We start from the raw sequence: 428,973 nt of genomic DNA on the forward strand, positions 1-428,973 counted from the left end.
TTTCCAAGAAATTATTTTACATGATCAACTTCGAACACCTGCAAAGTCCCCCCACCCACTCACTCTTATTTAAAAAAAAAAAAAAATCTGCTTCAACTCATCAAGTAAGGAGCAACCTTGACTGAAGTGAAAAAGGTTTAACTTGAGCGACAGTGAAAAGCAAACGGAAGATGGGTTGCTAGTCTGAAAGGCATGGGTGGGTGAGAGCAGACCGGATGAAAGAAAAAGCCGGCAGCTGAGGGGACAACAAGTGCAGCAGGGTGGCGGTTAATGCCCCTCCCTCTCCTTTCCTCCTGCCCCTTCACTTGCAAACACACCACGCTCACCCACCACCAACTTCATCCATTCAAAACAGCACGAGCAAAAGAAGGCCAGAGAAAGAGAGAGAGAGGAAAAGAGAGCAAAGCTGTGGAGAATAAGGAGTGGGAGAGAGAGACGGAATAAGGGAGTCAATGGATTCTTTGTCATCAAAGAACTTGTTTATTTTCGAGCTTACCAGTCCAACAGTCAGGGAGAGACGGCCAGATATCACTCCCTCTGTCCCTGTTTTTCACCGTCTTTACCCGCGATAGGATCATTGTTTAAAAAAACACATACGAAACAACAATTTGATACCCCTGGAAGTGCTTTGGATCACTAATGTCTTCATTTGAATAAGCGGCAACATTACAGATACTTTTGCATGCCCCCCAGGCTTTGTCATTGATACTCTTAACCACCAAGTCAAATTAGTCCTGTGACGCTCCCTTTTAATCTTTGTATCTGTTTCACCTATTCTATGCCCTATAAAAGGAGGCATTTGATCTTCGTTTGATAAGTAAATAGAGATGTAGAGAGAAAATATAAAACAAACAGAAAAACCTAATGAGCTGGGAGTCATATCACAGATGCTGAGGTTAGGCTACCTATAAGCCAAACCTAGTTCTTTTTTTTCTTTTTTCTTTTTTAAAAAGTCTAAGTTAAAAGGTTTAATTTCAACTGAAACAATCTACAGTGTCACTCGATGTTTCCTTCTCCTCTCTAAACAAGTGTTTCAAAGAACGCCCAGTGTCCAACCGTCTCGCTGGGATGTGAGGCCCCTACACAGTTATCCTCTGTGCACATTCTCCCTCCCTCTCTCCCCCAGCTGGTATTCGCACATGAGTAATGGGATTACCACAGCGAGTGGTGAGGCAGTGGAGGACGAGAAGGGAGGGAAGGAAGGAAGGGGGAGGATGATAGTGGAGGACAAGTGAAATAGAGGAAGAAGGAGATCAAAAGGAGGGTTAACCCAGCAGCAAGAGGTCCACCTGGAAGAAGAAGATGATGAAAAAGAAGGACACTTGTGTGGGAAACCGCTTCAGTTAAAATATGACATTTATATAAACACACTGCAAACTCATTTCTAAACTTCAGACTCAGATTTGCACTGACTGAGTTTTGAGATTCAGGGCCACTGAAAGAAACCCATCGTGACTTACTATTTTCATCCATGAGGCCCGAGACAGAAAAACCACACTCTCTTTCTGTTGGATTACCATGGCAATGAGGGAGCTATTCAAGAACAAAAAGCTCCTTTTGCGGTGGGTAAAGTATGGAAAAAGCAAGCGGCCAGTGCCCATATGAAAGCGGGGCGGTGGGAGTTGGAAAGAGAGGGTAATGTGAGAGCGGGTGGAAGGCACAGAGAATGCGTGTTATATTAAACCAATGTCTGGCAAGGTGTCAAGCCTGTAATATATACAGAGAGGGAGAGGAGAGGGAAGCAAAGGAAGAGGGATCAGTTAATTTAGTGCTGGGGAAGTGACATTGATGGACAGGGAGGCGGAGGGAGGACTGAGGAAAAGTGAGGAGGGGGGGAAAAGAATGCAACCTGTTTGTGTGAGGAAGAGATAGAAGAATGTGAGCGAGGCAGGAAAGGTGCAAGTGTCAGGCTGGGAAGGAGAGAGAGGTACGCCTGGCCGTGTGACAGTAGCTATATTGAGCACAGCGTGTGTGTTGACACTGTCTCCTGTATCTCACTGAGGAACAAACTCTTCCTATTGGCATAGCACAGAGCTTCCTCTTCCCCCCTTTAACTCCTCTCCACCTCTCAGCAACCAAAGTGCAAGCTCACTCCACACATCCCCTTACTTTGATTTTCATATAGCCACAATGTCACCGCTACATCCGTCTTATTACCTGTTTCCACTCAGCGCGATTGCCTAAAACACTTCAGCTCAGTGTGCTTTTCTATCTTGTTCCTCTTTCTGCGTCGGTTGAATTCAGTTATGCTTTATTTGCATGAATGAGAGGCAATCATTATTGTAAGAGCAGCAATTAAACACTCAGTGGAGGACAGACCTTTGCCAAGGCTTGGTCCTAGTTAGCTGTCACTTTTACAGCTAACTAGGGCTGGAGAAGGGAAAATAATGTTAAGTAATGACTTAATAACTTTACGCTGATTTTCATCTCACTGTTTTGTTTTGTTTTTTCCTCTGCGGGCAACATGACTGTTGTGGTTCTTCCTCTGTTCTTTGTTCAGCTGTGTTTTAAGCAAAAACACTCAGAACGGGCTCAGCACTAAAAAGCAGACTGAGAGCAACCACTTTCCAGGATCAGCAATAATAAGACAGTGAATATTAAACATGCAACCATAGAAAGGAAAGAAACACCTCTCCAAATAGTTGGCATTATTGCTTCGTATTAGCTCTCAGGTGGGAAATGCAGCTCCTCGGCTACCTAAGGCTGGCAAAATAAAGCAAGTCAACCCAGTAATGAGTATGAGGGATTATAACTCACCTGTTTAAACTGTATCAAGGCTTAAAGTTATTAATTATTAGGGTGTGGTTGTTTTAGCTGAGAGGTGTGGCGACAGAGGTGGCTGTCTGTTAGAGGCTCAGAGTGGCTCAACATGACGTCTCACCAACTTTGTGGAGCTGATCCCTTTTGGAGCACTTTAATGCGACTGTCTTACGAGTAACAAGTTATGCTGTGTGGTTAATTTCACTTCCAGCTCAAGCTCAGTTTTGTTGAGATAATCTGGTATTATGAATCTGTTTTTCTGTGCACCTCACCCATACAGTCTAAAGATGCACTGTAACGACTAAGCTCGTTAGTATTAGATCATCTCTCCAAATATGGTAATATAATCGAAACAAGGACAAAATGATGACATCTTGGCTTTAAAACAGGATTTCACAAACCAATCTGCTTGTTATGATGTATGTGATGAGGTATCAGACCATTTAAAAGTCTACTATGTGCACCAACACATCAGTCCTAAAAACATTTCACTTGTCATTTTGGCTCTGTGCAGCTTCTTTATGTGTTCATGTGTAGAACACCTTTAGGTTTTGCTCTTGGGACATCTAAGATTTCACTGAGGAGATTATAGCTGATGGATTCTGACTGACCAAATCAGATGGCAGAAACGCATCAATCACTAACCTTGTTGTGAATGGGTTCATCCCTGGCAGTTCGCAGTCTTAGCTGTTTTAGTTTTGCTTATGCAAGCATTTATCTTTTCTAACTGATCACTTGCAGGTGGTTTACCTCACAGACTAACCCTCAATAATAATACCTTCACCCCAAAGCTACTACTGCAACTTTCCCAACTACAAGACCTGTGCCTGTTTAAATTAGCCTAATGTCGCTAGCCATGGAGTAGCGCATCAATTTATGTCCACTAGCTTAACTTCACTAACCCTTCAAATCCTCTTTCATCTTTTTGTGCAAATATCCATTTTAAAACACCCCTCAGCCAGAACATGGTATGTGTCAACACGTTAGCAAGGTTGTTACTAGTTTGAACTCTGATAAGGCTTGTAAACTCTGTTTTTCATGGATGCTACCTTGGAAAAGAGGCACAGAAATAACTTGAAATGAAAGAATCTGGGCTGCATTTAAATTTCTCGGTGCCCAATGCTGCAGTCACACTGGGGAAAGCAGTAGCTAGAGACCACATGACACATAACACAAGTTTTGCAACCACGTGCAATGACTTTGCTGGATTGTTGCCTTTATAATTGTTGCTTTCTAGGAAAGGACCTGATCTGTGACCACTTGCAGTCAGTAGCTGTCTTTAAAATGAGTTTGGTGCTTTGCACCAAAATGGAAAAAATATGGACTCAGTCCGCCATCAGTTTATGATCAAATAGGTCAAGTTGGTAATGACTTTCAATCTGTCTGTGATAATATGGAGAAAATCACAAATATGTTGCCATCTTCATATACAGAAACTCACCATAACTTCTTACATTCAGAGTGCAGTCAGAACCTCGTGAATTTGCAATAGAAGTCAGACTTTCCTCCACAGATAGTGACGTAGTTGCTGCAAGACAGCAATTTAGTTGCAAAGTGAAATAGGTGCTCAGGAATTAAACCAGAATACAAACGACTGGAAACCATCTCAGTCGGGTCCCCTGTTACAAAGAGATGTGTCACCCAGATGAGTTGCGCTTGTCAACCCAAACAGATCAGTTGGTGGCTACAGCTACTTGCCCAGAGGTCGTGGTTGCCACAGACTTTTCCTAATTGCAAGGAGACTGTCATCATATTTTTACTCTAGCATGATGGATTAGTGCTTTTTGGTTTCTGTAACAAAAGAAGCAATTAGATATCAAATTACAAAAGGAGTTGATGTAGCTCTCAAAACGTGTGTGTTCCCTCTTTTTCTCTTCTGGCTTAGAACATTTTCTGCCCGGTGTTGTAGGGTCCTGATTAAGTTTGTGTTCCAGAGGACGGTGGGAGTCGGAGAGTACGTACTGGTCCGTGTGGGCTTCCGGTAAACTTCAATGTTGAGGTTTCCATTCTCCTCAATGCATACAACACAGTCCAGGAATGGCAAACTGCTATTCTTTATGTCTTCCCTGGTGAACTTATCCACTGAGTTGATGTGAGCAGTGAGGGATTCTCCTTCTTTGGTTTTGATTTTGACCCAGGTGTCATCAACATATCTGTACCAGTGGGTAGGTATCCTTTAAAAGAGCCAAGAGCCTTTCTTTCCACTTCCTCCATGTAAAGGTTGGCTACAGTAGGTGACACAGGGAAGCCCATGGCACATCCATGTTTTTGTCTGTAAAAATTCAGGGACTCTCCACCAATTGCTCTTAGAACTGAAGAAGGTGAAACATCTTCAAGAAACCTAAAGAAATCCAGGCACTTTTCTTTCCAAGCTCATTAGACTATGATGACCTGGATGACTGAGAACCTTCACAGACATATTGGCTATATAAAGCACTTTGAGTGCTTTCAAGTAGAGCATAAAAGTGCAATATAAGAAGCATTTATATGATAAATGGTGAGGAGGTTACCTTTTTTAAAATGGAAAGCTTGCTGGTGGTTTCAAGACAAAAGAAGATAGCAACAAAAACTCAGAAATTCCTTAAAATAGCCACGTTTCTGTCTTAAATCTGCTTACAAGATTTCATGCCAGTTTCTCCACAGGTCTCAAGGTATGTTTGTCACAAACAGATGGAGTGGTAATCACAGTGACCTTTTTTAAAAGTAGAGCTATAAATGACAGATTGCAATAATAACAACATCATAACGTGAATAAAAATATGCGCAATGAATGAATGAACAAGGCAGTTTATTTTACATTCTGCATCATCTCCCCCCACACACTACAAATGACTTGCCTGCTCCCTCTCATCCATCCATGTGTGTCACAGCAAGACCAGAATTAGATTAGGTTTCTGGATCACGCCCTGTTTTGTGTGCTTGTGTGTGTGTTGGGCTTGTACTGTATTTGTAGAAGACGTCTGGGTCAGATCCAGTAACACCCTCTGCTTCCCCCCCCCATCTCACATCCTCAATTAGACATCCTCGCACTGGGCTAAGCCGGGGTCAATCACATTGGATCTCCTAGAAGTACTTGGCCACCAGCCACTGAAATGCCCCCTCTCGCCCACCCAATACCGCACGTTCCTCGCATACAGAGAATAACCCTCAGCCCAGGACAGATGCCCCTGCTGCCACATAACACCCAGAGGTCTGATTCCAACATGGATTCACATGTTTAACCAGGGTGGGAATAGCAAATGACGTTCCACGCTACAATGACATTTGGAGATATTTTTAAAATAAAAAAAAGCAACCCCAAAACAAAAACATTTTGACCAAATCGAAAACGTGTCTTCTCTCTGACACATTCAAGCATCAGCTAGTAAACACTCACACATGCACACTATCTCCTCTTTCACTCAATCAGGCAGAATCTGTCCCCTTGGCTGGTACCCCTCCCATCATCACCATCATCATCAGCTGGGCATGGAGACAGCAGGCCTGTAGGTGGTTCAGCTATGTGTCATACATTACATGCCAGTGCAGGGGAGGAGGACTGACACAGAGCATGTGTTACACTTGCTCAGTTTGATGTGCTCTGCCCTCGCACAGGCACCACTGTGGGTGGCATAGCTATGTGTCATAATCACCATCATCCTTTGCTTTGTCGGATTTCTCCACATACGTGCGGGCCTTTGTGTGTGTGTGTGATTGTTTTTGCGTCGCTGTACTGTAGGTCCTTTTGTGGAGGTGCCGCGCTGTGGGCTCATTCACAGTGTGGGAGCTGCTGTTATACAGTGGCGCTGATTCATTTTTTCTGACCCGTGCGTGCTATTGACGGTTCATGTTTTTACATCATGTAAGCCCTCAGCTAATTATCTTTGCCCTGCCTGCTGCTGAGGTCTGTGTGCGGTGTCTTTTTTTTCCCCTCCTTTTTCCCCCAGTACAGCTCATTCAAGAATAGAGACAACAGAACATGACATATTTTGTTAGATGTTTAATAAAAAGTCTGAACTCAGGGTCATCTCACTAGCTTTGTCCAAGGTTTCCACCAGCTGGTTCACGTGGCCTTCTTTAGTGGATAGAAAAGACCTTAGATAACTCCATTTGCTTAGAAAGATGACAATAAATGTAAACTTTTATAAGCAGTCTTTGAAGTTGTTGTACCCGTCTTTCACATTGCCTACCTTGTTATATTAGCTTCATGCAATTAACCTTTTTTGGCTGGCTGGTTACGCTAGGTCATATCAAGTAACCCAGGTGTATCGAGTGCTGATGTGAAGCATTATTCATTGTCATAGCTGCCTCGTTTGTCATTTGCTCAACGTCAGTTTTGCTGTACTGTTTTTTAAAGTCGTGCTTTGTTAAAAAAACACAAACACTACATGGTTTGCCATCAGAGTTTAACAAATATCCCAGAGGATGAACTGTAAATTGTCAAGCCCACACATATATTTTGTGCCCTTTTACATTTTTTAAAATTATTATTGTGAATTTTCGATTATTGTTGTGATTTTATTATAACTCTAGTTTTCCTGAGCTTCAGTTCTTCTTGTGTTTTTTTTTTAATTTTCGTTCCTTTATTTCTGTTCTAGTTTTTTTCTCATCCTTCTGTGTCTTGTGACTTTACAGTTATTATATTGTTAGTCCTTCTTCTTGACTCCTACTCCTTAATGTGTCATCCGCGTATCCTTGTCACTGACTACTCGTTTATGGCTACCCTTTACATGTTAGTGTTTTTTCTTTGAGTTACTTCCTGTTTTACTTTGTAGGCTAGTTTCCTGTTGTGTCTAGTTCTAGTTTTACTTCCTAACTTTTCCCTCCTATATGACTGCTCCATATAGAAGCTTGTTGAATTCTTGACTGAAAATGTAATGTTTTTGCCATACGTAAATGAAAATAATCTCACAATTTTGAATTGTGTCAGTAAGGCCTGATTTAGACTCTCTGAAGGGAAACTTTGTACAGTTGAAAACTATGTAAGTAGTTGACCTTTTGGTCATGAACCAATGTTTTGCATGCATACATGATCATTTAAAAAAAAGATTTTTTTACTTGACGACAGCAAAAATAAATGAATAAAAATATATAAATTCGGTGTGAGAAACAAGCGACCACACCTCCCTGCGTGTTTTCACCTGCCGTTAATTGCCTGTCTTCTGTCCTGTGTCCTGTTGTGTGTGTATAAGGCTTTGTCTTTCCTTTTGTCCAGATCTTACTGTACCTTTACTTGCTTCGACTCCTGGTTTGTGTATTATTGTAAACTCTGGACTTTGTGAGCTGAATAAAGGCTCATTATTCACTTATTTAAATCGGCCTCTGTGTCCTGTACGTGGGTGCTTTTCACACGATAACATAAAAACCTGCTGGTTGCTGATTTTTCCAGATTTGTCTATTTGTACATGACCTTTGTTTCTGGAGTAACAAACTGCAATGCTGTTCCTATTTGCTTCAGCTGTACATTGTGTTTAAACCTTGAGTAATTAACAAATGTTAGCACTGTGACATGTTGATACTACAGGTCTGTTAAATATCAGCATGTTGTTCGCATTTAGCTCAAAGGGTGCTTACATGTTAAGCATGATTGATTGGTACTGTGGCAGAGACACCTGTAAACAGTAACAATATGTGAAAAGTCTGATAAAGTTCATACATATAACTTTATTAAAATGTACTATTTGACATTTACAGACAATAAGGACTTCTTACACAATTTCTTGCAATTTCTAAGTAGATCTATCTGTGGATGCACAGAACATGACACATCCACGATAGGTTAGGGATAGGTTCCATATGAGGACATAAGAGCTAAGTAGAAAAGTATTCGAGCCAGTATGATGATTTGGGCCTAACTGGAGATTTAGGCTTAGGTTGGTCTTGTTTTTATTGTTTCACTGATCTTGAATTTATTTTTATTAATGTACCTTTAACTTGTATCTAAAAGCTCTGCAGGCTGTAATCATCCATCCATCCGTCTGTTTTCTTATCTGGGTACAAGTAGCAGGGTTAGCAGTGTAATCAAAAGCAGTGTAATCAAAAGCAGTGTATCAAAGCGTTCCCAAGCCAGCTGAGAGATATATAGAGATATAATCTCTTCAGCATGTCCTGGATCTACCTTGTGGACTTCTCCTGGTTGAAAATACCCAAAGCTCATTCAATGCCTCCTTTTGAGAATGAGTGAACTCCTCAGCCTATCTCTAAAGGAGAGCTCTTTAGAGTCACTATCCAGAGCTCATGAATGTAGCTGAGGGTGGAAGCATAGATCGACCTGTAAATGACAGCTTAGCTTTCAGATTCAGCTCTGTTAATCACAACATGCCAGTAAAGCATTCATACAACCAATCTGTCTGCCATTCTCCTGCTCTGACCCTAAGATACTTAAACTCCTCCACTTCAACTGAGCCATAGCCGTGGAGTTTAAGGTGCTTATTCTTGGAGGTTAAGTTCCATGCCAGTTGTGGATCGAGTGGTGGCCAGAGGGTGGGGATCCTGGTGCTCTGACCCCTGGTTGCAAAGACTGGTTTTAGGATTGTAGCTGTAATCCTCTAGTATATGATGAATACATATAACAGATCAAAACTGGTATGCTATGGTACCCCTGAACCTTTTCACCAACATTGTCACAGGAATATTCAGAACAGCCACAAATGAGTCAGTATTTCCTGTCTGGCTGTGAAGGTTCGCTTCACCTTTGAGCAAATAATCAAAAAAGAAAGAAAAAAATTGAAACACAAGGCCCACTGGCAGGCTTCTTTTTCGTGTTTTTTTTTTTTTTTCTTATCGTCTTTCTAAGCAGATGGGGCTGTCAGAACAGCTTATTGATTTCGTTTGAACAGACCGGTATGAATATTGTGGAGTGAAGCGAGTGAACAAAATAAAAGCCATCATCTGTAAGGCTGTGAGGAGGTGAGAGGGATTCTCAGGGCACCGGGAGCCCTGGGTGACATGTCAATCAGGGGGCGTTTGGCCCTCATGTTGTTCCCACTATTAGCTTATAGGGAGTTTATGTGTTTGTTTGTTCAAATGCTCATAAAAGTGCAATGATGAAGGAATGAAGAAGGCACTAAATGGCTGTCACGTCCTTATCTCTCCCAGAGCACTCTGATGTTAATTTCCATGGAGTGCCGGCATCCTGCTTTCATTCAGGCTTTCAGTATTTTATTGACAAGGTGAAAGCAGAGGGAATGACAGGAGAGATAAGAGGAGGAGGATTAGAGAGCAGAGTCATACAACATATCCACTGCTAACTGTGGCATATTTATATAATCCTGATTATATCTTGGTTGCAGATTTACCATGAAGAAATACATTATAAACACTTCAGTGAACTGAAAAGACGACAGGAAGAAAGCAAAGAAGCAAGATGTTTTGAGTTCATCCACCATGAAGCTTTGGGAAGTAACGCCTGTCTTAAACACTTTCTACATGTACACCTTTGAGTGATTGAATAACAATGGTGCTGACAAGACAAGGCCAAGTAAACTGTTCAAATAAGTCTGTTAGATGAATGGAAGAAAATTGACTCATTTTATGCTTTTAAAGAGATTTCTGTGGAAGAATTAAGAGCTGAAATATTTCTTTGGTTAAGGTGAAGCAGCCCGTGGTTCTCGCAGAAGTAAGCAACACAAAGTAAAAACTTTGTCAAAGAACTAAAAACAGTGACACTGTCCTTGTCTTTCCCACTCGAAGCAGACAGACACATATTTATTAGAGCTATGGTTTAGAGAAACGCTGCAGCAGCACCAGAGAATGGGAAAAAGCTCCACGACTGTCCTCGAGTGCATTTTTCTTTGCTTTAAAACAACAATATGTTAAGAAAAATGACAACAAAAGGGGAAAAATGTCTGGTCCAGACACAGTTCTTGCAGCACTGGGATCCTCACTGGGAACTTTCCCTTTCCACAAATGTGAGAATGAACTGAAGTATTGCTGCTACCTTTAACAATTTCTAGAGGATAAGTTTAGCACACGAGCCACAGTTTGGGTTAAATAAACCAATATTTTTTCTCTGTGGGGCTTTAGTAGAGAGCAGGAGGTCAACCTGAGAGTAGCTGTGGCTGCCACACAAAACACTGTAACTTATACACACACACGCAACACACACGTACGCACTGCTCCTCAGGGAGGGAAACCAGATCTGTTTAGTGGCACTTCATCGCTGGCACTGCCTCTCACTGGCACCCACCGACACACACACACACACACACACACACACACACACACACACACACACACACACACACACACACACACTCTCTGGCAGCGTTCCTGGTTAAACTGACAGCTGGCATTCTGTCTTCGCGTACCACTGAGGCCTTATTTGTAGCCAGTTTCACCTTTACTGGGATTCTTCCAAACCCAGTGGAATTACAACTGTGTTAACCGACTCCTCACCTAACCAGATATGTGGCTCTCCGGTTACATGCCACCGTGCGGTTTTACAGTCATGAAGAGCGACTTTTACGGGCGTCGTTTTGCAGATGATGTCAAACATTTAGTGTGGCACGAGGAAAGTTATGATCCCTATCAGTGCCACAGCGATATAATTTGCTCCCTGATATGATAACTATCAAGAGATGTCGTGACATTTTGATTCTGAGCTGTTACATAGCAACAATATTTGATCTGAGAAAAGCAGTGATCTTATTTTGCATTAGAAGCTAACACACAAGCAGAGTTTACCTAAAAGAAGTAAACGTGTGGTTTAAGCTCGGCAGTAAATCCAGTACTATTTCCAGACTGAGCTGTGGTTATTCATATTATAACAAAATAAGCAATGTGTCTTTTTTTTGGCTGCTTCCTTTAAAGATCACGACAGAAAGATTATCTGCCTCCATCTCTCACCATCTCTAACATCCTCCTCTGTCACACCACCCTTCTGCATGTCCTCCTTCACCACATCCATGAATCTTCTCTGTGGTCTTCCTCTTTTCCTCCTGCCTGGCAGCTTCATGTTCAGCATCCCTTTTTCCAGTGAATCCACTATCCCTCCTCTGCACATGTCCAAACCATCTCAGCCTTGCCTTTCTGACTTTATCTCCAAACCGCTCTTCTCCCGTCTGCAGCGCATACCTCCACCTCTCCAGGATCTCTTCCACCTGCTCCTTACTCTTACTACAGATCACAATATCATTTGCAGACGTCATAGTTCACAGAAACTCCTGTTTGACCTCGTCTGTCAGCCTCTCCATTATCCACTGCTATAAAGAAGAGAATCAGAGGCAACCCCTCATGTAATCCCACCCCCACCTTGAATACATCTGCCACTCCTACTGCACTGTCTCGCTGTCCTCGTGCATGTCCTGCAACACCCTCACATGCTCCTGACTTCCTCATGCCGTACCACAGTTTCTCTCGCAGCATCCTATCATGTGCTTTCTCTAGATCCACAAAGACAAAGTGAAACTCCTTCTGACCTTCTCTTAACTTCTCCATTAACACTCTCAAAGCAAACACTACATTTGTAGCGCTCTTTCTGGACATGAAATCAGTGCTGCTCACTGATCGTCAACTTTCTTCTCAACCCATCTTGAACAATTTTTCCCATAGCTTCATGGTATTTGAATTTGATCTTCTTGTAGTTGCTACAGTTTTGCACATCACCCTTGTTCTTGAAAATCAGTACCAGTACACTTCCTCTCCAGTCCTCGGGCATCCTCTTACTCTCCAGGACTGTGTTAAACAATCTTTTTAAAAAGTCCACTGCCCTGCCATACCTGCACATGTATGTCATGTGGACTTCCTCACTTCTGCTTTGCTAATCCACTGCATTTCCCGATTAACTAACTTTCTTCATCTATCCTCTTCCCGCTCTCTCTCTTTTTCTACATTTTCCCCATCATGCAAGTGGGTTTCCTCCACTTTGCAAGCGACTTCCAGCCCAGCGCTTCCATTCATGCTGTTTTGTTCCAACATATCTGTTGATGTTGATGCTTGCTCTGTTCTTTCTTGGTGGACGTGCTTGCGCCCTCCCCACCTCTGAATTTCCACGTGTGCTCAGGGAAGTGGAAATGTTCCAGAGGAGCAAATCCATCAGTTTCCTTAACCACTTATCCCGCCGCAGAGGGCTGGGAGCCTGCCTCGTATGAGAGACTAACACAGAGAGATGGACAACAGATCATGCTCAAATTCACATCTACAGCTAGTTAACCTACCACACATGTTGATGGCTAACCAACTGGACATAGTCGTGGTGGACAAGCAGAGGAAGACAGCCATAGTGACAGCTGTAGCGATACCGAGTGTTAGCAGCATGAGGAAGAAGGAACACAAGAGGCTGGACAAGTATCAAGGGCTGAGAGAAGAGCTCAAGATGTGGAGGTTGAAGGTAACACTGGTCTCAGTGGTGATCGGAGCACTCAGTGTAGTGACCCCCAAGCTATTCGAGTGGCTCCAGCAGATTCCAGGAACAACACCTGAGATCTCTGTCCAGAAGAGCGCAGTCCTAGGAAGAGCAAAGATACTGTGCAGAACCCTCAAGCTCCCAGGCCTCCCAGGGAATTTTTTTTAAATATTACTGTTATACTGTTAATGTAAGACATTTGGGGCTTTTACCTGACTCTGTATGCAGCTCTGTGTGTTATATGAGTGTAGGTTTGAACAGGGTCACAAGTGTCTGAGCTGGCTGGAGCATTGATTTGACCATTTTTAAAGATTTTTCTATTTCTCTGGGAGGTTTATTTGGCTTTTTCAGCTTAATGATGGCCTCCTTCACTTGCATCCACATCTTTGGACATATATTGAGAGTTTTAGTGCAAACATCCTTCAACTTGAACACTTGGAATCAACTCCAGATCGTTTGTCTGCTTAATTTATCACGAAATAACAAACTAGCCTGACCTGAAACTCCCAGTCAGCTGTACAGTTAACTTTTGAGTCTCTAAAAGTGGAGACACTAAGTATAAAAATTGTTGAACCCCTTGAATTAAAGCTGAATGTCTGCACTACAATAACATCTTTATTGTTTGATTTAAAATCCCCTCTGATGACATACAGTGACAAAAACTGTAAACATTGTGTCATCATCCAAAGACTAATGGATCTAAGTCTATATAAATGGGTTCTTAATGCTTATAGGCATATTGTGATTGGGTTAGAAACAGCTTTTAAATGAAACAACCTCAAATACACAGTGGAACAGAAAACTCAGCCTTTGAAAACTGCATTTGCAATGAACGATCAGAAACAAAGTTCATGTTCTTTAGATGTATAAATACAATTTCTCAGCTACCTCTAAGAAGTCGACATTTTGGAGCAGAACAAACATTACATATCGAAGCGACAACACAGCAACACAGATCTACCCGAGTCACCCTGGTGATAGGATCACATGCTCACCACCGCCGTCCGTGACTCAACTCGGAGGTGGGTGTCTGAAAGCTGTCACACTTACACACTCCAGCATCCTACCTAATCATCCACCTACTGTGCCACACAGCAGGGGAGAGCAGGAGAGAGGAAGAGGGAGACAGACTCAAGGAGAGGAGTTAACAAGAGAGGGAGAGGAATGAGGAGGAGGAGGAAGAGCTGAACGAGGAAAGAAACACCAAAAGAGTCAGACGAGGAGACAAACACATGCACTTCTGGATGAGGAAACAAGATCGGGGAAGGCCAAATGTATGCAGTGCTGTTTGTCATTTAGCAGCTGCCCCCTGACGCAGCTGAGAGAAAATAAATGGAGGGAGAGATGAGGATGACGTGACTTCTTGTCTCCTCCCCACCTCCCAGTGTGCTGGGTGAGAACTTATCTTCAGGGTGTGGGGACACATGATGAGAGTCTGCAGCCCTCGCCTACATGAGCTCGTCTCACATTAAATAGATCCAGTTTGAGCCGGTGTGCCGAGGATGTTTTTTATTTTTATCGGTTTTACTCAAGGCGGTGGGTTGTTTTGACCCACTTTTTTCATGTGTAACTAATATGGTTTAGATCTGCTACAATTAATCAATTTATTCATCAGCTGATTGATAGCATGCTGGTTCAAGCTGGAAAAAGGAATCACCTGTGGTAAATTGTGATGGCTCTTCCCCCCCAAGCATGTGATGGATGTTAAAATAATCAGCATATGGCTCAGTACTGAAAATACTAATTATCTACAGCATGAAAAATATGGATAATAGAACAATGTGTCCAATGTAAATTGAAGCTTTAACTTGCAACTTTGATAGATTTATTCTCTCTAACTTGTAGCATGTACTCCTGACATCCACAACACAGTAGGTAGTAGAGCCTGAACGATGTATCGTGGGTGCTGAGATATCACTGATATTAGCGATTTGCCAATATCGGTGTTTGTATTTATAACGGCTGATAGTTGAAAACTCACAAAAATAAACTATGTTGTAGAGGTTGATGGTGCATAGCTTGCCCACCAAATGAACATCTACAACTTCCCACTTATGACACATTCCAGATACCTCGGAAATCGGATGCCGTCACTCCCGAGTTAACGCATTCCAGGAAAAGTGAGGAAAACTGGATTTTGTTTTAGTTCTTAGCAAGGTAGAGCCTATCACTAGCAATACAGCATTATACTTCTTTTCTTGCACTTTAATAACACATTCACAGATAGAGCCTGCTCTATATGCAAATGGATTAGTTAGTCACAAATACACAATAGTGGCAGTACAGATTAAAATCTTTACTGCTATTTACACACAGTGGCTAACTCTGGGTACGTTTGTCTGTTTCCACTTCCCTAGCAGTAAATCCAAGTTGAGGGGATGCGCCACAAAAAATTTCTGACTGGGAACTCGGAATTTCTGACTTCCGATTTATCCAGGAGCGCGACTTAATGCAGTAACAGCAGATCTGAGCACAGTGTAAATGAGTAATCCATGACTTGCGCCAGTAAAGCAAGATTGCTTTTAAACTGAATTGTTATATATTCTTATATTATTAAAGGGGAATCATAAATAAATACACAGAACAAATCTGAGTGAAATCTGTTTATGGTATCGGTCTTAAAAATCCTATATCGGTCGCTCGTGATACAACTATTCCAAAAGTACAGAACAACAGAATACCTCTTTTTCAAATCTCATGAACCCATATTTCATCCATTCATCCATTCTCTACTGCTTATATTTTTTTAGGGTCCCAGCTGTCTTAGGGGGCGAGAGGCAGGGTACACCCTGGACAGGTTACCAGTCTGTCGCAGGGCTAACACATAGGGACAGAGACCACTATTTGCACCCACATTCACACCTGTAGGCAATTTAGAGTTTCCAGTTAACTTATCCCCACTAACTGCATGTCTCTGAACTGTTGGAGAGCGCGGAGTACCCGGAATGAACCCATGCAAACACAGGGAGAACATGCAAACTCTACACAGAAAGACCCCAGCCTGATGGTGGAAATGAACTCAGGACCTTCTTGCTGTGATGCAACACTGCTAACCACCACTTTGCTGCCTCGTATTTCATGTATTAATTTAGTCACAATAAAATGCAGAAAAACATAACAATAAATCAAATGTTTAAAATGTTATTTTTAAAAAAGATTATTTTGAACTTGATGGCAGCAACATGTCTCAAAAAAATCTGTGATGGGGTAAAAAAAAAAGTTGAAAATGTCATCACCCTTGTTCACCCTTTTGGAACATTTTGCATCTTTTTCTTCTTCTTCCTCTTACTTTGGCTGCTCCCTTTAGAGGTCGTCACAGTGGACACTCTGCTCCATCTCACCTCATCTCTACATCCACCTCTGTCACAGCAACCCTCTGCATGTCCTCCATCAGCACATCCACTAGGAAAAGAGCAGTATCGTGGGCATCGTAGAGAGTTTTTCAGAAGTTCACTAATCTGTAGAAACTTCTACAAATTATGGAACAAGTTCAGAATAATGTTAGTCAGTGTAAAATCGTAAAGACATCTAATATCTCATCTAGAGTATATATCATCAAGAGATTCTGAGAATCTGGAAAAATCTCTGTGTGATAGGGACAAGGCTGCATCCAATCAATACTGGATGCCCGCAGTCTTTGGACCCACTGCATTTAAACCCGGCAAACTTTTATGCAGTTATAACAATGGAAATCTGGAATTCTTTTTGGAAAACATGGATGTTGACTCCTCTGGACCGTGGCGTGTAATACACCACCACCACCAGCCTTCAGCGTTGATATAAGACAGGATGGAGCCTGGATTCTCTGTTGCACTAGTTTCTACAGCCATCAAATGTGTTATTTATCAACATAAAAATATTCATCCGTGTATAATGCAAGATAAGGAAAAGTGATGGATTCACTAAGTGAGAAGCACTAACCATCCAGTGTGTTGCATTTGTTATTGCAGCAATGACCTAAAAGTGAAAAAAGTTACAGATAGCGCCTCAAGTGTTTTGAGGCAACTGTTGTTGTGATTTGTTGCCATATAATTTTTTAGTAAATGCGATGGTAAAACACGCTATAGTTTAGCTTTGGTTAATAACTCAAAGGATAAATGAAAATTAACATAAAGCTTTGTAAAAAATTAAACTGCGGTCCTGATGTTTATTTCTAACCTGATGACTTTATAGCCACGAATAATGAGTAAAACTGTCAGGTGAAGCTGGCTCTCTACACTCTCTGGTCCATGCTCCAACCCAAAATATACTTTATAAAGGAATAAAAGAACAATAAAACAAAATAAAATTTCAGCCCAAATCAATAAACAGCTCTGTGTGTGTGTTTATGATGTATAGCTGTTTACAGAGCTGTTTATTGAGTGGTTTGACTTGAAATATAACTTAATTGTATTGTGGAAGTAGGAAGAGAAAGGACGTGTGTGACTTTTTAATGATCAAATGTTGTTTAGCTCGTTGAAATATGGAAATACAGTGCGTGATTGGTTAAAGTAAGCATTACTTAGTTCACTGAATGGTTTACAGTTTAGGAGGAAATGACTCTCTGTTTGAACCCCTGCTGTCAATCTTTGTTTAAGATCGGATAACATTCTAGTCCATGCCATATGAGTGAGCCAATTCCTGCAATAAGAATAGCGGTGGCATTCAAAGTGCTGCCCCTCAGCACTCCTAGTAGATAAACGTTTGGTATCAAGTTCAAAATCCTACGTTACCTCATTCTTGAGCTTTTGCATTCACAAGGTTTTCAGAAAACTTGACCTCTGACCTTGAGGTCAAGGTCACTGCGATTTGAACTTGTCCAAGACTTTTAGCAGATGCACCAAATTCTTACGTGTTATCACATTCACAAATTTGCGTGTTTGCGCTGCCATGGTGACGACAATACCCCAGAGCCTTTTATAGCTAAAAACATGAAAAGCTGTAGAAACAGCAGAAAAACACATGGCAAGAAACATTTTTCAGTTTCAAAATCTGGAACTGTCACATAAGTGACTTAACATGGTCACTTTATGGTTAGGAAAACTGATTAATTCATGCAGCTATTTAAAGTATTCACTGATTTTATGTTTGGCACATGTTGTCCTCCATACTGGAGGAGGTCAGCTCATCAGCTGAGGATGGTAAACGGGCCCCTGTTAGGAGAGATATCAAATCTAACAGTGCCCTCCTCTGGATAAATCCCAGCATGACAAGCTGAGGTACAGTTCCTGTTTCGGTGATGAGGTTTCACCAAACCAAGTGAAACCTGTGGTTCAACACAGAAAGAAGAACAGACGAGAGGCAGCCGGGGATCGTCTGTACAGTTTTTGTCTCCTGTTTTATTTGGATAAATGAAACACTTTCAGTTACAAAAATGACTTAAAATGAACAACACTGTACAATGAACAAGCAGTTATTTTTCTTCCTTTTTTTTTGGTTTTCAAGATAAATACAGTAAAAGGCTAACTTGCTACCACAAGGGAGAATAAAGGGGGGCAGACAGAAGGGGAGGGGGGCTGCTCACAGGATGGAAGACACAAAAGGGGGAGGAGTGACAGTCACGCAGCCCTACCCGCAGTAACACACACACACTCAGACACACACACGGACTATTGTGGCAGGGGGAATTAAAGCTACATGTACTGGGAAGTTGGCAAACAGCACGTTACAGTTGACATAACAGGTCATGTGTTGGAGTTCGTTATTCTCCAAAGAACAATCTTTTTGTCTGCCACACCCATCCCACTTTCCAACGACCCAAATCCCACCCAGTCACACACATACACACACAGACAAACACACAGACACACCCACAGGTAGATTCAACAGACTAGGTCGGAACCACCGACCGCTTCCAGCAAAAAAAATCTCAAACTTCCCCTCGTCAGAGTTTTACAGCTCGCTCTTTCTCCCGCTCTCTCTTTTGCACACACACACGCACACACAGGTGTAGACAAACATCCAGGGGTAAAGGTCATACAGGTAGATGTTAGGACCAAACATCGGGGTGAAGCAAATGAAAAGCAGGGGTAGGTGGGTGCAGAGGGAGGGAGGGAGGTGATGGTAGTTAAAGCAGTACTCTGGCAGCACAAGCAGAAAGGACACAAACTTAAGAAGGATCAGAACAGCTACAAAGATACCAAGAGAAACTTCATTATCATCGTCATCATCGTCGTCATCACCGTGATCATCATAATTATGAGAAGCTTAAGATTATTTTTCCAATGACAAATACTTAAAAATATACATTTCATCATCATCATCATCATCTTAATTATTATCATTATTATTATATCCCTTTGGATAGCTGAGGTTAATGCTTCAGACCGGCTCGCTAGGTGACATAAGGATTCAGAGGGGAGACGACAGAAAGGGTGGGATGGAGATCGAGGGAGAGAGAGGTGAAGGATGGAGCGGAGAAGCTTTGTGTAGAAGAGAAGGTCAAGTTAGAGCTCTTTGGTTTTATTCTTTAACATCTGACTTGCTTTGCTGTGTTGCAGGAGAACCTTTGGATTAAAGCTGCATTGTGGAAGAGGGAGAGAGAGAAGGGATGGATGAAGGAGCGGAAGAGCGTGTCTGTGTGGATGAGAGTGGGCAGAGGAAGACGAGCTTTCTTTTGCTCAGCTTGCTGTGTCTCTCACTCTTCAGCAGTTACATCTCTCATGGCTTCGTGCGCAGCGACAAAATTTGACTACTTTCTCACATTTTGAAAGAATAGTCAGACGTTTTAGATGGGAAATGGGCTCATTCGCTTTCTTGCTGATTGTTAGATAAGATGATCGTGACTGTAGGGTAGATCTGAAGCTACAGTCCAGGGTTGTCGGTAGACTGGTGTAGCATAAAGAAAGGAAGCAGCATTCACTTTCTTCTAAGTTCCAGGATGTAATAACTCATGGTGCTATAGGGAGCCTTAGTAATACTTTACGGGTGCGTGCAACAAGGTTCCTTCCTAACATCCACAAGGAGAGCTGGTGTTGAGAAACATGAACAGAAAAGTCACACCGACATAAACCACCATCCTCTCAACTTTACCCTCAGTCACATGCTGGCTCACTGCATTGGCAGTCAGTCATCAAAGCTTCACTCTAAGTGAAGCACTACAGTTTAAATGCACTTTGGTACATCCAGCAGAGAGCAGAAGCGTTAACATTTGCATTAAATTCAAGCAGCTATTTTCAGGTTGGTGCAAAATCTAAACCTGTTCATGTGTGGCTTTTTTTTAGCCAGTTTGATCTACCGTGTACAAAGGCTGATCTGACAACAGCACTTCTAGTCTCCACTGTGGGATGCGTGACTGAGAAAAGATTCAGTTCAACACCTCTACAATCCACAGGTTAAAAAAAACAAAACACCAACCCACACCTCTTAAGCTCAGTGGTTAAAATGTTAAAGACTGTATATAAAGATGGGTCTGAAAAGTCAAGCCAGAAGGGAGGGGGAGGGGGGGGAGTGCCTTAGACCTGCATTCTTTCTAATGGCCAGCAGGAGGAGACTCTTCCATTTGCAAGAAATAAGTCAAGAGGATTTAGTGCGACTGACAGTTGCTACTATCCGAGGATGCAGCCACCCTCAGTTTCCATTTCTGCCAATGTGACGGTTTGTTTTTGATTAAAAGAAGGCGACAACCAAAATATGAAACTTGAGGCTTCACAGCTGAACTTTACAAGACAATCTTTGGCATCACCATGGCCGCATTGGCTTTATATGCTACTGTAACCTTATCTAACATTCTGCAAGAAAGCGAACATTTCATCCCTCCAGTGTGCAACTGTGTTTAAAAACAAAGAACAACTTCTGTAAAGATTTTATGGAGGAGAATGCCTGACAGTTATTGCAACGTCAGGATTTTTGGGAGCGTGAACATCGCGCTGGGTCACATGGCAGGGCATTGACTTTGGTATCATTCGCTAAGGGGGTATCCCTGCAACAGAGACCTGCACTTTGCACCCGGTCCCTCAAACCCCGAGGTTCGAGAGAGACAGAGAGTAGGGAAAAAAAGATGAAACATCTGAACTCTCAGGAAGAATCCAGATGTTTTGATCATGTGTACATCTCTCCCTCCAACTTCCACTTTCTCAACACACATACACATAAACACACATGTACACACACAGAGTTGTGAAACGTGTTTGGATGCGTCACCTAGCAAGCTCGGGTTCAGCCGTCCCCGTGGCTACCTGCCCTACGGCGCCTCCTGATGCACGTGGACTGATCAGATTGGGCAATAAAGACCCAAAGGCGAAAGAGGGCTAAAGTTGCTCCGAGGCACAAACCTGGAAGCTTTATAAAGTCTATAACAGATCCAGATTTGATGTCAGAAGAGCAGCTTTAAGCCCATAGTGCATGTTTGACAGGGAGGCAGCAGTGAGGGTAGAATGTGAGGAGAGGGCTGTGTTCAAAGCTCAACACAGACAGCGGGGGTGGTTTTCAGGGGGACAAGGCATGTGTGTGTGTGTGTGTGTGTGTGTGTGTGTGTGTGTGTGTGTGTGTGTGTGTGTGTGTGTGTGTGTGTGAGTGTAGACTGGAGCGTAAACCAGTGGGGCCTTTTAACCCTAAACTGCACCAAAACTACAATCCATCCAAGGATTTGGTCCCCTCCCAAATTGTTCCCAAACCTTTTGTCCATAAAGAATAATGACCTTTGACCTCACCGTGCCGCTTCCAGTCAGTACAAGCACACAGTCCACACGTCCCCATACCCCAATACCCACTGGAGCCCCGCGATTTAAAGCATTCATCTATTTGGTTTATCATCAAAGAATATGAGGTATATGATGAACTATCTCTCTTTTACATCCTACAGTGGATGGAGGAAATTTAAAAAGAAGGCAAAAGCACCTTACACAAAAAGTGGAAACGGAAAGAAAAAACAGAAACGGAGACAAAGTGAGACGTTAGAAGACAATTTACAGCTGGGAATTCAAAATCACCCTCTTTCTCCTTTGCCTCCTTCTTTCCTCTCTATCATGTAAAAAACAGCGAAGCCTTGGCCCTAGTTGATCTTCTTCTTTTGTGTTTTTGGTTGTGTAGCTGTAAAGCTTTGTGTGTTCTCCCTGTGGAGAAAAGATAGAGAACAGAGGCAGCATTGTGCCTCAAAGAACACTTCATGCTACAAATCATATTTATCCTTTCCCTGCACCGACGCTGGATTTTAGACCGACTTTTTCTTTTAATTACACCCAGACACAAAGTACGTCCACAAAACCTGCGCCCCTGCAAATCATGAAGCGTCGGTCCGCACAGTGCTACCTCTCACCGCTGCGTGCTTCCCTTCCCCTTTAAGAGGAAAGTCGTCTCGATGAGGAAAGGAAGGGAATATCTTCATATAACCCCCCCTAACAGAACCTGCGTTTGCATTTCTGGTATTATTTGGTTTGAAGACAGAAGAAAGAACCTCAGAAGGGTGTTGAAAAGAAAAACATGACAAATACATCCCCAAAATAGGAAAATGAAAAAACAACTATAGGAATAAATTACCAAATAAATAGCAAAGATAAAGACAAGCAAACAAACCAACTCTACCCTGAATAAATAGTACAATCAAAAGTCTAAATCATGATTAACAAGGAGAAAGAAAAATCCAAAGAGAGATAGTTTAAATTTTTGGTCTAAAATCAAGTTATTATCATCAATGTTTTTTAAGGATCTTTTTTTTCTCAAAGTCTTTTTTGTAAGCATTTTTTCTTTTTAATACATTAGCGATAAGTAAGCAGTAGAACATAGATCTTTTTTTTCTACAAAATCTATAGAAGCACTAACAGGTACATTCCGTCTAAGAGTCAACGTGGAGGAAAGGATTCACCTTTAAGGTGCGACCACGCCCCTTCTCCCCACATCTAAAGCTTGGTTTGTGAAACGATTCTCGTGTGTCGACTGTCTTTTTCCGGTGCGCATCAAACCAAATATTCTTTGGATACGTTTGCGTCCAACTTGCAACACATCACTTTAACCGAGGCCTTCGCTGTGTGTGTTGTTCTGTATCTGTGAGCGCGTTTCACGCTGCTGTCTTTGGGTTTCGGGATTAGTGACAAGAGATCACTGCTAACCTTTTATTTTTCTCACCGCTTAAATACAGAAAAACACACTCAGACTAACTGAGACCAACACATTTCTCCACCCTTGTGCAGAAAAGGCGGTATCTGTCCCTGCCCACTTTGTGTTTTTGGTTTGGTTCATTTGGTTTGGCATTTTTAAATTTTTTTTAAGGTTTGCTATTCAACTCTTTTCGTTTTTGGCTTATTGTGTTCGTCTTCAGTTTTTTTTTCTGCCGAGACAGTCCGTTTCTTTATCTAATAAAAATCTGGAAGCTAAATTTTCACAGTATTTTTTTCCAACCACCTGATAAAAATCTCTAGCACGACTACAAAAAAAATAGCTCTTGTAGTAAGTAAGCGAGTACGTTATCCCAAATAAGTAATAATAAGCACTAAAGTACAGTACATAAAACGGCATCAAGAGACACAGCAAAGATAAAACAATCGGAACCAACCAACAGAAAAATAAAAACAGATTTTTTTTTTCCTTTTAAATAAGATTTCAGTTCAGTGAGGTCATTTGCGTTTAGCTCCATCCAGGACCAGAGAGCTGAGCTGGAGAGGGGGGGGCAGAGGAGGGGAGGAGCCGTCTGTTGCTCCTCTAAGTCGCCTCCATCCATGCTACACAGTTTCAGACAGGCTGGCACTGCAGCCCTGACGCTTACAGACAGACACACAGCGATGCTTCGTTTGTTTCATCTCCTGCACCGTGTCCTCCTCCCGTCCTCCTCCCTCCAGCCACATTTGGTTTGGGTTCTTTTTGGTTTGCTTCTGTCGCTCCTTGGGTTTTGGGTTTGTTTGGTTTTTATTTGGTTTGGGTTTATTTTTGGTATCCTCTTTAAAAAAAAAAAAAAGCAAAAACAACAAAAAACATGTGACACCTGCTCCCTGCTCACTACAGCGTGTCCCAGCATACCCTTCTTTGTTGTAGTAAAGGATCAGTCCCGTATAAATAAAGAAACCCCCCCTTCCCGAGTTGGGTTTCTTGGACGGGCCGGGTGGAGGGGATTACAGCAGAGGGGAGTGGGGGCTTCTTCCAGTGTTACCCTCCTGTTCTCAGCTCCCCCCGCCCCCCTCATCTCCACCTCTGTCTCTGTATTGTGTTCATGTGTCTTGGCTGCGGCTCTTATAGAAAAGCCCAGCCTTGAAAAAATGCTTTGGTTTCCATTTGAGAATTAATGGCAGTCTGAGGTGGAAAATGAAATGATTGATGGGGTGATGATGGAAACAGACAAATATCAGTAAACATGTCTAGACATACAGGTGTCAGGACGTCTACGCTGATTGACGAGGCAGGAACGAGAGCCAGCTGTGACTAAACTTGGCTTTATTGACTTGTTTAGCCTTCAATCTCAAACGGTGATTCCTGCAAATCTCCAATCACAGCCCCATTTCATACTTTCCAAACGGTCACCACTCTTTACAAACATCATTTTCAGAGTGTGAAGTTTAGCAGGGCGTGTTCATTTAAGCCGTGGAGTCACCGATAATGGGTTATCTTTAAGACCGAGCAAAGAACGGGTCTGATTAAGCACAACAGAAAATGTTTAGGTCTTGATAAGAAAAAATAAAATAAAAAAATTCATTCACTCCTTGAAATGTGCCAACTCTTTATCTTTGAACTATTGGCACTTGGTGAGGGCTGAGATGAGCGTTTTATTATCACTGTAATGTATGTTCCTGCAGAGAAGGTTCACATTAAAAACAAGATGCCATGAAGACAGACACGTCCACGATGAAGATCAAGATCAGGGTTTCCGTCAGCGTATTGCAAGCCCCTCACGGGATCTCTGGGTCCAAACTGAGGGGCAAGTTTTTACTTTACTTATTTAAAGACTAAAGCTGTTGGCTGGGATCTTTTTTTTGGGGGTTATGTAAACAAGGTTAACCGCGCTCTCCTGCTGGTATAGCCTACATTATTTTATCTTCATGTTAAGAGGAGAGAGAAACGCACTGTGCCTCCCTTTCTCCCGTTTTCTCACCATCGGCACAGAAATAGCAAAAGCCGCACCTACACAGTCCTGCTGTCCTGCCAGTAGGCCGTGCATGACGGCGGGCGAGGAGCCATTGAGCGCCACCTTTAACCGAGTGCCACCTTAAATCCCCAGCTGGACCCGACAGCTTTTTGTTCTCTGTTCTGGCGGAAACCCTGAAGATGACGATGACAATGACTCACACTCCAAAGCTAACACTACAACAGCATACAAAATAAATACCAGCTAAACCGTTCATAATGGCACTAATAAATAGTTAACAAAAAAAAAAAGAAAAGAAAAAAATCTTCTCAAAGTGTAAAACATGTCAGGCCTGCTATGAAGTTAAAGTCAAACTATCCTATGCTCTTGCGACCAGAGGTAGGTAAAGAGACTTAAACACACATGAAGATAGAGCAGGGCTGAGAAACATATCATACAATCGTATATGAGCTTTTACACAGCAGATGTTAGAAAATCATTCAAAGTAATCCAACATGCAAACCTATAGGAAACACATGAGCAGACGCAGACATGATGAGTCGATGCAGAATGGATGGGCGTGTGTGTGCATGTGTGCGTGTGTATGTATGTTGTGTGAAAGTAGCAGTAGAGTCCTGGTCCTGGATAGCTTCAGTATTTACACGTCCTTTGAATAAAGCTTTTCTCTCCGTATTTTTGGTTTTTGGTATTTGTGATTTTGGTATGGTTGTCGATTTTTTGGGATTTTTTTTGTTTTTTGTCATTGTGTATTCCTCCTCCGCCTCCTCCTCAGGTAAATTTTTGGTTTAAACGTATCCACCCCACTCCTCTTCCTTCAGACCCGCAGCTTTTCTTATTAATAATAACAACAATAAAAAAAAGAAAGCAAAGTCCTCCTCTTCTTCATTTTTTTTGTCCTTGCGCCATTCCTTTGTCATATAGTAAAGTTTTTCTTTTGTCATTTTTGGTTTATGCACTTCGACGAGCACCTCTACCATCTCTTTGTTAAAGAGTCATCGGTTTGCTTTCCTTCAAAGAGAAAGAGTGGAGAGGTGCCGTGTCGACATCACGTGTTCTTGACAAAAAGGTCCCACGTTGCCTCCTTTCCATCTTTGTTTGTTTTTTTTTGGATAGATAAAGATTTTTGGTTTCAATCTTCTCCTTTCTCTCCCTTCTCCCCTCTTTCACCTCTTTCCCTCCATCTCTCCTCTTTCATTCTGTGTATTTTTGGCATCGAAAGACTGGGAGAGAAGGAGAGAGAGAGCCATTGAGGAAAAGAAAAATAACGAAAGAAGAGCACAAGAGAGAGAAAGAGATAGCTTTGGTGTGAAAGGCGAGGTTATAGTATTCTCCTTCCTCCTCCTCTCTGATTGGCCCTTGGAGGGGGTCACTCGATCTTGGCCCCGCCCAGAGAGGGCGGGCTGTGTGCCATTTCGCTGGAGGAGCAGGAAGAGGCGGGGCTGGAGCAGGGAGAGGGGGAGCAGGGTGTGGGGCTGATGCTGCTGGCCGAGGGGAAGGGCGAGGACTGGGAGACTTTGGCTACGGTGGTGCTGACCAGTCCGGCGTTGGGATTCTGGCCAATGTGGAGGAGGGCGGGGTGGTTGAGGAAGAGGGAGGAGGGGATGCCCCCACCTTGACCCCCGGATGCCCCCAGCATCACCTTGCTCCCACCCTCAAGAGTGGAAAGAGGTAGGTGGCCACCACTGGCTGCTAGGGCTGAGGCAGAGAGAGAAAAAAGGTTAATAAAATTGCCCACCGTGGCCAGAGGACACTTTCACAGTATATCAGAATATAAAATCAATACTATATTAAGTTTTGGCTTTTAGTATTTGTCTTTTTTTCTTATTTCTTTTGGGGATTCATCATCTTTAGTTTAGTAACAGTGGTCCTTCTCTCAGGCTTCTTCACCTTCCACTGCTGAACTAAATGACTTCCTGCAGCACAGATCCCACCCTGTATTAGAAAAAAGTGGGAAATTGTTCTTTTCAAAAAAACCTAATGTCAGTCCCCATTTCAACACACTGGCGCGAGATGTAACAGCTTGTTAAAAATAATCGAACATTGTGAAATATCTTCAGCGAGCTAATCTTAGGGGATCAGGTTTGCATCAGTTTAGCTGATCGGAGATCTGTGATTGGCTGTTTCATGCACAGACTGTGCCAAAGATAGAGAGCTGAATTTTAATTACACTCATGTTTATGACTGTTTAGCATAAGGAACACTTTTTTTTTAAAGTGCTCATTTTACGCACATCTGCAGGCTTATTTTATTTTGCGGATTTACTGAAATAGGTTTGCATGCTTTTATAATTTCATGCTGCCTATTTTCACCCTACTCTGTCGACAGTGAAGCAGCGTTGGTTACGTACATAAATAGCATAGCTGTCTAATAGACCTCACACAAAAACAAAACCAAAGATCTGCGGTCGATTGTGTACTATACAGCAAAACCAAGGATGCTTTTTTGATTGCTCCTTTATTCCCAGTGGGTCACCACAGCAGAGGGACCCACTTAGTTGATCGGGCACAGATCCGAAGCCCTTCCTGACTCAACTCTCCCATTTATCTGTGCTTGGGATTGTAGGAGTAGGACAAGGAGAAGTGAACTAGCAGGTGACCCCCTGAGGCTGGGCTTGGATGCCAAACAAATGTATTAATTTCACGACACTGTGGCAAAACCTGCAGCTTCGATGGAAGCATTAACTGCCTGTACAACTTCTAATGTTTGTTCTTTGGGAAAAGAAACATTTGTAAATACGGCCTTCTCCTAGAGTTATGCAGTAAAGAGTAAAAGAGAAGCAGAAAGACTGTAGCATTAGCCCTGTTAGTAATTATATTGTGATTTGTCTATTGCTGTAGCATCATCTTCTTCTTTCCATTAGGGGTCGCCACAGTGGATCATCTGCCCCAACCTCATCCTGTCATTAGCATCCTCCTCTGTCACACCAGCCCTCTGCATCTCCGCCTTCATTACATTCATACTTCTCTGTGGTCTTCCCTTTTTTCTCCTACCTGGCAGCTCCATCTCCAACATCCCTTTTCAAATATATTCACTATCCCTCCTCTGCAAACCATCTCAGCCTTGCCTCTCGGACTACATCTCCATCACTCCCAATAAATATCTGAGTATCTTCAGCTCTGCCTCCTGTTTTTTTTGTGTCACCGTCTCTGTACATCATAGCAGGTCTCACTGCCATCTTCTTCTATTGTGGTTTCAAAAAAGGTAATGGAGTAAGTAATAAAAGTTCAGTTCTTCGCCCCTGCATATGAAACATTTTAGAGTTGCAGAAGCAGCTGAGCGAGAAAGTAAAATCAAGTCACCGTGTCTCATATGCTAGATCTATCTATCTATTCTACATTCTGTCAATGTTCTATGTAAATACATTTCTAAAGGTGCTGCTGACATGAAATTATCACCAGATGTCACTAACAACCCATCTAACCAACTAAAATCCATCTGTAATTAGAAAGTAATCTAGTTTAGTCCCAGCTGGTGGCCTATAAAAAGATCTCGTACAATAAACATCTCATGATGGGTAAAACTAATGAGCGCCTTCAAGCCCTTCGCAACTTTATTGTTGCAGACATAGTGATGGCATTACAGAAGAAATTCTAATCTACTCAAGCTACCTGCGAGCATCTTTTGGAGTGAAAAGAATTATCAGAAGAGTTATCCAAGAGCCAAGGACCTTGAATCAGCAGGTGCCACACAGGACTTCATTGCTGAAGAAAAAGCATGCTGAAGATCATTTAGGGTTTGCTGAATAACATGGAGACCAATCATCTGAAAGCCACTGAAAATCTATGAAATGACTAAAGCTCAGAGACTGTTTGTGTGGAAGAACGGGCCAAAATCACACCTGAGCAACGCACGCAGCTAGTTTCTCCATACATGAGGCGTTTTTAGGCTGTCATTGCCAATAAAGCCTTTTGTACAAAGTATTAAATACATTTCAGTAATACTGTTACCCTGTGTCATTTACCATCACTACACATAACTTATGGACATCTGTGTTTTTTGTTTTGCATGTGTGGACTGGATGGGTTGTTACTGACATCTGGTGAGAATTTCATGCCAATAGCACCTTTAGAAATATATTTATTTGGAACATTGATAAGAAGGTTTATTCCTACCGTTGGCTCTGTATGATCATCGAAAGCAGTTATATTTAATATTATCTTGGCTCTGTGTTGTTTACCGCAAACGCTCCAAGAGAAATGTGTGGCCTTAAAGGGAGAGGTAATAAAACCGCTTTTTCCAAGACGGTGGGTGAACAGTAGGGCTGCACTGAGGCCCAAAATAAGGTACATTTATGCTGATTATTTTAAACTGTAAATTATGCAAAGCTACTCAAGTGGAGTCCGAGAATAAAAGCAAGGGGAAATAAACATAATAGGCCCCCTTTAAAGGAAAGAGGAAGACTAAAAGTATAATATGGGCACTTTAACAGAAGTATTTGGCTACCAGACAGCTCTAAAGTGGAGAATGTCTTATGTGTTGACTGATTTACAGCCTGTTAAGAACAATTATGGTGGTTTTTTTGCTTTTCGGTGATAACGTTTGGTTTTCAGTGATGTTTTAAGATTAAAATCCCCTGTTGACTTTAGATACTCTGACAACAATCCATAAGTCCTCTGCCTGCTATTTGAATTACCGATATAAAAAGAACTTCACCTAAACTGAAAGATGACTTATGACGAACTTCCCAAACAGACTGCCTCGAAAAGATTTCTTCTGAGGTTTTCCCTCAAACTCTCAACATATTTTTGATGATTAGATAAAAAGATGAAAAGGATGCGTGAGACAGCACGAAGACAGAAACAAGCCCACACATTAACGTAAACCACCACTTACACACAGACACTTGATGGGATGGGTTCATGCATGTAGATGATAATGTATGACAAATAAGTTTATTCCTCTTCTCTGCAGCTCTCTCAACTGTGGATGAACACACTTGTTTGCCCATTCATCCGTGTCTCCAGTCGGTAATCAGCGTGTGCGACCTGATTCACCCACCATGTATTAACTGTATTACTCATCCTCACACTTCTCTTTTTACTGCAGCTCCCTCCCCCTTCACGCTGTCACCCCACAAAGCGAGGTTAAAAACTAGCTCTGCTAAACTGACGTTAGCTGGGACTCTTCCCTGGTCACTCTTGTGGGACACAAAAGTTTTTTTGTGGCTATTTTTGTCTTGTTCTTGAGTGTAGGAAGGTTTATGTAGGGGTCCTGAAGAGTGTGCATTTGAGTTTTAACATTTATGTGTGTAGGTGTGTTTGAGAGGACGACTTCTCTAACAGTTTTAGAGGAGGAAGATGCACCGCCTTTCTGCTGAAGATGGGTTTTTTTTATGTATTCTCTGACCCTGAGACTGCTCAAGAAATGAAATAATACTGCACACCACCTCACCTCCACCTCAGCTTTGACCTTTTAATTATATTCTGTTTATGAGAGGGGCTGAAGGCAGGCTTTGTACCTCTTTTTTGTTATTCTCTCTCCTATTTTCCTTTCAATGTCTCTCTCTGTCTCTCTCTCTCTCTCTCTCTCTCTCTCACACACACACACACACACACACACACACACACACACCTTGGATAGTGGCCAGGGGATTGTTACCGAGGAGGGCTTGATTCATCCCTGTGTTAACTCCCATCACAGTGTTCCTGTTGTGACACGCGCGCGCACACGCACCAAGCACGACACATGTGCAAGCAGACACACAAACAGAGACAGGCAGAGGAGAAAAGGTGAGGGAGGGGAGGAAAAAGCAGGTTTAGTGGCAAGGACAGGCAGAAGGCAAATTCATCTCAGCACGTATAAAGAGCAGAAGTTTGCTGACTGTTGGCTGCACAAATGCAAACGAGGTTCGAAATGCAGAAAGAAACAGAGCAACCTAATGAAGTATTATTCATCTTAACACAGAATTCACATGAAATAATGAAGAAACACATCTGAACTGTCTAAAGTGTGTAATATGTGTGTGTGTGTGCTTCAGTCGTATTCACCTCAGGTTTGCAGCAAAATCGGTGATGTAGTTAGACACGTCACCATTCTTTTTACCCATTCGCCATAAGCTGTGAACACAAAAATCACACACACACACACACACACACACACACACACACACACACACACACACACACACACACACACACACACACACACACACACACACACACACACACACAGAGTTAGCATGCACTGCTGCACAGGGGAAGCAGTGGCATCCAGCGGCATGCTGGGATATCAGTTAATGCTTATGTGCTCAGTCACTGTTTGTGTGTTTGTGTGTACAGTAAAAAGCATTTAACTACAAATTGCAGCTGAACCGAGCGTGGAGCAGTGCAGTATTGATTGTGAGCAGTGTTTGTGGAAATGTGTGGCCGTATGCAGTTGCGTTTTCAGACTGCAGATCAAGATAAATGATTAAAACCGATGATTCACCTCTGACTTCATGTTGCTGGTGGGTAAGGTTAATGTTCAACCACGCACATAGATTGGTTTTAAATATTAATCCTTTGCATTTTATAATATTACTCATATTAAATGACTAATTAGTATTCGGGTTAATGATACAAGTATATGTAAACGTAATCCGTGTGAGATAAATATTTAGGCTTCAGGTGGCTCTAAATTTTCAGTCTAAGACCTTCTTTTTTGTCTACTTATGACTCAACATAGCGTCAGTGAGCACAATACACTTAACCTGATCATCTCAGGCTCATCAGCCCTATTCACTTTCTGTTTAACTATTTTGTTTATGAGAGGCAATCAGAAGAAAACTGGCCTAAAGGGAGATAAACTGAGGAGCTGCACAGGGAGCTGGTATAAGATAATTCAGGCTTATTATGAATTATTATGCAGAGCTAGTCTAGAGGGATATGGAGCTAAAAAGGAGCACAGCAGTTCCCCTTTTTTTCCTACACATATTTTTTGATGTATATTTTCTGATACTTCTGCTGACAGTGGAGGCGAATTAATCTTTTTTAAATGTGCTTGTCACAGCTTTGAATTGAGTTATGTCCAAAATATTATATTTCCTGTTTGCAAAGTTTATTTTCTTCACAAGCACAAAACGGGTGTTGCCAATAAAAACTGGAACGTTTCTTTTTCTGCACTGAATTGCTGCTTTTAATTTTCCAACACTGCTAGCACCAGAGATGACGCTCCACGTTCAGGATCCACAGCAGTCAGTCGTCAAACTCAGAGAGGTATCAAATCTGTCAAAGACAGAACAACAGCTACGCCACATATGTCTCTCTGTCACTATCGTCAAACCTGCATTTATTTGGGTGAAAGCTGCGGTGGTAAGAGGTGCTCTGAGGTGCTTTGCTGTGAAGGCCTCGTGGCCTCTTACCCTGTGTTAAGGTTGAGTGTGCTGTGGCTGGGGGTGGCCGGGCTGGCTGTGCTGCGGGGAGGAATAGGTGGAGGAGGTGGAGTTGCCGGGGAGGGAGTGGAGCTGAGTGGGGTGTGGGTTAAGCTGAGAGAGGGGTGGGTGGAGGTGAGGCTGGAAGTCAGAGGGCAGACGGAGGACATGGTGGTCACCGATGTGCTGCTGAGACTCGTCACGGCCTGTGACATCTGGCTGGACATCTGTCAGAGAGGAAAAAGAGGATAGCGGCGTGTTTATTACCGACGACTTCGATAAAAATACTTTTGGGAAAGTTGCTGCAATGCGTTCGACTAGGCGTACCATGTGAGGGCTGTAGCAGGGTGGCTTGTGCGCTGGTGGGGCTGTGGGGGGCTGGTTGGGCAGAGGAGGAGTGGCACTGCTCGGGTTGATGCGCTTCTCTTTTTGCCTGCGGTTGCAGAACCAGACCCGGATCACCTCCTTCTCCATGTTGAGTTGCTCGGCGATCAGCAGGATCTCCTCTGAGGTAGGCTTCTGGTTCTGCAGAAGGCGGCATGATGGAAAGTATTAACAACGGCAAGACGTGAAGAATTTTCACAACCACAAAGAATGAAAATCTGAAAATTACAGAAAATAAAAGGCTGTGTACACAAATTACTTTACTGTCAGGTGTCTAATGAAGCTGAAGGCTTCATTTGTCAATGTGTTTGTTACAAGTGCTGTGAGGCTGACAACAAAACCATACACAGTGGTGACAGGAAACCACAAACATCTTTATTTGTACTTAAAAACACTTTAAGAGGGGCGAAGCCAGCTACTGTCAGATCAGTCTGCCTCGGTGGATCTTGCATTTGGGGCAAGATTAAGTATTATTAAGTAAGTATTTCGGTGACTTTTTTAATATTTTAAAATCCACATTTAGTTGTTTTGTTTTTTTTGGTGTATAACCTATGAGCAACACCAACATAAAAGGGATAAAGATAAAAGAATCCTGTGTAATACAGAAAAAAAGACAGTCACTGTAATAATAAGTTGACTCATCTTACCGTCATGAAAGAGCGCTCCAGGGCCACACGTACATTCGTCTCGATGCTGGTTCTCTTCTTTCTGCGGCGCGAGGGAACGCCGTCGAAGCCCAGAGAGGGTGAGGACAGGGAGCTGGGGCTGGGCAGGGTGCTGTCTATGGACATGGTCTCTGAAGGGCAAATTCACCAGCACGTTCACACAAGCTTAACGTTCAACTGACAACAGTCATAACACCTACTCTGTGCATCTGCAGTTCTTGGAAAATACTGTGAATCATCTCTATCTCAATCTGATATTCCAGTTTGTGTGACTGCAGTGATCTCACCTGCATCATTCAGCCACTTCTCCAGCAGTGGCTTCAGCTTGCACATGTTCTTAAAGCTCAGGTTGAGGGCTTCGAAGCGGGAGATGGTGGTCTGGCTGAAGTCATTGCCGTACAGCTTCCCCATGGCCAAGCCTACATCTCCCTGATGGACAGATTAAAAGCAAAAGAAATTAAAATGTATTCACCAAAAAAACCCAAAGCATGTAGTGTTGGTGTAGAGGGGTGTCTCACTTACCTGTGTGAAGCCTAGTTTGATGCGTCTTTGTTTGAAAGTGCGGGCAAACTGTTCCAGCTCTTCGAGGTCACTGGGGTCCTCGGGGTGAGAGGTCACGGAAGGCACCGTGGTCACACCTCCACCACTCACCTCCACACCCTTATCTCGCTGCAGCGGGAGGAGTGAAAGTGAGAGTGAGACAGAAACAGAGGTGTTTGTTAATGACTCGTGCTGCTGAGGCTGGGTTTTTCTTTTCCACTGACTAAAGCTTCAAAGTTTCCTTGTACCTGTGCCTGAAGCCCCATTCTAGTCGGAGCAGAGAGCAGGCTCCCTTGGTTTTGCTGAGGTAGCGGAATAAGATTTGGTGTCGATAGGAGTCCTAAAGAAGAAAAGCAAAATATGAGTTCTGTGTATAATTTGTGTCTAAATGACTGTATCTATAAGTTATTCTGCCATAAAGGGCCTCCCCACCTTGCTGGCTCTGCTGTGCCTGTGGAAGGAGGAACTGGGCAGGAGACGGGAGCGGGTGGCCGGGGACCAACACCAGCTGCTGTAGCTGCAGCAGCTGCTGAATGTCCTTTCCAGTAGAGAGAGAGAGAACGGATACATCAGACAGACAATAAGATTTTGCAATTCTACAAGCAGAAGGACGGCTTAGTCACATCAAAATGTGCTAGTATGTTATATACGGTTCCTCCAGCTCAGGAAAGGAGGTATATGAAATGTATACCAACAGAACGCGTAGAAGCGAAAGGAAAAACTTTTTCTGTCACGTCAGAGTTAAGAAAAGGAAAATGTGTGCGTTCATGCAAGGTGGAAACTGTGAATCACGAAATCTACAGTAGACATGCATTATGAGCTGCTCCATGGATTGATAGCGGCTCCTCAATCACGCCGCTCATCAGGAAGTGGCTTTAACGGCAGCCAGTACCTGGGCAGTGAGCTGGATTGGCTGGGAGAGGGTGAGCTGGGATGGAGGAGGTGGGACAGGGACGCTTTGGGCGCTCTGCTCCTGTGTATTCTGTCCCTGGGACTGCGACTGAGTCTGCTGCCCCACTTGCTGCTGTTGTTGTTGTTGCTGCTGCTGCTGCTGCTGGGCTTGCTGATTGGCTGCTGCAGCTGCCTGAGCTTGCTGATTGGCTTGGGCGGCTGCGTGGGCAGCGTGAGCTGCATGGGCTGCATTGGACTGCTGCACAGCTGCAGCCAGGAGCTGCGCTTGAGCCTGCTGCAGCAACAGCTGCTGCTGCGCCGGCAACAGAGCTGTCAACTGGTGGAAAGGACGAGAGAAGAGAGGAGAAGCAAGGAGAGGAGAGGATTAAGAAATCAAGAGTGGGAAATGCACAAAGGTGACAAAAGAGGGAAACAAAGTGTTCAAAAAGCACCACCAGAGGAGCGAGCGAGGCAAAAGCAAAAGCCAAGTGCGTGTCTGTGTGAGCATACTACAAGTCAGTCTTACCCCTGCTAACTGGGAGCCGGTCAGCATGAGCTGTGTGTGTTGCAGAGCAGTCTGTGAGGGGGTCGGGCCGTGAGAGGAAGGGAGGGCTGGGGACATGTCAGCACACTCCTCCATCTTATTCTAAGATGAAGACATAACAGCAAAGCATATACAGAAATGGAAACACGGTTAGAGGGCCAGCGCTAGAATTAAAGCTCGATTTGATATAAACGTGTTTGTAATTATCCAATCGAGACTATGCAAGCAAATGCCATCCTGTCACAGATATCCATAAGTTAGGAAAATATTAAATATCTTTGGATAATATTGGACTAATTAAGTGCTACTTTAACTCAATTCTAGAGCATGAGACTATAAGAATTTATCCCACATAGCTCACTAGGATAAATCATTTGAATGTCTTAAAGCGTGCAATTTCCTCGAATGCTTCAAATGTGTCCCCAGTCTGTGTGATAAAATACAACTCCACTAGACTTTTTTCCCCTGTCCCATCCTTCTCAAAGAGTTGATCTTTCCTCCCAGACCCAGCCATGTTCAGACAGACAGAGGGGATCTTTTCCAGCGTACCTATTTGAATATCTCTTGTGGTATGCAAATAGGGAAGATTTTACCTTTTGGTGAGAAGTAATATTTCAGATTTACTTCAGTACTGAAAAGGCTTTGTGAAAAACACGAGTGCCATCATACTCTCTGCTCTTTGCAAACGTGTTTACATTGGGGACTGGGTGGAGAGTCGACACATTATCAACCTCAACGTCGAGCGTGACAAAAGAGTAATTCAGTGCATAGAAATGAACACAAAGCTGAAGCAGCCGTACTGTCAATAAAACCCAGCGTGTGACGTTGAGACACAAAAGATGTACAAACGCAAACACAGGCTCAGACACACACACACACACACAGTTCAGTAATGTGGACACACACGCAAAAGCACACACTCACCTTGGTGCTGCTCAGGTTTGGTGACAGAGGAAAAGGACAGGCTTTCATTGACTGAGTCTAGAAGAGAAGAATTAGACACAGTCTTAGAAATTACTTCAAAATGCATCATATTCCATCTCTGCTAAAAGAAAAATGGATATCTGGATTCCTGACTGTGTGAAAAGTTAGCTTGCGATGTTACTTGCAAATAACTGAGGGACTAATCGATGGGGGAAGTGATGGTTAGTTTGTCTGGAAGTACCGACTTTTGGTGAAAACAGATAAAAAAAAAGAAAGGAAAGGCAGGTTTGATGGAGCTCTTTTATCAAAATGTTGCAAGTAAATATTTTTTTTTATGTCAGACTCTGTGCTGGAGTGTGTGTGCAACACTGAATCTTCTTCTTAGGTGGATCAATCAGAAAAAAGATGAAGGGGGGGGGGGAGATGAAGGTAAATACACAGGAGTAACATGTACCTGATGATTTGATTCTGGTCCATTCCGCTCTGAATCTGCGTGGGTGGCAAAGGAAAAAGTGATAAATGACATCTTCATCACTGCATCAACTTACAGCTGCAATTTCCGAAGTCATGCATGTGTCGCTCTTTTTGTTTTTTTTTAACATATATATTCCGCATTAAATCACGTGTACGTGTGGGTGTGTGTTTGCCGTCTGCCTCTCAGACCCTCGCCGCTTACCTGTGCCCTCCAATGGTGAGTCAGCCCCGACTTTTTCAGCCTCTCCTGGCTTTGACATCCTGATATCTGTAACAGGAAAGCACGCAGATAAACAAGTCAGACAGGCTGACTCCTAAATATGTGTCAGATAAAAAGTGCAGAGAGCGACAGAATAACAGAAGAAGCAAGCGGAGACAATCTAGATGACAGAAGGGAAAAGAGTACGGCCAGGGCGCTCATCTCAGATAGGTTAGGGTTAAATGTTTTCAGGTCACAGCCTGAGCCTACACACTGTACACCACACAATGTAGCTGAATCATTCACTGAGCCCACATTCATTCATTCTTTCTTTCCAATTAGTGGTTTAACATAAGAGTAGGTTGACCCAAGGTGTCTGCTGGTTCTAAATTTAACTCAAGGTGTTTACGTGGGAGACTTGGTGTACTAAAAATGTCTCACACTGTGTGTCACTCATTACAAGACCACATCACTTCCTGGTTGAATTGGGACAGTCCCTATAGCAACAGCAATGAATGGAGGGAGACAATAAGCTAAAGTCTTTAATTACTTTATTAGCACAAAAACACGGGAGCATTTTGGTAGCAGGGTGTACAGGAAAGATGGGACTGAAGATAATTAGTGTGGGTGAGCGGGTGTTTATATATAACTACACACACGTGTGTGTGTGTGTGGGTGTTTCTCTAGCAGTTTTCTTTCTATGTTACAGTACAACAGTACCATTTCATTATAAAAGCCTTTTTATTTGTCTGAAACCACAAACTGTTGTGTCCATTTGAAACCCTTTTTTCCCCTCCTGCTCTGACTCCTTAACATGCGCACACACAAACACACACAGATACACAGCGCTACTTCCCTTTTGTGAAAACATGCAAATCTGCCCAACGACCAACTAATTATATCTGCCACCTGCATAATAAACTCTCAGTCTCCCTCCTCCTTTTTCTCTCTACTCTTTCCCCCCCTTCCTCTCCTCTTTATGTCTCCTCTCTTCATCCTGTAGTCTCACGGGCTGCACATGACATAAACTGTACATCTTCCCTCTGCCTTTTATCAGCATGACACCTTAAATATAGAAAATGTCCAACAAGCAAGTGGTCAAGCATTGTTTTCGCCATCAGGGGGCAGTAATCACACACGAAGAAGATGCTCTGCTGACCAACACTGACCCCAGGCCAGTTTTAAATTAGCAAAGCATCAGTAAAGTGCAGTCACTAATCGTAAAAAGTGATACCGATCAAGAGTCACTCCCTTATCAGATGTTCATTCAGCTGCAGAAACACATTCGTCTCAGTGAAACAGATGTGAGAACAGTGGACTTTGGTACACATAGTGTCTTTAGGGAAAGGGGGAAGTGATGATCAGCTTGAAAAGCGCCATTCTGCCGCCAGTGGCTATAACCCTGTGTAAATACACACACACACACACGCATGTGCATACACACACACACACTGACTGCAGGATTTCCCTTAAATAGCTGAAGATAAATCGGTCACCCAACGATGCGGATGCAAACATCTGGTTAATATATTATTCTGGTCAGTTTGCGGTTATTCCAGCATTTCATTTGGCACCTGCTTTCAGTGTTACGTGATGTGGCTATTAGTGAAACCAAAAAAAAAAAAAAAACTGCCCAGTGTTGCTCAACTTCTGACAAAAACCCACCGAATATGCACAGAAATAACATCTTCCTCTAAATAATCACAAATTTTTGCCACGCGTAACAAACTGTACCCCACAGCAAAAATCTATAACACACTGTAAAATTTCCACTTCTTCCACATTGGGCCCTGTTACACTGCGATCTTCAGCGCGTGGAGTGTACAATACTAAAGCCAAATCCCCCTCCTCATATAAAATGATTGCCCAGCTCATAAAACCGAAGTAATGCAGAGCTCCCAAAGTGCTGCCTATCGCACTGCGCTGCCCCGTCGCAGGACACGGGGAGAAGGTGCGCGTTGATTCATGGTTAAAAATGGTCTACAGACAGTAGCATGGTGGATAATGTGGTCAGTAATACAGTGGTGGGACAGTATATCAAGATGTAGTGTCTTTTTCTCACTTCCCCTCCCGACTTCCCCTTGTACCGGGTTGAGCGCAGAGTGCTAAACCCAACACTTACTGTCAGCGAGGCTATTAATATTAGCCTGCTCTCTCTCTCTCACTCTCTCTTTCACTCTTTTAAAACCTCCCTCTCTTTTACAACACACTGCTGCACACACAAACACAAATAATTTCGTGTTGGGGTGACTTACACGCTTTGAACATGTTTACAGTGTAAGCGGAGGACGCATCTCTTGACTGGTTTTTTTTGCACATGTGGTGCAAACTGCATTTACTGCAGGGATAAGACAGCGCTTCTAACAGGTTTAATTGCTCAGCCCTGTCATTGTTGCTCCGCTACAGCATATGCAGCCCTTGGAGTTAAACAGTAGAGTTCAGAGTTGCTTCACCATACTGAGTGAATCCACAGCAGAGCAAATTTAATGCTGTATAATCCTGTGTCATGAATAAATGATGCAATAGAAAGGAACAAGGAACAACAGTGCCTGTGCTCAGTCTGGACTGTTTCTGTTATTCTCCTCTGGGTATTTTGGCCGAGATGAAACTCCACTGCAACCACCCTGCAAACCCCCCCCCCCCCTTCCCCCCCTCCCCACCAACTCTTCACCCAACTTCCTGATTCAGGACATAACCCCAGCGCCAAGGGGGGTGTCTGGGAACTGGAGTCATAAAACTTACTAACTACAGATTTGAGAAGCCAAGCGGTGCTGAGGGTTGCCGAATTTGATTGCAAAGAAACATTTTCCATTTAAAAGTGAATGTCAAAGAGTCATGTCAACACCAATCGCATATCTGTGCCAGGATGAGACAAGCAGGAAGAACATGTTAGTGTCTAAATTGTTAATATAGTAATGATAAAATATGGGGCTGGACAGATATTAATAATATTAGAAATAATAATAATAATAAAACGATGATTTAGGAATCAAGAGAAGAACTCAAGCTGAAAAAACAAATACAGTGAGAACCTGAAGGAACAAATTTGGGATGCCACAACAAGGCCATAACATGTCATGAGGGTCTCTGCTCTTGTCAGTTTGGGTCGTTTGTTTAATCTAAGTTACTATTGTTGTGTTTTTTTGTTTGTAACACATAAAAATGCCTCATACAAGTGAATAAAACACATGAATGTAACCAAATGCTGCTGGAACTGAGAGACAAAGGTCACCACCACATAATGCCCATAAAATCATTTTTTCCCACTTCTACACAGTGTAAATAATTTTTTTTTACGGATGGCAATGATGTACTTTGACCAGATTAATAAGACTGAGTGCTTTCAAATTTCCACACTTAATTTCCCTCATTCATTTACTTTCAATGTTTAAAATGAGCAAAAATGATTAACTTTACAGAAAACCTAAACACGGCTCACGAGGTGACACATCAAAAATAATTGTACAAGATTATTCCCGATATACACGAATGTTTACCGCACTGGCTTTCCACACCGGTGCACCTTTGTGAAGCTGTGCGTTACATAATCTGGCGTGATGTGCCATTTGTTGAAGTTTGCGAGAAGGACATGTCACTTTGGTCAGAGTAACTTCCCAGAGGTCACAGCAGTGACCACATGAGGTTAAGGAGTGACTCTGTGAATGTTGTGCCGTGAATCACTCACTGATAAACCGTGAACATCACAGATCTTATATATATATATTTTTAGAAATTCTATCTCGACGACAAAGACTGAGTAATGTGAGCTAATTGACATTTAGAAATTGTATTTCGGGTAACGGGTGAGTCAGCTAACTGCTTGCTGATCTCTCGTAGGTCGTCGGTCAACCGAGACTTTGTCTGCCTGTTCTCATAGGCTGTGCTGAGCGGACCACCCAGACGCAGAGTAGGAAGAGTTACACTATTCCTACTCCGCATTATTTGTAAATGCTGAGGCTAAAAAAAAGGTTTTTTTTACATAACTGTCCTTAAATCAGAGAGTTTGGAATTCATTGACAGACTTGAAAATGAGCAATAATCAATGCAATGCTCCATCGCACACACACAAACACAAAGTATCCTCCAGCTTTAAAGATGCACTTTATCAGAAAAAACATCTGTAAAGTGAACACACAAGTAACGGCGCTCATCACTGGAGAGAAAGCGTTTTGATGATGGACAATGAAAAGTAATCTCAGTACAGAAACACAGTCGAGCTGCAGAAGTCGCCTTTCATTAGCTGAATGTTAGAAAAGACTCTTCAAATAAACTTTTCATTACATTTTCCTCAAGGTTATTTAGCATTCAATATTCAGTTTAAACACGCACACACACACACACACACACACACAAACAGAGGCATGCTACGGGCTGGTGAAGTGTCTGACCTTTCCCTATGCAAGAGACAGGCGTCCACTCATCCATCCATCCATCCACCCCCCCTCCATCCCTCGTACCACCTCTCACCCTTTGATGTTCCCCAATTAGCTGAGCTTGTTAGACCCACTGGCATTAATCAACAGCATATCACAATCTCTCTCTCACACACACACACACACACACACACACACACACACACACACACACACACACACACACACACACACACACACACGTCCCTCTAACTCACGCAAAGCTTAATTGGTCTTGGTAAATGAAGGCCAGCAACGATAGAGAGCTGCACAGACAGTCACTCACCTGGCAACCACATACTGGAGAAGTCCTTTGCTGCTATTGCCGCTGTCTTGGTCATATCTGCGAGAGAGCGTATACGCGACCTAAAGAATAACTCTCACTCTCCCTCTCTCTGTCGCTCTCTAACCAAAAGGAGGAGTGTATTAAATCATATGGTTGAATTACTCTTCCCCTCTCTTCTCTCTCTCTCTCTCTCTGTTTCTCTCTCGCTCACACATGCACATGACAGTAGTCCACACCCCCCAAGCCCCACCTCCTCCCCACATCCTGCAACACACAGGAAGTAAGCCTCAAAAGAGTAGGAACTGTTCTCAAAGAGGAGAGAAAAATACAAAAAAGATAAAAAAGAAATTGGAGACACGCAAGAGGTTAAAGAGTGGGAGAGAGTGAGTGAGTGAGCGAGGAGATCGAATAGATAGAGGAGTTGAAAAGGAGGGGGATGATTGGTGCCGTCGGAAAGTGATGGCGCGGCTGGAAACAGCCACTCACACACACACTCACGCTCACTCACTCACACACACACACACACAAAGGAGAAAAACAGCGGGTTTGACATCACAGACGACTCTATGATAGATTTATATACTATAAAACCCAGCGGAGGATCAAAACTTCTCCAAAACTCAGCTGATCACGTTCCCCCCCCTAAATTCTACGCCAGATCTTGCAGTTTTATCAGTTTACCATGAGTCACGGCTCCCGCGCCCCGGTCATATCTATGTTTATGTCTGACGCTGGGACTGCCATTAGAGAGTACACCAGTGGGCGTAAGGTGGTCTGTCGAGGGAGGTCGACACCAACAAGAGAAGATGTGAGACATCCTCAGCTAAGTATAACAACCACAGCTCCACTCTAAGCCGAGAGGAAGGAAAAACTCAGTCACAACACTCACTGTACCACTGACCACGCCACAGTGAGTGCTACACCACAGAAACCCACAACGTGAATCTCTACACGTGATGGGTAGATGTGGCACGAATGTGGAACATGGAAGATAAACTATATACGCGTTGTTATCAGTGTCGCCCACAAGGATTAAAAGGCTAAGAGGTAAATAAGTGAAAATCTGAGTCCAATGAATGATCATATGGAAGCAGATCAGCGTGTTTCAGCATTAATACTGCCTACGGTTTCACATCTGTGTCAACGTGCTGCCCTGGCAGCAGGATGAAGCGACCACAAGGTGGCACTCTTGATTCTCTAAAGCTGATGAACGAACCATCCACAGACGAGAAGTCAGAGCACCGCTCCCCTCCCCGTCCTTCTCCCTTGGTCCGAGTTCACTAATTCAAAAGCTAACGGCAGCAGAGTTCCCAAGTTTAACCTTATAAATACTTTATGTGGTGATTTACAACAGCCCAATGTACTCCTGGATAGATGCACAGTAAGAAGTGCATACAGCACTCCACTGGAGGTGCTCAGTTATACAGAGACACAGTTTTGAATTTGTCCTGAATCACAAAAAAAAAGAGACTGAGGCTACAGCTGTCCATATATGTTGTTACAATAAAGATCACATCAGGATCAAGACTGTGGTGTGATGGGTAAAGAACTTCCCAAATATACAAGATCATTTAATAAATGATTATTTATCTAAATTAGATATTCAACAGAAAATAAACTGTATAACATGAAAAATCAATCCCTCTGCTACATATTAAGGATACTTTATCATTTTCTTAACCACCCGAGATGATCAAATAAAACTAAGAATGCGAGGATGTGTATAAATTAGTTTTTTGCTGGCTCTTTCTGAGACCGGACACCAAACCGACACTCAGGCCTGAAACACACCTTCAGTTTTATCTGAAGCACACAGCTCTGCCTTCATTAGGAGAGCAGATCTGCGTGTCTGTTAGTAATCAGCGGTGAGAGAAGGAGGGTTTGTTTGTGAGGGAACCGACCCAACAGGCCCGTCCAAGGACAGTGACAGACTGCGCGTCGCGGAGGAGGCGGTCCACTGGGTCAGAGGTCATGTGGGCACCCTGGCTTTGGCCGTGACCTTTGTTCAAACCCCAATCTACGCACATAACTACCAGTGTATGTGTCTTTGTGTGTTTTTATGTGTATCTGTGTGTGACAGGAGTGCTGTTGGAGTAGCCCTAATAAGCGGATGGTGAATCATGTGCTCTGTGTGTGTGTGTTATACAGTTAATGGCCAAGAAAGCCCAATCTTAGCCATAATGGGGACAACACATAGCATTAATGGACCAGCAGCAATTACATATTCATCTTATTGCTAACAGCGAAAACTGAATAAATAATAATAAACAACCAAATGTGCAATATTTTGGTCCGTGTTTTTGTCGACCACTAGAAGTTAAGTTTATAAGACAATAAACAAACACGCAGTTACATGCACACACACGATCTGATAGCGGGACCCCAGAGAGGAGGATAAGGGGAGGCTGAGTTCTCTGGAGCACCATCAATCACTTCAGACAGTTAGGGAGAAGTAGCGAGGGAGGATTGGAGGTTACTAAGATTGGGGGTGGGGGGTGGGGGGGGGTAAATGAGGAATAGTAAAGGAAAAAGGAAGGAGCTGTGAAACAGTGACAGGAATAAAGGTGAGCAATAGAGAGGAGGCAAAGTGGGATAAAAAGATTGAAGAAAGCATGTTAACTTGCTTGGGGTAAGCAGGATGGGAGGAGACGGCGTATAATGGGTCATTGCAGGGACGATTCTGAGGACGCCAAACCAGTTCAGCATCCCTCCATGGCTCAGCCCTCCTATATCTAGTGCAGCCTCGGGCTTGGAGCACACACACTGGCTCTAATTCATATAATCCATCATATTCCTCTTCGTATAGACGGGGACAGAGCACGGCTCAGTGATGGACCCACCAAGCCAACACACAGTCAAACAGCAACACTCTTATTATACAAGGTGAGAGATTTAGAATCCAGTCTTGTGTATTGTGTGTGTGTGTGTGTGTGGTGTGCAGTTTCATGAGGAGTAGCAGGATTATAAACAGTAGGTCGAGCAGTGTGGAGACTACAGAGGTTGAGGTTTTGTACGAGAAGCGGCAGGGGCTAAAACACACTCACACTGTTGGCTACCTTGGGACCGGCACCATCTCAGCCGCCTACACCTTTGCAACACCTATTCCTTTCCTGTTTCTGATACCTCTCAATTGCTCCTTTTCCTCTAGCCCCCCTCTGCCCCTCCATCCTGCTTTCACACTGTTCCCCCTCCTCTCTCTGTATCATCTCGGCAGCCCATAGGGAGCCGGGTTTGTCTAGACAGACACCGCTCTCTCCCACGGCGCTACCAAGGTTGAAGCTCAAATCTTTATCTTTCCGCCTCTCACCCACTCTTCTTCTTGTTCTTCTGCTTCTTTCGGTGCAGGAGTGAAGGGTCTGCAGGGGAGGGACTGGGTTCCCTTGGCCCGGCTTCATGACCAGATCAAGGAGCACTGAGGCCACTTTACAAAAAAAATGCTCACTTACATGGACAACACAGACCGTTGTGCAGAAGCGCAACATACAGACAGAATTACTTTATGGCAACCACTACCTCTAGGGGCAATTTCTTTTGTCCACCTGTCCCCCTGTCACCCTGCCCTCTTCTTCATATGTCCCTCCTCTTTTCCTTCAAACCCTGTCATCATCACCCATCTCTCTTTTTTTGTGACACCCCCCCCCCAATCTTTTTTTTCCTTTCACCAATTCAAACTTTCTCTTCTCCTCCTGCCTCTTTCTCCCTCAGACCTGCTGGTCAGCAGCAGCTGTGACATCACTGGCCACTGTTCTCTGCTCGGATTGGACATTCGGCCACGTTGCCAGGCAACAGCAGTGAAAGGTCTCAGTGTGATCGTGTGTGTGGCGTGCGCACGTATGTGTGTGTTTATGTCTGTTTATAGCTACGTGAGTGAAAGGTGTGTGAGCGATTTTCCTCGCCTTGCCCTTTATCTGTGCATGAAGAATGATCAGAACAGATCTACTTCTATGCTTTATCTCAGATCAAAGCATGTAGATGATTGGGCTGCCTCGCTGCTCTCCTCCACCACAGAAGAAGAGGGATGTGTGCGCGTTGCGTTAATGAAAAAGAAAGATGGTACGAACGAGTGTGCGTGTCAGTGTCTGCACTTGCGTCGAACCAAATAAATGTGTATGTTCATGTCGAATGCGGGCCTGTATGTTGTGTGTGTGTGTGCGCGTGTGTATGTGTGTAAGCCCCCGGGAGCGGGTGGTTATTGTATCTGACACAGCGGCTCTTTCTCGCGCCTCATATTTCTGGGCCGATCGATTCCTCTGACTCCCGACAAGACAATAATCGCACCTCCCTCTCTCACTCCATCACTACCATTATTACTGACCTCCCCAGGGAACGAACAGGGTGGAGGGAGGGAGAGAGGGATGAGGAAGGAAGGAAGGATGGAGTGAGTGAGGGAGGGTGAGGAAAGATAAGGGGGGGACACAGAGTTGCCTAAATATGGCCTATGATGATGAAAAAGCAAAAAGGGGGGAGGGAAATGATGAAAATGAGACAGGAAGAGTTGGCTGGGAGAAAGTGAAAAGAGACTGAGAGGGAGAGAGGACCAGGAAGTTGAGATAAGATGATGGAGGGAAGAGATCCGGGGAGGAAACAGTAGCAAAGATATGGATGTGAGGTGATACAAGCCAAAAGGAAGAATGAGAGAAAGCAAAAGCATGAGGGTAAACGACAGGAAGGAGGCCGGTGCGCGATTTAAAAAGGAGGCGAGCGATATAGATCATGGTGAGAAAAGAAAGGAGGACACGAGTGAAGGAGTGCGGAGAGACAGAGGGCTGAACGGAGGGACAATAACAGAGAGAATTAGTGAAGGAGAGATGAAGGATTCGCACTATCTTCTTCTAATAAAGGAGAAAATAAGAGACAGAGACCGGGGGAGGGAGTCGGAGAGGGGAGGGAGGGGTGGGGGTTAGACTGAGGTGAAAGAGGGAGAGACAGAAATATATAGGAACACACACACACACAAACACAGAAATACACAAGCACATAGAGCGATGGCTGCAGCGCGGTGGAGGTCAGCACTCAGAAATATTATTAAATTGACAAGAGTACAATAGTTGATTGGCAGGCTGACTCCTGCACTGCCATTCAGTGGAGAAGAATGGAGATGGGACACACACACACACACAAAATGCACTCACAACTGCAGTTTCACAGAACAATCAACACAGCATGCAGAGATGTGGACACACACACACTTTGTCCGTTGTGTGCATGTATGTGCTCACGGCTGCCTCCGTTGTGCCTGTCACTGCTGCGTCTCTATGCTTTGAATCCAGATTACAATTACAGTAATTGGCTCTCAATTCAAGGGATTGCTGTTTGACCCCCTTCACCTCTCCGTCTCCTCTCCATGGCTGCCTCAGACATCCCCACACATTTTTGCTCCTTCCTCCACCTCATCAATATTCCTCCACCTTCCTTTCTACCTGTATTGTTACATCCATCTTTCTCTGTTTGTAACCCCCCCCCCAGCTTTTCCCTACCTTGTCCCTATCCCCCCTTAAACACACACTTCATCCTCTGCTATAACTATCTTCCCTCTCAGTTCTTCATCCACCCCACTCCTTAGCAACTTCTTTCCACTTCACACCACCATTTTTGCCACTTTTCCTCCCCCTTCTCTCTTCCTCCACCTTCACCTGTCTTTCTCTGATAGTTGGGCAAACAGGGAATCTATTGTATACTTAATTTATGCTGTATTTATTATGGATAGCTGTTCAGCGATACAGTCAGGGGGATATATTGTGCAAAAAGAAGGGGGGGGGGGGGTGAAAGACTGATGATAAGAAGAAGGAGGTAAGGAAAGGGGGTGATAGAGGTGGTGGTGATGGTGTGTTAGGGAGGTGGTGGTGAAGCGAACGAGGGGAGGGGGGCTAGGAAATTGGTCTGGCTAGCGGAACAGCTTTTCACCTCTCTCTCTCCCCCTTTTTCTCTCTCTCCCTCTCGTTCTCTCTCCCTCTCTCTATTCTGCTTTGTATTCTGCAGAGATGACAGGGGGAAAGCTTTATTGCTCCGAGTTTGTATCGATCGGGGCCACTCTGAGGGGGTAGGCCGGGGGACGCGCTGAACAGGCCCTTTTTCAACGACCGCAGCTCCAACATCCCCCCCTCCACCGGCTACCCCTACCCTCTTACTCCTCACCCTCCTCCTCCTTCGAAACCTCCTCTCGCTCGCTAGGTCGCTCTGAAATTCAAATTCAAGGCTCTTATTCTCAAAGGTTAGGAGAGGGAGAGCACAGGAAAGCAAGAGGGAAAGAGAGACAGAGATTGAATGAAAGAGAAATGGAGGCGTCTGGCTTCTTCCCCTGACTGAGGCCCTGAATGGAGCTGGGATCTGATAAGCAAAGCCCACAAACACAAACAAGGGAAGAAATGGAGAAATAAAAGGAGGAAAAAAAGGCTGAGAGGAATATATCAGCCTCTGTGCTCTTTCTTCCTCATCTTTCCTGTCTCACTAACTGCCACCTCCCCCTCCTGTCCTCTTCACTACTGTATCCCCATTTTGTATTTTTTTTTTTTTGTTAGGATGATTTTGTTGACAGGTGAAGAATGAGCTGGGTCCGAGCATACATAAACCTCTCTGCTTCTGTCCTGGTTAGAGGGACGCTGGGGGAGCTAGGGTCCGCTGAGAGACAGAAAAGGCCTCCACAGACCAAGTTTTTTAAATTCAATTAAAAAAATAAAATAAAATATAATTTTACAGAAGCTTTCAAAACTAGAAACTCAAAAATCAAACAAACAAAAAAACCCCGTCTCACTCCCTGCCTCTATTTCCACCGCTTCTTCTTCTTGACAAGCAGTGGATGAACAGGGAGCAAGACCCAATATCAAAGTCAAAGCCAAGGGACCAAACACTTGACTCTTGCATGTGAGCACACACACAGATGCATGCACACACACACACACACACACAACACGCACCCTTTTTATCCGTTAATGGCATGCAGAGTGCTGCAGTGAGGCTGGGGAGAGGAGGAACAGATTGTCCATCAGGGGGTTACAGGGTTCAAGTCCATGACCAGAGGGCTAGAAAAAGGTTAGGGGTTGTAGGTTCAACTCCCTGGGGGTGAGGAAGATCCCTGCTGTCTGCTGTCCAACCCCAGCTCTAACACCCCCCCCACCCCCACCAACACCACCTCACAAACCTCCTCCAGGACAATATCCCTCCCCTCCCACCCACCTCCGTCTCCACTGCACTGCTGGCCTTTAAAGCCCTGCTTATTCTGATCACACACGTGTAAACCTGAGCCTAGCCTCAAGACATACTGTATTTGTCTCAGATGTACGCACGCACCTGCACGCTCTAGCCTGCTCCCAAACAAACACACACGCACGCTCGCACAGGCAACTCGCCAATGCGCAAACATATTCATAAAGCTCCGGAAACACTCTCACATTTCAAACAGAAATGATTTGTTCTGTGTTCCCATCATCTTATTTTTAACCTGAAACTGTTTCTATCTGTTCCAGCTCCATCTCACTTACCCCTCTCGTGGAAAAAGACCAAAAAGAAATACAGCACAGCCTCAGCTATCAGTTTCAGCAGATCTAAGTGGATATGACATGTTTATGTAAACATTGGTTATGTATACTGTGTATATATGTATGTATTGTCACTGATATTGCTTTTGTGTGTTTATGTGCCGCTCCAGATTGACTTCAGAGATAGAGGAGACATCAGAGACTTGTGATGGATACTCCACACTGGATGCATGGAAAGGTAGATACACACATATGCGCACACACAGAGTACACTAACCTGCAGGCCTGTAACTTGCCTGGTTGGCCGGATGGGTGGATGCATTATTAAACACACAGGACTTCATATGTAGAGACAGAATATGAATGCTGCACTGGGTCCTACTGTGGCTGTTCGCTCCACTTGTCACTGTTTCAAATTTTGTCAAAACCTATTTTAGTTAATATTATTATTTAATATTTATATAATGAATGTTAAATATTAAGTTAATAAGTATGTGTTTATTTACTTACATTTGTAAATGTTCTTATTTCAGTTCTTAGGCTGATTATTAATACAGTGTGCACCATTTCCATCCACTGCTGGCTCTTCCTCATACTGAAAGTTTCCATATTTGAAAAGTTTGGTGATTCTGCACAGATCGGAAATTTCTCCAAGACAAATTCCTCTACAAACCCTAAAGCAAGTCACAATGGAAGAAACGAGACAACGGCAGCCTTCTACATGGTCAAAGCCTGGCTTGATGGCACGAATCAGAGGTCAGGTTTCACCACGGGGCAAGATGGTGAATCCATTTAGCATTATCCTGGGCACAGAAAGGTGCTGTAACCTACCAAAAACGGTTGAATCCCACCAATTAACCAAAAGGCCCGAGCACCAGGAGAGGCTGAACAGCAACTAAACCACAACACGAGCTCTGTGTGTGTTTACATCTGTAGGGCGGGCAGGCCGGGCCCCGACTCTCACGGTAATCGATGAACGAGGGAGGAAAGGGAGGCAGCGGGCGAGGCAGGGATATGTGTATGTGTGTGTACGGGGGAGGGCGGGTGGGAGAAAAATCGGTAAAGAAAGCAGGTTATCTCCCGTCATTAGGGGAGGGGGAATCCCCGTCTGGAGGGAGAGAAGGCTGGGTGGGTGAGGAGGAGTGAGGGAAGACCGGGGTTCATTGATAAAAAGGGAGAGAGGGGAGAAGGGGAGACTATGTTTGGCATCGAGAGAGAGCAGACAATTATCTGTATTGATTAGAGCGGCCCAGTACTGTGAAGACTGAGAAAACTATGACTGGATCAATAGAGAGAGAGAGAGAGGGAGAAAGGGAGGGAGGAAGGAGGGAGAGAGGATAGACCAACAGAGAGAAACAAACGACACAGATAAAAGATACATATAATGACAAAACATAAAGAGGCAGAAACATCGTTTATGGTGCAAAGCGAAGTCACAGAGCCAAGGTGGCATAAACGTTAAGAGGTGAGTTTGGGGGGGTTTGGGTAGCGAGGGCGAGTCAATGAAAGCACAAGGAGATGCATTACATTGTTGATGTCATTACTCTTTATCATTGATTTGTCAGCACAACCACAGAGTTCATTCAACGAGCCATCCAGTGCCCTCCCGTCACCACAGCACACACAGCTGAACAGAGAGCGATGGCGAGAGACTGAAAAAGACATTAACTAAGTACACACCGAGCGACCACAAACTGGAGACTCCAGGGCACGGACAAAAACTTGGCCAGAGAAAACTGTCATTTCTGCCAGCTGCAAGAGCCACAGATACACAGATCTATTAAAATAACATGATTCTCTGTTTTTTTAATTCTCACACCCCTTTGACTCTCATATTAATTACTAGAGGTGGTACTCGTCAGAGACATATTCCTATTGCGGTAACATACACTGCGATTAATCGCCTTTTTTCCTCAAAGTCAAACTTTGTCAAACTTTGTCTGTTTTAACCAACAACAATACAATGAGACTGTCAAGCGTGCTGACACCGTCACTGAAACCTGCCATAAATGTTGCCATAAAATGGAGTCAGTCTGATTGGCAATTACATCTTACAGAAATTCACATTTAAATATTACATTTGTGCACAGCAACCTTCCTGTTTTATAGGAATATAACCAGCTGGCAGCCAGTTGAGTTGAGTCCCCTCGAGTTGTGCTCACTGACAAAGACTCATTCAGACTGATGGCACCATGCTGGCAATCTGTCTGTGTTTATGAATTAGACTGCAGTTACTTGCAGACCTGCAGCAATCTCTCTGAGAATAACGGCATTCAGTCAGTTTGCAGAAAAGTTGCTGCCTATCAGGCGAGATGATCCATCTTATTCGTAGTATTCCCAAAGTATTTTATTTATTTTATTTCATGAAATATTGATACAGGGGCCACAGTGGCGCATTGGTTAGCACTCTTGCCTTGACAGCAAGAACAGAACTGCGAAGGACTGGTGAGCGGTCCATGGCATGCCCCGCCTCTCTTCCTATGACAGCAGGGTTAGGCTCCAGCCCCTGGAGACACCCTCATTGAATAAGCAGCAGAGAATGGACGCATGGAAATATCGATGCAATATTGCAAAAATATTGTAATACTTTACCGTATCGATTCCCCCCACACACACACATCCAAACAGATACTCACAGAAAGTTATGCATGCATGTATGCATAGCTTGGCTGACTTCCTGCTGTGCTCTTCTACAACTACACTAAAGCAGACATAGACTGTGGTATACACAGTGTATATAATATGGAAACTTGCATATCATTTGATAAATTGCTACAAAAACCCTTCATTGTGGAATTTTAACTTGAAAGAAGAGAAGGATTTGTAATAGCGAGTGTGTGTGTGTGTATGTGTGTGTCTGCGCACGCGCCAAAGAGAGGGGGCTTTGAAAAATGTCAGGAGGGAGGTGGTGTTCAGGTAGGGGGCCTTGCTGTGGGGCCCCTTTTTGTCCTAGACAAAAACCAAAATGGTGGAGTAGGGGAGGAACAAAAGGCACACAGGGGGAAACAGGATAGTGACAACCTGTGCTGAGTAAAAACATCCTGCTGGCACGCACGCACGCACGCACGCACGCACACACACACACACACACACACACACATTAATCCCTAATCAGACCCCGAGTGTGTGCCTACCCACTCACTACACTTCCCGTTGAAACTTGCATTTCTTGCAGTCCTTGGCCCCATTACCCAGGCAACCCACACACACACACACACACTGAACCACATCTGTCATTTCTTAGTTTATTGAACATTACAAGATGATAGAATTCAGCCTCCTACTCTCTTGATATTTTTTGACACAGAAGAGGAACGTATTGTCAGAAAAGGTTTATACAAAAGAAAACAAATAGATGGAAAAAAACCCAGAACGTAAACTCTGAATGGGAAAGCCGGGCTGTATATTGAGGAAACCTTTGGTAAGGGCAGAAAATGTCAGGTTTGACAAATGACCTTTTAAACATGGAGCAGATGTAGAGAGTCATGTACACTGTAGACAGAGGGCAGCTCAACTGTCTGTCTCTTAACAGCTAGCGAAAAGATAAGTGTGACCGTTTCATAGTGTTAAAATATAACACTCGTGACTCTAAATCAAAATGTGGAACAAACCAGAGTGATTTCTCAATCAGAAGTGAATTTTATTCTAGAGAGGAGATGGTGGAAGCGTGGTTTGGGATGCAGGGAGAGGATCAAAAAGAGAAAGAGGGGAGGAGGGGGGAAGCGCACAAATGTAGCGGGAGTGAAATATACTGTAGCAAATCACGAAACTGCAGGAAAATGTATCACGAATACAGCTGAATAGCATTAATACAAATCCATTTTGTATTAATGAAAAAAATTTATTTTATAAAGCATACCATAAATGTGGTTTGATCTCAAATCATTAACTTGGAAGTCTTTTAAATTTTTATTTCTATAATTTCACGTTAGTCTACTGTAGTCCAACCAAGGTCCATCTTTATTAAGGTGAGTGTTAAAAAATATTAAAATATGGATGTTTACACAGAAAGTTGTGGTGCAAAGTTAAAAAACTAAAAAAAACAGCTGAATTCAGCGTACCCGGGGTTAAACTGTACAGTTTCATTTTAATTTACAGATTACAGTAGGAACTAGAGCAGGGCGATATGACCAAAAATATTTATCATGATATACATTTGAAAATTTGCGAAAACGATATAACTGACGATATAACTGACACTAGACAAAATACTTTACAACTCCACAACTTTATTAGTGCAAAAAAACAAAACATCAATGTATTTTCACTTAAACAAGCAGCTTTTTTAAGTGCATTAAAGTTATCTAAAACTTTAACAGTGCAAATGCAAATTCCTTGCTGACAGTTTAACCAAAAGGCATTTCCAGTGAAAATTGGCCAACATATCCTCAACATAACCATGTAGAATATCCACAAAATTTAAAAAGAGGTTATACACACACAGTACGGTAATATTATGTTGAAGCACAGTACATATCACTCCGCGAGGCGCCTGCCTAATATAGCCGTAATGTTTTACCCATATTCTATCGCGATATTTCATTTTCTTATTGTTGCCCAACATTATACCGGTATTACCGTGAACGGTATGATATGGCCCAGCCCTAGTAGGAACACTAAAATTTGAGCATAATTCCACAGTGGTTCACAGTATCAGGTAGCAAATATCCTTTAAATAGAAAACAGTAAGAGGTTTTTAATTATTCGGGCTTTAAAACCTTTAAGAGTAGTGTGTACCAAAGTCCAAATCTCACTTGTCTGGTCTTGAAATGCATGCAAGCGATCAGAAAACCTGCACAAACCAATAACTAGACTTCCTAAAATCATTTTTGAGGATGACAAGTGGCTTTTGAGAATAAGCCGTCATCAGGGCAATCTGGAAAAAAAAAAAGAGTAACAATTGTTAAAGTGAGAGAGCAAACCCCGACACAAACATCTGCGATATTTTATTGGAATTCCACCCTTCTGTTAAATCCCAGTGAAAACTGCAATTATTTACAGGTCGCTCGGGTTATGAGTGAACATCGAGCTCAATTTTTGTTCATGACCAAGTGATCAGGCCGGTCCTACAAAGGTTTTTTTGTCCTGTTTTTTTAAATTATTCATGGCATCTGAAGAAAAGCACAGGTGTGAATCGAGCTGTGATTTTAACTGTAACACGTGTCAAACGGCAGTTCAGTGCTGGTAAAAATATGCGGTCCATACTTTACTGTTTAACATAGAAATGTCCTAAAGTGTATATGAAAGTACACTTGTGTAGGGACAAAGAGCAGCTGAGGAGATGTAGAAAGGAAAGAAATAAGTGACAATGACAGAGAGGAAGGGAGAGCTGGACATCAATTACAGGTATACAGTTATGCATGGATGACATCACTGGACCCCTCCTCCAGCCCTTGGGAATGGGCGCCTTGGAAACAGTCGCTAAGGGAACAGAGTACTGAGAGGGCTGGGGGGACCAGGGAGAGAATGGGGGGTGGACAAGATAGTTGGGGGAAAAAAGAAATTCAAGGAGGTAGAAGACAGCCAAAATAACACTGAATCAAACCTCGGTCTACTGGAAAGCGAGGAGTTTGAGGACAAAGTCATGTGATCTGGAAAAAAGAAAAAAAAAAGAAAGAGAAGGGGGGAAAAAAGCATTTCCAAAACAAATCAGCTGTTACCTTCTTCACGTCCCATTCAGCAAATGGGCCACCTCATCTCATAAAGGGTGAAAAAGGAAGCTCTAGCACAGCTAAAGCCCGCATTGTCCTCTTCCCCCGTATACCGAGACCAACCTCTCATTCACTCCAGTCATTTAGAGAGGAGAGATTTAGTGCGGCACTGATGCAGTGTGATGGTAAAAAAAAAAAACGACATGTGATAGAAAAGCAGAGATGGCCTCGGGCCAGTTTAATGCATACAGATATAATATTAATGGGGAAAAAAGGCATGTTGATAGACAAAGAGCAGCTGCTGTAGTGAAATGCTGTCTGTTAATGTATAAGGGTGACTCGAAGTAATTTTTAACCACAAAGCTGGAGGCTCTGTAAGTGGATGGAGGAATTGAAGTTTGTGGCGTTGCATTAAAACACGCCCACTGGAAATCACCACCGTGCCACTCTGACCTCGGTAAACTCCTCTCATCCCTGCAGACAGTGCAGTGTCCACACACACGGGTATGCACTCTGACTGCTACGTAAACACCTCGATCAGGGCCTCATCTACATTACTGCATCCAATTATCACATCAAAAACAACAAACATACAGTTTGCATCACTGAGGTGTCCCCAAGTTTATGTGCATAACAAACATCTACATTTTTATGCAGCATATTTGCAAAGCAGCATCATAAACAAACCAAAGGTGCAGGTTTAGTATGCAATATACATTTGGCATGTATGCATAAAATGTGATCAATATCTGTTGCTGAATAAAACATGCTGCTGGTTTTTGACAGGCCGATTTGAAATGGAGATGCTATGCTAATACAAAAGGCCTCGGTAAGACTGGCCCTGAACCCTCCACATACCAGCAGTTCACATTTAGACGCTCTCACCTTCACTCTCCATAATGCATGAGCTGCCTGAATATATATCACCCCCTGCACAGCTCACTCTCTCACACTCACAGTTCCATATGCACAGGACCACTACTGTGTGCAGAATGACAGGGAGGCAGATACGCATAAGATAGCTGCGCCAGCACATAAGCGCACACTCACAAATCAAGCGATCCAGCACGGAAAACAACACAAAACAGCCTAAAGACCCAAGACTCCGTGGTGAGAGTTTGATATACCATGCATGTAAAACAGAAAAAAAAACCCATAAAGAAACAAAAAACAAAAAAATGCCTTTTTGTGTGCGAGGGAAAAAAAACTTTGCAGTAATTTGGAAGTAAAACTTGACAATCCTAAATGATCCGTTTTCTTTCGCGACTGAATTTTGCCAGCAGAACTTTTTTTTTTTTAAAGCTTTGATTGCCATGAAAAATGTGGAGGATACAAGCAGTTATAACAGCTAAAAAACACACAGTTGTTCTTCTTTGATCAAGTGGTGTGAGACACACTGGCAGTGCTTAATCAAAACACTGGTAAGCCATCCTGAACTTCTAGGCTTTCAACAGCAGGAAACAGGGTCAGGGCTGCTGAACAACTCAGTGTGAACTGCTTTGCAGCTCGTATGTGTGTTGATGTGTAAGTTGGGGGGGGGGAGAGACCATGTCAGTGGTGTTTGTGGGCTGCCAATTAACACACACACAGTTCTTTGAAAGGTAGAGTGAGCTGAAGCGAGGAATGAGGAATGGAAAGGTGGACAAGTAAAGCCAGCCAAACATCTAATGTTGGTGCGGGGACTGTAAGGGTTTGCATTACATTACATTATTATGAAGGAGAACAATAAATATGCATTTTACAAGGCAGTATGTCTGTTTTAGAAGACAACTGAATTTACTTTGTGCTTCTCTCTTTTTCTGTCTCGCTGCCCCTGCTGGTCTTTAACCTTGGCCTCCGGTGCTTCTGCCTATCGCAATAAAGTCTCCCCTTCCACGTCTTTACCTCTCCCACCCTTACTCTTTTCTTCCTCCTCCTCCTCCTCCTCTCTGTCTCTCTGTCCCCCCGGCACCACTGTTGTCCACTGTTCCACTCATTCATAGTAAACACTATTGATTTTCAGCAGGGAAAATAAAAAAAAAGGGACCATGAATTTTAATGCCCCTATCTGTCCCCTTCTCCATCTCTTCCTATTTCCCCTGCCTCTCCCTTTCCTTCACTCCCCCCCCTCCTTCCTCCAACACCACCACTACCTCCACCCCATCTTTCCTGAGGGGAGGATAAAGAGATGGGGATCGTGTGTGTCTGTATGTGTGTGCCATATGTGTGAGTGTAAGGTGGTGGTACGGAGAGGGAGAAGGAGGGTGGGAGGAGGAGGGGGGGGGGGGGGGTTTGCATTTCTCATTTCCCAGCTGTGCCTCTCTCACACAACTGCCCCTCCACCCAAACCCCCACCCTCTACACTCCCTATACCTCTCCTTCTCCCCATCCATCCTTCTCTCCTCCTCAGTCCTCTGTTGTTCCCCTCTTCTCTTGACATCGGCTTTGACTCTGGGGAGTGGAAGCAAATGAAGCTCTCTCTGTCCAACACACACACACAGAGCTAGTCGCACACAGATAGGGGTTGCCCCATTCGGCAAGCGTACTCACACACACACTTAAAACACTTGCACACACACACCACAAGTGATATAATCAGGCGCTTGGTCAAGGCCTTGCACAGGCAAGACAAACATAAATACAAATGCCGTGTTTAAAACTCGGACAGTGAGCAATGGAAGAGTCGAGCATTTAATTTTTCTTCCATGTTTCTCTTCCTTTTTTCTTTCCACTGACTTCCTGCTTCATCCTGAGTCTCACTCTCGGTGCATTTATCTACCTTCAACCCCGCCACCTCGCAATCCCTCTCCTCTTTCCCCCATCATCTCTACCTCCCTCGCCCAGCCTCTCTCTTCTACTCTGTGTATTGATTTTGCTATAAGCAGTGTCCCGGTTGCGACAGGTTAGAGCAGACAGACAAAGGCAGACTTCATCAACCAGTGTTAAACACAGGAGCCACGTCCTCAATAATCACTCCATCACACAAAAGACGACGAGAGACAGAGAGAGAGGAGAAGAGGAGAGGAGAGGAGCGAGTATTGATGAATGGCGAGGAGTCGAAGAGAAAGGGGGAAAAACTGTGTTGGAGTATTTTCAAGGAAGCATTTTGTCCTTTCATTTGTAAGAAACACGGGGGAAATAGTTCACTGCCTGGATGCAATCGCACACACACACACACACACACACACACACACACACACACACACACACACACACACACACACTCCTGTGTCTTAAAATCTGTGATACCTTTTATCTCTTCTCTGTGGCATGTGTCCTTTCATCTGAAAAAGCAGTCACACACAAGGTTATTTTGTTAAAACCAAATTTCTCTCACTAAAATATCGGCACAAGCATTAGCAGATTTTGAAAAATTTGGGGTCTTTTTAAGAGGGGGGAGGGTTAGTGCCTGAGTAGGAATCTCCTATAACAAGCTCATTATTATAGCAGTGAGTACATATATATATATATATATATATATATATATATATATATATATATATATATATATACATATATATATATATATATATATACATATATATATATATATATATATACATATATATATATATATATATATATATATATATATATATATATATATATATATATATATTTATATATATATATATTTATATATATATATATATATATATATATATATATATATGGGCTTTTCTGGTCTTTAAAAAAACAGTCTGAATAGTGTGTGTCTGTATACGCCAACAGTTTTCATCTCCACTTAATCTCCTGGTCTTAATTCAGAGTGTACATTGAGCCGCCTAATAGGATGTGACTGGAGCGCCTGCTGCAGCACTAGCTAGCTAGCCGCTAATGAGATGGCCGCCACAGCCAGGGAATCAAAGCGCTTCATCAGCACTCCTAATTACTGTAAACCTTGTTAGCTGGCTGGAAAGCTAACATCTGCTCTCAGTAACAAATTATGTCCAAATATAACACGGACCTGGCCTGACGTGTCCAAGCGAAAATCAAAGAGCGTGCCGTTACCACACCCGGTGATTTTATTGCCCTATTCTGTATTGCGACTGTAATTAAAGCAATGGAGATACAAGAAAGATTCAAGTTCAAGCTCAACAGCATTTTCGTTGTTTGGTTAAGGAACTGCTTGTCTTGTGATTTTTTTCCCCTTTTTTAATAATCCATCGAGGTCTGAGGCTGCTAATGTTGCCCATCTATGAAGCAGCAGGTGTGTGGACAGCAGGTTTCCATGTAGCTCTGTCTGTTTGCCCACTCACCCCCTCTCTATCTCTGATCAAAGCGCGCCCTTTCAATCCCCTCCACCGCCACCTTCTGCTGTTCCTGTCTTCCTCCTACACCCCCCCATCATAATTTGACTGATGATTACACTTGTCACTCATGGCAGCATGTGGCCAATTAGGAAGTGGGGTGTTGAGGAGGGGAGGGACGTGCAGTTTGTGGTAAAAGGTGTGGGAAGGAGGGGGGCCAGTAAATTTGGGTTACCACTACAACTTGTCATCGCTTGTTCCACTCAGGTAGTCTTTTTGGTTCTTAGCTAAGAGAGAAACAAATATTCATTTCTGTTCAATTCTCTTTAAGAGAGTCAAGAAACACCCTCAAGCTGTGCTTTCTCTACCCCTTTCAGACGCTCCGTCCTTGTCTCGCACTCTCTTGGCCACTTCAGTATCTCTCCATGTTCCAGGGTAATCACAGACTCATTTAAAGTCACTTTTGTACACTACCTCTGACTGGTGGTTAAGAGTGTGACCGCAGACTAGGCTTTTATGGGCCTTAATGTGTCCTACAGACACTTTGGCAACCAGGCTGCTGTTGCCGAAGATGTGAGAACAGAGAGGGAGAGAGACAGAGAGGAGGGGAAGGGAGACAGACAGAGGGGGGTATAAAAAAGGAGAGAATAGGACATATGAAGCCAACAGCCATGGCGACTTAACCAGGCTGAAAAAAGGGGGAACGAAAGAGGATGAAAGAGGAGGGAGGGAGAGGGACGTGCACGACAAAATGGACAGAACATGGAAGCGTCAAAAGAAAGGGGAGCGAGAGGTCACTTAGTCACTCCTGCGCCCCCTGCTCTGCACCTCCTCCCTTGTCCCCTTTACAAGCAGACAAAGGGACAGAGGGGTGCAGCCCTTGTACAGATGAGGGAGGGGTTGCGCCCTCCCTCTGTCACTCCTACCTTCCTTTTTGCTTTCTAACATTTAACGACAGCCAGTTGATATTGTCGGTGGATGCAGGTAGAAATTAGTGACACACACTGGAGGTCGTTCAAAATGAAATTTCCTCATTTAGACAGGAAAATAATTCTCTTAAAGAACCTAAATCACAGAAATATTATTCATAAAGCGAGTTAAACTAGGGCTTCAAGGTGTGATTATTTTTTTAAATACACCTGTCCCTCCATTTGAATCAAAAACAGTTTGTAGATGTTAAAAGGTAGGTTTTTGATCAATTTTAATAGGCAGGCAGATAATAAATAATGTGCTAAATGTGTTAATTGAATGGAGAATATTAATGTGTAGCGCAGTGCTATAAGTTATTAGCAAACATTTAAAGCATATTAATATAAATTCAACAGTTTTAAATATTCTCAGATCGAATTATATCAAATAAACTAGCTTAAACTAGCCTAATATTAAACTCAAACCACACTAGTTAGCGCAACCTAAACTCCACCTGATCTTAACTTTAACTGTTTGAAAATAAATACAACCAGAATTTACATGCTAAAGAATTAATACACACATTTTTTAATGATGATATTAGTTTGCAGTAACTATGGTCTTATTTACATCGCTCTAGTAATATAACCCAAACCATGCTAGCGTTCATGCTAGTTAGCTTTACTAAAATTTGAATTAGTTAACACTACAGTTGGCTAGCTTAACTAAAGTGTGCCTTTCCTTTTGATAAATAGCAATTAGTTGTTGGTCAAGCCCAATATTAATCAAAATTAGGTCTCTGTGTGGGTTTACGGCACATTTTTCTCCATACCTGTTGATTTCCCCTCCAAGCCTGCTAAAGCTCACAGAGAGAACAGGATGATGTGCAAGTAGGGTTGCCAACCGTCCCTTAAAAAACGGAATCGTCCGGTATTTAGAAACAAAAGTACACGTCCCGTATTGAGCTAATAAGGGACGCACTTTGTCCCGTAATCCAGTGAGAATCAAAAGTAGTCTATAACTTTTAATGGAATTAACGCTTTGTTTGAAAACACAATTCCCAGCCCCTCTCCTGCTTTGTGACCAATGAGCTGACAGCACACTTATGACAATTCAAGTATGACAATCCGGTTGTTCAGTGATGACGCGACGAATCCTACTTCCGGGTCTAAAGTAGTCTGCGTTTAATATGGCTTTTGTGTTGTTAACATGTTTAATGTTATGTATTTTCTTCTATTTGATCTCAAAAAGCTCCTAAAACAGTCAGCGACCACTGTTGACCTCCCTCGGCTTTTATTACCGCTAATCATTTATTTAAGCTCAGTTTTTAAAACCTTACGATGTAACTACAGCCCAGCCCATGCAGCAGTATATGAATGACTAACCTCGTATTGTGGATGGATTATCTCAGTTGTTCTCCTGGCTGAAGTTTGGTCCTTTTACAGCATCCTGCCATGCGATTACATTTGTTCCTGACCACCGAGAAAACTCACATTAACTTTTATCGAGTGGAAAAAAAGTTAGCTTGTTTATATTATGCTAACATAGCTGTGTCGCTAGCGGTCACGTAGCACATCATTATATACCAGCTATCCCAACTTCAGTAACCCTACAAACGTCACTGCTGTTTAGTTTTCTGTCTTCATTTATGCTGGAAGTGATAGCAGAGCTGTACGTTTTAATTTGTTTCCAAAACCCCGCAGTCAGGACATGCTATATTGTATTTAGATAGAAGCTAGCGAGCTAACTCCCTGCTAACTTCTAACTCCGTTAAATGTCATAAATTCCGTTTTCATGGATGCCTGGATGTTAAACTCAATTGTTACACCTGGTAGAGGAGAAGGCTGATCATTTTATTAAAGATGAAATACTTTAGACAGTTTTTCAACTCTCAGTAATGCCATAGTGATCCTTTGATATATGGACCTGCAGCGGAGTTTAGACCCAGACACGGCTAGTGACGTCAGACTGAACAACCGGATTCAGATTACCGCTCATCTCATTGGTCGAGGAAAGGTCGCTTACGGAGAAAATACCGGAAGACAACAGATGACCACAACAAGAAGCATGGCCAACAGGGAAACAAACGCCGACACTGCGGTGCAAGTCTCGGACGACAGTACACCTAAAGCTGGGCAGACACTGTGCGATTTTTTCAGTCACGTTATTCAGCTCCTGCTCAAACTGCACGATTGACTCGCAGGGGTTAGAAGTTGGTAGGTCACGATGCAGGGTCTCACACTATACCACCCGATGCTCTGATGCGACCTGAGTGCTCACACTGTGCCTCCATAACATGAAGGTTATAACAGAAAATCTGTCGCTCGCTCTCCCTCTGTCTTTCACTCACACAGACACGCACACCACCATCAACTTTGCTAAATTGCTAATGAAAAACATTGATCAGGCAGCTGTGAATGAGCAGCAGTGTAGATCCAACTATTTTCACGGTTGTTGTGGTCGTGATCATTTTGTGAGGCCACATCGAAAAGGCTCGGATGAGCTTTCCAAAGTTCTACAAGTTGTGCCTCCATCGCTTGTGTCCAGATCACACGCCGCACAGCCGAGCTGCACCGTCTTTTTCACCGACGTTTACCTGTTTGCGCGTGAGCAGTGTGAGCGGCTCACGAGCGATTGATGATCGGGAGCTGCTCGAGGTGTTAATCGCTTCTCGTTACCCCACGTATACTACACGATGCACGATGAAGGCCAAAATCGGGCCGATCACCAAATCGGTCGCACGACTCATAAATCGTCTCAAAATGGGCCAAAAATCGCACAGTGTAAGCCCAGCATTAGAGCAGCAATGTTTGTTCGCCCAGAGAAAGAAAAAAAGGCTGCGAAAGATAAGATAAGATAAGATAAGATAACCTTTATTAGTCCCACACGTGGGAAATTTGTTTTGTCACAGCAGGAAGTGGACAGTGCAAAAGTTATGACGCAAAAATTAGAATACAATAAGAATAAATACAGGGAGGAATGGGAAAAGGAAACCACTGGGCTGGGAACATGCACGATAACACCTATAAAGCGCACTGCACTGTGTGCCGGCGCACTTTTTCCATAGGCATGCTTCTAGTGGTGGGCACATGAAGAACATGAGGGGCGTGAAAGCTCGGGGAACCCTTAACCATTTTTTTGTCCACCAGGCCACGGCAGAAGCAGATATGGTATGTAAACACTGGTTTATTTTTTAAACCCTCTGGTTAAGGTTAATATGGGCATGTGCAGTGAATATCAGCGCTATGTGGCCAGAAGTGTGATAATATAATTTATTTTGTGTAATAAACAACTGCAAGGATAGATGATTACAACAAATAGATCACTAATACATAAAAGTAATACATAGATTAATAATGATGATGAGTTATGATGCGTAATCATGGGAACAAGCGGGTTTACAAACAGGAGCAGCTGATTAGCTTTAGAAAAGCTGAAATAATACCTCAACTGAAGCCAATTGTACTAAATGCACTATATGTGCACTGTTACAAGAATATTTTTGTTGTATTGCTTTCTATTAATTTATATAATTTTAAGTTAAGCAGGGCAGAGTTCTTTTAAAGAAAGATTTACTTATATTCTCAAAAGTTAAGCATGACAGGCTTCTGTTTAAGAAAGAGACCTGTTTTACTGTGTTAATGTTGTCAGTTTGAGCTAAAAATAAATGGCTAAATGATCATTTGTTTCCCATATGGTCATATCACAAAGAATATGCATCTGCTTAAATCAAATTCAAGTCAAATGGTTAAAAAAATAATTTCACACACAAAAAAAAGAGCTACCACACTGGGAAGGGTGAAGACAACTGGGTTGCCCGGCCCTGGCCACGAGGTGTCCCTTATTTATTTTTCAGGGAGTTGGCAACCCTATGTGCAAGGTAGGTTATACCTTTGGTGTTTGACAGCCAATCACATGCTGAAGTATTTATTTTTGGTATAAGCTGGTCTATCAATCAGAGTGCGGTTGGTGTTTTGATGACGTTTTCTTCTGTGGTTCAGAATCACCTGCTAACCGGTTGTAGCGAAGATAGGTTTACATGATAAGGTCCTGACTGGAGAGCAGGAGAGATAGGGGAGAACGATATACTGTTTTTTTCTTTTCTCTTTGGCATATTTTAAATATATATATGTGCAGTGTATACATGTATTATAGGTAGCCATATTAATGGTGCATGTCAACAGGATACAAATTCATCTTTAAGCTTATATTTACTCATATTTTAGTTACCTACTTGTGTTTAGATGACCCCTTCCCTAACTGTGCAAGTGGTAGGTTCTCTGCAGGTTGAAACTGGCAATGGAGAAAAAAGAGAATGAGTAGTAGAAGAGAGAAGCAACCACTTCCTGTGAGGGTGCATTTAATGTGGTTTTATTTTATTTTACTTTCGTTCAGTTGGGTGTTCCAGAGAAACATCCCCCTTAAAACTTGTGTAGGGTTTCACCCTGACGAACTGCTATCAGTATGTGTAAGAAAGTATTTTCGTTTGTTGCTTTCCACAGAAAATAAAGTAACTGTCACAGATGACCAACACCCAGACGATGTTTAAGATCCCCCCCCCCCCCCGTATATCTAATGTAAAATTTAAAATCATTAGTTACAATTGTTTGTAATTCTGGAGTATTTTCAGCAAACAATAAAAAAACATGACTGTGCAGTTCTAAAAGAGAGATGTTGCACAGGGGGCTAAAAGGGACAAGAGGTGTTGGGAGTACAACAGATTAATTTCAGAACAGAATCTCCTGCAGGGAAAAGGATGGAGAACAGAATGGTGGGGAGGATAAAGAAAAGCAAAAATGCTCAGAAGTAATAAAGACAGAAAAGAGATTAAACATGCATTCAGCTCTCTTAAAGGGCTGAGGTGCTCTTGAAGAGTATGTGTATGCATGAGTGTGCGTGTGTGTGTGTGTGTGTGCATGCACACTCCAGAGGATGCTTTTGCAATGATGTGACATTGCTTATAGCAGATATGTTTGCAGCCTTATCCTGATCGGTAAGCACTCTCCATCCACCCTCAGTCTGAAGGACAGCAGTGGAACCCCAGAGGTTAATAGGAACCCTTCATTACCATAAATCTTATCAGCTAAATGAAATGGAGAGAAGGACCCCTGATTTAGTCGTCAGCTCTGCTGGGCTAAGGGGAGACACCCAATCAAACCTCTGGGTTTTATTGGTCTTTTTATTATCTAAATGTACTGGCACATGAGCAGGGTGGCAGAGGTGACAGCCGGCGGCAATGAACAACAAAAAAGACAGCGGCCAGTAAAAAACGCATTGTTGGTTTAGAAATGAGACCGATGTCATCTCAGCAAATAAAGTATCCAGACGGAACCCGCGCATCGCCACAAAGAAACAGCATACTCGTGTCCCAGCAAGCAGGGGAATGTAGAGAGATTTTACTCTGATGTCTGAATAAATCACTTTGAAAAATCTTGCCAGATCAGGTAATCAAGTGTATAGACAGCAGACGTTCAGAGGCGCGTTTTGACTGCCTAGTTTGATTGGCGGCTTGTGGCGATGACCACTCCGACGCTGATCACAGCCAGGCCACCACTGACTGAGCATCCACACATACTCAGAGGAGGATGTCCCCCATGTAGAGGTCAAGTATGGCTGAGTCCTCAGTATGTACATTGCCTGTGTGCTATTGGAGGAGTGATAAGGAGAGGCAACTAGAAAACACAGAAGGAAGTGTAAATCAATATCTAGGATGGAATCAGCTGGTTTGTATTTATTCCCGCTGATGTGTTGATTAGCTGCTTTCTCTCTCACGCGCACACACACACACACACACACACACACACACACACACACACACACACACACACACACACACACACACACACACACACACCATCTATCCTTCTCTGTGTGTGTTCTCTCTGTTATTAAGGCCTCCAGGTCTGATTAAGTGGCGTGCTCACCCAGCCCCTGGTTAGGACTAATGCTAGGCTGTATTTCAGCGGACACGGTGACTAATTGCACAAAATCATTTGACTGAGTGTGAGTCCGTGTCTCTGTGAACACATTGGAGAATAATGGATGGCCTCTAAGTGCTGTTCAGATGAATATGTTTGCATGATTTTTGTGGTGTGTCCTCCTGTGTGCTGGAGTATGCATATTTAAAAGCAATGTCTTTAAAGGTCATTGTTTGGTGAATGTGGGTGTGTGTGTATATATATGTGTGCATGATAATGGTTATCAATACACTAATGGTTGTTAAGAATTTACAGCGGATGTGTGTATGTCCCGGTCGCTCCTGTTCCCTGGGAGAAACTCAATACCACTCCCTGCTGCTAATGAGCTGAGGGACCTCATCAGCATTAATACTACATTAGTCTCAAGTAATATAAACACATCAGTGCGCGCGCACACACACACACACACACACACACACACACACACACACACACACACACACGCTTTGTATAAATACAACCTACTGGCGCATATGCACACCTGAGCAAATCCAATAAAAAGGTAAACAGTTAATAGGATTAAAAGGAATTATTAAACCCCACTGTAACATGAATAACACAGCAGCACCCTGCTAATAATCTTTATAGACTGGATTTGCTTGGATTAATCCAAAACCATGAAAAAGCCTTAATTCCCAGTGCTATATATTTTAAAGGTCACCCATAGCACACAGTTACAGAGTGTATGATTTTAAAAGTGTCCTACAATAACTCGTATGTTTGTCTCGTTACGTAAATGCATCAGTTAAACAGAAGACGTCACTGCTGCTCCTCCTTTGGGCCTCGTCACATTGTCAGATTTTGTTGTGGTCGTCTATGTGAGCTTAATATACGTAAATAGATGAGCCCAACAGCCCATTAGCTCCTGGAGCATTTTGCCATCAGCCTGCAGCATTCAGAACCCTGTGGCTGGCTCATATACTGCAATCTAATTCTACTACCAGGGGGAGAGGAGAGCAGAGGAGAGAGAATTGTATTGTGACAGAGAGCAGAGAGTGGGAGGTAAAGGGAAAAGAAGAGGAGAGAGAGGGCTACAGAGAAGGAGAGAGGTAGCTTAATGCAATAAAGCATGTAGTATTGACATCTTTCTCGTGTCTATTGATTCCCCATTATGTTGCTAACAAACCCAGGTTGACATTTTGTCATTTGCAATCATGTTAACACTGCGACTTGCACGCTCCCCTCCACAAACCGATCTATATCTACACACACTAGTTTGCACGTGTGCTCATGCTCTTGCACACACACACTCGCTCTGTCACACACAGAGCAAATGGGTAAGCACATGCACGGTCTTACATCATGCAGTCGAGGACGTGCCAGCGCGACGTTGTACACATGTAGAAATGTCTTAAAAGTTGGCAGCGAGCGCAGACACAGAGCTGTGGACATGTTGATTAATGGATTAAGACTGAACATTTTATTGGAATACACTGAAGGAAATAATAACATCAGACCGGCCCTACAGTACACGGGCAGGAAATGTTATGAGGAAAACAAATATCAATAAGTGTATAGTTAAATGTTACTCAGTCTGAAATGCAGAGGCAGAACTAAAACAGCTCACGAGCTGCTAAAACCGGAGGAGCGTGTGTGATCGTACTGTAAGTGCACATGTGTGTGTTTGTGTGTGTGTGAAAGAGAGAGTTAGAGAGTATATGGTAGAAGATGGTGGCTAATGGTGTGTGACAGAAGGTGCATAGCTGAGATGAACTGAATCCAGGTGTGTGTGTGTGTGTGTGAGAGAGAGAGAAAGGCAGTCTCCAGTCTTCTTGATGTCCCATCATATCATATTATATCATATCATACCAAGCCCTGCACTGTGTGGGAAACCTGCGGTTTCTCCTCTATGTCCCATTAAACTTTCATATACCAGTTAATGCTGATGGCTTCACAAACCACTTTACTACACATACACACGTATACACACAAAGAGTTCACACAGCAGTGGCCATGACCTGTACCTCGACAGACACAATGCCATTAAAAATAGAACAAAACCTGGATCAGTTACAGCAGCTTGCTGTCCAGGTGCAAACAGCCTAACGTGCTTGTTTTATGGTAGTGTATATGATGGTCTGTCTGTTTCATGACAGTGAGTGTGTGTCTCTGTGTGTGCGTGTGTGAGCCCCCACAGGGGTTGTGCATGAGTGCTCGAGGCCTGTTGTAACATGAAAGAGAATCAAAACACAGGGGGCTAAAAAGGGTCAGGTGGGGCTGAGTCAAACACTCCCGCCGTGACCTTTGACCCCACAAAAGGCTCTAACGCAAAGGAGTCAAGGAGCTGCCACCAGTCAAAGAGACAAGTTAACTGAGAGCTTGAGTCAAGAGCCCTACAACTACCCAGAAAGCATTGTGTGCGTCTGTGTGTGTGTGTGTGTGTAACAGTATTAAAGGCTCTTTGTTGGCTAAGTGAAAGCACACTTCTGTGGGCGTGTCCACTCAATCCTAGCATCTTTAATATCCCAAAAAGTTGATTCTGTACATGTGGATGTGGCGTTTTCAGTGTGAGAGGCATTTCGTCACGCTCATCACTTGGATGAGTAAACAGAATCAACTTTTTGGGATTTCCTTACCTGGATGATTGAGCATGCATCAAGACATCTTTAATACTTTCAGATTAAATCATTCCTGTTGTTTGCTGATATACGGTGAAGAAGCAACTCCTGCTTTAGACCTCAGATGCTGAAGTGACCCAGCGCTCCCCTGGCAACAAACCCTCTGAGTTCAGAAAGGACAGCACCTCGCGCTATGTTATCAACCTGGAATAAAATCAGCAGAGGACTGTGAATCACGTTATCCTGCCATCTAAGGAATTCAGCAGCCTGTGTACACATCCCATCAGATTGCCTGCTTATTCAGATGCCGGCCCTGGCCTGGGACACTGCAACATAATGGCTCATCCTCGGTTTACTCTCACCTCTCGAGCTCAAACTGGGTTTTCCTCTCCCTCCTCGTTTTTCACTTTGTCATCTGTTCGTACTTTCACCCACTTCTCTCTCGCTCTCTTTCCACATTTTTTTTTTATCTCGTTGTGACATTCGCCATTTTTCAACGTGCGGAGACCGAAAAAACTCCTCCTCCCCAGTCCCTCTCTCCTTTGCCACTTCCACCATCCAACCGCTCTCCCCTCTCTTCTCTATGTATCTCTCTAGAGATATGGCAGGTAACAGGTCCCTTTCATCCCTCTACGCTCTTTTTCTCTCCCCCTCTATCACCTATCCCTTCACTGTCACACACTGTGCACCGTTGACTGAGTATGTGGAGTAAAGGGTGAAGCCTGGCAAATCAAATGGGCTTGAACTGATCTGGAAATGAGGGGAGCGCAGGGGACTGGGCCTGTAAGAGCTCACCCACTGGCCAAGGTGCACATGAGACACATTTAACCCAGCTTTTCACACAAGTTTGTCTATGTGTATGCAATAGTTAATGACTAATGTTTCACCTAATTTTCCTCCTTTTGCATCACTTCCCAAAACAATACAATCCTCGCAGGACTGCAGGGCAAGCAAAGATGTTAAGCCAGTAAAGAGCTAAGTAGCTGTTGCATGTCTTAGAAACAGTGGATGCTAGACTGAGCAAGAGGTTTCTCACAGCAACACACTGAAGCCGGACTGGCTGCTCCCACCATGCATCCTTTTCTTCCACTTCAGCGCAGATGAAAGCAGACGGCGTCCCCCCCACCCCCACCCCCTTTCCCTGACTCCACACTCCCTCTGCTAGTCTGCTCTCAACCGTGGAGCAGCCCAAGCAATGGGACAGAGAGATGCAATCACTCCAAGTCCATTTCTAGTGGTGTTTACAAAGATGCGATCATTGCCAGCTAAGCTGGATGGAAGTCTGAGCAAAATCTGAGTCAGGAGAATCAGTAAGGTTCTTCGAGCTCAAAGTCGACCCACTAACAAGTTATTTAGTCTATATGAATAAACCACAAACACTAAACAGTTGGCTTTGGAATAAAAACGAGTGGAAAACAGCGTTTCCATTGCCTCCTCTCGTATGTTGTTACTCCTCCGTGCACCTACTCTCTCCTTCTATCTCCCCCTCTCTCTGCTTCCACCGGCCCAGGAATCGATCTCCGCAGGATCGATAAGTTGGCATGAATATTCCCTGCCTGCCGAGAGTCTAGTTGGGGAGAGTCGGAGGCTGAGGCTCAGGCGCAGGCAGTGGAGAAGAGGGGAAGGACGGTGACGGAGACGGGGAGAGAAAAAATAGCCTACTCGGAAATAGGAACACACGGGCGTCGTGGAAATTAAGCAACACACGGGTGGAGCAGTGGCGCATCGTTTCACAGAACGGAAAGCGAAAAGAAACTGGACATTTTACGCAATTCATTTTCAATCAGTCTGGACAAAGCAAAGCGCCCGGGACAGCTTCTCTGATTTTTAACAGCCGCCCCGCAAGTGCGGAGGACTGTGTTCAAGCCCTCAGAAGGAGCTCGAGGTGTGTGTGTGTGTGTGTGCGTGTGCAAGTGGGTGTGTGCGCCGCCAGCTCTGCCCGCTGCAAGTGCATCGGCACCGAGCGAGGCAGGCGGGGCGGGTCTCCGCGGCTTGGCCGACATGGAGGAGGTGTAGCAGGGAGAAGAGAAAAAATGTCTTACCGGAGTTGGAGCGGAGAGCCAGAGGGGATTTGAGACGCCAGGCGTTGAGGTCAGGGGTAGCTCTCTGAAACACGAACGGCACCGGCAAAGGAACAAACATGATCTTCCTCCGGCTTCTTGTTTTGATGCAAATAATCTGTCAGATGTACTGTAACAAGCTCTGTCGTCCTCTGAAGCTCCTGCACTTTCGTCCGTTTCTCTGGCAGACAGCTTTTGGACAATATTTGGTATGGAGAGCTCAGAACATTCGCCGTTAGGTGTGTACACATGTAGCCCCAGCTGCGCACTTTATTTACATCTGTAGACTGGTGCTCGGCTTTTGTTTTGGTGTAAATGTGCATAGAACATAGTATTTATATTTAGATATTTATATATATTTATGTAGGATGGTCCCTTGAGTGAAGCAGTTATCTTACAGTCCAGACCAACACACAGACGGACAGAACGGAGATCAGAGCTCACTTCTACAGGCTACAGGAAAAGTTGTGTTACAATTGCAGGCCTATTGTAAGTAAGCTTTGATAATAATAATAAAAACACACAAGTCTGCGTGTCACCTGTCTGTCGTCGATGCACCTGCGTCTCTCTGTTACCTTTGCTCCGCTATATCGTTTTCCTTGAGTAAACATAGAGGCCCGGGAGCTTATTTTATCCCCTCACACTCCTCTCTCGCTCCTCACCAGTTAACGTTTCCTGTAGGTGTGAGGAGGCATGAGAACAGTCGCTAGCCTATTCCTGTAGCATCACCGGCCGGGCTTGGCTTTGGTATTCGCTTTGCAGTTTAAAACAGCACAACAAGGACGCATAACAACGCGCTCGACAGTGAAAAAACAAGGCCAGCAGAGTTAGAAAGTCTTATTTGGATTTCTGCACTATTTGGTTTGGTCTATACTGTATTTGGTCTCTAGCTGCACGCGCTCCTTCTCTTCTTCCCTTTGCATGAAGGCTACATGTAAGACATTCATCCGCGTGGGCAAAAAGCGGCGGCTCGCGCGTTTTTTTCTTCTTCTTTAAATTAAAACAGCTTCATTAAAGGCTTCCAAATAAACAAGTGGGACAAAAAAAGGCTGAACGGACACAAACACACACGCGCACACACACGTATACACACAAACACAACGCGCGCGCGCGCTTGGCCCTGACGCTCCTCCTCCCTCGCTCTCTGTCACAAGGCAGTAATTAAAACGCAATCAATCGATAGATAAACAAATAAATAAATACAGCGGGTAAATAAATAACAAAAAAAATCAGACTAAAAACCGAAAAAAAACCCAAACGGAAATAAGAAAGCGTATCTACTGAAATCCGAATTATGGTGTCGCGTTTTATCGGAACACTTGCCTATCTCCGTCCATCCGTCTGTGTGTCTGTTTTTGTCTGTCTGTTTGTCCCCGATATTATTTGGGAACCCCAACAGCTCATTCGACCCGGCTCCCTCCAGGATTGTAGCGATCTGCCACTAGGCTGGCCGCAACATTGAGGCGAGAGAGGACCCGCTACTACTCACACATCACCACCACCCCACCCCCGCACCTCCCTCCATCCCTCAATCCCTCCCTCCTGCCTCCCACCCACCACCGCCACCCCCACCAACCACCCCATCTCCCTCGTTTTCACTACCGCTGCAAAAGGTATCCTGTATTGATTTCTGGATTTTTTCCCCCCTCTTAATAATACCGGCTATAATGATGCCAATGGTGATCAGTGCATTACTGCTGGCCTCCTTGGGTAGGGATGAAGAGAATCCATGGATGCCTATAGGTGCTTAGTGCTAATACCTGCCAGGATACCCAGCATGCACGCAATTAAGTCATCTCATCACTGCTGCGTTTAATAAGCCCTCCCGAGCGGAGTAGGGTCTATCATTATTCAGATAGACAGAAAGACAAGAGCGACCACTGCTGTTCCAGGCATGAGAAAATATCAAGCAGACTGAAAACACAGTGCAGGCTATAAACTCAGTGAGATAGGAGCAGCATGTGCATGCATAAGTGCTTGCATTTGAGTTTGCAGGCAGGATACAAATGACAACAACAAGAGCAACAATAAAAATAAAGAACAAGAGAGCCCAGGTGTCAGGGGACGAGCTCCTCCATTACAAAGGTGATCACCAGAAGCCCTTCTTCCACGCATGCCGGCCTCCCTTCTGCCCTCTCCCACTCCCGGGCTCCCGACATGTTACATGCTGTCAATTACAGGCCAACATCAGTCAATGCTGCACGCTTACACGCCAGATTATTGTCGATATGGATTTTTAAATAGAAAAATCTATACGTTAAACATTGCAGTCAATACGGGCAAATCGATAGGAATGAGCGAGCTCTTGCTCCTGTTGGGCCTGAGAGCCTCATCCCGCAGGACTGTTTATGCCTGCTCACTTAATGCTGTGGGCGATTAGGCCCGTTTTAATGGAAACTGCACGTGCAATAAATTACTTTCCCATCATCACCAGACTTGTCATTTACTCAGTCATCAGCAGACAGCCATATTGCCAAGAAATGTGAGCCGCACACTAAAACTGGCATATTCCTAATTATGAAAAATGTGTCATCCTCTGTAGTAGACAACCTGGTTTTATTGTCCTTCTCCCTCTGCTTCACATATGACAGATGACATCCGCAGATCCACTGAGGGAGAGGAGGAGAGGGAAGAGAGAGAAGAACGGGAGACACGGGGAGTAAGGAAAGGAGGAAGGGGAGAAGTAGAAAAGTGGAAAACTGAGAAAGAGGAGTAAGGTGGCAGGGTAATAAGAGGGAAGGAGGAGATGGGAGGTGAGGCAGCAAGAAGAGAGAGGAGGAAAGAAGGAGGGAAGGGCGAAGTGACTAGTTGTCCTTCAAAGACCCCCTTCTCTCCACAAAGGGAGCCATGCGCGCCCCCTTTCCCTCCTCCCCGCACTCCTTCCAGACAAAAGCAATTATTTCTTGTAGAATGTAGTGTGGTTGTGCGCGTCTGTGGAAGAGAGGGATGGAGGGAGGGTGTGTGAGATTGAAGGAGGGGAAAATAAGATGGTGTTGGAGGGGTGAGGTGGATGAGGGGGTGAGGAGGGAGGAGGAGGGGTGCTAACACATACAGCATCCATCCATTTGTCCTCCATGCGCTCTTCTTACCAAACTCTTCTTTTTCTTCCTCCTGACGCGGCCACAAAGACACAGAAAACTATCAATGAGGCAGTCACACATAAAAACACACCACCGTCAAAACACCTGCGTGGATTTCAGGTATTCAGATGAGCCGATCTCCTTATTCTGCAGCAGACGCTGAAACTTTAAAGGAAAGAAACAAACTCTCATGTCCTCTCACTGACCGTCTTTCACACAAATTCAGGCATGTGCAGAATTTCGATTTTTCCCTCTATTAAAGTTATTTTCCCTCATCATGTCTGCACAGGTGCAAACTGTTTGACAGGTAAAATAAGCACAGAATACAGAGGCTTCGCTACCTGGCCATGTGTCTGGGACTGACCACCTGAATTCTGCAAACCGCCCCCTCCGTGTGTTTCTTGCTTGGTGCCTATAGGGCCCCCGCAGCGAGGTGGGCTCTACAGTTTCAGTCCCCAAGGGATGTGGTGAGACCCACAACCCCAAAGAGAGAGAAACAGATAGGGAGAGCGAGCTCCCCTGAGGGGCTGCTCCAGCCAATAACCCCTGCTGGACCGCTTTCATTGAAGGCCCATGGTCCTGATTGTCCACCTCCCTCCCTATCAAGCCTCCCAATCCATACAGAGATATATAGCTGGTTCCATTGTTTTCTGGGCTGTATCTTTGCCCTGCTGTATTGAAAAATGCTCTTCCAAAATTGTCTCTCTCGCTCTCTCTTGCTTTGCTTCTATTTTTTTCAGGGACAAATAACAAATACTGTAATGGATGTAATACTGGAAAGCAGGAACTAAAAATAAAGTTTAGAGATTGAGATTTAACTGCCGAATGATTCTTTTTAATAACCAAAAAAAGTATAAATGTGTATCTTTTGTAATTTGTGTGCTTCACATCTTCCAGAAAGTTTTTCTTCCCTTTAAATTACAAAATAAATGAGACTTCTGCTTGCAGTGTCCTGCACTGGATTTGCAGGTTTTTCTGCATTACATAATGTCTGCGCTGTACTTTTAGAATTTATTACATTTGCTAAAAATCATATACATATATGAACTCGTTATGATGCCACAATATTGATATATGTCGTCAAATAAATTTATAAGCTACTGCTAATGGAGAAAACACACTGTTAATAGGTAAACACACTTCTCCGTTCATCACAGCTACTCCCCACAATTATTTAATGAGTGAAATATTTAAAAACAACTCCTGAATCACTCTTTTCAAAACTTATTACATATTATTGGATTCAGTTAGACAACATCTCCAATAAAAAGACAAAATATCAAACTAAGAGATCAAATGAAGAAAATAAAAAATATACTATTTGAAGTTCTTTTTGCTTTCAGCGTTTTTTCTTTAACACAAATCAGTTTGTTTGCAGCTGATACTCTGGCTTATGTAGTTTTCCCCACCTACAGTAGTCACAAGCAGATTTATTCATAGAAAGCAATTTGTTCAATTTCTCTCCACAAAATGTTTTCTGTGTCATGTGCTGTAGGTCAGGATGTGGCATGAAAAATGTGTCCAATCAGAAAAAGCCAAAGTATCCTTAGGCTACACATTAGTCACAACACGGACCATTCATTAGTCATATTGTTTATTGCACTCTTGGTAATTGCCTGTTCTTCATTTTGAATGATTGATTTGACTGGCTAGAAACAGAGTTTGAATATTGAACATGATTTTTTTTTGTTTTTATTATAAATGATGAAGCAGAAGAAAAGTTCTAACCACAAAAAAAACTCCAAACCCTTTTCCTCGGTGAAACGGTTCGTACTGATCAGGCGGGATGTGTGTGTGTTTGTCCTCACGTGCCGCTCCGCGTGTGTGACCCCGGCTCATCTGAGGGTGTTTGCGGCCATGTCACGGTCGTAGTTAAATGGTGATGTCATGTTGACAAACGAGCTGGTCGAATTAAATTCTCACTCATCAATAACTGCGTCGGTTGGGAATCAATAGGAGGCCAACGGTGGCGTTACTGGCTCTGTCAGCGGCCTAACAAGGCCCTATTAGAATGGACAACGCTCTCTCTCTCTCTCACTGTCGCCTTGTCCCGGCTCATCCGGGCAGCGCGAGGCGTCAACACACTCCTCTCATATCCTCTCCGTGCACACACACATCAATAACAGATGGCAAAATGTAATATTCACATAATGCCATGCTCTGACATGATGTATAGATTTGTCAAGATAATATGGATATGATGCATGGGCTTTTATGAGGTTTGTTTTCTTGGTGTCTTTGTCAGTGCGTGTGTTGGCGAGTGGGTGGGCAGGTACTGTTTGTGGATCTTGGTAAGTGCCAGTGTGTGGGAAGGCAAGATGTGGTGCAGGCTTTGGATCCTAACTGTAGAGTTCACATCCAACCAAGATTCAATCAATCCAAGAAGATACACACATACAGGTGTGGAAGAAGAAGAAGTAGTGAGCTGTGTGTGTGCACAAGTCAAAGTCACACACGCGAAAAAAATTCCCAAATGAGAATGGTAAAACTTCACACGCACGCTCACGTACACAGATACACGTATGTTGAAGCAGAAAATACACACAGCCTCACACAAACGATGACTGTACACCACAATCTCCAGCCCTCCGCCTTCCGTTCTCGCTTTCCTCGAGCGAACAAGCAGCTGATCCAGCTAAAGCCCGTGTTCTTTCTGTATTCCTTGTCTTTTTTATTAGTTTTTATTAACTTTGCCTCCCTCTCTCTGTCAGCACTCTCAATAATCAATGCTGATATATTGCCAATATCCAGCTCGGTCCCTCATGCCATCTTTCACAGAGGCTCAGTTATTGGTGGAGATTGGCCCAATAATAATGATATTTATAATAGATATTTATTATCTGGGTTTGTGGCAGGGCTGTGGAAGCCCCCTGCTGAAAACTTACATGCACACAGGCACATAAATGTATACACACACACACACGCGTGCGCGCACACACACACACAGCCTCGCTGGGGCTCTTTAATTTACACTGGTAATATCAGCCGATTATGCCCCACACAGATAGTGTAGGGTTATCGGCAGAGTTAACACACAGTGGCTGCAATGTATTCACTCCACATTATAGAGTCCACTGCACCTGCATGTGTGTATGAGCGTGTGTGGAGAGCTGAAGGTCCATCTTTGGCAGCCTACCGGCACTGAGCGGTGTTTAGAAGCCAAGGGAGGGTTGATGGGATGGGTCAAGATTCAAGCAGTGCTTGGTCAGGGGAGGGGATACAGGAGAGAGGGGACTGGACAATCTGGCCTCTCGCCCTCTCCACCCCTCCTTCTTCTCCACACACAGACACACACACACACAATCCAACCCCCCAGGCCTCATCTACACCCCCTCCATCTCCCTGCATCCCTCCAGTAGCCAGGGCCCCAGACGGTAATCCACCCCAGTGCTCCTCATCCTTTCATGTATTGATTTCCTCTCCTGCGCCACGGTTACATGTCGCACCCACGTCATTGGGTCTCGGCTGCTTCTGCTCCCACCCCCTCCCCTATCTGCCTCACCCATTACCCCACCCTTACACTTACCCTCTCCACCCCCCACCATCTTCAACAACAACTAAAGGGCTGGGTTGCGGGATGGGGAGGTTAGAGAAGGGAGGAAAAAAGAAAAAAAAAAAGGAGGGAGAGTGGACTAAAGGGAGGAAAAAGAGGGCAGATAAAGCACTGCAGTATTTCAGTAAAGCAACCAGCATTTTACAGGGATAGAAACAAACAGGAGAGGATGGAGAGAGAAATAACAGGAAAAAAAATCTGCCCCTGGGGCTGCAGAGGATATTGTGGAAATTATCAGAGTGCGACACACGCTCGAAGTCCACAGTGAGAGATTTATTTCGAATTTGTCTTTGACAGTGAAATTCATCACTGAGTAGGCCTGTATCTGCTCTAATTTTATAGACGCATTTGGATGAACACGAGGAGCCAGAGTCCCAATTTGTGAGAGATAAATCTGAAATTCATTAGCGGAGCTGCGACGACCACTTGATCAATCAGTTAGTCAGTGGGCAGAAAATTAATTGGCACCAATTTAGATAATCGATTAATAATTTTATCAGTCTCCGAGAAAAAAAATGAAACAATCCCATCCTCAGTTTTATTTCCTTATGAGCTGAGTAGCTTTGAGTTTGAGACTTTCTGCCACGTTTCACTGTTTACCAAGAAGAAATATTTAAAGTCCTATCAATTCAAAAACTCCATCAGGTATAAAGTTGGAGCTGTTGTCTTTTTCCACAAACCTCTGGTATGAGTTTGCATTTTTCAGGCCCCGTGTGATTAGTGTGTGCAGAAAAGTCGTGTGTGTATGTGCGTGTGTGTCATCCCCCAGTGAACGGATGAAGTATGTATGAGACTGCAGGCTGGGAGTACGACGGGTCAAGGTTATGTTTTGAGTGTGTGTTGGACGAAGTGGTGTCGGTCCGTCTGGCTGATTGTGTGAGAGGTGTGTGTGCAAGGACAGCGTCAGCGCTTGTGTGTGCGTGTGTGAGTGCAACACCTTATGCGAGAATCTGCCCTGATCATATATGTGTATGTGTGCTGAGAGGGACACATTGTGTGTGTTTGATGTGGTTTTGTGTGCTGAGTCTGCAGGTTCCTACTTCTCATCTAAAAGAGAAGTCAGTAGCGGTGACCATCAGGCGCTTTGAGTCTTATTGTCCACGGGCGCCTCCGCGTGTGTTTATACATGCGTAATCTAAAACAAGGAAAGCCACATATTAATGTATCCGAATATTTTTAAAATAGCCTCTGTGTGTGTGTGTGTGTGTGTGTGTGTGTGTGTGTGTGTGAGAGAGAGAGAGAGAGAGAGAGAGAGAGAGAGAGAGAGAGAGAGAGAGAGAGAGAGAGAGAGAGAGAGAGACCATGTGTGCTGTCAGGCCATCCCTATCCCTATCATCAGGGCAAACATAGGCCCCATAACTACAAAGCAAACAGTGGTTCAGCCCAGGGTATGCATTTTAAACACTTTATCTCCCATTGTTTAGCCAGCACTCACTCCTCTCAACCCTGAAATCTGTTATTTTACATTTTCTGCAGATGCAAACTGCAGACAGAAAATGTAAACACAGAATGGTTAATCAAAACTGTCACTGCCGCCTTTACCATCATAACAACGCAGCTATTAAAGCGCACTCTTTAAAACATCCTGCATTTAATGCCACTGCGGAGCGGCATTACATCATCTTGACAACAGTCGTGATATTGAAGTTTTTCTCCCACTGTTGCTGACAATAGTTTGCTTGCCTTTTGAAAGCACTTATCTTAAGTGGATCAACGCAGAGTAAATTGTAATTGCAACGCAGTAATGCTACATATGGTCCATATATTGTGTGCTGTGCAAGGCACTCAACTGCACGCTGAGACAGAAAAGCAGCAAATGACTTTAGAAAAGGTTAGCACAATTTGGTCAAGTACAGAGGCTATAAAAAGAAAATGCTATCAACTGAATGTCTGAATTTGAGCTTCAACACTTAAGCCAAGAAAAGGTCAAACACACACACGCGCGCGCAGACACACACAAATATACAAACACATACATGTTATCGAGCATGCGCCGGAAGAATTCATCGTTTACTTCACATCGAGCCCTCGCACACGCACACACATTCAAGCGTGCGTGTGAGCGCAGACACACGCACGCACACAGAGACTCGGATACAGCCAATTAGGTCCACCACCTTCAGAGAAACACCAGTGGGCATGTAAGATTCGGAGTCCAGCGGGCCTCTAAAACCTAACACAGTCATAAGCCAGAAATAACACACACACGTCTCCAGTAGGCTCTGCAGACCGTGTGAAATAGCAAGGCAAAGACAAAACACTCCATTCCATCTCTGACATTTCCAATATCTGTCTATCCCTCATAAACCTTTGTTCACCCATAAAGTGACTCATTCTTCACAGATGAACATGTTCCATCCAGGCGGCTACCAGGCTGGCAGTCGTTACTGCCAGTCGTTCCTGACGCTTGTTATAATTACAGAATTATTGATTCCCTTTACATTTCATAGATTTTTGGCAGGAGGTGCTAAAGATAAATTGATTTAAAATCCCCATTACGCTGTGTAGAAATGCTTTAATGCTTTAAAAATAGTTTGATTGCAGAGCTATCCGTGTTTTCTTGCGCCTTTTGTTTCTACACTGCATGTATACACCCGTATTGTGTGTGTACGTGTGTGTTTTATTTAACTCGACTTCCCCTTAAAGCTCATAACTCTGGTTTCGCCTCCTCACCTCCTGCTCTTTGTCTCTCACTCTGTTAATTCACTACGCTGTCACCGGTCAGTGTATTTACCTAACACCAGTCTCTCCCCCTTTCCCTCTTCCCTCTCTCCTCTACCTTCCTTCTTGTCTCAATCCTTTCCTCCATCTCTGCCCCTGCGAACGGTGAGACTGTGTGAGTAAGCGTGCAGGAGATTTAGAGCGGGGATCAATAAGAAATTTAAAAATCAATGCACTTAGCGCCAGGAAATCAATGGGCCTAATCGGGATGCCAATCGGCCCAGTCAAAACAATTAAGAGGGAAGAAAAATGTTTAACAACCTCCTCTTGCTTACATAGACACAGGGGGGAGCAAGGGAGAGAGTGACAGAGGCCTAAAGAGGAATATCAGGGAGACACAGAGGGATGAGATGAAGTGATATATGGGAAGGAAAGGCTCAGGAGAGAGCGCTCAAAGCTTAGACTCAAGGAAAGAGGGATTGGAGGGAGAGGCGGAGAAAGACGGGGAGTGAGCGACACAAATGGTGATAAAGAACCAGTTGGGAGTCATGAAGGACAACAGAGGAGAAAAGGGAAAGTTGACGGATGTGGATGGCGGGGCAGAATTGGATTTTTTTTCTTTTAATCCACTCTTTTTTTGTTTAAATATTCCATAGAAAAGAGAGCTGAGGTTTACAAATAAGGTCACAGTTTGTGATCAGAAACACAAAAAGTAATACCCTCCCTCTGGAAGTGGTACTATTTGCTTCATCAAAGGCTCCAAAACCGAGCCGCTCCCTGTGATCAGACACAGAACAGCGCAGCACTCATCCTCACCAAGACAGCCAATCAAGCAACAGCTGGAGTCACGAACAGCCAACACTTCCAAATCAAGTGACATCAAAAGAGAGGACATTGCGCTCCCGGTCGAAGCGTCCAATCGCACTGAATGTTTGTCAGCGCGGGCGCCCAATGAGGGAGCTGCTGCTGAGTGCGGGAAACAGCAGAACAGCTTGGCGGTTTGTGGTAGGGGGGCTAATTTGGGGTCAATCAATAGATCTCCCCTCTCTCTATCTTCTGCCTACTCACCACGCTAAAATCAATGGGAAAGCCAACAGTTCCCCGCCCCAGTGTGGATTAGTGAACACACACAACTAATCAGCGAGTCACTGAAACTGACATCTCAGCTATTAACCTATTGATACAGGAGACACATGTTGAACGCGTACACACACACATACCACCACATATTCCAGCAGAAACATCTGTGCTGCTGTAATGATGAAGGATATGCCTCATGATGCTCACACCCAAAGAGCTTTTGAAAGTTTCTACAGAGGCGAAAATGTTTTATATGATATAAAACACAAATTAAAACATCAATATTCATAAAACTTCATGGCTTTTCTTTGCGTTTTTCAACATACGCCTGCCCCAGAGGCTCAGCAGCAGCAGCAGCAAGCAGAGGCGCTAACTATCGCTGAGCACCAACATCCTCAGATCCAGCCGCAACCAAGAGACATTTAAATGTTTTCAGGGCTCTCAGTCCACTAGTCCAACATCCCCTCGCATCAAATCACGCGCCTCTGTGGGATCCCTGGCTTTGAGGGTCAAAGTGGGAGCTCGAGAAGACTCTGTGCGGATGCCAGCTTCACTCTAATTCAGGTGTCAGCCAGCACCGGCCTCTATTAAGGACAGAGGAGCAGTGCGTGTTAGCGAGGGGAAGTGTGCATTTTTTGCCTGTAATGTGGGGGCACTCTGCCAGTTTGGACTGGTGCATACATTTGACGTATAAAAAAACTTTTTTTTAAATAATTGGTTGTCAAAATGCAAGCGCATCTGAAAATTGAGAATTTGATAGGTGATTAGAGAAACATTTCACGCCAAAGCCGATAAGCAATTTAAAACACACCTGTCGGGCATCCCATTAAAGACAATAAATTGTGCAACTTTAAAGAAAGCATCACTGAGGTTTTTTTTTTATTTGTGTGTGTGTGCGTGTGTGTTGAAACACCTCGCTGAGTCTCCTCAGGAAGATAAAATAATATGTACCTGGCTCTTAAGAGGAGCACTACACAAGGATCATTTTTCAAAAATAACAGCCTGACTAGCTTTCATCCCTTACTTTTGAAAGCCCTCTTGTTTTCTGAGATTGCCTCTCCTTCCTCTGTTACTCCTCCCCTCCCTCACCATCCCCTCCCCTCTCTGTCATGTTTTAGTTTTCATATGTTGGTTTTGTTCTTCCTCATTTTCCCCTTGTGTAAAAAATGAAAGGCTGAAAATAGGATGAGCGAGGACTGGGAAAGCGGGAGGGGGGGGGGCAAGAGAGAATGAAAGGCAGGAGGCAAAAGCAACGACTGCACATCGGTGAAATCGCTGTCTGCAGTGCCGAGGCTGTTCTCTTCTCTGCACTGACAGTTACAATACAGTCCCAAGCCCCATCCATATACATCATACTCTGAAAACCAAATGTTCTCCATAGACAATGCAAAATGGTCCCTTCGCCCAGTGTTGAAAGGCTGTATACCAATGTGATGGACCCACAGCATGACAAGAGGAACAGCATTGATCAGCCACAGGCAGCTGCATAAAAACAGCCTTTAAATCGCATTCAGACGTACCAGTGATTTGAAAAGATAAATCCAGCTCATGCATGTTTTTTTGAATTAGTTATCAACCATGCACATTGTAGTGTGACCGGCGCGGGGAAAGCAAGGATAACTGTCTTTCTCCTCCTATCTATTTCTTCTTGCTTCTTGACATCCTTTCAGCAATCCGTTTTCACACGTTAAACGCACAAAGAGAATGGAAGTGAGAGGCGTATGAAGTGGACTGGATTTCCTTCTTGTTGTTGTTGTTTTTTTTTCTCTCTTTCCCTCTTTCTTCTCTTCACAGACTTTATTTCCATGGTGGACCCATAGTGATCAGCAGGCAGTCATGGCTTAGCCGACATGATTGTGTGTTTAGGCCTAATCCAAACCTCTTCCTCCACGCCGGGGTGGTTGTGATGGAGATGGAGGGCGAGTAACTTATTGAGAGAGAGAGAGAGAGAGAGAGAGACATAGAGAGACGGAGAGGGAGAGAAGAAAAAAAGTGTGAAGTTGTATTGTCAAGATGTCCAGGCCAGTCCGGATGCATTGGTTCCGTATAACATTCCTATTCCAGCTCAACAGACGGATGCTGCCATTCTGCGAGAACGCAATCCTGATTTCTCGCTTGAGACCCAATATCTGCACCATACAAATAGGGTGAGGATATTGGGGGGGGGGGGGGGGGGGGGGGGGAGTGATACACACCAGGAATATGGCTCTTTCTTCTTATCCTGCTCAGCCATATTGATGTTTGTGAGCCTTTCATTGCTCAGCCAAAATGAAGTCTTTCAGGGGCCGGAGCCATTGACAGATTAAGAAAACACATCCTGTTTTGTAGAACATGACAGAAGCTTTCTTGTTATCTGAATATTATGAGCAGTGCTGAGGTGGCACGGAAAGACTGTTTGTGAAACATTGTGTGGTTAAACCCGGGTTTGAAATTACAGCCCGCTCTCACTACAAGAAAAAAAAGACTTTAACTGTGAAACTGAAAGTAGCTTCTCAGCTGAAGAAAGAAACACTCATTATGTTGTCATTTCATTATGTAATTGTTAATGGAAACATCTGTCCATGATAATTCTCCAACATGCACAAGTGAAAACTTCATATTCGTCATTTGGCCCTGAGAGAAAGGCTGGAAATGTCGAGCTATACATGGCAACACAGCCGAACCCTCACACAACAGAGATGAGCTGAAAATGACCAAATCACAGAAAATTGATCACATCCAACAAAATGACAGGGTGACTAAAATTGGTGTGAGCTTTCTTGGGGTTGAAAAAAAAAATTTGGCAAATGCTTTCTGACAACCACATTGTAGTTCTCCCAACAAAGAAAAAACAGTTTAGAAATGAGCCCTAATTAATTTATTCTGACATTAACTGTGATGGAAACATCTGAGTCAGGCAGACCAGTGGATGGAGCAGCAACTCATTCAAAGACGAGGCCAGGAACGACGAAGAGGTGGTGATGTGGCGCAAAAGAGGATGCGTAGATGATGGCAAAGACAACAAACGGAGCAACAAAAACAAAGCAAAAAAATGCTGGAAAAAAGATGGAGAAAAAAAATAAGGTGTGCTGCAGTCATCTGGAGTGTGTAAAAGGGTTATGCTGAGAGGTGGCATGTTCAGATGTGATAGACAGAAAGAAGAGGGAGGAGGTGAGTAACAGAGAGGTACAGGGAGAACAATTGATAAAGGGCTGGTAGAGAAGAAGAGCTTTAAGATTAAGGAATGAGTGTGGGGTAAAAGGAGGGGGATTAGGGGTTTGGGTGAGAGCAGGACAAAGTGAGAAAGGCAGGGAAGGAGGGAGGAGCTGAAACCAGGAGAATGAGAGGCGCGCAGAAAGAGGAAACTGTACAGGGCTTTTGACGGAGAGAGCAGGGATAAAAAGATGTATTTTTCCTGCTTCCTCTGTTGTCCTGCCTTTCCTCTGGGCAACTTCACGCTGCTCTCCCCCTCTCTGCTGCCTTCCTCCTCTGTCTGACACAGTGGGAAGATAGGTAGGAAACCTAATCGAGCCAGACACGCCGCCTGCTCTCTGCTGACACTCACAGGCGGAGGGGGGGCACTACAAATCCTGCTGACCAGCCGAGCCGAGACCCCCACTCCCAACCTCCTCTCTCACCTACCGGCCAGAGCGGCCATCATCATTCAGCACAATAGGGTGGAGGAGATGGGGGTGAGAGGGGAAAGAGATGCCCAATGGGTAACATGACCCAGTAACACTGCCAAGAATTAGAAGTTTGATTCTTGCTGAGAGAAGAGAGTCTGAATGAAACTATCAAGGCACAGAAGCCACAGAAATCTTTTAATATTGGTAAAAAAAAAAAAAAAAAGAAAAGAAAGAAAGAAAGAAAGAAAAAAGCATAAACTAATTTACAGTGTTAGGTCTCTCCTAAATTATGCCAATACTTTAATGCTGAAACACTCTGGATTTATTGATTAGGTGATTTAAAAAAAACAGTTCTGGTAATGACAATATCTCTAATTAGGGAGGCAAGAGGACACGAGGTGCTGACTAATAACTGCAGCACACCAAGTTCAATTTATTTTCCTTCTCTTTCTCCTCATTTCTCTCCTGTCAGATCCCCCAAATTATAAAATTATACATTTAAATATTTTCAGTAATCTATCAAGAAAAACTATGAAATGTGTGCTGCTTTGAAAAAAAAAAGGATTTTAGTATCGCTTCATTTCAGTTCCCCTCTCTTTTAAAAACAAACAACAAACAACAAATAACAAACCGAACCAAAGCATCATATTAGAGCCTCATCATTTTTTTAATCATATCTATAAGATTTTAGACTGGATTAGATTATTTTAATTTTTAAAAAAAATCTGAATTTAACCCTGAAATAAGCAAAATACAGAAAAAAAGCTCTACATTAAAATAGAGAAATATATGCCAGGGGCTGATGCAACAGAGCAGATTCTAAGATAAAACGATTGCGCTGTGGTAATGACTTTGCTGTTTAATTTAAAGTGAAGTGACTTTGCACACCCGTGTTGCTCTCTTGCTTTTCCTTTTGTCCTGTCACAGACCTCTTTAGAAGGTTTCATACAAAAAAACACATTCAGCACAGGCTGCTTACACTATACATGAATGTGTGGATCCACTGAAAATCACAAAGATTCGGTTTTTGTTTTGTCAGTGAATATTTTTCAGATTAAACTCGAAAGATATTTTTTTTTCTGATAGACGAACTCAAATCCTTTGTCAAACTGTATGAACAAAAGCCGCTGATCATTGACGGGTGTGGTAGGATGCCAGGGTGGGAGCACGTCCTGTAGTGTGTGTGTGTGTGTGGGGAGGCTCTGCTGTGCAGGTAAAAATGAATGAGGGTCAGTGTGTGTGTGTGTCTCAGTGGGGGAGTCTGCCTCCCTGGTCATTGTGTGGGGAGAGACAGCCATTACGGACTGACCGTTATGGTGACAAGCAGTGACACACTGAGGCTCCTCTCGGGGGAATTAGCTGTGGACAGACGATGGGATGTGCAAAGGTTGTGTGACATTGTACACTTGCTGCATTGTCCTTTTTTTAAAACTCTCTATACATTAAGTACGTACGTGTGTACATGTGTGATTGTGTTTTTGTGTTGCTGTATAAATACGTGCGTGTGAGTGTGTGTGTCCAAACCAGATAGCACATATTTGCTAATCTGGAGGGGGTAGCTGGAGGAAGGGGGTAGGGTCAGAAGCCGGGGTCAGGTGTTAATTCACTGCTTCAAAAGCAGAGCCAAACACAAAAACCAGGGGAGACCGCAACTGAACAGATCGACCAAAACCACAAGGATATATTCATGGTCCACTGCGGTAACCATGCACCTCTGCTTCTCCCTCCCGCCGACATCCTCTTTAGATTCACCTTCGCTCTCGCTTTTCCTCCCTTCTGTCCTAAATTTCACCTCATTTTTTCCCCATCTCTACCCCTTTCCCCCCCATCCCCTCTCTCTCTAGCTGGTCCAGTATGTGCAGCCTCCTCCCCCAAAAAAGGTCAGTCAGTCTGCAGGGTCATCAGTCTGGGATGAAGCTGAACTTTAACCCTGAGCCCTTGATGTATTCCAACCACAAACCCCGCAGACACACTCATGTAATGGACATGTGCGGCCTCACAAGAGGCTTGTTTCATTGCGGCCATTTTTGATCAATTTATCACTTTTCTGTTGTCACTTATTGAAGTCCTGTCTGTGCTGGCGAAGCCTAGGTCTGCGTGGCACGGCAGGGTAAGAAAGACAATGACATCGACAAAGTGATCTATCTCGGATGATTAATCCCACCAACATTTATCAGCTAATCGATGCAGCGATGATCGGGAAGTGCCCACTGATTACATTCAACAACCACAACTGATACATGACTATGTTGAGGAGGGAGTGGGAGTAAACACTCTCAATCCCCCCCCCCCCCCCCCCCCCCCCCCCCCACACACACACACACACATAGAGCAAAAATCAGCCGTACAGTTTTTGATTTTCCTCTATAGGAACTATAATGCACCACAGTGACAATGTGTTCTATAGCTTCTCACAGGTCTTCATGTTTTCTGTACCAAAGTGTAAAAGTATCCATTCAATTACATTCAAGTAAAACTAAGCTGTGCTGTAGGCACACCAAGTATCAACCACATCCTAAAAACAAAGAAATATTAAATATTTAAAATGCAGTTTTGTTCCCAAAACGATGTGAGGAAAAAACAAACTGAATTCTAACAGAAACTATTAAAACACGTGTTTTGCACTTTGGTGAACATTCAGAGGTGCGAAATTTACCTACTAGAAATCCTAATATTCTGTATACCGGCCTCTGGTCCCTTCGCTTCACAACAGCGATGCATCGTGCAACTGCAATCTTAACGCCTTAATTGAGGAACTGGCCAAACGACCTTTGACCCAGAGGTCATTAGCGCATTGTGAGCAGGGCCACGGAGAGCCGCCGCACCATTTGGGAGGAGAGTCGTGCGCAGAAAACGGATTATTTTGTATCGCCTCTGGTGCCTGATAGCGACTGAAGTGGCCCAGTGACCAAAAAAAAAAAAAAAAAAACGTACAGAAAAATGTACATCAAAGCCCACCGGCACGATCGCGCTGTTTACCATCAAACCTGAGCCAATAAACCGTTTATGAAATGAGCTTTGAAGCAGGCTGCATGCACGTTAACATAAACCATAAAATTGAACGTATCGGTTTTGTGGTCTGTTTGAAGTTGATAAGGTGCAGGACAGGGTGTCAGGGTGCCAGCTCAGTCCCATTAAATAATATATAAAGTATAAATAAAATCTCCCAGGAACACGCTCCTTTACAAATGCTAAATGAACAAAAATCTATATATTTAAAAGAGAGCGCAGGTTTTATTTTTAAATTTCCATGTGTGTGTAAGATTCCTTATATGTGATTCCTGGTTTTTATAAAAACTTCAGAAAAATGCTAAAACAAAAGCGTTTCCTTTTTTTTTTAAAGAAGCACCTACATTTAAACATTTCTTTTTTGCCTCTTACCTATGTAATAAAAAAGAAATAAAACCATTTGGCTGCTCAGGTCTCATCCTAAATTACAAATCTCGTCAGAACTATATTCCCATAATTCGAGTGTCGACTGTGTGCCCTGCGCTGGGCTGATCTTACTGATTACACTTCCGTAATTAACAGTTTTTGAAGTGCGACACATCGAAATCAGCACATGAATTGATAACACATTCAAATGTATATTAAATACGAGGCCTCGTGTTTGAATAAGACAGCTACGGTTTCTAAATTTTACTGAACTTTGCAGCAATTTTTTTTAAAGTTAACTTTGAAATTTAAGTCGAAATAAATAAATGGCTGCCTCTAAACTGCAGGCGTCACATCAGCCTCTCAGTGACTCCCTCTCTACTGGTTTAAAATCAGCTGTGGATTCTAATTTGAATATCGTGCATACGACTTTAACAAGCTGAAGCAACAACTGTGAAAATGACGGTGAAATAAACTCGAATATTTAAATATTCACAGTTTATGCAAAAAAGCACAATAATATCTAAATATTCCCAGAAAGAAATATCAAAATAAAATGTGAAAATTAACTCATCCAGGAGGAAAAAGCGAGATGAAATCTGAAATATTCAACTGAACAAATATTGTCAGTGCTGCTGAAACGGTTCGGAGGCAGTTTATCTATTTAGCCTAAAACTTTATGCAAAGTTTTCATCAAATTAAAATTGATACTTTTTAAAAGTTTGGGTTTTTAATTCAACCATAGCTTCCCCAAATAATAAATTTAAGATATTCACTTTGAATGAAAAATGCAGATAATTGTAATAAGGAAAATCACACATTCTGATAGATGAACACTACGTGTTTGATTTTTAAGGGCTATTCTATTCTATTCTATTCTATTCTATTATGAGAAACGATAATGAGGAGGCTCCAATTCAAAGTATAATTCACTGAATATTAAATAATTTATTATTATGAGGCGCATAAGAGAATATCAAATAAAATATTTAAATAAATCTGGACGAATAATTATGAAAATAAGGCGTCTGCATAAATTTTATATGATAACCAAAAAACAGAGAAGGCAATGCAAATAAATAATAACAATAATAATAATAAACCTATATTAAGTTCAGGTGTGAATTAAGTTCTCTTGTCTTGAAAAAAAAAAACAGCCCAACTTGTTCCTCGATGCCACGGCTGTGAATATGCAATAAGTCGGAGAGTTTTAATGAGACACAAGTTTCTAAATATGAGAATCAGAAAATGCAAACTGGGTGAAATAATAGAGTGAAACACGTGATTGGTAAATACGAAAAGAAAGTCGCCCCGTTTCTTTGTTTTCTCTTTCAGTGCAGCGGTCTGTGAGGAGAACTGTCGGTTGACCATAACGTGTGTCTTAGTCTCATGGGGTTTAAAGTCATCTGTGCGCTGTGGTTAACACTTCTTCATACATGCTGGGCCTTTTTTAATATTACGACTTCAGACACAAACACTTCAAACACTTCAAACACTACACACACACACACACACACACACACACACACACACACACACACACACACACACACACACACCGAGTGTCACAAGTTGCAAATGACTCAAAAGAACTTGAACTCGGCCCTGTCCTAAAGCGCTGGTGCTGAGTCTGCAGCAGTAATTACGCAGCTCATTTCTATCCCCTAAAATAAATAAAGAGGCATCAATGGAATTGATCGAGGCTTGGGACAAAGTTTTCAGAAGAAACCTTTAGTCAAGATGCGACATGCAGGCCCTAAACAGGATCTGATCACGTTCATATTTTAAGAAGAGCAAAGGTCAAAAAGGAAAGAGGTGTGTGTGTGGAAAACACAGCTGAACGAACCCGCAGCAGACGCTGGGGTGTGGATCAGAGCAGGACTGTGCGTAAACAAAATCAACAGCTGGCCAAAGAATCGGGGGTATCTGATGATTTTGGGGGGATCGCCAAGAGTCATGCCGGTGGTGTGCTCTATGTGATACCACGCAGAGGCGTTTCCACACGGTGTAAGTCAAGGCTGCAGCACAGCGGTTTGCCAAATGATCGGCGGGGGCATCGCGCAGCGACCATGCACAGAGGTAAGCACCGGCTGCTCCCCTCCTCTCCTCTGCCGACTCGAGCCTCCTGCTCGGCCTTATAAAGCCCACAGATCCCCTCCTTTTAATTGATTTTCTCATAATTAACTCAGTCTGTCCATCGATTTCCCTTCGGCGGCGAATCAGACCCTCGCCACCCAGAGGTGTTTCTTTGCTATGTGCGGACATTGGGATACCGACGAGCAAATATCGACCACACTGATTAAAAAACCCACAGCGGGAGAGAATCTGCCTGTAAACTGCTGCCTTACATTATGCACGAATTAAGACACAGGTTGCCCATTAACCGCAGCTGGCCTGCAGTCGCGCTCACACCCGCGTGTGCGGAAAGAGCGCACAAACGAGCCGTGGCCTTTCTTTTTTTGTCACAATTATGAGCCAAACAACAAAGAGAATACACAGCGAAGACGAATCAGCGGAACAATGGAGACTGAGTAGAGAAAATTACTGGAGATGTCTCGATTTCAGCACTAATTCTCCTTCAAGCCCAGACCCAGACGGCGGCGTGACGTGCATGAATTCAAATGTGAGGGCTACATGTAAAAAAATAAAAAAAAATAAAAATGCGATCAGCAACAATGGAAACAAACCACACACACCCCCATCTTTCTGTGTTTATGAGATTAACAACGTGCGTAATATTCGCACACCGTGAAAGCACTGCAGGTATGCAGCTGCAGCGTGGTTTCCGTATGGGCTATGCATAACACCGAGCACATTCTGAATCAAATATTCCCGCGATCATACAACATGCAGAGCAGGCAAGAAGACACAACGCTATTCGTCCACGGAGCAAAGGAGCAAGGGAGGGAGAGAGAGAGGGAGCGAGGGAGAGAGAGAGAGTCGGAACACGAGGGCTGCTCCTGTGAATTAATTTCGTTCTAATCAATAAAAAAAAGAAAGAAAAAGCCCAGCCCCGCACAAAAAATCATTAGGACCGATATTTCTCTACCCCTCTCTCTTCCCTGCACTGCCTTTCCCCAGGACCCTGCCATGAGGAAAAGTCGGGCTCCCCCGCAAGTGGACAGAAAAAACCCTCTTGAATTCACACAGAAAAGAAAGATTGTGATGTGAGAAGGTGAGAAGGAGGAAGTGTACAGCACAGCTGAAGACAGTAAAGGGTGAAAAGACACATGGAGGAAAATAGTTAAGTCCCTGCACTTCCGCCCCTTAGAATAATTTTCTTTTTTCTTTTTGTTTTTGTGGGTGTGAAAATTTACCAGTGCTTCCATCGGTGAACGTCTCCATCCCCGCCATGCGAGCAGCCTGTCTGGACAAGAGAGGGATGGAGAGCAAAATGATGGGGGAGAGGAGGATACGGGGGAGGCAGAGGTACGTGTAAGGGGGGCCACTGTGTGTTTGTGTGGAGGGGCAGTTGTTCTGGGTTAGGGGCTCAGCATTAAAGTGAGGGGCTGTGGGTGTGGGTTTGGGGGGGTTAGAGGTGAGGAGAGGGTGGGGTGTTGTCATATGGTAACACACTAACCTTTTCATGTCTCCCCCCTCTCTCTCTCTTTCTCTCTGTCCCTCGTTGTCCCTTTTTCTCTCTCCATCCCTCACCCTCGACGTATGTCTCTCAGCGGTTTCCATGGCGACCCGGTGGCTGTGGTGCTGCTGAGGAGAAAGAAGCGCGTGCGTGAGAGAGGGCGAGGAAGCGGTGAGCGAGGCGAGGCGAGACGGTCGTCTAATAGTGCAGGCAGGGGGGTCACGCCCCCCATCAGAGGTAAATGAGCAATCAGCAGCATTTCGGAGGCGTAATTACAAACAAACAAACGTCACGCTGTGACTGCTGTTTTGCCACTTTAATTTTACGGCAGCAGGTTTGTTTTGCGGCTGAGAGACGTTTAAAAGGCCCGGCGTGACCCTAGATCTGAGACGCCCTGCATAATAATCCGGTTAAAACGCGCATAAAAGAAGCAGCAAAGTTCCCGCAGTTAAACATCAGATTGAATCAACGCTGAAGGAGATTCCACTCCAACTTCTGTAACTTCTTGACGCGTGCGGTTCTGACATGATGCCGCTGAGCTGATTTTCACCAGCTCTGCTGTTTTGAATATGAGGCCTTCGCAAATTGGTCATGCATCTTTATGCTGCCACCTGCAGGTAGCAGAAGAAAGCGACACACACAGACAGACGGAGATCACTGCCTTCTGCTCAGCATGAGGTCTCAAACAGGGTGACTGAAATGAGGTTTTATGTCGTATTTCATTTACCAATTCAGTGTTGTGGCAAAAAATATTTCCGGTGTTTTTTTGTGTTTTTTTTAATGTGCAATCTCTTTGCTTATATTGGTAAAAGACTGCAGTTAACGTGATGTATTGAGGGATTATATATAAAATAATCCCTCAATACAAGAAATGACCTATTTTGCAAGTACCTATAGGGTTTCGTGTTACTGTATACACACTGTAACCAATCCAGTCTTTTTTGCCCACCTAAAACATCTCTGTAGAGTTGTTAAGTTATTTTTATTGCAATTTTTGCTGCTGTCTTGACCAGATCCCTCTTTTTAAAAGACATTTTTAATGCCAATGAGGCTTTTTAGCAGGGTAAATAAAGGGAATATAAAAGTCACTTTTCCAATAACTGATTGCAGCTTCTACCCTGTCACATGAATGTTGTCTATGGCTCAAAATAACTTAATATCTTTCATGAGAGAGATGTTTGATATATGTTTTGCAGATTACAGGCCAACAATTCATTTGCAGCAATTTAAATACAAAACATTTTTTTTGAAAGTACGGGAAATCACTTTTTGTAACAACACTTCCAACCTCAACCTCACATCCAGGCATCTTAAAAAAGAAAAAAAAAAGTGCTCATATGTTGTATTTTAAAAGGCTTGCGTGGACTCTGCTGCGACTGACTACCAACCACGGAGAGGTAAACCAAGGAAGATGGCTTCGGAGAAGAATCACCTAATCTAATTTTTTCCCCCTCAATAAAAGCCACAGCATTTCCCCCATCAGAGGAATGTACGATGTGCTGCAGGGTATACGTACAATAACAGCATCCCCAGCGGGCCGACTGAAGGCTATAGTGTCTATCAGCTTTAGATGACACGTTTCGATAGGAGACTGATTTAGGCCTGAGCTACCATGAGATGACTTGAGTCTCCATCCAATCAAGGAGGTGAGAAGAACACCTGCGGACAGTGGAATTAAGTCTTCAGCGGGATGATGACCAGTCCCCTGCCACACAACCCAGTATTACATTAGCTTTTGCACCCCAATACAATTTGCACCATCGAACACAAAATCACCTCTGATGTCTCGATGAAGTGGTTTAGGCAATCAGCTGAACATTCACTTCACCAAATGTGCACGGAGCTGTGGTGTACAAAAAATGCCAGATTTATTTAGTTTTCTCCAAGTTATGTTGTAGGTAACAGAAAATGAAAACAGATGTTGAAAGTGGTCGATTGATAAAATAAAAAATTGACTCCATCACTGGTTCCCTTCTGCCTCAGCTTCTACTGGTCGGATAGTTTCCCTACCCTACCACGTGCTTTAAAATATCTACAAAAGCTTCTCTTGGATGTAGATTTGAGAGACATGAAGGGAGTTTTTTTGACCGAAAGCTCTGCTGAAGCCGCAAAGGAGGGGTGATTGTGGCGGCGGTGATGGGGCGTGGGCTCTCTGGGTCAGCAGTAGCCTAGGCTGGGAACATGGCAGACTTTGGGAGTTTGGTATGGCTGGCAATCAGATTCAAAGAGACCCTTTACCTGTAGTGCTACCTCGATCACCAGAAGGTGAAAGTGTTCTTCAAAGAAATAGTTTGACTTTTGAGTGATGCACTTATTCACTTTCCTGCAGAGTTTGATGAATAATGTTCGCGCCTGTGTGTAAGATTAAAAAGCTGGAACCAGCAGCCAGTTAGCTGCTGATAGCCTGCCATAAAGACACTAGAAGGACACTGCGAGATCACAACCTCACACACACACCAGATTCACATCATTTAAAGAGTTCTTCCACTGTTTGTGCACCACCACCATCATGACCTCTACCTTCCAATCCTGCAAAATGTTTTTAGCTGTGTGAATTTGCACACAAACATACAAGTGACACAAATGATCTCTTGGCAAGAGATCATGAAGCTGGGAGTAGATAGTTACCCCAAAGCCTCTCTGAAGCATGTCCTGTAAAAAGAGGCGCTTGTAAAACAAAATGCATTGTGTTAATAATTAGTGTGCATTAGAAGGAGCAGTAGGCAAAGCTAGCTGCTTGTTTTTCTTGATTCTTAACCACCAGACAATTAAGCACCATTTTAATCCTGACTGATCAGAAGACTTTCCAAGAAGATTTGATGGTTTCTTGGAAAGTTGGGAGAGATTTATCAGTGCTCGTACCAACTTCAACCTAATTCTCTTGCTCTTCACAGAAAAAACTATCAGAAGGTGATGGAGGAGCCTCATGAAGAGTTTTGCAGCAGATAGCTGCTGGACAGAAATAACGGCGGGACGTGTTGTCTCGTCCTTGGATATTTGTGAGCATTATGTTCCTGAGCGTTCCAGATATGCGTCCCAATTTCTCTGACAAACAAATCTCTCATAGTGGCAGGGGCCATCCAAGAGGGAGTCATTGTTCAGAGGAGGAACATGGCAGCATCCTTTGAGTTAGACCTCAGTAGTTTTGCAGACTTCTTAAGCAGAGTGTCTGGGGATCCCTGTGGGCATCACGTCGCTGGTTTTGCTTTGAGGCTGGGCGTGGTGAGAACCGGGCTTTCAAAAATCTCAGTTTTCCCCAAGGCAAGCCTGGGGCAGTTTAGCTGGCCATCAAACAAGGCACACTCTGAACAGAGTAGAAATGGCCCTATCAGGTTTTTCCCAGAGGGCTGGTGCCGCTTACTGTTCTCCATGATGGCAACTCAATAATAAAACTTCATTTGTACACTCAGCAGCTTTTTAGACGTGGGGTGTTGCCAGAGTGCTCTTAACCGATCCAGTAATGGTGGCGTCTTTAAAGACAGCGTTAAGCGTTGTGACATGGATGCAACAGTGTATTAAATATTTAAGAGTCTTATAGGTTTTATAGCTTTCTTATATAGCACTATTAGAGCAACCTAAATAAACATAACTGCTAAGATACAACATTTTATAAATTAATTATAAGAGTTGTTTGGGTGTTGTCTAACCTTCAGGATAATTAACTGGCTGAAAATGACATGCACTAATTAGAAAAAGTCAAAGCCTGTGAAGGGTCACTAAGTGAAATGAGGTGGCTCTTCAAAAAGTGCCCTTTTGCCGACATTTACATCATTTATTCATGTGACCAAGGAGCGTGTTGGGCTACATCAGAGGACTTCATTACCTCGAAGTAGGCCCAGGGAAAACTCAAAGACCTCACCGACCATCAGGAAATAACTCGCATCTATTCACCACAAATCAACATCTGTTATGTTACAAGAAAATCAGCTTTCTGGTTGTAATGCCCCTTATTTTCTTTTTTTCCCCCTCATCGAACGATTCTGTAGATTCTTTATAAAGTTAAAGATTTTATAAATCAAATTGTTCCCTCATACTTCCTTACATGATATACTGTCTAAAAGTGTGGAAAATATCTGTAAAAAAACACTGAGTTTGGTTTCTTTTGTTTTTTGTTTTACAGATGTTTCAGTGTGTTTCTTCAGGATCATAAATAAAAACACAGATCTGTCCAAAAACAAACAGTTATATTTGTAACTTCTGTTCCCCGAAGGAGAATGAGGTACAACACATAAGTATGGGATATCACGCCCAGTGTGTCCTGGCTGAAGTGATGACATGCGCATGGCCACGCCTGCACATGTACCCCCGTCATCACAGTCATCCCTCAGTTTGCTAGCTGTTCCCTTACCGAACCAAGCTGTGCAGCAGGTGGAACCTTGTGTTGTACCTCGTTCCTCTTCTTCAGGGAACAGAAGTTATAGATATAACTGTTCGTTCCCTTTCAGTCGATTCACTCTGTACAACACCTAAGTATGCGACAAATTTACACGCCTCGCTCTGCACGGTGTACTACCAGCACATTAGTGTGTTTGTGTGTGACCCAGCAGAAAGGATAGTATGAGCTACCGAAGGGGCTGTAATGTCCAAACGATAGCACCTGACAAAAGTGTGCAGTGATGGCCAACTAGGTGCAGCTACAGGTACCCGGAATGAGCTCTCACACCTGGGGCTCACCGTTAGTGCTGTACGTCAGTGAGATAGCTTCTATAATCCAGTGGGACAGCCTCTGTTTAGACAAAGCTCTACCTCTGGCTGGATTAACAAAGCAGACAAACAACTCGTCACAAAAAAGAACATTCTCAATGTAGGTACGTAGCACACACACCGGACACAGAGAATGGATCCTCCTCTGCTTCTCAGATCCAAAAGGAGGGGACCAAAAGCTCAGAAGCTCAAATTCAATTGAGCTATAAACTGCAGGAATGAACTTGGGTAAATATGTGGCATTTGGGCGCGATACATCCCCGAGGCCATCAAGAGAGAACTGACCCTTAACTATCAAATTTGACCTTTCAGCAGGTAAGCATGAAGGTGCCAGAGATCCGGGTGTGGATGAATCACTTCCATCACCCTGCAGAGAGGAAGCTTGCCAAGGCCTTGCTGCTAATAGGGTGATTATCTCCACATACCACGACTTTGTTGGCCACCAACAGGCTCCTAGAATCAGAGTGAGGTGTACTCTCTCTAGAACTGGAGATATCGTTTCCACTGGGGGAAATGCATACAGAAGCACATTTGGCCATTGGTGGGCTAGTGCATTAAGTGTCCTGGGGTGCATCTTGTTCGCCTATGAAGAAGAACAAGGGGCAGTGTGTTCACCCTGGAGGCAAAAAGATCTACTTGCATGTCACCGAATAGATTCCATGTCTCTAGTTAGGCTGTAAGGACGGCATCAGATATTTATTACAAACACGTTAACCCTTACATACATATGGTCAAATTTGATCTGTTTTGACATTTGACAGCAGCAACAAAACCTAATTCACATTCTTTTAGTCTGAAATTTGATGACTTGTTCTAAATTGTAAAATATACACTTAAATGAAAATATTTTAAATTGCACAAAGATCTTGACTTGTATCTATAGTGATTGAATTTAGATCCACCAGTGTGAGTGAAATAAAATAAAATGGTGGTTAAACACAAGTTTGAAACTGAAAACTCTACATGGCTTGTCTCTGTGGATTTCTTTATGGGATTGTGGTGACAGAGTTCAAGGAGGACCTTGACACCATCATGAGAAGTCTGTTCCCACAGAGACAGGCACCTGCAGGTCTTTGAAAGATCATGTGGACAGTGTAATAGCAAAACACTGTAGAATCAATCATATAGGGTTCACATAAGGAACAGAAGTCATACAGAGCTCAGCCAATGTCTTGACATGGACACAAGCTCCAAAATAGGGCGGGTCAGCGCTGCAGTGGTTAACAACATCACCTCATAGTCAGGTCTGTTCATCTGAATCCTGGTTGTGGCCTTTCTGTGTGGAGTGCACATTTGTCCTACTTTGACTTCCTCACACAGTCCACAGATGCTTCTCAGGTAGATGGTGCCTGAAGTGTATAGAATGAAGTGCTGTGTTAATATAAGGTTAAAGTGTGGCTTGTAGTCAAAAGCACTTTGTGGCGACTGGTCACTAAGACTAGAATAGCACCGTATGAATGCAAGAATGCTGTGTGCCTGCTAGTGCCTTACAATGTAAAAATAACCAAACATTAATCAAATAAAGGTGGGGCGATTGTGGCTCAAAAGTTGGGCGGTCGCCTTGTAATCGGAAGGTTGCCGGTTCGAGCCCCGGCTTGGACAGTCTCGGTCGTTGTGTCGGTGGGCAAGACACTTCACCCGTTGCCTACTGGTGGTGGTCAGAGGGCCCGGTGGCGCCAGTGTCCAGCAGCCTCGCCTCTGTCAGTGCGCCCCAGGGTGGCTTGCCATCACCAGTGTGTGAACGAGTGGGTGACTGGATATGTAAAGCGCTTTGGGGTCCTTAGGGACTAGTAAAGCGCTATACAATACAGGCCATTTATCAAATAATAATCTATTTATTCTGAGCCGATATTAAAACAGACATAAAAAGAAAGACTGTGAGGGGCATAAGACTATGGAGGGACCTGAGCTGCCATTTCAGCAAGTGTATGTGTGTTCAAAACACACACACAAGGTTTCTTACCACTGCTTTGAATCCACAGACTAGTTGGGTCAAGTTTTGTATTTATAAATTGTACTTATGACATTTTTATGACATAGAAGTGAGACCAGTGTTTAACTCTTCTGATGTTATTGTACAACCATGTAATGGTTATACGAGGTTATATAATAGATCCTAACAGTTCTACACACCATTTTCACTTTGAATATAATAATATTAAAATATAGACATGACATGAATTATCGCTGTTAGGCTTTCATGTCTTAGTAAAGTGTGAAGCAATAGCTTGTGATAACAAATGTTTGTTTTTTTGTGGAGGGACAGAACATGATCAATATGTGAGGGTTAAATGTTAAAGCTTTAAATAACCTTAAATAAACATGATACCGTTATTATTTACAGTTACACTTTAGGTGCCATCAATAGGAAATTATGTTAGAGATGGGAAAAAAATGGTTTCATGTCCAATTAATTTAGCACATAAATGGAAGAAGAAATTAAAGTGGCCAAACCAGAAACAGCAGTTGAATTACTAACATGTTAGAGGTACACACTATTCTTGGGTTTCATCATGCCGATATCTTAAAGCAAGAACTAATTAAGGACATGATCCACGATGACCTGCATTCAATGGAGCACTTCAGACCATTTCAGGGCAGGGGGAGGGCACGTAATTTTCAAACAACTGCTCAAAATAACCTCAGAGTTGGGAGACAATTTCAGATTACAAGTGGTGATAGTTTCAGAGACGCAAACAGGTAATAAATGTAAACAGCTTTAGGCCATCAAAACTCTTTATTATTCACAGGAAATTATTTCTTATTTATAAAGATTTCCACAAAAAGAATTGACCTTCATAAAGTAAATTTCTTTAACAAAAATGTTCCCCTGATTGAATTAACCTTTCTTCTCATGAAAGAATACAAACACACATTAATTAATTCCTTTAACAAATACACACAAAAGTAAACATGGAAATCTGTCCATTGTCCTTTTCTGTGCCCGGTCCTGCAGAGACCTGCACTTCAGACAGTGTCTGCCTGCTTAAGTCGTGCCTGTATGAAGGGACTTAGAGTGAAGGGGCTTATTGATCGTCTTCTATGAGTGAAGTCCAGGCATTAGTTCCAGCAGGGTGAGTCGACAGCTGTCCATGAGCCACTCTACTGGGCCTACATAGCAGGGCTGAGTGGAGCTGGGATGTGCACTTTTGATTTTGATCTCCCCAACATCACTTCTATTGACCGATGCACTGTCCTGTGCCTTACTTGCTGAGAGAAGCACTTGCTGAGGCCTTGCTGGAAACCCGGACACAAGCCACTGTTGCATTATCCGGGCTGCCGTTGACAAGCTTGTGATGATGAATCTTCCATGGTCTGTTGAGACCCAGCCCTAATCACTGCTGTCATCTACTGGCAACTGCTGTATCCACTGACCACAGCAATCACAAGTTGGGTTATCATGGTACACAGGGCTGGAAATTCCAGTGTTTGTTATCTAGATATAGATGTGGACTCTATCCAAAGTTGGGTCAATCTGTTGTGAGAGCAGCCCACTTTTCCACATCTAATTTTTTCTTTGAAGACCAGAAACTTTTATTGGCAGGTTACTTTATACTTTTAACAGAATCCAATAAAAATAATTGTCAGTTAAAGCTATTATTATTTTCCAAACCCCCAAAGAAGTATCCAACAGTCAATCTTGACGTTCTGGTTAAATTGATCTTTTTGGATTTGGGAATTTTAAACTCATGCTGGAATCTGAAATGTCCATGGTTACACATTAAAAAAAAAAAAAAGTTAGTTAAATAAGGAGGTAGGGACACCCATGTGCTTTATGTGTTTGCGTCAACCAAAACTTAGTATTTTACATCATTTGTGGTAGCCCAGTTGCCTTAACCCTATTTTGTAAGACAGATAAAGCTGTGAGGGGCTTACCACTTGATCTGGTGACACAGGCTTGCTTGTTCCAGTTCTCAGAGACTAAGAAAAAAATCTCGATATATCCTGTGTCATCCTGATGTAGCACCTGTGCATGAATCCAAAGAAAAAAAAAATACAGTGATACATTATTATTTATATTTCATTTACAAATAATACACTTCCAACTAAAATTTGACAGTTCTTAAAAAAAAAAGAAAAGGCAAAAAGAAAGGCTCCTTATGAACACAAAAGAACCAATGGTGAGTTCTGCCATCTAGTGGTCATTAAATGGAATGCAACAAATGGAGGCCTCAAATGCTTCCAAGCTTGCCTGTACCCATTATTAATTACATTCCTCCCTTTTCTCTTCTTTAAGTTTAATATAATACACCCCAGAGAGTCTGATCAGTTTATGAATCCCAGTGAGTCTCTGGGTGCCCATCATTACTGGATGACATCATTTTCTTAGCTCTCAGCAGCCTTCGGCCCTCCTCGTAGTCGTCTTGGTCCACACTGATCAGCAGGCGCACGCCTTCGGAGCCCGCTGCGTTCCTCAGAGAGTCCGTGATGAATACTCCCTTCAGGGCCTCCAGCAGAGCTCCGCTCAGGTAGTCACTCCAGAAAGCCTCGAGGTTGGCCAGCTCCGTGAACTTGATGTCGCAGACGATGGATCCCAGGTCTCTGGCACGCAGCAGCGAACTCGCTTGACTGAACAACTCAAACTGCCGCTCCAGTGGCTGCCGCTTGTCCGAGGCGACGCCGTTGCGTAATGCCGATTCGTGCTCCAGGTATTCCGCCCGGACACGCAGGCGGATATCTGATAATGGCAGAGGGAGGAGGAAGTAATGATGGACAAAAGGGTGAGTGGCAGTGAGGAGAGAGAGTAATGGTAGGAAGAGCAGAGGGGAAGTGAAAAAGGAAGGAGGAAAGTGAAGGTTACCCAGAAAAGAAAAAAAAAAAAAAAAGAGAGAAAAGAATGGATAGGCCCATGACAGAAAAGGAGGGGTGATGAAGTTGAAACAAAGACGGGGGAGAGAAAGAAACAAACATGAAAACAATGTTAAAAGATGGCTCATTCAACTTTGTGCAAGACATCAAGCAAAAAGAGATTGTAGGAGTACTAACTGGACTTAAATATTTGATTTTACCAAATCATGACAAAGTAAGTGAATACGGTGGTGGAACAGGGCAAATTATTTACGAAGGGCAATGGACTTAGACCAACCCATGTGAACTTTTGTGCTCAATACAGCTACAAGCCCCTCTCGTCTGTTTCAGTGAAAGATATTCAGAGCACTGAGAGAAATCGTCTTTAGCTCATCCGGCTGTGTAGATCCCTTTTCTTTTTTTGGATGGACAATTCCTTTTTAGGTACTTATGGTTTTTAGCAACATGACTGAATCAGAAGACGCTGGTGCATGAGAATTTTCTGTACGACAGCCAGCATGGTCCTCATAAATCACGGCTGTAGCGTTTGTATACTGAATATGATTAAATGAACTTGGCACCCTGAGCAAATATCGCAGCGGGGGTAACAAAAACAACTCAGCAGTGACAAGCCCGGGAGTGGCTTTTGTTCCTGACAGGTGTTTATAAAGGGCAGATTCATTCAGATCAAAATGGGTAAGGCTGAGAATAGATAGCGTCTGGAGTTCCGTAGTAACAGGATTGGTGGTCATGCAACAGCACAGCGAGAAAGATTAGAGGATACATACTGTACTGAGCAAGAGCAACGCTGAGATCATCTCCCATGTCATTAATCCAGAGCTCCAAGTGGGAAATCAGCTTCTGACGACTTTTGCTGCAACAAAAATCCATTTCTCCCATTCAAACCCCTTTAGCAGATGTAAACAGTATTTACCAGCAACATTTCTTCCAGAAACATTCGCATTAAGAGTCTCACTGAATTCATGTGCAGAAGCTGCTTTTTCATATTTGCATCTGAATGCATGATGACATTTTATGAAGCAAATAAGGAAGAAAAAAAAAAAAAAAACTTACAAAGGAGCACTGTGACTAAAAATAAACAAAATGGCTCAAAGGAAAAAAAAAATCAAATCAGCTTTAAATGCTACAACATGAAATACTTAATTTTGAAGGAATAAGCAGCACATGGTCACATCACAAATGTTTGAATGAAATGGACCCAGAGGTACTTCTAATAAACTCACGCTTGCCTCTGACAAAAACCCAGAGTATAAGGTAAGCATGATTACGAGACTGTCTTGAACTCTTCTTCATGTATGTACCAGAGGATTAGTGTACACTTTAACACACGCTTTGACTTGAGAGTCACATCCACCCCTCTTGCAGCCATGTTTTGTTTGGGGCTATAGGGAATGGCGCGAGACTCAAGAGGGATAAAGTTTGGAAAATGCCAACATTAGAAATGCAAATGTTGAATTAAACCATTGATTTTGCATCTCTTAACATTTGTAGAAGAGCAATAAGCAAACAGTGGCTTTGCATTCATGCCCCACAAGTCTGTAATTAGATTACTATAAAAACAGACGACTTGTTAGAAGGGGACACTAAATCAACACATTTTAAGCCATGTTTAAAATGTGTAGTTTTTACATGAAAATCATTTGAATGAAGGAAGAATGTTTTCTTCAAAAGGGATTTATGGTACAAAAATATAAAATGTCAAGATTTTTTTTAAAGAAACCTTCGATTATAGTTCAAGTTTTGTTTATTAAATCATGTCTGTGTTACAATGTTTCAATAAATTGTGTTAGACTAAAATAACTTTTGTGGTAAATTCATTGGCAATACAGAAGCCAGACACATAGAAAAACTGTTGCACCAAAGATCATCATCACAGAATGTAAAACATCTGTAAAAACTATTCATTCCCTTTATATGTTCATTTAATATTTAAAAAAAAAAAAAAGTTGGGCTAGTACTATAAATGCATTACAAACACTTGAGTGATTTGTCACTCTAAAGTATTACTTAGAGAAAAGCTAAGTCACATGACTCATCAGTTTAATATCATGAAAAAATTTGCTCATCTCTATAGAGCACACTGTACTTGTGCAACATTTAGTGAAGAAGAGCACCAAGATGTCTACAGGAGGTCTACACAATCCTAAAGCTGACATGGAAACACTACCTATAAAACCAGCGGGCTACTATAGAGGAAGCTGGCATTACAAAAGTGGAGGATCCACGTGGAATTAGGCTTATTTTATGAATTCTGCCCACTGCTTTCACAAGTCAGTAACTCCTCACCACTACAAACACATTATCCCCACAAGTGTGATGGTGGCTGCGTCATGCTGTGTGGAGGCTTCGCTGCAGCAGCTTCTGAAGGTAGAGGGTAAATTGAATGCAGCAAAACTCCTGAGAAATCCTGAAGGAAACCCGCTGCAGTCCGAGTCACATACGTTTTCAACACAATAAGCTACAGTTTTTCACCCCAACAGATTTGTGTTGACTTCGAAACTCACACTTGTTGATCACTAGCAGGAGTCCATTGTGATTTAATGAAGTTATATAAAAAAAGATTACGTATCCATCGTTGTGGCAAGCACATGGATAAATTTGCAGTTTGAGCATTTTTGTGTTTTGAGGTGTGAACTATCATAGAAGATTAAACAGACTACACATAATCTAACTTTATACAATATTCAGTATGGACAGAGGAAAATATGAAGTTCGAGCACCATTAACAATTTGACCTTTTTGGATCATTATAGAGTGTGTGAGGGCTGAGGGTACAATAAACACCTGCCTTTCATGCAATTACTCTATTTATGGATGTCCTCCATTTTGCCTTCCCATTTCATACTGAGGAGGATGGAGGCAGAGATAGTGACAGTGAGGAGGCCATTTAAAAGCACAGGAACACAGTGATAGTCATTTTGTTAGGGTTACAGAGCACTTCACGCTTCATCACACATAGAGACATCCACTTAGACAGGACATTAGGAACCACAGCTTTCATTTTCTCACTTTAAACACCAAGTCCGTTTGGCTCCTCATCTCACCCCACCAAAAGGAGGGAGGGGGGAAAAGAGAAAAAGTTTAAGTACCCATTTACGAGGAGTCACTTGGCACGGAGAGCTTCAACTCTTTATCGATCCGTTTTTCTGTTGAACAACTGACCAAGAGAGTGGAGAGTTAGGGGGGTATTGAGAGACAGGCAAAATATCTGTGTCTGCCTGAAGAACTTTTTCCCTATAGTTTAAAAAAAAAAAAAAAAAAAAACATAAATCCTCTGTACCGTTTTGTGTAGTTTGAATATTTACTGTTCATTCTCTCCTTCTCTTTGTGTGTGAGGATATAGTTTTCCTGACACACAGGGTGCTCTGTTTAGAACTGCGAACACAGACAAAGGAGAGAAACAGACAAGCACAAGTGGGTTGCATAGTGGTTAAATGGACTGTTCCTCCCCCAACATCAAGCAGGCATGGCACAGCAGTCACTTCTTAGTTTTAATGAGGCTTCAGTAAGGCCAATAGTTTGCATTGGCAAATTAATCAGCTCAGAAATGCATTTACTGCTCTGAACTATAACAAGGTAAAATCTAAATGGGATACTTGGATTACCCTTACCTTGACCAAATCTCTTAACCTTATCTTCCGGCCCTTTATTTGTGCCGCACCGTTAATCAACAGTGCTCATTAAACCAAGGAAGGGCCTTCACAAGCACCCCATTTAGACACAAAAACACTACTGAGCTGAATGTGCAAACACCTTTAAGACATTTGTAACAGCAGTTGTCATTGTCAGAATGTAATTGAGATACTTCACTGAAAATGACCTAAGAGATGATGAATGGTGACAAGAAAGAGTATTTGAGGTCTGTTCAAATGCTATGGGCCAGCATTGGACTGAACTGCCCTATCTATCTCTGCTCCATCTTGACAAACGCACACCAGGGCTCTCACAGGGCACAGAGATAAGATACAGCATGAGCTTCCTTCAGCAGAGCACTGTTCGGTGATTTTCCCCAGAACGGCTTGAGTAAAGGTTACATGGACATTTTTTTCTTTTTTTTAAAGAGCTGTCTGTTGGCAGCCATTTTAGATTTGGTGCAATTGAATACATGGCCTTACAGAACAGGACTCTATGCCCAATTAGGATTTTTTTTTTGTCTCTTGAGCATCCAGAACTGGCATCGTGATGTTTCAGTTTGCCAAAATAATATGAGTCAGTTCAATTCACAGGGCAGCCATTTATAAGCCTTGCACGTCTCCAATGGGTTCATATGCAGTGCTGACTCGCATTTTCACAAACATGTCCAACACATTTCTGTTTCCACTTTGAGTTAAACTCTTCAGTGTACTTGTTCTAATTTTATTTTGTAAATCCTAATTTATCTCACCATGACCTCAGTCAAATATAACCTAAATCTCTGTTTGGGTTAGGCATCAGACATTACGTTTTTTTAATAAATGACCAGAACAGCTTTCACTTCTGCATTACTACTGAAACTTTCACCACAGCTAAAAACCTCCATGATTTCATCTGGTGTCATCCTCTTTAATAACATTTAGAAACTGTACTGTGTAACATGAGCAAAGGTCAGGGCTGGTGCACAGTGGCCATTTCAGAATATGAATCATTCAGACTGAACAATAGTAGGCTGGAGCAATTTGCTTTAAGTCTGGTGGCTTCCTTGACAGGCTACTGAATTTTATTAAAGTAGCAAAGTTAAGCAGACATTTTTCTGTAAGCTTCCACAATAATCTTTCTGCATGTTGTCCAAGACAAAACTAGACTTGTGCAACTTCTCTCAGCTCTCTTTTTAGGCTTTAGCCCATGACTAGAGACTGACCAATTAGGTCTTTCCAGAGAGAGAACTGGCTGTTGTACAACGAAGGCATTCACCACCCTTCATACGATGAAAAGTTTAATTAACTGTGAAAAGTTCTGCAGGAAAATCTGAAATGGCAGCTCTAAAATGGAGGACAGACTGACTCTGACAGTACACATACTTGCTGTATTTTTCCTCGGTTACTACGCTGCCAACTTAATTTTCCTGTAAGATTGAACTGTGCTGCATTGGTTTCCCAGGTTGTGTACGTAAATTAAGGTTAGACAATGTGATGAGTGGCTATGTTGTCAGTGTGGCTAACAGTTTAGTTTTCTTTACAGCTAAAGGTTTTCAGCTATGCCTAATTCAATGTCCTATTCTTGCCCATATAAAGCATCTGGTCATCTGGTTGGAAGAAGTTAGTTTCATTCTTTTCCCAAGCCTTACTCACATTTACTGGAATTTCTGCTGGACATATTTGTGAAAATATGTTAAGTTCCCGTGATTTCAAATATTGGGGAATTTAAAATACTTTCGTTACACGCTTCCCCTTTCGGTATGCTTTGAGTAAAATCAAACTGACTCAAGGTTTTCCCAAGATCACTGTACAGTCTTTGGGTTTGAGACTTACTGCTGAGGACTCTGGTAGTTCTGTGAAACACTGACACCAATAACTCTTGTCATTAATAGGCAGGAAGCTAAAAATCTCAAATAGAAGCTTTTTTTCTTCCACAGTGCACAAGACTAGAGAACATTACAGGATGATTTTTTCTGTTAAAGCAGATTATGTTTTCTGAAGGAGACAGGGTAAGGAGCAGCTACATTATGATACACAAGCATCGTATACAGAGCAAAGTGGCAGCACCAACCCCTGCTGTAACAAGGGGGAGAGCCTCTTTTACCTTAGGCATCGGCCCAGACTTGTGAGAGAGCGCATGACTGAGTTGATCGCGCACACTGCAGTATGTGCAGACAGAGTGGAGTGACAGACTTTTTTGTTTTGTTCCTCAGTCTCCATGATCCATTGTGTCTTAGGTTACTCGATCTGAGTCACATTCTTGAGTCAACCTGGTGGAATCAAATGTGGAGTCAAGACAGCAACAGTTCATAGTCACAGGCACATCACTCATCCTGAGTAGCTAAGAAAGGCTGTCCTTAATGATTTCTTCTTCTTTTATTTTTTGAATGAAGTGAGAATCATCGGGCTTTTGTTGTAATGAATATTTCTGACCAACAGGCAAAGATGGACATTCAAAAGAAGTTTGGGAAGGTCTACATGAATGACTAAGCAAACTTCACACAAAGGGAAACTGATGTTAGTGTTATCTGTCTTTTTGTACCAAGACAAACTACCATTGATTTCTTAAAGGCAGGTAGTAGTGGAAATATGGGCAAGGACGTTGACAATGGATTACATAGTGCAGCTTTTCAGTGGCGTTAAGACAGTTTCAAACAACTGCTAAAAAGTGATTTTTGGGGGATATGTAAGGTTTGACAGTTGTCAGAACCACTCTGGTTCAAGCTTAGCAATAAAGCAGAACAATGGCTCTATCTGGTAGTGATTGGACTGGACACTTATATTGAAAGAAAAGGGAATAAAACAAAAAACAAAAAAGGACAAGACACAGCCTACCAGTGAGCATTCTTATCAACAGCAGCAGCTGAACATAGTCCAAAAGGTTAGAGAAAAGAGAGGTGGAATGAAGGGAAAAGAATATAAAGGACTCCCACAGGGAGAAACTGATAAGGCAACAAAACTCTGATGTTGTATGTTTAAAAACGACAGTTAAAGGGTTATCATTAAGTCTCAACAAGATCATAGTGTACCAACAAAAACATAATGTGGAAATGCTTTAAAAAAAAAAAAAAATCAAAGGGAAGCGCATCACATTGAGTTCTCAGACTTAAAAGTAGCTCTAGGATTTTTAAGCACATTTGGTACTAACATAAAAAGTATGAGCGCTGTGGTCTGTACAGCACAGAGAGCTTTAGGCAATATTGCAGTCCGGATTTTTCACCAAATGTGACACTGGGTTGAAAAACAAAACAGAAGGAAAATAAAAGTTTCCTCAACCCTGGAACATGTTTGGACTCTGTGCAGCTCCAGGAAGAGGTAAAGTACAGTGGCCTTTGCAAGCACACCATCTTCCACATTTTTATAAGTAGGTGTGAATCTAGTGTACCGCTCTGTGCTATTTAGGGATGGGAATCGAGAACTGGTTCTTGTCAAGAACTGGTTCCCAGTAGTCTACTTCCTTCAAATCGTTAGTCTGCCTGCCTATCGACCCTGCTTATCCGTTCTTGCACTCTTGCTACATTCAGCTGATTTAGTTTATGTGTAATAGGAGGAAAACAGTAGTGCAGTTTATGACGTGAATATGGACATTTCTTTTATTTTTTATTGTATAAAAGGATGAGAGCGCAATGGTAAAGTGGAGACTGGGACAGAAACAACTGCCTTATACTGTTAACGCAACTTCAACATTCCGCAAGCACAGCATGCTAACGCTAAGCTAAGCGGTAGGGCTGCACGATTAATCGTTAGAAAATCGCGATCTCGATTCATACTTATGTGCGATCTCATTTCCCATTTCCAAATGACAACGATTTAAAAAAAAAAAAAAAAGAAAAAAAAGACGACGACGACGACTGTACCGCATTTTGATCCGGGACGTACTCTGCATGAAAACAAGCGCTCACTCTTCCTGCTCAACAAATGACAAGGGCGGAGCCTTATACCACGTGATACAGAAGCTGTGCCGTGTGATGCTAAAATTAGCAGGGAAAAAAACAACAGAGAGCACGTCAGGGATGACGAGAAAGTGACAGGAGAAAATCCGTCCCGGTCAACCACCCAAACATCAATAACGGGAACCTTATACAGCGCTTCCCTATACCCGTCGAACTCCCGCAGGCACAAAGAAATTACGGAGGCTATTACTTATCACCTGACCAAAGATATGGCTCCCATCAACACTGTGCAAAACGAGGGATTTAGGAAAATGATCAACACCCTAGACAAACGCTACACAGTGCCGTCCCGCAACTATTTTTCTATTGTTGCACTACCTATACACGCAGTGTCGAGCAACGGTGGAGACGGAATTTCAAGCAGTACGACATTTTGCGGCAACAACAAAACGTGAGACATTTGTTGTTTTTATGTTTACTTATTGTTTTTATGTTCAGTCTCAACTGTTACGAAGTTGATGTGCAGTTAATAAGTGCAATAAATATTTATACTGGAAAAGAGAATCGTGAGAGAATCGTGATCTCAATTCTAAGCCAAAAAATCGTGATTCTCATTTTATGCAAAATCATGCAGCCCTACTAAGAGGAACTCAGAGTGATGCTAAAGCTGAGTGAATGCTGACTTAAGCCCAGCACCATGATAAAGTGAGCCATTAGTTATAGTGAAGCAGCCACTGCTGAACTTCAACAGGTAACAAACTGATGAGCAGTCATACTGCAGTCTCCGTTTCTACAGTGGAATCACCAAGACGATTGCTTTAAAGTCTCTTGGTGATGGTTTTTTATCTTCGACTTGCATTGTCGGCTTTGTGTTCATACCTAAATACTAAGAGAAAGATCACGTTTGTCCTTATTAGGATTTGTGATTATGAGACGGTCAGTTTCAGATCATTTTACAGAGTAACACTAAAGTAATGTAACAAGTAGTATAACAAATGTCTTTCTCCTGGAAGTAATTAAATAACGTACTGCATTACTTTTAAGAAAAGTGTTCTGTGAAATATGTGCAACAACTTTTTAAATTTATTTTTTTGAGTAGTGACCCCAACACTGATCACAACAAAGAGGGGAAATGCCTCCAACATGCACAAACATTTCACCACCTAGTTAATTACGTACGCAATTAATTTGCATGAATTTGATATGCTGCTTAGAAGTGCTGGCGACTCTCAAAGTGGAGGCAATGAGAAATCGATAAGGAACCGAATCAATAAGCAAAATCGATAAAGAAATCGGAATTACTAAATTCTTATCAATTACCATCCCTACTGCTATTTAATTTGTCCATTTCTCCCAAGTCTACAAATAACATGTTAAATTGTATGCTAACTTTTAAACACGAATCTTCTTAAGCATGAACTTGGCGCTTTTATGCATTTTTAAACATTTTGGCATTCAAGATTTAGCATAGATAAACAACATCAGAATTGAAGAAACTAAACAGGAAATATGATGATGCCAGGGAGGTGTTAATAGGCTGAAAATTATATTCTCGTCTGTTTAAAGAAGGAAAAATGAGCAGCAGGGGTAAATAGCAGGATGAAGGTACCACAGAAGACAAGAGAAAAAACAAAAAAATAAATAAAAAGAAAGACACTTTGAAAATGCATGAGTTGCACTTACCACAGGACACTTTTTGTGGCGCTGGTGGTGGAGGCAGAGGATGACTTTGCCTGCTTGTTTTCTTGGACTTACGGCTCCAGCCATTTCCCCTCTTCTTCCTCCGCCTACTTGCACATGGCCCAGCCACAGGAGTGTAAATACCTGACAGAAAACATATTGACTGAGTTCAGGGATGCAAGACAAAAATAACAGCAAAGGACTATTTTTAGCTTTTCATCGAAATTTTACTGCTGATATTTGATCACAACTTTCAACAAGAAAAATGCCTGTTAAGATCATGGTGCGTACACAGCGTTCTTCCCCACACAAGACACAGATCAAAAAAAAAGAAAAAAAAAAAGGTTTTAACCACCAAAAATTATTTTTTAAATATTATTATTTTAATTAGGATAATAATCACTGACATATATAATAGTCAGAAATACACAAAAGGCACCGATTTATGTGGGAAAAAAAGTAGCAGCTTCCATGCCTTAATTTATATTTTGCATATAAGCAGAGTCAATCAGGCTAAAGAAGGCCAATTCTGAACCACAAAAGAATCTGGTACACACACACACGTTTTCAAATCATCATTAATCAGCTTGAAGACACTTAAGAACGTACTTCAGTTTGGCCAAATACTAAAGAGCAGTAAACTTACCAGTTTCTAATTGATGTGCGAAAGATGTAAGAGGAGTTTCGGTCTCCCTGCAGCTGCTACTTATTCCAGAAGTACACACCGACTCTGTGCTTTCTATCTCATACCTCTGTCCAATTCTCTCTGGAGAAACTGAAAAGCATAAAAAACACATAATGGCAAACTATTTGAGATCAACTACAGCAGGACATAATCTCAAGATCCTCACCTGTCCTCCTTTTCTTGTGGGACACTGAGGGTAGCAGGTCATGACGGGTAAGGACTCTTAGAAGTTGCAGTAGTGGTGCCAGGTTTCCATCACTAAAGTATCCTCTCCTCTCGAGCTGTAGCAACAGCTCAAGGCCACTCTTGGGTTTTGGGTCCAAAAAGGGCTGCTGTGACCCCGTAGGCTTTAATTGCTGCCATGCTTTTAGTAGCTGTGGACTTGGGGCCACACCTGGATCATCTGGATTGTCCTCATGGGGTTCAACTGTCCAGCCTGCGGGATCGAGAGGATGTGTCGCGGAGCAAGTTTCATTCAGAAGGAATGACAGGACTTCAATGTCAGTCTCGGTCAGCTGAGAACCAACTACTTCAAAGACTTCATGGAGAGACAACATCCCATAGTAGTTGAGGCACTCTGTTTCATCCCAGTACAGTGAATCCCTGAGTGGGTACCCTTGATGATGCACTGCAGCCATGGTCAGGATTTGGCTATGGACCTTTCCCACGTTTCAGCCAGTGATAAGACTACAAAAACAAATAGAAGAACAATTACTATTAAAGTTTTTTGATGTCTAACAAGATACATCTGCGTAACCATATAAACCAGATAAGTAGGGTTGGGTACTGAGCTGGTGCTGTTGAGGGAACCAACCAAAATATGTCAGTGCTACTGTTAATCAGCACCAAATTCTGGTGCCAGAAAAAAAAAAAATCTGGGTTAGAGAAAGAAAGAAAACAAGATGTCAATAATGCTACATACTGAAGAGGAAAAAATGACAGGGCAAAGGTAGCGGTAGAATGCTGAAAGCATTTTCAGGTGTGGTTACATGTTTTTTTAAAAACTCTCTCTAACACTTGTAGTGCAAAGTCCAAAGCAACACATCTAATCTGCATTTACACCTGGTCAAACAAAAATAGAGCTAAAGCTGAAGAGTGTGCCATATTTTCTAGCCTGAAAGCCAAATTCACTAGAGGACCTGCAGCTTTAACTCTAGCGTAACTGTAGCCAAAGTACAACTAATCGAACCAATGGATGATGAAGCTTTTAGTGAGACATTGACATCTTCTTCAGGTAAAAACTAGGTAGCTGGACAATATGTCAGAGAAACGGGGCTGTTTTCACTGCATTTGTTGACATTTTTACTTTTCAGTACACATAATGCATTGTACTCAGCGTTCCTGTAAAGGCTGCAATTCTCATTTAACAGGCTTGACCTCGAGTTCCTTCCATGTTCTATACTCCTACTTTTAATTGCATTACATACACTAAACAATGTCATCTGTGTCGCTGTTTAAGCTATAAAACGCCGCTCCAACAAATCCCGTGTAGCTACATATAAACTGCATTAACCACTAAACTGTATTCATCTATAAAACATAGCAAGCCGTTTGTGCCATGTAACACAGTCAATGATCATGTTGGCGTAATACTGCAGCGTTACGCCCGTTCTCTAGTCTCTACCATTATATGGCTGCATCAGCTAGCTCAGCAGTCCTTGCCATTTTCACCATTTTCACCCTCAGCTCGAAACAGTTTTTAAACGCGTAACGGAGAACCCCCTTATAACCACTTTATTTCCATTTACGCTCAGAAACGTACACTAACCAGTTGGAAGCCAAAGATATTAGCCGTTCTTCAGACGCCCAGTAACAACCGGTGGAGCAAAATTTTCCCCTTTGACAAGTTATGTAACCAGTCACGTTTATCTGTGGAAAAAAGCATAACAAACATCAAGAACTGCAATGCAAACAGCGGTTTAGCCAAATAACAAACCTGAAATTAACAGGTGTGCTACATTTCTATATACGCACTGAAACATATAACAGTAACTATAGGGTTAAAATATATGTATATATTTTTCCTCTATATGCATTACCGATAAATACAAAGAACAGAAATGGATATCGCTTGCTAGCTACTAACGTTAGCTTACTTCAGCTTTAAATTGGCTGTAGTATCGACAAGCATTGGGTCACATACATGAAAGCGTGAAAAAAGCACCAGTAGATTAATATTCAAAGCATTTTAACGGGATATTAATCAAGAAACCCAAAGTAACTGGGGGCGACTCACCTCCGGGTGGGTTGAATGATCTAGTAACTTCCACAGCAACGTGCAGTTCTGCACTACGTCAACGCTGAGGAATTGACCAATCACAGCCCCCTGACTTCCACGGCGACACCCAGTCACGTTTTTGCTCTCGCTGATCTTTTGAACTGATCTGAAGACAGTTTTTCATAAACAGTCACTTTATCGTATTGATCAAGTCAGTAAAGACAGCTGATTCCCCCCCCCCCCCCCCCCTGTTTTTTTTTTTCGTTTTACTTTTTTTGTCTTAGCTTCCACATGAAAAAAAAAACAAACCAAAACAAAAACAAATCAGTACTTTAAGCGAGCTTTGCAGCGTAGTGTCCATAAGCATATAAGCACAAGAATATGTACTGCAGCAGGCTACACCCAAACGTAGCAGAGGGAAAACTGCTGGATGCTGTCAGTAGGTGGCGGTGTTTGGAACCAAGGCAGCTAGGAACAACAACAAGGAAGGCAAATAAGAGCCACATCATATCCGTAAACTAAAACAGCAACAAAAGGTCTGAGGCAGTCCCATTAAACTCATCTCCTGCTGTGAGTATATGTAATTAAACCATTGTAAATTTGGCAGTTGATATTGTTCATTTTTATTTCGGTTCATTTTATTTAGGTGTGTAAAGTTGGGCTACGATAAAATCATAAATCCGCTTCGACTGGAGTGGTTATTAGCAGAGAAGCTAGCTGCGACAGAATTTGAACAACAAGAGTTATTAAGAACAACTAGGAGTTATGATGGACTACATACCGGGGTTTAAAAATGTCATTCAGTTAGGATTCTTGACAAATTAAAAATAAAATAAGTGAGTATTCCTTGGAAATGTTGTCGAATATCCGGGCGTATGTTTAATGATGTGGCATTGACCAAGCCCTTTTGCTGACGAACATTTTCCTCTGCCTACTGTTGCTAAGCTCGGTCTTTTGTGTTGAGTGTTGTTTCTTCAACCTCTGGGAACGACAGGACTGAGAAATGCAGGAATATAAAAACTGGTGTTGGTCACGAACTTCATTCTACACTGGCTGACCTGTTTATAAATACTTTAGTTAACCATTTATATGGATATAAACAAAGAGAGGGAATCAATTAAGTGGTGCCAGAATGGTGCCCTTCTTCTCCTTTTGACTGTTCTCTTTAGGGGTAACCACAGCAGATCAGATTTCCTCTATCTCGCTGATTATATCCTCCACATCCATGACCCTGAGCCTCCACTCCTTCCAGCTTCACTGTTACGTCTGCCTCACTTTCAGTCACATGTATTCTATCTTACTTCTACTGAGTTTCATGCCCAGATTTTGGTGTTATAATATGATGGTTTAAAACAACTTATGTTGCTAAATATAAACGTCTATTGGGAGTCAACATCATAAGTATGTGCAAAATTGCATAGCAGGATTTTTGTGTGTGTGTGTATATAAAAACAAATTGGCACCCCTGAAATAAATTTAATCTGGTTTGCTAATTGAGGTTTATTATAGTCAAGCTTAAAATACTTTTTTTTAATGAGCTGCTCAGGAATAACAAAAAATAAAAGGCATTGGCAGCAAAAATATGAGTCAGAGAATCATAACTTTAAACCTATATGAGTCTTACTTCATCCACCAGTGTTGTTGTGTAGGGGAAGAAAGCTTCTTTTTTTTTTTCTTTCAACCTTATCTTGAGACCAAGTCAGTTTGATTGTAGTGTTTGTTTGTTTTTTATCTTTTGTCTTTTTGAATCTTGGAAGTTTTTACATTTTGATGAAAATTAAAATTTGATAATGAATCAAAATAACTGCCTAACTTCCTAGAATCAAAATAACTGTGGCATTTCAACATTTCTATCCATTGGTGAGATTTGCTTCTAGAGGGACTTGAGAATTAGTGATGGAAATGTTTTACAACTGGTATTTACATTCTGTGTTTTCTTCCTTGCAGTTGTCTGACAGCAGACTGTGTACATGCCATCTGGAGTGCCAAAGGGGGAGAACTGTCAAGTGGACATGGACAGCAAGGCAGGAGATCTGTTCACAGCTGAGGATGCTCATCCTACAGGCACAGGAGGCACAGGAATCCTGGCAAAGTATGAGTTTAAATGTGTTTGTCTATCTCAGATTTATCACACAATAGAGCTGACATGTGCTTCTGCATCTGTTATACCTGCTACTAATGTTTGTAAGCTTAATGAGCCACCAAGTGATAATATAAATTTTGCACATGTCATAACTCCTCTTAATGTTTCTGGTTCTTAATGTCTTCATCTTATTTCATAGGCTCTGGCTTCCCAAAGGCATCTCAGCTAGCATGGCTAAAGAGTGGTTCGACAAGCGCCGATTATCCATTCGACCTTGGGCCAGTTTTGTAGACCAGCGCAAGTTTTCAAAACCCCGCAACTTTGGAGACTTGTGCAAGAGGGTGGTGAAAAATGTGGAAATTTACAACAGCAACTACACCTTCATCTTCTTGGGGCTTATCCTCTACTGCATGTAAGCCCAAAACACGACTTTGTTCGGAGCTCATAAATCTGGTTAGGCCAATGAGAAACGGGGAAAAAGGGAAGCGGTAGTAAAAAAAGAAAGAAAGGAATGAAATTTTCAGCTGATACACTGTAATAAACGATTGGACTGTTGATGTTTCCTCTCTTCAGCATCAGCTCGCCCATGCTACTGATCGCCTTGGCTGTGTTTGCCGGTGCCTTTTACATCATTCACATCAAATCTTTGGAGTCTAAACTGGTTGTGCTCGGTGAGTAAAAGTGTCTCAAATAACTCGGACAATCACATAAATACCTGCTTGTTGAATCACCGGCAAGTAATATAAATGTTTTTTTGAGCAGCTACTTTAAGATAAAGCTAGCTCGAATAATTAAACATCAAACTTTAAGTTGTATATCTTTATTCATCTATTTATTTATTTATTTATTTATTTATTTATTTATTTATTACCTCTAAATTGTTGTGTATAGAAATTAAATCAATGGGTTAATGAAGCAACCTGTTTCTGCCCGCAAATTATTGTTCTCTACTATTACAGTTCTCAGTAAACCACAAAAGATGTCAGTTTAGTGAAGAATAAGCTAAATTTATGTAAGATTTTAGTTTGAGAAAATAAAACATCTTCATTTTTATGGAATCTTTAATTGCTGTCATAATTTGTGTTCTCAAACCAGGCAAAGAGTTGACTACGCCTCACCAGATGAGCCTGGCTGGAGCCATTTCTCTGCCTGCGTTCTGGTTAGCCGGAGCTGGCGCTGCCGTGTTTTGGGTTCTTGGTAAACCAAACCACATTATACTTGTTCTGTGTTACTCTTTTGAATCTTTGTTTTAAAAAAATGTTATTGTGTTTTTCTGATTTTGGAAATATAATTGAACATATTCCACTGCTGTCTGCAATGCTAACATTTCTCTAATAGTGGAACCTAAATCTTGTTCACGCATTTGTAAGAAAAACCTTCTTCTTTGTTACTTTCTCTTCACATCCATTTTATACTGCTATAATTCATCTTCCCAGGAGCAACGCTGTTTGTGATTGGCTCTCATGCTGCGTTTCGTGAGCTGGAGGGATCGGACATGGAAGAGCTCCTCATGGAGCCCGTATAAAGACCAGGCTAAACTATCAGCAGGCGCCGGTTGGCTATCAGTCATCATGTTGACCCTGCAAATATGTTTGCACACAGGAAGAGCTGTTCATATATATGTTTCTTAGCTTGTTAAATTCCCTGTGTTTTAACCCCTTACCATGGTATCAAGAATGTACCTTGTCATGTTACTGACAGCTTTTTGAAGCTCATTTAAGCACATAAATTGCCATAGAACACAAAAATGGATTTCTGAACGCAAGTCTAACCACACATTAATGCAGATTATATGCCTTCTATGTTCATTTTAAACCTCGGATGCCTCTGATTTGTGTAAAATAGTCTTTCATTCCTTGCAATATTTCTCAGCTTATATCTTAATGGGCTATCTGTGCTGTGCTCTCTGCTGTAGATATTTGGGCTAATACATTCTCTCTGATTTGAATAATATGTATCAATGTAATCTTTACACTTCTAAAGAGAATTTGTGATTGTTTCCAAAGGAAAGTGCAATTTAAAGCTTTAAAACTGTATCTAATGCTAATGCACAAACACACATTATCATTATTGTTATTATTATTATTATTATTATTATTAGACAAATGCAGGTTTGGTCATTCAGATAGGCTTCTTATATAGATGGCTTGATGATGACACATCTTTAAAGGTCAGTACTTAATCATGGTATTTTACATCGGGTTTATAATTTCCTTGTTAGCATGTATACATGTTTAGCTTGGAACTTGGAGGTGTAACGTCACATAAATGTAAAATACTTTATTGAAATTCATCGTTCGTTTACATTCTGATAAAAGTTGGGTGTTTTGTATCTATATTTTCTCAGTGCAATAAACTCTTAAGGCCAGCTTATCCAATTCTCGCTTTCTTTCTTTTTTATTCAGTATCAAATTAAGTCATATTTATTTCCTCTAAAGTTGCTATTACAGTTGACTTTTGTTTGTGCATGCATAGCAGGAGTTGTAGTGAACTCGGTGTCCCTCGGCAACACTTAGGTCTGTACATGTTCTCATTATTCTGCTCCAGTCTGAATACACAGTGGAATAGGGCACTTCCAGCCCTTGTGGCTCCTCTCCTCTGCCTCCAGTATACCAAGCACCGCAGCGCTCACCAACCCCCTCTTGTCCCCCTTTTCACGTGACCCCTGTGACCCTGTGCTCTGTGACAGCACAGCGAAAGGACCCCATGCTCAGGTTGCCATAGCGATGACCTTGGAGGGCCCCAGTCAGACACACACTCGTCCACAGGAGCACTCGCTTACACACTGCGGCAAAGGCAAGCGATCGATATTCTATTATACGTAGGGTGGCGAGGAGCGGGTTGGGGGGGGGGGAGTCGCACTGCAGTGAGCTCACTGCAGAGACACGGGGGAAATTAGAACGAGGGTGAGAGCGTGAGCGTGTTTGTCAGGGAGAGTGACAGAAAGTGGGTGCGCGTGTGTGTTTGTGTGCGTATGCATGCGTGCATTTGTCATTGGGTAGTGAAACGATTCCACAAAGTTTTTGTCTTTCTCCCTCAAAGGGACGTGTCCTAATTTTTTTCTTTTTTTTTTTAGTTTTTTGTGGCAAAGTGACCTCACACAAAACCTAATTCTCACATTATAGAGCATTACATTATGTATAATTTATTTGATTTGTGTACTTGGTAGGCAATAAGCAGTTCATTTAAAATATATGACCCCTGTGGCTCAGCGAGGCAGCACATTTGCAGCCCATTCCCTGAAGGTGACCTGCTTTATTTGCAGAAATGTAGCATATTAATCAAAAAAGTAGCTGTTCCTTCATATAAACACACTGCCTGCACTATTATTTTTCTATCAACTTAAAAGAGATGGCTTTTGGGAAATGGAGCAATAATCCTTTTGTATGTTGGTCCTGCTGAGAGCGAGCCTCATCTCTGAACTCATTTATGTTGGAGTCAGACAATGCTGACACGTATAGAGTGGTTTTGGTGCATTACCTTGGGCTGCCGCCAACTCGTCCCCCTATGGCACTTGAACATTATGCAGTCTTGTAGGTTGAAGTGCATATATTTGCAACACTAGATGGCATCTCATCCTAAAATTCTTATTCTGTCATATTCTGCTGAGCTATACTCTCATATGCATAAAGCTGTACTGCATGGGCAAGGGTTATGGTGTTTTGCATATATTTCATCATGAGGAAATTGCTTTATTACAAATTTGAATATATATTTGCTGAAATCAAATATAGGTGCAATATTCAGGGGTTGTAGTCTACTAAAATTGTTAATGAATTCCAAATATAGACAGGAGGTAGAAGTAATATGATGTCAACTGGTCAGTATTCATGAATGCAGGCGACAAACTGCCAGTTCAAAGATGCAGTTCGGTGCTTCCGGTGGAATCTATTGAACACAAAGTAATTTTTCTTGCAGGATTTGTTATTGTGTGTGCACCCAACGCTGATGAGCAGCACTCATTTGAGCCAAAAATATAAAATAAGAGAAAATATGAGCAACTAAACAAAAGTAAAGTTTTCTGTGGTACAAAAAGTAAATCAGACAAAGACACGCAGACAGATCTAGGTTGTATTAAATGTCTAGATGTTTTATTGGTGTTGGTTTCATTTATTTGACACACATGTTCTACTAGTTGTGTATTTTTTTTTTTTAATTCTCAACTTTCAACCCATTCAGCCACCTAAGACGGACCCAGCCCGAAGCCGCTGGCCCTTCACTGGTCTCCAACACATACATGCACACAGACCCGGGCACATGGGCTTATCACCTCCACTCACCACTCCACAGCACACTTCACCACATCATACCGGCACGCCTGCAGTGACAGGAACCACAAAGTCTTGGTTGGCGACTTCTATCTTTTGGTAAAAACACAACTTAATTACCATAAAGCCCTGCTTTGCTGTTACATGTTCGAATAGCCTCCTGAGAAACCAGCAAAAGTAACTGAAACCAAATCAAATACAAAAAGAGAGACAGATACAGTGTCTCTCACTTTTTTTTCCCTACCTCACCAATTTTGTTGATCGTCCTCATGAATGTCTTTCTGGAGCTGATGTTCAACATTTTTTTTCCTTTATTGTTTCATTTAAATTCAGTATAGAATTATATAGATTTCCTAGAACACACAGAAAGATTGAGTTGTATTTACCAACTTGGGGGGGAGGGAGGTGTACTGTAATAGCTATTAACGAGGACAATGGTTCACACAGTGCACACGAACGGAGACAAACGGGGCAGGAGGGAAGGGAGGGGAGGGGTGTGAGATACAGAGAGGGAGGGGCGGTGGACGGGACGCCGTGCGGTGTGCTTCAGTGCGCCTAAATGAGGATAAGTCGTTTTCACACACCTCCCCTCCCAACTTTGAAATAAAAAAAACAAAACAACTAAAATCATCAAAATTGCCCCCCTACCCCACATATTAAAAAACAAACAAACAACATTGGACATTAAGGAACAGAAGAGGAGGAAAATGGACGCGGTGAGAATGCCAGGAAAATGACCACTCCAATGGTCCTCCACAGACAGGAGGCGAAAGGTGGCAGTCGAAGTAGTGCCGGTGATGGGATCTCACTGTGTGCCGTGTATATCTGTGTGTGATTGGAGGACAAGCAAAGGGTTGGCGAGGAGGTGAAAGAGGGGACAAAGGTGTACAGAAAGACGATGTTGGTGAAGAGGAGAAGAACAGGGAGGAGAAGGAGCTGGATGGCCCTTTTTTTTGCAGAGCATAGACACTCCCTTTGTATCATTAGCTCATTCAGATCTACATACACAATATGCAGCTGCCGTTTGGTAGATATATTGGTTTATGTACACAGCTGTGAGAGAACACATGCAAAGAGTATCATAGGAGGTGGGGAGAAAGAGGGCAGGTCGATGTAGAAAGTTGTAAAGGTGCTTTTGCTGTTTTTAATCTTTGGGGCAGTTGTGATGAAAATTGCTTCAAAGCGCTTTTTGTCTTTAAGGGGGCGGGACATCTGGAGATGTGTTTTGCCGAGGATGGAATGACCGGGGGAAGAAACAAGTGGAAGATGTGAGGGGCTTGAGCGAAAGTGCTCCAACGATCAATAGTACGTCTCCTTTTCCACCCAACCTGAAGCACAAATAGTAGAGAAAAAACACAGTAAATAAACAGTGCTTTTAGTAACTTGGGAAATTATTTTGATATTTAGACCCTACTGTCACCAGTTAGCTTAGCGTTACTTAACTGCTGCTCAATAATTAATAAATTTCTGTTTTTGTTTATAATCTACAGAAAAAGTTAAACTACTCTCATCTTAGGCCTGATGAACCAAAGACCTTTAAAGAAACGCCCACTTAAATGAAAAAAAAAACAAAAACTTCGCTCACCTCCAGGGTTCCGGCGAAGGATGAGTTTTCGAGCTTCATCGTAAACAAAGATGAGAAAACTATAAGGAAATGCACAAAACCACCAGGTAGGCCTGTGGAGAGAACGAGAGAACTGCAATCAAGTAACCAGACAACTTGATCTTTCAATGTATTTATCTGTGTGTTGCTGAAACTCACTTTAGAGGATACATCCTGAGTGCCACATCCATGCCTGGGCAGTAGGACAGGAAGGCAGCCAGGGCTGTTTCTTCAAACAGGCCAAAGATCAAGATCTTGTTCCTGCGTTTAGAAAAGCCACATATTAAAGCCAAAAACATATCTACATAGATACATACATACATCTCGATTAGTATAATCTAGATTTTTTTTCTATGCTGATAAGATTGGCAGAAAAGACAACTATAATGCAGTGAATAGCTCTTTGACTTACTTCATGCCTTGCTGGAAGACAGAGTTGCGCCTGGTCTTGCAGATGATGAGATCAGCCCACTGCACTACCACAATACTGACAAAGAAGGCTGTGTGACATGTAAACTCCACGATCTTCCTCTGTTCATATGTCTGTGAAGGCAGGAAAGAACCATAATAGTAAGATGTAGTAGCAAAATGTGAAAACACAAAATTTGCACCTACTACACACTTACCCATTGCTGGCCATAGCTGTCTTCCAGGTCATTTAAACTGCGGTCGTCCCAGTTGAGTCGGATGCCTACTAGCTGAGAGGGCAGGAAACCATTTTCAGCCAAGATGACAAAGTAGGCGAAGAATCCTCCCAGAGCCTGGATCATACCTTAAGAAACATGTACACACATCGAGATTGAGTTACCAATTTTTAAGTTTTCTGATTTCCAAAATCGAGTTTCCCCCCTAAACACCGAGGACAGCTCCAAAGATAATCCAACTATTGTTTTTTGTGAACAAAAAAAAAAAAAAAAAAGAGGGGGATAAAGTGATTTTTACAACAAAATGACTTCTAGGCAACTCAGATCTAACTTCAATCCACATCAAAGACAAATCACAGCCTGGATCAACAGTCACAATCTTCAGTTCACCCACCAATTTGTCCATAGGCAATGCTGATAAGCCTCTCATTCACCAGCTTGTCCCTGGCTGGGTTCCTAGGCTGGCGCTTCATGATGTCGCTCTCAGCTGCTTCATAAGCCAGAGAGATGGCTGGAACCTGAGAGTAGAAGAAGAAGACAGTATGAGCTGTATGTGAGCATAATGCTGCATTCATCATACTAAACAAAGAGTCTTTTTAAGCTCTTTACCATGTCAGTTCCCAGGTCAATACACAGGATTGTGATGGTTCCCAGTGGCAATGGGATGTTGACTATGATAAAAAATAGGAAGGGGGTGATCTCTGGGATGTTGCTGGTCAAGGTGTAGGCAATGGACTTCTTAAGATTATCAAAGATCAAACGACCTAGAGGGTAAAGAAAAGAAAAAAAAAGAAACAGTAGACAGTTCACGTCACATTCTGTCCAACTCTGACATCTCAAATGCAAGTGGATGATCGGGAACTCTGCTTTCATGCAAGACATTTTTTATTGGAAAAAAACAACAACCATTAGCATCTCTTTTCTTTCTAAAGCGTCATTTCTATCTTCCTCCTACGTCCTTTCTCAGATTCTCATTACAAAACTTTTTATTGATTTAAGCGTTCTTAGTCTTTCAGTGCTCTCCTTTGGGTCGTCTCACCTTCTTCCACGCCAGTGACAATAGAAGCAAAGTTGTCATCCAACAAGATCATGTCTGCAGCCTGCTTGGACACATCGGAGCCTGAGATTCCCATGGCAACACCAATGTCAGCCTTTTTCAGTGCAGGTGAGTCATTCACACCATCACCTGTCACAGCTACAATAGCACCCTAGGACAAATGAAAGAGAACGACATTAATTAAAGCGAATAAAAAAGCTGTTTTTGTTACATGTTTTCATTATTATTTAGCAAGGTTTTATTGAATTTAAGATAGTTTATTGAAATTATTAATTTCCAAGATTATTAAATAAATGTAATAAATTAAATATACATTAATACATAAAAATATAATATTGTATGTGCTTATATTTCGATTGTTACCACTTTATTTTACATTTCATTTTAAAGCTTCTTTTTAACATTATTTTTCTAGCTTTTGTACAGAAAAATGTTAAGTTTGGGAACTGTAAAAAAAAACAATTAACAGGCTGGTGCATTTTTTGCATTAAAAATGAAAAAACATGGCCATTTTTAATACAATCTATCTCCCTGTGTAAAAGCAAGCTCTTCATCCAGTGGTCAAATAGTGCCATCTGCTGTTCCAAAAGTATATTGACACCTCAAAGTGCAGTCCCTGGAATTAAGCCAGTACATTTCCAAAAAGAAAACCTGTAGCTTCTTTTCAAGCTAGTATATTAAAAATGTTCCAACCAGTCGCTGGCATCCTTCTACAATGATCAGCTTCTGCTGTGGTGAGGTCCTGGCAAACACAATCTCCGTGTGATTCCTCAGGATGTCATCCATTTGATCCTGAGACAGATCCTTGAGGTCTGAGCCATGAATCACACAGGCCTTGGCGTCTCTAAACACAGACATTAAAATGTTAGAACAAATTTGCTTTCACTTTGTGAGACTTGCTGCTTGTTTGGTGTGTGTTTTTCTGAAAACGTTCCTTACCTGGGATTGACCTGGCTGACAGGTATGTTGAGACGAGCTGCGATGTCCTCCACTGTCTCGTTGCCCTCTGAGATGATGCCCACTCCCTTGGCAATGGCCTTGGCTGTGATCGGGTGATCACCAGTAACCATAATGACCTACGAGAACAACAAAAATGACTTCTTATTGGCAACAATAGACTAAACTTAAAGATCAAAGAAGTTTGTGTCGAATCTAAACAGCTTACCTTGATACCAGCGGATCGACATTTGCCAACAGCATCAGGCACGGCGGCACGGGGAGGGTCGATCATGGATATGAGGCCGACGAAGCAGAGATTATCTGTCTGGAAGTTAACATCATCTGTGTCAAAGGCAAAGCCCTTGGGATACTGATCCTCTGGCAGCAGCACGTGGCAGAAACCTGGAGCGAGGGGAAATGTGTGATTTAATGCTGTTTATTTAAGCATATTTTTTGTGGCTTTCTCTACTTTTTAAATAAATTCCACTACACTCCTTCCTACAGTTATAACCTTAAAGTGTTTTTTTTCAACAATTCAACAGATCATAATTTTAAAAAATTATGTTAAAGTCTTATAAATTAGTGAAAACCAAGAGAGCGGTATTATAATTCTAAAAAACAATTCTTGTATGCGATGCTGAATTAGCTATTTCAAGGTTTGTCACAGTTAATTTCCTTATTTCAAATAGGGCTTTTTGAGCTTCTAAAAGTATAAAACCTTCATTACATCACGCGTGATTTACATTTTCCTATTGAAAATGTGTAAGAGACAAAACTATTAGGTTTAACAGTATGTTAGAAATTAACTTACAACATTAATAACATTGTAAGTAGAATGGGTGGGGGTGGTTAGAAGAGGTTTAAAATGAATAAAACCAGAGGTTCTAAATGCAGTGGTTCTATCACAGCTGGATTATTGCAATTATTGTAAAAGAAATAAAAAAAACATTTCAACAAATTAAAAATAAATCTTCACGACGTGCATCATAATGCTCTTACAGAAATCATGTCAGTGATATGAATAGTAATCTAGGATGGGTAATTGCTAATTATATTGAAGACTGTTTTTACATTTAATGAACATACTTGTGAAAAATGATTTGCAACAGAAAATAACTTTACAATGCCAAAAGCTAAAACAAGTAATATACAGAAAACAGTAATTCACAGGCAAAGATTGGGTGGAAGTTCCTACCAGTTTATGTTAAATTAAGCTCCTAAAGAACGAGTCAAATATAAAACTGTGTGTATCAAAATTAGTAAGAATTGTAATTAAAATAGTTTGGATAATGAATACAGCGGATGTGTGCTGTTTAGTTCTAAAGTGTCGTTTCTTATAACCCTATTCTTGGAACTAAAGTAAAAGTATCTTGTAAGGAAGTGTCTACATGAAACTCAATGCTGTCTGCAAGAGGAGAGCCTTGTTTTGTGTTTACGTGTTGGATTGAGTGTGTTAAGGACCCTCAGGAAGAAACTCTCTGCGGCTGATGCTGATTAAACAAATAAACACAGTACAGATGTGTAGTAAAAATATATTAATGTCCAATTTGGATTTGATCAGTCTTTTAAAAACCAGTTTGACAATGAATTCAAAACCTGGAAAGTGGACGTTAACATGACCTTCAGAAGACAGCACAGGATGGATGCGTCCACAGATACAGGACTTGCTCGATTATAGTGAAAACCATAATCACAATTAAGCTGACTACTAACATTAACATTTTCTTCTTTGAAACCAGTTAAATGGATGTAAAAAATAAATGAATAACAGTGGATGGATGGAACATCTGCAGCCTGGCATGAAGAAAGTTCGGACTTATCGTTTTATCTATGATCATGAATGGAAACCACATTTATAATAAAGTAAACACTCAATCCTTTGCCCAGAAGAACATACACTGCATCCGATAGGCTATTAAGCGATGACTAAAATAATACTTTTAGCTGAGCTACATTTTCAAATAAATTGTTATTAAATAAAATGTGTATTTTGGGATTTTGAACCTGATGGCCACACTGTCAAATCTTTCCCTCAGTATCCACCTTCACCTCTTTCGACCTTACCCAGTACTCTCTCTCCCAGTCCTCCCAGCTCCATGTAAGCATTCTGGAAAGCTTCCTTCATCTCCTCATCCATAGGCTGCTCCTTGCCCTGCAGCATGATGGTGGAACAACGATCCAGGATCCTCTCAGGGGCTCCCTTCATCACCAGCAAGTAGCGGTTGTCATTTGGATCTTCTGTTTCATGAACAGAAAGCTAGGGGAGGAGAACAGAGATAAGCATTAAAATGAGACCATCTGATGCATTACTCAGTGTATAACATATGTGTTCACCCATATTGACCCTTTACTCACTTGGTATTTGTTGGTGGAGTTAAAGGGAATCTCAGCCACCTTCTTGTTCTTATCCCTCATCATCCTGACTGAGCCGCATGACAGCTCGATACACTTCAGCAGAGCTGACTCTGAGGCATCACCAGCCACGTCACGCTTCAGGATGGACACTGAGTCTTGTCCAGCTTTGAACTGTGCGCGGTTACACAGAGCAGCAACACGAGAAAGAGACAGCCATGTCACAGAGCTCTTGTCAAATGCAGCACCTGCAGAAGGAATGTAAGAGTGAGAATTAATAAATGTTGTACTTTTTTAGTAATCATTTTTAATTCTTTTACACTATAAAAATATTTGAGCCATCAGTGTTGCCCGTATGCCGTCCCTTCACTTACCCGACTGGTCCTCTGTGGTGTCAGCCTCATGGATCTGGTTGTCAAACCACATGTGGGCCACAGTCATCCTGTTCTGGGTCAGGGTGCCGGTCTTGTCAGAGCAGATGGTGGAGGTGGAGCCCAGAGTTTCAACAGCTTCCAAGTTTTTCACCAGGCAGTTCTTCTTAGCCATACGCTTGGCAGTCAGAGTCAGACATACCTGCACAGAGTTCAAATTGTCAACTGATCCGTTTCCTCGATTCTAAAAGAAGTAATCTAATTATACACTAGCACAATATTAAACACACTAAATGAGAAGGTTTGTGTTTATTTCTATAGAATCTCCAAAAAGACCAGTGAAAAGGCATGAAAAAGAATCAGGCAAAGGAAAGCACTGAAATATGTAACCAAAAAAAATACAAAAATAAAGCAAATGTTTGCCTGCTTACAGTTACAGTAGCCAGCAGCCCTTCAGGCACGTTAGCCACAATGATGCCAATGAGGAAGATGACGGCCTCCAGCCAGGTGTAACCCAAAATGATGGCCAAGATGAAAAAGGTGACGCCCAAGAAGACAGCCACTCCTGTGATAATGTGGATAAAGTGCTCGATCTCGCGGGCAATGGGTGTTTTGCCGGTTTCCAGGCCGGACGTCAGAGTAGCAATGCGGCCCATGACTGTGCGGTCTCCAGTGCAAATAACAATGCCACGCGCTGTGCCTGGTGTGGATCAAAAAACAAAATCAGAAATACAATCTTACAGGTGCAACAACTTTGTTGCATTAGAAGGTGATTTTTTTAAATTTTATTTAAAAACACATTTCTAAAATCACGACCTGACAACTGGGTTTAGAGATAAAAAACAACAACAAAAAGAGCGCAGTGACAATATTGTGTGTAAGGGGGCGCCAGTTTAGCTCAGTAGTTAAGCAGGCAACCATACAGGCATGCCACATGGACAGAGCGCTGGGTTGGAGTCAGACCCGTGGCCCTTTGCTGCATGTCGGATATTTCAAGCAGAAGAAAATTGTTCACAATGTTTATGGGTTTCTGGAGAGGTTTTTTTTAGTTAGTGTGTCATGATTTCTAGAAAAAAATCACTATGGCTGTGTTCTATTTGTTTGTTGCTTCATCTAGTTCTAGTACATTAGTATGTTCTAGTTTATACAGACTTAGTCTCCAAAGTTGATCAACTTGCCAAACGGCCTCAAAGCCCATAAAGTTTCTGGGGTGAACTGTCCCTTTAACTGTGAACTTTATCGCTTTGTTCAAACTGAGGGCTTTAAATTCAACCACAGTCCTGCAAGGTAACAATAGCATGCAGTGTTATTGCCATGGTGACAATACCTTCAACACAGTTTGTGGAGAAGAAAGCAACGTTTCGGGTCTCCAGGGGGTTGTCATGGGTACAGTCAGGTGACCTGCTCTGAGGCTCTGATTCTCCTGTAAGGGAAGAGTTATCTACCTGTTGGGCAAAAGAAAATGTTAAAGTTTTTTTTTTTATTACATATAAAAAGAAACAAAAATATAAATCTATGCATGTGACTGTGTGTGTGTGTGTGTGTGTGTGTGTGTGTGTGTGTGTGTGTGTGTGTGTGTGTGTGTGTCTCTTTACCTTGCAGCCGTGAGCTGAAGTCACCCTGATGTCAGCAGGGATCCTGTCTCCACCCTTCACTTCAATCAGATCTCCGGCCACCACTTCCTCAGCATTGATCTGCACCTTCTCACCCTCACGGATCACCAGTGCTTGCTGCAGGAGAGGAAATAATGTCATTCATGATGCCAGAATTACATTTAGAGAGCTCCATGTAGATATGTTTGACTTACATACTGTAAGTAACTAATTTATAATCAAAACACTGGCAAGCACCAGCTGTGAAACTTCTTTTTGTGTATACAGCTTTTATTCTAAATCAGAGTGGCAAGTAGAGAGGTACGGGAGAAGCAGTGGGGGGATAATTTCACACAGGCCTTGACTGACATGTTAAATGTTACTGTAGAATGGAGGCAGGAGGTTTCTTCAAGTAAAAGCTATATGAGTAGTGGCGACAAGGATGTCTTGTACGCCTTCTGCTGTCCTTACAGCATAGATTACTTCATACTGTGTGTACGGGATCAAGCACCTATTTACCTGCGGTACCATGTTTTTGAAAGACTCCATGATTTTAGAGCTCTTAGCCTCTTGAAAGTATGAGAAGCAACCGGTGATGACTACGACAGCTGTGAGCACAATACCAAGGTACAACTGAAAGGAGAGAAAATTAGAAATATGTTAGTGGGGGTGGTTTGAAGCCACCGAGTGCAGTATGTGTAAAATATTTACTGAGGTGTTATTTATGTTAATACCCAAGAGTCTTAGGTGTGACGGGTATGTTAATGAGGTGCAAATAGGCCACAGATGAATATGTTTGGGCTAAACCTGTGTGACTAATTGTGAATGTGTGTGTGGGTTGCTCACGTTGTCCCCTGCAGGCTCGTCCTCGGTAGCTGCCTGGATAGCGTAGGCCAGAAAGCAGAGGATGGCGCCGGTCCACAGCAGGATGGAGAATCCACCGAACAGCTGGCGACAGAACTTGACCCATTCTGGGGTGGTGGGAGGAGGGGTGAGAGCATTGGGACCATCCCTGAGCAGAAACTCTGCGGCCTTGGCATTGGTCAGTCCCTGCAGTGAACCGAGAGGAAGCGGAATGTGAAGTTCAAAAGCATTTCTTTGTCACAAACTCTAACCATGAAAAGTACATCACTGCCACCTGGTGGCAAACTGGGAAAATGCGTTGTCAGCTTACCTGGACAACGTCAGTCTGGAATTTCCTGCATACTTCCTCTACAGACATTTTGTGTTCCGTCTGTTATTAAACCCCCCCCCCAACAAACAGAAAAATAAAAACAATGTAGATTAGAATTTCTTGTAGTTCACAATTTTATTTGTATTTTTAGTTGCATGCAGAGATATTTTGTGGGGAAAACTCTCCAGCTTAAATTTATTCATGGAGGAAATTTTGATTAAAAAAAAAAAATCTATCGTTTTATTTTACAGAAGGAAATTCAGAAATCAACGCCATGCATGCAGTTCACCTGAGGGGTAAGAGTATGTGGTAACGGCAGCCAGGTATGGCGACCATGGTGTCTGTTTCTTGGGCTGAAAAGTGGGACGAAAATGCCGACTTCCTCATAATAAGTCCCCCCATCTTACCAGCAAAAAATACAAAAACGTTTGCGTGTATGGGAAAATAATTTCTTCTCTGTCCGAAAAAATGCTGCCAGTTTCCTTCCATTAATTCCATTCTGAAAGAAGATTTTCTTCAAAAATACATCCTTGCATCATTTCAAGGATGTTAAAAATTTTTTTTCACAATATCATTTAAAAAAAATATTGAAATACTAAGAAAACTGCACACGAGCGATCAATCATCCTTTGACTGACAGGAACAAAAATGAACTGACCCAAAACTTTGCCCATGACCAGACCTTTGTATGGATCCACTCAACAGTGACAATTAAATCCAGCAAGATGGAAACAGAGTGCAGTAAAACTTTGTAACCTCTAACACACATCATAGCAAAACTCAGTTACTACTACACAACTATTCTTAGAAAAAAAAGGAAGCGTTTACTTACAATGGGTACTTCCTTCTTCAGGTCATCCATGTCCTTGGTTCCCCCCTTCTTCTTCTTGGGGGATCGGTCATCTTTGTCCTGTGTGGTGGCAACGCGGTAACTGTCTGACTTCCCATACTACAGACATACACACATGTTTTATACATGCCTGTGGACTAGATAATGGAGAGAGCAGCCCTTGTCCTCTTGGTTTGTTATGTTCATTGCAGCCATTAAAAACTACACTGCTCTGTAAAATATTAAAACATTTGTAAACTGATGCGAGAGCAGCCTTCTTAAGAGTATTAATCAGCCACTGACTGCAGCTGAATTAAAGGCAGTGGGCACTGCTGAACTGGCCTTGATGAGATTTGTTTCATTACACAGCTAATAACGTTGTATCCTTGTGAAGTGGCCTTGAGAGGTAGTAGTAGTATAATAATGGAATGTATTTTTAGTTTCTGAGGATGATGTTAGCTAAAAAAAAAACCATGACTATAAAAACCTATTATTATAAGCATTGTTAAAGAATTGAAAACATATTACCCGGGTGGCTCGGTTTTGCTCAACCAAATATAAAACTGGGTTAGGAGTGAATTATCAACACATCAAAGCAAGTGCCTGCAGCCCGATCTACCCATTTGATCTCCATTGATCAAATAATGCTCCCTTCAATGACCACAAGATCCTGATGGACACATCAAAACGTATAGTGCAAATGGTTTAACCTTGAGGTCTTAACAAATCACTTTTGCTCCTTTTCATTTACTTCTCCAGCAGTGAGCATTAACGACATAAGAAAGAGACAGCGAACAGGAAAATTGAGTTTGCAGACTCATCAAAGCGTTTCTTACCAGACTCTTGCATGCACTACAATACAAAACCATCAGAGCCACTTTGATGTCAAGAAAAATTAAACTGCGTGTATACGCAAACATGCAGACACAGACACATCAGCTGTCTTTACTCTCCTCTGCCTGCTTTACATCAAATCTATTATTCCAGTTACTGTAAATCTCCCCTTAGAAGATGGCTCACTTTGTTTAACTACACATAAGTGAGCTATTTATAACCTCATTTCCTCCATCATTGCATTTTCTGATCCTTAGTCTATAGCTGTAATTCTAGCCTGTTGTCTGGAAGGAGAGTAGTCTGACCTTTGATGAGCCTCATCCATACAAATCTGCTTCATCAAAGGTCAGAGGTGACATGGAGTGACAAGAACTCCTCCCAGGAGATGCAAGTGGGTTCGCTCACTGATCCAACCTGGTCATCGGGGGAGTTGAGCTTGGTGAAACATCATTTTAGTGAAATATACAGTATTGATTCCACGCAGGGGATTGCAAAATTAAATCCCCACAAGTCAAACAGAAAAGTCAATACCTATCGACTAATAAATCAATAACAGCAGTCATTTTGTGTCAAACGATAAAAAAAAACGAGGTTAAAGGTTAACCTGTAACTTAAATATGATGAAGTGCTGAATGTGTGCTGTTGTTCACAGGGAAAAATACACCCTCTAGTGGTATAGCCGGGTTGATCACTCCTGCTTGGTCACTTTATTTAAATCTGATATTGTAAATTAGATATGAACTGCTTATCTGACCTCGAACATAATTAGTCTAAAACAAGTTGGCCCTTTATCCAAATCAAACGGACACATTTACAAAAGCACCTGGGAGGGGGTATGAAACGAGATCCCGAGTCCTCCGCACATGTTGACATGGAAACTCCCACACCCAGACCGCACCAAAACATACACCCCTGCAGTTACACCAGTGTGCGTAATAAAGATCAGCCTGCCAGTGAATTTTCCACTTGAGCTGTAATTGTACTGCTCTTGTGCAAAAGTCTTGTGAAATCATGTCTCTGCGTATTTAGTCTGTATGCAATTGTTACTTAAGACCTGCCTTTCTGGTTGTGCTCATAACTGAAAAAAAAAAGTATTCATGAAGCAACACATGCAAGACATCTTGGGAAAATTGCCGACCAATTGAGGGAGTGCTGCTCTCAACGACCACTGCTGAATTCAAAGCAAACAATAAAACCACTCGTTCAAGCATGTCAAGCAGAGAGTAGGCTGTCAGAGCGAGGTAGCTGTTTGACTGGACTACAAGCACACACACACACACACACACACACACACACACACACACACACACACACACACACACACACACACACACACACACACACACACTTCTGCAACAAAAGAACAGGTGAGCAAATCTCTTGTTGCAGCAAGACTGGGCAGGCCTGGTGAGACAGAGGGTAAGGGAGCAGAGACTGATGCAGTGGAAAAGTACTGCTGCTCATCCCCTCTGAGACAGACCCTGGGCATGTGTGTGCTCGTGTGTCACGTCTCTGAAAATGACAAAGAGGAAGTGCTTGCTCATACATGTGTACACACACATGTGAACGTGCCTGTTCAGACTGAATAACAGTTAAATATCTCTGATCAGAGATCAGAGGTGTTGAATAACATGGAAAGTTACAGATTTGCCTTCTATTCAAGTGTAATTTAGCACCATTGTTCCAAAGACAACAGACTGATGGGTGCTTGTGAATCATCTGTCAGACTTTTTATTGCTGTTGTAGATAATTTTTTCCACAGAGAGTGACTGAACACAGCAAATACACATTTAGGGAGCATTGTTAGCTCAGCAGTGCACCTGCTCCCCTGTGAATTTGCATGATTAAACTGATGATATAAATATGGAGACAAAGTTCTTTCTCTTTATGTCGCACACACAGCAGACAGACAATAACAGTGGCTGGCAGGGGAGGGAGAGACGAGCCTCAAACAAAGAGAGAAATGTGGTGAAAAGTAAAGACAGAGACATGGATGACAGACAGGATTGGGCACACGGAAAAGGAGACAGCAGTGGGAGGTGATACAGCGAGGTGGAGAAAGGATCAGCGAGTGAGTGAAAGCACGAGAGGAGCTGCTGTCACCCTTCTCTCATGCTTCTAATTAGATATTGACCAGCAGTCTGTCTGCTGGCTCCATATCAGTGTTTGACCCTCAGTGACCCCACTCTAATAGATTGCGCAACTGCACTTATGCTATGCGTATCTTTTTGAATGTGTCCTCAAATGCTAATAGATTATATTCTCACTTTGGGTGTCTGAGTGTGCCCTTATGTGAACGTTCATTTGCAGGATATGAATGAGTTGTTAGCAGCATGAGTCACATAGGAAGTGATATCTTGGAAGCTTATCCTTTGTTTCGCCTTATTTACAGAATGTTAAGTGTTTTAGCTTTGTGTGCGCTTGGCACTCAATTATGACAAAGGGTTCAGCCTTTAAACACGTTGCAAGATGGCTTCACTGCACCTGATTTGCAATAGTTCTTCTTGAGTTATTTTGCAAAAACAAAACAAAAATTGATTTAAAAGGGACATCACTGTCAGCTGATATATATTTTTAGATCTTTATATCTCTCTTGACATTAGCTGTTAAATCAGGTGCTCGAAGAAGAAGAAAATATGCCATGCAGGAAGAACACGTGCTGCCTGTGTTTTTCTGTCCAGCTGTATTGCACAGCTCTGGGTAATTCAATGAGCCTCCACTGTCCTGAGGAAGGAAACGGAGACCCGTGGCTGGAATTACAGACACTCGCTCTTTCACAATATCACAAGCAAACAGAGTGATGGACAGACATATCTTTGGCATCATCAGGAAATGGAGAAATTCCATGCTCCTCTGTGGATAACGGAATGCAATCACTCAGATCTGGTGATATCCTGATTGATCAAAGTGTGTTTCAAATATCAGTAACTATCTTTTCCCCCTGCATCTGCATGCGCGTTTGAGTCTTGCACCGGCTGACCAAACTACACGATTTGCCCTCATGTGGACAACACTGATGAGCAAGCGTGTTTGGAGGGCAAGTAACCATGGAGACCGGCATGGCCATTGACATGGTGAATCTCAGCGGTGGCCTGGTACTCCTCGGATCCCCCGATGTAATCCAGGATGAGCAATAATTGATGCACCTGTAACTGGACACTGTAGTCACTGCTGTATAACGCTCACAGGCGATCGATTTAAGGAATAAGTATGTGTCTGTGTCTGTGTGAGCAGAGGTGAGTCATTGTATTGGCTACACTCCGTATGTGCAGCATCTACACGCATTGCGGCAGAGAGAGTGAGGGAGATGTAGAGTGAATAAAAGAGAGACCCAGTCACTGTACGGTAATGTGATAATACACAAAAGATAAGAAACTAAAAGTCAGCGAGGCCTGAGAATGAAAGAGAGTGTTGTGTCAGATAACGGCACACTTTCTACCTCGAATGACAGAAATGCAGGGAGTGTCATGTTGTGTTTAGGAGTGGCACCTGAGAGACGATTTATTATTATGCAAAGTCTGTTTAGCACGACAAGTTGAGGCATGAGAACTGATAGCGGGTTTCACTGGAGCTGGGAAGTAATTTTCCTTCCTCTTTCCCTGCCATAAGGCAGAACAGAAACCGTTGCTTATGAATGCACAAACACAAGAGTGTTGTTTCTTTTCACATGAGGAAGTGGTTTGTAGATGGAAGAAATACATCTACGCCCAACATTTTCTTCTTAAAGTTTTCTTTTTTTCCAATGACCACAAAATCTGTCATACATGTCATATGAGGCTAGCCTTCTTCTTTTTCCGCAGACCTGACTCATTCAGTGATAACGTCATGTCCTCTGCACCACATGATGGTGTTACTGAGTGCTTCTAACATGACTACTGAGTGGTAAACAGAAGAAAAGTTTAAAGTAAAGTCACTCGTGTATGACTGGATGCATACGTTTTGTTTAAAGGTTGCATTGAGTGGAGTCAGCAAAGCCTCTCAGCCGACTGTTTCACACACATAGACCAACGAGTAGAATTAAAAGTTGTGAGAGCTTAAAATTTGTCATGCTTACATTTTTAAAGCATGTATTTACTGTGAATGTCCATAAGCTGCTCTTCTAACCTAAAATGATCCAATGAAAGCATTTTAAAGTTAAAAACATTGAATTTTACTAGATAAAATGTAAAAACTAATAAAAGTGTTCACCACATAAAATCTTAACACTGTTTCAGTAAGTGTGTGTGTGTGTGTGTCCCTGTGACTCGTGTATACACCCTATGGTACTGAATGCATACGTGTGTGCTCGTGTGTGACACCTTGCAAGGTCATTGGGCCATCTGCTGTTTCTTGCAGTAGGATGGAAGGGCTCGGGCCCACAGTAGGGGGCTCAGGGTAGCGACCCATGGCTGTTGGGATTATTTAGTCTGATTACTACACTGGATTAACCCACCGTGTTTCTCCTTCTCTTTGTCTCTCTCACTCTCCTTTCTACACCATTCTCGGGCATAAATGAATTTTTGTCATTGTATCGCTGTAGCAATCGTTTGGTGAACGTCTTTATAACAGCACTGGGTAAGGAAATAATTAAATTGTCACTGTTAACTGACGATTAGTATTTGAAAAGGAGACCACCAAAGAGCTCTTGCCTCTCTGTATCAGCCCTGAGAGTGATATGGAGTTTTCTTATCTTTCTGTTTAACAAAGTGAAGAGACATCAATAGGGAGAGACTGCAGATACCAGACTTGAAAAAGAAGAAAGGGAAAACCCTTCTGAAGGAAACAGACAGAGGCGGACCGGTCCCTACTGACATTCCTTTAATACTGGAGGAAATGAAATGTATGTATGATAATAATAATAATAATAATAATAATAATAATAATAATAATAAAAAGACTGTGGCTGAGTACTGAAACAAAATCTTAATCTCAGGAAACACAAACACACAAAGAGAGATTAACTCTGTACAGCTCTTAAATCATCCACTTTGGGGTGGCTCCGAAAACTAAAAATAAACAAAAGCAAGAAACATAATCACTGATAAGTCGAACTGACAATCTCAGCTTTATCTCAGCGTTATAACCCCCCCCCCCCCCCCTCCCCTCCACTCTGCTGCCTTGTGTCCATCTGCCTGTCCCTCATTATCTGCATCCGTTCAACCCATAGAGACCGTTTGTGTGTAACTGTGTAACTATAGTTCTGTACGATGGACTGCATAATGCTGGGCACTGTTAAGGACTTTAATACTACTGTCTGTGTGTCTTGGTCTGAGAGTGAATGTTGCCTGATTTAGACTAGTATTAAAAGCAGATTCTTTGATCCCCATAACAGAACAGAGAACACCCGACTCAGAGCGGTCAAAACATTTTATATTTAATTCTTTATTCAATCATCTTCCGGAAGAGAGAGAGAGCCCTGCACAGCCCAATGCCAGTTGCAGGATCTCTAACATTAGAATGACATAAGAATGTCTCACATATAGGTGTTATTTTGGTACTTTACACGTCACACATAGTTTCAACAACTCCTTATATGTTACAAGTTCCTCCTTTCTGGCTTCCTGTATTTATTAATATGCTTGTATAGCTCTACACTAACTTCCTGTTTTTCAGTCTGGCTGAGCACTTAGCTGAGCACCTTCATTACTAAAGTACATCAAACAATATAATCAGAAAATAAGCACTAAGAATACATTAATTACATGACACTAGTATTGTAAATCTTAATTTCTTGGCGCTGGTAGAAAACATGGCATCGTGCCACAGTGTGAGAGAGGGCACCTCAACTATCAGGCAAGAGGTCACACTGAGATATGCAGATGTTAATGATCTCACATCTACACGCACCAGCTGCTGACTGCAAAACTACCAAATACCTATTAACATATCCCATTAAAACATGCAGGGTCCCTCATGTAAAGTCTATCAGATGCAGGAACGAATGGAAAATGCACAATTTAACAGTCAAGATAAATTTACAGAAAAGAAAAAAATAAATTTCCTTGCAGAGTGCTGCAGCTTAAATCGTAACAAACAGAGAGCTAATGACCTCTTTTGGGTCTGTGATAAGCCTTTGTCCACTGTGGCTGCCCAGTGTTACATGTTCTCCTTTAGTGTATTCACAAAGGGACACACACATCTCCACGACAACACCCTGAATTAGTCATGTTGCCGTAGTCAGGCAACCTAACCCTCCTGACTCGGTCTCTTTATGGGAGACCATCAGCACGTTAATGTTGCAGAACTGTTGGCCACATCAATCACTCTGTCCGTCTACTGTAATTTTGTTCTACAAGTAATGTAGAAAGGAGACAGCACTGACCTTTACATTTTATTAGAATTACACGAGCTCGCAGCTCAAGTCTAGTCTTATTAGTTTTAAGCTAGCAGGGAGGCTAACTCTAGGGGTGTTGCTGAGGCACTACAGAAATCTATCCTCAAGCAGCACTCTCACTAAAAAAATTGCTTTGATTACAAAGGACGTCTATTGATCCAAGTGGCTTGACGCGAGCAGTGGAGGTCCATTTCAAAGAATCACCATACTGACCTTAACTGACCTCTGGGCCACAGGTCTATGATAAACTTGTGTTTCATTAGATCTTTTATGCTTTTTTATTGGCTCTTGCAACGTGCAGGACACATCAGCTGTGGTTCAGTGCAGCCTATCTGCATCAGGCAGCAGGTGCAATGGGGAGGGATGTGCAGCACTCTGCACCAAACTGAGGGCTGGGCTTCTGCAGCGGACACACATATCCAACTCCTGAATTACTTTCTGTTACACCTTCCAACTTCTTTTCTATAGCAGCGCACACTTCTCTGGTACCAGTTTGAAAGCCTTTATATCATAAGGTAATGAATGAATCCAGTCTTTGAGGGGACTTATCTTTATCAGGAGCTTCTCCTCAGCCACACTGCACTAACAGCAGCACAGACACACCCATCACCATCAGCCATTATGGCCTTTCTTAAAAATCCTTTCTGCTGCTAAATCACCTTAATTTCTTTTTTCCTTACTGGGGTTTAAAGACAATCCCTACATCCCTACCTCGTCACCTCAACACTAACTGTTCAATCATGAAAACAAAAATTATTAAGACCTATTATGCTTCGACCCAAGTACATCCTTCCTCTCCTCATCCCATTTCTCTCTGCTCTCCCGGTTAACCAATATGACCAGGCACAGAAAGAGGAAACATGAGCTGCGGTATTGTGAGCCTCAGGTGATTATCCTGTAACAGGATATACATCCAACCACCCCTCCCCTCAACATATGCCACCTCCTTCGTTCTAAATCCCTCTCTCTTTCTCTCACTACTCCTGCAAACCAACCACCACTAATCTGTCTTTCCTTTCTCTCTGTACCCGTTGTTCTCTCAGCAGTGGCACATTCCCTTCCTTTGTGTCATGAGTTTGAAGATAAACAGCTGCAGATGTTGCATGTGTGCAGCCCTTCCTCGACATCTCACTTTACATTCCTCCCATGGACTCATCCTCAGTAACTGCATCAATGCAGAAAGGACAGTGAGAAAGATGAGAAGGTTTCCTCTTTCCTTAGAGATTGTCCTCCAAATTTAGAACGTATATCTCTGTGTCTGACAAAACGTGCCGGTTGGTTGCTCTATTCTCTCTTGTTAACCGGGTCCTTTCTGCGTGGCTGCTCGTGCCAGCCTATCACAGCCTTTTACAGGGAATTTCCACACCAGAGGCCCCGCCCCCGGTTTGAAGCAGAAGGAACGTCGCAAGCGGTGCCCCCTGCGGCCTTGGGAAAGGACAGCTGGCAATGCTATAGGACAGTGCGCTAGTGCGAAATCCTCAGACGGAAAGAGGGACAAGTCAGTGCTGTACATCAGCACAAGTGATGACACTTTTCCATACACAGCTCTATTCCATTATCCATCCATCTTTTCCATTTAGGGTAACCTCAGCGCCTTAAGCGCAAACACATTCGGCAGGCTTGCATATACTTTCTTTATGATTTAAGACATCAGAAGGGAAGCTCATATTCCTTATTGATCTGTTCTATAACAGCAGTCTCCGAGGAGACAGGACATCCTCTGAAATGACAGTCCATTTCCACTCAACGTCCCTCTCTCACTGCTTCAGTGAACTTCCACACAGCAGCAGCAGCAGCAGCAGCATCAGCAGCACATGCGTAAGCACTTTTTTTTTTTTGCACTCCCATCCCTTTTGACGCAGTGCCCACTATAGCTTCCACATCTATAAGAAGACACTGACATGGACCGGAGGCTCTCTTCTACCTCCCCGGAATCCAACACACTGAACCTCTCTGTTGGCGCAGAAATGTCAGGCTTTGCAGGGCAACATTAGCTGGTCTCACTGTAATGAAACCGGCTTGCACTGCCTCCGCAGAGCTGGAAATGTCTCAGCTCCGCATGGTCTTCCTACTGCAGCGTCATGCCACCGCATCGCTCAGTCGGTGCACAGGGGTTAAATATTACTACTCTTTCATGGCGAGGCGATGGAGCCGAATTGCGCAATAACTCACACCACCAGCCGCATCTTGACTTTACCTTGTATTTTTCCACCAGACTCCATACTGGTCAATTTACACGAGTGATAGGTTTATCCATATACCCGGAAACAGCTCAAATGCGTTTAATAGCTTAATGGATGCGCGCAGTAGAAGAGAGCCCTCTAAAGTCACACTGACGAACCTTATTGTCATTATTGTCATTCTCCTCGTGTAGCCGGCTGGAGTCGTCGTTTCTTTAATCTGTGATGTGTGTAAATGTAGTCACTGCTGGCGATTATCGAGTCCCTGTTATGTCACAAATTAAAGGGGAAATAGCCTAAGCTGGTGAAGCGCTTATTCGTGGTAACCGCATTATGACGCACGGGTCAGCGAGGGTGCAGAGGATGGACTCCTCAGCTGATAGCGTCCAGTGTAAGTACGCGGCGTGCTCATCATCCTCACCGGACAGTTGCTTCGCTTGCGCGCAAACAGATGACCGCAGAAGGGGGGGGATGCCAGCGGGGTTTAACGCAGCAGAGGGCAGGAGGAAGGTGGAGGTGGGTGGGGGTGGGCAGCGAGGGCATGAAGGAGGTCATAATGCACTGCGGTCTTTAATCATAAAGAAAGTGCATGCAAGTCTGCCGAAAATGTGGCAAAACTCAGTATTATTTTTAAACTGCAGCTTAATGATGGGGAGGGGAATAACCTTAACACGTGCTCCTCCTCTAACACACAGGAGCATACAGGAAGAATAAACCGATTAGGCCTATCATGGCTGGCAAGGTTATGGTCAAAGTAAGGCCTATACGACTTAAAAGAGCCTACACATCTGACACACCGACAAGCTGGAAACATCACAGACCTACAGTACTTAGATATAAGACTTTGGCATTCGTTTCTAAACATTTCATCACGGGGGCAGCAATTAATGAGAATCCCAGTACAAATTAGCCCACACGAGCCAGAAATAATAACTGATCCAAGTCGAATGAAAGTGAACAGTCCAAAAGAAGCTCGTTTCCACTACTGCACTAGATAAGAGCTCGTGGCTACATCAATTTGTCGCAGTCTAGACCGGCGTAAAACACAGTTCCGCATTAGAGTCAATGTCACTCAGACAAACGGGATTTCCATTAAGAACAAAAATGACATCACGCCTCAGTTTGACAGCTTTTCTTTAGGCTTTAGGCTACCTCTCACTTTTCAGGCCACTTCAGGTGGGCTACAACGCAGTAAAAAAGTTGGAATCGCCGGTTCTTACCCCCATGTTGACGCAGTCACTCTTTTCCTCTCAGGTGATGCACGGCTTGAGAGGTGTCAGCCCCTCACGTTGAACTATATCAAAATGCCTTGCCTTGAAAAGCAAAAGAAGATATGCTCAGTTGTTTTGTGTTGCATAGTGGAAAAAAACACAGGTAAACGACGTCAGACAAGTTATCTATAGCCTAAGTCTGACAGAAGAATTGTCTTTGGTTTAAATACCTTCGGCGAGGTTAGGCTGCAGTTTCCCCTTGTGGGACGTCTTTCAAATGAAATTCTGCAGTCTCAAGCGGAGCATCACGCGGGGAACCGCTTCCTCCCTTTGCTCTCTGATACTTGTGGCGAAAGACCGGCTAAACTAACCAGTCACCTCCCTCCCCATTTCTGCCGACATCACTCCGCCGGTGAAAGAAGCGAATCGGTGAATCGAGAACTGACAGAGCTGGCCAATGATAATTCTGAGCGCCTCCGACCAGTGGTATTTATCCTACTCCACAAGCCAGCCAATAGAACTATATAATTCTGCCCCTCCTACTTTAATGCAGAATTCCGAGGCTTGCAGCCAGCAGCATCGCGAGTCTCTATCCTGAAATTTTGTATAAATGGACGCACAAGGTTAGATTCTAGTTGTCGTGATTGTGTTTGTTCATCGTGTAATGTATTGCTGTCCCATAAAATAGTGGGTTTTTTTGTGCAGTAGGTTATTGCATGTATAAAGCAAGCACCTGGATGTTGTGTTGGTCCTATCATGAGCATGTTGTGCACATCCATTCCTCAGTAGTGGGCCCGGGCACAGCAGCCAGAGAAAAGAGAGCAGGACATCCAAAGTGTGTGAAATTCAGATAGAAAGAATGAGGGTGAAGTCACGAGCCACAGTTCAGTCATTAGTCTGTCACTGCATATCGGGATGCATGGTCGGCTGCAGAAAGCAGCCTGCAACCTGACTGGCTCCATCAGCAGGTGTACAGTTCTGACAATGCAGAGTCAGCATCTCACCCAACGGGGAGACTTATTCCAAGCAAAAAACAAAACAAAATTTAAAAAAAGGAAAGTAAAAAAGGATGAAACTAGATGAATCTTAATGGAAGTAAAAAAGAAATACAACTTGGATTGTTTAAGCACTACAATAATTTTCGGAAGGCTCACTTTACTTGACATTTATGAGATTAGCTGTCAATCCCACACACAGGATTGACCGGTTCTGCAAGGATACACACTCAGATTAATGAGATAGTCTAACAAATTAGACTGCATTCATTAAACACTGGTCAGGCAGAAAGATGGACAGGCTGGGATGAGTTTTGCTTTCTGTAACGGTGCCAGAGAGTTCAAAGACAGAGAGCATGAAAGAGAGACAAACAGAGGACATGCAAAAATGACAGGCAGCTGGCACGTGTGTAGCAGTGAGTTATCATTGATGGTTTTGGTCGTACATTTTTCTTTTCCTCTTCGTGCTTTGGAATGAAGGCGTGATGCTGCAGTGGAAGCACACATGCAGAGTTGCTAAGTTACACACACACATATATACTATGCATGCATGCACAGCGATGCCTGATTTGCAAGGGAAAGCTGGGAGTCACGCGTGCTGTCCCTGCAGCAGATTGCTGTCATGCCTCACTGGGTTTCTTGCTGTGGGTCCAGACGATGACCACTCAGCCCCGTGAAGCCCCAGAGCATCAGAATGAGGTTAGCTCAGAGTTGGAGGTCAGTCAGCCGTGATGCTTTATTAAAACAAGATGTTATGGTGCACATTGCATTTTTATTTTTTATTATTTAATCTGATATGGGAAGTATGAATCAGTAAAGACGCAATGAGATGCAATTAGCAGTGAGTAATCATTTTGTTTGTGGATGCTTGGTGTTTTGATAACCTTCCCGAACAACCAGATGGACGGGGTAAAGCTTCAAATGCACATTCTGGTAAATCCCACTCATACAACACTAACAAGATGTTAAACGTTGACACTTTGTTTTTCCATCACTGCTTGTCTAAGATCTGATTTCAAAGAACATTTTGCCCCGTCTGTATTAATAACAGGCTTCTGTGTAAATCCAGATAAATGTTGGCTGTTGACCTTTTACCACCCACTCTTCTGCCTGTGGGATGCTCACCCTAAAGTCAGTGCCGGCACTATGAAAAGTAACATGAATATGCACACCTAACCTAACCTGCTTTTTCTGTCACTGTGGTGGAAAATTCTAAGATTTTGACCTTCTCTGTGTTCAGCTGGTTTGGTGGAAGAGAAGGCTCCAGAGCATCATGTTTTCTCTTTATCTAATCCTTTATTACAAGATATACTCAACTGTACAAGCTGTCTTTTGTTAGGAATGTTCTGTTTGTATTTTTCCCCCAAAACATTTCTATTGTGGTTTCATGAAGAATCGGGTTTTAATAGTATCCATCTAAAGATATGTCCGTAAAGCTTGAGCAGTTTAGCAATGTGATTTGATAATCTATACGAGATATATAAGAAATGCACAACACTAATGCAGTTTAGTATCCAGCCAGTAATAACATATGCTTATAAACCTCAGGGGTTTCATGGATGGGGAGCAGTCTTGATTAAATCTGACTGTCAGTTTTCACTCTGCAACCACATTGTACATGTAGATATTTTATGCAGAACATCTTTATTATTTTTACCCTTATCTCAACAGCTTCTGTTGCTTTCAGCTTTACAAAATCCTTGCATCAAATAAATAGATATGTAGCCCATATATGCAATGCACAGCTAGGCTTAATAATTTGATCCTGAAGCACTCAGTGCTGCCAGTGAGGGTGACATTGTCAGTGTGGTTGCTGCTAATAAAGTTCTTTTCATTTGAATTAAAATGGCTGCCAGCTGTACCCTTCCATAACCTCTGTCATGCCTTGATGTTTCTCCCTCCTTTCAGCCTCTCTACCTCCCAACGTTTACCCGCCTTGCAGTACAAGAAAGAGGGGGGAGGGAAGAATCCCCCCAAATCGAGTGCTCCACAGCAACAGCAGTCAGATGACCTTGTATCTGTCTTGTTCTGCTGAGTCAGAAATTGAGGGTTGAGTGAGGGAGGGTGGGGGATGCAGGGAGAAAAGAATAAGAGAGAGAAGGAAAGCGAGAGATGGCACAGAGAGAAAGCTGGCTCATATTTTTATTCTTACCGATTCTGTGGATTCTGCTCGCGTTGCTGCGTCTGACTTATTCACATGAAGTAATGACGTAGAGTTGCATGGCTTCAAGTGCCATGTGCTTGTGTCACGAGTGCATAGTCAGTTATTTTGGACAATATGACGTCAGAGGCTTTGTAGGTGAATGGTGTATATCATGGGGTTTTGCAGTCATAGGTCGTGCGTGTGGAGGCCATGTGGGGAAAAACTGCATGGATCAGACGGAAATAGCATATGTATGTATGGATGCAGTATTTGTTAGTTTCAACATACCTAATGGCAAAATGCTTGCATTAAAACACTATGTCCACACAGAATAGAAAATAATTAAAAGGCATTATTGCTTCTACTGCATTTTTTACTCATCTTTTTCACAAGATTTTGAAACGTGGCTGCAGGAATTTGCTCCTGTTCAGCAACAGAGGGGCTTGTGAGGACAAGTAGTGTATCTGGGCAATAAGACTTGGCTAGCTGTCAGTATTCCAGGTCATCCCAGAGGTGTCGGACAGGGTTAGTGTCATTGCTCTGTGCAAGCACGTTATTGACCCTTCCTTTGTATTGGTAGGCATCCTCATTGGACCTGGAGGGAGATTTAGTTCAGATAACTGCAGAAAAGGACCAGAAGTGCAGCATACGTTGCTAGTAATTATGTAAACAGCTGTGTCATACTTTTGGCATTGCAGTGTATCTACGGATAGCTAAAATTAGGGTTTGAGTGGGGGTGTACGAAGTCATCTGTTTTTGCGTGCGTGTGTGCATGTGTGAAGGTGATCCTAGCTAATCCGGTTTTATAAATGTCTGACATAATCTGTGTTCCACTCACAGTGTCCAGAACAGGGAGAAGGGAGGAAAAGAGGAGACGCAGAGAGAAGTGAGAGGGGGGAGAGAGAGAAAGACGGAGAGGAGCAGGAAGGAGATGGCAGGAGGATAAATGATAGAAAGGCTGATGGGCTTAAGGAGTATGACAGAAAGAAAGCGTGAGAAAGAATGCAGGGAAATAAGACATGGATGAAGGAGAACAGAGCCAGGTGGGTGGTGGAAAATTCCTCTGGGATTTAGCGTGGATGGATTGATACAGGACTGGCAGTGAAGCTGTGGTTATCATACAGCTGCACTGAGGGGAAGGACAGAAGACGTATCATAAATTGGATACAGAACACAAGAAAAGCAGATTAGAAAACAGAAATCTGTGAAAATGATGGAGAGTAGTTTTGTTTGACAGACAATAAACAGAAAGAGAGTGATTTATCTTTATTCACCCTCTCAATCTATGTACGACTGCTGCCTTTACATAAAAGCATTTATTTCAGAGTATAAATCTAACAACTTGCTTTGGCAAGCACAAAGGTTTTCAGGGTTTTATAAACCTAAGAGAATAAACATTTTACAATGATAAGGAAACCCCTGGTGATTATTGGTGGGGTTGTTGCAAAGCAAGCAATCCTACTATATGTTTTTCTCTATTGAAATAAAACCAAAGAAAAGAAACCTTTGCACCTAACTAGTCCTGCACTGCTCAAAAACCAAAATGATCGGCTCGGTGGTGTTCTGTAGTGTTTTGACATATGTTGTACCATTTTTAATTATTTTATGAATGGTTTACAAAAAAACATCCATTAAGGGTCCAGGGGAGGTCGTCAGATGTCGTCTTTCATGTAAACACGAATTACGGTTTGACCTTTAAAAGCCATTTTGCGAGAGGAGTGCTGAGCCCATTTCAGAGAAATTTTGACAGGTTTTATTACCATGAAAACTTTAACTGCTTCTTAACTGACTTTTTAGCAGCATGCCACAGACCAGGTTTCGCAATCACAGCAGTCCAAAGTGGTTTTTCCTGAAACTGAATGGTCTAGTTTTACATGTCACCCTCACTCATGTTAAAGGCCCTCTACCTGCTCACAGCTGTATTATATTTATCAGGGGCAGATCTCGAAACTTTAGAGTCCTGAATCAGTCTGTGTTAGGAATAATTAATACTTATGAATAAGTTTTCACTTTTGTGGTAGTGGGAGCTCAGCCCACTTGTTTTGGGGATGTTCAAAAGTAAGACTCCCACAAAAAGCTGAAAGGAACAAATACAAGCATTTTGTAAAACTTGGATTCCATTATTGTGAACATCATAACCTCTTACAGACACATCTGTTTGTGCAACTCGAGGAAACCCAAGCACCTTAACTCTGCCATTGTTTAGCAAACACTGGGATTTAAAACTGGCAGGCCAGTAATATCAAAATGTCTTGTTTGTTAGATTGCCACGTCAGTGACATCACAGGGTGTAGGTCATTGTTCCTTATTAGAGGCTTTCTTTTGTTAAACCTTCTGGCTCAATGACACCCAGATGACCCAAGCAGAGGACACAACTGCACACATACAACTAGATTTTAAGTTATGTGGATCATATCATAATGTTTGCAGGGAACGTCAGTAACCTGGTTACTCATACGTGATTCCTACTCAGCAGCATGAGCAAATGAATCACGGGGTTGGAAAAAGCTTAAAAAAGTCAGGTTATGTGAGAGTCAGCCCCCTGCAGTGTGTCCTCCTACAGTCCTCTCAGTCTGCATGTTCTCCTGTCCTCTCAGTATCAGCGGTTTAGTACAGTGTAAGCAGTTTTTGTAACAATGCAGAAGGCACACTGGATATCAGCAGCAGACATATATTATCTATAATGCTTTTACTTAGATTCTGTCATATATATTGTTAGAAAGGTGGATGTTCATATTAAACAAGGTCAAAGTTTGAAATTATGAGCTCAGCATATATACAGGTAATAACTATCAGAGAAAAGCTCAAGCTTCAGACTGTTTAAATGCTCAGTTTTTTCTACAATTACATTTGTATGATGTCAGCGAGCAGGTTATATGCCTAATCTTAGGTAAAGAGCTCTGGCTGTGAGCACAGAGGCCCCTCCTAGCTGCAAATCTTCCAGAAGCAGCCAATCAGAAGACATTTTACTTGAATGGGGAGAAGGGGGGTATTAAAGGAAAAGGAACTTGGTGGAGGGTCTGTGTCAAAGCCCTGTATAAAAGAAATAACAAATATTTTGAACTGTGAACTATATGATAGTCCAATAGTTGTAGAGTTGGAAATTAGAAATATTGGGAACTCGTTAAGAGTCAGTGAGGAGGATCATGTCTTACCTCTTTCTGCAGCTGGTGGTGCCTCAGGGAGCTATTTAATTGAGCTATGCTAACTGTCCCTGTTATTTACTATAAGTGATTTTACATATTTCACTGAATGATAAAAGACAGAGTCATAATTAAGCACAGTCTGTGTGTAGCAGATGTGAAATGGTCGACTGCGTTGTGACAACAGACACGGACTGGCTGGAAACAGGGTTTATTCCTATAAAACAGAGTGCAGCAGCAAAATCAGTGTCACACAGCGGCAGCAGGCTTCTCCTCACCCAGTGTGGAGTCCGTACAGCTCTGGCTAGGAAACCCCACACCCGCAATGTGGCCGCAGGTGGCGTTACACTGATTAATGTCCCACTTCAACAATAACACACGGAACCTTAGTTCCACAAAAATAAAGTTCACACAATAAAAAAGTATAACCTATGTACAATACAGTTTTGAGAATGTTCACAATTCGTACATTATATCTCAGCTACATGTGCATGTCCACAAAGTGCTACAGGACGTCTAATTAAGGGAAGTAATAAACGCCCTGTTTGGAAGCCAGCCTTTTCTTTCGATACCTATCTCCATCACTATGCAATGCACCACCATAATGCCCTCTTATACCATTTATGGTAGTGTGTTAAATAGTAAAGTTTGATTCAACTAAATCCACATACAGCTAGCTGGCTCAAACTCTGTCATTATTTCCCGACTGCTTACTCCGTACTCTGAATCTGTTTCAGCTTCGAACATTACACGTCAATTGTCCTGTTATGCTACAACTCACCTGGCTGAGCAGGTGACCCATATGCCAAGAAGTTACTACAGGGGCAGGATCCAGTCGCCCTCAGGGTGTTTCTTGTGTGCCAATCCAGCCCACTATCCTATTTACTCGCTATATTATTCTTTATACAATAAAGGCTAAAATGCCAAAATCCGATCCTGCTATTGGCTGCACAACTGAGCACAAATGCGTAGGAGGAACTTAAAGAGACAGAAGCTAAAAATGGCGTTGCATCAAAGCACAGTGTCCAATATTAAAAGATGCAAACCTTTTGTAATAGACTGAACCTGCAAACCTGCGACTTTGAATAGCAGGAAAAGCAAAGGTGTCAGTGATGACAGTAACTGCTCCAGGCATCTATGCCAGCAAAGCAGCATGTTCAGTGGCCAGACCTCAGACGCCCAGCTATTTATCAGGTTTTTAATTATGTCTGTGCCTATCCTGCTATGTGCTATTAGACTGTCTGCCAGTATCAGAATACAATTTAGAAAACAAAGACAGAGGAAGGATTTTTCAAGAAAGGAAAAAAACTGGTGCTTTCAGTAGACCCATATACTTTTACAGTATATTGAAGTTATTCACCAATTTATTTGATAATCAGCCAAATTTAAACACGACTTCATCTTCCTACTGTTCAAATTATATCAAGTAAATCTTTTTCAGTCACCTCCTCTCTCCTTCTGTCTGTACATCTGGTTCTAAAGCATTTCCTCTCCTCCTCTCCTCCCTCCTTCCTGACTCCTCCGCCTCGTCCGGTAGCTGTCCTTTCAGCACCACAGCCACTACATCAAAGCCTTTCTGCATCCTATTCACCACCATTTTTTTTGCTACTTTTGCCATAACTTAAAATACCTCTCACAAACCAGTCACAGTAATATCTGCAAAAAAGCCATTAATAATGTCATGCTCTTAGTGGTTTCAGTTCATCTGCAACTTAAATTCATTTTTATTAAATTGAACAGATTGTTGAAATCCATTTTTGTGGTTTTGGTTAATGCATTTTCGCACAAAGTTTATCAGCTGCTCATTTCTTTGTACTCAGCTCAGGGGTTTCTCTGTTATATTTTTTTTACAAACACAAATGAGTAAAAGAACTGTGAATGAAAGTAAAATGCACTTAATGTGCTTTCAAAGTCTCAGTGTGCAAGGCCATTAGACATTAAACATCCATCCACTTGTTTTCCGTTTTATGTAACGGCCTACTATTAGGTATTTATTCTCAGTGTGCACTTAAAGCACACTTAAAGTTCCATTAAGACCATAAATGCCCATTACCTCATTTCCCACTGTTAAAGCATTGCAGCAACGCTGCTCTTTCTCACTCAAAAAAGACGTCAAAATAGGCTTTTCACATCAATTAAAGTTGTATTTTCTTAAGCAACGCCTACAATGCACTTGATTACAGAGGTTCTCCCCCATCATTACTTCCAATGGTATATTATTAGGCATTGCACATATTGCATATAGACACTGATCTGGGCAGAGCTAGTCTGAGGTACAACGCGCTTTAAAATTGACTGCAAAACTATATGTGATTGTTTTGCAATGGTGTCTCAATATAGTTCTTTGTTTGGTCCTATTCTGACATGATGGTTGTGCAGTTGGTAGATTATGAATGTCTTGTTTTTAGTTCTGTCAATAGCAGTTTTTACAGTCTTCTGTTATCCAATTTTCATGAACTTGTGTGAATTGTAGCTTCTGTTTCCTGTTCTTAGCTGAGAGGAGCAGCACCCAGTGTAGTCTTCTGCTGCTGCAGGCCATCTGCTATAAGGATCGATACATGTTGTGCATTCAGAAATATCTTCTGCATACTTCGGTTGTACAGAGTGGTTATTTGAGTTACTGGTGCCTCCCTTTTAGCTCCTCCTGCAGCTAGCCATCAACAAGTCATCTTCACTCACTCACTCACTCACTCACTCACTCACTCACATATTTTCTCTTTTTCAGGCCTTTCTCTGTAAACTGCAGAGATGGTTGTATTGAAATATCTCAATAGATCAGCGGTTTCTAAAATACTCAGGCCAGCCTGTCTGGCACTAACCACCATTCCCCATTCAAAGTCATTTAAATCACCCTTCTTCCACATTCAACAGCACATAGATGCTAAGTTTGAACTTCTGCACATCATCTTGATCATGTATATGTGGCTTATTGTACTGAGTTACTGCCATGCGATTGGCTACTTAGATATCTGCATCAACAAGCAGTTGAAAAAGTGCACCTAATAAACAGGCAGTGATTGTATAGTTGCTGTAATTTAACATGTTATGCCACATTTTCTGCCTTTGGGCCTGTACAGTCTCAAAGAGAGGTGATAGTGTCTTTATGTGTCAGGCAGACAACTCAAGGGTCGAGAAATCAGAAGAAAGTTGGCTTGAAGCCTGGGCTGCCTTGTGTTTTTTCTTTTCTTTATTTTGGCTCAAGTTAAAAAAGCTTGTTTCGGACTTTGATGAACTGAGGGAACACACTAAAGCAATGTATTGGAAAAACAAGGATTATTTTGAAGTGTGGGTTAAGCTCCTGCAATACAGACAAAAGAAAAAATATGCGGCTGGAAGTGAGTGCAAGGTTTCTTTAAATGACCTGCCTGGTTAAACAAAGGTTAAATACCAAAGGGAAGCTTTTTGGATTTATAATGACAGGCCACTAAACACTCCAGCTTAACTGAGGACTTAGATTTTTACTCCTTTTCTATAAACCTTATTTGACTTAAAAGACGCATTCATGTGTATGACTGATGGTTCTTTGTGTTATCTTGTTTGATTTCGATTGAATGTGGCGACTGTTTCTGACTTGGTGTCGATCTCCCGCGTCTGTCCAGGTTTAAGACTCCTCCTATTGGTGGAGCTTCACTGGTGGAATATTCCACTCTCGTCATAGAAGGGAAGCTAACAATTTATGGCAGATAACTAGAAAATATCCAGTGTTTTCAGGGATAGGCCTTTCAGTTTTATCTGAAGAGAGAGTGCCTTGGAGTTCTTTCATGTTTTAGCCAAAAGTTAAATAGACGTTACTGGCATTTTGGAAGATAATTTTAGAAATAAATAAAGTCCATGGTGTTTGTTTTCACTGGATATCCTCAACCAAAGAATACACATTCAAAAAATTCTCAAGGTTAGTCAGTAAAGTTTTTTTTTTTTTAATGAATTGTTACTTTGTTTCCTTTTAAAACTCATGTCTCACAGTAAAATCCTGATTTTATTTTTTAAAAGCAAGTGATTTTACTATGATTGCCATGATTTTACTAAACTCTTCTGCATACCATAATGAAACTTAAGAATGTGATAAAGCGATCAACAAAATTAATAGCAGACTGAGTAATATGTTGACAGTGTGCAGCCTGCGCACATTCCTAATTAATTCAATCCCAAGCAGCAGTAGTTAAGAAACATAATGTGAAACTTGTGCTGATGATGGTATCAATTATGTGACAGCCACCATGCTGGTGCAGTGGTTATCACTGTTGTCTGTTGTCTGTCTCCGGCTGGCAACCTTCACAGGGTTTACCAATGTACATCTCAGCCTGGATAAGATCCAGACGCCCTAAACTGTATGAGTGGTAAAGAGAAAGGCCTGATGGAGTTAAAACATCCTCATAGATGTGTAAAACACATTTGTGGATTTGCAGTTTTGAGAAAAACTATTTACTGTTGAGTTGATTGAAAAGGCTGATACAACGCTGGCTTTCTAAGGTAAATATTAAGTTACAAAAGGGAGCCCCTCACCTTATCTTAATCAGAATTAACTTAAAACATGAAACCTCGAAAGAGGAAACTGGTCCAAAGTAATTGTCCCTCCTGTTAAATCATGGATTAATTGTTATTAACCACATTTTTTTGAAAAGCTGAGTTCATATCAAGCCTGGGTTTGGCTAATGAAACTAAACTCACTAGCCACACCCAGGCATGTTTACTCCCAGACATGTTGAATCAAGAAATCCCTTAGATAGAAGCTGTCTGACAAAATGAAGTAAGCTAACAGATCTCAAAAAGCAATACATACTGCTTTGATGTAGTGTCACTGATATCTATCTGTCTTGAGAAGGTTACAAAGTCATTTCTAAAGGGAATCTCGTGAACTATAATCCACAAATGGAGAAAACTTGGGACAGTAGTGAACCTTCCCAGGAGTCACTCCAAGAGCGCACTGATGACTCACCCAGGAAGTCACAAAGAACCCAGAACAACATCTAAAGACCTCCAGGCCTCACTTGCCTTAGTTAAGGTGAGAGTTCATGTTTCAACAACAAGAAAGAAACTAGACAAAAACTGTTTGACATTTGCCAGAAAACTTCTCAATAATCTCCAAGACTTTTGGGAAAATATTCTCTTGACTGATGAGACAAAACGCGCACACTGTGAAGTGTTTTCATTGACTATGTGACACAATAGAATGAAATAAAAAACTGGTGTAATTTCAAAGAAGAAGTCCAAACAGGCTAAAAATCTAAATTGGATTTATGGAGTCATTCCCTATATTCCCAGCATCTGTCACACATAATAATGATCCTGCCTCAAACAAATGTGGGAACTCTGGAGACTGCCAATAGTTTGGCATTGAAATTTACCATCAGTGCTGTTTATCCTCTACTCTCCAGGAGACTGCTTTGACTTGCCAAGCTTTCTATGGTCGGCCAGGTTCTGATATCAATTTTTGTTTTTTGAATGAGATATAACAAAGCACAGGACTTCTGTATTTAATGCCACAAAGTGTCAATTTGGCTCATAAATGAGGTCACCGCTTTTAAAAATGGCTTTTAAAAACTATGATTATTCAGCAGATTAGCAGATGAGTGGTGCAGTCATTTTTTAGGAATCCTTCACAGCTCAACTGTAATAATTTAGATTTTTTATCCTCTTTCTATTCCAGACAGCACATTAGACCGAATTTGTCGTCCATGGAGGCCAAATTGCTGACTGTCTCACCGCTCAAGCTGCTTTAAAGCTGTTCGCTTTGTATTTTTCAGGTCTGCTGAGCTTGTATTGTGTCACACTAGGTTATAGTAAAGGAAAAGGTTTGCTTAGTTCAGACAGTGCTGGCTATCTGTCAGCATGGGTCAAGTACTTTTCTTTCATTGCCTGTGTGCATCGGTGTATTTGCAGGCATGCATCCTTTGTCACTCTGATAAGTGGCCTGTCGTGTGGAGTAGCAAGCAGCCCCCACCTGATTTAAGAATCCGGCTAGCGTATGAATGCGAGCATAATATACTGTCAGCATCTTGTGTTAGCTGTGCCTTTGGATTCACTGATGCGTGTGAGCTGGCACGTGTGTGTATGTGCAAGAAGGAAGTACAGTAAACAGCCTCGGGAGTGATGGGAATGATGACAGCGTTATAGCAGAGCTGTAGTTGAGCCATGTGCTCCACCAGGGGAAGCGGTCCTTTAATACCTATCGGCCTATCAGGCAGGGGATGCTGGGAGCAGGCCGTCCTTGGGAACGACCTTGCAGGGGGCCCAAGAGATGGAGAGGGTAAAGAGGGAAGAGCACATAGAGGAGCCGGATAAAGGAGGGAGGAAAGAGGGGCTGAGTCACGGATGAGGCAGGAAGCGAGCAAAAGAGAGCAAGAAAGAAAATGAAATGTATTCATCTCAACCTCAGAGGTAATTTAGCGCTACATGAAATAGGCAGATGGATACAATAAGTAGAAGAGTGGTTAGTTGCAGACAGACAGAAGACAGATGAATGAGAGATAGATAGTTGAGGACACTAAGAGGATTAAAAGTTCAGCTGCGTAGTTCTGCCTAACTCCACCTCTCTGTCTTTCTCTCCCTCTGAGGCAGACATGCAGACGTCACCCCATCCAGATTAAATTGACAGCACGCCACACTCTTATTGCACAAGAGTTTCTCTGAAAGGGATGAAAGAGGAAAATAAGAATAAGGCTCACATTTAGAGGTAGTAATAATACGGGCACAAAAATGTGATTAAGGTTGAATAAACGGTCTCCCAGAACTGTTTGCCAAGAAAATGGAAATCTGTGCTGTATGCTTACTGACAGTATGAGAACAATAGATGATGAGATCGATACCACTCAGTCTTATAGTAATTATGATGACGAAGCCAGGAGAGTACTGGCTTGGCTAAAGATGAAGACTGGAAACAGAGCAGCTGACACTGACATGTTAAAAAACAAAACAAATAAGTTTAATGCATAAAAAATATAACTATAAGGAGGGCCAGATGGGATATTTTGCACCGTACTTTTTCTTGGCCAGGTGCAGTTCCTATAAGTAGTTCAGAATATAATCCCGATCTGTAGGCGGGCAGATTTTGTTAACTAGGTATAAAGCTGAGTGAGATGTTCCCACCTGCCTACAGTGTACACTAAGCTGACTTCTCATTGGTTTAACTTCATATTTACCATACAAACAAGGAGCGCTTTTAATGGTGTCGTGTAACTTTTGGCATGAAAGCCGATAAGTGTTTTTTGAAACATTCGAGTGTTCCTTAAAAATACAGTTTATGGAAACAAAAATAGCCTGAAGCTGGATAAAGAGGTGAATATGGTTTTAACAACAGTTGACGGAGATCTAACGGCTGTTTGCTTGCAGAGCGCTCAGCAAGGCATCCAGACCTTGTGTGTGTGGTACGTCAGCAGCAGGAACTGCAGTGCTGTGGTCTAACCAGATGTGTTGCTTTGTGTGGCTGTGTGTGTCCTCATTCTGTTCCGGGTGAGAAAAGGAGTGTTTGCACGTGTGCATGTGTGTCTCCGTGCGTGCATGTAGAAGACAGATGGCATAAAAGGCACCAAGAGCAGAGAGTATGAAGTGACGTGTGGGACTGTATATGTCAGCATATTTCTGCATGGATCATGAGCATGTGTGTGTGTGCTGCTGTTCCCAATGAGTCAGTGTGATGGAGTGCTATGCCAGTTAGGCAACCTCAGCAGTGTTTTCATTATTGCTGCTCCCGGTCGCGTCAGACAGTGGCCTACCGGACCAATCGAGTGATGAACACACTCGTACGCACATACACATGTACACACGAATATAATAAAAAGGTAAAGATACTGTAGAAAAAGAAACACATCTCCACTCTGCTTGCTAATTTTGGAAGTTCATTTGTCTTGTGAGTGTGTGTCAGATGTGTGCATATCTATGTGTGTGCTCTTCTGTGTCTTCTGTCCCTTAGGCTTGTCCACTGGATGTGTATCTGTGCCCTTATCCCGAGCATGGTTTTGACAGAAAGAGGCTGCCGTGTACTCATTATGGACTCTCTCAGATATTGTTCTCTCAGTAGGGTTGTGTGTTTGTGTCTGCATCCACACAAGATGTGTAGGCTAAATGGGCATTCATAATATATACAAGAAAGAGCTTGTGTGATATAGAAATGTAACAGGCATGCCAGACCTTAAATTAGACTAACCATGATGTCACCAACTGGAAAAGAGGGAATACAAGAGCAACAATATGTTCAAACCTTCTCCTCAAGAACGTTGCCTTTGAGCAAAGCTCTTAACCCTAAATGGTCCAGGAGTGCAGTGTTGTGGCTGACTGTGTGCTCTGACCCCGGCTTCCTGATGTTTTATTTATGGTACTGCGGTTTTGTCTGTTTGTGCATGCATTTGCCCACAGAGAGAGGCTTTTAAGCAGCACAAACATGCTCCCATGTAGTCCTCAAAATCTCAATATGGATGACACCGTGTACCGGGTGAATGCCGATTTGTTGACTGTGGCTGGAACGGGGAAGGGAGTGACAGCGGCGGAGTTCATCGGCAATGGGAGACGCGTGAAAAACATGTCAAAGATAAAAAAATACAGCATGAATCCCCCCACCACCACACACACACCTCCACCCACAAAAACAGACATGACGTGTGCAGTTCCATGAAGGAACTATTGCCTCCTGCGAAACTACACGGCTCACAGAGGTCACCCTCATGACAGGAAAATAGGATGTAAACTTTAATGACATCCCCCTGAGCTGAACAGTAACGTTTCTTTTGTGATTGTGGTTCGATTGTTAAAAAAAATTGTTCTAACTTCACAGTATTTTTGAATTTATTTGATAAGGTTATGATCTCTGAATAGGGATGCTGCTGCTGGGTCTTTTGGCCCTTTTGGCGCTACAAGACAACTTTAATTCCATTATATTCACGACACACCAAAACGATCAGGACAGATAAAGAGCACTACAGCCCAGAAGAAAAACGTCTATATTTAACTTTGGGGTGAGCTGTGCCTTTAAGCTTAGCTGTCTTCCAACCACTGAGACTTTTCGATGCCTATAAATAGCACTCGTTTTGAAACAGGTTTTGGGACAATTTGTTTAGGTTATGTTAATTTACCCTGAATTATTAAATCACACACTTACAGGCAGGAGGAGTGTTCAGTTGGGCAGAAACACAGATGCTAATGCTGCAAAAGAGCTTAAGTTAGCACTTTTCCCCTTAAATGTCACCTGTCTTGTCCTCCACAGACTCCTTCTTTTTTCTTTATCCTCAACTCTGTTTCACGTTGCTCTTTCTTTCTTCCTCCCTTGCTGCTGTGCTCTTGGTGAGTCTAATTTAAGCTGTAACACGTCAGTTACACTCGACTTTAATTGCCCTAGTTATACTGTATGTGTCTTCGGCACGCATTTACACATCAAACACTCTGCGTGGATGTGCGTATGAACCGATGACTAATGTGATGGGGAGAGAGGAGATGAAAAGGGTGGTGTAGGGGGTGGGAGGCAGCGAGTCTCTAGAGTCATTTGACTGGGGTGACCCTAACGGCTGATTGGATAATTCCCCGTCCTCTGAGCCATCCCATGATGCTTAGAGGAAGGATAGTTCCCAAGGTTATGCATGACAGTGTGCAGGAGAACATGCAGTTGGCAACTTAACTGCACACATGCGCACAAACACACACAAGCATAAACAAGTTAAGCGGAACGTTATCCCGCAGGCAAAGCTGAAGGGATTGTCAGATTTCCATTTAAACTTCCACAGATATTTTACAGTGGCAAATCTGAGGTCATCATCATCCACTGACGACCAAGGTGAGACACAGAGGGCAGTGTGGCCCTTGGAGGCAAACTTGTGGAAGAAAGTATTTTTTGGTTTTATACAGTACTGTGCAAAAGTTCAGACTTTCTTGAAATTTTGTAAAATTTATATTGAGTAATAGATCTCCAGGCTTTTTTGAATCATAAACATAACTCAGCCTGATAGAAATAAAATAATATTTTCACTAAACAGCTCCCAATGTCATGGTACTGGGTCTGCGACCCAGTGTTGTGTGTCGCAGACCCAGTACCTAAAAAATATCTACAGTAGATGAACAGTAAGGAAAATAAAATTAAAAAACACTGCAAAGATGTGACACAGGACTTGAGAAGTGCAGTTTACTGAAGCCTCATCAGAAATGGTCTCAATGGAAAGGTGACCAAATTACAACATACAATACTATCTGGAAATTATCTGATTGGGAACAGCTACATTTTTCAACATAAAAACAACAACATAATGATCCCAAACACACTGCCAATGCACTAAAAGCATAACTGGATAGGAAAACAATTAGTCATAAATTGGCTTCTGCAGAGCCAGGACGCCAACATTATGGAAGCAGTGTGGGATCATCTTGAAAAAGAATGGAACAAAAGGCAGCTGAGATCCAAAGAACAGCTTTGAATGTCCTTCAAGAAGGCTTGAGAGCTATTCCTGAAGATAATAAGAAACCCAAATGTTTAAACAAAACACTTATTTTCTATTTTCTTAGCAAGATACAGAGAAATGACGGGGGCAAGGCTCAAGACTTTTTCACAATACTGTCCAAGGAACCATCGATTTTAAAATTCTAGTACTTTTGTACTTTTGTTTGTGTGGATCTATTAATCTCAATCTCATCTTCTTAATATTATGTGTTAAAGGGGAAAAATGCATCATAAAGTTGGATTTTCATTGTGTCAAACATGCTTTCAGCAGCAGATAATGGCATACAGCCCACATTGAAATTCCAGTAACAATCTCTGCAGCAAGATAAGATCGAGATCAATATATGAATATAATGGGATAGATGTCTTTGTGTTCTTTGGAGCTAACTGTGCTTGAGGATTATATTGATAAATTCAAGCCCTGGTAATCTGTTTCCATGAGGATTATGGAGTACTTCGGGCATGGCTGCGGGCTTGATCAAATTGACACGAACATCTGGACACACCCTGGCAGGCTAATAGGGACACACACATACACACACAAACGCACACCTCATCAACGTAAGTAGCTCTAACCCTCAAATAAATCATTCATTAGATTATGTCATGTCAGCTCGCACATGCTAACATGTTGTGCTGCTAAATCAAGGCTTGTTTCCTCTGACTGAATGAGCGGTTTAGCCATTCATGTGTCATTATTCAAGTATTTCCCTGGCAGCCATTTGAATGTATTAGTGTGTCTGTGTGTATGTGTATGGGAAGACAAGGTTGCGCGACTGCCCAGAAATGTGATTTTGGATTGAATGAAATTAGGGATGATAAAGGGGAGGGAGTCTGGATGAGAACCCAAGAGGCACTCAGTTGTTCAAATGTTGTGCCATCACGGGGGAATAAAACATCTGGCACTGCGCTGTGTTGACTTCACTGGCTGGTTTTACTCGTTCACTCTGTCAAACATAGAGTGAAGCAAAGTGTAACCCAGGCTGATTAGGGAGCCAGTGTGTCTCAGTGCAGGAGTAGCTCTATTGTAAATAATACTCATAACTGAAAGGCCAAACTATTGTGGGTTCATTTTATTTAAACAGCCAACTCTTATTTATGTCTAAGTACAAGCTTTGTTTTTGTGTGCTTCAAGGAGCTTTTGTCTTGATGATTTAAAAAGATAATAAATTGAAAGATGTCTTAATAAACTACAGACACATTAAAAATTTAGATGGAGACAATGAGAGCTCATGAATGGTTTAATGAGTATGTTTAATCAAGCCTCAGATAATCTAGACTATGCAAAGAATCACTCAAGTGCTGTGATAGCCCAATTCACTGCAACTTACCATAATGACAAGCTGTTGTTTGTATCCAAGAAGCACAAGGACCTTAAGCTCTGAACATCTGCCAATCATCTGCCCATCATTGCTTACCTGTCTGAGCTATGGGCAGATTCTTGGTTAGTTTAGTGGAGTTTATTAACTCAGCTGAACATGAACAGATCGAGAGGGATATTTTGGCATGCAGACTAAAACACCCAGGGATCGTCCAACCAGCCGCTGAATTGGTAGATGGCATCCTGCTCCTGCGCTAAAGCACTCCACTGGGCAGTTTTGTTAAACCTCATGCTAAATCGAAACATTTTCAGAAACTTTATAAAGCCACCTCTAAAACAAATTCAGCAAACAGAGTTAACCAAAACCTAACCGTACCTTTAAGCCAAGTTGAGGTTACCAGTGACCTGGCGGGTGTCAAGCAGGTGGCTTGAAAGTAAAAAATTGGGGGCTAAAGATGTCAGTAAAAAACTACAATACCATTATGAAGGTTAGGTAGAGCACAGAAAAGGATCAAATTCAACTTTACACTTAAAGTTGTCACTGCAAACAATTTACAAGTGTCATTTTTCTGATAAGAACCCTCCATAAAGTATTTCATGACAGTATATTCATGTATACTGATGATTCACATTTTCTCTGATAACAACAACATTTGAGTCGCGCACTTCAAAACCTTTAATTGCTTTATGACACAAGCGCTAGTTTTTCAAATAAGCTTGAGCTTTGCTGCAGAGCCTTTTTTAGAATTTCTTACTGGAGATTTATTTCTAGCATTTGTTACTGAAGACTTGATGACATTTTAGAAAAATATTACACAGCAGAGGGAGTTATATAACACAGAATAAAGGGCACTTCCCAGAGTCTGCATACATTTATGTGGTAAATGGAAACCCCATAATTAATGTCATTAATAAACATTGTATTAGCAAATAAAACTTTGGAAAATCTAAAGACTGACAAACCTCAACACGTCAGTTACACAAAGGCTGTGACAAACACTGTTCCTGTAGAAGATGCTTTGTTGTAGATATTAATTCTTGATGTAAGGAAAGAACCTCAATCCTTAAAGAGGAGCGCATTATCTAGTAAGCATTATTAAAGCTATTAGTTACTACTTACGAAGCCTTTACAGAGAGCATCTGGATACAAGTGATCCATTGTTTAATTTATGCAGCAACTTATAAAATTTTTTCCACATCTAACTTGTCATTCATGGAGAATCATCTGATTAACCATAAATCATTAAATGTCAGCAGTGTTCGTGGCATCATCACTTGTGATTGACACTTTTAGTTGTAGTTTTAACCTAAAGGCTGAAGGCCTTTCTCATCTCATCCTGCTGAGTGAAGCTTATCGTAACATATTCAGATATGCCAAAGGACTTCCTTCTATATCGAATAAAGCCAATAAAACGTGACTTTTCTCTCTCTCTGCTCTGTCTCTCGCCCTCATCTTATCCAGGTGGAGCACCTGCTTTAGATAAAGAGAACATGCACGTCCGTGCACACCCACCGTCCCGCCTGCAGCTGCAGTGCAGGCCGAACGGCTGCGATTGGAGAGAGGAAACCCGCCCCTGTTTGATTGGACCAGAGCTGGGACTCAACATAATATCACCTGCATAAGAGGAGGACTCTTGTGTTGCTAGGCTTGTTGAAAATGAATATTTCTTCAGTTTACACAAGGAAAAAATAAATAGATACATAGATAAAGGATCAATAAAAAGACAAAATATGAAAGGAGGGGAAAGACGTGTCATGAGGACAGAGCTACAGATCAGCAGTGAGGCTCAGATGAATGTGTAGTGTAACAGCCACTTCTCAATGCATCACTCTCACATACTAAATATTTTAGCAGAGGCTGGATAACATCCTGTCAACAGCTCATTGCTGATAATAACTGAGTAAGTACTTATGACATGATAACATCATTCATGGAAAAGCATAAGAGAAGCAGGGAGACTTGAGCTCACTCGGGGAGATATTTAAAGGGCATGTTGGACATCCCACCTATTTAAATGAAAAAATGTGGTGACAGTTAAAGGGAGACATTCAGTAAGTACAGAGTGAAGGGAACCACTGTTTAACCGTTAGAGATCAGGACTTCCCCAGGAAACACAGTTGCACATATCGCACACAGAGAGGCTATTCACCCAATGTACAATGGGCAATATTGAGGTTACTGCTACTATTTTTCTCTGTACGAGATACACCCCTCCACTCACACATATTCATACAGTGTTTTATTGTTTCTTTCAAGTGTTGCTGACATGTTACTGCCTCGGTGAGCACAGTAAGCTTTTCTAAATACAGATACTTTCATTTGGAAGAACATTGTTTGGTTTTTCTAGGTCTCTAAGCCCGAAGCATGAAATAATTTCCATAATTTTCTATTTTTTTTATTTGTTTTGAAAAATGAAGTGTTTATTGAACCTCCTGGCAGATAAAATAAATAAAAAAGATTAAATATGAATTTGCATATATGGGTTTTAATTTGTATCATATTTACTACATCCAGCATTATTTTTATTATATTATTATACATCCAGCTTTCCTGTTTTCTCCTATCACAATAAAAGCTGAACAGTCCACAAATGAGTTGTGATTCATGTCACTATGTAGACTGGTCCAGGACCAGTGTTACTATATGATATTTATAAATGATGGTAATACACACGTGCATATTGTCTTAATGCACATATCATATATTATTGTAAATATCTGACTAGTTGTTCTTTTTCATGCTTTTTGGACAGCCATGCATGCAGACAGCTCATTTGCCTGTAAAGACAATACAGATGTTGTGATAACATTGTTGCCATTAATTAATTTGTCCACAATAATTGGTTCAAATCTGTGACAATCTTTTGTAGCCTTACAGGAAGATTAAAGCAAAAATAACAGCCTCCAGTTGTTACAATCAGAAGGCTTTTGTTTTTCCTGATACAAAGCATGTGTGGAACAGCAACAACCAGCCAATCAGATAATCTGGTCACTCGACACTGCAGCACCTACAATCTTTGGGGAATTATTTATAGTCTCACTTGACCCTGCATTAAATGTCTTTTAAGGTTAATACATTTTCTTCAAGAACAATCTGTCACTGGTCATTTTTTTTCTTGAACGTTCACAGATTCACATACGTTTTTTTAATAGTAAAGCATGTAACTAAACCATTTCAATAACCCTGTCTGTGGGTTCAAAGGAAGCCCATCTGCGAAACAAAGTTAAAATTTGAACCAATCTGATGTGATCCAGGCCTGCCCCAGCTGCTGTCTGCTGGCCTCGTCTGCCCTCCAAATTCAGCTCCCCCGTTAATCCTCCAAAGCTCCTCTTTCTCTTTCACGGCCTGTGCCCCTTATCTACATCACCCTCTCTATCAGTTTCTCCCTCTTTCCACTCCCCTCTTGACTCACATGCCTTCCCTTTTGCGCAGGCGTCTCGACAGTGTCACTGACCACGGGGCCGGTGTTGAATCCTCCCTCGCCCTCTTGCTCTCTCCTCAGACATCGTGTTCTTCTGGCCTGGTGTTTACAGAATTGAGAAGTGAAGGCGTTTAGAATGGGGAAAAATATAAGAGTGAAAGCTGGAGAGAGAAATGGGAACAGATGAGGAATTTTTTTTTTTTTGGGGGGGGGGGGGGGGGGGGGGGGGGTTGTAGGCTTCTCAAGATAATTCCTGGAAGTTTTCTTTTGAAAAGACAGGACTTTTCAGGTATAATGTACTTGAAAAACTTGCTCACATGGCCTTTAGTTTTTACTGTTGATAACATATGAGCACAGATCCTGTGCACATGGAGATGGGGAGCTCGTTTCATTTCATTCTCCTGTAGCTGCTTTAAGGTTCAGTTCTAAGTAGCAGGACTAAATCAAATCTCTTTCCTCTTTTATGATCTTTTCCTTTCAGTCTGCTGCTTAAATGCTACTGCTAGCTTTAATCTGCACTCCTAAAATAGATACTCAAGATCCTTCAAGATGTTCTGTGAGTAATCCCTGTCAGGCCTGTACTTATAAATGTGTCTTTACTCACCAACCAAGCTATCAGCATGCAACCAAACATGCTCATCATTGTCATGCACATGATGAGCCCAGGCAGTGTTTGTCCATCGGATGAGGCAGCTGGTGGCTTGCAAAGAGCACTCAGGATCACTGTAGCTGCATGAAGTGAGTTTCTTTCTGAGCCTTTAACATCTTGCCACACATTTGCTTTACTTCACAGCCAAGGTCACCCGGTAATTCCCTGCTTACCTACTTTACTGGGAGTCAAATTAGTAGTCTCCTCCCCCCCCATCTTCTCTGTCCACCCCGATTCTTTCAATCCCTCTCTTCTGCCTCTATTTTTAACCAGCTTAGCAGCACTGAAGGCATGGAAGGTTTATTCTCTGCCTTCTTCACTCATTACCTAAATGCCAGTTCACGAAGTCTAGTTATGAGAACCCTGCTAGCACACAATAAAATCCCAGGTACCACTTGAGCTTTCACTGCTTCTGCAGAGTGAGCTGACCTTGACGTTAAGTTTTGAATGGCCCTCCGAAAAAGAATATATTATGTCGGGAGTAATCCCATTACACACCGAGTACTTCCTAGAATCACCATGTACCTGTGTGATCAGAATTTCAGGCAGGGAACAGATTGCAGAGTCATGGTGAGTGCTAGTCAGGCCTCACCTTCATCTGCAGCACCTCAGGCTAATCTGCAGCAGACACGCTCAGTCAGGACACTGCTGCACACCGTGCCAATTAATACAGATAAGCTGCAAGACACAAGTAGTTTATACATATGAGTCAGTGGTGCACGAAAGTGATGCATGTAATCCTTATAGTCAGTTGGAACACATATTTGGCCCCTTTTGGTGTAGTCACAGTGCTGCAAGTGAACCATGCGGATCCAAAAACGATGCTCTTAGGTAACAGTGCACGTAGAGTTTAAATACAGGATTGGAGGGAATACAGCTGGAGATAGAAAGAGATGAGTCAGACAAGAGGGGGGGGGAAGCACAGAGTGTGCCTACCACCGTATCAGGTGAGCTAGAGCTTGCTGCAGTCCTTAAATGGAAATCTGCTGGTATTGCAGCTTCAGTTTGCCCCACACTCCACCCATAATTCACTCGTAAATGCTACAAAGTGACAGTATTCAATCAAAGCTGAAGCACTCCCCAGTACAATATCTGTATTATTTGGATTACACATTAGCAGGTGGGAATCAAGACTCCCTCTGCTGTGCTAAACACTAGTGATGGGTCGTTCGCGAACGAAATGGCTCTTAGAGCCGGCTCTTTGACGTGAACGACGCGAGCCGGCTCCTTATCGCGAGCCGTCACGTGGGTTTTTTTTTTTTTTTTTTTCTCTTTCTCTCAGCCTCTCTCTCGCACTTTTTTTCCGCTTCACTCTGCACGCGAGCCTTGTGCTTTACGCTGGGCAGAGGGGGGAGGGGCGGTAGTTACACTCAGTAGCACAGGAACAGAGCCAGAGAGAGAGAAAGAGAGGCAGGGACAACAACATTAGAAAGGTATAGTAATCATCCACAACTATTTTCGGTTGCAGATGATAAAGGATTGAGAAAGTTTATTCATGCAGGTCCATATGACAGAGAATATGCATGTTCTTTTAGTTTTCATATTATAATTTATATTTAATTGTGTTGTGGTTTGCAGTGTTTTGTGTTCTTTTCACTTTAAATTTGTGAAAGGAAAAAGCTGAAAATTTAAATAGTTAAAACTTGAAATGTGAATAGTTGATTTTTGTATTATATGATTTATTTATTACATTTTATGTGGAGTGAATAAATAAAAGTATATTTACGGTGGCCCCTAGAGACAAAGCACATACAAACTTCAAATCACGTACGAACTCTGAAGCATGTACAAACTCCAAAACACGTAAAAACACGTACAAACTCCAAAACACGTAAAAACACGTACAAACTCCGAAGCACGTAAAAACTCAGAAGCATATAAAAACTCAGAAGCACATAAAAACTCAGAAGCACATAAAAACTCAGAAGCATATAAAAACTCAAAACACGTACAAAAGACAACAGAAGTGCTCCAGGATGCTGGGCGCAGTGTTGAGCCTTTGTTATCTTGTGGCTACACAAGCCAGCAAGTACCAACGACCGGATTTGGTGTGTGGTAATAACAGGTAAATGAACTTTTTTTTAAATTATTTGAATATATATATATGAGTGCCTGTGTATAAATACACAAACAATACACACATGCTTTCAATTGTGTAATTTAAGTGATCTAGTAGCTCTGCTTTGGAAGTTCAGTTCATGCTAGAAATGTGTTTTGGAGTTTGTACGTGTTTTGTCTCTAGGGGCCACCGCATATATTTATATATAAACATATATAAATAAAACCACTTGTTTTTACGTTAGTAATTCCTTTTGTGCATAATTTTATATTATTGTTAATAATAAATTAATTAAAGCAACAAAACAACCTGAAGATCCGGTTCGGAGCCGAAAGAGCCGGCTCTTTTTAGTGAGCCGAACCTAAAGAGCCGGATCTCTAAAAAGAGCCGGAAATCCCATCACTACTAAACACTCAGGGATTTTCAGTCCACACTGCTCCCATCTGGTGAAATGGAGGGATAACAACTGAGGGCAATAGAATGAATTGTTTGCAATGAAGACCAACACCACAAAGTCAAATTTATGTTTTTTAATAAGATCAGAGTTTACCGTTTACTTTATTAAATGGAAAAACAGTCAGAATGACTGAGATAATACAATGCAAAAAGGAGTAAAACAGATTTAAGCCAACTTTATTTCAGAAAGTACTTCAATTTTAACAAAAGTCGGTTAAATAAAATAAACCCCTGGTTGGCACCAATACAAAGAGACATATTCTGACTAAGCACAATTGACCTTTTTAACCCTTGAGCCTGATAATGGACGGCGATATGAGAATACAAACAGGCTCTTTGCAAACCTCTGTTTAAACTTCATAATTTAATCCTCCACTAGAGAGATAAACAATGTAGACTTCATAGACATAATCCAGATTTGCCCTCAACCAAATTCAGCATGCTAGTTTATATTATGATGCTACGACTAATAAAAATAGGTACAAAATGCATTTTTGGTTCTTCATTTTTTAGTAAGAAATATCCCTCATATTGCACTGCCAGTGCTGAGAAAAGCTATGGTTTAAATATTGAGGGATGGATCCACTTTAAAAAAAAAAAGAAAGAAAAGAAAGGATCACTCTCAGTTTGATTCCAAAGGAGATGAATGACATTACATTTGCAAAAGAAAGGCAAAATCCAGATGCACAAAAAATAAGAAAGAAAAAAGTCGGTAAAAAGAAAATATTTAAATCAAAACAAAGTGCTGCAGCAGCAGTAAACCCCCACTGACTGCAGTTTTAAAACCTAATGTCGTCACGGTCTGCTGGTGTCTTCTAAGCACCACCTGATTAACTGCTGCTAATTGCTTCTCCGCGGGGCGCCTGTTTTATTGAGACTGAAACCAACAACGTGAGACATAAGACTAAACAGAGGTATCGCGTAAAAACCCACATACTGTGCTTCTTTTAACCATGCCGCCTCAGTAAAATATGTATGACAGCAATGCAAACAGATTCAGTATCAACATCTGCTCCTTTCAACAGTGTTCATGAGCTGAATATGAAAAAACAACAACAGCGTTTGCTTTATGTACAGTTTAAGAATAAAAATCTCATTACATTCCTGCAGCTGTGCTCTACAGCTGTGTGCACTGGCGACAGTTTGTGTCTTGCTGGCTCAAGTTGATGGACGTTTGCAACCAGCAACACAAGGCTGGACGTGATTGCGTCACAATAAAGACTACCTGTAACCTGAAAATTCACAATTAAAGCATCAAATGTTCACATTCCCACGTACCTACAGAAATATGAATTCATTCATTCAATCATTCGCATACGCTCATATTTACACACATTAGCAACTTTCTGTGGCTTTTGACAGCCCTCACACAAACATGGCAGACGACACGAAGCTTTCACCACGGCTGATGTTGGGGACGGGGTGGTAGTCCTGGCGGTCAACGTCTACGTGCAGATAAGGAGGAAGGACCTCATTATTCCCTGGATCATCCCAGCCAGAGGGGGCACCAGACACGTAATGCATTCTGTTGTTTAAACCACCGTTGTCATAATCGTCATCCTCATCTTGATAGGCATCCAGGTCCTGCCAACAATAAGGAAAGATAAGCATATCATACAACTACGAATTACGAGAGTTTACCGAGTATGTATTTGTATTAGTGAAATAGGAGGTGGTTTCTATCATCACCTTCTAAAAAAGATGAAACATTAAGTTAGACTCAGATAGCATCATCAATGAGATTTCTTTCAGTTCTTTCAGATAATAAATACTTTCCAGAAAACCAGACTATCACCAGCAACGATAAAAATAACAGGTTTTTATGGCATTGATCAAAACCAGCATAGCAAGTGTTTCACCTCTAGTCTTCTAGTTAATAATAACTGGGGACCAAAAGCTTATCACAAGTATCAGAGGCATATACAGGATTTTAGGGTGGCACAGGAGGAAGCAAAAACAAAGCAGGGGTAGGAAGGGTGGGGTGGGGAGCCCAGGAAGTCAGAATATTTAAACAGAAATAAAATCAGTGAATTAAACAGGCTGCTCATGTGCAGCCCTGTGAACTATTACAGATTAATTATCGGAGCTGCACAACAATCTAAATCTAATCTTGTGCCAGATAACTGTTTTACAAAGGGGAAAATAACCAAAATATATTGGAAATATTGAAAATAAACATACTAATTTTGTGAAAAAACATTTTTCAGAATCATAAAAATGATCATTTTAAAATATCATTATTGATTTATTAATATTTATATCATTTTTGTTATCTGTTGATGATTTTAACCACTTAGCTATAATAATGCAGTTAATCTGCACAATAACATCACTAAGGGGTTTGTACCTTACACTATTTATTTGAAAGTGCAATAATTGCAATAAGTTTTACAAAGAAAAAATACAATTGCTGTTTGATTGTTGTAAAGTACAATGTGCATGCAATGACTGAGTACACTAAATACATTGAACATATTTTTCTTGGGACATCTCAGGCTGTTTATCATCTGCTTTTCAAATGCAGTGGTTTTACTGCAACCGTGTTAAAAAATGTATGCATTCGTTTTACTGCTCCTGAGATCAAACTGGGATTTATGTAGCCAATTATCTAAAATGGTCCTGAACATTTGTTTTGGTTTGTTTTTTTTACCAAACCAAAAACAGATGCTGAAAAAAGAGAGTACTCTGAGGAGATTCTGTTTTGATAGGATCTCGAAAAATATGCATTTAAGTGTCATTTTCACATATGTACTCAGCATGCATCCTTACCGTGACTGGCTCTTGACTCTGGGTGGAGTGGAAGTCGTTTTGGACCACTGGGGCATTGCTTGAGTTCAGCAGCTGTCGACACACAATTAAACAATCATTATACAGCACGAGAACAAAACTGTTAGTTGTGATATGTGCCGAGTGACCTGACAGATGTCAGGATAGTGATACTTTTGTCCTTCCAAGGACTTTTCAATTAGCGACTCACCATGTTAGCAGAGTTGGTGGAATTAAATGTCTTATTTGGGGGAGGGGGCTTGTACTTTGGTGGACGACTGCACAAAAACACACAATTCACACATTTAATGACTCACAAAAGCATGAGACACGCTGCATGGCATTTCATCTAATGGAATCATTTGCAAATAACAAAAAAAAAAAAAAAAAAAAAAGAGCAAACACTCATTGAAATCAGCAACAGTGAACTGAAGTGAAACTCAGTCACTCACAGAGATACTTACTCTCCAAGTACTTTGGCTTTGCGTTTGCGGTACAGGGCAATGACAGTTCCAATGATGGCTATGAGTATAATGACCCCTATGATGGCTCCAATGATGATCCCTGTAGTAGGCCCCCTCTCTGGAAGACGGGTCTCTGGAAAAATATTATTAATATGTCAAATACGATTAGACCAGACTACAGATGGCATGAACGCCCTCTTTCTCTCAATAATGCCGCCTTCTAACAGTTGCACCAGAGATTGAGATTGTTCACCCCCAAATCAAATTTGCACATTTTCCCAGTAGACTATATTCCTATTTATCCATCTAGCATCTTTTTGTTTTTGCTAATTGCCCACTTGTGTGTGCAAAAAAAACCCCAAAAACATTTCTATTCTTAAAGAAATAAAATAAAATAAAACCACTTTGTTATGGGGTCCACAAATTGCTCCTAGTGAAATTCAGCAGCAGTGTCTCTTTCCAGAAATCAGCAGCATTTACTTAAAGAATCTTTTTGTGGTCTTTTTTATGCACAAACTATTTTCTACCTCTAGTCTACATCCAGTAATCAAAAGAAGTGTGCAGCTAACTAGCATTACAGCCCAGTTGAAGGGGGGCAGACAGCATCAGTGTTTACATCTTGTCACGGTGTGTTGAACACGAACCTCTCCTAATGACTAGATGAGTGCTTTATTCTGCACAGTGATGAGGTTAAGGGGGTTTGATACAATAAAAATAGTTCCTGCGTGAAACTGCAGGTCATGAGTTGTATAGAGAGACACGGCAGCTGAGTTTTTCCAAATTTGAGTACTGCAAGGTGAGTGCTATTTATTTCCATTATATTTAAGAGAAGGCAGACATTTTTATCGCTGATATTTTCCAGACTGTCCAAAATTATATAGATGGGTTTGATATTTGGGCTCACTGCCCCTTTAAATAGCTTGTAAAGAGAACAAAACAGGTAAAGAATTTTACAAGAGAAAAACGAGGAGTAAATCTCTGGCTTTGTGTTAGATTAGCACTCCATGATTTTTGAATGACTATTAAGTCAATGAAAGCAACTTGATAGCTTAACATAGCACAAACACACACACACAAATACACCCCACCACCGCACAAAAAAGTATTGGAATAGTAAAGCCAGTCAAGTTGATCATTCTGGAGCTGAGAAAACCAGTAATTCAAGGAAAAACCACAAGTAATGGCAGAAAAACACTCCACTCAGTCCATAACATTGTTAACGACCTGCAGCGAGCAGGGATGGAAATATCACAATCTGCTGTGTGAAGGAGACTCTGAGAACAGCAGTGCAAAACACTCATCAAGATTAAAGAAAGTGGAAACTGGAATTTGTAAAGAAGGTACAGAGATGAGTTACAATAATTCTGCAACAAAGCTTCTATGGACCGATGAGACGGAGATTAACCTCTACCAAAGCGATGGAAAGGTCAAAGGGATCTGCTCATACATACAAGCTCATCTGAGAAGCATGGTGGAAGTTGAACCATGGCTTGGGCTCGCTTCGATTATGGCCGTTCACCCACCATGTTGAGCTTTACCATTTCTTTATTTGTTTTCCGTTTAGAAGTGGTTAATGTTCCTAGATTATTTTAATCGTACTTTGTGCTGTTCTTACAGTTAATACCGAGTTTATGTTCCTCTATGCTTCCTCACTGCGACCCGTATATTTATATATAGTCCCTATTTACTTATTTCCCCATTTTATTTTGGTAGCCTTGTAGTTGTATTTTCCCCAGTAAATTTCCGCTGTATGTGATGTGATGGTTACTTTACCTCGTGTGTGTTTATAACCTATTCCTCTCTGTAGCCTTTTGTCTCGTCACCTGTTTCTTTTGCCTTTTTTTCTGTGGTCCTTGGTTTCCAATAGTTCCCTGTAGCCTAGCATTATGATTTCTGTAGTTTCCTTAGTTTCCAGTGTTTCCTGTTGATTCAGATTGCCTTCAATAAAGAGTTGGTTTCATAAAATCCCTGCATACCCACGAGTCTCCATCTGGGATATTTTTCCACCACCATTAAATGCAACAGCCTCCGGAAGAGGCTCAATCATTTGTATTGATGATGGTAGCAGCAGAATAAATGTAAAAGTTTACATTTGTCATTTTGTCTGTCAGTTTACAGAGAAATGCATCCAAATGAATCAGGAGAAACTTTATTTTGCAGCAAGACAGTGATCCAAAACATGCTGCCGCCTCAACTCAAAACTTCATTAGGGTTAACAAATTAAAGGTTTAAGACAAGACCAGTCAATCACCAGATCTTAAAACCAACCGAATACATATTTCACCCCCTGAAGGGAACTACTGCACTACTGAAAGATCCCCTTGAAAGGCATAATCAGTGTCTGTGGGTCGTAGGCTTGATGGACAGATTAATTTGGTCTTGCTCTTGTCATACTTTTGGAGGGTGCTATGGCTACACTCTCATAGAAAACAAACAAACAAACAAATCAACCAACCAATCAGCACCTGTGGCTCTCATATTTTATTTTGAGATTGATATTACTACAACTACAACAACAACAACAACAACAACAAAAATTATGACCCACAGTTAATTTTCAATTTTCAAAATGTTGTGAAATATCAAAACAATTGTCTCAGCACAACATGCGTTTATGCTAAAGTAACAAAGCACATGAGCAGCCATAGAAATCATGATAGGAGAAAGATCTAAACCTACCCAAACCTCAGCCACCATAAAACTATTATTTAAGCTTCTAGACTAGAAGCTGCCTACTGCAGGAGCATGCATACAAATATGGAAAAATGGAGGTTAAGGGGTGTTTTAGATTAAAATGAAAGAGAACAAGTTGTTCAAACTGAAAAAAGAAAAAACAACAATTGTCATTATACTTGTGTTGTTCTGTTTCTGGGGTGGTAACCTCCTGGTGTTCTCACTTGCTGTCTGGCAGCTGCTCAGAGCCAATAAATAGATGTGAGAAGAAGGCATTGGCTACGAAGCAGCTAAGAGCGGCGGGAATAGTAAAGTCAGTGACCCTGTAATTTATTCAAGGCTGAAAACAAGCGTCAAAGACTCAACATTGATTAGATGAAGCGTTTTTAAAACCTCTATAGCAGCTTGATTGTTATAATATGCATGTACACTGATGGGTTAGTCTGGGTGTTGGATATATGTGTGAGTGTTGTATGATGTGTGTTTGTGGGATGGGAGTAGGGCCAGGGGGTTGTTGAGCTGCGTGCGGATGCATCATCATATCACGCTAATTTGTATCTAGTACCTTGGACATGATTTGTATTTCAGATTTAGCATCGTGTCTACCTGCCTGGAGACTTGGAGACTTGCAGATGGAAATTAGCTGGTAGCTAAATCCGGCACAATGTATCCCTTCTCCTCTGAGATTAATGTTTTTGTTCATGGTCCCTGACAAATAAATAAACTTTTTTTTAAAAAGGCCAGAAATATTTTTGTGCAACGATCTGTGCGCTCCCCCCACTCTAATATTTCTCCTCCTATTTGTTTTCAACGAGTCCCACCTCTCAGTTTGGGAACAACTGACTTAACAACATTACCATTAATTAGAACTCGTGTACTACAAGGCTGTAAGTAAGATAAATGAAGTTGTTTCACATTGTCAACCCGATCACTAAGAGTGGCTTTATAATTAAAAAAAAAAAAAAAAAAAAAAGAGACGGAGAGACTAATCAGTGAAGAAGAGTTTAGAGATGCGTGTGTGTCTGTGTCTAGATGTAACACTGTAAAGTACAGACGGGGTCTTGATTAGAGTGTCGAGTCACATGGCTGATTAAGTCGAACCAGCGGAGTCGTGCAGAGGTTCCTCTAATGAACCATGACCACGCTGAGCATGAACCACGAAGTGCGCACACGCAGCGCGTGTTTACTGAAGGTGCAGCCCAGCTCATTATCCCTCGCATTCCCAGGGGATTATGCTAATGAGGAGGTGGTAAAGGGCAAAGAGGATCTGAAGCTCATTTGATGAGAACAAACTCTAGTCTTAATAATTGGAAGGGTCATGATTGAACGTTGTTAGCCCTCTAATTACGATTCACTTCTAACAATAGTCTACTTTGAATACCTCGTCAAATAATTCCTCATTCTTTCACGCGTACAAATGTGACCTGATAATCATGTCTCGTCCTGTTATTCATTACACAGCTGAGCTTATCATCTGAAAAATCACTGACCCCACACGTTCTTTGGGTTTCCTCCCTCTTAATACTCTTTAATTGTGGTGAACATTTAATAGGCTGTCATTTATTAAAAGAAATAAATCAGCGCGCCATCGACACAGTTTGCAGTCCTGCTTTTGGCGAGTCTTTCTCTTTTAAACGGATAGCATAGTTTACAGTGTCAAATTAAATATGAGCGCTGGACCTGCAGTATCCAAAGCACAGCAATCAGTAAGTGCAGCAAGCACTTTAAAGATGAAACAAACGGGTTCTAACGAAATAATAAATACAATCAGTTAATTATGTTGTTTGGATTTATTCTGCTGGGTACAAAGTTTTCTATTGTTTGTAATTACTTCTGGAGCAAAGACTCCTACTCCTCACATCTTGGGAGCAAAACGAACATGTGGTGGCCTCAATGCATCTAAAGTAGTTGTTCTCCTTCTGGAGGGGACAAAATTCCACGGTGCTCACACATGAAGAGGGAAACGTGTTTCATTCCCTACAAGCATTAAGAAGTCTATTCATCCCTGTACCTTAAAATGCACTGAAAAGAAATATTTCAATTTTTGTATTTATTACTCAAATTCACACACACAAAAAAAGGGTTCTTCTGTAATACAGAGAAAAGAACAATGAGCTACTATGCTGGAGAGACAATTTAGGACAGGCTGCGGGAAATTAAACCTAATTATTCATGCAATACCCGGAATCTTAAAAGTGTCCCAAGCTTGTAAAACATACTTTTGCTTTAGCTCAGCCATATAACAGATTTTATACCAGTAAAATTAACAATGCTAAATAATTACTTCAATTTTTTTTTTCATTTTATGAGGGCTGAACAAAGGAGAAAGGGAACATTGTACTGTGACACTTTCAAAGTCAGTGGGAATATTTCTCATTTAATGGGAAAGGAGAAATGATTTGCGCAGAACAATAAAAAGACGAGGGAGCCTTGATGAAATCTCAGACAACACAGATGGGGACTGGATGTGGCATACTGGCAGGCATTCAGGTCTTACCGGGGTTCAGCTGCTGCAGCTGACATCTTTGCAGGAAACATCTCAGCTAATTGCATAAAAATCACCTCGACGCAGTGCATTCAGACTGCCACATGGTGGTGCTGTGTCTCTGTAACACCAAAGCACAGACTCTCATCTAATCATTTAAAACCTGAAACCTGCCTCGTCTTCCCAGTATTTTGTGTTAGTCCTTCCTCATTCCACTGCCGTATCTGGTTTTCTTTGTCACACCTCCCTCCACATTTTTGGTTGCTGGGATATTTTTTTCCTCCGCTCCTTCAAACCTCTATAGAACCGCCTCTTTCTGCTTTGCCTTGCATTATCTCACAGGCGTCATTATCCCACCAATGCCATTTTTACTCAGCAGGTTTCAGGTAGGAGCCTGTTCCTTCCTTTCAGATAACCTTAGATGGAGGCGAAAAAGCTGCAGGAAAAGGCCAATTGTAAGGATTGAGGTGCAGTGTTTGTGTGTGAATGAGTTGACTTGAGAGCGTGCCCTCTGTGTTGGCCCTGGACACCATCCATGTCTTGCGCTAATGAAATATTGCAGACAGAGACAGCGAGAACGCCAGAGAGAGTGTGTGTGTGCACATATACACCGTACTTCTGCTGGCCCTGTTTAAATCTGTGCAGTTCTTCGCCAAGGACATCCAACCAGACAAGCTATTACCCACACAAATAGGGCGCACGCCCATGCACACAAAACTGTACCGACACAAGGCATTGTTTTAAGAAACAGTTGACATCCTGTGTTGCATTCTTGTCACTCAGGATGATGTATTTACACTGAGACGCTGGTCTGCCATTTGCCCTTTGGCCCCCCTCGCTTTTCTTTCCAAACAAACATCACACACGTACACAGAAACACATCAACATACATATTTTAAAATAAAATTAGACACAAAAACCCAGCGCGCACAAAATATGATCAAATTAATTTGAGTGGAGAGGAGCCCCGAGGTAGAGAAGAGCTCATCCAACAAACCATGTGGTGTTTTTTTGTTGTTTGTTTTGTTGAGCGAGATGCAAACTCAGTTAAAGGTCAACTCCATTCCTGTGAGCGGATCAATTCAGGGACCATCCAGTCGTATAGACATCTATCCCTTTCCTATATGTGAGCCCTCCATTGCTCACAGATGCCTGCCTGGCCAGCCACTCAACCATAGACCACCACTCTCCCACTGGGCACACGGGAGGAGGGGGAGGAGTAGGAGTGACGGAAGAGGAGATGTGGCTGGATGGTTCGCTGGAGCTGCCTGAAATTACTGCAGACCTACTTCAGCAAGTTGAAAATACCACCAGAATCTCTTGAGCTTTAGGATGCATGGATGAGTCCCAGCTGCAGCTCTGCAGCTAGTGGCTAGATTTGATTTTTTTTTCCAGCTCCACCTTTGTTCTTTTCTCATTTCCATTTTAAAATGCTTTGGAGTGTGTGCGACAAAAAATTCGGGAGGCAGATGAGCTCTCCTTAAAAACTTAGTCCAAGTGAGTCACTGTCTGGAAAGCTGAAATGTGGAGCGAGTCGTCAGCAAAAGAGGATTCAGTGAGAGATGAGTCAAGGAGAGATGGCGGAGTCCAAAAAGTGGAGTATGGGAGAATGACAGTGAGAAGGTGAGGAGAGGGGAATAAAAAGGAAAAGAGAAAGAGGGAGCAGGAAGAGCCAAGTGAGATGAGGGCTGTGATTAAGAGGCTGGCTTCAGATAAGTACAGAGGGATTTCCCGACTGCTGCCTGCAACTGGCTGATCACACACAGAGGGGATAAAGGGGAGAGCAGGAAGACAAAGATCTCACATCCCTCTCTTTTCCACTCAATCCCTTGTTCTCTTCCTGTGTGTTTACGCCTCTCCCTGAAGGGATTAAGGTTAACATGCTGGCCTATCCTCCACTTCCCCACACAGGCTGGGCTTTTGTTGCATTTATCTGTGCCTCCTCTCCTTCCATCCATCCTTCACTCCCATCATCCCCCCTTTCCTGTCATCCTGCTCCATTGGCGGCGCAATTTGGGATTCGCTCGTCTGGCCCTGTATTACGACAGCACAAATCTGCAGCGTCTCCCTCTGCATCTCTTATCTCCTGTGCCTAACGAGTAGAGATAAGCCTGTTTTTATTACCCTCCCTGACCTGTTCAGAGAATCGGTGCAACACAGGCACACCAAACACACACCTACACAAGTTTTACTTCACTGAGTGCCTGCTAACCAACCTTGAAATCCTTCATATCCACTGAAGAAAAGATTTAGATAAAAATACAGTTGGTTTTGGCTTAACAGATGTGTCACTAGAAAAACAATCCTAGTGTAGCTAATGATCAGATTCATTCCTAATGGGTTGGCTTGCCTTTAAAAAGAAAACAAGAAACAAAAAAGAGACAGTTGACCAAAATATCCAAAGCCCGAGGCTGCTTGTTGGCTCAGCTTGACGTAGCCTTGGCCATGTGGCAGTAATGCTGCGGGATTGTCCCGCTTGTGAATTTTCACTGTGCATCATCTTCCCCCCGCTTTTACCCTCTCCAATATTTCAAGTCAAACAGCAGCATGCTTTTTTAGCAAAGTGAAAAATGTCTATTTAATTATATAAATTCTCAGCGTTTGATCACCGCGCCACCATTAATGCCTTTGAAGGAGAAAACATTTGATTTAGAATTCTCTTTTCTGCAAGTTCGCCTTTGTTGTTTTTAAGATGTCAGTGGAAACTTACGTTTCAGGAAAAAGCTTGCCCTTAATGCAAAGTTTCAGCGTAATGAGACAAACGGGTATCGACTGAAATTCGACCCTTTTGAACTCAGATGAGACACAGGGCTATAGTCCCAGCAGGCACAGAAAAATACAAGGCTACCACGGTCAGAGCAGAGAGCCTGGAGATGAGATTAGGATGGAATGAATGGATGGCCTCTGAAAGAGATTAAGATAAATAACAGTGCATGTAATCTCATTGCTCACTAAGAGAAAAGTGAAATCCTACCCTTTAGATTCTGGGGCAGGGGTGCCCAATCCCGGTCCTCGAGAGCTACTATCCTGCAGCTTTTAGATGCATCCCTACTCCAACACAGCTGAATCAAATGGTTTGATCTCTTCAGCATGCCATCATGTTTGGCAAATGCCTGATAACAAGCCATTCATTTGATTCAGGTGTGTGGGAACAAGGATGCATCTAAAAGCTGCAGGACGGTAGCTCTCGAGGACCGGGATTGGGCACCCCTGTTCTGGGGTAACTTGGTAAAACACACGCCCTATCCATCTATCGGGCGTTCATTCAGCCTGATCTGTGTATACACTTGGTAATACAGTAACCTAACGATCAGGTGCACAGATAACTGCAGAATTGAGGGAGATGAAGACAAGAAGAGGAGGAGGAGGGGCAGGAGCAGAATGAGGCAAAGAGGTGAAACAACAAAGGTGGAGAATAAAGTACAGCTAGTGGCTATGCTAAAAGGGCACATGCATGAGCTGCAGGCCTGAACACACACACACAAACGCGCACACCCACTTAGACCTGCACACACGCACTTAAATTATTCACAATCAATGCAAGTGCTACAGTGTTGAGTGTTGCAGCTACCTCTGACATGAATTTTCCAGCAGTTGAAGACCTACTACACCCACCACCACAATCACCATCACTGTCATTTGCTATTCACTGCACTCATGATGCCATTACAACTCATTGTAACACAAAAGAAATCACATCAAATTGATTGTGCTTGTTCGGACAACACAACAGCCGAATGGCTCAGGGAGGACAGACCTTACTGATTTGACTGAAGGAAACGCTGACTGAATTTTATGTGTGTGTGTGTGTGTGTGTGTGTGTGTGTGTGTGTGTGCGTGCACGTCTGCAATGCTGTTGCCAGGGGTTTTTGGATTGGGCAAATCAGTAATGCTGGTCATTTCTAATCTCCCGTGATTCCCAGAGCTCAACCTTGCGCATTTAGACTGTCTGAGGATTAAATTCACGTCACTGACGTACATTAAGTGTACACATTGTGTTTGTGTGTATGTGTAAGCGTCTTCTAAGTGTGCCTGTGCATTTTGACATTTTAAAAAGCTGTGTCGTGGTTAATGTGATAACTCTGCATGGTGTGTGTGTTTTGTGTGTGTGTGAGAGAGATGCTCTCCCTCTCTGGGGACACAGTGTGTTCCCTGCCACAGTGCATCAAAGCACACTCGGTTGCCTTGGGAGAAGGCATCTCCATCTCTTCTTTCTGTCGCTCCCTCTCTCTCCACCCCGCTCGCTTTCTTCCCGCGCCTCAATCATTCCCTCTGCCTCTCCTTCCTTGCTTCTCTTCCTGACAAGGTCGCCGCTCTACTCTTGCCATCTCCCCGTTAATATTTACAGTCCACTTTGCGCTGGCACCGAGGTGGTCGACTCCAGCCAGCAGAGAAAGCAGGGCTGCATTAGCCAAATGTTGCTGTCCACTCAGAACATGAATGATATGTTGTACTACAAACACACCGTTTCTCCCGCACACACACACGCGCTCTCTCTCTCTCGCTCATACACATATACACACAGAAAAGGTGGGAGGTAAAAGGTAGAGCTGGAAACAGCAAGCAGATACTTAACAGAAGAGTAACAAGTGCTCTAAAAGCACAGGTCAGTTTGCCATTACGTCGATTGGAGCACATAATTTTGTAGATTTTAGCACTCTCAAAAATCCAACACATTAAAGCAATTATGATACATTACACTGCTGTCTCAAAAACAAAGTGGCCCTATTAAAATTCTACATGTTGGATATTTAACATACCATTAGTTTTAGCGCTTGCACTTTCATTAGAAGTTTTGCAGCGCAATTATAATGATATCTGCTGTAACTCAGATTACATCTCAGCATTTACATTCTGCATCACTTCAGAAGAGGAAAAAAAAGATACATTTATACAACAAAAAGGAACACAAGTGACCACAATCACTAAACTGGCCTTCTGATATTCACTTTAAAGGAATGGTTTAATCAGTTTTTGCTTTCTGGCTGATGTTAAGATGAGTAGATCAATACCACTGTCATGTCTGCGTGTTACTTGTAGAGCTGGGTAGCGATTAGCATAAAGACCGGAGGAAGCATGAAATCATCTCCGTCTGAAGGTTATAAAAAGAATCTGATTACACCTCTGAAGACTTACTAATTACTATGAACAGCGCTAGGTGACACAAAAGAAAAATGGTACAAAAGTACTTTTAGAAACAGTCAGGGGCTTTTCTTTTTTTTTGATAGTAAACCATAGTGATACCTGACACTTTAATGAGCGATCAGGAGCATCAGATGCAGAGGGGAAAGCAGCTACTCATATACATCCACATACATATCTGCCTATGAGACCACAACAATGGTGAGTTTATGTGAACTGAGGCCAATCTTTATCCTTGTCCAGTGGCAACACTGTGACAACACTTTTGAGCAATAAAGGGGTGGTGTACACACACCTGTATGCCCACTTTAAAAAGATAACTAAGAAAACAAATACCATTAAAACAAGACATCCAATTTTAATTTAAAAACCGGGGACAACAGATGCAAATTAGTCTGGAAGGCTGTGCCTAATTTATATTTATTCTTCGTTAACAAATAAACACAGTCGCCTACACATACTGACCGACACTTCTGTTCAATACCCGATGATGAGACTTCGAGAAATGCTTCAGCGTTGCATGAAAAATCAAAACAAACTAACATTTGTAGCGACTGGCACAGCTTGAGCATGTTATATGTCCTACCGGTTTTGCTAGTAGGAGGACTGTTCAGGTTATTTCTCCCCTTTCTACGCTAAGCACATCACATCCTGTCCCTGCAGCTCCAGGCTTGGCACAGATTCTTGAAATCTGTTTGATCCTGATGTTTAATTTGCAGCAAGGAAGCAAATAAACATATTTGACCAAAAAAAAAAATATATTCCTGAAAGTGAGACAATCTAAATAAACAGCTGCAGGTTTCCTGCATTTTTATTAAATGTGACACACAAAAATGTGCGTTTCCTGAATGTGAACGCAACCAGGATATTAACTACCTCTTACATTACATAATATTATATATTACAAAGAGAAGGGGACATAAGCATCAGCTGTGATAGAAACAGACGCCTGGAAGGGAACCATCAAGCCTGAGAATATACTGTAACTTACAGTAAATGTTGCAATCTGAGAATATCCAGCCACCTAGTTTGCCTCACGATGCCTTTAGGCTTCCCATCCATCTTCCTGGCCTGCTTTTTCTGCTCTCCACCCTCCAAACCCCACTCTCACTTCCTCCGCCAGTGTCACCGTGGCCTTGAGGCCAGGCAGTCAGAAGCAGCTGGTATGTTTACCTGCCCTCGTAACCACTGCTAACCTCTGGCTAGAAGGGACTCTCACCTCATTACCCACCCCACTCAGCCACACATAAAACCTCAAACTATCCTCTTAGATTTCTCCCCTGCAGCCAGGATGCTTCACTGTAATAGCCTCTGTGTACTGCAATCCATTCAGCAGCCCGCTGTGCAAAAGTGGAACATATAACAAGGGGGAATGTAACGTCGAGGACTTGGCTACTGCTCCTTTCCCTCCATCTCTCTCTAAAGTATTGGGAGAGTCAGTTCGTTCAATTCTCTCAACTCTCGCTGACTCACAAGCGAGTGCGCTTCATGTCGCCCTCCTACCAAGTTCCTCACACAGACTCCCAGAAAGGAAACAATGCTCAGAGAAGAAGAGACAGAGATGGAGAAGGAGGGAGGAGAGTGTAGAACATATAGGAAAAAACACAGAGCTCTGAGAGAATAGAAGATTCAATCTGGAGGGTGGAGAAGCAGTTGCTGAGAACGTGTAGGAGGAAAAAGAAAATATGCGTGGAACAAGAAAAGTTCCAAACGTTCTCCTCTTTTCAGCTTGATAACATAGAAAAGTAATGATCCCTTTGCAGAATTTGTTGTATTTTTTTTTTTCTTTTGGGCTGGAATAATGATTTCCTTTCGAGTGTTGTTTACAGTGTTTGTACCTGGTGTATTGTTGACCGCAAAATAGGCAGGCTAAAAGAGCCTCGTGCACAGTCCTGAGAGTGCCATAGCAGTAATAGGCTCCATCTCTCCCTCAAACGGCCTCTCATCAGCTCCTGATTAATGACACACAGAGCCATAATGGTTCTGCGTGCTCTCCACATTCATTCACTTTCCTCTTCATCCAGCGCCCCTGGAGAGAAACCACAACAATGCGAGGTGTCGAGACACACAAAAACAGCGCTCTCGACGAACCCGAATTCAAATGCTCATTAAGAAAGACGTTTCCCCACTTTGCCATTCAGTTATGCATTGCCACTGGGAGCCAGTGGACACAGAAACAATAGAACACAGAAGAGATGGAAGGTGGAGAAGAAAACATTCACAGTTCAATTTGGCAATAAAGAATGGTTTCATTAGTGTTTAAATGTGGTTGATTGGCTGTTTGGCATAGAGTGCTACTGATTCATGCATGGTAAAAAGGACGCAACAAATATTCTGGCACAAAGCCTACGTGCGCACACACGCTCACTCGGTGCATCCATGCACTTCCAAGAAAGTCTAAGCTTCTGTGTAAATCTGTGAAAATAAACTGTGACTGGAAACCAGAAATGTGTACCTCCTTTGATTTCTGCCACTGCAGGGAGAATCCTCAAAGGTCATCATCGCTGTGTCTAGTGTTTAGAGCTCAGTCAATAGTAAGTTGCACAGCAGCACAGCTGTAATTCACTGTCCTGCATCTTTTAACATGCAAATACAAATAAACGTAGGCAAGCATGCTGGGAGGCACACGTGTCAAAGCTCTGTATGAGGGGGGGAAAAAAAAAGACAAACAAGTGCCAACAGCCAACATCTAAATTGATGCACTCTCTAATGCATGAGCAGAGATCAAAACATTTACATTACAGACACGCTTTAACCCTCACATGTCATGGATGAAAGATACAAACGGCTCTACATACATCAAACAACATTACACCAAGTAGCCACTATTAAAAAACATAAAAAACAAAAACAAAAAAACCCTCGCAGCATCGGTAATGAATAAATCATTCTCATCTGCCACGCACTGAACACACAGAAGACTATGATGCTGAGCTCATCGTTCCAAATCCAGAATGGTTGCAGGCACAGGTTAGTTACTGGAAATGCTGTTTTGTCTGAATATTCATGCGCGTGTAAAACTCCCCCATCGCAGAATGTCGCCTGTTAAGATGCTCCTGCTCCCCCCCCCCCCCCCTTCTCTGTGGGGGTGTCTGTTGATCCGCGTGTTTGTGTGTTTCACATCAGCAGAATTTATGTTCGCTGTTTGAGCACGCGTGGGGGTAATCAATAGTGTTTCAGTGAAGGACACTTAGGGGCAGATTGGAGCCCAAATTCAAGCTAGCATGAAAGACAACATGACAGAAACACTTGCTGCTCGACCTGAAGAGGCTCAGTGTGACATCAGCTCTGGCTGTCAAGACACACACACACAGATTTTACACACACATTTAGACATGCTTGTAAACTCTTAAGAGTGTCTTCAAATACAGTTAAAACATTTACACAGGGCCACATCAAAGAAGCCAAACTAATGAGTTATTGACCGCTGAGCCTGCGCACACACATACTACTGCATGCACTCTGCAAATGCACCTACTCCATGCAGAACAGACGTGACCAGCGTCCTTTTCAATACTAGGAAGGGTGTGCTATAATGGGAGCACGTGCGAGCCTGCCGGTGTGTGCGTGGTTGCGTATGCAGGGCTGACTGTGTGTACACAAGTCATTATTAGAGGTTTAGTGTGTGCTCACCAGTCAGTCAGGCTCCAGTCAGAGGAGTCAGCTTAAGGGCTCATAGCAGCTCCCTGAGGAGACACTAAATACCATCAGCCGTTTAAATCCATCCATGACCATTTTAAATATGCAGCACACACTCGCTCCATTTTTAATAAGGGCTCGGAGCAAGAAAGGAGGAGGAAAAAAAGAAAGAAAGGCGAGAGCAAAGACAGAGACGGACAGAGACGGAGAGAAAGAGGGGGGCAGACTCGGGGAGCAGCAAGAGGGAGGAAGATGAGGGAAGAGGAGGAGAGTGGAGTCTGTTGCATTGATTTCTTGGCAGTTTGGCACCGGCCCTTATTCGCCTGGAAAAGCCACAGATGTGTCAGAGCCAGTTAGGCACGCAACAAGAGAGGGGGGACGCGTACACACCCAACACAGTCACATGCGTGTACGCACACAGCACATGTGCAAACGACGAACACACAAACACTCACAAATGAAATGCTCGTAAATAGAGAGAAGAGACAGTGTGTTCTCCGAGTGTCTGTGAGTGTGCGTGGATTACAAAAGCACCTGTGTGAAATGAGGGAGTGAGAGCCAGGGATGATGCAAGGGGTTTTGATGCTTTTCTGAGGAAAACCAGGCATTTCTCTCTGAAGGCAGAGTCAAAAATAGATATCTTTACACACACCTAGATGGGCAGTAAATTTCTCCTTAATCCCTGGCTTAACTTAGCTCAAAAATGTGTCTGCCCTGCTTAGCTTTCAAAGCACACCTGACTGTGTGCGGGTGTATGCACAGCGCAGCGGAAGAGCAGGGGAAAGTCTGATGTACATTTTGATCTGAAGGCGGATGAGACATTAGGATCAAAGTCTGGGACTGGGGAGAATCAACTGATCTTAGCTGTGAATCCACGAGCAATCTCCAGACAGACTACCTGATTAGCTAGGCATTTGAGGCCCATATCTAGCAAGAAAAGTGGAGGGAATACCAATAACAAACTCCAAGTCTGGTCTGTGTGTACAGTCGCAAGGAAAAGTTTGGGAGCTTTTCGAATTACCAGAGTTTCTGTATTCACTAGTGGGAAAATGTGGTCATCTATATAACTATTTTAGACAAACACAGCTTGACTAAACCATGAGATGTACTTTTCATGACTATATATATATAACACAGTGAGAAATGATTTACTGTGCAAGCTGAAAAACTGAGCCTCTTTTGCAGAACGTCTGCAAAAAGCGACTTTGAGTTAGGAATTATAATTAAGGAGATTGAAAGTGTGGGTTACAGAGGTGCTATAAATAATGGCACACAAAGACAAAGTCTGCCCTTCTGAACAAAGATTCGTTGTTTGTTACCTTTGTTCCACTCATACCTTTTAGAGGGCCTCAGAAAAACAGCCTATATAGATGTTTGTCCTTTTGTAGATTAAGGACTGTTGCTATTGAACAAGAAAGGTAAGAAGAAGCCACCACTTACAGCAGAATCTACAGAAATCCTTACATTTTCCTCAAATCTGTGTTCATGTTTCCTTTATGAAACTTCCGTGTGGTCCTCAACATTTCAGGAAAGATGTACTGTCGACAAAACTTCAGCTTTTTTGGGGAAAAAAAATGCCCCCTGTGCCATGTGTGAAGCAGAAAAGGCACTACAGACTTGAATCTTAGTGATGCATGGTGGAGGGAGCATTGTGGTTCAGTGCTGCCTCAGGGCAGCCCTGAAACTGCAGAAAGTGACCCAAAGCACACAAGTAAATCCACAAACAATAGCAAAAAAAGTTTGGGATGCTCAAGTCAACAAAACTGCCCTTAACACATCTGTGAAGCGGTGCATGACCTGCAGAGGGCAGGTCACTCAAGACAGCCTATAATATTGATGTACATTTCTTGTAGCTGCTTACAAGATGGAGGCTGTTGCCATTTAAAAAAAGAAGAAGAAAAAAGGTCTGCAAAAGATGAGTCTCCAAGTTACAAAATTATTCAAGGGATTGTTGCTTTTTCCAGCAAGTTCTGTTCTTTAAGTGTGACTTGGCTCTGATTCAGACTGAATTTCATCGCTAACGAGTGCAAAAATCCAGATTATTTCAAAAGGCTCAAAGATTTCTTCTGGCAACTTTAAAATCACATTAATCAATGTCAAGTTTAGAGAATTGATTATTATTGCAATCATCTTTTACAACTGAACTCAGAAGACACTGAAACACAGACGTTAGCTCTATTAACCCTTTCTAGCCCAAAGCCTTTTAATTTTTCTCATCTCCATTTTCGTTGTACTAGAGTAATTAAAGAGGGATAAAACAATGCGTCCACTGCCCTGATATTACTAAAGCTGTTATTCCTGAACATTATACCTAAATGGCCAGTGTGGTTATCTAAGGTATATACTCTCCCTGGTCACTTCACAAGTAGACCTTGTGAGTATTAAGGTTTCATCAACCTTCGTCTTCAGAGCTGTTTTAATTCTTCGTGGCACAGATTCAACAAAGTGTTGCAAACATTCCTCAGGGATTTTGATCCAAACTGACATGGCAGCATCATACGGTTGCTGCGGATTTCTCAGCGGCGCATCCATGATCAGATCATTCCACCACATTTCAGACGTGCTCTACTGGACTGAGATCTAGAAACTGTGGAGGTCATTTGAGTACTTGATACAACTTCACCGATATGCTTAAGAAACCAATTAAGATGATTTGAATTTTGTGATATAGTGAGTTTTCCTGCTGGAGGCAGCCATTAGAAGATGAGTACACTGGTCATATACAGGGATGGACATAATCAGAGACAATACTCAGGTAAGCTGTGGTCTTTAAATGATGCTCAGTTGGTGCATCGGGGCCCAGAGAGTGCCAAGAAAATATGCTCTGCACCATTACACCGCCAGCAGCAGCCTGAACTGCTGATACAAGTTAGACTGAATCTATGCTTTCATGTTTACGATCCTGGAAGTCCAGTTCTGATGAATCTATGCGAGCTGTAGCCACAGTTTCCTCTTCTTAGCCGACACTGTAGGCCGGGGTAGTCTTCCACTGCAGTAGCCCATCTGCTTCAAGCTTCAGCATGTTGAGAGACTTGCAACAAGTGGTTATTTGAGCTACTGTTTTTCTTCGCATCAGCTTGAAGCAGTCTGGCTGTTCTCCTCTGACCTTTGGCATCAATAAGGCGTTTTTGCCGAGAGAACGGCTACACACAGAATATTTTCTATTTTTTGGACTACTCCCTGTAAAGTCAAGAGATGGTTGTGTGGGAAAAGTTTCAAAAATGCTCAGACCCGGTCGTTTGGCACCAGCCATGCTAAATTCAGAATCGCCTTTGTTCCCCATTCTGACGCTCAATTTGAAGTTCAGCAGGTTGACTTGAATGCATCTTCATGCCTGAATGCTTTGAGTTGTTGACGTGTGATTGGCTGTAATGAACAATAGTTGAGTGTACCAGTGAAAAACAGGTATGTCATCGATGAACACAGGAAGTGTTCATCAGTGAATCCTAACTATGAACAGGTAACTAGTTTGTTAAAGTTTAAAATAGTAATTTGAATATTTGGTCCTAATGGACTAATAAGGAACCCTCTGAGCTTAGACTAAACTTTAATGTTTTTAACCCTTAAACACCTACTATGTCATATTTGATACAAGTTTTTGAGACCTCTACATAATCAGTGTTTTTCTTTCCGACAAATCAAAAAAAAAAATTTGTTAAATACATTTTTAAGCAATAAACAAAAAATAACATTAAAAACTCAGATGTGCCAAATATGATGCATATATGCAAATTCAGAATGCAAATTAATATTCAATGAATTTAAAAAAAAACTGTCAGAAGGCTCAATAACCACTCCATTTTCAAAAAAAAAAAATCTAAATTTTCTGGCAATTATGTCACGTTTCAGGCTTTAAAGGGTCAGCCAGTTTCAAAACCAAACCAAACAAAAACTATTAATTCACTCTATTTTGTTAGTTTATGTGAGATAATATATATATATATTTTTTATGTATTTCTGCTATTAGAACCACTATTGTCCTGATTAATGCCTGGCACCGTAAAATGTAATTAAATACTGATGATGCAAATTAAGTTGACCAAACATCTATAGTTTCTGATGATAAATATATGACTTGACTGAGTAATCGCTGTTGTGTCATTTTAAAGCGATATCACGGATAACAGCGCAAGCGAAGCAGGGGTCACGGATATATTTTGACTGAGTGTTTAAGAGGTTGATGGAGTCACTTATGAACGCTGCTGTAGGTTTTTCTCTGCCTCCCGAACCAATAATGAAAAACAACACTTGCAAGCCGAACCTTTCTGCAAGGCACTTCACAACACTTCAGTGATGCCTACATGTCAACAGCTTTCACTCAGCGGGATTAATGTCAGTTCTAATGGAACAGTGGCTTGCCGAACCCCGTTTCCTGTTTTGGTTAAACGCACCTATAGGTCGGGCTCCTCTCGCTCCGGGTGACAGGTGTGTCACAGCGGCGTGGCGGGAACCCGGTGATCCCAAATGACAGAATGAATGACCGGTTAGTCAGCTCGCCGTCTGACTCACCGGGCGAGAGAATGAGAGCTCACTCACCGTCACGCTGACTGCATCTTATAAATGTGGCTCTGTTCTCAAAAGATGAAAAGGGTGGATGTGTCACTCTCAGTTTACACAGAGATACACACGGAGATGCTCAGACTTACAGAGACACCCCGGCACCCGAGATGTAGATTAGACATGGTATGTTTATTACCCTGTGAGCCACAGAAGAAACCAGCGCCGAGACCTCCCTTCATTCGTCTGTCAGTAAAGGCACAATAGGACAGTCACACTTTCTTTGATGCAGCACTCTGGAATGTTAATCACCACAGAAACCCATTATCTTCACATCCTCTCGGTCCCTCCCTCCATTTGTCTTCTTCTTCTTTTTAAAACCTGACAAACTCCATGCTCGTTACTAGAAAGTACCATTGTTTCATTGAGCGCACATGTAGAGGGAGACAGAGACATGAGGCAGAGGAGATAAGAGGAGAGGCAGCAGAGAGGGAAGGCCTGCCTGCCTGACTGCTGACATAAATTGGGGATCGTAAAAAGTGTCGTCCCGGAATTAATCTGCGAAGAATGAATAAAGTGAAGTACCTCAGGGAGAGGTGTGCGTGTACGTGTGTATGTGCATAGGAGCAGGGAGTTATTCTTGAATCCATAATGGAGACAACAATGGAGAGAAGGAAACACGAAAAACACGACTCCTAAAATCATTCATAAAGCTTGATGATCTAGATTCACGAGGATGTTATTCGTCCATTCGCACATATGCAAACGCACAACAGAGATCTATTCTCAACACGTGGGATTGTTGTGCCTCAGCTGTGACATACTCCTCGCCCGTCTTTCTGCTGCAATGCCTACAGGAAGTGCCACATACATCATGAATTTTATGCATAAGGCTGAATGTCAACACTGATGCATAATTTTTGCAGTAAAATGCTAAATGTCACCAAACACCAGGCTCTGTTTCGACTGATGGCGGGGCTCGTTTTACCAGAGGACGTGCTCGCAGCCACCAGTCGCCACGCCAGCCGTCACACCAGGACTGAAAGGCTACAACTGTACTTTGCGCAGTTGTGGCAGCAGCGGAAGAGCAGGCGACAAGGGAGATTGGGGGACAAGGAGGGTAATGAAAGCAGATTCGAAGGAAAAGGAAGATAGACAAGAGGATTTTTTTTTCCCTCCACATTTTTACTACTTCTTTTTTTTAAACAAGCAAATGAAGTGGAAAATGAGGAACAATATCAAACTCTTACACATGATTAAATTTCTTAAAGCATAATTTTACCCTTAAGCAACTTGAAGGCTTTAAAACTTCCTGCCTGACATTTCGTTTATCTTTTCCCTCCTCTGAATTCCAGGCACGTGAGGAATATCGAACTTGGCATGTCTGGAGACTTCTGAATCTCCACTCACATTTGAAATAAACTTCGAAGAGTCAGAACAATGTTTGGCTGCACAACATGAGTTTCGAATGACTGACCCACTGGTGGGCAACAAAGTTCAGCGCATTAAGTATTAAAGGCTCCAGGAGTTGCAGTGCTTTCTAACCAGCGAGATAGTTTTGGGTTTATCTGGCCACATTCTGCAATAACCCTCTTGGGTTTCTTTGGCCATCAACATCTACACCAGATATTAACATTAGAGTTTCTATATAATTACATGCAGTTCATTACATTTGTTTTAATGCTTTGTATTTATAAGCAGTTTCGCTTTGCCCATGCAGCCCACATGCACACCATCAATCTCAGTATGCAAATTATGAAACTGTTTGGTGTACTTGCTGACAAACTTGGCAAGTCCCAGGTCGAGGGAAGCATAATTATTTCCTCAATAAACTCTTGTCAGGAAAGATGTTATAGCTAGAGCTGAAATGTGTTTAAAGCAGGGCTAGACGACATGAGTTTGGCATCACTGGACAAAAAACGGAAAAGAAAAAAAAAAAATCCATAATAGCATTTGAGTATATTGTAATTAGTCTGAGAGATAACTTTACTCCTACATGTCTAAAAATCTAGGGCTTGATTGGAGACTTTGGCCAGTTAGTTCTTTTGAGATCTAAACAGGTGGATCTTGTTATGAAAAGGGGAGGGAAGGAAAAAATTTTGTCATACGCACCAAAGTGGGTTCCTTTGATAGGACAAAACAGAGAGGAGAGAGCTGAACGAGGTGTCTGTACAATTCAAATGAAATCTGTAAACTCTTTGCCTGCAGGACTAAATTACTGGGAGGAGGTGGACTTTGGACACAGCTTGCCTTTCACACCCAGCTGATTCTGATCATCATCTCCAGATGGGGTCTGATATTTTTTCTTCTTTTTTTGGAAAATAAATAAATAAATAAAATAAAAAAAAAAAATAAAAAAATCACATGGCGGTCTCCATGCATTTCCTTCTTGCGCTGACAGATGCTGAGATATCCAGTTTGTTCATTTTAGGTGTGAATTGTACATGAAAATTGCATTCAGATACTCAGCTATCTTTGAAGATTCATCGCCCTGGTGCTCTGGGAAATACACAGCTATAAACAGTTTTTATAGGTACTGCATATTTAACAGGTTACACTTAAAAACATGCTCGAATAAAAAGCTATCTGCATGGCTGGATATCAGAAAGGGTAAGCAAAAAATGAAAAGACACTTGAAAATGATCAGTTGACCCCTCAACAATTTCTAATACATCATTCATCATTCTTACCTACTTTATACTCATTACAGCCAAAGGCAAAGGAAAATAAACACACACAGAGAGAATTTGAGGACAGAAGGAAGGAGAGGACACTGTGAGAATAAGTAGCCAGTGAAGCAGTTATACAGATTAAAGTCTTCCTTCAAGGCAGGAGACCACCAGCTGAGCTCCTCAAATGAAAAACTAGACTATTAATATGTATGCAGTGAGCTGGCATTGAGTATTTAAAAAACAAAACAAAAAACAACCACATTCACCGGGACAGACGGGAAAAAGGAGGAATGTCACATATATTAAATAATTTCCCCCAGGGATCAATAAAGTATTCTGATTCTGATTCTGATTCTGATATGCATAGTCACGTGCACAGCACCAGGTAGTTACAGAGAAATGTGATATTCTTTACTTTTAAAGCGCAAAGTCTTTGCTTTTGACCTTTAAGGTTGAAGGGCTGAGTAATAAGAAGAGGGGCAACTCGGCCGGGCCTGCCAGAGAGGCTGCTGAATGAAAGATGGGTGAGAGCCGCAGAGACGGGGAAAGTAAGAAAGCAGGAATGTGAAGGCACCGTCATCTCATGTCACTCTCCCCGCTCAGCTAGCCCCAGCTGCTGTTCCCCCTCCTTTTCTTGACCATTGTCACTCATGCTTCCAATCACCCCGAACCACTTGTGCTGCCATCCAATCCCTTCGCTTGCTCTCTCCTTCCTTTTCTTTCCCTCCTTTTCTTCATCCACACAAATGAGTCAGTGAAACAGGTCAAGTGTTACAAAATTTCCCCTGCAGCTCAACCTGCCTAATACAAGGCCTGGCTCATTGCACCAAAACAAGTAATACGCTGCCTACTCACTGAGAGGGGGGGCTCACACATACACAGAGGGATACCACCAACACACAGCGAATATAGGCTCATGCATATGCAACTATTATCCACATGTACGCCAACTCGCACCACTAAACATCAAATTCATCTTCTATAGCAATATTTACCATTTTCACACTACTGTTTGAGTCAAATTTCCGCTGCTTATGATCAACAAAGACTTTCGGAGTCTGCACGGAAAGGAAAGCAACACATGAGACACCAAAAGATGTTTCTTCGAAATAAGAAATCATTACGTATCATACGGAGCGCTCAGATGACTGCATTTGCAAAAGTATTTTCTTGGCCCAGCTTCGAAGTTTAGTTTTTGTTTTATTTTAAGTTCTTTCTGCTTGCACTGCTTGTTGCTAAACGAAGCAAAATGACAATAATGTCTTGGTGTTTTGCAAAACGCAAATTTCTTACACCTCACAGACCAGCAAGAAACAATCTACAGATAAAACAGAAAAGATTAAAAAAAAAAAAAAAAAGTGGTTGTGGTTATATGAATAAGACCGCAAATACTGCAGTAAATATGCCACAGAAAACCTTCTAGAAGCCATATTTGTGCTGCTGCAGCCTTACTACCTTTGCCACCCATCAACCCTAATGAATAGCAATTGGGAGAAGAAAACCCTGAAGCACTTGAGTAAAAGTAGTATTAACAGAGAGACAGCAAAGTAAGGGGCCTTAAAATAGGACAAATCACTAGAAGAAGAAAAAAACTTACGTTAACACACAGACACACACCTACACTTACCCTTTAACTGTGCCAGACACACACCATGACAAACCAGGTGCTTGACAGCGTACGCAACTGTGTTTGCTCTGCAGGCAGGAGTGTGTCATGATACTATAATGCAACAGCTCCATATATCAGGGGACCTATGGAGGATAAACGACCTGCGAGCAGTACCTGGAGAGTGTGTGTGTAATATACAGATAAATAACTGGGAAATGGAAACTATAGGATGATACACAGTCTCCAGAAAAGAGTGTAAACCCAAGTGCTAACACAAGACGATAAGCAGACCAGAAGCACGGAGATTGGACCACAGCAAGCACTTGTTTATAAGAGTTTGCCTGAATCCACTGGGAATGGTTGTCATTTGGGAGGGTAATGACTTAGGAAAACTGAAATGTACTGGAACATAAATTAATCAAAAATGTGAGCCTTGCATTCTTGCACCCTCTGAGTGCTCTGTGCCGTCTTTTTTTTGCCATTTATACCCTGTTGTTACCTCACAACAAAAGGAGTTCCAGCTCTTAGACACAGTGAACAGACCATAATTCTCAGCGGTTGTTTCCATTTGCCGCTTGGGTTAAATCAGAGGTGTGAGGCTGCGATGAACCTGTTATTACTGTCAAGGTGGCAAAGATCATATCCATGTTTATGTGAGCGATAATCGACTTGTGTTTATAAACATTTCACGTACAGCCCCCGAGATGCCAAACGCCAAATTTGAATAACATTTAATTTCCTTCGGAGATAAGACCCTTTGTCCATTCAGGACCATTTTATTCCATCACTGCCCTAAGCTGACAGTTAAACGGACAACGGAGGGCGCAGCGGCGCTGTGCTTCGCATGGCAATGCTGAGCTATTTTCCAAACTCCGATGCTTTCTCCCTCTCGCTTGCTCGCATTAGACATTAAAGTGTACTTTAGCAGTGAGTCAGAGCTGTTACCCATGATGCCTTGGCTGTGGGGTTGAGTGACAAGCCATGTAGTTGAAATCACTGAGGACTCTAGAGTAGAGGACAAGTTAACAAGGGGCCAAAGATATACAGGAGAGCCCCTAGCAGGTGCTGTAGTGTGGTCAGAGATCGTCATACTGGCTCACACACACACCCACATCCCCACACTCACAAGTGAAAAGGCCTTTTCTTTTTATAATGCCAACTCTCAGCTCAACCGCAAGTGATGGGAGATGTGTTGGAAATGAGAAAAGGGGAAGTGGAGTTTTACACCCCAGTACGAGTTGGACGGCGTTGTGAGAGAGCTCGAGAGCGCGTACACACCCCCCCCCCCGTCTGGTGTGGACTAAAAGCGAGGTACGTTTAGTCCCCAGCAGACGATGAGGAGATAGGAGTGCAGGAGAAGAGGATGAGGCAGAAGAAGTGATTACAGGAAAAGGAGATGTCTCGATAAGATGACAGACACATGAATGAGGTGTCAATCTGTAGTTATAAAAGAGGAGCCGACACATGCACATGAGCACACACGAGCACACGCTTAGTTTTGTTAAGGTCTGACAGCGCTGTCTTTGGTATGTATTTCACAAAGAAAGCAGAAAAGACTTGAACCCTACAGGGGAACTAGCCAGCGCAGATAACATCACTCTGGACTGCTGATGAAGGCTCACAGTCTAGTCCACTCTATCACTTCACAATACTGTATGTATGAACAGACCTGTATATACACAGCATACAACCCACAAAGCCAACGGAAAAAAAAAAGCATAGTAGGGATTTTCACAACAACCATTTCTCCCAAAAAACACTCAATGGCGATTATTCTGACTATGAAACACTTCAAGGGGACACAGCATGAACATTCATCGCCTGTCAGCCCTGAAAAAACATTTACAGTACACACCCACGCTGAAAAAAAACCCTACATATATTTGCATGCATGTTCTTCACCACCAGGCAGACCCACATCTGCACAGCAGTTACACATATAAGTGAACAAGAAAGCAAACACACGGCATTTACTGTGGACTTGGTTGTCCCAGAAGAATATCTCATGTCCCCAAGACCAAATATTTACAGACTTACTTCATTTTTTATCTCCATTCTCATCTTGCATTCTGTATGTTTGTATTAGAGTGTGCAAAGACGTGCATGTGCCAGTGCGTGCATGTACTTTGTAGGAGCTGCCTGTTGAGACGGTGAATTAAACAGAAAGTGCATTTGATCTGCAAAACACTCCAGGGCAAGCAAACACACACACACACACACACACACACGCACACGCACACGCACACGCACACACACACACACACACACACTTGCATACAGCATCAAAATCATTTCCGTCACAGAATCTATTCTTAGGAGCAGCAACAAACCATTCTTTCCCTGATATAAATCGCTCTTATTCATCCCCGCATAGTCATGCACACACACACCGACACGTGCACACTCACTTCGCTCAAAGCTACGCTCCCTGGTGGTCATACCGCATTCACATAATGTTCTTTGTTTTTATTTTCTAGAACAGGATTTGTTCCAGGTAAGTCACAGCATGAAGACCTTTTGGGGCTTATTTAACTCGTGAACATGCATGCACAACACACGCCGGAGCTTTTGTCTGTGGTGGTGGCTGTTTGTGCAGGTGTTTTGAGGTCAGCGGCGCTCTCTGAACGTCTAAGCTTCGTATTCCATGTCTCTCTCCCTCTCTTCATTGCGTCCTCAGATAGATGCATCCACACCCCAGCACACACAATCTGAACAGTGAGAAGTTAAATCAACACAGCTGCAACAACTTAGCCCTGATCAGCCTCCACCCTTCACTTGGCCATCTCCACTACATCTTTAATCAAGCTACTCCTCCCTCTCTGTTCTGCCTTTTGCCCTCTTGCTCTCTCGATCCTCTGACTCCATCCTCCTTTCTTCTCTTCTCCCGCTTTACTCAATCTTGCATTAGTCACTGTTAAATTTATATACCTGCTAGCTCTTTGGAGCTTCTGGCAGTGCACAGGGCTTCAGATCTCACTCCTCCACCTCCTATTTGCTCTCCTCACAACATCATGCTCGTTTTGCTCTCTAGCCATACTGCCACATCTCACTCCCCCTCTCCTTGCCCTTCTCTGCCCTCCCAGCGTTTGCGCGTGCATGCTCCACCCTTAGGGAGAATCGTGTGCCCAGCAATGCAGCGCAACTGCCCAGTTACCTCCAGCTGCGTCAGCACGGGACAGAAAGCGTAAACGCCAGGGGCCTACGAGGGAAACAGGAGCATTCATCTCCCCCCGTCTGTCTGCCTGGATTTTTATAAGTGTGTGTCTGTACGTATGCATACAGTAGACACACATGTGAACACAACTGCATGACCAGGAGCCAGAAGATCGGATGTTATCATTTACCGCTTGTGGAAGAGGAACGATATGATTTCCAATTTCCTGTTATTTACAAACGTGGCTCCCTGTGTGCTCTGCTTTCACCTTGCGTGACATGATAATATTCTTTTAGAGGAAATACTACATTTGCCATTCAGGTGCTTTTAAAGCACCCCTTCTGGCTTGAAACATTCATTACTACAGCAATGAAGGTTATACCTTGAGACATTTTTATTTAAGTTGATGGAAAACGCATTTTTACTTCAAACTGCAATTTTCTTGACTTTTTAAGTATCAAATAAACAGCTGTTTCTGGTGTGAATAGTGAATAAGTGCTCGCTGCCTGATCCAAAACAAACTCAACTAAAGTAAGATGCCAACGAGATTAGATTCCAATCCTTCCCACATAGCAAACATTGCTACCAAAGACACCAGAACCTGTACCACTGAAAAGTACCTAAAGCCAGTTTAGCGTTCACAAACTACAGGTCGGGCAAACAAATTAGTCTCTCCACATAGCGACTCCTAAATTATGAACAAGCCCCGAATTTGTCACAAATGGACTCACACAGTGTGAAATTAAGAACTCCACTTGAGAGATTGTTTTAAAAAATATTGATTCAAATTTCATTGTGATAAAACAAGGGAGCGTGAGAGCAGCCAGTATCAGTAATCTGTGGGTGTGTGTGAAATACTGGAATTCAACAAGTATTACCACGATAGACTGTATATGACTCAGACTTTGTACACTCACTCTAAGAGTTTAAGCACTGAATCAATAATTTCACATCGTATCTGGAGATTGTGATTTCAGGACTGAAATATCTCAAAGATTAGTTTGACTGCCTTGACATTTTGCAGATATTCATGGTCCCCAAAGGAGAAAAAAGAAGATCCCGCTGACTTTGGTGAACCTTCTGACTTTTCTGTGCCAGCATGAGGTTCACATTTGGTTTTGAATTACATGTCCTACCAGCGACTGAAAAGGTTCTCATTAAATTTGGAAATAGAAATGGACTGGCATTTGAGACTACAAGCCACATTTGACCACACTTTATTCTCATGCTGTAAGCACTTTATCTACCTCACGTCCAGGGATGATTTAGACTCACCAGTTAACCTAATGTGCATGTTTTTGTTCTGTGGGAGGAAGCCAGATCAGCCACATGAAAGGCAGAGGAAAAACATGCAAACTCAACACAGAACGGCCTGAGCCAGGGGCTCGAACCAGGACCCTTCTTTCTGTGAGGTAACAGTCGTAACCACTATGGTGGCTGTTGGGTGATAGACAGGAAATGCAAATTTCCAATCAAACTTGACTGCACTTTGCACTAATTAAAAAGAATTATATTATTCTATAGTCACTAGCTAAACCAATCTAGTGCAAATGATTAAATAAATACTAAAGAATGCTAAATAATGGTAATATCATCATCATCATCAGCAGCAGCAGCTTCTTATCAAGGCTCCTGCCAGTGATTATTTCCATCCATCTTCTTAACCGCTTCTCCCGTTCAGGGTTGTGGGCTTAGCTGGAATCGATCCCAGATGTTATGGAGGAGATAGAGTGAAACTTGGACAATTTGCCAGGTTATCACAGAGCTAAAACCTACTGATTTTACCATTTTCAATCACTACTTGTAGTATGCAGGACTGTAGGAGGAAGCTGGAGTACCTGGAGAAGGCCCCTGCCAGCTGGAGGGATTCGAACCTAGAACCTTCTTGCTATGAGGCGACAGTGCTAACCACTGTGTTGGCTGTTAGAAGATATAATGGATGAATGACTTGTACCAAATCTATAAAATAGTGGGAACTGAGAAGCAGAGAATCAGCCACCATTGGTTTCCACATCTCCAGTGAAGCTGGATTTAACACGCATGTTGGTCTTGACTTGCTTTTCTCACATCTATTAAAGATTTTATTCAGCAGGTGGGCACTGAAGATTAGCATTATGAATTCAGTACCTGGTCAAATGAGACCACAGCCTCTGCTTCTCTTCCTCAGTTATGCCGCTGAATAATGGCGAGAAAAACATGGAAGCTGACCTTTGGAGACAAAATATCATCACTTCATCCTATTAAATTCTTTGAAAACTTGTCACAATTAGCAATTTGTTTTGTAAGGCCATGCTGACCTTTGACCACTAAACTTTCATCAGTTCATTTTTGCATCCGAGTAAATGTTTGTGGCAAATTTGTAAAAGAACAAAATTCCCCTGAGCTGTTTGAGAGATATCATGTTTACAACAATAGATGGATGTACAGACAGAGAGACGACCTGAAAGCATAATCCATCCTGTCACAGCTATTACTGGTGTGGAAGCATAAGAAGCCAATCACAATATAGCCTGAGGTGAAGTCTTTGACTTTCGCGTTTTGTCAGAAACCCAAAACATATTAAACGTGCTTTTACATCAGACAAAGATAAGCAGCAAATCCCCACAAAGCTGCAGTGTTTGCTTGATAAATAATTGATAATTCTCTGTCAATCAAAAAATCATTAGAGCTCTACTGTACTCATTAACTTTAAGCTCAAAGCGCTGCTTTGCAGAGAACACATAACTGTAGACTCTGTGCTCTTATTGTTCAGTAGGAACACACAGGGAAAGAAAGCATGTGGACAAATTAACAAACTTCAGAAAAAGTAATCCAAACCCAGAGACATTATCGCACTTGGCAGCAGTACAACTCTGGCAGAGATGACATCTTTATGACTTGCTTTCCTCAGGGGGTTTCCCTCCAACAATCTGGTCTTCAGCAAAGAAACGCATGCTTTGGAAATAGATGCTTTGGGTTCAGATGACTGACTTGGCCACTGAAGTACATTCCACGATTTCAACATACAAACTCATTAATTAGATTCATATTTTGGATAATTGTCCTAAAACTGGAGGGTCAGTGAGGAGTAACAGATAGGAGTCAAAACCAGAATGCAGAACCCAAATATTTAGAAAAATCACTCTCAGCTACGAAATAAGCCAGTTAAAGATCTAGTGTTTGCTAGAAACCCTCGACTAACTATAAACACACACACACACACACACACACACACACACACACACACACACACACACAGCTGGAGGTCTACTGATTCACCACAGGCAACAAAGATAAAAAACAGTCACTTTAAAGCTCATAGAAACACAGACCTACTTTCATAATTGAGGTTAGAGGCAGACTTGCTTTAATTCCTGTGAAGGCCCAGGTCACCACATCCATCACTCATACATCGATGCAGCAGGCTTGGCCATTCATCACTCACTCTGGGATTTATTAGTCAAGTCTGGAGCTTGAGGGTGAGAGGCTAAGTGATGAGCATTGTATTAGCCGTTATCAGCACAGAGAGAGAGACCAAAGTTGGTCTGTTTGCTTACACACACACACACACACACACACACACACACACACACACGATCGGAGTGTTTAATCAGAGCTGTGGCTGCCAGAGCTGGAAGTTAAATATACAGCCATGCACAAACATTCATGTGTCAAACAGTACACACCAAAAAAAGAAGAAGAAAAAAAAAATCTGATAACACTTAAACACTTTCACACACACAAACATCCTGTGGAAACCCAATCTGTCTGAAACCAGCATAGCACTCAGTGGGCGCCTAACCACCAGAACAGACTTGTTTAGCACGCTGGATGACCAAAGAACACACTTTTTAATACGCACACCCACAATCAACTTGTTGGGAACAGTGCCACTACCAGCCAGCCGAGTTGCCCGGGGGGCACCGCACCATGTCTCATCGTTGAAAGCTAAGGTTGAACGCAGTGGTAGTGCCTGGCGTAGAGCTGTCACTTTGACTCCTGATCCAGGTTATTTGCTCTGAGCGCTAATAGGCCAGGTTCTGCGTTACGGGGTCACTTCAGTCACATGATGGGCATACTTTTTTTTTTTCCTTCATGTGTAACAGCGAGACAAAAACGCATGCACCACACAGGCTTTTATTACTAGCTGTGCCTTAAAAGCCTTGCTGCTGCGTAGTGTTTTACATTCAGCTAGAAAACCAAAGGAGTCAAAGTGTGTAAGTGTGTGTAAGTGTGTATGTGTGTGTGCGTGAGAGAGATAGTGAGCGAGTCTGTCTGTGTAAGTGCTCTCTATCTTGCCAGCCTCAAATCCAAAGCAATTAGAGAGGCCAGATGGTGGGCTGGACTCACAGTAAATAGCTGTGCATTGACAGAAGAAGCCTGCAACAAAAATGAACTGTGACAAGGAGCCAGGATGACACACAGATACATGACGGCATCAAAGCACCAGGCAAACACCGAGAACTCGCTGCCATCACTGCCATATACCAACTGTCACCATCACAGGCACGTTAAAGAGCAGAATTTGCTTGTGTCAGTTTTTGTTTTGTGGGGAAACAGCAGCGCTTTTTAATGTCCAAACTAAATGAGGCAGGTGCATATGCATGCATCAACACACGCACACAGCATATTTAAGCATAAACCTACACACAGTTAAACTTCTGCATGCCCTCTTGTTGAAATTTGACCAAACCTGTTTGGTTTAGGCAGAGCTCAAACAATGCAGCCTTTGAGAGGCGCTCCATTCACCCAGTTTCAGCTTGGCCTGCACATTCCCCAACTGAAAACACAAGCTGCCTCCCTCCAGGAAAACCACTGAAGCTACATGCCCACATTCCTGCTCTCTACCCTTTTCTCTACGCTTGTACAGCTTTTACATGAGAACTGTTGAAACTCTGCTGAATATAATAGTATTCCTGCACTCTGAAATAGGAATGCATCAGTGCTTTCATTATCTCCAGGCACCGGTGAAACACCTAATAGAAAAATGTGCCCTTTAAACAACTACAGCATCTGCTACCTAGCCATTACTAAGGCAGCAAGTTTACTTCTGCCAGCCAAGTCACATATACAAAACAGAACGGGAGGAGGTGGAGCTCAGGACAATTATAAACCACGAAATGGCATCTCCTGTTCCTGCGCTCATTTTCCCATAAGCCTGTTATCACACTTCTGTTGACACACACTCACAGATTTATCAAAAGTGAAATGAGACAAGCAGCCAGACCAGGAAATGAGAGTGTGGGGAAGGGGAGAAAAAGCAGGGGTGTGTCTGAGATCTGAAGGATGGGTGACAAGAGACCGAGAAGCTACTTCATATCCTGATCAATTAATCTATAAATTTAATCAGTGTGAATCAATGACTGGCGTTTCTATTCAATCTGGGTGCTCAGTCATCCAGCTAACCTCAAGTGTCAAAGAGACATGAAGGTAAGAAAGAGGAGACACATACCACACACAGCAACACCGGAACATTTCAAAAATCAAGACATCTTTAATAGTAACTGAATACGGAAAAATAATCTAGAAAGACATGACAAAAATGGCAATACCAACTCTAATCTGTATTTTTACTTCTTTTTAAGACCAAAATAAAACTCAAATAAAAAAAAAAAATACAAAAAAGAAAAGAAAAAAGAACAACTTTACACAAAGCAGTCAATAATAAAAAGCACATTTTGGGTAAGACTGTTTTGTTGTGTGTTTGTATACAGTTTCACTTGTATAGAAGAAGCACATTTGCCAGTTTTGGCAGCAATCACAGCGCAGCAGTCAAGAATAAAGCACTCATAAAACATAAATTATAAAGCACTGCAAAAATAACAGAAGAGAGGAGAAGCGGTAAACAGGAGAAAATAAATCCTTCATGCGTGCTGTCACTGAGTAATACACAAACGTGACACCATAAATTAGTAATTCTTTTTTCTGCTAAATATTTATATATTTATACTATGTACACCGGAAGCTTCTCTTTTTTTTTTCTTTTTTTCTTCATTTTTTACTTAATGCATGTGAGATGGGAGATGTTAAGGCTTTGATTACTCATCAGATGTTTGGAGCCAAAGAAACGATAAGAGCACGTTGCTCTCAGGAAAAAGAAAAAAAAAGGAAAAAGAAAATATTGGATATTCTGACTATCTAACCTTGTGCAAGACCTGGACCAGGTTTGCAGATTTCTCTTAAAAGCATTTTGTCTGACAAGCCTTACTTGGGCACCGAGGTGGGTGGCAATGGGATGTGCTCGTGTGTGTGTCTGTGGAGGCGGTCGCAGTAGCAGAGGTGGCTGAAGTAAAAGACAACATTTTGGAGTCAAGTTAAAAAAAAAAATAAAAAAATGCGACTCTTCTAAAAGCATTCAAAGGGCTCTGGGAGGGGGAGGAGGTCAGCGCGGTGGCATTTTTATGAAAGCGATATTTCCCTCTGCAGAACAAGACCAGAACGGACAATCGCTTTCCTAAAAAGCCTGTGTCTGTGATACTGGGTGAAAGGTGTGCGTCTCCCCCGAATGTGTAGTTGTTTATGTTCTACACAGTCACTGATTCGGGAACAGGCTGGACACTTTGGGGGGCAGAAAGCACTGGAGCAGGGGGACACATCACGGTACAGCTCTTTCCACACTAACAGAACTCTGTATGTGTCCTGACAGAGCCGCTGTGGAAGAGGCAGAGTAAGACAAAGTGTGTTCGTGTGTGTGTGTGCAGCTACGCGAACACATTTGTGTGGGCTTGTGTCAGGAGATGGCAGAGTTGTCAGGTAGAAGGTGTCTTCTGCACAGTTTGGCTGTGGGAGTGAGTATAATGAGACTGACTGAGGGGTGTTTGTGTGTGGGCGAATGCATCTCAGCACTCTGCGAATGTATACGTACAGTATGTGTGTGTGCGCCGAGTGAGTGAGTCTTCTCGAAATGCACAATAATATCTTCGGTTTGCCAGTTTTCCATGGTGACAAAGGGTGGCTACTCAAGTTACAGTCCAATGGCAGCGAGAGATGTCCTAAAGCCGCCGAACACACTGGCACACAGATTTGCACGCACACACACCGAGCGCTGACTCAACAGACCGTTGCTTGCGTCGTTACGGTCTATCTGATGAATTGAGTATTGTGTGTAAGTTTTTGCATTGTGCAGAGTTTCTGTCAAGGAGAAGGTGAAGCCAATTGTCTTCCAAGAAATGTGTGCTTATAAATGCAGATAAAGTTACCTCGGATAAAAAAATAAAAAATAAAAAATAAAAATTCAAGCATATGCATCCCCCCCCCCCCCCAAATCAAATTGGCCCTTGGATAAATTAAACTCAGTCAGTTCAGTATGTTATAAACACCCAAACTACTGAGGTATGCGTTAGGTTAAAAATTACATTCTGAATGCCTTCTGAGGTTTAGCCGACCCACAAACGCTTTCCTCTTTACTTCCATAACATCGGAAACACTGGCTCCATCGATCTGATATTTACATTTTCATAAATATCCACATTTTCACAAGAAAAATAAAGATGCTTACGTATATAGTACACAGATAGCTCACACCAAAATGTACATACAACAGTTTTGTCCCTTTGTCAGTATTCTTTTTTTGACCCCCCCGCCTTCCAAAAAAAAAAAAAAAACAACTAAGTGTTGCACTCATATTTCTTTGTATTGGTGACACATACAAGTGTAAAAATAATACATTTTCATATTGAGTGTGAGAAATCAGCTGCGTTCGGCAAATTTACTGTACCCCAGGTTGGCAGGAGTTGCATTTAAGTATAAGCTAAGGCCATTAGACGATAATCCTATTGAACACACTGGCTTACAATATGCTAGACAGCGCTCAAACACGAAGCGCCGTCTCTATTTTTGTCATCTGTCTCTCTCTCTCGCCACCTCTCTGAAGGTTAACAGCCATCACAAAGGCAAACAAGGTCTGCCTCGCCCTGTGCAGATACTGGGTGAGTGTTTATCTCTCACATCTGTAGTTCAAGGTTAAAAAAAAAAAAAAAAAACAGCTACGATAAGAAACGCAAGCACAGTCATCTTTGCCCTTAGGAATGGGTCACCCTGCATTTGCCCTTATGACCTGCAGCAGAAGCCAACCCATTTCTTAGAAGGTCCTTTACAGGAGGTCAGGTACAGTCATCAAGACCCCTTTCATTGGATTCCCAGTGGGTCCAAGGACAGCTGATTAGGAAGGGCAGGGAACGCAATGATTAGAGGAGCTTCGGTTCTCTCTACGATTGTCCATCACAGTCGCCCAGTGGCTATGCAGATATGGTGACGCATGCAAATGTACACACACCGAGCCTCAAAGACAGCGGTGTACAATAGCCATGGAGTAATATTTGCCCGAGCGGGCCTCCGGTGGCTCGTTAAAAGGATAAATTAACAGTCAGGAGACAATCGGCCCTGAACCTGCATCATAAAAAGGGCCATTTCGCCACATGTTGCCTGTTAGTCAATATGACTCCCATAGCTTTGCTGCGGATGCAACCTTTTGTGTCTCCCGATCAATTCACTACATTTAACAACACTGGCTAATGGAAAGAAATATATGATCTCATTGAAAATCTGTCTAACCTAATGCCATTGCACTCTGGAGGTGGGGCTCTTGTTACATCTCACCATTTACTAAAGCGGGAGAGGCAGCTGGGGTGTCTGTGCAGTGGAGTGAACATGGCCACTCCAGGTGGATTAGTCACTCCTGGCATGTCAGGGCACACCGGGCTGGAGTAGAGTAAGTGGGGTGTCTGACACATCAGGAGCGGTAAAATACTACTTTGCTCTCGGTAGCCCTGACCTCAACACCGCCCTGGATAAATCATAAACTCCCCATAAACACTGGAGAGAAAGGGAGAGAAGGATGCGGAGAGAGAGGAGGAGAGACGGAAGCATGATGGAGAGATGGATGTGGGAGGGAGAGAGGAATCGCCACGTCATAAACGATAAGTGGTGGCAATCTGTTGGTCCCGGCTAAGCGAGCGACTTCACGGCTCATTACCAATCAAGCTCCTCCTGTCAGGAGCGCTCTGAATAGACGAGGATGAGGAGGAAGAGAAAAGAAGAGACGTGCTCCTTTCTAGTCCTCCTGCCTCCTGAATCCCTCTCCCCATCCTTTGACCCTGTCAGATCAGCTACACTTCATTCCCTCATCTCTTGTTTACCGTCTCTTACCTCCAGGCACAGTGCAAAAGTTTGCTCGTGAACACCTTGTTAGGAACTTGGTTCAAACTCTCAGCAAACTTACTTTGTTAAAACCTAACTGCTTTTCTATTTGCTCGCCACAAAAAGACCTCATGTTCTTTAAATTTTTTGCTAAGTTCAAATTGAGAGTGTCTACTGCCTGTGATAGTTGGCAGAGTTGTTTTGAGAAGAAGGCAGAGAGAGCAGAGCGAAGTCACCAGCAGACATAAGCAAATACATTTTTACTGTCTCGAAATTACCTGATGGTTACTGTCTATACTTTCAAACTGACTCATACCGCTGTCCTCCACTTCCCACCAGGTGTCACAGCTCAACACGTTGGCAAAACAAAAAGTTTCCCACAGAAGTAAAGAGATTTGCAGGCATCAGGTAACTGCTTGACAACTTATTCCACGGCTACTGTTTTAGTGAAGATAACAGCGAGTGAGATGCCTCCTCTAAGCTTGTAATCACTTTTCCATGAACCTACTCCCACATTACATTGTTTCTCTTTAGCCTGTCTGTCAGTCAATAGGCAAGGTCCCAGTGATAGCGAGAGCACGAGCAGAAGCGGTGGGAGGCATGTTGTTCTTTTCTCCGTTTGATTTTTAGTTCTTAGGGACCACATAACAACAACAACAATCCTTTTACAACATCCCACCACACCCTCTTTTTCATTCTGTCCACTGTGATTAATGATAGACTATAGTTAAAATTTATTTTTTTTGTTTTTCAAAAATAAAAGTGGTATGATTTTCTTTTCACCATCAAACAGGGACAAGACCCCACCGCCACAAAATCCTCAGGAGGAATTCTCCAGCTCGCCTTTTTGCCTCCTCCTCCTCCCCTTCCTCCAATTCCTCCTCCTCTATACGTAAACTGCAGTCCGTGAGATGACCGAGCCATCACGCTGGGACTCCATGTCATCATCGTATTCTCCAATCATCTCCTGATCGCGAATTGAGCGAGGCAAATGGATGGGGCCACCAGGATTGTAGTGATCATAGTTCTCTGCTTCGTCAAGCTCGTCAAACTTCCTCTTCTCCGCGTCGTCCAACTCGTTGCTTAGCAGGATGTCTTGGGCAGTGGGTGTGGTGCTAACCACTTCAGGGTGGCCTCCCATGGTAATCAGCTGGTGGTTGTTTTTCTCTCCAAGGGCCTGAATGGGGGAGCTCTCGCTGTAAACGTAGATGGGGCCGTTGTTGTTGCCGCCGCCGTTTCCCGCACCTCCATTTGTGCCGTTCTTGCTCGCTTTCTTGCCGCCCCCGAATATGCGCGTCTTCATGTCACTGCCGCCATTGGCGCGGTAACCCTGCTGCTGCCTGCGCCTACGGGTGACGAGCACGGCGATGAGAGCGGCAACCAAAAGGAGGGCCAGCAGGGAGCCAATCACAGCTCCCGCCACCACGCCAGCATTGGATGGGTTCTTTGGGGGCTCTGTAGGAGGGAGGCAGGGAGGGAGAAAAACAGGGAAGAAAAAGGATATGGTTGAGAAAGGGTAGAAAGAAAAAAAAAGAAAAAAAAGAAAAAGGTTCGACCAGTGGAGAGGAAGACAAAAAAATTAAGACAGCCAAAAAAAAGTTTTGGTTTTTTTTGTTTGGTTTTTTTTAAAAAAAGCGCAAGATGGCAAGAAAAAGGTTGGATGATGTCAGTGGTGCTGGTCTGAAATGTATGCAGTCAAGTGTGTAAGAGTGCTGAGGTGTCAGTACAGTCAAGTGTGTGTGTGCGCGCGTGTGTGCACGACGAGCATCCTTCTACTTTGACATTTCCTCCTCTCCCTCAAAGCTGCTGCTGTCCCCATTCCCACAGCTACGTCACAACAACGTCTCAACCACCCTCCCCCCTGTGTTGCCCTTCGATAGCCAGGGTCTGTCCACAGACCACCATCAAAAGGCAAGGCAGGGGGTTAAAAAAAAATGTGCAACACACACACGCACACACACTTTTATTAAAGAGCATGGATCAGTGTGTGCAGAGCAGAACAGGTGGAGGCCGTGCAGAGGAGGATAATGATGAATGAGGAGGAAGGAAGGGTGGAAATTAGATGAGGAGGAGGAGAAGGTGGTGGTGGTGGAGGAGGAGAAGGTGGTGCTGGAGGAGGAGGCGGCGGATTGAGTGAGTGACAAAGCGACACAGCGGAATGACAAGTCTTCCTGGAAGCAGTGTATGAGCGCGGGCACAGACTGCTGCCCCTCTCCACTTCTGTACGCCACAGGCACTGGTTGAGTGCGCATCAGTCTTATATGTGGGTCCATTTTTCCTCTGGCATTACACATACACAAGAAAAATAAGTCACTTTAGTTCATTTTAATATTGACAAAGGCTTTGTTAGAGTGCAAACTAGCTCAGGAGGCTATGACTGAAACTAGGGCTCTGCAATCAAACACACAGCATCCCTGTTTGTGCGTCTTTGTACAAAAAACTCCAGGGATAAGCAGTGCTGTCTAAATCAGGGTTGTAAAGAGGTCCCATGTGACTTGTCAGTACTCTTTTTCTGAACTTGTACTTTCTCCTCCCCTGATATTCCCCTTCAGTAATACTAGTGCTGTATTTTAAAGCAGGTATTTCAACGGCAACAAATTCAATTGCTTCTGCATGAAAGTCAGCTAACAGTTCAGACTGGGGCTGTGTATTAAATGAAATGCTTCCATTTGTCGTGTCAATAAAAATGCACGAGTCAGTGCCGATATCAAAGCTATTCTAATGTTCCAGTTCAGACAGTTATAAAGGAACGTGACTAAATGAAAACATTAAATTCAGGAAGTTCTAAAATCTTTTAGCTGATTGTGTCACGGGCACAGACTAGCCTAGACTAGTAACACTATTAACACAAGCAGGATGTTGCTGCTTTGTACGGGCTTCGGGGGTCATGAGTTCAGGGCTCTAAGTGCTTTCAGGGACTCTGACAACTCCCCACAAACACAACCTGTGACCGTTTTCCCATGTGCTGCAGTGTCATCTCTGACTCAGTGGGCAGCGAGAATAAAACCAGAATAATGTTTGCATTCGCTGTACGCCAAAGCTTTGGATAGAAGTGTTCTACAAACGTTAAAGGGAATATGCCGACGACATAACGAGTGGTATAACTCAGACAGGAATAACAAATTAGAAAGACAGCTTAGACTTTATTCCGTAAGCTGTTCCTGCAGCATGCCTTCTTGGAAGATATAAAAGTAAGCCTGCTTGAAGTAGGAACGGAAAATGATGTCTCAATATACATTATCCCTACTTTTACAGGGTTCAAAGCATTCACGTTCATGTCTCCGATTTCTTATTTATTGTACTCATTACTTCGTGATGCCTCAGAATGAAATTAAAGGCTTTCATGTTGCTCTTTCTGCAACAATGCGCTTTGTTGAAACATGATGTAATGGAATATAGGCTGTTTGTTATCTGTCACTCCAAAGTGCTACCGCTCCACTCAGGTTTGAGCGCATTAACTACAGAATAAAACCAAATAAATTGTGGTGAGAAAATGTATTTTTTTAATTTCAGACTCTGGCAGAAAGTGATCAAGAGCCCTCGGTTAAGCCGAACATCCTCTCTTACCGCTCTTGCTTTCCTTTCCACACTCTGCACTTTCACCAGCCGCGGCAGAGGATTAACCGGTAGACGCTGCCGTTGAAATCCCTGCCTAAATTCGAAAGTAGCAAATCAGCTCGATTCTTATTGTCGGTTCCATTTGAAATCCAACAGAAGCCGGCCTCTCTTGTTAACTGTACAGAGAGCTGACAGTATTACTCGTGTAACACTGATTCGTGTCAAAAGAGAGAATGGTAGTCTACTGCTGTCTACACCTGTGCTTCACTCTTTTCTTCCTCTCCTCAGTTCTGCTACCATTTTCTCCATCTCTGCCTCCACTTCACTAGCTGTCTCCTGCACACGCTCCTTCAGCCCTCCAAATCCATTTTCCCTGTCCAATTTGCGTTTGTATTTCTGTCATGTGTTACTTCTCTGTGCTCTCCTCCTCTGTGCTTCACTTTCAACACATGCCTAGGGAAAGAATTAATAATGCGGGTACATTTTTCTTTCCTTTCGTACATCTTCTCACACTACTTTCCCCTTGCACACAGATCCCCCCCCCAAGCTGTGCTAAACATTCCCCTTCACACACACATGAGAGTGAGAGCTAGCCCTCGGTGTCCACTTGTAACAGGAACACAAGAAATGCATTATCACCTCCGACTCTGTGGAGCTCCACCACATGCTACGTGGTGAAAATCTCAGTGCCAAGTTTGGGCCCGATGCTGCCACACACTGCTGTCACATCAAAGGGAATTACGCTGAAAATCAAATGCAAATTCTCTCTGAATTCTACTCATCTAATTATATTTAATGCGTAACTCAAGTCAGTTCTTAAGAGTATTTTTTTTTCAAAGTCTGCGCTGGTAAATCCTTTTGTGGATAATACATCATGTTTTATTCTACCCTTCTGGAGACAACATTTAAAAGATTCACAAAAAGAGATGTAAAGGAGCCATCACAGACTCCAAGTGCAGACTCAGTCACAACCTAACAAAGCACCAGTGGAATTTGAGTGAGTGACGAGAGGACACCTCAAAGACATGCTGACGAATGAACCAGATGAAAAACTGCAATATGCATGCTGTGTAGATAATGTGGGGAGAAAACCAAACATGCAGTATGACCCCCCCCCCCCCAAAAAAAACAAAAAAACAAAAAAACAAACAAAAAAAACAACAACATAAAACTCACACACACAGAGACACACAACATACTGTGGAAGCCAAAAAAACAGCATGGTCCTTATGAAGTCATGTCCAACACAACTGTACGCTCCAAGTGACCGCGAGTAATGAGAGAGATGGAGCAGAAGTAACGTTTGCTGCAGCCGTCCAAAAAACATGCATGGTCTCATTCACATACATACACACGTGCTCCATGGTCATCACTGCTCGGATGTTGTGCTGGGCTGCACCTAGAGCATCCCTTAGTAGTATTCTCTGTCAGTATGTTAAGTTATTGAACACAGCTGAGTGTGTCTGTGCGAGTGTGTGTCTCCAGAAATGTGTGTTTGTGTGTGCTAATTAGGGGTGGGAAGGGGGCCAGTTGCAGGCTGGAGGGAGACTTGGCTCCATCAGACCTGTTCTCTGGCTGTTTTCGCATGGCCGGAGACACACAACGACAGACGCAGACAGATACAGGCGTACACACACAGACACACTCACACACTCTACCCCACGGAGGAAAATAGCCAAGCCCCTTGCCCTTGAACTGTCTCCTTGGATGAGTCTGAAAATGGGAAAAATGCACCGAATTGGGAGGAAATCTCTTTTCCGTTTAACTGAAGAGCCCTTCAGACCATGTGGGGGATTCAATCTAGAGCATTTAACTTTTTTGAGGTTCAGCTGAGCCACCCCTTTAAGGAATGATGAGGGAAAAAACCAAGAAAAAAAATGGATGGAATCTGGGTTAGCCACACAAGAACCCCCCCTGAGAGGAGCCCAGAACGGAGGGATGGAGGGAGGGATGGAGACTACTAAGCTGTGATTAAGGAAGAGCTACTGGTATTTAAGAGTTAAGCTTAGAGAGAGAAAGATAGCACAAGCATGAGATGGAGAGAAGGAAAATGCTGGGGGCAGGAGTCTCTTTTCTGAGCAAGAAGATCAGCGGCAGACTTGCGGAGGCTGAAAGACAACCTGAGAGAGATAAGGAGGATGAGGAGAGAGCATATGCTAACTGAGTGGATGAGAGATGCAATGAAAGAGCAAACTGCAGTGAAATAGATGGCATCGGAGAGATAAATCGAAAGAAATGCAAGAAGAGAGAAGGCTAGGATGTGTTTGCGTGCCTGTGTGACTAAGCAGCAGGATCGAAGATGAGAGGAGGAGAGGCAAGGAGAAGAGAGGACATCCATCCCTCTTGCTGCCTCCATGTGCACAGGACAAGACCGAGGGCAGAAGGCGCGAGTAAGCACACAGACACTAGTGTGTAAATTTGTGTGTGTCATGCAGCTGTGGGGTAAAGGGGAGTGGGGGGACCTGCTATGTAGCAGGTGCTGGCCATTTCACGCCTGTCGGCCCCTCTTAGCCCCGTTTGTCTACACACGTTCACATTAGCATCCACAGGTCTGAACTGCAATCCCATCTGAAGGCATTACACATCTTTCTTAGACTCCTTAATTTCTCTTTAATAGTACCGACCGTCTTTCTTTATGTGCACTTCTCTCCCTTTTTGCTATCTAGAAACTTCTTTTCCTTTGACACTCGCTTGTTGGTTTAGTCACCTATTAAGTGTTGGCAATTTTAGCTCGCATCTTATCCTCCTTCTGTGCCAATGAGTAAGAGAAGAGTAGGATGGAAGGAGGAGGTGGTCGGTAGCAAGAGAATAAGACCAACTGTGGGAAGTTCAACGCGGGTAAGGAACAAGCAGACCTGAAAGAAAATGAAAGAAGAGAAAGAGGGAAGTGGGATGAAGAATGGGGGAGGAGTGAAAATGTAGGATAAAAGACAGAGCAGGAGAGGAACGGATGGTGGAATTGAGAAGAGAAGCAGCCAGGAGCTGAAGCAGCAAAGGGTGACTGATCCGCTCTGAGAGGCTTGGAGACGGACAGAAACACACGCTACGCTGAGAGATAGCGGAGGCCAATAGTGGTGGAGATAGGATGCAGCAGCACATGATTCCCATGAGTTTTAAATGCTGTCAGCATCGCTTTCTCTCTCTCCATTCCTCGTGCCCTTACTCTCTGCTTCTTTGACTGAGGATTGCATGCTGGCACTGATTTATCTTGGTGTGGCATGTTCCCCATCTTTGTAGTCTAAAAGAAGCAGCCTCTTTCTCCCTCTGCTCGCTGGATCTTTGTATCTCACTTGCTTGTGTCTTGTAATACACAGCAGGAGTTGGTGACATCCTTTTGTGCTACAGAAGCCATTTACACTACCTACTGTATGCAGCAGTACAGAATGGCCCCAGAGGAGTGGTGGTGACGCATGCTGTGGCACCATAAGGAGCCAAGGGACTTGACGAAAGATGTAGGGGGGAGTGAGAGAGAAACAAAAATGAAATCGGGAGAGACGGAGCAAGAGGACTAGAAGAAGCAAAAAAAAAAAATAAAAATGTTGAAATGAGGCCATGGAGGAGCTGGGTGGCTCTTAAGATGTAGTCACTCTCTGCCCATCATGGAAAAGGTTTACCCCGATGTCAGCAGAAAATCACTTCCGGCTAAGTGCAGGCTGAAGAGTGAAGGAGGATGTATTTTGTATGAGGTGAAATACAGAAGTGAACACTGTTGAAAGGGGTGGCTAAAACTCTCAAACAGCAGCAATTGGACTGTATGACCTGCTCTGGAAGGTTCTCTCCAAGTGCTTACACCTGAATACATGCATGCATTTCACAACCTGCAAACATGTACCCACACACACCCAAAGTATTTTAGTTCATGCATCACTGCAGCCATACTGCAGACTATTCTAAAATCCACTATATTACAAAGTGAACCGTATCATTTTGAGCCAAATGTGTCACTTTATGTGTTGCTTGCTTTGCGTTAGTGTTTCCTGTTGTTACTGATGGCACAGAGTATGGCTGAGAAGCAAAATAGAAAAGAATAAGAAAAAGCAGAAGTGAAAATATCTATGGGAACCGTCTAGTTCGTGTGCAGCTCTCACAATATTGAACTACCATGAAAAACCTTCAGGGGAAAAAAAAATAAAATAAAAAAATGCAAATGCCAAAAGATGTACTAAGCAGCTGACAGACCTTGGGTATTGATAAAGCATGGAAACTTTGATAATAGAGTTTATTAAGCGCATGCAAAGATACACAAAAAACTAACACGCACTCTTAAAAGCAGAGAGGGGAAGGGTTTTATGACGTTGAAGAACAACAACAAGAAAGAAAAAAGAAAAAAAAAAACACATAAAAGGAATGCACATGCAAGCTCTGATCGCTCAGATTCCCTCCCACACACACACGCGCACTCACTCACACAGACACACACCATGGACTGAGCAGCTGGATCCCTTAGCCCTACACTAAACACCCAAGTTAGCCCTCAGCACAGAAAATGTGTCCGTTTGTGTGTGTGAATATGTGACATGTGAGGTGCATGTAAGGTGCATCCAAGGTGCATCCCTAGGGAAGACATGAGAGCAGAGGACACCAGGAAATGTGTAGCCTGTGTGATAAAAGTGCACTTTGTTCCAGTTCGCGGTTCAGATATAAATGTTTTTATGTACAAGCTAAGGGAAACGTTTACATGATGAATGAGACCCAAGTGAGTCCCAAGAGTGGGCTTTCTCACTTTACTTATGAAATGTTCACTGCTTTATTGATGCCTTTACTGTGTACAATTTATCAGCGTGCTGGGGCATTTGCAAGTTGCGCAAATTACCCTTCGTATTGGTTTTAATCCATTTAGAGCCACAGACGGGTTGACTTGCAGTGACAGGAACAATCATAATGTTAATTCATTATGTCACAGGGAAGTGCACAAATGAGATTGTTTCCACTGAGAAACATCACACGATGCTGAAATATGATATTTAAAATGTTATCTAACTGAAATTGTAAAGGCCACTTAAGCAGGTGCCTAATTTTAGCATGCTGCGCTGATCTGTGACACTTAAACTCACCTCTGACCAGGATCCCAAACTGTTCTTTGGTCGTCCCGATTTGGTTGTTGACCTCACAGAAAAAAGTGGTGTTGACAGACTCGTCCACATTCTGTACCTTGAGCACATTTTCACTGACCTGCACTGCAGGTGGAAACTCTCCTGTCGTCCTAGAGGGACAAAAGTGCATATCGGTATGAGAAAGAAGAGAACAGGAAAAGAAAAATAGGACATTTGACACTGGGGACAGAGAGTCGGACATTTACAGAAACGTGCTGCGTTGTACTGTTTCGTCATATTAAGCTAATCTTGATCAGCAGCACAAAACCAATCAGTTTGCCACCCTTCCCTAAAAGGCAATCCATTATAACACACTGCTGGAGATACAATGGGGACAGCAGGAAAATCAGTGTTGCTGGATCCAATCCCAAAATCTCATTTCTTCTATTTTAAACTTCCAGACTTTTTTTTTTCCCCAGATTTTGTCACAGTTATGTTAATAGCTGATAATACAGAAAATGGAGACAGACGCACACTGTGTTTCTCATTATGCAAGGGTTAAATCTCAAGTCACAGAGTCCATTATGACAAATTATTTAACTATCTCCATAATCAGAGCACAGTTCTGTAGTTGCAATAATAAAAGCGCTAATTATAGGTCTGTGAGGACTGTGAAGCTGGTGATGAAGGGTAAGAAAGGGAAAATGTGACTAAAGAAAAATGGGAGAGACGGACAAAGAGATAAGACAATATAGATTTAAGGATGTGCCAATACTCACGACTTCCACTGGATAGTGGTTGGAGGGGGGTTTGCATTAGCCTTGCAGGTGAGCGCCACATTTGTGCGGCCGATGTACCAGTTGTTGTCATAACCTTCTATGGTTACCTGGGGAGCAACTGGGGGAAGAAAGAATGAATGGGAGGAGGAAATTTAATTTATTAATTTAAAAATAAAGAAAAACCCAATACAATGAGCTCAATTAATCGGGTTAGAATAATTGCTGATGGATGTATGTGCACTTGTGAGAGGTCTTACACTGAACTGCTAAATTCATCTTGAAGCTCTCTGGTTTGACCAGGGTCCTGTGTGATACGACACAGGTAATTTCTTTCCCGTTGTCGTTTGGCGTTGGGACCATGATGTACTCGCTGATCACCGTCAACGTGTTGTCAGTCCCCGGCTGCTGCTTCGTTGTGTAATTGCCATTGGCTGTAGTCACCCAGGAGATCTCGGCAGCGGGTTGGCCATTTGCTGACTTACAGCTTGCCACAGTGATTGGCTTAGTGCCAGCAACCACTGTTACAGGGGAGGCCGAGTTCTCGGGTTTAGCTGATGGATGGATGAACGACATGACGCAAGGGTGGAGAGTGGAGACAGGGGGAGACACAGAGTGGCAGAGAGAAGATTAAAGGATGTAGAGATAGATAAAATGGAAATAACACAGCTGAGGGAAAAGATATTGTGCACATTTATAAACAATCTGAGACACCAGCCGGGCAAAAGCAAATCTAAAACCCGATCTGAATGCGTCCTCTGTTGCGCTGCTCAGCCTCTCTCAGCACAGTAAACATTGAAGTAGGATCAAATATCTATTATGTTTATTTTATGACAGGATATATATTCTTACCACGGAGGAGTTGTCAGTGCACTTTGCTTTTTTCAAGCTTTTTGGAAATTAGTTTCTAAATGTATAACTTGTTTGAGAAATTTTACCAGCTCTGAGTAACTCAATACATGAAATTAGAGCTACGAGAATGTCATTTTCAACTCTTCACACATTTAAAATCAACGTGACCACATGGAATTGCCTGTTGTTGCCAATTCTCTACCACAGAATCATGTATACCTGCAGACAAACACAATAAATAACTATGTTGCTTATTTATCATTTGTTTTGTCCATAATACAGGTATGGGCAGAACTCCTTTGTTTTGTGAACATGTGTAAAGTGGCACTAAGGGGTCAAACGGACTGCAGCTTAAGAAAACACCAGAAATGATGCAAAAGTAAACAAAATTATAAAAAAAAAAATTTTTTTTAAAAATTTAAAAATCTCACAAAACATAAAGCAAGTGTTTCGGGGGGAGGGGGGTTCATGACGGACCAACTGCGGGAGTGACATAAATCAAAACATGCAAAGGATTTTTCTGAGACACCCTGAAAAGAAGCGAAGTATTCATCGGTGATGTGACGGACAAAAGGATGGAAGGTAACGTGTTTTAATTATACTGAGTCATTTAATACTGTACATATGTTTGCTATTAGCGGTTTACTGTTAGCATGTTACTTCTGCAGCTATTCCATCACGTTCCATGTTTTTATTCAAATTCCATTGTGTTTTGTAGCTTGTGCATGTTTCCATTTGCGTTTTTTTTAAGTTGCATGTGGCCCATCATGCATGTGGGCATATAAGGAAGTTAGATTTGTAGTAGCGCTTATGGATATTTTCTAAAATGCAAACGTTCTGGCGACCAGCCCATGCCATACCTTGCCCTACTACATCTGGAAAATGCTCCAGACCACCCCCCATTACCCTGAAGTACACTGAAAATGGATGGATGGATGTTCTATCATACTTTACTGTTTTATGGTTTTTCCATTATGCTTACAGATAAGTTTCTCCTTTGCTTTCTTAATCTCCAAGCTTTTATAACAAAGCTGTGACACCATGAGTGCAATGGGTTCCCACACTGATTACAAGTCATGTTAACATATAGCCACATTAAAAGCAATTCTCTCGTCATTGTTAAAAACAAAAGCTATCTCATGATATACATCAAGATTGATTCACTGCTCAGGACCGTACTGAGATCAATTCCTTTCATCAAGGAAGCCAATCTCATTTCTAATAGTACTACTACTACTACTACTACTACATTAATCTAAGTCAGGTTTACTTCTTTTAAACAATTTATCCCACTTTTCTGTATAAATGTCTTGCTGTATAGCCTTTTGTTAAGTCTCACAGGGGAAAAATAGAAAGCATCACCAGCACCGATCCTCCAAGCATCAGTGATAACAGTGAGGTGAGGTATCTGTGTCGAGCCCAAAGGATACTAAATGAGAACACGTACCCCAGCCACAGCCTGTTCACCCTGCTTTCCATCTGGCAAGCGATACAGACACATTTGTTTCCTGTTTCTTTCCTTAGGCTGCAAGACTAAATTCTGAATTCATCCTCTGCACTTCAAGTCAAATAATAGACTTTATTTTTATGACTTACGGTCATAAGAACATTGAATTTTGCTCTAGTAGTCGTGCAATAAGAATGAATTCTAAATTTAAGCACAAATTCCTCCCTACTGAGAAGACATTAAGATCTTTTATTTGTATTAAGATAAATGTGTTTACTTTTAGTCTGCTCACACTAGTTTTGAGAAAAGTTTTTTTTAAGACTAGAAATGTGGCTTTTCTAAAAGCTTGATTTAGAAATTGTCGAATTGAAACTCTTCTGCTGACAGATCATTTCGTTTACTTTAAGTAATCTTTTCCCCATTTTATTCCTTTTTTTGGTTATTGATAGCTTGAGTTTTTTGGAGTGTGTACACTCAATCTTTTGCTCCCAAGAGTTAACATTGATAAACAATTACCAGCACCAGTGCAAACACATCCAAACCCTAAATCTACTGTCACTCTCCCTCCAAACCTTAAATCCATCTGTCCCCTCTCTATTCCTCACACACCACTGATGCACAATTTCCCTGACTGGCCAAATGCATTTCCATATACAATTTCTACATCACTACATGATCCGAGTTATCCTCACCTCCATCTTCTCTACCCTCTTCTTAATTGCCCTCTCTGATACTAGTGTGGGATCAGAGGAAAGCAGGCAGGACAAGAGCTGACAGCAGGCATGACAAGTAGCTAGATCAATATACTGCCTAGGGGGAAGCATGGGGGCATGATGCTTTGGAGAGAGGGGAGCAGGGCAGAGGCACTGGTGCTGGGCAAAGTTAGACCAATGGTTCCATTGCATTAACAAAACACAATTGATCTGACAATACCACTTATAATAGCAATTAAGCCCAGCTGCATATGCTTTTAACCTATATACTACCTTTGGGGGAAGGTTTGAGCTGGAGGAAAGCAGACAGAGTAAGAGGGAAGATCCTTTGCATTCATACAGTTTGCAAGTTACATATGCATGTAGGGCTGTGCGATATGACCAAAATCTCATATCCCGATATAAGAATTCTATCGTCCAATAACGATATAAATCACAAAAATGTAACATTTTCTGTAAATTCTGTGAATCTCGACTTGCGGGAAGTATTTCCAGCTGTGCGTCATGTAGCTGGAGTCCAGTGTTTTAACCGATCTATGAAACGATACATTTTTAGACATAAGTTGTAAAGGCCGCCGTTTTCTTTGTGAGTATTTATTACACAGCGTGCTGCGGGGAACAGCCTACGGAGCCCCCCAGGGGACATGGGAGAAAAAAAAATTACGGAGGAAAAAAAAAAATTAGGGAGGAAAAAAAAAAATTAAGACGGACTTTTGCGAGCGCTCGCAAAAGTATTGCGAGATCTCGCAATAAGTATTGCAAGCGCTCGCAAAAGTATTGCGAGATCTCGCAAAAGTTTTAGCCGCATTCTTCGGAGGCCGCCAGCTCGAAGCCGACCGGGAGGTCGAGGCACGATGTGCCGGGAAAGCGGTGTTCCTCCCGGCTGTAGTAGGTCTCGACTTCCCGTTAGCTTCGAGCTAGTGGCCGCCAGCTCAAAGCCGACCGGGAGGTCGAGGCACGATGTGCCGGGAAAGCGGTGTTCCTCCCGGCTGTAGTAGGTCTCGACCGCCCGTTAGCTTCGAGCTAGTGGCCGCCAGCTCGAAGCCGACCGGGAGGTCGAGGCACGATGTGCCGGGAAAGCCGTGTTCCTCCCGGCTGTAGTAGGTCTCGACCTCCCGTTAGCTTCGAGCTAGTGGGTGTCAGATCTCCAAAAACGTCGGAGCTCTTTTGCAAATATGTGATTCTTGTAAACCGAGCAGGTATCTGACGTTTACACAACTACATTCACGCCTCAAAATATCTTAAAAGTGTATTTTGTGACCCAGAAAGAGTAATATTACAACTAAGTAGCTGCCGCCATTGTTGGACTTTTGCGAGATCTCGCAAAAGTCCGTCTTAATTTTTTTTTTCTCCCTAATTTTTTTTTTTCCTCCCTAATTTTTTTTTCTCCCATGTCCCCTGGGGGGCTCCGTAACAGCCTGTTCTAACGTTTGAGTCTAAGGTTTATTTTTTAGCACCTGGCGGCTCTTTTTTACTTCTCATCCGTAAATTATCTGCTCTGTCACGTGATTCAGTTTATTTTGAAAAGTCTCAACGGGATCTTGAGTTGTATTGTGAAAGGTTTATGTGGAACATAAACAAGCGGATGGTTTTACCGTCGTTGTTGCTAACCACAACGCATAAAAACAGGCGCTTGTCCGTCTGTAGTGTGGTTATATAAAATATAAGAGAAAGAGAGAACTTTAAGAAAATAATATAGCCACTACAGTGACCATCAAAACGATGAAAAAAATATTGCCGTAAAGAGTTTATTTTGCGACAGCACGAAACAAACGATAGCGTAAAATGAAACGATAGACGTTTTTATATCGTCATCTGATATATATCGTTATATCGAGCAGCCATATATACATGGGTTCCCTACAAACAGACTAGCGACAAATTTAAGGGAAAGAACAACACACTGGCTTTAATTTGCCTTGCAAAGACGCAATGAGTCTCTTGAAACTTTGGCAAAACATGAAAGTAGGTTTTTGGTTGGAAAAGCCAATTTAACTGACAGTGAAACACAGTTGGGCAATTCCACTTTTTATAAATGGCTTGACTACTCAATTAATTCATGTTGTGAAAGTCTGTGAAAAAACCTCAAGCTTCAAATCTTTCAGAGGAAATGGTGCTGGGTTCCTGTGCACCTGACTAAAAGCCGCTGGGGGAAGGTTTGAAAAATGCTTGTTGTTGAGTGGTATCCTCGTGTAATACATTTAACAGGAAACATTCAAGTCCTTGGGAGACAAAAAGCTGCAATGGCTTTGAACCCAGGAGTGCATGTTGGCAAACAGCAACGAATGCAACAAGCTGGGAAGTTACCCCTTGACAAATAGAGCTGTAAAAGCCACGACTCAGTGTGATGCACAACACACAGGGTTCAGGATCTCTTAAAAATGAGTTTGTAGGGTTTCAGGAAGTCAATCCCAGAGTAGGGTAGCGCTGGTGTTGCAGATGTTTAACACTCGTGTTCACGCTAGAAGCTTTTTAGGTTCAGTAGTGCAAGAAATGTAACTAAAGATTTAAAAAAAAAAAAAAAAAAAAAAAAATCTTGGATAAAGAAATCATTTTTGTAGTTTTGCCTCCGTGCACCACAGAGAGGTTTTAAAAATCAAACAATCAAGATGTGATTGAAGTGCAGACTTTCAGCTTTAATTCAAGGCGTTTCACAAAAGTATTGCAATAACTGTTTATGAACTAAAGACACTGTTATGCCCAGCCCCCATTTTCAGAGGATAAAAAAAATAAAATAAAATAATAGGACATTTTAAACATGGGGATTGCTTCATAATATGATGAAAATCTTTCGTAGTCAATGACTGCCCCAGGTCTAGCGCTCATTAGAGTTTTATACTTAACTAAAAAGCTGCTCTGTTGGGTGAGCTCAGGTGACTGACTTAGCTATTGAAGAAAATCCCATTTCCTTGCCTTGAGAAACTCTTAGGTTGCTTTTACAGTACGCTTTGGGGCATTATCCATTTGGATTGTGAAGCGCTGTCTGATCAGTTTTGCAGCGTTTGGATGAATATGAGCAGAGAGTATAGCCCCGTACTCTTCACAGTTTCTGCCATAATATTGTCTCCACTATGTTGAACAGATAATATGGTATCAGATCACAAGTCGTTTCTCTCCTCCTCTGCACTTTTCTCTTCCTATCATTTTAGCACAACTTCATCTTGGTTTTATTCTCACAAATAATCTTTTCAGGTCTGTGTTGGCTCTTTTTCTGACCAAGTCTAATCTGTTCTTCTTGTCTAAAGTGTAACCAGTGGTTTGCCCATTTCTGTAAACTCAGTATTTTCATTTATAAAGAGATTTTTGCGCTTCACAGCATGCACACACAAAAAGACAATGATATACCAACCTGCTTTAGAATGTTCTTGGTGAAATGTCGTGTTGTGTTTAAGGTCTTTGGGCCCTTTTCATTTTCAGAGCTGGCCAGTGAACCCATTCTTGTTAAGAATGTACCAGAGATGTGATTTGACCACTTCTAAAGTTTTAAAAATGTCTGTTACTCTTACTAGTTTTATTAGAGGTGGTTGGGGGTGAAAGTCTGCACTTTAACAACATGTTGGTTATTCGATTAAAATACTGTGGTGGTGTACACAGGCAAAACTACAGTACAAGAAAATTAGAGACCAAACTGTACCTGGACACTTGGCTAGGTAAAATTATAATTGCAATAACAATAATCATCTTCTGGCACATCAAATACCATTCTTTTTTTTTTTTTTATAATTTTAAATAAAATTGGCATTCTTCAAGAAATTACCTGAAATTCCAACTGGATGTTATTCATGAAGTCTTAAGAGTAAAGATGAAAGCATGAGATGGGAAAAATCCCTCTTTCTTATTAAATTCTAACAAATCTGTTTGCTTCACAAACCACATGTCCAATTTTTTAAGTGGTTCAGAGGTTCAGCTTCTTGGAGATAAAGCATTCATGCCTCTGTGCCATTAAGCACCGAGGCTTTTTCCTTGATTCATCACATCTTTTCTTAAGCTTAGTGCGTAGAGTACATTAGTGACCTACCTAGCATGACCAGCTGGGTGGTGCCACGGACATTTCCGCCAGGGTAGGTAGCAAATTCGCAGGCATACTTCCCCTCATCAGTCATCCTAACATCAGTAATCTGGATAGAAGGGCTGTCCACCTTTGGAGGACTGGGCACGAAGCTGACTCTGCCTTTCACAGGTGAGTTAGGATAGCTGGGCTCATTCCCGGGGAGAAACACAGCTATGTTGACTGGGTCTTGGGTTGGCTCTGGCACGTACATCCATGTGACCTATGATGGCACACACCGAGAGGGTCAGTGGACGGGAAGCATAGAGAGACAATGAAAAACAGCAGACCTCATTCATCATGGCATTGATAAGCGACACCGCGACAGCGTTTTAAGATATCCACATTTTAATGTAAACTCCACAGGGTTGCGTACACGGCATCACAATTAAGTGGGGAGCAGGTATGAATATGGATGCGAGTTTTTCAGGAGAAGTACTCTCTCGACTGTTCTTAGCAGAACCATGCAGAGCTGTGCACTTCCAGCTTCATTGAAATGCAGCTAAGAAATGCACCCATTACCATATTCAATCCCCTAAAGCAAAATGTAGCTTAGCATTGTTTGTTTGGAGTAATAAAACATTAAGCCTAAATGTGACAAAAACCTATTGCTGGCCTCTAGATTATTTCTGTGAGCCATGATTTGTTAGATTAAGGTACAATGTGGCAAATAAACAAGGCACATAGAGCAATATTCTGATTTTTCTTGGTTAATTTTATTGAAGAGAATTGCTTTTTCCACCTCAGACACAGTTTTACGGACCCGCAGAATCAAATCAGTGAGTAAATGACTACTTTATTTACAGGAAAATTGTCATATTTGAGTTAAATATCAAATCCACTTCAAGTCGGATACCTGCTGGCTTCAAGTGTAAAAGCAAATTGTAACTGCAGTCCCAATTTCACTGAATTGTATTGTGTCAAGTCAGCACAATGAGCTCCAGTTTTGGGATGACACAGACATTTTTATTTGAATTTCACACAACAAATCTAGTTTGCAGTTGAGAGAGTATAGTGGTGCAAAGAGGTAATCAAATACTAACCAAGGGGAAACACAGATGCATCATGGGATTGTATATCTTACCATTGAAAGCTGTACCCCAGTGGGATCAGCGAAGGCACAGCGCAGGTTGACTGTCTGGCCAGGATACGATGTCACCTCTTGGTCTACTTTTACACGCTGACCTGAAGCTCCTGAACAAAACAAAGACAGAGACAAAAAAAAAAAAAAAAAAAAAAAAAAAAAAAAAAAAAAAAGCGCATTACTCTCAATGTTTCCCTTTAAACACAAACTACAGGAGAAAGCAAAGAAAAGGAACAGTCTTGGTACAAAGCAAAGATAAATGAGGACACTATGGAAGTGTGTGTGATACACAGGACAGCATTACTGAACTCAGGCAAGTAGGCCAAGAGTCTGGTACCTCTCCATGATAGTGCGTGCGTGGACAGATTGGTGGTGGGGGGAAGCGAAGTTGTGTGTTGGGGGAGAGAGAAAAAAAGAAAAGGAGGAGGAGGAAAGCCAGTTCTTTTTTACCCATAGGTCATAAATCATGTGGATGGGTTATGCTTTTCTATAGCCTGCCATTTTCTGTGCCGACACATTCCTGTGTAACAGCAAAGAGTCAAAATAAATATGCTTTTCTTAGTGCGTTTTGTCAGTGGGTGTGTGAGAAACAGAACGAGCGAAGGAGCTTTAGAACGACAATCTGTGCAAGTGTGTGTGTGTCCGTCTCTGTGTGTGTAATCCAGGTTTCTGTGAAAAATGTAATTACTTGTATGAGTAAGCGCGCATTAGTGTATGTCAGCAAGATGGCACCTGTTTTAAGTAAGAGTGGATTACCGGCGGATACACAACTTCAAATGTCTGCAGCCAGGCCTACATTTCCATACGAGTGTGTGCGCTCGCAGTGTGTTTACCGGGAAGCTACAGACACAGACACACATAGAATGAGCAAAACACAATTTCCCCTAAAGACAAACAATTACTTGAAAAACTAGTTCCACTAGTTTGTGCTGAGCTCAAGCTGTTGTGTTGAAACTAATATGATCTGCTGCACTGGCAGAACACACACACACACACATATATATAAAGGCACCCACACACAAACGAAACCCGTACGCAAGAGATAAGAGGAAAGGGCAACGCTGTCTTTCTCGTTTGACGAGCAATAAACACCACACCTTCTCTTCTCAAGGGAGACCTGAGGTATCAATACAGAGAAAGAGAAGAGGCAGGAATGAGTGAAGAACCGAGTGGGAAAGTGGAAGAAAGCAAGCCTTTCCTAGAATAACACCAGCTCTCCCAGGACCAGCCCAATTTACAACCACAAAACAACCCCCTTGTAGCCACAGAGGAACCTCTGGACAACCACTAAACAGCCCGTGGGATCAGCAGCGAGCCTTATTGGGCTGAAAAGATGAACAAGTTGTTTTTTTTTTTTTTAATTTCATTTTGCTTGAAGACTCATGCACGAGCATAGCTATGCAAGTCGACACACGGCGAGCATACACACACACACACACACACACGGGGGCATCAAATTACTGCTTTATTGTCGAGCACCTGGCCTGTAATGTTTCAAATGTCTAGAGCATTATGTAAAGATCACGCTACACTCCTTTGTCAGCCTACTTAAACAAGTCAGACTAATACAGATTAGGTTTGGGAGTGGGAGCCTGACTGGTTATAAAAATAATGTAGCAGAGGAGGAGAAAAGAGGATAAAAGGTTATTGAATACCTTGATTACTAGTCTTGATTGTAGTATAAGGACCAAGCGGCATGTCATAGGTCATTACAGCGTGGGATTGACAATAACTTACTCCTCATTTCGTTTATGTGCAAATTCATACACACACATATCTATTACGTCCACACAAAAATGTGGGGGCAAACTGAGCCGGGCCTGTTGCCTGTCATTTGGAGGCAATAAGAGGAGAGCCACCACGGGTCAACTCCTGCCAGAGCTCAGATGAGAGACAGGGCCAGCCTTATGAGACTTCCTACAGCCACGGGGAAATGAATATTACACACAAGACATACAGAGACTTGCACAACCTCATTCTTAGTGAGTCCCCAAAGCCCAGCCCAAAGGCTCAGACTCCGTGTCATTAGAACAGCAGACAGGGAAGAAAGTAAAGTCAGTGTGTGCATGTTCATCTACACAAACAGACTTTTGGAAATGATGAGACAAGGCAGCATTAAAGAAAAAAAAAAGTAATCGAGACACATTTCGAGTGCATCAGTCACATTAAAACACAAGACAGAGAGATCGGAGGCGGAGGGGGACAAGAACTAAGGGAATTAGTGAATAGAAGACAGTTCAAGGGTAAGAGTGAGAAGAATAGGGGAGAGAAAGAGGGTTGGAGGGGAGGAGAGTAAGAACAGAAGCCTTATGTCACTGCTGCTCTACTTTACAGTAGCTCTGCTGCCTGCAGGTGACATACAAGCATCATCAAATGCACATGAACAAACGAAACACATGCACACACAAACTGCCCTCCTCAACATCCTTAAGTAGTCAGATGTCGGCATCCTAAGTACTGTCACCTATCATTATGTCTTTTAACACCCACATGATGTGCACGCACAGACACACACATTATTGCTGATGGCACTGTGACAGCCCTGCCATATTAACACAGTCCTCTCTGATCCTCTGCCTGGTCACGCTGACATTTCCCACCGTCCATCAGTGAAGAGGGAAATGAATCAGAGAGGAAGAAGGAGAGGAAGTATGCTGGGAGGACGGAAGGATGAAAGGAGGAGACGAGAGACAGGCTGGGAATGCCAAAGTGATGGAGGATGAGAGCGGAGGAGGGGAGGCGAAGTGCAAGAAAAGTGGGGATGAAAGGGTGTGAAGAGAATGCGATGCCAGGAATAGAGAATGAAAGAGGGAGCGAAGAGAGAGTGTGGCGAGAGAAGAGGAGAGGAGGAGGAGGAGGAGGATCTTAAAGGGGAGACAGTGTGAGCTATGAACAAGGTTAATAGGAGACAGCTGAGGGACAAAAAAAAAAAAAAAAAAGCAGACGAAATAAGAAGAGAGAGGGGGTTAGCAGAGGGAAAGAGGCCATGGGAGATGCAGTGGGACCAACTAAAAATGGAGAGGTGGGGGCGCAGGTAACGAGAAACAGAGCGAGAAGAGGCAGACGAGGGGAGAAGAACGGGAGGCGTGGACCTGTGAGATGCCAGGTACACTCCACACCTGACCTTGTGAGAAGCACTGTGGATGTGAACAGAGAGCGAAAACTACAGTGAAACAGTATGAATAAACGAGCGGAAGAGGGGGGGGGAAGAGCGAGCACGAGCGAATAAAAGCCAAATCCTAATTTTCTCTGCAGCCCATTTGAGCCAGTCGTGGCTTATAAAACGAACATACGCTTATCAGCCTGTGTCCGCCTGCCTCGCTGCCTGGCTGGCTGACGCCTAATGGCATTCATGTCCTCCATGTCTGATCCTCACTATAGTTGAGAAAAGCAGAGCGTCAGAGGGGACGGGAGTGCAGGCCATCAACTAAAATATCCAATATCCTTCAGAGCTCAGTGACGCTGTCATTTCATCAAACTAGGGGCTATGCCCTGTCAGGTGGGCTACAATGAAGCTTCCCCATTGTCCATGTTCCTGAAGATTGCTTCCCACTGGTCCACTGTGCATGTTTGTGCGTTTTTGTGGGAGACAGAGAATGTGGGTGGCTTTTCCTTTGGCCTTTCTAACACATTCCTGTCTCAGTAACCACTCTGGGATTTCATATTTCGTCAAGGCCTTTATGAATTTCTCCATTTCCATTATTCTCCCGTGGTTGTTATTGTTTTGCCCAGGCTTTCCACTCCTTCAGCATAATAGCTTTGATATGGGAAACAGGGAGCGTCATCACTTTTCTGTCCTGACAGAATCTGTCGCCGCATGCGCCTTCTCTGATTTGATTTTCCTTTTAAATACTTTCTCCCACTCCCCGTCGCAGGTAAACTGAAGATAGATCCACAGCCCTTTTCACAAATCAAGTTTGGGACATTTGCCACAGTTACCCTTTCTTACACTTCACTTCAAATATGTTTGCACCACTGAAAAGGGAGGGAGAGGTGACGGAGATGCCTGAAAAGAGTGTTTGGGAGCTAACGCACATCGCACCACATGATAAAGGTTTTATTCTAATTCTATATTAGGCAAGAACAACCAGTGTTAAAAGTCTAAAATTAACAGACTGTAATCCTCACTCTGGGGAAGAGACTGGGAATCACTTTTTTTTTATATATATAAATCTATCTTGAATGTTACTTTCCTTACTTAAAAAACAAAAAAGTATATGCTAATGTATACGATTTATTAAAAGGAGACAAATCTCTTGCAAAAATATACAAGCCGAAACTAGCTTTAGTGAAATAATAAATGTCAATGTTATTCTTTCAATGTATTTGCATTAGTGTCACTGCAGCTCAATTTGAGCCTTAAGACTACTACACACTGCTGTCCTTTTCCTTCTCTTAGTCTAAGTGCACCTCCTGAGTGCATTCAAGCAAGTGTTACACCAAACATAAGAGGGAGAAAGCAAGAGAGACGCTTTGATGAGTTCTTCTCATTGGTCATCTCAAGCGATCTGAGTTTTCAGTTGCGTCAAAGACGTGCCGAGAAAAGCTGCTGTTGTAACTGGATGAAAAGCCTCCAGACTGACCCTACAGGCCATATTTGCTCACCTGGTGGCAAATTATCACCCTATCTGATCCAGCTTCTCAAGTCAGGATCAGACCAGTATCATATCCAATAAAGCAGCGGTCCCCAACCTTTTCCGGTTTATGCCCAACAATATTTTCACGGACCGGGCTTTAAGGTGTCGCGGATAAATACAACAAAATAAAACTAGCACCGGTACCGAAAAAAAGAAGATTTATTTATAACACATGTGAAAAGACCCAGGAAAACCGAGTTAACGATAAAAACGATAACAAAATAACGCTGAAAAACGATAAAAACCATACATTTCACACCTGAGCTTCAACTCTCGCGGACCGGTACCAAACGACTCATGGACCGGTACCGGTCCGAGGCACGGGGGTTGGGGACCGCTGCAATAAAGCAACCAGTGGATCCCTACAATAGACTGGACGTGTATAAAAATGACTCACACTGCCACATTGTTTGACCACATTACTAAACAATATCCAGAAGAGGTTTGGGGCATTCAAACTTCCTGAAAAACAAGAAACTTAGCGGTTTACAAAATAGTTACGCACCATCCATCAGATCGTTTTGCCTCTTCATTGTTCAGAGATCTGGGTTATATTTCTCAATGCAACAGCGTCTTCCAGTTTTTGTGCTGGCCTTGGCTTCTGAATGGGCGCGCTGCCAAATAGCAGCTTTCTGAAGTTGCTGATGTGTAATTTTGTTTTTTGAGACACTGGCACAGAAACACAGATTCAATTCTACATTTATTACTGAGGCTGTTTTGTACAGTGAAGTTTATAACATCAGGGCAGTGAGATTTGAGAGTGAGAAACTGTTACAATTAAGCTAATGACCAGATTCAAAGTGGCTTTCATGCATTTCATGCATGTGAGGTCGTGTACTATTTACCTTTGTTTTATACAGTAACACGGTTTTGATATGGGTTGATGTACATGTGTACACTATGAGCTTGAGCCTGGGGATGCAACGTGATAACAAACCATTTCATTTCTATTCCTCACCAGGAGCTCTCTCTCTCTTGGCTAAGATTCAGCCTCACAAAATCTTCCCTTTATTGTTTGAGATGAAAGACTGTAATATTTCAGTTTTTGTCACTGGGAACCAACTGTTCATCTTCTTCAAACTCTGTTTGAGTGGCAAAAACTCATAAGCAGAGACAGTCGAACGTGTATTAAAGCGGAGAGGTGCCATCTGACGTTTTAGCTAAAATGACCTGCCAGTGTAGCTGCCCTTAAAACTGATTTCTGTGTGGTGCTCCCATTGTTGTGTCCATAACAAAATGGCAACACTGCAGTGGATGTGTGTCTTGTCCTAACTGCTTCTGGTCTGTTTTAATAGCTGTTATCAGCTGGAGCCTGGAACAGCACCAACCCAAACCTGCTGTCTGCCACTGCTGTCAGACATCACTGCCTTCTCTGCCTTATGGTCGAATAGTTAAATGAACGCGGCCACACATACAGCCACGCAAATCTACAATGAACGTCCACACGTTGCACACGCGCGCGCGCGCACACACACACACACACACACACACACACACACACACACACACACTTTGGTATGCAGGGAGCATTGTCTGGACGGCTTAGCTTTAACAGGCGAGGCAGTTTGACAAGCCAAGAATAAAACTAGGAAATGAAGACTTGAGATGTGTCTCGTCTTCTCATTGACCTTTCCACTGGGCTTACTATAAGGAGCCAATCGATAGCACATGAGAAAGCTACATTTAGAAGTAGCCACTGTGCATTATGGACATCTCCAATGACATACTAATATTCTATTCATGCTGCTTTTCCAGTGGGAAGTCCCGAGTCAAAGACGCCAGTGTTAAAAGAAAAGAAAAAGGAGGCACACTTCAAAGACTTTAAGGTTATCAGAAGAGATCGACATTTAAAAAAACTCCACTAACTTGTAAATTTAACACAGAAAAACATTTGGTGTTACAGCAAGGTTGCATGCCGGAGACAGGAGGTAAAACCAACCTCTGTGATGCAACAGGAGTAGGAAGAAGAAAAAAAAAAATAGGTGCAAGAAGAAGAGAGTACTAGATTTCACTTTGTTCACAGTGACATGATGAAATATTTGATAACTGACTCTGAACATTGACTGTGGAAAGAAAAAGGGGAATCAGACACACAGGCAGAAAGAGGAAGGAAAGCAGAAACACATGAAATGTAACAGAAGAGGAGAGAAGGAAAAAAAAAATAAAATGGGGGTTTGGAGGGAGGGACAGAGAGACACGAATAGGCTTCAAAGTGCCAAGGAGAAATGAACAGCTGGAGGAGAAATCTGCACCGGGAAGTGTGTATGTGTGTGTGTGTTTAGTAAGCGAGTGCATACACACATGCATTTGTATACTGATGCATATTCCTATTTAGTTGCCTGTTTATAACAAACATGCCCTAGGACTTGAGCGAATATCATTTGCAAAAATAAGCATTTGCCAATTCAATTAAGTGTATCGTCTTAATGAAAGAGACCCAGCAGGGAAGTATAAAAACCAAAAAATAAATATATATATTTATACAATTTATACACTTTTAAAACTGCGTGCATTTTAGTTCAGAAACCCCAAACCTCCACATACACAGCTGGACCGTGACCTTAGTCTTGCCTTGAGACTGGTTTATGCACTATGCATGAGTTCAGGAGTAAGAGGAACTAGCAGCGTAGAAGTATTCACGGTGGGATCTCCAAACCATTAAACTGCACGGGCTTTAAAATGAAATTACATACACAATAGCTCATGCATGTATGTCTCTATGGACCCTTCTCTCCCTCTTTATCTCTCCCTTTCTCACACTCCTTCATCCTCCTTTCTCAGTTATATACATAAAGAATGTTTCGGGTCAAGCGAGCTACGCCAGGAGAACCGGTTTGAAATACGAATCATGTGTGTCGGGATGAAATTGGAAAAACAGGAGTTAGTCATTAGAAATGATAGTGGAGGTATTTTTCGCTTTACTGCACCGTATCACACTTTGCAACAGGAGGATGAACCTTACACAACACATTGAAGCACTTAGCATCTGCCAAAGCGCCACATACAGGAAGCAGAAAAAAAGAAAGAGCTGTGTGGTTGTGGTGAGGAAAAGTCCCCCCCAAAAAAACATTTCCATACACACAACTACTATGTAAAGCAAAACCATATTTAGACAGGCAGAAACAAAAACGCACATGAATGTGTGTACGCATACACGCAGGGTGGACAGGCACTCTTCCACAGGGTGAATAATTCATCCACGGTTAAGAACGAAAGCAGTGTGCTCTCCTCCGCCTCTCTTCATTATTGATAAATAAGAACATCTACACTGTACCTGACGCGGAGGGGGTGGGGGGTGATCCAGAGCGAGAGAAAAAGAGAGTGAGTGAGAGAGGTGGTCAAAGAGAGAATGACTCCGGGACACAAAGAAATAAAACGGCTGTATAAAGCAGAGGTGTATAAGGCATAAAACACAAAAAGGAAAATGGCAAAAGCCATAAGGCACAAGCTCGGTTTTATGGTACCACATGTTTTCATTTGGCGCTGGGCCTGTTTAGGGTCAGTAAAGTCTGGCTTGTAACAGGCAGTTTACTGTGGACAGAAAGGACAGTCCTCCTGAGCCAAACAAGCTGCTTCTATACTCCCTTGCGAGCGCTATTGCTTCAACTGAATAAGTGACTGAATAACTTACTGGCTGGATGGCTGACAGACACCCAGCTCCCCGCGGCTCCTGGCTCGGCTTTATCTGTTCAGGCCGTGCACATCATTCTACCTCCACCACTCTTGCCTTCACTCTGCATTGCATCGCTCACTTTGTTTTTTTTCCTCCCCATCCTTTTCTCAGTGCTATAGCACTGTCCTGTCTTTTCACTTTGGAATAAATCCTTTTCATCCCTCTGGCTCATTCTGCTCTTCCTCGCCTACTTTTTTTTCCCTATTCCGCCAGTTCTTTCTCTGTCTGACTTCTTCATCCCAACCCTGTGTGCCATCACTTCTCATGGTAATTGTAGTGGGCATGTTTTTTTTTTTGTTTTGTTTTTTATCCTGGCATGCAATACTGGGTCTTTGTGCTGGGTGACCACAGTGACAGATCTGCAGTCAGAGCCTGAGCATAAAATGTAAATCAGAGGAGTTGGGGAGGGGAGAATCACTTTTCAGACAGGTCTAGTATCAGTATCTAGGAAATATCTAGATCTAATCCCCATTATGTATGTTGCCGAAAAGTGAATGACTTTGGAAGCGTAAATCCAGACAGAGTATGGCAGCATCGCTTCAGAAACAGCCTCTAATTCATGGGTAAGACAGAAGTGCACAGCTAAAACAAAGTGCTAGGTACTTCTTCAAATGTCCAAGGCAGGCTGTGCGTGTGTCACCTCATCCATCACCGTGTAGATGCCTGTATACATCGGTCCATGGGCATGTCAGCTGCAAACATAATGTGATTATGCCTCCTATTTTCACCTCCCTAACAACACTTGGAGGTGAGAGTCTTCCAAGGAGTCAGGAGAGGATATTTCAAGCTGGGTGTGATCCAGTCCCTGAATTATAAACAAAGCTACACGTTAAAGCGCGAGGAAAACCATGACAACCCCACCCACGCACCGAAACACAGCTGTGTTTCCAGGTTTTTAGTTGCCAGCGTTCACCTTTACCTCCCCTTGGGTAGGATGGGGTGGGGGGGTTCATTTCCCAGCTTCGCTTCCCACTTCCACTTAGCCTGCTACTGATGAGCCCATTGGTCAACAAAGCTGTCAGCCAACAGCTTATTCATAGTCGAGGGGGTGAGAGACCAACCTAATTTATGCCACACATTAAAGGATTAAAATGCAGTACTGTGATATGAGGGACTGCCATTAGCACAGTCAATCTGTCAGGAGGATCACTCGGCGTGTTACCAAATCAATGCCAGCCATATGGAAGATAGAAGGTCAAGCACCAGACGCAAACAAACAAGGGGGAGTGTACCAATATTATGATAATCTGATGACTGTGTCCATCATAACGCACAGCAAAAACCAGCTGGATTGAATTACTGATGGGAGTTTTGTGTAGGAGCACAGGAAAAAACAGTCTGCAGGGAAAGATTTGAGAGGACAGGCAAGTCAGGCTCCCAAATTTCTACACCCCCATATGCTTTTAAATGTGTCTCCTCTTGCAAAAGTTTTGCTAAAAATCAGAGCAAAAGTTATATTTAATAAGCTTTGGACTCGCTTTACTACAAGACTGCAATGTGCCGCTCAAAGGTATGGATAACTGATTAGACCACTAAAAGACCCATTAAAAGCAGATTTTTTTCCCCCTATAAAGATTAATCAGAGCTACAGTGTGGTGGGAACACTGCGACAATTAGTAAACATCGAGCACGAAAGATGTCGCAAAGCAGAACAAAACGATACGAGGAGAAGACAAAGATAACCAAAGCAATTAAAAGTACAACGAAGCCATTCTTTGTATGTTACTACTGCTGCATTGTATGGATCAGAGTTGCCGTCTTTCAGGGCTGTGGTGAGCCATCGGGGCAGAGGTGAACAGCCTATTGTCTTCAAGGCTCAATAGGAGGCAGGTAAGATGAAACGCTGCACACAAATACATTCCTGCTACCAGTTTTCCTGTAAACGAGGGTGAGGGAGGTGTTACTGATGAGGAAAGGAATGAGACTGTAGCAGAAAGGAAAAGAGAAAGAAGTTTTGCTCTGTAAGATCTATAAAAAGGCACTCTGGAGCAAGAGAGTGATAAACAGGTGGGGATTTTTGATGAGGTTATATTCAGGGTTGTTTTCTGGCACTCCCTCCATCTCTTTCCTTTGTACTGAACGTTGAGATCAACTTTGCTTATTCTCCAGTCACTATGACAACTTGCCTTGGGTACACGGTGTATTGTTTTGACGCTGATAGATGAATGAATGAAGAGCTAATAGACAGAAAGACATAGAGCTCAAGGAGACGGATCAAACGGGAGGGAGGGGAGACATAACCTGATATTTCTCCTCGAGTCAGTCTGTTAAATAAAATTAAACAAAATCCACTGAGAAGCTGTGGCTGGCTGGAAGCGAGCAAACACACGAGGTTAAAAATATATATATATAAAAAGTGGGTACTTTGAGTAAAGTCGGGAACTATAAAATTCAGCAAAAATAAATGAATAAAACTAGGACCTTCCACTAAAAAGACAAAACATGCATGCGATTCAAATAGCACACACATGACGCAGTTAAAGCTTTGAAATAAATAAAGTAGCAACATCCTGATTCCTCTTGACCCTTTTTTGTCACAAAGTAATCTAATAAAGCAATAAACAAATAAAAAAGGTCCAAAGGTTACATGAAAAGTAGCTTAAAGTGACCAACTACCAGCACTTAGTAACAAGTGTGTTATAACACCCATCCTTAATTGCTTTTTCAGCAATTACTTGACTAATGAATTTAACGGGTCTTAACCTATTACATTTATTCCATGTAAAATTATTTGCTTTGGAAAACTTAGTTTCATTCTTACTAGGCCCCAACAATGAACCAATACCTTTAAAATGGGAGTATTTGCTGCATGTCCCAGTTTTATGAGAACATCACTTGGGTATTTTGGTATTTTAGACTCACCAAAAATACATTGCCCTTAGGAAATTTTGCTGAGTTTTTCCCCCGAAATGCAAATATACATTCTAAAAAAAGATCAGATTGTTACCAATAACAAAAATAGCCATCGTTTCCACCCTTAAAACACATTATTACCATTACGACATAATTCTTCAATGAACCGTGAACAAGTTCATATCTATTCCCCAGTGTAAGCTAAGGCAACAGCACAGTAACTCAGAAACTCACAAGATTACAGCTCCAGCACCTGTGAGGTCACTGCCACTCAAAACAAAACCTCCGCTGCCTGTCAGTCAAACAATTTCAAAGAACGCAACGAGGAAGCGATGAGTTAATTAATTACCATCTATTTTAAAAAAATAAATAAATACAGCTCTATATTGAGAGCAGAACTCAGCAGCCGAGCTAGATTTTAGTAGTGAGGATAAACACCTTTTACCCGTCTGAGAGGTGAACACCAGAGGATCAAGTTTCCTCTCAATAACAGTGTGAACCCTGGTTTTAGCCTGTAATGGCTCAGCAGTCACAATGATGCTAAAATTGATCTGACTCTCAGAAGATTGAAGCCACTTCTCAGAGACTGTAAAGAGGAGCACAATAACAAACACACACACAGACACACTGGTGCAGGCACAGCAGCCAACACACGAGCTGCCGGAGCAGTCTCCTGTCAGGTCGTCATTACATTGGATGTGAGCTGCCTTTGTTTACCATCTACCCCCTTAAGGCAGAGTGACAGATAGAGGATTGGGATGTGAGGAGTAGATAGATGGGGGTATGAACAGTCAGAGATGTCCCTGCCATGCTTCAAGGACAAGACGGGCCCTTCAATATCACAGCCACTGTGTAATTAGACAGTGCTCTGTCATGCACCGAAGAGTTTCTTTTATTTGTGTCATATTAAGCGCAGCATGGGTATCCCTTACTGTGCTTTGCCATTGAGACCTAACGTAAAAAAGGGCAGCAAAGGGGGATTTGTACAAATTTAATTACATTCATAATTCGCCCATCTTTAGCTGTAATCACTCGGGGTTAAGTTAAGTAAATCCCCTTCTCAGCTAGCCACCCACACCCTCTGTTGCCTTAATAAGCGGCGTACTGCCTGGCTTTTCAGGGGAATTTTACTGGCAGCCTGAAACTCGCTAAGAGAAAGTAAACAAAGTTCTTGGTATGCAGTAGTGAAATATTAACAGATATACTCTTTCGACTGAAGTGTTGTGAGCTTTGGTTTGGAGTACTGCGGCTCACATGTTTGTGCGTATGTGGCTGTCTGCCAGTGTATGATACTGTGTCTCAGAGGCCACCTGCAGTGTCTCCGAAAGGCAGGGAAAGGAGAGGGGGGGGGGGGGGAAAGCGGCGCTGTGTACATCTTTGTGTGTCTGTTTTTGAGTGTTTGTTTGGCGCACCTCGCAGCCAAATCGCGGCGCAGGCAGGCAGGCAGCCCTTCGACAGGGAGGGAGAGGAGTGAAGCAGATCAAACACAAGCCAACTAATCACAGACGCTGGCTAATTAGCGCAGTCCTCAAAGGGGAACCAGGAATGAGTGATGATTCCCCCTTATGAATTTCCCAATGACGCTGTGCCGTATGCCACCATGAATACTCACGGTCACAGAGAAGGCAGAGCAGAGAGGCTAAAGTGCAAACAGAAACACCTCTGGCCTTGTTGTAATCTTATCATCTGAGAGCGAAAAGTGGCGCTCAATATCTTTTATCAGAGTTTCAGTCGAGCACACAACACACACACATACCTCCTTACTGTCACAAGCTTTCTCTCTCTCACTCACACACACACACACACACACACACACAGAGCAACATTTTATCTCAACATCCTCAAATTAGGCTTCATGTAACGTTTCCCATTAAGGGATTTCTGGAGCGATTAAATCCCAAGCGTGGTGACATTCCAGTCTCTGGAGTAAAGCACAGGTTGACGTTCCTGTGCGCAAGCTCTGAGCGTTGATTAGCTGGTGGATCTGCCACACTGAGCCCAGATTTCCACAAGATCAGAGGCAGCCAATTACAGATGTGACACGCACGTATTTGCACACACTCCCGAACGCGCCCTGCCACACCGATGCAACCACACGCCCATCCAGAAACAGATTTCTCCAGGCTTAAGTCATCACAGTGGCAAGAACTCCCCTCTTGCTTCTTCTCTAATATTGGATGAGAGGGTCCCTGTCAGAGGATGCTCAGTTCACCAGCCAACCCCTTACTGAGGCAGAGGCAAAGAGACAGAGATAACAGATGAACACAGAGAGAGCTAATAAAGATTCTAATAAGTCTATCCAAAGAAGCACAGGCCACTGAGGGGACTCAGCCTAAATAAAACCCACTCCATCACTCTTCAAGTGTCCAAGTCCCATTTTTATCTCTATACATCTTAAGCTAAACATAGAATTCTAATTCCAGCGCTGAGCCTGACTTTGAACAGCACAATGTCGCTGGCGAAATGAAAAACAGAAACAAACCTTCGCCATTCACATTTCTCTCGTTTCCACAGATTTATAGAGGAAACAATACTCTCCCCTCTACCCTCTGCAGAGCTGCCATCAATGGCCAACATTTGTTTCACATGATTACAGTGCAACAGTTGGCATTCATGTGGCAGACAAATACGCAGATTCCAGACTTATTGTTATGACATTAAATCCTTACGTGCTTTGAACATTAACAGCCGCATCAAGGAAGGCTGGAAAGTGAAGCAAATTGGAAAGGCTGGTCAGAGAAGACGAGGGGAGGAAAAAACAAAAAAAGACATCTGAAAGCAAAATTAAACTCGCCAATTTACGCTTGAGCAACGTCGGAACAAAAAGACACGTAGATAAATAGGAACATAAGAGACACTGGAGGGGGAGACAGAGAGATGTGAGTGTGGGGAGATAAGAGGGAGGAGCGGAGGTGTGTGGGGTAGGGAGGGTACTGCAGAGCAAAGAAACAGCTGCTGAGCATCACATCTGCTCCAAGTGGAGTCATCAGCAAACAGACAGACTGGAACCAACCCACTGAGGTAAGCCCCAGGGGGGAGGCGAGGGATGGACACAGGAAGAGTGCGGGGGGAGCGGGTGGGTGTTGATATGGCCAAGCAACAAGAGGATGAGAAGGATGCGAAGGATACAATTAAAGAGAGGGAGGGTGGAAGAAGATGAAACTAGGATGACTGTGCACAGAAGCTGAGCACGCTTTACTCTTTTCCCCAGACAGAAGAAGGTGGGGCAGGTCGGTAGATGGCTTTGCATGGAACAGGAAACTCAAATCACTTGCTGTCTTTTTCCTTCTCCTTCTTCACCCACCCTTCTCACTCCTTCCCTGACATCCTTCCTCCGTCTCCCTCCCTCTCTCCCCCTCGCCTTCTTTCTCTTCAGTAAGACTGACAGAACAAGCGATGCCTGTGAGAGTAAAGATGAAAGGCCTGTGAGGGAGGTGTATGTGTGTGCGTGTGCACGAGGTGAATGAATGACCCCTCTATCCCTCATCCCCACTTTAGAGCCATCCTGCCCTTACACTAAAGGAAAAAAAAAAGAAAAGAAATGCATATAACGCCACAGGGGCCATGTGGAGGTCACACCACACCGTGTTTGCAGTGTGTGTGTTTGCGTGCGCTTCACTTCTCTATTTGTACTCACACCATGTTCCAACGTTAGAAAATGAGACACATCAAACATCGCTCTAACAAGGCTGCCACAGCAGGAATACCATCTTATGCCTAGCTTCGTGTCCTGTAGTGTACACCTACGGCCTGTGGAGAAGCACCCTGAGGAGAGGTAGGGACCCTGAGAAGTGCACATTGTTCATTCATGATAGCAGCCACTGGCAGCGAGGGCAACCCCGTAGCAGAGTAAGCGATGTCATTTGGCAGCAAATGAAGGGGAAAGAGCAAAGCCGTTTCTGCATCTCTCTGAGGTCTCACAGCTAGCTCTAACATTAAGTTAGCCTGGGCGCGGGACAAAGCCCAGTTTGTGTTCACGTCTCCGCATGGCGAAATAAACATAGCTGCTGCTTCACAGTTTCCTTTAGCTCGCCTTCTCCTTTCCTCTTATCTTGCCCTGTTTTGTTGTCACCCCCGCTGCCTAAAAGAACAATCTACCCACACAGCATGCCCTTCCAAAATATTTACTCACTCAGTACTGGCTGAATACAAAGGCCATTCTCTTACCCCCTCTTAGGTCTACCATTCAAACAAACTATGCATCCACATGAAATTGCAGACTGCACCTGCTCTTATTCTCACTTCCCCTCTCTCTAGATCGTGCACGCCCGCACACATTTGTTTACTGCAGAACATCCTCCTTTGCTTTCCTTTCCATGTCTAACTGGTTTGTGCCTTAGACTGATCTTTAAGTTGCAAAAGAAAACCAAGCACAGAAGCAACAGTAGCCATCCCACCTTGCCTGGAGCAGGGAGTGCGTTTCTGCCGCTCGCATCCTCACAAGCACCCCTCTGATTCAATACCCCTGACACTTTCTTAACACCTTTTCCTTTGCAGCTTGTGCCCTTCTTTCCCCTTCCACCACTCCTCTCTTATCTCAATCTGTCACCTTACATTCTCCCCGCAGCCCCCATTTCTCATTGCATCCTCTCTGCAAACCAATTTTCAAAGCAGCTTTTCCAGCTAATCCAACGTTTTCTGTTTTTAGCATGCAAACCCAAATATAAGTTCATTAACAATCAAGTGCTGAAATCAGTTGCAGTGTTGCAAAGCTCTGGCTTTTCCTGGCTTCCCATTCATTAGCATATGTTTGAAAACCCAAGTCTAAATGAAATGATCAGATTCGATGAACTACAAACAAAGACCCAGAATTAATTCTATGTGGCGGCTGCATGTCATGCTTGTTTTTAATTTCTTGCACTTATAATTTTTTAACTAGGCGCTTAAAAATAGATGCAAATGAACGGAGAGTCAGAAGAAGCCTGGGCGCCCTGAGTAACGACACGTCCCCGGGGTGTCTACTGTTTTCGGGCGATTGTTCGCATACTCCTGTGGGGGATGCGCATGCTAATAAGTAATAATGTTCCATCAAAGTGAAATGCTGCATTGAGTCTTCCGTCTTGCAGCTCTACAGTATCCTTGACTTACACGCAGCCTTCCCATCCTCCTCGCTGTTAAGGGATATGGTTCCATGCGCTGCACCTGTGTCTCATTACCGCCACTGATGGTTCAGTAACAGGCTCCTCTCTTTCGCTCACCATTGTGCTCTCACTCTTTCCCTCCCTTTAGCTACTGCCAACATACATTTACCTCCAACAGCATGGCCTGCACTCATCTCTTCCCCTTGCTCATCCGCTTTCGCATGATCTCTGCAGCCCCATTTGTCCTGTCGCTTCTACCATTACAGTCTTGGCACGGATGGGTTTTTTTGCCAACTGTTAAGCAATCTACTGATTTTTTTTTTTTTTTGCTACACTGATCAATTCCTTCAATTTTTCCTCTAAGCACCCTTTTACTCGAAGAGGACATTTACAGTTTTCAGCATGCAAGCTCCTGTCAGCATTATTGTGATTTAACTTTGCAGTGCTCATATTTTCACTGTAAGAACAATTCCAATGCTGCAACTAATAATTACCATTTCATCTACAGATTAAGCTCCGTTAACAATCAGGACACACTAATCAAAGAATGAAATATCAGCAAATCTCCACCATTCTTATGTTGAAAATAGAAAATGTTTTGCATTTGTCCTCCAAATCATTTTATCAGGACATTCCAGATAAACACGTACTCTGTCTTTATTTGTTGAAAATAAACAGAAAAATCTAAACACTAATCCTGCTGTATGAAAAGGTTTTGTGATTGTGCCCCTAAGGCTTAGTTTTAACTTTACCTGTCAACAGCAATTGTTCCCAAACTGAATCTGGCTTTTCCAGATGTTGCTTTGCAAAGTTTGGATGGTGACTTTTGGGATGAGGTTGCAGGTAAGGTTTCCTTATAATGACTCTTCACGTAGAACCTGTTTGTGCTGCTCAGTGTAACTGTGCACCCGCCACTGCTGCGTCAGCCAAGTCGTCCTACAGCTCCTTTGAAGTCATTCGGAGGATTTTCCTCTGCCTTTTAGCCCAGCCGGAGCGCAATTTTATCTGAAATTGTTCTTAGCCATTCACCATTCCCTTTTACTGCCATTTAATAATGACATTTCAGAAGGTGGAAAGCTAGAAGTGTTTTGATATCTTTTTATAGCCTTCCCCTGCTTTGAAAGCATCAACCAGCTTCATTTTCAGATCAGTCAGCTCAGAGGAGGCCATGGTCGTTGAGTGTTAACAAACGGTTTGAAGAGTCAAGAAAATTTATCATGCTCTGGAATTATCATTAGCTCCTCCCTAATGAGTCACTTAAAGGCTAATGCTTTGGCTACATGAACCCACAGGATGTGTGGACTGTTTGTGTCAGGGTGTGCCACAGTAGGTTTTGTTTTATTCTTATTTTTTGTACTCGCTACACCTGCAGTGCTTGTTCAGCGTAAGGCTGTGTGACTCATAGGTTAAAAATTTTTTTTAAAAATTAAAAAACTTTCAGATCGTGTTGCATTTTCAGGATTTTGGATCCAAAATCTTTGCAGAAAATCTTTTTAACAGACTACAGGAGATGATATAGGGGATAACAAACGCAGACGCTAAAGTCGCTTAATGTATAGCGACAATTTCATTTAGCAAAGAAATAAAGAAATCAGTGCTTTATGACCCATTTCTGTGTAAAAGGACTGGACACACACACACACACACACACACACAGGAAGATTGGGTGCTCTGAGAACATAAAAGTAGACCAGAGTAGCCCGTTTTATTGATTATAGCGGGAGCATAGTGTTGCAGCATCTGCTCTGCAAACGATCCGCATATGTTACGTGTTGTGTAGCCACAGGCTAATGAGCTAATTAAGTTCACAGACTTTAAGTAGAACTTTAAGTAGAACGGTGCCTGAAGTTGTGCACTTGCACTCATACAGTTCAAAAAAAAAAAAAATGTTTTTAAGCTCATCAAATTAGAAGAAAGAAAAATTTTACAGCCTGCCATCTGTTCATGGTGTGTCTTTTTACTAGAAATAGAAAAAAAGAAAGAAAAAAAAACAATACCTTAAGTTAAAGTTCACTTTGACTGTTTATCACCTTTATATCACGGATGTAATATTTCAGGCTACAAGTCTTACTGTGCTAACCTGTTATAAACTGTGAAACAACAGGCAGCCACACAGCTGGATTTCAACTCCAGTCTCTCCATTGTAACTGCAACCTCATGTACAGTAACGGTGCAGAAAACAATGAAATAAAAGCTTTGTGTTCATAGCGGTTTATGAAGAGCGTCTTCATTTTTCCCCCAATAAAAATCCTCAGAAATGATGAAAAATTAAAGAGATAATATCATAATTAAAGAGATAATATATAACATAGTGAGCAATACTAACAAAAAAAACAAAAAAAACAAACACTTGTATGTAATCCAACCATTATATGACATTAAAATCAATCCCTGTCCCACAGAAATCAAGTCTAACATTCAATACAATCAGTCTGGCACGACTATCATATCACAGTCAATAAGGTATTATTTTAAGACCAATTAACCCCAGAGTCAGAATTTAAAACTACAGTGCATTTATTATTCGTGACATATTAATGTAATACTGTGTTATGAGTCCACTATGAGTCTTAAAACCAGATACTGGGCCAAAAAGATGGCTCCTGAGATAACTGCCTCTACACTGATGGTTTCAAGATGAGTAGAGGGGACTGAGTGGCTGTGAGCATTAGAAGACCGTGGACAGACTCCCTCCTACGCTGCACATATTAATTCTTCTAATGGCTCAGCTTGTCACAAGTTGACACTGCATAATTATGTCATCTACAAGGGATGAGCTTTTTAAAAGGGCAGACGCACAGTGCAGCTGAGAGCCTTTGTCAGTGGAGATGTTCAAAACTGCTAATATGAGTCTTAAAAAATGGTTTACTTTTAGCTGGTGAGGCCCTTAAGTCCACAATATTGTAATCATGTTAGATCTACTGATACTGAACGGATACCAGGATGAGCAGCCCAGGTTGTCTTAATATAGATGCCAAGTCTTCCATGGAAGGACTTTTACAATAACGAACCAGCCAATTCTGTAAGTATTATCCTGAGTGACAAGAGCGTCCATCAAACCCAGAGGATCCTCTCACCCATGGCCTCTCGTCATCCATCAATCCATCCTGCCAGCCCTACCTCCATCTATGTAAATAAACAACAGAGAGGGAGGAGGAGCTGGGGGAAGAGCTGAGGAAATCAAAGTAGGACAGTCAAAGTAGAGGCAAGCAGGCCAAGTTAGGTTTAGAGAATGTAAAGGAAAGGAGACATGCGGGAGGGGGGGTTAGATAGCGAACAGCTGTAAAATGAAGAGGAGTGAGGAAACTGTAAGGAGGCAGGAAGCAAACACAATTGACTGAGGTGATGAGGAAGGGAGAGAGGACAAAGTCATCAGGAAGGAATGAGGAGGAGAGATAAACTGGAAGGAGGAGGGGGGGGGACTGACTGACACAGGGACGACAGCCAAATCAGCGGACACACAAGATGGAGTCACGGAAAAGAATGCGAAGACGGGCGAGAGCGGAGGGAGGCACAGAGGAAAAACATCAATGGAGGACATTAATAATCCATCCCAGATAAAGCAATTCTGTGTAAAAAGAAAGGAATTCACTGGAGAAGGAGACTGTGGAGGAAAAGGAGACAAACAAAAGAACAAGAGAAAGTTAGTAGGAGGAGCCTGAGGGTCTCCTATTAAAAAACAAGAACAATTGCGAACACTTGTGTTAGTTTACACAAGCAGAGGAACCTTTCCTCACCTCGCCCCCCCATCTTCCCGAGGCTGTGTCTATTTAAATGTGTGCTTAAATGGCGAGTGCTACTGCTCTAATCGCGGCTGGCATCACAGCACAATCCTTCTCTACCTTTCCCCCCCAGCATTCAGTCTTCTTCTGTTGCTCAGACCCAGCACACCCTCCTCACACGCACACACGCACACACACGTACACCGCATGACTCTGCTGTGCCAGAGGAAAAAAAAAAAAAAAAAATTCATGAATCACTGGTGCACAAATCAGCCGCAAGCTTGTTGCAAGAAGAGCAAACTGGGAAGAAGCGAGAAGGGGAAAAAAAGGACAGAAATAAACGGAGAAAGTGTTTCCTTTAAAAGCTTCTAAAAAGGAAGACGATTCAGGAGATGGCTTCCAGCATCCTGAGGGAGCAAGCACACACCCAGAGGACCACGGTGACAAGAAGAGAAGATACCGCCTCCCCACCCCTATCCAGCTCTTCCTAAAGAGGCCAAGACAGAAAGCCAAAGCAGCAAGTGGCCAAGTAACAAGCAAGTGCATGATACATGGATGGCACAAACATGTGTTTGCACATAGCAAACATCCGACTTTCTGTATGAAAAGCGCACCAACACCTTACGTACAAAGAAAACTTGTTAAAAGGCACCACAGTGCTCCATCCACACAACAAAAAAGCCCCGCCGTCAGCTTCCATTTCAAGAGAAACTATGCAATCATCTCTTGTTACAGAGCCACTTTCCCTCTAGGGCCACTACTGAAAAGCAGCTCTGTCCATTGATACAGGTGTGGTGTGGAGGGAGAAAGCGAAGAGAAGGGGAAGGGGGACAATGGATGGCCTTTTCAATGATCTCCCTCAGTTCACCTGGATTAGAAGGAATGGAGGCTGAAAGGAAGGAGGAGGAGGGTCTCTAAGCTTGGCTAAGAACAATGCTGTCTCTGTTTGCAGTAACACCGAGTGCATCACTTTGTCTAGCATCAGCCAGCCGACTGCCTGGACTAAAAACCATCATCCCGGGGTTCAATGTTGAACTGTTTTTGTGCAAACGCACGCTTAAGAAGCACTTAAAATGTTGTCAAACAAGACTCCTGACCCAAGATGTTTCCATTATTTGAAAGCAGGAAACACGCATGTGAATATACTGCTCCGACAACACTGAGTTCTTCACTATATTTATCTATTGTTAATTACAGACACAGATTTTTGTCCAGTGATCATTTTCCTAGATTTTTTAAAATGTCCAAACATAATGGGAAAAATAATATGGTGACATCTTCATAACCTGTTTTGCCTCATCAACAGTCCAAACCCAACAATATTTCGTTTAGGAAAATGACAACAAAATTACTAACGAGAGACCAATAAAACATCGGTCTTGAAAAGCACCTCATTCACAATTTAAAGTAGCTGCGTGAAAAGTGTGTGAAAAAAATCAAACGTATTTTTATCACAGGCATGAAACTGACGAGATCCTATGAAATAAACTGTGGTGCATTTTCACTTTACCTGAAAAATCTTTAAACATTACAACTTTCACCACACCAGCATTAACCCCCACAGCTGCACACAGTATCGTGTCATTACTTGCACACATTATGAAGCCCTTTCTTTCTATATTTGCACAAATGCGTCACGTAGCAACACCAAAAGCTTTTTTAAAATAGATAAACAGGTATCCAAAATTGTGTTTTGCCACAATCTTGACTTGCATATCTAGTAGGTAGTAGCTTAGCTAAAGTGGTGAAGAAATCCCATTGCTCTGCCATTGCTGGCAGTTAATCCTCCTACTATGTCTGTGTTTACATTTATGCAGAGATCTGCTGCTCTTTTATGGCATCTTCTCTCTTTAACGCCCTATCACGCATCTAGAAGTAATTAATAAGAGCTTAACAGCGGTAATGGTAGCAGGAGTGGCAACAGTGGAAGCGGGGGTAGGGGGGTGCTGTCATGACAAAGAAAAGTTCAAGACCAACGACGTCACACGCCACGGTCACTGTGTGGATCCTTTTATGCTACATTTCCATTTCAATGCCGCGAAGGTTCAGCACATCTTAGTCCTTTTTAGTAAAAAGTTTTAAATGTGTGAATAAAATGAAAGCGTTCACGGTAAATAAGCAGCAAGATGTACTGGGGAAAACAAATGAACCGGATTGTTTTTTATTTTAAAATATTCAGAGTGTTTCGCTTCTCCCACACACACAAAAATAAAAAATAAAAAAATAAAAAAAATCGCACAAAGTTTCAGAAGAAGAAAAAAAAAAGCAAATTTTCTGCTGAAGTTTCGGACAGTATTACTTTTTTTTTTCCCTCTGGGAATTAACTCTTGAGACGTAATCCCATTTCAGCCTCAGTGTGAGATTCTTGTTAGATGAGTCAAGCTATATTACCAGCCTAGTCACCGCCTGTGGGGGAGACGAGTGTGTGACAGCATCTAGCAGCAGGGGAGTGGACACCGTCATCCTGATCCTAGCATTGCACGACAGGTTAGTTCTGCTGAAATGAAATAAAATCCTGCATCTGTTTCCATTTCGCCGTCTCACCAACTCGCTTCATTCTCAGCTCTCGCTCCGTTGACTTTGTTGTGTCAGTTCTCCTTTTCTGTCCTCTGTACAGTAATCAAGTGATTCAACCATCAAATCAGCCCAACATCCCTCAGCACTCGTGTGTGTACGAAGCACGCACTGTTTTCGTGCTCTGCGTGTGTGTTTGTGGTCGCGCGAGGACGTGGTGCTGATTGTTGTTCTGCAGGCTGGGCAAGGGAAAGGAGGGTGAGATAATAAGAGGATGGGTGAGATGAGGTGGGGCAGCGCACTGTAAAAAGTGTCACAGCAACTTAACCTTCAAAAACAATGCCCACTAGGGTTGAGGAGGTGGTGTTGTCGCCATTAGAGGAGAAAGGAGGAGAGGAGTGCATGAGAGAGAACGGATGATTGATGTGTGCAAGAAGGAAAAAAGAAAGAACGAGAGAGAGAGGAGAAGCACTCGTTAGGAGGGGAAGGAAGGTACAGATGCCTGCAATACAAATGTCTGTAGGGAGGGTTGGGGTTGTTAAGGAAGTATGAGAAGAAAGTAGAGCGAGAGACACGAGGAGCAAATGAGAGTAAGAAGGAGGAAAGTAGCAAAGGCAGTTTGGATAGGCTTAAGCAGAAACTCCAGGCCTGACATAGGTGGAAGAGACAACTGGGGAATTGGACGGTGGGACAGAGACGGCATGAGAGCTACAGAAGAGAAAGAGAAAGATAGAAAGCCTAAGAGGATAGAGGAAAGTAACAGACATTCCAATTACAGAAGGAAAAGGGGGGATTAATGACTAAGAAACAAAGTGGAGGAGAACAAAAAACAGGATGAGAGAAGAGGAAAAAAAAGAGATACAGTAAGGCACAGCAGTTTGCTGAGCAGATGGATCAATTATGCGGGCCAAATTACAGAAAGGAGGAAGTTGGTGCATTAGGAGAGGACGTGAACAAAGAAGGCAGAAAGAGCAGGGGAAGAATGAGTCAAGATGGAGGAGTGGAAGTAAAGGCACAAATGTGACAGGAGGGGGGGCAAGTGGCCGATTAGAGAGCAGGCAATCAGTTTAGCAGATGAATGAGACAAATCACTTCAATGAAGGAAGACCTGCTCTCCCTAAGGAGCGACAAACAAGCAAACCCTGGCACACCCTGTTGACAAAACACTGGGTTGATAACTGAATAAACCTGCTGCCTCCATTTGACCTTAATGTGATGTTTGCTTCAGGGGAGGATTTAAAAGCTGCCGTTTCAAGGCTCTGGGGACTAATGACGAGACTGCTGCTCGTTTATCAGCGTAGCGTGGCTGTAGATTTTTAAACCAATAAGTGAAACAGTAGATATCAGCGACGAGATCGAACCGCAGGACTGTGGAAACGACCGCTCGCCTTGCGAAACACAAGAGCACGCTTTCAGTGAAATAAGTAAAATAAAACCTGTTTGTGCATCGTCTCTGCAATAGCGAAATCAGTTTTCTTATCTCATACTTCCGAGATCCAATCTGTGCGAGAATACTACATTTTCACATTATGCCGTGTAATTTTTACTGTGTTGCTCTGATAAGACTAGCAGGATCACGAGGGAAAGCTGACTGAATTGAAAGCAGTCGGTGTGCACACACGGTTTTTGAGGAGCACGACTCTGTGCCCGGCTACCAGAGCCTTGACAAGACCCTGTCGCAACAAATTCTATTTCCTTCTGTGAATTGGACATGACCTTGTCAAAGTCAGATGTGATGAGGACGCAACACGTCTGCGTTTGTGTGTATTAAAAGCGGTGTGCAGACAGGTAACAAAAGGAACTAAATGCAGCACGCTTGTAACGCGTGCTGCTGGAGCTGGGGAAATCTGTGAAGGGGGACACGCGGGCAGTACTGCCAACAAAACCGGCTCGACATTTCGCAAACTGGGGGCAGAGAGGACACGCGGAGGGATTAGCTGAGGAACAAAGGGAGAGATGTTTCAAGGTACGGCCGTGTCGACAGTGCAAGCCCTAAATGTTTTCAATATCACATAAGGGCACTGCACCATCAACCATTCAATACCAGATCGATAACGCAAACCACCTTCCACCTCACAAACTCCATTTAGACACATTAAGGTGACTGCTAATGAGCAGGAGAGTGTGTGTGCGTGCGCACAAGTATATAGGGACACTGTGAGGAGGACGCAGTCAAGGGCCTCGGTGCTTAGCTGCACAGAGATCTGCTGAGTGCACTATGGGGATGGTTTCAGAAATAAAAAGGATGTGACAAAGACAGAAGAAAGAGGAGAAGGATGACAGAGGGAGGTTACAGGCCAGGAAACAATAATAAAAAGAGAAAGGTTAGTGGAGGTAGTCCTTTACTGTCTGCAATGAAGACTCTTTAGTTATTAAATACGTGCCTAATGCTTTGAGAGCGTGAGAGAGAAGAAGAGGGGAGGGAGGTGCGACTAAATTACAAATGAGCTGATAATTCCTGGCCTCCCTGGTTCACTCCCTCACACAGTTTTCTGCAATCCTCCTCCAGCACCTCTGCCAAGACGCTGCGGTGTGGAATTTGAAAATGTTGACAACCTCAACCCCCCCACTCACCGCTCTGCCTCCGCTGCTCATCCTCTGTGATTTTTTCTACAGCAGGGTCACAGAGACACCCATCTCCCAAGCCTAGTTAATTAAGAGGATTTCATTTTAAAGAGTTTGGCTGCCTTTCAATGGATCTTCAATTGGAATTACCGCTCATTCTCTACGTCGGCTGAGCTGGAATGGGTTTGACCTGCATCTCCCTAAATTCCATCTGGGGTTTGTCAGGAAAACGCAGATAGGAAAATGCAGATTTGGCAGAAGGTATCTTGACTAATGGTGTGGAAATCTGTGTGTGACTGGAAAAAAAAACAAAAAAAAAAAAAAATCCCACTGTATACAAGATAAGCTCCTGGCATGCAACTTCAGCAAATGCTACAGTCTTAAAAGTCTCCATTATGTAGAAGCATGTGGGTGGGTAGGGTACATTATGGAACGGTATCTTGCGTCGAACCTTAATCGGTGCGTGTGCACATGCACGCAGATTTGATGTAGATAGGAGTTAAACCCAACACCTGCGCCAAGAATATCATCGACCCCAGCACAGTTGTGTTTTTAGAAACCCCTTAGCTGCACCATGCATATTAATAATGTTTGGCATTCCTTCCAAAAGAAGGATTTCTGCTCATTTTCCTTTGGATCAGATGGGACTGACTTCAGCCGTCTGGCAACTCTCAGAGCCAAACACAAACATGCTGGCTGGGGACTCCCAGTGTGACCTCCATCCACCCAGCATGTACAAGTCAACGGAAGAGAGCAGGGAGGGACTTCAGACGCAGAGCTGCTGGCTTTGGCTCTCTTGTCACAGGAAACCCACTATCATTATTACAAGTTGCAGGATAAGCCTCGTTTAAGGCAGTCAATTAAATGAGCATGGAGTTGGGGAAAAAAAGGAACTCCTCACATCTGATGTCTGTAGAAGATAACAGGGTTGCTGATGAGGATAACACTTGCCTTCCTGAAACAAACAGTAATACACACATGCAGTGTCATTCTGTGATGTGTTGCCTCCGCCCTATTATTGGAATGTCATCTGACTTACAGTGCAGCCTCAGGTTACATCGCCCATGCATCACCAGCTAAATGTGCACACGTATCTGTGCCTGCCTCTGTGGTATACTATGTGGCCTAAAACGCAACAAGATGCAGCGGCTGGCGCGCATCGACCCCCTCTGCTCCGCTCCATCCATCCAGTCTAATAATATTTGCCAAGTCAACAATAAACTTGATGGATCTTTTGTGTCTGTGGTCACTGGTAATGAAAACTCTATGGAGCAAAGTAATCTCACTAAAACCTGATTTATCAAAATAGCTGTATACCTAAAATCCGGTAAAATGTCAAGGAGCAACAATTTAATCAATTTAGCTACCATATTGGTTTTAAAATGAAAAGTGCCTTGTGCTAAAATGTTTTCAATACGTCAGTTAAAAAGCTTCACATTTGTCACAATTTTATAGTGGGATAAGTGGTGCTTCATTTCTGAGCGACCATTAAATATTACCAAGTCCTGCACCTGGAAAAAATAAATAAATAAATAAATAACAAGTAGTATTAAAAAGCTGTCTAAATCATTAGGCTCATCTGGTGAAATGCCAAAGCTTCAATCATTTCACAATTTTGTTATTCGAAATTAATTGGGACACATTTGCCAAACACTGCCCACGTATAAAGGGAAATACAATGAATTGGCATCACTCTCATGTCTCCATTAAGCCATAAATTCAAGAACACTTTTATGTCTGAATCAACAAACCTTTAATGGCGACCATAAGCGAGAGGAAGACGTTATTGATGTGTCATTTAAACAGGAACCCTCAGCGAGTATGTGTGTGCATGCAAGTGTGTGTGTTTTTACCAGCACATATCACAGTCGGGACGAGATTTTCTTTCACACGTACAGAAGCACACACCTGACCTTTTCAAAATCCTTCTGACATTTACGGTGCTGGTGCAAAAGGGTGAGGACAGCTCATTTACATAATGATAGGACCAAACCTCAACAGCCATTAACACAAAAAACTAAAGCCAGACTGAAAACTCCTCGCTCCACTGAGACTAATGAGATACTAAGGACTTACTTTTTTCTTCCCCTTTATTAGCATAGAAAAGAAAAGAAAAAAAACCTCCTCTCATGATCCATCAATTACATTCCTCTTAATAGACAGAGTCTAGTGCTCTTCCTCTGTTGTGATGATGAATTGTACCAGACTTGGCAGGAATACACTGTTTCACACCATGTGGAGGGGAACTGTTAGACCTAATAGTCTGAACTATTGCACACCGAGGACTGCCAAAAGAAAGATCAGTACATTCGAGTCAATCAGTATCCACGCTAAGTACATCTGTGTGTGTGTGTCTGTGTGTGACTGAACAGGGTGGGCAGTTAATGATTGTGAAAATGCTGTGGTTTTTTCAGTACTTTGATATTCTACAGCATAATCATATTAGCTGGTGTGATTGTAGCTGTAAAAAGAATACAGCTCTGAAATCCTACAGTCATGACAGGCTATGGTAAGGTCATGTGGTTTATTGTCCTGTCTGGCTGCATGTTGTTCCTGTCATAAACAGCACGGCCTTGAGTTCGAAGAGAGGTGGGGGGAGCGAGGGAGGCCATCTGAATAACCCAATCACTACCATCACCCACACAAAAGCTCTGGACAGGAAAGAATAAAAGACAGCAGAAAAAAAACAGACGGAGACAAGAACAAGGCCTCTGTATGTAGTGGACAGCAGCGGTGGGGGAGGGAGCGCATGCTTGGTGGGAGGGAGGGAGGGGGAGAGATTTCAAATGACGGTGGGAAAGAGGGTAGCCAGGGCGTCGCCTGTCTTAATCAGTTGCTGCCTGTTGCGTTTTCCAGCCAATCCAGAAACTCAGCCACATCAATCCAACGCACAAAAGCAGCGGGCCGCTGAAAAGCCACCTGTTTTTGCTTGAATCTGAGGAGAGTCGTCAAGAATGGCTTTGCATACTTTTCTGAATGCTTTCAGGTATACAAAAGATTAAAAACACAACAACAATGGCTTATTTGTGAGCGGAGAAGGACAGAGTCTCTTCCCCCAGCCCTGACCCTGCATGCCCACCGGGTTCTCGGGCGCCCAGCCAGCCGCCCCCTGCAAACACGCAGCTTACTCAGCCATAAAGACAATACTCCCACAGCCTCATACTCCCCCACTTAAAAAAAAAACAACAAAAAAAACACTCCCCCTCACGTAAGCCCACCGTTCTTCCAATAAAAACATCTCCTTGGTAATGGGCCAAAGCCTTTCTGACCCACATCCATGGTTCGTGGTGATCTTGGGGGTCGGGGTTGGTATTATAGTTCAATTTCAGAGCTTAAACTGGCAGGCCACTTGTCTGCTGAACTCAGAAACATTACAGAAGCCAACATAATTAAAAACCTATCCAATTCAATATTGAATTGGATAGGTTTTTACATTAAAGCTGGGCCATGTTAAATTGAAAACTTTGCAGAAAACTAATGAACTTCTTTCGCTCCCAGATTGAAGCTGGAGAAGTGGAGGTAAGTGGTTGCTGTCAAACCTCTAGAGGGAAAAGTGAAGGTAAAAAAATGCAAAAGGAGACCAGTAAAAAGTTTCAGTTCCCCATAGCATATTAACCAAAAGGAAATCAGACAGAAGTCCCTTTTGAAAAAAAAAAAGCGAAAAAAAAATACTAAAAATGAAAAGAAAAAGCCACGTTGGTGCCTGCACAGGGAATGCCTTGCTTTTGTCCTCACTCATAAATATGTAAAGCCTTTTGTTTTGTTTTCTCCACTTTTCTCCCTCCACTAAGAGCACTTCATGTTCTGTAAAATGAAATCGGACAAAAAAGGTCCACTGCATGAATAACTCAAATACTGCAATTAAAAAACACCACAACCCGCTCACTATTGAAAATGTATACTGTAGCTGTGCCAGGACTTTAGATCTAGTCCTACATTCCTGCCCCAATTACAGGAAAAAAGAACAACAAAATACCCGGTCTAGTGAGGAAAGGCAGCGAGAATGTTGAACTGGTTTCCTGCAACATATTCATATGCTAATAGGTTAAGTGCATACCAGGAATATTTTTGGGGAGCCCTACGGTCGCGGTACCTGTACGCTACCTGAGCTCAAGCAGACTGGAAAACAGCTGAATTATTAACGCGAGCAGGCGTGGCCAGTCACTTTGCTTAAAGTAATAGACGCCAGATTACATTTTTAAAAAATCCAAGCGGTACACTGAAAGAAAATCATGCGCAAGTTCCATCTAGATATTAGCCAGAGCGGGCCATCCAGTTCTTGCCCCCTCTGTCAGTTTCAGTGTACATTAAGAGCTGTTACCAGACCAGTTTTCGTCAATGCGTGGATACAGGAATGAAAAGGAGCAGGGAGGGGGCTGTGGGGATGAAATGGGCTTTAAGGTGGGAAAAGGAGTACGAAGGATAGACTGAAACAGCGCCTAGGTTTAAAGAGGGGAAGTCACCAATGAAGCGCAGAAGGCACCTCGCCTCAACACCTTGCTCCACAGAGCCACACCTTAGGGAAACTAAACATGGCGTTGAGTCACCGACCGAAACTCGGGTCAAAGACCGATGGGCCTGGTTTACGATCAAAACCTCTGAGAGAAATAATTAAAATAAAGAGTTATCTCTCTGACCACCGCACTGGGCGTTAGTATAGTCAAAACTCAGAGAAAATCCGACGAGTTAAAGCGAAGAGTTAAAGCGTCGCCTGTACAGAAAGCAAGGAAATCACCTGCTGGATTTTCTTCGCCCGTCACCGCCCTGACAGGTGGTAGTCAGGTTTAAATTGGTCTTCTCCTAAATTATTCAAGCTCGGAGAAGAAGAAGACGGAAAACAAGCCGGTGTCGGCAATGAGCTGGACACCACTGACTTGTTATAAGTGATCTTTTCTTACCGTGCTGTAGAAGTATCGACGAAACCAAGCAGAGCAGTCCTATCATTTTTGTGCATTCAGGCCAGATTCGGGAGTCATGTCTCGCCATGGTTGATTACGGTCCGCTAAAACCCCAGGAACGAAGGATCGCCGAAATAAATAGGGCTTTGAGAAGAAAAAAAAACTTCAAATAAAGGTCAATTTCGGAGTAAAATCTCACTCAAAGAATCAGAACTTGTTTGGTTACAGGACAGGTCAAGAGTCCGACAGAGATTCTTGTTTGAAGTGTCCCTCGTTCGTCTTTAAAGCAAAATGGGCTAAAAATGAATGGAAATCCTTGTGAATTCGTCCTGGCAGCGCACAGGTGAATAGTTCCTCTCCGCCGGTGTTCAGGATGTGAAGAACTGCTGCTTTCTTTCTCTTTCTCTCTCTCTCTCTCTCTCTCTGCTCCAACAACTATTTCCTGCGTGTGAGCGCGCGGCTCTCGAACTGCGTGTGTGACTGAGGTGATGTCATCAGGCGTCACAGTCCTTATCCTTTCCACCCCCCTCCGAAAAAAACAATTAAGATTAGCAATGGCAGGCGGGGGGGCTCAGAGAACAACTTGTTGAAATTGCTGAAAGAATTTTTCCCTGGAATACAACCTGCACCTAGATACCATCCAAACTACGCAGCAGGTTTTAAGTCAAGGCGAATTTATTTGTACAGCCCAATATCACAGATTTGCCTCATGGAGCTTTCCAATCTGTTCACCACACAGCACCCGCTGTTCACAGACCCCCGATGATGAACTGTACCAAAGAAGAAAATGGGAGGAAAGACACCAGAGGAGTGATCTCTCTTCTTTGACGGGCAGATGCGCAGTGGAGCTGGTGCGTAAAGAACAGAGTCACAAAATTTATGTGCTTCACTTTGAGGGGGAGATTTATTCCTTCAAAAGCATCAGGATGATACGGTTTTCACGACCCACTTCCAATTTTAGGGCGCTGCCAAGTAAAATAATCTCACCAGCAATTTGTGTAGACTACTAATTGTTGCAACAGAAAAGTGACTTACAACCTAAAACTATATTTTAAAAAAACACGCCAGAAAACAAAACAACAACAACAACATAAAGTTAGCTTACACAATTCCTCCGAGTCATGATGAAATAAAGCAGATGATGCTTACGCCCTCTGCTGTCTGCTTCCGCGCACAGACGTGACATTAGCTCATATAAACCCCAGAACAGCAGATGCCAAAATCAATAAGCATTCATTAATGAACGACAAAATACGAAACCAGTGGCAGCCACAAAAATCAAATCACAAGGAAACAGCTTCTCATGTATCTATTTGCAGACTCCAGCACACTCATTGTTGATGAGATTTTTTTCTTCTACGGAATAACTTCCAATTCATTTTGCCCTATTTTCCTCTGAAGCAGGGTGCACACTAGCATAGCAATGGCATTATCTGGTTTAGGTCTAATCCCTATACCCAAGTGTTTTACAGCCAATGTAATTACATCTCCGTAAGTCCCACAGTTTAAACCATGTTGCCTTCTTCCTGCCGTTCTCTTCCTTTTCTCAGTTCCCCTCAAGCTTCTTATTTCCAGACTATTACTGAGATGCAAATTCTGAAGACGCTGATAGTGATCAGAGGTCAAGCAATGGTGTGCACACCTGAAAAAACAGCTGTAAAGTATATCTTTCTTTTAGACTTCTTTTCCTAAAAAGGAATTAATTCTGCCTCCTGGCTCTGTAGCACAGTGTTAGAAGACCAGCACAGTCATGGGAAGTGAGCGAAGACCACCCATACCTGCACTGCTGCTGCTAAATCTTATGCATTCATGGGAGAATAGGAGCTTTAAAGAAAGTCGCCACCAAATGGAGGGTTTCATTCCTTTTCCTTCCCACACTCATCCATTTTTCATACCCGTACCAAATCGACCTTCACACCTTCCACTTAACAGCCACTACCCACTTTCTTTACACAGTACCTCAACTCCTTTTTTCTCACCATCTCATACCCTTACACCTTCCCTTCATTTAAACTTCACTTTCCTCCCCTTCCTAATTTCTCCTTCCTTCCTTCCTTCCTTCCTTCCTTCCTTCCTTCCTTCCTTCCTTCCTTCCTTCCTTCCTTCCCTTCCTCTCTCCCTCTTCCCATGTCATTCAGTTTTCTTTGTCCACTCGTCCTTCACTCCTCTCTGCTATTCATCCCGTCCTCCATCCTCATGCTCTCCAGGGGTCTGTGGCAGTGATAATGAAGCCCATAGTTAACAGATATTAGCTCATTGGCAGTGGCTTCATTAGACAGAGCCAAGGCTTATGGTGATTATTTACCCATAGAGGAGGGGCCACAGGATCAGCACCACGTTCTTTGTCAGCAGCCACAGGCTTCTTTGAAGTCACACTGTCTCTGTTCCCTTGCAACACTCTCTCACACTTCTTCTCTTCCCGGGTTTTTTTATTCTGTCTGAGCACCTCTCCTTCCACATTTCTCCCCCTCGTGCTGCTCTTAATTTTTTTTCTCTCTTTCCCCGTCATTAGACACCCACAATACATATCTACTTTCTCTCCCTCTCTCTCTCTCTTTCACTATCTCTCTTCACCGCCCCCATTCACCCAATGGTAATTATGGAAAAATCTGTAATAGTGCTCAGAGGAGCTGATAATACCTTTAGCTTAATTAAAGACATTTATGGGATGTAAAGACATGTAGCCTAGGGGTTGCAGTGCACCCACACCAACCCAAGCTCTTTATTTCTCGCTTTTTCATCTCCCTCAATCCCTCACTTTCTGTTATTCTTATCGTTTTCTCAGTTTCACACACACATTGTGATACGCACATGAGTACATGCTCGTTCCTTTTGTCAAACTCGGCGTTGGGGTCAGAAGTTCTGTTACTAATTGCCCTGAAGTTCAGCTCGGAAGTGTTGTAAAACATCATACACCAACATTATGGTAATGCCCGTGTATGTATTTTATCAGCTCCATGCACACATACATGACTGGAATAATAACAGTCTTTTCCTGCTGATTATGTCCATTCTGGTTGCTCCATATCCTGTTCGGCTCAAAGATGTGCAGCAAAGTTGTTAAGATGCCACTCAGGCAAACCAATAATATTGGAGGATGCAGAAAAATACTTCTTGCTGTTCCGAAGAAGAGTAAGAAAGGTCACAGTGTCAAAGACAGAGACAACTGGTGCAGTGAGAGTGGTTTTTCTTTTCTTTAAATCTGTGATGGAGGCTGGTTTTCTCACCTTTATTCTTGCTTCCTTCTCTGTGGTATATTCTTGTCGCATCGGCATCACAGGTACGAACCGATTTCTGTGATTTTTGGAAGCGATTTTTTAACTGTACTTGAAACTATTCATGCTGAAAACACTGCCTTCATTTCCCAGCAATTACAGCTTTTGTAGTGCAAACTTTAATGAATTCACAGCTCTGAATGTAAATTACGATGATGAGTCACACCTAGCGAGGCTTGTTTTGTTGTCCCAGAGGGTCAATTTAAAAAAAAAAAAAACTATACCTACTGTATCTTTTACCAAGTTAAGAAGAAGGAAAAAAGCTTTCTTCTCTCCTTTTGCTGTTTGCCGTTTTTGCCACCTGGTCCAGTTTACCTTGCTATTTAATCCTATGCAGCACCGATATGCCCACAGTTATCATAAGATGGAAAAATCCACAGTATTTGTTTTTCTGAAATGCATTTTAAATTCATTTGAAGCAAATGTGAAGCTTTAGTTGTCTGTTTTACATAAATCGAGTTGTTATCTCCCGTAGTCTTTTTAGTGCAAAGTTCTTTTTGTTACTATCCATCCACAGCAGCACTACAAGGAAATACTGTACCGTCTGGGGAAACAAAGAGAGGAATTCTGTGCTAAAAAGACTTTGAAAGATAACCATTATGTATGACTGACTCTAACAACAGAAGCCTCATAATAGCCTCAGCTAAACTCATCTAAATCATTTTTACTCATAAATAGGGATGAGGATTAACTGTAATAGTTGCTTTTACTCTACATATGGCCATGTGTAGAGTCATTTCTTGAGTTGAAAAACATAATCCTGTCCTTTGCGCACAAGATTAAAAAAACTCGAGCAGTAAAGCAAGACTATATTTTCAATGCATTTCAGCTTCAGGAATTAATCTTTTATAATGGCAAACGTGTCTATTCTCCTTCAGATTGGAACGATGTTGTGGTGGTCAGAGAAGGAATGCTTACCACTTTGATCTGCAATGACACAAGTGTGAGAGGGCCTGTGACCATTAACTGGAAGGTGAAGCTATTTTGTACAAATGAGTGGAAATTGATCATGTTAGCCAGTACAAATGAAAGGATCTCTGGAAGTGCCTTGAAGCCATCCATGCAACTGACTGACTCTAACTTTAAAGACAGTGGGGTTTTCTCACTGTCTTTAAAGCCTGAAGCAGCAGACATTGGTTTCTACTCATGCTTGATACGACAACAAGAGAAGATACTTAAGGAGGAGATTATCCTTTTAGTCATCCTTACAGGTAGGAATAACAAGACGTTATTGTGCATTTGAAAGATACTCCTACTAACATGTCATCAAAGATTTTCAGATATATAAAGTATGCATATGTGTTTATACAGATCTATAAATGATTAAAGTTCCCCACCAGGTAATTTGTGAGATCTAAACACACTCGTCATTAAATAATAATTTTTGTAATGCGGTTTTCAAGAATTCTCAGCATGGCTGCATGGCAGTGCAATGGTTAGCACAGCAAGAAAGCTGTAGGTTGAAACCTCCTGCTTGATTACATGAAGTTTGGATGGGGTTTTCTCAGGTACTCCATCTTCGTGGTGCTTCTAAATCAACTGTAGGTGTGGATGTGAGGGTTCTCCTTGTGTTTACCTTCCCCCCCTCCAAATTCAGTTCAGTTCTGTTTATATAGCACCATTTCTCCAAGTCACCACAAGGAAATTTACATTGTAGGTAAAGACCCTACAATAACACAATCAGATGACCCTCATGAGCAAACAGTTAGTGAGTGACAGTGGGAAGGAAAAATGTGGTCTGTCAGACCATGACGAGGGCTCGAGCCCACCACACCTAGCAGATAAGCAGTTAAGAAAACAGATAGATGAATTTCCAAATGTTACTACAGGACACAAGCTGCCACTGAAAAAGTCTGTTCTCAGTGTTTGTGAGTCCGGGCTTCAACAGTGTATTTTACCTATTGGACCACTGACTTTCAAAGTAGTTGTGATGTCTGTCCCAGATCAGTCTTCTGGGTACTCATCTTTAAGAATACATTTTAGGTACACTCAGAGAAACTTTCCACTTGAAGAGCTTTCATGTGTCTCTGAACATCCATCATTCTGTAGAGTCCCACAACCAGGAGAAGAAATACCAACTAAATCTTTTAGTGTAGGGAGACTTTAACTTAGTTGTTTTTGATTTTTCTGCGTTTCGGCTCCTCCATGCTGTCCTTTCCTTTTCTTTTAAATCTCTCTATGTCTTTTTTATACACAGTTCTTCTTCACAATGCTGCATAACTAAAAGAATATTATTTGCTTGATTTATAAATGACAGCAAACAGTATATGTAGGAAATGATCTTTTCTGCAACCACACTTTTATTTCGTAACATCTGGCACATCTTCTTAAGTCAAGTAGTGCACCTATATATGCAGCTCGCTTTACACTGTTTTATTTGAACCTTTAATCCACTGCATTCCAGAGGGAAACACTGGACTTTAAAACCCACTAGATTTATGTTGATAGTTACACAGCAGATAAATAATTTACTTGCAATCGAAATGAGCCTCACATCATCCAGATACAGCAATAAAAGGCTGTTTTTGCCTGCCACAATGAATGTTTGTTTAAATGGCTGGAGAATTAAGTGCATTTGCACAAATTAACTCTTTCCTGTCTCATCTCCAGTCAGCGTCGTCCCCGATGTACCCATTCCTCAGTACAGCACCCTGCGGCTGATTGCCAGCGTCACTCCTGACTTTGCCTTCACAAAGGTCACCTGGGCAGGACCTGGTGATATTACACTGAAGAGCGAAAAAAAGTCAAAGACCAACACTGTGGCCAAACTACCACAAGTTCTGAACAACGATGATGGTGCTTATGTCTGTATGGTTTACCCCCGGGGTAACAGCAGCAGCCGTCTCTTTGCTTTCAATGTGGATGTAACAGTTTCTGGTAAGGCTGACTGGAAGAAGAGAAGCCGTGCAGAAGCATTACGAGCTAGAATGCATTTGTTGTTGCTTTTATTGATGGTGCAAGTGGGCATCAATGCCAGAAACTCCAGCAACAGCATTATTTATTTAGAAGTCTTGTAGCTACAGTTCTTCAAAGTATTTACTTTTATAGACCAGTTTCAAGACTCAAAAGCAGAGTGTAGATCTGCACTAAAATCCAGCTAGTCCTCCTGTGAATATTATAGTTGCTACATTTATGTATTATTCATTATTTGCTTTTTGCCCCCCACCCAACCCCATCCCCACAGCTGACAAAGTGTCCTCATTCACCAGTATAACACATGGTAAGTAACTCTGTAACACAAGCAGTCTGAAAGTCCTGTGTCAGCAGCTTGGTAATCAGGCAGAGCAGAATGCAAGAGCAGAGCTGAAGAAGTGACTCTCAGCATATAAGAATGTAATCCCTATTGTTGAAGGAATTTTTTCCCCTACTGTATCTCCATTTTCCCACTTTCTTGCTATTCTGTTTATAGTTTCTCTACCCCACTCTTCATGCATCCACTTTTTAAGTCTGAATTCCCCATCCACGTGTCTTCTTGGACAGTAATGTCTCCATATCTGTCCTCCTCCACCCTTTCCTGCAGGTCCTCTGATCTCCACTGCCATTCAGGCTCACACATCCTTCCTCTTAACCTGTCCTGGTGTTGTGGGGGACTATGTGCGGGTGAACTGGGTTCCTCCAGACACCAGAAATCAAAATAATACGAAGAAGGTGTTCAATTACGACCGTTGGAGGGGTACTCTAATGACTAATCAAAACGAGAAACTACAGATGGCTGGTCTACCCTACAACCCAGAGGCTGGGAGCTTTTCCTTTCTGCTTACTCCTGACTTGAAAGATGGTGGCCTCTACGTCTGTGAAGTCTTGCTCAATGACAACGTTTTCAGCCAGAGGACGTCGCTCAGCGTGCTGAAAGGTACAGATCGGGGTCAGAGGGAGGAGGCAGTAGAAAGAGGTGGACTGGAAGGAATAAAACAATAGGAGCAGCTCCAGTGGGTCACTGGAGATTAGGACTGTTGGTTTTAGTGTAACATGTGTTAGAATGACATAAAGGATGCTGTTATGCAAGCATCTGTGATAAAAGAGATACATGGAAAGACAAATTGTCTTTATTCTCCTTGACACAGATTCTAGAGAGATTTTAGACTTTTAAATTTGCTGGACGAATTTAAGCGCTGCCTTCAAAATATATTACTACAAGCTTTGTAAACAGTTGATGTATGTATGTGTGTGTATATATATGTAGGTATGCATGGGTGGATGGATGGGTTTTATTTGGTCTTTTCATCATAAAGTATGCCATATGTTTTTGTGTTGAGCTGAAATCCTGCAAAGGCCATAACATATGACTCACTCATCATTTTCATACTCATCAATTCATTCAGTGACCTTCCATGTAATCGCTGGTGGCATCTCCATTTGTTATATTTCTCCACCTACTTATTCTGTTTTTATTATTATGTTTTTTCATTTTCTGTACACTTTTAAAGCAGTACTTTGACATTAAATGAAACATGCTTATTCACTTTTGTGCTCGGGGTGACGTCATAGATCAAAATAACTTGCTTTGTTTGGCTTAGTATCTAACTGATGATTAACACAAATCTTTTTTCGGCTTGAAAATTTCACATTTACCAGGATATTGTTACAGAAAAATTCAAAATATAGCAATACACAAAAAGTAGCTACAGTTTTTCCAGACAATCAACCTCCTTCTTTTTTACGCCACAATTTTAGCTGCCATTTTTTTTAGTTAATGTCATTGTTTTTTATCTTTGTCGTAGTTCTAAGTTACCCTGGATGTGGGAGGAAAACTTTTTAGGGTCAAAATAAGTTGGTCCTCTTTTTTTGAGAACTGTCTAGTTTGCATTAGACTGTGAGGTTAAGCCCATTCTAACAACGTAGATCAGTCTAAAATATGTTAATAAAATCAGCCTCATTGCAGCGTCTTTGCTTGCTGCACAATAAGTCCGAGTATGTTTAAGGCTGTTTGGCAAACCTTAGATATTTTTTCACTGGAAAAAACAAACAAACTTTGCTTAAAGTCTTTATACTAAACTAATATAAATGCCTCTTTTGTTCCTCTGCTAATACATTTCACAATGACACTGGACAATGGTGTTGAACTTACCATAGAATAAAAACCATATAAATTGTGAAACTAAACTATGTGCAGCTTAGTTGCAAAGTCAGTGCAGGCTCAAAGAGTGCTGTAGTGAAAAGAGACTTCCTTCCAGGAGGCCCGTGTCAAGGTGTCATTTCTCCTGCTGAATTGTCCTTGAGCAAGACACCGACTTTTTCTCTAACCCAGTTCAGTGTTCCTACAGACGATGCACTCTGACTGCAGAATAAAGGAAGAGAAAATTTCCTGCAGCCACTGATAAATTACATTATTAAAGGAATACACTGACTTTACACACATGAAAAAGAACATTTGCTCAATTCATAAATTTAAAGGAGGAAAAAAAATCAAGCAGAGTGCTTGTTGATTTTTATGAGTGTGCCTTGAGGAGTTTTCACACTTTGCAGAAGCACACATTATCACCCACATTCACCAAAGCTAATATGCACGCATACACCATGCCCTGTCATGGTGGCCTTGGAGGGTTTTACTAATCACAGTCCCCTTGGCATCCATCACAGTTGTCCAGACATGACCGGCCGATCAGTCACTGTCGCTGTCACCCTGCTTTACACATCTGCATCCCATACACACACACATCCAACCATGCACCACCAATGCACTAATCATGTGATGCACATATTTTTACCCCACCTCATTATAAGTATCATTATGCATGATTATACCTGCTGCCCTCCCACCAAGGCTGTAGGTTGCCCACACTGATCACGCTAATCAAGAGTGAAATGTGTGTGTTTTTTATGTGTGTGTGGATGGGGTCTGTGGAGCTTGATTACACCCAGATGGATTCTCATTCCACTTTGATGAGACACTAAACATCAGTCACAGTCAAGCGATGCATTAGCAGCAAATCAAGTTAATGAATATATATTATTTTGACCCTTCTCTGAATTGTTCTTTGTTTTTCATATCCCTTTACCTCATTACTCTCTATCTGTCCTTGCCCTTTTCTATATTCACACACTACCCTTTAACACACCTTGTTCCCCCCCGCAACTGCCTTTTCTGTAACTCATCATTCCTACTGGCTTCCCTTTATTTCTTTGGTCTCGTTCTCTTCCCGTGCTGCCCTCCACTCATCCGCTTATCACTCTGCATCACCTCCACAGTTAAAATCAAGAAATATTCCTCAAAGATGGAGTTGATCTGCCTCTACTCGGAGCGGTCCGAGGTCCGAAAAGTCGAGTGGAAGCATCACAACGCGAGTCGAAAGCTAAAGATGTCAAGCAGCAGCCTTGGCAGCATCACCACCAGTCTGCCCTTGCCCATCACCTCTGACATAGCAGGAAACTACACCTGCGTTCTCCACCTGAAAAATGGGCAGGCCATTCAGGCAACACAAGCTATCACAGTGTCTCCAAAGGTTGTGCAGAATTTGTCCAAAGGTTGGTGTGTTTTCTGATTTTCTTTAGGATCACTATTATATAACACACAACAGTCCTGGCAGACTTCCTGTCTGCTTGGGAATAATTAACCATGAATGTGGATGCTTCCCGGATATCTGCTGCACGAAGCGTTCTATGGCGTATTCAAGCCAACCCCAGGTCAGCTCGTCTGCCAGAGAGCCTTGGGTTTACAGAGACGAAAGCTCATGACAGATACCATATGTTATGCTTTCTTAATGTAGCTAAAGAGGTCACAGGTCAAAGCTTCCGTACAAAAAGTCTTTGTGATAATATCCAGCTGAATAACTTAATGCATTGGATAATATTCTACTCTGCATTTTATTCTAGAAAATATAAAGCCATATAGGCTATTTTTTTTTTCTCATCAAACTCACCCAGCTATCTGAGTATAAGAAGACAAGACCTTAGGACATCTCTTCCCACAAAAACTAAATAATTCAAGCTTATTGTATTGGTGGCTGTGGAGGAACACAGGAGGATGTGACAGTTGAATGAATCCCTTAGCAGAGATGAGTTCACTCCCCATAACCCAATACATCACTTGGGTTGAAGGCCCCCAGAGCTCATCGTGATGCATGGTGATGGTAAAGCTATAAGAATAATGCACAGGAAAGAACGAGCGTTGGAGGGTGAATGGCGAGTAGGAGAAGAGATGAGGCAGCAAGATTTTGTCTGATTGGAGTGGTCAGGTTGAGATACATATACAGTTGTAAGAGAAAGTTTTTGGACTTTTTGGATATTCTGATGATAAGCTAAGTCATGCTTATAGTCAAACACAATCTGACTCAATATGTAGCTAGAAGTTGCACTTTTTATGCACAGATTGAGCACACGGAGTAAATATTTAAAGTCTAGGCTGAGAGAAGTTAGGGTGCTTCTGTGCTCAGGTTAGACTGGAAGTGTGGGCTGGAGATGTGCCTCTTCTTACTAAATACATGCACACAAAGTCAGGTTACTGGCAAAGTCTGCTCTTCTCAAGAGAGACTGGCTTGAAGCAACTCTCACATGATGATGGCATCATAGAAGTGCATATTGCTAGAAAGGGCTCCAAAAGCATTTCTCTCAAGACATGGGTGTTCATGAGTTTACAAGAAAAACTGTCTGCAAGTGGAGGAAAATCAGGACTGTAGCTGCTCTCCCTCGGAGTGGGCGTCCTGCAAACATCACACCAATTCTGAGTTCTGACCTCGACCCAACTGAGATGTTGTGGTTTGACCCGAAGGGGGCTGTTCAATCAAGATGTCCCTGAAATACTGATGAACTGAAACAAGAGCGTCTCAAAGATGCGCAAGTCTCAGAAGCAGCCACAGGAAAAAAATCCACTGGAGATTGTTGTTGTTAAAGGGGGTTCAGCAAGTTAATAAATTCAAGAGTGTAACAACTTTCAGCCTGCACTCTAGCTGGTAGCTCTGTGTTTGTTATTATTTTTAATCAGATTTGTCTATAATTGTGACTTAGATAAAGATAAGACCACATTTTATGAGTAATCGCCTCATAAATTCTGGGAATTCAAACTATTTCTTGCAACTGTGTGTAGAATAAATATGACAAGCGTTGCATTTTTCCAGCATGTCACAGGGAATTTAGACTGAACAGAGTGAAAATTCAAATAATGTGAGTGTTGGATGACCTACATTTTTTTTCTGTTGAAAAGTGGCAGACTGCACAAACACAGCAATAGTGCAAGATAGCACAAAAAATCAAATCATGGTTAATAATGGATAATGTGACAATAAGTAGTGACAGTTCAAGGTTTCTGAACTGTTTTTTTTTTCTCTGGAAGACATCTCGGGTAGCATCATTTTTGTGCTTTGAGCAGGAAGTAAGTGAAGCAAGTTTTTAGTGCACCAAACAACCCATATTTATATTTATAATTTTAGGATATTAACTGAAATGTAAGCCAAGCAGAGTGCATGGTGTAGGAGGTAAAATAACAATGCACTGTCAAAATTCTTTCACCGGTGGCAGAGTTCAAAGAATGCAGAATTGAACCAATTATTGTGCTGAGGAGCACACAACATACTTCAAATGTCAGGGATTTTCTGCAGTCATTTTCTATCTTCAGTTTGTCCATCGTTTGCAAAGCATTCAAGCAGTTCTTCAGGCACTCCTCCCTACAATTGCAATAATATAAATCACTCCCTACCTCATTTGAGATTAAATAGATGAGGTAAAGAAGTGGCAATGGGGGAAAGAAATAGTAAAGATATAGAGGAAGGTGAAAGAAAGAAAGAAAGAAAGAAAGAAAGAAAGAAAGAAAGAAAGAAAGAAAGAAAGAAAGAAAGAAAGAAAGAAAGAAAGAAGAGGACAAGTGGTCACGAGAATCTAGGGGCAGTTACGCCTCACTTCACTGTGCTCAATTACCATAATTCATGCGTTAAAGCTGGCATGGAGAACAGAGCAGGTCAGTCTTGGGGTCAGCTCTCACTACAATATTCCATTAGCAACCTCTACACTCACTCACCAATCAATTACACCTCACACAGCACATAATGATTGATTATTTTGAAGCTGGCTAAAAGCTGAGACACCGGGGCTAAGGTGAAGCCCAAGGGCCAATCCCCTTTCAAACAAAATTTGTGAAAAGTTGGTGAAAGTGAACTTTACTTTTCACCTTTTTTCTGTCCTTTGGAGAATCTTAAATGAAGGAGTTAATCATAAATTCTGCTAATTATGTAATTACATAATCAGTCTTTGCAGTGATTGAGAGTGAATGAGGCTTCTCTTGTGTAACCCAAAGACGTTTGTTAGATCTTACCGTTTTGTGCTCTGTCTACAGTTGAGCAGACAGACAACGGTGCGCTTGTTCAGGTGCACTAATTTACACAATCTCTGTGGAAACAGGCGCCACCCTGCTGCTTCCCATGTTGCCCGGTGGCTGTGTTTTGCAAGACTGATGTCACCGTCATTATGCAAACAATCCTTACAAGTTTGATCGCACGCATGTGCTCTTCCCACAAAATTTGACTTGTACAACAGTGAGCTAATGTTGTGCTTATGTAATGTTTGTGATAATCATGCCTACGCTTTTAAACCACCTGTTTTTAAATACTGCATCGGCCAGGATTGGCTGAAGGACTGCAATCCCCCATTGTTTGTCAGTTTGCCTAGAAGCTTTTTGTCGCTGGGATCAGATGTCAACGGAGTGCAAAGAAAAGCATCTCCAGACTTTACCTACATCATATTTAGAAAATGAGAAATGGAATAATTAGGGTTTTGTTTTTGCATAAACAGCTTTGTGTGGAAGTGGCATTTTGCTGAGTTTTTGTTGTTTGTTGTAATGATCAGAGAGTATCTGGTCTCCTTGATACTGCTGCTTTCCGTCTTCTCATCCACGCTTCAAATTGACAGCCTTTACTGTCCAGACGGAGGGTCTGTCAGATCGATGTCTTCGAAGCTGCTCTACAGACTATTCATTCTGTCTGTTAGAGTCTCGATTTCCTCGCCTTATTTCACTGCACCCTTTGTCCTTGACTGACAGCAGTATGATGCAAATCCATGTAACATGTTCAGGAAATTGGAAGTGCAAAATGTCCTAAAATATAGCTCCAAGTGTTAAGAAAAAAAGGTTCCCCCCCCCCCCCCCCCCCCCCCCTGCTCGACTAGAACAAACTGGAGAGCAAACAGCAATAAGTTCCTGGACAGCCTTAATGTCATTCAACCGCACACCATCACCGCTCTCTGAGTTTTATATTAGCACCGTTCTTGGAAAAAATCATGCTTCTCTCTCTCTTTTCTCTTTCTCTCACTTTTTCCTTTTGTAGAGAGTGTCGATGACACCACCTCCTCCCCGCGCCCTTCTCTCACTGCTTTATTACTCCTGGTGCCCCTGGTTGCCGCAGCTGTCGGTGTGTTGCTATGGAGACAGAGACACATTTCTGATCGCGGTGAGTCTTCTGGCGTTTTCTTTTTTGACAGCTTTCCGTGTTCCGTCCATCTTTGGCCCCTGTTGGCTTCCACTGAGTGATCTGGGCCGTGACATCCTCTGGGGTTGTTGTAATGAATCTGCCCCCCACCCCACTCCCAGCTCCTCCATCCCTGTGCAGCCGAGTGTGTTTGCGTGTGTGTACACTAGTAACTGTCTTTTTGTACTCAGGTATCGAGCAGTCTCTGTCTGTCCACTCGGGTGAAGCAGAGAACATCTATGAGAATCCTGAAGATATTAGACAGGTGATGAATTCAACTAAATACCTCCTGATGATTTTTGCCCTCATCTTCCCCGCTTCTCCATCGCCCCTCTGGTATTTGCTTCCCTCCCCCTCCCCTCCCCTCCCCCCCTTTACCGTCTTCTTTCTATAGTGCACTTTTTCTTCCCTCGTCTGCTTCTGTTTTCCTCCGACTTCAAGTGTCCCTCCCTCTCTGTCACTTGATGTTCATTAAACCAGTTTTTTCCCCTCCCAACAGGCCCCTCCCCAGGGTCCAGTCTACATGGTGAGTTATTATGCACTCACACACATGCAGGCACTGTGCATGCATGTCTCTGTGCAAGTAACTGTGACACACATCTTCACTAGTGCATACAAAGTCTCATTCTCTCTATTGCACCCTCCCTAAGCTGTCAGCAGATACGTCTTCCTTCTCACTTCCAGTCTTCTCCTCTAATCTATCAGCCTTCACTCAGATAAAAACATTGCCTATCAACTGTCACCCTTACATTAGTGGTATTAACAAATCAATCTCATTACACACCAGAGGGACATAAATCTGGCCTGAGTACATCTCTTTATCCTTCTCCTCTCTGTCCCACTCCTTCTCACTCTCACTCACTCTCTCTCTCTCTCTTTCCCGTTTCCCCTTTCTTCTTTATGTCAGGATTTGAAGCCAAGAGGAGAGGATGATGTCTATAAAGAACTGGAGCGGTAAGCAAACACAGTTGCATCACCTGTGTGTGCTTTTGTATGTTGTGTGTTTGCACTGCCACTCATGTGCCCTTCACATTCTTCTCACACTCACCAATCACCCCAGCCTGAAAATCACTCTGACACTGTGGCATAATATCACGCCACGCGCTGACAGGCAGCACTCCTTCACCCGTGTGCTGTTGTTGCGTGGGCTGTCTGTGTTTGTGTTTAAGGAAGAATAAAAGAGACTGGGGCACTGGAGATTTGTGTGTGTGTGTTTGTGAGTGTGTCTTTGCATTCTGTTTTCAGATACGAGCAGTGTCAAAGCTGATCACCTACCCACATCTCCCCCGTATCCAGCTGTCACATCCGCTCAGCTCCCAGCTGCTGCAGAAGGCCTTTTTAAACACAAGTAACAGCCAAATGTCACAGTTTGGATTTAAAGAAAAACTTCAGTGCTTTAGGGACATGCCACACAATTGTTTAAATGTTTTTACTCTATTCTAAGCTATTGTCAAGTAGTAAAGTTAAAGCATTCTTTACTTAAAATGCTTCAAAACCTGTCACCCATGTATAGCAGTTGATACAGTACCCTACTTCTGTATGTCAAATGATCTTTTCATGAGTTTCCTTGCTGTCAGTCATATTTGCTGTTTTCCAATTTTATAATCTTCTGCAAATAATATATGTACCAATAATTTTATTCTAATTTATATGTATACTAAACTTTTAAATAAAGACTTTGGGTGTAATTCTTGCTTTAATTTCTAAACAAGATATTCTTAAGAGCGTTTCGCGTTTGAGGTTTTGGTGGGTACGGGCTTCCGTAGTTCTCGTAGTGGAAGAATGGCCGTCTGGATGTGGCTTCGCTGTGTTTTAGGGCCTCATCTTCAACGAATTCATCGTTCCCCGGACCAGTCTCGACCTGACGGGAGATCGGGAAGGAGGGTACGGATGTGTACAGTATTTTGCATGATTTTTAAAGCAGCTGAGTGCGAAAGATTGAGCAATAATTAATCCTTTCGCTTCCATTTAGCTGCAGCTGCGGCCCGGAAGTGTCAGGTGTTTGTTATTGAAACCCTGCATTGCAATGACATTTTAGAAATGAATGAAAAGACAAGAACGCAACGACACGCTTTCCTTGGTCTCGTTGTGTTTTGTTTCGTCTCGTCGTCTAAGGAGCGGTCATTTAAATTCAATCTATCTTCGATGATGTCAAACCGCTTCTGCTAACGCTAGCCAGGAGCCGAGGAGAACCCAGGAGGAACGAAACAGAAACAAATAAATTGAATAAATATATTAAACTCAAACAGGGACAATTTAAAGGCATAAAAACTGTAAAAAGCATTTGGGAAGACAGAATTGTAGAATACATTCTGTCTTCAAATTATAATGCTAACAGCTAAGCTAACGTTTGCTAACTTGCATGAAATTAACGATAGATCGAATAAGTGATGCGAAGGAAATGACACCGCAACCACAAAAGAATTAATTAAAAGTATCCCTAGAAATTAAATGAGAGCTGGAGATCTAAAGAATTCGACGCTCAGCATCGAATACATACACTTCTACATAGACTTACACACTTTATTAGGTACACCTTGCTAGTATCGGGTTGGGCCCTGTTTCGCTTTAGTTCTTCGTGGTACAGATTCCACAAGGTGCTGGAAACATTCCTCAAGGATTTTGGTTCGTACTGTTATGACAGCTTCACGCAGTTGCTGCAAGTTTGTCAGCCTTACATGCATTATGTGAATCCCATTTCACCACATCTCAAAGGTTTTGGTTGAGCGGGTAGGTAGGTCGTTTGAGTGCAGTGAGCTCATTGCCATATTTAAGAAACCAAACTGATAAGGTCTGAGTTCTGTGATATGGTGACTGCTGGAAGCAGCTATCGGAAGAAGGGTACACAGTGGCCATAAAGGGATTGACATGGTCAGCATCAATATTGGGGTAGGCTGTGGTTTTTAAATAAAGCTTAGTTAGTCGCCCAAAGTATACCAAGAAAATATCCCGCACACTCGAGCCGGTGCAATTTCTAGCCTCCTTTTCTATTCTTAGCTGATAAGAGTGGCACGTGGTGTGGTCTAAAGCAGCTGTAGGCCATGTGTGTCAAGATTCAAGATGTGAACAAGATTCAAATTCAGCAGATGGTCTTCACTTTGTTTACATGCCTAAATAGTTCTACCTGCAGTTGCACCTAATAAAGTGGCCATGTTACTATATGTGGTGATGATTGAAAGGGAGAGGGAAAAGATCAATAGGAACAGATGTGCAAAAACAAAGCAGTGAATAATATATCCAGTATGAATATGTACAGATGTTTACGTTCATGAGTACAACTTTGTGTTCACCTGTCACACAAGTGTGCAGTTCTATAGAGCTAATGCTTCCTGTCAGCAGAGGCGAATGAGTGTGTTGGAAATGTGAATGCAGATTGATACTAATGCTATTATCAATTTTGCCTTTAAGTCAGACTAAAGCAGTTGATTAGCTTTTTGATTCCAGATCAATTTTATCTTTGAGTCTATGATCTGTAAATTGAGTAAAATGAGAGATGTGCAGATTAAGATGTGCAGAAGGTCCACAGTGACATAAATGTGATGTCACTGTTTTCCAACTGTCAGAAAAACATGTTGTTATTGATACGATTCCTGAGGGCTGGACAATTTGGAACCAGCACTCGGTTTCCATACTCTGTGTGTAATGAATAATAGACAGAATAGGATGTTTTGTCTTTTATGGGGAGAAATCTGTTCATTGACCACCTTCATCTCACTGTCTGAAATGTGTTCAGCTTTTTCCTAATGATTGTTGCAGCCTTGTGAATGACTTTATTGATCCTGTTGGCATCTCTTCACCAGTAGACCACAGACTGCTTGAAGATCTCTAGTTGCATACATTGACTGAGCTGAGCTTCCACAGATGATCCTGGTTCCATATATTTCTGCCTACATTTAGCCTTTGCATTCAAACTTTAAAAAGCAATCAGCAGCTTTGCAAACAGCTATAATAAGAAAGGTAGATGAATAACAAAGATGCTGCCTGCAGTTTCTGTGTGCTGTGAAGAAGGTCATTAAGTGCTCAGCAGGTATTTGTGCGTAATGTTAATGTTCAAATTTGACCATTACCTTCTCAGTCTTGTTTACATTTAGTAGCAGTTGATTCCTGCTACACCACTTCATAAAGTTATCCACCAGTTCCCCAACCACCACCACCAAGTCATCAGAAAGCCTCTGCAGGCAGCATGATTCAGAGCTGTAATAGAAATTTTAGGTGTACAGAGTGAACACGCATAACTCAGAACCTTTCTCTTTCTATTAATAACTTGATTTTACGTAACATCAGGGAAACTATTGATGCATGATATGATCAGTATTTCCTTCTCTTTTGCCAGGGATGGAACTACCAACCTAGGGGTCTGGAAAGACACACTGACAGCATTCTTGGCTGGGTCAGTATTATATCGTAATGAACTGTATAGAAAGAAGTAGGTGGAGTTAAACAGAAGTAGATTAAATTAATGATTAGTGATTTGTTTATGATTTCTTCCTCCAGGCTTCAGCACTATGGTCTCTGTCCTACTACAGCTCTCCTCTTCTTCTTTGCTATCTTTACAGGAAAGGTAGGCTGATTCATGAATTGTGTGACTACAGCTGAAATTATTAGAAATGTTAGTCAGTGTGTTGATTATCTGGTTAACTGGAATTTAGTCAGCAGCCATTTTTTATAAGTGATTAATGGAGGAAGTGTCCAGTGGGAAGGTTATTTTTGTAAATTTGAAATTATTTCAGGCATTTGAAGCCACTGCCTCGGGGTGTGGGAATGTTTAATAGACATTTTCACTATTGTTTGATGTTTAAAAGACCTGAGTTAATCTATAGATTGGAGTAAATAATTGCTAAATGAATTGATAATAATTGTTATTTGTGCCAGATATGTTGATGCTCCAACAAGTTGCAGTTAAAAATGAGTCAGATGATAATTTAGTGAATATATTATAATACATTGTGATGATGATGATGATGATAATAATAATAATAATAATAATAATAATAATAATAATAATAATAATAATGATGTTATTTTGCTGGCTCTGAAAAAAAGTGAAGCAAGTAGTTTTTGTTTGATGCACAGTAAAAATAGCTTTGAGCATCACTTTGATTATTTAATGTGGGAATTTTTCATTGTTCTGGTTTTTTCTACATTACGTGTTTGTTTTTTTTAAATAGATTCATATAATTATACCAGTCTCTTTGTCCAGTTCTGTTCCTTTGTACTCTCAGTGAAAAATGGCAAATTAAAAAAGAAGCACTGAAGCCATTTTCTCATTCTTTGTACTTCTAAAATGTGAGCTTCATGGGTTTAGTGAATGTCGTTTTCAAAAGCTTTAGGACCATTTTGGGGTTATTTATAATTTGAAACTGTGACTGAAGGTAGAATACATGGTAATTAATCTAGTGTAAAGACATTATAGATATTATGAGAAGTGGTTATGAGTACAAAATGTGAACATTCTAATTATTCTCTTAAAGAAATGCGAGGCTTCAAAACAGGTGCATAACCTGAGAGAGTCATATTAAAAAAATAAACTGGAGCACTGAGAGTGCACGGAGAAATAAAATAAATATTAACTAAAGTTAATATATTGATTTTACCCTTCTGTCCTCAAATCATAAGATTAATGATTTTTCTAAAGCTTTCCCTGATTAGATGCAATAACAGTGTTTACCATCTATGATATCCGACCCTGCAAAATGAAGAAATGTGGTCACAAAAAATTAACAAAAAGGCGTTAATTTCAGATTTTTAGGGTTTTTTCAGATGCATTTATGGGTTCATGTGTATCTCAAAGAATATTCAAGTTTTTACTTGTAATTTAAGATTTGTTTTTTTTATTCACTTGATATTTTCTTTTAGGTTTTACTACAGAATATTACCTCCTTCTCACTGCTATTTTTTCATTAATTTGCTTAGAATGGTTTCAAATAATCATCATCATAATTTCCACTTAGACACATGTGGCCATATTTCTCTTTCTGCTGAGAAAGGGGGGAAAACTACCATTAGGAGATGTACTTAGGAACTGCTGTTCACATGCATGTGGGAATAATATAAAGCTAATCAACTGAAACACCCAGTAAGACTGCATCAAGAAAGTAATTGCTTGAGGTTGTGTGTTACTCCTTAGTGTAAAGTGCTTATGGTATTGATTTATGCACATGGTTGTAGGGTAGCTGTCAGCTTGTGAATCTTTTTATCAGTGCTTGTTAATGAGCCTCGAGTCTGGCAGACAGATGAAGGGGTACACTATGATGGTGTTTGCATCACTGTTACTTTGTCTGTCTTTAGGCTTCATCTGTAGCAGTAAACTGGTTCCTGTGAGTCAGTATGTGGGAACTGTTCTTGTGTGTCTTCTTGGAGTGGCCTGTCTTAGAGGTGAGGCTGCTGATTTGAACTCTCTGGGAGACGATGAGTAATTCAGTTCATTCATCTTTCGAGATCAAAACCAATGCTGTGTATGCTGCATGCCAATAAGATTTTATTACCATTGAGACAGTTGAACAAGGTCTACACCCACGAGGCATACTAAACGTACCCTTGAGGATTTGCAGTGAAATGTGTTTTGTGTCTCACATGGACTTTGCTATAACTCCATCTGTCTTTGCTTTCCCCCTGCCTCCCTTTGCTCTTTTCATTTATCGCCAAAGGGTGGGGGAGATTTAGGAACACTGATTATGTTCAGTTTATCACAATTCTTGAGGAAACCAAGAAGAATCACACCCCAGCAAGCAAGGTGAGATCATAGCAGCTGAACTCAGAAGCTCAACATTAATACTGTTTTGAGAATTAAGAGAGATAAATGACTAAGACATATTTTCTGCTTTCCTTCCAGAAAAAACTGAGATGCTATGACTTTGACTTCTCACATTGGCCTTTGGATTTCAGCTGGACTGAAGTCAGCAGTCCGTAAGTTTGTTTAATCTGTAGTGAACCTGAGGTCGCTGCTTTTCTCTTCTCTGCTTATTTTAAATATATGAATTCAAAGCACTGGGTAGTACACTGGATGAATACAGCCACTGAATGTCAAGTGCTTTGTGGCTCACTTGATTCATTGTAAGCCTTTGACTACCTGTCTGACAGAAAGCTGTCCAAGGCTGGCGTTTCTCTGCTGAGGCCAGAGCCCAGATTAAGAGGAGCAGCAGACAGTGTCCTCCACTCTGTCCGTACTTTACCATGCCACATCATCAGGTAAATGCAGAGTTTGTGTTACATCTCTTTTCCACCTACATGGTGTCTGTGCTGGTACTGATGCAGGCTTGCCTGTTGAGATCCATTTCTGCATGTTTAAGAATGGATTGTTAATATCACAGCAAGTGGAAATTTGGGTAATTTCCATGGGCACATCGGGTGCAGCCTCTGGCAGTAATTGATGAATTTTGTGTGGAAGACTCTTCCATAAAAAATAATATCTTTTGTGGTGAAAATGCCTGGACCCAACACCACATCTGTGGAAAAGGGGTAACACTGATCAATGATTTGTTAATTGCAACGCACCAATGGAGCACCAATGGAGCACAAACTCTTAACCTTAGGCATCCTATTCCATCCCCTTCAACCCTTTTTTTTTTTTTTTTTTCTTTCTGAAAATATTTTTTAGCCTGTTAGCAGTTATGCCACAGTGTCATTATCTGTCTTTGTCTGCAGTTTTGTCATTGCCCACACGTTTGGGAGGAGGATGCTGTACCCCGGTTCTGTGGGTTTACTGCAGAAAGCCATGAGACCAATGCTGCAGCAGGGTCAGGCTAAATTAATAGAAGAGGTGGGAAAGAAGCATATTTGGTTTCTCATATAGAGTATAATAAATGCGCACACTCAATCATTTTTGTCCCACTTTGTCACAGTTTGACGGCCAAAGAAACAAGCTGGTGGCCTGTGACGGTAATGAGATTGACACAATGTTTGTGGATCGAAGGAGAGATGGGGGACAGAATGGCCAGACTCTGGTAAATGTCTGCAGTGATTTGTTATTTTATGCCTTGGGCTTGTTCCAGGGTCCGACATCATTTCTGTCGCGTTGGTCACGTTACAGCTGGTTCTCTAATTCTGCCACAGGTCATCTGCTGTGAGGGGAACGCAGGCTTTTATGAGGTGGGCTGCATGAATACGCCGCTGGAGGGTAAGGAATGCTTTACTTTCCAAGAGCTGAAATATTTTGTAGTGACATTTAAATTTCGTGCAGTGGGAAATTGTCGCAGTTATAGTTCAGTATTGTGCTGATGTACACTGTAGGTGGCTACTCTGTACTGGGCTGGAATCACCCTGGCTTTGGAGGCAGCACGGTAAGCAGTGTTGGTAGATTTTTTTGTTTTTTTTTTTGTTTTTTTTTATCATAAAATAGGTCTACAATGTATGTGCTGCATACTGAACTGCTGTGTGCTTGAGTTAGAACAAATAAACAGCTCAGTGGAAAATACCAGTATGTGGAAATTCTAGTTGTAGCCAGGGAGTATTGTTCAAGAGGAACGTGTACACTCCCATTAAAGATAAAATCATTTGGGAGGTTACTTAAAGTGTCATTGTTTATGTGTAGGTTGAGCCTGTTAATTTAGTCATGCATGATGGGCGGGTTTTTTTTTTTTTTTAAACCTGTATTTTCCTTTCAGGGAGTGCCGTTTCCCCAGAATGAGGCCAACGCCATGGATGTGGTGATCCAGTTTGCAGTACACAAACTGGGATTCAGCCTCAGCGACATTGTTATATATGCCTGGTCTATTGGAGGATTCACAGGTTCTCAAAGACAAGAACAACACATGCTAATTTTTTTATTTTTTTTCCAGTTTTTTGTGCTAAAAATTTTTTTTAATTCTAACCTTGAATACCCAGAGGTAAAAATGTAGCACCCACACAGAGCTTCAGGATACTGTAGAGTAATCTTAATTTCACCTGTTTATTCTGACCATGTCAACAAACATGCTAATGTTTCAGCCTCATGGCCCTCGTCAGAGCATGGCTGGAATAAATCGCTAAAATTAAGATTAGTCAACCTTATCCTGAGGCTTTGTGTGTGCGCGGCACTCTCTTTAGCTTTTGGGTATTCAGCTGAAGTACAGTACATGATCAGCACTTTAATGTTAAGTGTGAATTATGGTATGTAGTCCCTCCTCGGGCTTATGTTTATCCCTTATCTGTGTTTTCTTCTTTTTTTTTTTTTTTTTTTTTTTTTTTTTTTTTTTGTTCCTCTGTCTCTTTATTTCTCTTTTTAGCCAGCTGGGCAGTGATGTCATATCCAGAGATCCAATCATTAGTGTTGGATGCCTCCTTTGATGACCTCCTGCCTCTGGCCCTCAAGGTCATGCCTGACAGCTGGAGTGAGTCCTAGATGTTAAAGATCTCAAACTCTATGTAGCAACTTTTTGTAGAAGTCAGTAACTTGAGTGTATTTGGTCTCTTTCAGGGCCGTTAGTACAACACACAGTTAGGCAATACATGAACCTCAACAACGCTGCGCAGGTTCTTAAGTGAGTGGGACAGTCTGATTGCAGTGACACTAATCATGAAAAGTCAAACTCTGAATCACTGAATGTTATGTAATACAGCCGCTAACAATAGCAAAACTACATTTTTTTTAGTGGATTGCTCACAGTTGTGTGGTTGATGATTAACACAAGCGCATGCAACTCTTTGTGCAGATACCAGGGACCAGTCCTGCTGATCAGGAGAACCAGAGATGAGATCATCACCACAACGTAAGTCCACACATGTCATGGAACTTATAAAGTCCTTCAAATGGCTCAGCATGGCAGGTTTGCTTTTTACTGCCCAGCCCACTGCAGAAATGTCCACACATGATGCAGTCAGACCACAGAAAGTTCAGTGATTGCTGGTGACATGAAGTGGGCAGGTTTTCTCACCACTGGGGTGAGCAATTAAAGCAACTATCAATGAGAATGAAGGGTATTGTTGGTTGACATGAGATACGGTTACCTAGGTAACCAGAGCTTGGAATATCTGGTAATTGCATCAACCACCAATGCGTGACAAATAAAACATTTCCGGTGTGGACTTTCCTAAGCGGGGACTTTTTTAGGGGAAGCTGGATTTAGAGAAGGAGAAAGAAAGCGCTAAATGACATCTCAAATTAAAAATGCTCAAAGATGAAGGAGATGGGGCATGTCTAGTTACCCCATATCAGTTTCCCAAAACCTGGGAAGATAAGATAAGATAAGATAAGATAGAACTTTATTAATCCCTCGGGTGGGTTCCTCTGGGAAATTCGACTTCCAAAAAAAGCACAGCAACGACCGAAGTTACAGTTACAGAACTGTTATATATATATACACACACACACACACACACACACACACATATATATATAAATACAGAGACAAATATAAATAAAATATACAAAGGGGATAAATAGAATAAATAGGAATAAAAAATAAAAATACAAGTGAATTGCACATTTCAAGTACTGAGTCTATTGCACTGTTGACTATTTACAAAAAGTATTGCACAAGGTATTGTACAGTGAGGTGCAGAGGCACTACAGCTTAGTTGTTCCCCCCTCCTTTGTCCTCCTGTTTCCCCTCCCTCTCCCCTCCAGAGAGGAGTTAAACAGTCTGATGGCGTGTGGGACAAAGGAGTTTTTAAGTCTGTTAGTTCTTGTCTTGGGGAGAAGCAACCTGTCACTGAACAGACTCTTCTGGTTGTTAATGGCCGTGTGCAGAGGATGCCCAGCATTGTCCATAATGTCCATCAGTTTCTTTAGTGTCCTTTTCTCTGCCACTGTCACCAGAGTGTCCAGCTTCATGCCGACCACAGAGCTAGCCCTCCTAATCAGTTTCTCCAGCCTGGATGAGTCCCTCTTTGCTGTGCTGCTCCCCCAGCACACCACAGCATAGAAAAGTACTCCAGCAACCACTGACTGGTAAAACATCCTCAGGAGCTTCCTGCAGATGTTAAAAGACCTCAGCCTCCTGAGGAAGTACAGTCGGCTTTGGGCTTTTTTATACAGGTGCTCTGTGTTGCATGACCAGTCCAGTTTATTGTCCACCCACAGCCCGAGGTACTTGTACTTGTTGACCACCTCCACCTCCTCCCCCTCTATCTGAACTGGCAGTGGACCTTCTCTGGACCTCCCGAAGTCCACAACCAGTTCCTTAGTCTTTGAGGTGTTGAGTTGCAGGTGGTTTGTGTGACTCCATGCGACAAAGTTCCTCACCAGACTTCTGTACTCCTCTTCCTGATCATCCCAGATACACCCCATGATGGCTGTGTCGTCTGCAAACTTCTGAATATGGCATAATTCAGAGTTGTAGCAGAAGTCAGAGGTCTACAGGGTGAAGAGAAGAGGGGACAGCACAGTTCCCTGTGGTGCTCCTGTGCTGCTGACCACTGTGTCAGACGTGTCAGATAGTTGGTGACCTGGACACACTGACACACACAAGTATCTATAATATATAATTATTAAGTACACTGAATTATCACCCATAGTATACCCTTACTTCATCCATAGAATTTGCTACAGAGGTGGGCATTAACATAGTGAACATAAATATTCATCCCAGAGTCATCCTGGGCATGCTCTATGCTCAGGGACACTACAAGAAACCTACAGAGATACTACAGCTCGGACTTGTAACATTTAACTTGCTGAAGCCTGCAAAGTTGAGTACAATTAGAAGAAGATTGAACAAGTGTGGCTTGTTTGGAAAGGTTTGCCGGGAGAAAACCTCCCAGATACCTGCAAAGTTGCATCTGAACAAACAACAAGACTTCTGGAACAATGTCCTTTAGACAGATGAGACCAAAGTGGAGATTGGTGTAAACCAAACACGGCATATTAGCACAAACACCTCATACTAACTGCCAAGCACAGGGGTGAAGGGGCTGCTTTGGTCTTGTTTTGCAGACACAGAACCATTTTGCCTTGCAGTCATTGAGTTGTAACTCCTCTGTTTTCCAAAGTATTCAAGAGTCAAATGTGAGGCCATCTGTTCTTCAGCTAAACATGGCTGAAATTGGGTTTGATCTAAAGCACAGCAGCAAATCTACAGAAGGATGGTTGAAAAAGAAAATAATCAAGGTGCTGCAATTGTCCAAAGTCCAGATCTCAATCTGATTGAAACGCTGTGGCAAAAACGTTAAAAGAGCTGTGGACAAACAAACACCCACAAACTTCAATGAACTGAAGCAAAGCTGTAAAGAAGAGTGGGCCAAAATTCCTCCTCAACGATTTGAGAGGTTGATAAAGTCATGCAGAAAATAATTAAAAGAAACAAATAAAAAGCTCAGGCTCCAGACTGCTTTAAATACAGCTTCAGGGTTTTTTTCTACTCTTAGGTCTGTATAATAGCAGTGACAGTGGATTCTGGTAACGTGGCTGACTCTCAGGCACACAGCTCTGGCTGTGAGTACAAGATCCCACATTAAACCCTCCTATTTAAGCTTCACGGTTGTGAGGGACAGTCATTCAGAAGAAAGTTGATTAATATGGATTAGATTGTAAGTAATATAAAAAAAGATTTTAACAATTGTGTACCAAGCAAACAGTTGTTTATTTCCACAGCACTTCCATAATGTAGTTGACGAAAGCAAACTCTCACAATACAGAGAGAAGTAGAAAGTTCACCCTCAGTCACAAATTGACATATTTCTTGGATAAGCAGTAACCGGAACTTCTTACTTCCTTTGGTTCGGTTCATTACAGTTATGAGATAGCTGTATTGTAGATTTCTCCAGGGAACATGAATGCCAAGGTGAGCTTTTGACTCAAACTGCAGAAAATCAGAGGTGTGGACTCGAGTCACATGACTTGGACTCGAGTCATTAATTTTATGACTTTAGACTTGACTTGAAAAAATGTTCTCAGACTTGTGACTTGACTTGGACTTTTACACCAATGACTTGCGACTTGAATTGGACTTGAACCAGTTTACTTGAAAAGACTTGATATTTTACCCCAAATATAAAATTTAACATGCATATTATATGGAGATTGAAAATGTGACGTCATTCACGGGTAGAACCGCAAAGGATTCTGGGAACTCGTGGCAAGCGGTACTAGCGCACGCAGGCTTTCAATTAAAATCAGTCACACAGCGATAAAAAGAAACACAAAAATGTCAAGAAGCTGTTGTATTATTAACTGCAATAGCCGGTCGCATGACAGCCACGGGAAGCCGACGGGTAAAGAGATCGATTGTTATCGGATTACGTCGTTGAAGAGAAATTGTTCGAGCCATGTTTCCAAAGTAACAAAGAGGCGACTGGATTGCAGCCATTCAAAGATCAAATATAACGTCCCAGAACACTCCAGCTCACAGGTTAGTCTGCTCCAAGCATTTACACAAAGGTCAGTCTGCTGTTGTAGTTAATGCGTCATTTTTCTTAACATAATTGGTGATATAGGTTACAAGCAAGTCTGGCGCTGAACAGAAATTGTCGCGCTATGCTCCTTTATTTATTGTGCATAAATAGTGAATTGTCCTGACACAATATTGCATTTCGCCTCTGTTATTATGGTACATTGACAAAAACACATACTTTTATTCACAGGATAAAACAGGTTTTTTGTATCACTAATTGTCCAGTGCGATTACAGCATACAATATTATTGTCACTGCTACATTTCTGTGATGGGTACCAGAAATTATTTCCACTACTAATTAATTACCGTTGAGCTCAAAGGTCCTATTAATAAACGGTTAACGAATGTGTATTTATGAAGACGATTTGTGAGACTGGTAAACTTATGATACGTACGATGGTCTTTCGTTCTACACGGTGCATTTCAAGGTCCTGCACCCATCCGTCGGTAAACTGTACCTGGGCTTGTTGCAGTGACCGGAAGTTACTAAACTTCATGAGTGTATGCACTCACTCCAAGAACAGTATAATTATAAATATGCATATAAATATGCTAAGATGAGATAGCTGACTTCATCTAACTAGCAAATGTTTTCCAGGCTACGTTGGTGATGCAGTTTTTTTTAATGTGTATGATATTTTTGTCATGCGATTTTAAAGCTGGTCCTACAACCGCATCCAAGAATAACATGCAGCGTATCTCAGAACTGTCGGTGAAAATTATTCTTGGAGCTAGGTTTAATTGAGCTGCATTTTAAAGAGGTGCAATTTCACAATTTGTGTATATTTTCTAAGTTCACTATTTTGTATGTGTTGAGAAAAACACAGATTTTAAAATTACATGGTCTAATATTTACATTTAGCATAACTGCAACATTATTTTTTCGTTTGTTTTTTTTAAAGACTCGAAAGGACTTGAAATTCAAAGTTTCAGACTTGTGACTTGACTCGGACTTTTACACCAGTGACTTGAGACTCGACTCTGACTTGCCTGACATTACTTGAGACTTGACTTGAGACTTGAGGATAAAGACTTGAGACTTACTTGAGACTTGCAAAACAATGACTTGGTCCCACCTCTGCAGAAAATATTCAGTGCAGCGATATTTGATTTGAAGCCCTTGCACCGGGTGTTTCAGTTCAGTTTGCCTTGTAACCACTACAGGGAACGTGAAAGGAAAGTCAGTGTTTGTTACTTACAGCATTAAAAATCAGATTAAAAATCAGTATTTATCTGATGATGATAACTGTCTGGATTTTTCACAAGTTCCTGTGCTTTTAGTCCAAACTATTTCCAGTAATAACATCCTGTAGTCATGATTTCAGTGAAGGTTATGAAAGTTTTGTGTCTGTGAATGGATTTGCTTGCTTCTATTTATTTTATTGTGAAGAAATATTATTTAAATGTGAAAATTTGTAATGTGATGAAATGTGTTTGATTAAATATATGAATAATACAGCAGTCTGAGTGAAGACAGATTCAGATGGATTTAAAACACAAATTCTTACAAAGTTGCTACAGGATGTGAGTTTAACTACAAAATCTTAAAGGCACTTGGCAGTCTTACTTTATATAGGAGTACAAGCAGAACACCACCAGTTGGCAACTAGTTGAGTGGAGTCTCCTGTTGCAAAGAGACCCATCGAAGGGTTGCGTTTAACAGCGCAACCCTTTCCATATTGATTGCAATCTGTTGGCGCTCTGTCTGCAGGCAGATAAATTAGACAGCAGTTATTTGCAAACCTTTAGAATCTGAGTGTGATTGCAGTCAGTCTGAGTTGGATCATCGTTGTTTGGAGATAGGTTGCCTCCTGCAGGGTGACCTGTGCAGTTTCCTTGTGATTGTCCTGCAGTCAGTAGCACCAGCCACGCCTATGTTTCCTCGCTGTGAGGAGAGGCTGTCGTCACATTTTTACTCTATTCATATTTTGTACTCTATTCATATTTTGTTGTTTCACATGTAGTTTTAAAATAACCTTTTTATTGTTGGATTTATTTTTTTTTAAGTAATTAACCTTTGAGTTTTATTTTGCATTTCAGGGGTCCTGAGGACATCATGTCTAACAGAGGCAATGACCTCCTGCTCAAGCTGCTACAGTTCAGGTTGGTCTCTTAGTCTTCAATGTTCTCGCTGTTCAGTCAATTTGCACTTGAGTAATACACTTTTTAACTGGCGATATCATTTTTCTGGACAGGTATCCCAAAATAATGACAGATGAAGGGATCAGAGTAGTCAGACAATGGCTCGGAGCCTCCAGTCCATTAGAAGAAGGTATGTGGCACAGTAAAAGGTGTTATTGTAAAAGTCTGACTCCTCCTTTTAAACATCTAAAAACTATAATTCACATTTCCTCTTCGTGATGGTTTCCTTGGACAGATCTTGTGTTCTGATTACTCAACAAATGATTCAGATTGTGTTGCTCCGGCTGAAAATCTTCACAGCAGATCGTTTGCCTCAGGATATTACAGTAGACCTTGTTGAAAATTTTACCCCGAGGTACAGAGTTACAGCGCACAACCTCGTGTTTGTAAAAACGATGATCATGCACCTGTTTACACCTTCAGAATTTGTACAATGCAGAAAACCTTTGTTTTGACTCGGAGGTCATTTAAATTAAATAGGTTTTTATTGTTTTATTCATTTTTATGGGTAAAACTTTTGATAACTTTATGGATTTGTCACATTATGGCCAACCCTGCATGAAATTTTTACTGGAGGTGCGATCCGCCCAAAAACTAAAGTGATTAAGTTTTGAAAATTGATAACCTGATCTGGGTCCAGGAGAGATGCATTAATGTTGTGAAATGGGAGAAAATTGGGCAGATTCTGCAATATAATCATAAATACGTTAAGAACGAGTGAATTTATTGTAGAGGGAATTTCCAGCCTTGTGGTGGTTGGACTCGGACATTTACAGTTATGCCCTTAGGTATTTAAACAGTTTGCACACTTGACAGGAGATTTTGAATCAAACAATCAAAAAAGCACGCTTACCAAAAGTACTGTATCACCTGTTTTCAGATGCTTAGAAGTAATTGGACCAGTGGTTTACAGTTTCATGGCCTGGTGAGGCCTGTGCCCTTCTTATTAAGTGACCATTAAACCAATAGGAGCTGAAGTTATATTTGGTAGCGTTTTACTCTCAATGAGAAGACCAGAGAGATGTTTATAGACCATCATTAGACAAAAACACAGACTCATCAGAGGGAATGTAAACTCTAGAAGTGGTCAAATAAACAATCTGATTCTTTCTTAAAAAGAAGGAATGCACTCACCAGAGGTAGGCAGATCATTGTGAAGATCTATAACCAAGAGGGGCCTTTGTGAATGTAAATACAGAGGGTTTACAATAAGGTGCAAACCACTGGTTACACACAAGAACTAGTAAGGACATGTGCACAGTCCTGAAATAAAAAGTCTGAATGATGGGAGGAAGAGTAAACCTATGGAGAAACAGAAACTGCTCGTGATTTGAAGCATACCATGTTTTCTATAAAACATGGTGGAGGGAATGTTATGACAGTGTAACTAGGTCACTGATGTTTGATGTTTTTGTGACTGCTGACTGCTAGAAATGGCAACATGAACTGGGACGTATACAGAGCTGCAGATTCAGCCAGATGCTGTTAAACCGATCAGGTAGCACTTCGCAGTGCAAAGGGATAATGACCAGAGTGGTTAAATCTAAAGAAATTGGATGGCAGTCATTTGATCTCAACACAAATAGAGCATCATTTTCAATTTTTACATGCAACTCACTGCAGCAAAGAGCCATAAATAAGCAGTAACTAAAGGTGGCTGCAATTATAGGCTTGGCAGAGCAAGGTAGGAAATACGGCATTTAGTGATGCCTATGGTATCTGGACGGGTACTAACTGAATGTAAAGGATTTCATTAAAGTATTATACTTTGTCATTTTACTTTTGAGCGTTGGGAAATGAGGACAGCGTTTTAAAGTGGCTGTTATTCCTTAGCAGTAAATGCAATGTATTTTAAAAACAGCTTGAATTCAAGCTAAGTCTGCCCTTCACTCCCAATCCAAGCTACAAAATTGGTGTAATTGTCCAAAAACATGTGGTCCTAAATGTATTCAAAGTGTAAATTTTGGCTATATTTAGGACACCAACTTGCTCGTAAATTTGTATTATTAACTGTATAATAACACCAGCTCTTTGTCTGCAGCGTCTGTGTACAGTGGCTATGAAGTGGACGACGACTGGTGCGTGTCTGTGCTGCAGTCCTATCAGGCAGACAGAGATGTTTCGTTTCCATGGAGTGTTGGTAAGCCCTGGGCTGCTTTCACATTTAAAAGGCAAATAAACTCCCCACAAACAAAGTGTTTTTAATACGGTCTGATGCACTGTTAATGTTACCAGGTGAAGATATGACTCTAGAGGGAAGGCGGCAGCTGGCTCTATTCTTGGTAAGGAAGTCATCCGCTGTTATCAGTGTGCTACATCTCCGTGAGAACAGTTATTCCCCTGTGTGGCTTAAAGGGCAGCCACTTGTTGTCTTTATCTGATCTGTCCAAGTTTGATTTTAATACATTCAAGTTCCTCCTTTTACGCTCAGCGTCTCATTTCCTTTTCTCGGTAAGCCCCATCTTCTCGTTTTAGGTCGGTTTACCTTCCCCCCCCTTCTATTGCATCCCCATTTTAAAAAAAAAAAAAAAAAAAAAAGAAAAGAAAAAAAAGATCACAGCTATTCAGACAGCATTACCACTAAGGAACACTTTCCTGGTCGCCATAGTAACCAGCTCACCTGTGCTCTCAGGTTGACTGGTGTAATATATTTCACTGCGCTCAGCTTATTGAAGTCATTTAACATCAAACAAGAGGAGTGCCATCAATTACAGCTAATGCTATGCTTTTCCTCCCCTGGTAATGCCTTCTAAATTAGGCTTTATTCACCTCCTGTGTAAACCCTTAAGAGATGGGAGAGATTTGTAAGGCACTGAGCCAGATAGACCAAACCTAATATAATCAAGTTCTGCACTTTTTGTTCATTGCCCTCCCACACCTCTCATTCCACATTCCTCCTCCATCCCTGCTGTCTTTTTCTTTCTCTCAAGGCACGAAAGTACATGCGAAACTTCGAAGCAACACACTGCACTCCTCTCCCCGCCATCGAGTTCCACCCGCCTTGGAGACTGTAAAAAAAGGGGGGGGAAAGCCCACTGATGGATGGACGAGGGCAAAGACAGAGGACTTGTATGGCCGGTGGTCAGAGTTTGTTCCTGGCACAGCGTGAATGTACTGCTGTGATTTTGTTCTAGGATTTTTCTAAGACGAGTTGTCGCGTATAGTTTTGCCGTGATGGCATCTAGAAGTATCTGGTCTACTATTTATGCCCCCTCAGACAAATCCCTGTAAATTATAACATGTTTTATTTTAGTTTTTGTAATGAATTCTACTTTTCAGTGTTTCTCCTTTTAAAAAGAAAAGAAAGATGCATTTTAAATAAATGCACAAGCCATTACTCACTCCTTCCAGTCTCCCCCTCTTTGGCTGTATTTCTAAAGCAGCTGTAAGTAGAAATATGTTGTAAGTGGATTTAAAAAATTCCTAATATTGTCAGGCCAGAAGAACTTAAGTCTTTAAAAATGCAGCCGAAGCCATTCAGGTTCATTTCCTTTCTGTGGGCACCGTCTTTCTGAACAAAGCTGTATCCTAAAATGATGCTCTTAAATGTTCTATTAAATATGCCGAATGAAAATTTGACAAGGGATTTGATTCTTTTGTTCATTATTTGATACGACTGCTCAACACTTTACAGATTTACAAGCGAGTTAGATTAATAGATTGCTTCACATCCCTGAAGACCGCTGTCTGGTACAAGAGTTTTATTGAGTATTGTCCATTATTCACTTGGGGGAAAAAAAAAAGGAAATTAACATGACATGAAAAAAAGCAGATTTTACATAAAGCTAAATAGGAATTAAATCATTTTCCTGAAGTTGTCCATGGCTTCTTTCACCTTCTCAAGCTCAATCTGGCTCTGTCGTAGCTGTGGAGAGAAAGAGGAAGTTTCTTATTTACAAGGAATTCTTACAACCTGAGAATCCTGTCGAGTCAATTTCCTTTTCCCACCTTCTCAGCATCCTGCTCCTGCACCTTCACCGGCACCTTCTCCTTGTAGTCATTCTTCCCCATCTTCTCTCTCAGTTTCTCCATCTGTTTCTCCAAATCCCCTTTCTTCGTCATCAGCTTAGCCACTTCCTTCTCCACATCAATGAGACCCTGTGGGGGGGGAAAAGAAGTGAAAATGGGAATCGCAGCTAAAACTTGATCCTGTTATTTTTGCTCTGCAATGGAGAAACTTTAAAAAAAAAAAAAAAAACTGAACTGCCATTCAGGTGGAGCAAATTTAAAAATGGCATCCCTGATAGTATAAATGCATATCTACTCATATCTATCAGGCTATTCACAGGGGAATTCACCTAATTCAAAACTTGAAAAAAAGAAAACCTACATGTAAAACACTAGTGCATTCATAGTACAGGGGGTCTAAGATACACACACCTGATATAACAGACAGATGGAAGGATACAAACAGAACAGGGCAGATTATACTGGCCCTCACCTTGAGCATAAGGTTGACAGTACATCTGTCAGAAGCGATAGCCACAGCACAGCCTTCTGGGACAGGCTGGTTGGCTGTCAGAGAGATGACGGCCTGAGAATAAGACAAGGTCTGGATCTGCAGACTGTATTTCTGCACCAGGGACACAGTTGCAGAGTCTATGCACTGGAGGTAGCCTAAGAGAGGAAAATACAGATGGTAAAGGTTTCGAGCATCAGAACAGTGCATTCTTGATGAGCTATAACTCTGATTCAGTGCATACACATCCTCTACATACTGGTGTGCAGTTTAATTCATTTTAATGAAGCATATTTTATAATAACAACATATGGTATGTAAATGCTTTAACATATTTTTCAATATCTGTATGCCGAAGTTGAACTATAAAGTAGGAGAGGTTGGAAAATATTATGTAAAGTAGCTGAAAACTGCTTGTTAGACTCTAATCCTTTCTTTTAATAGCAAGTTTACTTCTTTAGAGAATCAGAAACTTTTCTTGGAGACTTCTAAAGTCTTCGTGTGTTTCAGGCCAAACTCTTGTTGCTATAGTCCACTCGATCTGTCACTACAGTTGCTCCCCTCTTTAGATCTTTAAATCATTGCTTGTCATAAAATGCAGCATTACTGCCATCAAATTCAAAACTATAGTGGAATAAAAATAGACTGCTCAAAAAAATAAAATAAGGGAACACTCGATCATCCCAGTATAACATAATATCCCTAAAATTTAAGTGGTATCAATCTGTCCAGTCAGAAATTACAAACCATACAGAATCATGTTCACCTGCTTTGGTGCAAATGAAAGTTGCTGAAGAAGCAACAACAAGACAACCTCTGGAAAGGAAATGGTTCTCACAGGTGACGGCCACAGACCATTGCTCTCGCTCTATCCCTCCTGATTTTACTTGCTGCTGGTTGCATGAGTCACTGTCTACATCCCACTCAGGTTACTCAGTGAGTCCAGCTCCAGGATGGCCACATCCATACAAGAAGATTTACAGTGTCTCTCAGACAGACACCAGGGGACACGAGGAGAGCTGGGCAACTTGGCAGCAGGACCGGTATCTGGTCCATTGTGCAGCGGAGACAGAATGACCTCCAGCAGGTTATTCAAGCGCATGTTTCTAACCAAACAGTCAGAATCAGACTCTATGAGGGTGACAAGTGGGATCTGTGCTCACAGCCAAGCACCATGCAGCTCAACTGGCATCCTCCTAGGAAAACCAGAACTGGCAGGCTCGCCACTGGCATCCCGTTCTCTTCACAGATGATGTTGCAGGCAGAATAACATTTGCCACAGCATCTCCAGACTATTTCATGCTTGTCACGTGCTTAGTATGAACCTGCTTTCATCTGTGAAGAGAGCAGGGCGCCAGTAGTGGACCTGCCAGTTCTGGTGCTCTCTGGCAAACTCCAATCAAGCTGCACGGAGCTGATTCGTGAGCACAAATCAGATCGCCAGATCAGGTGAATGTCGCCAGGTCCTCACATATTTTGTTTCTAACAGTTTGATCTGAAACGAGGATGTAAGTAGCCTGCTGGAGGTCATTCTGTAAGGGCTCTGGCAGTGCTCCTTGTCCCACAGAGAAGAACAGATAGCATAAGAGCCAGCTCTGCTAGTATCCCCAGGTATCACCTCCACACTGTTGAGACTGTGGTGGGGAAAGACAGCAAATCTTGTGATAACACGTATGAATGTACCGACCCGGATGAACAGGACTCAACGGGCTTCAGATACCGACTCGAGCTACCAGCAGTGACAAGGATACTAACAAAAAGCCGAACTACAGGAAACTCAACCAGGAGGGCAAAATTTTCTGTGGTCACCACCCCTCCTCCCAACTTTCTCTGTCTTTGTTGCCTCTCCAGTCCACCTGTTGTCACTTTCATCTGCACCAAACCATTGTGAAGTGAATTCTAAATGGTTTGTGCTTCCTAACTGGACAGATTAATATCCCAGAAGCTTAACTGGGACTGTAAGGTCAAGTGTTCCCTTAATTTTTCTGAGCAGTGTGCAAAAAGATTTCCATGTGAAGCTGGCAGGCTTGTGTGAACATGCTGAATTGAGCTAATTTCCAACTGTAAGTACAGCATTGAACAGACATGCTGGTTAATTTCCACATGAAAATAGATGAAATATGAACTAAAAATTATTTTTAGCATCACTTTTAAAATTTATTTTGTGTGTCTTACAGTCAGCTCTGGTCTTGGTTAGATTGTAGTCAGCCCTAAGCGATCGGATCGTCTTGACAATGGTCATTATGAACTCCATGTCGCGGTCCACCTCCTCACTGTTCCAGCAGAACTACAACAAATCACAGGGAAAAAATGTAATTGCAAAAAACACAAAACAGCACTCTCCACAAAAAAACTTTTTAAGGCTATTTGAGCATCAGTAAGATTCAGCACAAGCTGCCCCCCCCTTCTTTTTCTCACCTCTTCGGTGGTGGGATATGATGTGACGCAGATGCTGGGAGGATCGCTCTGAGGTTTTCTTCGTGGTAACCTCTGATAGAGCTCCTCAGTGACGAAGGGCATCAAGGGAGACAGCAGGCGTAGACCAACCTCTAGACAGGTGTAAAGGGTCTGTCTGCACACCAGGGCTTGTCTCTGGCTCGTGCTGTCTTCCTCTGCTTTACTGAATACTGGTTTCACACTTTCCTGGAAAACAAGAAGAGAAAAAGGAAAAGATAAGGAGGAAGTGGAACTTTCATGAGACTCTGGGCTGCTCAGTCGCCTACAAGATCCTTACCAGGTAGATGTCACAGAGCTCGTACAGCCAGAAGTTGTAGATGGCGGTGGTGATGGTTGGGAAGTCGTAGGCCTTGAAGCCGGCGTCACAGAGTGTAACAGCGGCGCTCAGCCTGGACAGAATCCACCTGTCAGATACGCTCTCCTCTCCAGATAACTGAGAGGATCGACAGAAGTGTAAAAAAGAAAAAAAAAAGAGAGATCTTTAGATTCAGGCAACACAACCCCGCACCAGGTATGTCCCAAATGTCAATGTGTGCAAATCTACGAATACAAATCATGGCAAACTAAGCCTCCAAACAAACACTGTTTTGTTTTGAAACAGAGATTTGGTCAAAATGTGTTACGCATCTAACTCGAGGAATATCAATAAGCATGGAACAGACTTTGTTTATGTTCTGTATCCTTCATCTGTTCCCTTGGTCTCACCTGGACTTTCTCTGATGGTACAAAGTTGTCTCCTAGAGTCTTCATGGCAAACTTCACAGCATTCCACAGTTTGTTGCAGAAGTGACGGTAGCCCAGGATGCGGTTGACATCCAGGTTGATATCCCTACCTGCGAGATTCAGAAATGAAGATTTCAGTAAATACCAAAGAACGACTCCAGTGGAAATCAAGCTGTATACTTGTTATACTTGTTAAAATGTGGTTTTCTATCTGCTAGAAGAATTATCATGAGTGAAAATGGCATTAGTGGCCATAGCTGTGGGTACTATAGCATTGGTCTGATGAAAGAAAAGGTGCAGATCTACACCAAAGTCATTTTCAGGCATAAAGGGATTCATTTACCTGAAACACTCATGAATGTCTACTTCTGATTGACAGAGATAAGCTTTATGGTTTGTAATTAATGTATATTAGTGAATTTCAAACACTGGTCATTAAAAGGAATCTAAGAAGGAAAACAGGACAAACAAGGAAGACGTAAAAAGTTCACCTTGGCTGGTGTAAGCACACAGAGCAAACCGGAGAGCATCTGTGCCACACTCTGGGATGCCATTTGGGTAGTCTGACTTCTGGCCCTGCTGCGCTCTCTCCACCTCCACAGGATCCAAGTTGCTGTCCATCAGCTGGGCATGAAGACCCTAGAGGATGGAGAGTAAGAGGACGAGGGAGGTTTTCAACAATTTTCTCTTTTCATCTTCAGAATACGAGACCTCCTTCGACTGCCTGATGTTTAAACTGGCCAGGGAGGAAAGGACCTTCAGAGGGAAAACATTCAGGGTTAAGCTTAGTTTACAAGTCCTTCAGTGCCCTCTAGAGGACAGGTCCGTTTCATCTGACTGAACAATTTCCCCGCAGCTGGTGAAGAGATTGATGGACTCAATAAAAGCTTGTTGGAAGCAGAAAGAGGTGCTTAATAAAGTTTATATAAGAGTAAGGGCCTCAAGGGACCCATAAGAGCATGGTGACTATGTAAAAGACAACCCAAACAGATGGGAGAAAAGAGTATGTATATTTATGTTTGCCTAAGTGTTTGTGTGTATCTGAGCGTGGATTAAAGGCTGATTAGGCTTTACCTCCAGGGAGATCCCTGTAATGACGTCTAGAGGGTCGATAACGTTGCCCAGAGACTTGCTCATCTTCCTTCCGTGAGCATCACGTACCACTGCATGCAGATAAACCTGAAAAATGAAACGAAAACATCAGTGAGTCATGTACTACAAATATCACATCCTGCTGTGTCAGTGTCGTGGGTGATTGGTCTCACCTCTTTGAAGGGCAGCTTGCCTGTCAGTTTGAGACCCATCATCACCATGCGGGCAACCCAGAAGAACAGGATGTCATGGCCCGTCTCCAACAAGGTGCCGGGGTAAAACACCTGCAGGTCCTCATTCTAGAACCAACGACAACAAACACATTGGGAAAAACACAGAATGATTAATATTTTAGGAGGGTTTTTTCTTTTATACTATGAAACCAGAAATCAGGTATTAAACATTTCCATGTTTCTCTTTTCTATTCTGCTTAAGGTATTCTTTCAGTCAACTGAAACAATGTGCCGTCTGTGTCAGCAGAAAGAAAGTCATTTAACCTCAGTGTTTTACCTCATTAGGCCAGCCGAAGATAGAAAAGGGGAAAATGCCAGACGAGAACCAAGTGTCCAGAACGTCCTCGTCTGAAACGCAGGAGCAAAAGTTATCTAATCTGCATGAATATGGAGTAGAATTAATTAAATTAGGCAAATGTGTGTGTTGGCGCATTATGAAGTTATTAGATAACTTTACAATAATTGTGCTACGGAAAAGTGCCAAATTAAAAACAGCTAAATCTCACCCTGTCTGAGGGTAATTTTGTCTGCAGACACATTAAAGCGTTTCGCCGCCTTCTCCCTGGCCTCTTCCTCTGATCTCCCACTCACCCAGTAATGACCGTCCATGTCCTGCAGGCAAAAGAACAGAAGAAGAAATAAATCAGAGAAACAGACAATGACATGCACGATACGGATGCAGCTTTTATCTGTCATCTGAAGTCCTCCAGACCTTGACAACAAAAAGAGAAGTCATCTTACCTCTCCTGGTTTCACAGACGGATCGTTGACAGTGATGAAGTAAGCAGGAATACGGTGACCCCACCACAGCTGCCGAGAGATACACCAATCCCTGAAAAAGAAGACAGAGAGACGGATGTGAAAATGAACTCTGTGCACACTTTCTGATAATCATCTCCTTTCTAGACCTGAACCAATTTGTTCACTAATAGGTGAGGCGATGGCAGAAAATTAACTGGCATCAATTTTAATAATTGATAATGTAATATATTCTTTTTTTAATTAAACTTTCTCCGGTTCTGGCTCATCACTTTCTATTAACTGATTTCCTTTTTTCCTGTGTGATGAGAAATCAAATATCTTTGAGCTTAAACAAGCTTGTTTCTGAGAAAATTTCATCTGTTTTAAATAATATATTAATCAAATAGCCAAGGAAATATTCTGCCAATTAACTGATAACAAAAAGGTGTCAATTTCCTACACTAAAATTGACACCTTTTCTCAAGATTTCTGTTTAAATGCCTAAAACTGCAGAAAGCAAAAGTGTCAAAATGCTTAAACTAAAAGCTTAAAACTAAAAAATAAACAATCAGGAAGCAGTATTTACTTAATGTTGTCCAGCCAGTTGAACCATGTTTTGAGATGGTGGTCAGGGATGATTTTGAGCCTGCCTTCTCTGACAGCATCAGCAGCCTCCTTGCCCATATCTCTGCAGTCCACATACCACTGGGGTTTCAGCAGCGGCTCCACAATGTCCTTGGAACGGCTGATAGGGAACACGCACAATGGGGCTTAAAGGAATACAGATAAAGGAAGCTCAAACAAAAACAACCCATGTCCAGCTTGTGCACAAATTTTACCTGCAAACTGGGACAACCATAGGGTTGTCTTTGATCTCTTTAAACTGGCCTCTGTCTTTGAGAGCCTGAAGCACTGCTTTCCTGGCCTCAAAACGCTTCATGCCCTGGGGAGGGAAGGACGAATTAAAAATAAAAAATTCTGAAAAATAAGATAGCCTCATGAAGCAAACTATGAGAAAGCGTGACTTTAGTGTCACACACTGCAGGGGGGAAGGACGATAATGAGACACTATACCAAGAAGGGAGGAGGCACGTTAATGAGCAGGCCATTTTCATCCAAGATGTTGATGAAGGCCAGATTGTGTCTCTCTCCAACCTCGTAGTCATTATGGTCATGAGCCGGGGTGATTTTGACAGCGCCTGAACAGAAAATGGTGCAGAGAGACAGGCCAAGCAGAGAACAAGGGAAAAAAGAAAAAAAAGAACAATTGTAATGAGGCAAATGGCTGGGCTTAACGACTTGTTATGATTACTTATTCTCGGCACACTGTAGACCTGCAGCTATGACATCTTTTTTCTGTACCCCAGGCCTACCTGTTCCAAAGCTCATGTCCACAAAGTCATCAAAGACTATGGGCATCTTGCGGTCACAGAAAGGATGAAGAACCATTTTTCCTTTCAGATGCTGATATCTGGCGTCGGCAGGGTGAACGGCTACTGCGGTGTCTCCAAGCATAGTCTCAATACGAGTCGTGGCCACGATCACCTCCTCATCTGAAGGACAAAGAAAGAACAAGGAGACCTGTATCGTAACAGCAGCACAAAGTGTCTTTGTTAACATTTTTTGCTTTCCATAAATTTACATACCTGATCCATCCACCTTGTAGGCAAAAGACACCAAGACCCCAAACTCGATTTTCTCCTTGTAACCAGGCACAGGCAAAAGAGTCCTGCCAGCGAGCTCCTTTTTATCCACCTGAAAGCCGAAAAATACATTTAATCAAGAGGGCACACAATGCCTGGCACTGCCAAAATGGCTCTGTTACCATTACAGCCTAATAACAGGGTTATCAGTGGAGCCTTTTTCAGGGTATTTATTCTGTTCATGCAGTCACACATTTATACAAAAAAGCCTAACAAAATAAGCAAGAGCCCTTAAATGCAAAAGTGTTTAATTTTGTATTCACACGAGCAGGAACTTGCATGAATTACCACATTACACAAAGTAAAGATACAATATCTCATCACAGTAAGTAGTACAAAGAATCGAAGAGTCTTTTTTCAATACTTCATATTTCAGACATAATTCTGTAGGTAATCTAAAGGTTTGTGCTGATATCCAGTCCTAGTAATCAGTGGGTGATATTACCTAATGTAACATTGCTTCATCAGTCTGTTAAAAGAATGCAACTCTATCATCGAGATGTGATTCGGTTTTATGCTAATGTTCCTCACGGCTTCATTAAGACATTCTCACATCATTATGAGAGCGAGCTGCAGTGCTCACGCCACATTTACCATATTTGGAAAGCACATCTAATGCCATGAAATGCACGAGCTCAGGGATATCATACCATAACACTTGTACTGTATTATGATGGTTAATTTGATCATTAAGAGACGCCACATCCAATATCTGGCTATGGAATAAACATCCATACACTCAAACTAATATTAAACTGTAGCTTAGAAATGGAGCAACAGTAACAAACTTCATCTCCTGTTAATACTGTTCATTGACTTTACTAATCAGGACTTCAGATGGGTGAACTTTTATCTCTTTCCCCCATGACGACAACATTTGACAACCTTCCTAGTACCCTTAACAATTAGTCTGACACCTCATATATCAATAAAGATGTAGTTTGGCAACCGAGTAGCTGCATAGGTGGAGACCATCCTCACTATCTTCTGATGCAGAGCCAGTCATTTTGTTCTATAAGCAGGCGTGAAATATCACAGAACCTGCTCAGCTCAGGAAAGAGCTTCAAAGGTTACAAGGTAGTAGTAGCAGCCAATAAATGTGAAATGAGTGAGGGCGGGTCTGTGTACACCTGCATGTAAAGGCATGCTGATGGTGTCTTTGGGCTCTGTGTGATGTATCTGGACCTTGACATATATCATATAGTTTCATAAAGGAGCAGCTTTGAAGTTTCCTCTTTGTCACAGCCACAGATCGCCGGACTCACTCTTATGTGCGGTTACTAATTTGTTCTGACAAGTCAGTGCAGACCCCTGTTACTGTTCACCAGCCTGTTTTCTTCTGCTTCATCCACAACAGAGTAATTCACGACAGCCATTTCAAAAACTGGGCAGTCTGCTTTGTGCCTCCTCCTTGTTTGTTAGGGTTGCGTGTTGCCTGGTGTGAAAGATTAACTGCACCTAGAAGGGCTTTCATGTTCCTGACTGTTATTTTTTTGTTCTGTAACCTTTTTTTGTCTGAGTCCAAGTTGAAAAACGTCCAGGAGAGCATCTTGCTTGCAGGCCTATTTTATTTTTTTGCAAAACAGTAAAACCTTTAACCCATACTCGATAACTTTGTTAACTCTCACTAAACCTCTTTCCGCCTGGTTAGTTATTATTGATCACCCTATTAAGTTGGGGTGGTATCATTTGTTTGGCATAAGTTTGATTTGAGCAGAGTGCACTAGACTTGGTACATTTTTTTCCTCAGGGTAACTGTTCATGGGGGAGTTCACAATATAATCATGTTTCAATGAGCTTAGCAAATCCACAAGATGCATGTGAGACAGCTCCATTTATATTCTTTATATACTTGTCTGTGAATGTCCATCCTAGTATGAGTACCACTGCAGATAGAGGTGGGACACGCCAGACACCCCCCAATGCAACATCACAATACTTAACTCACAATAGGATATTAGTGTGACTTCCAACATTTATCGATATGTTGAAGGTTAAAGTAATATATATTGCAATTTATGACCCTTTTTTCAACTGTAAATTGCAGTCAGTCCAAGTCAGACTGCAACTGTTTACACAAAGCTCGCCTCCTATCAGACACCTGTGCAATTAGCTTGCGATCAAATATGGTTGTGCAACACCCTCAACCTCTTGGCAACCATTTAGTCATCACAAGTTGAAATCTGCCAGAATGTGAAATAATTCAATTTAACCTCCAGGTAGCCACCAATTTATTTGTAGATGTTTCACGTTTTTATTTGTGTGACTGAGCTTTTAGCTTGTCTTGAATTAGGAGGTAGTTTTGTCAGTTTACGGATGGTTTTTTTTTTTTGGTTCAGCCGATTTAATCTAAGTTTTCTCGGCTAACATTACCTCAGGGTGTGGTGCACCCTGAGCACTGCTGTTCTTATCATTCCAAAAGTATTTTAAATATTTCATTAAACATCAATATTTGTTGTCCCTGTATTGATCCAATGTTGCCATGGAAAATATCTCAGTGTATCAATATCCCCCCACTTGCAGTTGTCTTGTGGTGAAAAAAGGTCCCGAAAATGAGACATACTGCTTAACGCAGAGTGACTTGCCTCTATGTCAGAGATGGCAGAGTTCAGTGTACAGGACCAGTTGACCAGCCTCTTGCTCCTGTAGATCACTCCCTCATCGTGCATGCGGATAAAGGCCTCTTGGACTGCATAGGAAAGTTTCTAGAGGAGCCCAGGTAAACAGAAAATTTTTATTTTTAACTATTATTGAACACAAAATTTCCCACACATCAAAGATTTTAGAAACCTTACAGGATCCATAGTGAAGCAAGCTCTGTCCCAGTCCAGGGAAGAGCCCAGTTTCTTCAGCTGATGGTAGATCCGGTCTCCCTTCCTACAAGGGATAAAAAGAAATTTTGTGGTGTTTTTCCAATTTAAGATTGTTTAAATCTTCGCTTTTCCTGCTACTTCTTTTACTTACTCATTCTTCCATTTCCAGACTTCCCGGATAAAGTTTTCCCTGCCCAAGTCATGACGGCTCATGCCCTTCTCTCTCATCAGCTTTTTCTCCACCACCACCTGGGTCGCAATGCCAGCGTGGTCACAGCCCGGGTTCCACAGGGTGGTCTCACCTCGCATCCTGTGCCTGCACAGACCGGATGGGAGATTAGCTCAAACATATTAGCAGAGAGAAATTTCATCAGTTAACAAAAGAATTATAGTTTATTAAATTACCATCTGGTTAGACAGTCTTGGATGGCGTTGGTGAGGGCGTGACCCAGGTGAAGTGATCCTGTCACATTAGGTGGAGGGATGCACATCATGAAGATGCCCTTAGCATTTTCCTCACTAATACTCTTCCTCTACAGAATATAGTGACAGACAGGTTATTTGAAGCTAAAATTATCAATTAAAAATCTAATTCAGGACCATTTTTATAATATCTGAGGACTTACCCCATACTCGGGCTTGAAGAAGCCCTGCTTCTCCCACCACGGATACCAGGCAGCCTCCACATACTGAGGACTGTAGGAGTCAGGAAGTGGACTAACAACATCTGGCAGCAAAGGTGAGGAAAAAGTTCAGTAAAGCATCTAAAGCTCACTCAAGTGAAATGCTGAAAAAACTACTAATATCACAGCCTGAAAAGAAGGTGCACTTTTTTAAAACACGTCATCACTCAGTGAAATAATAAACCTCTAATGAATAAAAAAACCCTGCAAAACCCAGAAGGACTAAACGTAAAGGTCAACAAAGCACAATAATACACACATAATATACGATGAGAAGTATGAAGACACTTGGATGTTAAGCTTTCTAGCATACATACGAATATCAAATCCTGAAGCCTAGAATCTGTTCCCCTAAATCTAAAGAATACTGTGGTTGTCTAACCTATGTGTCTTTTATTTTACACAGCACCTAGTTGGTGAAATGTCCACATTTATCTAAAAACTAAAAACTGTGGCGTGACCACAGGCCTGAGCTACAAAGCAGGATTTGGTGCTTACTGAGGCAACTTTATTGTTAAACCTGGATTTTCTGGGTAATGGCAGTGGTTAACTTGTGATGGGATGGCGCATCACCATGGTAACTTCTGCTGCAGATCCATCTTGTTATAAAGGAAGTTAAGTTCAATAGAGGGGGTCAATTGGTACAAAACTACCACCCACTGATCAATCAATTCTCCGGAATATAGTGGTACCATTAACGTGGACCTCGTGCCCAGACAGCAGGAGGGTCTATTTTATCCAGCTTTACTTCCTGCCTTTAAAAAGCCTTTACTGACATAGTGCAGACACACACACACACACACCTCTATAAACTAACTTGATTGACAGTGGGGAGTTTTAAATACTAGGCCACAGCTTAAATCATTTAATGTGCTTTTGGTATCAGACACGTCACACTTGTAATGCTTTTAGCCCACACTGTTTGAACTTTGCATATTTTTCAGATATTACAGTCTTTGTTGTTTTGCTGCCAACAGACCTGTCAGTGTTGTTTCCCCTTTCCTGCCCTACTCTCCTACTTTGCTCATCAATTCCCTCTTTATCAGGTCCAGTCATTAATGACTGTTCTGCCTCTAACTAAAGGGCCTTGTTCTACCAGACCAAGCAGCTCTCCAGCATCTTCAGATCTCCACTTCCTTCTTTCTTTTTCTTTTAAGATGGAAGTACTGGTAGACTGTCTTTTGCAGTTTTATTTGTTGGTTTACTTTTTTACCTCATTAGTTTAGGGAGAGAAGCTCTTGGTCCTACAGCCCACTGACCCTAATTTGTTCCACTTTTTTTTGCCCGGCCATTTCCTCTGTTTTATTTTCTGTTTAAATTAAACAGCTTGAAACTTAGGTGTGGCATCCGCTTTACAGGTTGTGGTCACTAAGATAAGGTAACTTTAAAGTGCAAGCTTCAGGGAAGCTTGCCTGGAACACTAAGTTACGTGGAATGTGCTTACAGTACACAAATCAACTCAAGCATAGTGAACACTCACCTTTTTTTTCTCCAGCAGGGGTGGTGATGTTATATGTAATCACTCCCAATTCCTTCTTCTCAGGTTTGGCCTTTTTCTGAGAAAAAAAAAGCAGAAGAAAAAAAAACCATGAGAGACTTTGAAATAGTAATGTCTTCAGTGACTGAGTTACTATCAACTACAAATCAGACGGCTAGCTCAGAGTCACCCTTTCGAATTTTCATTTTCAAATTTTTGTGTTCTGTACATTCTGTTTTTCTTACAGGTGAGGCAGTTAGCGATAAATTGTACTTTGTCCTTTTATGACGTCTTCCCCTATCACCCTCCTCCCCCTTTTCCCCCATATCCTGCCTTAGACATTGTCATACTGTACACCACATACAATGTAATAACTGAAATGGCATGAACAGAAATGAAGAAATAAACAGATAAGCTCTGAACAAGAGCAGTCTATGGAGAATTTATACAGCTGATCACAGTGCATTGAGATCATAATTTTGACAGAACACAGCAGGACTAAAAATAGAAAAACAAGAAAGTGCTTGTATGAATTTAATATGTTATATAAATCACTTTCACTTTCAAGTAGAGTAGAAAAGCACTACATAAGAACAGATGATTTACCATGGATATTTGCGATTTTCAAAACTTCACAAATGAATTTCTCTTTGTACATGTTGCGTATTTATACCTCAGATGGCGGCTGTGTCTTTTTCTTTGCTTCCATTTCTTTCTTCTGTTGGAATTTTTCAAGCTTTTCTCTCTTCTTTGCTTCTTTCTTCAGCTGGGCCTCCGTCTTCGGTGGGCCTGAGAGAGGAAACATCACAATGGCATGAGATACTGTACATTACATTCTGCTAATACTTATCAAGTGATTCGTTGAAGTTCCTAACCGTTTGCTGGAGCGCCGGGAGAGTCAGCAGCAGGACTGCCATTAACAGCATTTGTAGCAGCATTTGTTTTTGGTGTGACTGGGACCATCTTTTCACAAAGAACGATCTCCCCCAGTACCTTCAGGAACTGTGGCTGATTAATGCAGGTCGTGAACCATCTGGTAACATTCGTTACAGCCTTCCTGTCTGATGGCTCCAATGCCTGAGTATTCATAAAAGCATAATAAAGCTCGTCTGTTCAGAAGCTATGCAGAAAAACCTGTTAGATAGAAAGTGTAGCGCAGGACACATACATATTTGAAGGGGAGTAAAACCGCTGTAGCTACAGCCATATCAGCCAGGGTAATGCTCTCTCCCACCAGGTAGGTTCTTGGTGCCAAAGCCTGATCGAGAACCTTAAGAACACGCATCAGCTCTGCACGGGAAGTCTGCTGGAGCTGAGAATGCACAAAGAGTAGGAGAATACATTTTTACATGAACAAATCAGACACACGTTCAGGTCCAAGAAAGCTTTAAATACCTTCTTATCCACTCCTGTCACCCCCATCAGAGGGAAGACCACAGCACACGACACTGGGGTGAGCTCATTGTCTGCAAAGCTGAGCCACTGCCACACCTGGCTCTGCTGCTTAGCATCCAGACCAGCCCTCTTTCCCTGAAAGGCTAAGTACCATGACACAGCAGTGGCCCCGCTCACTAGAGAGTCACCATCCCCAGCGGCGGCCAGCACCAGGGCTGGTCTGGAGCGGGCGTTCAGAGATGCAGGAGGGTCCTCTGTGATGATCTGCGGCCGGGAGGACGGTCCATATTCTGCAGCTAAGAGAGCCAGAAGGCTCCTGAAGTCATCAGGGTGAGGAGACACGTAGAGAGTGGTCATCTCTGGTGAAGACACATTCAGGTTGCATGAAGTAAGAGAGAAACATTCATTTTGTTGCTGTAATTGAGCATTTCCTTATCAGACTGGATGGGTGTGTTTGCTGGCAGAAACACTGTTATGCCAAACTTTATGCCACTCAAGGGGCATGTCCAGAAGGTGGGTTAAGTTTTTTTTTTTTTTTTTTAAAGCAAACTGTTTTAAACATATTTAATAAAATCAGCTTTAAGCATGTCACAGTGGGTATCAGATTAGCTTTAAAAAGGATAGGTATGCTAGCCCGTTAGCTCTTTGTTTCACTTTCTGCAGCTCTGAGCCGTGGCACCTGTCAGACTGATGAAAACTCATGCAAGCAGGCTAGTTAGCTTAAGCCAACGAGTCAAACTGAAAGAAGTTTTTCTTCAGCAGCTCCAGCGTGAACTTTAATAAACCTTTATTCAAGCTGCCACAACTTTAAATTCACCAGAAAGTAAGCGTCTAAGAAACCTGAGGCTTGCTATTAAAATGTTTTAAAGCGAGTCCTGCGTACCTTTGAATGAAACAGACAGAGACGTCAGCTCAGTTAGCACACACACACAGCCACATGAATGCCCGTCTGATGCAATGAAACTGCAACGAGTTCCGGGTTTCAGCCGTCGCTTCCGGCACAAAACGGAAGCCATGTTATCTACAACCCATTGACGAGAACAGATCAGCAACAACTACCACTGAAGGTATTTTAATCAGCGATCGGTGATTAGATTAGATTGCATTAGATTAGCAACGCCACTGTGTAAAGCTATTAAATTAAAAATTATAGAACCTGCATTTAAAAAGTCTTGTTAAAGCTGTTAAAACTGCTAATAAAAGCAATTTAAAAGCAGTTTAATAAAAAGTTAAAGTATGATGACGATGATAGTGATTATTATTATTATTAGTAGTTGTAGTACATAACTATTACATCAAATCAGCTAATAGTAAGAAAATGATAATTAGCAAGTATTTATTTAAAAAAAAAAAGAAATTACAATCAGTTGACTGAATTTAATTACACACACACATATATTCAAATTTAAATACAATGACACACATAATGACTCTTACACTTTACCTTCCACCTTTAGCCCCTGGTACTCTATTGTTTCGCGCTCCTTCCTCCAGATGTTGCTATTTGGACTGTTATACTCAATCACTACAATGTCTGTTGATATATATATTACACCAAAACAATATATTTGCATTCAAATAGGCATAACAAATGTTTTATATCTCATGTGCCCTCGATAATAAAAATTTGTCTGTGGTAGAGAGTCATCTTGCAGGTTAGGTTATATATTAGCTTTGCTTTCATCGTCATTTAGTATAAATAACGCAGTATAATAAATATAGTATAATAGTATAATAAAGCAGCAGTTTACTGAACTGGTAAAAACGTATTACCAACATCATCATGGTTTAATCTGTAAAATTCTGTTATTTTTTACTGTCTAAAAATACAGTTTGCAGTAGAAGTATAATATGACTGGGTAACTGGGTAAATATACATATATGTGTCAAACTGTACTACTGGAAGAAGGAAACAAGAATATTCAATTAAGGGAATTCAAGGAAATGGTGCATGTCATGTTGGTAACCCAGCATACTCTTTTATTCAGATTTACAGATGTGACAGTTATCACACAAGTTGTCTTGAGTAATTACATCCAAAAGCAGAGTGTGCACAGTGTTATTCAAATCACAGTTGGTTAAGCTCTCAAGTACAGCAGACTATTTGGGCAGCTAGTTTTCCACAGTGAATTGTAAGATCTACAGTGTAAGAAATGCAGTGAAATTTACTCCACCACTATGTTATTTCAAAAATAAATCCAGCAAACCATCTGTAACAACTAAGTCATATCAAATTACATCATCTTTAATTAGTTTTTCACACATTCATATCTGGAAGAAATTTACAAACCAAAACTGAAACTTTATTAAAGTTTATTAAAGGTGTCATCTTGAGTTTTATTTTTTTCTTTCATTCTTCATTCGACTCCTGCCCAAAGGCCTCTCTTACACCCCCAAAGACTACATCAACCATTCCAAATATAACCCCTCCACCCAGCCTGCACACATTGATCACTCCCTTCCCACTTCTCCATACCAGTCTCCCAAAACCTCCTCCTACAGCTTGTGCTTGACCTCCCATCTCTGACATCACTGTTCCCACATAACCCTCACTGTGCTCCCACAGCCGCCCTCCAAAGAACTTGGTCACCGACCAAGCATTATCCAAAGCTTCACCAAATACCCCCACCGTGTCTCCAGCTAGGGTGCCCAGACCAGTGACCCCAGTGTGGCAGCTGCTCAGCAGTTCCCCCATCATAGAGGAGGTGCAGTAATAAACACTACAGAAGCAGGTCTCCCCAATACCTAGCAGCATTTCTCCTGCTGTGCCCATCCAGGAGAGGAGGTCAGAGGTCAGTAGATGGAACAGGGTGAAGGTCTCTCCAGGCAGGGTAGAGAGAACTCCGAGGTCTTCCTGGAGAACATAGGTGACCTGAACGCAGATAAGAATAGTGAGTCGATTTCACAGTGTGACTGCAGGAAGTATAAACAACAAAAAGACAGAAAGCCTTGAGGCAATGTACTACACCTAGAATTAACTCCACCTGTACACCACACCTCATTCCAGTCTACGGGCGGAGCAGACTGGAATGAGATGATTTATTATTTAACTCTGAACCTGAATATGTTAATACATAACAGGTTAATACATAACACAAACTCTTGAGACAGTTTTATTAACCCGAGGCTCAAATGTAGAAAGAAAAATTGTCTATTTCTAATGATTTGTAATGGTTTTATTTTCCTATTGAAAACATTAATCAGAACCACAGGTCATTATACTGTTTAATGAATATAAAGTCATAATATCTTTTAATTCTCAAGGATTGCTTGTAACTAGTGAAATTAGAGAGTCTCAGGGAGCATTAGCCAGTCTGTGAAAACAATTGTCACACATGTGTTACACACGTGTCTGGAATGTGGATCTGAGAGGTCTGACAAAATCATGATGTTAACAATGATGTTTTTACAAACTAGGGTGTGGCGAGGTAATCCATGAAGTCTCAGTAATGCTTTATGGGAAAGTGGACCCAGTATTGCACCTTTCCCTTAATATAGACTCGACTCTATGGAAGTGTATGATATACTCCCAGAAAACATCTTTGAGTCTGAACCTCTTAATATCTGCACATCCTTTACAGAGAAAATAACTGTTAGTATGGTGAGAGGGGCAATTCAGTTTAAATTATGTTTATATTTATATTTTGTGTAGTATATTTTTGGATGTTTACACATTAGAGCTATTAGAGAGCTATTAGAGCTACCTGTCCAGGTAGTTGTGTGATTGTAGAAAATACAGGACGCAGAGGAAATTTGAAGATGGAGAAGGTGGTGGAGAGGATGGAGACCAGAGTGCTGGTGGAGTTTGTGTCCGTCTCTTCAGCAGTTTCATGTTCAGCTGAGGAGTCGGAGTCTGACCTGACAGCTCCTGAACGTGTCACATCACCCTGTTCATTACTGCTGCTCTCAGAAGTTGCTGCATCTGCTGAAGTCTCCTGCATGGCGTCAGCACCATCAGCTTTCCCTGACTGAGAATTAGCTGCCTGTTCTTTAGTTATCGACTTCTCTCGGCTTTCCAGAATGTCTGTCTGCACATCTGTATTTCCAGGAAGTCCCTCACTGTGGAGACCAACTCCGACTTCAACACTTTTCCCATCTCCTCCTCTGCAGCCTTCAGAGAACATTTCTGCCAATCCAAGCATGTCTTCCAGCTCCTTCACGCTCACTTGCCTCACCCCTTCCTGCGTCTCTCTGATTAACCCAACGCTGAAGCCACCCTTCCCCTGCGGGACAGCACAGCACGCCGCAGACCACAGCGGCTTCGTCTGACACTCCTCGTCTCCATCCTCAGCAGCCCCGAGTCCTCCCGCTCCAGTAAGAATGTAGAGCTCACCCCCTACAGTGCTGCACTGGGGAGACACGCTTGACTGGACCAGTGTTGTGACTGTTGAATCCCAGTGGTGAAAAGGGGAGTCTGTGGGCGAGAAAGAATGAGATGGATCCACACCTCCTCTGAGAAGAGCTGGTGCTGCCACTTTAATGTCTTCTTCCTGCTCTGTCTGGCAGAAAAAGAACCAAAACCAGCAGTTTAAGAAAGAGTCCATCAAACTCTTCAATCTATGCACTCTGATTTTTAAATGTTCCCATATAAGGACACAACAATAACAGAAACATCTCTAATTCCTGTTTCTCTGTGCTCAGCTGTTCAGTGTTGATAATTATGAGTGTGATAAAGATCCAATCCATCTTTTAAATTTATATTGTTTGCATTTTCTTTAAGCTCCATTTTCAAATGATTTTTAATGTGGAAAAAATAATCAGACTCCTTTCCTAATTTAAAAAAAACTTTTTGTTTGGCCTGAGAGCTGAATGTTTGAAAAATAAAAGTTTCAAAGGTGTTTTATTTTATATTGAATACACTTGTATTATTTAAAGGCTCTGCATTAAAAATCTTTAGTTATCCCCAGACTTATTCTTATACTACTACTTCTTATTTATTATTATCCCAGATTATTTCTGTTGTCTGGGATAAAGTATTCCAAGTAGAGTGCTTAACAAAGTTATTAGATCACCAACCAATATAAGGTTTATGCCACAGATGCCCTAAATTAACAGCATTGTAATTACGAAAATAATTTCTTATGTTTCCTAATGGTCAATCCAATGTTAAAATATCATTATTGTTGTCATTCATAAATTCTCTAATTTACTATTTTGCAAAAAAGCAGAAAAAAGATAGAAACATGTTATTATTTTTGATGCCAAATTGCAGTTATTTACTTGCCTTCCTGAAATGAAAAATGTATTTTAGTGGTTGAATGTTATGTTTGATTAATTCCAGTGTGTCAGCTCAAATTTAGATATAAAAACTAACATTTAGTTTGACTATTAAATAACAATATGTAAGACATATGTAATATGTAAGAATGCATTCTGTACATAAATGTTCCTATGAATCATGTTTTCTATACCAATGATGATTTTTTGTGTGAAATATTAATTAATTAATTAATTCAGCACTGAGCTGGTGTTCAGATGTAAACACCTGAAAGTTTTTTAGAGATGAAATTTGTCTAAACTTCAACTGCAAAGAGTTAATAGTCATTACAGGCCCCTCTTAAGGGGTGGCCATCAAATCCAGCCTTGCGTTTTCTTCTGCTTATCCAATTCAGGGTCACGGTTGGGCTAGAGCGTATCCCAGCTGTCACAGGGCAGGTGGCTGGGCACACCTTGGACACGCCACCAATCTTTTGCAGGGCTCAATTTTCTGCGTTTTTTACTTAATTTTCTTTATTAGAAAATTGAGTGGTTACCACTCACAATGTACTTAGTTACTCTCCACCACATTTCTTTACTTATAACTTAATCTTTTAAAACTAAGCACTTCTACTTTAAGAAATGTGATAGATGAACTCTTACCACAGGTTCTCTCCCCTCCTCTCCCTCCCTCTCAGTCCATCCCTGGCGGAGATGGAAGGCAGAGTAGACAGCTGTGTCACAGGTCGGTCTGGAGAGAGTGGCAAACGCCTGCCCTCCCGGCAGCCTGTGGCAGCGTGGGCGCAGCAGCGGCCCTGCAGAGGATCCCCGAGGAGGCGTCTGTCTGTAGAAGCAGTTGCTGCAGAGGGTGAAGTCTGCCTCCGAGTTGTCCTCAGCTGGGAGAGACAGACCTAGGCCCAGCACTGCCAGCAGGCAGACAGCCGCAGCAGCTGCACTGACAGCAGCAGGACACAGCATGATGGTGGTGAGCTTAGCAGATCCCCCCCCCTCCTCTCACTCACACACACACACACAGAGTGAAAGGCTTATAAATTACCCAGTGATTTCCGTATATAGATGAGAAAGATAATGTGGCCAAGGTTGGCTGCTGATGGCTTGTTGTTTTCCTCACTCGCTCCTTGTTTCCTCCTCCAGTTTCTCTGCAACCATGTCTGTCCGCTGGTAATGTTAGCTGCACTCTGTGAGAGTGAGTCTGTGTTTGCAGGCACAATCTTGCTTACTCCTTCATTTCCCTTTTCCTGACAGCCTCGCCCCCCTCTGTCAGTTCCACCCTCTGTGACTCTCCCTCTGCCTGTACCTCCACTTCACCCCTCCCTCTCATACTCTCTATGGTTACACCTTTAACTCCCATTTCTGTTAAGTACACAAGGAAAGCCCACACCTATTCAGGACTGTCAATTACCTGTATGTCTGCATGCCTAAACAATGGTCTCTGTGCAAGGTTATTTGATTGACAAACTCTTGTTGTTAGGTAAAGCGCTTACCTTAAAGTGCTGACTCTCTATCAGATCAAATATTTGCTTTGAACTGCTTCCAAATCAAGAAGAATTTCACACCTAAAAGTCCAGATAAATGAGAGAAAGTGAACTCTAAATATAGCAGGGTCTGTTCATGAACTCCTTATTAGAGCTAAATCTGGATAGCGACAGTTTCACGGGTCATTGTCTCTCCCAGAGTGCAGCGATTCTTGAAATCTGAACACACTCCCTTTCATGGCTTGCACATTTGCCCTCCTAAATATCAGAACCGTGCCTGTTGAGGCATGACGCTGGCACTGAGTGCTTTTTGCAAAATCATTATGTCGCAAAAACAGAAATCTGCATGCAATACCACAGCTCTAGAGTCAAAGGAAAAAAATATCTTGCACTCCCTTTTAGTCATGAAGAGCTGGAGTCGCGCCACGCTCCCTTCACATTGCTTAAAAGTTATGGCCAACATGAGCCAAATGTACCCTTGGGCTTCAGTCAACAACGGTATCAGGATTCCTTTGCAAAGAGGTCAAGCAAGCAAAGACAGTCATACACAGTAAGTGACATGGACATGAAGTTTACGCAGTATTTTAGTGTTGTAAATATTTAAAAAAGCTAAATGCAACACAGTACAAAGAGGACTGCCTACTTCAGTGTCTGTGTGGAGCTGTGGAATGGGAGTTTCAGGGTGTGAGTTCAGGGTGGGGTAATAAACCACAACATAAGAGCAATTTAACACTTTCACTTTACAAAATATGTTACAAATGCATTTTGGTAAACACATAAACACTTTCTGTTTAAGTAAAGCTGCATCGGTGGAATCTGTGAATAACACACACACACACACACACACACACACACACACACACACACACACACACACACACACACACACACACACACACACACACACACAAGTGAAGTGAAGTTTAAATAAAAACTTTTAGTCTGCTGAAATTATTTTAATCTGACACACAGTTGGATGGGTACAAAAACTATACACACCCATTCATGAGAAACACTTTAATTTTTGACCGATTTGATGAAATAAACTGTGAGTACAAATGAGAAATGTCAAAACTGTAACAAGTAAACAAAACTTAAAGCTGCACACACATTTATGTCACAGTTGAACAGTTTTAAAAGGACTGCAGCACTTCTACAATACAAAGTCAGAGACAGCTGTTAAGCAATAAAAAAAACAAAGGACACACCTAGTATTCAGTTTGTGTGGATGTTTTGACAAAAATAATCAGCAGGTAGTTTGAAACCGCTGTACAAAGTAAAGTATCCATCCAGCTCAGTGATTCCAGACCTTTCTTAATCCTTTGCAGACTGCACTTTTGTCACAGACCAATAACCCGACATAATTTTACACAAACGCACTACTGATGATATTGTTTGGACAGCGCTGCTGCAGTTAAGCTTAAGTCCACAAGGGGGAGCTTGACCCTCCTTTCAAAAGTGTGGACTTGTTTGTTCAATGCAGAAATACATTGAACCCTGTTCTATTTTTCAACCTTACATCCACATACATTTCCCTCACTTATAAATAAATCTAATCGCACACTCAGGCTCACTCATTAGGGATGTCAATGACGAGTTCAGCCTCGTCTCCCTCTCCTCTGTCTTCGTCTCCTCTGTCACTGTCTCCGTCGCTCTCGCCCTCCTCCTCAGCTGCATCTCCGCTAAACATCTGTCTAGGAACCCAGCTGAAGTGGCCACTGGCTGTTGGAGGAGCTGCAGGGCCTGATGGGTAATTAGCTGCCATTGAAGTAACGACCTAAGAAGATCAGAAAGAAGAAGTTGTTGTTTGGAACGACAAAGCGAGGGATGGACGGAGTGTAAAAGAATGATGAGTGGGGATTGATGGTAATGTCACAGATGACCGGAGTAAATCAGGACAAAGCATGAACAGTCATGGTAAAAAGACAGTACACTCTACTTAAAATCTAAGCTTTTATGTATCCGGATAGAATAAAAAATAAATTCACCTGGTTCTTAGTGGGTCTTAAAATTAGGTAAATACAACCGTAACAATTGCATATTACAGTGTGTCATTAGGAGTGTAGGTAGCAGCCAGATGCTGCTAATCAAATGAACTTGGTTAATTGATAATCAGCAAATGTGAGCACCTTTATGAAAGCAGACGATTTGGCAGTTTTCTGGTCTGGAGCATTCAGATGTGTGTTAACACAAGCCATCAGCAACTGTTGCTGCCCAAGGGCATTTCCAAACAATCTGCCCCATCATTCTCCAGTGAGAAGGATTATTCGCAAGGGGCAAACATTCAAGACAGCTGCCAATCCTCACAGGAGTGGGTCTTAACACACAATGCTCAGAGAAATGGCAAAAAATACAAAACAACCAAACACAGCCTGTCAGCACAAACACCTTATATCAAGTGTCAGGTGCAGTGGTGCAGGGACGATGACTTGGCTTGCTTTGCAGCCGCTGGATTCAGGCACCTTGCAGTCATAGAGTGGAGCATAAGCTCCTGTGTACACCAAAGCATTCTACAGTCAAATGTGACATCATCTGTTGGCTAACTCTGCAACAGGACAAAGATCCCACGCACAGCAGCAACTCTAAAACAGAATTACTGAAAAAGCAAAGAATCAAGGTGTGATGGCTCAAAGTCCAGACCTCAACCTGACTGGAATGCTTAAGAGAGCTGTGCATAAATGAATGCCAACAAACGTCAATGAACTGAAGAAGACTGATAAAGTCACACAGAAAAAAATTACTTCCAATTATTGGTGCTAAAGGTGGGTCTACAAGCTACTGAGTCACTGGGCGCACTTTGTTTTTCCACAAACTGCTTCTGCAGTTTATGTTTTTGGTAAAGACCATGTGTTGTTTATCTCAGGTTGTATTTAGCTCAATTTAAAACCTCCTAACACCAGATCATTTTTTAAATATTATATCCTGATATGTAAAACCTTACAATTGACAGAGGGTGCACTTTCTTTTTTATCACAACTGTATATGCACTCATATATTTTTTCATTTTGGGGCTCAACAAAAGGGTCTTGAAATGCCATTGTTAGAGCAATAAAAATGAAAAACTGTACTATGAAATATACATATTTTAGATGCTTTTTACTTTGTTATAAATATGCATCTAAACTGAAAATACTGGAAACAGCCTGCCGGGCCATCAAATATAAATAGCTGGTTTGTGTACAGTTTGTGAGAATAAAGCGTGAAGTGTTTGATCATAATTATTTTTATCTCTGAACATCTTGTTTCCCCTCTTCCTCTCTCACCTTCCCCGTAGTCTCTTTCTTGTTTTTTGCCGTCTTTGTTTTTCTCTCTTTCTTCATTCGTTCAGCTGGGGGAGCCAAATACTCTGGTGGGAAGGGCATCTGCCCAACACACACGCAGGCCCCAAATCATTGTCAAATGACCACACAAACATGCATGCACACAGTCAAAGGGCAGTTTATAAGACAGACACACAGAAAAACAAACAAAACAGACACAGAAGAATGAACAATAAAAAGACAGTGGAGCAATTATAAATCTAAAAACAAAAAGCAAGGAACAGACTTGTGAATAAAATAATGCAAAATTAAAAAAACAGATTATGCTCTTTGATGAGAAGATGAATATGACGGCAATGTTATTGTTGTTGGTTGCAATAAGATAAGAGGGGAAAGAAACTCACAGCGTTGAGGTAGGCCCCAGAGCCGGATGACTGCAGGGAGTTCACACCAGGACGGGAAAGCAGGGAGAGATGAGGAGATGATGATGAAGGGAGGCACGCACCGGGACTACTTTTTCGCCTGAAAAGAAGGTCATGGATTAAATAAAAAGAAATATGAATGTGTTTTGTTTAACAATTAGAAAGCACAAATGTTTCACTCAACTGTTCTAACAGGCTTACTTGGCTTGGACATGTAAAGTAAGCCCAAATAAACCTAGCTTTAAAATGCCCCCTACTGCCTTCATTGCATATCCATCCATCCATTTTCTGCTGATTATTCGGGGCCGGAACGTTGGGGCAGCAGAGAAGCCAAACCTCCTTCTCCCCAGCCACCTCCTCCAGCTCACTCGGTGGAACAGGGTGTCCTGGGATTACCCCGGGGCCTACTCCCAGTAGAACATGCATGGAACATTTCACTACTACTACTCCTAGTACGTCCCAAATGACTGAACTTCTCACCCTGTCACTAAGTGGGAGGGCAAGCCACCTTCTCCCTCAGAGACAGGGTGACAGAAAGATTATGCTGAATTTTTTTTTTCTCATACAGAATTGTGAAAACACCGTTCTTGTGCTAGCTAGTCACAGTTAAGAAAACAGAGAAAAACAACATTCAGCCACTGTAAAACAGTAAAAATACTCACTTTATGATTTATTAGTGTTGGCTAGAGACTCACACTAAACAAAGGGAAATCACTACTCTAACCTGTACCTTAATATCATTTAATGCTTGAATATAAACTGACTGGCCAAATCCAGTCACCACCTGGATTTAACACCTCAAATAGGAAAGAGCCTTCCACCAACAATTACTGTGGTAATTCACACGCTTCATTTATGGAGCTACATTTCAAAAGGGACAAATTAATGGCCTGCATGCATTCCGGATGATCTCTGAAACTACAAAAATTGGGCTAACTGTTCAATACATCATTAAACCTGGAAGTGGTGATGATTGAATGACTGTAGATCAAATCATACAATATGGCTGTGTTTAATACTGAAAGACAGGGTATTTCCACACATAGCCTTAAGAAAACTACTTGGTGTTTAATTGGGGGGAAAGGCTTCAGTTTAGGGAGCATAAAGATTAGAATCTTGGACAGTGGAAAAAGATCATGTGGTCATATAATCCCAGATTTATCCGATTTCAGATGGGAACCTGTTGGTCAGTGTTATGATCTGTAGTTGCTTCAGATTGTCTAGGGTTGGTTTGGTAGTGTTATTTGTCCGAAAATGAGATCAGCTAACTACCGGAATATACTGAATGCCCAGGATTTTTCCATCACTGAATTTTTTCTTCCCTGAATACACTGGCTTATTCCAAGATGACAACACCAGAATTCATTGGGCTCAAACTATAAAATGAGTGATTCATGGAGCATGCAACTACTATGAATACTTATAACACACAGTGTTGTGCAATGCAAAGTAAACAGGTAACTTCGCATTGCACAAGACGTCTGTGGAGGGTGGAAATAAAAGGTTAAATATGAACCTACTCAAAAGTGAATGATTCTGGTTGATCTACCTGGTAATTTATTTACTTAAATAGCCGACTTACTTCTTTGCTCCCTCTCGTTCCCTTTCCCTCTCTCTGGGTCCTTCCCCTTCACTGTTTTCCGAGGAAACAGTTGCTTCTGAATCTGATGATGAAAACAAAGACAAAATTGATCCACAGGACTTCAGAAGCAACAGCTTTTGTTTTTACTCATAAAGGTTTTATGTTCCTAGTCTACCTGATGAGTCTTCATCTACTCGCTCATACTGCAGCAATCTGTCCAGAAGAAAGCTGGAAAACATGTATAGAAAATTATTTTTTGCATTTCCATTAGGATGCACAAATCATACCTATATGAAGACACAATCCTCACAAACCTCTTGTCCCTGGAAACTTTCAGAAGTTTCCTCTGTGCTCTCCTCAGCTCCTCCTGAAAACACTCCTGCTCCTGGAAAAGGAAACCAGCGAAACGAAATCAGCGCAAAGACAGACACGCAACTATAGCACGGCGGAGGAAACGGGACGGTTTAAAATGAAAACACTCACATAAACAAGAAACTTTAATTTCCGTTTGAGATTTTTGTATTTCCGCTTGTAGTCGACTTCGACGTCCGCTTGGCCGTTCATGTCTAAAATGCAAATAATTAAACCATGAAATCTGCAGTTTGTTAGCAGCAGTGGATACTAACTGTAATTGTTTTATAGCAGGTAGTGTCTGTAAAAGCACATTCTTCGTTTCCAGCGGAACCAGCCTCCGTACCTTCAGCTAGCTCCGATATCTAGCCTGCTACCTATAGCTAGAGCGCCACGAACAGTTCAAATGTTTATGAAGGCTTATTACAAAATATGCTAGCACGACTCAGGTGAATTTAAAGCTAATTTATCTCATGACACCTCTCTCTTGAGTCTGCCGTGGGACGTGCTATTGTTTACCTATCTGACGTCGTATTCGTGCGTCTTTCTTCTTCTGCTGTTACAGTTGTTTGACATTCACAATTTCGGTGCTTTCCCGCCACCTCCTGGGCAGGAGTGGAAGTACCAACTTTAAAAATCCCAACAATATTTTATATTTAAATCCCCTTCTTCTTTTTCATCGTCATCCAGCTGTTCTCTTTATGGGTCACTACTTCGGATCACTTGTCTCCATCTGACCCTGTTCCCTGCGTCCTCTGTCACACCAGCCCTCTGCATGTCCTCCTTTACTACACACATGCATCTTCTCTAAAGTCTTCCTTTTACCTTGTTTTAGCTCATTTTCAGTCCAGTCCTTGTAGCTGACTATTCTCAAAGGAATGTGTTTTTGTTTGTTAAAATGGACTGGTACATAAATGGTGCTTCTCTATGAATTTGAGCACTCAAAGCACTTTTTTTTTTTTAGCACAATCCTCATCTGGACCTTCAGCTGATCCATTCACTATTCATTGAAGCCTTATCAGTGGAAGGGCAGCTGTCAAGAAGACATTTTAATGAAGGTAAACAGGGCAACAGGTCTTATAGAGTGATGAATCCAAACTGAAACTTTTGGTTCTAATTGAGAGAGGTATGACTGTAGACACTCTAAACAGTATCTACAGCCATCTGTAAAACACAGTGGAGGCTGTGTCATGTTTCAGGACTGCATTTCAACTACTGGTGTTTGGGATCTGGGAAATTACGAATCCAGAAAAGTATAGCCATTCAATATCATCTAGAAAACATCTCAATTGACACTACTTTAATTTTTAGTATGACAGTGATTTCAAACATACTGCCAGCGCATTGAAAGCATAAGCAAAAAAACAAACAAACAAAAAAACGCACACAATGGAACACTATCAGTCAGAGATTGGCCTCCCCAGAGACCAGGCCTCAACATTATTGAAACAGTGTGGGATCATCTTGACAAAGAGTAGAATAAAAGGCAGGCAACATCCAAAGAAGAGATCTGAATGAACTTAAAGAAGAGGGAAACTAATCCAAAAAGGCTTCTCAATTACAGGGAGTTCTGGCTGTGCTGAAGAATAAAGGTGGTCATACCTTTTTACATGCATATTAATTATCAAGCTTATTAGAATTCTTGTTTCCAAATTTTCATTTATGTCTGCATGTTTTTACACAAAACATAGAGAAGTTAGGGATGGCTCACAACGTTTGCACAGTGCTCTAAAACTATTCTCTCCCTGACCATTAAAATCAAGTTGCATAGGTCCTTCAAACATTTGTGCCCATGACAAAATATTTTCCATCTGCAGGAGTGGAAACTTCAGCCCCATTGGGGAACTAAGTTGAGCCTCTTAAGTGCATATTTTTAAAGACCTGTTATGCAGACTTGGATCAACTTTCTGGTTGCAACTTATAAAAGCAGGAGTAGTCACTGAAAGGAACAGTGTAGGGCAGAAAACCAAAATATGGGCTTACCTTGGCCCAGTCTTCCGTAGCCTGAACCTTTCTCTCTGGCCTACGAGGAGTAATCCAAATGTGAATTCTTGCAAATCAAATTTCCTCATATTGTTCCTCCTCATCTCTCTCTCTTTTTGCACTGGGGTTCTGCTGAACTCCCTTAGATATGTCTCCCTGCAATTTTCTGTGCCCGATGTCCCAAACTTGGGTTTGACATAGTATGCTCTCTTGTGTGTTTATTCCCTTGTTTTCTGCATGGTGGGAACTTCTCAAATTTTTCTAAATGTATAAATAAACACGAAGAGGAGACGCAAATCCCTGGGAGGATTGTGTTAGGGAGGTCATCCAGAGTAAAACCCATACCAAATCAAATATGTGCAGATTTCAAGCTTTTATAAATACACATTTAGAGAAAGAAAAGTTCCACATGAACAAATGCAAGCATCAGATGTCTTTTATTTCTTTTAGTATAAAGTATTAGACATATATTACTAGTAGTAGTTTTTTTCTATGTATTAAGCATTATCTGTATTAGTATTGTAACACAATAGTTTGTGAAACTAGACCTGATTTATTAGGAATCGATCACAAAGCTCATGAAACATCCTTTTATATTCTAAATATCTAAATTTGCTAGCCAGCAATGCTTTACAGCTACTTTTATCCTCAGTCAAGAGTTACGTAGCATGCATGCGCGTCAAGACTCTGCATTTTATTAAATCTCCCTGTCCCCTCCACCTGCGGTGCACTGAATTTTCTGCTCAACCTTAGTTCAGCACAGTCACTGGCCAGCACCCAGCACCATGAATTATAGATGAAGAACATTTTGCAGAGATGCTGCTTCAGTGCACGTAGCCCACAGCCAGACCCTTGAGTGTGTGTGGGGGAGTTGATGGGGTGTGGGTGAGACAGAGATATATATATATAAAAAAAAGTTTGGATAAGTGGACAGGCTGGAGGGAGGTTTATTTATTTATTTATTTTTTTAAGACAGAAAGTGAGAAGAAGCAGTGGGCGCAGATAGTGTTTCTCCAAGGGCAGGGAAACGCTGACTGCACATTTCAAGATGCCACCCCTTGCAGTCGATATAGAACCCGGCAGGGCACCGATAGCGAAACAGCATCTTTTAATGCACCTTCCAGATCAGGCAGATATCAGAGAGCCACCTTGCAAAAATAAACACACACTGTCTCCCTTCCAGGCAAAACAACTGCCAATATGAAACTCAATATCTCACTGACTTGCCGCCCCTCTCGTTGTTTCCAAAGACACTGGCAGACAGAAATAGACTCCTCTGTGTCTGCTGCCATAAATCGCTGCTGCCAACCACCCAGCCAGCCAGCCAGCAAGCCCTCCTGGCAGCTCCAGTCATCTGCCTCTCTCCCACCCCTCCATTTCTTCCCTTACTTTTAATGGAGCCATATTTTCTCGAGTCAGGCTGTGGCTGCTGATCTGTGCTTGTCAATACGTTTCCTCTTGTTAATTTTCTGCTTGGATGTACGTCCTCGTTGCTCTAATAGTCTGACTGTATCTCACTGTTGTTCTCGTTGTACTGGCATGTGTGTTTTCCCTCTCTCGCTCCTTTGCTCTCCCTCCCCATATTGATGTGTTTGTGCTGTATGTCATTAATTTTGTTTCTCTCCTTCTAACGCCGTCTTTCGCTCTTATTTCAATTTCACAGAGGTCTTTTTGTTCCTGCTCTGTCCTATACACAGAAAACTGGAATGTACCAAAACCACGCTAAAGACACCAACAACAACTGCCAAAAAAGCCTTCTCTGTGGTCAAAAGGTAAGCTTCGAGTTCTATGGTTTCCACCTGCTGCTGTGTTTGGAACAGTTGAGAGCAGATACATTACCTCTTGAACGTTCTTTATTTTTAGCTTCCTGTTTTTTTAAACTGTTTGCAGTAGGATTCCTGTTCTCTTTGTATTTTATCTGCAAGGTTATGTCTCCTTTGTGTGTGTGTGTGTGTGTGTGTGTGTGTGTGTGTGTGTGTGTGTGTGTGTGTGTGTGTGTGTGTGTGTGTGTGTGTGTTACAGGAAAAGCTCATCCAGGCTATTAAAAGAATCAAGCATGAGGTAGATGAGTGCAGAGAAGCAGAAAGAGAGACATACATAGAATCAGTGGAAGTAGAGGTACCATCCCCGCCTTATTCATTATCTTTTATCTCTTTTTACACACAATTATTTCAGTTTATTGCAGACTAATTGAGTGTGCTGAAGCCAGCATTGGTTAAACACAGAAACCCTTCAGTTTGACCTACATACTAAATTTCTTTCTTTCCATTTTCCCTGATTTATCTTTCAGAACAGGTTTGATGACCTAGAAAGGGAAATCAGAGCAGAGTTTCAGAACCTCCACCGCTTCCTGGATGAGGAGGAGTGGAGGGACCTGGAGCGACTGAGGAGGGAGAGACAGAAGCAACTGAAACAGCTGAAGGAGAGAGAGAAGAAGATAGCGGGGCAAGGGCGAGACCTGGAAAAAGCCATCGCAGTGCTCAACAACAAGCTGACTGAGGAGGACAGTCCTAAGCTGATCAAAGTGAGGAAGAGTGTCACTGAATAAGAAGACACGACATGTGATTGTTAATTAAACTTGGGCTTTTATGAACTTGACTCTAATTATACTCTGCAAAGCTGTGGTGTGTTGATAGGCAGGGTTTATGTGTGTGGTGAGGAGCAGCAGCAATACAGTGCTTTATCTAGAGCCACTGTTTTCCACCCTGCTCCTTTGACACACTCGCCTTAGAGTAAAAATAACTTTCTATAATTGTTCATCCTCTTTAAACACTTTCACAGTTAGAGCATGCATGTTTACAAAGGGCCACCCTTACACAACACCACTTTACTGGCACTTATTTGATCAATAAGTATTACATTAGATTCGATTGATTTGATTAAAAAGCAGTTTCTCATTTAGAAAACAAAAGCCCAAACAGCAGACCCGTGTCCAAATACAAAGCTTTCTATGAGAAAAGTGCTCTGTTATGTTGTTTTAACTAATCAAGGCTGAATTCTTTTCTTGTAGGAAATTCAAGATCTCATTAAAAGGTACGTTTTCTCAGTAGCGTGACTTTAGTAAATAATCTGAATCTTGACATTGCCTCTTAACTCATTTATCCTGTGTGTATGGACGTTTAGCATCTGTGAGACTGTCTTACAGATGGACCTCCTACCATTTAGTCCTTCCCTCTGTGTCCTAACAGATCTCAGGTCAGCTTTGTTCTCCCAGCGGAGGTGGACACAGAGGTTCGCTCTGGCCAGTTTGTCGGTCCCATCCAGTACAGAATATGGAAACACATGAAAAGCTGCCTCTACCCAAGTATTTCCATACAGCATCATTCATTCGATGCAATACACATGTGAATAAGCAGCATCAGTCACTGTCCTCAATCTGTTTCTGTTTCTAGATATTACATCAGTGACCTTTGACCCTGAAACAGCACACCCGAATCTGACTCTCTCCCAGTCCTGCACTTCAGTTTGGTTCGATGAGGATAAAGACACAAAAGACTTCCAGGCCAACCCGCGGCAGTTTCACTATTACTACTGCTTGCTGGGCCGTGAGGGCTTCACCACAGGGCGACACTACTGGGAGGTCGAGGTTGGGAGCAAGACGGCGTGGAGGCTGGGTGTGGCAAGAGAAGACGTTCCAAGAGGGGAGATGTCTGCCACAGGCACCTCCAACGGCCTGTGGACCTTGGCACTGAAGAGCGGCTCTATCCTAGCCTGCACTGACCCAGACCCGATAAAGATCAAGGTGTCGCTCTGCCTCGTCCGCATTGGCGTGTTCTTGGACTGTGAAAAGGAGGAGGTGACTTTTTATAATGCCCTTACCATGGCACCAATCTACACCTTCTCCATGGGCACTGTGGAGGTTCCTCTGTTTCCCTTCTACAACCCATGTGACACAGATTATGGAAAGAATATGGCACCACTGAACATCTTTATCCCTTCCCTATAAGAAGCTGTTCAGCTGGAACCGAACATTAAGACATTTGCAGAATTAATTGCCAATGATTTCATCATGATTTTTCATTTTTGAAGCACCTCTCCAACTGGATTACTTAACATCTTACTCAAAAGTATAATAGCTAGATGAGTCAAAAATAAAATTAATAGTTGCTACAGTGATTCTATTGTGTCTCTCATTTTAAGAAGAAGAGAGTCCCTCTCATTGATTATGCACTTATTTCCTGGTAAAAGAGGGTATAAATGGAAAAACTCAGTTTATGAAATAAACACAGGTCACTGCTTCTGTAACTTTCCTTCACTCTTTAAGGTTGTCATTTGCAGCCAATCTGGAGCTTCAGGATCCACAGCAGGTGTAAACAGAGCTGTGATGTTCTTACCTTTGGCCTACATATAAATAGCTCTGTGTCCTGTGTCCTGGGGCAGCTATGGAAGCTCAAAACGCACCAGAGGGGATTAATGTGGTCAGAAAGTGACATGTGTTCCCCACAACAAATCACGGCTGGCATTGTGTGAGATCTCCGCTTGGTGGGATAGCCCTGAGACGGCACTGTCCTTCTGAAAGGTTGTTAATTGCAGAGAAAGAAAAACTAAGACAGCAAGGCAGCAGATGTCATAATCTTTTGTTTATTCTTAGTATTCCTTTAGACATGAAATAAAGATATTGTCTTTACAAAACATCTGTGTGAAGTGTTGTGCAAAAAGGGAGTACAGAGAGAGAGAGAGAGACCATGTGAGACATCACACCACAACCAGGCCAGGAGCAGGAATTAGAGAGGATCAGAGCAGAGACAACTCACATAGTGCAAGGAGTACCAGTGGTCTTAAAAGTGGTGGGGGTTTTCTCTAATCAGAGGTGGGTATGAAACCACAATCCCTCTGGCACCAATTAGCTGTAATAACTCTTCCTTCCACTCACCGTCTGCCTCTCTCACACTCATACTCACTCTAAGTGGCTTTCTATTGCAATCACTGACAGCACACAGTAGTGGCGTTGTGTGGAAATGTAGTTCTAGCCACCTCTCATTAACCACTCACAACAACATAACCCAAACCCACACAAAGCTTTGTCATTCATCTGCTGCTATCATGAACTCACTCACAAACTCCAAACTAACCCATAGACACTGTTAATGGAAACATGCTTTGCTTGTATGCTGCCTACAATTAAATCAGACTCTTTTCATCTCTTTTAGAGCCCAACCAACAAAAGAGTTTAAAGACCGGAAGCAATACTTGGTAATTTAAAAATGCTTTTTTCTTTCAGACACATCAATCATAAAGCAGGAACTTCAGTAACACTTGAGGGAAGATGAACAACTTTAATAATTGACCAACGCGTTTCGGCTTGTGGCCTTCATCAGGGTCATAGTAAATCATTGTAAAAAATTGCTTAAATACAAGACAGGAAACAGGAAAAAAAAATCAAATTAACCAGTCAAAACTTCATAGATAGGTCAGCTGACATATAATAGGTATTGGTTAATTGGCTAAGTTACGCCCAAGTAAATACCAGACTAGATCATTTACTTGGGCGTAACTTAGCCAATTAACCAATACCTATTATATGTCAGCTGACCTATCTATGAAGTTTTGACTGGTTAATTTGATTTTTTTTTTCTGTTTCCTGTCTTGTATTTAAGCAACAGCTTTCTGGGTTGACCTCTGTAAACACTTTCCTGCTGATTTTATGACTCAGTCACAGATTTTGAGTAATACTGAAGAAAAATCTTTCTGGTGATATGTCGGTCAGGCTCTAATCACTTTGATCACACACATTTCTTTCACATTAACACATCGTAGGTTAGCCGGCAATTTTTGCTTTGTTCATTCAGGTGTGCAAACTGCATATTCTGGATCAGTGAACATCCTCCTCACTAAAAAGGTGCCATTAGAATGCGGCTAACGACAGAGCACAGGCCAACTATCCAATATACATTTTAGGCACTAAAACAAAGACAAAGAGTCACTTGAATATCTCAGAGTTACAATACGTTTTTACAATATTCTTGTGGCTTCCATCACATTCACACTCATGATTTAAAACACTGCACTTTTTGTTTTTTTCTCTTCACACTGCAAGACGACTGAAGCAGGCACATGGATACTTTGCTCACAACAAATGGAGAAGCACACATAAGAGTTTCATTTCTGTACAAACTCCCTGTGCATAGATTCAGCACACACTCGCTCATATATCACACGCACACTTATAGATACGTGCATCATAGGCATACGGACTTTAAAACGCACACAACGATGGCGACATTAAAAACACCACTCCTGTATTCGCGCACACTGACACAACGTCTGGACGATAGAAGCGGAACGTGCCGTGGGCATGCTGCAGTCAATGCTGTAAATGACACTGGTTAAACATTATTAATATGTAAATAGTGTGAGAGATACGGTGTGCTGACAGCAGCGGATAATAACTGGTCTAAAATAGGCTAATACAGTCTCGATGGGAATTTACAATATTTGGAAGTTGATTTAGTTCAATACATTAGTGAATATTAGTATATATAGTGTGTGTGTATATTTATATAATTATATATATATATTTATATATTAGATTGAAGTTTGTAGAGAAATTTAAATGATTTTCTTTTTTAATATTAAGTATGACACATTAAAAACATTCAGCCTCATGGTGGGGAGGGGTTACACTTGCATACACATGCAGTATTTACAAGGCTGGAGTCCATGTTTGTGTTTTACATGTGTATGTCTGTATCTGTGTGTATTTATATGAAGAGCTTTGTTAGTACTGCCAAATAGCGTTGTGGTTCCCACACAGATGCAGGCTGGAGAGCAGGCGTATACGTCTTTGTACACATATTACATTAAAAGACCTTTGTCCATGTGTAATACATCTGACTTATTGACGCTGTTAACCCATCTAATGCTGAGGCACCTTGAGTTTATTTTTGTATTTTTGTATTTTGTATTTTTTGTAATTTTAGTTTATTTATTCTGTTGCTCTTGGTATCAAATCTGACATCTAAATCGAGCTCATTTTATGGCTTTTTCAGATGCTGACAAAACACCTCTTATTCATTTACTCATAAGAAAACTCTTTTAGTAAGGAAAGCTATAAAGAAAGGCCAGCTGACTGTATACGGATCTACTTTTAGTTTCCCTACATTCCTCTGACCATTTGATCCAACATGCTTTTTTTGATGTACACACTGTCAGTGTGTACATCAAACACTGACAGTCACTGGTTTGCCACTGGTCAGTTAAAACATGAAGTAGGGACGTGCACATTAAAACGAACCTGCACACCTCCTCTTTACCATAAGTACCAAAAGAGTTTCAGCTGAAATTGCATTGACTGGACATCCTGAATACCAGGTCAGCTCAACACAGACAGTGTCATGGATTTGGTGAAGGCTCCATACTGCTGGTTTTTGAAGCCAGTGAGGCATAAATATTTAGTTTCTGCCAAGTTTTACAGCATTTATGTAAGCGAGCAAAAACGAAAGCAAGCAAATGAAAGCAGAATGAGGGAGAAGAAGAAAGGGGCGTGAGGATAAAGAAAGGAAGGAGAAGTGAAAGACCTCCACTGAGGCTAAAATCCCCTCTACATAATGCATGATTATCTCTGAATTAGTCTCGCAGTTTTCATTTGTGACGATATGGGGTGAAATACAAAAAATGCTGAGGAATTTGTTTTTTCAAAAGTCCCTGGATCCAGATTTGGATGACATTCAATAACTGATCACTTCTAAGACGGACCAAGCCCAGCTCTTTTAAAACTGTCACATGAATCCACTAATACCTTTTGTAAATTAATCAATCAACCAAATCAGTCATATAGCCTCCTTGGTGGTCGTAGTAACAAAAAAAGAAGAATGAACAGGGGCAAAGAAAAAACAAGGTGGTGATGACGGCAGAAAAAGAGCAAAAGAATCATGCTCTAACTATGTGAACTTACCACACACTTTGATTTTATATTTCATACTGCAGGCACGGGGGGGTCCCTTTAAGCTGCTGGAAGTTTTAGCTGTTGTGAGTTTCCCATTAAATTGTAAGAGTGCTGGGATTTTTATGGAGCTATGGGGAAATCCAGATCAAAGACAATAAAGTGGATGATCCAGACTTGGGGGATCAGCCCGCAAAACACAATTTAATCGTCTGAAATTTCCACTGGGAGTGTGAATCTCAATCTCAAAGACTAGAAATAATGTGGTTAGTATTTTTAGTATAAGTGTGTGTGGGTGTGTGGTTAATGTGATAATGCACTGCGGATGTTTCTAGAGGACTGGCTCAAGTGAATGAAATCCAAAATTGAGCTATGTATAAAACTTCACCAGCAGTGTGATCTGATGGGGTTTTTAGTTCATTTAGATGATATCGGTGCCATCACATATTTTAGGAGGCTTAAGATGACACCAGCTGAAAGATTTTATCGGCTTCATCCATGTGCTGTTCATGTGCTGCTAGAGGAACAAGCGTCGAAATGGGAAATGATGGTTAGTTAGGGTCAAAGAAGCTGTTGTAGTGAGCTGTTTCAATGAAATGTCGTAAACCTTTCAGGATACTTTAGAAAAAGACCTCATGTGGAGTAAACATTTTAGTTGTAAACTCTGCAAAGGATTGAACTTGCAGTTTGGCAGTTTAACTTTTAAAATGAACAGAAAAACAAGGCTGCGAGGCGTGTACAACTAAAATGTTTAACAATCAAAAGCCATGTTATGTGAAGTGTTTCTGAGCCAGAAAGTCTCAAAGGTTTAAGTGTTAGTTACAGATAAGTGAGATTATCAAGGTAATACTGTGTTCAGGCATTAGACATGTTAAATCGAGGTCCTCGCCCCAGCTGCAGTGGTTTCCTGATCATTTGGTAAGGGGTGTTCGATTGTCTACAGTAGTGGTGAGCGGTGGACAAGATCTGTGGGGCTTCCTTTGTGTTTTTGCACTTCTCAGGTGGTAGTAGTTGAATCCTCAGCTACCGTGCCATCTTTGCCCGCCTCCAATATGGCACCACTAGCTTTCAGCTCCACTTCAGGGGTTTTAGGAGCGACTGCTTTTGGAGCTGAGCCTTTGATAATATCGGCGTGATCCGGGCTCAGTTTGGAATCCGGTCCAGGTTCGGGCGTGCCGTTGGTAATTGGTTCTGGTGTGGTTGGCTTGGGGTGCTCAGGGGTGGGAGTAAGGGCACTCTTACTATCAGGTGTTGGAGTGGTGGCTTTGGGAACAGCTGGTTTAGGCTCTGGGCTTGGGCTGGGCGCAGGTTTTTTATCGGCCTTGGGTTCTGGGCTAGGGGCTGGACTAGGTTTAACAGCTGCTCCTTTGGGCACATCCAACTTTTCCTCCACAGGTTTATCAGGAGTTTTCTTGGTCTCCGGGGCTGGGGTCACTTTAGTTTCAGGTACAGGACTGGGCTTAATTTCCACAGCTGGTGGAGCACTTGGCTTGGATTCGGCAGCAGGCGGAGGACTTGGTTTGGTTTCAGGAGCAATAGAAATGCTTACAGCCTCAGAGTCAGGGATTTGATCAGGGGCCTCAGTGTCAGTGTCCAGGGGGAGAGCAGTGTTAAAGCCAACGCCGGAGTCACTGGTCTCTAGATTACCAACTCCAACTTCTTTAGAGGAAACCTCGAGACCCTGAGGGTAGGAAGACAAGGTCAAGCAAGTTTGTTTGTGTCTATTAACAACAAATTGATTCAAAGTTGCATTCGATATAAAAAGGGGACATAAAAAGGCACATATACAAAAGATTTAAAACCACAAAGTAAACTGGAAGATAATAATAAGCTAAAATCGAATAAAATAGGAGAGTACATGTCACAGCGAAGCTACAGTGCAATGCGAGGTTTTAACAAATGTAACTTAAGGTAAGGTGTAAAATGCAGTGGCAAAGAAATGTTTTCAGCCTTGATTTAAAAGAACAGAGTTTGGGCAGACCTCAGGTTTTCTGGGAGATAGTTCGAGAGATGTGGCGCATAAAAACAGCAAAGCTCAAAGATGCTTTGACATGTTTGGCTGTTTGTTTGCTTGACCTATCCCAAAAGACCTGAGGAGTCAGAACGACTCATGACACAGCAGCACATCAGAAAAGTATTTTGGCCCTGAATCATTCAAGCCTTTGAAAATCATAGTGATAGAGTAAAATCCATTCTTCGTCAGATAGGAAGCCACTGCAAAAATCGGAGACCTGGACTGACGTGATCCGCTTTCTCGATCTTAGTGGGGACTCTAGCAGTAGCGTTCTGAATAAGCTGCGACTCTCTGTAAACGCTTAGAACAGCATAAGAGTTGAGACATCATTAGAAACCTCAGTGACTCAGTTTTAAGTGGGAAATAACACATTTCCTTACTTTAATATCCACCTCAGTGCTCTGTGACTTCTCCGTGTTGTCAGCCTGGGAATGCTTGGATTCCTCGCTCATTTTGGTGATGTTCTTGACCACCTTTGAAGACGTACACAGAGCAGAACTTGTCATTATATCCGAGCACACTCTATCCTTATGCTCTTCATCACATCGTCAGTAGTGTATTTTTTTCTCCAACCTGTCTGAAGGCCTCTCCTTCCTCCTCTTTTCCAGCGTTCTGGGCAATCTTCTCCAGGGCGGCAGCCCTCTTGGCCCTTTTCTTCACTTTGATCAGACAGGACAGCAGGCAGACCAGCAGAAGGAAAGCCAGCAGGCCCAGCAGGGCTATGATGGCCACATACAGTGTCTCCAGCTTATAGGCTACAAGGACACACGGCAGAAAAGAGATATTAATATTTCAACCGACTTCTCATTGATGTGTTGAAATTCTATTGCATACAGAAAACAAATTCCAGAAGTTTTCAGCCCTCATTACTTCACAGGTACAGGAGACGGCCACATGACATTTTAAGGGCTGAATTGCACATTTAATTTTAAAAAGCTTAAATGGCTTAAATTCACAATCTAAGCAAAAATGAGCAAAAATGTATTGCCTATGGTGTAGAGTAGACTTATTGTTCTCCGATAATTCACTGGAGAAAAGTTTTAAAAGATTATATTTTGGGTAAACTTTAAAGGGTCATATCATCACGTGGAAGAGGTGGCTGGTCAAAACAGGGTAAGGCATATGAAATGTCTAATTTCTACATATTTTTAAGCATTTTTACTTTTATTAAACACTTGTAAAATTAAGATCACATCCACGGTTAACCATTTATGCTCCCTTTCACACCTATGGTCGACCTAGAATTACTAACTAACATAACAGTCATCCAAAGACAGTCTTCACAGTCTTCTAATTTAAAGTCATGTTAGAAATGTTATCATTGAGGGCTTAAAAATTCAGGAAAATAAGGCGAATCAAAAAACACCAAATTTGAATTTACACATTTTGAAATTGAATTTCAAAGCTAACATTTTGCATGACTTTAAACAAATCAGCTCCCTTTGTAGGGTTCAGCTAGGGGGATTTTTCAGATCCAGTGCATTTTAGATGGAATGACTTTTTACCAGCATAAACAGCAATACAACCCAGTCTATTAGTGTTTTCCCCACTCCTTGCTTACGTTTCATTTCCAAGAAGACAGTAGACACAGTGAAATTCTGTAGGTCCTTAATCGTGAACAGGCCTTCATCTTTATCATTGACGTCATCCAGAATGACCAGTGAGCCCTCCAGAGACAGACGGTTCTCGAAACCCAGCTCTGTTTGGGCCTACCGTGAAAAAACAAACATTTTCATACTTGGCATCAAATACAGAAATCCTGATTAGAGCAATAAACATTAAACATGAATGACTGATGAGAAATGGAATACAAACCTATTCATACTGACTGATACAAGGATTTAGCTCTTAAGTAACATAAACAGCACACACAGTCTGTTAGAAGCATTTATCAGCTATAAAACAGCCTGAACTTCAGCACAGGCACTTAGAAAAGCTGCAATTACTCAGCAGGTTGCAAATAATGAGAAGAAGAATATGGGCAAATGTCATAAACAACAAGGCACACATAATTACAATAGCAGTTATAAAATTTGCTTTTACAATATGTTTGAAAAATGAATGCTTTTTTATGCTTTTGTGCAAAATAATATGTATATATTTTTATATTATACACCACAATATAGGGTATTTGTAAATGGCAGCTAGTGTGTAGATACAATACCTGTGGATAAAAAATAATCAGCCGCAGCTTTTAATCTTTGAATTCAGGTGTATAAAATCAAGGACCGACTCGCGCAGTCTGCCTTTACATATAGAGTGAATATAAATCCCATTAATCATGTTGTATTAATACCTATGTATTAGCTCAGTTTTAATTATTAAAGTTAAAGCCAACCTGTTAACATTATTAAATTAAAGTGGATGTTTATGCTCATTTCATGCTCTGCTCCATATTTTTTGGTATGAATCTTACTTCAAAATAATCCTTATTTATCTGATACTCAAAGGGCAGCCACTTAGACTTAGACACTTAAAATCAGCATCCACATTTGTAACAGTATATGGCAGAAAACAAGGAACAGAAATGACGTACAAAAATGAAAGAGTCATAGCTGGACTATAGTGGGGGACAGGGGTGTGTACTGAGCCCTCTCCTGTACTCACTCTACACCTACGACTGCACAGCCACTAACAGCTCCAACATCATTGTGAAGTTTGCGGACGACACTACAGTGGTGGGTCTTATCACCAACGGTGATGAGACGGCTTACAGGGAGGAGGTCAGCGCCCTGACCCACTGGTGTCAAGACAACCATCTCACCCTCAACGTCGCAAAGACAAAGGAGTTGATAGTGGACTTCCGGAGGTGCAGAGAAGTACACACCCCCATCACCATCAACGGCGCTGCTGTGGAGAGAGTGAGCAGCTTCCGGTTCCTTGGAGTACATCTGGCTGAGGATCTTACGTGGTCAGTACACACAAACAAAACAGTGAAGAAGGCGCAGCAGCGCCTCTTCTTTCTCAGGAGACTGAAAAGATTCGGCATGAGCCCCCGCATCCTCAGGACCTTCTATCACTGTGCCATTGAGAGCATCCTCACTGGATGCATCACCACCTGGTATGGCAACAGCACCGCCTACAACCGCAAAGCTCTCCAGCGAGTAGTGCGGTGCTCTGAACGGATAATTGGAGGTGAGCTTCCCTCCCTCCAAGACATCTACAGGAAGCGGTGCCTGAGGAAAGCGGGGAGGATCATCAAGGACTCCAGTCACCCCAGCCATAAACTGTTCAGACTGCTTCCATCAGGAAGGAGGTTCTGCAGCATCCGGTCCCGTACCAGCAGACTGAGAGACAGCTTCTTCCATCAGGCCATCAGACTGCTGAACACGTCATAGACACCTCAGCTTCACTACTGGAACTTCAACATTATGCACTCCACACTGTATATAAATGCCACTTGTTTTGCACATATTCAACTCTGTATATTTTATATATTTTATTATTATTATTATTATTATTATTATTATTATTATTATTTATTTATTTATTTATTTTTTTAACTATTTAATTTGTAAAAATGTGCATACACACACACACCACACACACACACACACACGTAGGAAAATATTTAGTATACACATCCAGAAATGCATATACTATTATATATTGTACATATATTTATTAGTTTCAGGTTGGCCATTCTTGTATTTTGCTCGTTTGTGTTGTTGTGTTTGCACATCTCTGTTGCTTGTGGGGCTCGCACACAAGAATTTCACTCGCATGTGCTGTGCCAGTGTGCCTGCACATGTGATGTGACAATAAAAGTGATTTGATTTGATTTGATTTGAAAAAGGCTCTAATTACAGGTGTAAATTCTCCTTTGTCCAGCAGCAGGCGCAGTGTGGAGTCACTCTTGGGGCTGTAGTAGAGGTACACCAAGGAGCTGTTGAGTATCAGGTTGATCTTCAGTTTGTTACCGCGTTGCAGTTTCACAAACTCTTTGTGCTCTGAGACACAAAGAGGCAGAAAAGAAGGAGGGACATTTGATAAATAAATCACAAGTCTGTTTACAGCTCCATGGATCATCTGAAATGCATCAGCCCGCAGGAGCCCATTAATGTTTCCGTCTTTAAAAAGCCATTATGGCAGCAGGGGAAGGGGGGGTTAGAAGCTCATTTAAAGCAAGCCAAGTGTAGGAGAAGAACATAGGCATGAGGTGTCTTCATATGTGCTCTCACCTTTGACATTGAGACAGACTTTCCGTTCAATACCACCTTTGTTATCCCTGACAGTGTAGCTACCCTCATCTGCATCTGTAACACCACTGAGGGTGACATAAGGACCACCAGTGCTGACGCGACCCTGATAGCGCTCCGGTGATGTCCCTGCAGCAGTCAGCACCACCAAACCTGGTCTGCAGGAGGGAAAGTCAAAGAGGAGGAGCTTTTTCTCAACCTTTCCTGTTACCTCTGTCTCACTGAATGTACATCAATGTTGCAAAATGTCATTACATATTCTCTTGGGTTAAAATATCACCTACCTAAATGTCTCCCTGGCCTCTGTAGCTCTGGGTCTGTATTCAAGGGTGATGGGAGGATTCACCCCCGACAAATGAATACTGAATTTGTCTCCATATTTGACCATCTGCTCAACGGTGCAATCTAGAAGATAAAAGCGGAGAAAAAAACACTTGATTAAGTGGACAGAAAACTGTCTGAAATTTTCACAGAGATGAGCAGCGACAGAGTGACAGTTTATTTGAGAAGGGAGTAAAAAAGAACAGGAAGGATGATGTGACAGATGCTGCAAAAAGAGGACAAAGGATCCAAAAATATCAGAGTTACAGGAATGAAGGGGAAGTAATACAAACCAAATAAAGTGAAAGACAGTAAAGACGAGATAACGACAGGACACCAGCAGGCGGGGAAGGAGAGCGGAGTGGGTTGGTGGTAAAAGAGCTGCATAATTACTGCAGGGCAGCTTCACTCTCTACACACAAACACACACATACCTCTTCATCACTTGATTTCACATTTACTCTCAACATATGGTACACAGCGCTGCGCTACGGTCGCTTTTATCAATATTGGGTTTGAGCCCACCACTCCTGCTCCCAGCCCAAAATGCCTTCTTCACATTTGTGTGCAAGTCTAATCTCTACAGAGTCAACATTGCTGCAACTTGTAATTCTCACAGGACAAACAGGATGTGCTAACAGTAGGTTTATTAAGCTGCTGAAATTATTATTGAAAGCACAAGTAGTAGCAACAGCGAGATATACCTAGTATCAAAAATCTGTATTAAAGGTATTTAGTGGGGATAAGGAGGCGTGTCTGTCTGTGTTTTGGAAATATTAACAAATTGTATGTGACTAATCGTCTTTGACGATGTTCAGATGCTGTTTTAGAGCACTAGTAAAAACATGCAGTAATTGTTTTCTGCGTGACTTTATCGGTCTCTCACATCATCGTGGAGGAATTTGGCCCACTATTCTTTACAGTGTTGCTTCAGAGCATTGAGGTTTGTTGGCATTCATTTATGCACCGCAGTACTTTAATTACATTGAGGTCAGGACATTGACCGGGCCATTGCAACAGCTTGATTCTTTTCTTTTTCAGCCATTCTGTTGCAGATTTGCAGCTGTGCTTGGGATCGTCGACCTGTTGCTTGACCCAAGCTTCACCTAAGCTTTAGCTATCAAACAGATTGACTTTAGGGAACTTTGGTATACAGAGGAGTTCATGGTCAGCTCAATGACTGCAAGGTGCCCAGGTCCTCTACCAGCAACATAAACCCATATCATCATCCCTCCACCACCGTGCTTGAAAGTTGGCACGAGGTGTGCTTTGATTAGATGCCACTGCAAACCAAAGCCATGCTGCCGTGTTCTTTGTAGAGATAAAAGGCTTTCCCCTGGCAACCCTTCCAAACAAGCCATAATTGTTCAGTCTTTTTTAATTGTACTTCATGAAGTTTAACATTTAACATGCTAACTAACCGAGGCCTGTACAATCTGAGATGTAGCTCTTGGGTTTTTTGGAGTGTCTCCGACCTCGGAGTGAACTTGTTGAAGCTTGCTCTCTTGAGAAAATTGGCAACTGTCTTGACTTTTTTCCATTTGTGAATAATCTTTCTCACTAATAAACCTCAGAATGCTTGTCTGATGTCGTTCCTCCATGGCAGGGTGTTAATCACCTGGATGCTGCAGACCTGCAAACTTCTGCCTTCGTAGAAGCGTTCACACTTACTGATGATCAGTTAATCAAGTGCATGTGATTAGTAGCAGCTTGGTGTTACTCGCCGTCTTAATTCCTAATCAAGTATCAATTATGTTATTATATCAATTATGACAATCAATTATGTGATTATTACTGTATTTGTAAAAATACAGTAAAAACAGTATTTAATTTAGGTGTGATTTTGTGGGTTTTTAGGAATTCTGTCACCATGTTTAATGTGTGTCTTGTTACTCTGTACCTCGGACTGTAAGCGACATGCGTTTGACATCGTCTGGCTTCTCCAGATTCTTCACGGTGTACACGCCCTCATCTCCCTCACCCACAGCCTCTATAAGGAGATGGGTGTTGCTGCGGTCGAGTTTAGGCCGACTGTGTACCACTTTGCCTTCCCTCATCAGGTGCACATCCTTTGACCGAGGAGCAGACTTGTTATGAAACGTGACCTCCACATTTTGGGAGGGTAGTAGGATGTGGAAATCCTCTCCGTGGAATAACGTGTAAGATTCCTCATCAGCTGGTTTTTATGGTGGATAAAGCAAAGAAACAAACAAACATTAGAGTAAAAGCTCACAATATATATGAGACAAATCAAAAAGTATCTCTCAGACACACGTTTTACCTTTTAAGGGGGCAGAAAGAGCTGCAAACAAAGACAAAAGAGCATTAGAGTTAAACTGATATGAGTAATATTTTACAACCTTTTCATCAGTTAAACTTAAATAAAAATTTCTAATTCCTCTTATAGCATAAAATGTACTAATATAACATCTAATTGCATGTCTTGTCAAAAACAAACCATGCTGACAATGGCCTTACCCGTGGTGACCAGAAGGCTAAGCACGATCACTCTGAATGTCCCCATGATAGTCGATTCTTTAGCGTCTGGAAAGAAAAGGGAAGATTAATTATCTTCAGATTAAATCACAATAAAAGCCAAAGGTACTTATTTTCCTTCATACTTGAACATAGTTTATATTTAAGTAGGAAAATTACTTGGATATCATGAAAACCCATTAAGTTCAGTGCCTCAAACAGGAAACATCTAAAAACAGAAAATCAACAAGACAATGATGATTTTTACGAGACCCTGTGGAGGTTTACAGCACTGCTCAGTTGATATTGATGGTTTGAATGGCTGGCTTTCATGCCGACACATCAGAAGCAACGCAACAGGGGGCTGCAGCAAAAATAACCATCCTATGGTGTTTGAAAGCCCAGGAGGACCAGGAGGAAACACCTGCAGTGACCACAGCTTGACAGTGCAGCGTTTAGTAGCACACTAGTTATATACTTTAAAAAGATCATGATAAATTGAAATGTGTACATCTTTGACCTCATAATATATGTATGACCTTGTTTAATTATTTATGTAAAAGAACGTCTTTTGAACCTCTACGCAATACCTCTAAGGCTGAAAGAGCCTTTCCTCTCTTTTATCTTATTCTGTACAGGTAAAGACTTAAATTAGAAAAGATCTAACCGTCCAAAAAACTGTCTGCGAAGAAGAGACTGAATGCAGGGGCTTTTGGAGTCCCTTCATTTTCTTGGTTCTAATTACAGGTTTTACACAAAATTGGTGCTTGAAATGCAACTTTTGTTGACAAAATAGGATATAATAGCACACAGTTCTGTATAAAAAAGTCTTGAGCCACCCTTTTTTTCAGATCTCAAGTTTTTTCAATGGTTTTAGTTAGGCTACTTAACACGTATCCTATGACTCAACCCAAGGATAAAAAAGGCCTAACTCAAGGGATTAGCCAGTGTTGTGTCTCAACATTACAATGTAATAAAGATAATAATAAATGATAGCTATAATAAATAATTTGTTCCCATTTCTTTAATTTTAATCCATAAAACAGCTTATTGCAGCATGACAATGATCCCTAACTCACTGCCAATGCACTAAAAGTATACCTGGGTAGATATCAGTCATTGATTGGCCTCCCCAGAGCCTGGATCTCAATCTCACTGAAGCAATGTGAGGTCGCTGTGACAGAAAACAGCACAGAAGGCAGCCAACATCCAAAGAAAAGCTTTTAATGTCCTTCAATAATCTGGAGAACCCTTCCACAAGACTACTTAAAGAAATTATAAGAAAGCTTGTCTAAGAGAGTTCAGGCTGTATTATACACTGAATTTCACTTTCAAGCCTTTTACAATTCTACTGAAGTACTAAATTACAATTTATGTTTCAATAAATTATTGCCCTTTTTTGTATTTTTGAAGCAAACCATAGAGCACTGAGGGGTTGTTCGAGATTTCTGCTCAGTACTGTACATAAGCTTTAAATCGGGGTTTTAGGTTTATGTTTTAAAGCTTTTCTTAAAGGTCTAACCTGAAGAGAGGCTCTTTCTTGTTAGGAATATGTAAATATTTATGAGGCCCAGATGTCTTTGGGTCAGTTTCAAGAGCTGCTCATTAATAACATGCCCGAATGTCTGAATGTGACCACAGTATAAAGGTGATCTGGGTAACAGTTCGACTGGTTTTCCCATAGGAATTTTAAAAAAAAAAGGTCTCTGTTGTGGAAGAATTCAGCTGAAACACTGAAGGGATTATTGTGATGTGAAGTGCCTTCTGCTACACAGAGGCAGCACATCAAGACAGTTTGTGCAAAAGAGATTTTTGCTGCAGTTTCATTTACAAAGCCCAGGAGGGGCCTGGGAGGGAACACCTGCAGTGCTCACAGTCACACTTAGCAGCAGATAATAAACATGCAGTAAGGATTAAAGTGTCGCTTTGTAACACTGCAGACATCACAAGACATCCCGTTCCTGCTGGAAGTGATGAAGCACGCAGCCATCTTCACAGTCTATTAGGCTGATCGTGTATTTCCGGTATGCCGGCCATCTAACTGGCTTTGGAGAATATATTTCTTCAAAGCCAAATACTAAAAAGGCTCTTGTTGTTCCTTATTATTTAATTACAGTAATTAGCATTTCACAGTGTATTAATCTGACAACCAGAACTGCTGTTACCCAGAAGGCCTCATGCAACCCTCTGCAGTGTGTCTGCCACATTCTCACACAGCACTCTGGGCAGAAAGCCTAAAAGCCCACTGATTTTATTGTATCTGAAATAAAATATGGAACAGAACACTGTCTCATGGCAAATGAATAAGTGGTGTCCATTCATCACTAAAACTCAAATTACACTGTAATTGTATAACAACAGTCCCCATCTTTGTTTTTCTTCTGCTTGAACCCTTTGTTTGAAGCTGCTGCACCATGCACTGACTGTGACATCTAACTAAAAGAAACCAGACTGACCCTTGAAGAAGTCAGTATTTAATTAATCCAGCAATCCGAGACGTAGGATTGGTTGGCTGTGAAGAGAACGAAAGGGGAACCGTTTGTCCATCTGTTTGCCTCAGCAGTTAGTCTCAGGGAGTCGCAACGGACAATCAGGATATGTGAACCAAAAAAATAAAAAATCTTGTTTTTTTTAGCGTTTGATGCGAAACATGAGAAGACGAGGCCTGCTTCACTGAGCATGAACATGCATGCACATGACAACACGGGCATTAAGCTATAATATAATCTTATTTATACACTGCCCTGTGGGATGCCAACATAGGCACAGACTAGCATGCCATCTGCCACCCTTGCCTGACTTTCTCTCTCCTTTCCCCAAGCTTCATTCAGTCTTCGTTCCACCTCACTGGCCTCTCCGCTCAGCCTCCTTCTGTTTTTTCTTCTGTTTTCTCACTTCTGTCACAATTTTCGCATCTACAGATATTACCTTCTACCACCGTGACCTTGTTCAACTCACCCTGTCCTCTTCAGCTGCCTTCTTTAACTTTCTGTGCTTCTGTTTGACAGCTTGGTGTCATTTCTCAGTGTCTCTCCGTTACATTTTGTGTTCTCACTATGACTTTTCTCAACCCGAATCCCATGCCTCCTGTCTCAGGGCAGCTGTTTAATTTGCCACTTTCTCTGAATTTTCTCTGGCTCTCTCTCTCTCACTCTCTCTCTTATCGTGTCTCTTTTATCCTCTCCTCCTCCTTATCTTATATAATCCAAGCCAATGCATCCCACTCTGAAATCAAAGCTCGTGCCTGTTCCTTCAAACGCCAAACTCCCCGCTTACGGAGACACAGTCAGATCTTTGTCCATGGCCTTTAAAGAGGCGGAAATGCCTTCAGTGACTGCAAATGTGGGGCAACTACAAAGCAAACTCTGTCTTTAACCTCCATCATTTCTCCTTCATTTTCACTTAACTCGTTTTCGTTGCACGGGGAACACGGGGTCACATCCCCCTCGTGCTGAGTAGGCAAGCTAGCTTAAGCTCAAGTGAGCTCAAGCAGGTTTACACAGAAGTACGTACTGCACCATGCCTTCACAGAGCTTGGCATTTATAAATCATGAGGCATCAAAGAAAGAAAGAAAGAAAGAAAGAAAGAAAGAAAGAAAGAAAGAAAGAAAGAAAGAAAGAAAGAAAGAAAGAAAGAAAGAAAGAAAGAAAGAAAGAAAGAAAGAAGTATTGTTGCATCAAGAGACACGTGTGGGAGTGAATGAAAATGGTGCATTTGATTGCATCATACGTCAAAAACGAGCTTGGAGGTTTCCCCTTCACCAAAACAAAGAATGGTGAAACATCACTGCAGATCTCCTCTTGTTGAAAAACAAAACAAAACAAATTCAAAGATCTCGTCCAAGTGAAATCAGAGAGTATCATTTTTGTACCATTTAGTAGAGGAAGCCTGTAGCAGCTGACAACCAATTTTCTTACAAAGCCTGCTGCAGTGAACTAAAGGATGAGACAGGTTTCCACCATATTGCTTGCACCTGTCAGATTCATTAAAATCAATGGACATGAGGGAGGAGCGGGGAGGTGGAGGAGGAGGGAGCTGGTGGAGCTATGTGCAGCATTGACAAACATGGTAGGAGAGGTGATGAAAGAAAAGATGTGAGATATATTCATGCTTAAGATGAAATAATTGTGCAGTGATAGAAAACAATGACTGGTTGGATTTGTTGGGTGTTGATGCTGTGCAGCAATGGCCACAGTTTATGAGCAGGACTGCAGGCAGAGCAAGGCAGAGACAGCCTGTAGGCCAAGGCTTCCTCTGAGAAATGAAGCTATAAACCAAGCTTTTAAGTCTTAACAGAACATTTACCCAATAGACCACACAACTAGTACCATGAGACACTAAAATAAATATATCTATATAATTTCCATATAATGATTATATTGCCAGCAATAATGAAATCAATCAAGTATGTCTTTGTATTAAACCTGCTTAGATGAGCCTGCATGTTGTTAAAAATGAACATTTCCCCATCCACAATTTACATTTCTGAAATTTTTTTGAATTTTAATTTAAACAAGATGAGTAAAATATATATATATTGAAAACAATAAATATCCACAAAGCCCGAGCTCCACGCCGGGACCGTTTAACAGGTAACATATTTTCACACCTCTCCTCGTTCCCAGTAAAGCGTGCAGTTGGTGATAAACCCCGCAGCTCGGAGTCTTATCAGCCACCTCAGAGCCGGGACAGCGCATCAGGCAAAAAACTGCAGAATTTAACCCGTCACGTACCGGCCACGTTTAAGGCACACATCCGTACATGTATGTGAAGAAAAACGGCGCTCTGCAGCGCACTTACCTTTGAGTGGCCGGCTGGAGCTGCGGTGCATTCACGGAGCAGACTGCCGGGATGCTTTCAGAGGTGAAAATCTGTGCGGACGTCGCCTGATTTCTCCCTCGTCGTCTCCCTCCCTTGCAACCTCGCCCCCCTCAAGAGCAGCACTTCACGACTCGGGCTCAACATTTGGAAGATGTTCAGAATATGTCGGGCTCTGCTCCCTCTCGGAGCCACTCGACTCGTGTCGGGAAACACCGGACACCCTTCATCCGCGAGATACCTATGGTCATCTGACAGCTAGGGGGGGGGGGGGTTATTTAACGAGGTACCAGCCAGGTGATACACGAGGATACCGATAGAGCACAAAGCTGTTTATTGCACAGCATTGTCCACACATTCCTGTACATATACTGATCCACTTTAATGTCATTAATGTTTTTACTGCATTTAGTAAGCTTTTTTTAAAACAAAAAAAAAAAATTACATGAATGTAAACATGCCAGATTATAGCCAAGGGCTCATTTCCATCTGTTGTCCTTAAACATAAAAAAATAGACATAATAATTCATAAAAATTCATCATTCATTCATAATAAAAACTCCATCACCAAACTTACACATACACACCATTCTGTTCCCAAATAAAACATTAAAACTATACAACGCATACATGATCACACACTTGATTTTTCCATAACCAGTTTTTAACCTTTGCCTTAAACAAATTGAATGTCGAGCATTCTCTAATGGGTTGAGGAAGACTGTTCCACAGATGGCCACCCTGGACAGAAGGACGTTCTGCCCAAATGCTGTCCGTCTGTAGGGTATAAATCGTTGATATGTTTATATGTACTTAATTTTTTAATAGGCTATATTATCTTTAATTTGAGACATGCTTTTACCTTATTAAAGTATTTGTTGTTTACCTCCTTTATCTACCTATTTTTACCACATATTTTTTATATAAACACAAAAAATTGTCCATCATTTCCTCAAGCTATTGCTTTGTTTGCTTTTTTGCCAAGAAGATGCCAGAAAAGGGAGAGCCACTTATGCCATTTGGGGTCACCACAGTAGATCATCCATCGCTATCTCACCCTTTTCCAGGTATCCTCTTCTTCCCCACCAAACCTTACATCCACTCATCTTCTTGGTGGTCTTCCTCTTATATTCCTGCCTGTTGGCAGCTCCGTCTTTAAAATCCTTTATCCACTTCACCTTTCCACCTCTCCGTTTCATGGTCATGTTTTGCTTCTACTGATTTCTGTACCTCTTCTTTCTGCAGCATACCTCCACTTCGCCAGGCTTTCCTCCACATCATCTCTCTGTAGTTAAAACCCTTCCACTCATCACCCTTGTTCTTTAAAATCAGTATCAGTACACATCTCCATTCCTCAGACATCCTCTCACTCTCCAAGGGCGTGTCAAAAATATGGTCAAAAAGTTGACTGCCCTCTCTCCTGAACATCTCCACACCTCCACAGGTGGACCAACCACCTTTCCACTCTTCATTGCATAGCTGCCCTTACGTCTTCCTCACTAATCCTCTGCTCGTCCCAATTTATCTACCCCCTTCTTCATTTATGACGTCCTCAGTAGTCTAAAATTACAATCAAATCTACTGAAAAACAAAAAGGTTTAACTTGAAAGTCAATTTTTGGATTTAGAAGCTTCAGTCTGTGAAATTTTAAACTCTGCACAGTGTGGTTGCAGCTGGAAAATATTTAATGTTTTTCATTTATAATGGAGACATTTCATTATTTGATACGAAGACAGACTTCAAGTTAAGGCATTAGCATGCTAACAGTTCTAAAAATGACAAGCTACCATCTTTAAAACACCAGTGACACAGCAGTGACAGTGGGTCAGTAATCAAGCTTTGTGCATTACACAAAAAATACACATCCACATATAAAGCAAACAGACATCGATGGCGAGAACAAACACCACAAAGGTGTTGATGCAGAAGGTACATCCGCAGTCTGTCTTGTTCTCTCTGGAGGAACAGGATGGGATAAGGCCTTAATGGAGTAGATGGTGGTGGTTAATGGAGACAGAAAAAAACCCCAGAAAGACACGTGGGTAGCTTCGTCATTATCTCCATTTAAAAAGGCACTATGAACTTCTTATGTAGGCTGGAAACGAGCTTTTTTCCTCTGACTACAAGGCTGTTGGATACCATAACAGACACCATCTCCACATCTATTCTCCCATCCACCATGATTTACACAAACTCCCTCTTCAAGGTTGGTTACCTGCCAAACAGGCTGATTGAGCTGAAGCAGTTAGCACACATGGAGGGTACCAGCAGTTTAGCAGTGTTAATTTCCTGCTCTGCTTGTTTCTACATAAAAAAAGAAGGGTTTGAAGTAGAGGGGAGGTAGCTTTAACAGTTTCAATGTGTTTGTGTGTATAAGGCAAAAGAAAAAGACTGCACAAACAAGCTTAGAAAGAAAGTTTTCACCATTCTTCCAAAATGTCTTAAGTTAACTACTTTTCTGTTTGTTTCTCAGTTCATTCTCTTGGAAAGTTAAAAATTAGTTTTAAATATTTGATGATGGACAGTCAAATAATTCACATTCTTCCAGCACTGACGTCTGTAAATTACGCATTTACATCAGTGGACAATCGACAATACATTCAATACAGTCTTTCACAGTCCAATAGCTAAATAGGTGTTTTACCGGTCTACAGTTTTAAAGTGTATCCAGAAATGACGGACAAACCTCACAGCTAAAGATTTCATACACAGACAGTCACTGTATTTTTGCTCCGGGAGTACTAAGTCTTCCTCCTGCCCCTTCCTCTGCCACCTGCAGGTTGTACATTTGCTGTGGAAGGCGAGAGTGTGTGGGACTGAAAATCGAGTTTCTGCTGCAGGATCCCTGTGAGGATGAACTCAGCGGTGACGACAGGGAGAGATGCAGACAGAGCCGGGCGACACAGAGACCAGTCCTCCTCGCAGGAAACCACGACAGTGTGAGGCTAAGAGCCAGAGAGGGAGACGGGGGTGACAGAAAATAGAAGAGGAATTAAAATGTAGGTAATAAACATCATAAGCAAAGACTTATTTCATGTAACGTTTTGGCCGGAGAAGGGCTCTCAGCTTAACTGGCACCTTATTAGAAGAGGGCATCTTTGGTAGAAAGGTAGCTCCACTGGAGGAAATGATGTCCTTCATGTGAACTGGCTCTGGCTTAACCGATCTAGTAACATGGACCTCGTATCCCTGAGAGACAGAAAGAAGGCAAAGCATTTTACTCTACTTTTATTTGGAATACATCCAATGGTCTATTTGCTTTTTGTCCTAGGACAGCTGGGATAGGCTCCACCGCAACCCTGAATCCGATAAGCGGAAGAAAAGAGATGGATGAGTGAATCTATTTTTATTTAATCTCTTCAAGAAATTTAGTAAAAGCCTCCTGGGGTTGAAATTTGATATTATATGTCTAATTTTAGCTGGTATTATGTTGTAACAAGGTATGCCTTTACAAGCTTCTATGAAATAGCGCAAGCTGAGAAACATAATACATGCAATATAATCAGTATATTTACAGCAAATATCAAATTACTTTCCCCTAAGCCACAGAATGATGATAAACAATCCACAGGCTGCTGTTTTGAAGATTTGAACATTGCTAACAATAAAGAGGCTCAAACAATGCTCGAAGGGAAATATTAAACCAGATTTAGACTGAGGATGACTCAAACGTTTATGGGCTCCCATCACGAAAACATCATGCACCACCCCCGTGCCGTCTGCTAGTGGAAATACTGTTAATGGCACACTGTCAACCTCTCACTCTAAGGAAAAATGAGTGAGTACCTTTAAGAGAGGCTGGCTGCTGGCAATCCTTAGAGACTCGTGCAAGGAGAAATTAAACTTCTTCTCCTGCTCAGGATCCTTAACAATAAAGGAGGAGGGAGACAGGAAGCTCCCAGCTTTGCCACTCTAAAACAGACAAGAAGGGTGACTATTATCATAATATACATCTGCAATAAATTAAGAGAGAACTTTCTGACTGCAGTTTTTCAAACATACCTTTTCCAGCCAGTCTGTAGTGACGATTGGAATGCCTTTGGCCAGTGCACAAAGGAATTTGACAGTCCTGCGCACTTTGTCAGTCACAAGGCAGTTCATGTCTCCCACACCTTTAGCCAAGCTGCCGCCTAAGCGCGCCAACACTTTCTCCCCTGCTTCATCCATCACCCCCGTAAACAGAACCTGTGAAAGCAAAAGCCTCAAGTCAACTTAATCTGCCATGCAGGCAAAATAGAGGTGTGAAATTAGGCATTTCTCTCAAAGAAAAGCACTGTCATGCATTTTACAGTCATGCCCGAGAGTCGATTGAAATTTCAGAACAAGCTGCAGGAGGTTAGTGGAACAATGATTTCGTGAGCTCAAAACACCTGCTCTCATCTGCACGAACAAACCAAAAATAACTTTAACCCTGCACAAATTGATTACGCAGCTCTAAGTGTGAATGCAACGCTTAGTGAAATCCTTTTACTTTCAATGATTTGGATGAGTAGATACTGCTGTTATAATAGACCACTGTGCACAGAGGTTAGATGGAGGAGGCTTTGTGTTTAGTTTATTATAATGGGTCCAAATATCCAAAAGTTTCGAGCAGGAGCGGTGACTTCTGAAAGCTTCATCGATAATATGATGCTAACAAAACCACAACATGAATTTTACAATTCTATTAGGACACTGAGTAAAATGTTTATAAGGCTAAAGCCTGATGAATTGCCAAAAGATTAAAACACAATATTAAACTGTAATTGTAAACATACATGTGCACTCATTTTAAATGTAGTGCCAGCAGCATGTTTCAGGAAAAACTGGGAAAAAACTGGAAGAGCATGTGATGCTAGCACCACGTGGTGGACTTTCCATAAATAATACGTTTCACTGGCTACAGCTCAGTAATATGACTGAGAGCATTGTCGAGATGCTAAGATAGTTTAGAATAGTGTTTCTTAATATGATGTTTAGTATATAAGAATACAAGTATAGGATTTGCCACTATGATTCCGATGTCTTAGGCTAGGTTTGATCAGCCTAGCTACCACCGTATGAGCGTCTCTTTCCTAAACACAAAATGCGTGTTTTGCTAACACAACCACAGAGACCTTGTATGCCTGGCCTTCAGTTTGTAGTCGACCACTTGCTGCTGGGGATGCAGAGGAGGAGCGAGGACTCTTTGCCACGGGAGAGAAATTTGCAGGAGCTTGCCGCTTCCGGGATGCGTTGCTGGTTGGAGTCTGGGGCTGTTATAGGGGAGAGGGTAGGTAAAGACAGGGAAAACAAAACAGGTTGAAGACAGCGAAGGGCAAAGTATGGAACATGCAAAGAAGATGGTACAACATCTTGCACCAGAAAGCAAACACCATAAAATGTAAGTGGAGGAAGTGACTGGATGACCACTAAACCACTTAATTCATTAGCAGTGATGCGGAGCAGGTTAGACTGCTCTAGAGAAAGTGGAGGAAACAGAGAGAGTAACTCATGTTGATGGTAGTTCATCAATATTGAAAAGGCTGACTCAGAGAGGAAAATGCACCATGGCCTTGAGCCAAGGTAAAAGCCTTCTTTCACAACAAGAACTTCTCGACACTAATTATTTACTACTCAGCTTTCCATTTCATCTGATTTACCCTTCAATGTTAATGCATTTTTGTTTCAATCAAAACCGCATCTTTATGGTTTCCATTTGGCTGCATATGTTTAAAAGTGAAGCAATAGTCACCTCTGATGCCTCCAAATTTGCATCTTGATTTGTGGCAGTTAAAGATGTTCCACTTTCTTCCAGCTCCTCTTTCTTCTTTCTCGAGACCGCTGATTGTCGACCTCTGACTTTTTTCTCCACAGTCTCACCCTCCATCTTTTCTCTCTCCTCCTCCTTCACCTCTGAGAGACACTCTTTTGCGCTCTTCTTTGCCTGAGCGGTGGATGCTCTACCTCTTTTCTTCCCTTGTAAACTAACAGGAATCTCATCGTTTGTTTTGCCTTTTCCTTCTTCCTCGTCTGTTTCTGCCGTTTTTGAAGATCTTTCTTTCCTTTTGCTGCAGCTGAGATCTGCTCCAGTATTTGCCTCCAAGTCTCTCGTTGCTTTTCTTTTATCTTTAGCCTCATCATCATCACTGACCGCAGGAGCAACTGGTTTCTCCACAGTTTCACTCTTCACTGCTCTCTGACCTCTGCCCCTGACATTTCTTTTAGGTAGCGATTCCTCGCTGGTGCATGCTTCCTCTTGCTTCGACTGGTCTTCCTCATCTGTAGCTGCACTGGGTTGTTGTCGCCCTCTAGTGGTTGTAGCCGGCTGAGAGTCCTCTTTACCATTTTTATGGAGAGCCTCATTGGAGGACTCCTCAGCTTTCTTGCCCTTTCTTCCCCTGGCAGGGCTTAAATTCTGATCACTTTGACTCTGACTAACAGAAGGGATAGAGTCTGGGTCATGTTCTGTTTTCCTCGCTCTTCCTCGCTGCCTGCCTCCTCTTCCTCTGTTATGAGAGCTCACGCTGCAGCTTGAAACCTCAGGGGCTAGTGAGTTGGACGAGTCAGGCTCGTGCTCTACGGCCCCTGCAGCCACAGTGGTCCTTCGATTGCTGCTTCTGGCGACGGGTTTCTGGGGTGTCTCACTGGTCTCCCTCGTCCCTCGCCCTCTCCCTCGCCCTCTGCCCTTGCTTTCCTGGGCGTGGACACTTGAAGCAGACCTCTCCGAGCTGACCGAGTTGGAGGAGTTTGAGCGTGATCTGGTTCTCCTTGCTGGGAAATCGTCATTGGTTGATACAGTTGAGTCTTGGTCTGGCTCTGCTGTGCTCTGTGAAGCAATAGTTCTTCTGGTTGTTCTTCGGCCTCTTGAAGGCGTTTTGGATTTGTCTTGTTCCTCTTTCTTTTCTTCCAGTTCTTTCAACTGTTTTTCTTGGGCTTCTTTTTCTTTCTCCACTCTCTCTCTCTCCTCCATTTCCCTTTCTTCTCTCTCGAGTCTTGCTTGCAGTTGTTGCTCCCGCTCAAGCCTCTCTTCTTGTTCTCTCTTTGCAGTTTCTTTTTCTTGTTCCTTTCGTTCCCTTTCTAATCTCTCTTTTTCTTCTCTTTCTAACCTCTCCCGCTCTTCTCTTTCAATCCTTTCAGACTCTATTTTCTGTTGTTCTTCCTTCTCCTTGATTTCTCTCTCTGCTCTCGCTGCATCTTCAGCCTGCAATCTTTCTTGTTCTTTATTTACTCTTCTTTCTGTTTCTAACTTCTCTTCCATGAGTTGCATTTCTATCTCATCCTGATGCTTCTTTCTTTCATCAGTCGTCCTCCTTTCGTTATCATTTTCTTCTCTTTCTTGTCTGAGATCGGCACCATCTTCCTCCTCTCTATCTTTCCCATCTTGTTGCTTTATCAGGCTCTTATTCACAGCCTGCTTGTTTCTTTCTCTTACCGGTGTTTCATCCTCTTCCTCACCATCATGTTTCTGCTGCTTCATTATCTTTCTCCCTCTAGCCCGTTTTACCATCTCCTTATTGTTGTCACCATCAGACAAAGGTTTTCCACTCCTTCCTCTAGTCTGCCTCTTGGATGGTCCAGGACACGCCACCTGATCTTCCTCTTCTCTCGGTTTTGCTCTTGTCACTCTTAAATTTGGAACACAAGCTCCACTGGTTCCTGCTTCAGATTCTTCTGAAGGCGATAATCCGGTTTTTGTTGTCAAGGGTCGAGTTTCAACATGGGTCATTTTAGAATTATCGACTGGCTGTGTCTTTTCTTCAAGCTTCATCTGCTTTGCCTTTCTTTTCCGTGGACCTGGAATTGAGTCCTTATCATCACATTTACCTGTCACTACTGCCGGGGTTTCAACATCAGCACTAGTGAGGGGCTGCGTCTGCTCCTCTTCAAGCTGAAGTGGCTTGGCTTTTCTTTTCCGAGTGCATGCAATCACATCCTCTTCATCACTTTGCTGGCCTTCATTTGTACTCAAGGGCTGAGTTTCCAGAGCAGAGACTTCAGAACTAGCAAGGGTTTGCATCTCTTCTTCAGGCTGCAGCTGCTTTGCTTTCCTTTTTCGTGGGCCTGGCATTGAGTCTTCATCATCATCATCATCACATGTAGCCACGGGCTGGGTTTCAGCAGTGGAGAGCTCAGAGTCTGCGACAGGTTGCGTCTCCTCTTCTTCAAGATGAAGCTGCTTTGCTTTCCTTTTTCTCGGGCCTGGCATTGAGTCTTCATCATCATCGTCACATGTAGCCATGGGCTGGGTTTCAGCAATTCCACCGTGCATTGGCTGGGTTTCAGAAACCGACAACTCTGAACAAGTGAGATCTTGTGTCTGCGCTTCTTCAAGTGGCAGTGGCTTTGCTGTTCTGTTTCGCTGAGCTGGAAATGAGCCTTCATCATCACTTGCTTCACTGTCACTTGTACACACGGGCTGAGTTTCAGTTACAGACTGAGCGTCGCTGAGGCCCTTCTCCTGAGGCTGAGCTGCCTTTGGACCATCCTCCTTGAGGGATCTCGGCTGAATTTGTTGAACAGAGCAAACTGGATTTTCAGCTGCCAGATCCTCCTCTCCTGCAATAGGCAACATTGGTTGGGTTTCTGCTATGGCAAGAGTAGAAGAGGCAGTAAAGTCTGAAGGCTGTGTCTCACAAGCATCATCATCTGCATCATCCTCAGCGTGACTGTACGGCTCTGCCACATATACCTGTGTTGCTTCTAAGGCCACATCTACTTGATATCGCTCAGTCTCTTTATCTTCTACATAGTCCTGTGTGGCCTCCAGGTTCGCGTCATTTTCTGCAGAGGATCTGTCTGCAGCTGACATGGCTGCATATGCTTGGGTATCTTCCAGGTTCACACCCCTCTCCACAGAAACAAAAGCTTGGGTGTTCTCCATAGCTAAAGCTTGGTCTGGACACTGCAGGTGGCTGCTGTCAGACAGTCCCAGTTGGAAAGACTCTTCTTTGGTAGATTGGTCATTTTTATTGTCACAAGAAGACTCAAGTACAAAAGCTTGGGTTGGTTCCTCACTGCTCACACGGTCACGGCTCTGAAATGTAAAGGACTGCGTCTCAGCCACAGCAAAATCCTCCTCCTCCTGGATGTCTGAGCAGGACGACAATACTACAGGTCTTACTGCAGGCACTGCCGCTCCTGTTGGCCAAAAGAAAAAAAATGAACTAATGTTTTTGAAACAGACTCGTTTGACATTATTAAAAGTCATTTACTCACGCCTTAATGAACCTGAAGAGGGACTGACGAAGGCTTGAGTTGCCATGTCTTCCACTTCTTCATCTGAAATCCAAAGTAAAAGTCAATTTAAACTTGATGCTTTCTCATCGCAACGCAACAAACACTTTACACGATTGGATCGAAGAAGTTAACACAGAATCTCAAGTCCACTCACTTAAAAACAGATCGATTTCTTCATTTCAAACCTCTCTCTCCTGCAGGCGCCGTCTTTATTTTGAGCACCAACAATACACTTCACATATTTTGTATTATTTTCTTTGATTATATTTCTTTTAGATTGTATTTTTTGCAATTACTGCATTACAAGTCATTGTGATATCCTGTAAAGAGACCACTGTAACATCACAGGCTAGTTCTATCCTCAGATTGCGCCTCACCTAAAACTGTGCCACTGATGTATGTCATATATAATCAATTACTGAATTTTAGAAAGTATTTAGAAAGGCAATGCAATAAAACAAACGAGTAGATATTTGCAGTCTAAATGAATTCTGAAGATTGATCGATTACCTGACATCTGCACAGGAGTGGAGCAGTTCTGCAGAAGGGGAGCCAGCAACCCAGGTGTAGTTTCCCTGTGCAGCCTGGGCACCTGGTCCTCACCTTCTTCTCCAATATCTGACTTCTTATTTTCTGTATCGCCGTCGACTCTGACATCAGCTGGTTTAGCCTCATCCCCAACAGGGGGCACGCTAGATTCATCCACATCTGTATCTGCATCAGAATCTGCCAGAGAAGCCTTTAAAGTTGGGCCAGGAGAAGCTGACAAGGTTGTGACACCAACAGGTATAGCCAGAAGAGATGCATCTTCCACATCTGTGTCGCTGTCAGAGAGAATCTCCAAATCAGCATCTGCAACTGCAGTGGGGCGTGAATCTGCAACAGCAGCGACCACTGAGGGTTTACTGGTGGCAGGGACAGGGAGAGCCTCGTCATCCGTGTCACTCTCTACCTGCAGGTTGTCAGGAGCCACAGGAGCAGATTTAAGAGCTGTAAGCTTTATATCTGATTTATTAGGTGTTTCATCTGTTGTATTTTTTGCTTCGTCCTCATCTACATCAGTGTCACTGTGGAGGTGAAAATCTTCTGCCTGCACTGAAAAAGCAGAGTCTGCTGTGTGCGCACTCTGACATACTGTCGGTCCTGCTTTTGTGGCAGCGTCTGACACGACCCCATCATCGTCCACATCAGTGTCACTGTCCATGGTGACGCCTTCAGGTGGAATAACTGAAACAGCATGAGGAGTTTTGGCGTTCTCATCAGAAGAAGGCAGAGCTTTGGGAGCTTTACCTGAAGCATCATCATCCTCATCGATATCTGTGTCACTGTCCATGTGAAACTGGGCCGTCTTTGGAGGTTGATCAACTTGTTGGTTTGTATTCAAGGTCACAGGCCCCGCTGATGCCACTTCTTCGTCCTCTCCCTCCACATCAGTGTCACTGTCCATGTTAAATGCAGGGATTGCGTCTGTAGAGACTGCTGGTGTTGACAATTCACCGTCTCCTGTAAAACTGGCATTGCTTTCCTTTTCCACTGGCATATGCCAACCCCCTTTCAGAGACTTTGTCCCCGCTTGCACTGCTCTTTCTTCCTCCTCTTCACTGTCCTCCACAAGTGCAACCACTTTTTTTTCCTCCAACTGCTGTCGCGCCGCATCTACATCTGTCTCCTGTGTGGTGAAGCTGTCATGTCTGTTTGGTTTATTTTTAGAGGAAGACGAGACTGTCATGGGGCTTTCATTGTCACTGTAGAACAAGGAAAAACAAATGAACAGGTCTTACAATGAACAAGTCAAACATATGTATTAATGGGGTATGGCTAAGCCAGTAGTATAATCACAGTTACAAAAAGAATACCAATAAATAGCTTATTTTTATGGGTATACCTTTCAGGGACAACTTTGTTTGGGGGACTCAAGAATGACGAGCTGATGGGGCTGGATTTATGGGAGTCAGAATCAGACACTACAAAGAGAATAAAAGTGAACTTGTAAACACCAGGTCCAAAAAGCATAGCTTCAATAGTTATAAATATTTACATAATGTACAAACCTAGAGTCCTTCGTCTTCTTTCTCCTCTTACTCCTGTTTCGCTGTCTGAGTCTGAGTCAGATTCTGGGACCAAGGTCCCCTGTGGCTGATGGGGAGTTTGCTCAAAGGTCAGGCAGCTGGCTCTGACAGGAGTCTCTGTCCCTCCATTGACACATTTCTTGCTGTCTGTGCTTGTGTCATCTCCCTTTTCTCCCGAGGCATCTGGCAACTTGGTCTTTACCCCTGAATTTTGTCTCAGAGGAGAGCTTGCGTCCCCCTGAGAAGAGTCTACGCCACAAATGACAAACTGACACGGGATGTCCGCCACCACCAAACTGTCACCTTCACTGAGGGCATAGCGTACATTAGGAGTCAGCTTTAAGCGGCCCTTGCGGGTCCCATTCATGCTCCCTAAGTCCCAAACCAAAGCTTCCATGTCCACTTCACTGCGACAGGCACGTCTCCGGTACACACAAAGGCAGATAGTAGCATGCTGTTTGGACACTGAGGATGCCGGCAAGGGCACAGTGCAGGAGTTGGGGTCACGGCCAAGCACATTATCACCCAAAAAGAGGGGAAACTCTGTGTGAAAGAGAGCATCATCATTAACAATATACTTAGATATATAGTCAGAAAGGTGAAGTCATTTCTCTGGTTCAGATCTATTTATTTATTCCTTCATTCCATTTTAGTGTCTTTATTCAAGTGTCAGTGTGTCACTGCAGCTTGTTTAAAATGCTGCAGCTCAGCTTTTTACTAGCAAATACTATTGAAACCGCATACTCCCAAACTGGCTTCCCTATTTGTTGCCTATTTGTGTAGTTTAATTTACTTTATTTGTTTATAAAACATCAATTTAATTGAGAGAGACAGAACATTAACCAAAATCTAGGAAAAAAAACATTACAAGTTTTGATTTGGATGTCATTGAGTGAAGTAAGTATTTGATCCTCTTGAATCCAACCAGAATTCTTGCACCTGCAGATTGGCTGTGTACAACATTACAATAAATCAGAAGAATGCATTTTTTACATTCCAACTGCTCCACCAACATGGGCAGGACCAAAGAGCTGTCAAAGAATGTCCTGGACAAGATTTTAGCAAAAAGCTTGATGAGAAAGTGACAACTGCTGGGCCAAAACTACATGGGAGGAGGTTGTTAATGATCTGAAAGCAGCCAAGAACACCACTGATAACATACTACACTGTAATGGATTGAAATCTTGCCTTCCCTGTTCAAGAAGGCACATGTACAGGCTTGTCTTAAGTTTGCCCGTGAACAGCTAAATGATTCAGAGAAGGTGTGGGACAAAGTGGTGTGGTCAGATAAAACCAAAATTCAGCTCTTTGGCAGTGAAGTTTGGAAGTGAAATGCAGAGTACGACCCAAAGAACACCATCTCCAGTCAAGCATGGAGGCGGAAAAATTATGCTTTGGGGCTGTCTTAATGCGAAGGTACTGGACAACTTCACCAAATTAATGGGTCAATGCACTGGACCATATTGATCCTTTGCCAACAAGAGTTTCATCACTAACTATTAAGGGGGATCGAATATTATGTAATATGTTTATATTGTCCCTCTTTATTAAAATGAAACTAGCATACTAATTAGAGACTGTTCATTTCATTGTAACTGAGCAAAGTTGCAAATTCTCCAAAGGATCAAATGTTTCCCCCTCTGTATGCAAGATTTACACATTTCCCACATGTGGGACTAATAAAGGCTATCTTAAGTAGTACCAGACTGTGCAGATCACGTGTAAAAACAACATCAGTTAGCCACTCACCTGCCTCAGGTATGTGTTTATTTTTCAAGATGCACAGTTTAGCCAACGGTCGTCCCCTCTTATTTTCGATCTCCTCTTCATTATCTTCCTCATCTGACTCCAAGATTGAGTCACTGATCATCTGAGTAGCATCCATTCCTGGCAAAGCGCAAGACAGGAAGAGTGCTGCACATAAACACGGGTAACATAATGCATAAACTGTAATGTTAACGTATAATTAAGGTAACATTAGTTTTAACAAGGCTTTAAAAGAAAGATCGAATAGCCTAAATAGAAACCTGTGCAGCTAACGTTAGCCTGCATGGCTAATTGACTCCCGCCCACCATAGCGTTAAGATAAAGTTCATCGGTACTTATTGACTCGCTAACTGTACCTGTGCCGTTGTATTCCTGCAAACACCCAATGTGTAGTGATCTAAACAGCTTTAAACAACGCGGAGGCAACTTTTATCAAATGTGTATGGACAAGTCTCCTCTAAAATCGCATCCCTGTAATACCACTTCCGGTCAATATGAAGACAAAATCTGCTAACCGCTAGTTTGTGTGATTCAACCATCGACATCACAGATTTTATGTGTCTGCAACCCAGCTGTCAAATTGATTATTACTAGCAACGAGGCATATGTAAGAAAACCATTTTCTGCTCCTACTTTCAGGAGAATTATAATCCCAACTTTCGAATTTAATTACTTTGAAATCTATGAAAGAAGTAAAGTGATTTGTACGGGTGACTTGACTAAAAAATTTTTAACTGACGTCCGGTGTTAGCCTGCAGTGAAGGTGCATTAAGTTTAAACCTAAGAAAAAGATCGTACTCGGACACCCACCTTCGCACGCCATGCCTTGTCCCGTGTAGATAAACAAAAAATGTCATGAGCGTCCTGGAAGTGATTAACCACGCCCACAATAGGCGTTTAACGATGAAAACGATTGGCCAATATAAGTATCACTCAAGCTATAATATGTTGCCATTGGACACTAACTTCTCACTCAATGTCTGTGATTGGCCCACATGTCCTCTGGACTTCAGCGTTCATACATTAATTTTGGCGCCCTGCACCATTTTAACCACGCAGACTGGATGATACCATTATGGGCTAATGTGGGTTTAGTCCATACCAATATGGGCTAAACCAAGGGTGTCAAATATACCGCCGTGGTGCCGCACAGGGACCAATTTGCTTTACTGGATATCATTTAAAATGATGTAAACGCGTTAATTACTCAGTGTTTATAATAAAATAATATCAGGATCGTGTTAGTGATGCAATGCCAGTATTAGTATTTAAAAGTAAATGTTTTTACATTAAAAATCTGAGTGATGAATATTGTTTATTTAGCAAAACTCCACGGGTAAAAGTTTTCTGCCTTTATGAATTGGAATATGTCCATGTAATGACAGCTGATCCACTGAATGCAAAAAACTAAGGGCGTGTATGGAGGCAGCATCTCTACCAGTTATACACATTTTGAGAGATGTCAAAATGTCAAGTGCATGTATCCCATGTACTAACATAACATACCTTAATCATAACATACCTTCATACCGTGTACATTATAACATACCATAATAGACCAATTTCTGTAATATACTTACATATCTATATTATTGCTAATATATATTTGTAATACATCTATATCATGACTAAAGCACTTCTGGATGGATACAAACTGCATTTCGTTGCCTTGCACCTGTGACATGTACAGTGACAATAAAGTTGAATTCTATTCTATTCTACTAAAATAAGTTTAACACCTCTGAGCTAAACTGTCTCCATAAGATATATAATGATATAGAAATCACATATCCTTATATAAATAATGTAAGATCTTTCCCTCTTCATGACACTAGTTTTGAATGTTTTGCAAAAGTTAAAATTTGCATGATACAAGAGTTAAAATAAGCATTTGGTGCTGCTTTATTGAGGCCTTGTCCCAAGTAGGGTCTAACTAAATTCAGTTATATAAATTTTGTGCTTATGTTTTATATTCATAGAGAAATTATTGCATCAAAACCCAGGTGCATGAGTAGGAGAATTAGTGGCCCAGCAGCACAGTTTTGCTTTGGGATCCAACTCTTGCTGCATGCCTTGGCCACGAAAGTCCACTAAAGTGCTTATGTGACCTTAAGTCACAGAGCTGGATGATGTGCACTGTAGGGGTGGGGTATAATATTGATAGCAATAAACTGCATTCCTTCCTGTGTTGTAGATTTATTATATATTACTTATAGAAAAACAAATTATAAATAGAAGGATGGCTGGTGGCATTCTTATGGAAGGGAAACAGCGAGAAAAAGGTGATGTAATCAGTGACCAGTCTTACTGAGTGGTGTATCCAAATTTGAATTTTTTTTAAGAAGGAAGTCAAGAGCAGTGTTGGTCAAGTTACTTGGAAAAAAGTAATCAGTAACTAATTACTGATTACTTCCCCAAAAAGTAATCCCGTTACTTTACTGATTACTTATTTTTCAAAAGTAATTAATTACTTAGTTACTTAGTTACTTTTTAAAAACACGATTTACAACCTGAAGAGGTGATAAAGCGATAGATCTTTCAGCCCAATTCTACTTTTACTGCATAATCCATCATACAAAATGTAATCAAATGGAAAAGTCTCTTTTTTTAACTTGTTTTATCAGTTTTAATCTTTTAACTTTATGCATCAAGCAAAAATGTAATTATATGCAACATTCTCTGAGTTGAATAAATTAGTTTAACATTTAAACCTATTTTCTACACATTCCAGCACATAAAATAAAATATTTTTTGTGTTTACACTCACTCTTTCAAATAGATGCAAGTAAAACACAGCAGAACATAAATAAAGTCAAAGACTCAGCGGTCCTGTTGCTCTATTTTTACCTGTAAAGCAGGACTGGGGTAGGCGGAGGTTTACCCTGGTGCAGGTGTGCCGCGGTCAGTTGAAGAATCCGCGAGTTTCTCTGTGAGTTTCCCATTACGTCATAGCACACTCGGTGCTTGCTTGGAAGTTTAGGGGGTTTTTTTCGCTGTAAAAAGAAGTTTTCTTCCCACGCACGATGGACGCTAATGTTTTTGTCACTTTTTATGGAATCAAACTCAAAGTAAGGTCAGTACTTCCACGCTTTAAACGCTACACGCTCATACTCTCTCCCACAATCGATATGTGATCCATTGTTGATCTGCACACAGCTGTTGTCACTAATGGAACACTCGCTTACGTCACTGTCGTGAGACATTCTCGCAAAAAATCATGGTTTTAGTAACGCAGTAACGCAGCGTTCCTACGGGAAAGTAACGGTAATCTAATTACCGTTTTGGCAATAGTAATCCCTTACTTTACTCGTTACTCGAAAAAAGTAATCAGATTACAGTAACGTGTTACAAGTAACACGTTACTTGTAACACGTTACAAGTTACAAGTAACACGTTACTGCCCATCCCTGTTCAAGAGGTACAACAGTGAGTGTCTAAAGGCATCTTTAAAACACTGGAGGCCCTGCCCTGGTTTGAGGCTGCATTTTATCCAGTGGTGCCAATGCAGTAAAAACATACCTGGACAGAAAAACACACAATGTGGGTGTGGGATTATCTTCACAGAGAGCAGAATAAAAGGTAGCCAACATCCAAAGGCAAGCTTTGAATGTGCTTCGAGAAGCCTGAAAAATATTCCTGAAGATTTTTTAAAGCCTTCCTAAGACAGTTCAGGTTAGAACTGTAAAAACATTTTTTCCATAATTATTGTATTTCCTTTTGTGTTGTCATGTTCCAATAAATCACTCTACCCATTTCACATTTCCTTAGCATGATATAAAGAAATGGGTGTGGCTCAAGAAATTTACACATTATTGTACACCTCAATGCAATGAAGAAATCTGTAATTCCTGCTTTCTGTGTTTTAAATGTTTTTCCTTCAGTTACATCAATATCTTGATGTATTGTAGCAAACTGTCCTCTATTGTAAGATATTGTAATTTCCACCCCTGATGTGGAGTTTACCTGTCAAACTGTTTTTAATTGTATTTCCAGGGAAAAAGAAGTCCTCTTGTCAAAACCTTTACTGTACTGTAGCAGCTCCTTTAGTCAGAGACTGAAACACCCTCGCTGCAGGAAGGAGCGCTTTTGCAGATCATTCATCCCAACAGCAGTTAGACTCTATAACTCCTCAATCACGATGTCATAAGTCACTGGACACTGTGAACATCCACGGTCACCACTTCATGCATAATGGACCTTCCAAGCTATATAGTTTATGTCTTCCATATTTCCAACTATATCCATAATCACATACTGTGTATGCTACCATTGTATATAGTGTATTATCTTACTTTTTTCATTGATTGTACTTAATTGTATTTTTGTATTTCCTTCATATATCTGTACTTGAGCTGAGGTGACGCAAAAATTTCCCCGTTGTGGGATCAATAAAGTGTTATCTTATCTTAAATCCCCAAAATGAAATAGCTCTTATGAGTTCCCTACAAAATGTAAACATCTCAAATAACACATGTATATAATTAGTAGGTTACTCAACCAGCAAATGCCCTCCTACTTTCTCTGGTGTTATGTTATTGTCATCTAAAAACTGGCAGGGTGCAATCTCTTCAACGCCAGATAGTTGTGGGAATGTGGGTTGGTGCAGAATGTTGCAAATGGATGTGGGCCCTTAGCCATCATAATGCTTATGGAGCAGAAATAAACCCTTTCATTACATCACATTAGATTTTCCAGTAACTCGCAGCTCTATCTAGCCTACTGTATACTGCACCGAGAGGGCCTGGATCTTACTTTCTGACTGGCTAAACTGATGAAAAGCATGTATGTGCGAAGAGGAATGAGAGGCAAATGAGTTCTCAGTCGACAACTTTATTTGCACTCAATGACAAGGTAAAACTAACAGACACTAAAATTTTATTCTAGCAGTGATCTTGACACTATGTTGGTTTCTTGGTTACTTGTGGTTGTTCCGTTTTGATTATTTTCTGTTTTGGCGATGATTTCTTGACCTTCACATCTTGACCTTTAAGCATCCTCTTCAGCTTCCTCCTCAAATTCACCCTCTTCCTCCGCAGTGGCATCCTGGTACTGCTGGTACTCTGACACCAGGTCATTCATGTTGCTCTCCGCTTCAGTGAACTCCATCTCATCCATACCTTCCCCTGTGTACCAGTGCAAGAAGGCCTTACGGCGGAACATGGCTGTGAACTGCTCGGAGATGCGCTTGAACAGCTCCTGGATAGCAGTGCTGTTGCCGATGAAAGTGACGGCCATCTTGAGGCCACGGGGTGGAATATCGCAAACTGCGGTCTTGACATTGTTGGGGATCCATTCAACGAAGTAGCTGCTGTTCTTGTTCTGCACATTGAGCATCTGCTCATCGACCTCCTTCATGGACATGCGGCCACGGAACACGGCGGCAACTGTCAGGTAGCGGCCGTGGCGTGGGTCGCACGCGGCCATCATATTCTTGGCATCAAACACCTGCTGGGTGAGCTCGGGAACTGTGAGGGCGCGGTACTGCTGGCTGCCCCTGCTGGTCAGAGGAGCGAAGCCAGGCATGAAGAAGTGCAAACGAGGGAAAGGCACCATGTTGACGGCCAGTTTGCGCAGATCTGCATTGAGCTGGCCAGGGAAGCGGAGGCAGGTGGTGACCCCGCTCATAGTGGCGGACACCAGATGGTTAAGGTCTCCGTAGGTGGGTGTGGTTAGTTTCAGGGTGCGGAAGCAAATGTCATACAGAGCCTCGTTATCGATGCAGTAGGTTTCATCTGTGTTCTCTACAAGCTGGTGGACCGACAGGGTGGCGTTGTAAGGCTCGACCACAGTGTCTGACACCTGCGAACACAGAACTTCTATTTAGTTTCAAGATCTTAGGAGAAACCTCAGGCCAAAGAAACTATAATTAAAACCAAAAATCTATCATGTGCTATCACAAGGAGATGTTACCTTGGGGGAAGGCACCACACTGAAGGTGTTCATAATACGGTCTGGGTACTCTTCGCGGATCTTGCTGATGAGCAGGGTTCCCATACCAGATCCAGTTCCTCCACCAAGTGAGTGGGTGAGCTGGAAACCCTGCAGGCAGTCACAGCTCTCTGATTCTTTGCGGACCACATCCAGGACTGAGTCCACCAGCTCGGCTCCCTCTGTGTAGTGACCCTTGGCCCAGTTGTTTCCAGCACCACTCTGACCTGAAGGAAAAGGAGTGGCATTCAAGTGAGTAACATTTTTCCTTAAATCAAAAAGGAGCATGAGATATGTCTTTAAGGCACCCACCGAACACGAAATTGTCAGGTCTGAAGATCTGACCAAAGGGTCCAGACCTCACAGAGTCCATGGTGCCAGGCTCCAAGTCCACCAGAATGGCCCGAGGCACGTATTTACCTCCTCCACACGAAAGAGAAGAAGAGGAGAGCAAGACAGAGAGAGAAGTAGAAAGAAAAGGGGGCAAAAAAACACCAGCTCAATAATACAGGAAGGACCTTTGGATATAGGTGAAAAGGTGTAGTAACAGTACAGTAGAGATGAGAATGCAAGAAGAGATGTAGTGTCATACTTTGGAATTAAATTGTCAAGTTAAAAATGAATCCATATATAATATACCCTCACTTATTAACATGAGTTAGGAAGACAGCTAACCTGTGGCCTCATTATAGTAAACACTGATCCTGTCCAGCTGCAGGTCACTGTCTCCATGGTAAGTCCCTGTGGGATCGATGCCATGCTCATCACTGATCACTTCCCAGAACTGCAGACACAAAATGGAAGATATCACATGACAGTTACTTGCAACGAAAGTACACATCTACCCATTAGATGTGCGGTTCATGGGATCGGGGGGTGGGGGTGAAAATGAGGAAAACAGCAGTGGGTTTGCATTTTTGTTTTCTGATGGAAATGACAGGATTTTTCCATTTTTCAGCGAGCCATATCTGAACCCATTCCCAACAACGCTGCTTTTGAGATTTCCGTAAGTGTCGAGTGATGACTTAGCAGAATGCGGTTCTTTCATATGTAAAATGCAAAGGAGGGAGGAACAAAGGCGCTACAGATCCGTCTGCGGGACAACCTGCAAATAAAATCCATTTGCAGTCAGACGACACTGAAGATACTGACTCCCTTCAGATCTGAATTCATGTCTTGTTCACTGTTTAAAGACTACATTCAGATTTTTTAGAGTGTTTATGTCGTAATAAATCTTGTCAGTGCGTATTACTCTACCATATTTACTGATATCGTCCAACTCAGACATTTCTTTTCAACACAGCCGGTGATTTCCTGCTAACAGCGCAATACGAGGATTTGGAATAATCTGGATAAGCTGGCTGTATAGCAGAGCACTGCTTAAGAGATTGGGAGTCAGCTGTGGACCAAGTATCATGACATCTAAATAAGGCCATGTAAAGCAAAAATGATTAAGTGACCTTAATATGGAGAAGATAAGATCAACACAGCAGAACAAAGAAACACAAAATCAAAAACAAGAATAAAGAAAAAATAATGCTAGGACAGCTACAGTGACACGAGAGTAGATAAAGACTGAAAATAACCACAGTGAAAGAATGAGGACAATAAGCAGAAAAGCAATGCCACACCCTGACCTAATTCACCACAGTGTAGCCCTTCAGCAGTTCTGTCAATCATACCCGCTGGACATCTGAGTCAATGAGTCCTTGGGGGGTGGAATCCAGAATATCCTCACTTCCAGGCTACAAGCAGCTATCTTTACATCATATATCATTAACACAAAGGAAATAATGGAGCAGTGGGCTTAAATAAGGAGGCACTTATAAATTGAATTTAGTAACTTAATTAATTTTTTTTTACTGCAACTGATTTTGGTGCAACTGCAATAAATACTAAATAGAATTACATATAATGGGCACAATTTGTATTTATTTCCTAAAATTAGTCTACCAAGACATTGCCAGCAACTGCACATTAAGTCAATTGAGAACCCAGTGACTTCACCCACTGTGCATCAGCTGTTTCCTCCATTCCTCCCCCACCCTTCTCCTAATTTGGTTAGGGGAGGAAAGACATTGATTGCAAAGAAGGCCCTGTTTTACAGAACATCTGTCAGCAGCACATCATGGCAGTAATGATGCATCCTGCAAAATATGGGCCATTGTTAGTGTAGTCTTTAAACTACAGTCCATCTAAATAGCAGGGCGAGATTACTGTTCTACTTAAACATATGCTGTCTGTGGCAAATGATCAGCTGGAGAACAAAAGGAGATAGTAAAACAGGGATAATAATGGGCCACTCATTATCTAACCTATTGTAGCTGACTGCAATTGTTGCTATAACAAATGGGTGGGTGATGAACTGAGCCTATGCAGACTTTGACTCCCTCCCCCTTTTTTGTTGGAATATAGAATTAAAATGCAGCAAAAACATATACAATTTGATTTTTAAAAAAGCAGTTACGTGAATCTTGATTATAAGTATTTAGATCGTGTCTTTGTTAATATGCAGCTTTTAAAAAAAATAAATAAAGGGAGAATTTTTTGTTGACCAATTATCCATGCCACACCCTTCAACAGCTCTTCTGCTTTCCAAGCACCCCAAACTGCAGTCTTCCTTTAAAGCTTGCCAAATCAATAATCTAATCAGTATGGACTATTGATCCATCAGTCTTTAGCGGGGGGCATAAGTAGGCCTCTCAAGCCCAGCTCCCCACTCATTGTCTGGAATACCAGTCATATCTGGCTGTGCAAGACAAAGAAACTCGAGTGCGGGGAGATCTGACAAGTAAAGAATAGACTGATTTTTTTCCCTCTCTCCCTTTTTCTGTCTCTTTTCCTGAGACAGTGTCTTGAGGTCAGCTGAATCTGAAGTGCCGGGGACGCAGACACGCCCGGCGTTGTGTGAACAAAAACCAGTCGAGACACAAGAGCCCCCCGTTATACCGTTACTTCAATACGAGCGGCTGCGCTCTGCTGCTCCACACCCACCCACCAGTTACCGCAGTGCACAATATTTAGTAAAAAAAAAAAAATAGACGCACACAAAAGTGATCACTTGACATTTACAGTTATATTTATATGCTAAAAGATATATGGTGCATGAAAAGAAAAGGGTATCCTTTGTCTTCACTGAGAATTCTTTTCCAGACAAGCCGAATGATTAAACTATGTCCTGATTATTAAACGTGAATTGTGACAGAAAAACACAGAATTTATTCTATTTCTTTTAAGAATATACATTCTTTGCATTATATTTTCTTACCTTGGCACCAATCTGGTTACCGCACTGGCCGGCCTGGATGTGCACGATTTCCCTCATTATGGATGCAAAAGTTTTACAATGGGTAGCAAAAAAAGGCAGCTGTTTAGTGAGCACGAGGAGCCGACCGCAGACTGGTGTGAATGTGCCGGACAATGGATTTATATCGCTGGAGCGTTTCCAGAGCTAAGGCTAGGGTTGGGCGTGGCCAGACACCGCTGCCGCAGACGGGGATTGGCTGAGCGGAGTAGCACGGAGGAGGAGGAGCCTCACAGCTGCAGATCTGGGAGTGGAAATTAGATATATGGATTGACCAGAATGTTACCAGCTGGTGTCTGGAAAAAAATGCCAGAAAGATACATTACAGTTGTTTTAGCTACCAGAGGATGACGACAACCCATTACTGTATCTGCTTCTGCAGAGGAAACAGATGAAGTGGGGACAAGATGGGGTCAGCCGGTTCATCAGGACTAGCTGCTGAAACAACAGCATGTTGAAGCCTTTCTCTAGCTTCATGTTCAAACGAGCTGCAATACCTTACATATAGTTTACATATGTGTGCATTGCTGTACTTATTAGCCACCACAAGACAATGTGAAAATGCAAGGGTAGGAATTATTGTGTAGGAGGGGTGTGTGCCAGGCCTCTGATCCAAGCTCTCAGCAGATGATCTCAGGAAAACAGGAGCAAATCTATATATGTTTGGCAATGGATTGCAGAAAATAAACTAAACACTGTTTCTAAAGAATGATAATGTGTATAGGCTATGAAATAGTCTTGACAGATCTTTAGAAAATGGCACACTTTATTGATATTTTTACTCCATTGCATTGGTTCTATTCTTTATTTTCTTCCTTGTTCAAGACAGAAAGGACACTTTCAGCACATTTGGGTAAATGACTAAGCATAATTGTTACTAGCTGTGAATGCATCTGCAATCAAATTTAGCTTCACTTTAGATTAATAGTTACTTAGCCCTGCAATGAATCTGTAAAAATGCTAAAATATATGTTTTTACAGTGTAGGGTGTCCATTCACCCTGCAGCTGGAATATTCTACAGCCCCATGCATCCCTGACTTGCACAAGCAATTAAGAAAATAGATGTGTGATGGTCGTACCAACAACCACACACTTGAAAAAATGTGGTAATATTTGTTCAGACTGCATGTGGAGATACTCCTGAGGTGGGAGTGTAAAACCTTATATCTTACATTCTAACATTTAAGTTAATTAAGTAGTCGTTAAAGTTGTAATACCAAAAGTGAGTTGATTCATTTGCTTAATCTATTCTTATTACACATTATGACACTACACTGATTGCACTGAACACTGTACCAGCAACCACTATATACATAATAAATTGTATTATTTTTCTCTATTTTTTGAGTTACCTGCAGGCTGCTTTCATCCTTCTTTGTTTGAGTAAAAGAGGAGGCTGAGGGTGGAGCTGGATTAAATACAGAGACTAATCAAAGGGAGTGAACTGCCTGTTGTGACCGCATGGTTTCTTTATATTAAATGTAGTTATTGTGGTGTCTGCCTTTGAATGTAATACCCCTTGTGGTGTCCTCGGATCAAAAATGGTCCCTAGGTGAATGGCAAACAAGCACATGGGAATCCCGGGGACACCACAAACTTTCGCTCCGTTGTTAAGCAGTAGCTTTGAGTAGACGTCTGTTTCATGGATGTACCTCTTTCTCAGAGTAACTTATTTTCTTTATTATGTGTTTTTGAGATTATTTTTGTCTTTTGGGGGTATATTAAAACACATATTTTGAAAATTATACCTGTGCCTGTACATCCTTTGACTGCTTGGACACTTACAGGAAAGATATTTCATGAAGATATTATAGGAAAAGTTGCACTGCACAAGAGCCTGAAAAATGTGTTTTTTAATTTAATATCTGTATCACAAAGTGATCAAACAAGTATTTAGGTCTCTTACTTGGCTAAAAGTAATAATTCTGCTTACATAATAGTACAAAACAATGACTAAAAGTACTCATGCACAATGCCCCCTTTCAGAATCATATACATTTTCTAATCAGATCATTCATCATTACTGATTTATTAATATGTAGATCCCCATTATATTGTCACGAGGCTGGGTAGTTTGTCCATAATTATGCCCCAATGGCAAAATATATATTTTAAAAGCTGCAAACTAATAAGTAACTAAAACTTTAACATAAATGTATGCAGTATAGTAGCATTTTATAATACAGCCTATGACTAAGAGCAAAATTCTGCTGTAATTACATAAAATCTTATTATGTTTAATATGTATTTTATTTGAATTTACAATGTAAATATATTTACCTACCAATACTTAAGGGTCGGCACACTAGAATAAGGGGGTAACAAATCAGGTTTTTACAGGAAACAAAAACAAAACAATAAATGTACATCCTGCATATGTAATTTTAAGTAGCAAGCAATTTGACTGTAATATTAATATTTCCTGATCTCACATTTTAAATATGTTTTTGGGGTGTGAGCTGCAATATGGAGTAGTTTAACTTTGCCGTTTTACATCTTAACATCTCATTGTTTTACCTCTTTATTTAATATCCATTATGTACCTGACAGATCTTCTATTATTAAATTGCCCTTTTACTTTAGCAATAATAATCTGATAAGGACTAAAAAAAAAAAGAAATACCATCAAAGTTTGCAGGTTTATGTGACATTATAATGATGGAGCCACTCCATAATATGGCCTGTGGCCTGAAAAAGTACAGTGTACATAGAATATAAGACGGGGAAATATTTTTTGTGCTTCCACAAAATTATCAAGAAAGTAGTACTTAAAATTGCTTATGCGGTAGTCATTATCAATTACAGTATAATCTGTGTTTCATTTTCTGTAAAATACCCAGAATTTAGGCACTACTTAAAATTACTTACAGACTACTTACATTTACCAACACATTACTTTAATTTACTTAGAGACTACTTATATTTAGTTACAGTGTCATTATTTCTTTGTTTGCTCTAAAACCTGACTCATTAAGCACTTCTACTAGTGTGCCTACCTTTAAGGATTTGCAGGTAAATATAATTACATAAAATACATTGAATTTCCATTTAATTAGAGTACAATTAAACCCTTAGTCAAAGGCCATATTATAGTGTTACCCTGTCTACAAAGTACAACATTTTTATCCAAACTATAACAGAGCAGAAGTAAAAAGCACCGATGCTTATATGCAGTAAAAGTACTTTAAAACTGTACTTCAGTAAAATCCATGAATAAAGTTAATAAGTTGGTCTAGTCACATTTATACTGTCACTCAATTTCAACCTTGACCCTAACAGTACTCTTGTCCAATCATATTTCAGGTGTGACAGTGCCACCCATATATTCCTGCCTCTGGAAACACCTCTGAAGCCCACATTTTATAAAATGCATCAATATAGAGTCTACTTAACAGATGCCTTTGTTGGTATTTGAAAATTTAGGATTGGGTATTTTGTCACATCTTAATTCAAGCAATGGTAAACACTGCCCACTAGTGGAAGTAATGAGATTAACAGACACACAATTTATCAACAAGTGCAAATGTGCTTAGATAAACATTTACAGGGGCAACAGCTTGCACATGCCAGCTGCTCTTGTAGGAATAGTCTGAATTCAGAATACACAGTATTGCCTGTTACACAGATTACATGGCTAAGAATTCGTCATCTTCTTTTTAAACCATAGACTGTATGTTTATAAGTAGTGGCAAAAGTATTTGCCATTTTGAAAGCCATGGGATATTCATGGTGGTTAATATTTACATTTAAGAGACAAACAAAAGGTTATGAACAAGTTATGGGTTTTTGCAGGTTATTCCTCACATGATGCTCTCCGTATATTATATTGTATACAAAAATTAAGGTGTATTTGATAACTTATCAAGGCAAATGAGAAACACTAGCTGGACTATTAACTTGTTTTAATTTTTATCATCTTTAAAATAGTTTCAGGCTGTGTAAGACCAAGAAGAAGAGTGATGGAGTGCTGCGCCAGATGGTCTGGCCTCTACAGTCACTAAAATCCACGTAAATCCATTCGAGATGGTTTGGGATGAAGTGAAGGCAAAAAGGCCGAAAAGTGCTCAGCATCTCTAGGAACTCCTTCAAGACTGTTGGAAAACCATTTCAGGTGACAACCTCATGAAGCTCATCGAGAGAATGCCAAGAGTGTGCAAAGCAGCATTCAAAGCAAAGGGTGGCTATTTTGAAGATCTAAAATATAAAACATGTTTTGAGTTATTTCACACTTTTTGTTTACTACATAATTCCATATGTATTCATTCATAGTTTTGATGCATTCAGTGAAAATCTAGAATGTAAATAGTCCTGAAAATAAAGAGAAACTGGTCATCACAGGTATTACTGTGAAAAAACAACTTTTTAAAGGTGGGTGACTCACCAGCATGTAGACATCCAATGTCTGAATAAACATGTTCATCATTGCCTCATCAGGCAAGTTGTAATGTTTTTAACCAAAATTACAAATACTAAAACTAAGAATATTTATTCTGTGTTTGTAGATTTTTCAAAAGTTGTTTCTTTAGTTCTAGTTTTAGTTTTTACTTTAAGTTAACTATTATAACCTTGTATCATGATATCATAAATTCTTTGCTAGATAGATAAATAGATATGGTGGAGGTGCAGTTGTCGCTCTAAGCCACCAGATGACAACAGACACACTTACGTCACTGTCAGCGTGAGGATGGGCGTGGTCGCAGAGCACTTCCCACTCATCAGACATTTTTTGCAGTGTGATTGCAGTGTACGGGCAGCAACGCTCTCACCGTCGCAACAGTAAAACCGACTTTATTTTACTATTATCATTATTTTTATATAAAAAAGGAGGTTTCCTTTTGACCTGACCGGATAACGGTAAGTTAACCGGAGTGCTCGTTTTAACGTGTTAAATCGCGGTGCTGTAGCGTAAACACTGGGCAGTTTTTTTTTAACCCCCACATTATCGACCCAGACTCGATTAAATAGCGAGATAGCGAATTTTAATACGCAGGTTAGGTCGCTTTCTTTAAAGTTTTTAATTTTACATCCAACACCCGTGTTTGTTTGCCATTATCGGTACTTTTTTGTGCTTCATGTGCTTTTTGGTTGCTCCAGCTATTACATTGAAAGTCCGAGTTCCGTGTGAAGATTAGGGCTGGCGGGAGTGGGAGGAGCCCCGAGGGTCGCTGGGAAAAACATGGAAACCTAATTAGGTTTAAATGGTTTAAACCGACATGAATAAAATATAGTTGGCAGCATAGGACTCATTGCCTTTAAATTAGCAATGAGACGCTGTAATAAAAAATGATTTAATCTATATTTTGTGTGTTGTACTGGTGGATACATCCACCTGTCTCTTTATACATGTCATACATTTATTTTCTACTGTAAACATTTTTACAGGGCAAATCAAGTCCATTGGGGGTTTTTTTCTCACAAGTTTTTGTGTGTGTCTCAAATTTAGGATTCAGGATGTTTTACACATGTGGACCCAATGAAGCGATGGTGGTGTCTGGTAATGGATTAATTATTGTTTCTGTGAACAACACATGAGAATATTCTCACCATAGCATCTGCAAGCTTTATTGTTGTTTAGAAACTTGCAGCTCAGAAGATCAGTGTAATAAACAAAAGACAGAGTAATCCTGGAATTGGATTGTTAGAGTGAAGTGTTGTGTACAAGTGTCACATGTGTCTTGTGATAAGGCCAAGACTTGCTGACAGTTTAGAGTAAGCTAGGAATTTTCCAATGGCGCAAGCTGTTGTGGATGAATTGCATAAGTCGCACTGTCATGAAAGGTTGCAAGTTCAGCTGTGCTCTCTTGAATCAGTTCCTGAATGAGTGACTCTTATTGGATGGATTTGTTAATGTTTGTTTTCCCCTCTTTTGTCAGGCTGCGGCCGTTCTCCACCTCTAATGATTGCTGGAGGAAGAGTGTTTGTCTTGCCGTGTATTCAACAAATCCAGAGGTCATTCCCATTTTCATTTTAATTTCCCTTGTGTAGTTTTTATAGCTACAACATTGCTGTGCAGTTCATCGTAGTGTGAAATAAAGACAGAGACCGCAAATAGGGAAGCTTGCCATTATCAGGGAAGCAGTCTTAGTTTCTCCAATGTTACTGTTACCCTTGCTCTCACGTTTTGAATCTCATCAGTTCCACCCTTCCTTTTGGTCTTTTTTTGTTTGTTTGTTTTTGGTCTAATCAGGATCACACTCAACACCCTGACTCTAAATGTGAAGAGTGACAAAGTCTACACCCGCCATGGTGTCCCTATCTCTGTCACCGGCATTGCGCAGGTATGGTTTGAGAACTTTTTTTCAGAATTTGAAGTTACAACAGATTGGGAATAATTAGATGTCACATGGCACAAAACTGCCTTTAAAATCAACTCTCACAGTTCAAGTGAATCTCATTATGATTAAAACAGAATTAATAAAGAAAGGTACAAGGCGAGGTACAGTTTAATTCACTTTTAGCAGTATATTAATAGTTATTTAAATCAACAGAGTAACTAGTTTAAGAACTTTTAGCTGATTGTGTGTGTGTGTGTGCGTGCGTGCGTGTGTGTCACTTATGGGGACAAAATGCCCGTCCCCACAAGTTTGGAAGGAAGTTTTTGAGGCTGAAAATGTGTTTTTTGTGTCAGGGTTACAATTAGCTCATGGTTAGGTTTAGGCTAGGGGTATGAGTTGTATGAGTTAGGCATTTATTTTTGATGGTTAGGGTAAGCAGCAAGGGAAAGTATTATGTCAATCAGATGTCCTCACTAAGATATAAAAGGTGTGTGTGTTTGTGTGCGCGCGTGTGTGTTCAGACTCCAGAAAAGCTGGTATGTCCTCCTGAGCTCTCAACTTCCTGCTCTAATATTTTTCCTTCCTCTGCCTCATGCTCTGAAAGCAAAAAGTCTGACTCCACTTCTACAATTCTGAGTAGAATCCTCTCTGCCACACTCAGCCCTCTGCTTCCTGAAGTATCAGCATGGGTTGAAAACACATTTTTAAGTCTCACTGATTAAAAGTTTATTTTGAAATGGTTGAAATTACAGTACTTTTTTTTTTTTTGAAATCCTGGTAAATTAAACTCAAGAATCTCATATTGAAGAAACAATTTCATCCATAGCAATTGAAAAACAATATCTGCAAAACATGTATCACATCCTCACCTACTGCCATAAAATGTGGAAGCTGTAGAACAGGCCATGTTGTCCGTGGCATCACTAGAAAGGATTTCCTTTTCACAGTACAGTAGGACTCATAAATTTGTAGGACTGCATTGTTTATGCTTGACATGTCACATGAACTCCACAGAAGACAAGAATGATTTGCTGGGTCTTAGGTTATAAAGGTTATAAACTATTTTCTTCATGGTGAAATAAACATCTGTCTGTAGCACGGGCCACACAGGAAGCATTATGGAGGATTCATAGCAGTGTCTTAATGAGATCACATTAACCTGTGTTTTTTTTTTTTTTCCCCAGGTGAAGATCCAGGGCCAGAACAAGGAGATGTTGGCAGCTGCCTGTCAGATGTTCATGGGAAAGTCTGAGGCTGAGATCGCTCAGATTGCATTGGAGACACTAGAGGGACACCAGAGAGCCATCATTGCCCACCTGACTGTAGAGGTTGGTTCATTGAGGCCCTAAAATGCATTTTGCAGAACTTTTATGCACAAAATGTTTATTACTCAGTACTAGCACAGGGCATGCCTTTTTTTTTTTTTTTTTTTTTTTTTTACAGTATGTAACTTGACGTGTGCAAATCTTTATGTGTGTGTGCAGGAGATCTACCAGGATCGTAAGAAGTTTTCTGAGCAGGTCTTTAAAGTAGCCTCCTCTGACCTGGTCAACATGGGGATTGGTGTCGTCAGCTACACGCTGAAAGATGTTCATGACGATCAGGTATGCCAAGTCTGTTTGAGTACTTCTTCTTCCAACACTGGTGACAAGACTCTGACTGTAAAAGCATTACAAAATACGCTGGAAGGGCATGGGGGATATGCTAAACCTTTCCAGCTGGCCATTGTCAGTTCCTCAGTGGGTGATTGAATGTGCATGTATAGGAAAAATAGGATTTTGTTTTAAATATGGCAAGCTGAAATAAAGCAAGCTTTGCGTGGAAAACCTGTAACGTGTGTTGGGGTCAACAGACAGCTTATCTACCATGAGATCTTGAATATTCTGTCAGAGCATTATATTTGGTGCAACAGGAAACGATGTATCGTTGAGTGATAGACAGACCACTAAAAATAAGCAAATTCATGCAAAAAATTGCCTCCCCAAAAAAGCCAAATGCTGATGGACTTGTGATAAATTCATTAGAAATATGTAGGTTTTCAAAGCGTTTAGTCTTTGATGATTTCCTCTGTTACTGTAATGCTCTTAAGTGATTGATATTGACTTACCCGACTCTCAGCCTGGAGCCATCCCAGTAGACGTAAATGAGGCCTAAGTGCTTCTGTGGTAACGACATTACTCGTTTGTCTGATGTACTACTTTGCTTTTCAATGCCTGAATAAGGCTCTCTGGTAGTCGGTTGTCACTTTCTCTCCTTTCTGTCTCTTCTACAGGACTACCTCCACTCGCTGGGTAAAGCCAGAACTGCTCAGGTGCAGAAGGATGCCAGGATTGGAGAGGCTCAATACAAACGAGATGCTGTCATTAAGGTAAATAATCGTCAATGTCATTCTGCCTGTTCAGTTCAGTTCATTTCAATTCAGTTTTATCTAGATTGGGCCACAACAACACAACAATAGTTTCCTCAAGGCACTTTATATTGTAAAGTGAAAACCCTACAATTATACAAAGAAAACAGAGAAAATCCCAACAATCATATGACCCCCTATGAGCAAGCGCTTTGGTGATAGTGGGAAGGAAAAACTCCCTTTTAACAGGAAGAAACCTCCAATAGAACTAAGCTCAGGGAGCGGCCATCTGCAAGAACCAGTTGGGGAGAGGGGAGAAAGACGGCACAATGACATGTACTGACAAGATAATGCCGATGAGCAGTACCAAATTTGTCTTTCTCTCCTGTACTGTTCATTTTCAGGAGGCACACGCAATGCAGGAGAAGGTGTCTGCTCAGTACAAGAATGAGATTGAAATGGCGAAAGCCCAGCGAGACTATGAGCTGAAGAAAGCGGCTTATGACATTGAGGTCAATGCCAAGAAGGCAGAGTCAGAAATGGCCTATCAGCTTCAGGTACGCTCATCATAATGCCTGGCCAAGTCCAAAATGTTGTGTTTTTATTGATGGAAAGCTGAGAATTGTTGGAATTTCCATTTCAGGTGGCCAAGACCAAGCAGCGCATCGAAGAGGAGAAGATGCAGATTCAAGTGGTGGAGCGTACGCAGCAGATTACTCTGCAGGAGCAGGAGATCACACGCAAGGAGAAGGAGCTGGAGGCCAAGGTTAAGAAACCTGCAGAAGCTGAGAAATACCGACTGGAGAAGTTGGCTGAGGCCCAGCGGTGAGCACTAAATCATAATATTGCTTCTGTATAGTTTGAACTGAACAACAAAAAAATTCATTCTTTTTTTTCCTTTCTACTGCAGTCTGCAGCTCATCATGGAAGCTGAGGCTGAGGCAGAGTCCATCAGAGTGAGAACCGCCCGTTTTCTGTCACAGTTTTTTCCTACTGTTAATTTTCTCGTCACCTTTCCTGTGACTTTGCATCATATAATGTGTCATTCCTTTCTCTCCTGCTTCATGTGACTACTGCCATCGTCACTCTTTTCTGCTCTGTGTGTTGTCATGCAGATAAAGGGTGAGGCAGAGGCTTTTGCCGTGGAGGCTAAGGGCCGTGCTGAGGCCGAGCAGATGAACAAGAAGGCAGAGGCCTTCAAGCAGTACAAAGAAGGAGCCATGGTGGACATGCTGCTGGAGAAACTGCCATTGGTCAGTTGGACTCTAATGGATGAAAATATCATGAATATTGGTTTTTATATTAGCCTTTCAACCCATTTTCATCAGCGCTAGTCCTTAATGTTGATTTTATTTTACTTCTCTTTGCATAAAAAGTTTTTTTTTCCCCTTTTCTTTTTTTTTTACATTTTCCAACTCCAAGGCCTCTTTAAGATTTTAAAATATTTTTTAACCATATTTCAGTAATCACAACTCAACTGTTATTCATAAAAGGTATATTAATTATATACCTTTATATCCCAAAGCTTGATACATTGTTGCTTTAAACCTTTGAGATTTCTTTGAAATTGTGATTCTCTGCTCAGTTTTCAGAAGAATTAGCTGACTCGCATGCTTCTTAGCTCACGGATGGCACACTTTGAAGGTGCAAGCATACCAATTCTGATCTTTCTTGTTCTGCAGATGGCAGAGGAAATCAGCAAGCCACTGTCAGCGACACAGAAGATTACCATGGTGTCCAGCGGTGGCGCAGATGTAGGAGCCTCCAAACTTGCTGGAGAAGTGTTGGACATCATGACCAAGCTGCCAAATGCTGTAGAGAAACTCACTGGAGTCGACATCTCCCAGGTGCAGTTTGCATGAAAGGCAAATAGGCTTTGTAACAGACTTCAAAACAAGTACACGTGTTATTTCATTCGTATTTGTGTTTTTGACCTCGCAGGCTGCAGGGAAAACCACCCGGGCGCATTGAGAAGAGTAATCAGGAGAGGTGTCAACAATATTTAGACAAAGAGCTCCACATCTCCTTGTACCTGTAACGACTGTACTGACTTGTAAACACTGTAAACCTTTCTCATTGTCTGTGTGAATGCATGCTTTTCACTCATGTCCTTTCCCCAGTCTAAACAAGGCTAGGTTTTTCTTCCCCTGTTGTGTGGTTTTCTTTTCATGTCCCTGAGCTGTGCTGCTGTGCTTCATGCTGCAGGTCACATTGCAACCAGCCTCACATGATACAGCGACTGCACAACTTCTGTCTTTGGCTGACAAAAGCCTCAGCTAATACGTAGAAGCCCAGTTTTTAGGGACTAGGTCAATGAACTATTATGTTTGTTTGTTTTTTTTACTTTTTAATCTGAGAATGTAGGAAAAGCTTATAGCCTTATTCTATTTTCTTTCTGTGCCTTTCAATTAATCAAATAATGCAAAACATACACTTTCAGGGAGCCCAACTGAGTATGCTGCTACACTTCTGACACTGCTACACACCCCTTTATTAAATCTGTTCATTCACCTGGAGGCTCTGAGCACGAGAGAAGGAGGTTCTGACAAAGTCAGACCCTAAAAAACAAACGTTAGTGCAATGTACATTCTACATTTAGACCACTGACTGAAATCTTGCTGAGAGCGTTTATCAAATCACCTCAGAGTTTTGTGTGTTGAAATGTTGTTAATATTTTTATGTACTAATCACAAAAGATTGAATGTCTCTTCTTTGTCTACTAGTGCATTGCAAAAAGACATACGTGAGACTCTTTGTAATAATGGATTACATTGTTGGCAACAATGTTATTGGCTGGAACTGCAAGTGGGAGGAGTTTCTTTGTGTCTTGAAAGGAGGAGGGAGGAAGTGGGTGGTTGGAACAATTTATGGTTTGGTTAGGTTTCCTGTTAAAGCCAATGAAAGTATGTTGAACCTTTTGTTTTCTTCTTTACTGTAACTGCCTTTTTATACAGCTGTCATGAGTAAAGAAGGACCATCACGAAGTACTACTGCTTTGTTATGCATGCTGCCTTGAGTTTAGTCGCCTTGTCTTTTTCCTGCGTTAAAGTAGTGAAATTTTTTTTCCTAGTTTTTTTTTTTTTTTTTTTTTTTAGAATCACTCCGCATTTTGCAACCAAGTGCCTGGTTAAACTCCTCAGGCATCAGTTTAAGACTAGTTAAACTCATCAGGGAACAGTTCCTCATATCAAACTGGTCTTAGCCCAGTTTGTCACTTTTAAAAAAGGACGAAAGCCAGAATCCGCCTGTCTCCTTTGGTGCTTCCTAGTGACTAATACTTTCTTCTTCTTCTTTTTTTTTAATGTTGCATTTTCAGCCTTCGTTGATATAGTGTGAAAGTTGGCTGCTTGTATCAAATATTAAACATCATCTATGTTAGACTTATAATAAAATATATTTCAATCGATGAAACTTTTGATTTTTTTTTGACAGATGTAATTAATAACAAGCACACACTGATTTTGAAAAGATTAACTTTATTAAAACATCTACAAAAATAGACAACACAGTGAATTACAATAGCATCAACGTAGCAAGCGTTCTACACAAACACAGAAGACCCCCAGTTGGGACAGAGTTTATATATTAAATGAAATTGTAATTCTGTCCTTAAAATATGTACAGCTTCAGACAGAACGGGACAAAAAAAATCAGACAACAAGGAGAGCCTAAGTACGTATAGTATATATAAAAAAATATGGGTTTAGTTAAACTACAGTGTATCAAAAAGGACTCGTATGGCACAACCATTCACCACCGGTGAATTTGTTACTTCATGATGTTGATCAGGACTGATTTACAGTGCTGCTCTGTCGGTTAGGTAGATGCACTGACTCTACCGCAGTCAGACTGGGTCATTCAATATAAAGTCAGCCAAATCTATATAGCTATATATATATAAAAAGTTTCCACCTGACCCCTCTGAATCAATATATTTTTGGTACAATAATTCTATTTAACAAAGGCATGCAAAATATTACATTCATACCATAAATATTTTAAGAGTTGGTTAAAACTCTGTGCTTATTTTATTTGTTCTTTTTTTCTAATTTTTTTTAGCCACTTAAGTAAAAGAGACAGATGAAATGGGTGAAAAACATTTTAGTTGTGATGTAAATATTAAATTGTTATTAATAAACCCCCACCGTCACAATCTGGAGCCAATACCTCGTATTTACTAGAGATGGACCGATCCGATATTACCTATCGGTCCGATACTGACCTAAATTACTGGATCGGATATCGGAGAAAAATAAAAAATGTAATCCGATCCATTAAATATCACGAAAGCACCTCACAAAACTTGCAACACGCCGTAACTCACCTCAGAACGTTAGCACGTCGGAGCAGTATGCATCACGTGATAGAGCGGCTGTGGTCTGGATAGCATGTGGAGCTTCGCTAGCAACCCGGCATTTCATCTCCGATAAAGTTATCCCCGAGAGAAGTAAAGCAAGTGTGTAAGTCCATCTCTGAATGTTTGTAAAGCATTCCTGCGTTAAGCTTAACAAGCAACTGCCTCTCCTGCTGCTACTTCAATCATGAAACTGCTTAACGATCAGCTGATCGGCTTTTCTGTCGGAGTCCTTGTCTCTAGTTTGCTTTTGGCCCACTTTGCACCAGAAAGAGGAAACCAGCGGCTGAACAACAGCAGCACGTTTAAGCTTGATCAGCTGTTGTTAGAATGTATTTAATATTACTTTCTACTCGAGGATCTTTTTCTACGTAGCTGACGCTGGTAACTGTGCAGGGGCAGATCTAGCAAAGTTTAGCCAGGGGGGCCGATAGGGCATTAACAGGGAAAAGGGGGCACAAAGACATACTTTTCTTTCTTATTCTCATTTAAAATGTCTAGCTTTTAATAAATAATTATCTGACACCCAAAGTTTTAATTTGATGTAAAATGAATAGAAGTCAATTACTGTATATAGTAACTATTACGTCTAATATATATACCCTAGTAAGCTATAGTACTTTTTCCTTTGGGAAGGTACCATCTGTGCAGTCTGCAATTTTGTTGAAGAAAGATGTTGAATCTATTTAATATTTCTTGAAAAATAATTGATTTCTGTGCATTTTTTTTTCACACTGCATCAAATTAAGGTTGATTACGTCGATTAAGCATCATGTGGTGGAGCGTGAGGGGTGGTTCCCTATTTTTTATTTATTTTTGTTGTTGCTGGGAGTTGGAACCCTATTAGTTAGGTTGCTTAATATTTATGCTAAGTACTCTTTAAAATACCAGAATAGGGAGGATGGTGTAGGTTTAAGTTTATTAGATTGATCAGTATTGCTGAACTATGAAATATTTTTTTTTGCATACAGGTATAACAGAATAGCTTTAGTGTAGTTGTTGTTTTAAACTTGAGTATGAACTTATACAAAATGCAGCAAGATATTTAAAAAACAGTTTTGTTGATTAAAAAACATTATATCAGATTCATATCGGTATCGGCAGATATCCAAATTTATGATATCGGTATCGGTATCGGACATAAAAAAGTGGTATCGTGCCATCTCTAGTATTTACTTAGCAAACTTTTTCTATAACCAATTTTAAGATGAACCTTGTGCAGAGTTTGCGTGTTCTCTCCCCTCTCTGGTTTTCTCCGGCAGTTCAAAGACGAGCGTGGGTTTGGGTAAGCCTGAATTGACAATAGGTGCGAATTTGAGCACGAATGGTTGTCTCTCTGTTAGCCCTGCAACAGACTGGCAATCCGTCCAGGGTATACCCTACTTTTACCCTATATCGACCCTCAATTGAACAAGTGGTAGAAGATAAATGTTTTTATTTGTAATTCAGTTTAACTTTTTGTATTTATTAAATAAGAACGTGTGAGTGAGTGAAGGTAGAATGAAACGCTGGTTGGAATTGACACTGGTGAGGACTCGAGTCTTTGGTACATGAGTTGCCTGCTCAGTCAAGTTGACTATAGGGGCGCTGGATCAATCGTAGCTCCAAAGCAAAACTACACTCATAATCTGTATGCTATAGAGAAACAGAAATAATGACAAGCAGCCTGGATGCCTGGATCTGATTTGCTCACAGGAGGAAAAAAAAAAAGTGCATTCTGGGTAATGTTTCAAGGCTCATATAAGCATGTGGTTATAACAGATGAAAGATTTCCTTTTTTCTTTGCTGTTGCTTCATTGTCTGCTCAGCTTGTGGCAGTTTTGTTTTGGCGCAGGACAACATGTTCCTTTTACTCGATCCAAGTTTTTTACCTCAGATTTTGACAGTTGGAATCAATTTTTTTCAGGTTTGACAGTGTTTTGTAACTATTCCCTGCACTTTTAGCATTTCCACGTCTCGAAAATGCTAAAACGATAATTTAAATTAAAAAGTGTAACATCTGAACCCTCGCCTATGTACTTTGAGTTCCTATTATTTGGAAAATATTCATAGTATGAAGTATGTACAGGATAAGCATGCATGCCACATTTTTTGTACAAAAATATCTGCTGGTTCTGATGGGCTCAGGTGGGAGGCACTGATTACTTTCCATGGAATGACCCGCTTAATATCGGATAAGACACATAATATCCTTCTGAACAACGACACAGTGATACATTTGGATGAATGGAAACAGATTACTGGACGACTAAACATGTCAGCGCATTAAAAAAAAAAAAAAAAATGAACAGAAGGTTGTCACACATTTCAAATTGAAGTAACTGAGGATGCCATTCCATTTAAAAAATAAAATATTTTACATCTAATGGTTTGGCGACGCTCTGTTGGAGAGGATTTTAAAAAAAAGCATGTTTGACCTGCTTCTGTGATTCGCTTTGATCTCACTTTGGAAAAAAAAAAAAAAGCATTAGAATCCACATCAAAAGGAATCATCACAGAGATGAGTTTCATCACAGCCGGGGATTCGTGAAGGGTTTAAAGTGCAGCTGGTTTTTGGAATTTAAAAAAAAAAAAAAAAAAAAGTCTTTCCTTTTTGATGAGTCACAGCCAAAACACCCGAGCAGGTGCATCTGAAGTCCCGTCCACTGCCATGCTGGTGTTACATCTGCTTGGAAAAGCTGTTCCAGTTTGTGGGAGCAGCAAAGGTGTAGCAGAGTCTCCTCTTCTGCACCTTTTTCTCAGGTTTGAGAAGTTCATACAACCTGTTTTGTTTTTTCTTTTTAAACTGTGGTTCAAAGATGAAGTTCAAATATTTATTTTTGGGGTTTTTGACTACGTTGTTGGTGTTGACTTGATCACATTGCAGAAATAGGGCTGCTGTTGTCTGGTCCACATCATTTCACATTAGTCCACTAAAACTGACAACTCTGGATATGGGTCGCTACGTACGGATAAGGAGCTGAGATAAAAATGAAATCCATCACTGAGGTTCTAGCTCAGCCATGTCTGTGTGCAGTAATTTATACATACTATAAGTACTGACACAATACCTGTCTGTGTGTGTGTGTGTTTCTTCTCTAGACATGAGGCATTCTCTTAAAACTTTGCGGGTCATGTGACCCACACCTGTCATCCTGTGTGGAGATGCTGAAAAAAACACAATCATTAAACTTCATAACTGCTCCTGATTTCCTACGTTTACAGAGTGTTTCCTGTAACTGAGCTCCTTAACTCTACAGCACATAATCACCAGTCACAGAAACCCTCCATGAAGAAATTAGATCCTATGCAGACCGCACCCACCACCAGTACCAGCACCACCACCCGCGAGAAATGTAGCTTAAACTATGTTAAGAGGAAGTTAGCTTTGTCTTTGGGGTCTGATGTGGAATTAAAACCGAACCAGCGGTCTCTCAGCCCCATCCACCCAAAAAGTACAAAATATAAAAGCGAGCAACCCGGTCTCCCTTTTCGTCTGCCCCATATGTGTAGCCACCACCACGTCTTCCCACTGTGGGAAGTATGCATGAACGCACAAGCCTTTTCTTCTTATTCTGCTCCTCTGCTTTACTTTACACCATGTTCATGGCGTCCTCCGTAAGAAAGGAGTGGATGTAAGCGAAAGATGGGCGGACCTTGCAGTCTCTGTTCCAGCAGCTCAACATGAGCTCGTAGAGACCCTGAGGACACACGGCCGGCCTGCTCAGATACACCTGTGGGAGAGAGGGAGAGGGAGAAAGGTGCAGGAAGAGATTAGAGATCAGAGGCATTGCTTTGTTATATAGTATATCGTTTCCACACGGTACAAAAATCCCCTGTTTTAAACATATGCAAAAGTTATGAGTTTTCTCTTATTTTGATTTAATCTGGAGTGCAATTTATATTTTTAGCCTGTGGATTTTTTTTTTACTTGTTTAGGAATTATGTGAATCATAAAAGTGTAGTCTAACTTCACCAGTGCATGCAGTTTTACCCTTTTAAACTCAAGGAAAAGATTTGGCCCAATGAACGACCACTAGGGGGCGCCAGATATCGGACGAGTTTATACTTTCAAATCACTTTACACAAAAATTAAATAAGCTAAAGTGGAAATATGTGGAAGAATTCAAGAAAAGAGACAGAACTGATAAAGTCTTGTATGATTAATCAAATATTGAAAAAAATAATAGAACAACAAAAATCAGCACACAGCAGACTCATATCTTTATATTTTTCTAAATGTGCAGGCCGAGGCAGAACGGTTACTGGGGAAACTTTATATATTATAAAAAAATCCAACAAAAGCACAAAGTGAGCACTATTTAACCCATCCCCTCTCTTGGGTAACCCCGGTTCCTCTTTTCTGAACTGAGTGGTTTCTGTCACGTTTCAGAACAAAGTGGCAGAAGTTAGTGAGGCGAAGAGGGTCATCAAAGCAAGTCTTTATGGGAGTGAAGAACTGTATGAAGATCTGAAGGCATCCACAGGTCAGGCAAGATATGTAATCTCTCCCGCAGGTTCTGGGTTTACCCCAAGGACTCTTCCCAGTTGGGCATTCGTGAAAAACCTCTAAAGGGAGGCGCCCAGGAGGCTTCTTAACCAGATGCTTGAACCACCTCAAGTAGCTCCTTTTGACATGCAGAGCAGATCTACGCTGAGATCCCTCCAGATGTCTGAGCTCCTACCTCTGAGGCTTAGTCCAGCCAGCCCGTGCAGCTTCCTCTGCAGGGTGGCCGTGTTTGCAACCTTACATGAAATCGGTCATTTGATGCAGTTTGTTTGTGCTTTTTTTTTTTTTCCCAGGTCTGCTCAAATCACGATTAAGTTCACAGTTCGAAAGTGATATTTCAGCATATGATCACTAAACAGTAAAAACATGTTAAAGAGGTGGTTTCACCAGCTGGGATGGTGAATGGGACAAACAGTTAAGAAAAAGGATGGATGCTGTTTTAGTTCGTTTTAGTGTGTTTGCGTTTGAGATGTACCTGTCTGCCCTGGTCTCTGAAGAACTCGCCAGCATTGTCGATGACTTGTTCATCTGTGAGGGTGGAATACGGCTGCTCCTGACAAACGCTCAGCATCTCCCACAGAGTGACTCCGAACGCCCACACGTCGCTCGCCGTGGTGAACTTACCCTGTGATCAGACACCAACACACACCGACGCAGTCACCTTCGTTATCATAAACTCCATTACTGTAAAAGTAATCACATTGTATCATCTATGCTCAGCTTGTGGATCTGTTCTTTAAAATTTACTGACGGGATATTTGAGACATTTCACAGTTGGCCGGTAATTTCCTGTTTCTATTTTGGCTAAACTTTATGCTCTGTTACTGGTGTTTCCCCAAGGTGGACAGCGAAGCACTGTTCTGTGTGTAAGGGAGGTGGACCTACACGCACATCTGTACGGCTACCTTTCTGTGATCATTCATTGCCTCGAAAAACCGGCCTGTTATCATCATTAAGTTAATTTAACCCAAAAAGCCAGAAAATTCGAATTTCTTGAATTTATATTGAACGCTCTGATGAATAAATTAAATATCAGTTTCCATATATAAGTTTTAATGTATCTCACTGTAGCACTGCATGTGTTTGATTGTATAAATTCAGGGGGAAAAAACCCCATGTACACTGATGATGTCGAGGCCTCAAAAATTCCTGAATCTAATATGATTCACTTGCCGCCACATGACTGCATGTGTATGATGCATATAGGAAACATTAGGAAACTGAAGCCCCATAACTGCAAGTCAAACTGTGAACCACTGCAGTCAAATGTGGTCTAAGAAACTGCATAAAAAGAACAGTCATCTCCACGTTTGTTAATTAATCCAATATAAAGACAACATTCCTGTGCTCTCACCATGAGTATGCACTCCCAGGCCATCCAGCGTATTGGCAGCACGGCCCTGCCCTGGATCCTGTAGTAGTCTCCAGCGTACAAGTTCCTGCTCATGCCGAAGTCTGCGATCTTGATGTGACGCTCACCGCCTTGGTCCTCTCCGCTCTCGCCCCTCTCACCCCCAACCAGACAGTTACGTGTGGCCAGATCTCGGTGCACGAAGTTAAGCGAGGAGAGGAACTTCATTCCTGACGCAATCTGGCTGGCCATGGAAATGAGCGCTGGGTAACTGGAGGGAGGAAATTACAGATGGAAGAAAATAAAAACTGTTGCTTTGTGTGCGTCTGTGTGTGCTTTTAAGTATGTGTGTACATTTGTTCGCATGTCCTACCTGATGGTTGGCGTATTGTGTGAAGGTCCAGTTTTGTCCAGAAGCACTCGTTGGGACAAATACTGGTTCAAGTCTCCACACTCCATGTATTCGGTGACCATGCAGAGCGGATCACTGCTCACACACACTCCCAGCAGCCTGATTATGTTCGGGTCCTTCAAGCGAGACAGGATCTTCACCTCTTTCAGGAAGTCGTTCCTGTCGAGGTGAGAAGAAGTTGTTACATCAGAGATAAAAAAAAAAAAAAGAGAAACAATTCCTTCTCAGGCTTACTGTTAAAAAAAAAAAGCATACTTAAATATTTATCAAACAACATGTTTAATGTTAACTCTGGGTAAAGTGAGGAGGTTGCCGACCCCCTGTGGTCAATAATCAACACCTCCAGCCTGCAGCTCCTTGTGGCTTTCCACACTTTTCACTTCATTGATTTGTTTTTGCTGCTCAATATGTTTGTGTAGCTCTGGCTCTCACTAACCTCAAATATAAATCTGTGGGAAGATGTTCCCTGAACATAAGCTCACACGTGCTGATTTAATCTGCTCAGAGCAAAACTCCGGGAGAGCCGGAGTAAAGAAGCAGCAGGTGAAGGGAGTCAAACACCTACAAGTCTACAGACACCCAGAAACCTCATCTAGTTTGTGCACATATGGCCAAAAAAAACCTACAATTAGTTCCAAGACAGAAACATGTCATTAGAGGTCACAGACAGGGAGAGATGTCTGCACAGTGATAGGCATCAAATAAGCAGTTGAATTCTCTTAATTAACTTTTGATCCACAGAGATCAGAGAGAGAAGCAGGCATTTATTGTAGAGGCAGTAATCAGCTCACTGTCACCAGCGAGTGGCTTGTGAGTGATTTGTACATGAAAACAAGGTTTGCTTTACAAAAATGGCAACAAACTTCTACTAAAGGTTAACACTTCAAATAAAACAGAGAACCTGAGAATATCCAATGATTTGTTTTCAAATGACCACTAAATACTCCTTGATAATTAAGAAACTTATTAGGTTCAAGGACCTCAGGAGGAAGCGTGAAAGACAAGTTAGGGTGGGATAACAGAAAGAACAATTGTGAATCACACTGAAGCCAGAGTCCAGGCTGAGGCACATATGATGCTACAGACCTGGCGTTCTTGGAGGCGTCTGGGCGCAGTATCTTCACAGCTACCAGAAGGGGGCGACCTTTTCTCACATTGAAGGGGAACTCCAGTGTAGGAAGGTCCTGAGGGCTCTCGATTTCACACAGGTGTACCTTTCACCCAAAAAATGAAAAAGGCAGGCACTGTTAAAGCACACTCACCCTTCTACCCACTGGAGTTACTTTTCATCTCATTTCTCACCTCTCCAAACTGCCCCTCCCCGAGCTTCTCCTTGAAGATGAGACACTGGCGCGGCAGCTCTGGAAGCGGGGCAGCATCAGCTCCGGGGCTTGAAGAGGCCAAGGCCGGAACAGCGTAGGTGTTGTTGCCACTGACACCTTGCAAGCTCACGATGTCTGCCTCGGCATAGTGGGGGACGCTGGGGGGCATCGGGGGAGACACGGGCGGAGAGAGAGAAGGGTAAGGAGGGGACCCGGGGTAGGGAGGAGGCTCATCCTGTGCTGGGGGGAAACCTTTCTCCATGTCAAAGTCCAGACCACAAGCTGAAGAGAGGAGGAAGATGCAGAGAGGCTGGATGAGACTGAGAAACTACTGTGAGAGAAGAAATGTGTAATCAAATACATTTTAAAAACAGAGCTGTCTCTAAACAGTTTGGGAATTATTGTTGTGAAGGGATGGATTGGATCATTTGAGACTTGTTCAATAACGTTCAGCACATCTACTAGAAGAGTAAAACAGGCAAACTGAGTGAAATCACACACAAAAGGTGTTTTGACCTCACAAATTCACCGTTGTAAATGAGTAAATGATGGGCCCACACAGCTGTGCAGTCATTCATCTGCCTGGACGCTGAGCTAAAGGAAGAATAACTCAGAAACTGTCATCCAACAGAAATTCCAGCGCACACTGGGGATCTCTAGATCGTCTTAATTTATTAAGAGTCATCAGCAATCACAAATTTGTGAGCTCGTTTCTCACTGCGGTTGTGTCTGGTATGCTCATTCACACAATGCAGTGATGGCAGGGGAGACTTTTGCTTAAGCGGACACACTGAATCACCCCCATAAGAAATAAATCACGGAGGTCTGTGACGTGAAAGGCGTGAAGGTGCTGTCAAAATCAGTGACACGCTCCTGACTGAAGGCTAAACTTTCTTACTTAAAAAACCCCAAAACCCTTTCATGTATTGCACAGCATCGGTCTATTCTGCTTAGATTTAAACCTAATTAAAATGTGCTGCTGCGCTTACTAATAGAATTTAAACAGCTCTGAAATATTTAATTTAACAAGGGGTACTTTACATTCAACACAAACTCCTCTCATGAGGTTTCAACAGTTCATAAAAGTCAAACACTTGCGGGGAGTGTGGCCTTTGAATACTAAGTTGTTATATTTTTGTTAAAATAATAATGGGAACGATAAGAGACTTCTTAGTCCGCTTCAAGCTGAGCACCCACGGCCCCATGAATATTAATTATGTTTTAAACAACTGCTTAAATTCAGCATTTTGGACTTTATAATAATTAATGACAATTAAGTAAAAATTAAAATAAGCCACGTTGCAGTTCTGTACAGCTGTGATTGATTGCAAACAGCAGCATGCTAACAGGCTCACAGCGGCAGGACTAACATGTTAATTTTAAACAGGTAGCAAAACACAACGTGCACACGAGACTGGTCAAGATTAGTTTTACCGATTTTTGGCCATGAACCAAATTATTAGACAAATTAAAATTGTGACCAGATGACGTGAAGCGAAGGCATCACCGCATTTAGCCGTCGAGGCTAGTTTTATTGCGGTCCGTCCAATAATTAATGATTCAATCAAACCCACAAATGTGGAAGTCAATGGTGGGAACTGTGGAAGAGTCCAGGAACGACTGCAGACGTGGCGCCAGGATTACGATCCAGGACTGAGCCTTGTAATTAATTATTAATTCAGTGTTTTTAATAATGCTGCTTCTATTTATTAAAAACAGATAGACGTAAAGTTAAGAAAACAATGCTGTGATTTTTATTCTGCTGTGGATTGTGAAGACCAATGTAGGCTGACATTTAATTAAGCACCAAGTAGAGAAACAGAAAGACAGAAACTAGTGGGTGAGGTAGAAAAAATGCACATTGTTCTATTCAAACTTTGCTTTTGTGAAATGTCATTTGAAATTTTGAAAATAATAATTCACATTTTCTCTAATTTTGTCTCTAATACCACTTAGTACACAGCAACAAAAATTGTGACCTACTCAGAAGTAAGACGCTTAGAATTATTCGTCTGATAAAGTTTGTCACAATACTTCTTGTGATTTATGTCTTGTATACATTTGTCCTCTGATGCATTTTCTTTTTCTGTAAAATGAAGTTAAAAATGCAAGCTCACTAACAACAGTGAGCATAAATATTTGCAAACCAGCAAACAACACCGCTTGATCAATCACATGACGGTGACTCACTGCATTCAGCCATGCAGAGATGGTCAAGAGACCTGCTGAAGTTCAAACAGAGCATCATAATGAGGAAGAAATGTGATTTAACTGACTTTGAATGTGACACGGATGCTGGTGGCTGGTCTGAGTATTACAGAAGCTGCTGATCTGCTGGGATTTTCACACACAACCATTTCTGGGTTTACAGAGAATGAGCTCGAAGAGAGAAAATATCCAGTGACTCCTTTTTGAAGTCAGAGGTAAGAGGAGACTGGCCAGACTGCTTCAAGCTGATAGGAAGGCAAGAATAACTCAAATAACCACTCGTTATAAGCGAGGAGCACCTCTGAATGAAGAATGAAGAGAGAAGAGCATCTCTGAATGCACAACATTTTAAACCTTGAAGCAGATGGGCTACAGCAAGAAGACCACACTGGGTGCCAGTAGGGCACTTCTAAAGGCATAAAAAGGTGCAAACCTAATAAATTGGTCAGTAACTTAATTTCTCTTCATAAATAAAAGCTTTGAGTTGCTCAGTCACTCAGTGAAAGGTACAAACTACAGGGGGGGACCATCCAGTTGATCATTACAGCCATGCTGCTTAGTGCATCTAGCAGCAGCATGACTGCTAGTGTGACAGCTATGCTTTCAGCTTGGCTCAGCTCGCTGCAAGCTTTATAAAAAGAAAAAAGTCTGAGTCTGTTAGTCAGTGAACACTTTTAGAATTACCCAAGAGCCAAACCATCCCTTCAAACAAGCAATGAGTAATGTGAGTGGTGAGTGAATGAGAAATGAGTGGAGAGGTCAGACACATGCAAAATACACTAATTCTATGTAGGAAGAAATGTTTGTGTCTCGACTGCGACAGCACATCTGCCGTCTCGACTCAGGTAGTCACAGATGGATAGGTAGGTAATGAAGCAGGGGCCCCTCTTGACTGTTGGCCCAGTCTGAGGTCTCTTACCCTGGGGCACATTGAGGCTCTTTTCCCGAACCTGTGTGGAGCTGGGGACGACTAATGCTCTCGAGCCTTTTCTGTGATCTGGTAGGAGCAGGTAATGGGCTGGGTTGTTTAACAGCAAGGCTGGGAGTGCACACATACACACATACACACACACACACACACACACACACACACACAAGAGGATGCACGGGGCGAGGTGGGGTATACACAGGCACCACAAAGTGGATCGTACAACGCACAGAAAGTGGCACAAAGTACAAACACAGCAAAACAAAATACCAATGATTAGCATGACAATGTTAGCATATCCATCATAATAAAAGGGATGAGGTGGGGTTGCGCTGGCACATGGAGCACAGAACAAAAGTGCATTGCAAAAACAGGCAAGTTAACGTAACTCAGGCAACAATCAAACATAACAAGAACCAGTGGATAAAATAATGTTTCTGTTACTCGTGTTATTTCAAATTCACACAGGCGCCTAGTAAAGATGGCATGCCGACCTCCTGCGGTACAATGCAAGCAAAGGAATGCCTTTTATTTCTTTACTCGTCTTTTCCCCCCTCCCTTGTTGCTTTTCTTCCCTTTTCCCAGAACAATAGCTCTTTTGTGCCCCCTCTGTGCTGTGCATCTTCATGGAGGCCCTCTCCCTGGCAGGGTGTTTAGTTTGATTTACTTTAGCATGGTGGAACGTGTTGTAAAACTATTGTTTTCTTGACATTCATGCCACATTTTTTCCCCCCGTCTCCAAATGTGTTTGCTTTCTGATATGATCAACAAAGCAATCCGTATAAACCACATACATTATTGTAGAAATTTACACACTGTACATGTGGAAGAGTGCATCGTTTCCAAGCCAGCTGCAAGTGGCTGATCAATCTTTGTCACCACATGTTTAGCATCAATCAAAACTAAGAGTGATTTCTTTGGATTGAGCAGCTACAACAGAAATCTTTAACCCCTCAATGAATCAAACATTTCCATCCATATCCTACATAACTGAATAGGTACCTGTGCTGTCTCTGTGATCTCGGGGCCGGAGCAGGGCGCTGGGCTCCTGATACTCCCCTTCTGCCTCTCTGTCGTGGTCTCGGTCATCTGGAAAAGTGTGGATGCGCTGGTAGCGACTCGAGTAGCTGTGGGTGTTGTTGATGACCACGTTGTCTGAGGGGACCGAAAGGTGAACCCGCAGCTCATCGCTGGACAGACTGCCTTGGGCCTGGGGAGGGCAGAGTATTCAGGCAATATAAATGCACCATCTGAGTCTCCGGAGCAGATGTGTGATCAAACCGTGAAAACGGGCACTGATCGTTACACAATTAGCAATAAATGTAAAATGATTCCCACTACACATCCAGATGGAAATGCAGAGTGTCTCTGCCAAAAGACTGGCAGTTGTTATCTCAGGATGCCATCAATCACTTAAAATTGGGTAAAAGGAACAGCTCAGGCTAATCACATTTCTCGCTTAGAGCCATTTATTCAGCAGAAAGTAGTTCCCCTTGAATCTGTTAACAGCAAAATTACCGTTTACCATTTTCGGTTCTCTAGAAAATTATTGTAATTTTTGAGGTTTTCAAGGCTTTCTGCAAAAGTAAACAAACATGTTTTAGCTGGAACGAGCGTGGGGAAAAAACAAAAGTTTCAAAAGTTTGGCTAATAAAATCAGGACTATGTTTAAGAAGAAAAAGCCCACACTGCTCATTATGAGTATATAATGAGTTGGCTTTTCTGTAGAGCTGCTCATTTGAAGTATTACTATACTCGTGCACTAAAAGTATCCCACAGTGCACACATACTTTAAAATGGGCTGGATGTGGTGACCCTAAACCCTCCCTTACTTATACTGCAACACACCTGGGTTACTGGGGGCTTCCCATGATGCACTGAGTGTTTCCTTTTCACTTTCTGCATGTTTATACACCACTCTGCATTTAATCATTAGTCATTATTAACCTCTGTATCTCTTCCACGGTGTACCTTTGTCCTGTATCATCGTCATGTTGGAAAGTTTAACTGACTACACAGTAACCTACATAAAATTCCCAAAACAGGGAATAGGGGAACTGTGAACGAATGACTGACTTTGGATACAACCCAAGATCGGATGAATATAAACCACTTGGGATAAATAAGAAAATGTTTCATGAGCTGATCCTCCATGAGCGCCAGTTTAAAAAGGAATGCCATGTGACCCGAGTCTGGACCCACCTTTCCCAGTAACTTTTTCCAGTACTGCCTCCAAAGAATGACAACTATCACAGCCAGGAGCAGAAGGATGATGCCCACCAGGCAGCCAATCAGAATGGCTGTATTGCTGCTGTCGTCTTTAGCCACGGGAAGCCCCGCCCTTGGAGTAACAGCAGCAAACGCCGGCCCTGGAGAAGGCAAATAGAGGATGAAATGTTAGCATGTTTCCTTGATTTCCTAAAAGTTGCATGCGGGTCTGACGTCATGTCTATCGATCACCATGCAACACCGGGGTCTTCGTGTGTGGGTGTTTGTGAGAGACCGCACGCTGGTCTGAGTTAATGCTCTGGTCAGACTGCGAGGATTTGCTCTTTCGGCACAGTCACGCTCTCACTGAGGTCGCGGTTTCATCAGGCTTACAAAGCATCTGATAGGGATTGCCTGTGTGAGAATGCATTTAGTATGCCCGCTCATACCAGAGAGCTTCTCAGAGCCCGCTGCTGTGAGAACAGTATGTCAACACTGTTTGGCTTTATGCAGCGCTTTAAAGTCAACTATTAATCAGAATCAAGCAGCTATTTCTTCTCCTTTGAAGGTCAAATGTGGCGTGTAATTTGAAAGATGAATGAAAGAGTTTCCTCGGTACAGTTTAGTGTAAACTTTTGCCCATAAACAAACTCTTACAGGCAACAGAGAAACTCATGCAATATGGTGCATAATGCATTTCCGTAGATGTGCGCACATAAATGCATATCATCAACAAACACACACCTGCGCCCACGCTAGTGCGCGCACATTTACCACCAATTGATACATTACAATGTCAGATCAGAAGACGGCCCCTTTCTGTCTGTCACTTCAACACCATGCGGGTAATAAATAAACCCAACCAAAGCCCTTCAACCGCAGCCAGTAACGAGGACAAAGCAGCATACACGCCACAGAAAACCATTTCCAGCTTTCTAAAAAGCCTGTTATTGTCTAGCTGTGGAGACTAGAGCCAGTTCCCGAAAAACATGCAGTTTGTGAGACCACAGGAAGCCCAGTTGTTATTCATACATAAATAAATTTTACTATAGCTCGGTTAGTGTTTTCTCCTCCAGCTGTATATCTTCAAACCCAGGGGAGAGAGCCCGGTGCCAAAGACTGCCCCTGTAATCCTTCTCCCATTATACTTCATACTCTCTACCGAGCAATGGGACAGTTTTAAGATGTTGGAGGAGGGCCAGAGTGGATGGAGTTAGCTTCCCCACCCCTCTGATCGTCCCCTCTTCTCTTTTTTTCCTCTCACCTGAAAGCGTCCAGTTACCAGTGGTGTCCATCATGACAGCGGTGGTGGTGGTGGTGGGGGGTTCTGGAGGAGCGAGGGATGGACAAAGGAGGAAGGCATGAGAAGAAAAGTGATGGAGACTCAGAAGAGAGTGATGAGCAGAGGAAAAAAAAGTCCTGGAAAGCAGAATTCTGCCTTTTTTCTTTTACTCCGATACAGCAATCTTTAAAGTTATTAAAAAAAAACCATAATGAAACAATTGACCTTTAATTTTAAGCCTGATTTCTCCTTTAAATACAACACACTGTGTTAGATAAGGATCGGGCACAGAGGTTCAGGCAAAGAAATTTCAGAGCTCGTGATGACGACAGAGGCCAGTCAAACACGTGCCTCCTTTGGCGCTGCATGCCTCTGGATCTGCTTCATACGCATGACACAGATGCACTGCCAACATGCTTACACTCATGGCAACTGGAAAATAAGAGATAGGAGATGATAGAGAGATCAGGGGAATTAGAGATGTGGTAGAGCGCAGCATGGACCACGGAGGGGTAAATGAAAGAGCACGGCAGGTGATAAAAGGAGACAACAGAGAAGGAATGGTAAGTGGAAAGAGTGAGAGGGGAGATAAATGTTGGGGTGATGAGCAGAGGGATAGAGGGGAAGCGCAGGACTCACCAGTAGGCCCGGTAGTGGAATTGAAGGCACCGCGGCTCGATGTGGGAGCAGAGGAGGTGACATTAACAGGAGGAGGAGAAGATGATTTGGTGCCAGGAATCTTGGGAATATTTGGAGGAAATAAATCAGTGTCTGTGACATCCTCCTCAAACGGCTCTGAATAACCAAAAAGAGACAGAGGGGAGGGGGAGAAGTCAATTTAATGAAAATAAATCATGTTTTATGTGTTTAGAGGGTTTTGTGTGACGCAGCACACCTTCTGGTAGCCCTCAGCTGTGAGGAAACAGTGACTGTGGTCACAGCTGGTTGTTATTCCAGAGAAAGCCAATTCATTTCATTGGATTTAATTACCTTGTTTTTGACTGGGAACTGATCCTTTCCTTATCGATTAGCATGACTGATTGTGTTAGCTCACTAACCCTCGGCAGGTAATCAAATAACATACTCTGCTTTGTTTGCACAACACAGCCAGCATCTCGGTCTTGTAGCTCACGTATGACTAAATGTTAATGCAGGAGTCGACCGGGGAGCTGGAAGGAGTTCGGTTTGTGAAAGTTGACAGCAGAGGAGCTCTGAGCATACTCTCAGCTGCTGAATGCAGAATGAATGAGCGCCGAATGTTTATATGGACCCCCTAATGTGAGAGATAGACTGTAGACCAGGGCTGCCCAATCCCAGTCCTCGAGAGCTACTATCCTGCAGCTTTTAGATGCATCCCTACTCCAACACAGCTGAATCAAATGGTTTGATTACCTCTTCAGCATGCCATCATGTTTGGCAAAGGCCTGATAACAAGCCATTCATTTGATTCGGGTGTGTGGGAACAAGGATGCACCAAAAGCTGCAGGACGGTAGCTCTCGAGGACCGGGATTGGGCACCCCTGCTGTAGACATACGTGATTAGAGGGTGTAAGGAACATCTGACTCTGAAATTACCTCTAAGCCAGCAATGCTAGCCCGGTGGATAGTTGAGTAACAGGTTATCAACCAGGCCGACCGCTTTGTGATGCCAGATGTGAGCCAGCTCTAACTAACACAGCATACAGCTGCATTTGTCGGTAGTTTTGTGAATAAAGTCCGTTACAGACTTCGTGCGACCTTTCTTTACGTGTCAGACGTTTGAACCAAACCTCATTTGGTCATTTATCACCAGTGTGGCTCGAGTCCAGCAGCAAGACGTGTCAGGCCACTGCTGGGTCCACTGATCTGAGCCACCTGAGTTTGGTGAGATAACTCGGCTGATTCTTATCCAACTACACCTGACAGTGTTTTTAACTAGAAAAGACAGCTTAATTAGTCACAGTAATCTGAAGCTGAGAGCAGAGGAGTCCTCTATCCGACTTTGACTCAGATAGGCATGAAACTCATCTTTCTCTGTTCGCCTTCATGCTGCGCCTGATTGTTGGAACCTAGACACAGATAATGAAGACAACAGATGGAGGGAAAATAGTCACTTTTTTAAAAATAGTGTTTTAGATCAGGTAGAAAAGAATGAACGCTAATTATGTTCACAGATGGGCTGCTTTGGGTTTTTAAAATTCTGAATAGGAAAGTACTGATAATGTCTCAGAGAATAGCATGATTTTTCTGTTCATGTCCAAAAGAGGACTCTCAAATGCTGAACATGTTGATCAGTTAAAAGGCTGAAAGCTTCACTCTAAAAGCCACAGCAGCTCCACTTTACTTAAATTTTACACTGAACACCTGAGGAAAGCTGATTGCTGTAGCATGGATGAAAATCCAATCTCTCACAGGTCGGTATTTTTTGGCTTTTTGTTTTGGTGCCATCTATATTTAGCCTTTCCCTAGACAAAGCTAAAACTCAGCTTGACTTCCACGATAGTGCAAGTTGCTAGGATATGTGTGATGTAAGCGCCTAGCGTCTATAGAAGCAATAACCGCCTGCCAGAGTGGCTAAAATACACATCTCACAGATGAAAAAAATGGACAAACTCAATTGTGTTTCCTACCAGAGAGGAAAGATATCTCGCTGATGAGCAGCCAACGGTCGGCAAAGTAGAATTTGCAGCGGAGGATCTGAGCCGGCCGGCCGCCCAGTGGGAGAGAGATGGGTCGTGACGAGGGGTCTTTTAGATCCTCGAGGGGCACAGGCAAGGTGAAGGCAGGAGAGGACCATGGCTGGAGGATGCCAGGCTTAAAAAGGCACTCCACTTTGCTGAAAACTCTGACACCCTGTGTGTGACGGTTATTACTGTGCACCTAGAGGAAGGAGAAAATTGTGTGAGTGCAGAGAAGCAAAAAAAGAAAGAAAAAGTTGCAATCAGTTACAAAATCTTTTCACTACCTATAGCTCATGGACATATCTGGAAAACCTTTAGACCTTTGTCATTCATTATCCGCGGAAAGGCAGGAAGAGATTAAATTAACGCACATAATTAATGACACATTCTCTTTCTGTTGAGCCATAATTGCTTTGGCACGACTTAGAGCAGAGCCGGGCTGCAAATTAACAAAATTAGAACACAGGAGGAGAGAAGGAGGGTAGAAGAAAAGAAAGTGTATGACAGAAGAGAAGAGAATAGAGGATATATCTTCTCTGTTTTACAAGCAGGGAAAGGCCAAAGACGGAAGAATCCATAAAAGCTGAATTAATATACGAGGAGTCGTTGTGGCTGGAAGCGGAAAGAGGAGCTTGACAAGAAGAGACGAGGATGTGGGGGAAGATGGAGGTTGGTCAATTGAGGTCAAAAGTATAGATCTAAGAGACTGAAAATTAAGAACGAGGTTAGCTGTAAACCTTACACACTGAAAGGCCAGCTGCTCTAACCTAATCCACGTGTTAAGTCTCTCTCACACACACACGGCGTGCAAGTGTTTCTGTTTGGAAAGGGGACAAAATGGGGTGTGTGGGTATGCACTGGAAGCTGGTGGTAGAGGTAGAGCTCTGATAAGTCAACAGAAATAAGGAAATTTACTACTCCTTCAGGGAATGCAGCTGCAAAAGCTTAATGTAAGACACACGTTAAGAAATCAAGGGATATATTTGTCTACGTCCACATGCACGGGCAAAAATCTTGGACAAAAAGGCCCAAAGAACAGAACAGAAACTTTAGAAAATGTGTAAGAAGTGCAGGTTATGGCTGACAAAATGTCAAAGGGCAGATTTCTCTTATTAAACACAGTTTGAGGAAGTGCGGTCTTCAGAGACGGGTCAAGCCAGAATCAGGTTCAGGTTCCCTCTCCTTGTTTATTTGACCTGTGTGTCTGACATATCCGCTCGGGCAGGCTAGTGTAACGCTGCGTGTCAGTTGAGGTTAGTGTATGAAAACGACTGGGGAAAAGGCAAGAAAAACAGGATAAGCGTAGGAAAAACACCACGAATACCGCTGGGAGAGATTTTTAAAAGGTAACAGAGGTAAACTGTGGAAAAACACGTGGAAAAAGAAAATAAAGATTCAAAAAATGTTCAGTCACTGTCAGGAGATTTTAGAGTAATTACTTGTGCCCTTTTTAAGGCATGCAGGCTGTTCAATCCACAGAGATGTATATGGTGCTTCTCACCCAAACCGACATTCCAGTCCGCGTCCAATAAGACAACACAGTTATAATTCAAACTGGGTTGCTTCACACCATTATCCCCCTCATTGCTCCACAAACTAACCCCAAAAGCCGCACAGACGCACAAACAGACTGTGATGCAATTTGGTGGCTCCCAGAGAGACGAGCACTGATGCACTGTCCCATCATAAACAATGGCACATTCAAACTAATTAAATGGCTGCAGAGCTATTCCAGTAAAAATGTTGCTTCCTGACGCTGCAGATAAAGGAACTTAGTGCTGTTTAAAAAGAGAGACACACAGACACATAACGGTGCTGATGGAGTTCGTTTTAGGGCCCGAGCTGCTTGGAGACAAAGGAATTTCTAAGCAGTTTCATCAGATGGAGAAATGGGACATGATTGTTTTGGGCTAATGAGATAATGAATCAACCAAAACAATGTATTAATTACAAATACTTCTTTGTCAAGTCAATGGCCTGTTCATAACACAGGAAGACAGGAAGACAGACACAGAGCAGTTAACAAAAGTTAACATTTTTGTGCCTTCGAGAAGCTGGACGCATCGAGGTGCTTCGAACGTTCAGACTGTAGCCCATAAAAAAGAAAGTTTGATTCGACTGCTGTCTGGTTTTCTCAACTTAAGTTTTGGAGGGTTTTTTTGGCAGACAGTTAGAAAAAAAGATCTTCATTTTAAGCTGAAAAGGATGATATGCATCAAAGACGCCCCATTTACTGAGCCGTGCTTTGAAATGTATCACACAGACAAAGAGACTCCTGTTGGATGGAAACTGTGGAGGGTTTAACTGCCAAAAAAATAAATATCAACTACATAAATACATTTATATGATCTTAAATGCACCAATCAATTTAACTGTTATATATAGAGAGAAATCTCAGTTTTAATAAGCTCCTGTGTTCCTTTCCCTCCTGGTACTGATTGCCCTGTTTATACATGTATGATTTTTCCTTTGTATTTTCCCTCATATTTATTCCCCAAAATGTATTTATTTTTGTGTTCGTTCTTTATGCATTTCTGCTTATAAAGGGGGGATTATTCAAAGTGTAACTGCACCAGCCAGAACAAAGCTATTCGTTTTCTACCAGCGGGAATACACGCAAAGAAAAAAACAATACAGAAATAAATCCATAAATAAATGAGTATTTCTTAAATTAATATTAATACATGGACGTGTGAATAAACAGGGGAGAGCAGGAGGAAGTAAATGGAAACCATTTATGCCACATTTTCTTTAATAAGTCAAGGTCTATGTTCAATTTTAAACTGTAAAAATGTAGATTTTAATGATATTTACCGACTCTTTCTTTCATTTACTATGGCAGTTTCACATCTCCATGAACAAAGTCCTGCCATGTCCTCTTAACCATTCACCCAAAACAAAAACACAGGAAATGTACTGAAATGTGACCTGATATGAGATTATCTCAACACATGAAAAACTGGTTTGCGATAAAATGAGTGACGATTTTTAAAGATGATCATTCTTACAAGGTGGATCTCCTCCAAGGCACAGACCATTGACTATCGCTTTTAGCCGCAACGGCATCTCTGATTTACACTATCTGCAGAGGTAACAACGCCCTGCACAGATTTATACACGCACTACTGCACACAAGCACAACTTCGAGTGCCTACCTGCATGTGGTGGAAGACTCGTGGCTTCTCAAAGTGGAACTCAATATCCACGCTGCCTTGCCCGAGGGATTCCCGGCTCCAGCCCAGGTAGTCATACCCAGGCCACACCCTCAACTCCTTAGTCTTTGTAAAGTCGTCTCCTCCCAGGACACCGTCACACAGCTGACCAAGCCCTCCAAACTGTATCCTGCACACAAACAAGCAACAGGTAGCTGTAGCTAAAGAGGTAGTGCAAAGTGTTGAAGTGTCCTCGGGCACTTATTGCATTGCTACTGAACCCCAAATTGGCTTTTGTGCGCACCAGAGGTTAAAAGAAAAAAGAGAGAGAGAAAAAGTGTATAATGGCACAGAATAAAGCACCAATTGTGTGTCTGAGTGTGGCTTTTAGAGCTCAGTAAGAAAAGAAAGTGCTTTGTAAGGACCCGTACATTTACCATTTAAAGCAGAAATAAAGCTGTGTGCACGAGGATGCACACACACTAACACAAGTTCAAACACAAACCTTAACCCCACTTCGTTTTCCCCCTACAAACACACACCTCAGCAAACAGCAAACACTAAGCAACAGAACTGGATCCCCAAACAGTTCCCCCCACTGCCGACCATATGAGCCCTCGCCCGTGCGTTTTGCTACGGGAGCGTCTGGATTACATCAAAAGTGCTACATCACTGGCTAACAAAACATTTCAGCCCCATTAAGCGCACAGCCCACGCAAGGGTGGACACCACCCCCATTTCCCCCCCTCCATGGCTCCCTACCAAAAACCTCACGGCCAGGAAACATGCCTCAAATCCCCGAACAACTAAAGAAAATAATGTCATTCCCTTTCGATTAGGCCGACTGGATAAACCTCATGAGAGGATTTGGCTTCAGAGCTAGCAGATGTGATAAGCACAGTTTTTGTTACTCCATTGATGAAGTCACAAATATCATCATGATAGCGCTTCACCCCACATTTCTGGGTGTCACTAATGTGGTGTGAATTGTTGTCATGATCATATTTCACATTTGCCGCTGCAGTGCCGTGATTTATAAACGAGGCCATGCCTGCACATTTCCATTAAAGCGAAATCCAGGCGTTTATGGAAATCCAGCATACTTGTGCATAAAAATGAAAATGGAAAAGATGCTCGGAGCAGATGTACGTCTTACCCTTGTTCCGTGCTCCCATCATAGGTGGAGTCGTTGAGATACACAGACATGCCGGGCAGCTGCATGACATGACCCACTGGAGCTGTGTAAGCCTTCAACCCATCTGAAACACGGCAAGACGGGAAGAAATATTAGTCGAGAGGTCCTTGAAACAAGCATTTTTTTTTCCCGTTTTCATTGTGAGTAGTTCAACATGTACAGAGCCAACAGAAATCCCAGCTGCAGGGAAGAACTGCTACAGCTGGATTTCAAGCAGTAAAACAAACTAAAAGGCCATCCACCAGCGGAACTCGAGCCTCCTTGCCTCTAATGTACACCTAATCAGCCCACTCCCTGAGAACAGAGGTGACGTCAGTAACGCTGACTCCAGCCCGGTGCTTTGCTACCCAAAATAAACACAATTCTTCACATAACATATGTGCAGCACACCCTGATTGCACATAAACATGTGTCTTTAGATGTGAGTATTTGCAGGTACCGGTGTGCGAGTGCTTGAGAGCCAAGCAGGTCCAAAGTTAAAGCTAAGGAATAATAATGGGGTGACATTGTGCTGCCTCTCTAAAATCTGATATGGAATGAAATAAAAGGTCAAATATGTATAATTTGACCTTTTATTTCATTCCATATCAGACTTTAGAGAGGCAGCATTACATTGTGTAGATTCTGCATAATCTCCAGCCCGTAGGAAAAACGAAAAGGGAAAAGAGCCGAAAGCCACATTCAAGCATATTTCAGAGGGATGGTGTCCCTGAAGACACAGACCGGGAACTGGTCTTTTAGTGCCAGTGGCAGTTGTGATTTACTGACAACCCAGTGAGCGTCTGAGGGAGGTGGGTGGGGCAGGATAGGAGACATAAATACTCAGTGAGTCAGTGTTGTGCTTCAGCAAACATGGAGACCAACACCATTCATCAATATGGGGCTTCTTTTATTTGGCCAAATCCCACAAAGGCTGTAAATTTGAATGCCTCAATTCGATGTATGGAATGCATGGAAAAAAAACAACCCACACACTTGTGATCATTACCATCTGATACAGGATCAAATCTGGGACGACAGCCAGCTAAGCCATCTTCACCATATGAAATATTTTATCTAAACTGGAGGGCACGCATCGCCTAGCACAGACAAAACGAGTGTTCGTAAAATCGGGGACGTTGTCCATCAAATCCACGCTCATACACACTCACCGTTCCAAAGGCAGCCATAGAGCTCCACCCGAAGACAAACGCTCATAACCCGGTCGGCGAGGGGGTAGAATCGCACCATGCGAGCCACAATGGGAGGTCCGAGGTCTTTCAGCACAACATCATAGGTGTTCTCATTACCAGACACCACCTAGGGGAGAGCAGTTCAAATATTCAATCACACAGCATGTTGTTCGCCTCTGCTAATAAATGTAAGGTTGAATAAATCCACACCTTAAGGCGCCCAGATTTTATTCAGAGTGCATTTTCTGAATTTGTTAATCCAAGAGGAGCTGAAATGAACCGACTGAACTTTTTCTTTAATACATAAAGGTGCAAAGAATGATTGATTTGAGAGGTTAGAGCCGCAGGCTGTTTTTAGATGAAACACATTAACGCAAAAAAAATTACTTCGGTTTGCAGTTTCTCAATATTTGTTGTGTGTCAATATAAGGTCCAGAATAGTAAATGCAAGTGAGAGCCAAACAGTGTAACCTTCCTTAAACATTTTGTTGTCGGAGTTTGTAATTCCCAAGCTGCCATGTAAGAGTGGTACAAAACACAGAGTACCATGTATCACCAAATCAAATATTCAACAGATGCAATAATAGAGGCTTTAAAAGAATATAAACTCTGCACATGCATTCGTTGCATTGTTCAGCCGGAAGCTTGGCTTAGTTCCAAACTGCTCAACTTCACAATGAATAATAAGTAAATCAAATGCAAATGAATTATACAGATAGCTGTGATTAACACTTCATTTATACTCAACAGCCCCAGGATATTAAGTCGTATCCTATCAATAATGGAGTCGCCCTCAGCAGTATGTTTCTTGTGTTGACACCCCACTTGCTCATTTAATGACATTCAAATTGTTATTTCGCTCCATTTGTTTGTGACAGAAACAGAGGGATCCAGTTCATTTGTAATCAAGGCGAGGACGTGAGAAAAATCCCACTTACATCTTGGCCCCAGCGGTCCTTCCAGGTGATCCATTTCTCTCCATCTCGGGAATAGCGGAGCCGGTAACTGCGTGCAAATTCCTGACCGTGCCCATCAGCGTGGCGACCTTGAGTGCCGACCAGAGCCAGGAAGTGGAGTCTGCGCAGGTCAATCTACAGATGACAGATGATCATAACGTATGTCACTCAGAAAGCTGGAAATGCCAACAAGATTTAAAAGTACTGGGATGCTTCCAAACTCACCTACATTTACTCATATTGTTCAATTTCAATATATTTTAGGACTTATTTTCATATGCTTACGATAGTCTAAAAAGTGTGTGCTCAGAATGCAAAGAGCTGATTTGGGAGGATATCGATGACCTTGATGTAGAGAAAAGATGATTAGCGCGGTCTAGACTGACAAATATGTGTTCTTGTAGGATTACAGTTAAGAGCTTCTTCACCACTGCAATTTCAATGATTTTTAAAGATAGAAAGGAGAACTCATGAAGAGCATAAAGAGATCTTATCTGTCTTTCAGTATCTACTAAAAGCTGGGAGTGACACACGCATGCATTAGGAGAAGAAAAAGGAAAACAGCGACCCTGCTTCTGCCCAGATGTAACAAACACAACGACTGGTAAAATAAAATCCTATCTTTGTTGCACTTTTTGCACAACTGTAACAAACATCCATCCACCCGATTTCTTAACCTTTGGAGTCTATCCTAACTGTGATGGGTGAGATGCTGTGTATGGCCCGGACGGATCACCAGTCCATCACAGGGACTAACACAGAGAGAAAGGCAACCTTCGCATTCACATTCATTCATGTTTGTAGCTGTGGGAGGAAACCAGAGTTCCTGGAAGCAGAAAAAAAACCGCACATGCACAAGGAGAAAACGCAGACTCCACATTTTTTTCCTAAATGTTTAAACAGTATATTTGCACTTTATTATTATGCCCAACGAAACCTTATAGCTTCTGTAAAACCACCTCAAAGTAAAAATCTGTCTGAATTATTGAACAGACTTTTATAACGGTTACAAATGCACTCAGACCTCGTTAATCATTAAATATCAATCAATACCTTTCACCAAACCAGCAGCCGTAGTGAGCAATAAGTGCACCTGCATATCAGAGCAGAAAAAGATGAGCATCCCACCTGAAGGTACTCTGATCCGCTGGGGAACACGGATCCTAATGGACACCACGCTCCGTCCCCCTCTCCAGTACTCAACCTGAGAAAGAGACGGAGATAGAGAGAGATGATAATGTCAGATAACAGTAAAGGAAAACAAACTGCAAGTTGTTTAAAGCGAAAACACAAATCGTAAGCTCACGAAATCCCAGTCCCACACGCAAACACTCGCACGCAGATAGAAACATGACTACCGGCAGACTGCATCAAATCCCCGAGTGCCGGCAGTGTGCAGAGGTACAAGTGAGAATTCAGCACAAACAGTCCAGTCCTCCACCAACACAAATTGGATTTTACAGCAGCCAAACATTCACATATAAATATGACAACACTCTCTGAAAAAGAGAGAAAGATGCATAAAAACTGGAAATGGCTAAAGACAGAGAGACTGAGAAAACCTGCAGAGCCCTGTTATTACTGTATATTGATTTTTAGTTGATGTTGAATCTGTTTTTAATTTCACTTTAGGGTCCAGAGTGAATTTCCTGCTTTCAGTGTTTAAAAATGTTGGTTTCAGTTTTTATATATAGTTTTTATATGCATATATATTTATGTATTTTGCATTAGAGTTTGTTTATTTGTCTAGAATGTGGTTTCAGTTTTCAAAAGTCTAGTTTTTATCTTGAAATGTTTTTGCGCACTCCGTTTAGTTTAGTTAACCAACCTCATGGAAAAAGCAGAGAACACAAGCGGCTCATGAAGAGAGGAAACGAGATGAAAGGAGCAGAGTGAAAATTACCGGCTCCTCCACATTCTTCAAACCTCACAACAAGATCTGTGTGGTGTCGAGCGTCAGGACCAATCTTTGCTCGCAGGCCTGCCACGACCACACACGCACCAAAGGTTTTCACTCAGCCCAAACCCTAACCCTGAGAAGAAAAGTTCATAGCAGCACCGCGGAGCAGCCGCACGACGACCACAAATTTGGCTGTGTGCGACTCCGACTCGTACCGAGGAGCTTTGGAACAGACGCCAGGCCACAACCGCGCTCTGACCACCGTGGGGCTTCTCTCAAAATGAAAGCTGCTGCTCAGACCACCAAAACAAATCACTGGATCAACTCGGTCGCACTGACAGCCATGCTTGGACTTTAATCACTCCCGTTCTCCCCTCAGCGGGTGAGATCATGCTGCTGGGAACCACAAGATGATATCAACACATTAGGGCTCCACCAAGTGTTCTCTAATGGAGAGAGGATGAGGAGGGAGAGCTAGCGTGCACCAGCCAGCATGAATAACATTACAGAACAGCGCTCTGCCAAGTAACTCATTTTTCTCCCGTCTCACTGTGTGTCTGTCTTTTGATTCCTCCCTAAATACCAGCCAACTCTTCATTCGTCTCCCATTGTTCACAGCTCACTCATTCCCTCCATCATTTCCTCTCTCACTCCAACCAATAAGCTGGTATTCCACTGGCCAAGAGTAATCACCTACCAGCTCTGCATCTCTCCCTCCACACACCACCCTCCCTCAAAAACCCTGCTTTCAGATTAATTTCCCCCCTACCTTTCAGCACGCCATTGCAGCAATCCACCTCACACTTATTTTATTTATTTATTTTTTTTAATCTTCATGTCCGCTGCTCTCTCTGTTTTCTCTCTTTTTGGATCTCCCTGATGTGCCTTAAAAAGAGGCTGCACTAATAATCATTTCCACATGGTTAGACGCTCTGCCAAGAGACCCAACCCAGCAAGCTGATGGAGGCAAGTGAACCCAAACACACACATGCACGATCCCACAGATTACACGTGGCGGTAACATGTTGCAGACCTTACAGCCAGACAGATAAGGTGGTGATCTAATTACCAAGTAGGTTTTAAGAAGACACACACAAACTATCATCTTCCACCTTAATCTAATAAACCTGCTAAAAATTACTTTAGCACGGTGCCAACAGACTGAAAATAAGACAGCACATCAGCCTGGCATGAGCACTGGAATATCTCATTCCTGTGGAAGAGAGATCGCTTCAATTTTGCTCAGCAAGTTTAAATACAACAGCAGCTCTTTTACAGAGTATGACAAGTGGCCAGCGTGACATCTTGACTCCTGAAAGGGATGATAACGCAGCCTGATAATTGGGCCCAATTACCATTTTGCTGTACTTAAAGACTCTGTATACGATTCGCTGAACAAATCAGAAATGTGGGCGGCAATTCAGACAGGCGCTACCAGGCTATTAAATCCGCCCTATCAAGTAGAAACCAGCTGAGATCCCAGTCGGTGCTGCTATTCAAAGAGGTGATTATGTTTTCTTTATAAGAAGCTTTCTCCCGTGGCTGGCTTGGAAAGAAAAAGCAACCCAATTTTAGAAGCACCACACCTGTGGTTTTGCGTGCGTCAATCCATTACACCTCACATCAACCCTAATCATTCTGCTCTCAAACCATCCATTAGCATTTTTCCCTACTTCTCCAGGCGTCTAATTGTTCTTTTTGATCTCAATACGGTGTGAAAATCAAATCGCACGCTCTGAGAAGTTATTCGAGTTACGTAATCCGTCACAGCGAACATCAAGTCTGTATTCATTTTGTCACTGTTACACTTTCACTGCATGGTGATGTCTGCTGTCTGAGCTGTATTATCTCACCACATCAAAGCGGTGACAGCCAGGAATAATAGGAAAAGAACTTCTGAATTTAATTACTGTACAGCACACATCCAAAATAAGTCGAGTCGCTGCTGCCGTCCTAAAAAAACCTTGTAAATCTGCCATTTTTTTACTTTCTAATAGTAACAGAGTATAGCACTTGGACAAAAAGCAAGCAATTTATCATCCCCTGAAACCTTCACTTAGTTGCTCTGATGCAGATGTGAACCCAACGGTGTGTGTGTTGGTGCACGGTGACATCACTGCTGTTGAAAACTGTTTTTCAGCCGTCGTAACCAGAAACCGCTCTTAACCCTGCGTTATAACTTTCCACGTAACCCGGCATGCACCTTTTTAGAGAAACGTAACTCATCTTGGGTCGATGCAGCCCTCACTGAGTCTGACTGACATTGGAGGTTACAACGTGGGGTTAGAGGGGTTTCCGGTTACATCATCAAGTCATGAAGTGGATTTCTTGCTGAAGCAGAATTCAAGCGTAACTCTTCAAAAACTCTTCTTTAAAAACGGGATGGCAACCTGCTTGCAACTTGGAAAAGTCTGTAGATGTCTGGTGACTGCAGGTGGTTGTGGCGACCAGCTTTCAATCACAAGGCAGTTGCACAGGTTGCATGGTGGGAGGCAACCTGTCTCCAAACAATTGCAGTCAGAACATCAGAAAGACTGGCAAAGGTTTGAAAGTAACTTCCATCTAATTCATAAATGCAAACATATTCAACACACTGTAATCAATCCAAGTCAGAAACTCATCTGCAATATGTCTCTTACTGTTACTCAGTGCAACTGGTTGCCAACTGGTTGTATACTGGTTACTGATGCCCATTTTGCATTTTCTTTGAGGTTCTGGTTCGACTCTGAATCTAAACAGGTATTGTGAATTTCTGTCTCTGTAGATTGCAACAGATTTGATCACCTTCAGCTGCACATTGAGTTCATCTTATTGCTGTTTTATTGCTCTCTCAGCTGACTGCGGCCATCTTCAGAGTAACCATTTAAAAGGCAAAAAGATCACTTTTGTTGTGACTGTAGCATAAGCGGAAGAAGAACTACAGATTTTAGACAAAAGTTTGTGTTTGTGGAAATGTGCTTAGGTATTTGAGAGTAACCTTTGAACTCCAGGTACAACAGACACACAGACACACACTTCCCACCTTCCATGTTTGGCCTCTGTGGAGTCTGACCAGGCGCTGGAGGCAGTGATGTCAGAATCTGGGATGGTGCCATCCTCCATCCCCAGGGCGTAACGACACTGAGCTGTAAGGGAAGGGTTGAGGGAGATAGAGACAGAGAAGGAGAGGAAGACAGAGGCCGGATAAAGATATGAGAAAAATTCTCCTCCGTGTAGAGCACATGTCCAGGGGAAATTTAATATTTCCATTAGAGCATGAGTGGTCATCATTGGTCACGGAGCATAATGTTGTTATGTCATTTCTGGGAAAAGTTCCGGACTTTATGCTTCATAACTCACACAGACAGTGAGTGGAAGGGGAAAAATGTAACGCTCCTACCTTTGCTTTTATTTGCTTTAATGTCCGTTGGTACTGTTCATGCAATGCGTAATGTCACTGTCACTTATTCCGGTAATACCTCTCTCACTAGTCACAAGTGACTTCATTAGACGGACTGCCAGTAATACCCGTATGCACCTCCAAGTTTATGCTCACAGCTTATGAGGCCACCCGCTGTGAAATACTGTGACCTGTCATCTCTGAGAATACACCTTTCCCATTTCTTCAGTGCCCGTTTCTGTTGGGCATTTGCAGAGAGAGAACTAAAGCGAGAAAGAAACTAAGGGCGATGGAATGAACACAGACAGGTCTCAGATATCTGCACCGGCTCTGCTCCAGCGGCAGCATTATCAACCGATCCAGATAGCGCGGTCCCAGGCAGGGATTACCCAACGATGGCGCTATCTGAGGACGAGGTGAGGGGGTGAGAGGCTGCGGGAGTGTTGGGCAGTGATAAAGTGGAAAGGGTTACTGACAGCGATATGCAGGGTTGGCTGAGGGTGACATAAAGAGGCGGGGGTTGGGTGGGCGTCTAACTCAGTTTCTGTCATTGACTCAGTGAACAGGAATGTCGGGCCGCATGACAAACCCTAAAACCTCCCAACGGACGCCACACACACACACACACACACACACACACACACACCCTGAGGACAGGTGCCCATTTCATTACATCATCATCATTATACCACATCGCCAGTCAACAGCCCGCCATCTGCAGTCTTTTCACCTCTCGCTCTCTCGTCTCTGCCCCGCTGTGTCCTCTGGCTTCACTTTCTCTGTCTGTCATCTTACATTAAATTTTAGTGCATGCACCAAACCTTGCTGCTCACACTGCCAAGCTTGATTTAATCATTTCAACAAGACAAAATGCGAGCGTCTCTATTGCACTACACAGCCTGTTAATTTATCTAGATTCACGGATATGATTAAGTAAAAAATCAAACAGTCATTTAACAGGCGATTACTCCTCCCAAAACAATTTTTTTAATTAGAGCTGTAAATAATAACCTTTTTCCAATACCAATCACTCCTCTTCAGTTTTTACTATATAATTTTTTCTGTCAGTTAAATAATAAAAAGAGAAGCACAACCAGAACGAGCTTAATCTTATGTGTCAGAGACCATCAGAGAAGTCTTTCTTGAAAACTGTTTGGAAAAGAATCTTTACTTTCAGAGAACAATGTTTGCCCTGATCGTGGTCTATCGCCGTCTACCAGCAGCTAAACTTCAACCGAGAGCTCAAGAAAACGTAAGATCAAGAAGAAAAGGATATATTTATAAAAATATGTACATAAAAGATGGAAGAAACATTGGCAACAGGGGACGGAGACTCCTCTGTTCATTGTAAAGCGCTTTGAGGGGTCCCGAAAAAGCGCTATATAAATGCAATCCATTATTATTATTATTATTATTATTATTATTATTATTATTATTATTATTATTATGAAAAAAAGACTGTTAGTGAATACTTTCAGATGATCTTAATAGCTTGTTTTAAGTCTTTTGTTCTTAAATAAAACAATGTGTTTGTTTCGTGAGTTACACACCCACGAGGAGTAAATTGACCATATAAAGCATATGTCCATCCTTGAGATGTATGGTTTCACAAAAGTAAGATGGCTCCAGCCAAAGCTTCTAAACGACACATCACAAATCAGCGAGTAATGCCCTGGTGATTCAGGCCATCCTTTATATACAGTCTATGGGAAAAACAAGCCATTGTCTAATGGGATTTGAAAGCTAAAAAGCAGTCAGTGCAGGAGATGCAGACACAAATGACTAAAATCAAATATTCAGTTTATCAAAAACACCATCAGGCCTTTCAAGGACTCACACTGGCTGTGTTACTGTTAGCCATTACCTGTTCAATTCTATTTTGGGTCTCTGGTACTCCACTGGTAAGATGTGCACTTTATTTCAAAGCCTGCACCAAAAAACTTAACGAAGCAATTGCCACAAACTTTACTCTCTTTACCCTTCTCTGTTTTAGTTGAAGTTGTTTGTTACAATTTCTTAATTTTTCAGGATGTTGGAGATATTCTCAGTTTTTCAGGTGTCTGGTAATCATGCAATTAAAGCATTGGACAAACAAAATCTGGGAACTCATTGGCTAGTCATCTCACCTGATTTTTACTTTCAGTGAAGCCAGCAGATATCTGGGCCAAGATTTCCTTTCCCTTGCACCGGTGATTTCTTATGAACACAGATACTTAACAAAAAAAACTAAAAACTATGTGGACTGTTTACCTGCATCCAATCAGGTCCACCACAGATTTAAATCTTCTGGCACCAAAAGACTGTCCAGGACAGAACAGCACAGCTAGAGTATGTTTTGCTATCCAGAGCAATGCTAATCAAGATACGCCCATGCAAATATCATGTTTAATAATTCCGACTACTTGTTTCAGTTGTACTTTGGGTACACTTTAGGCAACTTCATGCAAAAACTCATAAATCTACTCAAATGTTTGCTGGGTTTTTTTGTTTTATATCAGCTTAAATATTGCTTAAATGTCACATGCTGGCAGCTGGGAGATCATTTCAAGAATAATTAATGAATTAAACAAATACTAAATGTATAATTAAGACAGTAATGACAGTTACAGATTTTCTCCTATTCACAGACCAGCTGCTCCGGTCCAAAGTTTGGCCGCCCTGCAGACACTCTCCTCTGGTTACACCTGGCTGGCACACATTCACTAACTCCTCATGCATTCCCTTCTCCGACATTTTGATTGACACTTTCACGATCTGCTTGTGCATTAGCGGTCTTGACAAGCTGCCGGTTGCGGTGGGGGGTGGGGGGGTTGCCTAGCTATCTTATTCTCCTGTTTCAAACAACTGGCTGGCAGACAGGGAGAGGACACAGGATAGCCTGTTGATAGTGGATGGAGAATGAGGCTGACTGATCTGAGAATGTGAGGAGAATTTCAGAGCAGCGGGGAAGGCGTTTGCTGTGCCCAAGGAGAGGAAGAGGGTAACAGGTTTGAAAATGCAATCATGTCTGAGTTTGGGGGACAAAGTAGGACACAAACAAAAACAAATTCAAACTGAGGACACGATGTTTTCTGCTCTACACATGTATAGATGACATCCCACCTGGATCAAAGTGCCACTCATGCTCCTCTGCAGACGACGCCAGCACTGCCAGGATGGTGACCACAGCGACAGGGAACACTCGCAGGGTTGTCAAAGCCATGAGAGCAGCAACACACCTGGTTACCTGTCGGGAGTCAGACTGACGACCAAAGGCATACCTGTCGCAGAGAAAAAGGCATTTAGAACCACATCTCCTATAAAAACTTTTTTTTAAAAAGCCCATTAAAAACACCAGGCAGCACCATCAGACCACAAATCATTTCACTTCATATACATATATATATACATATATATACATTCACATGCACACATACAGCCCTACCCCCAGACTGTAAAGCTCACAGACCCGCCATCGCCACCGATAACTCAACCCTCGGTCAAATCCTCTTATTCCAAAGCACGTCGCGTGTCTCACAATCATTTGTTTCTCAACAATTTCAATGCCAAATGCAGAAATGAGCCAAAAGCCCCAGAGGAGCAAGCACAAAGCCGTATAACAAAGGCCACTTTCACAGGCTAATTTGTTTTTCTCTCTGGCACCAGAATGCCACGATACAATAATACTAAGCTGCCTGTATGAAGGCTACAAACGAAACAGCCTGGTATCCAAGGATGGTATAATTAGCCGTCAACCATCTACTCCAAGAGAATTTCATTCCTTCTGTATTTGAAATGCCATTCATATCTCCAAATTACTGGTTTCAAACCTACTTTACGAGATGGAGCACATTTGGAGCAGCCAGTTACAGACGCTTGTTTGTAATAAATAACAAACAGATGAAACTTTAAGGCTGAAGAAATGAGAGCCAACAAGAAAGGGAACAGGACAGATGTCAGTGTTTGGAGTTAATGAGGACACAAACGCAGCCTGTGATAGGTTAGTACTGAGTAAATTACTTGCTTATTACAGACGTTGTTTTATTCTACCGAGAGAGAGAAAGGCTCTAAAGATCATTAAACATTAAAACAGCTGCACTCAGTGGCCAGTTTATTAGGTACACCTCAAAATTTAAAAAGCAAAAAAACTCCAAAGCTGTAATGAATCGTTCCCTTGTGAAAGTTAGCATGTTTATTTTTTGTCTAAACTGTTTTACAGAGGTGTGGATTTTACTTTATGGTCATTCTGGAGTCTTTAGTCCGTGGTGCTGAACTGCACTGTCATGTATGGAGCTTCCAAAACGGCAATAAAGTTCAATAAATACCTCCCTAGTTTCAGCAAAAGCAGTACATTATACCCGTCATCAAGGCAGGATTTACTGCAGGTCTCCTGTGTTAACAGTTGGGCTATATTTATACAGTTTTAGCTAGTGACTAATAAACTGGTACCAGAGCATATCGTGCAAGTATAGATTTTGGACGGAAATACAAGACACAGGAGACGGCAAAACAAACAGAATATGAGCTTTTTTTTGTAAATGGCTGATTGTAGAGTCCCAGAATTCCAGACGTTAAACAAAACAGGAAACCACAAAAGGAGCACAGGAAGCACGAGGAGTGAGAGGTAAGCAGACAGATGAAAGACAGTAACACTGTATATGCACAGAGGGCCAATATACAGGTGGGAACACATCTCAGTGAAACAAATACTAACAAGAGCAGGGCTGCGGACCACCAAGGAGGAAAAGAACAACCTGTTAAAAGGCAGTTTTTCCTTCCCACTTTTGCTGGCTCAAAGGGGATAGTGTGATTGTTGGAGTCTTTTTAATGTAACATTGTAGGCTCTGCCTTACAAAATAATGTGCCTTAAGGCAACAGTTATATATGTATATACTAGGGGTGCAACAATACACAAAATTCACGGTTCGGTTCGATACTTTGGTGTCACGGTTCGATATTTTTTCGATACAAAAAAAAATTGTTCATGCCTTTTTAATTTGTCATTTATTAAAATTATAAATATATATTTTAACTCAAAAGTACAGTTTTTAAATTTAATGTTGCTGAAACAAAAAGTAATTTAAAAAATAAATATATCTCAGGGCTCTCAAAATTTCAAAATCCCTGGTAGCCCTTCGGGCAGGGACTCTTCAGTTTTTGGTAGCCCAAAATAAATATAAGTAGCCCGAATAAAAAAGAGAGCAATTTTTTGATTAATGTTTTGTTTCCTTTACAATATTATACATTAAAGTATAATATTGTAAAGGAAACAAAACATTAATCAAAAAATTGTTGAAAAACAAATTACAACATTGTATAAAAATTACAATCATCAACTCAAATACTTGGTTCTAATTGAACAGAAATTTCTATGAACTTGTAAGAACTGTGTAGGACATGAATCAGTCTGTGTCAGATCCTGAATTTGAAATTTCCGCTGAAGTCACGGGTCAGAGGTAAGTGGGACCAAGATCTAGGACATTTGCTTTTTGAAGTTTGCAAAGACTACTAAATTTTGCCAGTGGTAGTTCACTCTTTGCAACCTAGTACGCTGTTCTAAACAGATTTTTCAGGTTTATTTTTAGTATCTTATTTGCAATTGGTGTTTGTTCTGGGAAAGATATTGCAGACTGAGCAATAATGCATTTCTTGCATTTCTCATGGGTTCTAATGGGGGCCTTTCTTAAAATGACTGGTCCCAGTAACAAAGGCGCTTGTCGACCCAGAAATCGAGAGAAAACCAACAACACACCCGGCAGAACATTATGTTATTTACACGGGTGCACATAAGTGGTCCGCAAGTGCGCATTCGCTGTCAAAATAAAAGACACGCACCAGATAAGAAGTTGCAACGCGCGTTTGCGTCCATATAAAAAGCACTGTTTTTGTCCGCTAAAGTGGGATTTTCACGGCACATTCCGCACCACATCTCTGTGCGTTCATCATTTGTTTGAAGCCAGCTCACCTCCTGCAACCACTTTTCCGAGAATACGCGCTTCTTTTGTGGTTCGGACTCCTTCTGACATTTATTTGGAGGTGGAGGAACACCAAAGTAATTGCTTAAAGGAGCTTCTTCGACATCTTTAAGAGTTTTAAACAAATGTCTGTCCTCCTCCAGAAAATCTTATGTATGCAAACACGCGTTGCAACTTCATATCTTGTGCGAGTTTTTTTTTTTTTTTTTTGACAGCGAATGCGCACCTGCGGACCACTTATGTGCAGCCCTGGTTATTTAGCTCGTCATATTGCAGCCACAGAAATTCTTTTGTCCATGAAACCATAAAGCTGCACTTTCTTTTTGCCTTATAGTCTGATTTGTCATAACTTTTCCGTTTTGTGGTAAGCTTTTCTTTGGCTGTCCCTTCTTCACCCTGACCTGTCTTATTTGGCTCAGCAGAAATAAAATATATATCCTGCTGTTTTTACACACACACACACACACACACACACACACACACACACACACACCGGTCAGCGATTCTCTGCGCGATCAACCTCTCATATGTTTAAGCTTGCTGCGGGAGATTTCACTTGTCATGTTTGCATAGTAAGCTAACGATTGATAAGATGATGTCAGAGGAATTGGTGCGCAAATTATCATCACTCACCAATCAGTGCTGTCGCTCTCTATACACAGTTCGTGCGATTGCAAAGTGAAAGCAAAAAAACAAGCGCAAATTCAAACGCGATTTCAATATGTCACATATTGACAGTGGCTCACCGATGCCAATGACATAATTACCCAGCTACATTTCCGAAAGAATGCAAAAGCATTGACATATATTTTTCCTTCCTATGATAGCCCGACGGGCAGGGCAGAGATAGAGTTTGGTAGCCCGACTGGGGTTGCAAAATCGGGCTAGCGATTTTGCAAGCCCTGTATCTGATTGAGGAATCACTCATCTTTGGAAAAGAGAGTTTATTACAGAGAAATGGCTCTTTCCAAAATAAAAGCTATACTATACGCTTCTTCTGGGCTATATTCTCAGCAGCATATTGTAGCGGGTCAGGGCTGTTCGGGGTTCTGTTTGTACAGTTATGTTTTGTTTATGTTGCCATAGTGACGGGTGACGCCCTCTCGCTGCGACGGTGTGTCCTTCCGGGGTCAGAGGGCGCTCTGTGTTGTTGTTGCTGTGCGGTTGCCGCGTTGAGCAGTTAGCTAGCGGCAGTGTTCTTCTGCAGATGTCAATAAACGGCTGTGCTCCCTGGCTAGCTCACGGGAAGCAAGACCAAACGACACCTCCGTCTCCTCCTTGTCTGAGCTCGCCACATTGGTGTCAGAAGTGGGATGATGGTGGCACCCCATGTTCTGACCCGAGTGACTTTTCCCCCGCCGGTCGTGACCGGCCGGTGCGCCAAAAGAAGGCACCTGGACATTTGCAAAGTGAAAGCAAAAAACAAGCGCAAATTCAAACGCGATTTTAATATGTCACATATTGACAGTGGCTCACCGATGCCAATGACATAATTACCCAGCTACATTTCCGAAAGAATGCAAAAGCATTGACATATATTTTTCCTTCCTATGATAGCCCGACGGGCAGGGCAGAGATAGATTTTGGCAGCCCGACTGGAAAAATCGCTAGCCCGGGACGTCGGGCTAGCGATTTTGCAAGCCCCGTGTTACAGGCATGGCCCTTTAAGGATGAACCCTGATGGGAAATGTATTCGGGATGTGTGTAGCGGGACTGCCTGGTGTGTGTGTGTGTGAAGAGAGAGAGCGGAGAAGGGGAAAAAGTAACGGTTAGCTACAGAAGAGACGAAAATAAAATAAATAAAAGGAATATAATAACTCCCTCGACAGCCAGAGTTGTGTCGGCGATGCTCGCTGTGAGTAAACTGTTTCAGCCCACTGTACGCGGTGTTCGTGCCTTAGAGAAGAAATAAAGTTCGGTGAAGCAGTTTCCTACGCCTCCTTCGATCTTTTTGCTAGCGGAGTTGACCTGTATAGTAAGCTGTTGCCTGCTACGAGTCAGTTATGGAACCTTCAAGTAACTGCCAGAGGTTTCCTTACTACGGTTCGGGGCCGCGGATCTGGCGCGGTAAAACCTGTATCTGATTGAGGAATCACTCATCTTTGGAAAAGAGAGTTTATTACAGAGAAATGGCTCTTTCCAAAATAAAAGCTATACTATACGCTTCTTCTGGGCTATATTCTCAGCAGCATATTGTAGCGGGTCAGGGCTGTTCGGGGTTCTGTTTGTACAGTTGTTTTGTTTATGTTGCCATAGTGACGGGTGACGCCTTCTCGCTGCGACGGTGTGTCCTTCCGGGGTCAGAGGGCGCTCTGTGTTGTTGTTGCTGTGCGGTTGCCGCGTTGAGCAGTTAGCTAGCGGCAGTGTTCTTCTGCAGATGTCAATAAACGGCTGTGCTCCCTGGCTAGCTCACGGGAAGCAAGACCAAACGATACCTCCGTCTCCTCCTTGTCTGAGCTCGCCACATTGGTGTCAGAAGTGGGATGATGGTGGCACCCCATGTTCTGACTAGGGCTGGGCAAAACGATTATTTTCCTAATCGATGAATCTAGCGATTAATTTTTCGATGCATCGATTAATCTAACGATTCATTTTTCAATCCGATTCGATTTCGATTCGATTCGATTAACGATTTTTTTCCCCATTATTTGACTTGTATAGCAATTTCACATTTATTAATTTATGTATATAAATGAAAAACACAAATCTATTCATTTGAAGACCTTTTAATAAAAAATAAAAAAATTGCAAAATAAAGTTGTAGAGGTCGTACAATCAATACAATAGAGATAGCATTTAACAAGAAATGAAATGTGCAAACATATATAAAATTAAGGAAAAGTTAACAAAACATTTCAAATAAATAGCAACAATGGTGTCTTTAAACAAACAAAATGTAATATTCACTTTGCTTTCTGCCAAAAAGTGCTCTTCCTTCACAAAACAAAATCCACAATAACATTGTACTACAATCTTCTGTTTTTAACAAAAAATTAAATGTTTTGCAAAACAAATATAACAAAGGAAATCATAGCAAAAAATTAATAATATACAAACAGCAGCAATGGCGTCTTTGAACAAATAATGAAATGACAAGTTTCCCCTAAGTAGGACTCTGTGACCAGACTTGTCCAAGCATCAGTGGTAAGGGAGATTTTGGATGTGGCTTTTTTTAGTTCATTCCTTAGTTTCTCCACTGAAGTTTCATACTTTCTCTCCATCATGCTTGTAAAATGACGCCTAGACGGCAGAGTGTAACCTGGTTGGAAAGTGGTCAGCATTTCTTTGAATCCCTCACCCACAGCAAGTGGTCTCTTGTCTTTTAAAATCATAGCTAAGTCGCTCTCAGTAAGTACAGCCACCTCCTGGGGGGTGCATGGTGTACTTCTTCTCTGACAGTAGTCCTCCAGACTTTTCTGTTTATTCCTGAAATCATAAATCACACACAGCACACAGATGAATTCGAATAATTACAAAATAATTATATGGAAAGCATAATATCAAAATAATTTGATAAGGATCTGGTTGAGCTAGATAGATAGATACACACACACTGTTATGCCATGTGCTTTCATAGCATAACAGTAAGAGGTTAATAATAATCCCCAATGTTGAACATATGATATGCAGTAATCATGATGGCTGGAAAAGATAATGTTTAAACAGCCATAGCTGATGGCACCTTTACTGGTGCACTGCTTTCTAGTCATTAGATGGCATAACTTTGACTTATAAGATCAAGCTGGAGAAGCATAATGTATAAAAACAGCGTTCAAATAGGATGAAACACATTAAATTTGACAAATCAAGAGTTCATTGTCATTTTGCTTTTGCAAGCACTTTAACAATGTTGTAACAGTGTCCACGACGGCTACGTTTAGCAGGTGGTGCATTATCCTTGTTAACATTTCTCCTGCGGCCAATTCGCTGTCTCACATTTTTGTCTTTCGCCGATTCTGATAATCAGCCTGCGTGCATTCAGACTCATTTTGCCAGCATGGGCCACAAAAAAAAAAACAATAACAACAGCAGCTGCTATATGTTACTGCTCAGCAGCTTAAATGAGTTTTGCATTTACGGAGGTTGGGTGTTTATCTGTGTCTATGAGTGAGTGTACGTCTACGTGGGGGGGGGGGGGGGGGGGTCTGGATGAATTAACGGGTAAAAACTAGCGTTAGTAAAAAAGTTGAAAACTTACGGTGGTTTGTCCTTTGCAGAAGCTGCTCCTGGATGCCGTCGTTTGAGGTGCTGGTGCATAGCCGTCGTGCTTTTATGATAGGCCATTTCCACCTCACAAAGCCGGCAAACGACTGAATCACTTCCTTTTCTGTTAAAATATCCCCATACTGTAGAACTGCGTGTTCGGGTGGAGTGATTTAAGTTGACTGCAACTGCCTCACTCATGATTCCGCTACTCGCTGCCGCCATGTCTTTTTTTGAAAGTGACGACGCATCGACGCAGATTTTTTTACGTCGACGTATTTTTTGCGTCGACGTAATCGATTACGTCGACGCGTTGTCCCAGCCCTAGTTCTGACCCGAGTGACTTTTCCCCCGCCGGTCGTGACCGGCCGGTGCGCCAAAAGAAGGCAACTGGACATTTGCAGGACTTTGTGTGGGGCAATGGGGTCGTCGGGGACGACTGACCCCTTAGGTGGGGGCTATGTAGCGGGTCAGGGCTGTTCGGGGGTCTGTTTGTACAGTTATGTTTTGTTTATGTTGCCATAGTGACGGGTGACGCCTTCTCGCTGCGACGGTGTGTCCTTCCGGGGTCAGAGGGCGCTCTGTGTGTTGTTGTTGCTGTGCGGTTGCCCCGCTGAGCAGTTAGCTAGCGGCAGTGTTCTTCTGCAGATGTCAATAAACGGCTGTGCTCCCTGGCTAGCTCACGGGAAGCAAGACCAAACGATACCTCCGTCTCCTCCTTGTCTGAGCTCGCCACAATATTAAACATATCAGGTCCCCATAAGGAGAATCATGTGCTAACGGCTGTCTAAATGACTCGGGTAAAGTTTGTAGCATGCATGCTTGTTGTTTTTGTCTGCTTCCACTTGTCTTTGCACTAGGATGATGTCGGTGTAAATGTGCAGTCATATTCATAACACGGCAAATCTCCGTTAACGAGCTACCCCTGCGTGGGGCTAGACGGCCAACACGTTAACGAGCTAACACACTAGTTCCCACCCATGTAATTGAGCATTGCGTGGCACATCCAACATACTGTTTTACTTTAGTCCATGATGCGCTTACCTTCAGGGTCATACGTCACATGAAAACCAAAATAATTCCAAACGCCAGATCTGAATGAGGGTGGGGGAGGTTCAATTTGCCATGTTGCAAGGAGAGCTTAACTTCTGTCTCGCTAGCTTGCCCTGCGCTCTTCCTTCTGAAGATGCTGTCTGTGTTGAACGCTCAGTGGATCTGCGCTCGACAGTGCAGCCTAGGCGGAGTAGTCGAACGCAGATTCACTGAGCGCTCAACACAGACAGCATTGTCAGAAGGAAAGTTGATAAAAATAAATTACAAATTTTGTATTGTTCGATACATATGCGTACCGAACAGAAAACACTGTATCGAATGGTTCAATATCGATACGAGTATCGTTGCACCCCTAGTATATACATACATATACGGTCATTATGGAGTCTTGTTCATCTTGTTCACCACCAAACAAAAGTGTTTGACTTCATGAGCATTATGACTACATGCTCATTAGTAAACATGGTAAAAATAAAGCATGATCATGTCTGATCTGATGTCTAATGGTGATACAAAGGCTTAAACCGTCCTAACGTGGGAGTCGACCAATAGGGCCACTCCCTCACTCTTAATGACCAATAAGATAACGACACTGAGCAGGATATAAATGCTACGCACCACCCGTGGTAAAGTGATCTGAAGGTGCCAAATGGATCAACACAGAGAATCTGATGTTAAAGGCTTCACTAAGTGGTTTGAACTGAATATTGTTCAGTAAATGAAAAGTGAGAATTTGGTGAAATTGTGGGTGGTGTGCATGAAGGTTATGCTGTGAAAATGGAAAAGTGCACATAAAATAACAAATCCGATATTGACCTTCTGCAACGTTTCTGTGAAGCCCCATCAGGTGATCAGTGTGTGCGTGTTTGATTAAATCCCGACCAACACTGTAGGAGTAGGAGCGATCCTCGTGAAATTTGGATCCATGTTGAAGACCAGAAAAAACGAACCCTCAAAGCAACACAAAGAATGACCAACAATAAACACCAAGACGTAGACAGAGGAACACTAAAGGCAGGAAAAACTAGAAGCCCAAAGAAACCAATCAAGCATGTGACTCTTACAGAAATTTAAAAAAAAAAAAAAAAAAAAAAAAAAAAAACTTCCGATGGGGAAGCAAGAAGGAAGAAAGAAGCCTTAATGATAAGTGGAAGTCTGAAGTGGGAGTGACAGCTGGGTGAAACAGAGGGGCCAGGCTGTCTTCCCTGCAGACCCTTTACATTTCAGCTTCATCTCTGAGTAGACTGGGACAGGCCAACAGCTGACACACAGCTGTAGTGACAGAGGATCAGAGGGAGGGGAGGGAGAGAGGCAGGCAGAGGGCATGTATGGAAACAGAGGGAATAGTAGAGTCTGCTCAAGCACAACGGGGTGGAGGGGCAAGAGCAGCGATGACACGGTTACATGAATGTGAGTAGTTGGGAGGTGGTGCAGAAATGGTGACTTATGGCCTCGTAGTGCGCGTACGCATGGGTGTGTGGGGACCGAGCCGGTGCAGCTGTCCTGAATGGCAGTCACAATGCAACCGATACACGGTGCACGTGTTCACGTAGAGGAGAGAAAGTGAAAGAGAGAGAGAGGGAAAAAAAAAAAAAAAAGAGTGCCATCTTTTCTCCCTCTTCATCTGAATGCACATACGACTGATGACACAATGCAGAAATATGGGGCTTACTGGACTAGGCTCAGCGTGCAAAAAACACTCAAGAGTTCAAACTGATGAGTGGGGCCACAAATCCAAGGCAATCACTATAACAACCACGGTGATATCAACAAACATCAACCTGAACAGAGTCTCATCACTGTTTTGGTCAGCAAGGCAACGAGCTCTCATCCAACACACCACCAAGAGACAAAGACATTAAAGAAAACCAGAAGAGCAACTGTTCCAGCGAGAAGGAACAAAAGTGGCCACAGCCATCTGAGAACATTGTTGTTAGGAAAAGTCAAGTGGTGTTGAACAGCTGGGGTTAGCACTCAGAGAGAATGAGAAGGGCCCGCTGTGTTCTGGAGGAGGCAGCGCAGTGTGCAGTCCAATCTACGCTCACATTTTGTCTCTGCTAATCCACGAGCAGGACTGTGAATACTTATGAGCAGCTGCTGTTTCTGTCCCGCACAGCAAAAAATCCCAAAAAAAACCATGTCTGAAACAGACGAGAGCAGGGACGAACACACGGGAGAACTTTTTTTAAAGTGAGCAGCCATTGCATCATTAAAGCTAGCGTGCCAGTCTCTATAATTAGATTGCTCCAGCGAAAGCTGGCGAGACTTCCTTGGCTCTGGTTAGCGTCTTTTCTCCGGAACTCCTCGCCTTGGGCCCAAATTTTAGCCTTCATTATTCTTTCCAGTTGTCCAATAAAGCCCCCCCCCCAAAAAAAATAAATAAAAAAGCAGAAATGATGTAAAAGTTTGCTTTGTTTTTTTTTCTGCACATTATTTTGCATGTTTTAATACTTGAATTGCAAACTCTGCATGGTTCACATCACCGGCCACTGACTATTATTAAAGTGTATCTTGACTTGTAGGCTCTTTTTTGGTTGCAGCCATTAGTATCAGTTTGCGTCAGTATAGTAGAAAAAATAAAGCTGCACAGGCTTGAAACCTAAGAGAGGTAATCAATCACAGTTGATACGTCATCCATTTTTCCTGTCAAGGGTTCTGCCGAACAGCAACCTTAGCAAATTTCATTTCATGCCTTTCATACTGGCCATGTTTGCTTACTATTTGCTTATCTTTCAAGTTTCTGGAGCAGAATGCATCAACTTATCAACTTGATGAATATGATCATTTACACTTGCCAAAACACTGCTGCTCAAAATGTTTGGGGTCGCTTAGAAATGTCTTTATTTTTGAAGCACACTTCCCCCCTTTTCTATTTTAACTGATGATAAATTTTCCAAATTACAATCAGTGATTGATGGCGCCATTAATTATGAGTCATTCATTATTTTTATTGGAGTATATTCGTAGGTGTAAAGCCCCGTGTTCCACTGAAACAAATTTAAGTACCTACTGCAGCTTTCGGATGTTAAAAGGCCGATTCATCGTTTCACGAGTGTGTATGCACAGCTGAAAACTGTTCTGCTGATTACACAAGGAATACATTTGGCTACCTGAGTGTCTGGATCATTAGCCTTTATGGGTTCGATTATAGTTTCAAATTGACCTGAAAAAAGGAGCTTTCTTCTCAAATTTGTCAGAGTATTTTTGCTCTAAAAGAAAGGATACTTCTTTATTGAGGAAATTGTCACAAATAAAAGACAAAATTACGATTTTATATGATGGTGTGTACCACTCAGTCCATAGATGAGCACAAACTGGCCCTAACCAGAATAGAAAGAAGTAGGAGGCCACAGTGCAATTCTGAGCAAAAGGACAAGTGCATTAGAGAAAAAGACACCTCACAGGTCCTTAATTGGCGTTTTTATGAAAGGTTACACCAAAACAGCAGTTTTAACGTCAACAGTGGAGAGGCGACTCCAAGATGCTGCGCTTCCAGAAAAGATTTTGAAGAGAAAAAAAAACGCACATGTCTTCCACTGGCTGTTTTCCCTCCTCAGACTAATTTTCACCTTTTGTTCACCTCAGATATGAGGCTTTTCCCCTTCTTTGTGAATCTTTCACAGAAGGCAAGCATCCTGGAGTCACCTTGCAGATACCATTTAAAGTGCCAGTTTGGAACCTGCGAGGCGTATGTTTCTCAGACTTCAGTCGCTGGTGTATTTTTTTTGTCTTGCTTAGTTATAATTAAAGCCAGACTGTGCTGTTCTATAGAGAGAATAATTCACTGCTGAATAAAATATGCAGCACACTTTTTATGTCTTTGAGCAATAACACGCTGATGAAATTCATAAGAAATATTTATTTTTTGCCATTTTGAGACTATGATCGAATCTTTGAAGGCTCTGGACACTCAAATAGCTAAACTAGAATAAGCTCTGAGAATTTTAAAAACACAGACTTGCTTTAGGTAACACACAGGAGTGATGTTTCCAAAAAAGGTGCACTGAACGCCTGTGTAGATATTCCTTGATTCATTTATGATCCATGACTGATTAACAATTGATAATTATAACATTTTCAATTAATTTAACGTTGATGTGAGAGTTATTATTATTTTATGTTTCTTTACATTTCACATTTAATTAACATCAATAAAATGATCACAACGGTAGTGCGCTTTGCAGCAGTGGTATTCGTTACACACTCAGATAAGTTGTTAGGGCAACCACTCACGTGGCAGCAACCTAGGGCATTTAGACATGCAGGAATGGTCAAGATGACCTGCTGATGTTCAAACTGAGCATCGGAAAGGTGATTTGAATGTGGCATGGTTGCTGATGCAAGATGGGCTGTCTGAGTATTTCAGAAACTGTTGATCTACTCTGATTTTCCTACATAACAATCTCTAGGGTTTACAGAGAACAGTCTGAAAGATAGAAAACGTTTAGTAAGCGGTGGTTCTCTGAGTGAAAATGACTTGTTGATGTCAGAGGAGAATGGTTAAACTGAATTGAGTTCACACCAAGGCGGCAGTAACCACTTGTTACAACCCAGGTAGGCAGAAAAGCATCTCTGAATTCACAACATGACCAACTTTGAAGCTTAGGGGCTCTGGCAGCAGAAGACCACACTCCGTGCCACAGAAACAGATGTTACAATCCAAAATAAAGCTTGACTATATAAGACTGGAAAAAGCCTGGTCTGAAGATTCTTGATTTCTGATGCAAAAATTCAGAATTTGGTGTAAACAAGATGAAAACATGGGTTCATCCTATCTTGTCTCAACAGTTTAGGCTGCTGGGAGATATTTTTTTGGGCACATTTCGAGCCGTTTAACACTTTAGTAACAATTGAGCATCATTTAAACACCACGATCTACTTGAGTATTGTTTCTGACCATGAAAAGACAATGTCTCCCCCCTCTGATGGCTGCTTCCAGGAAGATAAGACACCATATCCCAAGCAGCAATCGTCTCAAACTGGTTTGTCTGTAAAATGGCCTTCACAGTCACCTGATCTCAATCCTGTAGAGCACCTTTGGGATGTGTTGGAATGGGAGGTTCACATCATGGACGTGCAGCCAGTAAATCAGGAGCAACAGTGTGAGGCTATCATTTCAATATAGACAAAAATCTCAGAGGAAGTACATTGTTGAATCTGTACCACAGAGAATTAAGGCAGTTCTGACCCCAGCGTTGCACATCGGACAGTTTATTTCGTTCGTCTAAATCACCAAGAACTTGGCTTTGTAAGAATATGAACGTCACTCAGTTGGTGAAACATTTTGGTCAAAATCAACCTCATAATGGTGAAAAGAGAAAATACAAAAGTTCTTCATCATCATCATCATCATCATCTCTGGGCACCGCTAAAGTCTGTTTAAAATATAACAATAATTTATCCATCTGATTTTGCTGAGTGTACAGGAGACAGAACAGAGGTAATAAACCAGGAGCTGCATCACCAGCATGGCTACTAACTCTTATTTTGACAAGCTTTGATAAAATGTCTAAAAGTGTGAGGTTTTTGGGGAAAGTTTAGCAATAATGTAGTGCAATGCATATAATTTGCAACATCAAAAAGGCTTCGAATGTCGCTTATTCAATGTCGTTCTTGTTCTATACACAGATCTCGACATGTGAAGTCTCCAGTCTCGGCCAGATAAAGTAACACTCTGCCAGTTAGACATGACTAATGGCCACTGGGGAGACACGGAGTAGTGAGCTCTTTGTTTTGGGTTTCTGTTCGTGTGCGCGTGTGTGTGTGTGAGAGAGGAAGCTGGGTGTACGCACTGCTACGCTCGGAGTCCCGGAGAGAATGAAGCATGAATTTATCTTCAGTCTTCACAACACTTTAAAGGGTGATACTGTGGAGACTGTGCCAGTGACACAAACAAGGTCATCTGATGGCTTCCTTGAATACAGCCTTGCTTTTGTGTGACTCAGGACTGGTGTGAGTAAAGTGCTGATCCCTGCGGGGCCACTGTTTTCTTATTTTCACTGAGGATTCACTCCAAGGGCAGGCTTGAGATGCTTGGCTTGAGATGCTTGGCTATAGCAATATGTCCATGGGGATCTGTTTTACTGAAAACATTACCTACAGCTTACTGTGTTAAATATTACAACTTTACTCAGCACAATATTTGCTCGAGTGGGTGAAACCACACAGCTTTACACCCTTACTGAGGCTGCAAACTAATTTGATATTTAAACTGAGAAAACACAGCACAACTGTGACATTTGCCATCAAATATATGACTGGGAGCTTCAGGTGAAGAGTGGTATTATGCCCTGCTCTTCATCATGGATTTGGGCCATGCACTAGGCATCCAGTTGAAAATCTGTGTGTCACAAAATTCACCCTTACAAGGAAGTGCCAGTCATGTCTGTGGAATCTGATTTTGCTGAGTGTACAGGAAGAAGCAGAAGGAAAGTGCGGATAACTCACTTGGAAACGGAAACGGCAAGACAGTGGAGTCAGAAAAACAAATTAAATCTGCATCAGTAAGAAACGGAGACCATAAACCATGTGAACAATTGCTGAGGAAGGTGGTGAGTCATGAAGATAGGGAATTGTTAAAGATGAAACCTGCTTCCAGAAACATTTGAATTGTGCATAACACCAGATGACTCATTACGACAGCTCAGCTTCCACCCCCTAAAAAAAAAAAAAAAAAGAAGCCCAATTTAAAAAAAATCTCCTTACTGAGACAGAAACGGGAGGCACAGGAGTCGAGGCTCAAGGATAGAGCAAAAAGCGCAAAAAAAACAAAAAACAAAACATAATAAGGTTGGGTTCATTAGCATGCGACTACACAAAGCTGACATCAGTCATAGCAACAGAATGAAACCTCCACCGGCTCCCTTTTCAGGTCCACTTGGCTCATCAGTCCATAGCAGCTGCAGCATTGCTCATCCTCATGGTGGACAGAGACAAATGCTGACTGATTACCGCAGATTGCCTTCATCAATAGCAGCCACACAAACCTAGCTGTAAGCGCAGGGGACAAAATGTCACAACAAAACCGTTTTTAACGCATGCACTGCAGCTCTAAACCTTCCTGAAAACAGCTGAATATGAGAACTCAAATGTCTCAAATCAAACTTTTACGTAGGTTTAATCTGCCAGCTGCCGAGTACGAAGTCAGTGTGATGTCCGATTGTGAGAACAGAGCAGGAAAATGTGTGGTGAATTTAAAGCAAGCTAGCGGGCATCATCCGTCCTGCCTACTACCTCTACCTAAGAGTTCCCTCACCCACACCAAAGGGAGTATTTTCAGTGTTAAGAATGCATCGAAGTGGACCGTTTCCTGCTGTGTGCTGCATCTGAGTGACCGCTTCAGTCAATGTCCCAGCTTTACTGTCCTGGCTTTGTCTCCTGAGTTTATTTGAGAAAATATCTCAAGTTTAAAACCAGGAACACATTTTCTTCGGACTCTTGGTTTGTTGACACGTGACACATATTCCAGCCAAAAGATGCATATGTAAATAAGCTTGTACTGTGCAAAAGTCTTGAGACTCCTCATTTCTTTACATGTTACTAGGAAAACGGTTAATAGGCGCGACGATTTATCGAAACATGTGCAAACACAAACTTAAATACATAATAAAAGGCAAACTTTAAGTAGTTTTCAGGAATAGTTCTCCAGGCTTCTTGAAGGACATTCAAAGCTCTTCTTTGGATGTTGGCTGTCGTTTGTTCTGTTCTCTGTCAAAATGCTTTGATAATGATGAGGTTGAAACTCTGGGGAGGCCACTTCTTCATATAAGCTTTCACTGCATTGACAGGGTGTTTGGGATAATTTTCATAGTGAAAAATAAAGCTGTTGCCAATGAGATGCTTTCTAGATGGTACTGAATTGTGGCTCAAACTCTGATCGTAGCTTTTTGCATTCCTAGATCTCCAACATAGCTCATCAGTCACCAGAACCACCGGCTGAAATGCAGCCCAAAATCAGGAGAGAGCCTCGATTGTCTTTTACAGGCTGTAGGCACTCGCTGTTGTACCTCTCTCCTACATACCTCAGCTTTTTCTCCGCGTTTCTCTTAGTTAAGAGTAACTTCTTGACAGCCATCCTTCTATTGATTCCATATCTGATGAGGCTTCAGTGAACAGCAGATGAACCAGCTGGAGGGCCAGATGAATCTCTCAGGTCCCATGTCTTTGCTGGATTTTGCCTTATGTCTTAAGAACATGACTTTCAAATACTGTTAATCTGCTGTAGATAATATTTTTAGACCTTCCATGTCCTCTTTTGTCCTCCACTTGTCCAGTTTCCAAGTTCTCGGCCAATAGTTCTCTGCGAATCACCTTTTTGGTGCAAAAATACTATTTTATGTCAAACTGTGTTATCTTTTTTTATATTTTTTGTGGATTCAACTAAAGAAATGGAGAAAAAAATTATATAAAAATTTTCCAACAAGCTGCTAGAAAAAAAGTGCCTAAAGACACAATTTAAAATTCTTTGCCAAGTCGTCTGTTATGCGTAGACACAACAGTGGTTCATCCCTTTAGTTCGGTGTGTTTATGAAGGAATGACTCATAGGTCAGCATTAAGTGGCTTAACTAAAAATATTCCTCTGAAAACAGTCAGGTACAAAGACTGCAGAAAGGCTGAATATGTCAAAGAAAATCTTTGAACGACTTTCAGAAATCCTGGAGAAGTATTGCTCAAGACCGCTTTAAACTTTACAAGAAAATCTGGCTCCTTGGAAACAAAATATAAAGCAATGAGGGGTAGCAAGACTTTTACACAGAAATGTATTTTATTTTAAATTGAAAAAAGAAAAAAAAAAAAAAAAAAGTCGAGTCTTCTGGCTGTTTTTCCATGTTCCATGTTAATGGCTTCCGGTAGAGCTAGACCCTAACCTTATGTTTGTTTGTCAACCCACTACAAGAAACTGTAGCTCTTTGCTGGTCGTCTTCCGCTGCTCTTTCCTGCTGAACTGTCAGATAAAGGCAAAAAAGCACCCCTAGTACAAACAGAGATAACAAATCTTAAACACACATACATCAAAAACACAGTCAAACACAAAAATCCAGTACTTTTTCCAACACTGTTTCCTTGTCAGTCCTGCTTACTTGAGAAAAGACTCCAGTTAACACACATTAATGAACAGATAACGCTCTTTTTCCAAGTTCCCTTTATTCTGAGCCCCTTCTGAAGTTTCAATGCTTTGAGGGCAATGCTTGCCTTTACATTATTTGCATTTTTCCTTGTACTTGTCTAGACTTTAATCCAAATGAAAGCTTGTGAAATATTGAAAAAAAGGAACTTTGCAGGTTTGTCTTTTGTCAGTCGTCACAGAAATCAGTAATTGAAACAACATGCAGAGCAGGTAGTCCCAAGACTTGTCTTCATGACTACAGTCCTACAATAAACCCATAATATTTACCTTGGACCGTTCTTGTTATTTTTATTAAAGTTCCTATAATTGCGCTCCAACATTATGGTATCTGCAAAGGCAATCAAAAGGAAATGAGCCTGATCAGATACAGCAACAACACACAGGACAGAAGGAGGTAAACTGCCTGTTCGGTAAGCTCGACACAACAAGAGAGAGTCAAACCAAATCAGAAGAAGATGTTCTCAAAGCTGAAATAAGACAAAGAACAGAGCATAACAAAGTCGCACACAAAAAGAAAATGAAGGTTTTGTTAACACCTCTGGCAGTCAACATGATCTACACGGAGTCGGCTGTTTATTATCGTGAGACTCAGAGCGAAGTCTTCTTTCTCAGTTTACAAAGGAAAAACATGTGTTCAGTTTTGTCTGCATTTCTTCTGGGAAAGTGGTTGTGACCGACAGAAACTGGAATACTATTATGCTTCTCGGGGCTCGAAGCCTCGTACTTGTCGGCACATGTAGTTAGACTGTCCTCAGCTCCTTTTCTGCTCTGTTTAATCCATCTGGAATGAGATGAGATCCACTTCACTTTCTAGTGCGTCTCACTTGAAAGCGAAGCAAGCTCATGTGCTGCCTGAAGATTAACCATCACTGCTACTCTGAGGGAAGATTAGTTCTGAGTTTGACCTTAGCTGAAGCATGGCTGTAAGACTCGTGAGGAGTATCCAGCAGGCATGAGGGACCATTAGCATGTTAATACGATGACCTCGCAGCTGAGTGCATGTGAACCTCTGGTTCTAGTTTGACACCAAAGGTCCTTTAGGGCTGTAGTGTGATGGAGAGCCACAGCCCAATTCTCTGAATTCAATTTGCACAGTCTCACTACCACCTGTCAGAGAACAAGTGAGAAGCAGAGGGGAGGACAGGGTGAAAGGAGAGGCATGTGACGGGACAGTGAGAAAAACAGCCGCAGACTGAAGCAGACAGACAGACAGACAGAAGAACGCCATGAAGGAAAATTCCCACCAGTAATCGAACGAAGAGACTGGCAGAGCAAGTGTGGGACAAAAGCAACTCTTTGCCGCAGGAGGTTGAGAATTATTCATCCGCTGAGAAGCCATTGAAAAGGAGAGAGAGGGAACAAGAGAAGGGATGAAAGGAGTGAGAGAGAGGTGAACTCAAGAGTAGCAGAGAGAAAATGACAGGAAGAAAAAAAAAAAAAAAAAAAAAGATCAGGGCGAACGGGAATGAGCTCAGCTAGACTCAACATTTTGAGTCAATGTGAGGAAATTAACTGGCCTAACCGAGCAATGCGGCAGTCTTCAATTCCAGTGAATAAGAGCTGAGGACAACGTAGAGGTCTTCAGATGTTGCAGCACAAAATAAAAAATATGCACACAAAAGCACATTAGGATCTGAAAATATGGTGGCCTGGTTAATATAAAGCCTGGGCTTTTGCTGAAACCACCCACACACACACACACACACACACACACACACCTACACACACCTACCTCTGTTAAAAGCCTCAGGCACAGGTTGATACCTCTATCAAACTCTCAGTCCTCCTCCTCCCTCTCAGCAGTGAAAAACAGTCTCAAAAGAACTAAATTACACATCACACAACAGTTTCCTGATGCTAATGCGACCCTACAAACCCCTCGGCGGAAACGGCAGACACGTCCAACCCACTCAGCGTGGATGTCATTGCAACTCAAATTCATCATACGCAAAGAAGACATATTGAAAAAGAAAGTAACCTTTGATGTTTAACACAATTTTCTTCCCATGTTCCAACAAGGTTTCAAAACACTTACTTTGCCAGAAGCCATTAGTAATTATTAGTGGCGCTTTGTGCCACAAGAGGCACTGTGGGTGCTAAAAAACACCAACCGCAATATGACGATTTGAAAAGTGGTGAGAAAAAAAAAACTAAAAAGATAGAAAGCAAGAGGCAGAGAAGGGAGCACACTGGCTTTTAAGTTGGTTTCCATCTTTTATGAGGTTCTTTTCCAGCAGCGATAACTTCAGCTTCCACAAGTTGGCAAAGTGTGTAGCTGTTTTTAAATCACAGGATTCACCATCGTCCACTTCTAATTAGACCATCCTAATCATCCAATTCACAAATGACCTTGGCTAATTTTGCAGATTAAACACAGTCTTAAGGTTTTTTTTATTATTATTAATCCTTTATTTATCCAGGTAAAAATGTCATTGAGATTAAAAATCTCATTTACAAGAGAGAGTATTTTTGGAGAGTATAAGGTTTACACAAAAGAAAAGTTGTATAAAATGTAGTGCTGTGTCATCTGATACCAAGGGCCAGTATTGCCAGTACATATACTTTGAAATTATAGAGGCAGCTTATGCAGGGAAAGCAGTGTGTACTCATGATTAATCATCATCAGTTTATAAATTCTTAATGACCACAAGACACTGTGAGGAGGACAGCACCGTGCTGTCCTCCTCACAGTAAGAAGGTCCTGGATTCAAATCCACCAGCCTGGGTCCTTCGGTGTTTGTCCCGAAGCCTGTGCACGGTCTCCCACAGTGCACGTTAGGTTAACTGGTGATCCTAAATTGGGTGTGACTGTGAGTGTGAATGGTTCTCGGTCTCAGTGTGACCCCGAATTGGACGAGGTGAAGGAAACTGATAGACAGAGGTGTGGATTTAGGAAAAATGAGACATTTCTTCATGAGGTGACAACAGCTGCTGGTGGCAAAACTTATTCAGATCACCAGCTAGACTCTCGAGGGTTTAATTACATTGTAAATAGTGGCGATACCAGGCTGTGACTGACGATACACCTGAAACTGAAGCAAGGTTGAAAGGGCCTTAAATCTGTGTTCTTTCTGATGCCCAGCAGGGGGCGACTCCCCTGGTTGCAAAGCGACGTTGAGCTGAATAAAAATAAATGGAAAAACCATCCTCGGCTCCCAGGATCTGTGACCTCAGTAAACACCCTCCTAATGCAGCTATGGCCTCAATAACTTAAGTTTTTTAAAAAAAATAATAAATCGTGTTAATTACAGAAATACAGTCCCCACTAAATTCAAAAAGAAGGGAAAAGTAGGGTATACTTTACAGTGTGACTGCAGTGTCCCTTGCTTCCACTCATTGCATAAACACTGAGAAGGCATCCTCCAAAATATTTAGCTCAAGGTTATTTTTTTCCTTTAGTCCATTCAACTAAAAACAGCACACATTTGGGTATAAAAAGATTCCCTGCTGCTTAAATTGCACATCAAAATTTCACAATGTTATAGGAGTGCAATGGCTAATAAATGAAGCTCTCTTTTAATAAGAGTTTTTTATTATTTCATAAAGTCATAAAACATGTACTAGAGTTGAGAAATTATATATTAGGGAGATATGGCAGTACCTTCAAGCTTCTAGATTTCTGTACTTTACCACAGGCTGTCACACACTCGTACATTATCACCTTCAAAAATAGGCCACCTGTAATTTTGGAAGTCATGCAGAGGCATTTCTGCAGTTTTCCGAGCTTATATCAGGGACCAAGTAAATGTCTTAGATACTTTGATAAGATACCCTGTGAGAATCTTTGAAGAAAACTTAACCCAAGGGTACTTGCATCCAAGAAGCAACACCGCTATCTAACAAGGGCACCCGTCACTGAAAGAGCAAACAGATAAATAAGGAGACTCACAGGGACGATAGGAGAAGAGAGAGGCTGAGGGTAAGATGTATGAGCAGAGGAGGAAGATAAATAAAATGTCTAGTGCTGCTTCAAAGGGAATGGGGAGATACAGAAGATGAAGAAGAAAAATCTGTGTTCCATGTTACATGTAGGGAAAGAGACAGATTGCCAGAATGATCAATTAGACACACTTTTGATTCCTCTAATTATTAGAGGATCAAAAGTGTGCTCGATGCCAAACGAAGGATGGTGGGGAGGGAATCTGGGAGGGGGAGGGCAGTCTGAGAAAAGGTAGGACTTCAGGGATGGAGATTCGCGAAGAGGAAACCAAATAGATTTGAAAACTCGCTGACAACTAAAGCCCACGAACAGCCCAGATCCCGCTTTGAAGTGTCACCGCCCATTACACGATTAATTTGTTTGTCCGACAGTCTGGTTGAGCTCGCTCTGCATGTGACCACACATACACAGATGCAATTGAAAAGTCCAGCTGTCTAGACTTGAAGGGAAATTGGTTTGGGAAAACAGGCTGGACGCTGGAGTCCCGCGTTCAATCGGTTTCATTTCCCATTACAGGGGGATTGTCGAGAGGGAAGGCAAGTAACCATGTCGTGTCTTTGGACTTAAATGAATTCTTCCACTTGCCTTCCTGTTCAGTCTGTCTGAGCCAATTATGACCAAAGACAGACTTTCTGTTTAATGCATGATCTCTGTGAGAGGTGTCACATAAAAGACAGTTCTTCATTGCCATTGTGCCCTTTCATGTTGTTAAGTAGCCCCTTTAGCGAGAGACAGACCAGGCAACTGTGCCAAACGTGCAGTTCAATCACTGTTCAAGCTGCGACTCCTTTAAGGTTCAAATTTGTATCCACCTGCTGAAGTCTTTTAACCCAAAACAATGACCCAGATAGAGGATAACAGACTGGAGTCAATGATCAACCAGACCATACATACCAGTGTTCCCATGGCAGAAACTACACCGTGCTTCTATGTTTGCAGAAAAGCCTGCACTGGCACGCAGCAGCGTGTTTTCAATCACAAAACAACACCACTGCAAAACCACTCTTCTTTTTTTTTTCTTGTCTTGCACATAAAAAACCTTTCCAAGACTTTTGTTGCCGAGTCTTAGACACAAATCAAATAAGAGCCATTCCTTCGAACAATGTTAGACAAATTATTTTGCTGCGTGCATACTTCTCCACAAATCATATTATGCAATTAATGCTGCTTTGTCACGAGCCTGCCAAGAGGAAGACAAATCAATAAAAAGCTGTTCCAAGTCTGTGCGTGAACACTTATACTCACATAACTGGGCCATCCAACTATTTCAAATATCTTGTGTCTTCTTTGCTCAACTGCACAGCTGATAAAAATGAACTACTCCAAGTCAATGGCTCTCTCGGGACATTGTGGAAGAATCAGCGGCCAGATGCCTACTAGACTGAAATCCAGCAAACATGTGCATCAACACTCAGGGATCCTCCTCACTTTATGCCCCTGCCTTAGAGGCAGAGAGGGAGGGACGGAGAAAGGGAAAATGGCATTTTATTGCATTTCTATCTCTATAGCACAAGCACCCCCACCCACTCCTCCCCACACAGCAGTTTATAACAATGGTGCACCTCCTCTACGCTGGACTGCCTTCTCAGTCTGTTAGCCAACAAACTACCCACATCAGCCATTTTCATGCAGTCAGATAGGTGACTGCTCACTGCACTTCACACCCACTAAAGCCCATTGTTTGACTCCTCCAGTAGGTCACCGGCCCCCAGAGAGGCATGCACAAACACACAGGAGCAAGACAACACCACAAACACACGCAATCAAACCCACATTTTCCCTTCTCTTTGTTCTCTGTTATACAGAAATTAACAGAGACAAGATGCTGAAATATACATAATTCTGCACCATCCTGTTGTCAGACAATATGAGAATCACTCGTAACACCACATGACTGATCAGCTATCACCGCCCCCTTTCTTCTGCTTCATGCAAACACAAAATGTACATCCTGTTCAAAGTCCAAACTTTCCTGCAGCTCGTCCCCAGAGTCTGAAATGTTTCCTTCATCAACACAGATCCGAGTTCCAGGCAACTTCACACTGATTTCTGACTTGGTTCTGGTGACTGATTAGCTCCCCACTGGAGAACCAGGGACCAGGGGTGAGTGAAACCAGAGCTGCCGGTCCCACTAAGGGTCCCCATGTGTTGCTATAAGGTCACAGGGTCAACAGTCTGTGTGATGACCATCAGCTGGATGTCACTAGGTCCTTTTAAATGCTACACGTTTGACTCAGTGCGTCATTACGCCCGCTGCAGTCAGTTTTAAAGCTTCCACATGCCAGCTCAGATTACTTTTCTTTAACTTTTTATTTATTTATTTCAATGTTGTAAATGAGGTGGACTCTGAATAATGACACTCAAGGACTTTCAAAAGAGGAATGACTGTACAACTTAATCAAACCCGTGTAACTGTTTGAGAGTTAGTGGCAATGAGTCGGAGGTCGGAGAACGAGAAAAATCCACACTGAATATAAAAGGCGTGAAAGCAGTGAGGACTCTGAATAACGTTTTCTCCGGTGCCAAGCACCCACTTTTAAACACGATGTTGCAATAAGTCTAGATCATGATGTACGATGTCAGAATATCTCAGCTACGCAGTCGGCAGCATAAATACCACAATGTATCTGCCACACAAAAGCGCAGAGTCCGGGGCGCAACGTTACACCTCATATGCGCTTCCAAGGAGTCCGTGGCCAGCGTCCAGAGCTGCAGCGCTCCCGGATCACAACGAGACATATAGACGCCAAGCCAGCGAGTGAGAGACGCACAGACACACACACAGACAGCTGGAAATACCCACAGCAATATTATTACAGCCGCTTATTATGGAGCTAAGCGCACGGAGAAGAAACGCGCAGAGCAGGTTGGGAGTACTTACCTAAAAGACAGGCAGAAGTGTGCTGTGACAGCGGTCCAAACTTTGGGATGAACTCTGTGGAGAATTGTGCTCAATACAACACGCGTCCACCGAATAATCCAAACTGACCTCCGAGAGCAGCAGCTGAGTTTAGTGAACGACCTCCACCAAAACTCAGAAAACAGCGCAATACTCCGTACGGGCTGCGCGCACCGGCTGATTTCACACCCCCAGGCTGACTTTCACTTGAGAGGAATATTTTTCAGCCTGTGGTTAATGGAGGGGGGATAATAAGATAAAGGAGGGAAAACACGCAAAGTATCTCTGCTTCTCGGACCTTCTCTGATTCTGCGTCCTCTCTCAGCCGCTCCTCCACAGTCCGGGCTCAGCAGCCGGGCCAGCAGGCGCCACCAGGTGCTCATTTACATAACTGCACCGGCTGTGTCCAATCACAGCCGCGAGCAAGGTGTCTGATTAAATATTCCAGCAGGCAACTCGACCAATCAGCGCCTCCCGTGGGAGGGCGCTGTGGCCTCAACGACGCTGTAAAATGAAATCCAAAGTGAAGTCTTCGGGGCCAGTGGGAGTTTCAGCGTTACAGCAACACAGAGATCTGGGGGATATTAGCTTACCCACGATACAGCTGCACGCAAGACAGTTTCACCTTGTTAACCCTTTGCTTGTCAGAACAGGCTTTCCTGCTGCTATGAAACTGATTTTGTTTTAAAGAAAATAAACTTGTAAACTCTTTAAATAATCTGTTCTTCCTCTTCACAGATGGTCAGGCCCATTTAATGTAGACCCAGGACTCTGCCTCAGTATTTACCTCTCTATTACAGAGTATTGGTGGTGTAACTGTATACCATTACTGGCTCTGGGCTATAATGACTCAGATTGAAGGGTTTGCAGTAAAACACAGCACTGAACTTGAATCAGGACATTTGTTGATGTGGGACCTTGAGGCAAAGCAGGAGGGAAGAGTGAATTCATGTCTGAAAAAGGGCCACATGTGTGCCCGTTTATGCTTAATAACATCAAAAAACTGAACAAGTCCGACTCAGAGAGGCTGAAACAAAGGTTGTAAAGCAGCTACAGTATGTGCTGGTACTTGCCCAAGAGTGAGAGCAGGGAAACTTTAGCTGGTGCTCAATCAGCAGGCACAGACAATAAAGGTCATTTAACAGACTCCAAGCTCCACCTTGGATAAACAGATAAAGGGAACATGGATTCTCTGCTGTCTAATGTTCCCTTGCACTTGTAGTTTAAACTTGCAAATGAGCTTTTAGTCTTGAAGAAGCTGTAAAGGCTGCGTAGATTCATACCATACAGTAAAAAAAAACAAAACTCAAATACTCAAAACACACAGAGAGAACATCTCTCCAAGCTAAAATAATAATAATAATAAAAAATAAGCGTAAAACAGCAGTTCCTCAATCAGCCAGTTGAAGCTGGGTAAATATTGGACCCTTTTATATTGATCTGGTACCAAGTAACGACATTACCGATACTTTTAACATATAAATGCAGCTTATATATTATGAGATGAATCATCATCGATTTGAAATTCTGAACACATTTTGAAGACAACTGTGATTTTTATTTTCCACAATAATTAGTTAATACAACAAAACACACCTCTCAGCTTTTTGTGTATTTTGAAACTTGGTTTATAGGAGAGCTGTACATGTTAATGTGCCTGTCTGTAAAGCACTTTGGGTCAGCTTCTGTTGTTCAAAGTGTAGAGACTGTAGAGACTGCACAGTAAGTAGGAGAAAGTTTTTAAAAAAAAAATGTACAAAAAGTGCGGTATATTTGTGCTTAAAAAGGCTATATTTATAGGCTATCAATAAAATAGACCTGAGAGTCAACACAAAAAGGTTCAGACATTTGTCACAGAACATGTTTGAGGTATAGTTTTTCATAAAATAAATAAATAAAATTATTGGGCTCCATTTTGAACTTACAGAATAGAAACCAAGTATTGAACTTTATGTGCTAGTATCGATCTGATGCCAATGCCAGTGTCGCTATCGATGCTATCAATATTTGGATTCATATGCATCTCTACTGTACATTAGTCGCATGCTGATTGGTTGACAAGTCTGGTGGAAGTGACAGCGGAGTTGACCAGGAATGGGAGAAGCGTGAAAAAATAAACATTAAACATCTTCTCTGGGAGCTATTAGCACATGTTTTTGATACTGCCCCCATCTGACAGTAGCCGCTCTCTGCAGGTGCTAGCATTGCTGAACCATAATTTCTCAGTCTTTAAATCTGACGTCATTAGCCGTTCCCAGGTCCAAACTCTGCTTTAGGTCCCAAAGTCAAACGAACACTGTGGCATCACTGAGAGTTACAAACTGTCTAAATTCTTTCAGCTGTTCAGCTCACAGCACGACAACACAACAGCAGAGACAGCACAGACGTTAAGGCGGCGAGGCGTGATTGCGGGTGCCGCTCAGGTGCGTCCGCCTCCTCTGCAGCGGCACTGCAGACCACACCCCTCCACACACATTAACCAGGTAAAATACATATTTAGGCAGAATTTTGCAAATATCTATTTTTTTTTTTTAGCAGCATAGTGCTTTTTTCCAATTGTTTTTTAAAAGGCAGGTCAAGGCTCCAAAAACCCAAAGGAGATACAAGGGTGGCGGCTCACAACAGTTTTTGTTTGCTACATGGATCATTTTAGTTCAGCTGGGTGTCTTTCCTTTTGTTATATTTCTTTAAGAGTTCAAAATGTGTTAATTACATAAATAAAATGTAATTTTCTCTGTAGCACTTCATGGATTTCATAAGCAACACACCTTAGTTGTTCACACAAAGCATAAAGGTAAAAAACAATATATACAGTGTTATCTTCATTTTAGATGGCAAAAAGTATTTGCGGCTCCCAGTGTTTTCTTTTGCGTGGAAACCGGGTCCAAATGGCTCTTTGGGTGTTAAAGGTTGCTGACCCCTGGGATAGACTCTCATGTTAAAATGGCGAATGCTACAGCCAGGATGAACATGTTCACAGCCCAGTACCAAAAGTTTTTTATTCTCTCTGGATAATCTCCCTTTAGTTTTATTTTATAAATCAACCACTTTGATGTTATTAAAGGTTCAGATCAGAGGCTTGGCAACTGTGGATTACTTTTTAATCTTTTACCTGTATGTGGTAGCTTCTGCTAAGCTAAATCTCTGCTAATTTGTAGTGGTGCTGCAATTATCTGACAAATAAAATGGCTTGCTGTGCAGTTAATTGTACCGACAGCCTGTAAAAGAAGTTCGTGCTTCTGTCTGGGTGAGGGGAAATTCTGCTATTTTATTATCCTGGTACTTAGTCATAATTAGCAGGTATAGTATGTGTGTCTGTACAGCTTGATAAACAAGCTCGTTAGTGTTAGCTTGTAATTTAACAGTCCACGCTTTTGTTCCAGTAATAATAGTAAGAAGAAGAAGAAAAAGAAGTACCGTCATCATCCCTCCTGGCTTAAAAAACCACAATACTTACAGCCAATTTTACAAATGAGCAAACTGAACTCTTTCTAGCTCCATGATGTGAATTTCCTATTTCATCACATCCCAAAGGGTCTCTGTTGGCCTGAGATCTAGTGATTGTAGATTGTGATGTTTAAATGAAATGAACCAAAGTGGAAGCCAAGAATGTTTTTCATTTTTTCTATGTTGTTCAATTTTGATGACCTTCTGCAACTTGAAGCCTCGGTTTCCTGTTTGTAGGTAGGTTACAGGAGTGGGACAGAGTGTGGTCTTCTTCTGCTGCTGTAGCCCTTCTGCTTCAAACTGTTGTGTATTCAGAGATGTTCTTCTGCAATAGCTTGGCTGTAACCAGCTGTTGCCTTCCTACAAGCTACTTCCCTTTCTCCTCTGACCTTTAGCGTCAACAAGTCATTTTCGCCCACAGAATTGCTGCTGAATGGTTGTTTTCTCTTTTTCAGACAATTCTCTGTAAACTAGAGATGTTTGTGTGGGAAGATCCTGGTAGATCATCAGGTTCTGAAATACTACCAGCCTGTCTGGCCCCAAAAAACTATAATACATGTAAAGTCACTCAAATCGCCTTTCTTCCCCATTCTGTTGCTCGGTTTGAACTTTAACGAGTCATCTTGACCACCTGACTGATGGATTAGTTGCACTAACAAGCAGGTGTACCTAATGAAGTGGTCAGTGAGTGTATATATGATTAGATGCAGGGATTAAGATACAAATAAATGACAT

General features: G+C 42.1%; 16 protein-coding genes and 1 long non-coding RNA gene across 47 annotated transcripts; 6 read left to right on the top strand and 11 right to left on the bottom strand.

Moving 5' to 3' along the window:
• Window positions 1–18,375: 18,375 nt before the first annotated feature.
• Window positions 18,376–97,582, bottom strand: pou2f2b (POU class 2 homeobox 2b). Of its 12 annotated transcripts, XM_085291647.1 has the most exons (20): window positions 97,472–97,580; window positions 91,535–91,662; window positions 91,272–91,321; window positions 64,239–64,297; window positions 58,095–58,129; window positions 37,046–37,111; window positions 36,824–36,858; window positions 36,370–36,426; window positions 35,428–35,547; window positions 34,903–35,238; window positions 34,443–34,548; window positions 34,259–34,350; window positions 33,993–34,139; window positions 33,758–33,899; window positions 33,453–33,601; window positions 32,749–32,946; window positions 32,413–32,648; window positions 31,061–31,129; window positions 30,645–30,718; window positions 18,376–26,768 (listed from the first exon to the last, which is right to left on the bottom strand). In XM_085291647.1, exons 6-20 carry the CDS (start codon window positions 37,101–37,103, stop codon window positions 26,440–26,442), a joined length of 2,148 nt encoding a protein of 715 aa, XP_085147773.1. In that variant the 5' UTR covers window positions 37,104–37,111; window positions 58,095–58,129; window positions 64,239–64,297; window positions 91,272–91,321; window positions 91,535–91,662; window positions 97,472–97,580; the 3' UTR covers window positions 18,376–26,439. The 12 variants fall into 12 exon arrangements, with proteins under 12 accessions (XP_085147773.1, XP_085147775.1, XP_085147774.1 ...); XM_085291649.1 differs by lacking the exon at window positions 58,095–58,129 and having other exon boundaries at window positions 91,272–91,317; XM_085291648.1 differs by lacking the exon at window positions 58,095–58,129.
• Window positions 97,583–98,956: 1,374 nt separating this feature from the next.
• On the bottom strand, window positions 98,957–113,270 carry dedd1 (death effector domain-containing 1). Of its 6 annotated transcripts, none has more exons than XM_085291660.1 (6): window positions 113,156–113,270; window positions 112,688–112,788; window positions 111,086–111,606; window positions 110,881–111,000; window positions 110,238–110,378; window positions 98,957–100,916 (listed from the first exon to the last, which is right to left on the bottom strand). In XM_085291660.1, the coding sequence occupies exons 3-6, from the start codon at window positions 111,555–111,557 to the stop codon at window positions 100,510–100,512; spliced, it is 1,140 nt and encodes a 379-aa protein (XP_085147786.1). In that variant the 5' UTR covers window positions 111,558–111,606; window positions 112,688–112,788; window positions 113,156–113,270; the 3' UTR covers window positions 98,957–100,509. The 6 variants fall into 6 exon arrangements, with proteins under 6 accessions (XP_085147786.1, XP_085147780.1, XP_085147784.1 ...); XM_085291654.1 differs by having other exon boundaries at window positions 110,881–111,009; window positions 113,156–113,269; XM_085291658.1 differs by having other exon boundaries at window positions 110,881–111,009; window positions 112,682–112,788; window positions 113,156–113,269.
• A 279-nt stretch (window positions 113,271–113,549) lies between these two features.
• On the top strand, window positions 113,550–117,598 carry rabac1 (Rab acceptor 1 (prenylated)). The gene is made up of 6 exons (XM_085291661.1): window positions 113,550–113,707; window positions 115,085–115,229; window positions 115,420–115,632; window positions 115,794–115,891; window positions 116,316–116,417; window positions 116,657–117,598. The coding sequence occupies exons 2-6, from the start codon at window positions 115,108–115,110 to the stop codon at window positions 116,743–116,745; spliced, it is 624 nt and encodes a 207-aa protein (XP_085147787.1). The 5' UTR covers window positions 113,550–113,707; window positions 115,085–115,107; the 3' UTR covers window positions 116,746–117,598.
• Window positions 117,599–119,285: 1,687 nt separating this feature from the next.
• Window positions 119,286–141,006, bottom strand: atp1a3b (ATPase Na+/K+ transporting subunit alpha 3b). Of its 2 annotated transcripts, none has more exons than XM_085291663.1 (23): window positions 140,818–141,006; window positions 140,597–140,689; window positions 130,053–130,130; window positions 129,221–129,280; window positions 128,893–129,096; window positions 128,566–128,679; window positions 128,050–128,184; window positions 127,782–127,899; window positions 126,886–127,154; window positions 126,458–126,656; window positions 126,087–126,331; window positions 125,796–125,988; window positions 123,958–124,133; window positions 123,732–123,868; window positions 123,486–123,636; window positions 122,775–122,943; window positions 122,345–122,499; window positions 122,130–122,253; window positions 121,718–121,863; window positions 121,504–121,634; window positions 121,251–121,352; window positions 121,074–121,165; window positions 119,286–120,816 (listed from the first exon to the last, which is right to left on the bottom strand). In XM_085291663.1, exons 2-23 carry the CDS (start codon window positions 140,600–140,602, stop codon window positions 120,788–120,790), a joined length of 3,033 nt encoding a protein of 1,010 aa, XP_085147789.1. In that variant the 5' UTR covers window positions 140,603–140,689; window positions 140,818–141,006; the 3' UTR covers window positions 119,286–120,787. The 2 variants fall into 2 exon arrangements, with proteins under 2 accessions (XP_085147789.1, XP_085147788.1); XM_085291662.1 differs by having other exon boundaries at window positions 130,053–130,169.
• LOC146564133 (uncharacterized) lies at window positions 140,929–160,300 on the top strand. The gene is made up of 2 exons (XR_014894405.1): window positions 140,929–141,210; window positions 160,069–160,300. It is a non-coding gene; the product is annotated as an uncharacterized LOC146564133 (long non-coding RNA).
• Window positions 160,301–165,251: 4,951 nt separating this feature from the next.
• On the bottom strand, window positions 165,252–251,628 carry LOC146564134 (nectin-2). 2 transcript variants are annotated; one of them, XM_085291670.1, is made up of 10 exons: window positions 250,865–251,390; window positions 220,922–221,031; window positions 219,808–220,060; window positions 213,038–213,331; window positions 212,781–212,898; window positions 212,023–212,171; window positions 168,423–168,555; window positions 168,170–168,236; window positions 167,962–168,033; window positions 165,252–166,776 (listed from the first exon to the last, which is right to left on the bottom strand). In XM_085291670.1, exons 1-10 carry the CDS (start codon window positions 250,950–250,952, stop codon window positions 166,558–166,560), a joined length of 1,503 nt encoding a protein of 500 aa, XP_085147796.1. In that variant the 5' UTR covers window positions 250,953–251,390; the 3' UTR covers window positions 165,252–166,557. The 2 variants fall into 2 exon arrangements, with proteins under 2 accessions (XP_085147796.1, XP_085147795.1); XM_085291669.1 differs by lacking the exons at window positions 165,252–166,776; window positions 167,962–168,033; window positions 168,170–168,236; window positions 168,423–168,555 and adding an exon at window positions 201,534–204,865 and having other exon boundaries at window positions 250,865–251,628.
• Window positions 235,720–266,281, top strand: g6fl (g6f-like). Of its 2 annotated transcripts, none has more exons than XM_085291668.1 (11): window positions 235,720–235,859; window positions 255,018–255,350; window positions 256,750–257,016; window positions 257,324–257,359; window positions 257,660–257,992; window positions 260,329–260,604; window positions 264,390–264,512; window positions 264,722–264,795; window positions 265,030–265,056; window positions 265,438–265,484; window positions 265,776–266,281. In XM_085291668.1, exons 2-11 carry the CDS (start codon window positions 255,050–255,052, stop codon window positions 265,795–265,797), a joined length of 1,506 nt encoding a protein of 501 aa, XP_085147794.1. In that variant the 5' UTR covers window positions 235,720–235,859; window positions 255,018–255,049; the 3' UTR covers window positions 265,798–266,281. The 2 variants fall into 2 exon arrangements, with proteins under 2 accessions (XP_085147794.1, XP_085147793.1); XM_085291667.1 differs by lacking the exon at window positions 235,720–235,859 and adding an exon at window positions 253,973–254,144.
• Window positions 266,282–266,286: 5 nt separating this feature from the next.
• abhd16a (abhydrolase domain containing 16A, phospholipase) lies at window positions 266,287–283,563 on the top strand. The gene is made up of 20 exons (XM_085291666.1): window positions 266,287–266,414; window positions 268,864–268,920; window positions 269,025–269,091; window positions 270,819–270,905; window positions 271,178–271,263; window positions 271,363–271,436; window positions 271,611–271,718; window positions 272,175–272,289; window positions 272,372–272,473; window positions 272,583–272,646; window positions 272,760–272,809; window positions 273,134–273,257; window positions 273,734–273,838; window positions 273,925–273,988; window positions 274,160–274,216; window positions 279,880–279,942; window positions 280,035–280,111; window positions 282,023–282,121; window positions 282,217–282,263; window positions 282,912–283,563. Exons 1-20 carry the CDS (start codon window positions 266,313–266,315, stop codon window positions 282,993–282,995), a joined length of 1,632 nt encoding a protein of 543 aa, XP_085147792.1. The 5' UTR covers window positions 266,287–266,312; the 3' UTR covers window positions 282,996–283,563.
• Window positions 283,564–283,667: 104 nt separating this feature from the next.
• Window positions 283,668–298,773, bottom strand: vars1 (valyl-tRNA synthetase 1). The gene is made up of 29 exons (XM_085291665.1): window positions 298,641–298,773; window positions 297,758–298,116; window positions 297,531–297,674; window positions 297,238–297,439; window positions 297,036–297,151; window positions 296,366–296,441; window positions 294,829–294,929; window positions 294,608–294,735; window positions 294,354–294,518; window positions 294,185–294,266; window positions 293,975–294,094; window positions 291,333–291,441; window positions 291,060–291,239; window positions 290,761–290,885; window positions 290,526–290,629; window positions 290,273–290,431; window positions 289,687–289,777; window positions 289,452–289,557; window positions 289,223–289,293; window positions 288,886–289,011; window positions 288,695–288,799; window positions 288,112–288,259; window positions 287,603–287,730; window positions 287,175–287,330; window positions 286,859–287,083; window positions 286,616–286,727; window positions 284,423–284,598; window positions 283,930–284,079; window positions 283,668–283,846 (listed from the first exon to the last, which is right to left on the bottom strand). Exons 1-29 carry the CDS (start codon window positions 298,771–298,773, stop codon window positions 283,778–283,780), a joined length of 3,966 nt encoding a protein of 1,321 aa, XP_085147791.1. The 3' UTR covers window positions 283,668–283,777.
• A 340-nt stretch (window positions 298,774–299,113) lies between these two features.
• On the bottom strand, window positions 299,114–304,153 carry LOC146564138 (uncharacterized). The gene is made up of 3 exons (XM_085291671.1): window positions 303,617–304,153; window positions 301,462–302,256; window positions 299,114–300,629 (listed from the first exon to the last, which is right to left on the bottom strand). The coding sequence occupies exons 1-3, from the start codon at window positions 303,929–303,931 to the stop codon at window positions 300,108–300,110; spliced, it is 1,632 nt and encodes a 543-aa protein (XP_085147797.1). The 5' UTR covers window positions 303,932–304,153; the 3' UTR covers window positions 299,114–300,107.
• A 1,213-nt stretch (window positions 304,154–305,366) lies between these two features.
• ino80e (INO80 complex subunit E) lies at window positions 305,367–310,635 on the bottom strand. Of its 3 annotated transcripts, none has more exons than XM_085291674.1 (8): window positions 310,584–310,635; window positions 310,197–310,279; window positions 310,028–310,098; window positions 309,889–309,941; window positions 309,714–309,795; window positions 308,114–308,231; window positions 307,713–307,811; window positions 305,367–306,226 (listed from the first exon to the last, which is right to left on the bottom strand). In XM_085291674.1, the coding sequence occupies exons 2-8, from the start codon at window positions 310,275–310,277 to the stop codon at window positions 306,020–306,022; spliced, it is 711 nt and encodes a 236-aa protein (XP_085147800.1). In that variant the 5' UTR covers window positions 310,278–310,279; window positions 310,584–310,635; the 3' UTR covers window positions 305,367–306,019. The 3 variants fall into 3 exon arrangements, with proteins under 3 accessions (XP_085147800.1, XP_085147798.1, XP_085147801.1); XM_085291672.1 differs by lacking the exon at window positions 310,584–310,635 and adding an exon at window positions 310,411–310,577; XM_085291675.1 differs by lacking the exons at window positions 307,713–307,811; window positions 310,584–310,635 and adding an exon at window positions 310,411–310,577.
• A 2,728-nt stretch (window positions 310,636–313,363) lies between these two features.
• On the top strand, window positions 313,364–316,625 carry LOC146564140 (zinc-binding protein A33). 2 transcript variants are annotated; one of them, XM_085291676.1, is made up of 7 exons: window positions 313,364–313,526; window positions 313,711–313,819; window positions 314,070–314,165; window positions 314,338–314,571; window positions 315,058–315,080; window positions 315,236–315,351; window positions 315,440–316,624. In XM_085291676.1, the coding sequence occupies exons 2-7, from the start codon at window positions 313,754–313,756 to the stop codon at window positions 315,991–315,993; spliced, it is 1,089 nt and encodes a 362-aa protein (XP_085147802.1). In that variant the 5' UTR covers window positions 313,364–313,526; window positions 313,711–313,753; the 3' UTR covers window positions 315,994–316,624. The 2 variants fall into 2 exon arrangements, with proteins under 2 accessions (XP_085147802.1, XP_085147803.1); XM_085291677.1 differs by lacking the exon at window positions 313,364–313,526 and adding an exon at window positions 313,625–313,646 and having other exon boundaries at window positions 313,745–313,819; window positions 315,440–316,625.
• A 1,430-nt stretch (window positions 316,626–318,055) lies between these two features.
• On the bottom strand, window positions 318,056–334,004 carry LOC146564141 (uncharacterized). Its single transcript, XM_085291681.1, has 11 exons — window positions 333,740–334,004; window positions 328,942–329,007; window positions 328,745–328,765; window positions 328,364–328,639; window positions 326,427–326,547; window positions 326,125–326,300; window positions 325,751–325,893; window positions 323,505–323,652; window positions 322,517–322,698; window positions 322,324–322,416; window positions 318,056–321,610 (listed from the first exon to the last, which is right to left on the bottom strand). The coding sequence occupies exons 1-11, from the start codon at window positions 333,768–333,770 to the stop codon at window positions 320,927–320,929; spliced, it is 1,941 nt and encodes a 646-aa protein (XP_085147807.1). The 5' UTR covers window positions 333,771–334,004; the 3' UTR covers window positions 318,056–320,926.
• Window positions 334,005–335,424: 1,420 nt separating this feature from the next.
• mdc1 (mediator of DNA damage checkpoint 1) lies at window positions 335,425–347,751 on the bottom strand. Of its 3 annotated transcripts, none has more exons than XM_085291679.1 (12): window positions 347,602–347,751; window positions 346,774–346,911; window positions 345,007–345,567; window positions 344,841–344,919; window positions 343,466–344,700; window positions 342,935–342,997; window positions 339,471–342,856; window positions 338,854–338,991; window positions 337,760–337,942; window positions 337,544–337,669; window positions 336,836–336,946; window positions 335,425–336,702 (listed from the first exon to the last, which is right to left on the bottom strand). In XM_085291679.1, the coding sequence occupies exons 1-12, from the start codon at window positions 347,612–347,614 to the stop codon at window positions 336,499–336,501; spliced, it is 6,237 nt and encodes a 2,078-aa protein (XP_085147805.1). In that variant the 5' UTR covers window positions 347,615–347,751; the 3' UTR covers window positions 335,425–336,498. The 3 variants fall into 3 exon arrangements, with proteins under 3 accessions (XP_085147805.1, XP_085147804.1, XP_085147806.1); XM_085291678.1 differs by having other exon boundaries at window positions 346,774–346,938; window positions 347,602–347,697; XM_085291680.1 differs by lacking the exon at window positions 347,602–347,751 and adding an exon at window positions 347,148–347,270.
• Window positions 347,752–351,605: 3,854 nt separating this feature from the next.
• On the bottom strand, window positions 351,606–356,149 carry tubb5 (tubulin, beta 5). Of its 2 annotated transcripts, none has more exons than XM_085291683.1 (5): window positions 355,988–356,149; window positions 353,395–353,503; window positions 353,032–353,139; window positions 352,702–352,946; window positions 351,606–352,590 (listed from the first exon to the last, which is right to left on the bottom strand). In XM_085291683.1, the coding sequence occupies exons 1-5, from the start codon at window positions 356,042–356,044 to the stop codon at window positions 351,778–351,780; spliced, it is 1,332 nt and encodes a 443-aa protein (XP_085147809.1). In that variant the 5' UTR covers window positions 356,045–356,149; the 3' UTR covers window positions 351,606–351,777. The 2 variants fall into 2 exon arrangements, with proteins under 2 accessions (XP_085147809.1, XP_085147808.1); XM_085291682.1 differs by having other exon boundaries at window positions 353,032–353,142; window positions 355,988–356,148.
• A 4,572-nt stretch (window positions 356,150–360,721) lies between these two features.
• On the top strand, window positions 360,722–370,132 carry flot1b (flotillin 1b). Of its 2 annotated transcripts, XM_085291690.1 has the most exons (13): window positions 360,722–360,878; window positions 361,468–361,518; window positions 361,898–361,973; window positions 362,212–362,302; window positions 363,484–363,627; window positions 363,784–363,903; window positions 364,572–364,667; window positions 365,051–365,203; window positions 365,290–365,471; window positions 365,557–365,602; window positions 365,762–365,899; window positions 366,329–366,493; window positions 366,588–370,132. In XM_085291690.1, exons 2-13 carry the CDS (start codon window positions 361,476–361,478, stop codon window positions 366,615–366,617), a joined length of 1,284 nt encoding a protein of 427 aa, XP_085147816.1. In that variant the 5' UTR covers window positions 360,722–360,878; window positions 361,468–361,475; the 3' UTR covers window positions 366,618–370,132. The 2 variants fall into 2 exon arrangements, with proteins under 2 accessions (XP_085147816.1, XP_085147817.1); XM_085291691.1 differs by lacking the exon at window positions 361,468–361,518 and having other exon boundaries at window positions 360,738–360,878.
• On the bottom strand, window positions 368,106–425,145 carry ddr1 (discoidin domain receptor tyrosine kinase 1). 5 transcript variants are annotated; one of them, XM_085291687.1, is made up of 20 exons: window positions 424,774–425,145; window positions 400,717–400,874; window positions 397,258–397,360; window positions 393,464–393,539; window positions 392,318–392,470; window positions 391,359–391,506; window positions 390,169–390,271; window positions 389,016–389,202; window positions 385,810–386,059; window positions 383,840–383,995; window positions 383,183–383,245; window positions 381,913–382,079; window positions 380,713–380,920; window positions 379,702–379,821; window positions 376,555–376,856; window positions 376,339–376,466; window positions 375,214–375,411; window positions 374,844–375,111; window positions 373,965–374,114; window positions 368,106–372,713 (listed from the first exon to the last, which is right to left on the bottom strand). In XM_085291687.1, the coding sequence occupies exons 2-20, from the start codon at window positions 400,814–400,816 to the stop codon at window positions 372,573–372,575; spliced, it is 3,021 nt and encodes a 1,006-aa protein (XP_085147813.1). In that variant the 5' UTR covers window positions 400,817–400,874; window positions 424,774–425,145; the 3' UTR covers window positions 368,106–372,572. The 5 variants fall into 5 exon arrangements, with proteins under 5 accessions (XP_085147813.1, XP_085147811.1, XP_085147810.1 ...); XM_085291685.1 differs by lacking the exon at window positions 424,774–425,145 and adding an exon at window positions 423,138–423,379 and having other exon boundaries at window positions 379,702–379,779; XM_085291684.1 differs by lacking the exon at window positions 424,774–425,145 and adding an exon at window positions 423,138–423,379.
• Between the last annotated feature and the right edge of the window lie 3,828 nt (window positions 425,146–428,973).

Source organism: Mchenga conophoros, linkage group LG11 (genome assembly GCF_057382185.1).
Source record: "Mchenga conophoros isolate Kocher_MC1m ecotype Shallow Benthic linkage group LG11, M_conophoros_male_GT1.1, whole genome shotgun sequence".
Taxonomy (NCBI): domain Eukaryota; kingdom Metazoa; phylum Chordata; class Actinopteri; order Cichliformes; family Cichlidae; genus Mchenga; species Mchenga conophoros.

Bases quoted from the DNA above. Each gene is read 5' to 3' on its own strand.
- dedd1 (XM_085291654.1), bottom strand. From the start codon at position 111,557: ATGGCTGCAGTGCATCATCAAGGGTACCCACTCAGGGATTCACTGTAC. The intron at 111,010-111,085 runs GTGAGGATCTTG...TATGCTTTTCAG, and splicing joins CCACAAGAAAAGGAGGACAG to TTTCTCCAGAGAGAATTGGA. The intron at 110,379-110,880 runs GTAAGTTTACTG...GTTTTCTGTCAG, and splicing joins CGCACATCAATTAGAAACTG to GTATTTACACTCCTGTGGCT.
- LOC146564141 (XM_085291681.1), bottom strand. From the start codon at position 333,770: ATGCACCGCAGCTCCAGCCGGCCACTCAAAG. The intron at 323,653-325,750 runs GTAATTAGAGCC...TTTTCACGGTAG, and splicing joins ACAAAGGAGAATTTACACCT to GCCCAAACAGAGCTGGGTTT. The intron at 322,417-322,516 runs GTTGGAGAAAAA...ACGTCTTCAAAG, and splicing joins AAGGAGAGGCCTTCAGACAG to GTGGTCAAGAACATCACCAA.
- LOC146564138 (XM_085291671.1), bottom strand. From the start codon at position 303,931: ATGCTGTGTCCTGCTGCTGTCAGTGCAGCTGCTGCGGCTGTCTGCCTG. The intron at 302,257-303,616 runs GTAAGAGTTCAT...TTTTTCTGCCAG, and splicing joins AGGAGGGGAGAGAACCTGTG to ACAGAGCAGGAAGAAGACAT. The intron at 300,630-301,461 runs GTAGCTCTAATA...ATCTGCGTTCAG, and splicing joins TCACACAACTACCTGGACAG to GTCACCTATGTTCTCCAGGA.
- g6fl (XM_085291667.1), top strand. From the start codon at position 254,072: ATGGAGGCTGGTTTTCTCACCTTTATTCTTGCTTCCTTCTCTGTGGTA. The intron at 257,017-257,323 runs GTAAGGCTGACT...CCATCCCCACAG, and splicing joins TGTGGATGTAACAGTTTCTG to CTGACAAAGTGTCCTCATTC. The intron at 264,513-264,721 runs GTGAGTCTTCTG...TTTTGTACTCAG, and splicing joins GAGACACATTTCTGATCGCG to GTATCGAGCAGTCTCTGTCT.
- ino80e (XM_085291674.1), bottom strand. From the start codon at position 310,277: ATGAACGGCCAAGCGGACGTCGAAGTCGACTACAAGCGGAAATACAAA. The intron at 308,232-309,713 runs GTAAGTCGGCTA...CCTTCTTTTCAG, and splicing joins GAACGAGAGGGAGCAAAGAA to GCGAAAAAGTAGTCCCGGTG. The intron at 306,227-307,712 runs GTGAGAGAGGAA...TGATCTTCTTAG, and splicing joins AGAAAGAGACTACGGGGAAG to GTCGTTACTTCAATGGCAGC.
- LOC146564140 (XM_085291676.1), top strand. From the start codon at position 313,754: ATGTACCAAAACCACGCTAAAGACACCAACAACAACTGCCAAAAAAGC. The intron at 314,572-315,057 runs GTGAGGAAGAGT...CTTTTCTTGTAG, and splicing joins ACAGTCCTAAGCTGATCAAA to GAAATTCAAGATCTCATTAA. The intron at 315,352-315,439 runs GTATTTCCATAC...TTCTGTTTCTAG, and splicing joins GAAAAGCTGCCTCTACCCAA to ATATTACATCAGTGACCTTT.
- mdc1 (XM_085291678.1), bottom strand. The intron at 345,568-346,773 runs GTGAGTGGCTAA...TCTTTCACACAG, and splicing joins TAAACACATACCTGAGGCAG to AGTTTCCCCTCTTTTTGGGT. The intron at 336,703-336,835 runs GTGCCAGTTAAG...TCTGGCTCTTAG, and splicing joins AGATGCCCTCTTCTAATAAG to CCTCACACTGTCGTGGTTTC.
- atp1a3b (XM_085291662.1), bottom strand. The intron at 129,281-130,052 runs GTAAGTAAACGC...GTTTAATAACAG, and splicing joins TGAAGAAGGAAGTACCCATT to ACGGAACACAAAATGTCTGT. The intron at 128,680-128,892 runs GTGAGCAACCCA...CTCTCCTTTCAG, and splicing joins ACGAGCCTGCAGGGGACAAC to TTGTACCTTGGTATTGTGCT.
- flot1b (XM_085291690.1), top strand. From the start codon at position 361,476: ATGTTTTACACATGTGGACCCAATGAAGCGATGGTGGTGTCTG. The intron at 362,303-363,483 runs GTATGGTTTGAG...TTTTTTCCCCAG, and splicing joins CTGTCACCGGCATTGCGCAG to GTGAAGATCCAGGGCCAGAA. The intron at 366,494-366,587 runs GTGCAGTTTGCA...TTGACCTCGCAG, and splicing joins CTGGAGTCGACATCTCCCAG to GCTGCAGGGAAAACCACCCG.
- pou2f2b (XM_085291641.1), bottom strand. From the start codon at position 97,531: ATGTGCACTCCACACAGAAAGGCCACAACCAGGATTCAGATGAACAGA. The intron at 35,239-35,427 runs GTAAGACTGACT...CCTTTCCACCAG, and splicing joins CCGGCTCCCAGTTAGCAGGG to TTGACAGCTCTGTTGCCGGC. The intron at 31,130-32,412 runs GTAAGAGGCCAC...TTGTGTTCACAG, and splicing joins ACACTCAACCTTAACACAGG to CTTATGGCGAATGGGTAAAA.
- tubb5 (XM_085291682.1), bottom strand. From the start codon at position 356,044: ATGAGGGAAATCGTGCACATCCAGGCCGGCCAGTGCGGTAACCAGATT. The intron at 353,504-355,987 runs GTAAGAAAATAT...TTGTGTCTGCAG, and splicing joins GTAACCAGATTGGTGCCAAG to TTCTGGGAAGTGATCAGTGA. The intron at 352,947-353,031 runs GTGGGTGCCTTA...CTTTTCCTTCAG, and splicing joins ACCTGACAATTTCGTGTTCG to GTCAGAGTGGTGCTGGAAAC.
- rabac1 (XM_085291661.1), top strand. From the start codon at position 115,108: ATGCCATCTGGAGTGCCAAAGGGGGAGAACTGTCAAGTGGACATGGAC. The intron at 115,892-116,315 runs GTGAGTAAAAGT...TTCTCAAACCAG, and splicing joins GTCTAAACTGGTTGTGCTCG to GCAAAGAGTTGACTACGCCT. The intron at 116,418-116,656 runs GTAAACCAAACC...TCATCTTCCCAG, and splicing joins TGCCGTGTTTTGGGTTCTTG to GAGCAACGCTGTTTGTGATT.
- abhd16a (XM_085291666.1), top strand. From the start codon at position 266,313: ATGGCCGTCTGGATGTGGCTTCGCTGTGTTTTAGGGCCTCATCTTCAA. The intron at 270,906-271,177 runs GTGAGGCTGCTG...TTATCGCCAAAG, and splicing joins TGGAGTGGCCTGTCTTAGAG to GGTGGGGGAGATTTAGGAAC. The intron at 272,810-273,133 runs GTAAGCAGTGTT...TTTTCCTTTCAG, and splicing joins CTGGCTTTGGAGGCAGCACG to GGAGTGCCGTTTCCCCAGAA.
- LOC146564134 (XM_085291669.1), bottom strand. From the start codon at position 250,952: ATGGCGAGACATGACTCCCGAATCTGGCCTGAATGCACAAAAATGATA. The intron at 213,332-219,807 runs GTAGGTCACTAA...TCCATCCATCAG, and splicing joins CACCCAGCTGGTCATGCTAG to CTAAACCCGAGAACTCGGCC. The intron at 212,172-212,780 runs GTGAGTATTGGC...TTGTCCCTCTAG, and splicing joins ACCACTATCCAGTGGAAGTC to GACGACAGGAGAGTTTCCAC.
- ddr1 (XM_085291684.1), bottom strand. The intron at 379,822-380,712 runs GTACCTATTCAG...GTGCACTCCCAG, and splicing joins AGATCACAGAGACAGCACAG to CCTTGCTGTTAAACAACCCA. The intron at 374,115-374,843 runs GTGAGAGCACAG...GTCTGATCACAG, and splicing joins CCTGGGAGTGCATACTCATG to GGTAAGTTCACCACGGCGAG.
- vars1 (XM_085291665.1), bottom strand. From the start codon at position 298,773: ATGGCTTCCGTTTTGTGCCGGAAGCGACGGCTGAAACCCGGAACTCGT. The intron at 290,886-291,059 runs GTAGGCCTGGGG...TTTTCTGTTCAG, and splicing joins GGACATGAGCTTTGGAACAG to GCGCTGTCAAAATCACCCCG. The intron at 284,080-284,422 runs GTGAGGGCCAGT...CCCCCCCCACAG, and splicing joins CTGTCAACCTTATGCTCAAG to GGTCTCATTGATGTGGAGAA.